This window comes from Rhinolophus sinicus, chromosome 17 (assembly GCF_057876585.1).
Source record: "Rhinolophus sinicus isolate RSI-liver-muscle chromosome 17, RSI-T2T, whole genome shotgun sequence".
Taxonomy (NCBI): Eukaryota; Metazoa; Chordata; class Mammalia; order Chiroptera; family Rhinolophidae; genus Rhinolophus; species Rhinolophus sinicus.
The window spans coordinates 80,485,479-81,062,194 of NC_142517.1; the positions used below are offsets into that span (position 1 = coordinate 80,485,479).

Genomic DNA, 576,716 nt, shown 5'->3' on the forward strand with positions numbered 1-576,716 from the left:
CTATGACTACTACAGCCAAACCACTCAGAAAGCACCTGCTAACATGATACTGAGCTCTAGTAGAAACTGAGCACTTGACTATAGAATATCAAATGGTTATATGACCAGAGCTGCCCTTCAAGATGTGGGTTTTGTAAGGTCAGGTGTGCACAGCAAGAGTCCACTGAACAATAGAAACGGTACACATGAGAGCACATCTAAAGAAGTCCAGAGCAGATAGCCCCCATCTGCATGTCTGTTGTACCCCTGAGCTCATACCTATGGCCTCATGACGTGTTCCCGATGACCAGCTGATGATGGAGGAGAATGCTCAAGACGAGTTCGGGCTTGGTATGTTGGTAGAGCTGAAAATGGATTGCTATTGCACTATGGTCCCACTCGGGGAGTGGCCCTAATGACAGTGAAAAGAATGCTCTAGTGGGCAGAGCTTCAAAACATACATTTAGTCATCATCTTTAAGTGGAGAGAGAAGTAATCTGAGATAAGGATAAACATAGTCTTGAGCAATAGTGAATGGTTTGTTTGAGTAGGTCAAGGGCCTATAAGATATAATATTTGAAACTCAACAGAAAAGAGATCTGGGAAGAGGCACGTGAAGGGACCTAAGGGAGTGGGCAAAAGTGTGTGGATGTTTGCCCCAGGTCTAGGTCCACCAGTGATTATCTACCACAGACGAGACATTGAGCAACCACGTGGACATATGGCAGACTGTTTCCCACGTGGACATATGGCAGATTGGTGGCCTCCAATATATCCTATCCTGTATACTCTTCTTACAATGTGACTTTGGCATTCCTCCCATTGAGTGGTGAGGTCTGCATTTCCTCTCCTTGAACCTGGGCAAACCTTTATCATCTCTACCAATAGAATATGGTAACAAGGGTGTTCCGTGAACTCTGAGGCTTGATCTTAAAATGTCTGTACGTTTCCACGTTGCTACTTCAGGATCCTCACTTGGAAAGCAGGCACGATGCTGTGAGAAAACCCAAAGTAGCCCACACAGAGAGATGACATGGAAAGAACATAGGCGGGTATTCTGGCGCACAGCTGATAGTCGTCTCAGCTGACAACCAGCATCAACAGCTCGGCCTGTAAAATGAAGATGCCTCCAGATGATGGTAGGCCCCAGTTATTGGTTCATCCCCAGGTGTGGTTCCAGCTATCTCGGAGTAGAGAGAAACCATCTCTACTGTGTCCGCTCTGAATTCCTGACCCACTGAATTCATGTGGGTCAGAAAAAAAACCTGCTTGTGGCACTGCTGTTTCCCCGCTGGCCATGAGAGGGAGCAGTTGTTGCTTGGGGACCCGCCAATTGCTGAAAACATGCTCACTCCCCTTCTCCTAAGCAAATCTGCATGGCAGTGAATTTTCCCCTTCTCCCCACAGGGCCTGGTGAGGTCAGATGACTGCAGTAAAACTTACTTTTGTGTATCTCATCTCTTGCGTATGTATGGGCTCGTCTTCATTTAGAGGAAGCAACACCTGATCTTTAATTTCACCTTTGGAACTAGAAAATTGGCGTGTAGATTGCATGCTTGTGCTTGAAGAACAGAGGAATTTCATTCTCCCTTGCACTTTGGGGTGATGGGGTGAAGAGGGAGTGCCTGGCAGGCAGGTCTTACAGTCCCTGGGAGGTAACATCCACTGAAGTAGAGGAGGACTGGTAAGCAGCAGTGCCCACAGTGGTCTGCAGAGTCTCCCTGGGAGAGGCTGGGACATGTGGTTTCTGACCACCATGGAGTGATGCTTAGACGTCTTCCTTACCCACTTGATAAATACTGTGGTGAACGTGGGGGTAAGGGCAGCTGCTGGAGATCATTTCTAATTACCTCCTACATCATGGGTTATTCTTATTAACAGGTGGTTTTCCCTTAGTGTTAATTTTTCAAATTGTGGCAAAACAAACATAAAATTTACCATCTTAACAATTTTCTACCTGTACAGTTCATTTGCATTAAATGCATTCACCATCGCCACCACCCATGTCCAGAATTCTCTTTATCTTGTGAAATTGAAACTCTATACCCATTAAGCAATAACTCCCCATTCCCACCACCACCCCAGCTCCTGGCCAGCACCCTTCTACTATCTGTCTATGAATTTGACTAGGTACCTTAGCAAATGGAATCATACAATATTTGTCCTTTTGTAATTGGCTTATTTCTCTTAGCATTGTGCCCTTCGGGGTCATCCACGTTGTAACATGTGTCAGAATTTTCTTTTTTTTAAAGGCTGACTAATATTCCATGGTATGCACAGATCACATTTTGTTTATCAAGTTATTCATTGATGGACATCTGTGTTGCTTCCACCTTTTAGATATTGTGACTAATGTTGCTATGAACATTAATGGACGAGTAGCTGTTTGAGTCCCTGCTTTCAAGTCTTTTGGGTATATACACAGAAGTGGAAATGCTGGATCATTTGGTCATTCTGTTTTTAATTTTCTGAGGAACCTCCATACTGTTTTTCATAGTAGTTGCCCAGTTTTACATTCCCACCAGCTGTGCAATTCCAATTTCTCCACATCTTTGCTAGCACTTATTTTCTGTTTTTTAATTTAATTTTATTTTTTTAAACAGTAGCCGTTCTAATGGGTGTGAGGTGACCCCTTTAGTTTTGAAAGCCATGTATATTTACTCTCCTATCTCTTCAGGGGTAGAGATGTCTCTATCACATTTGTCAATATAGTCTTCTGGTAACTGGCTGTTCCTATTGTAAGGACAGTAACAGAAATAACTGAGAAAGCAGTGGCTTTCTCTTTTGAGGCAATCTAGTATTCTGAACCCTCACTGGCAGTTGTTTGCTTAGACAGCTGAGAACTTTTACCTCCCGCCTTGAGGCAATACGGTGTAATAGCTCAGAGCGTGGACTGTGAAGCCAGATACCTGGATTAAAATCCTGGCATTGTCACTTATTAAATCTTGGGCAAGTGACTATGCCTCCCTTTCTTCAGCTTTAAAATGGAGCTTATAATAGAGTTATGAGTAGTAACTAAATGAATACATAAAAACACTTAAAGCAGTTTCTAGTACAGAGTTGATGCTCAGTAGATGGTAATAGCAATTGTCTACCCTCCATACCACACCCTACCCCATCATCTACCCTAAGGTGGTTACTATAGCACTTACTATTTTACAGGTGCAAAGCTAAAGTTTAGAGAGGTTAAGTAATTGACTGAAGATGACATAGCCGGTAAAAAGAGGAGCTGAGATTTGTTCTCTGAGTCTGACCCCAGAGCCCTCTCCTAACATGTTCTATATTGGTGAGTCTGGTTTGGCAGAACAAATGACAATGACAGCATTGTTTCTGGTGAGGAAAGGCAACTATTATTAGTAGTAGGCAGTTGGAGATTGGTCAACATTCCATTAGCTTTCCCCATGGTGTGTCTCATCCCACAAATGAAGAGCAGATGCGAACCACTGCTGCCAGATACTCACTTGTCAGATGAGAACTGAGTTGGCCTTCTCGTTACAAAATTAATTTTTAGGTCTTCGTGGATTTAACAAGACATATGAAATGTAGGTCTCCATAAGATTCATCAACTTTAATTTAGAAGTGCTTTTGAGTCTAATAAAAATCTATTTTTACTTGCAGTAAGATAGCAAAGGAAAAAAAATCTCTGGGAAGGTTCTGGATGCCTCGAAGGAAAATGTGATTAGATGGCCCTGTGTGTCAGTAACACACATGAGAAACTTCTGAATAACTTGTTAAAATGGGATGATGTACCCCACTTTTGATTGAAATTCCGTTACACTTATCTCCAGGAATTAGCAAAAAAAATTTCTAATAATAAAAAATTATTAACCACTATTTTACATCATAAAGAATAACTTGTTTGAGGATAAAATTTATCCTGACATAAATATTCGTTTCAAAAATGAAAGAAAGCATCAGAAATTCTGTGTAACTCTGTTAAAAGAAAGATAACCCCAAGGCTTACTCCACAGATATTTTTCTTCTTCGTGATATAGCATGAGCATGAACATTTGCATTTTCAGTCACAAGGACCATTAAGGAGAAAGACTTTTCTGAAATATAGTAAAACATGATGGATTTACACTCTGTTGGCCCCATATATTTGGAATTAGTTGTAATTCCATATGGGTTGGGATAACATTTACCTTTGCCATATCTATGATGAAAGGGTCTGTTAAATGAATTCATGCAGAAAGTAAAGGAGATTTTAAAGCAACTTAATAATTTTTGTCTGCAAATAGTGCTACTAATTTTAAGTTGGTGTTTTTTTCTCCCTCTTATTGCAGAGACCATCAGGTCTCTCTTGAGGCTCACGGCTCCACTTGTCATCTTCCTGCCAAATGCCCACCTGGAGCACAGGCGTCTCCCACTGTTAGGTCAAATCCCACAAGACTCTAAATAAACCGAGTGTCTTCTCCTTTCCCTGCCTGAAGCAGGCTCTGCTACTGGACTCCCCGTTCCTGTCAGTGGCACCATCCCTCTTCCAAGTGTATCCAGGTGAAGAAACCACCTTTGGGTCAAGCTTCCTTCTCCCTCACAAGGCCATCCTGGGATTGCCCCCAAGTTCAGTTCAGCCTTGCCACTGTCTTCAGTTTTCCATTCTTCATTCCATTTCCTAGCCCTTGAAATAGCTCCATTGTTTTGCAGCCCTGAAACCCTGATATCTGGTCTGACATCTCATTCTCACTCTTGAGGCTTGGTTAGAACCCTTCACTATCAACCCCTCCTCCCATTCCTGGGGTGTAGCTGTTCGGATCTTCTCACCGGATTTACTACTTATATCTTAACTTCTCCAAAGAATCATCAAAATAAGTTTTCTAAAAGACTTATTTTCTTACCATTTTCCCACGTAAGAACATACAATGTCTTCTTATTGCATATGAGATTAAATATAAATGTCTCTTCCCTGATATATGAAGTCCTGCGTCACTTGGCCCTTCCTTGGTTATTAAATCAGTAAATCAGTTTCCTTTACTAGTCCCTGAGCAGATCAGAGGATCTACTTAGGCCATTTGCCTTCTCTTAGCCTCCTCATCCCTCACCCTACCCCAGGACACACACACACACACACACACACACACACACACACACACAGTTTCCATCTCTGTGTCTATCAGAGGAGAGGCTATTCCTTTGGGGATGCCTCATGTTCCATCCATCTAAATTAAAGATGATTTCTTTAAAAATTATCTCCAAAAAAACTATCTGAGACTAAGTTTCATCCTACAGTGAGCTTCTCTTGGAATATATAATCTTCTGTATAATCGTATGGAATCTCAGAGCTGAATTCAGTCACACCTCACAGCAGTTTACCAATGCCTCCCACAACTACCTTGAGAGACGCATTCTTCCCTCAAACCTGGTACCAGACCAGCGCTCTGTGAGGGCTCTACGTGCAAAGGTGAAACAAGGTGCCTGTTCTCAAGAAGCTTACACTCTAATAGGGGAGGTAGACACAGTTCGTTACAAAGTAGGAAAGGTGAAGGGAGAGAAGACTATACAAAACAGGGTGGTGAAATGGGGAGAAAGTCACCAAATCTGAGCAGTAGGGAATAGGAGCCTGCACTGTGCCCTGGAGGGTGAGGAGGAATTATGCAGCAGACAAGTCAGAGAGAGCATTCCCAGGGAGGGAGCTGCACAGAATGGGAATTGTCTCTCTTTCTGAATTTCTCCAGCACCTGTGTATCAGTTGGCACCATGCCACCCTGCACTTGTTGGCACATTCACCTGGAAATCAATTTCTCGTTTAACAAACATCTTGATATCCTCCAAACAGAAGATACTTTTTTTTTTTTTTTTTTTTTTTTTTTTAAGGAAAAAGGGTCATGTTTTCCATGGCTTTTGTGTCCCTCACATTTCTTTATAATATCAGGTGCAAAGGGGGTACTTTGTTTTGTTTCAACATAAAGGGATACTATAGCCCCATTGTCATGGATTTGCCCTGCTTGTCCAGCGTTCTGAATTCTAACCGTGTCGTCCTTCCTGCCTCCATCTCCTGTATCTATCTGTCCTTCGTTTACTTCTGTCATAAACACTGTGTACCCAAGATAACTGGTCCATATTATGAACGTCTTTGCCTGTGGAATGAAATAATGCTAATTGGCCCAGATGGGAATGAAAGGTGTGGTCTTGAGCTTCCAGGTTGAATGTTAAATGACTGAGTTAACCAGCCACACTGGTGCTACGTACTTCCTTGTTGAATGATTTGAATAATCCCTTTATCGTATTCTAGACATCCCAGAGTTACGATCATTCTGAGCTTGACAAGTCATCACAAAAGAATCCTTTCCTTATCAGTGTTGCTTACTAAGACCCTTAGGATCTTGAACCAGATCTGCTGCTGCTCTGTAGCTCCACTCATCATGACCCCTCAAAATATTCGGCTCTTGAGTGGCAACATAAAATAGAACAGAGTGTTTGAAGGCTGTGGGAGAAGAGAGGTGTGTGGCAGTTTTTTCTTTTATGATAGATATGACAGATGCAGCAGCTAATTGTCCCCTAACATCTGTTCTCCCTTCTTCCATATTAGTAGAACCCTTGATTTTTTAGCTGGGCGTGTGGTTACCCTGAATTAATATTCAATTTCCCACCCTCTCTTGCAGCTTGTTGTGGCAATGTGACTAAATTCAGAGCAATGGGACGCAGGAGGGAGTGATATAAATAATTGCTGGGTGGAGTTCTTTAAGAAGGGAGCGTACTCTCCCCTTCATTGAGTTTTTCACCCGCGCACTGTGGAATGTGGCTGTGATGGTTAGCTAGCCTGGACCTTGGAGATGGGGACAGCACCTTTGAGTAGAAGAGTAAAAAGATACAGCAGTCCCCCTTATCCACCGGGATAAGTTCCAAGACCCCTAGGGGATGCCTGACGCCACAGATAGTACTGAACCCTATATATACTATGTTTTTCCCTATGCATACTTAGCTATGATAGTTTAATTTATAAATTAGGCACAGTACGAGATTAACAACCGTAACTAATAGTGAAATAGAACAATTATAACACTATATGGAAAAAACATTATGTGACTGTGGTCTATCTCTTTGATAACCGATCTGATAACAGGGAGTAAGAGACTCCTGAGTAAAACGTGGGTAGTGTATATAGCGACAATACGCTGGACAAAGGGATAATTTTCATCTGGGGCTGAACGCAGCAGGATGCTGTGAGATTTCATCACACAACTCCGAATGCTGTGCAATTTAAAACGTATGAGTTGTTTACTTCTGGAATTTTCCGTTTGATATTGTTGGACTACAGTTGACTGCAGGTAACTGAAAACACGGCAGGTGAGACTGCAGACAAGGGGAGACTACTTTAGAAGGAACCTGGGGTCTTCACTGGAGCTACCCAATGAATCCGAGACTGCTTATGCTCAGAGCTGTAATGTCAGAGAGAAATAGTTGTCCTGTTTAGGCTACGATTGTTTTAGGTCTCCATTTCAGCTGCTAATTATTACACTTGGGGACAAAAATGTTATGAGGTTCAAACTGTCAGCTGAGTAATAGGAACAAGATGAGAAACATTCTTTTAAAGATATTTAATAAGACTTTTTTCAAATCAGTACAAAAATTTAAATACAAAAAATGATTTGCTATTGACAAGTCTCAAATCTATCATGGAAACTCGAAAAAGTTACCAGTCTATTCACCATTCATGGTATTCTGTAAGATATTTGAGAACAGTCACCCACTACAGACATTCTTTTCCCCTGTGGGATGTCATACTGCTTAAAACTCTGTATTTAAATAACAATGCCAGTTGGGTCCATTTCACATGGAAAAATTCTAGTTAACTTTGAATTAAATACGGGTTATAGTACTATCCCTACACTTTAGAGTACGCGGTTGTTTCATCTGCTTTTACACTAATGTGTTAACGTGATGTGCAACACTCAAAAGAGAAACACAGACACATAGATAATTATTTAAAACTCTTTTTTTTTTTTTAAATTAAGTGGAGTAATTCATTTAGCTCTGAGATTAGCACCATTGTAGAATACACAGTATCTGGCATAGATTTTGCTCCTCCCCTATCGAAAAGTTAGAAGCATATGCCCGATAATATACGCGCACACACACACACACACACACACACACACACACACACACACTCTCACACTCACACACATATAGGCAATTGAGTAACAACCAATAAATAAGTTGGAAGGTATTTTGGAAACTGAAATTTGGTTTTAACTAAATAGGTATTTTCTCTCTTATGTGGTGGAAATAAAAAGCCATACATGTACAGATAAATACAGTTTTACAAATCAGCTGATCTGGCTTCCAAGCCATTTCAATGCAGCTGTTCAGCAGAAGGAGCCCAGTGGCTCCCCATCATCCCCATTATCATCAGCCCCTAACCAGTATCCTCAAAGACCAACCCAAAGGATATTTGGCAACATTAATGCTGTCTGCCTTGAAACTGAAAGTTGGGTGGGACATTTTCTAATGGGAAAATTTTGTCATATGATTAGCAGTGAATAAGAAATGCTGTGGTAATTAACTCATTTCTGTTTTTAAGAAATTGAGACGAAATGGTGCTCGTATATCATAAGAGAACAGACATATTAGATTGAAGAGAATTTTCGTGATTGTTAAAAGGATTCAGATTTGACATAGACACATTTCCATATACCGTATTTATTTGTGTAATTTCCCATCTGGAACTATCCCCTCAACTCCTCACTCTTCGTTTTGTGGAAAAGACACAGGATTTCACCACCATAGCTCCACATTATTTTCCCCAGTGGCTTATAGTGTCAGCAGTAGACTCATAGCTGACTTGAAATGCTTTGGCTGTGTTTTGAGACCAGATTTGAATGCCCAAAGCAGTTAGTATGTACCTAAGTGAAAACTTGGAAAAATATTTATTTTTCTCTTTAAACTTATATTGACTCTTTGAGTATGGGGTGACATGAAAAGCATGGGCTATCATTGCCCTTTGACATTGCAGATAGCCCTTCCACAGTTTGCTTCTACTAAAGAAAACAGTTCTTTTCCTACAATTTTAGTACCTACACCAGGAAGTAGTACATTCATTTTTAAATTCAAAACTTCAGAAATTATTTTTTCAAAAGAATTATTTTCCTGTGTAATTCTTTTACACTCCCAAATAAAAGATGAATTGGATTTTGGAAAGTGACTTTGGAATCTCAGACCACATACCAATTTGCATGTATACTACACAGGGAAATTTCTTTGAAATTCAACAGTTACTAAAAAATACTGATATCCCCTGCATGGATGAAACCTCATTGTAGTCATTTGTGTGTGTAGGCTAAGGAGGGGATTTTCATATGCATGTAAACAGAATAACTGCTACTGATAATGAAAATTCCACACAACTGGAAAGTCATGGGAAGAGAGCATTATTTTTTTTCTTATAACTTCCAGGTGTTTATATTAGTTGGGCCATAATGGAAATTACACAGAGAGAAGGAAAAAAAAAATCAGAAAACAAACAAAAAGAACCCTTGAGGAATAAATGAGTTATTTACTGCTCATGTCTCCCAGCTGGTTTGTTAGCTCCTTGTGGAGCGCTGCCTTAATTCACACAAAGGTGTCGGTCTCACCCAGTGCGAGGCACAGAGAAAGCACTGAGTAAATACACAATGGTCAAAATTGGTTCACTTGTTCTTCTAGAGACACTAGATACACAGTGCTGAGTAGGACTCCTGGTGTTAAAAGACACAGGAGAGAAATAGCCCTTCCATTAAATCCTACCATGGACCCCTGTCCCCCACCCACCGAGGCAGTAACACTGTAGAACTCCCCCCACATTCCATGGCAAAATATCTGCACAAACACAGGAAATTATGCAAGTAAATACGGTATGTAATTGTTATCATGGACATTTCTTTAAGCCACATTTATAAATATTCTAAAGTAAACAATATGAGTGAGTGACTTTCACTAGCTGAGATCTTTCATACTGAAATATTTTGACTGATCTGAATAAGCAGGTTACCATGGAAGCACATAACATACAACAGCGAATACGATTCCAGTGGGTACAACACAAGTGTCAGTACTTGATACATAAATCTGTCCCATCATTTTCAATTACAAGCTGCTGTGCAGAGCATACAACATGCATCCTAGTTTTTATTTGTACATGATGGTTCAAATTCTCACTTAAATATAAACTTTCCAACTATATAAATGTTTTGAAGCAATTATGTTTTTCATTCAGATTTCTCGGTGCATCATTTTCTTCTATTAAATCTCTCTCTTTTTGGTTTCTTTTTTACATGGGATACAATAAATATCCTGAAAAGGAGGAATGGACATACTGCCCAGCGTACAGCCCCGCGGCCTGTTCTGAGGGCATCTGAAGGAACACGCGGTCTCCGGGCCTGAGCAGCAGCACCGCACTCCCCGAAGCCTGGTCCAGGAAGCCCTTTTTGTACTCGTCATATGTGTACATCATGGGCTCGTTGTTCTTGAACAGAGCAACCCACACGTTGCCCCCCTTGCAGTGAACATGGTATGCAAAGTAGTAGACGCCTGGGACCTCGCAGGTGAAGATGCCGGTCTGCGGGTTGTAGTTCTGTCTGCCGTTGTAGAGCAGTTTGTCAAACTTCACTGGAGCCCCCACAGGTGGGAAAGGTGCAGTCAGCTCCGCGGTAAATGCAGGCATTTCGTAGGCTGGCCCTCCGTGCTTGCCTTTCTTAGCCCCATAGGCATGGGGGGGTTTCACTCCATCAATCCCCAGCCCCATATCTGGTAGATACTCTCCATGGGGAGGTGGTGTAGGGGGCATGGCAGCTGGGGGGCCTGGGGGCCCCGGAGGGCCTGGGGGCCCTGGAAGGCCAGGCTGGCCTTGAGGACCCAGGGCACCAGGCTTCCCTGGGGGGCCGTGAAGTCCTGCTACTCCAGGCTTTCCTACTCCAGGGAACCCAGGGGGTCCTGGGAGGCCTGGTTCTCCTTTGGGACCTGGAATTCCAGGTGGTCCAATGGGGCCACTAGGGCCTGCAATACCTGGGATGCCTGGGGGGCCCTGCAAACCCTGATCCCCTGGGATTCCTGGCTCTCCCTTTGGTCCAAGCAGCCCTGGAGCACCAGGGAGCCCTGGCAAACCTTTGTGCCCAGCTTCCCCCTTGGGCCCTATGGGACCTGGCAAACCCCTTATGCCAGGCGGCCCTACTTCACCAAGGAAACCTGGCTTTCCTGGGAAGCCTTGAAGCCCTGGCTCACCCTTGGGACCTGGTGGCCCCTGTGGCCCCACAACCCCACCTTCTCCTTTAGGTCCAGGAAAACCAATAGCACCTGGAGGGCCCATAGGACCTGGCATTCCAGGCAGGCCTGGCTCTCCTGGGGGACCCCCCAACCCAGGGGCACCTACTGGTCCTTTCTCCCCTCTTGGTCCCAGAACCCCAGGAACACCCCCTACGCCCCTGTCACCTTTGGGTCCTGGGAAGCCTGGTTTTCCGATCCCTGGAAGGCCCGGGGGTCCTGGCAGCCCGGGCAGTCCCTGTTCCCCTTTGCCACCTGGAAACCCTGGCTGGCCAGGGATTCCATCCTGGCCTGGTTTTCCAACTCCAGGCATCCCAGGAGGTCCTTGAACCCCTGGTATCCCAATAGGGCCTTGTGGCCCAGGTTCACCTGGAGGACCTGGCTTTCCCAGGGGGCCCTGGGGCCCAGGGAAGCCTGTCACTCCTGGTTTGCCCACTCCTGGAAGTCCGACAGGGCCGGGAGGGCCATGCATCCCTGGTGGACCCTTCAGGCCTGGCAGACCTGGCATCCCGAAGCCCTTCTCTCCTTTAGGACCTTGAAGGCCTGGGGGTCCTGGGGGTCCTTTGGGTCCTCGCTCACCTTTTGCACCTGGTTGCCCTGGTAACCCTGGTCCACCTGGTTTCCCAATGCCAGGAAGTCCGTGAGGCCCGGGAGGTCCTTGTGGTCCTGGGATCCCCATGGGCCCAATTTCCCCTTTTGGTCCAATTTCCCCTTTTGCCCCAGGCATTCCCATGGCGCCTGGCTTTCCTGGCATTCCAGGCATACCTGGCTTTCCAATTCCGGGATATCCCTGTGGCCCTGGTTTTCCTTTGACTCCAGGTATCCCATGACCTGGTAAACCAGGGGGCCCAGGTGGTCCTCTTGGGCCAGGCTCCCCACGGGGACCTTGCTCCCCTCGTAAACTGGCTAATGGTACTTCTACTGGGAAAGAGGAGAGAGAGAGATAGAGAGAAAGATAGAGAGAGGGAAGGAAAAAGAGCAATTAATATTGATTATCCTTCGCTTCAAGGAAGTCATGACAATGATTATTTAGTTCTGGCACATTTATCTATTACTTATTGAGAGGAGCAACTAGGAATAATGTGTTCATCTTGCAGGACTGTACGTTATCAATACTTAAAGGATAATCAAGCTAATAATTTCTTTGACATATTTGAGATAGTGTTTTGAGAATTGTTATCTGCTGCTACTTTTATCAGCATTGGTTAAGTAAAAAACCTTAAAAGTAATAAAGAAACATTTTCCCAAGTATAAAACTTGGAGATATTATGGTGTGTTCTCTATAGAAAATTCGAAGAACGATAAAGAAAAATCAAAGTTGCCTATAAGCCCACTACTCAGAGGTAATCACTTGACATTTACATATATTTCCATCTCATGTGTTCTAGGTATGTGTGTGTATGTATTTTAAACAATGTTGGAGTCATTCTCCATTTTTATTATTTCTGGGTTTTTTTTTACTACTTCTTGATATACTGTATTTTTCCATTTTCTTGATTTTTTTTATGGATTGTAATTTCTATTTAATGTAACAGAATTTATATATCTTATTATCTACTAATTTGTTTATATATTTCAGTTATATGAAATAGATATAGAAAACCCTTAAAATTTAAAAATTCAAGATCTTTAAATGGAATTTTCAGAAAATATTTTGGGAAATGCTGTCCCCACATTTAGGAAGGCTATCTTACATTTAGAGTAGGCTAAAAGTTAAACACCACAGTATGAAAACATCCCTTTAAGGCAATTGGTTTCCTTCAGCTGTTCTCTTTATATTTTATCTAAATTACTTTCTTGAACTCTTTTATTTACGTTTAACATTTTTATTAAAAATATAGCTCACATACTATAGTATATATAGTAACACACTATATTGTTTCAGGGATACACCACAGTTATTCAACATTTATATGCCATGATAAGTACAGCAACCATCTGACACTGTACTATGCTATCACAATATTATTGAATCTGTTCCCCTTGCTGTACATTACACCCTATGATTTATTTGTTTTATATCTGGACATTTTGATATCTTATTCCCCTTTGCCTTTCTCCCCCTTTTTAAATTCATCAATTACAGTTGACATTCGATATTATTTTTTATTAATTTCAGGTGTACAGCATAGTAATTAGACATTTCTATAATTGAAGAAGTGATCCCCCTGACTAGTTAGTATCCACATGGAACTATAAATAGTTATTATCATATCACTGACTATATTCCCTATGCTTTGCTTTACATCCCCATGACTATTTTTTAACTACCAATTTGTACTTTTTAATCCTGTCACCTTTTTCACCCCACCCCACCGCCCTCCCATCTATCACCCTATCAAATCTAGTACCCATCTGACACCATACATAGTTATTACAATGTTAATTGATTGTATCCCTAATGCTATACCCTACATCCCCATAACTATCATGTAACAACCAATTTGTACATCTTAATCCCTTCCCCTTCTTGCACTTATACCCCAAACCCCCTTCCATCTGGCAACCATCAGAATGTTTTCTGTGTCTATAAGTTTGTTTGTTAATTTTGTTCTTAGGTTCCACATGAAGTCACATTGCATCTGTCTTTCTCTGACATACTCAGCACAATACCCTCCAGGTCCATCCTTACTGCTGCAGACGGCAATAACCCATCCCCTTCCATAGCCAAGCAATGTTCCATTGTATATATGTACTACCTCCTCTATCCATTCTTCCATTGATGGACACCCAGGTTGTCTCCACATCTTGGCCATTGTAAACAATGCTGCAGTGAACATATGGATGCACACATCACCTCAAAGTAGTGTTTTGGGTTTCCTCAGATAAATACCCTGAAGTGGGATTACTGAGTCCTTAGTTGTTTCTTCTTATAGCCTTTGTTTTAAATGTATAAGTATTGATATCCCAGCTTTTTTGTGTGTTTTTCATTTCCATTTTCATGAAATATTTTTTTCCATCCCTTTACTTTCTGTCTGTGTGTGTCTTTCAATATGAAGTGAGTCTCTTGTAGGCAGCATATGTAAGGGTTTTTTTTCTTTTAAATCCATTTAGCCCTCTTATGTCTTTTGATTGGAGCATTTAATCCATTTACATTGAAAGAAATTGTTGCTAGATATGTGGCTTTTGCCATTTTATTATTCATAATTTTGATTTTTTTTTCCATTTTAAAGAAGACCTTCTAACATTCCTTGCAATACCGGTTTGGTGGTGATGAACTTCTTTAGCTTTTTCTTGTCTAGGAAGCTCTTTATCTGTTCTTTGATTTTAAATGATAGCCTTGCTGGGTACAGTAGTCTTGGTTGTAGGTCCTTGCTTTTCATCACATTGAACATTTTGTGCCAATCCCTTTTGGCCTGCAAAGTTTCTGTTGAGAAATTAGCTGCCAGTCTTATGGGAGCTCCCTTATAAGTTACTAGTTCCCTTTCTCTTGGTGGTTTTAGGATTCTCTTTGTGTTTAACCTTTGCCATTCTAATTATAATGTATAATACCTAGGTGTAGGCCTGTTTGGGATAATTTTGTTTGGGACTTTTTGTACTTCCTGGACTTGTATGCCTATTCCCTTCACCAGGTTAGGAAAGTTTTCAGTCATTGTTTCTTTAAATAGGTTCTCAATCTCTTGCTTTCTCTCTACTCCTTCTGGTACCCCTATAATGTGAATGTTGTTATACTTGATGTTGTCACAGCAACTATGTTGTTACACTTGATGTTGTCTCTTAAACTATCCTCATTTTTTTTTTTTTCTTTTTAAGGAGGGCGCAGCTCACAGTGGCCCATGTGGGGATCAAACCAGCAACCTTGGTGCTATTAGCACCATGCTCTAGCCAACTGAGCTAACCGACCGGCCACCCCAATTCTTTTCTCTTTTTGCTGTTCTGATTGGGTGTTTTCTGCTACCTTATCTTCCAAATCACTGATTCAATCCTCTGCTTCATTTAGTCTGCAGTGATTCCTTCTAGTGCATTCTTTTTTTCCCCCTTTCTTCCGCCTCCCCCCACCAACTCCGCTTCAAGCCATTGTTTCTCAGTCTAGTTGTGTAGAACACAGCTCCCTGGCCCATGCTGGTGTTATGAGCCTTGTGCTTCGCCCCTTGCTTCGCCCCCCCCACCCCCCAGCTGAGGCAGTCAGTCGCCAGTCGGCCACTCACAGCAGCTCTCACTGGCTGCCAGCCACTCACAATGGCTTCTGGCCATTCACAGCAGCACACAGTAGCCCACGTCAGCACTCGGCAGCCTGTGGCAGCTCGTGCCAACTTCCGGCTGCTTGCGCTAACTTCCGGCTGCTCATGCTGACCTCCGGCTGCTCACAGCAGCCCAGCTCCAGGGAGAGCTGTTTTCACAATCTTAGCTGTAGAGGGCGCAGCTCACTGACCCATGTGGGAATCGAACCAGCAACCTTGGCGTTCGGAGCACGGTGCTCCAATCGCCTGAGCCACCTAGGCTGACCCCTAGTGCATTCTTCATTTCAGCTATTGTATTCTTTCTTCTGACTGTTTCTTTTTTAATGGTTTCTATGTCCTTTTTTTTATGCTTGCAGCCTTTTTCGTGAAGTTCTCACTAAGTTCCTTGAGCATCTTTATAACCATTGTTTTGAACTTTGTATCTGGTAGGTTGCTTGCCTACATTTCGTTTAGTTGTTTTTCTGGATTTTTCTCCTGTTCTTTCACTTGGGCACATTTCTTTGTTTCCTCATTTTGGCTGCCTCTCTGAGTTTGTTTCTATGTATTAGGTGGATCTGCTATGTCTCCCAGTCTTAGCCGGGTGGCCTTATGTGGTAGATGTCTTGTGGGGTCCAGTGGAGCAGTCTCCCTGGCCACCTGAGCCAGGTGTTCCAGGAGTGTCTCTTGTGTGGGTTATGTGTGCCCTCCTGTTATAGTAGAGCCTTGGTTGCTATTGGCACATCAGTGGGTGGGATTTACCCTCAGGCTGACTGGCTGTGGGGTTTGGCCATGTTCACAGTTTATGGGCTGCTGTACAGGAGGCTTATCCCACTGAATGGGATTTGCCCCAGTGGGCTCTGGTGCCTGTTGAGACCACCCTTTATGTGTGCCACTTGTGGGGCTAATTGGGTGGTGATCTGCTATGGTCCGAAGCCAGTCTTCAAGTATATTTGTTCTGGGGCCTGTTGGAAGGCTGTCTGGTGCAGGCCTGAGTCAGCCACTGCCTGTGACTGGCCAGGTAGGAGGTACAAAGTGATCTACAGTTGTTTGCTGCCTGTGGTAAACCTGGAGGTGCTTGGGAGAGGCCATGCTGCGAACTGAGGACAGCCACCACCAATACCAGGCCTAGGATAACTCCACATAAAGCCAGCACACCCAGAGGCCTACTGCTACCAGCCCCATCTCTTTCGGTTGAGCTGCTGATAAAGCCTCATGCAGTATACAAGTTGGGTGGGTCTCAGGGATCACTAGAGTGGGAAGAGTTGTGGTCACCAGGTTAATGTAGACTGTGGTTTGGTGCCAGTGCTGAGCCTGGAGTGACATGGCAAAAGTCTCAGAGCACAGTGAGGCGAGTCACTGCTTGCCTGGGGCTTTGGATTTCTATAGTTTCCCAAGACAGAGTACAGTGTGGATGAGCTGGCTGCTTGTGGAGAAAGTGCCTTCCGTGGTCCAGGAGTTGGGTGGGGCAGGGTCCCAGCTGAATCAGCTTGGTGGAGCTGCAGAGCTCCCCAGGCCATTCAGATTCAGATTTGGCCTGTGCGGGCGGGCTCAACATAGGAAAGATGGTGTCTCTCTGCCGGCTGCATAGAAGGAGGACCTCCTCACCAACAAAATGCTGACTGTCCTCCAGTCCTCCACCTGGAGCCACACACCTTAGTTTGCCCCCCGTATGTCTCTGAGGCCCCTTGAATCACTGTCCTTCTGCTGGAGTCCAAGGCGAGTGCCTGGGAGACAGTGAGTCTGTGCATAGGCCCTTTAAAAGGACATCTGGGTTTCCTATAGCTTTCTGTCATCCCACCCAAATGGTTGGAATCCCTACTGTTTTTCACAGCCAGATTGTTTTAGGGGGGCTCCTCTTACCAGTACCAGTATTCCAAGCTGGGGAGCCTGGTGTGGAGGGCTGGAGTCCCTGACTCCTTTGGGGGGTAACCTCTGTAGCCGAGATATCCCTCCTAATTTTCAACTTGCACAGGAAGGTTTGGATCCTGTTCCGTGTCTCTACCCCTCCTACCATTCTTGGCATAGCCTCTTCTTTATATTTTTAGTTGTAGGATCTTATTCAGCTAGACTTCAGGTGGTTCTCCAGGTTGATTGTTCTATAATTTTAGCTGCAATTTTAATGTGTTCATGGAAGGATGCAGGCACAGTGTTTATCTACTCTGCCATCTTGGATCTCCTTGTCCTTGATATTTTAATGTAATAATATATGGCAAAAACATTTCCTCTTGTGAAAATGCAGTGTGATGTGGATGATGAAAGCCATCATGTGGACTTGGGGAAGAACTGGAGCATTTTATTTTGTTTGTGATTTAATAACACCTTCCATATCTGTCCTCTGGAGTCAGATAGACTTGCTTAATTTCTTTATGTGCTGCAGGATTTACTAAGCCTTAGATATTCATTCTTTAATGTGTTTTTTCTCATTTGCAAATTTGGTTTTTAAACAGAAGTGAATAAGATATTTTAGGATTTTAGCATGACGAGCAGTGTGGAATGGAGTAGAACTGGGATTAGGAGCAGGAAGCTCCTGGCCTGGAAATGAGATCTTGATTGGGTCACTTAAGCCGTTAGCAAGTCTGCTTGCCTATCTGTACAGCAAGAATAATATATCCACACTATAAGATTAGATCATGGATATGAAAGGTGTTGTGCTTTCTCGAATTGTTATCGAAATACAAGTGTATAGTAACATAAATGATTATGTTACACCTTGCAGAGAAACACAACTTTGGATCTCCCATGCTACTGGAAGTAATGGATAACATAAAGAAATGAAATTTATGGTCCCAAAGTCTTATTGTAACCAGTGGTGACATCTTAATCCTGACTGTTGTATTTTTCACTGAGCTACTGTCAGAAAACAAAATAGAACCATTGAATTTCTATTCTTCCCAAATTCCCTGAGTGAAATCTGGTACTCATCACAATAAGTACAGGAAATGCCAAAAGCCAGGCAGGCCATTCAAGGAAGGAAAACAAATGGCTGAGCTAGTCCCCCTAGTGGAATATCAGTTCCTAAAGAGAAGCCAATTGGTAATACTTCTTTTATGCCAATAGTTATTATGAGAGTACTATCAAGGCATGTTATTTCTAAGCAGTGGATTGTGTAGCTAACACATCAAGGGAGCGTCTGGGGCAGGGTCACGTCTTATTCATCAGCGTCCCCAGTGTCTAGCATATTGCCTGGAACTTACTCTGTTCTTACTTAGGGTTTGTTGTGAGACCAGTGTTGGCAACTCAGAATTCTTGTGGTGTCTCATAGTGTTTACTTAGCACGTTTACTTACCTTATGGCATCGATCCTCTCAACAATCTTACTTTACGTATGAGGAAAAGTAGTTTCATAGAGGTTAAATGACTAGGTCTCCCTTATTTCTGGCCTCGAGGCATCTAGCCCTCTTAGCGCCAAATCCGGTAGTTCTCCAGAAGTGGAGTTTCCTGCTTTCGCAGGAACCAGAGAAATAGCCTCCACTTCCTTAAAGGCAATTGCTACTTTGATGCAGTACCTTTCCTGCAAATGCTAGGTTTCCTAGAACTCCAAATAAACCAACTGAATTTGTAAGAAAGTGTTGCTCACAGTGATAAACAGTTTGCGGGTGTTGAATAACTAATAAATATGCCTAAAAAGTATTGGAAGAGATTTTTCAGGTATGATCTCTAGATGCAGTCTATACTCCTTAGTCTCCTTTTGTTGATTTATTGATTGACATGTGCAGTAATTTAATTAGAGCAGTCTTAAAAACACTTGTATTTATCTAGCACCTTGTTCACAAAATGCTTTTATGTGAGTACTTTTTAAGCATAACACGTCCTTACAACATTGTTCTCCTAATTCAGGACACTGATGGTCACCTTTCTTTTGTTTTTTACTGCTTTGTCCCCCAGCATCTGGCCCAGAGCCTGACACAAAAATAGATGCTCATTAAATAATTGCCAGATATTTGAATAAATAAGTAATGAATAAAGAAATAAACGATTTGTTATTAAATATATATTATTTTGTCATTTGATGCTGTGAAAACAGTAAAGCGCAACATAAAATAGTAATTTTGTTTGTATCTTTCTTTAAGACTTGAAATTTTCAAGGATAGAGTTTAGAATGCAGCAGGTATTTAATAAATGTTAGCAATGTATTCTAAAATAAAAAATTCTAAAATTGAGCTCCCCAACCCCTTGATCGCAGGTTAGGGTTTCGGAAGGCTGCTGTTCTGTGACAGCCCAGGAGCACGATGTTACCTTTGCCTTTCTTGGGTGCTGCTTCCTTGCCCATTCTTGGCACCGGCTGCATTTCCTTCATATATTGGGGTAGATGTGGGTACTCTTTGCCATACTGCATGTGGGGCAGCTCCTTGCCCATGGTAAGGCCATCTTTGCTCAAAGGTATGTGAGGTATTTGTTGGCCCAGGGGCTGGTATTGCGGAATTTGCGGTGGGATCTGAGGAGGAATTTGCGGCAGCGGCTTGATCCCATAGTAGGCACCAGCCTGAATGAGCCTGATGGAGCCCAGGGAAATGGTGAGCAGCACTCCCAGCAGCTGCAGCGGGGCAGGTGGCACAGCCATCACCTGTGGAAGGAAGGAATGCACCAACATGTTGAAACCTGCAGGCCAAGTGCTTGGAGTATATTCAGAGATGGAAAAACAAAGACAGAAAAAAAAAAAAAAAGACACAGTCTTTACTATCAGAACTTCTTAAGTGGAAGACAAATGAAAAGGAAGATGCTACCTTTTAATAGAAAACAAAGGAAAATCAAACGGAAAAACAGAGGAGAACAGGATTTGTGGACAGAAGGCAGTTGGTATGACTATAGGTTATAGGAGAGCGTGCTAGTTGTCCCTAAATACCAATTCTGCCTTCTTCCATAGTATTGCAACCCCTGGTTTTCAGCTGGAACCGAGTAGCCTAGAGCAAAAACAGTTCAGCCAGCTGTGGCATGTGACATGTTCAGGCCAATTGGATGTAGTTAGAATGGGTGCAACTTCCAAGAAGGATCCTAACAGGAAGTGGACATGTTTTTGCACTTCGTCCTTTCTGCCAGCTGGATGTGGATATGTTGCCTGGAAACAGACCAGACACCTTGGACCCTTAGGTGTAAGCTGTGCACTGATGGTGGCAGAGCAACAAGCTAGAGAAACTGTAGCCTTGCTTGAACATGGAGACACCATGTTGATCCTTAAGTTTGGAATTTGTGCAAGAGAGAAATAATGGTCTGCCTTCTTTAAACCACTGTTATTTTGGGTGTCACATATTCGCACTAAACTCAATCCTAACAGATAGAACAGATTCTCCAAAAAGAGGCAAATGTGGTGGCAAGTGAGGCTTTTATTAGTAAGTGCCAAAATTCTACTCTAAATGGAAACAGTTGATAATTTATAGACTTTATGCCAGAGGCTGAGATTTTTCATCAGCTAGATGCCCTTTGGCTGCCTTGGTGTGGTCTCAAATAAATATAAATGTTAAAGAGCAAACAACAAAAACTGCAGAAGTCTGAATTGTAAAGAAGTTTCTTCAAATGTGACAGTCCCAAAATGTCATTATAAAAATCACTATCATAATTATGCACATACAGGGATACTAGTTCTTGCTTCTATCTAAATACTGTGAAGTCATTCATTTAGAATTGGGTTAATTGGTTCTGGAGTCCATTACAGTTTATTTTTGTACTATTATGAAAGAAAGGAGTTTACAAAGCAAACTAATTGCATATGTAAGGTAGAAATGTTTCACTACTCATAAGAATACATGGTTTCTAAGACATTTAATAGCACCCTTTGCAAATTAGCAGTTAACAGAATAAATATAAATGGGGCTTAGGTATCTGTTTATAAAAACTATCTTGAAAAGAGCTCTGGAAATGCCCAGGACTGAAGACCCAAAAAGCCCAGGGTACTGCAGTGTTTGCAAATGACCACTAGAGGGCAGGCAAGTGTGGTACACACTGAAGTCTGTTCAATAACCCATCCCTAGTGCTAACATCAGATACTTTGCTCTCACCGTATTCAGGGACTTAGTGAAAATCTGAATCCTAAGTGGAGTGTCATCATAATGCTGGAGAGAGCTCTGTGTGTGTGTGTGTGTGTGTGTGTGTGTGTGTGTGTGTGTGTGTGTGAAAGAGAGACAGAAAGAGAGACAGAGAGAAGTTTTCCACAATTTTTAATGTATCTTCTGGAAAACTTAATTAAATAAACTTCTGTCTATATATAATTTAATTTCCATTCTCCTGAGAGCTTGTTTTCTTTGCTTCTGCTTTACTTAATTCTGGAGCATAGTTTTCCACTTCCTAGAAAATGTGCGTTGACTTTGCAATATCTTATTCAAGAGTAATGCCAAGTGAGTGAATAGGCTACAGAAGAATTATTTAATAAAAAGCACCTAAAAAGTATTTAATTAAAGAATCCCTACCACAAAATTCACTGCTTTACAATTTTTCTAAATATACTAACTAATCATTTTTCCCCTTTGGGGGAAAAAACGAAGAAACATCTGTCAGCAAAATGATTTATAAAACTTTCTCCATTTCATAAATCAGGATAGTCTTAAGAACTGTTTATTTCAAATGTACTCTAAATAATTTATGTGCTGATAAAATGGCAGAAGATAGAAAGCTGTTGTTTTCTGTCCTTCTAAGAATGATTAATTGTTATAAACCATTTGGATAAAGCCACAAAATTAATACTGAATTATACTCAATAATAGTCTAATTTATTTCAGGTGAAAAAAGAACATCTGCTGTAAGCATTTAATGATAATTTGTTTAATACTTACCAGAAACAATGCTAGACCCACCCACGTAGGGGTTACAAAAATGAATATGATATAGTCAGTGGGCCCTGCCCTCAAGGAGTTTATACTCTTGTAGTAGGAGGGACATATTTGTAAACCATTAATGAATAGCAAAGAATATCCAGAAAAAGTTAATTTCCCTTCCACTTCTGTTCTCCAGTATCTAAAATCCCTTTCCTTTGCATCAACAACTTCCCCATTTTCCCCACATGTTTCCAGAGATATTCCATGAATATGCACATGCAATATACACCCCTTTAGGACACAAATTATAGGATACTATACACATTGCTAGTCCTTACTTTTTTCATTCAGAAGACCACAACTTCAGACCTTATTTCTCATCTCATTTCTGTGTATCTGAACAGATTCCTACAACTCCTTAATTTTAAAAAAATAAAACTCGATTGTTCCCTAAAGTGCCGTCTGGCTCTAGCATCCAGGGTCTCAGGCAGTTACTAGAGAGCTGAAAATGTTAATCCATACCAGAAACACATGGTAATACCTGGTAATGTCTAAGCTGGGACTTAATTCTACCTTTGGGGATGAATTAATTTAATTATCAAACCCTAAACTGGTGGTGATGTCTTTAATAATAAGCTAGCATGCTTGGCCCTTTACCCTGCCATCAATTTAGTGGATGTGTTGGGTTATACTTAGTAATCTTTAAACCAGGACAATCTAATGAAACACTGGAAAACTGGAAAGAGGCAAAATGCCTGGAAGAACCCCAATTGCATACCAAAGGCCCAGTGGGATCGTGCTTTACTACAATTATTTCCTCTTGCAGGCTTGGCCTTTCTCTCCCCAAAACCACCTCCTACGGTCTGCCATCTGCTATTTCTCTGACTTTTTATTTAAGTAAACTTTGTTCAGATTTAACTTGAATATTTATATAGGAGCCCTGGTTAGAATTTACCGCTTGACTTATCCTTAATAATTTCCCTCTTGTCCCTGAGGATAATTTTGGTGGTCAAAGTGGTGTGGTGGTTCTCCCCAAATCACTCAAAAGAACATCAGATTTGTGTAACACTATACAAACACCTGGCGGAAGAAGGAGCCTCAGAGTTCCTGCTGGGAAGAAATGGTAGAAGTGGGTTTTCTTGCCTTGTTTTTTTTTTTTTTTTTTTTAGAATGTAGAACAAAATAATCTTTTGAGTTCTATTTGATTTTTTAAGATTTCTATTTGATAATGTGTGTGAGTATACCTAAACATAAACATATATAATGTGTGTGGACACTGGCTTTTTGCCAGCCAAGCTGGCTTAGTGATAGGTGTCATGTCATATGGGAAAAGCATTGTAGCAGCCAAAAGACCTGGAGTTGAAATGTAGCTCTGTGACTCTCCATGTCTGTGACCTTGGGCAACTCCCTTATCTTCGCTAAACCTCAGTTTCCTTACCTATGAAATAGAAATTATAATCTCTGCCTCTCCCACAGGGCTGTTCAATGGCACAAATGATAATATGAATTCTTTGTGAGCTGAAAAGCACTATTCAAATTTAAGTTATTGTTTATGGAGTGGGTCCAAAAAGACAAATCAAAACCAACTGAAATGTCAAAGATTTTCAAAGAAGGATACTAGCCAAAGTAAATGTGAGGTTAAATGCAGTAATGATAAACCTAATACGAATAAAACAACAATGGCCATTAAAATGTACATGTTAAAACTGGCAAAAAAAAAAAAAAAAAAGAAAGAAAGAAAAAGAACAGCAGAACCAAGGCAGTTACTCATTCTGGTGTCAGACTTGCCAATCCTAATCATTTTGAACAGCCCTAAATGGTTCCCTATATTTGGGCAGGACTGCAGAGAGTTTCAGTTTCCTCATGTGACCTGTAATGTATGTAACAGAATAATGTGATATATATTATTTTAGACACTCCTCAACATTTGATTTGTACATTTATCCTCATGAAATTTTAGCTTGCTGTCCAAAAGAATGCTTAAGTATTTAAAATTTCAGTCCTTGCCCTAAATCCAACTTTCCCATTCACACGGGCTAACACAGCTGTGTGTGTGTGTGTGTGTGTGTGTGTGTGTGTGTGTGTGTGTGTGTATGCGTGTCCATGTTGTGTGTGGTGTGGACAAGCCTGTCTGCTCTGCTCTTGGACGTCTTCCCCTGTGCCTCCCTCCGACCGCCCCCTGCTCAGGGTTTGTAGTTTCTCAAGGCCTCAGATTTACCACGCCTGAAGCGAAGGCAAGTCCGGCAGAATCCTACTTCTCCAGTATTCCCCAGAATTGTCTTCTTGGCTTTTCCACACCTCTCAAAGAGCATTTTCTCCTCATTTACATTTCTCAGGGCAATTCATTCAAAGGTGTTTATATTTTATTTATAGAGATATTTATATTTAGGAATTGTTCTGGGTATTGGAGATAGAGTGGTAAGTTAAAGAGATGAGGTCCCTGATCTTATTGAACTCACATTCTAGTGTGGGGAGACAAGGAATAAACAAGTTAAAAATAAATTTTATCGTTTCAGATTTGAGTGCTATGAAGAAAACAAAGCACGGGAAAAGGACTGGAGAGTGACTTGGAGTAGAAGACACTGTTTTGGAACGGATGGTGGGGACAGACATCTCTGAGGAAGTAAATTTTGGATAGAGATGTGTGGGTTGAAAGGTTTTTGATTCTTCTTAAGACACAATACTGCAGAGGAAAGAGTCTTATTTATTAGAATAGAAGTTGTAACTATCTTTCCCTGATGTAAACCCCTATTTCAAAATGTTATTCCTCATCTACGAGTGTGTCTACTCCCGTTTTGACCTCTTTATTGATTGTATTCTTTTTTTCTGAGGGATTCGTCTCCTCCTCCTCCTTTTCCTCCTTCTTCTAGCCCCCTCCACATTTCAAACCTCCTGTATTAGTTCACTAGGGCCGCCATAACAAAGTACTTCAGACTGGGTGGTTTAAACAATAGAAATTTCTTTTCACACAATTGTGGAGTCTAGAAGTCTGAGCTCAAGGCAGGGTGCGTTTCTTTCGAGGCCCCTTTCTTTGGCTTGTAGCTGGGTATCTTTTCCCTCTATCCTTACATGGTGTTTCCTAATCTCGTCTTAGAAGGACACCAGTCATATTGGATTAGAGCCCACCCTAGTGACCTCATTTTCACTTAATTTTCTCTTTAAAGACCCTTCTCCACCTACAGTCGCATTCAGAGGTACTGGGAGTTGGCACTTGAACATATGACTTTTGGGGGACACAACTCAGCCCAAACACCTAGACCTAGACCAACTCAATTCCTACATTTTCTGTAAAGTCTTCCCCACTTTCTCAACCACCACTATTCTCCTAGTCCTGAAAGTTTAACATAAAGTTACATGTAATTCCTGTCAACCTTATTTTTTTTCCTGTTGTTTTTGTCCATTACAACTCAACATGGTTAAGCTTCCTTGGGACAAGGAAATGTATGACTTTCTCAGTATTTACTGATGGATCCTCAAAGTCAAAATCCTTAGTGTTTATAGGGGCTTTAGAAAATATCGAATTTAGCCTCACTCCCATTTAGAATTCTGCCTATAACAGTTGCTGAAGAAAGCCTTCGTATTTCCTACTTGGATATTATTAATAATGATAGAAACCTTCATAAGGCAACCCGTTACCTGGTTGTACAAATTTTGTTGCTATTTTCATTATATGAGCAGATTGTAGGAGAGTCTATTATTTTTGATTCATAGATGGCAGTGCACATGTAGTTTCCATTTAGTGGGGGGTCGGAAAGGGGGCATTAAGAAATGTATGCCAAAATTGGCTAAGGAAAAGGATGGATGGTCACATGACCTTTTATTATCTTGCAAATAAGCTCACCTTCAGGCATCTTCTAACGTGGGATAGGTAACTTTGTGGCATAATTGATTAGCATTACAGATATTAAATACACTAAACTATGTTAACCCCCCTGAGGTTATGGTTTCATTGCCCTTTAGAATATTAAACAGTTGTATATTTAACTTAGCATTGTCTCGGCATTCTTTTTTATCAGTTTATTATAACAACAATAACAACAACAAGGGCCCTCCCGGTGGCTCAGGTGGTTAGAGCTCCATGCTCCTAACTCCGAAGGCTGCCGGTTCGATTCCCACATGGGCCAGTGGGCTCTCAACCACAAGATTGTCAGTTCAATTCCTCAAGTCTCGCAAGGGATGGTGGGCAGTGCCCCCTGCAAGTAATATTGAACATGGCACCTTGAGCTGAGCTGCCGCTGAGCTCCTGGATGGCTCAGTTGGTTGGAGCGCATCCTCTCAACCACAAGGTTGCCCGTTCGACTCTCCCAGGGATGGTGGGCTGCGCCCCCTGCAACTAGCAACGGCAACTGGACCTGGAGCTGAGCTGCACCCTCCACAACTAAGACTGAAAAGACAACAACTTGAAGCTGAATGGCACCCTCCACAACTAAGATTGAAAAGACAACAACTTGACTTGGAAAAAAGTCCTGGAAGTACACACTGTTCCCCAATAAAGTCTTGTTCCTCTTCCCAATTAAAAAAACAAACAAAAAAACAAACAACAACAACAACAACAAAAACTCAGATTGTAAATATTGTTATTTCAAATCAACTTAGTCATCATGTTAAACAAAATTTTGACGTGCTCACTTATGAATGAGAATTGTACTTTTAACACTCTGAGACTTATGCTTTGATGGGGCATAACAAGGATATCCTAAACAAAAAGGTAAATATACAATGTGTTGAATGATATGCAGAAAAACAAAGCAGGAGAGAGAGGGGAGGTAGATGGTTAACATTTGTTGAGATGATGTGCTTTGAAACCCATTTTACTGGAGCAACTGAGCATCTATGCTTGGATGGGCTGGCACCTAGGTTTTAAAGGACAATAGAAGCAACTCGAAGTAATAGAGTGTAGAGAAATTTGGCTTTCTAGGGGTTTCTGGAGGAGATTAAGTGTGAGCAGAGTTGATTGCTGTATAGGGGAGAGTCAGAGAAAAAATTTCTAGTGGAGGAGTAGTCAAGAAAGGAAAAATTCATTCAGATGGCCTTTTTATATTTATTATATGTATTATAAATTCCCTCCTTTATTGCCTCAGAGATGAATAAACCCTAATCTTCTGAAGAAACCTTCAAAAACCCTAATGCTTTTGTGGGAAGGGATTTTTTGGGGTAGCCAGTAGAATGATTCCTGGTTGATATTGGGGAAAGTTAGTGACTGTATATGAGAAAACCAGAACCAGAGGGTGGGTGGGGAGGAAGGGCAGTAAACTTCAAAGTTATAATGATATTCGCTAAGGTTCTGAGCATTTACTTTTTACCAGCGCAATGAACGTACTTCAAATATGTTATGTCATTACTCTTATATCCACTTAGTAGGACATTTTTTTTTAGACATTAAACTCTTTCAAATGATAGCTCCCCATCTTGTATTGATATAATTACTTATATTACTGAAATTTACATTGCAAGTTAGAAATTTAAAATTCTTATTTGATTACTTTTATACTTTTAGGAGTTCTCATCCGATATATGAGCTGTCATCCAATATATTGTTTTAGAAGTACAGCTCTAACTGTATCATCACTCTTCTCCATCTTGTCCTCCAAACATCAAATCTGTCTTGTTAGTTGAAATAAAGAATTTCTCTGTTATATAATATGAGATCCTGGACAAGATCCCTTACTTTTTGGTTTTTGGACCAGGGGCACAAGTTTGGGAAGTCAGAAAGTCCCTGGCAAGGTGAATACATTGAGATGGAGCCCAAAGAAATAAACCTATCAGTTGTTGATCAATCAGTCCAATGAAGGCAATGGGCACAGTCATTCAATAAGCATTCATTCATTTTCGTCAATCTGCCCATTTATACCTATCAGGACTGATACAAGTATAAAATAGAGCTTGAACAGTTTCATTGATGAATTCTGAATTTTGCTAAAATTAGGAGCAGCCAACTATCTCAGTGGCTAACTATAAGCACTGCATAACCTCCTGAGACATACGGAACTTTAGATGTCAACTAGGTTGTGCCCTCAGCTCTAGAAATGGGCCACCCACCTAACCCCTCTGAAATGGATGGCCAACCATCACATTCCACAAGTTCTCTAGAGGAGGTTATTTCACAACATTCCTCAGTAACCAATGCAGCATTTCACAGACCGACATTTCCTAATATCTAATCTGAATCTTTCTTGCTGAACTTTAAGCTCATTTCCCCTTTTCCATTCTCAAAGGAGGTGGGAAACATCTGGAGAATATTTTTCTTGAAATAATAGTTCACATATTTGAAGTCTGCAATTAACTCCTTTTGTTTCTCTAGCTGGAATCATGTCAGCTTCCAAACAGTTTATAAAACACTTGAGAAAATCCCTAAAAGAAAAAGTTCTAGAGTGGAATCCTTTTTTTAAAAAAAAAATTTTATTTCCATAATATGAAAACATCACTGTTCTCTGAGTGCAGAGCACCTAAATTCTGGTTCTGACCTAAGCAAGTTACCCATCCTGACTTGTCCTCAGTTCCCTCATTTGCAGAACTGGGACACTGGCTACTTCTAAAATTTTATGGTATCTGTGAACATGAATAACATGCTCACACTTCATAGATAAGAGATTTTATGAATTACATGCTCAAGCTTTTTGGATGGCATAAACTTCGATCAATCTCACACTTCCAGTTACATTTCAGTATTTCATTGTCCTTGACCAGAAACCAAAGGAAGAACCTGAATAAGAAAAAAAAGTTTAGGGACAAAAAAGTGATTCATATATATATATGTTTTATTATTTTTACCATACTTAAAAATTAAATAAAAATCAAAACTTACTGAGAAATTTTTAAAAAGTATCTAAAAATGATAAAAACTTTCTACAATGTGTAGCCTCAAAAATTCCCCAAGTCATTCAGCAAGTACTATGTGTGCCTCCTGTCATAGGAATGACAAATGAATACAAAGCATACATCTTGGGAAGGAGGAGTGGTTAGTGAATAAGTATGACTTAGTCATGTTTTAGGAGCTACAATGCTCATTTTATAAGAAAAATTGTAGATCCAATATCTAGAGGCAGCTCTATGGTGTAGTGGGCCATGACGAGTAGAGGCTTCCCGAGAATAAGATCCTCCCCATTCCAGGGGCCTGATGATGGGTAACAAGGTAAGTCCTTCCTGGTGTGACCCGAGAAGGACTAGGGGGCACTCTGCCATTCACGTGATCGTCTTTCAGCCTTCTCTGCATTAGTACAATTTGTATAAACAGCACGATGTAAAATAAAGATGTTTTCAGGCCTTTGCAAGGAAGACACAGTATGGGGACATTTTATCTAATGTAATCCATTGAATTGGATATTGTAAACATATTTCTTTAGAGCCAATCACTATAATATATATGTAACAACTCTAATGTGCTATGTAACATATAAATTTCATGGAAAATTTCTTTACTGCAAGCACTTTTGTGTCCCCCTATCCTCTTTTTTTTTTTTTCAATAAAGCCCACACTTTATTCATATCTCCTTAGTTTTTTTTATTTTATTTTATTTCATTAAATTTATTTCTCTTGCTCAGACCAATGGAATTGCAAGTGAATTTCAGTCACACAAGACACAGCAATATCCTTGTCACATGCATAGTTAAAACTTGGTCTTTGTTGAAGTCCTCCTTTGTAAATAACATGAATAAAGAAAAAGGATAGAATTGCTCATTCCCAAAATAGCTAAGATTGTAGAGATGAGAAAGTTTAAAACAAGTTAGGCAAAAAGAGTTCGGGGTTAAGGGCGGTCTCTAGGTGTGGGAAGGAGGGACCAGCAGGAAGAGATGGCTTGTTTATAGACTGCAACATTTCCTGAGGAAGAGTGTCATATTAGAAGCTCTTGCCTTTTTCCCTTTTCTGTAATTCTGTATGCCTTCTAGATGTTTCCCGATTGCTCAGCATCTTAGTCAAGAAAGGTTGAGAGATTAGGTGAAACTCAAATGAGTTAGTGGTGTTTCTTACTATTAAGAATGTGGGAATGTAAACTGGTGCAGCCACCATGGAAAACAGTATGGAGGATCCTTGAAAAATTAAAAATAGAATTACCCTATGACTCAGAAATTCCACTTCTGGGGATTCAGCAGAAGAAAGCAAAAGATTAATTCTAAAAGATATCTATACACCCATGTTCACTGCAGCATTATTTACAATAGCCAAGACATGGAAACAACCAAAGTGTCCATCAAATAATGAAATGATAAAGAAAATGTGATATATATAATGGAATGCTATTCAGCCATAAAAAAGAATGAGATCTTGCCATTTGTGCCAACATGGATGGACCTAGAGAACATTATGCTAAGTGAAATAAGTCTGACAGAGAAAGACAAATACCATATGATCTCACTTATACGTGGCATCTAAAACACAAAACAAAAAAACCCCCAAAGAACATAAAACAACCACGCTCATAAATACAGACAACAGATTGGTGGTTGTCAGAGGGGGGTGTGGGGTGGGAAGGTGGGCGAAATAGGTAAAGGGGGTCAAAAGTTTCAAACTTCCAGTTATAAAATGAATAAGTCACAGGGATGTAATGTACAGCATAACAGCTATATCGGGAAAAAGTTCTGGTGGAAGTTTTAAAAGCTGAGAAAGTTGAAAGGTAAAGTACAGTGGGCTCAGTTCCCAGCCAGCATGGGCTTCCTGGAAGCAGGAGGGAGAGCCATTTGTCATCATGGATGCTTCCCTCAGTGCTTTCCTAGGACCGTCTCAAGGAAGGACTGAAAAGCATGCAAGGTCTCTTTTCTCTGCCCCATTCTCTCTGACCCTTTGTACTTACTCTATCAGTATATTCAGAAGATTAAGTGAGCAAGCCGGCTTCCTGTGCTAGCATTCTTATTTTATTAGCAGACTATTGTGGCAGTCAACTGTTCATTTTGGTATTTTTATAGGAAACTGTGAAATAAACAAAAAGGCCCTGAGCCAAGGAATAAATCCTAGCCTTTTCCAATCTCTCCGTAATACTAAACTATTTATAAATTCAATTACTATGCGAATGTGTATGTGTCTTTGGGGGTTTAAAGGTGAGAGATAACGGGCATGAGGTAGACAGTTGTTGAGTTTTTATTTTCACTTTTTGAGCTGGTTATTTGTGGGGTTCAATGTTGAACTTTTATATAGCTAAGATTACTTCGAGCCACATAACCTTGAATGACTTGATATTAAAAGTTAAGCCCTAGAATTTCTATTACACATGGGCAAACCATTAAACCAAATAAACGGCACTTGGAAATAAAAATAATTAATCAATTTCTTCCAAAATTGGCTCCCCTCTGCCCCCATACACGTAGAACTAATCTCTAATCAGAACATCAATCCTACTGAAGTTGCAATATTTAACCCTGGAAATCTCTGAACTGTAAAAGAACTTTAAAAATCTCGGCAATTTCTTGGTCAGTAAAAATGTGAAATTGTTCTTTCTCTGTTGTACAGTTTAACAGTAGCAGAGATCATTCCACAGGCCTGGTCCCAAAAATGCATTTAAATTAAAAAAAAGAAATTTAGTTCTCAAGCTGGGGCTAAGCCTAAAACACCACGTTGTGATAAATTGTCAGCCACAGAGAGGGCATTCTCTAAAACCCACCACTTTTCAACCACAGCTCCATCTAGGTAATTAACCCACGTGGTAACATCCTGCCCTTTGAACACAGGCAAAGCATTGAAAGCAACCAAACCACAGCTATCTTGGTATTGGAGTCACCATTTCTTTAAGGGATGGAATTTATTTTGAGGCAGAGAGAGAGATGGATGTGCTGTCTGGGAGGAAAAATCATAAGGTTTTCACAGTTCATCTACTAAACATTTTTCAGAGAAAATGGAGGTGGAGAAAGGAAAGGACAATGAATTATGTAATAAATGCCAGTGCTTGGGGATATTGAAGTTAAAAAAGCTGAGCGTGTGTGAGATTTTTCTTTTTATGAGCAAAACTCGCCACAAGGCACAATGAATTCACAAAAACATGGAATTCCACTGATAAACATGCTTCACAAACGCTATTTCTTAGGACCTAGAGTGTGAATAGAGAACTGAATTGGAGAGGAGAGACTTGGAGTATAGTCACTTCTCTGTCGTGATACCCTTGTGTATCTTTCAAAGTCTCCTCAGTCTAAACGATGATACACAATGATAGATGATATGAAGGGAATGAATTAGACAGGGTGGGGGAGCCCAGACACCTGGAGGAAGCAGGGAGATGGGGAGTGGGTGGAGCTGGCTGGCCAGAGTTTGTGGTGAACTAAGGAGCGTTTGCCCCATCCCAGGGAGGCAGTTGTTTGTGGATCTGGTTTGGGCAGTTCTTCCAATTTTTCAAGAGAAGCTACAAATCAGGACATTTTGTGAAAAACCTCTTCATTCTGAAATTTTACTTCAATTCTTCTTCTTTGTTTTTAAACACTGGTAGGTATTTTTTTTTAACACCTTTGCGGGCAGGATCCAACCTTTATTTAGGTTGCTGGATACCTTTGTATGAGATGGTTTCTAACATCTCTCTTGTACTAAAATGTTTATGGGGGATTCCCATGCTTGTATTTTCTTAAATCTCTAAGTCTTGGCCTGGTTTATTTCCACCGTGTCAGTTGGTTTGTTTAATTACTTAATTCAACAATCTTACATTGAATTTTAAGGTGCTACTATGTTAGTGGCTGAAGATACATAAAAATAAGCGACTGTAAAAGGACTTACTCTCAAGAAGTTTCCAGTCAGCTGTTGAAAGTTAGATCTTAATCTGGTGGAAGTACTTCAATAAAAACAAAAGAGCACTTTAACCTGGATGGGGCAGGTGGGTAGGAGAGGTCAGACACAAGGGTTGAAGGATAATTGGGAATTGTCCAACAGAGGAAGGAGAGAAGTGGAGGGTATCGTGCCCTTCTTCAAAATCATCTAAAAGCAGATATTGGCAACTGTAGGGAATGGTTAAGAGAAGCAAGTCTGAGCTAACCTGCCTGAATTAAATCCTAATTCTACCACTTACTAGCTCTGTGATCTTAAGCAAGTTACTTAACCTCTCTGTGCCTCCATTTCCTCACGATAAATTGGGGATGATGATAACATTACCTGTCTCATGAGGTTGAGGAGATTAAGGGAATTAATGCAAGTAAAATGCTTAGAACAGTGCCTAGATATAGCAATCACTCTATAAGTGTTATTTATTATTTAAAGCGGGAGGATAAAGAAGAGGAGGACCAGGACGACACGAGGACGAGGGGAAGTAGCAGTAGAGATTATGAGCGCCTGTTCATGACAGTTTGCTTTTCTCAGTCCTGTTTGTGAAGAATCGAAAAGCAATGATTTTTGTCTTTTCTCTGCTCCAGACCTATTATGAAAATTAGGCTGACCAATTGTCCCCTTGGCAAAGACAAGGAAGGCAAAGATATTTCCTAATAAGCAGATAACGAGTATTGTGTCTGTGTCCCCACCTCACAGTGCAGCGTCTCCCATCTGCCTATCACGTGCAACCACTAGTTCACATGCTGGATCTTTCCTGGTTTCCCTTCCCTCAGTGAACTGGGCATTCAGGAGCCAGTTTTTGTATTGACTGCAAAGGGCTTTGGCTTTGAAAACCAGAGAACCAAAGATATTTCTGGGACGTGATAGCAGCAAGTTGGCCTTGGCGGAGCAGCTGCAGGACTTAAGCTATACTTGACTGCTGAAGGAAGTAAAATTCACAAGTAATTATGGCTGTAAACTTTTAAGTCACAAAAGTAATCAGCTTGCAATCACTTTTTTTTATTAAAATTTATTGGGGTGACAATGGTTAGTAAAATTACATAAGTTTCAAGTGTGCAAATCTGTAATACATCATCTATATATCACATTGTGTGTTCACCACCCAGAATCAGTTCTCCTTCCATCACTATATATTTGACCCTGTTTACCTTCATCTGCCAGCCCCCTCCCTCCTTACCCTCTGGTAACCTCTAAACTATTGTCTGTGTCTATGAGTTTTTGTTTCTTTGTCTATAATCACTTTGTTTAGAAGCTTGACTTTTCTGTGCTTTTTATTTTTTTGAGACTTGAATAATAATAGTAATAATAATAATCCTATAATTAACACTTTTTTAGTGTTTATCATATTCTAAGACTTGTGTCTGAAAGATTCCCATCCCCTCCTACCATAGACCCTGCATAATTCAAAACTACATGGAGTTTTGTACCTAAAAAAACAAGCTCAATTGAATATATGCTTCTTTCGTAGTTAGTGCAAAGTAGTAATCTCAAATCCAAAATGGCAACTAAATCCCAAGCAGTATTTTGCCATAAGTATCTATTTAAATAGAAAATGTTAATTCCCCTCCCCCCAATGGAGCAAACCTCTAATGTATTTTATTTTGAAAAATGAGTTTTAGTCACAAATTCTAGGCGCTGGTTATGGGGACGGAGGCTCCATGTAAGAGCTCTTTCAAGTGTCTGGAGGAGTAAGGATCAGACCTTTATTTTTGGAAATTCTCTTTGTACCAAGTTCATAACTATGCACAAAATAGGCTTCATAAATGCTTGTTGAACAAACATATGAATGGCACCCTGTTTCCATCCTGTACCCTCTTTCTTTTCTAAGTGTTAAAATAAGATTTTGGATGGTGTGAAGGCAGAGAGAGCATCACGTTTCCAAACACTGAATCAATGTTACCCTTCTGTCTATGATTTTCATTCTCCTCCTGATTCTGTGTCATGCTGTTTGCTGCCACCTCACAAGAATGGAAAATCCTACGCAATAGCCATTCTTTCTTAGAAATTAATAAAAAGTGTTTGTTTTTTTAATTAAAAATAGAAACCTTGTAAGGAATAGGGAAGCACTGGTTGAAAGTAAAATAATCTTGAGATTGGTTATAATTTTCCTTCATCACAGGATGCTTCTAAGAGGCTCCGTATGGCGACTCTACGGGTCTTAGATTTGGCTTGAGATGAATGACAGGATTGTGGAGGCATTTTTCTAAATCCAGCATTCAGTTTGGGACGTTAGACCTCACATGAAAATCTCTGATGTGCTCTCTCTCTATAAAAGTAATCTCTGAGAGAGACTCCACTTCCTTGTTTATAAAACCCAGTGTGTTGGACTCACTGATCCTTAATGTCACTTTCAGGTCTAAACACCCTCTGTCCTTGGCCCTCCCCGGACTAGTCCTTTTTTCCCCCTGTCTCAATCATTCCAGACACTGGAAGGTGTTCAGACAATAGGTTGTCGAGTCAAGTATTAACATGAAATTGGACGGGTGGTGAGAAGAAGGAGAGATGAGCATTTCATTATTTCATATTCATGTGGATTCTTCCACAGCACTCTGCCAAGTTCCAGGACTCTTTTCCCTGTGATCGCCTGTTTTGTGGGCCACAGAGTTGCCATGAATTTTTGTCTCCTCGCTGTGGAAACCAGCCAAGCACACATTATTGACCACCTGCTCACTTTCTAACACAAGGCGACTCCCCAGACTTATTTTCTTTGCTTTCTCCTCCTGCTGGTTTATGGCTTTCCCTGATGTAGCAATAAAACTCTTGGAGAGCCCTCTTAGGGATGAATTAATGCCACTTAAGTATATTTCCGTTAGCTGCACTTTGATGGTTCTGTTGAAAAATAAAGGGGGGAGTTGGGGCAGCTTGGTTCTTATTGAAATTTTCCTTCCCTTTGCTTTTTAAACTTACCACTCCTCAGAAACTCTTAGTTACACTCCAAGAGAGTTTTGCTAACAATGAAAAAATGTCTGGGAAATATTGTCAGAAGACAAACTCACCATCTTTCAGTAATTTTCCCCCATTGGAAAGGTATTTACATTATAAAGAGGCCCAGTTCAGCCTGTGTGAACTTTCCTTGTATTCCTTTAAATATTTAAATTTATAAATAATAAACAGAAAATGTATCTGAATTCCAGAAGAGTAGAACTTGATCTTATTCTCCACCCTAATAGCAAACAGATTAAGGATCGGTTGTCATGATCCCATTGCAACTTTGTGTAGTCTGCAATTTATTTTTACCGTCCCACATTTTATATTTTATTAATTCATCTGAATCTTATATTTAATCTGTGTCTGCTCTGGAACAGAACATCTTACGAAGTTCAGTTTCCTTTTCTCACAGTCCTAGCTTTGAGAATTGGCAAGTGTGAGTGTCCTGAGCTTGACACTTGCCTCTGTGTGGCCTTGGGTAAGCGGCACAGCTTCTCTAGACTTCTGGCTTCTCTGCTGTAATAATAATAGAATCTGGATATTGAGGGGAAAATAATCCCCAAAGAGAGGGTGTTTTAGTTACTGTCATGGGAATTACCACTAGAATGAACTGTTTTCATTTATTCCTTCTTTTGTTTGCTTAAAATGTGAAGCTAACTGGATGACATGCAATGAAGATTGAGATGGTGTCACCATGACCCAGGCCACTGAGCTCATTACCACAGGCCACTTTAGTTTTCTTCTTTATCCCATGCACCAAACATTTTTTGAACCAACACACTAGGACCTATGGATGATTCAGGTGTCTAATGACTAATGTGTCACTTCCGCCTCAATGGCAATCCAAGGCAAAGACAAATACGTAGGAAAAAATACAAGGAAACCTGTCCTGCTTCCTTTCCTGATCCGGTGTTATGTTTCCCCCTTTCTCTTGTACCTGCTTTTTCTCTTCCCCTTGTCCTTTCACAACTCTATCCCTGACGCCTTTGCTCTTTTCCAGGTTTCTGATTCCCACCTGGTATCTGCAACTTCATCAGCCCATTTTGAACATGAGCCAAATAAAAATGAATGTGTTCAAGGGCCAGAGAAGGGGTGAATCAAATCATCTTGTCTCTTCACTGGATTCAAGGGCAGAGTTCTTATAAGCAAGGAAGGAATGTCAATGTGCTGAGTAGACATTAAAATATACCCATCCTGACCTAGAACCAAAATACCCCCTTTGTAAGTCTGCTGAGTACCTGAAATTTCTGTTCAAGTTCCAGAATCTGGGAAGGCTAATCCATTCCAGAGATTTCTTTGACAGATGCAGATGATTGACCTATAATGGAGAACAGGGCCCAAGGACCTGAGACTCAGGGAATTTAGAAGAATGGGGTCTGGATCATCGAGGGGCTCTGGGTGGGCTGGCCTGGCTGGGAATGGGTGGAGAGTAACGGTGGAGGTGCAAAGTTAACAGGTGTCTTAGGAAGTCGGAGGCATGAAATAAAGGCAGAACGACTAGCCTGGCCAGGAAGCATCTCTATCAGCTCCGGGGGAGGACGACTGGTTATGATGGCCAGATTAATTTGTGTCTACCATATCGTAACTGAGAGACAAGAGTTAATGCATTCAAGAGGAATCCCCTGCAGGTTGGACCCTCAGGAAAGGAGTTGATGTTCAGCAAAGCTCCAAGGAAACGGGCTACGGCACACCCTAAATATGTGCTTAAGATGACAATCCTGGTCATTTGCAAGGCTTAGACCCCATCTCCCAGATAGGAGAGGGGACGACGCTCTCCTCAGCCATGACTGAGTGGCCAGGAGAGGGCTGGAGCAACAATTCTGCCACGTGATTGTGTTATTTTATCTTAGCCTCTGATCACACCAGGGGAAGGGCTGGTGCTTCCCTGGTCGTACAGCTTAAATGCCTCACAGGCCGTGGGGCAAGCTCCCTCACGTGGAGTGTGACTTCCAAACCTGCTGGATCTTTGTGCGTGACTTTATCCTGGAATGTGCCAAGGATTACAGGGACCCTCACACCTACTGCTATCTCTCTCTCTGTAAATTCTCCCTAATAAACACTGCTTGGCCATTTCCTCTGTATGCAGAACCACCTCCAACTCCTAGCCTAGTACTCTACTTGGGGACTAGAGTTCTAAGATATAAAAAACACAGAGAAATGTGCTCACCCATTAATTAATTCATTGACCCATCCATTCAACATTGTTCAGGACTTCGCAAGTGCCAGGTGCTTTAGACACAACAGTGAGTGGAGAATGAGGTCCCTGTCCTGGAATGACTCACAGTCTGGAGGGGCTGGCTGGCGTTGACACTCAGACTCCTGCCCTGCATCAGTTTCCATCTCTGTGAAATTAGTCACAGGGAAACATTCAATTCCTGTTCATGTGTGTTGGGCTGACCAACGCACTTGGCTGATAATTGCCAGCATTTTTACAATCCCACACTGGCTTCCCTCCATCTTCCAGCATGTGATTAGGCTTCTTCTGCCTTCTAGTCCTTGATGTGCATCCATAAAAAACAAACTTATTTTAATATTAGTCTCAACAAGACTTGCAAGGAATGCAAACAGAAGACGTTGCATAGCAAACGTAAATAACTTTTAAACCATCTCTATTAGCATCTGGCCTTCTGCAGAAGCACATTAAAAAAAATAATAATGAGTTATCCATAAGAAGTCTGAGGCAGGCAAAGAATTATTAGAAACTACATATTATTAGCATACAATGATATTCTGGATTTTTTTTTTTTTTTAGAGGAACCATATAAGATTCCTACTGCTGAACTCTATTTGTTCTGGCTTCGACCCAACTCAAATGATAATATAACTCTGAAAACTCCTTTTCATATGTTTGTCATCTACCTGCCTACCTATTCATTTTCTGATTTATCGTTTCTCTCCCCATCTACTTGTAGTTATCAGTGTGGGCACAGTTGGTCAGAGACCGAAAGGTCGGCTATTTGCTTGGTTCTGAGTTTTGATGGGGTAGAGAAATGACTATTTTCAGCATCTGTTAAAGGATCTTTGGGAGTAAACACATAACATGTAATCATGTATTACAATTTACACGAGGCTTTTCCTTTAAAGAGCTCAAGTTGCGACAAAGTTACTTTAAAAATAAAGATCGTCAAAATAAAGATCTATGAACAGAATTTATGATAGTCTGAATTTTAACCGATTTTGTATGCTGTCAGATTCATGAAACAGATAGGTGTAGATAATCAAAGCAGAAACATACGAAAGAGCAGTGGAATCTTGTGAGAGGACAGTTTGACTGACTCCTGGCTACCACTGCTCTTAACATCTGGAATAGCCTGCTCAGAGTGATATGGGAGCCAAGCGTTATCCTTCCCCGACACTGGCACTGCCAGCGATTAATGGAAATCTTGTTACTATTCATACATTGAACGCATATTTCCTGAGGGCTTAGAATGTTTTAAGTGCTGTTAGACTCAATTAGCAATAACAATATTAAGAGTAACAAACTTTGAAAAAATGTTTACTAAGCACCAGATTCTGTGCTAGGTGCTTTGCGTAAATAACATCACTTAATACGATCCCAACAACTCTGGGAGGCAGTTGCTCTTATATTTATTTTGCAGACAAAGAACTAAGGGCTCAAAGAGTTTAGACTTTTATGTTTTACTTTACCAAAGGACAGAAGAAAAAAACTCATCCATTTTCATTAGAGTGTCTCTAAGTGTTGGAAACACATTAAACTCAGAAATAGCAGACCCCGTAGAGAAAAGCATCACAAATTAAAAATATATTTCTCCATGTGCTACAAGTGCTTTCAGTCCAGTTAAGGACATGGCGAAGGTGTTTCAAAACACAATGTAAAATTTGCCCTTTCACCCCATAGCATCAAATTAAAACCTCGGGGCGAAGGTAATCATGGTGAACCTAATCATAGAATACAGAAATGACATGGAGTTTGGAACACGCTGCCTGCAGCACTTTTAATTGACTGCGTGTGAACAAGGGAAAAAGTCCCAGAGACTGAATAGAATTGGCTTTGCATTTGTAAAAATGAAGGGGCTATAGAAATTGGGTTAGAGGAGCCCCAAAGAGGTTAAATAACTTACTGAAGGTTGTCACACAGCTAGTAGGTAGCATAAAAGAATTCACCTCTCCAGAGTCCTTGGCTGTTTAGGACTACACTGGATTAAAGCCACTAGAAGAATCCATGGAATCCATGCCTCAGGGAGGTAGGTTGACTACGTAAAATGTGCCCCTAAGATCATTGTGATGTTTGGGTTCTTTGTTTCTATCAGTACAGATATTGCAGGAAGGCTAGCCACACTGCTTCCCACATCCCCGAGCCCTGCTCTATGCAGAGCAAATGCCCAGAAGTCCTGGGGAGTGTGTTCAGGGGTCCCATCTTCTCCGCGGTGACCCCTGGACCCTCTGGAATCTCCCTCCTGCTGCCCAGGATTGCTCACTGAGCCCGTCTACATAAACCGTCTCCTCCACTTAAAAAACAAAACAAAACAAAAACTAACTCCAATTTATTCTGCTTCTATTATTTAATTTAAAACTAGACTATCTTTAGAACCGTCTTAGGCTTCCAGCAAAACGGAATGAAAAGTACAGGGACTTCCCACACACTCCCTTCCCTGCACACACACAGCCTCACCCACTGTCAACACCCCACACCACAGCCGTACATTGGTTACAATCGATGAGCCTACATTGATATACATTGTCACCCAAGTGCATAGTCTGCATTACTGGGGTTCGCGCTTGGTCATTTGCATGCTATGGGTTCTGACAAATATATAACGACATAGACCCACCATTGTAGTATCTTGCGGAATAGGTTTACTGCTCTAAAAATCCTCCATGCTCCACCTGGCAGCCATTGATTTTTTTACTGTCTCCATAGTTTTGCCTTTTCCAGAATGGCAAATAATTGAAATCATACAGTGTGTAGTCTTTTTAGATTGACTTCTGTCACTTAATAATATGCATTTAAATTTCCTCTCTGTCTTTTCATGGCTTGCTAGTGCATTTCTTCCTAGTGCCGGAAAATATCCATTGTCTGGATGTACCACAGTTTATTTATCGACCTGCTCTTTTTTTGTTTTTGTTTTTCAGGGCATTATTTTCAATTGGATATATTTTCAATATATATATTTGGTTTTCGTTAAATTTATTGGGGGTGACAATGGTTAGTAAAATTATATGGGTTTCAAGTGTACCTTTCTGTAATATATCATCTATATATCACATTGTGTGTTCACCACCCAGAAAACCTGCTCTTTTTAAAGCCACATTTTGGACTTTCCAAACTTCTCATCTGACTGAAAAAAAAAATGCATATGGACTCTGCTAGGCAACTGAGTAATTTAAGAAACTATTGGAAGATACTTATGACAGACAATGATATCATTGGGTTACTCCTCCGGGATAAAACATTTGTCTTTAAATAGAGTTCCCATTGCCTCAAGGAGGAATTCATGAGGACACTGCATGTTTAAGGGTCAGTAGGAGGATTGTTGGGGACAGTGGCCTCTTGCTGACTCTCAGATCACAGCAGATGGGCACTGCATCCCCTTGGAGGGGGGCAAGCTGGGATGCCTTGAGCACCTGCCACATGCCACACTTAGGGTCCATTAGCACCTTCACAGTTCGCACGCTGAGATTTTCATGAATGGAAACCACAGAGGAAGGCTTGGCTTACTCTCAGCTGTGTGGAATTAACATAAATCACAAACCCAGCTTGATGAACTGGAAAGGTTCCAGCTCAAACATGCCCGTTTTGTAGAATGCACAGTGGGCTGGAAGAGCATTAATTTCCAAAAGAATTTACTTCGCCTCATATCTTTTTGGTCAGAATTTATTAAAGGATGCCTGGTTTTTGCCTCACCTGGGTAACAATGATCATTATGGATCCCTGAGTCACTGAATATCCCCAAATGACTTCTGAATCACATCTAACCTAGTGAGGCCGAAAATGTATTTCTAGGTAGAATTAGTATATTTTCTATTATAATCATTTGAAAATTGATAATCACTGTATGCTAATGTGATAAAATAATTGTTCTTCTTAAATACACTTAACTTCATTAGACTGTGATTATATAAATATCCTCTATCATTTAAAAAATGTAAACCAGAGCATAACACTCTTCTGCCGAAAACCCTCTTATTATTCTTTGAATCAAATCCAAAGTACCTTCATGGCTTACCAGTCTGTATCTCATCTGGTCCCCACCTGTCCTTCATTCCACCTCCATCTGCGGATTAAGGGCCAGACACACTGACCTTCTTTGTTCCTTGGATTCACCAATTTGTTCCTGGCAAGGCCTTTGCACATGCTGTTCCCTCTGTCCAAATTGTCTTTTCCAGTTCTGCACACAGCTGGCTCCTCTTCACGCCATGCAAGTCTCAGCTAAATGCCATGCCCTCAGAGAAGTCTTTTCTGACTACTCTGGCAGAGGCAACGCCCAAATCTGGTCATTCTCTGTCACACTACCTCATTTATAACATTTCTCAGTTGCTGCAACTATCTTGTTTATTTAATTTACTCTTTGTGTATCTTTCCTGCTGTGTCTGTAAACTCTGAGAGAAGGGATCTGGCCTGTCTCATTCACTGCACAGTTTCCCCAGTGGCTGGCACATAGTATATGCTCAATAAAAAATTGGAGCATGAATAATTGAATGGATGTCACCATGGATGTTTATCATTGTTCTTGGAATGTGATTCTGATATATGAGTGCGTGTACCTGCATGTACACACTTCTAGGGGCATGGACTTCTGTTGTATTCCTTAGGGCTCAGCATAACATTTGGCACATAGCAATTGGTGAATACATGTTGTTGAGTGAATGGATAAGTTTGTAGGCAATGCTGATGAATCTCTTTAAAAAACAGGCTACTCCCTGTTGGCATATAATTCAACATAATGTCAACATCATGAACATTGGTCTCTAGTGAAGCTGCGGTCCAAGCAGCCTTCCAAAGTCCCTGCTGACTCATTCTCCTTTCTAGCAAGCGTACGATTGGAAGGCAGGCTGCCAGGAGGCAGACAGCAGAATGTCTGCCCTTACTAACAATGAGAAGGCTTGTCAATCTGGTTCCCTGGTAAAATGATGACAGTCTATGTGAGGGGTTAGCCCCATGGTTCCACTGTTCTTTAAAGTGCTGAAAGAATGGATTAAGGATTGACATAAATTGAATGCCCATCATGAGCTAGGTAGTGTTGGATCCTAGACATACATTATTTTATTTAATTATGATAACCTTACTATGAGGAGTTAGTGCCTTTTTTTTAAGTAGATGAGGAACCAGAGTCAGAATATTGAGTTACTTGCCCAGCTTTACATAGATGGTATTGGCAGAACTAGGATTTCAACTTCTTTCTGCCTCCAAATGCTGTGTTCTTTATACCATAGGCACCACCAAAACAAATAAATAATAACAAAATCTCCTCCTGGATAATTCATTCGAGTTAATAAAACCCTCTCCTGACATGCAAATACTCTCTGATAGAGTTATTCTACTAAGTCATTCACACGTTAGTGTTAATAATTTTGGTAAGATTAACTTTTAGCTATTCTCTAACGGAGGTCATTATCTCATGAGAAGGTCCAAGTTAGAATGGAGGACTGGGCAGGTGGAGAGTTTCTCCTCTGCAGGGAGAAGACCTGGGTGGGGGTGAGAGGCTGGGGCAACAGGAAGGGTGAGCGCCGTGGTCTGAGGACTGCACCAAGCTGTGGCTGCACAGAAACATGTGTTATCAGTATTCAGAAGGCAGTTTACTGGGAAGGCTGACTGTGGAGGATGGTAAATGTGAGACCCAGCAAAGCAGGGCTGTTAGAGGCTGGGAGGCTAGGATCTAAACCAGATACCTAGATTTATGTGCTGCCTCTCCCACTCGTGGCCTGTGTGACCTTGCGCGAGTTGCCTCTCTGTACCTCACGCTCTTTACCTATTGAAAATGGTGATAAGTCGTAATACAGGTTACATTGGGTATTGTGAGGAGTAAATGAAAGTTTCCCATATACAGTGCTTTGAACAGTGCCTGGCAGGTAGTGATGCACAAAAGTTGGTGTGCAACTTCTCATACCACGTGAAGGTCCCACTGTGCCAGCCCGACTACAAGCTGTGACTCTCATGCGTTTTTTTTAGTACATGTAGAATCCAACTAGGTGGTTGGTGCTTGATTGTGGGGACAATTGTAGAAAACAAATGAGAGTCTTTTTTGGAGTTGTTTACCTCTCTAGGGTATGGGTTTGTGGTATCCCCATATCGAGGAATACAGGACATTTTTGGCTAAAAAAACTTTGATTTTGCCTGTATAACTCTGCTATTAATTTACCTAATGTCACCATTTACTGTTTTAGTTTGAAAAGAGTAAAATTTCAACTATCTGAAATGGTTAATCTCCTTTGAAATGAGATTAGTTATGTCCCAATCTCAATCAAATTTTAGCTTTGTGCAGACAAATTTCCTTTGTATTTTACAAGTTATGGCAATCTCCTTATATCACAAGTCAAAGGAAGATGGGGCAACCTGCCTCTCACAGATCCTGGAGTTTGAAATCATTTTTCTACTGTTGGTTTCTCATGCTAACTCATTCTGAGGAATATGTCTTATTATTATCATTCCTTTTTTTTCTTTACTTCTTGTGCCTTTATTTTGGGACATCTGCTTTGTCTTTAGTAATATCACACACTTCCATTTTTTGTCTGCACATCGTGATTCAGAGGCCCAGTAGCAGGGTGCGTTATATGTTGATCTGCTTTTTTGTTGTTGTTATTGTTGTTGTTATTTCTGATGATTTTATTTTATTTTTATTTTTTAACTTTTTTTAAAAATTTGATCTGCTCTTTGGTAATCTACTGAAATGGTGATGATGGACTGCAATATATCTGGGTTGGAGCAAACCATTCACTGAATGAAATGTGACTTTATGAAAGAAACGCTCCTAATCCTCTCAAGGTCATCATGGGTAAATGGGAAGTATTTGAGGTTTCTTTCTTTCTGTCTGTCTTTTTTTTTTTTTCTTTTCCTCCAAAAAAACATTCTGGGTCCACCAGCTGTTACCAAGAGCATTATTAAAAATTGTGTCAGTTCAGAGTTATTGCTGTTCCTGAAAAAAAGATAAATGTATGTATTTTAAAATCTGGACATAGGAAGGTTTAAAAAAATATTGTTGTTGAGTTCTCCTGGCTACTTATCCTTAGCTCTTTTCCAAGTTTTGGGCTGGAGAAACTTAGAAATATCTCTGTGCCAAAGCTAAATATTAAATGAAAACCTTGTGTCTGAGGAGTTCCAGGATTAATAAATTGTGGTGAAATAGGTAAGATCCCAAATGATCAGACAACGAAATCTCTAAAGGGAATGAGTGGGGGTTGTATTGTAAATGGTGTCAGCTTCTGTGTTGTGGGATAAATCCCACAGGGAAAAGATGGACTGTGGCTTATTTTTGGCTCAGAGGAGGCACCCATCTCTTTGAAGGTATCGTGGTACTATACTTATCATTTTTGAGCTGGTACACACACACAAAAATATTTGAAGGCATGCAAGGAGTTAATGCTTTACACTAATATGTGATATGATATCATGAGAGAGTCTCCCTCCCCTAGAGGACATCATCTTTAACAATAACACTGGCATCCAAAAGTCAAGTTCAATTATTATGGTGAATATTAATTTTAGTAGCACCACATTTTCCTTCAAGATTTATTATCTTCTTTCTCAAGGAAAACACTAGGGGAAAATGAGGTACCATTGAAAGATTATACAATGAACCAGGAATACAAATTTAGTTTTCATGTCCCACTTAATTCTAGTGATATTTGGCTTCCCAGCTTTGAATGCATAGATTGGTTGAGGTGTTTGAGTTTCAATTCATCCTTCCCAAGTGTGCTGCAGTGATTGGGGACCATGAGCTGAGAGGTGGCCTGCAAGGTAAAGCGAGCCTGTGGTCTGGACAGTCTGAGCCACCTGGATTTGGATCCTGTGTAACCTTAGGAACCTCCATTTCTTAGTCTGAAAAATGGGAATAATAATCTTTGTTGGGATCATATGTGATAACAAATGTCTGATATCTACCTGGCAACTAGCAGACACTCAATAAAGGTTAGCTATTATGGTAAGCATTATATCGCTTTCAATTCTTATTGTTACTATAGTTCCAGGATCCAATAGAATATTTATACACCTTTACCTACCAATTTTGGTGCCCTAGGCCCATCCACACACAAAACCACCCTTCAAGGAAATAATCTGTCCTGGCTTTGTTGAGCTGGAATCTGATATACAAATACTTGCATTGAATGATGTTTGTAATGCTTTCCTGACATAAAAATATAATTTTGATGCTTTTGAGTAGGCATCAGAAGAGAAGTCTGCTGTGTTGGAGAAGAGAAAGGTATTGAGGATACCCAATAGAAAAAAAAAAAGAAGAGATGTTAATAAATTTAGGAAAAACTATAACAGGTCAATGAGGCTATATGGAGAAATATACAAAAGAAACAGGAGGAAACTATGAAATGTTAACATTCTTAGACTGAAAGCCAAGAACACGGATGTGAGCAAAAAGAATTAAAGGACCAACTAACAATTTCTCTGGCTACCTTGTCAGCAAGAACCCTTACCTTATGTTAATGATGTTATAATGAGAAAACCGTGTGCTAATGAAGTAAGCAGTAACTAGATATAGTATAACGAGGGCTCCATGCTTCACTTTGAAGAATGTCCTGGGGAGGAGTTTGGGAAGGGTTTGTCCAGAAAGGGTTAAGATCACGAAGGAAGGAGTTTGGGCTCCAAAAAGGATTTTAAACTGGTGTGTACGCTTTGGAACATTTTGCATATTGAAGCCCTGCTGTAATTCCCTCTGCCTTCACTGTGGAGAATGTAAATCGAAAAAATAAATGTTTGTGAATTCCGGTTGCATTACGTGTCCCACTAGATATAGATACCCTTTGCTGAATAGATGGGATGGTGGCCTGGGAATTGTGGATTTTATTCCCTAGGTGTTTGCTGGTGTGAGTTTGAATTAGCAGGCTGGAACTAAGATGGATGTCCTTGCTTCCTGTATTCTCAGAAGGGTGTATTCTCCTGCTCGGAGGAGAGAGTCAGCTGATTCTGTGGTAGCCAAGACCATGTCTCTGTGAGCCATATTTTCATGACATAACTTCTTACATTGCCTACACTTGGTGGCTAATGCAGCAAGTATATATTCTGCTATTTCTGGTTGTATCCCGATACCTGTTATTATTAATAATACTGTTCTCTTAGTAACCATAAAGAGAAAATACAGTCAATTACTTTATTAATCCCTGTAAAAATACAACCACTTTATGTGCTGAAAAATACAATATTTGGGCTTAAATTATGGGATGGTTTGGCATGACGACTAACATTCATGGAGGACTTAATATTTGCCAGGGAGCGTTGAAAGCACTTCATATTAATTAATTCTTTTAACTACCTTGTATGGATTAACTTATTCAATTTTCGGAAAAATTTCTGCGAAATTGAAGCTATTATCATAATCATTCTTATTACCCATGAGGAAATTCAGGCACAGAGGGTTTAAAAAAACCTGTTTAAAGTCTCACAGCCAGTAAGGAGCAGGGCTGGAATTTGAACTCAGGGAGATTCAGGGAGAGTGTCAGCACTCAGCTATTAGACCTTCTCACCTCACTGAATAGCGACTTTGAGTATCGAATAGGCTCTGGCACATATGTACACTTTCCATATTCATGCCCACCCACAACGATTGAATTTGGAATTTTTTTTTTTTTACAAATGTTGTTTTGATCTTTATATTCATTGAGCTGCCAGATTAAAACTCAGGGTTATTGGAGACTACAGCAAAACCATTTACTTAAAAATTTCTGAATACTTCTTGTATGTATAAAGAACTCTAACAGGAATTGGAAATAAAGAAAAATAAGACACAATCCCTAATCTTTTGTCAATCTCAAGGATAAGAGAAAAGTTGTCATACACAAAGCTCTTCTTTAAAAAAGTCCAGTTAGGTGTTGAGAGAATTTGGGGCTGTTATGGTTTCCTTGGCCTTTGGTGGGTGATGGTCATAGGGCCTGAGAAAGGGGAGGCTATTCTCAACCTATGGGAAATGGAAAGTTCCAGGTCAGCCAAGAGACAACCAAAGTTCCATGTCGAACCACCAACTAGAACAAGCAGTAAATGCATGGGTACTCGGGGAAGCAGGACTGAGTGGAGGGTGGCCAGTACCGAGCTGGCCGGTCCCTGGGTGCTAGAAGTAGTAGATCATGTTGCTGAGTACACAGACCCCAGTGCGACATAGCCTGGGGTCACATCCCAGCTCGGAAACTTATTACCGTGTTTCCTCGAAAAGAAGACCGGGTCTTATATTAATTTCTGCTCCAAAAGACGTATTAGGGCTTATGTTCAGGGGATGTCATCCTGAAAAATCATGCTAGGGCTTATTTTCCAGTTAGGTCTTATTTTTGGGGAAGCACGGTACCTAGGTTATCTTCGTAAAGTTTGAAATTTTTCAAACATCTTTTTATGCCTTGATTTCCTCCTCTATAAAATGAGGATAACAATAATAACTACCTCATGCGGTTTTTATGCAGATAAAAGTAAATATGGGTAAAATACTTAGAACGAGGTCTAGCACAGAGTAAGTGCTATGTAAATATTAGCCGCTATTTTGTTATCATCACTGATAGAAGTGGGAGCAGGTCCAGGGGATTAAACAGGCAGGAGAAGCACAACCTACCTCAGCTGGAACAATTGTTAAGCCCAAGGAACCCATCCCTCCCTCCCTCCCACCTTGCAAAATAGATTTCTCTGCCTCCTGGTTGTTTCATCTTCTGAAGAGATTTATGACGAAGAAGTATGTGCTCTTATCCCCTCCTTATAATTCAAGTTATTTCCATGTTAGATAATAATTCATTGTGAATGATGTCTCCTTTCGAAAGTTTAACAGATTCTCTTTCTTCATTGGCTTTGGACCATGGAAACTGGAGCAGGAAATCAGATGACTGCACTTGCAATTCAAAGAGCGAACTGCATAACTTTCCCTGATACTGAGGTACGGATGCCTTGCCTTATGTGAAACTGTGGCTCCAAAGCCTCTAGTTCTAAATCTTCTGCTGAGGTATTGTTCACTGGTACTTGGAGGCTGTGGATGAAACGTGTCCAGTTAATAAGGTTCATTCTCACTTAGCTATTATGACAAAGGGGACATTAATTCCAAGTACCACTCAGATGGGGCCAAGAAGGGCATCGATTCTGACCTTCCTATGGCTGTGCCTCCTCCATCTGCCATGGGTGAGAGGCCAAGGCATAGTACCAGCCGGAACCCCGACTCTTCTAGACCACACTCTGGATATGCAAGTTCCTGAAATTCTCTATCTACCTGATCTTGAGCTCTTTCCAGGCTTTTTCTCAGGGTTCGGCCTTCTGAGATGAACTATTCCCTGGGGTGTGCATCTCTGGGTCCAACGTGGGGCCAGGGAGCAGCTGTTTGTTAGAGGTTGTAGATAGAATTGGCTGTGCAGAAGGGGTGTTCACGTTTATGGTTGTAAATCCTGTTGTGGGGTCTTGCTGAGCTGGAAGTGGGAACAAATGCACCTGAGGTAGGCTTATCTTTCTAAAACTGCATTTTGCTGCAGTGTTTCAAGGAGTCCGAGAATTCTAAAGCCTTCCAGGTTGTTATAAATGCCTATTTGCCAAGCCAGAGGGAGAACATAAGTGATTTTAATAACTTGTTAGCTTGATTCAGAACTTTTAATATTTAAATCTATGGAATGTGGGCCTCCATTTGTACTTTTGCCCAAAGCGTCACAAATGTTAGGGGTGGGTCTGATTAACATAGAAACACATAAAAAAACCTCATGCTAAAATGTCCACAATTTTCTTTGCTGACACAGACATGCCCAAAAAAACAGAGCAGAGAGTTCAAAAGCAAGAGCCAAGGAGAGCTGACAACATACCAAGGATGCCTATCCATTACCATTTTTATTCTTTCTGTATCTTGCAAATGAGTTTTCTCCAAAGGGAAATATCATCATAATTAACAAATCAAAACCAATAATGGGACAGTTTCATGGGAAGAAAAAGCAGAAGAAAGCACAAGGAAAATCCCCAGAAGTCAGTTGTACCAAACATGATATATATCTGCTCCCTGTCAGCCAAAGCTTGGTGTCTGAAAATTATTGCTGGAATATCTAGAATTCTTAATAAAAATTCCAAGAAACATGGGGACTTCTGGGCAGCATATGTGAAGTTAAGAAGAAAGAAATATTTCATCTTCTGTGAAAGTCACAAGTACAAAGAATAAGATGTTAATAAGGTAGCAGCTAGGTGTGGCTGCTTTCTTCTTTCATGTCTCTTAGATTTTCTCTAAATGTCTGAAGCCACAGCTTATAGCAGAGAGGGGAGTACCCTTCCTTCTCACCTTAGAGTTCCTGGGGAAAGTTGCATGTTCCTGCTGGGCGTGGTGTTGCTCCTGGCCTGCACACAGCTGCCAGCAACTACTGACCTGGTTGTTGCAGCTTCAGCACAGGCTACCAATTTATTTCTGTTATCACGTGCGAGGAGGTGAGAACTAGCAGTATAGCTAGTATAGAAGAAACTTAGTTTTAGAAATCAGATTCTTTCCATTTGGATTTCAGTCCCGAGGATCAACTGGGGACTCGTTTGAGAGTTCATCTCAGCCTCTCCATTTACAATCATTGTGGCCTCTGGCCCATCTCAGACTTTCAATGAGCCTCAGTTTCTTTAGGCGTACCCTGAGAATGACAACAATCTACCTCAGAGAGTTATTGTGAAATTTGCCAGGACAGTGCCTGGTGTACAATAGATACTTCTAGAATGTTTCTGGTGCCTCTTCCAAATAACGTAATATTTTAAAATTGATATACGTTTATGTCAGACACATACTGTGTCTTTAAATTAGTCTTTAAATACATCTAATTTATTAAATATACTTCAATTCTTAGTTAAATAAGTTTCTACCTGTACCCTTCCCCAAGTTTATTCAATCATTGTCTCCACATACATGTCGGAGGTATAGTTCTGGAGAGTGAGTGTAGGAGGAGGGCCAAAATGAAACAAGAGGATGTTGTTTGATTATTTTCTGCCTGTCTTCCAAGGAACTCCTGAGTTAAAATATGCATCTGGCTCCCATTTCCTGCAGAATTTTGCTTATTTGAAATGTTGAAGAAATCAATTGATCGGACTTCAAACAGACTAGGTTTTGCTGGCCGTGTAAAAGCCCAAACCCCCGTCTGTGTCACTCCCAAGTCTGGACTTCAGCAGCAGCCAGCTCCTTTCATACCTAACGAAAGGACTTCTTTCTGGCTGCTTCCCCTCTGTGCTGAGCCAAGTGTCAGGCTGGGAATTGAGGCAATAAATCTCTGTGATTCTTCATATTTGGAATTTCTCCTGTTGCTTCTGATAAGCAAATGACAGAGTCTCTCATCTCTATGCATGAATCTCAGAGAAATTTGTAATCCAAATCATGTTTTGCTTACAAAATGGAAAACAAAATGTGCTAAACCTGGCTTTGAGTTAATCCAGATGGTTTTGAGGACTTGGGTAGTGAACGTAGACATTATCTTTGTTCTTGACTGGATTGCACTGGAAATTTTTAGAATGAAAACAGATTCCTCTCCATCTTAAAATATTCTGATCAAATCTTTCTCTGTGTGTGTGTGTGTGTGCGTGTGTGTGGTGGTAGTGGTGATGGTGGTGGTGGTGGTAACAAAATTCTTCCTTGGTGAAGTTCTTTGCAAAGGATCTCTCTTGCCTTCCTGTAGTAAGAACAGACCTCATTATTGGTTGCCCTCCTTCCTTCACCCATTTCCCACATTTTCTTTGGTATTTCCAAGTTCCGTACTAATCCTCAGTGACTGAAATGAATGTGATGGGGTATCAGCAATTCCTCAAAAACGGAAAGCGTTTTCTCATGCTCTATCCACATTCTCTGAGAGGCCAACCCAGGTCTGGCTAACTCACGGTATGATCATAGCAAAAAGATATTCTCAAAATAAAACAAGGAGAACTTTTTAAAAAGTTTCTGGTTGATTTGGAGTATGTTCTATCCAACAACATCACCGACAACATTGACTGTCTGGCATTTTAGTGGAAGTGGTAAAAATTACTTGGAACCAAAAGCTTCATTCAGTAGCAGTTCCTCGGCTCTAGCTCTAGTTTGCCGGAGAACCACAACCATAAATGAAGAGAAGGCGATAGATCATCCGTGGTCAGAATTCTGCAGGGGTTTGGTTATGACACCATCTATGATGTCAACTAGCAAGTGGCCCCTTTCAAGGGGACCATGGTTTTGAGCCATAGTGTATCCCATTTAAAATGAGGGTTTTTTTTTATCTCTCCTAAGTCTAAGTCAGCTCCTAATTTTGATTTTGTTGGCACAAGGTAAAGTGATCAATGATTCTGACACATTTGCCATTTTGGGTGAATTGTTCTATACATTTCTCACTATTGAAAGAATTGGCTTGAATTCCGTTGATGTAACTAGCTCTTTTCATGTCATGTAGACACAGCTTTCTGAATTAGTAAAGCAGAGTCATTGTGTGGCTAATGAAAACATTGGTTAATCTAAAAATCACGTACATTTGATCTTGGAATGTGTTTCTTATGTTTGAACATGGGTGGGTCTGGTGTCCTAAGAGTTCATTTCAAACAAACTATTGAAGTCATAGAGCGAAAGATATACCCAGACTTTCCCTGTTAGCCTTTATTTTCTTCTCCCTTTTCCTTATGTCCATGTTATGACTTGGGACAGGGTAGATTAGGAAATCATTGTGAGGACATTTTTGGGTTAGAAGTCTTTCTTTCACTTTTTACACTTACCATAGAAAATTTTGGAAGCCCTGAGAGAACTAAGAAATTATGTTATAAGCACAACTCCTTTACTGTACATTTACTGTGCATTTGTTACACTTAATAAATATGTCCTTGGTGTCTACTGTGAGTCAGGCATCGGAGATACAGTGACAAAGAAGACCTGCAAGATTCATGTTCATGGAACTTAGATTATAGCGGACGGAGCCAGTTAATAAACCAAACCAGGTAAGTTTAGATAGAGGCAAGGGCTATAGAGAAAAGGAACAGGATCTTGTGTAGGGATGGGAGTGAGATTGATGCTGCTTTGGATAGGCAGTTGGGGAGAGGCCTTTCTGACGAGGTGACACCTGAATGTAACAGAGAAGCCAGCGGTGTGACATGCTGGACAGTGTGCAGGCAGAGCGTCCAGCAAGTGTCAAGCCTAATAATAGTCCTTGACTGTGAGGATTAAATGAGTTAAAATGTGTAGAGTGCTTACAAAAGTGCCTGGCATCCATAAACGCTAACTGCGCTTCATTCGTTAACTAATCACTGGGTACCTACCAGGTTCCAGTCTCCTGAGTTGCATGGAGGGGCCTGACTTCAGGGAACTCATTCCAGACCCCAGTGCAGTGATTCTCAATGTGTGGTGTACAGGCTATTTGCGCATTACTTATTGGCCTTCCTTGTTTCCAGTCTCCTCCCCCATGGAGTCTGACTAGATAGACTTGGAGAGGAGAGCAGAAATCCGTATTTTCTACAAGCTTGCTCCAGTTGATTCTTAGGCTTATTGAAAATTGAGAACAACGGTCTAACCTGCGGTCCTCGTCAAAACAGTGCATGTTACAGCATCAAATGCAGTTGATCCTTGAACAACATGGGGGATTAGGGATGCTGACCCCTGCTCAGTTGCAAATATCTGCATAACTTTTGACTCCCCCCCCAAAACTTAAGTTGTCGCTGAGTATTTGTGAGGGATAGGTTCCAGGACCCCCCATGGATACCAAAATCCATAAATGCTCACGTCCCTTATATAAAATGGCATAGAACAAAGCATAGAGTCGGTCCTCCACATCCAGGGATTCCCAACTGCAGGGAGAAAATACTGTTTTTGATCCACGGTTGGTTGAATCCAGGGATGCAAAACCCGGGAACATGGAGGGTTAACTGTATATTTATTGAAAAAAAATCTGTATGTAAGTGGACCCGCATAGTTCAAACCCGTGTTGTTCAACGGTCAACTGTATAAGCAATTTCCCCACTGCAAGGAGGACTTCATAAAATGCAAGAGTAGCTCTGCTCGGTTTATGGAGCCATAAATATCATGGAATTACATTTCATAATTAACATCTAATCCTTAGGCCTAATTTTTTTGTTGATCTTGAGCTGGCTGGGGATGGTGTGTGTTTTGGATTAACCTGCTTTTGGCTATGGTATGGACATATTTATGTGTCATTTGAAACCTGCCGAAGGGGGAAAAAGGCTTTTACCTTTTAGGAAGTCTGTGCCAACCAACGTTTGCCAAAGGCTCTTGTATTCTGGAAGAAATTCTACTTGTGAGTAGGTTGGCCTAACTGAAGTTCCTCCCTTGGGCTCCTCCCCATAACTATTTTAAAAATGCAATGTCACCATAAAGGGAGATGACAAGAATTAATTTTATTATCTCTCCTTGGCTTTTTCCTAGAAGGTATCTTACTAATTTTCTCACATTAGAATGACTTACCTACATGTCCAAAAGATGCAAGAATCTCAAAGAACATTGGACACAAGAACAGATTCATGCAGATCTACTCAAGGCTGAGTGATAACAGCCTGTAAAATCCAGACTAGATTCCAGGACAGCCTACACTGTAGAGGGTGATGCTGCTGTGTTCCCATCAAATATTATCCTAAAAGGATGTTTACCACGCAATTCCTTTCTCATTTCTTGTTTTCCTCTCTTTACTAGTTTCCATCCATAGCTACTCAGTAGCTATGGTCAGATAGAAAGATGGCAATTGAAAAAAGGCTGCCCCTGTGTGGGGAGCGGGCTGTGAGCTGACAAGGGCCTTGCAGCTGCAAGGCCATTCCCATGGGAAGCCTCGCCTCAGCAATCTTCCCAGAAAGTACAAGATAACACGAATGCAGTCACAGACATACAAACTGGCCAATACACAAAACAAAATGTTCTAATAATACCTGCTTGTTCTGCTAATACTTGTTTGTATAAATAACTATTCTAAGATTGTATAAAAACTGTGTGTGAAATAAAGACTGCGCCACTGCTCCATCATCCGTGGACGGTGGATCTCCGGATCCCAGCTTTCCTGTCTCTTGTGCCTTTTTTCTATCTCCTCACCCTTCCCCCTCTGGCCAAGCCCTCCTGCCTGTGTGGGGCCGTGGCACCCCTGAGCATGAGGTCAGAATTGGTAAGGGTTAAGGAAGTAATGTAAGTTGGAGACAAATTGGAATCTTACGCATGGATCTTAGAATCTTAGACAGAATTGAGTGGACGGTCAAAAGAAATCAACTTTTGGGGCTCTCAGCCTGCCAATTCATTTTTTTTTCTTGTTGTTTAACTCTTCAGGTTACTAATGCCCCCTCAAAAAGAGTGTGAAGAATGAGTGAGAAATATAGACCACATAAAAACTGATGAACCCGGGGCCGGCCCGGTGGCTCAGGCAGTTAGAGCTCCATGCTCCTAGCTCCGAAGGCTGCTGGTTCGATTTCCACATGGGCCAGAGGACTCTCAACCACAAGGTTGCCAGTTCAATTCCTCGAGTCCCGCAAGGGATGGTGGGCTGTGCCCCCTGCAACAAGGATTGAACACGGCACCTTGAGCTGAGCTGCCGCTGAGCTCCCGGATGGCTCAGTTGGTTGGAATGCGTCCTCTCAACCACAAGGTTGCCGGTTCGACTCCTGAAAGGGATGGTGGGCTGCGCCCCCTGCAACTAGTAACAGCAACTGGACCTGGAGCTGAGCTGCGCCCTCCACAACTAAGACTGAAAGGACAACAACTTGACTTGAAAAAAGTCCTGGAAGTACACACTGTTCCCCAATAAAGTCCTGTTCCCCTCCCCCAATAAGAAATCTTTAAAAACAAACAAACAAAAACTGATGAACCCAAGATAAGGATCTGATAATGCTCCATCAGCGTTGATGAACGATATAAACACGTAGGGCAACGAGAACTCCACTCTGACACCAGAGAAAAAGAATGTATTACACAAGAGCTGCTCCCCCAAGGAGAAAATTTTTTCTTCTAATTTTTATTAGGTTTCACCTGACAACATGGCTTTTTGTATAAACACAAATAGAAAGAAAAGAATCCTTTCTTTTCTTAGATTTAGCAATTTATTCAAGCTTTTCTTTTTATTCATTCATTCAGCAAAGATTTGCTGAGTGCTAAGTATGTGCCAGCACAGTTCTAACTGTTTGGGACACAGATCTAAAGAAGACAGAAAGTTTCCTGTCTCTATAGAGTTTATATGACATTAGAATTTTATTTCTTTTTCATCTATAGAAATGATCCCAGCTAATGATCATATCCATCAGACAAGCTACAACGTAGAAAAAGAGCCACTTTCTGTAAAAATGGGGACCTGACCAAGGAATTACATTTCCTTGGAATTTGGTGTCCTTTCAGTTTTCTCTGCATAGGAGTCAAATAATTTCTGTGTGCACTTTAAAACTACTGTTTACTTAGTTTTGGCTCTACCCTGGATTTACTGGTGATTTTGGCTAAGTCTGTGTACCCCCAGCGTGTTTCCTTGCTCTTATCGATCATGCATGGGCGATGTGATGGCACTGACCCAAAATCTCTGAGGGCAATCTCAGTACAACATAGCTGCTTGGAAGTTCAAGGCTCTGGTTCCCATAAAAAAGCCACTGTCTCACAAAACCAGCACATTTCTTCCCCATTTCCATTGTTACATTTCTTTCTTAAGAGTATAAATAAATCTCATGCCGATATTTCACATTCCTCTGAACTGAGCCATGGAGTTTTACCTCGTACTTCTTGAAAGACTAGGGAGCTACGCTTCCATTATTCATATTTATAGGCATGTCCCAAACAGAAGGCACGACTTTATACTTCTCTAGTCCTGGGTCTCTGAAACTATTTTTCAAAAGGACATTTAGAAACATCACTCCAGATCGGGCTGATTGTCTGGTTCAGGACTCTGTCTCAGTGGGGTTCCATGTGGTGGCAGCATAACACTGTTGTTATATATGACTCATCCTTATAAAGGTGGTGACGTATCCTAAAGATTCTTGAATTAGAAATTCTTTTCACACTTAAAAATGAATTCTGAAATCAAATTAATTAGTACAATTAGAGAGTTATATAAATTTTGAAAAACTAATTCTACCCCAGGCTTCCCTATTTTGGAAAATGAGTTTATTATTTATCCAGTTGCTTGGGCTCAAAGTCTAAGAGACGTTCTTCTAAAAAACATTTTTGCGTCAAAATTCTGAGAGTTTATGTAATCCTTCTTAAAGTTAATATTAACCAGGGTAAATACAAGATGACATTTTAAATTTAAGTTTTGAGGAAAGCTATGGTTAAATGAAACTAATCCTATTTCCCTAAACAATAGTTTCTCAAAATTATTGCAGTTTTTAAAGTCTGACCTTACTTGGACAGCAACAATTTCCCTTCCTTCCTTCCTTCCTTCCTTCCTTCCTTCCTTCCTTCCTGCCTTCCTGCCTTCCTGCCTTCCTGCCTTCCTGCCTTCCTTCCTTCCTGCCTTTCTCTCTCTCTCTCTCTCTCTCTCTCTCTCTCTCTCTCTCTCTCTCTCTCCAAACAGATAACATGAGCTCTACCTTCTAAACAAATTTTTAAGGGTATAGTACAATATTGTTAATAATAAGCACAGGTTTTACAGCGGACTTCTAGAACTTACCCATCTTGCATAACTGACACTTATAACCATTGAACAGCAACTCCTCACTTTCCCCCATCCCCTGGCAACCACCCTTCTATTTCTGCTTCTAGGAGTTTGTCTGTTTTACATACTTAGGAGATATTCTCGGTATCTCTTTTTCTCACAGATCCAACCCATCAGCAAGTTTTAGGTTCTCTCCGTAAAAATGCACCCCAAGTCACTGCTACTAAGACAACATCGTGTTTTGCTTAGACCACTGTAATGGCCCCTTAGCAGGAGTCCCTGCCTCCACTCTTGCCCCAGGCTAATCTAACTAATCAGAGAAACCAGAGGAATGATTTCAAGGTACAGACCAGGCCTTGTCCCTCTCCTGTTCAAACGCGTCCATGCCTCCTTACCCCAGTTTTGTGTAAATCCTGAGCCCCTGTCACAGCCGCAAGGTCTGCGTGATCTGGCCTGCCCTCTTCCCACCCACTCTCTCCCCAGTCCCTGTGCTCTAGCTGGGGGTCTCCTTGCTGCTCTGCACTAAGCCTAGCGGGCTTCCCGCCCTGGGACTTCCAACTTGCAGCTGGGCCCCTCTGCCTGAACTGCCTTTCAGATCTGTGTACCACCTGGCCTCCTTCAGACTTCTGATCCAATGGCACCTCTTCAGAAAGGCCGGGCTGATCATCCAGTGTAAAGGAGTGCCCTCACCCCCCACCCCCCATCATTCTCTAGCCGTGCTCCTTACTTGGTTTTTCTTCACGACCAGACATTGTATTGCATGTTTATTTGTTTTCTCCTTTATGGCCGTATCTCTGACTAGATAGAATGTAAGTTCTGAAGGTGGAATATTCTTTTTGGCTTCATTCACTGCTAAGTCCCCTGAACCTAAAACAGTGCCAGGCACATAGTAGATTCTCAACACATTGAGTAAATTAATAGAGAGTTTCTGCTCTCCTTAAGGTCAACTTAATCTTCTACCATATTTGTACAAGGAACTTCTTTCGAAGTGAAGTATCAGAGGACAGTCATCCTATGTCAAGATTTTATTGTTAAAACGAACTATAACTGTGGGGTAATATAGGCCTAATACTTAGGACATGTGGACCTCAACCAGTTACTCACTTTTATTTTCAAGCTATTTAAAATTTATGTGCTTTAATTTCCTTCATTTCTCAAACAAGGTTGATACTAAAATATACCTAGCCTCATTCTGGGTTTGCTGTGATGATTCAATATGTGGAAATACTTGGAATAACATAAAGACATCTCTTAAAGTGAGGTGCTAATATTTTACTCTACTATATTTAATGATTATCGATTTTTCCTTTAGCTCCATTTATATGTTTATTTCCCTTCATTATCATGAATCTTTATACCAGCAGATCTTAGCCTGTTATACAAACCCAAGTGCAAAGAAACCACTAGTACTTTGGTGTAGATAAAGAGCTAAAAGGATTAGCAGGGACCAGATTTTTAAATACAAAGAAATCTTGGATAAAAGAAGTCTGGAGTGAAGGGGGTTGGGCCTCAATTCACCAGCGAAGATGTGACTTCTGCAGGAGACCTTTGTTGAGGACCCTTGGGTGGCAGGCCAGGCAGGGGTTCCCAAACCATGTAACCTATGTTTCTATTTTTTCTGCCTTATAGATGGAGAAAGTAGATTAAACTACCAGAGAGGTTAAACTACTTGTCTAAGGTTGCATAGCAAGTTGGAAGTTGATACCAAGTTGGTATTCTTTTTGTTGCATTACGGTGTCATTGTGTAGGTCGAAACATGTCTTTAAGTTATTGCGCATGGGCTGATTTTATTTGGAAGAATTAGAAACAATGAATTGCTTCGGTTTGAATTTTATAAAAATTTTCAGACTCATATCTTGGAACTGAGGACCATTTATAGGCACCAATTGTATCAGTAAGTATTTTAAATTGCTGATATAAGAAAGGCTAGCTAGAGTAATATCTCTCCAGGAGCTGTCTGGGTTCCATCCCAACTCTCCCAGTTTACTGGCTGGGCAACCTCAAGCAAGTTTCTTAATTTCTTTGTACATCTGTAATTATATTTCATGTCTGTAAAATGAGGATAATTATTGTTTCTCTCTCATTGGGGTGTTAAGAATAACTGAACATATATATATATATAGAGAGAGAGAGAGAGAGAGAGAGAGTATTAAAACAGTGCCTAGCATATAAGTGACACATATGTGTTTACTTTTACAGTACGTAGATACAAATGTAGATAAGATCAGAGGACATTAGAGCTTATCTCAGGAGTTTTCATCTTGAACACAGTTTTGTAAAAAAAAAAGTTTCCAAATGAAAGCATCGTTTCTTTCTGTAATCTTTAGATGCAGTAACTCAAAGCTGTCACTAGATGGCAATTGCGATCCATTGTGACATCAGCGGCAGCCGGTTTTTATCAGATAGGTCAAACCCCGGAATTTGTTTTTTGTGTCCTGGAGCATTGTGAACTCAGGCAATCCTTTCCCCACAAGGTGGGCCTTTAACAAAACTGTTACTGTCAGCGGGTCAGCAAAGCTTGCCTTCTGTGGTCACTCTTGGGATTCACCCACAAGCGCTCAGTCCTTCTCAAGGCAGCCCCCAAAAGCCTGGGTTTACCTGCCTACATCCGATTGTCAATCTGTATATCAGGAGTGCTGACACCACGTGACAAAAGGACAGTGTCACAATCCTATGTTAAGAAGATTAATCAGTGGTTCTCAAAGTGTGGTGTCGGGTCCCTCATCCCCCAACAGCCTCAGCACCACCTGGGAACTTGCTAAAAATAGAAATTCTTGGGCCCCATCTCAGATCTGCTGCCCAGGAATCAGTGTTTTAACAGTCCCACCCTGCTGACTCTGATTCCTGCTCACGTTTGAGAACCACTGAAAGGAACCAATATTTAGCATCATATAAATGTTGGCGCTGGGTAGGTCCTCAGACAATATTTTGCCCAACCCACTCATTTTGCTGGGAAGGAAACTGAGTCGAGAAAAGTTAAATTAGTCACTGACAACACAGGGTTAGGCTTGTGGCAGAGCCAGGCCCCAGGCTACTAAGTTGTATCCCCCAGTTTTCATCACTTTACTCTGTACCCTTTTCCCCCTCAAAACTGAAGCTACTGGGTACACACATTCTACCCTGATACCTAGTCATGAAGGAAAAAAACCTGCTTATTTATTTATACAGGAGTCGGTTTATCCATTTGAATGACATTGCCATAGGGATACAAAAATGTGTGTGTGCTGCATCGTGTGTGATGCATTTCAGTCGTGTGTGTGTGTGTGTGTGTGTGTGTGTGTGTGTGTGTGTGTGTGAAGTGAGGGGAAAGCAAGTAAAAAAGTCATGTTCCCCATTGCTATGAGAGGCATATGCGTAAGGTCACCCGGGAATTGGGCGAATGTAACTAATCAGGCATAGGCACCAGGGAAGACAGGTAAGAGGAGGACGCTTCAGAGCTGAACTTTGGATGATGGGTAATTCACCAAGAGAGGAAATAGGGAAAGGACATTTGGAAAGAGGGACCAGCATGTGCATGGCCTGCAGCCATGAAACAGTGTGGGTAATCGCAAGACTTTGGTTTGATTGAGGGGAAGGGTGTACGCGGAGGACTTATCACGTTATACATAATAATAATAATAATAATAATAATAATATAGCTACTACTAATCATATCTGACTCATTGAATGTTAACTATTTGCCAAACACTGGACTAAGCATTTTATATCTATTAGTTGATTTGATCTTGTTTAAACTGCTCTTATTCCTATTTCATAGATGACAATAGAAACATATATACTGTTCTATTTTCCTTAAAATCAAGTGTTACTAATTCCATTTCTTAGACACTGAACTTAGAAAAAGACCCTTAATAGTTACTTGTTCCAGGACAATCTCTGTAATGGGTAGTAAGTATGCATTTTGGGGGAATGAGGAATACATTTTTAATACATGTAGTTTTATTATAAGCATAGTTTTCATAATGCATAAAATCAGTCGGATTTTGACATCCTTTATTTTTTAACTCAAGGAATGAATGTCCCATTAGTCTTTGATCTATCAGCAGCTGTGGAAGTAGCCAATTTCTTATGATAGCAGATGATTGTGTTTGAAAAGTGGCAAAGAATGCTCCTTTCAATGATTTGACTCACTGAAGAAAGGAAGCTGAGTAATGAGTGAGTGATCTGGTCTGAAATCATTGGCTTTGTTACATGTTTGGTTTTTACTTTGTACACATTCACTGTGAATGTGCTTTTCATGTGCTACATGAAGAGTCATCTGTATTAGCATATTACTTTCTTGCACAGGCGTATTCACAACCAAGGTCAAAAGTCATGTTATAAAGTTCTGGTAGGATCTGAAATACCTATCCCTTCCTAGCTAAGCTTCCAGAAATTCCTGGATTCTTTGGGATATTTTTCAGTGATTTCACTGTTTCCTGAGAAAATAACTTTCCTGTTCTTTAGTTTTCTCATCGGCAAAATATTGGTATTGGATGAGATAATCAGCTGTAACGGTTTGTGGATTTATGATTTCATGATTAAATGGCAGGCACAAAGAACTTTTCTGAGCTTTCCTTGTAGTAAAATTTTAGTGTCGTTTTCATAAAAGAAGTTATCAGACCAACTATTTCTCTGTGAATTTTTAAATGGGATACCTAAAACAGCTCTATATTTCAATTTTTCAGATCACTAAAATGCTGTCCAGCTGAAATATGTGATTATATGATATATTCCCACATCTCAACTGGGCTAAGACTAAGGCTAGTTTTAAACAGATGTCATTAGATATGATTGATGGCCAAGTTTGTTTTAAGATAGAAGAATTGCACTTTATCTAATGCTCTGCTTTTCTTATTGCTGCAATTACAACTTTGAGTTTTAAGAGCTCATATTACAACCTTGACCTTTACACTCATGTTCACAGCTAAGGATAAACTCCTTTCTCAAGAAAATCTAGAAAACCCAATCCAACTTTCACCTTCCTTGTCTAGAGAAGTTAATAGTCCACAGGTTGCTTTATCTTGAATCAAAGGAAGGGCAATAATGCCTGCAAAGAAGAACCTATACAATGTATTATTATTTAAAAATTTTGTGATTGAGAACAAAATTTGCATTTTACTTCCCCCAGATAACTGTTGCCTTTCTCATTTGTACTCAATTTTGGAGTGGATTACAATAATTTTTCTATTCACTTACTATAAAAGCATTACATGTTTATTCTGGAATTATTACAGAAAAGTGTAAATAAGGAGAAATCTAAAATTATGCCACCCAGAGTTGGCTATTGTTAATATTTTTCTTTTTGTTTTTTTTTTTTGGTTCTAGGTAAATATGAATATTAGGTAATTAGTGACAAGTTATATTATATTTCTAAGTCTTCTTTTAAAAATTAAGTTAGCTTATATACACAAATTTAACCTCTACCTTCAAAAATAACATTATTGTTATTATATAAAAAGTTACACTACTCTGTCACTTTCACTATTTTGTGATTTTTTCAGTGCCATTTTGATTTAGGTCCCTTTTTGTTTGCTTGTTTTTATCCCTCCTTTTTGCAAAAAAGATTTAAGGTAATTTCAACCCATTTTCCTCCAAGTGGGTATAATACATAGAGGAAGGCAAACCTCTGGAATTCATTATATATATATATATACACACACACACACACACACATATTTTTTAATGAGACCTTTGCTTTATAAACAATTGGTAAGATTTAACACACTGAGGAATGATGTTATAAAGAATTCTATTGTAACATAAAGAAACCCTTTAGAAAGTGAGGAGTAACTCCTTTATATAGTCTTGTTTGTAAGTATGTATTTTTCAAAACTATGTTCATAAGCCTACTGACTTGTGTAATCCTGTAATGCAGAGCTCTGGTCTCATAGCCCCGTATTCCCTCAGTGTCTAGAACTGTTCCTGATCCATTGTGTTTGCTAGGTGACCACAGGGGAGTTGAAATGAATAAAATAAAGCACTTTCAAATATTTGAACACTGTTGTAGGTTGCATTGTGATTTCAAATATCACTGATATAAGAGGCATCTTACATCATGGTTAAGCTTCGACTCTGCTCCCTGTTCCTAATTTTCAAGTCCTTAAATGAGATAACTTGGTCTGCCTCTTAGCACAGTGCTTGAGTCCAAATAGTAAGTGCTAAAGAGATGTTAGCTTTTAATGATTTGGCCTATTTATTTTCCTCCTAAAAAAGAACCCATTTTTCCAGGGGATTTTCAGTTAGATTTTCCAAAACAAGAAAAAGCTACTTCTTTAGGAATTACATATAAAATATCTTCAAAAATTGGTAAGGGCAATAAAATATACTGTATTTCATAATAAATTTATGTTTAATTATTATTTTACATTGCCTATATCACCTAATAGTCCAATGTCTCATTCATTCATAATATTTAATGGGAACATATCCATAGTACTTTTACTCTAAGCCTTTTAAGCATTCAGCAACTATAAAATGGACTTTAATGAATGAGCAATTTGAGGCATCAGCTAATGAATTCTGACTTTTCTCCCTGCATGTGGAAGATGTGTGAGGATGACAGACTCATTGCTGCTAATGTGCATTGCTCTATGACTGAGTCTTTGGAACTCTGTCTCAACCACATCAAGACAGGTGCATAAACAAGTCCAGTGCTATGAAATCTGTTCTGTGGGCTCTGCACAATGCAATCCTCTCGTCCAGTGCTGTCCAATAGAAACAATGTGAGTCATATAAATGACTTCATATTTTCAAGTAGCCACATGTAAAAAGTTAAAAAAAACCATATGAAATTAATTTTAATAATACATTTTAACTCAAGATGTCTGAAGTGTTATCATTTTAATGTGCAATGAATAAAAAGTATTAATGAGATATTTTGAATTCTTTTTTGTTCAAAGTCCTAGAAATCCCACATGGATTTTATATTCACAGTACTTTTCAGTTGCAACTAACCACATTTCAAGGGCTCCATCACCACATGTGACTCATGGCTACCATATTGGACCACACAATTCTAGTCATTCCCTGTTTGAAGACACCAGAGGGCAGCAGTGTGGTGTAGAGGAAAAAAGACAAAAAGCAAACAGGAATCATAATATATGTCTGCTCCTGGCTCTGACATTTGATGCTGATGTGACTGTGAACAAGTGATTCAGTTTCTCTGGGTCTCAAATTCCTACTCTCTATAATGGAGCTTGTTAATAACTGCCATACTCCCCATAGGAGGCTGTGGGGAAGACTAAGATATTGTATGTGAAAGTGCTCTGTTAGATCATCAAGCACCATACACATGTTAGGCATTATTGCCCCTTTTATTGTAGATTTACTCTCATGACTTGCCCAAGGTCACATTCCAAGTTGGTAGGAGAATCAAGGATAGAATCTGGGGCTTCTGACTTCCAGCCATCTGCTTCAACTAAAGGCTGTTCATACAAAGCTGGCTTTAAAAACAAAACAAAACAAAACAAAACAAAAACCCCAAACCTCAAACCCTTTATATTTAAAACAAAACAAAACAAAACAAAAATGAGGAAGGAAGACAGTGGCAATAAGTAAATTCAATGTTGAATAGTTAGGGTCTTCTTAGCCATTGTCATAATGTTCTGCATACAGGATATTTATATACCGATATGTCAGAATTACAACCATCGAGGATTGGACTTTATTGCTGTCATATAACATAAAACCCCACAGTCTTCAAAGTCTCAAACAAATTCTAAATTGAACTGTGGTTTCCCCACTCTTATTTATCTCCAAAATATGGTACAACCACAAGAAAGCCCTTCTATAGTGGGTTAGATTAATAAAACAGATATGGATCAATTCAGCAGGTTTTCCATGGATTATTTTGGGTTACAGATGTAGCTCATTAATTCCCATGTGTGAGACACGACTTCTCTAGTGTGAATCCAGGAGACACATTAATCTCTGAAGAGAACGTGGGAATAATTCAGTTCAATCCGTACTTATTTGTGCTTACTGTATATACGGCACATTAGATATTTTAATGAAAAAAAAAGAGTTTATTTCTACATTAATTGTCACTGAAAGATATAAGTTATTTAACTTGAGGAAAATACAGACTATGCCTACCAAAATGTTTAGGTTCTATGATTCAGGAATCTGTATTTTCAAAAGGTAAAAAGATGATTAGAAATTCCAGATTATTCAAAAATAATTTAAAAATTCACATCCTTTACTTTTGGAGGGCACACAGTGGATGAGTTATTATGAGTTATTTCCATTTTCCCTAACTGTACCCCTATCATGGTTTTCATCTTTACATTTATGGGTCATTTTTTACATTTGTTTCAAATTAATTTCTTCACATAACTTAAAAATCACATAAAATATTTAGAGTTTTTTACTATGTGAAATTAAGCAGAAGCCAAGTTGATTTTCACCAAAAAGCCATATATTAAAAAAGTTCTTTATTCTTTTTTTCAGTCAAAATTCTTTCTTAAAAATGACTTTCAGCTGGTTATTTTTATTAGAAAACTATCATATATAAGCTTTGGACATGCCTGAATTGATGACCATGTTGAACAAATGTAATTTTTATTTTCATTTGCTGTTGGCCATTAAATGAAATAGTGTATTGGGTAACCTTTTCATTTTATTGCTTTTGCACCCTAGTTTAAAAATAAAGATTAATTTTTAAAAAGTCCAATAAATGTAGTTTTTATATTTTTACTGTGACTTTACAAGCAATTTTTCTCCTCTGCCTTATAATAACCACTTTTTTTTTGCATTTATACGATTTAGTTTAACATTATTACTGTAATTTTTCACTGGGTGAGCCCATCAATGTCCTTGGCAGCAATATTTTGTTGCAAAAAATCCAGAAGCTGAGCCTGCTGTTGGTTGAAACAATTATAAAGTTTCTCTGGTTGAGTTTAGAGCCTTATCCTGACATTATAGCTAACCAGCGTCATGACTCCTTCATCAGCTTCTCCAAAATATGTGATGAACTTGCGTCCTGAAACCTATTGCTTAAATAAGCAGATGTATTTCATTCAATGGTTTTGCATTATAAATATTTCACTTGATTGACATCTGGCCTTGATGGAATTCAGCCAAAATAATTAGTGGTACCTGTAGTAGAATTAGTGGTATCTTAGAAACTTATTAACATATTTGAATTTCTCCAGGAATTGAGAATGGATTCATTCTAGACCGGATGTGGTCATGTGCCATTAACTGTAGGGCTAGATGCTTTTCTTTTTTGTTCTAGTGCACTTCCAGCAAGAACACACACAACAATCTGAGAAATCTTAACTATTCATTCTTTAAATTACTAAATAAAATTAAGTAGACTATGAAAAGCCGTTGTACTAGTAAATATTAGGAAATATTGAGTTGTGTGTCCAAAAGTCACACTTAAAACCAGGCAATAATAACAAGCATACTTGGCTGTGGGTACTATGAGATAGTGTTTACTCGTCAGAAATGGATGGTATTTTTTTCCATTAGAGTTCAAAGTTAATGATAGACTTCATATTTTAATTGCTTCTACTAAGAAGTCAACTAAGGAATAAAAAAGATTCTGGTATACTATTATTATTTTTCACTGTGGCCATATTCAATATCATATGTTAATAAAACCATATTTGTTATATCATGCTCTATTTCATACTTCCTAGATTGTTTTTAGGAAAATTTAGTATATGTCACTTCAGTCATCTGAAAGGAATCGTTCTTTGTCATTAAAACTCATAACTTAAAACTATAAAATATCAGCCAGAAAATAATTGGCTCAATTAAGAGAAATTTGATAATGGTAGAAAAGCACATATAGATATGCTTGGGAGATGATAAGATTATTTTAATTTTCCCATTTGCACTGGAATTATTTATTTTACAAATCTCCAGATCTTTCATTACTTAAAACCCTCTGCTGAATCATGAAAATAAGCTTAAGTTTGCAATTTTCCTCTGCAAAATCTTGTTAGCATCTGGTGAACACTTGGATAACCTAGTCAGGTCCTATGGAAATGATTATTTTAAGACTCTATTCAACATGCCTAGACTTAAAAAACCAGCTAGAATCACATTCTGCACATGTATTTTACTGTCGGGGATTTTGAAACCTGGCATTAGTAGCGATGGTCTAAAGGCTTCTGTAGCGGTGCAAATGGGAATAGGAGATAAATAGGTCATGCAAGCAGGCTGGATACCCGAGTGTCTGCCAACGGCCCCTGTGCTCCCAACAGTGACTTCCTGTGGACCACCGGTGGCCACTGCGCCACTCTCCAGGGTTTCTTCACTTACATTTAGACTTGGCTGCCGTTGGAGTCAGGACCAGTGTCCTTGCTTGTACCTTCCTGTGGCACGCCGGGGGCTGGTTTCCGTCTCTTCACCAGGTACTGCTCCACTTCCAGAACAGCGTCTGAAGTAAGGGGAAAAAAGGATAGTTTTACTCGGTTGGAAAGACAAGAAGCTGCATTATTATCAAAATGCATTGTTTTGGGATCGCAAGAGAAATTACATAATAGGAATATATAAATACACACTTCGGTAAAAAATGTTATTATTTGCCAAAATTTAAATGCACATTTCTGAGATATTAGAAGAGATCTTTGTATGCTGATCAGGAGAGACAATTTTGGGGGGTTCTGTATATGCAAATATACACTTATTTATTTTTACACATATTCTCTATATCGTTTTTGTCCAAATAAACAATATATTGTATGTCTTTATTGCTTTTCATGGTTATATTACATGCTAAGGTCTCATTAATTTAATTCCCATTAATACAGATTTCAGGTAATTTAGAAAGGATTTGGGCATTTGCTATAGAGGAAGTAAATTTATGAGGAAGTTATATTTCAGGGAGAAAAGTTAGGTTTATTTTTAAAAAGTAAACTCTTCCAGCAATACATTTTCTATACAATTTGTATACCACAGTATTTGAGCTAGAAATTATTCTCAGTTACTTATCACATCAGGCCTTACAGCCTTTTAAAACACTTCCAGGTTTTTGTTTGAATTTTTGGTGCAATTTAGTTGAAGATACTGTATGAATCATCTATAACTTAGACTTTTTACAAATCATATGGGAGTTCTTCCCACTTAAACTGAATTACAGAAATTTACCTCTCTGCTACTCTCTATTTTGTTTCGAAATATTCCATAAAGACTTGTTTAGGAAATATTACCTACATTTGAATGTAGAAATATTACCTTCAACTAAATTGCACCAAAAACTCAAACAAAAAACATTTAAATAGGAACATCTTCAGACATTTAGATAAACAAAAATATCTGAAAGCTAGGATCGCTTGATTAGGAAATAACTGCAGAATTGAGTATCCAACTTAGAATTTCTGCAATGTGACATAAATGATATATTCTAGAGCAGTACTATACAATAACACTTCCTGTGACGATCAAAATGTTCTATATTTGCACTGCTCAATATGGTAGCCAATAGCCACATGTGGCTATTGAGTACTAGAAATGTGGCTAGTACAAACGTGGCATTGCATTTCTAGTTTTGTTTCATTTTAACGAATTTGAATTTAAATACCCACTTGTGGCTAGTGGCTACTAAGAGTTTATCTGTATTCAGCAATCAACATAAAATAAAGAAAAACGTGAATGTCTTCTAGTTGCTGAATGTATAGAAAACATGCATGTCCCCAAAACACAAGGCCCAGGCTCTGGTACGTGGCCATCCATAGGGAGTCCTCACAACAGGTGCACAGGCCTGAAGGGTGGACACAGCAGCTTTCTGAACTTTGGCTCAACTTGTACATAGTCAAACATAAATACAGTTTGGGTTAGCCATAGGTGATTTGAAGACCTTTTGTCTCTGGAAAGCCATGGGGATCTCAAATTATCTCTAGTAATAAAGTTCAGTGATGGTGAATGGAGTCAAGGGTTTGACTTTTCCAGTTCATTTCTCATGTGGTATGACTGGCGCGTAATAGAGACAGAGATGAAGGAGCTATTCCATGAACATAACTGCCTTCATGTAAAGAAAACTGCAGTTTCAGACTGGATAACAGGAAGAGGTTCATGAATACGTTGGCGCCTTTCCCCAAATCATTCTTTAAGAAATATTGATTGAGGGCTACTGTGTGCAACACTAAGGCACGGTGCTTAGTGTTGGAGATAAAAATGTTGAAGAAAAAAATAAATACAGCTTCTGCCCTCATGGTGACAAATTGCATTAGACAATAAGATTTTTCCAATGTCTCCTTCTTCCAAAATGTATTTTTTTCCTTGGATATGGTGAAAATAGAACAGAAAAGATACGCAGGATAAATAGAAATGCTGAGGCTCATGATGAGGTGTGTGTCACACACTTTGTTCAGTTTTACTTCTCTCTGCACAGTTTTCATAGTTCCACACTCAGATAGTTGAATAAACCAGTTTTTGAAATGCAATATTGGAAGCAGAGAAAATAACTGAAAAAAACCTCAACTGCCATTTTTAGAACATGAGATGAGCATCATTGTTTAGCATTTGAGTGTTTACCACATATGTTTATAGGGGTTCTTTCCTTTCTACAAGCCAGAAGAATGTTCTTTAAAATAATTACTAACTAAAAGACTTTCTTTTTGCTGTTATGTGATGATACATTTTCTACTTTGCCATTCAAAACACTGTAAGAAAGAGTGCTGCAATCACCATTTATTAAATAAATAAAATTATTCAATTTTCCAGCACCACCGCAAGACCTGAAAAGAACTACCATGTTTCCCCAAAAATAAGACCTAGTAGGACAATCAGCTCTAATGCGTCTTTTGGAGCAAAAATTAATATAAGATCAGGTATTATATTATATTATATTATATTATATTATATTATATTATATAGACCTGATATTATGTTATGTTATGTTATGTTATGTTATGTTATGTTATATTATATTATATTATACCCGGTATTATATTATATTATATTATATTATATTATATTATATTATATTATATTATATTATATTATATTATATTAGACCTGGTCTTATATTATAGTAAAATAAGACCTGGTTTTGTATTTTTCTCCAAAAGACGCATTAGAGCTGATTGTCCGGCCAGGGCTTATTTTCAGGGAAACACAGTATCTGCTACACAGGCGATACGTAGCTTATTGTATTTCGGTTCATCTTGAAAGAATGAATCAGAAATGTGGCAGAGTATTGAGCAAGAACTATTTAGTCAGATTTCTTTTTTTCCTTCACAGAACAAATGTATAATTAAATGTATGGTTTAATCAGCATTTTTTAAAAATTATTTTTTTTCCTTTTTCTTTCTTTTTCTTTTAATTTATTTTTTTTAAGTGTGTTTTGCCAGGACCCATCAACTTCAAGTCAAGTAGTCGTTTCAATCTAGTTGCAGGGGGCAGCTCACAGTGGCCCACGTGGGGATCGAACTGTCAACCTTGTTGTTAAGAGCACTGCGCTGTAACCAATTGATTTAACCATTCACCCACTAGATGAATTTTCAAATGTGTCATTGATGGAAATTTAAGGATGAAAAAGATTAAGAATTAAATGAAATGAATGAAATCACAATACATAGTACTTAAAGTATCTAAAGACCATAGAGCCTTGTCTCCAAATATATAAATTGATAATATCCTTGATTTTCTAGATAGACACTTTGAAAATAATTTTTGGAAACTAACTGCAAAGCAATGGAAGAAACCACAGAGGAAAAAAAAAGAGATACATTTATTTATATAAATATGTAAGAGCCAGTTGCATATAAAAAATTATGAACAAAATTAAAAAGTAAAGGGGAGTTTGTTTTATTCCTGAAAAAAATGTATGGGCTATGGGGGTTTTAAAACATGGCCATAAATTCTTTGGCCCTCTACTGTGTTCCCCCCATTGAATCTGGGAGGCTTTGTGCCTGCTTTGACCAATAAAGCACAGTGGAGGTGGCACTAGGTAACTTCTGATGCTGGGTCACAAAAAACATGAAGGTATTGCATTGTGTGCTGCCCTTTGGAGCCTTGAGCCTCCAGGTAAGAGGTCTGACTCTCTGAAACCACTGTGCAGGAGCATCCAGCTGTCGCTGCTCCAGTTAGTGACGCCACCGAGCTCCGCCTTCCTTCTGTCCCTGCCAAGGCTCTAAGCATGTGAGGAAAGACATTTGGGGTCCTTCACATCAGCCAATCTGCCAGGCAAGTAATCCATGAGAGCAGAAAAAACTCCCAGCCGAGATCCATACAACTATGAGATACAATAAGATGTTCGTTGCTTTAAACCACTAAATTTTGAGGGGGGTTGTTATGCAGCAGTAGAAAATGGAGCATACTCTCTTGTATGTATGATATTCTCACAATAAAAATTTTAACACTGAATAGAAGACATACATACGCTGGGATATTATTTGCCAAAACTGACAAAGGCCGTCTTAATCACAGTATCCTTTCTATATAAAGATATCTTACAAATCACCAAGAAGAAACTACTAATATTGTATAGGAAAACGGGCAATTAAGTGAACACAAAATTCACAAAAGGAAAATAAGAAGGCTAATAAACATGTAAAAAAAGTTTAATCTCATTAATAAGTGAAGGAAATGTAAATTAAACAATGGGATTAAAATTTTGGTTACCAAATTGGCAAAGATATAAAATTATATTTAAAGTTGGTTTGGGTTAAGTGGGAGTATAAATGACACATACTTTCTGAAAAATAACTTGATATTATACAGCCAGATCTTTTAAAGTATTGTATCCTTTGACCCTGCTAGGTAAGGGAGTAACCAGAAATGAAGTGAAATGTAAAATGCTTATCACAGCTCTATGTACAGGAGCAAAAATATAGAAACAATCTAAATGTCAATCAATACAGTTAAATAAATTATGTGTTTTACATTACATAATATTATTTTATCATTTAGAATATGTGCTAATCCTGACCTGGGACACAATAGTAGGGCAGAAAAAACTGGGACTTTGTGGTCACACAGACCAGGCTTTGAATCCTGGATTTTGCCACTTACTTTTGCTGGATATTTGCAAATTTGATTTATCTCTCTCAGTTTTACTTTTCATATAAGAAAAATGGGCCTAAATATCTATTCCATTGGGTGTAGTGATGATTAAATAAATTTATATATAATATATAATTTTACATATAGTAAACATATATAATTTATATTATATAAAAAATATAAATACATAACAAATTATGTACATACTTTTTATATATATGAATAAACATAATAGTTTTTTAATAAGTATTATGTCGTTTCTTACAACCCAAGGAAATCATCTGAGCTCCACAACCAAATTCACATCTTTTCCAAATTCATTGAAAGTTCTTCCAATCTGGCTTCCTTTATATAACCCTTTCCACCATAGTCCAGTCTCTACACCATAGTCAGAGAGATATTAAGAACAAAAACAAAAAAAGTGAGTCAAGTTTCTTGCTTTTAACTCTTCAATGATTCCGACTGCATTAAAAACACATCTCCTCTTGCCCCGCTGTCCACACAGCAGATGAGGTAAACCTTGAAAAAGTAAATCAGATCACGCCACTCTCCTGCTTAACACCCCCACCCGTCACATCCAATAGCTCCCTAGAGCACTTAGAACAAACCTAAACTTGTTTTCTGGCTTCCACGCCCCATTTGATTCCTACTTTGCCTACCTCTCAATTTTGCCCCCTCTCTCCCCTGCCCTCCATTTTCCAGCCGCGCTGGCCTCCTTACTGGGAAACATCATGCGGGTCCCCTCCTTTCAAGTCTTTGCTGTTCCTCTGCTGGAATTCTCTTCCCCCAGAACACTGCATGGCTGAGCCCTTCACCGTTTAAATCTCAACTTGAATATCACTTCCTCAGAGAGGTTTCCCTTGACTCTCCAATCGAATGTCAAGCGCTCATTTTCATGTGTCTCTAATCTAATCCTCTTTAATTCCATAGTAGCAGTTCTATCTTCCTTCCTGAGTTTTATTCATTTGTAGTCTGGCTCCACATCAACCCTTCCTCTCTCCCCACCGCTCCTCCTCCAGAGCAGGGAGCTGGGTTGTTTTGTTTATTGTTAAGATCCCTTGCCACCAGAACTAGCATTGGCACATGGTAGGTGTTCTGTAAGTATTTACTAGATGCCTTGCAAATACTTTTTGCACTACTGAAACACAGAACTTAGCAGTGCAGAAAAAAAAACGGCATTTGACATCATTTTAAAATATAGAAATTGTGAATTATATGGGCATTTTTAAAAGCTTTGATGGCTCTGATTAGAGTTCGTTGCTTCAATTTTTTTTTTTTTAAAAACCTAGAAACAAAATCACAGCAGCATAACATTTTTTCAGGAGTGTGATGAGAACTCCTCTGTCAAATCAGATACTTTTGAAACTATACCACTACTCAACAGATTCCTTTCAAATGAAGAATGTGTACCTCCCACCAATATTTTCATTGCCATCGAATATGTGATTTATTTGCTGGATAAGAAATAAGACTCCCCTTTCATCACTGATAGTATTGAAAACAGGGTTTCCTTTTTTGAGTCTGGCTTACTACAAGTCTCTAGAATGAGGAGATGTCTTAATTACGCTGTGGGGTGGATGCGAGTTTAAACTGTTCCTCTTTGTAATGTGCAGCATGGTGACTATAGTTAACAATACTGTTTTGTATGTTTGTATGCATGTTGCTCAGAGAATCGATCTTAAAAGTTCTCGCAAGAAAACCGTTTTAACTATGTCTGACGATGGATGTTGACTAGACTTATTGTGGTGATCATTTTGGAATATATACCAATATTGATTCACTACGTTACATATCTAAAACTAATATAATGTTATATGTCAATTATATCACAATACAAATAAACAAAACTGTTCCTGGTAGTGTCATTTATTTACTCTAGGATTCAAGAACCTTAGTGGTTGGGCCTCAGTGGTCTGGTATGATCATAAGATTCTATAGTAATGAGATCTATTTCTATAAAATTCATGAGAAAATCTGAATTGCTATTTATAGATATGCCATACTATTTCAGAAATTATATAACATTCAGACACTAAGGCACAAGTTTTGATATATATTTCAACATAGCCTATCTCCACCAGTTTTGAATTTCCTCTGCAAAGCAGGCCGGCTGCATTCTTATGATTCTTGAAGGGAAAGGAAATACATGTTTATTAAACATGTCCTTTGGGCCAGTCTCCTTGCGAATTGTATTATCTGTGTAGTCTCATCTAGTTTTTACAACCATGCAAGAAATGAGTTAAGGCAGTGAGAAAACAAGACTCCATTCTTTCACACATGTTGAAGAAGATTGGTGAATCAGGAGTCAGCCAAACAAAGGAACTGCCTATTCTTATTCCATTGACGTTATCCTAGAATTTTATTTCACGTTTTTCAAGGGACACTATATTTTACTTTACTGATGCATGGCCATTGTCTGGACTATGACAAATATTCATTGATCAACAATGCTATTAAATTGGATACGGGATTTCCATAGGAACTTTGCATTTGTGTTGTTTAGAAACTCCAGGACTTGGAAAAAGACCTGGGTGAGTCACCTTGAGATGCCTGGAAACTATTCATATTGCCCCATGGAGTAGTACACTTGATTTGGTTTCACTGCAGCTTAAGAGTGTTTCAAGAGCTGGAGGAAGAGGTGGGACAGCCCATTTTCCTTTCTCCATTCATCCAAAGAAATTCCTTAATCCCTCAGCTGATTTTTACAAAAACTTAAGGTTGCAGAATCTCAGATAAAACTCTAGGGTTGAGAATTCCAATTCTACCAAAACAGGGTCAATTCTGAATTAACAACTAAATGCTGACAAATTAGAATAATGGAAAAAAAAAAATCTAAGGTTTACCACACGCTGTCCTTAGAGGTCCGGATTGCTGAATCAGTGGTCATCTTTTAAGTGCATTAAGGTTCGAGAAACGTTAATTTGCCTTTATTTGTAAAATTCACATTATGATCTCATAACAGTATTTAATGGTTACAAAGTTCAAAGAAGTTAAGTAGCAATGATTTGGCAGAAGAAAAGATTGAAAATATCTGACTATCTAAAGTATATCTGAAATCTTTGGATTCTATTAGTTTGGAATAAAAAAGGTGGGAGTGGGAAATTAACACTTCAATGTGTGAAGAAATTTGAGAAATAGTGACTTTAGTTCAGAGAACTGAAGAGCAAAGACTTTACTGGTTGGAATCTAAAATTAAGCCCTTACAATATGTTTTAAGTGCTGATATTTCACAGGAAATAGCCTATAAAATTTTTATTCCAGGTGCATCCTTTTGCAATAGATAGAAATATATAAAATGTTTCCCAGAAGTCCCTCATCCTTGCTGAGAAAATATCAAAGGTGAAATTATAACCCTTTACAAGTGAAACCATTGGATGTATTTTCAGACATGATAAAATATCGAGAATCTAATGGTGATTCAAGGTGTGGTCAGAGGTCTTCTATAACTTTAGGAAAAAGACTAAGGCCATATCTTTGTAAGGTAAATATTCAAGGAGAATTGGGTATGAAGTCTTCTTTCAATTATCCAGATATTTGGCATTATAGATCAATGCTTAAATTGAACTAAAACGTGCAAAGTAAGTGGATTCCTTTGTTTGGGCAACTATATTATGACATCCTTATTCAATCATCTTGTCATTTACATTATGATTCATTCATATATTCATCCATATAATTATTTGAGTAATTGATTAATTAAACATTATACCTCATCTGACTTGGGAAGCAATTTGTTCTGGGCAAGTATGAAAACAATGCCTTGGGTGAGTAAAATTTGGCTTAGTTTTACCTCTAGTTAAAAGTTGATTTATTACTAGACTTATCAAGGTGATCACTTTGTAAGTTATATAAATGTTTAATCACTATATTGTACACTTGAAACTAATATAATATTGTATGCCAACTGTAGTTGAAAAATTTTTTAAAAATTAAGAATTTTATTCTTGCTTAAGACTAATTGATAATACTGAGTAATAGCTAACTAATTAAAACAATGCCCTGAAATAATCATTGTATGTATCTTTGAAATAAATGTGGGAAACTTCAAGTGTATCTTTGTAATCACTTGTCTTGTAGAATAACTATGATCCAAACCATGGTAGGGGGAAACAGGAAGGAGAAAAAGAAATGTGTGTGTCTGTTTGGGATGTGATTGAGATTCTGAAACACCCCAGAACCTTCATACCGTGTTTCCCCGAAAATAAGACCTAGCCAGACCATCAGCTCTAATGCATCTTTTGGAGCAAAAGTTAATATAAGACTCGGTCTTATTTTAATATAATATAAGACCGGGTCTTATCTAACATAACATAATATAAGACCGGGTCTTATATTAATTTTTGCTCCAAAAGATGCATTAGAACTGATGGTCTGGCTAGGTCTTATTTTCGGGGAAACACAGTAGGAAGAGCAGGATGAGAACCAGATTCTCTTGGGACATCAGGACAAGGCTGTGCTCCATTTTTGGTGGAAAGATGTTGACTTCAATGTCTAAATGATAGTTTTTTTGCACTTGAATGTTTTGCTCCTTCCTCTCTCTCTTCCCAGCACACAGTGAGTGGCTCATAATTGGTGCCTAGAAAATATTTGTTGAATTAAATGAAATGTTAGTTCCTGTGCTTTCCCTGGGGAAGGGTTTTCATCAATCATTTTGTCCTTTGATGTAACTTGGGAGACTCTTAGCGATGAACACGCATTAAAAAATTTTAACCTAACTAAGAAACACAGATCAACTTGTCTTCGTCCTCTTGGGTCAGTGAGGAAGATTGGTGGCGTAAAGGGAGGTTGAAGGGAGGGTGTGTGGTGATTGGAGGAAAGGAAGAAATATTAATTCTGATGAAAATGAGTTTCATTCCATCTGGGCTATAAACATAAAGAAATTAGAAAGCCGAGATACTGTGAACTGAACAACCTTCCATGGAGTGTCTGAAATATAACAACCTCCTATGGCAATGGGAAATGACATATGCTCCGAGGGGAGGACCCCAGTAAGATTGGGCTTACACAGGAGAGAAAGGAGGGTCGTGGTGGAAGGAAAGCTCCCAAATAAATGCAGACATGTTTTCTGTGCATTTTAGACCCTTGTTTATTAGATTTTCGAGTTGTTGACTGTCCCCTTGTCTACTGTGCTCAGTTGCTGATGTCCCTGACGTCCAGTATGGCTTTGTGTGCTGCATGCAGTAGGACCATGGGATGACACAGACCCTATGAACTGAGCCTTCTCTCCAGCTTTGATCAATTCATGGAGGTTTTGTTTTGTTTTGTTTTGAACATCCCGTCATACCAGGAACCATCACTGGCAAGCACGGTCACACGGTGCCCACCTGCGGAAGCTCACACAGTACCGTGCACAGCAAGTAAAACAGATTCCATTCCTTGCCCCTATGAGCTCACAATGAAACCCAGACAATAGATGTGGTGAACACAATGGGGCAAACAGATGCACAGCTGTATAAACAGAAAAGTGCAACAAATTATAAGATTTGGGTATAAACCATGGGTGCAAGTGTTGTTTGTATAGTGGAAATGCGGGGAAATTCTGCAATTTGCAAAGAACTTGCTGGAGTCTGTGTAAAGGTAAGGAAGCAGAGGGTGACGGTAGCGGTGGAATCATCCTGCTTATTTCTGTTCGGAGGGAGAAGCGTTTTCCTTTGGAGTGGAGGGAGAGGTTTTTACTTTCACAGGTATCTACTCTGAGGGTACAGGCATTGCTACTTAAATCTAGGTTCTTTTAAGACAGGGGTGTCCAAACTTTTTTCAACGTTTTTTACCAAGGGCCATATGCGGTAAAATACACAAACAGCCGGGCCACTCACTCGAGGTGAAGTACGTATTGCCTCACCTGGTTTATTTGAGTAAACTAAATACATTTTTGGAATGTGCTGTGGGCCAATAAAAAATGGATTGTGGGCGCAGTTGGCCCACGGGCCGCAGTTTGGACACCCCTGCTCTAAGAGATTCAGTTGTAACTAGCCTAAAGAAGGAAAATAAAAAAGTATTAATCAGAGCATAGCCCGCCAGAGAGATTTCATAAACCTTCTTTCCACTGCAAACCAAGCAAAAAAGAAAATAAAAACCAGAATGTATTATAATTATACATTCCACTTATAACCACCTAGCACATGACAATTGATTTTCCAAGGAAATGATTACTTTGGGTGAGCTGCTCTTTTCTTTTCTTTTTTCTTTTCTTTTCTTTTCTTTTCTTTTCTTTTCTTTTCTTTTCTTTTCTTTTCTTTTCTTTTCTTTTCTTTTCTTTTCTTTTCTTTTCTTTTCTTTTCTTCTCTCTCTCTCTCTCTCTCTCTCTCTCTCTCTCTCTCTCTCTCTCTCTCTCTCTCTTTCTTTCTAAGGGGCAATTTTTCTTGCCATCTCTTTCTTTCTCCTTCCTTCCTTCCTTCCTTCCTTCCTTCCTTCCTTCCTTCCTTCCTTCCTTCCTTCCTTCCTTCCTTCCTTCCTTCCTTTGTCTTTCTTTCTTTCTTTCTAAGGGGCAATGTTTCCTGCCAATGTGTAGCATTTACTGTCTTTGACATCTTGAACGTTGTCAGGAATTAATCTGAAATTACAGAATTCAGCTGAAAGCAAATTCCAGGCAAATCTCTAACTCAACCACCTTGGGCTGATGGGTATCTCCCTTCTCTTAAATATATCCAGATAGGGAATTCGAAAACCTCCTCAGGAATCTTTCCCAGGTTTTATAAAACCTTCACTGCCAATAAGATCTTTCCATCAAACTTAAATTCCTTTGGTTGTAATTTAAATTCATTTCCTCTTCTTTCCTCATTACAGAGAAGAGTACTACTCCCAATACCCATTCCTCTAAATATAGCTGTTAAACACACCTCAGGCGTCTTTCCTGGACACACAAGGCTTCTATTTCAAATATCATATATATAGACGGTGCCAAAAAAATGTATACACATTTTAAGAAAGGAAAAAACTGTATTAAAACTGTAATACTCAATATATACTGATAAGTCACAGTCATATATATATATACATATGTAGATGTAGATATAGATATAGATAGATACCGGGGGTGTCAAAAAATGTATACACATGACTATAACATCATAGTATATTTTCATGAGGTTCACTCTACAAACATTGACATGTCAATATGTCCCATTTCTTTAGTCCCAATCAGATATTTTTTATTAGATCGTAAAAATCTAAAAGAATATTGGAATTTATATTTTATGCTTTCTTGGAATGGGTAAGATCATAGTCTCAATAAATTAATGACCACTTTTTAGCCCTTAACACCTTGGACAAGCAATTTACCTCTAGCTATCACAATGGGAGGAATACCTTGTTTTTTACAAGGATAAAATGAGAAAACGGACAAATGTCATTTTAAAGTTTCATCCATCTTTAATGCCCAACAATTCTATGAATATGTTCTAAGTAGTCCTTTGGCCAAAAAGAACAGCTGTTTTCCTTTAACTACCATTATTTTTACCCACAAAGGTCAATGTGTATTATCCTACTACTGATTTTTCAATCAAGAACCTCTAAACTCTATTTTTGAATTTTTTAAATTGAGGTTTAACTTACATATTTTAATATAAGTCGTCTCAGGTACCTATTCCTGTTTATATGATATATTAATGTCAAAGGGTGTGAGTTTTTGTATATACTAAATAATTTTTCAGTTTATTATTGCCTGAATGTTTTGGCAAGGCCACTGATATCATATATAAGTGTTTTTATTACATAGCTTTTAGTCCACTGGAAAGGAGGTTATAATGCTCCATCTCTTCTATCTACATGGATATGTTTCCCGTCTTCCATGCTCTGGGATTTTTAAAGCCCATAGTAACAAAGTGAGCATTAAGAATATGAGGATACATAGAGTTCCCTTTGAAAGATGATTCCTTTATTTCAAACACTTAAGTAGCATGGATTTTTTTTTTTTTTAAATTATATTATTGAAAGAATTCTCAAAAGTAGGGCATTGAAAGAAGTCCATGGTAGAAGTATTTTGGGGCAGATCTCTTTCTTCAGTGATTCTATTATTGAGTGATCAATTTTCACTGCATTTCCTTTTAAACTTTTGCTGAACTTTGAATTAAGCATCACAAGGCATATCAGGGTTAGCCACATCACCTCTCTCCCTCAGAAAGCCCAGTATCTGCTGAAATATTCTAAGGGATTTTATAATAAAGATATTTTCTTTTGCTCTTTTGCTTTTCATGCATTAGCCTGGCCTGCCCTTCACCCTTCTCTTGCAGACACACCTTACTTTTAAGTCATTTTCTGCTTGACTTGAAAAATGTTCTTCATCAAACCTAATGGCTAATTAAACAAGGGAAGTCTGAATTTAATCATACTCCAGATAGCAAAATGGGGTGAACAAGTATATGAACTTGAGCCACTCTTTTTTTTTTTTTTATTACAATGCTGTCAGCAATTTATTTTGTGCTGCAAAACCCCAATCTACCTGGGTTTTAAGCTACTTCCTTGCCCTACTGTGAGCCTCACCATGTCCCTGTCGTCCTCTTTCTCTCAGCCCTGCCTACCCAGGCTGCAGTGGCAACTTTGTACCAACTGAGCACAGAGCTAGTATTCTGGACTCACTGGATGGCTGACTGGTCTGCTTAGCAATCAGCTGACATTTCTAATGTTTCTTTCATGTTTTAGTCCTATCTTGCACCACACTGCTCACACTACATGTCCCTGAGTAACATTTGCACTTTTCCACCAGTGTGCCTCCTGGCTTTGGCATTGGAGTTGGTGGTGAGTAAGGGGCATGGAATTCTGTGCTTCCCTATCTTTAGTGCTACTCCCCAAATTCTGAATGGCTTAGAGAATCATCTCCTCCACTCCTTTCATCTTTCATCCCTTTTTTTTCTTCCAGTTCACCACTCCTGTCCTGCCCCTTGTTGGGCAGTCGGTCTCTTTTCCTTTTCCATTCCTCTCACCACGCTGAAATCACAAACAAAGCAGTGAGGAAAAAGTGAGACTAAGTGAATCGTTATGAGAGTCTTTCCCCCCATTTGTTTTGGTTCTCAGAAACACCTCACCATCTTTTTAGTGTGTTGGCTTAAATAGTTTTTTCCCCCCAGTTTTAATTCCAAAACCAAAAACGGCCTTTTTGTAGCTGATAGTCTAATACTGGACTCCAGGTTTTGAACACATGGCTTGTTCTTTCATTTTCCTGATACACTAACCATTAAGTAGTTTGTTCTGCAATGATGAACCAATTCACATATGGCTCAGAGTGATGGAAAAGATTGTTTTAATTTAGGTTCTCTCAGGTATTATGCCAACTTACACGATGCATTTATGTGAAAGGGTACTATTTAGTGAATATAATTCCCTTGAAATCTCCTACTGAAGATCTATATTTTTTTTATTATCTTTATGGAATGTTATCACGTTGAATTCTGAGAAAGAAAAACTTCAGTTTAGGTGGGGGACCATCTAGGAAGTTATCCAGAATAATACAGTATACATGCACAGTAAAAATTGGCATCAAGGACATGTTAAATGGAAGGTCTATAAGATTCTGGAGCTTTTTTGTTCTGGATCTCGTCATTTGTCTCCTCTGAAAATTCTCCACTTGTTATTGAATAATTGAAAATACTATAAGATATACTCATTCTGAGGCTGGGTCAGCCATGTCCAAAAATTTACCTTGCTTCTTTTTTGTAACCTTAGCAGAGTGTTTGAATCATAATATAGTATTGAGGAGGTAGCCAAGTTAGAAGTTTTATGACAATTATCAGATCCAATTGGATCTACTCTCAGTAAGAACTGTCTACCTACAGGCTTCGGGTCCATACAATTCAAGACAGCTTTGATCTTAGCGACTACTGTCACAAAGATGGTCAAAGATAAGCCTACATCATAAAACCATAGGTAATTGTAATTCCAGTAATATAGACTCACAAATGTGCAAATCGGCAAATGAATACCAAAGTTAACCTAACTTAAAGCAAATGTTAGAACTCTGAGAACCCAGTGAGATTTAAGAAGCTACCAATGATCATTCTAAAGCCGATCCAAATGGCCCCACCGCCATTAGGAGCAAGTGACATCACTGGTACTGCATTCAGAGCCTTGTTGACTTCTGCAACATTCTTTCTCCTCTCTCCTCCTTATTTCATCTTTCCTGAACAACATACGGTTAAAGGAAGTGACTGTTCTCACTCACTTTATGGATTTGCCTTACACTCTTATTTCTAATTTGTTAGGTTAAGAGATCTTTCACATTTTAGCTTGCATGTCCTGTCCTCCAGAAAGCCTTGTCTGTTCCCTTGAGTTTGGTTTAGTAATTCTTCATACCTTCTCCCAAATGCCCTGTAGTGCCTTATCAGAGCAGTTGCTCTGTATAAGAATTGACTGTTGATTTGTCTGCCTTCCCAGTCCTGAAGATTAGGACGTTATCTTGCTCGCTATTATACGCTGAATTCTTAGCACATTGTAAGGCAGTTGTAAGGAGTAAATGAAACCCCTCATTCATTCAGTAATTATTTACTCAGAGTGCACTTTAGACTAGGAAATCTTCTTGGTGTTTGAAACATATCAATTACACACAGATTTTTACAAAGTTTCTATCTGCTAAAATATATGTAAGTTGCTCATTACAGTGCCTGACATGTTGTAAGTACTTAATAATAATAATAGTGACAATGATGAATAACGATAAATAGCTATTTACTGAGGGCTTACTATGTGCTTCACACAAAGCATTTTTTCATGTATGATCTCATTTTAATCCTTACGACAAATCTTTGAGTTAGTACTATTATTCCTACTTAGTAAGTAAGGAAAGTGAGAAATGTAGGTAACTTACCACACAATTACCAAGCTGTGTGTGATATGTACTGTTGAGTCAGCTTCAATTCCTGGCAACTCTGTGAATGTCCTGTCTTCAACAGCCCTGCTCAGCTCCTGTAGCCTGCAGACTCCTGCCTATGGCTTCTTCTTCTTCTTCTTCTTTTTTTTAATTATTGGGGAACAGTGTGTTTTTCTAGGATGTCAAGCTTTTTCAATCCAGTTGTGGGGGGCACAGCTCAGCTCTAAGTCAAGTCATTGTTTTCAACCTAGTTGTGGAGGGCCCAGCTCACTGGTCCATGTGGGACTTGAACCGGTGACTTTGGTGTTATAAGCACTGTGCTCCAACAACTGAGACAACCGGCCGCTCAGCTCCAAGCTCAAGCTGTTGTCTCCCACTGGCCCATATGGGAATTGAACCCGCGACTCTCCTGATATGAGCACTGCGCTCTAACCATTGAGCAAACCGATCACCCACCGGCAGCTCAGCTCCAAACTCAAGCCTTGTTTTCAATCTAGTTGTGGTAGGCGCAGTTCACAGGCCCATGTGGGAATCGAACCGGCAACCTTGTTAAGAGCTTGCGCTCTAACCAACTGAGCCATCCAGCCGCCCCTTACTTTTTTTCAATTTATTTTAGTTTATATTTTTTAAAGATTTTAATTAAAATATAGCTAACATACAATATTAGTTCCAGGTGTACACCATAGTTATTCAACATTTATATACCTAAAGAAATGATCACCGTAAGTCCAGCAACCATCTGACACTGTATACTATGTTATCACTATATTATCGACTATATTCCCCATGCTGTACATTACATCCCCATGACTTATTTGTTTTATACCTGGAAATTTGGAACTCTTAATGTCTTTCACCTTTCCTCCCTTTTTAATTTTTCAATTACAGTTGACATTCAATAGTATATTAATGTTAGGTGTACAGCATAGTAATTAGACATTTGTATAATTTAAGAAATGATCTCCCTGACTAGTCTAGTACCCACCTGGCACTATACATAGTTATTATCACATTATTGACTATATTTCCTATGCTTTACTTTACACCCCATGACTATTTTGTAACTATCAGTTTGTACTTCTTAATCCCTTCACCTTTTTACCCTGCTCCCCAACACCCTCCCATCTATCACCCCAACAAATCTAGTACCCATCTGCACCATACATAATTATCACAGTATTATTGACTACATTCCTTATGCTATATCTTACATATCCATGATTACTGTGTACGAACCAGTTTGTGCTTAATCCCTTCCCCCCTTTCACCCATGCCCAACCCTCCTTCCATCTGGCAATCATCAATATGTTCTCTATATCTATGAGGCCATTTCTTTTTTGTTCTTTAGATTCCACATATAAGTGAAATCATATTGCATCTGTCTTTCTCTCTGACACACTCTACTGGTGGGGTCCCAGTGAGTCAGCAGGGCGGAGCTGCGGAGCTCAGCAGACCAATCTGATTCAGATTTGGCCTGTGGGGGCGGGCTCAACATGGGAAAGATGGCACCCGCCTGCTGGCAGCATGGGAGGAGGACCTCCTCTCAAGGAAATGCAGCCTGTCTTCCATCCCTCATCCTGAAGCAACACAACTCAGTCTGCCTCCCGTATGTCTCTGACACCCCCCTGAGTTACTCTCCCTTCGCTGGAGCCTAAGGTGAGTGTCTGGGGGCAAGAGAGTCTGTGCACAGGCCCTTTAAGAGAATGCCTGGTTTTCCCACTGCCTCCTGTCCCACTTGAATGGTTGAAATCCTCACTGTTTTTCACAGTCAGATGTTGTGGGGGCTCCTTGCCTGTCACCAGTACTCTGGGCTGGGGAGGTCAGAGTGGGACTAGGGTTTCTCACTCCTCGGGGAGGAACCACCATGGCCGAGATATCCCTCCCCGTTCTCAACTGCCGCATGGAGATTTGGAGTTAGCCAGTTTCGCGACTCTGCCCCTCCTACCAATCTGGACGTGGCTTCTTTTTTGTATCTTTAGTTATAAAACTTTTGTTCAGCCAGATTTCAGATGGTTCTCCAGGTTGGTTGTTCTATAATTTAGTTGTAAATTTAATTTGTTCATGAAAAAACGTAGGCACAGTGTTTATCTATTCTACCATCTTGGATCTCTTCTCATTCACGCCTATGGCTTCTTTCATGGAGTGAATCCATCTCATATTTGGTCTTCCTCTTTTCCTTATGCCTTCTATTTTTCCTAGCATTATTGTCTTTTCCAATGAACCCTGCCTTCTCATGATGGGCTCAACGGAGGACAGCTTCAGTTTTGTCATTTTTGCCTCCAGCGATGTTTCAGGCTTAATTTGCTCTGGGACTCACTTGTTCATCTTTCTGGCAGTCCAGTGTATCTGTAGAGCTCTTCTCCAACACATATTATAAATGAATCAATTTTTTCCTATCAGCCTTTTTCACTGTCCAACTTTCGCATCTGTACATTGTAATTGAGAATATGAGTGTGTGGATGATCTCAGGCTTGGTCTCTGATGACACATCTTTGCTCTTGGTGATCTTTCCTAGTTGTTCCATTGCTGCCCTTCTGAGTTTCAGCCTTCTCTTGATTTCTTGGCTGCAGTCTCCATTTGAATTGATGACAGAATCAAGGCAAGCAAAATCTTTTAACAATTTTGATGTCTTCACTGCCTATGCTAAAGTTGTGTATTTCTTCTGTAGTCATGATTTTTGTCTTCTTGATGTTCAAATACAATTCTGCTTTGGCACGTTCTTCTTTTGCTTTCATCAGAAGTCATCCAAATTATTGCTACTTTCTGCTAGTAATATGATGTCATCTGCTTAAGTTATTGATATTTCTTCCACTGATTTTCCCTCCTCAATGTAACCCAGAATTCATACTCAGACTGTTTGACTCTTGAAACTTGACTCTTAACTTTTTATTATATTTATTTAATATTTAATATTCTATCATCATCATCATCATCATCACCATCATCATGAGATACTCAGTAAATACATACCAAATAAATAGAAGCTGGGATAAGAAATATGTTCCTAAGATGTATGTTCCTAAGCCAATTCCACATAATGCTTATATAATGAAGCTGTGGCATTCTGGTACAAATAAGTGTGCAATCGATTTTTTAAAAGCTAATTTTGGCTCACAGCATTCCATTTTATTTATCTTTCATCACATGGATTTAATAAAGATTTTCTTACCCCAGAAAAAAGTTTCACTTCTAAGGATAAGACTTATTGCCAGAAATCAATGCCACGGAAGTAGAAATCTCATTTAGAAATAACTGTCAGTCACCTGGGCAGTTTGAAGTGAATTTTCTCTACATTTCAAAAAAAAGGATTGTAGGATGGGATTAGAAGCAGTCTGTTTGCTGTCCTTCCCTGCCCTCACTAATTAGTTTTTATTAGTTCAAAACCTCAATCAAACTTGCCAGTTTTAAGTTTTTGTATTAAGTTTTGTGGATTCTCAGAAGTTAATCAAGAATGGTTAAAAAAAACAAGAAAATGTTTGCTCTCCTGTCTGCCCCCTGCCAAGTCCATTGAGTATTAATTGAAAACCTACTATGAACTTATTTATCACAGTGTGCTGCTTCACTGCAGTTACAGAAACTTAGGTCAGGTACTTGTCTTCAAGGGGACGTCAGTCTAATTGGGAAGATAAGATGTCCCCAAGAAATCATGGGGAGAACATCACACATAGTAAATAATTGTATTCTTAGTTGTGTGTACTAGCCTTGGGGCTGTAGGAATTCAAAAGAAAGGAAGATTCATAAAGACCAGAGAAGTGAGGGAAGATATCATGGAAGAGATGGGAAACTGGGTCTTGCAGAGCGAGTAGGAGTTTGCTACATGAAGGGGACAGGGAAATCATTGTGCATATGGGGAATATGTGGCAATCAAATAAATGTTTATGGGATCATAAAGATACCATTCTGGTTAGAAGAAACATTTTGGAGATTGATGAATAATACTCGTGTGTCCCTGTAGTGAAGGGTATCCTTGAATAACAAGCAGAACAAGAACAAAAAGTTTAGGGCTAGATGAGCCCCTAGAGAATGTCTGAATTGGGCAATTCCATTCACAACAAATAATATATCCCTAAATTTATTCCTGGTTTGTAATACTGGGCAAGTCAAGCTCTCTGAAAAATCACCGTTAGTTTAAAAGTATCAGAACCATCACTGGAATAGAAGAGGTTTCAAGTTATAAACCTAATTGGGACTTGGTCCTTTTCTGATGGCAGCTCACCACTAACTTGCATGACCTTGTAAAAATTATTTATCTTAGTCAGGCTTCAGTTTTCATGTCTATAAACCACTTAATTTCTAATAAAACTTTGAGCTCTAAGACTTATGACTTTATGATTCTTTTTTCATTTTTGTACCATTGTGATCTTTCGTAATTGACAAACTAGGATGGATTTTCAGACAAAACTGACAACCTGAATTTCTTTTAAGTAGTATGTTGGATGTATCATGTCTTTGTGCAGCCATGAACAGTCAAATCATAAGATCAAAGATTTTAAGCCTAAAACAAGCCTTGCCAGCCATTGGCTGAAATGGAAACTAGTGCTCCGTCAGTTCCTAGCTTTGCATAAATGGAGTGATGTTGATGAGGATTATAATAAATAATATATGCCATTTACTGAATGTTTATTTTGCACCAGGAATTTTACATGTAACATGTATCATTTATAAAAAAACTGACATGTAAACATTATCTTCTATTTATTACACAAAACAGAGTTTTAAGGTACTTTCCCAAAGTCACCTAACTTACCATCAGCAATGCTGATGAGATTCAGCCCCAGTGCTGGCCACTCAAAAACCTATGCATTTTTCTTTTTTTTTAAACTCGGTAATGTCTCCTTGCTTTAGTAAAGGATCCAGGGCATACGTTGCTAAAACTTAACATAGGTCCTGTTTCATGTGGAGCCGGGAAAATGTGAAGCACATAGGAAGAACTGGATTCCTTAGAAATAATTAGGATTTTGAACTCCCTATTATGTTTAGTCCAGAAAGTCAAATACCATGGCTGGAATTTAAAAGGGACTGAACAATCTTATAACTAATAATAGTATTTGTAATCATGAGGATGGAGACGAAAAAGGAGCAACAACAAGCTTTAAGGTCAAACATTTAGCACCAAAGGGTTAGCAAAATACTTTTCTTCTTAAGTTCAAATGTCATGCAAAGAAATGCTGAGGATTGACTGCAGTTTTGGCTTGTGCCGTTAAGAAGTCTTCTGAGGAGGGAGGTGATACATCATTTGATATGACAGGAAGGCCACCTACTACATTTTACGTCTTGGTTTCTGTTTTTTCCAGCATTATTGATAAGGTGTGCTGGTTGAAATTCTTATTACTTAATAAGCTTTCTTCTTTTGTGGCACATTTTCGGGCATGCATATAAAAATTCCACTGTCAGTATTATTAAATAGATCTAGGTATTATTTTCAGGGAGTCAATGAATTTGCATTGTGCTTCTAATCACTCTTATGGAATGTTTGCCTGAGACATAATTTTATCCAGTGCAACTCCTTGGTGCTTACTCAAGACACTGGTCTGACGGATGAACTTTCACAGGCGGATGGAATTCAGATAATCAGCGTGCTTCCCAGCCAATGTGAGAATTACAACACTCAGAGAAGTCTTTTGCCTATGTTCCTGAACCAAGCAGTTGTAGTTAATAAATGTACTAAGAAAAGTTTTACCCTAGTCGCTATACCAGGTTACTTCTAGCTCTATACTTACCAACCTGTGTATTCCAGGGTATGGTAAACTGAGATGTGGCACACCAGGATTTAATTTACATTCAGAAGGGTGTCACATAATAAGCAGTTTGCTGATTGCAAATTCTTTCACCTTTAGATTAAAGGGGTTATTCTAGTGTAAAGTGTATTTATTTTAATAAAGGTAATCTGAGTCATGCCCCACAGTGAAAGCATAAAAACTTTTAGTTCTCTCTCATAGACTCCATGAAATAATGGAAATACAACAGACTGTTGGGAGAAGCAATCTCCAGGAGTCCACTAGTCTTTGCAGATTGGTCTAGAGAGTAAACATTTCAGGTCCCCACCCTAATCCTACTTTTAGCACCGCCCCGCCCCCTTAATAATGACTCACTCTGAGCTCCTTTCACAGAGAAAAGGAGAACTGCAAAATCAAAATGCATCCTTTTGTTTTTTTTTCTGCCATTTCCTCAGCTCCTAAGGAGAATTATTTTCTCTTTGTGAACAGTTTATGTCGGGGGTGTCCAAACTGCAGCCCACGGGCCAACTGCGGCCCACAATCCATTTTTTATTGGCCCGCAGCAAATTCCAAAAATCTATTTAGTTTACTTAAGTAAACCAGGTGAGGCAATACGTACTTTACCTCGATTGAGTGGCCCGGCTGTTTGTGTATTTTACCGCATATGGCCCTTGGTGAAAAACGTTGAAAAAAGTTTGGACACCCCTGGTTTATGTAGTTCTGGCTCCAACAAATTTTTGCTTGTTCTGAGATACATGCAGAAAAGGGTCACACTGGGAGGCTGTCATTAAAGATGCCAAGACTTGAAAGCATAAATAGCCTCTTGCAGCTCAAGAAAACATAGAATAAAAAGGAAAAGAGTTAACAAGACTCCTTCTACCTCCCTGGATTAGGACTATTCCTATGGAGGCCGTGTAGGACATGGCACTACCACCGGCCCAGTGGCATCTGCCCAGTACTTCTTTTTATTTTATTTTATTTATTTATTTTTATTATTATTATTTTTTGCCCAGTACTTCTTGATGCTCCTCCTTTCCCCTTTCTAAGCCACTGTAAGACCTGTCAGGGCTAGCTTTAATATATATCACTGATATAGGCACCTCTCACTGGCTTTACTACGAGTTCAAGCCACCACCATTTCTCATTTGTTTACTGTAACAGTCTCTTAAATGTTCTTCCTGTGACCACTCTTACACCCCCATCCCAGTGACATCTCCTTCTCCACCCAGTAGACACATAGATTCACTAAAATTATAAATCAGATCATGTCATCCCTGTACCCCAAACCTTCCAATGGCTTTTTGATGCACTTGGAACAAAACACAAACTCCCTTTAGCCTAAAAAGCCCTATACGAACCTCCAGCTCCATCTTTCACCCGACTCAACTGTGCTTATTTTCCTATAACCACAATGACCTTCTTGTAACACACCAAGCTCACTGGTGTCCCTAAGTACTTTGTGTTTACAATTCTTCTGGCCTGGAACATTCTTTTTTCAAAATTTTAAATGATTCAGGTCTGACATTTGCTCCGATGGGTCTTCCATATGGCAAGTGGCCCTTTCTCCCTCACATCATTCTCTAGAGCAGTTCCTATTCTTCACGGCACTTGTCATCTGAAAATATTTTGTCTGTTTAATTGTTTTCTTATTTATGTCTGTCTCTCCACTAAACTATGAGCTCCTTTAGAGAAATAATTTTGTCTGTCTCATTCTTTGCTATGCTCCCAGAGCGTAAAATCATGCCTCAAGCATTTGATGAGTGCCTGGATGGACGGATGGAGAGATGAATGACAGATAGATGAATGGAAACAGATCCTGGGGACCACTGCCAATGAACATAAAGGGAACTGCTCACAGGTGGTCAGTAGGATGCAGAAGTGTATTTAAGTTGTCATAGCCCTAGAACAAAGGTCAGTTCCTCAGATAGATTCCATTTCATCATCACGTCTGTTAAAATTTTGGGAAGCACTAGAACCCTACATCAAGAGCTCCATGAGTCATTTGTTTGCTTGAGAATCTGGAAACTTTACGAGATTGGCTTTAGCAACTGCTTCCTTCTAGCCAGCTGGTCCTAATGCTTATGCTTTATTTTCATAGTGGAGGGTGCCCTTGGGGGAAATTAAATGCCATGACTTTGAGGAGGGTCAAGGTTTAGGAAGTCCAGTAGAGCACTAAGTCGAAAACAGATGGTCTAGATACAAAAAAAGGTAGAGCTATTGCATTACAGCCACAAGTGTGTGGTGGTGGTCTCTGGCCCACTAGTCATAAATACATGTGTTTTTAGACATGTCCAGGGAGAGATATGTCAGGGGCTATCATCTAAAATGTGAAAGTCTTGTTTTGTCATCCAAGTGTATCAATGGTCAGACTCCCAGTTGGATGTTTTCCATTTGCCCAATTTTAAGTATTCACCTAGAGATTCATCCAGACTGCCTTTTTCTCTTCCCCTCTCATTAGAGCCATAAGCTCCCAGCACTCTGTTTTTATACAGGAAACCAGATTAAGTAAAACAGCTTCTCTCCATAAGATAAATCCTCTAGTGGCCAATCTGGGGCAAGTTGCCTCCCATGAACCACACATTCCGTACTTCAATAGAACACTGTTAACATTTCTTTTAATTGTATTTTCTTCATAAATCCACTCCTAGAGTCTATAATACTCTGAAATGGTAAGCCAAGCAATTACAGTAGCAACTTCATTCGCACAACCACCGTTCCTTGAGAAAGGGATTAAACAGGCCTCCAGGCAGCCATCTGGCAGGGTGCTTAGTTAGGTCACAAGAGGTTGCCCAATGCTTAGCATCAACAACTGAAAGAACGCTTTAGGGAGAAAGCACTAAAGGTCTTAACTGATGCAGGATTTAAGTGACCTTGCTGTGAGAACTTGCAGTTTTATTCCATAGAAGCTTGTGGATTCTGTTTTAGGAGGTGCTAAACCAATTGCCATTTAACAAGCATTAGCTTTACTGGTTTCTCTTCCTTAGTCTGTTTCTTGAGGGAACATCTGGCATCTAGCAAGTTCTTGGGACAGCAAAAAAAGAAGAACTATGTCCTGTTCTAACTCAATCTTAAAACTTAAATAGGTTTCACATGGGGCATGAGAAGACTGAGTGGTGGGAAGGGGAAGGGATCACTCTTGGTTAAATTCAATGTCCTTCATGATATTCATTCTGGCTCTGTCCTTACTGTTTGTGTGAACTTGGGAAAGTTACCTGAATTTCTCTGTTCCTCAGTTTCCTTATCTATAAAACGGGGACAATAATAAGAAGTAACTCTCAAAACTATAATCAGGATTAAAATACTGTTTGCAAAGCACACAGGAGAGGTCTGGCACTCTATGAAAGTTAGCTGCTATTATCAGCTTTTTATTTCTATTTTCTCCCTTGCTCAGGTTGGACAAGTTGTATTTAGTGTTGCTAGGACTCTTCTTTCTCAACATTTGAGCCACAAAAGCATCCAAAGGCTCCTATGGGGGTGACACACTGTCTCAGTTTGCGAGGACTTAGGGGTTTCTAGGGATGCTGGACCTTTAGTGCCAGCATCAGGAGAGACCAGGACAAGCCAGGCTGGGGAGTCAGTCTACATTTGGAAAGATCCCATGCCTGATACCTAGTTCTGTGAAGCCTTCCTTAGGCTAAGCAACCCTTCAAAAACAGTCACTCTGAGGCCCTTTGAAATCTACCTTGTTTCTGGAAAATCTTTAGATCTTTTTCCCTTACGTCATGGGGCAAAAGGCAGTGCTGTGTTTCACGTGCCAAGGGAAAGTGGAGTTCTCCAGGCATCTTCAGCTGCTTGGTTTTCAATTCAGGGCTTATAAATCACAGGCCCGGATGTCCGGCAGGCTGGGAGGTGGACCATGGAAAGAAATCAGGATAAGCGGAAATGACTTTTGCCATTGGCTTGGCCAGTGCACCTTGCCAAGAGGTTTTTCCCTCAATTTTAAACAGATCAGTGTTATAAGTGGAAATGTACTCCATATGTTCCTCATGCCTTTACCCTCAATTCACAAAAATGCCATCTTCTTAGAGAGGTAGAGTTTCCAGGAATTGCTTGGAATCTGTTTTCTCAAAGAAAGTACCACTTGAATAATCACAAATAACTCAGTTCTTTCTTCGTGGTTCTTGGTGGAGATAATAAGATCTGATTTTGGTTTCTGCCCCCAAATGGCCCTAAGTGCATTCTCTCCTAACCTTTTAAAATTTCTCATTCCAAAGTATAACTTTGTCCCCTTCCAAAGAGTACAGATTTTCTGTTTTGTTCACTTCCAACTTTACCTGAATTTAATAGAGGTCAACAAAAACCTGACAGGCTCAAGTATTTTTACGAGTGGAAAGAAAAGTCACAAACTGAGAGCACTACTTCTGTTTCTTGATAGCATTAAAGTAATGTGTGTGTTTTTTTTGTGTGTTTTTTTTTAATTTTAACCAACCTCAGTTTGGAGACATAAATCATCATTAGAGAGGTAGATAGGTAGAGAATGTTATCCCTACTTCGCTGATTTATTTTCCTAAAAAATTCTGTGAAAAAAGAGCCACACTACTTACCTTAATCTTATATTTCTCTCTCCCATATCCTCTCCCTCTACTCTGAAAGTAAAATTCACCTGTTTTTCCACGGCCCCATCAATTACCTCTAAGCTCGGAAGCGGTTCCGTTTGTCAGTGGTCAGAGGCACAAGCAGGGCCTGAAATTCTTTGTCATTTATCAGTCAGTGGCCCTACCCCCACCTCCCCCAGGTATTAGGTCACCTCCATTTGTTTGTCTGGTGAGAACTGGCTTCCTTTTCTGAGAATGGGAGCCAGATTGGTTCAACACCAGAAGGAACCTGGAACTGACATTGCTTTTGCAGATGTGCAAAAGAATCCCAGGAGTTTTGAAAAAAAGAAAGGAAAGAGGGAAAGCTTTTGAGAAAAGAAGAGAAAGTGTTTTCAGAAGTCTGAAAACAAAACAATTAATCATACGGTAACTATTACACTTGTTTCTATTAAAGAGACTCACTTTCCCTGCATTTCCAGACTATAATTCCATTCCATTTTTTATGTAACTACCGAATAACTGTCACAATTTTTTTCTTTGTTTTCTCTCTTTGTTGTTGCTTTTCAAAGTTAGAAGGCTTTCAAATTGCCTCCTTACTCCTAAACCAGAAAAGGAAGTGATTTCATATGTGAGATAATGAAGTGAAACAGCAGTGCCCGATCACTGCGAAGATTTGCAATTGGAACAAAAATGTCTAGGAAAGAGTCTTGGAATTGTCATAATAAATTGCCCAGGGCAGCCAAACCTCCTCAGGACCCTCTCTCCATCATCTATGGTTTGAGGACAGATTTGCCTTTTGGTGTTCAGGTAGAGTTCCAAAATGGTGAATTTCATTTCCTATACTATAGACCTGCAGTGGGGCCAGAAATTGCCTAAGAAACTACAGTATTTTTTTTTTTAACCTCACATTCACCCAGCTCATCAAGAAATTATGACTTAACAGCAGAAGTTTCCAGATTCTTAATAGTGTGAGTGGCATGGACCCTGGACTCATACAGACAGGATGTTGACTTTACCACTCATATAGCTGGGAAGTTAGCTTTTCCACTTTTCATTTGTGTGACTGTGGACTAAGTCTATCATCTCACCTATAAAATAGGAGTAGTAGTAATAGTAATAATAATAATAATAATAATAATAATAATACTTGTGCTGGGTACAAATGCTGTTATACTTGTGCACAGCACAAACATTATTATTAAAGTTAACAGAATGAATGTTTCTCCTGATAGTGGCTGAGTAAGTGGATTAAATTCTTGGAAGGTCACGGAAAACCTCTTCCTTTATGCTCACATTTTCTCAGCTCCAGTTCATTCAGTGTTTTCTGGAATTTTGTTTATGGGTCACTGGAAACTTAGCTAGTTTAGCAATGTCCCTTTTATTTGGACATAAGTGGCATTCCTTAAAATAGTTATAATTTTATTATTTTTCTGTATTAAATCCTCCTATTGGTGCTTAGAGAATACATGGAGATAACAGAGCTGGTTTCTTTATATGTACTTTATATGTGGCTTTCCCTCTGTCACAATCCACTCCTACCCTTGGAAGGCACTTTTCTTTTGGGTGGGGCAAGAAGAGAATATTTTGGGAGTAGCCCATTTGAAGTCTGGGAAATATCCTGGTTCCATAGATGATAGTGGTTTGCTCCAGGATTCCCAGGTCATCTTTTTTTAGTTTAACATATAACTCAGAATTTTATTTCTTAGAGATAACCTTTTTAGTGAGTTAAATATCCAGGCTCTCCTCATATATGAAAAAGAAGCTGGGTGTGTGATTAAAAGGGATATCCTTATGTATCATTGTCTTTCTTTAACTGAATTAAAAAAAGTATTTTATTAAAATATAGCTAACGTGCAATATTATGTTAGTTTCAGGTGTACACAGTAGTTATTCAACACTTACATATCTAAAGAAGTGATCACCATGGTAAGTCCAGCAACCATCTGACACTGTACCATGCTATCACAATATTATTGACTATATTCCCCATGCTGTACATTACATTTCCATGACTTATTTTCTTAAACTGAATTTTGATATAAAATACTTTGTGTTTTAAGCTTAGCTCTTGAAAATCTTTCAAAAATCATTACAACAAAAGGTTCATCTTCTGGGCAAAAACTAATTTTTAATCACGGACTGTGCCTCTGTTGTTATTCAGAACATTGATGGTGATCACACCGGTCGAACAGAATGGACATGAGGTCAGATTCAATGTGGAAAGACACACGAACATTCTGTGGGCTCTGGTTTTTGACTAAATTCTTCATATAAACTTGTTTTGATTGTTTTATCACTTTCTGTTAAAAATGGAATTAGGTTAATTCCGGAAATTGAGGATTCCTTTAAAGCAACAGTCCTGAAAAATTGATTTGCTTCAATTCAGTTCAGTAAATATTTATTGAGCACGTACTATAAGCTAGAAAGTGCCAGGTCTTAAAACTCAGTTATGTCCTCGACCTGATGGAGCTTATGGCCTGATGTAGAGGACAGATAGTAAACAAGTCAATGACCAGTATGCGAAGGTGTGGACAGGGGCAATGAGAGGGTAGAACATGGGAATTCCTCCATATACAGCAGAGGTTCTCAAACTTTGATGTACATATGAATCTCCTGGGAGTTTGTTAAAATACAGTTTTTTGGGCCCTGATCATTCTGATGCAGGTGGTCCACAGGCCACTCTTTGCGAACATTGGTCTCATTAGTCAGGAAAGTCTGCCTTGGGAATTGACGCTCAGCCAAGGTCTGAAGGGTGAGAAAGAGTTGCCTTCCAACTGGTGGTTGGAGAAAGAGCGATGTAGGCAGATAAGAGCACAAAGAAATGTGTCAGTGATGGGGCAAAAGGGATACAGAATGATGGGCTACACTTCTCTGAGGGCCCCAAACCCAGTAGGTCCAGGGAAAGAGTCCTAGTCCTATTGCTTCTAGGTGTTAGTCTGAGGAAAATACTATTTCACTAGAGTTGCATTCTCAGGTGAGTATTTGGAAAGCAAGGCCCAGTTCTCCAGGCAATACTTCCTAATACAAAAAAGAAAACAGCAACAACGAAACGAAACAGGGAGAAAGAGAAGGAAAGTATGCACCCTGGGTCTAATTTCACTCTCAGACTATCCCTACCACTGGAGAGACAGAGTGGTTGGAAAATACATTCATAAGTAGGATTTGATGGTATAATTAGAAAATTATCTCTTCCTAGAACATGTTGTGAAATTTTGCCGTGAGGTGTCAACAGGTCTTTGTGGGGCTCTCTCCAGCAGAGACTCACTGACATGTAAAACACAGTGGAGTTCCCTAAAAGCCACTATAAAATCTCAAGTATGTGAAAGGAGTTTGGTATGCTTGACAGTACGGTTTTTCCAAAAAAGAAAAATTCTGCCACGATCAAAGAAGGGTGAAGGAAGTGGGCTCTAGCCTCGGGCCGAAGGTTTTACCATCACAATAATTCAAGCTGGTGATTTCCTGGCAAAGCCAGTTAATGGGTCAAGTGAGACAAGTGCATATCTGAGCTTTTGATGTGGGGCAATGAGGAATGGAGTCCCAGCATGAAGGAGAAATGGGGACTTAGGGACAGCCACTCCTCCCGAGGTTTGCTCCTGACCACAGACTGTCTCGATGCCTCTGGCATCTTCTTTAGTTTCTAGTTCTAGGATAGAACTTGCTCAGAGCTTCCTCAGACGCCTGCTCCCCACTTATCACCAGCAGCCATGTCTGTGGGAAGAAGGTTGGAGATGATGTCTGAGTAGCACTCCCGGGTTTTCCCTTACAGTTTTTTCTTTTTTAAATGGACAGGATATCGGCTAACCCAAGGAGAAAAGAAGTCTGAAATGGTAGTCCCAGGAATGAGTGTTAAAGGGTGAAGGGTGAGGTGGGTGTTCATGGATGAGAGAGCAGCTCCGAGTGAGAACCGTAGGGTTCAAATCTTGGCTGCACCACTTACCAGCTATGTGGATTGGGGGAGATTGCCTGCTCTCTGTACTGAAGTTTCTACATCTGTAAAACATGCGATAGTATCTACCTCACAGGGTTATGGGGAGGATTAAATGAATAAAATGTAAAGCGCTTAGAGCAGTATCTGCATCAGTAAGTGCTTAGTGAATGCGAACTATTATTCAATATATACATGGATGTCGACTAGCAGACTTTTAATTTATTATTTATTTGGTTGTATTTATTTTATGTGTTTCTTACTTTATGGCACTTTCTCCAATCTTCCCTTTGGGAATATTGTCCCAAATTAGGCAGAGCCTCAGTATGATCATGTAGGTCTTCTGACTTTCCTGCACCCCTACCTAGCCCATCAGGACAAGAATAAAATGGAAGCCAGGGGCGGCCCAGGGACCGCTTCCTGAACATACGGGTGAGGCTCCGCAGGAAGATGGTTATACACCTGCCCTCCCTGAGGAATGTTGGGTCATTACAGGCAAAGCAAGGAGGATAACGTTCAACTCACTGAGGGTTTGAAGCTCGTTGGCTTCACTACCGATATAAAGCAGAAAGTGCTCTCCGATGTGAAATTGCACTCACACCTGTTGCCATCTTGGGGCTTGAGACCGGTTATTCTGCTCAGACTGCTGCATTACAACTCTTCACCTCAGACCAGCACAGCTCTACTCCTGTGTCAGCAACAGTGTGAGCAGCAGGTTAATTGTGTGTATGTGTGTGTGTGTGAGTTTGTGTGTGTGTGTGTGTGTGTGAGTGAGAGAGAGAGAGAGAGACAGACAGAGAGAGAGAGAGAGAGAGAGAGAGAGAGACAGAGAGAGAGAGAGAGAGTTTTAATAACTAATCATGTTTTCTTTTCACATGGCCTGCTAGAAAACCCCAGGCCCTGTCGCCTGCCTCTGGCACCTGTACTGTCATGATGCCTGTTCTGTGTACTCCCTTTCTCTGTACTGCATCTCACTTTCCTACCCTTCGTTCCTCTTTGACTCATCTTCTTCACTTATTTTACTCTACTTTATCATACTGTATTGTTTGCCTCATTCTAAGCTGACCCAAATGCTTTTGGAACAAGGAAAGTTAAAGCTTTAACAAACACGTAAATCAATCAAAGGCATTGATCATTTGACAAGTTTGGTGTGGATCCTGGCAGCTTCCTCACTTACATTAAGCTGTTTTCCTTGATACTTTATATGAGAATGTCCCTTCTGCAGTGATTCCAAGAAAACCCATTACTCATGAACAGCAAAGTTTATATACCTTTTTAAAGTTGTTTCTAAATCTACCATTGCAGTAGTGCAAAGGTCACATCTGAATTAATTATTTAGAAATGACATAAAAATATGCACATTAAGGTGACTGAATTGATGTAACTTGTGTTCTGTAGAGAAGTCCACTGACAAACTCCAGACTTACCAGTCCTAACCAGCCAAGGAGTCAGAACTGTTTGTGATGGTCAAATATAAAGGACATTTGGTAAGAACACACGGCCATCAGTCTCAAATGTGTTTAGAATTTTGGAATTTTAATCCTGGCATTCTATCCAAGTTTCAGCTATTTTCCTCCATTTTTCCTTTGGGAGAATGACCATATCATGCATGGTTGAGCACCTTCTGTTTTAGAAAATGACTTTGAACTTCCAACTCTCCTTAGCTGGGTTCTAGGTAAGGAAAAAAAAAAAAGAAGAGAGGGAAAAAAAAGAAAACCACTCTGGAAACAAATTTGGTTTTCATTGAGAAAATATTTCCTGCTCTTTCAAGTAAGATTATGTTAGGAAAATAGAAGACTTAAAGTGGAGATTATCATCCTTTCCAACTGTCAAGAGTTCACTGTCACTACTTTTCCAGTACTGAAGAAGGCAAGTGCAAACACAACCTGTGAGGTTTGCGGGGGTGGGGTGGGGTTGTGGGGAGGACAAGACTACGTTACCCTCTGCTTTTCTGAAGTGTATACACACGTTACATACTTTCCCTGACCTAACAGCAGTATATTTACCTGTCACTCAGTTCACTGTAGTTATGATTAAGGACCATACAATTTGGACTTATTCCTAAAATGCCTAAGATATTTATGAAAACATAGAACAGAAAGAGATACAAAACCATAATGTGAGCTGAAAAAAGTCTATTGACATTTTAATATGGGTATTATTAACTATTTATTATAATATTTGTTCTATGCTAGGAAGATGTAAAAATTGGGTAAATTGAATCAATAATTATTCATCTTTTACTTTGTTAATTATGCTCCCCCAAAGTATCATACCGTGTTCCCCTGAAAATAAGACCTAGCCAGACAATCAGCTCTAATGCGTCTTTTGGAGCAAAAATTAGTATAAGACCCAGTCTTATGTTATATTATATAAGACCTGGCCTTATAGTAAAATAAGCCTGGGTCTTATATTATATTATATAAAACCCGGTCTTATATTATAGTAAAATAAAACTGGGTCTTATATTAATTTTTGCTCCAAAAGACGCATTACAGCTGATTGTCCGGCTAGGTCTTATTTTTGGGGAAACACAGTAACTGGGGGAAGAAATTTATTCATTTCCCATAAAAGTTCCCCTGCTTCTTAAAAAATTGTAAGCTTTTGACTTATTCCAAATTTTGAAACATAAACTCTATTTTTTATGTGTGGACTCGTATGTAAGTCAAGTAATCTGCCTTGTATTATAGTTTTCTCAACCACTACTGTGATAAATACCTCTCTCGGGACCTTTATAAAAATGCTGTTGCACGAGATTTTCCCAGCATGCAAATAATTCAAGTACAACGAAAGGAAGAGAAATAAATAAAATCAAGCGGTATACAGTCCCTTCTTCTGGACTTTCATGCTGTCCTTAAATTAAGAAGGCAGCATGCAGATTCTCATAGAGAAAGAAGACAAGGAGCTCTCTATTTACTACTGGGAAGAGTTCCCAGTGGTGTAAATCAGTAGTCAGGAGTTCAGAACATAGATTGCCTATAGAAACAATGGTGGTTGGGCTCCAGGCTGGTCCTCAGAGGCCCACTTAATTCATAGCAGAGGCCCCATACATTTGTTAAATGAATAAATAAATGCTTGCCGTGAGTCAGTACACCAGAGCTACCTGGAAATTCTAATGGGAAACCAGGTTTTGGAATCAAATAACTCCACCATTAACTTGTTTTCGGGGGTCCAGAAACAGAATAAGATGTAGGCTAGATGAGAAAGGTATAGATAAAGTTGTTATCTATTTCCTGGGCAAAGAGTCCTGTTTGTCAAACCTGAAAGATAACACCCTTGTACAGTCCTGGCTGGGCAACACTTGTACCATTTAATATCTTCCTTCCTGAACTCCCGGACATCTAGAACCTTCTTGCTGTCCTAAGCCACCTACTGGGCACCTAGGCTTGGACTGTCATCCTATTCATGGGATCCCTATTTAAAATTGCTCAGCCTTTCTTCTCTCACATCAATCACCACTCTTGCTCTATCACACGAGGGCCCTCCAGTTGGGTGAGAGGAGGAAAGACCCTGGAGGTGTTATGGATTCAAATAGGTAGTGCAGAAGGGTGGTAATGTAAAGTAAAATAAAGCAAGCTGTTCAGAGTCTGGAGGGCTTGGAGAGAGAATGGAAGAAGTCTGGCAGGAGGGAGCGAGCACTGAGGCAGAACCAGCACTACCAGGAAGCTGAGCCCACGACTGCTTGCTCAGCAGGGGCACATACCCTGCATCTTAAGCACTGTTATTAACAACTATCCCTGCATTTCCCCCTCCTTTTAGATATAGAAATATGCCAGCCTTGTCCTTCTGACAAAGTTGGCAATTCCTTGAATGTAGGAAAACCCTACGTCTAGTACTTCTTTTGTATTGCCTGAAGAGTGTTAAGGCACTCAACAGTTTCTTGTTGAGTCGCAATGGGTTTTGGTTATCTGGTAGGATTCATTTAATGGACTTCACAATCTCTAAAAAATTAATGAGAAAAGACATCATGCTTGAATTATATTTTTTATCCTATAATCATTTATGTATATGTCACTACATTTTTACCTAATTATTTATGTAGCATTTTACATATTTATGTAAAAAAGGTAGCTCTTTACTAATATTACAAATTCTAATTTTGAGAGTTCTAAAACTCTGGTACATCATAGGAGAAGCTAATTTAGTTATGCTGCTTTGTGTTCAAAGATGGTGTTTAAAAGACTTAATGATGGTAACTTCTTTTCAAACTTTTGGCAGCCAGGAGTTTAATTTCTTTTTTAAACTGTAGTTGTGTATACTACCATAAAAGCTTTCTGTAGTGGCAGATGGTTATTAGACTTATTTTGGTGATCACATCATACCCCAAACTAATATAATAGTGTATATAAATTATACTTTAATAAAAAAAGAATTGTAGAAGATAATCAACATGATTATAATATATATTTTGTGAAGAATTTCATTACAAGTTTTAAATAACTGGAGAAAACCTACTTGGCAGGGAATCAGGGTTGAGAATCACCGATGAGTGACATTGACAGAGCTATCACTGAAAGGGAATCTCATTCCTTTCAGTGTTCCCCTTAATTTTGCACTGTGCAGGCAAAGAAATGTAGTCGGCCCCCTTCCAGTACTGCAGCTGACATCTTAGTTACCTGCTACAAAGTTATTGTTAGGTTCTGTTAATAACGTTTTTATTCCTGACTTGTAATAGATATTTAAAAAACAAAAAAAACAAAAAAACCAACAGTGTACCAAAGGGCAATACAGTCCATGAAATAATGGCAGTGGAATGAAGGAAAATTATGCTTCTTCCCCCAATTAGGACTACCCCTAGTGGTCTCCACCCAATGATATTTGTATAAATTTTCCTTGTCTCAGCCTTTTACATCTTTCTTGAGAAGTGGTGGAGTGTAGAAGTTAAAAAGTATGACCTCTGGAGCCAGGTTGCCTCGGCTGTTTTCCTGTTTCTGTTATTCACCATCTGTGTGACTTCTCTGTCTCAGTTTCTCATGTGCATAAGGGAAACAGTACAAATCTCATAACTCATGATATTTAAGTAAGTTAATACAAGCGTCTGTGCTTGCCTCTTCAATTTCTAATCTAAACAGAGCAGAGTGATTCTTTTAAAACATGAGTCAAATCCTTTCATTCTTCTACTCAACACTCCCACTGAATCCCCATCTCCATTAGCGTGAAAGCCAAGGTCCTGACAATGGTTTACAAGGATCTGCATGGACCTCTCTGACTTCAGCTTCAGCCATTCTTCCCTCGCTTATCAAACTCTAGTCCCGATGGCTTTCTTGCTGTTCTTCAAACACATCGAGCATACTCCCTGTTCAGGACATTTGCACCTGCTATTCTCTCTGCTTGAAACACTTTTCCCTGGAAGTCTTTATAACTCACTCCCTCTTTTCTTTTAGGTCTTTGCTCAAATACGACTTTTACATTGAGGCCTTCCCTGACCATGTCTATAAAAAAGCAACTCTACCTGACAATACCTGTTTCCTCTCCTCTCCTCTCCTCTCCTCTCCTCTCCTCTCCTCTCCTCTCCTCTCCTCTCCTCTCCTCTCCCCTCCCCTCCCCTCCCCTCCCCTCCCCTCCCCTCCCCTCTCCTCTCCTTTCTCCATAGCACTTTACACCATCTGACATGTTATGCATCTACTTGTTTGCTTGCTATCTGCCTCCCCACTAGAATGTGAGCTTCATGAGGGCAAGAGCTTTTTTATTCACTACTGAATCCCCAGCATCTAGAACAGTGCCTAACACATAGGAAGTAGAACTGAATGAGCCTTTGTGGAATGAATGAATGAATGAATGAATGACGTAGAACAGTCCTGGCATCCCTGATGTGACCCATCATTATTGTTATCATCATCATCGTCATCATCATTATCTTTAATATTGTTTCACATGAGTTATAATCTTCCCTGGGTTGTCTCTGGAATGTTAGTAGCCAAGAAAAAATTCTTGATTCTATTGGTAATAACAACTGATCTTTATATTCTCTTTGGGCACCAGTCATTCCTTAGCTACAGTTACTAGAGGAAACTAGACTCTACATGGATTTTGCCAGTTGTATATTATGGCATGTCAGCGATGTTTATAGTATGGTTAAGGCCTGGCTTAAGCAAGACTGTAAAGCAGATTCAGTTTGTCATACTTCATCTTTCCTTTCTGTACTTTTCTCTCTTTTCTGAGCTTTCTGTCATTTAGATCAAGGCCTCATTTCTCCCTTCATGGAGAGAAGTTGTCTTATAAACAAATTCGGAGTTAGCGCTTAGTATCATCTGTCTCAGAATGTTTGAATTTTAGGAGAGGACTCTAGGGATGGAGTAATGCTTAATGTGAAGCTCAGAACCCCTAATGGTGGGAGCTGTTGACGTATAGTAGGGTCGGCGAGGCAGACAAGGAAGGCCTTTCCGTTGCACTTGAAATAACACCAAGGGAAAGACTTCTCTGGTCCATGCATACTTAGTGACTTAGATCACCTCATTCTTTACTTACAGGCTCACTGCTTCTGAACAACAGAAGTATGAGAGGGCAGAGGACAGTAATGATGCTTTCCAATTAATGCTTTTATTTTTTCATGTCAACTGGTGCTGTGAAAAGAGCATGGGATTGTGAGTAAGAAGTCCTGGCCCTGCCTTTAATTACAAAATATTATTTCACTGCAAAGGGCCTCAGTAAGTGGAAGTTGATAGCTGAGCCTTTTTTTTAAGGAGGGAGGAGAGGGGCCATACGTCTTCGTAAATGCCATAGGTTCCAGCAGCGTGGGATTCAGAAGCAGACTGAGAAAGGATCTGGCAATTCAAGAATAATCATTAAGTTTCTGTTTCCAAGAGGACAAAATTCGGAGGATCGTGTGTCTCACTTAGTGAAACCTCTGCTTCCTCCATGTGTCTAACTTCCTTTTCTGTACTACAGAGGGTGGCCTCTCAAAAGGTAAGGAGAATAGAGATCCTCTCAGGTATGTGTTATATCCTATTGACAGTGAAACAGTCTATGCCAAAGGACATACTTCTCTTTTTCTGTTCAGGAAAAATCACCCATGAAGTGTAGGGGTAAACTTTCTAAGGGAAAGTTTGTACTGTGTCCACCCATATTATGTTTGGCTCTGGTCAGCACCATTATTTTTCTCCTTTTATGTTTTAAATGGGGTGAAATTTGCAAGCAGAAAGGAAAATGCAAGCACAAGATCTTTCAGTATATATGTGTAAATTGAAACCAAATGAATTCAAGGCTGATATTTTGCTTAACAGACTAAACAAAAAAATGAGTGCTCTCTTTCCCAGTTCCCTCAGCTAGGACTTTGCTAGGGTTTTAGATCCTCTCCAGTGAGCTGAGTCCACTGGTCCTTATCAGAGGAAGAGAAACTCATACTATTGCTGAATATTCCTCGTTTTGCCTTTCTTCTTATAAACAAGTTCCTTCTGAACCGGGGAACCTGACCCCAAATCATGAAGCTATGGGGGGGAGGATGGGGAGACCCATACATGGGAAGCTACTAGGACTTTCTAAGTGTAAGTCAGACCACCCACATGTCTGTAGACATGGAACTTCCACCAAGTAAACAAAATGCGGTCTAGATGCACAGCATACACGCTGCTAGGGGTAGGTACGCACGTGTGTGTGTGTGTGTGTGTGTGTGTGTGTGTGTGTGTGTGAGTGTATGTGCGAGCACACAACACAACTAAAGGATGCCTCGGTAGTGACGGTGTGTCTAAGTCTGGGCCTCTCAGATTTCATGATGAGCTGGTTGAAGAAAATTAGGAAACAGTCGTATTTTCTTTCGAGTTTTTGGTAAAACTGTGGTAAAAATGGAGAAAGCCGATCTGATTAGGCAGAATTAAGAATATATTTCCTGCTTGTCTTTCGTGGGTTGGACGTTAAGGCTAGAAAGTGAGGAAGATGAGATCTGAAGACTTATCTCCTTGCTCCGTAGCAGGTGGCGAGAAACATGCTGCTCTTCCAAAAAGTGTGATCGCTCACACTGTGGGCAGAGGAGGGTCAGGGTGCGTGGCTGCCCTCTGCCCGGGCAGCGTGGCCTCGGGCAGCGCACACGCCTGAGCAGGGAGGTCTGTGTATCTGCGCCCACCCTGCTCCTGCCAGTGCTACCTGTGAGGCCTGGAGCACGCTGTTTCACTCACCCGGGCTTCTACGTTCCTCACCTCTGAAAATGAGGATGTTTGAGACGATGATCTCTAAGGTTCCCTTCTGCGCTTGTGCCTGGTTGTCAGCACCTTGGTTCTCTGAGCAGCAGCGTCTACATTACTTGGGAGCGTGTTCGAAATGCGGTCTCGGAGCCCTCACCCCAGACTACGTGCCTCAGAATGGGTCTTTTCAAGACTCCCTCAGATGCTTCATGTGTACGTTCATTGTTGGGAGGCATCACTCTAACATTCTTTTTTATTCATCCATTTCATCAACAATTATTAATTTGAACACACATTATAAGCATGACTCTGCCTTGATGATGACTAGATTGTTTAATCTATACTTAAAAGGAGTAAGAAAGAATGTGTGTGCATGAGAGAGAGAGAGAGAGACAGAGAGAGAGAGAGAGAGAGAGAGACAGAGAGAGAGACAGAGAGAGAGAGAGAGAGAGATTGATTTTTGGTTAGAATGGAGAAAGCCCTGTGCTTAGAGTGAAAATGTATTTGGGAAAGCAAAATAAAGCCGAGCGAAGAAATATCTTTGAAAGGTCTGTGACGTGAAGCTCTCAGATTATTTTTTCCAGTAGTATCATCTGGAAAGTACTGCTCACTTATATAAAAGTAGAATAAGCTTTGAGTATCCTCTCTGTCCAAAGCACAGTGCTAGGTGCTGCCGAGGACAAAGGTCACACAGGAAGAAGCCTCTGGGGTGACAGTAGGAAGGGATTGTGGAGACGATTTACTCCATCCTGGTTCCTCACTGCACAGGTGAAAGGACTAAGGTAGAGAGAGATTTGTGATCTCTGTCCAGTGCCGTACAGGTAACCTAGACACAGAGCTCCCACAAAAGTCAGGTCTTGGAAGACAGATTGGAGGTTTCAAGGACCAGTTGGGACACTGTTGCAATAGTTCAAGTAAATGTTAATGGAGGGTTTGGTCAAGGTGGCAATGATGTGAGTGGAGGACAGGGTACAAGTGAGAGACGTGGCTGAAGTAGAGTCTTTAGAGCTTGGCCTCTCCTTGGCTGCGGGGTGGTAATGAGGAGGGGAACAGGAGTCTTAGGTGAGGCTGCATTGTGAGCATATATGATGGAGAGAATGGCATTTTAGTGAAGAGAAAAGGGTGACAAAGAGAGGTTTTACTATTGAATGTTGATCACGTGGACAAATTCAGGAGCTAGCCTCTAACTAGTCTACCAGTAGTACTTGTTTCTGCATTTTATATCCTACCTCACTTGGGCAATGGTTCTTCTCCACTTCTTCACATCTGACTCATCTTCAATAGCTTCCCCTTCTTCTGTGGAGCCTTCCTTGACAAAAACAACTCACTGTACTCTTCTTCTAAATGCTTAGGGCTCTTCTCTGTATCACTCATTAAGCACTTGAGGATATACAGCTGTAGGGGATCTATTTTTTTTTTTCATTAGTAATGTACTCATTCAACTCTTGTTCTGTTCTAGGTCCTGGGAGCACAGACTGAGTCCCTTCTCCCATGGAGCATATTCTCGTAGGAGAGACACATCATAATCATTAAATAAGCACATAATAACTAAGCATACACAGCAATGTCACGTAGTGACAATGCTACAGAGAAAATAAAACAGAATGGCGTGATAGAGACTGGGGGCTACTATTGTGTTTTGTTTGAATGGAGGGCTTTAACTTCTAAGTGCCCACGTTTTCTCTCTAACTAGACTGCAAGTTCCTCAAGGGCAGGGATCCAATCTTATGTTCCTGTGGCATCCTTCACAACACAGAGAGGCCTACTGATGACAGCAAGATCTTCCCAGATTTCTTTTTGAATAAATAAGTGACTATGAATGCTTAACTCCAGACCCTTCTCTGTCATCAATTCTGGCATTTCCCTTACACTAACATTTGTATTCTGATCTGGCTGGGGAGCAGTAGTACTATTAGTGTGTGTGTGTGGTGGGGAGGGTGTGCGGGGTGGGGAATACAGTTTGGTATGAAGACAGCTATGGGCTAGGAAGTGAAGAAGAAATGCACAGACATGTATTCACAAATCCTCCCAAAGAAACTGGCTTTCCAGATGTAAGCGGCTGCACGAATATCTCGAGTATCTTGAATATCTCATGTCTCCTTTGAGGATCTATTTTCACTGAGAATTTATAACCCACACTGTTGGAATTGTGTATTTTTCAAGCTAGAGTCGCTCCTAGGTGCTGAAAGATTCTCAAACCACCTCTCTTGTGCCAAAGCATTTTCAGTTAACTCCCTAAAACATGCTTTTATCTCAGCTTCCACGATCCCTTTAGGGAATGCCAGTGTTTTAAACAATTTGGTTGTTTTCCTTTTAACTTCCTAATCTGACTAATTTAATTCTGAGTCATAAACCTATAAAGTTTATTAGCAGATCTAATCATCCAAAAAGTTTCTTTATAGCAGCTACTTCTTTAAGTCTCATGCAGTTAACAGGAAACATTTCATACCTCTGATAGGCACTCAGGTTTTTGTGTGTGATTTTACTTTTTTGTATATTTCAGATGGGAATTATAGCAAACTAACTAAATTGTTACATAGCAAATTTTATAAATGAAAAAAACGCAAGAAAAAATGTGGGTTTGAGGGAAGCATGGTAACAGTATGACAAAATAGATCTGAGTCAATTATGCATAAATCTTGTCACAAAATTCCCTCAAAATGTATATCCCTCTTTCTACCTTGGTTACCGCCCCAAAGTCTGGTGCAAGCATGGCTGGGTTTAGTTTCTGTTATGATGGTATGGTAACTAAGTGACCCTGGGGCCTGATGAAAAACTGCTCGGTGTCTACAGAGGGGCCCTGGCAGGTCTAGTCTGTGAGCCACTGGCCACATGTAGACAGGCCTCCATCCCCTCTGGGCATACCATGCCCTCTACTCTATGGATATTTGCATATTCACTCAATGTGCTTTAGTTTCCCTCTTTGACCCTATTTCAAGGTCTCTCCCTGACTGAGCTGCTGTTGGCTGCTCTGGGTGAAAATATTCCAACTCCCAGAAAATTACTCCTTGGTCCAGGCTTCTTGTGGTAGGTGTCCCGACCAGATTCTTCCCAGTCCTGGCGGGGTGGGAGTCAGACAAGCTTCAAGTCTTGTCAATCTTGACATTTGGAGGATGAAGTTATTCTTAAATGTCCAGGCATGGGCTACCGAAGTTGTAACTTTTGATACTTTTATTCTCTCTGCTTTGTTAAATTCAGATGTTAGGATAACCAATATTTAGAATTGTTATTAATTCTAGTATGTGTATGTGTTATTAATGAAAAAGACCTTTGCCTTTATATGGACCTAGCTGATGCTCCTTAATTTGTTTTTTAATTCTTTAAACAAATATCGAATGATTCTCATGTACCAGGAGGTCAGGTACTCTGGATATAATGGTAAACATGACCTACGCTTCCTACCCTAACGAAGCTTATGTTGTATGGAATACACATAAAAAGGGAAACCAATAAGTACATGATTGCAAATTGTGGTAGTGTTATGATGGGAACAAAGAAAGGTATGAGAGAGAGAGAGAGAGAGAGAGAGAGAGAGAGAGAGAGAGAGAGAGAGAGAGAGAGAGAACGCACAGCTGGTCATATGATTTTAAATTTTTTTATAAAGAAACTTGATGACCAACTGTAAATCATACTCATAGAATAAACCATTAGTGATGAGTTTTAATTTGTTTTCTTTTGAGATTTATTGATGCAAAAAAGAGACCAGTACAAGTCAATTATCTTAGGGCTTATGCTGGTTTATTACTGAGAATGACTTTTTCGGTTCCTTAAAAACTGTCCATGCTTTTCTCTAAATTCTAACCATTTTATCCTCCTAATCTTTTAAGATTAACATGCTGTGAGGAGACTATTACAACTAATGTAACAAACCTCATTAATATTTTTTTATTTTGATTGCATGTTAAAACAACAATATTTCAGACATATTGGGTTAAATAATATATGTTACTAAAATTAATTTTACCTGTTTCGCTTTATTTTTTAAATGTGGCTGCCAGAAACTTTGTAATTCTATATGTGATTCTCATATTTCTATTGAATAGACTGATGTAGAATCTTGGTATGAAAATTTATTTATTATTTGGATGGAATGTGGTTTAAGATGTGTACCGTTAATAATTATTACTAAAAATTGAAAAAGATATAATTTGGTTGGAGAGGATGTTAAGTATATCCCCTACCTCTGTCTTTTATAAGGATCCATTGCAGTTTTTACTTCTGCCGATAGTCAAAAGTTTCTTGAGAAGAGGGAGTATGCATTTGATCTGTTCTTTGCTTCCTGTCCACATGCTAGATGTTTTTATTATTTGTCTAAACTTTGTAAATCACCTATTCTCATCAGACTGAAGACTGCTGACCTATAAAAAAAATCTTACAATTTTGTCTGAGAAAAGAGATTAAGAACTGCAATACCCTCAATTTACAAAAATTTACAGACAGCCAAGAATTAGAGTGAGAAAGGTATTATAGACTTATCAAGTATAAAAGAAAAACTGAAATTAGTTTTTGGTTGACATATTGGGTTTGACAATTCTCAGATGATAATACTATGAGGGAGAAGGAAAAAGAAAGATCATTTTTAAAGGGTAAACAAGGAACCATGCAATTATATTTTTTCTTTGTTTTAACCATAGTACCTGGGACTTTTATTCCAGGCAAAACCCAGAACAGCCTTGCGGCAAATTGAAGAAAGTATCTGACTAACTTACTAAGGCCAAATTCACTATGCTCGAATGTTCATTGCAATGGTTGAGTTACTCTTCCAGACTTTGGTAGTACTAATCTCCTGTGTTTCTATGTTACTATTCGATGTGAATAGTGAAGAGAGGAGTGGGAACAAAAGAAAAGAAAAACATTGCCACCAGGTGAAAAAGAGACACTTGTCAGTGGGGGAATATACACATGTCCATTATACTCAATACCGAATTAGTGAAATTCATTTAAATGTGGCCGTAATATTATTCTCTCAACCTATATACCCAGCCATTTTTTGTGTGGCTATTTGAGGTATGCTTGGTTTTCAAGCTACAGAAAGCTTCGGTTGTTTTAGACAAAATGCTGGTTGCTGAAGGGGTTATTGATTAAAATTGGATGTGTGAGCATCCTGGACTCATGTGGTTTCTGCTGCTATTCATAACTGAATTACATACTGTGATGGTGGTGTTTTGTGTGTGTGCAGGTGTCGGGGGTGGGGGAATCAGTGTGAGAGAGTGAGGGAAGGGGAGCATAAGTATCTGGCCTGAGTATAGAGGCTTTCCCACTGCCTGGAAGAGGAATGAGACACCTGTAATTTGATTCTTTTCTAACTACCTCCAGGAATAACATAATTTCATTAAATAGCAGTCATTTTTAAATTAAAAAGAAAAGCCTTTTTCAAGAGAAGAAAAGCATTGCTGTTCATTTGTTGTAACATTAACACTTGGCAATTTAATCCCACCACTTTGGTAATATTATTGTGAAACAGTACAATCAACTACTTTAGAAAAACTAATAATACAATCTATATTCAGCTACTAATTGGCTGGGTGATTTCAGGAAATCTATTTTATCTCTCTGGGCCTCAGTTTCCTTATTTATCAAAAGAGAGGCCTTGGACTCCCAGAGCTTTTAAAAACATGAATCCTTATTGCTGATTCTGGCCTTATGTTCCCCATCCATGAGAGTGGTTGGGTGGTGGCGAGGGTAATGGGGGCGCTAGAAGCAGAGATAGAAAACCAGTGTATTAGTTGATCTGGGGATCTTGCTAAAATGCAGATTCTGATTCAGTAGGTCTGTGGTAGGGTCTGAGTTTCCACATTTCTAACACTATTCCAAGTGATTCTCATGCTATCAGTCCATGTATCATGCTTGAGTAGCAAAGTGGTAGATGATTTTTCTCCCAACCTTCTTATTCAGTAGATGCAAACGGGTCCTCAAGAGGCAAAGTGATTTGCCCAACCTCACACAACAATTGCGTAGTGCACCCCACACAAAAGCTCCTGGTATTATGACAATCGGTTTGATGACAACGTCACTTTCTGTATCTTTCATACTCCTTCCAATGCTAAAACTCTTCTTTGATAATATTTTGTAGCTTCACATTTCTTAGGAGTCACTCTGGGCTCTGTATTTTGGCCACACTATGTCATTCACTTTCTCAATTTCATCTCAAAGCATAGGCAGTAGTTGCTAGAAAAATGAAATTGGACTAATCTTTAATTCATGGCCTTAATCTCCATTTAGAATGACCCATGCACACTGATGGACTACTTATGGAAAGGATGTAGAGTCCACTCTGGAAAATATCCTATTGGCTGATTCTCACAGCTGACCATTAATGCTCTTCAGCTGACAGCAGCTTTGGCAAAGATTGTTTTTAAATATGAGGGCCCACATTCTGTGGAGCTTTAGGAGTTAAGATAAAAAGAAGTTAATTACTTATCAAAGCAAAGAAGTAGCCAGCATAAACCATGCTAGAGCCAGTAAAAGAACTTCCACATTGTCTATTATGTTCAATTATCACTCACATCCAATAATATTTTTGAGTCCCTGAGGGTACAAGGCAGTGATGGACAAAGTTAATTCAGAAAAGAGTCTGTACTTCTAGGTACTTGCAGTGATGGACAAAGTTAATTCAGAAAAGAGTCTGTACTTCTAGGTATTTAAAAAAAAAAAAGGATAACATGCATTTAAAAATATCCATTACCCTAGAGTTTATTCTCCTTAGTCTGAGGAAAATAAAACTTTCTCTAATCTAGGTAGATCAGCATTTCCCAAAATACGTTCCTTAAAACACTAGTTCCATGAGATGCTCTTAGGGAAAAAAAAAAGATTTTTGCCATTAAATAAATTTAGGAGTGCCTGCTTAATATATATTTCCCTTAAGTCACAAAGCACAGTAGAACATGAAGTTCTCTAAGAAGTTCTACAACCACAACAACAAAACAACAACAGAACCTTTTAATTTTATTTAACAGCATTTGCCAAATCATTTGACCATATCTCTCTCCTAACCACAATTTTTTTTTTTCATGAAATGTTAAAGATACTGTAGAACTAACATTCTGTGTAATATACTTTGGGAAACGCCGGTCTGGATTGTTTTGCCCAAATCTTCAATTTGCTTTTTCTGTGGTTATTTGACTAATGTTTTATGTTAAATATATCGTATCAGTACAAGCTAACTGGTAATGCTGTTTTTTAAGGGCATACATGTTAATTATTATTTTTATTTAAAAAAATGAAAAGCAAGATTTTTAGGAAAGAGTGTATAAATAGTAGCGTGAGCTTTTCTCTCTGGTTCTGAGAACTTCTAGCATCTCTCTGTGAGCAGTTTGTTTTATTGTGCTTTGATGTACCCTCATCTGTGAGTAATGAGAATAGATAGGAAAAAAATATTTTTAGAACTAAAAATAATATCAGGCTTTTGCTGATGTCAGTCACCTCCAAGGCAATGTTTCTTTAATTATCATCTGTGCATCTAATGGTGAGATACTTTTATACGGCACATGGACAAACATAAAACATTTTCTAGTTATGCATTTAATGCATTTTAAAAATTATAACAGCATTCTAAAACATATGATTTCATGTATGTTAATATTAAAATAGTATTTATGTTTTCAAAAAGTAAGTTGATTTTAAGACAAATACCAAGTAAATAATGGCAAAAGGAAATTAGGAAAGAGGTGTACAAATGACTAAAGCTTGGGAATCAGTGTCAGGGGGATTAGCCAAGAAGGGAGTTCCAGGGCTCGGGCCTGTATCCTTTCAGAAACCCCATCACCCCTGTGTTTGAGAACCATCATAGTATCATGGAAAGGAGGAGATTATGGTCGGTGAAAATAAAGATAATAAGACTCGGTTCCTGCCATTGAAAGGCTCACAGCCTTTGCAAGATGTTGCATCCTAAGGCATCGCTGTCAGCCTGACAGCCGAAGAATGGAAAGCTTCATATATATCCCACACTTGCACATGTCACATAGATGAGTTAGTGCCAATGTAAGACTCAACTCTGAGTTTCTTGTCGTTTGGACAAATAAAATTAGTAGTCAATTCAGACTGCAATGCCATGATAGATGACGCACATTTGCCCGCTTAAAATTAACCATCAATTAATACCACCAGATCTTTTGCCTTCTATGAGTTAGTGCCTTTAAAGAGGCCATTACAATAATTTGGCTGCTTTCTGTTAGACCAGTGGTTCTCCCCTGGGTGTAATTTTTTTTTCACTCAGGGCGGGGGGGTATTTGGTTATTTATAGACACATTTTTGGTGGTCACAACTCTGTGGGCAATGCTACTGGCATCCAGTGGGTAAAGGCCAAGGATGTTTCTAAAATTCCCACAGTGCACAGGATAGCGCCCCCCTACCCCCCAGCAACAAAGAAATAGCTGGCCCCAAATGTCAATAGTGCCAAGGGTGAAACACCTTGTGTTAGATTGACTTAGGCAGGAAGAACAGGACGTAATGATTGCAGAGTTCAATCACGTACGCTTACTGAGCATATTACAATAATTTTTTATGGTCCTAATGCATTATTTTCCTTCAGAAAAAATGTAATAGCACAGTAAGTTATCATTGGTATTCTGAATAATGGACTTTCCAAAATGTCCCCATCCTAACCCCTAGAACCTGTGAATATATTATTTTACATGGTAAAAGGAACTTTGACGATGTAATCAAGTTGAGGATCTTGAGATGGGGAGATTAGCCTCAATTAACTGGATGAGCCCAATCTAGTCACAAGGGTCCTTATAAAGAGGAAGGCAGGAGAGTCAGAGTCAGAAAAGAAGATGTGATGAGGAAAACACAGGTTGGAGTGATGTGCTTTAAAAATGGAGGAAGGGGCCATGAGCCAAGGAATGCAGGCAGCCTCCGGAAGAGAGAAAAGGCTATCTCCCCCAGAGATTCAGAAGGAATGTTATCCCGCTGACACCTTGATTTTAGCCCTGTCAGATTTCTTTGGACTTCTGACCTCCGGAACTATAAAATATTAAATTTGTGTTATTTTATGTCACTTCATAGCTTACGATTCTGGTGGTCAGAAGTCCAAATTGATCATTTGTTACAGCACAATAGGAAACTAATACTCTATCACTTGGCTTGATTTGAGAACGGATGTGTACTTCTACGTGTAGCGTAAACAGATTTTAGAACACAAAATACAGTTAAACCTCTAGCTATTTGGAATATTGTTTTCTCTAAAGGTATGGAAAGCACTTTGCAGTTTTGCAAGAGCATCCATTATCATGATACTGGTGACAAAGTGCTGGTGGGTGTAACAGCTGGTTAACAGAATCTTAAACAAGAGAACTTTTCTGTGCTGCCTTCTTTCATAGGCAATTTATGGGTCCCACAATTTATCAAGTGTGTTGGAAGAGGCAGAATACAAGGAACCATTGTGTCAGTGGCTGTACAATTATTCGTTGAAGTCTCCAAAATTAGAAACATTTGTGCTCTCGCTTAAGTGGTTTCATTAATTTTTTTAAAAACAGCCGTATTTTGTTAGTTTTTATTATAAGACTATTATTATAAGTTTCTCAACGAAGCCTCACTGAGATGCTGCTTTTCCTTTTGAACCCTGAAAAAGATGGTGTCAGTTTTTTCTGGTCTATATCAGGTATGTTTGTAAGTAATTAAATTGCATCCAGAGTGCAGCATGGAGTCCTATAACTGTCAGCACCTGGAATATATATGGTCACTGGTGTGCCTGTGTGCACACCTGTGGCCTCCTGCCCAGGCACAGTTCCCCACGCCCAACCTCATCACACAGGCTGCAATTCCTTCATCTACACCCCCCCCTCCATTTATAAAATGTAAAGGTTTGAGAACCACATAATCCACAATAATTAGTGCATGCACACACACATGAACAGGTAAGGATAACTAACATTTGCATAGTGCCTAATAGCCCACAAATAGTTTTTACCTCTATTGTCTTACAATCCTTAGGACATTTTTATTATCAATATTTTACAGATTAGGAAATGGGGTCTGAGAGAATTTAACAGCTAATGTCAAAAAGGTGGTGCAGGCAGGCGAGACTCGAATTCTATTTCTCTGACTTGGTAATCACTGGTCTGCCTGCTGCTAGGTGGCTCCATTCCATTTAGACTTGCAGAGGGACATAGAGCTTGGCCAAGGTCATCGTGGTGAACCCATGGAGCATGTACAGCACGAGTGCCCACTAGGTGGCCCAGTCAGCTAGCCCTTCACGTTCTGCTCTTAAGACCATTTCTCTGCTTCTGGGCCTTGGGAGGTCTCTTGAACATTCAATGTTCTCCTTAGGCTAGAGGAAGAAAGGTATTTCTCTGGCTTCTGGATTTCATGTAGCCCTCTCCCTGGGCTCCTCTGGTTCTTATTTTGTGGACACTTCTGAATTTGTACTCTCTGAAATGTATTAAATAAACAAACATGGCGTGAAGGGAATGATTAGCTACCTTATTGTTTTCTTCATTTTCATATATTAAAAAGCTTTCTACCAAATTCAATACTATAGCATTAATATTATATGATGCTGTGGTAAATTCTATTAAAAATTGGGTGCCAGTCCTTGGCAAAATGTATTTTGCCTTGTCTGGGAAATTTTAGAATCAACTTAGAGCTACATGGGTAGTTCTAATGAAGTAAGGTTATAAAATTTTCAAAAGTAGCTACCTTTGGGGGATTTCTGTTCTAACATTTGATGAAGAAGAAGGGTTATATTAAGATATTTAGAAACAAAATTATTCTATGTACTATTGAAAACAAAACAAAAAGACAACAATAAAAACCCTTGTATGGTTGGAAAGGTTGCCAACTCCCCAGCTGAGCACCTCACATGAGTAAGGTGGCCTGACTATTTATTATATCTATTATTTTTTTCATCACAAAAAAATGCCATGGTGGATGAATTAGCACCCTTACAATAATTTATTTTATTTATTACCTTATCACAGACCTAAATAAACATCATCAATAAGACTTGGCCATAGGCTTTAAATATCCAGAGAGAAATTCTACATGCTTGGATTGAAAACAAAATTTTTCACTCTATGTGAAAAGCCAACAGAAGGAGACTTATAATGGGAAAGCCAATATAAGATTTTTTAAAGACTCTAAAATTCTATAACATAGAGAAAAGGGGAGAAAAATGCATATAGAATAGGATATGGGAGAGGGGAGGGATAGCCTCATTTATTTTTTCACATTGACACAATTTTATTTGGCAAATTTTTAAGTTCATGAGGAAGCTGAGAAAGAAATATTAGCAAGGGTGGAAATAATAACATACTCATTTTATTATCCAGTAGAATGTGACTAAATTAATATTATTTCATAGTGATGTATATAAAATAAAATTCAAGATGAAAGATGAAAATGTGTGGTATTTGGAAGATATTCACTTTGGGGGCCCACCAAGGGTATACAAATTCTTATTTCTTCTTCTCACCACTTTGGATGATAGTAAGACAGGGTTAAGCATCATCCATTTCCATCGACTTTTTTTGTTTTTCCATCGACTTTTAATGCTGTATTTTGCATTATTTGGCATTTGTTTTCTTATTGCCAGAGCTTTCATTTTAATTGATTGACCTCACTTTTCTTCTTAGGGTCTTTATAACGTTAAGAATAAATTTACTTATTTCTTAGAGTAAGGCATTAAACTAGTATGTTAACATTTTTTTAGAACATGGTAAAATTTGCAAAATATTCAGAAATATTTTCTTAATGAACAGCATAATTCATCTGTAAGTATCACTGGAGAAAGTAGGGATAAAAGTATTGACTTAGTCTCCCCTTCCAGCTGTAGTTACACCAACAAATAGGATGACAATCCAGTCCAAAAAATATTTCCATTCTTTAAAGAGCGAGACCTTGAGGTCCACTTGAATTCTTGCACTGCCTCCCCTTCCCAGAGCCTTTTTAAATTTTGGCAACTTTTTGCAATTAGGTAATGGAAGCACAATTCCTGTTCAGAAAATTATTCTACAAGGTGCCAAATTCAGACATTATAAAGAAAATACCCTACTCTACCTTAAGAAATGATTCTATCATTAGAATAATACTGACAACTTGCAAATAGCTATGGGAAATGGATTATTGAAATTTGACAACACTCCATTTCAGTAGGAAAAAGATGTACAATTAGTTAGAAACAAATGACAGACTCCTTATACTATAAAGCGCAGTAACTCCTCATTCAATAATGCTTTGTGTCCACTGATCTATCTTTGCACAGCTTTTGGGCTCGAATGCTTATAAATATGCCAATTCTCCGACTTTACGAAGGCAAGCAGAAAGATGCATGTGAGTCTGAATCCTGACTCTTAGTAGTTGGGCAGCTTTGGGCAATTAGGTAACTTCTCTGAAGCCCCATTTTTACAGATATAAAATGGGAATAATGGCCTCTGCCGTCCAGGATTTTTTTGGGGATTATAGAGAATGTATATAAAGTGTCTGGTACAGTCCCAGACACCCAGGAGGTGCTTGGTACACAGTGATTAAACTTGCGAAGAGAGCCCTTCTGAGGAGTTTGTACTCTAAGTGTGCTGCCAGTGGCATGTTAGGCTTGTGTCACCGGCTAGTAAAAGACCTGAGTGAATACAGGGCACTGTAATTTGATGACAAACCTGATGACAATGAGGTAGGTTCCCAGAGCCTGAACCTGTATGACTGTTCTGAACAGTTTACTTAGTCAATTCACTTAAAAAAATGCGCTCATTTCACATGTTGGCCCCCAAGTCTGGTTTCACGAAATGCTCGATTTTTCAGCCTATTGTTTTGGTCTTGTAGAGGCAAAGTTAGAGTCTCTACTAGCCGCATTCACAACACATCAGCTTGGCCAAAAGAATATGCTGTTGTAAAACCAGAATGTTTGCAATATGACAATATTGGCTTAAATATCTAGGCTCTTCTTTTTATGTGAGCTTGTTCGAGGCACAGTCAGGGTAAGTGGAAAGAATCACTTGACTGGAAGGATTCCCGAGGGTCATTTGGAATCACTGAGTCACTGAGGCTCAGGCTGGAAGACATCATGGAGTTACTATCCACCTGCTTCCTGGCAGGACCACCCACTCCTTTTCACGAACTAGAATTTATCCTGTCCCCTAAGAGCTGCTGAGAAGGGAGTTCTGGAGGTTTTAAACAATCATGAAAGATGCTTGCATATTGTGCCTAGTAATAGCAGTTTCCACATCTAAATAAAGCAAAAAATGATTTCCATTTTCAAAGAATGGTCTATCAGTCTTAGTACGTGAAATAATTTTTATGAGTGCCTACAGTGTTTATGAATTTGGTAAATATGGAAAGGAACAAAGGATCGACTTTATCTTCTAGAATCCAGAGTCTCATGTGGGAGAAAAACAAGAAAAAGAATAATTAAAATACGATAAGCACTGTAATAGAAGTATTAAAAAATTCTATGAGAATACAAAGGAGAAAGCAAGTAACAACCCTGGTGGTGCTTTTTCTCTCTGGACTTTTTCTGGAAAAAGCATTTTTCGTTCAAAAGATAACAATTCTCTATTCTTCCTTTCTGCACTTAGAAGCATATTTCACAACACTTAATGTCAGAAAGTTCTTCCTTTTGGAACATAAGTCCCTTGTGCGGAAGCAAAAGTGGGAAGGGAACTCACACTGAATAAGTGGTAAACACAACACGGTGAGGTAGTAATTATTTCTCTCATTCTCCAGATTTTATTCACCATTGAATTTCTGACGGATGTTGGTGCTCAACCAGTAGTGTTGAATAGGTGAAAAGGGGAAACTGAGTATCAGAGAGGTTAAGTGACATGCCTGAGGTTACACAGCTAGGAAGTTCCAAAATGTTCTGTGGTCGGTACATAACTGCAACCCACTTAAGCCATTTTCAATGACTGCAGAGTTGGTGGAACTGAAGAACGTCAGATTATATTTCTCTGTATAAGAAGGCCTTCTTACACTCAAAGGTCATATTCAATAGCTTCCCTTTATTATTCAAATAAAACTGTCACTCATTGGCGAGAATCAGTCCATACTGTAGAGGGGCGGTATATCCTAATGGTGAGAAAAGATGGCTCTGGAGTAAAACTCTCTGGGTTTAAATCCCCGTCCCTCTGCTTACTAGCTACTAAGAAACCTTATTCTTTTCCTCTCATAGGGCAGTTGTGCTGATGAAAGGAGATAATGAATGTAATGTATTTAGTGTAGAGCTTGAATATAGAATCTCTTAATACATGTGAGCGAATATTTGTGTAATTTCTGTCCCAATTCTCAAGACATCCTTGAGAAGTCTCCCTTAGTGACTTGTTTCAGAGACCCAACCAGGAAATTCTTATTTGAGTCTAACCTTAAAGTACCACCTTCTGCAGTAAATTGAAGGCAGTTTTCTGGAGTTCTAGTTCTGAGAAAATATATAGCAGCAGGTTTTTCATGTTTGATGACTTTTATAAATCCAGCCACACTTCAGAGTTTTTGTTTCTAGACTAAACACACTCCCCAGTCAGAAATTTTTCTACGTATCTTTCGTTTTTCTCCCTCTCATCTTTGAGTCTCTTCTGGACCCTTAAGGATCAAGGCCTTTAGTGTGAAAATTTTGCAGATGGAAAATACAAGAGATGTTTCTCAGAAAATAGAGTCTACAATTGCCGATCTAATGTTACTAAAACATCTCAGCCAGGGATAGGTGAAGTAACAGTTGCTAATGAAGTAACTCAGGGATGGAAATTTCTCTGGATATTAAAAACATGCCCCAATCCACACTTATGTATCTTTTAGCCACAGTAATTCATCTTGTAAATGTGTTGGACTGTTTTTCTTATTATCCCCAATAGAGATTCTGACTTGGACATTGCCATATCAGAAACAGATTGAACCTTTTCTACAAACATAAACGGATTTTCAGAAAGAAGAGAATAATTCTGGAAAGACCTGTAGAGATCATTTATCCTATCGCTCTCATGTGACAGATGGGCAAGCAAGGCTTTAGAGAGGTTAAGTGACTTGCTCAAGATCATATACCGAATTAGTGATTTGAAGTATTCTGATTTCTATTTCAAGGTTCTTTATGATATTAAGGACTATCTTTCATGTTGTCGATGTCAATAAACTAATAGAGTACTATTGATATATGAAATGAAATTGCCTAACAATGAACAGAAATTATGTTATAGAAAGACAGAGGGAGACTTTCCATAACATATTTAACAGATAATTTTCCCATTTTCTGGGCATTAGAGAGAGCAGATAGTAATAAAACCCTACAAAGAGAACATAGGTGGAATGGTTGCTCCCTCCTTCTTCTTTTCTTTGCTATTATACAAATGTCACTTCCCATGTGTCTAGCTTCTATCTGGATTAAACACAGAGAAGGTCACTCAGTAGTAATATTATTTCATATTCTTAAACGGATCTCCCTTGGCTTTTACAATTACCTAATGACTGTTTTCAAGCACGTCTTGGACTTAGAAGATTGCAACCTTGGCACAGAAAGGAGCAAGTCTTTTTCCTCAGACTGTTTTTCTTAAGCTGTGAAAGCTTTAGTGAAATAATGCATTATTATGTCACATATGGTGCTCATCTTAGTTGATTGCTAGAAGCTGCTGAGTTCTATATCCGTAAGAAATATCCGTATGTGGATAGAATGAGTCTGTGTGTCAACATTTACATGGATAATGATCTGTGCTTTTCATCCCTCAATATTTGGGGCATTTATAGTAAAAGAAAGAAAAATCCAAACATATCTTTAAGTACGGGAGAATCAAACGTGAGTCCTAAGGAGTTGCTTTTTAAATAAATTATATTTCCGAACGTGACAAATACTACAGAATAAATTTTTATTATATTATTCTCTTTTCTAATCACTCCTCCATGTTATAATTATTAGTAACTGTTTTGATGGAGAATTTGAACAATTCTGTCACAGATATATTTTTTAATCACAAAATAAGTGAGAAATAAAGCAAGTCTTGAGAGGCAATACAGTTGCAGGGAAAAAAATAGAAAAATGAAGATCTAGTTTACTATCTGGGAGACTTCTGGTTGTGCTTCCTTTTCCTGGTCTCGTATCTCGTCTTCTAGATGAGCACAGTGCTAACAACATATCCTTCTAGCGCAAAAGTGTAAAATGTCTCCCCTTCCATATTCACCATTGTGTTTCCTTTCTTTAGTCTTCTCTAAGCCAATGAGGAAAATTTCATCCCAGACACTTATTTATGTTACGTGTAGTATTGAGTCCAAGCCAGCATGGCCAAACTATGGTTGAGAAAGAAACCAGCAGTTATTTGAGAATTATCACTGGTCAGTGACTCAGTGCCCGACATTTTAGACAAGTTGTTTTGGGAATTTTATGGCCCCAAACAGGGAAAGGCAAACTTGTTCACCCACATGTTGAGGGGTCAGAAAGCAAGGAAAATGGTAATTTATTCCCTTGTACAAATGTGTTCCACCCACTCTTAGCCACAAGTGGGAGTGAAGGGTGGGACTTTGGCCTAAAGGGTGGAGTCACACTCGTCCCCCTCGTTTCCTTGTATGGATGTTGGGGAGACCAGTGAGATCATGTCTACGAAGTGGATTGACTGGAATGTGCTCATGTTGTCCAATGTAAATTATGCCAGCAAGGTTTTTTTTTTTTCAATTTCCCTTTTCTTTTCTCAGAAGTCTCACAGACCATTGGCAACCTGTACTGATTGTCCCATGTCCTTAAGTTCAAGTCCCTCTGCCAGCACATTCTGGGTAATTCATTTGTGGTCTATGTGTAAATAGCCAAATCCCAGCTCTTTGTCTTGCAGAGCCTCGCCATAGACAGCTGGGGCTGTTCTGAGGGAGAAACTGTATGGAAAAGTACAAAGGAAGACTTGTAGTTGGCCCTGGTGTTTAGCAAATCCATATAAAGTCACATAATATTTGAATTCTCTAGACTTTGCCTGATATGGTACAGTGGCCAACTATATCCGCAGGTTCTGCATTCATGAATTCAACCAATTGGGAATCTACAATATTGGGGGAAAAACGTTATGGTACTGCTGACATGTGCTATGTAGTTAGTTAGGCTTATGATGGTGGCATCTGTACACAACACGTACAGACTTTTTTCCTTGTCATCATTTCCTCAGCAACACAGTACAAAAACTATTTACATAGCATTTATATTGTATTAGACATTATAAGTAATCTGGAGATGATTTAAAGTATACAGAAAGATGTATGTCGGTTATATGCAAATACGACATCATTCTATGTAAGGGACTTGAGCATCTGGGGATTTTAATATCTGCGGGGCGGGGGAGGTCCTGGAAGCAATCCCTCCTCAGAAAATGAGGGATGAATGTATTCAGGAGTTCTCTATTAGTTCAAAATTGCTTCTCTAGACACCTTGTATATTTTCATGTGATGCACTGTAAGGTGTTTTGCATAAAGGAGCTATCTGATTATATGGAGGGTTATGCTTTTAAGAGAGCCAGAAAAACCTCTGACAATCATGTATTAATTTATTCTCTTTTGGTACTCTCCCTCTGAGATATAAAGCTAGCTAAAACCCAGTGGCTTCCGTGGAGAGTTTCTTGAAGCCCATTCCTATTTTCTGATTATATTAGGGTATCATTGGTGAATTTTCAAATAGCTATGATATCTTACTTTTAAGAACTGTAGCAGTTAACAAAAGAAAGGAAAAGGAAGAAAGGTTTGGGGATTGGTTTTAGAAAATGATTAATAAAAATATCATATTTACATGGATTTTTTATCTATTTTTAAGGAGATTATTACTCTTAAAAGTCATTTCTTGATGTTAACTCTTTAAATTCCTTTGCTTGTGCCTGCTAAACCGGTTTTTAATGCATTCGAAATGTTATCTTCTAAAAAGTTTCATTTTCTTTTTGTTTAATGTTTGTATATAAAAGTTAATTATTTTTTTGAATATTAGACCTTGTATCAATAGGCTTGATATATGCATTTATTAATTCTAATAATGAAATTTTATTTTTTCCTCTCCAGTTCTTATGCCTTTTATTTCTGTTTCTTGCCTTGCTGCACTGATTAGAACCTTCATTATAATGCTGAACAAAAATAGTGATAGTGGGCAATCTTGTCTAGTTCCAAAAGTCACAGCTAATGTTTTATGTAGAAGTTTTGTAAATATGTTATTAGATTAAGGAAGTTCCCTTGGTTTGCTAGGCACTGTTATCATGGATAGGTGCTGAATTTTATCAAATGCTTTTTCTGAGTCTATTGATTATGTAATTTTCCCTTTTTTTCTGTTAACGTGGTGAATTACATTGATTGGTTTTTCAATCATAAGCCACCCTTGCATTCCTGAAATAAAGCCCATTTGGCCATGCTAATATTGTTTATAATTTTCACATCAGTGTGTCTGCTATTTTTCTTTCTTGTAACATCCTTGTCAGGTTGCTGGGCTGATAAATACACATATTAGGGAAGTCTCCCTTATCCCTGGTTTTCTAGTCTCTGGAAGTGTTTGTGTTAGATTGGTGTTACTTATTCTTTAAATTCTGGAATAATTCACTAATGAAGCTATCTGTGGAATTTTCTTTGTGGGAAGGTTTATAAAAATAGGCTCTGTTTCTTTAATAATATCAAACCATTCAGATTTTCTATTTTTTTTTGTGTCAGTTTGGTATAATTTCACATAAATTGCCATACTTAATGTCATAAAGTGTTTCATAGTATCTTCTAATGATCTTTTTAATGTTAGCTACTACTTCTACAATAATAATGTCGAATATAATGATCAGTTCGTTGAGTTTTTCATATTGATTATCCATTTACTATTGATAAGGCATTTCATATTGATTATCACATTTATTTATGCCATTAGGTGAGATGAAATAATACTGATGTGAATCACACACTAATTTTTTAATCTCAGTGAATGATTTCAAATGCTTACACTAACATAGAAGTACTTCTTCAGCCACAGGGGAATCACATATTAGTTACATTTGTGTCTGAAGGATTGTGGCGTCAGTGAACTGAGATACTCCACAAATAGCTCATGTTTGCAATATCACCTTTCAGCTGCCTTTTGTTCCTGCGATTATTCCAAGGGTGAGTTGGTGAGTGTATGAACTCCCTGGATGAAGAGTGTGATGTTCAGTGGGGATGATAAGGAAAGTTATTAACTAAAATACATCTGGTCAGACATTTCAACTTCAAGCAGTGTAGCCTAGGACTTTTATCACAAAATTATGCATCTTTAGTTTTATTAGTTATAGACTGGGTGACTTGGCTGAATAACCGAACTTGTAGTTCTCTCTTCCAGTAGATGGAGTGGAGGTGATGTGATTTTCTCTGTGTGCAGCTCTAGTGCTCATAGTAAAATAATGAAATATTGTATGTAGTGCCTTATGGTCCAGGGAACATCCAGAAAGGAGGTACTAACCTATGAAGTTGATCTTTCATCCTGATCTTTTATAATGATTTTTCTCTTGGCCAAAAATAGAGGAGGGGTAGCCATAGAAAGAGATCTCTGAGGGAGCTCTAAAATGCCAGTTTAGTATGGCTCTAGCTCTCTGTGCCATGTCCACAAGGTCGTCAGGCCAGCCCCATTGCTCCTAGATTGCCTTAGAGTAAATTTTGAGTTGGAGGAGTCTGTAGAGATCATTGAGTCTGGTGCCCTAGTATTTCCCTAAAGAAAACTGAGCACCCAAAGATGAAGTGACACCTACAGTGGAGAAACATGCTACAGATGTTTCTTGCTTTAAAGAAAACCAGATTCCAAAATTCTAAACATGAAAACAGAAACTCAAGGGTCATTACTACTTTACAGAGGAATTTTATTGTTCCGTAAATAACTCTCTATAGTATTCCTTAAGCAGCAAGTTCCCAATGCATTTGAGAAGTGATTCAACTTGCAAACATTTGCTTTTCATACAGTTTCAGCAACACATTTGTTGAAGAAAGAAAGGTGCACTGATATTCTTTCAGTGACTGTCCATTGTGAGCTCAGTCATGTATCTGGGTGTTTGCCAGAAGACACAAGACTTGGGACAATTTATGGCATTTTCCCAGTGGTGAGGTATGTGAATGTTATTGCTTTTACTGAACAAAATGTGGAACCAGAGCTGCACACCCAGAATAGAGAGGGTGGGCCACGAGGTGGGACTGAGGGCCCTTTCACGTCTGAGGCAGTGGCAGGGTATTTCTTTCCTTCTTCAGTCACGCCTTTAAGACTTTTTTTTTTAAAATGGATACAATACATTTTATCACAAAGGTATATTAAAATGGAACAGAAGTTGGGTGGAGTAGCAGTACCACAGTCCAAAATCTTTACCTCTGAGTTGACAGGGTGGGGTGAGCAAGGCACTCCTTGCCAAGCGTATTTATCTTGGCCCACAGGACCTGCAGGGGGTGTGCGGGCCCTCTGTGGCCACAAAGCTGAAGGTTCTTCTTTTGCCTCAACTCCCTCCATTCACAAAAGATTTTCTATAAACAATCTCAACAAGGGGTTTTGATTGAAAGAAGGAAGGGCTATTTGGATTCATCCCTTTTAAGGCATGAACAAAAGCAAGAAATCATGAGAAGTTATAGATTAGGATTGCTTCTTTCTGTATGCCTCAGATGCTGTGTCTTGAGATTTTTCCACAAAACCATGAAATCTCTAGACTTGGTTATGTATGGTTAGGAACACACTCTTAGAGACACCTGTGCGAAAACCCTCACGAAGGTTTATAATTTTGTAATAATAATAAGTAACATATATTGAGGGTGGTTCTAAGTGATATATATATATATGTGTTTGTGTGTATATATATGTGTATATATATGTATATGTATATATATATACATATACATATATATATATATATATATACTGTATATACAGTCATGTGTAAATTTTTTTTTGGCACCCCGGTATATATATGTGTATACACATATATATACCGGGGTGCCAAAAAAAAATTTACACATGACTGTATTCATCTTTTGCTATCAGTATATATTGAGCATTTATATATATATATATATATATATATATATATATACATATATATATATATATATATATATATATATATATATATATATTATATATATATGGTGCCAAAAAATGTATACACATTTTAAGAAAGGAAAAAACTATTAAAATTGTAATACTCAATATATACCAATAACAAAAGATGACTACAAGTCACGTTTGACTTCTGCAATTACAAGAGGTGCTCAAAGTGGTTACCATCAGCGTCCAGACACTTCTGATTGGGACGAACTACTGCTTGAGCAACATTGGCCAAAGTGTCCACTTGTATACAGTTTTTGGCCCCCCTGGTACATATATATATATATATACAGACACACACACACACACCAAGTTGTTATAAGGTATATACATGTTACATACGTGTTATAAGATGTGTATATATATATATATATATATATATATATATATCTTATATTAATCCTTATAACAACCCTATGTAATGGTTACTATTATTATCACCGTCATCATCATCGTCGTCATCATCATCCCTACAGTCCAGCTGTGGGAACTGAGGTGCACAGACGTTAAAAACCTTGCCAGCAGTCGCAGGATTAGTAATAAATGGTGGAGGCTGGATTCAAACCCAGGCATTCTGACTCTGGAACTGGGAACCTTAACACCTATGCTCTGCTACTTCAAAAATGTCTCATAAAATGAGATTTTAAAAGAAATATTCCCAAACCAACAATTGTCTCAGAATCAGAGTGAAACAAAAGTGGGAAAATAAAATAGTAATAAAAAATGACAAATATTTTCTCCTAAAATATCGTTCCTCAAAATTTACTTTCATGTTAAATGTTAAAGACGAATAATAGGGAAACTGTTTAATGCAGTGAGTAATAAACTCATGCTATTTATACCAAAGGCAAAAATCTGTTTTAATCTATAAAGAGAGACAAAATGAATTTAGATCAGGAAAAATTAATTAACAACTTCCACCTTTTAAGAAACACTGTTGTAAAGAGAGGTCTAAAACCCATGGGTGGTAATCTCATAATGGATTTTGAAGGGAAGGAGGATATCCTTAATATCTAAGTCTGAAAATTCACTCAGATCTCTTCGGTAGAAAATTCAAGGACTTTTACCCTTAATCAAGGAAGACAATCAAGCCTTTCTCCCTCATATTTTGGCACAAAATCAAGTGATACTAAATTATGTGTTGCCCATTCACCAATGTGTAGTAATTTTGATGGATTTATGACTTTGTATCATTTTTCATTAGCAGAAGTTTTTTAAATGTTAAATAAATTCACAAAAAATGGACAATTCAACAGTAATAAAAGTTTGATAATTCAAAGGAGTGAGTCTATTTCTTACTTGTAAAACACTATTTCAGTAAGGTTATCTAGCTATGAAAATCCCCAAATTATTTTTTTTTTCAACTACAAAGTTGATTTCTGGGAAGGTTGGCTGACTACACAGATGTAAGAAGCATTATCTTTTAACTTGAAAGACATAGTAATGTCAACTATGGTATTAATTAAAAAATATTAGCTACAAAATTGAGTTCAACAGCCAGAAAATCTCTAAGTAGTACGAAACAGAGGGAACGTAAGTCATTGTAGTGAATGATGGCTGGTACCAAGCAGGCCAAGGTTATTAGCATGGATATATGCTTTAGAAGCTAAGGTCTAAAGCTCTTTGTGCAATGGGGAAATACATCTGGAATAGCCTGTCCAATTCATGAAGGAGTCCAGAGATAAGCGTGGGATACAGCACGAGGATGCGGCGTGGGAACAGATCATCCACTTTGGGCCATGGGTGGAAAGACTTGTGGAAACCGGAAATCCAAATCTAAGCTGTTTGTGGGGCCAGAATTTGGATAACCTACGTAGAGCAGAAAGACAAACTGAGTCTCAAGTAAAGCTGGTCTAGAAATGGTAAAACTTGTAGAGCTCCAGCAGAGAAAAATGCAAAATAACTCCAAAAGTTAATCTCTACACTTCAGGCTATAATCAGTAGAGAGGTAGGAAGCAACTCTCTTTGAAGATGAGCTAATAGACCAGAATTAAAAAGGACAAGCATGATCGCACTGCTTAAGACAGAGTTAATTGATTAACTAATGGAAGAATTGCATTAGGTAAGTTAAACTATTGATATAGTAATCTAAAAGAGAATTAAAAATAAGTACATTAAGAATAATTAGTGATAACAGAATGAATAAATTCATAAGGGAAAAGGAGAGAATATTAAAAAGGGGACAGATTTAGAAAAAAAGAACCAAACACTAATTATAGAAAAGAAATATGGTCATTAAAAGTGAAAATATATTATTAAAATAAAAAACTGAAGAGATGAGTTAAATAAAGGACTAGGTAAGTTGAAGACATAAGGAAAACACTCAGAATGTAATCCAAAAAGAGAAAAAGAGATGGAAAATATAAGAGAAGTTTAGAAAACATGAACGATAAGGAGTAGTTCCAATATACATCTAACGGAAGTACCAAAATCTTCCTCATGAATCAGAGCAATAGTTATTTTTTACATAAAAGAAGTAATATTATCTACATAGAAGAAATTCAGATACTGAAACAGAGAATGTATTTTCTACCTCTCTTTTCAATAGCTTTTCTGAAAATGTGAAAGTTTTAATTAATTTTTCTTGCTCAGAGATGTGAGCCTCTCAATGGATTAGTTTTGTGTTTATCCCTGTGGAGCCTCCTACTTTTTCACCAGTTCTTGATTACAGTCTTTTCTCTTTAAAAGCTCTCAAGCTCTAAAGTGGATAGCTCTGTATAATCCAACTAGTTGTGTTGTATAGAAGGCAATTAATTGAATAACTGAAGTTCCCAAAGTGCTGTATTTTTCTTTTGTAGCAGGTTTGGGAGAGTTAGTCTAGATAATTAAATATTTCTCTCCAAATTTGGTGTACATAATCAGAACTTTAAGTTTTCTACCTTAGAAGTTCCCCTCATTAAAAAAAAAATGTTTCAGGAACTTAAAGCATCTTAAGAATTGTGTTGTGTGCAATACTCTCAAAGGATATTTTGTTATCACATACATTTTATTTATTACCTTTATTTTTTCATATTTTAAAAATAATTTTAGTCCTATTCCTTTGTATCATCATCCTTACCACTGATTCATGCTCCATATTCTTTGCAAATATTTTTCCTCAAGGATTTTGGTTGTGTTGCAAATTTGTAGATAATTTGTAGAAAGGAATTATACTTTTTAAACAACCCTCCCCTCACACATTCATACACACACACACACACACACACACACACACACACACACACACACACACGAGATAAGGTGTGCCTCAACTGGGGAAGGAAAGAAGGCAACAATCCAGCTCACTAAGAGGCAGTGAAAAGAGGGTGTCTTCATTGATACTTTTAATAGTTCTCTGTTTTCTCTCCAAAAGCTGGTTCCAAGAGGGTTTACCCATAACCACAGAACAACAGGATGACTAAATTTGACTGACATTAGGTTTGATACTATATAAATAGAAGAAACATAAATGTGTAGTTCCAGTCAACATTTTTCATGCAATAATACCTGACACACAAAAAGAAATATGACCATTATTGTTCAAATTCATTTTCAGTTCAAAAACTTCTTACAATGGTTATGACTTAAAAATATGTGTCTTTTAAGTAATTACTGCAATGTTAGAGTGGTATTCTTTTTTTTTTTAAACTCGTTTAAAAAATAAGCTCTTCAACTGAAATACAAAATATGTATACATTTCACACCAAGGTAAAAATGCTGTCTGTTATAAACACATGAAATATAAACCATTTCTTATCTTGGATCCTACAGGTGATGTATTGTATGTTTTTGAGTCAGAAATTTTATAACATCTGGTGAACTCAAAAAGAATGTTCTGGAAAAATTCCCCCCTCCTCTGGAATCTAGTGACAGAACTAGTGTAAAAATTTCATTACCTTGTATGTCTATAACGTGCTCCCCCCGCCCCCACTCAAAGAGCTGTATCACACCATAGCAATTTCCATCTTTATTTTCATTTCCATGAGTATTAGAATTAAAATCTAAACTTTCTGTTCCTTTTCCATCAGTTTCTGGCTTTGTTTAGAATTCTTCTTACTAGAAAACATACCTTCCCTCTGTCTATCTTCTACCACTTGTCATTTTCTTTCTTTGTTCTTTCTTAATGAGAGAGAGGTTGATTCATGTGGGGTCCTGAGAATGGAATCTCATTTCTAGTGCATTCCATTCATTCATCAACATGTATTGAATTGCTACCACGTGCTAGGCTTAATGTCTCTGAACCTTAGTTTCTCCATCTGGAGACTTCAATTCTAAAATTTGCTGATTCTAAGCAAACAGCATCCTTCCAACTTATCTGATAGTGTGCCATGCAACTTATCTACAGAGACGTTAGTCAAGTGCTTTTTAATGCTCCCATGCCTTTATAGACTCTGCTCCTGCCTGCAGTGACCTTCTTTCCTCTTCGTGCGTCTCATAACTCCTCATCCTTTGTAATTCAACTTAAATGACAGCCTGGCGTCCTTAGTCTGGTTTCAAGCCTATCCCCTATCCCCTACTGCCCCTCTATCTTTCTCTTTCACAGCATTTATCATGTTTTACTATAAAATTCTGTGGCAGATAAACTCTAAAATGAGCCTCAATTATCCTTGCCTTCATCTTGTTAGCAGACTCTCTGTTGCTATTTTGGCTTACACGCTTTGATTAAAGAAGCAGCCATGTTGGGGAGGCCCAGGTAGCGAGGTACTAGGATGGTCTTCAGACAGTAGCCAGCAAGAAACTGAGGATCACAGCCTAACATGACACAAGGAGACAAATCCTGCCAACCACCACATGAGCTTAAAAGGGAATTGTTTCCCAGTTCAGCTTTCAGATGAGACCTCAATGCGGCTAACACCTCGTTTGCCACCTGGTGAGAGACCCTGAAGCACAGGGCCCAGATAAATGATGCCCAATGTCTGACCCATGAAGCTAGGAGATAATCCATGTATATTGTTTTATGGTGCTGAAGATGTAAGTCATTTGTTACACACAAATGTACTTCTCATCCATTTATTTCTTTTTCTTTTCCATTGGAGTATAAGCTTCTTCAGATGAGACACCCTGTCTTATTCATTTTTGTATCATCAGACACTAACATTGTGCATGGCACATAGTAGCTCCTTAATAAATATTGTTTTGAACAGTGTGATAGTGAAGCAAGTTAACTGATTTTGTAGAAAAGAACTCAGCTTTCTGACACCAACTATTTGACTTTCATTTCATTCAAGTTCTGAGTCTCAGATTTTTTTTATATGAAAAATTAGAGGGTTTAGACTTACTATAGCTCAACTTAGCTGAAGCAGTTTCCATTTCTCAGTTATTCTCTTTAAAAGTAAATATTAATGATATGTATGAGACTGTACTATATTTTGGTAGGTGACTTGATCTTCAGTGTATTTCTATATTCTGGTATTTTTTTAACTCTGATGTGCAAAAAAGTAGCTATGGTAAAAATAGTGTATCTTTGACTTTTAGAAATGATGGCGCTACTTAAAAGAGCCCCCTAAAAGGATTAAGTAGTAAGAACACAAAAACTGGAATGACTCACGAAAAATTAAAATCATATTTAAAAAGGGCATTTGATGACATGTAGCATGACATTTGACAGCTTTCTTAATTAAGTGGACTGAAAACCAGATAACACAATTTTAGACAGGAATTTCTTTTTCCATGCTGACAGGAAACATTTGTTTTGTTTTAGCCAGACGGTTTTTAAAAATGCTATTTATAATAGCTTTGCCAAAATGAAAAAAGAAGAGGTCTAAAAATTCTCTTTCATTTCTGATTTAGAAAAGAAAAATTGCTGTATTTTCTTTTCAAATGTTTCTTCCCTTTCACTGAGTGTTTAGCCGATAGGAAATTCATGATTTGCTCCTTCAAAGACTGATGGACAAGACATTTTTCATTTTCTGGGCCAGCACATATGGAGAAAATAATTCTGATTAAGCACACTAGATAATTCTTGATGAAATCAGTTATCCATCAATTGGAGCTACTTTTCCTTCCTCTCCACCCTCTTCCTTAAGTGTTATTTCTCCAAGGCCAAATTCCCAGGCACAGATGATATTGAATTTTTGTTGTTTAAAAGAAGAGTAGTGGGGCTGGCCCAGTGGCTCGGGCGGTTAGAACTCCATGCTCCTAACTCTGAAGGCTGCCAGTTCGATTCCCACATGGGCCAGTGGGCTCTCAACCACAAGGTTGCCAGTTCAATTCCTTGAGTCCCACAAGGGACGGTGGGCAACGCCCCCTGCAACTAAAATTGAACAGGGCACCTTGAGCTGAGCTGCCGCTGAGCTCCCGGATGGCTCAGTTGGTTGGAGCGCATCCTCTCAACCACAAGGTTGCTCCCTGCAATTAGAAACGGCAACTGGACCTGGAGCTGAGCTGCATCCTCCACAACTAAGACTGAAAGGACAACAACTTGACTTGGTAAAAAGTCCTGGAAGTACACACTGTTCCCCAATAAAGTCCTGTTCCCCTTCCCCAATAAAATCTTAAAAAAAAAAAAAAAAAAAGAGTAGTATGTAAGACTTGGGCTCCTCATCTGTCTGTCTATAAACATTTGATTCCTTCTACTTTTAACCTGTACAGATAACCCTTGAAACAATGATTGTAAGAAGGAATTAACATTACCTGTGGTGTCTTAATACAATAGTTTTGTATCTTCCCTTAAGTGCATCCTGTCCTATTATTTCCCATCATAAGAAAGGGATAGGAAGCAATGATCAAATTCACTCTCAAGTACTAACAGGACATTAGAATAGAAGAAAGCCCCATCATATAGTGAAAAAAATCTTCCTCCCAATAGTAAGCAATAGATGTCTTTCTGAGGGAGGCTGTATAATCTCTATTCAGGGCGATCTTTAAAATAAGGAGAGAACTATTTATTTAGGTAGTGTATTTTGGGAAGAAAACTTCAAAGAAGGTAAAGTTTCCTGGTATTTCCTTTTTTTCCCTTCACCACTCACAACATAAAAGCAGTTTCAAGTTATGAAGGTATACCATTTTTTATTATGTGTACAACCATCAATAATAATTTACCAATGATGTCTCTTCCAATGCAATAAAATAGTTCCATGGCTCATAACATGGAACCTAAAGAAATAGTTTGGGGAGCTTAGAGCTCTTTCAGGTGATAGCATACTGCAGTAATTAGAACTCAGGCTTTGGAACTAAATAAATGAGGGTTCAGATTCAGATTCTATCATTGACTGGCCAAGCCACATGCTGTGCAAGTTACTTAACCTTTCTCCATCTGTTTCTTCATCTATAAAATTCAGATTATGAGTCCTTTTATACAGAGTTATCATGAATACAAAATAAAATAACAACATATGATAAATGCTTTCCATACAACCTGGTACAGAATAGACAATAAATTAGCTTGGCTTTAAATTGACATATGAGGAAAATGAAGAGTAGAGATTGACTGGCCAGGGATGTGTAGTTAATTACAGAACTTTTGATGGGACAATGGGGATTTGTTCCATAAACTCAAAATTTTGTTTTTCAACTATTTTTATATTTAATTGCCCTAGCATTTGTTTGAGAAAAGTCAGTGTTGTCTTTTATTACTGAGAGAGCAAGAAAAGTACAGAGAAGGAAATTGGTTTATATAAGGATATGAAACAAATTTCAATGGAAAGTTGAAACCAGCAAAATTACATTTATCCTGCCTCCTTCCAATTACTTTCCAACTAATGTTTTTGCTCCCTGAATGCATATATTACAGAGGGATGAATCTAATGTGTTCAGAGCATCCCCAAAACTCTGTTGAAACTGTGAATGTGAAAGCGAAATCACACGGGCTGCCCCACATTTATATTTATCTGAGTTGTGGCAGAGAGAAAACCCAGTAACAAGACCCACAATATGAATCAGATCCCAACAAGGAGGAGTCTTAAACATCTGTGAATTGTGGCAAAATGTTGCCATTTTGGGATTCTGGAGACATTAGATTCCAGAAACTCATGAGACATTTTGATGCTCAAAGAGCTTGCAGCAAACAGATAAAAACTGTCTCATTATCAAACGTTTTTGTATTTCATTTTAAAAATATTACCCCTCTTCTTCTCTCACATGGAAGACTTTTAGATGACCGGAGCATTTGGAGAACCCCAGCCCTGAACCCTGTGAAGTTTTAGAGTGGGGCATAGAAATTCCTGCATGGGTCTGAAGTCTCCCTGATTTCACCAGGATTCATGACATGATACTCACAAGCTTGTTTCAGCAGGTTTCAGCTTGATGTCTAGAATTTCTGGTCAACCATCTCAAGTGCCTAATCCTATATCCAGAATTTAATAAGTGTTTATTCAGTATCTCCATTACTGCTTACAGAACAAGGAACTATGCTAGGCGCTGAGAGAGATGTAAATGTAAAGACAGACATCTTTTCTGTAGCACTAATAACAGGATGCTGCTGGGAGTTTTCCTGTTGCACTGAAATTGATGTGTGAGCTCCCAGAAAGGTGGTAAATGTAAAAAAATTCACCAGTTTTTCCTGATGCCTCAATGTGGTCTTACTAAGAGACACCAGAAGTACCAGCCCTGTGGCAACCAAACGTAATGTTTCTTCTCCTCCCTGCCCAACCCCCTCTGACCTCACACTTTATTTTAGAAACTACAAGAAGATGGGGAGAGTTGGGGACTGAGAACTTCAGCCTGTGGGAGAGTCAGTGTTCATGGTGAGAAGCTTTTCCTGTGGGAGGGAGGGAGATGGTGGGTGCTTTCCACTCCCCAAAGCCAAGTGAGAGGTCGGGGGCTCCAAGAACCTCTCTTATGAAAGCTGAGGATGCCTGCAAGAAGGTGAGCCTGGCTCTGTTCCCTGACTTTCCAATCTTTCCAACAAATGGAGATACTCAGGAGGATGAGGGGGCATGGAACAATACCCAGTGACGGGGCTTTCATCAATGGAAAAAGCCCTTCAACTCTAGCAGGTTAAGTGAAACAAAAACAGCTGGTCCATTTCTTCTCCCTCCTCATACCCCAAACACTTGAGGAGCTAGCTCTCCATGGAGGGGAGTGAGAAAAGAGGTGTTAAAAGCAGAGCAAGGGCATGCCCGGTATCCAAAACAGGATGCTGAGCTAAGAGTGACAGAATAGAGGGAGAGGAGAAAGATTGGCCCTGGATTTGAGGTTGAAGTTTTAAACTGGATTGAATCTTTAACTGCTGAAAGTGACCAAGAAGTTTCAGAATCTATTCAAGATATCATTAAAGGACAGCCAAGTATGATTCAGTAAATCCGATCCATTGGAGAAAAATAATCTTGTTTCATTCATTCATTCATTCACTCAGCAGTAGTTGAGGGCCTACATTGTGCCTGGCTTTAGGGATTCAGCAAGTAGGGAACAAAATAAACTCTCTGCTCCTTAGAGCTTACATTCAAGTGGGAGAAAAACATACAATAAACAACAGACAACAGTATGGTTGCACATTGAATTCTACATAATCATATCCTTTCTATGATGGCAGAATAGACTTACAACATTAATTCAATGAAACAGAACTCTACTTAGATGCCATGTATAGACTCATCTCTGAGCTTGCTGCTATAGTCAGTGAGTATTTGGTACCTAGGGGTAGGCTTTATTTATTTATTTTTTGGCAACACCAAATCCATGAATTGTGATGGAATGTTCATTGTATGCAGAATATTGTGGTAGAGGAATTTATAGAATTAGCAGGACTAGGAAAAATCTTTAATTGTTTTTTCTTGGCTGTGTGTGGGAAATTCTAAAAAATAGTCTAAATTTTTACAAATTCTAAAGAAACCTAGCTTTAATAAGAGATCTAGGTGTATCCCCTTCTGTGAGGAAAAAAAAAATTCTTGTAATCTTCATCCCTTTCTTATCAAGCTTGTTTCCGCTAGTATAGCTTTTTCATGATTTCAGAAGTCAACTGTAGGGTAAAAAAATGACAGTGGGCATTGCTGGAAAATAAAATTTAAAGGTCAAAGAATCAGACATCAGCTTACATTGGGATTTGGTAAATTTATATGGCTTATTGCAATGAAAAGACAAAATAAAACACTTATCACCATCACTTTGATCAGATCCTTAAAAAAGAAAAAAAAACAAAAACCAGCTGTGTATTTGCTTGAGCTCTTGAGGCCAACATTAAGTAACATTATGGGAATAAGAAACAAGAATTCTGAGAGAACTTAGAGACAATAGAAAAAGGATGTGAGCCCTGTCACCTTGGCATGTGCTATGCCTAATGGAACTAAAAAATATGCACTTGGAAGACTTTCTTTCTTTCTTTTTAAATTCAATATATTTTATTTTATTTTCATTTTTTAATTTTTAATTGTATTTTTTATTGTTAGTTTCAGGTGTACAAAACAATGTAATAGTTAGACATCTCATCCCTCACAAAGGGATAACCCTCTCCCCCCAATCTATTGCCCTTCTGACATTGTATATACTATCTATTGCACTTGGAAGACTTTCAAAGGGACACTTTGTGTTTGATGTAATGGTTAGTAAAAGTGAGGAGCAGGCTATGGTAGATGTTGACTCTAACGAGGAAAGGATAAGTATTCCTCATTATTCTCAGGACTTGTGATCAAATATTGAAATCCTTTTACACCTGAACGAGGCAGAGTGGATTCTCCTATCTAGAGTGAAAACACCATCCAGGAAGCTGAAAATGGCCTCCCAATCAGAGATGCTTTATTTCTCTTCTTTGAGTACCTGAACCATAGGGGCTTGGTTACTCCCTGATTGAGCCATGCCCTTCCCCAGCAGCCACAGACACAACCAAAAGACAGAATTCCTGAAAATCCAGTGGGTAGTGGGCAAAATTATTTAACTCATGATTTCAAAGCTGAGTTGATGCCATTCTGTGAAAAGAAGGCTTTGGAAAACCTCTGAGTTAGGGGGGCCCTAATTCAGAGATCTGGGCTCCCCTGAACACCCTGTAATTCCTTTACTAAAACACATTTCACATTGTCTATCTAATAAGGTTTTTTTACTTCCTTCAATGAATAGGGACCTTGTTTATTTTGCTGATCAGAGAATCCCCAGGGCCTGGTGTAGTCCTGACTCATAGCGGTAGTTAATAATTACTTTCTGATTGGATGGAGGAATGGAGAGACACTCTAGAGGAGTGACACAGGTTTGTGGGGTTCTGTGTCTATTGTATAGGTATGCAGTGGAAGCTGTCCTTTTCATAGCAATAGTGGATGGTGGCATAGACACTTTGCAGAGGCAGAGTGGAAGAATTGGGCTGCCTGATGGTATAACATCTATGCTGTCCTTCAAGCACACAACTCAGGGCAGTGACCTCTGTGTTCAAATCTTTGTCTAGAAAAAGTGATGGTTGGTCACTTTTGTTGTGATGCAAATTTTGTTGTGATTGACAGCATGCATGTATGAGCCAGATATGAATAAACATAGACCAAGGGACTGCATAGCTGAAATTTACAGAATAACTTAGAGATAAAAATGCAAATTCTAGTGTGGTTAAGAAGCTAAGGTGACACGGCCAGCTACTGGCAGAAACTGAGCTCTATCTGGCTCTCTGGACTCCAGGTGCAATGCTATTTCCGCTCTGCCACTAACTCACAAGCCCTTTCTATGGGTGGAGAGACATGTAAAATATTACTGTTTTGCACATTGGTATCTGAAAAGTATTCCAACGATTTGGATCACTTAGTTCCCACTTCTCTCCAAGGCAGCCAACTATCTACCTTGATGGATACTTTTAGGTGCCTTGAAAGCTTTTCAGTTGCTTGCTTAAATTTGTAATAGTTATACGTGTTTGTTGAACATTTTTAAATCAATTCAAAAGTGTGGAGATAAAAAGTCTAAGTACTACCCATCTACCCTCCTCACTCTCCACTATTTCCCAGGAGGTAATCCCAATTAGCAGTTTGATGTGTACCATTCAGTCTTTTATATAATCATACATGCACACATCCATTGATATACACATATGCATATGTACATGCATATAGTTTTTTCCTTAAAAAAATGAGATCATTGGTGTAGGTTGAATTGTGTCTTCCCAAAATTCATATGTTGAACTCCTAACCCCTGATCCCTTAGAATGTAACCTTATTTGGATAAGGGGGCTACAGATGTAATTCGTTAAGATGAAGTCATACCAGAGAAAGGTGGGTCCCAAACCCAAAAGGGCAAATTCAGCTGCAGTGATAACATGAACACAGGGAAAACACCATATGAAGATGAAGGAAGAGATTGGGGTGATGCATCGTCTACAAGCCAAGGAATGGTAAAAATTGCCAGTAAGCCCTTAGAAGTTGGTAGAGAGGCAGGAACATATTCTTCCTCACAGCCCTTTGAAAGAACTAACTCTTCTGAAACCTTGATCTTGGCCTTCTGGCCTCCAGAACTGTGGAAAAACAAATTTCTATTGTTCAAAGTCACCCAGTTTGTAGTACTTTGTTATAGCAGCTCTTGCTAACTAATATAGTCATTATGAGCAGATAGTTCCAAAAATTGCATTTTTAACTCAAAACATAGATTCTCCACAGCCTTCTAAGTTAATACATGCATATGTACATCTTTTCAATGTTGAAATTCTATTCAATGTCTATCTCCCATTTGAAGGGTTTGCATGTTTTCTCTATTTTTTCACTATTAGTGCAATTAACACCATTATTCTTTTTAAAAAAGTGTGGTAAAACACACATAAAATTCACCATCTTAACCATTTTAAGTATACAGTTCAGTAGTGTTGAGTACATTCATATTGTTGTGCAATCAATCTCCAGAATTCTTTTCATCTTGCAAAACTGTCATTCTATATCCATTAAAGAAATTTCCATTCTCCCTCCTCTCAGCTCCTGGCAACCACCCTCCTACTTTCTCTCTCTGTGAATGTGACTACTCTAGGTTCTTCATATAAGTGGAGTCATACAATATTTGTCTGTTTGTGACTGGCTTATTTCACTTAGTATAGTGTCCTCAAGTTTCACCCATGTTTTAGCATGTGTCAGAATTTTATTCCTTTTAAAGGCTGAATAATATTCCATTACATGTGTAGACCATATTTTGTTTATTCATTCATTCATCCCTCAATGGACAGATGGGTAGCTTCCACCTTTTGGCAATTGTGAATAATGCTGCTATGAACATAGGTGTACAAATATATCTTTGAGACCGTGCTTTCAATTCTTTTGCATATATATACTTGGAAGTGTAATTGCTGGGGCAAATAGTAATTCTCTTTTAAATTATTTGAGGAGCTGCCATACTGTTTTCCATAGTGAGTGCACCATTTTACATTGCCACCAACAGTGTATAGAGCTCCAATTTCTCCACATTCTTGCCACCATTTGTTGTTTTCTGGGTGTTTTTTTTTTAATAGTGGCCATCCTAATGGGTGTGAGGCTATATCTAATTGTGATTTTGATTTGCACTTTCTTAATAATTAGTGATGTTGAGTATCTTTTCATGTATTTGTCGGCCATTTGTATATCTTCTTTGGAGAAATGTCTATTCAAGTCCTTTGTCTATATTTTAAATTAGGTTGTTTATATTTTCATTGATTTATAGGAGTTCTCTGGATAATAACCCCTCATCAGATGTATGATTTGCAAATATTTTCTTCAATTCCATAGGTTGCCTTTTCACTTTATTGATTGTATCCTTTTTTGAACATCATTCTTATATTTTAAGACAAATGTGTGTATTTTTGTAGGATAGATTCTTGGGGTAGAATGCCTAGGTACAACTTCCAAAATTTGTACCAATTTAGATTCTTACCAATAGTGTATGACCATTCCCCCATCTCCATTCCCTTGTCAGCTCTGCATAAGAGATACATTATAAAAATTAACATGACATTGAAAAGGATATTTTTACACACAGCTACTCTGTTCTTCAAACAATAAAAGCCTGTTACGTCATGGTTAGCTATTAAACGCATTTTGGTCAAATCATTTAACACATACATAGAGTAAAACCCTATAACTAAGAAATTGGTTCTGCCCCCAGCCCCCTGGTAAAAAGCTTTTACTTTATTTTTACTAAAAGCTCTGTAATTAGTTCTTTTACCTCAAGTGATTTACTTTAATGAATGGTGCCATTTTATAAATTGAGTAAATAAATCCACTCCAGTTCATAGCTAAAGAAATTATAAGAGAAGCCAATATACCAGAATGATTCAGTGTGTGCCAAGGATTCAGTTTCTCAGCCCAGAATTCTTCCCACTGCCAGTCCCTCTGTGTCACCATGTACTTCCAGTTTCAGGGGCTGGAAAAGCCAAGCCAACCGAAATGTCTGATACTGGGATGAAGAACAACCAAATACCACAGATTTGGTGGGAGTTGTGTCATGGCAATTGAAAAGAGGACCTGGGCCAGGAGGATATTTCCTTCGTGGTTATATTTTTAAAAATAATAATTATAGGAAGATAATCCTGCTTTTAGTTTTTAGGACCAGAGGGGGACAAAGGTAATGAGGTTCTCGCCCTTAAATCATAGCACTTGTGTAAAAGGGATAAGAGGTCGGCACCCCGACATTAGGGAGATTTTACAAAGCCACCGTGTCCTTACATATTTCTTTTTCTTTCCCTGCTGGAACTTTCTGTACAGAACACTTATGAAGGATGAACCACTCTTGTAGATGAGCATTTGTCCTGTGTGATTCTGTATTGGAACACAAGCCTCTCACTGTTCCTGGGATCCACTATTGCAGTTTATTAAAAAGCAGAGAAGTGGGGCCTGGTGCTTCCATACAGCTTTTTTAGTTTATTGGCTCTATTTGCTTATAAAAATATGTTTTCAATTACACTTAAAACATTTGATTCGAATGACTTTGGGAAAGTCAAGATGTATTGTTTTTCCTGCCCATATCACATACATTCTGGTTTATTGGGGACTTAAACTATACAGTGTACTGATGTGAAATGGCCAGTGATAGAGCTGAGTCTTGGGAAGATGGTGCAGAGTAATCTTAAACTATAAAATAATAGAATAGTAACAAAAATCAGTGTTTATTCTGGACTCATTGTGAGCATGACAGATTACGGGCATGACCATAAATGACAAAACTATATGTAAAACCTAAAGGAAAAAATGAGACTGCTTGGAACACAAGACCAAAACAGGAAATATTGGTTGAGGTGAACCTCTTTTCCTCAGATACAACTTTCTAGATGTTTTTTTCAGACAGCCATATCTAATTATTTTTCTTTGACAATAATGCAAAATTGGACAGAGTTTTAAAACCACAGGCTCGGTGGGGCTAAAAGGGATATTATTGTTTTCCCCAGAGGAATAATAGCTTATAATATATTCTTCATAGTTATTATTATTAGCCTTTTTGTCCAGGGCATGGACAAGGCAATATTGTTTTATTGAATGTTAGTTAAATATTCATCTGTCCAGACAGAAAGCTTAGATGGATTATTCTGGGCCATGTGCCAAACAGGAGAAAGGAGGCCACAGTGAGAAGTATGAGTTGCGACTAAACTGTCATGAACGCACCCCTGATCCCCATACACATGATCCTGGTGGGAACTTCTAAGGGCCAACCAAGAGTCAGCTGGACATTAGCTTATCATGGTTGAACCAAGGCAAGGTGTTGTTATCCATGAGTCACATACCACATGTAGAGCAACTGGAGTCTCACAGTGCTGAGCTGGCCATCACCAGGGAAGGGGATTTGCTTCCCATTCCTGTTCTCCCCACTTAACCAGCTATTGTAGGTCTCCATTTGCAGCCTAAGACCTTAAAGGGCACAGTCTCACCTGGGATGCTGGTTAAAAGTGCAGATTTCTGGCCAAATTCCAACCATGAGATTCTGATTCATTAGGGCTAGCTCGGGGTGTGCAATCGTGACACAGGTAGTCCTTAGTCCACACTGTGACACGCTCTGGTAAACTCTGCCCAGGATGAGGATGAGAGGGACTGGCTGGGAGTTATGCTGACCATTTCTGGTTTGCCATGACTGCTGAGGCCCTGTCTTAAACCTTTTCTTCCTGCTTGCATTGTTGGTTACTGAAGACTTGATTTTGGAATTCTTCGACCAGATTCTTGACCACTCCTTTTTCTAGAACCCTGGTCAACCCTTGAATTTGTTGCTTTGTCTCTGATGCCTGTGGTTCTCTGATTATCATTTGTGTGTCCTCTATTCATTTTTCCACTCAACCAACATTGAGTACCTGCCCTTGGTTTCAGGCTCTGTGCTGAGGACACACTGCTTAGGGAGACAGACTCAATTCAGGCCATCAGGGGGTCTATAGACCAGCAGGAGAGATAGTCAGTTAACTAAAACAGTTACAGTGAGAGAGTTAGATGCTGTAGAGGGATGTGGAACAATGGGAGAGCACAAAGCAGGGCACCTTACTCCAGTCCAAGGGCGGAGGGTGGTCAAGGAAAGCTCTGATAATGCTTAGGGAGTTGCAAGGCAATGAGAAGGCAGGGTTTCAGGTAGGAAGACAGAGTAGTACATGTGAAAGCCTTAACTGATAACAGATACAGTGCTTTCTAAGAAAACTGTGTCTGGAATATAGAGTAGGATTGAAGACAACCGATGGTGTTGCCAGGAATAGAGCTGGAAAGAGTCGGGCAGGCCCAGACAGGCCTTGTAAATCTTAGGATGGCCTTTGGACTCTAATTTGAGGGCGACGAAATCCCTGGAAGATTTTAAACATGAGTGAGGTGCTGAGAAAAGAGGCTACAGCTGCAATGGGCAGATGGTACAAATGATTCAGAGTGAAGTCTCCAGAAGGCAGGAGGGGTGCAATGAGAAGCCCCCAAAGAATATGTGAGGAAAGAGACTCAGTAAGATAAATATCTCTTCTACTGTGTGGACAAAAAAAAGGGGGTTCTATGGAAAGTAACCTCACAGGGTGATCTGATCATAAATTCCTGATTAGGCAGGTCATGGGGGGGGGGGGAGTCACACCCCAGGGACATAACTTCTTTAGTGATGGTTTATCTTTGCCTCAAGCAGCCCTGTCAATTGTTTCTGTGCATCTAGGCAACACACCTTTGACATGACCCCTTTCAAACCCCTCCTTCTAAAGCGTGACCACCCTCAAGTACACACATAATCTTAACTACTGTGTAATCCAATCCCTGCCTTCCTTTCTCCCACCTCCATGTAATCTTTCTTATGTTCCCTCCTTAATTTCAAATGCATAAAAGAAACTGCAAAACTGTTATTCTCCATAAGCATTTGCAGTTTTGCTGACCAGCAATTGTCATCAGTTTTGGCTCAAATACACTTTTATAAAAATTCTCCACAGGTTTGAATGGTGCTTACATCAACAACTGCAACAGGAAGGAAGGAGCAAGGACAGATGGCCGGCCTGCAGGTAAGATGTCTGTCTGATAACAGTAAATTGAGGATGTTTTTATAGAAATTTCCTGTCAGGGAGAAAAGAGTGAAGAGTCTTGGAATGTCCTTAGAACACTTTGGGCAATGAGATTTTAGCGCTGAGATATTTTCTTCAATTGGGTGATATGGAAAATAAGCCAAGGCCTCGATCTTATCAGCCAACAAATGACACTAGCCATTCAGAAATGTACAAAACTATGTGTTTTTTTTCCAGATTGTGAGTGTCTTTAAGATTTAAAACAGAAACAGTTATAAAACATTAAGAAGGGCATACTATGTGTTTTTCCTCTATGTCTCCAAAACTGTTTCTGATTAGGGGAAAAACTGAGGGTTGCTAGATGGGCGGGGGGGTGGGGATAAGGGGGAAGGTGAGGGATTTAGAAAATAGTCGGTAACCACAAGATGGCCACGGGGTTTTGAAAATTAATTTGGGGAACGTAATCAATAATGTAAAGATTTTGTAGGGTATCCGATGGACACGTGTCCCATTTGGGAGACCACCTCAGGGATGATGTAGATGCCTGATCTCTGCACTGTACACCTGAAGCTGAACAATAATGAATGCTAACTATAATTTTATATGTATATGGTCACAGGAAGCGGAGTACAGCATTAGGAATAGAGACAGTGGAAATGTAATGGCTCTGTGCGATGTCAGAGGGATAGTGGATGGGGGTGGGGGGTTCACACAGTGTGAGGGATATAAATGATAAACGTCTAAGTATTGCTTTGTCTTGTGCACCTGAAATTAATTAAAAAAAAAAAAAAGAAGGGCATACTAGTTTTCACAAATGAATTATTGTGTGTGAAAGACCTCTTTGTACACTATCAAGTTATATGACCATATTAGATTGTGACAGACTTTAAGAAAGACAACAAAGAGCAAGACATCTGATCAACCTTAGGATGTAATGAGGAATTTCAGTATCAGAAATCTCTTGGTGAAGACTCTTAGTGCATCTTCTACTTTTTAAACCACGTTAGTCCTTTTCCTCCCAAAGAAGGATGGGGCCAGCTTTTCTAAGTACAAAGCTATACCATTTTCTTTTATATCCTAAAAGCAAGTTTAAACTGAGAAACAATTGTAAGTCTCAAATAAGTAAGTTCTGAAAAAAACAAACAAAAAACCAACTCACAATTTCATTGAGAGGCAAAATTCAGCCCCTTCTTTTGTTAGAAAGTTCAGACAACAGAAAAAGGCTTCAATGGGGAATGCTTGCCCAAGCAGACTTTTCTCACAAATGCATAACACTGGACAGATTTGGACAGATTTGGAAAGTGCCATTCTTTTTGCAAAAACATTTTTCCACTCTTGGCCTTCCAAAACCTAGAGTTCAAAGCTTCACTACTACTTTTTTTGATGAGGGAGCAAATTGACCACAGCAGTATTAGAAAAAGACGTGAGTCAGTGTGTTTGGCTCTTTGTTTCTTTGTGGTGTTCTTTGGAAAGAAAAGATTGTAAGAAAAGAAAAGCAGGAAAAGAAAGACTGACTTCCTTTGCATCTTTTCCTTGAGGGGTGTTTGCTTAAAAAATAATAACCCCAAACCAGGCTATTATTGGGGTTTATATTACTTCCAAGTTTTGAAACAGGAACAAAGTCCACCATACCCTGGTGAGGTAAGCTTTTGTTTTTCTTATTACACAAATAGATAAATTGAGTCACTGAGCAGTGAGATAATTTCCTTGGTCTCACCTGCATTAGAAGAAAAGAAAGTATGAACTCAAGGTTTTGGATTCCAGGTCCCACTTTGATCGTGCTTTTACTGGAAGCTGACAACGAAAATGTTAATAATCCATTATATGGCATGTTAGGGAGATGAGGTTTTCTAGCTTAACAGGAATTCTACATCGTGTAATTTATACCTACAGTTGACTCTTGAACAACATGGGTTTAAACTGTGTGGGTCTACTTACGAGTATATATAGATTTTTTTCATAAATGCTTGTATTGTTTCAATCAGGAGCTGGGAGTCCTCAATGTGGAGGGCTGACTGTATGCATTATTCTATGCCACTTTATGTAGGGGACTTAAGCATCCATGGATTTTGGTATCTGCTGGTGGGGGGTGGGGAGTGGGGGTGGTCCTGGAGTCAGTCCCCAGTGGATACCAGGGGACAACTTAAGTTTTGGGGGAGTCAAAAGTTTTACGCTGAGCAGGGGGTCAGCACCCTTAGCCTCTGCATTGGTCAAAGGTGAACAGTATATATCTGTGCTTGTGTGCGCACACACACTCATACATGTTAGAATAACCTCACATTTCCCCCATCCTTAAGGAATGATACATTTTAGATTTTAAATTTTCTCAATAACTGATATTTTCCATGCGTAAGAATCCAAATATGATTGTTTTGATACATATTTAGATTATGTTTTCCTTAATTTTTCAAAAGATACTACTAAGTATGTGAATATTTATGTTCAGCTGTAATTCAGTGACTCCCTCAGGAACTTCCAAGGCTATACGACTATTTGTCTCCTCAATGAATGTCTTCATCCTTTTAAAATTCTTATCTTTTCATAACTTCTTTTTCTCTTTCTTTATTACTAGGCTTCCATACTTCTATTTCTTTCTGCTGCCAGTGCATTTATTTGTTGCAGCCCTTTTCTCTTTTCTAATTAGATACCCCGGTCTTCTATGTTCTTAGGATTCAGAGAACCATGCTTGTTAGAATTATTTGTAAAGACGAAGTAAAAAGGCTTGAAGTGAGACCTTCATGTGATTGCTTAAGAATATGAGCCTTAATGGCCACTGTCTTTTTTTTACTGAGTACTTTTGACTTCCTTTTTGTCCTTGGTTGTGTTCTCTAGAGTGGGAGCTTTCAGAAATTGGAATTCCAGATAATGAAAAGTTACCTTAAATTATATTTAATTCTAAAACTCAACTGGAAATAATTTAATTTTTCTCTAGCGAGTCAGTTAGCATTCATCCAGTAAGCAATTACTGAAAGCAAAGTGCCTGACTTTTCCAGGGTCTCTCTGAGACTCAGGCTGTCCTCGGGGCCATCAGTGCTCAGTGTACCTTGTTGACAACAAAACTAAGATTTCATAGCAATTTTAGTTGAAAGGATACCACATAAGAGATAGTTTACTGTTTTGTACATTTTTATATATGATGTGTTGAATGTCTGAAAATATGTGATAAGGTGCTGACTTGTTACTTTTTTGGCACCTATGGAGTATAATGGAGCTTGAATTTGTTATCCTTGTTATCCATGGAGTGAAAGCCTTTGGCTGCTACAGATGGATGTGTTGCGAGAGGACACATGCCCCAGGGAAGGCTCACAACATTTTGATTAGCATAAAAAATGCACAAAAAGTGGCCTCCCCTTGGAAGAAAAGGGGTTGTCACATATCCCTGTGCATTTATGTTCCATGCGGCTTTTTACTGGTTTCTATGCCTTTCAGCTGCAAAACCATGGGCGCAGGTGAAACAGTCCTTGATGGTTTCTAGCACACGGCTTAGAGCATGGTAGGTCCCCGGTAGATATTTGTTGAATGAATGAATAAGTGAGGTTGAGATTGGAGTCTTAAACAAACAAAACTAGGGTAATTGAACTTGAGGGACTAAGCCTTTTAAAATTCTTATGGTCCTTCTTCCTTTGTTTTTATGAATTAGAATGCCTTCCCACTACAGCTTATAATTTCCCTTATTTTAACATTGGGCTTCATAGAGCCACTTTTTTTCTATTAATTAAGGATGAAAAGTTAGAATCTTTTTAACAGGAAAATGAAATTCATGTATGTTTTGGGTGTGCTGACATTGAATGTTGTAGGAAGTAAACACATAGCTTAAGATATTACTGCATCAAAATGCAGGGGCCAGGACACATTTGGGATGCTGGCAGCCTCAGTGGGAATGCTGTAGAGCAGAGCAACATAAAACTCCCACAGCCCATGGAATGGACTAAGGTCTTAGCTGAGACACCGAAGACAGCCATCTTTTTCCTGATGATGCCTCAACTGCCTATACGTGAGCTGCATTGCCGTGGTGAAGAGAGGGAGGTGGTTCTGACTTGGGAAGGGATGTGCAAATCATGGAAATTCCTTCCCTTGGGGAATTGGTGGGGAGATTGAAATAGCGCCATTTGTTGCAAGCAAACAAACAAATGATAACAATAGCAACAACAAAACCAAAAGAACAACTTTCCTTCTCCCTCAAGAAAACCCTAAAAGACCAGACATCTAACTCAGTTCATTAAGAGCCCACACTGCCATCATAGCAGCTCCCAGGAGTGGGAGTCCAGAGTTTATGAAATGAACTACAAGGCAAAGAGATCCTTAGTGCCCTTATTTGCAATATGTAGAAAGCCTCAGTTGAAGCTTCTTCTCAATGAAATGCCTACTATGCTGGCACTTAAGTACGCATTCGATAATCAATAGTCATTATTATCAAATAACTTTTATTGAGCATCTTCTGAGTGCCAGACACATTCTCATTTATTATCTTATTTAACAATTGTGACAATCCTGAGCGGTAGACTTATTTTAAAGCAAAGGAAACGAAGATTCGGTGAGACTCACTGTCTTGACGATGCAGGGTGGCTGCATTGGTAGGTGGCAGAGGCGGGACTTGACCCCACGACTTATTATGCTAAATTCAGTGCTTTTATTTATGATACTACAGCGGCTTCTCATAGATGATTTAAGATGTTTTGTTTTCTTCCTCATAAATGACATGCGTTTTAGCACTAATTAAAAGGGAGATTTTAAAATATCCTTTAAAAATTACAGGCTGGCTTAAAATGGATTGTGTGTTCTTTATAATCGTAAACCGTACAGAAGACAAGCTACAAAACTACTTTGTTGACTATCAGTGGCATTGCTTATGCTGCTGGTCCTTCCATCACTGCAAATCTGTTTGTCCACAGATTATTAATAAGATGTTGTGAATGACTCTTTGGGGGATAAAATGTCAACGGCGTAGCAGTTAAAGAGGAGAGCTCGGGAATCTGATCTATTGGGTTCATATTCTGGCTCCATTAGCATTTCGACTTTGAGGAAGTTACTTAACCTCTCACATAGTTTCCTTTCTCGCAGGAAGTGATCAGGATAAAATATGAATCTCTCTCTATATATATAGCTTTCAGCATTCTGCTTGGCACAGAGTGAATCTTGAATACATATTAACTTCTATTATTGTTGGGAATTTGATTTCTATCTTTTTGAAAAGCACATTCTTAATCACTCAATCTTGTTTACTAAGTAACCCTTACTCTCTTTTCCTTTGCTGCAGTTTCTCATTTATGCTGCTAGGATGCTCTGGACCTTTCTGGGATGTGATAATGTAGAGGCTCAGCCTGGATTAGTAGAAAGAATAGGATTTCAGGAATAGGAGGATGCAGGCTCATGTTCCATCTCCAACACTCACTATCTAAATGAAGTTGTGAAATTTACTTAATCTTTCTAAGTCTCCACTGCCTCATACGTAAAATGTACACAAAATCCTTTCTCATTTAAGTCAAATGAAGGAATGTATATAGAATACATGCCATAAACTGTAAATTTCTCTGTAAAGGTTAATTATTGTCATCATCAATATCTTCGTGTTTTAAAGTTCCCAAATTAAGATACTTACTAATACTCTTTTGCTGATGTGCTGATAGTGAATTTTAGTTCATAAAAACAAAATGCATAAAAACAAAAGGAGTTATGGATTTTTTCTTTAGTCCCTGGCTCAGCAGATAAGTCACTGTCAGCCTATAAGACTTTTTTTCCTATGTATTCAAATGTGATTTAAACACATGGTGCTTCTTTTATGGTTAAATGTAAAAAATTTACAAGGGAAATGTTATCGCTATCTTTTTACCATTTACTCTAAAGTGTGTTTGTGTTGCAATTTGTAAATATTTTACAAGGCAGGGGAAAATACACACCAATAATTATTTCTTGATGTTGTCTGGCTCATGATAACAGGGTAAAGGCTTTTGTCATTTAAAAAGAAGTTTTCGCTGAAGGTCTTTCCAGTCACTCCAAATAAACTTAGCTGTGAATGGAAAAGATGCAGCTGATTGCCTGGGCTTCTTCAGTCTCCTCGGTCCTTGTCCCACTCTTCCCTGAGTCAGAAAGAAGGCATGTCATGTGGCCAACCCCCGAAATCATTCAACATCTCCTGTAAACTGTTGCTGTTAGAGACTCCTTCTAAACCGGTTTATTTTCTGAAAGCTTATTAGTAAGTCAGAATCGAATCTGCAGCCAGACAGTTTGATCACATTGCTCTTGGCTCTGTCAGGCACAGGATTTTATTGCATTGCTGGCGGGTTGGCATAACGATTCCTGGAGGGCCCTCTGTAAGCCAGCAAGTGCCAGGGGCACATCATTGTCAAATTCCAAAGACATGCTACCTCCCCTGACCTCCTAGTAGAGGGTTTAGTCTTCTTCCAAGTGACTCAGGTTGTTCACCAGAAAGAGAGACACAAATGCTCTGGGAAAATCTATGATAAAGAACTAACTTCCTTCAGAAAGCGATGGGGTTTCAGGGAGACAGAAAAGGAAGACTCTGTTAGCTGAACCTGGGGACAGTCTTTCTCTGTTGAAATGGTGACATTGAAAATTGAAGCAATTCTATATGTCATCAGGTATTTAAAACACATTTTTGCCCCCAAAAAGGAAAAGAGATGTTAATGAACAATGGAACTTTCTCTTTCAGAGGCTCACATCACTCTTCATCTCATTTTGTTTGTATAGTGATAAAACATCCAAGTAGTGATATAGTACCATTCGGAGTGAATTTAAGCCATTAAATAAAAAGCAAATACCATCTGTACTATTTTATTAAAATTATTTATGTAGGTGAGACTTCCTTAAGATAATATAATAATCAGAGGAAGACCCAGTCAAGCAATGCATTGAATACAACATTTAATGAACACTACTGTGGCTATGGCATTTACTGGGGATACAAAAAGGCAATTTATTCAACATTTCTAGTGGTTTGCATTCTCAGCAAGGGCTACAAAGCACAGTACATGAAAGGTTAAATATGTATTGTCCAATACAGAGGCCACGAGCCATACATGGCTATTTAATTTGAAATATAAAGAGATTACAATAAACTAAAACTTAAAAATTCAGTACCTCAGCCACATTTCAAGTGCTCAGAAGCCACATGTGGCTGGTGGCCGCCATATCAGACAGCTCGGATTTGGAACATTTCCATCACTGCAGAAAGTAATAGACAGCCCTGAGTTCTTCAATACAGTATATAGGCTACTACATATAGCTGACATTTATAGTAACTGCTTGTCCATTGAGAATAGGGAAAGATCAATTCAGGATGCAATATTTAGGAAGACTTAAGTATTGAAAAGGACAATAGGGACATTCAGTGAAGAAAAAGGAATGTTTGAAGAAATAATATCTTGTCAGGCTTAGGTCAAATTCCTGTTACCAACTGGAGAAAGATGAAAATGGAAAGAGAGACTGGAGTGGGAGAGGTTGAAGGATGTCACTGTTAAGCTAAGGTGTTCTATATTTCATAATTCCATTGAAAATGTTTGAGCAGAATACTGACAGTCTTGGGACAGTGGTGCCACCCAGCAAATAATTTTCCCTTATGTAATTTGGTACATAAATGACCAATATTTAATATTAGTATACCAATAGGAGTTCACCTTATACACCATAGTTAGTTCCAGAATTGGGCCTAGTAACTGTACGTGTGTGCGCGTGCACGCGCATGAATGCACTTAGGCCCACGTGTGTCTTGGAACAATCTATGGGGATAGAGAAACGCATATTTAGAGCCTTCTCATTCACCATCACTGTATTTTGTTCCCCCATCCCTTTTTTACTTTCCTCCTTTTCACATGTATTAAGTTCCGATTATAGGCAAAGCATTGAGGGTGCAGAGATAAACAAGCCATGAATCCTTCTGCAATGAGCTCATAGTCTTGTACATAAAACAAGCCAATGCCACAGCCATGTACAGAGGGCCACAGCCACGGCAGGGCTATGAACAAAGTGCTAGAGAGCATGGAGGAGGTGCACGATGCAGCCTGATCCAGGCTGGTGGCAGCCATGTCTTCTCAGAGGAGGACACCTGATCTGAATTTGGAGGAATACAAATTATTTCAGTAGATTAAGAAGGGAATACCACATGCAGAGAGGGAAGATCAAGTACAAAAGCAAGAAAGTATAGCAGAATGCAATCCTATGGAAAGAGCTACACCTTGTTTCCTGTTCTGTCTTTGGCACAGAACAAAGGAAGGGATCGAGGTATACTTATTTCCATATATACCCTCACAGCAGGTTAAGCAGTAGGTGTAGACAACATAGACATTTGTGTAGGTGACTCACATGGCTTGAGGGAATCATTTAAGTTGTCTTGATTTTCACCATCTGGCTATGGATTATAGTAAAAGTAACGCCAAAGGGAGTGATCTGACGAGCCAGATTCAACTTTCTTTAATGTGCCGCAGTGACTTTGTTCTAGTCTGTTTCACATACAATCATGGGAATTTCTACTGCCTTAGGAATGACATGCTGGGTTGTCACTCTCTTTACCAGATCGATCCAAGCAACTTGTGATCACTGGGGAGAATTTATGGAGAAATCTAAGCTCTTACAAATTACCCTAGGGAGAAATGATAACTTTTTTTTTTTTTCTCTAGTTACACAGCCCTTACTTTTTTGGCTCTGAAATGACAGCATGCTTTTAGGAAAAAATACAAGAAAGAAAAAGAAATTAAAATCACAGTATTAAACAAGAAACAGAGCCAGTCAGCAGTGTCTAGGAACAGAGCCACTGGAATTCTCCCACTTTCTTTATGAGTCAGAGGCATTGTCATAGGGAGTTGAGGCTTTTTCTCCCTTTTCTGAAACGACATCAGGAGAGGCAACAGGAATTCTATGGACTTTTGGAGTATGATCTTGACGGGAATACTGGTTCTGCCCCTTCCTACTAGCTGTGTAACCCGGGGCAAGTCGCTTGACCAAGTAGAGGCTCAGTTTTTCTCATCTTTAAATTGAGAATAATAATACTGTCCTTGTAGGGTTAATATAAGGAATAGAGATAATGAGACTAGCACAATGTCTGGTCCTGTTACACACTTAATACATAATATCTATTATAACTAATAATGATGAGCTTGAGTGTCTGCCTTGGATGACTGTTAGCTATTTATTTTCTTAAAGGAGAGGGTGCTCCACTCTGCTGCGTTTGGGATATTGGCCTCCAGGCATCACCTTTGAGAAGGGGAAAGAGAATTCCCAGAGTAGGGCCCTTAAGAGAAATAGGGAATTTGATAGGGGTGGGAGCTCTGAGTGTCATAGATAAACCAAATAATCCCTGGTGAAGCAAGATATACAAATACCAGTCAGTGTGTTCCTGTTATAGGAATTAGCTGCCTATTGATGATGAGAAAGTAAATGCTCTGGGAAGATGTTTGGCCAAGGATCCCAGTTATTTAATGGTCTTTAAGGCGAAACAAAATGATCAGTTTGGAGACTGTCGAGCTAATTAATGGAATTATTTAGGCCCCTTGTTTACTGGACTTATTGCTCACTGTTGGCCATTTCTCTATTTATAATACAGTATCCAGACAGTTGGGAAAGAAGAGGGAAGAGATCATTTCAATCTGTTTGACCTTCTGACCTTCTGGCCTTTCTCCCTTTCTCCCTCTCTCCCATCCATCCATCCATCCATCCATCCATCCATCCATCCATCCATCTCTCTATCTAGAACTGGTAAAATACTTAAATTATTCTGGCATTTCTGCTATTATTATTATTATTATTATTGTTATTAACTCAACTGTGGGTCCAAGATATGCTCATCTGCTTCTTTTGTTCCTTTTTCATCTGGGTTTAGAAATCACACTGGAATTGTTTCTTATATTATGGTTTGACATAACACATAATGTATACTGACACTCAATGTATATTACATAAAAGCTAGCAACACTGACAGTACCATGGCCCAGCAGATCTTGAAATAATGAGTGGTTCCTACATGGTTCCCAAGCTGTTCCATAGAATACCAGTCCCAAGAGATGCTTTCAGGTTGGGAAGGTTTATAATCAAATAATTTTAGGACACATTAGTGACTGTGACGTTTTTGAAGACTATATACATAGCATATTAAGGTCTTTGTGAAGTCTTGCAGTGAATAAAATTGATCGTATTGTTTCACTGAGTGTTTCTAAAATTTTTGTGACCATACAACCCTTTTCTGCATAAACGCATATTACTGTCCCAGGTATTACTGTTTTTGAAACACACTTTGGAAAATGCTGAAAAGAGGCATTCAGAGATTTTATACAATATAACAGTCATTATTAAACATTTCATCTTTCTCCAGTTAAAATAGAAGTTTTGAATCACAAAACCTTTCTGTTGTGTGTGAGGAATTATCTTTAGACTGGTGTCAAAATATGGACAAGTGAACATATAGGCCTTTTGAGGCTCTTAAGCCATATATATATTTTTTTCTTTTCCCTGTTCTACTTACCCTTGACCTTGTCTGACCCTTTAAGACATGTGGAATTGTCCTCTGTATTCTAAAACACAAAAATGTTTTTGCTATATCTTGGAAGGTTATGTGCTTCTTTGGAATTTTATTCCCTTTGACTTGGTTCTGTGTAAACACCATGAGGCATTGCCAGGTGTTGATCACATAACCCATTCACTATACTAAGTGACAGTAACAACATATGCTTAAGTAGCATCATTCTGTAAAATACTTGGCAAGACCTCAAGTGTCTCTAAATGGTACAGAGAGTGGTTATTTGAGAATTTTTCTTCTATGCAAGATAAATAAATTAAGGCACAGAGAGGATCAATGACTTGCCCAAGGCCCCAGAAAGAGTCAAGGTGTTTTTGAGATTAACACACTGAAGATTTTCTGGAACGGGGCTTCTCAGGCCACATGCATACCAACTTCATAGCGTCATCTCTATTGACATCAGAAATAGCCTTAAAGAGAAGACTGCTCTGTTTTCCTGTGAATGTCATATTTTTTTACAAAGCAAGCAGTTCTTCTCTGGTGTGCCAAGGATTTTTTTTTTCGTATGGTCCTAATTGATTTTTATCCCCCAAAGGGTTCTGAATTATGCAAGTATCTCAAGTCTTAACAAGCCATCCCCACACAGCTGTGCAATGGAAATGTTCAACGGAAAGGTATTCACTTAAGTCTAGGCAGGGCTCTGGCTGCTCCCTGGAGAGACCCAGATCCAGGAGTGCAGGTTCTGGGCCATCTTGACTGGAGAAGGCTGTTTGGCCCATTTCTGCATCCTTTCTTCCAGCTCCTTTCCCCTCTCCTGTTGACAGGAGGGTCTAGTCATGGCAGGGCCCCAGGACTTCCCTTTTCAACTCATGAGATCTTCTCGGGCCCTTGGCGCCCTCTGTGTTTGTCTCTCATGCCCCCCAGCTGCCAGGGTTTGTTTATTACTGAATTGAGCATTTAGTCTTGGCTGGTAGTGGCCTCAGGAATAACATTTTCTAAGATTGCTTTGGTTTTCTTTCTAATAAACTTCTACAAGCCTGGACATTTCTGGCATTGCTGAAATGCAGGTGATTTATTCCTAGAGGCTTAACTTGGGATACGTTGCAAGGAAACCAACAATGTGACACATTCCCACGGCGCAGGTTAGATACTGGTGGCAAAGGACACCTTGCCCTGCCTTTTATCTGAAAAACTCAAATCTCAGGGCCCCCTCTGGGAAGCAGTCAGATTTCTGTTCTGAGACACTTAGCCCCCTAGTTCCCTCTGCTGGTCAGGGACGTTCCTCCCCACTCATGTGAACAGCTGGAGATGGGAATAAACTGGAGCTGGAAGGGGAAGCGGACGTGTTGTTAGACTAGGAATTGTGGATTCAATAGCATATTTTTGCGGCAGATCCCTTTTCTTCCCTCATTCTTCCAACCTCAACAATCTTGGCCACCGAAGCCACAAATTCTTAGCTCCACCTAGCGTCTCCCTTCTGTACTTCTTGGCCTTATCTTGTGTCTGCCTTTTACCAAGAGGCCACTTGTTTGAGTTTATAGCACCGATCAACACTATGAGCCCTGGACTTTAAGACTGGCCAGTCACTAAGTAGAACTGTTTAAAGACATATAATAATATACAGTCATCACTTTGAATTTATGAACTAAGTTTAGGTTTATCTTTAGAGTGTATGGTGATAGTTGGAGGAACATACTAAATGGGATCGTATCTGCCAAAATATCTCCCAGCTGCCCCAGGACAATGCTCTTCAGCTCTTAAGATTCGCTGTCCTGTTGAACTGAAGGCAGCAGTGGCTTAGCCACTCTGCTTCCAGGTAGCAAAATTTCTGCATAAATCAGCCATAGTTGCCCTAGTACGTGAAGCCTTAATTATGGAGGCCAGTGGCCTGGGCTTTCAGAAGAACAGCTGTTTTATCTAGCTAACAGAGGGGGCTAGAGAAGCTCCTCAACAGGCTGGATACATTTTATTTCCTGGAGAAGCCAACAGCTGACACCCACACCCAGCCCTATTCAGTTAGAGTTGGAAAAGTAGCACATGAAGTGATTAATTGTCTTTAATCTCAGCACATCAAATGATGCCAATGCCTAAATATCCTGTGATGTAAACACATCAATAGAGAGCTTAAGAGAGGCAGTCTTCAAGAAAGACTTACTTAAAAGAATGTTTTCACAATGATGCTTAGTCATAGACCATGTAAGTTTTAACATACAATAAATCAATTTCAGAAACACAATTACTATTTCAAAGATATGCAAACAGTTGTCGGGCATGTTTTAGAGGAAAGTGGAGACGCATCTGGGGTCACATCTGTCCACTTATTTAGGGTAAATTGTTTCCAGAAATGATGCATGAATATGCTTTTCTACCTTCATCATTTTCTGTATTGGAGTAACATTAAATACTACCAAAAATTGTATTTGCGATCTTAGCTGTGAATATTTTGATGACATAGAGTTAGTATGCTGGGTCAGAGTCAAGGCGAAATGAGGTCAAATGAGGCTCTTTTCCCAAGTGAAGTCCAGTCGAGGGTTAAGAAGAGTTTTGATAGATATAATGCTTATAAAGCTAGTCCTCAAATGGTGTTGTACCAAAAGAAGCCTGGCCCAAATAGGATATCATCTCTCAAACATTTGAGAGGGTCTTGGTTCAGACAGTCATATTAAAATCTCTTCTCCAGCATCTCAAAATTCTCTGGAGTTTCTCCCTTTTCTGTTTCAGGAATAAACCCTCTCAGTTGCACCATCCGGTTCTCTATGCCCCTGACCTCTTGATGACTCCTCCCCTTTGTCACAGCACATCTCATGCCTTCACCCCTTAACTAGTATGTCCCTCAAAGTTTTCTCTGACTGTCCATTATGCGTATTTTGGCCTTTTTCTCATTAAAGACCTGGGAAGGTGCCAGTGTCTACTGGGTGGGAGAAGAAGATTATGCTGTAAATTCATCCAAAATAATACATTTGTTCTGTAACATAAATAGTGGAACTAGATTTTTAAGCCTGTTGTAAAAATGGTATAGTTTCTCGTATTCAGGAAAATGTGGGAGGACTAGTGAAGGTACTGCAGGCAGAGAAATGGCTTAGTCATTGATAAGGCTATTGAACTCTCCTACATTTCCTAAAGCGAGTGGGAATCTTAAAGTTGATATATTGGGATTTGAGTACCTGTAAGTCCCTATAGACTCTTTATAAGGATTTTTGTTTTTCCAGGAAGGAGTTAAGAAAAATGGATATTTTATACTTTACTCAGCCTTCTTTTTTTTTTTTTTTTTTTCATTCACTCACCCACTCAACACAGATTGACGAAGGGACTACTAGGTATGTACTAGGTCCTGGAATGGAAAAAAACAGAAAAGGTCCCTGTAATGATGACCATCAGTGATTTCACTCTTCACAGAGGTTTGGATCAATGTTTCTAGACATTCTGTAGAAGAGGTACAGCTGCAGCCCAAAACCTCTACCAGGTTATGGGTTCTGAGAAACATGAATGTTAAGTTCCAGCAGAATTCTCAGTATAGTCAGAGACATCTGAGATACACACTGTGCGGGAAAGACGTATTATAGTTATTCAAGACAGAGCTATAATGGGACAGTTTGGTTACATTAACTCCAGCCCTGGTTCTGCTACACACATCTGGGTGACCTTGGGCAAGATATCAACCTCTTTGACCTTTTCTCAGCTGTAAAATTAACTTTAGTTAAAATTAGCTCCAAGGATCCCTTTAGCATTTATAGTCTGTGATTCTCTAACTTACTTTTTTAACCCCCAAGAAGTTAGAGTAGGAATTAGATAAATAAAATTGCTTTGAAACTTTATTCCAGAGAGTCTATTGGAGGCAAGTAGCAAATTTAAATTATCTTTCTTCCAGATATGTGAATTAAGGTTTAGAAAATGTAAAGCCTTTTTATTTATTGGAGTAAAAATTTACATCCTATTTAAGAAAAGTATGAGACTTTTGGTAATGACAAAAGCCACAAGTATGAGTTGTACTCCAGAAACTGGATTTATAAGAATTGAAAAGAGATTTCTTCCACTGAAAGAAAAAAAGGGTAACACAGAGAGGTCATGACTGCATTTGCAAATCCTGTGCGGAAGGAGTGAAGGGCAGCTTTTATTTTCCAGGAAGGACAATGGAAGTGAGCACAAAATTTAATAGAGGTGATTGAAGGTGAACCATGAGGGGTGTTTTAATATTTTATATAATCAGCTATGGATACTGGGAGTTGCTGTTGCTATTATGGCTACATTGAGATGTTAGAATTCATTATTATATAACTGATTACTCTATGACCAGTTTCGGGGAACATTTTTGTTTTAGTCACTTCAGTTTGATTTCATGCAACTTCCATGGCTTTGTGGATTTGCATACACAGGGCCTCCACATCACAGACTTTCTGACCTCGGATGACTCCCTTTAACCCCTTTCCTGCAAGTCTATTTGCTTGAGGAAAGACTGTAAAGAACCTCATGGTTACCAAAGCAATAGTGAAATACCAGATTAGTGCCTTTTCTTTTTTCTTTTCTTAATTAAAATTTATTGGGGTGACAGTGGTTAGTAAAATTACATAGGTTTCAAGTGTATAATTCTATAATACATCATCTGTATATCACATTGTGTGTTCACCACCCAGAGTCAGTTCTCCTTTCATCACCAGTTAGTGCTGAAATGTGCTTAATTCTCTCTCCCACTCTTCACTCCCAGTCTCTCTAGAAAGGGGAAGTTTAGCAGATCTCTAATTTAGTACTGTGGGGTGTAAATTGCTGTTAATGACTCCCAGTCACTGGAAGATCTTTTTCATGATATTCTTACCATTTTGTAACAATCTGTGAACTGGTCTTATTATTATTTTTTAAAAATTCTGGATGCTTTGGGTTAGTCAGGAGTCCTCTTCACACAAAGCTAAAGAGAAAGATTCTCCAAATTCCAAAGGGCATTCATTCTCCCCTTAACCTCCACCTCTCCTCCCTCTCCTTTTGTTTTTCTTTTCATTCAATAGTTTGAACAATGCACCTCTCCAAAGAGAAGACTGCATTCTAGTTTCGGGATATGTACCTTCTTTGAATTATGCACATGAATGTTTATGCATGCCTAGTGGAAGGGAAAACCAATGCATGAAGAAAGACCGAGTGCTCAGAGGGTTACTTGGAGGATGTTGAGAAATACGGCTCCATCTGAATCACTTTGCAAATTGCCATACCCAAGTGGGTCACCATGGATAAGCAGGAGTAAATTGCTGCTTCCAACCTCTAACTTGCAAATCATTACACACATTGGGTCTTTTGGGAGAATTAGGGTGGGTTTTGTTGGTGTGAGCCACGTATTAGTTAAAAAATATGTTCTGAGGGTTTTTATACCAACAATACAGCTTTTAAAAGTATAACTGGCAAAATCATGTAGGTTTTAATGTGGGGCAGACTTGCATTTATTTTTGGTCTCTAGAACTGAGCTGTTCTTTTCTGTTAGAGAAGGGCGCAGTAGAGATGCATCTTACCTCTCCTTGATTTAAAAAAGAAAAACAAGAGCAGATATGGATTTTTGCTCTCCGACATCTCATATTCCACATAAATAGGGGCAACAAGAAGTTGCATTTGTAACAGAGATTCTGATCTTTCTATTTTCCTGAGGCACTTCCTAGGAGTGATTTTCCCCAGCTTCCCTCTCAATTCTCCTTATTTCCATTCTCCTTTCCTTGGTTTTTGTTCACAAATGGAAATACAGTGGGATATACTTTCTGAACATGAAAAGAATATTGTTTTGTACCTTTGAGAATAGTAGAAAATCTATAACCTGTGTTTCCCTAGGTGTAGCAGTCCCTCAAAATCAGCAGCGCGTCCTCTTCTCTAGTGAACCAGGTAGGCTCTCTTTTTTCTTTTTTGAGAAACATTAAAGGAGTTATTCAAAGCCTGCTGGAATAATGTTGGATGGTTATGGCCATGAACTTAATTTGGGGGCGGCCATACAATGGCATAAACAGGAGACTCATGTTATGTCTCCACATCCTGTGCAAAGGGGGAGGCACTGGGGTAACTACATGACACCCCACCAATGATTTTTCTAAAAACTTAAGGGGAGTGTCGTCTTGCCTGGTGTGTACCCTATGGAGAAAGAATCACTTTAAGTGTCTTGTAAAGGCCCTTAGGGAAGTTAGATCATGAACAATCTAGGATGATCTCACCCAGTTATTCAGGGTGTTGAACTTGATGGCACATGGGGAAGGCAGTTACTGTTAAATGGCTCATAGCTAGTGGAGTGAATCAACTGCCAGGAAAAGCAGAAGCAAACCCTGGGAGAACACTTTTCATTCCCAAACTTAGGAACAACAGGGAGCTTTTTTACACTGGGAGCACTTGTTTTTTTTTTTAAGAAAAGATAACTTTCCTTAAGGGGATCTGCTGAATGAAGCAGTGTATTTTCACCCTTGTGATGATGGGCGTTAGTCCGGCACTATCATAAAAGAAGAATGAACTTGGACATACCACACACTTGGTTTGGCTTTGTCCCATACCTGTGCTCTTGTCATGGTTGATTACCCACTTATATCAGATATGAAGCAAGCTGCATGCACTGTGGCTCGAGATAAAAGCTATTTTAATATGCCCAGGTCACATATTATCTTGGCCAATAGTAATTTTATATCATTTTCTTAAAGGAAACCGCACTCCTTGCAATAATTTTTTCCAATGAAGCAAAATTTCACATGACAGAAAGCTTTACATATAACTCTTTCATTTGAATAATAGCATTGAATCCCCTCCATGCCAAACAGAATTTTAAAATATCTTTATTATTTCTTTTGATATGCAAACCATAAGGAGAATAACTTTGGAAGACCCTCAGTTAAACTTCTAATGATTCTGCTTTCCTTAATAGTGAAGCAATTTTTACAGCTTTGGTGAGTTTTCTCTTTTTAAGTTAAACAATATAAACAAGGCAAAAAAAAAAAAAAGTGGAACTTTTCCTCTCTTACTTTAAGAACCTTAAGAGCTGAAATAGTGGTTTGGTTTCCTGACTGCCAGCTTTGGTTTGCTGTCTTGAAGCGGTCTTGTGCAATTCCCCAAAGGAAACATTAGAAGAGGGTTTTTTCTCCCACATGAGAGAGTTTCATCCCACACAGCCCACAGATTTTGATGGCAAACTTCATGGACCAAGTGTCTGGTTTTACAGAAGTAGCTGTGGAGTATGATTTTCCTTCCACAGGTGCACAACACTCATTCTCGGACCTCAGAAATAAGAAGATATCAGTCTTTAAAAATGAGGGTAGCTTAACCACCGGTATCTCTGTGAGAATCCTGTGCCAATCAGGTCAATTTTAATTTACTGGATGAGGGAAAAGAAGGTGGCAAACAGGGTTCAAACTTCCAAAGCCTTCTAGTTGATCTTTCTTTACAACCATCTGGTATATACAGAAGTATTGTATAATCTGGCCTGTATTTTTTTCTTACTGTGAAACATATTGAAACGCTTTATGTTTAGGTGTGTGTATAGAAATTCATGAAGTCCTTTTATACACTTTCTTACTTCCAACCCAATTCTCATTTTAGGACCTCTTGAAAAGATAGCTTTGTGAGAGCACATTCTGCCCTGGCTAGTAAACTTGGATTTGTTCTTTCCTATCTACCAGCCACCTGATTGCCGTCCTGTGTAAAGAGCATCCGTTCACATCATCATTTTTTCCAAGCGCTTAAACCTGGAAAGATATTTTTTAAAGGACTCACAGAAGATGTCTTGGGGGTTTGGAAAACATCACAAAATTGTTAGCAGACCTTTTGACTGTGCTATTTTTAGGAAGCTAATTGTGTTCTTTTAAAGTACATTTTTGACAATGGGACAAAGTTTTCCTTGCCTCCACTGATATGTGAGATATTTACAATGAAAAACGTCAGTAAAACACCCCAAACGGATACATTTTAACCTCAGCAACAGTCAGCTCCAGGGGAAAAGTGATTTAAAAAGAGAAAAGGTTTTTACAATATTTATGCTGCTGTTTCTGCCCAAAATGAACTTTTATTCTACCGTTCAAACAGAAGTTTGTTTTCAAACCAGTTGCTAGTTAAAGGAGCAGCTGATCTGGCATCCATAAGAATCAGCTCTAACCCAGCAGTATGCGTGTGGACCAGAGGAGCCTTATTCCCCGCAGCAACCCCTAGTAGGTCAGATGCCTGCAGAAGTGTGGTCTTACCTTGAGCACGTAAGATCCAGGAGAGAGGCTGGGGGCTCCCACAGGAGAGGACCAGGAAAGGGCTCTGATCTGGTGCTGGTAACATGCACTTGGCTTTTATGGGCAGGTGGGAGGAGCCGCTCCTCATAGTAGGTGGGCAGGGAAGGAGCGGCGGGCGGGCGGCCTCGGGAGGAGCTGGACACTCTTCTCTCGGAGGGGCGGAGAGGGCAGAGCAAGGAGCCCGAAAGAGGGAGGGACGACGGGACGGCGGGGCGGGGGGGTAGGAGCGGAGGAAGGAGTGGAAACGGGAGAGGGAGGGAGGAGGAGAACGAAAAAAAAAAAAAAAGAACGAAGAGAAATAAAGAAATAGAGAAAGGGATATAGACCGCATGTGGGGAAAAGGTTGGGGAGAAAATGAATCGGAGACAGAAAGAGACATTCAAACACGCAAGATCTGGAAGGAAAGGGGGAATTGGATTTTTTCCTTTCCTTTCTATGACATTGTTGGGGGGGGCGGTGGCGGGGGTGGGGGGAGGATTGTGGGTGATTCTTATAATTAAAGGTGTTTTCTGTGAGTTTGAAAAGCTAAATAACGGTTCAGGAAAACTGAACCTAAGCCAGGCAAAGGGAAGCCGGGCGCCCAAGGAGCAAAGCCCAAGCGCGGGGTGGACGCCGAGTGAGCGGGAGCGCAGGGCGGACCCTCACCCGCTGGGTGGAACGCCGGCCGCCCCCGGCGCCCCCAGCCCCTGTCACCCCACCGCCCGCTGCTAAAGCCCAGCCCCTTCCCTCGTCACTCCCGGCGGTGCTTATTTGCATTCTCCTCGTGCTGCCGGCCGTGTGCAGCATCCACAGGCCCCCTCTTGAGACTTCTGCAGCTTTAAGGTAAATCCAGCAAAGGTTGGGGCGGATCAGCAGAGATTGGCTTTTGGAGAAAGGAACCTCAAAACCAGCCCTGGTCCTCCAACATCGGCTTATGTAACAGGATTTCAGGGCTCTCTGCCCTCTGGTTATTTTCGGTATTTAAAAAAAAAGTCTCATTCCTAACGATTGGAAAATGTCTTGGTTCCGTAGCTCGCCCTCTCTGTGTCTTAAACATGAAGAGAGGATTCAACCAACAAGCCGCTGAAGAATCAGGCAGAAATTCTTAACAAATACATTCGGAGAAAGAAAAACAAGCTTCTTTAGCTGCTGAGTGGTGACTCACTTCCCAGCCCAAGGTTAATCTTTGCCACCACAGGAATTAAAAAGCATTTTGAAAGAGAACCTGAGCCTTGAGGATGGCGATACTGAGGGGGGTTAGGGAGGGGCCGGAGGATGGGTGGGTGGGCTAGGAAAAAATAAGGGAACTTTTACTGAATATATTGATATATAACAATACATAAAACAACATTGTTTCCCCGGAAATAAGACCGGGTCTTGTATTAAGGATTGCTCCAAAAGACGCATTAGGGCTTATGTTCAGGGAATATCATCCTGAAAAATCATGCTAGGGCTTATTTTCCAGTTAGGTTTTATTTTCTGGGAAAACGCGGTATATATAACTACATATAACTTGATATATATATTCAATCATATATGTCATAAAGCTTGCTTCAGTGTTCACCACAACCTTATGAGGTAATTATGATCCATATCATGAAGTGTTTTTTTGGTGTGTTTTTTTTTTTTTTTTTAAGAAATGAATCTCAAAGGGATTAAGCAATTAGCTCAAGCTAACAAGAGAGGGAGCCACAGCTTGAGCGCTTGTAAAGCTTGTGCACTCTGTGCATCAGTCTACCATATAGAACACCTAACCTGGTCTCACATTAGATCCTGATGTCTTTGGGGGTTACCAGGCGCCAACAGAATGAAAAATGATGGCTAAAAGCCATCTCCAAGTGGGTCCTGCTGGCGTCTTGGGCCAGACGACTCTTTGTTGTGGGGCTCTCGCCTGTGCTCTGTAGAATGTTGAGCAGCATCTCTGGCTTCTACCCACCAGGTGCCAGTAGCACCCTCCCTCTCCAAGTTGTGAAAATCGAAAATGTCCCTACACTTAGCCAAATGTCTCTGGGGGGGTCAAAATTCCTTCTTCCCTTTAAGAACCATTGGTCTAGAGAGGTCCACAACTATTAAAAAGGGTTTTAAAGAAATCTGTTAAGAAAATACTCAATACTGGCATTGGATACTAATAATACTACCTGCCATATGTGCTAAGATTCCACTGGACTTAATTTTTTACATATTTGTCTTCCTACTTGTCTGCCTCTAGAGCTCAAAGCCTCAATTGCTTTCTTTGTAACTAAGCTTATTCTCAATTGGATATGCCTGGGAATCAACAAGTAGGACCAGGTATACCTGGAATATGAAGGAAGATTAATGATATATGAGAGGAAAACCTTAATATCTTTATCATAAACAAATTTGACATTAGAAAAATATGCAAATGTTACTCATGATTTTTTGACATTGATTATATGTCTTAATATTTATAATTTTTCATCTATATGCGCCCCTATTTAAATTATAGTCAGTAACTTTTTGGGATGTGAAGAAGTTACATCTAGTGGGTAACTAGCTAGCAGAAAATAAGTACTCATTTGATATGTATAGTGTGATTGAATAAATGACTATTGAGCACTGACACATAGAGCATGGCCAGTATTTATTAGTTTAATGAATGAATGAAATAATTAATGAATGCTTAGAAAGATAGAACTGTCACATTAGCTTTCCTGCCCATTTGCTATTTGTTTTTACTCTCTTCTCACCCTCCATAACTCAGTTTTCCTCTTTCCAAATAGTATGTTTGTCTTTTGAGGATGTGGCCAAATCCATTAAATGAAGTCTATGAAATGAATGACCCCATTTCTGGACCTAGAAATAGGACTGCATTGACTATTCTGGGGCTGACTCCTGAAATCAGATGTGATTTTACAGGCAGGGTACCACTTCTGGCACTTTTTAGTTTAGCAAAGAAATGTGTTCTGAGCAAACTAAATAGAACCCAGTTAGAGGAGCATCTGGTTAATAAACACATTAGTAGATATCCTCATCAGATTACAGCAAATTATCTTTTCAGTCCTGATTTAATGTCTCCCAAACATTCCAGTACCATCACATAGTTGGGGAAAATAGAAACAGAAAAGGCATTTTAAGGGAAGGCAATTGACCGCTGTATTTTTCTTCTTTGTTTTCCTCCTTTCTCCCTCCTTTCAAACCTGAATATTCAGCCAATGTAACAAAAGAGCTTCTTTCATTTTGTTTGGATGATGCTAATGATTAGTTCATTTCTCCAGTTCACACTTGCCCGAATCTGATTCAGTAGCAGATCTGGATTAAAAGTCTGGAATCCAGGAATGTGATCTCTTTTCTGACTTTTAGCATGCCCTTCTAGAATCCATCTGAAGGTGACTGAGGTTTGAAATGACCTAGTTTGGTCGTCTGTGGAAAGAAAGGAATCCAATGACAACATAGTAGATGCTCTGAAGTTTCCATTGTGTGGATTTAATAACAGCTACAGATGATTACCTTATTTTAAAGAGCTTTGAAAATGGAAACATTTTTTGGCTTATTTAGAATTAATCAATTAACAAATATTTATTAAGAACAGACACCAGACAGTGTGGGGTATTCAAAGCAGAGGAAAACAAGAATGTAGTTCTGTTCTCATGGAGGGAAAAAAGCATGAAATCCTGGTAGTTGGGCAGCAAAGAGACTTTAGGGAGGAGGTGGTATTTGAGCTGAGCCATGGAAAGTAGCATTTGCATAGATGGGCGATGAACAGCAGAGCAAGGGAAGGAACGCGTTCAGCTGGGGGAGACACATGCATATTCGGAGGGTGGTGAATTGGCCAGCATGACTGAAGGGAAGGGCCTACGTAGCAGAACAATGAGTCTAAGAAACAGGAAAGGAGAGGTGGGGTCAGCCTGTGGAAGGCCTTGAAGGTCACCTCAGCAGTCTGAACTGTATGCTGTAGGCAATGAGGAGTCACGGAAGACTTTCGAGCAGAAATGGCATGATGAAAATGGCATAGTATTAAGATTTCACTTTTCTTTGGATAGTGTCTGTATAGTAGCTTTGCAGAGAAATGCCGCAGATAAATGCCTGCCGGTATGTCTAGGACCACGAGCAGACTTAGAAATAAAGAAAACTAAGTGTCTTTGATCTGCAGACTTGGAGGCCTGGCTGAGGTGGCAGAAATAAATGTGGCTGTAGCCCAGAGTGTTTCTATAGTGAGTGCCCTCTGTGATTGTAAGGAGAAAAAGGCAGGATTCTCCCAGGGTGTGGCCAGGATGACAGATGGGATTAAAGTGAAGGGCGGTATCTGCTCTGTGTGTCAGAGGAACAAGTCTTTTCTTCACCTGTTACAGCTTTCAAGTTATCAAAAAGTTTCTATCCCCAGATAATAGGTCTGATGTATGAGATCCTTGAGTTTTCAAGGATGCCTGGATTAGGAAACAATGGAATCTGGCTTTAAAAGCTATACCTTCACGTTTTCAAAGAGCCAACTTTCAATTATTTTATATGTTACCCTGGGCAAATTTCAACCTCCGGTTCTTCCTGCCACTCCTAAGTGCTTCAAAATGCAAATGAATGTGGCTTTTGGTCTAAGCCAAAAATTACCGATGATTTGAAGTTCGAAGTACAGCAATTTGCGCTCCATCTATCAAATGACCCATCAGTCAGTCAGCCTAAGCTTGTGCTAACTATCACCAAGCATGATCTTGGCCTGCAAGGCACTTACACTTGCCAGCTCTCCTAGGGCATTTAAAATAGGGTTTTATTTACAAAAATTGAGAAGGCTCACAGCGTGGAAGAAAGGCACACCTCTCCTGCATTCCAAGGGACCATTGGATTCTGTGAGTCACTGTTTTCCTGTTGGTGTAGATGGTAGAGAGCTGCCTGACTCCCGTGATCCTAGAGATGACAGCCTCTCAGCTCCCGCTGTCTTTATAAATAAAGAGCACTGGACAGAGGTGGCAGGGAACCTAGAGTTTAGTTCCAGCTCAGCCACTAACTACCCATGAAAAATTGGGGTACATGTTTTATGCTTTCTGGATTCACTGTCTGTATGCTAAATAAGGAAGCTTAACTAGACAGTCTCTCAAGTTCTTTCTACCTTTCAGATGCCTGCTTTGTGCCAGTCAGTGGATACTCCTCTTCCTCAATGTCCTTATGAAGTTGACCCAACATTCCATGATACATGTGCTCAGTTTTAGGCATGGGAGTAAGAGCTCTTAGTGCATTAATCCAGTGTCTGCACCAGAGGATTACACCCCAACATTAAACATTGCCTGTATTCTGGATACAGAATCTCAGAAGGTGGGTGTACTATTGTCACTTAACTAGCTCTTAACTGTCATCATTTTCTCTCTGTCTCAGGACTTGGCAGAAGTCTCCTGGATTTAGCCACCAGCCTCTAAACCTTGAAGCCTTTCAACTCTCCGCCTCTGAATTAAGTAGTAATTCTCCTTTTCATTGATGGAAATAGAACCACCCCACCCAGCCCCCTTGTCTCTGAAAATTCTATCCATTTTGCCAGATTTACTTGATGTCCAAATTAGTTGATTTGATTTCCTAAGTTCTTTACTTCCACTGTAAATTCCTCTGCTTCCCTAGTGCCTCACGTCTTTATTTCTTTAATTAGGAAAAACTTGGTTGCCCTTTTCAAAATAGACTAAATTATTGTAGCTCTTTTTAGTTTTCCAAACTATTAGACTTTTACTAGGGTCTCTGAACGGTTTTCCAGCTCTTACCTTCCCCATTCCAGGGACACCTAAAGTCACTCCATTCTTTTTTTATACCTTAAAAAATTTCATTGTAGGAATGATCTCATGGGGGCAGTACAATGAAGAGGGAGAAATATAGTTCAGGGAGATTTCTTCTTATTCAGGAGTGGAAACTTCGAGGGTACTAGAGAAATACAGTTGACCCTTACTTTATGCCTTCTAAGACCCTATCTACAATACGGAATTGTCTTCACCTTAGACTTTCCTTGCTGAATAACTCTTAATCTTGCTGTATCTCCTAGCCTCTATTCTTTCTATTTGTGGTTTGTTTGCTTGTGTTCTTATTAATATTAACCCCATGTTTAACTTTTAATAAATCTTATATTTCCTGCTCAGAGTTACATCTTCTACAAATTAGGGTTTTCATGAAAAACTCCAATCTGGCAGGCAAAAATGTTTATCTAAGATGAGAGATCTAACAGATGTCCTGGCTTTAGACTGCCATGTATTTATATTTGTCCTGTGCCCAAATCATCTTGTGTGTTGCCCCCCAAGCAATCACCCAAAACCCAGCAATGGTATGGCATACCTTTGTTCAGACACTTTCTATGACACCACACTATTTATAGAAAAATCCGAATTTGCCTTCAAGGCCCCTCTCCAAGATTACAGCCCAGTCTTCATTTCCAGTCTCATTGAGATACGTTATGCTTCAGTCAGGGAAACAATTTGCTTTTGATAATGTGTGTGCCCTCGACGTTTCATTTTCTATGTGGTGGTGGATAGAGCTCCTGCACGATGCCCACCTATGGACACATGCTCACATCCTTTATTTCTTCAATACCGCCTTCTTCAGGAAATGCTCTCTCATCGTCTTTCTGAACCTCCCAGGGCAATTGGGACTTCTCTGATGACGTTTTTCGCTGTTTCATACGTATACTCACCTGTTTTCTCCTCAATTTCATCACTATCCTTGAAGGCCTGATCCATTTTCCTGACAGTAGGCCTACCCTAGGGTCGGTAGTCAATATACATTGGTGGACTATAGGCTTTTTTTAAAAAATAAATCATTAAGCCCTCTCATACTTTTCTCTATCTTTAACCCATTTTACTTCACTTGGTTAAAAAAAAAAAACATTTAGAGCTGCAGGAGGTTTCTGGGAGGGTCATAGAAACTGGGTTCAAAAGACCAATATTGTTTGGTTCCCATGTTTGAGGAATTTAAACAGTCTTGTGGGGGACACAGAGAGATAAATAGATAATTTCATTCAACATGGTCAATTCTATGGTCGAGGTAAGTACTGGGAACTACGGGAACCCATCAGGCAGAGCTTTGAAGTGGGTGCACAGTGGGCCAGGTGCAAGTCAGAGGATGACATCAAGAAACACACAAAAAAGAAAAACCTCGTCCGTCTCTGTTTGTGGGGGGAAAGGACAATGATATGCTTTATGTTTTGTGGTTGGGGATCAGGAGGGTCAGTCTGAGTGGTGGCCTGCAAACTGAGTCTTCCTGCCTGCTGAGTTAGTCGAGGTGCAAGGGTTATCTGAGCAGATGGTGTTTCAATATGGTTTTGGCATAAAAAGGGCCCAAATGTACTTTCCTGGTATACACCATCATACACTGAGAGTTTTGACTGAGGAAATGGATGAACAATAGGCTATACCTAATCTGAATGTACTCGAGAACTGGAGCCACTTATTTTTGGATCTTTCATGATGCCTGGATACTACCTTATGGTGTTTACTTTCCATCTATTTCCTTTAGAAAAACATCTTCCAAGATATTCTTAGATAGCCTCCATGACAACAAGTTGATGACTTAGACTCCCACATACTTTAGCTTCCATATTATTCATTAATTTATTTCCTAAGTGGACAGATAGTGGTTGGCCCTTGTCATTTCTGCTTAGACCCACCATAAGGTTTTGTGAGTACATGCAGTGTGCCCGTAGCAGATATCTTCATCTCTGGGAGCCCACCTGTTTCCCTAGGAGGAATTTCACTCTATGCAAAAGGAAATAGGTAAGTCTATTTGCAAGATAATCTTAAAATCATCACAGCTATTGAGGTGTGGTTTAAATGGGGCTTTCGGTCACTAAATAAAGGAGTGGGAAGAGAAATAACCTCTTAAGAAGTGAGGTGTATATATCTATTACAATTCCATTGACTGAGGGGCAATAGATTGGGGGTGGGAGGTTATCACTTTGTGAGGGGTGAAATGTCTAATTATTACATTGTTTTGTATACCTGAAACAAAAACAAACAAACAAACAAAAAATAGAAGTGAGGTGTAAATTGCTGTGCAAAAAGTGGTCAGATCCCATTCAATTCTTGTAAGTTATTACTTATAGTTTTGTTCCCATTGATTTTTGTTCCCATGTCACTCTATCTTGGTTTCATCTTATTTTTCCTATCCTCATTTCTTCCATGTTCTAATTTCTTCATCCCCCTAGTTTTCAATTTTATTTTATCTCGTATGTATTTTGCATCCTTTCTGGAACCGATGCTTTTATGAGACCTTCTATACTGAATATATTATCATAGAGTTTCAGGTGAAAACTGGGATTGTATCCGGCCATATGGCACAGGGAGAACACTGCTCAGGATCAGATGGTTTTCTCCATTTTCCACTCTTGTGGCTAGACTAAGAGGGTTTCCTACTGGGGGTGACATTTCTGAAGACGACTCATGCTTATGTCTGCACAAATGGATAGCATTCATTACTTTAATGTGTGTTATCTTGTCCTCACTTCTGCCTTCTAGATTATAAATTTCTCAAACAAGAAGTCAGAAATACTGTGAGATCTTTGAAAGCAGGAAACTGTGTTGCTCAAAGCACTAGCATAGGGCTCGCCACAATAATAAACACTTGTTGATTTATTTCCATTTTGAGACTATGAAGACTACACAACTTTAAAATCCACGAATATGTTTTTGTCTGAATATGCCTATATATAAAAAATGGTAAATGGCAGGTATTTGGGACAACATCATTTTTAGGTCCTGAATCTTGGTGTTAATTTTTCAAGGGGATGTCAGAATCCCCGGTTTTTCTCATAAATTGAGGATCCGACCTTTCATGATGTAAATATAGACAAGAATCTGGGGTCTCATGAGTGGAAGGAGTTAGCCTATTACAATGAGCATTTGGTCCAGGTGATCATATAATTCTCTGTTCCCTCTGAATAATAATAATGTCCTATGAGACCCTAGTGCAATGGAATATTAATGTGTTATGAAGAAGAAATAGTTCCAATCCATTTATGTTTCAGAAATTCTGAATTATTAAAATTGGACAGATTTCTTTATTGCAGGGTTATTTCAGGACTTGAATGGCTAATGTACCTTTTGAAATTCTAAAAGGTAGAGATATTATATATAGTGTTTTCTAAGACTATTCTACTACAGAACCAACCCCACGCTGAGTCCTTTCTCCAAGGTACTTTTCAACGAGCTCATGTTCTGTCAGCCCTAAATTGGGAAACTATCAGAGAAATGGCCACACCCAACTGCTAGGACCACCATCAGTACCAACGTCACCACTCCCTCTTACATATGGATAGCACTTGAGGCTTTTCAAAGCACTTCCACATGTACTAACTATCTCCTTTCATTTTCATTAGCTGTGGTCAGTGTAGGGCAGTACTACTTTTTAACCTAGTGGCTGAGAAAAGAGACATATTATCCCAATATTGCTGCCTTAGTAATCAGAGAATTATTGAGTTGCATTAGGGTAAAGAGAACACAGGCCCGTGTCTGGAGAATCTTTGCATTTATAAAGAATAGAGTTTTCCCTTGTTTTTTATTTTGCAAACATTTCTACTGTATATGGTGATAGCCATATGGTTTCAGACAGTGTCCCATGTGGATGGAGATACACTTCAGGTGGTTTGACTCAATGTTACAAATGAATTTGCCTGTGTAAAATGGATTGACTCAATATTAGACCAGAATAGAATCGAGGGAAAATTGGGGATAAAGTTTGAAATCTAAACCAAGAATCTCATTTATAGCAGAGAAGTTTATACAGGTATGTTACACATTCTGAACATGGACAACTCATTGGGGATACTTTGGAAACTTTCCTCTGTCCTGAATTTGTATTTGGAAATTCATATATTTCCATTACTGTTTTTGATTTTTCTTACTTGATGCTAACATAAGGCCGCTTTCTCTGGGTGGGTGTAAACAACATGTTGTGGGCAGGCCAAAGTTAAACAGCAGTAATCTGGGCTGATAGATTAGTATCTGGTGTTTTTTTGTTTTGTTTTGTTTTGTTGTTTTTTTACTTGAATGGACATTTGGAGACAGATGGAGAGGAAAGGGCTTGTGATTAATGGGAGTGAATCTTCCAGACAACATTCGTCTAAAAAGACATTCTTTTTATACGTAAATCCATTTTTCCCATGTAAACCCTTTTTTCTTAAAGCAGAAGGCGTTAGCATGGTGCCAACGGAGTGAGTGGTACCAAAGAGATTCATTTCCTGATGACCCTGAATAGTACAGATTTCTGAAGAGCCCTAAGAGCAAAAATAAAAAAAATAATAACCAAAGTGAAAAAATGAGTAAGAGCAATAGAGCTCTTTAACCCTAGTTTAGGCCTTTGTACACTTGCAGGCTGAGTGGCTGCAAATGTTTTGTAGCATCTGCCTTGACAATACAGGGTGGGATGCTGACATGCCCATCTTGGGCAGAGGCCCTGGCATTGTACAGCTCTCCTCTGTGCCCCCGCCAGAGGATCAGGGTCAGCTGGTGTCAGGGCAGACGCTATGAAACATTTGCAGCCACTCAGCCTGCAAGTGTTCAAAGGTCAATGCCTAAACTAAGGTTAAAGAGCTCTATTGCTCTTACTCATTTTTTTTGGCTGGAATGCTTGTCTATGACTAGGGCCAGGGTAGTGGGCCATGGGGCACTGAACTATTCAAGATGGAGAGGACATAGCTGGGGAATCAGCGTAAGACTTGATCTGTTAAGGAAAGTTGAGAGTCAAACATCTGTGTTCTTCAATCTGTGTTCCTGGAACACAGAGTCACATTCAATAAATATTTAAGGAAAAATATGGATCAAGGAATAAAAATGACAAGGGTACCAAGTCAGAATAACAGGTCTGATGCGGATAGGCAGGATGGAAATCAGGGTGCTCTGCTAAGAGGCCAAGACGGCATCAAGGATAAAGAGGAAAAATCCTCGTAGCCAGGTTGTGTCTGGATAAAAATTGACATAGTGTTGGAAACAGAAACAAGAAAACCAAGAGTGTATAGAGAGTGTGACTCTAGCCACCCTTATTAAAGGGTAGATGGATTGGTGGTAAACTCCAGGTACATATTCTCATGTTTTCATGCTATACGTGTTGTATACTGGCATATACTTGTTAACTGTTCCAGATATGGGATCAATTCTTCTTCATTATCTATAAAATTCCCAATTATGCAGACACCTTTAGATATTGATAAAGAAGTAGAAAGACCCAATGGAAATTTCAAATCTTGTTTCATCTCCCGTGAAGGTGGAACTCCTTGGTAAGCAGCACTCTCATACACAGATGCACAGTCAGCAGGAACGTGCTGGGTGGCAGGGAAAGCCAGCCTAAGTTTAAAGTTTAACCAGAGAAAATACGAATTAGTAGGATAATCAATGTGGACATTTGGAAGAACCCATAATGCAAGTGGCAGGCAGAATTGATTCTTTCTGGTCCTTGTTTATCAGTTTGTCATGTCCCTTGAGTAAGCTTCAAGAAATAAGAGGTTTAAGATTTGTGTCATTCTCATCAACCATTCTATTGCATTAGTAGTGGTTATAGCTCTGGTTTCTGTTTATACCATGGGACCACTTTTTAGCAAATTCAGCTTGTGGCAGTTTGCCCATTATTTACATGTTACTTTAAAGCACGTTGCTAATGGAGAATGAATGGCTTGATTTTTCAGAGATGAGAATAGTAATGTCTGGGTTATCATGGGACTCACCATGTACACACTTCACTTGTCACCATCTTATTAAGTCAATTTCCAAAAAGCAATTGCCAAACTTCTTGGCATGCATATCTATCATCCATATATGGGAATCATTAGACTATGTAAATGCTGCCTGCTTTTCAGTCATCTGTGCTTTATGTTCACTGGGTGGAGTTACTCAGTAATATAAATAAGTCACAGACAAAGTCTTAGACAAGAAGTTCTTTGGACTGGGGAATAATATGTTTTTTTTGTTTTAAATGTGTTTGTTGCTTCCATATGAGTTTTTGTTTGTGTTTTGGATTACAGCCATTGCCACCATTGTGCAAAAGCCAGAAAGAAATTTAATCTGGTGTTGCCCACAGGGGTTGTGATTTATTATAGTTTTCAGTTTTCACTACATTTTACCGAGTCAATGGACCCAGATGCAACATACCTCCACTGCAGAGATCTAAGGCACATACGTTCAAAAACATTGTTTCATAATTAAACCATGGTCCTTTCTCTTTAGATTTCCTTAAAGATAAAACTCCTTTAAAAATGATCCTGCTTTCCTAATTAGAGGTTCCCCCAATTATTTTTCAGAAATAGTATATCTAGTTTTTGGCTTCCTGAGAAACATCTGACAAAGAATAATTTTATAAACATATGATTAATTTAATTTCTTACATTTCTATATCTTACATCTATTTGCCAGTATAGTTACTCCTTCAGTTTTGTAAAATAAATTAAATTCTGAAAAACAATGAAATTTTTCAGAGCACAGTTGAGAAGGAATTTCATGTAACCCTCTTCCATGCATTCTTCAATGTCTAGCCTTGCACCTCTCTTAGATGCCTCATTGATTGTCAATTGTTTTTATGCTTCTCTCTCTTTTGCCTTCTGTATCCAGACTATTGTCAAGTCCTATTTATTTGGTCAACATCTCTTTCACCTTTTCCATTCATTCAGCTTGTACTTATTGAGCCTCTACTTTGTGCCTGGAAAGGGTTAATCATGGGGTATCATGGGCATTGGTACAGGCCTAGTCACTTCTCTTTTAGTCCATTGAACTTGCCCTTTAGGGGCCTCAAAACATTCTTCTATCCAGTACCACATTTTGTCTCTTGATAGCTTGACTCGTTTCATTTTTCATACTTGGCTACTGGGGAAGGCAGAATAATGCCTTCCCAAAGATGGCCAGTCCTAATTCCTAGATCTTGAGAATATGTTACCTTATGTGGCACCATGGACTTTGCAGATGTGGTTATGTTAAGGATGTTGAGGTTGGGTTCGCTTGGATGATCTGAATAGGTGCTGTCCAATCACGAGTTCTTAAAAACAGAAAGCCCTTCCTAGCTGTGTTCAGACAAAGAGATGTGATAAAAGAAGGGTCAGAGAGATGCTGCATTGATGACTTTGTAGAAGAAGGGGGCCATGTGCCAAGGAGTATAGACAGCCTTTAGAAGCTGGGAAAGGCAAGGAAATAGTTTCTCCCCCAGAGCCTCTAGAAAGGAATTCAGACCTTCTGATACTTTGATTTTAGACAGTGAGATCCAGGTTAGACTTTCACAGATTGGTAATATAATACATTTGTGTTGTCTTAAGGGACTAGATTTGTGGTAACTTGACATGGCAGCAATAGAAAATTAATGCATCTCTCCCTAGCCATGGGCTTTTGTCCTTGGATTGACTTTTGGCATCTCCTGCCTAATGGCTTCTCTACGTTGCCCTCAGTTATCTCCATTCAACCCTTCTGGGATCTCAAAGTGAGGATATCATCTGTCTTGATATCCACTACTGACTGTGCGTTCTTCTCCTTTTAGTTTCTTTTCTGCTAATAGTTTCTCTGGGCTTAACATAACTATTTTTCCATCCTATAGTACCTTCTTCCTTCCACACACCTTCTACACTAGACTGGGTTTCAAGGCTTTGTATTATTTTACTTTAAACTATCTTTTGATCCTGTCTCTTCCAGTTCCTTGTGGTCAAGCATGTTTCAGTTCAATTATACTTACTTCCCATTATTTTCACACATAATCTCAACTTTAGAGGTTTGAATCAGTCGGGACAGGCTCCGTCATGCTGTAAAAACAAAGCAACCTCAAAATCTTAGTGACTTCAAAAATATCTGCATGGATCATTTGAAAGCACTGCTCCACATTTCTTATAAACTTGATGGAGCAGCAACCATCTCAGAATCGTTGACCACTATGCAGTAGAAGAGAGCTGTGTTTGAGAGCAGCAGGTATGCTCAGTCAAGAAGTGACATCTGTCCCTTTGACTTTCAACTCATTATCTAGACCTATCCACATGGTTCCACTGAAGAGGACTACAGATCATAAGCCTATTATTTATTTATGTGGAAGACGGCCATTGCCACCACTCCATAACCCTCTATAAAAAGGACTGGAGAACAACTTCACATCTTCCAAGTCTGTCCACAGAGACCCTCTCCTGCGAACAAGATTTCTTGGGGTGTACCTGGTCATAAAACAGTGACGTGGTTATTTTACTGTATCCACAGCTTACATCTTGACTGCATTATGAGAACTTTAGAGGGAGGAAAATGTTTGCTCAGTCACCATAATCATGCATTGAACTTCTACTGAATGCAAAACGCAGCCAAGTGCTTGGGAACTAAAATGATGAACTAGACATCCTGCTGGGATATGGTGTCCATTCGGTGCAGGTGGGGCTCTGGGATAAAAGGCTAACCCCTACTTGGGCAGTCAGAAAGGAGATGGTCAGGAAGGCAGGTGGGACAAATAAGGGAGTGCATTGGGCTTATAAATTTCGGCCAAGGTTTGAATAGGCTTTTGAAGATAAGTTTCTTATAGTTTACTTCACAATGTCTGGAGGAACTTGCATGAAACTGAATTTTGTGGAATTCGAAAACATATTAATTAAGGTGTGGTACTAGAGTGGAAAGAACACATGTTTTGGAATTAAGCACATCTGAACAGGATTCTTAGATCTGTCCTACATTACTGTGTAATCTTGGGAAAATCACTCAACTTCTCTGAGACTTGGCTTCCTCATTTGTAAAATGATTAATAGAGTTCTCAAAAGATTAATGAGAAAACAGAAAACATACTTATGCTGGGACCTAGGCTCTAAATAAACATTTGTTTCCTTCAGTTTCCTTTGTGAGATACACAGGTGCTAATATTTCATTTAATTTTATACCAGGTTCTGTATAGTACCATTAAAAAATTATTTTATGAAGACATTACCTTTGCATAAGTTTGGCCATTATATGTAGTTTTCATTTCTCTCTCTCTCTCTCTCTCTCTCTCTCTCTGTCTCTCTCTCTCGTATTTTTTTATTGTGGTATACTTCACATACCATAAAATTAATGCTTTTTAAGTGTACACTTCAATGATTGTTATTATAGTCACAAACTTATACAAGCAACATCACTATTTAATTCCATAACATTTTATCACTCCCTGAGAGAAACCCCACACCCATTAGCAGTCACTCCTCATTCTGTCCTTCTCCTAGACCCTGGCAACCACTAATCTACTTTTATTATAATAATCCATTTCATATAAACACAATCATATAATATGTGGCCTTTTGTGTCTGGATTCTTTCACTTAGTGTAATGTTTTCAAGATTTATTCATGTTGTATCAGTACGTCATACTACTTTTTTATTGCCAAATAATATTCCTTTGCGTGGACATACCATGTTTTTGTTTATCCATGCATCAGTTGATGGACATTTGGGTTGTTGCCACTATTTGACTACTAGGAATAATGCTACTATTAACACTGATGTACAAGTTTTGTTCAGTCATATGTCTTTATTTCTCTTGGGTATATCCTAGGAGTGGAGTTTCTGGGTCATATGGTAACTCTATGGTTACTGTTTGAGGAACTGCCAAACAGTTTTCCAACATGGTGGCACTATTTTTCATTCCCACCAGCAATGTATAAGAACTACTAGAAATCTTTGTCAACACTTTTTATTGCTCATCTTTTTTATTATTACCTTATTGTCCATCTTTCAGATTATAGCCATCGTACTAGGTGTGAAGTGATATTTCATTGTGGTTTTGATTTGCATTTACATGATGACTAATGATGTTAAATATATTTTTCATGCTTATTGGCCTTTGGTTTATCTTCTTTGGAGAAATGTCTCTTTCAATCAGTTTTCTTTCTTTTTGCACCATCTCCTCTTGTTTAAAGGTTGCTTTTCTCTTTACACTGCTACATTCTGATTACTCAATCCACAGCTGTAGTATTGAGCAACAGTTATGTATCAAGTATGGTGCAAAGTGCTGGGAAACATAGATGAATAAGGCTTGGTTTCTCTGCTGATGCCCTTTGATATCTGGACATATTTAAATGGATATTGCAGTATACTAAGATGCAGTCACAGGAAGAGAATCAAATACTGGGGAAGCTCCAACAAGGGGGGCAGCTTGCTGTCCTGAGGCCATCTGAGGTGGCTTCAAGGAAGAGGGTCCCTGGAGTGTCTTCCCACATTCTGATTCCCTGAATCTAGGATATCCTTCCCTTTCAATGTGTACATTTTGTTGTATTAAATGGAGAAATTATATTGCACATCAAGATGTGCAGCCCCACAGTTAGTAATGTTTGAGTTCACTAGAAAAAATTGACTAGTAGAATGCTCCTCAATTCTTGACTCACATAGGTAGGACCAGGCTTTATTTGTCTTTGTATCTGAGGCCATAGTGTATGTTGAATGAATGAATCATTTCAGATAGAAGGGGGAATTACAAACCACATTTTGGAGCCTCAACTGTAATTTTTCTTTTCACACTTGAGACCCAAATAATAATAATATTCACTTTTGTGAATATTTGTGAACCCAAATGTCCATCAATTGATGCATGGATAAACCATTGCATGGTATATCCATGCAATGGAATATTTTGTCAAATGCTTTTTCTGCATCTATTAGTATGATTATATGATTTTCATCCCTCATTTTGCTTATGTGGTGTATCACATTCATTGATTTGTGGATATTGGACCAACCTTGCATTCCAGGAATATCCCACTTGATCATTGTAATTCCACTCTGCTCTTTTTAATACATTGCTGAATTAGGTTTGCTAATACATTGTGAAGGATTTTTGCATCTATGTTCATCAGGGATATTGGTCTATAATTTTTTTTTTTTTTTTTGTAGTGACTTCTTCTGGTTTTGAAATGAGGGTAATACTGGCCTTATAAAATGAGCTTGGGTGCCTTCCCTCCTCCTGAATATTTTTGGAATAGTTTGAGAGGGATAAGTGTTAATTCTTCTTTAATAGTTTAGTAAAAATCACCTGTGAGGCCATCCAGTCTAGGACTTTTGCTTGTTGGGAGTTTATTGATTACTCATTTGATTTCGTTAGTAGTTATCAATCTGTTCAGATTTTGTGTTTCTTCTTGACTCAGTCTTGGAAGATTGTATGTTACTAGGAACTTACATATTTCTTCCATTACTGCCAACTCAAAGAGGTCTGCTTGCCTGCGCACATCTAAGCCAAAAGAAAACACAAACAGGAGTTTGCATCAAAGAAAGTAAGGGTTTATTTAAGGAATTGGCTCCAAATCCAGAGACACAGGTGAGCTAGTGCTCCCAAAAACCTGGCTCCTGGTGACCTCTAATGGCTAAATTACACAAGGGAAAAATCATTCATTATGGTTGCTATGGGAGTTGGGGCTGGGGGCTCTACTGATTGGTTGGGGCTAAGGCAGGGAGCAGATGATCATGGCTTTAGGCCCTGGTGTCAGTCATGGCATTGTTCTGTCTGGTTTCCAGGGGTTGCGGTCCTTGGAACTGTTCTGTTCTCATGAGTCTGGAGCTGTGACATAAGTGAAGCCAAGATGTTAGTTTTGTTTTAGTAAACCCTTACTCATTGTTTGAGGTTTAGTTATTATATCCTAGTCATGGTTGATAGACCTGCAGCTTTATTCTTAAGTTCTGGTGTAGACCAGAATCTAATGTCCTAAGGGCTTAATGACTAGAAGGAGCAGACATACAATATAAGTACAGGTAGGAGGATCCTGGAAAAGAATCAAGGGAATTATAGTTCTATCAGGATAAACAAAACTAGCTTGGATTAAAGCAGAATGCATAAAGTTCATACATGGTTATACTTCCAGATTGTCCAATTTGTTGGCATATAATTGTAGCATTTTCTTGTAATCCTTTATATTTCTGTGTTGTCAGTTGTCACTTTTCTTATATTTCTGATTTTATTTATTTGGGTTTTCTTTTTCTCTTTTTTTCTTGATGAGTCTGGTTAAAGGTTTATCAAGTTTGTTCATGTCTTCAAAGAACCAGCTCTTGGTTTCACTGCTTTTTTTGTATTTTTTTTAACTCTATTTTGTTTACTTCTTCTCTGATCTTTATTATCTCCTTCCTTCTACTCACTTTGGGCTTTCTTTCTTTTTTTTTTTTGTTTTGTTTATTGGGGTGACAATTGTTAGTAAAGTTACATAGGTTTCAGGTGTACAATTCTGTAGTACGTCGTCTGTATATCACATTGTGTGTTCATCACCCAAAGTCAGTTCTTTTTCCATCACCATATATTTTATCTCTTTTCCCCTCACCTACTTTGGGCTTACTTTGTTGTTCTTTTTCTAGTTCCTTTAGGTGTAAGGTTAGATTGTTTATTTGAGATTTCCTTTGTTTCTTGAGGTAGGCCTGTACTGCTATGAATTTCCCTCTTAGCACTGCTTTTACTGTGTCCTAGATTTTGGCTCGTGTTTTTATTTTCATTTATCTCAAGGCATTTTTTAATTTCTTTCTTGATCTTATTTTAACCCATTTGTTGTTCATTAGCATGTTACTTAGCTTCCATGTGTTTGTGTGTTTTTCAGTTTTTTTCTTGTAATTGATTTCTAGTTTCATACCATTGTGGTCAGAGAAGATGCTTGATATGAATTCAATTTTCTTAAATTTGTTGAGAGTTGTTTTATGGCTTATCATGTGGTCTGTCCTGGAAAATGTTCCATGTGCACTTAAAGAATGTAAATTCTGCTGCTTTTGGATGAAATGTTCTAAACTATCAATTGAATCCATCTGGTCTAATGTGTTTTTTTTAAGGCACTGTTCCCTTGTTGATTTTCTGTCTGGATGATCTACCCATTGATGTCAATTTGGTATTAAAATCCCTTACAATTGCTGTATTACTGTTGATCTCTTCCCTTATGTCCATTGATATATTTGCTTTATAAATGTAGGTGCTCCTACATTGGGTGCCTAAATGTTTACAAGGGTAATATCCTTTTGTTGGTTTGGTCCTTTTATTGTTATGTAGTGTCCTTCTTTGTTTCTTGTTACAGCCTTTGTTTTAAAGCCTATTTTGTCTGGTATACTCCAACTTTTTTTTTTTTTCCATTTTCATTTGCATGAAATATCCTTTACCATCCCTTTACTTTCAGTATTTGGGTGTCTTTCAATCTGAAATGGGTCTTGTCATGTGGGAGACCCTGCTCACTGCGCCATGTGTCATTCAGAGCGGCCTGCAGGGTCTCAGCTCCCGCTGCCCACATAAGAACGCAGGATGTGGCTAGGCCAAAAAGGAATGCCAGCGGAGCCATAGATAGGGGAGTCACACAACTGTAGTCTCGCTGGCAGCTGGGTTGGAGACACAGGAAGCAGGAGCCACACTATCTGCAACCTGCCATCCACTTCTGTCTGCCAACCAACTTCACTTGCTAGCTGCAATCCACCTCTCTGCAATCCGCAATCCACACTCCGCCGCTTGCTAGCTCAGCCACCATCTTCCTGCTAGCCCCCATTTTCTGCTAGTGTAGTCACGGCAGTTATATTCGTGGTCAATGACTCACTGGTTACAGCTGACGGCCAACTAGCCACAGTTGATGGCCATCCAATCACAGTTGATGGCCATTTACTACCTGAGCCAGCACCTTTCTATGTGAGGCCAGGAGCCTGGAAACTGCTCTCTGGGGCTCTGTCCCCACAGTCTCTTGTAGACAGAATATGTATGGGCCTTGTTTTCTTACCCATTCAGCCACCCTATGTCTTTTGATTGGAGCATTTAAGCCATTTACATTTAAAGTGATTATTGATAGGTATGTGTCACTTTATTATTAATAGTTATGTTCCCCTCACCCCATGTTTTCTTTTTAGAGAAGTCCTTTTAACATTTCTTATAATACTGGTTTGGTGGCGATGAACTCTTAGCTTTTTCTTGTCTGGGAAGCTCTTGATCTCTCCTTTGATTCTAAATGATAGCCTTGCTGTGTAGAGTAGTCTTGGCTGTAGGTCATAGCTGTTCATCACTTTGAATATTTCATGCCAATCCCTTCTGGCCTGCAAAGTTTCTTGTGAGAAATCAGCTGACAATTTTATGGGAACTCCCTTATAGGTAACTAGTAGCCTTTCTCTTGCTGCTTTTAGGATTCTCTCATTGTTTTTAACCTTTGCCCTTTTAATTACATTGTGTCTTGGTGTGGGCCTGTTTGATTTAATCTTGTTTGGCACTCTTTGCACTTCCTGGATGTGTATGTCTATTTCCTTTGCATGTTAGATTAGTTTTCCATTATTATTTCTTCAAATAGGTTTTCAATTACTCACTCTCTCTCTTCTCCTTCTGGTACCCCATATGATGCAAATGTTGGTACACTTGATGTTGTCCCAGAGACCCCATTAACTATCCTCATTTTGGGGGATTCTTTTTTTCTTTTTGTTGTTCTGATTCGGTATTTTCTGCTACATGTCTTCCAAATAGCTGATTTGATCCTCTATTTCATCTAATCTGCCGTCAATTCCTGGTGTATTCTTTGTTTCAATTATTATATTCTTCATTTATGACTGGTTCTCTTTTATGGTCTCTATGTCCTTTTTTATGTTTACTGTCTCTTTGTTGAAGTTCTCATGGAGTTGATCTATTCTTCCCCTAAGTTTATTGAACATACTTATAACCATTGTTTTGAACTCTATCTGGTAGATTGCTTGCCTCCATTTCATTTAGTTCTTTTTCTGGAATTTTATCCTGTTCTTTTATTTGGGACATATTTCTTTGTTTCCTCATTTTGTGTACCTCTCTTTGTTTTTTTTTTTTTTTTTTGTATGTATTAGGTAGATCTGCTACATCTTCTAATCTTGGCAGGGTGGTAAGACCTGTAATCTTATTGCATTAGGAACCATCCCTTATGACCTAATTTAACTTTAGTTACCTCCTAAAAACCCTATCTCCAAACACAGTTACACTGGGAGGTAGGGCTTCAATATATGAATTTGGGGTGGGTAGGGGGGCACAATTCAGTTCATAGCACTAATAGAATAATTTTTCAGTTCTCTCATCCTCTCTCTCTTTCCCCAACTCATAAGGGATGTTGGGGGTGAGGTATTTATAACACAATATATTGGAAGATTTTCTTTTATCTCTGAAAAATATTCTGTTTGTGTGTGCATATGCGTGTGTATATGTGTGTGTAATAACTGAAATACATATTACTATTCCCTAACTAAAGTTTAAATATTGTTTCCAATCACCTCTAAGAACTTCTCTTTGAACTGCTAACATGGAAAAGAGCTAAACCAGGGGACCATAAAATTGTTGGAGTCACTGAGCTTTGGCTCTATTATTATTCAAAATGTTCAAGCAGAATCTGGCCTGGGTGACTATTTGTCAAGGACAGGCTAGAGGAGATTCCAGCACTGGGTTGGAGTTTGGAATCGATAACCTTGGAGATTACTTCCAATTTTAAGATTTTATGATTATCAGCAGAATATTGGGTGGGTTTGAGTTTTACCTGCTCTGTCCTACTAAACACTCTTGATGGAGGTGGTCACAAGCAATGAATTGTCCCAAATGCAAGTAGCAGGGTAGTGCGAGGAACAAAGCCAGGTTTCTGGAAAATCCACTATCAAAACTGAGAGTTGGCTGCATTATTAGTGATGGTCAATAAGTAATGATGATTTTGGACTGTTAATACACTAGCATTGGAAAGGGAAGATACTATTGCCACCCAAGGAGCAATGGTTAACAAAGTGAGAATAACAGAGAAACATCTACTGATGAAAGAGGGCTTTATGTAAAAGGGATTGCTTACATCATTTGTTAAATTTATTCAGTTTTTTTATATACAGGAAACATAAGAAACATTAACTATCATCTTTGAAAAAGATATCACAGCTTACCTTTCCCATAGGGTAGGTGTCTATTATTTCATAAATTTGTGAAGTTCTTGGGAAGGCGTGTCATATTTTAGAAATATTTCTGCTCCCAACATCTAGCACAATGCCTAGCACATAAGAACCATAAGGTAACTATTGAATGAATTAGGTAATAATTATATCTAAATAATATGGATTGCTTATTTTCTATGTTTATTTAAATATAAACTTTCCTTGAGTGTATTCTTGAGATCACTATCGAGTTACAATTGACTACAATAACCTGCACGTGCTTAGAGTGTGCAATTTGATGTTTAGACATGTACATCCTTGAAACCATCATCACATTCAAGAGGGTGAACATATGCATCTCCCCCACAAGTTTCTCATGCTCCGTTGTAATCCCTTTCTTTTACCCAAGACCATATACCTTCTCCCCAAGGAACTGTTGACTTTTCTGTCACTATCCATTATTTTGTATTTTCTAAAGTTTTATATAAAAGTAATCATGCAATGTGTATTATTCTTTTGTATGGCTTTTTTCGCCTGGCATAATTATTTTGAGATTGATCCATGTTGCTGTGTTGTTGCATGTATCAATAATTCACTTTTTAAAAAATTCACTAGTTATTATTGCTGAGTAGTACTCCATTGTATGGATATACCAACATTTGTTTATTTATTCACCTGTTGATGATTTGGGTTGCTCCTAATTTTGTGCTATTGCAAATAAAGAACATTAACCTATAAGTCTTTATGTGGACATATGCTTTCTTTTTTCTTGGGTAAATGTCTAAGAGTGTTATAGAATGCCTGTACTGGTATGATGTTTCAATATGGTATAATTTTGAATATTCAGGAAACTGCCAAACTATTTTCAAAAGTGATTGAACTATTTTACATTCCTACCAGCAGTTTATGAGTATTTCAGTTTCTCAACATCCTCACCAACATTTGGTATGGACAATCTTTCTAAATTTAGCCAATGTAATAGGAGTATAGTGGTATCTCAGTGTGGTTATTTTTATTTCCCTAATGATGAATTATAGTGAGCATATTTTTATGTGCTTATTTGCCATCCATATATTTCCTCGGTGAAGTGTCTGTTCAAATATGTTGTCTGTTTTTTAATAATTGGATTGTTAGTTTTTTAAAATTAGGTCAGAGTTCTTTCCATAGTTTGGATACAAGTTCTTTATCAGCTAAAGGTGTCCCCCCTTATTCATGACTTCATTACCTATAGTTTCAGTTATCCATGGCCAACCATAGTCTGAAAATATTAAATGGAAAATTTCAGAAATAAACAACTTATAAGTTTTAAATTGCACACTATTCTGAATAGTGTGATGAAATCTCACTGTCCTGCTCCATCCTGCTGAGGATGTGAATCAGCCCTTTGTCCATTCATTACATCCGGGATTTATATGCTACCCCTCACTCCCTAACCCCCTGCCAGTTAGTCACTTAGCAGTCTACTCAGTTATCAGATTGACTGTTCTGAAATATGAATGAGCTTGATTTTCAATTCTTTTTGATCTTTCTGTAGCAGGTGTTGTAGGTGTCATGCCAGATTCCCTTTAATAGCTGGCATTCCCCAGCTTTAGGGGGTGTTAGCTTGTTAATGGCTTAAGTCTGAAGCCTTTTCTGGAAGCTGCTGGCCTGATAGAGCATTGGAATGACCTTCTGATGGTACAATTGAGGGACCTGTTGCTCCCTGCAAGTGCTGGGTACTGTCCTTCAGGGTCCAGTACTTGCCCTAAACCAATGACCTTTGTATGTTGCATTGCCCTTGGCAGGTAGACTAGATGCATCTGGGACCTAAAGGATGTAAGTTAGCATGGTCCAACTCCACATCACTATGCAACTCTCAGTTCTATGGGTCTAGAGATCCTGGTTCCAGGAGAATTCTTCCACCTGGGTATATAATAAGAGTTCAACTTAATTTAAAGTTACAGTGGCCACCTTGCATTCTGGGATGCCTCATTCCAGCAGACCAGCAGTCAAAGGAAGAAACTGCCATATTGGCAGAGGCAATTATGATCCTGACAATCATTGAGGTGGTCAAGTTGCTGTTATATAATCGGGGCAGGATGGAATATGTTGGCATTCCTGGGACATCTCTTGGTATTCCTAGGCCCAATTTGACTGCAACTTGGCAAGTGAGGCAATAAAGCCATGATATTAGATGAGTCACATGGATCATCAACAATGCTAGCAGGAGGGGAGGGAAATCTAGAAAGGGTGGAAGAGGAGGGAGATGTTGTATGTCAGTTATGATCTTGGTACCACCCTCAGCAGAGGGATAATAGTTCATCTTACTAACTTCTCCTCTTAGTTTTACTGGAAATTGCAATCAACTAGAATCCTGGAGAAGCAGGGACCAGATGGACTAAAATAAACTTAACACGTTGCGTACGGATCACCAGAATCTTCGTTTTTTTTCTGAGCCATGCGTTAAGGACGGATAACGAGAATTCTCGTTTTTACTGTTGACTCTTTTTACTTTGCACATTTTATTGAATTATTTGTGTTTTGTTAATAACAAAGGAAGCTGCTTTCTGCAGTATCACACCAGGAGGGATTACTAACATCATAGGTGAGTAAATCCTAAAAAATTCCATAGAAAAATAATAAATGACATAGAAACATTTATGCTTTAAAGAGAAGAGTGCATTTTAAAGTAGTTTCTTTTAAAAACCTGCCGGAACAGAGGGGTATGAGGGATTTAAACCCTGTTGTACGCAACGTGTTAATATGAGAAACATGTAGACTGAGATGGGCAAGGGTTAAAAGATGCTGGCGGAAGGTATCCTGTCCCCACCCCGTTTACTACAGGTGCACACCACCCCTCAGCTGTTGCAGATGCTGGCTGTTAATGGCTCACACCTGCACATACTTCTTTGGAAGATGTTCTTTGGCTGACGGGAGTCTCTTTATCCAGAGATACGTGGGAGATTACACTTTTTCCCCTTTGCCTGGGGCAGCCCCATGGCTGCGGAGTAACTGATAACAGGGGCACAACAGCTCAGCCTCCTTCTGTCTGGATGGGATAACCTTTGCTTTGCTTTTCTTTAAAAACTATTCTTCTTTTTATGACATTCAATATTATTTTATATTAATTTCAAGTGTACAGCATAGTGTATAGACACTTGTATAGTTTAAGAAGGGATCCTCCTGACTAGTCTAGTAACCACCTGGCACTATACATAGTTATTACCATATCATTGACTAATTCCCTATGCTGTACTTTACATCCTCATAACTATTTTGTTAACTACCAATTTGTACTTCTTAATCCCTTCACCTTTTTTGTCCTGTCCCCCAACGCCCTTCTATCTATCACCTCGATAAATCTAGTACCCATCTGATTCCATACATAGTTATTACACTATTATTGACTATATTCTTCATGCTATACCCTACTTCCTCATAACAACCAATCTGTACATCTTAATCCCTCCCCCCCATCTGGCAATCATCAAAATGTTCTCTGTATCTATGAGTCTGTTTCTGTTTCGTTTCTTTATTTTGTCCGTTAGATTCCACATATAAGCAAAATCACATTGCATCTGTCTTTCTCAGTCTAACATACTCCACTCAGCACAATACCCTCCAGGTCCATCTATACCGCTGCAGACTGTAAGAATCCATTGCTGTCCATGGCCGAGCAATGTTCCATTGGATAATGCATCACCTCATCTTTATCCATTCATCCATCGACAGACACGCAGGCTGCTGTAAATAATGGTGCGATGAACATATGGATGCACACGTCACCTTGAAGCAGCATTTGGGTTTCTTCAGATAATTACCCACGAGTGGGATTACTAGGTCGGTCCTTCTTTGTCTCTTGTTGTAGCCTTTGTTTTAAAGTCTATCCTGTCTGGTATAAGTATTGCTACCCAACTTTTTTGTTTGTTTGTTTGTTTGTTTGTTTGTTTCCATTTTCGTGAAATGTCTTTTTCCATCCCTTTACTTTCAGGCTGTGTATAACTTTCGATTTGAAGTCTCTTGTAGGCAGCATATGTAAGGGTCTTGTTTTCTTATCCATTCAGCCACTCTAGGTTTTCGATTGGAGCATTTAATCCATTCCATTTACATTGTTAATAGATACAAGTATGTAGTTGTTGCCATTTTATTACTCACATTTATTATTTTTTTCAAGTCTTAAAGAAGTCCCTTTAACATTCCTTGTAATACTGGGTCAATAGTGATGAATTCCTTTAGCTGTTTCTTGTCTGGGACACTTAATCTGTCCTTTGATTTTAAATGACAGCCTTGTTGGGTAGAGTAATCTTGATTGTAGGTCCTGGGATAACCTTTTATTGCACTTTAGCCTCCAGAGCTCCCCCTGGGATCAGGCTGAGACTAGAGTTCCTCCAAAATCACATGTTTGTCTAGCCTTTTCTTCTGCTCCAGCCTGAGAGAACTCCATCAATAAATCGTTTACGCAGGATTCCCTATTTCAATCTCCGCTTCTAGGCTGCCTTAAGGCTGTCCTTTTCAGGCACATCAGATTATACAGGCATCCCTCGTTTGATCGCACTTTGCTTTATTGTGCTTCATGGATGTTGTGTTTTTTACAAATTGAAGGCAAGACCCTCCACCAACAAAAAGATTATGATTTGCTTTATTGTGATACTCACTTTATCATAGTGGTCGGGAACCAAACCAGCAATATCTCTGAGGTGTGCCTGTAGTTCATTTAGTTACTACTCCTCCATCAGTTAAGTTAGTTACCATTGCTACATCAGCGTTCTGAAAAGTTGTCAAAATCTCTTATACTCTGTTGTTTTCTTTCTCATTGTTGTCCTTCTAAGAGCTGCATCTTTTTATTCCTCTACTGACATTTTAGTACGTTTTTGGAGAGAGGAGTTGTATGCATATGGCCAATCTTATAAGAAAGCTTAAACTGTCTGTATATAGAAAGTCAGGTTTATGTTTTTATTAAACATACCATTTCCACTAAAGATATTAAAGATCCCATTAAAAACGAGTTAGATAAAAAGACAGTGAAAATTAGAAATTGTAACGGTTTCAGTTTTAAACAAGATTGTCAGAAATTCCAAGGAACTATGTGTTGGAGTGGAATCATCCATTTTGCTTTGAGTTTAGTGTTTTCAAGAAAGATTTCATTTAATAGAGGGACATATATGAAATGTCTGCTTACTTTGAACAGGTTTACTGATCTCTGCTAGATCAACAAATGCCAATCCTTTTATTAATGAGATAAAACAAAGTCATTAGGGTTATAATTACATGCCTTACTGAATTTTCACCACATTTATCCAGTTCACTATTGTTTTCTTAAATATTTATTTACCATAGTCATACTTCTTGGTTTGCAACAAATTTGTGTGTGTGTGTGTGTGTGTGTGTGTGTGTTGTGTGTACATATCATTTATGTCTATGTGATATGTCACAGTGATTTGATGGTGACTAGTTTAAACATATTTGTAGTTCATAGAGAATGTTGTATTGGTTACTTGTGGGTCAATCCACACAGCATTGTGCTGTATCTATCTGTGTATGTCTTATGGCACCTATAGAGTTGAAGACAAGAGCTATGCCTTATTTATCCTTCTATTACAGAGTCTGGTACATAGTAGATGCTCATTTAGATATTGGTTTAAAACAAAATAAAACAAAACAGAAAAACCTAGCAAATATTTCTGTTTGAGACATTTCCTATAGTCACAATTGACTTGCAAGTTAGTTGTATTAGCTTTCAAGCTCTAATCTCCTGCAGGTCAATAATTTCCCTTGTGACTCCTAACGCTCTCTTGTTGCAAATAAAATTGGATCTGGGATTGTGGCACAGCTGATCTGAGTACCAGGGACTAAGCACAGCTCAGATGAAGTCAGTCTTGGTGCAGGTGGCTGGTTCATTCAGTTTCACTTCACAGAGGCACACTATTTATGTTCTTCCTTCCACATCTGCAGAACTCTTTTTAGAGTAAATGAGAATCACAGGCTTTTAGCACACTGGAGACATCATATGAGACTTTATTTTGTTCTTATGTTTTTTTTTTCCTGTTATTACCAGAGGACAGGATTAATATTTGAGGGATACACAATTAGTGTTATAGAATCCATATAATCAAATAACTTCACAGTTGGAAGGGACTTTAAAAGTAATTTAGCTGAACACTTTGCACCCTATTTTACACATGAGAGAACTAAAGCTGGAAGACTGTAAGTTACTTGTTAAGTACAGCTACTGGTAGATGCAGGCTTAGTGATGCCATTTCCGTGTGGACATATTTTAGGGAATGACACTCCATTCTCAGATATATGAAAGTCATTTAACAAATCAGGGTATCCTGGATTTCCATTGTATTCAATATTTTAAAATCTCCGTTAACTGGAAGTTAATGTTATCCAGTTAATTAGTTTTTGCTGAAAAATTAAGCAATCAAACTTTGACTATTGAAAATTAGTTCAACATGGATCAGTGTCTGCTCCTACTTTATGTCTGCACAAGGGCACGGGCCATTTTAATCTTAAGCCAATGAATAAAAGACTATCATTTCTCCAGGATCATTGATGTGAGATTCTGCAATTGAACATATAGAATGCAAGAGATCATTCTGAATGTACACTGTCCCTAGGAAGACATCTAGTAAGAAGTTTTTAGACCAAATTCCGTATGTAAGTTTGTTTTAATGCTTTTCAGTTCTTCTGACAAAAGGTTGAGCATGTTAAAAAAATGTTTGGATTATTTGAAAGTCCGAGTTAAGCAGATTCTGCTCATTTAAGAGGTACCTAAATCTTACTAAATGACTTTTGATCATACTGGTGCCCCAGAGTTAAGACCTCGCTTAGGCGTCCTCTGTTTGGCAACATGAATCTCTTTCTCAAACATGAGGGATAGAAGATACTGGAAAGTCAGAAAGGTGCTAACAAAGGGCACCATAGGTCAAATCCAGAAAGAGCAAAGGGAAAGTAAGTAGGTGTCTTGGGTTAAAGTCATATGAATGGGGACTTCGGGAAGAGAGAACCCAGGCAAGGACAATGAGAGACCTTTAAGGACTGAGGGTTCAGGCAGTATCAGACAATATAGCATTGGTAATCCAAGCCAAGGGTCTGTACAAGAGATTAACGATCTGACTCAAAAGATCTGAAGAAATGGGGCCACACACCAGCAGGAAGAATGAACTTCAGCACAGAATAAGTATAGAGACATGAAGTTTGAAGCAGATGCCGCTCTTCATATACACCTTCCCAATACCTTGGGATAGATCCAGTCCGAGTCCAAAGATGGGACACCTGGATGAAGGCAGGTGCATTTGAGGGCTGAGCTCTTAATACAAGGGACTATGTCTCTTCTTTCTTCTCTAAGTTCCTCGGTTCTGTGCATGGTGGTTATTCTACAGATTCTCACGAAGTGAATGTTGTATGGATAAAACACACATGCACTTTGCAGGGACTCTGGACCAGATTTGAGACACATGTGTTTAGTGGTGAATGAATTAACTTGGATGAAAGATTTGGACAAATGCCCTGATTTACTGAGCCTAATTTGTCATAATTATTACTGGTCAAATTAAGAGGTACCATCTTTCAACCCTTACATATGGTTCTGAGGCTTCCTCTTGACAGGCTTCCTGTCATCTGCGGCTGTGCGTTCCCTGAGGCCACTGCTGAATGTGCGTTGCTTTGTGACTCTGCAGGACTGTTGCTAGGGAAGATTTCCCAGGACCCATGAGGTCACTGAGAATTTGAACAATGAAAAGAATAAAAGACTGCATTAGCTTTCTCTTTAAAGTTTGCTTTTGTGGAAAACCTTAGGAAGATGAGGCATAAATAGCATTTTTCAAACAGCATAATTTTTTTTTTTAACTAGAGGGGACCACATAAGCTTATATGGAAATGTTTTGGGGTTATAATATTATGGATTTAGGTTGTCATTGCAAATAAATTGGAAGCCCCATGAACATTTGAAGCTCAGCAGTTGTGATAAGAACTGTTTTCTTTAAAAACTCGTAGACACAGACAACAGTTTAGTGGTTACCAGAGGATAAGGTGGGGAGGGGGTGATAGAAGAGGGTAAAGGGGGTCAAATATATGGTGATGGAAGGAGAACTGACTCTGGGTGGTGAGCACACCATGTGACATATAGATGATGTAATACAGAATTCTACACTTTGAAACCTATGTAATTTTACTAACCATTGTCACCCCAATAGATTTAATTAACAAAAGAATTATTTTCTTGTTCTAGTCCCATCCCAACATTGTAGGATGACTAAAAAAATTACTTTACCTCTGGATCTCAATTATTTTTTTGTCTGAGAATGGTATTTTTAGACTAAAGCTGTAGGGTCTTTTTAAGCTCTGTTGAAGATTTATATTTTGTTTCTTTCAAAAAGTTTTGGCAGATAATGGGTGTTCACTCAATAAATATGGACTGATCCTGGCTCTCACAAAGCTGTGTGGTTTTATGGAGAGAAGTGGTCCCATGGGTTGAGTACACAAGATGAGAAGGATATGGCGAATAAATCTACAAATTGAGTGTCTCGCTGAAGTTTATCATAAAGATAATCTGGTGGGCTCTGGACATTTGATAGCACGTACAAGTGCTTTTGTCAAGCAGAACTGCTGGTGACAAAAGTTATGTCAACATCCGAGTGAGGTGTAGATTAGCAGTACCTAACTTTTTAGGGAGGGCTGCTAAGTGAGACACAAGGAAAATAAGGCCAACAGGAAGGGCATCCAAGTAAATTGGAATAAAGTCCAACCTACAGAATGTTCCCAGCAGAGGTGTAAGAGATTCAGTTATAATTGGCAGAGGAAGTATTTGCTCTCTAACATGAGAAGAGCCAGCAAGAACAATGCAAGGGACCTGACAAAAGAAATGATACATTCCAAAAAGATGGAAAGACTGATAGGGTCTTGTAGCACAAACAGACCCCCTCCTACTAGGTTTTATGTTATCTCACCTCTTCTTTTCTCCAAAACAGCTTCCTTTTATTTTCCTCTACCTTTTGTCTTCCTGTCACCTCTTGAAAGACTTGAGATTTAGATGATAGCCTCTGTATACCAATGAAAACTTGTACTTGAACTGTTAAGTTAAAAGATGCTTATTCAGAGGCCCCTGAGAGATTCTCATAACAGAACTGCTGTTGGGGACTTGGGAAATGACCAGTCTCTTTGATTTCCTGGGGAAAGCCACCACAACAAAGTCCTCAAGGTCAAAGCTTAGCTTTACACTGAGCGAGAAATTGCAAATTTTGACTTTTTGGTGGGTTCACAGAGAGGTCACCAGGACTAGTTCTTACACACATTGCCAGTAACAACAGACTTGTCCACAATGAAAAAAAAAAAAAAATTGGAATATTGTTGCAAAGTCTCTGTAGATGCATTTAAAAACTTGATGAAATGATTGATCAAGTGGCTATAAAATTTGATTAAATGGATCAAACAGTGGCTTGGAGTGTAAGAGCAAACACATAAGCTTAGGTGTAGTAAGGCAAGATTTCTCATTTCTGTGACCTTTGCGATATTAAACTCATAATCTTGTTGTTTTCCAAGGAGAAGCACATTTGTGGCAGGCCTCTCCCTGTGTCCCCTTTGCCCCCAAATGTGATTTGATGTGCTCTGCTCTCCCAAATCTCTTTCCCTCTTCCCTGCTATTTCAGGCTATCGTTTCAGCGAAGCTTGGAAACCAGGCCTAAGCCTGCGCGGGCAGACTGTCTGCAAAGCTCATAATGCAAGTCCAGGTCACCACTGCTAAACACAGGGCTCTCCCTTGATCTGGCAAAGCATCACAGCTATCTCTGTGTTTGGAGAACCCAGGTTGTCTGAAAGGAAGCATTGTTCATTTACAGCCCTCTGTCCAAAGCATCCTACTTGGAAAGGTTGTGCCAGGGGTCACTAGACCCTTTCCAACTACAACTCTTGGGCAAAAGGGTAGAAGTTTTGTAGGTAAGAATGCTGATGTTTCACCCAAGAAGAAATTCTTTATTTTCTAAAAATAAGGGGGAACAGCTGAAACAAAAGAAACTTTTAATTCAAATTCAGTTGGTAAATATAGTACTGTAGTAATAAGGAGAACTTACCATCTCAAAACTCAGTCGGAAGTCCCTTTTGGATCGGAACGCAAACTACCTGTGAAAACCAGGTTGTGCTGGTTCAAACAGCCTGATTCCCCATTGGATGGAAAGCCCTTCCTACCTCCCCGCCATGTTAATTAAGAGGTACCTGTAATGGAAATTACAGGGAGAAAAAGTGTTTGCTTTTTATCTTAGTTTTCAGGCTTGGTGTTTTACTATATCACTGCTTTTAATGCAAGCATTTCAAAAAAGTTTAAACCCTATTTGAGTCCCTGGAGCTGTAAGCTCATTTTGTATCTATTAGGGACTGAGACGGTAAGTCCTTGGTTTGTTTTTCCTCTTGGTGCAGTGGTAATAAACTGTTCTCCGTAGTTTGGACTTTGGGAGGTGGCCCACTGTTAGCCGCTTGCTTTTTTGGGAAGCACAGCAGATAGCACTGGCTGTGGAATGCACTGGACTGCTGAGAACCCTGGGGCAGCCTGCCGAGAAAGCCCTTCTGAGGGTCAGTTTGGGAGGAGCCACAAGAAAAAAGGGTGAGGGTTAATGGCTCCCTGTGTGAGGCTTGCTGGCAGTGGTGCTTCACCTCAAATGGAAATTTCAGAAGTTTCTGTACTGCTTGCAAGAGTATTCCTGGAGTGGAGAAGCTGAAAGGGAGGCCAAGCATAATGCAGAGACTCCGCTGAACACAGCTCTGTCTCCAGGAACTCATCATCATCATCAAATAGCATCTATTAAAAGGCCACACGCATATGGTGCAGAACAAACCACATTAAACAAGCACAGTTGGGTTGCTGGTCCTCTGGAGGGCCACAATTTAAAACACTAAAAAACCGACTCTTGCTTCTGTTAGGCTGTGTCCTGACAACCCAAGAACACTTAGAGGAGAAATTGCTCACACAGTGACTAATATGAATACAAATAACATAACATTAATTAGTACAGTTATCCTTAATTCAGGGCTGTCTCAGTGCCAGGCCTAATGCTATTTGCTTACGGTAATACGAAATATTCCTTATTGCAACTCAGTGAAGTTGGTATCGTGAATATATCGATTTTATGTAAGAGGCACCTGAAGCTTGGGCAAGTTAAATAATTTTCCCATGAAAACAAGCAACTAGGTATGAGCGCCAGGACTTAAATTTAGGTTTATTTAAATCTAAGGACCATGCTAGGTCATTATTGCCAGTTCTCATGAGAGTTGAAATTTGGCCTTGGTGGGTTAGTAAAATATTTGTATTTATAATATAATAGCTCTTCTACTTTTTTATATAGCATGAAAATTTAACTATAACCTTAATAAAGTTCAGAAACCACCTCATTTGACTCCCTTTATTTAAAATGGTGCTTTGGCATGGCAACAGGAGATATGGGACTGGTGGGTCTCAGAGTCTCTGACTAGACTAGTTTATTCACCAAATTGAATGAAGAAGACTGATCTAGATAATTGGTCAGCATCACGGAGGCTGCAGAATTTTGAAATGTACTTTCTTGTAATAATCTATGCTGGTTAATAACCCTCATATTGGAGGGAGGAAGATTCAAATAATTTCACTCTTTTCTGTTTGGTATTTTCCTGCTTGATCTTCTCTTATTCTCTGAGCTTCCTGGACCTGTGGGTAAATGTCTGGCATTAATTTCGAGAAATTCTCAGTCATTATTGTTTCAAACATTTCTTCTGCTCCTTTCTCTCTTTCTTTTCCTTCTGGTATTCTCATTACACAGATGTTACACTTTCTGTAATTGTCCCATAGTTCTTGAATATTCTGTTCTTTTTTTAAAAAGTCTTTGTTTTCTTTGCTTTTTAGCTTTGGAGGTTTCTATTGAAATATCCTCAATCTCAGAGATTTTTTTCCTCATCTATGTCCAGTCTACTAATAAACCCATCTAAAGCATGCTTTATTTCTGTTAAAGAAATAAATCTCTAGCATTTCCTTTTGGTTCTTTCTTAGGATTTCCAAATCTCTGCTTTCATTACCCATCTGTACTTGCATGTTGTCTCCTTTATCCATTTGAACAGTTAGCATAACAATAAAAGTTTTAAATTCCCAGTCTAGTAATTCCAACATCCCTGCCATAATCTGGTCTAACGCTTACTTTGTCTTTTCATATTGTGTTTTCTGCTGTTTGGTGTGCCTTGTAATTTTTTTCTTGATAGCTGGACACGATGTACCAGACAAAAGTACTGATAGAAATAGCCCTTTAGTACTGTGGTGGTGAGGTGTGGAGGGAGGGTAAGTGTTCTGTAGTTTTATGATTGGGTCTCAGTCTTTTAGGGAGACTATGCCTCTGGACTGTGAGCTTCACAAGTGTTTCTCAGGCTTTTTCTTCTCCTCCTTTACGTGGTACAGGATGGATAGAGTGGGCTGGAGTTGGGTATTTCCCTTCTCCCCTGTGGAGGCTAGAGCTGATTGGAGTTAAGTATTTCCCTTCCCCCAGGTCAGTTAGGCTGTGGTTAACTAGTTTCTCCTGCGAGAAGGCATTGTTAAGAAGAGTGGAGTATTCTGGGAAGTTTCAAAATGGATCCTTTCCCCACACCTTTTGACAAAAGAGGAGGGAATTTTTCTCCGATATTTTCTGAGGGAAACTGGTCGAGCCCGTAGAGGTAAATCTCACAACATTGTGAGGTACCCCTGTGATTGGGTGGGTTGGTGTTTTTAACTCTCAGCCTTGTCCACGCTGGGACTTCAGTAATTGCAGCTCCCAGTTTCCTGCCTGGCACCTGGTTCCCAAGGTGAGTCTCTGCTCATGACTCCTTGTATTCTCCTGTCTCTTTCTAATCTTGGCGGGCAGTGGTTTGCCCTGTGTGTTCTCTTGTTACAGACATAGGTGAGGTGGTTTTTCAGTCTGGTCAGCTTTTTACTTATTGTTAGAAGGGAGTGGCCGCTTCCAAGCTCTTTAGATTCAGAAGCAGAAACCAGACCCCTTCCCTTATCTTTTTGTTTTTTACTAGTTTTTTCCAGTTAAAGCAGACAGCTAACTGAAAAGTACTTTGTCTGTAATTGCACAAAACAATATCCATGTTGGAAACTGAGACCTTCCACCGTTAATGTTGTCCGTGCCCTGAGGCAGAACATGGTGAGTGGCAGAATTGGGGGGTAGGCAGAGGAGGCTGGACAGACCAGCTCAGCACCTTAAAGGTGGACCCGGATCCAAGGGCAGGGAGGTTGTGCAGCTGACAGAAAACATCTCGTGCTATGAGAAGGCTTCTCTTAGTCAGAGTTGGGTCTCTCCCTGTTTTTATTTACTCCTGGCTATGTGATATTAATTTCTCCATTGATATTATAATATAGCTTATTGTTCTACTTGTTCATTATGCTGGCTTTTATGAACATCTTTCCTGATAATTTAATATTCAAACTCCGTTTTTGCTTGAGCATATTGACTTCCCAATTTATAACATTTGTTCTCCTACCTGATCATTATACTGACCATTATTAACATCTTTTCCCGCTCCTATTTTGTGGTTGTTGGGGAAGTGTGTGGTGGGTGCTGTGGTGTGCTATCCAAATTCCCCTGCAGGTCTGCAGCACCCATTCACACGCCTGAGGGGGCTACTGTTTGCAGACACCTCACAGCTGAGTATCTCTCTGGAAAATTGCTCTAGAATAAATGCAGTGGCTTTGCTCAAGAGGACATCCTCTCCTGGAGGCAGCTCACATTAAATAACTGATCTACGTGGGTGTAAGCCTCCTTGCCTCAATGCTAGAAAACTCTGAAGAGCCATTCTAGCTCCAAGGCTTCTTGAAGGATTGGCTGAGGGCCCTGTTATAACTGCATTAAAGTTCAACTTCTCCCTCTGCCCAGTTCTCATTCCTTTCTCCTTTATGGGTGCTGTTCAGCATCAGAATATGTTTCCATAAATACTAGTATTTAAGTATTTCCAACTTAAATTCTAGTTGGTACCAGGAATGATCTGAAGACCTGGACTCTCCAGTTGAGTTTTGGAGCTGGATCACTGGCTGGCTGTGGAGGGCAATGCAAACCCCATCCCTGGGGGAGCGGGGGGTGGAACACTGATATTCCCTGGCACGCTGTTGAATCGCAGCTGTTAGAACTTCCACAAGTGGTGAACTGGGAGAAGGTACACAGTGGGAGAGAATGCCCTGGCAGGGGCGATACCTCAGGCATTTGAGAGGCTCTAGTAAAATAGTAATTATCAGGCCAGTGGAATCAGATGGCTTTTGTTGTGTGCAAGCAATGCATTGGAGAAAGACAAAGGCTAAGCGTGGTTTAATCATGAATTTAAGGTGAAGTGTGCAAGCAAGAGGGCCTTCTTGGCAGCATACAAGGAGACTTTTATCTCCTACAACTAGAAAAAAACAAGTGGAGGCTCAAGCCCAGGGCTGAATTATGAGGGTGGTGGAACTTTAGAGAGGTTGGCTGTTTAACCCCAGCAAGTGTATTATTCCAAGATTGGGGCCCTAGTTAGAAAGTAGTAGGACCCTGAGACTTGAAATGGGGGTATCTGTGTTAAATCATCAAAAACCTTGACTCTTCGATTTCCTTAAACTCTGGACCCACAGAAGTAGCCCACTTCACACTATTAAATGCCAGCACACCCCTGATGCTTGAAGATGACACTCAGGCTGTGAGAGACAACACACAGTCCCTCCAGGAACTATCCCTACTGCCACTCCTGGATACCACACGAAGAACTAGGGTTCGTTCACAGCATAACCCGGCCAAGGAGTGCTAGGCCTGCTAAGGGAGCAAGGAGACTATATACCGAAGGAACCACTGGGCCAGGCTAATATGTGTTGGCAGGAGCCAGGAAGATACATGTGTGTGGTGTCTGTGTATCCACAGTTTTTGAGAGTACTGGATCAAGGGGTAGAGGTAAAACACCAGGTAGGAAAAGGGAGAGTTTATCTGCATGAGAGCACTCTCCCAGGTTATAGAATTTAATATCTTATCACGAACCCAGGAGATGGAGCTAACATGCTGCTAGGATGGCTCTTGGAAGCTTGGGAGAAATGAGGGCCCACATGAAGTGGAGTAGAAATGTCAGGTCTCTGATAACAGAAAGTGGAGGCAGGGATCAAAAGGCTGGGAGAACAGGGCCTCCTTGAGTGGATATCTAAGTAAGGCTGGAACACTGCACAGCGAACTATGCTCCATGGGAGGGCCCAGAGGACACGTTATTTACCGAAGTGGTGAGGGATATGCTTGTGAGAGCTGTGCTTGCATGGCTGAAAACCTAACTGACAGCTGTTGTCTTTAAGTTGGGGCTGCTGAAAAGTCCAGGTGGTAGCTCATAACCATGCTGAGCAAGGTGGCTGCAGTTCTCGTGATGCACGGGCAGCATGGCAGCCAGGAGAGCTGACCTGCAGAGGCTTTGGCAACGGTTACAAAAGAAGCTCAGGGTTCCCAGGGGCAGGATATATGGGCAGCCAATAAATATATTACTTAACTTACACAAATAAAAGAAATCAAGAATGGATGGTCAAGATGCCAAAGCAGACAGTCAGAAAATAGTTGTGCTTCCTGGACTCATTGACATAGGGAGAGGCAAGGTCCCCACAAGGAAGTACCTACAACTCCATGGCATGTGTATGTAGCAGTAATGCCCTCATCGCTTCCCCAAAGGGACTTAGAATATTTACTCAGGTAACTGTTACTGGGAAAGGGTTACTACTCAGACATTTGGAGGACTAATGGACACAGGTCCAATTGATGCTGATCACTAGGCACCTGAGGACTCATTGTGGTACCTTGTTGGGAAACCCTTGTTGGAATGGGGTTATATGAGGCCGGGTGAAAGATGGAGTCCTGGCCCGAGAAAGCTTACATGGCTCTTCACTAGAGCCACGGATTCACCCCATTATTTCTCCAGTCCCTGAATGTGTATTTGGAATAGATGTACTTGGTAGTTGGCAGAATATACAAATTGGGTTCTGAGCCTGTGGGGTAATTACTATTGAATTTCCACTGGGAAAGATTTAGTGGGAGCCTCTGAGACTGGCCTCCACTCCACTGTCAAAATAGTGAACCAAAACCAATATACATCCTTGGGAGAGAGGTCGTGACAGATATTAATGCCACCCTTGGAGATTAAAAGGATGGAGAGGAAGAGTTCCTTATCACATCTTTAGTTAATTCACTGGTCTGGCCCCTATAAAACCTGAATGGATCCTAGCGGATAGCAAATTCAACCAAGGGGTAATTGCAATTATAGCTTTTGTATCTCTGTTAGAACAGATTAATGAAGAAACTCAGGTACAAAGTATGCAACCACTGATCTGAAAAATGCATTATTTCCCATACCTATTAAGAAGGAGAATCAGAAGCAGGTCTCGTTCACATGAGATAAACAACAGTTAACTTTTCCCCCTGCAGTCATAATATGGTCCAACAATACCTGGACCACTCGGACTAGCCCTAAAACATCACATTGATCTATTGATGATATCATGTTAATTGGACCAGACAAACAAGTATGCTGGAGGCTTTGGTAAGACACATGAGGGGAAATAAACTCTGAAGATTCAGTGATCCAGCACATTAGTGAGGTAACCAGGAAACCGCTCCAACATAAAGGAAACCCATGTCATTAAGAATGAACCACAGTGCCTGGATGGCCTCTTGGGTTCCAGAGCCATCATATTCCATATGTGGGTATACTGCTCTGACCTATTTCCCAACGGACACAGAAAACTGCTATTTTTGAGTGAGGCCCAGAGCAGGAAAGACCTTGTGGAAGCTCAGGCTGCAGTGTAAGTCCTGCCAATCCAGCAGACCTTTTGGTAGTAGAGGTGTCTGTGCTGGGAAAAGATGTCCAAATAAAGCTCCAGTTGGGGAATCATAATGTAGACCTCTATGGCTTGGAAACAGGGCCGTACCAGCTGCAATGATTGTAATGCAGCAGATAGTGTAATGCATCAGCAGCAGAGAACTATAAGCCTGTTGGAAAACAGCTCTTGACTTGCTGCTGGGATGAGTGCAGTTGGAGTGTCTTACCTTGAGAACAGGGTGATCTTGCAGCTCTAGCTGCTCAGCATGAGCACAGTCGTGTCAGACTCATCAAGCTACATGGTCAGAGAGCAAATGGCAAATCCACTTTTGTGGCACATCTAAGGTCAGGTATGAGCAGGTGGCCCATACCCACATGCCATCTAAGATTTTTGCACTGGAGCGTCTCATTCAATTTGCAATATCAGGGGTTCCTTAAAAATCAGTCAATGAGAAAAAAAAGCAGAGCTTGTTTCATGTATGTATAGGTTTGATATATAGGGGCAAGCTGTGAAAGGATTACTGTTGCTCTGCAGCTCTACTTGGGATATCCCTGAAAGACAGTAGTGAGAGGAGATTCTCCCAGTGAGCAGAGTTTTGGTCATCCACCTTGTGTGGGAAGAGATGGCAGTACGGATTCCTGAGTTGTAGCTAATGGTTTGGTAGTTGGACCAGGCGTAGGGTGGTGACCAGGGTGATGAAAGGAGGAATATTGGAAATCTTGGAGAGAAGGAAGCCTGGGGAAGAGGCTTATGGATGGACCTGTGGAGTGGGGAAAAAGTGTGAAAGTCTTTTAATCAGATGTTAACTCCCACCAGAGAGTATCAACCCTGGAGTAAGTACTGAACACCAAGTAGACAATGCCTTGGCCAGTTGTTGTCAGCCAGCACTTGCCTTTGGTTCCCCCGCTCAGCCCCAGTGCTGGCACAGTGAGCTGCAGTGGTGGGAATGGAGGTTATGCATGAGCCCAACAGCATGGGCTTCCACTCACCAACACGGATAGAGCTGCTATCACGGTGGAATGTCCAAAACCCCACCAGGACACTTCTTCCCTGCATCTTCCATGAAACAAAAGCCTTAATCTGTGTGTACAGGGATGGCAACAAATGTTGTTGTTTGTCCACAAGGCATCTTGGGGAAATGAATAGAAAAACATCCTCTACCCCTGAGGGAGGGGCAGGGATACATTTGTACTAGGTCTAGAACTACAGCTGGAAGAGAGGATCACTTAGAATGACACGCTCCAAACATAGGCACACGGTGTATGCCTAACACTGAGTCTTAATCAGAACGAAGTTTTGACCCCCTCCCTCCTCCCATCCAGCCGACAAATGTAAAGTAACAAACACCAGTGGAAAACTAATGGGAGAGTTGCAAGAGTCTGGAGCCATATCTTCTCTGAGGTTGGTGCACAGGAAAGAACCAAGGCTCATGGTGGATTGGATGTTGAAAAAACGCTCTAGGAAACCTGTCCCACCCCTAAACACAAGGTATTGCTAGAATATTTGAAGCCTGAGGTGCACTGAGGGTAACAGTAGCAACAACAAACCTCTGAGCACAACCTTTTCCAAAGAAGACACACAAATAGTAAATAAGCACGTGAAAAGACGCTCAACTTCATCCGTCATTAGGGAGATGCAAATTAAAACCACAATGAGATACTACTTCATATCTACTGGAATGGCTAACACAAAGTAACTGACAATAGTTACTGCTGACCAGGGTTGGATCAAAACCAGATGCTGACAAGAACTGGAACTTTTGGGGCACTGCTGGTAGATATACAAGAATCTATAATTATTTGAAAGACCGTTTTGCAGTTTCTTATAAAGTTAAACTTACAATATGATCCAGAAATCCTTCTGAATATTTATCCAGGAAAAATGAAATTTGACATTCACGTAAAAATTTTTGTGGAAATATTTATAGTCGCTTCATTCATAGTTGCCCCAAACTGGAAACAACTGAGATGTCTTTCATCTACTTAATAGATAAACAAACTGTGATAGATTCAAAGCATGAACTACTACTCACCCATGAAAAGAATGAACTCACACAACAAGACTAAATCTCAAATTTGCTAAATGAAAGCACTCAGACCCCAAAGGTTAAGTGTTGTATGATTCCATCACATGACGTTTTGGGAAAGGCATCACTACATGGATGAAAAACAGGTTAATGGTTGCCAAGAATTAGGGATCAGGGTTTTTCTGTAGGTGGGGAGCGTGAGGGAATTTTCTGCAGTAATGGAACTGCTATCCATCATAATTGTGTGGCATTATAGGACTCCATTTATTTTTTTTATACCCATAGAACTGTACATCACCAAGAATGAATTTAATGTATGCAAATTGAAAAATTAAAAAGAAACTTTCAAATTGCAAACAAGTTGAGATGACCGAAGGAAAACTTTAAGTCTAACCAGATAAAAAATTTTAAATTTAGTAAAACTTTTATAATATTAAAAAAAGCCTCGTAAAAATAAAAAGATGAACAGTAAATTGTTCATGTATTTGCAGTAAATATAATAGACAAAGGATTAATATGATTAATATGTTAAGACTGAATGTATCTCAATAAATTAAGAGGCATGTGGTAGAGCCTGAAAATTTTTAATAGAGAAAAGATGGTGACTGTTAAACATAATAAAATTTTATTCTTATAAGTAATAGAAATAAAAATTAAGAGGAAATGTATTTTGAACATCAAATTAAGATAGGTTTACAAAAGATAACATTAAAATCTGGTTCAGGCTGGATTTGTAGAGCTTAATTTGGTGTACCTTTTTTGAAAAGGATTTTTGCAAAATATGTCTGTAGCTTTAAACGTATTCTTATGTTGATCCAGAGATGTAGTCTCCTTCTGGGAGACTATTTTCAAGACATAATTATATATGTTATATATAAAAAATATAGGTAATATATATAAAAATCTATGTAATATGTATTATATGCATGACATATACGTTATCACACACATATATATGATATATGTATGTAATTTCCCTAAGTGTAGGGACTATATAAATATATATATATGTATTTATATATATAGTATTTATATACACACAAAAATGCTAATGGAGAGGTATTTCTAATAGAATACATTTGAAAACAATCTAATTTTTAACAATAGAAAACTGTCTAAATGATGATGTATTGTAAAACTGGGTATTATTCAGGTGTATGGTGTTAATATGAAGCCCCTTCATGGTAATTCTGACATGAAAATAATCAAGATAAAAAACTAAATATCATCTGCGGTCAAAACACATAGACATAGACTTCACCAGTGTATTAAAAATGGTTATCTCCACCTGGTGGAGTCATAAGTAAATATTATTTCCCACTCTCTTTTTTTTTTTTTTTAGATTTTTTTATTGGGGAAGGGGAACAGGACTTTCTTTTTTATTGGGGAACAGTGTGTACTTCCAGGCCTTTCTTCCAAGTCAAGTTGTTGTCCTTTCAATCTTAGTTGTGGAGGGTGCCGTTCAGCTTCAAGTTGTTATCCTTTCAGTCTTAGTTGTGGAGGGCGCAGCTCAGCTCCAGGTCCAGTTGCCGTTGCTAGTTGCAGGGGGCACAGCCCACCATCCCTTGCGGGAGTCGAACCGGCAACCTTGTGGTTGAGAGGATGCACTCCAACCAACTGAGCCATCTGCGAGGCAGCTCAGCTCAAGGTGCTGTGTTCAATATTAGTTGCACCATCCCTTGCGGGACTCAAGGAGTTGAACCAGCAACCTTGTGGTTGAGAGCCCACTGGCCCATGTGGGAATCGAACCGGCAGCCTTCGGAGTTAGGAGCATGGAGCTCTAACCGCCTGAGCCACCGGGCCGGCCCTATTTCCCTCTCTTTTTATAAATATATTTTAACCCTTCTCAAGAGAATTTTTTTAATAATCTGACATTTTATTTTAAGAAGTACCCTGGGATCTGAGAATCTTCTGTGTCTGGTCCCAGGCTGCATAGACAGGTCAAGGGCAAATACGTAGGAGTAGCTCTCTTTTCTTGCCTAATTGTCCCAGGAAATGCCTGGTTCTTTAAGTTAACCATTCGGCTTCTTTGGCTAATAAAAAGCAGGATCGAGGGTCCCTTCTTGGAAATCTCACTCAGTCTCACAATTGCTATCTCAAATTGGGGGGAAAATTGGGTGTAGAGTGTGGGACTGAATTATTTTCTCTGAAGATATGAAAACAAAATATCTTAAAGTTGTTAAAACTCTTTGGGATGCAATGTGGCATATGTAAACAAAAACAACAACAACAAAATAAAAACCCACCAAGACAAACGAATGAACAAAAACACAGGCACAAATTCTTCAACCTGTCAATCTCTACTCTGGAAATCTCACCCATAGGAGTGAAAGCGTGGGCATCTAAAGGTACATATGCAATCACTTCTGCTATAACACTTTACTTTGAAAATGTACATTTGTTCCAGTGCAATTGATATATTAGAGAACACTTGGAGCATAACATGAATTTAGCTTTGGCTTATGCACAGTTTCCTTTGCAAAAAATACTAAGGGATGGCAGGAAACTGCACCCAGCTGAACCAAGCTGCCTGGGAAAACACAGAACACAGGCATCTCACACATCTCCAGCTACCTCAGATCACTGTGTTGTGTTATGAGCCACACCCAGCCACATCTGGTGTTATATAACTTCCAGTCTGATTTCAGATAACCCTCTTTTCACCACTTCACAATAACTCAAGCAACAACCCTTCTGACCCACTTCCTCAAGCAAATTTCAGGTCTTTTTCAGGGTTGAGTGTCACATCTATTGTAGTATTTATGTATTTCTTAACCTTGTACCATATGTAATGTTGTGTTACCATTAGATTCCTATGTTTTTTTCAATATGTTGCCTTTTTTGGAGATTTTTGTATCTTGTGCCCCCTAACCCCGTACTCGAAGCCCGGTAGTCTTTATTGCCCGAATTTGCATAGCTGGGTGATTTTTAGAGATGTATATATCATGTAATAGCAGAGCTTAGTGTAGAAGGATGTTTATTGCAGCTTTGTTTGTAGTGGCCAAAAACAAAAACAAACAAACAAACAAAAAAACAAAGAACAGGAAACAAGTGAAACGACCTGGATAGGGATGTGATTGGATAAAGTGGATTATTCGTATTATGGAATACTGCACAGCCTTCAAAAAGAACAAATTAGTGTTATAATAGCACCTTAGAAAGGCTTCAATGGTATTGTGTAGCTATATATTTTTGAGTACCTACTATATGCCAGGCATGATGTTAAGTTATTTCAGTATGCAATTTTCCTAAGAGTAGGATACAGAAATAAATAAGTGCAGTGGGAGCTTTTAAAAACTAATAAATAGACAAACAATTTCTAGACAATCAGGGCTTCCTAATTTGTTTCAGGATCCATAATCATAAATAATTCATTGTAATACAAATTAGACTGTGATTTCACAAGGACCCATGGGCTTCCCCAAAACACAAAAGTTGTGCTTTAGGAGTATACCTGAGGCAGAGGCACTACATTCACATAAACTCTAAATGCTTTAGATATGGTGAGGCGGATGAAAGGCACATATCAATAACATCAATAGAGGAAAGTATGCAACAAATGCTAGAGAAGAGGTGTAAATGAGATGACCTAAGGATTAGAAGGTTCCTTTTCTGGCTGAAGCCTGTAGGAAGTCACGGAGGAGATAGATGTAAACTATTCTTTAAATTATAGATGGGCCTTTTATGTCAAAGTTTTAAGAGCAGGGTCATAAAGTTTGAGGGAACAAAATATATATTTTAAATAGTAATAGTCTAGAGGAGGTGGAGTTCAGGTTTATTTTATAAACATGTGAGTACAAAATCAACATGATAGTTGAGTACCAACCAAAAATCACAGATGAAAATATTTGAATAAACATTAAAGTCACATTCTGATTTCAGGAGAACCACAATTAACCTTCTCACTTATGTTCTTTCACTGGATTTTCATTCAGAAGAACCGCTGGAGAATTCCAGTAGACTGGCCTACAGAGTTCTAGTTATGAACTGTACTTTATTGTCTATGACATTGAGGAATGCACTTCTTTCTAGGTTTGAGGTGTCTCATCTTTGAAATGGGGATGTTGAACAAGATGGTCAAAGCCTTAGTGCTCTACAGTTCTTGACAGATAAGCTGCCATTTTGTTTCCAAGGATTTGCAGGAATCGTGCTACTTTGCATCTGCCCTTCAACCTTATTGAAATATGGGCTTTTAAGATCTGGATTTATTTGGCATGAAAGAATAAATATCAAAGGGAGTCTCCCTTCTTTGGTTAAAAAGCGGTCCATGAGTTGGCACATTCTAATATGTTGGCTCACATCCAGAAATTCACTACATTCTCTTTGCAGGAAGAAAGCGCAACCAGTTGGTATAATTTATGATATATTCACTATAACTATTCAGAAGTTTGGGGACTTTTTCTCCCTAAAATGTTCCCCCAGTGATTTCAAAAGTGAACATTCATTATATGCAGCCACAAATGCTAATTCTCGTTCTCTTCTAATGACCACAGAGAGGCATCTACTCAGGTTTCCTCTGTGCTCATGACATTTCTTAAACACACACGTATATGCATACACACATTTCCTGTGCACGACTTTGGAAAAAATATCTTAAAGGACAAGAAAATAGAAATAAAAATGTACAAAAGTCAAAATTATAAAGAACTAGCTGTGTATACAAATGTCTTCTTATATTTAGGGAGCAAGTTACAAGATGTCAAATCTGATTTCTCTTTTGGAGTTAGTGAGAAAGGATTGAAACAAGTCTTTAATGAAAGAGCAAGATCCTGCAATATGTTTTTAAAAAGTCATTAGCAACTTGCTAATAGAAAATAAATCTATTTACAGCTGTCTTGTTAAAGGTTAGGCTTAGGCTCTTTAACTCAGTCTCATATTCTATTGAGGGGATTTTAATAGGTGGTCTCCAAAGCTCAGTCTTACTGGGTTTATGATTCTATGATCATTATGGACAGTTTCCTTTCAAAAAGTCATGAATTTGTGGCAGATAGAATACTAGTATATATGTGAACAATTTATTTGAATGGCTCTCAATTTAGAAATAGGTTTAGGAGCTGTATAAAATTTAGTTTTGCATAATTTAATTTGCCAAAAATTCTTGAATGATTCAAAACACACTTTGCCATTCAAAACATTTTCAAAATGACTCCTCGGCTGAGGAAGAACTTGTCATAAAATACATTACAAAGTAAACATAAAATTACACCTAAGTTGTGACAGTGTTGAAAGGAGGGAGAACTGTCTCTGAACTAGCAAGTTGAGATTTTATTTCTGTTACTTTTAGTTTTGCTGACTTACAACTGATTGCTGTGACATTGTTATTTCTTTCTCCAATTCTTACTTTATAAGATATTTTTTGAGCCAGAAAAAGTCTCTCAATTTTGGAATAAAAAAATACCCATTCCTGAGTGCATGTTACTACCAATGTTGCTATAAGAATTAATAAATATTTTTGAATCAAAATATAGGGGTACTTACCAGTAGCCACAAACCAAAGAATCCTCAAAATTTAATCTTTTCTTGTCATTGTTCTCATTTCTCATTCTAGGGGAGGAGAATGCTGGGATAGACTTCTGCCTATGATTTCTATGTTCCTTCCCCCCCTCCCCACTCCAGCTTTTCCTCATTACATAAAATATCTGATTAAATATTTTGTTGACTCTTACCCTTATTTACATGGAGGTTGGGGCTGCAACTTCCCATTAGACCCAGTGCACAGGTAGCACTGCCACTTCAGACTGAGTCAGGTGGCTACACTGGTGGGAAAACAAGAATAGGGAAGCATATGTTATCCTGGAGTGTGTTGCCCAGTTCCGAGAAGAGGCTTCTCCTCAGTGATTTTATACTGCAGCTCAGTGATTTGCTTTGTCCAGGTCAGCTTGAAAGTACCTCACGACTCTATTATTGTTTCTTTTGATTTATGTTGGATTGAGGGACATGTTGAAGCTTTTTGTTTTTTTCTGTTGAACAGTTGCATGTTTGTGTTTCCGAGTTTTACTGTCAGAATTCACATGCAGCCTGAGCTAAAGTTATTTGTTCCTATTGGCTTTTGTTTTCACTCATGTCAATTAGAGGGAGTTCCAGAAGTCAATTTCTTGTTTTTAACAGTAGTTAGTTGTTTGTCAGAGTTCTGATCATGCCTGGAAGAAGGTCTTCTAAGGCAGCTCCAGAAAACTATTATAATAAAAGGACTTGGAAACATGAGTTCATTCACTGGACTCTCTCACTGAAGGTTCTGAATCAATGTCTCCCCTTTCTGCCTCAGATTCTCCATCTGGAATATGGGAATGTGGTAAAATATAAGGATGGTGTTATCATAGGCCATACATTCAAAATAAGGCCTTGGCAAATCCTTCAATGTCCTTTAAAAAGATCCACATTTGAAGCTACACTGAAGTAAGCAAAAATTATTTAAGAGGTTCACCCTGAAAAAGCACCATGGGAATAGATAAAACAATAACCCTGTCTAAAACATTATTCTAAAGCAGCCAGCGGCAAACTGTATAGAAAACAAAGTCAAGTACCATACACATGGAGAATTCTCATCAGGCAACTGAATTGAATGGCAGATGGATGTGTAAAATCTCGGTATGTAGAGAAATTTAAAATCTAAGTGTTTGTTCACATGTGTTAATTCCAAGGAAGGTATTTTGTGGCTAAATTTTCCATTCATTTGGTTTAGTACAAACACACAACACCTACATGGCTCTGCTTCTCATGTGAACAGAAGTATATTCAGCTTGGGACTAAAAATTTGGGCCCCTTGCTATATTGAGTTCTTTACAGGAGTCATGATACTCTTTTGGCTGTTTCTTTCGCATGTGCTTCTGTTTCATGAGACTTCTTGCTTCTTGATCTGACCTTTTCAGTACCACATTAAACTGTCAGTTTCTAGTGCTTATTTGGACCGTTTTCAGAGTGAGCATATGGATTTTATAGTAAGTCTTTAAACACCATTTTGACTTCTTGGTAACTTTTCCTCATCATAATATTATTTGCATTATATTGAATCATATATATTTTGCTGGGCAGCATGAGATTAAGGTGTAATATAGAGAGCGTGTTTTAAACCCATTTATGTAAAAATGAGAATCTGGGTGAATGCCATTGCAGCCTAGCTATTGACTGGCAGGATACACAATGTACACCACTGGCATGGACTATAATTTGAAATGATTTAGTAGGAAAAATAAAACATCTTTTCTGAAATCCAAGGGGCAAAGGAGTACTTTTCACAACAGTTTTCTAGAACATGAGGAAAGAACATGAATATTGATGTACAGTCTATGGAATACATAAACGTTTGTTATTTAATTTGGCCTCTCCAAAAAATAATTTAATGGAACACAGAAAGCAGACAATTCCCTCTAGTTTTGAAGGACCCAAACCAGTGCAATTATGATTTATCTCTCAATTCTTATCTTTGAAAATAACTCTGGAATGCTAATTACCGGGACATCTGTCAGGAACAAGGAGAACAGATTTGATTTGGTTTCAATTCATTCATACTCCGTCTAACACTAAATTCAGGTGATGGAAAGTCGGCCCCAGGGCTGGATGATGGTCAGGTCAGGACCACCCACATGTTTATGGTTAGTGGAACTCAAGCCAAGATCATCAAGGACCCCCACCCATAGTGAATCCATTTAGCACAGTCCATTCCACAGTGATTTATAACATATAAAATGCTTTCACATTTATTTCCCCTTTTGAGTCTTGCAAAACCTCTTTTGACTAAGTAAGGCAAATACAAATATTTCAGTTTTGTACGTAGAAGAATTCAGGCTCAGGGAAACTAAGTAACTTGCCCAAAGTTACAAGATAGTAAGTGGTAACGGGGCTCAGTGAAGCGTTTAGGACTCTAAGTTCAGTGCTCAGCCTCCAGAAGATACAAGTAAGATAAGGCAGGGCATATATTTGCAAATGGTGGAAACTACTTCTTTCCACTTAATAACAGACCAAAGTGCTCTGGGCCATCTTAATTACTGAAATATCCAGACGCTCAAAATTCTCTTTCGTGCTGCCTCATTGGTGTGGACACTTTTGCCTCTGTCAGAGGGATTGAAAAACAATCTTTCAATATCCCAGGCCATTAGTAACACCAGGTGTGCTAGGAAAAGCATACGGTAACTTTCAGTTATAGAGTGCAGTTCTTCTCAGGTGAGAACGGCCCTGTTGTGTTGGCCTCTAATAAGGATTATGGTTCCTTGCTTAGTTAAAAGAACATATAAGGGAGAGAAATGCCTCTGGCATGGCAAGCTGTCTTGAAGCACTTTCCCCCTTCCTGTCCTGCCTCTCTTATCGATTCCTCTCCAAAAATCCTGGGCATGAAACAAAATGGGTAGACTGGCAAATGCTGCTCATGCAGGCAGAATTGCTTCCCAGAGGGCTCCTTAAATCTTCATCAGTGCTGCCTCAGCTTTTGAATGTTTTAACCTTCCTACAATAATCTTGATTCCTTATAGCAACCACAATTTAAAATGCCCTTTCATATAACCTTGAAGCTCAGCTACTCTTCAGAGGAATCTTATCTCTATCCATCTTAGGCAGTTAGCATTTTCCTCCAATGGGCTGTCTCACAGAAAGGAGGGAATCCACAGCCTTTGTGACCCAATTTGAAAGGGAAATTTCACAGGAAGACTTAATGAAAGAAAGTGAGCTAGGAAAGAGAAAGAAATAGAAAGTGTCTTTAAATGACAGAAGTAACCAGTTAACAATTTTGTGGTGACATAGGTAGTTCTGGTCACAGTAATTTGAAGACAAATATTGTTCAGTTTACAAATCTCTCTCTCTCTCTTTCTCTTTTTCTCTCTGTATTTTATGAACAATATCTTTATGAATATTTGAAATTCTTTTTTAATAATTTGGTCATCAATCAGTAGTCCAGAAAGTTAAAATATATGTGAGAGCAAAAATAATTTATTTTTCCCAGTACATCCAGTATTCATTACTTATTTCTTGGTCTACTAAGTGCAAACCACTGCTTTGCTGGGTGAGGTAGTTTAGGGGGAGGGAGGATACAGGTTGACTATTACCCTCAGTAAAGGAAGATAAGAATAGCATATTTAAAACAGATTGTGACAAAATTACATGCTGAGACTGAAATTTTACAGACCACGAAGAAGGGAGACAAAGTTCTTTAGAAGGAATAGGATTTTCTTGAGCCCTAATAAAGTTGATGAAATTGACTAGAGATTTTACTCATTTCATTGAGTTTAGAACACTTCCATATTTTTCTTCGACTTCTGTCAAGAATTATTTTCAAATAAGTGTAATTCTTTGGGGTGTCTGATATGTAAGGTAGAGAGGATGCTGCCCCTTCAGCTGAATAGGTGTTCTGAATGCCAGGCAGCTGGCAGAGGCCTCGGATAGGTCGAGCTGGTCAGTGAGCTCTCACTTGTCATCACAATTGAGAAGATAACTGCTTGGGACCCATGTTTCATTGAGCTCCAGTCAGAGCTCATGCTGGGCTGGAGATGCCACAGTATAATGATTGAAGACATTTAGCCACAGAATTTAGAGACCTCTAGAAAAGCAGAGACTTTCTCCATTAATCTCTTGCTTACATTTTACAGACTGGTTTTGGTATAAATGGGGGCATTCTGGCAGTTGAGAAAATATCTTCAAGCTTTGGAGACTCCCTGTTCCCTTCAGGCAATAGTTTCACTAACGTTTTGTTTGTTGTTTGATTTTTTAGTAATTTATCAAAGATGAGAAATCACTTAAATCACTAAATAAACTAACAGCATAAGTGGAAGTTATGAAAATGATCTATATCTTGATGCTTCACCCTGCCTCCAGAGTGATTAATTAGTTGTTATAGACTCCATACATGTTGAAATGGTGGTGGTTATTATTTAGGACTTTAGGATTTTTTTTTTTAAACAAAAAGCCCAAGACTTCCCTCAAGCAAGAAAATGATAGAAAATTAAAATTGTCTTTCATTTCTTAATTTTTCGACTTGTACAAGAAGATATGTTTCAGACCAAACAACAAAGGCAACTAGAATCATTTTCTGTCTCTGTCTCTTTTGTATGTTACAATACACCTTAAAGACTCATACGAAGAAAGAAAAGAATACTGGTCAAATATCTATGAAAGAAAATTTCAGGGGAAGTTTCTACTTTTTTTTTTTTCAAGGGGATATATATATATATAGCAGTCTGTCATATAAGTAAAAAGAATGCCTCAATGCTTTAGACCAATGACTTTGTTACTATCTTCATCTGCCTCAGAGTACTTCTTGAGTGCAAATATATTTTGTGAGGTGTTTGTTGAGGGAAAAAAAAAACAGTGGAAAGAATAGGATACTTGGAAAATACATATTTTAAACAGTTGGACAGAGACCGCTGGTTCATTGTTTTTTTTCCTGCCAAGCCATTTCCACTTAGGATTCAAAAAAACCACAATTTGATATTGGATTTAGAATGAAATTTTCAAAGAAACACATTGCCGGGGAACATGCATGGAATTCCCTCTGATAATAACATAAAACACAAAAGGATGGAGTCTGACCGCCCAGTATGGTGTCTCCTTCTGGCATATCAGGTAACCAGCTAAAGTATGTATTTGTGCATACAGAGTGTGTTGCTAGATTGTAAGCTGCTTGTGGATAGGTGCTTGATTTATGTCTCTTTTTATCTTTTATACAAATCTGTAAATAATTAGTACTAAACAGATACTCAGTCATCTGTAAAATGCTATATTTAAAACTACAATTTCACTGAGACTGCTATGGTCTGTGTTAGTAGGGCCTACTAAGAAGCAGATGTGCCCAAAAGTAGATACCAAGACAGAATTAAACTTACAAGAAAATTTTAGGGGAAGTGCCTGTGAAAAAAGAATAGAAAGGAAGCTGCAAAAGGCTGAGGGAGACATCAGACTATAATGCAGATCTGACCAGGAAGAAAAGGAGGAAGGAAAGAAGGGAGGGAGGAAGGAAACATCTTAGATTGAAGTGAAGTTCTAAGAAAAGTTTGGTGAGGCCACCGAGAATTACTCAAGCCAAAGTTGCTTGTCAAAGAAATCCCACATCTCCCAGGAACGAGTCTGATTTAGTATATCACTATTGCATTCAGTCATTGATTGGGAGTAGCTGCTGGAAAGTGTGACCTCAGAGCAAAGGCACTGAGATTTCAGAGTGCCGCCCCTGGAGGTCTTAGTCTATAACACTCCCTGCAGTGGGAGATCCAAGAGGCATGTTATCAAGACCACCACACAGTCCTGAGTCACAATTTGTTCATCTCTCCAGTGACAACAGAAGTTTTTCTTCTTGAATGAGATCTATTGGTGGCTGTGAAGCTGAACTGGGAAAACATATATAAAGGGCACAGCACATAGCATATAGTGATTGCATAAGAGGCAGCTCTTTTCTTATCATTAATGTTACCTGCCAAGCTACCATTTACTACTACACTACATTCTGTGCTAAGTACAATGGACACTTTATATGCAGTGGGACGTACTGAAAAGAACATAAACTTTGGTGGTAGACAGAATGGCCTTCAAAACCAGGATAGGGCACTTACTAGCTATGTGACCCCATCGGGCAAGTTATTGAAAGTCTCAGTTGCCATATCTGTAAGACAGAGATAAAATATAATAGATGGTGGTAAAGGGAGTAGAAGAAATCAAGTATTGGTGTCTGGTACATACCAGTAATACAATATGTGGTTCCTGTTATTACTTCTGAGGATTGCAAGAACCCATTAAAGTTATTGGTCTTGAGAGGCTAACCTATATGGACTAGACCGTCAGCGCTCTCCAAGCTCTAAGGTTTCTTTTTTGGATTTGCTGGAAGGGAAACCCTTGCAGGAAGCTGTAGGAGGGTGAAAACAATGAGCTCAGGGATGTATTTCCTTGGCCCCCCTCCCTGTGAGACGTGGCTGTGTCTTTCTGCCAAAAGTCACTGTTCTTTACAACATAGCAGACTCCATCCATTTCTCTCTCTTTCTGGATTCTGATAACTGCTCCCTCCCCTTTCTCTTCAGGTCCACTGGGGGTAAGACCTGAGTTGTCACTGCCTCCAGTTTATTGCACTCGTCTGTGTAGCTCCCCTAAACCCATGCCTTTGTGAATCACACCCCTGGAATTCACCCTCCCTTGAATTATCTTACTTGGAGTACTACGTCTTCACTTTCCTTTTCGGACTGCCAATGGATGTTAGTCCCCCTTTCCTCATTCCCACATCCTCTATCCAAGAAACATATGAGTATTAGATGTTATTTCAGTTAAAAATAAATAATAATCTTTTAAATAGGGACAATGAAAGACAAAAGGGGTGGTGATGTTATCCTTTATTGGGAATCTGGCACCAAGATAATTGGTTTGATTTCAGAAAAACTTACAAGTTCTTTCAGAGACAATGGTGTTTGTAAACAACCATGCCAAGACCTAGGGAGAGAAGTGTGGACAAGAAACCCACTCTGCTGAACCCCTGGATAATTTAAGGTGTATCCCTTAACCTCTCTGATCCTTATATCACAATGTAGGTAGATATGTGGCTGGGACCACTTTGGAAGTAACAGTACTGGCCAATAAAATATTGTGTATGGAGGGAGATTTCATGTTTTGGTTCTTGGAAAAGTGCTTTAAAATTCTTGATCAAAGGACAAGTATATCGGTGGATTATTTTGTCTTCAGTGTGTGCTTGGCTTGCACTTGGAAGGATTTGCTGGCTGACCTCAAGATATTGCCAGGCAAGGTCGGTATGACTCCTGTAGAGCCCTTAAGAGATGGTGGGCAGGCAGGGAAGCCTGGTGCTCAGGGAATATTTTCCTGTTTTTCCAGCTGATATGGAGCCTAACAGCCCTAGAATAAAGTAGCTTGAAATCGATGGCCCCAGGTATAAAAATGTTATTAAAGAAAGGAATGAAAAATCAGACACCATCAGTGTGAGTGTGAAACCTCCAGCCAGCAGACAATTTCAAACAGATTTGCAGAGGATTTTTCAAGAGGTACTCAGATGACATTCAGTATTTTCTTGGACCTCGAAGACCAGACACGGCGCCTATGTGATACCTATGTATTTGAGACAGATGACCTGTTCATGCTCTGCTTTTTGGCATTGAGAACAATCAAGGAGAGCGCTCTCTCTGGGTGGGAGATATTTTCCTAATGGTTAAAGTGAAAGTTTTTGGCTCCTGGTTTGGAAATAGCCACACACCACACTAATTAATTATGCTTTAAGGGATGTGACTTAAACTAGATAATTGAAGAGAAATTGGATTGGCTGTGCTTTTTTCTTGGGGAAGAAACTCAAAGCACTCAGCAGCTGAAACAATAGATGCCAGAAATTAGAAGAGGGTAACAATGAAACCGACCTGTGAGAACTCTGAATGGGGGGAGATCTTCCTTCCTTCTTCCTACACCCCCGACATGCTTCACCCCCATTGTCTTTCACACATCATTTAGGCGCCCTCTGTGGCTGTACTTCATGCTGTGACTAATCTCCTTTTGAAAGAAATGACAGTCAGTAGAGCACACTGTACGTTCTCATCATCACAGTCACTCTGTCACTCTCTTTAATCTCAGGCGCCAAGAACACCAAACCCAAGACCAAGTAGGGAGGGGACTCCCTTCGTCAGGGACATTGTGTTTAGCAGAAGAAGAAATACAGAATTTGGATTGGATTCTTGTTCAATCCTTACTATTATAGCTATGCTATTTTGGGCAAGTTTCTATGGCTCTAAGGCTCATCTGTAAAACGGGGCTGTTGTTAAAACTCACCTTGCATAATCGCTGTAATGAGTACATGGAATGACGTATGTAGACATACTTTGTAATTTACCATGTCAATAAGAAAAACACTTTCGTTCATTTTCAATTTGTTGCCATATTGCCTTTTGATAGAGTATAATCACTTTGGAAAATTTTCCTCTGTGAAATAGATCCGTTCATATTGATTAAGCATCTGCTTTATACAAGGCCTTGTTTGTGCTACACGCTATGGAGGATATAAAGGTGAGTAGCACATGGTTCTCTCTCTCTTGGATCATACAAGCTAGTCAGCGATTTAAGACACTCAAAAATAACTACTTTCCCCATCACAATATTTTTCTCCACCCCATGTGGCCCTAGTGGGATTGTCAACATAGACCCTCTCCCCTTTCCATTTTTTCTCTGTTCTGAGAGTATTAGTTGTAGTTCTTTGATTTTAAGCAACAAAAATGAACTCTGGCTGAGTTGAACAAAAATGGGACATTGGGTAAGATTTTAGCAATAGCAGAGTCAACAGGAAATAGGTAGGTTCCCTAAACACCAAGCCTCAGACAAGGAATGAGGTGTGCATATTGAGGGTTCGGCCCTTCAGGAAAACTTGGAAGGAAGTGAGAGAAGCACTACAGGTAAGTGCGAGGAGCTAAGCAAGGATGTGGTCTTAGATAAGGTCTTAGTTTAGAAGTGTATATCTTAAGGTAAGGAGGCTGGAATTTTGTGCTTCCCTATCAGTCAGTCATTGGCTGCCTTGGGGTGGGGGAATACTGAAAACTCCCAGGCATCTCTGAGTGAGGTAGCCAAGGGCAATGCTCTGGAGAAAGTTGAAGGTGTAAGTTGCTACTGTGTTTCCCCCAAAATAAGACCTAGCCAGACCATCAGCTCTAATGTGTCTTTTGGAGCAAAAATTAATATAAGACCCGGTATTGTATTATATTATACCCGGTTTTACAGTAAAATAAGACTGGATCTTATATTGATTTTTGCTCCAAAAGCCGCATTAGAGCTGATGATCCGGCTAGGTCCTATTTTTGGGGAACCACGATAGATGCAGTACACACAGCAGCTGGGTAATGGGTACAGTGACTGGTAAAGGGGATATGTCTAGGGCACCATATAACATCTACTTACTAAAGGAGATCAAGAAGGTAAGATTCAGAAAAGGTCAAGACCCAGATTGCTCTGGGGGATAAAGTGGGTTTCAGTATCAAGAATGAAATATGTTAGAATGAATGAGCCCCAACCATTTCCCCATTACTGAACTCTCTGCTTAAATTCAAAGTCCAGAGAGAGCGGCTCTGATTGGACATTGGACTGGAGAAGTTCCGTTGTTCTGTGGGTCACTAATCTGGGAACACAAAAATTGAAATAGAAGGAAATCCGTCTGCAGTGGGAGAGAATGAGGCCATACCCAGCCGGGAACAGAGCTGAGAGATGGAGTCTGAGAACTGATATCTTTAGGAAAGACTCCATCCATGATGAAGGCCGCATCACACCTTAAGTTCCCAATTGGTCAATAAATTCCCTTTGATTTAAGCTACTTGAGGCAGATTTATATTATTTGCAATCAAATGAACTGGTAGGCAGAACGTTGATGCTGATGTTACTCCTGTGAATATGTTACGTTGCATAGCGTGAGGAACTGTGCAGATTGTAATTAAGGTTACTAATCAGCTGACCTTAAAATAGGGAGATTCGGGAGGCCTAATCTAATCATACAACTCCAGAAAAGCAAAGATATTTCTCTGGATGGCAGCAGAAGGGGAAGTCAGAGATTCGAGGTACTGTTGTTGGCTTGAGGATGAAGGGGCCATGTGTCAAGCAAATGGAGCTCTCAGTCCTGTAACAGCAGGAACCAAATTCTACCTGAAAGGGAAATCTTCCCCCGAGCTTCCAGATAAGATCCCAGCCTGGCTACCACCTTGATTTCTGCCTTATGATCCCTGTGTAGAGCTGCCTTGAGGTATGTTGTGCCCAAATTTCTGACCCACAGAACTGTGAGAGCGTAAGTGGGTATTGTTTGAAGCCACTACATGTGTGGTTATTTGTTGTGGCAGCAACAGAAAACTAATACATGAGCCACATACTTTTTCATTCAGTAACATTTGTGGAGCCCCCTGCCTTCGTGTCCAAATGTCTAGAGCCACATGGACACAAACACTACGTAAATACTAAAAGTAAATAATTATACAAGGCTCCTCTCAAAGGTTTTATGGCCTCTTTATAAAAAAATGTTTACTTCATGGAAAGGACCATGTCTTATTTATGTCTCTGTCTCACAAAACTTTCCTGGCATGCAATATGTATCAACTCCTACTTGTCCTACTCAGTGGAATAGTTTCACAATACAGTTGGCTCAACAGTGCATAGTGCTAGGGTATAAAACACTAAGGACTTTTGGGTGGGTTGCAAGTTATGTTTTAGGGAATACTTTTTGGTTCCTGATTTGGCCTTCAATTTATGTCATATGTGAAGACAAAAAAAAAAATTCCTTTAAATGTTTACGGTTTTCTCCCCTTAAAATATAGAACTACTTGGTCTCCGTAAGGATTCTTATTTTGGTCCTGGAATTAAGATACTTTATGGCTCATGATTAAAATGCCCCAACCATCAGCATATATTTCAGGCCTAAGGCCTGGAGCTGATTCAGAAATCAACAAACTCAAGTAATTATCTTACATCTACTTTTCAGTAAGTTAATGTAATTATGCTTAACTATGTGTTTCCCTTGGTGACTTATATTAGTGTCCAATCTATTATAGTTGCTGATATTCGTTTTCTGTAACTGTTTCAGACTGTGCAGGGTGTCCGGGTCCTGACTTTGCATTTCAGGGTAAAATACTCAGGGTAAAATTTCCCTATATGCCAGGCAGGGGTCTGAAGCCTGCCCCCTCACTCCATAGATCGCCAACATTCTCAGTTACCAATTCCTCTCCGAAGACCGTTTCTGGGAACTTGCAAACAACTGGTCTTGGACACTTTGTAGTAGCTTCAAACTGTCTCCTGACTAGCTTACATCCCCTCCTTTTACTGCCTATCTCTCAGTTGGGAGTGGGGATGTACCTTAAATGACCCCAAGCTCCACTTTCCTTATGATTCCTGTACTTGTGGGGAAATATCCAAGTACTCTTAAATTCTGATGTTCTTCCACAGGATGGCTAATAACTATTTCACATTTCAGAGCCATGAGAGTTTAGCATTCCAGTAACTTTGATCCGTATAACATATCTAGAAACAAACAAACAAACAAACAAATGAAAGAACTGTTCTGTCACGATTGATTCTGTTTTTGCAGATGTGCCATTCTTGAGTTACTGCTGTCCTTGGAATCATAGCTTCTCATCTGAAAAGGGATAACAGTATTAAGTAACAGTTTGGGTCTATCTTTGACATCTTCCCTTGAGAAGTGTTCAATGTTGCCATTATCTTGACAGTTCAAAAGCTAGTCATGTGGTTGATATTTTACCAATGAGATAAATGTGGAAAAAATGTCACTTTTCGTTTTATTGGTTCTGTCAGTACAAACTTGGCAAGAGATAATAGTGAGGAGATATTGGTATTTAGGCGTGTTCATATTTACTTTTGTGATTGAGTATTATGGTGATTTTCATGTATCCTTACAATGACCCTGTCTGGTTTAGAAGTTCTGCAATTACAGTGTCAAACCTGTTTCCCATTCCTGCAGACAGAGGCAGCAACAGTCACCAAACACTGCAGTTTTGATCAGATGCTGCCACGCAGCGATGAAAAACATTTTATATTAACCAATTGATATTTATGACTTATGTGGAAAAAGAGGCCTTTCATTTTCTTTCTTTTTTGTTCTTGGCAAAGTTTGCTGCATAATTTGATCTGTCTTTTGTTTTTTGTTTTGTTTTCTCAACTCATCACTGTGTTTTACATGATCAAGGGTATTGTGTTTGAACCTAAAATAAAGGGAGCTGGTTCTCTTTTCCTGTCTTATTATTAGAGGACCTTGGAACACATGTATGACCATGGCCTTTTACTTTTCTGGTTCAAATTACTAGAATTCAGAACTTAGCCTTGGTATTCTATTAATAGTAAAATCAATGAAGAATTAGTTCCTCACTGATTTACCCCCTCCCCCCCTTTTTTCTTTATGAAGGATGATTCCATGAAGAAATAAGGTAACAGCATGCTGGTGTGGCTAGGAAAATAAACTGTAACAATAATAACAGCTATTGCTTATTGAATGCCCAGTCTGTTCCAGATAATTTACACGAATAATATCACCTTCTATTTATGACAATGTGCTAGGACAGGTACTCAGACAAACCCTTTCACTGAAAGCTACTAATAGTACTACTGAAAACTTCTGTAGCAGATACAAGTAAAAGTGTCAATAATTACAAAAAAGCGTAAATGGAATAAATGCTTCAGATAAAATATAAAGATTGTTAGACTGGATGACAACACAAAAGGAAGACTAAAAAAAATGTATCAGGAAAGTCTCATCAAAAGAAAGATGCTATAGTTATTTTAATATCAGACAAAATATGCTTTACAGCAAAAGTGTAATTAGATAATCTCTTCTTAGTGATAGAATATTTAATTCACCAGGAAAATATAATAATTTAAAATTTGTGTTTCCTAACAACATCTCAAAATGAATAAAACAAAAGTTGACAGAACTAAAAGAGAAATGAATATATCCACAGTTACGGAAGGAGGCTTTCATATACTTCTCAGAGAGCGAGTGATGGGACACATAAGAAATCAGTAAGGAAAATGAAGATTTACACGATATGATTGATGATCATGTCTAGTAGATGTGTAAAAAAAACATGTCCCCACAAAAGAATATGAATTCTGTACATGAACACAAGGGACACTTGCAAACGTTGACCATATAGCAAGTCTCAATAATTTTCCAAGTCCTGGACCATTCTTTGAACACATTGTAGTAAAGCTAGACATCAATAACCAAAAGTTGACCAGTGAAACTCCATAGACTGAGAAATTAAGAAATACATTTTAAGTAAATCATGAGTCAAAGAAAATATCATAATAAAATTGGAAAATATTTAGAATGGAATGATAGTGAAAAATGCTATCAAAACATATGAGTGCAGATAAAGCAGCAATTAGAAATTTTAGCTTTTAATGATTGTATCACAACAAAAGCAGATTGAAAGTCAATGAGTGATACATTCATCCTCGGAAGATAGGAAAAGAACAGCAGAGTAAACCCAAAGAATCTGGAAGAAAGGAGAAAATGAAGACCTGGGCTGAAATGATTGTAATAGAAAATAAGCATTGAATAAAAAGGATGAACAAAATAAAATTTGGTTGTTTGGAAAGACTAATAAAATTGACACGTCTTTGGCAAAATTGATCAAGAAAAAAACAGCAGTCCCAACTAAACAACATGAAGAATAAAAGGGGGGTTTAACTGCCAGCATTAAGCAGGTAATAAAATGATAGTATGAACAACTTCATGCCAATTAATTTGCAAATTTACATGAAATTTACACATTCCTAGAAAAATATAAGTATCAAAACTGATTCAAGAAGAAACAGAACACATCTAACCATTAACAACATTGACAGGTAGTTAAAGACCTCACAGAGAAAACTCCGGACTTTAGGTGGTTTTACCATGGACTCCAACCAAACATTCAAGAAACAAATACTTTCAATTTTACAGAAACTTTTTCAAAATAAAGCAAAAGAGGAAACATATCCCAACTGATTTTATGAGGCTAGTGTAACCTGTAACCTTGACAGCACAAACCTGAGATAGACTATACAAGAAAGGAAAATTGCAGGTGAAACTCATTCAGGAGCATAGATGCAACAATCTTAAAATATTAGCAAAGGCAATCTAGCAAAGAAAATACAATATACCTAGGTTCTGTCTATCCTAGAAATGGAAGATTTTTATTTAAAAAAAAATTAGAAAAAAAATCAATGTTATTCTCCACATTAACAAAAGGGAAAAAGGTGGTCTCAACAGATGCTGAAAAATGGTTTGGTAAAACTCAACATCCATTCACAAAGACAAAACAAAACAAACTCAGCATACTAGAAATAAAAGGAGTTTGTTAACCTGATAAAGAGCAACTATGAAAAGCCTACAGCACATATCAGACTTACTAGTGAAATATGAAAGCTTTCCCTTCAATATCAGGAATAAGACAAGTATGGCTTTATTTATTTGTGTATTTATTTATGTCAGGTGACACTTTAATAGGCTAGAAATAAAAAACCTGTCTTTGGAGATAATCAAGAGCTACATGTGGACCAGAAAGGAAATCAGAGGCACAGCACTTCGGGTGTAGGGGAGGAAATACCAGGCCAAGCAGGAGGTCGGTGATGTCTGAAGAATCCTTGAGTATGGTTATGTTTAGACCGCTTCATTCTGCTGGGATCCCTGAGAAGCCACAGACACATCTTCTCATGAGGAAATTCCTTGGGCCCCTCCACACTGGCGTCATGGCTCTCGGTCTTCAGGTAGATGTCCAGCAGCAAGCACAGGTGCTGTAATTGTTGGTCAAGAGCTGATGGCTGTGCCAGGGGCCGCACAGCTCCTTGTAGCACACCCTGACCTTGCTCTCCATTGCCCAGGTAGTGTCATCATTGCTGTTGTTTTTCCCTCGTTTCCAGTTCAGATAGAGCTGGAAAATGAATGGGATGGAGGGGTAGCTGGAGTTCAGAGCCAGAGCAGCCTGGAGTTTGGCTGTGCCCCTTTCCGAGTACCATGTAGTAGAGATTAGTGTCCCCAGACAGCTCCAGTGTCTTTGGTGAACTGCAGCTCTGTGTAATCCTCATGGGCAGTTGTCGCCCATTTAGCAGGTAAGAGACAAGCCTCTCAGGGAAGAGGTACTGGCAATCGCTGGTAACGGTCCAAAGCCATGTTCCATGGATGCAAACTGTGGATGGCCAGGCAGGACTGCAGCCTGGTCTTCAGCAGTTTCATGGGGTCTCCCTGTGGCTGGCACTCAGTGAGTGGCCAGCAATCCCCGTGTGCTGGGGCGGATCTTTGGGGCAGTGGAGGCCATCCAGCTTTTACCCACAAATAGGGGTGACCTAGGTCAAGTACATAATCTCTCAGAGTCAGGATGCCAAATTTATCCAGCTGGTACTCATTGGCTGGCTTTGGAGTGTTCTTTTCATGATCCCCAGAATGCAAACAGCTCAGGACTGAGTCAGGAGACAGAAAGTCACCTCCACTGATGGGGGTGATTGGCTCCATGACAATTGTTGCTTTGGCTTTTACTGTCATGATGTTGAGGTTCATGAGATGGTAGAAAGTCAGGTGAGGTACGCTGTCACCTTCGTATTTGAGGTGCAGCACGACAGACAGTAGGTGCCTCTTCAGCGTCTCCTTGAGCTTGTCCTCCAACTGCGCTCCCAGCGTGAATCACTGGCATTTTGTGGTCTTCCCGTCCTCTGCATCCCAGTTACTCTCACCATCTTAGGAGGCCTCATGGGACTTGAACAGAGCCTTGGCTACATGCACACTGCCTTCGATTGCCACAATGTTTTATCACAGGCCTGTCCATACGCAGTGGCTTGGACAAAGTAGACATAGGGGGAGGTGGCAGGTGTCTGGCTTGTGAGCCTGGTTAAACAGCAGGAACAGATACTCTTGCACCGGAAGGGAAGCCTGCATGATGCTGTTGAGGTGAGGCTGCTCAGGGGCTCCTTCTTTACTTCAGTCTCCTGAAGGACCTCCCCCTTGTTGGATAGGCGTTCTCAGTACTTCTCCGCTAGGCTTTTCTGCTACGCCAGCTCCCAGTCCAGATATGCAAGGGTTTGGTGCCTTCAGCCTTGTTGATAGCTGGAGCCTCCCTATAAACCTCCTCTAAACTGACCAGATCAATTTCTTCATCCTTTGACTTAAACTACAGATGTTTGGCCATCTCCTTCTGCAGACACATCACCTCATACAACAGGTTCTGGAGCTGCAGGTGATAGGCTTCTACTTTCTGCTTGGCCTTGGGGATCTGATCTTTTCCTTTCTTCAATGTGATGTGGGCTAATCGGGTACGCTTCTTTAGTCGTGAAATGCACAGAGCCCTGGTTCCTCCATCTTCAGTCTCAAATGCCCCGTCCTTGCTTCCCCTTCTAGTCAGGTCCTGGATCTTGGCCACGAGTCTCTGTAACTCCTGGCATGTGTACTTGTACAGCTCACAGTATCTGCCAGGGTCCTGCAGACCCACCTCAGCCTCCTTGCTGTAGTATTTACCATCTTGCTCAGTGTCAGAAGGATTCTGTTTCCCCTCAGCTGGAGCTCCTTCACTTCAGATCACTTTGGGCTTCTGGTTTTTGTTGTTGTTGTTGTTTGATTCTGATGGCATGGTTGTTTGGTGAGGTCAGGCAGAAATAGCAGAGACCTCAGGGGTTGTTGGGAACATTAACACAGGAATGGGGAAGGTGATGAAAATGGTGTTGGAGTGGGGTTTGGATGGCACATAGTGATCTTAAATAATGTTGAATACCACATGGCATCCTCAACCTGTCCCGGCGAGCACATGTGTGCATATTTTTACAGTTCTCTTCAATGTTGTACTGAAGGCTCTAGCTAGCACAGGAAGTAAAGTTGAAAAAAAATTAAAATTAGGATTGAAAAGTAATAAGGAAAAATAGCATTAGCAGATAATATGATTCCTTACATAAGAATTAAAAAACTACAGATAAAATATTAGAATTAATGAAAGCTTAGGAAGCTTGCTATGTATAAATTTAAGTGCATAAATTGAAAAAAAAAAGATACCATTTATAGTAGCATCAAAAAATAAACTAGGAATAAATCTAATAGAAGATGTGAAAGGTGTTTTTGGAGGAAATCATATATTCTCTCTAGTTTTTATACCAGCTCTACAAGGGTATTAATATCATCCATCAAAGGGGTAAAGCAACTTACATAGATATCACATATCTAGAAAATGGAGATGATAGGATATCTAGGTCTGTCCATCTCCAAGGACTCTGTTTTCCCCATATAGTAACCTTGATTTTGGGGCTTCCCATGGTATGCTCAGGCCTATGTGACTCCAGGCCCTTGGCTGCATGTCCCATTTCCTAACTAGAGAACAGTGACAACTTGTGTCATCAGGTCTTAAACACTGGCTGCCATGGCCATCCCTTCATCTCAGGTGGTCTCCGGCTTCCTGGGATTGTGATCTGGGTGTTGGCATCTCTTCCACAGCCAGATGTCCTAGCAGCCTTAGCATATGGTCTGACCTTATTGGAACAGATTCTGCCCAGAGAACTGGGTGACATAATCCAGAAATGGGGAGTTGAAATGAAGGTGAATTTTGACCAGTAAGAGACTACACATGGGAAGGAGCTATCGTCCAATAGCTTGCTTTTCTCTTCCACCCTCTACAAAGGGCTCTTCTAAGAGGTAATGGTTCTGTGCAAAAACTCTGGAGATGTCCCTTCTTTGTGACTGAAAAACCAGCTGTGTTTTCCTGTGACGCTGTGGCCATTTCAGTAATGCACCATTTTATATGTGTTCTTCCTTTTTCCCTGACTCATTTCCTTTTCCTCTCACTCTTGCTTTCCTGAGCTAAAACTCCCAAAGCACTAAAGCTTTGCCTTGTTGTCTGATTTCCAGGGAACCTGGTCTTTGACACCTACGAAGGCTCAACTTCTCCAAAATTCAAAAAGGTGTCACAACCTATTAACAGATGTGAAATGACTTTCAGTGCATTGCTATCAGCATTTGGAAACATAATGAAATAGAAGAGAAGCAAAATATCAGAGTACATCATTGTCGTGATGGTAAGTACCATTTCCTGAAACTGTTATTTCCGATATGTGTGTGTGTTTGAGGATGTATGTGCATAATGAGTTGTGCTGTTAAGTGTGTGTTTTATTGTGTGTCATGGTCAACAAAGTTTGAAAGCCACTGGTCCAGGCAGTGGGTACATGGAGTGATGAGATCATGTTATAACTGATTTCCAGTCGCATGGTCACAAATGCCCTATCTGTGGAAATTTTGAATGGCTTAACTCCTTACTTTAACAAGTATTAAAATGTCTGAAGAGCCCTCATATGATTTATCTATACAGGGTCAGCTCTCATTTGTTATCTGCCATGTTAGAGGAAGTGTATTTTGAAATATTCTTCTCTTGGAAGCCAGATGGCATGCCTCATTTGGAAAAATAAAGGGGATTATCTAGTGGATAAAATTTTATCTAATGTTCTGATGTGTCTCTTTATATGGTTTTGTGAAACTTTTATACAGGCAGATCTATTTTTCTAGTAACAACCATTGATAATCCAGGCAACCAACATAATGTGAATTTTTCCTTAATGTATTTTTCCTTAATGACATTATATCTGAACTGTATGCCTCCTCTTCCAAGAGCAATGACCACTTTGATCTTGGAACATCCTGATTTGAAGAATGTGTATGGGGGGGTGGTGGTGATGGAAATATAAGTTCTCAAAGCTATGCGTGGACTTGCTGACTTTAAAAACAAACACCCAAAGCAGGTTTTACTTTGCATGTACTGATGTAACCTGAAGATATTAACTGAGAACAGCTGCTGAGTTGCACTTAGTTAAATATTCTGAGATAAATATTCTGGCCAGACACGTAAAAGAGAAAAACAAGAATGTTTGTGAAGACACAGAACAATCTTTAAGGTATGATCCAAAAGTCATAGAAATGGCAAGTGTTGTCTTAATTCCTCTATGATTCTACAAAAGCATACTGCTGAGAGGCAATTTGAATGGACTCACAGACTGTTTAAAATTCAAGGACATGGTTAAGTTTCCAAGACCCTACTGAGCTGCTTTTAATTTTATAATTCCTAAGTAGCAAACTGATAGACCTAGCTTTCTTATTTGGTTGTCATAACACAATCATTTCTACAATTACTGCCAATCCTTCTGAGAATTTAATGCATTTGGAAGTCTCTGAAGAGACATTTCAAAGTTCATTCTATCCACACCCAGATGGTCAGATCGTTAAAGCTTGGCAAAGCCAGAGAGGTTGTTTATTCCTTCGCCATCTAATTATTATACAGTAACTAGTGATCACTACTCTGTGTCCAGACAGTAAAGGATTTGTAAGGTATTTGGAATATTTTTACTTATTCACATATATTAGTGATATGCTAAGTGAATTTAAAGTATCATGTTTATGGGGAAGGATGAACACCAGTTTCATTTTTAGAGCTATTTCAGAAAGTATGCATTGACCAGAGGAGATCTGATTCAATATTCGTTCTTCCTGCTCTGGAGTCAGTAATAACAAAGGCCAGGTATCAAGCATGTAAAGCGAATGCGTTTTGCAGAAGCAGACCTGACCTACTGGTCATCTTCACAGGTGTGCACAAGTCCCACTGCTGTCTGCTTGTTGATCACCTTTGTGGCTGATCACATTACCTTTCCTGTATTCATCTTCATTGTTAAATGACTGCTCAGTTTCTCCCATTAAAAGTCTACATTTGTTCTCCCCACTTCTTGATTCTGAGATTGGTCATGAGACTTGTTTTGGCTGATGGCGTCATGTGTAAATCCAGTGTGCAAGTTCCAAGCTTAGGCCTTAAGAGACTTTGTGTGTATCCACTTCCTCTCTTCTGCTGCTGCTATATTCGTGAGAAGAACATTACACTCCTGCTGGTCTCAGGAGAAGTTTGAGAGACATGTGGAACAGAACCGTCTGGCCAAGTCCAATCTGGATTAGCTAACCTGCATCGCAGGAGCTAAGTAAGTGCTTATTGTTTTATGCCGCTGATGTTTTGTGGATATTTGTTATGTAGCGTTATTGTAGTAATAGTTGACTGACATGCCCGCTAAATCTACTTGTGATTTTCAGGAAATTCCTGAGCCCTGTCAGATTTGGGAAGTTTGTCTTGTGGATAAAATAAGAAATTAATTGGGGGCTTTGGCTTTGTTTTTCAGCTCTAAATTTATGTATCTATTCTTTCTGGGGCTCATAGTATCTTCAAGTAGAGGTCAAGTGTGGCACAGTATCACTTGACATCTACACACATAATTCCAAAATGTATGTGTTCCGCTGCTCTGGCCAACACTTCCTCTGTAGTTAGTCAGTTTCCATGGCTCATATGTCCACTAGCTCTTTTTCTCCCTCATGCCTGAGGTTACAGCGGGCTTTATGTTGGAAACCAGCCGAGTTATAAAAGCATTCAAAGATACCATTACCTCAAGTAATTTTGACATACATAGGAGGTATCACTGGGTACATGGAAAATGTTAAAAATTATTAGTACAATCCCTACAGGAGGAACTTCTTTTCCTAGATGTTATTTCTGGAATCATCAAGGAGTTCCTTGATAAAAACTGAGGATTACACTCACTGTGGTATAACAGTTCCTACCTTGTAGTACGTTCATGACTTCTCACAGCAGGAACTCATTATGTGAACATTCATGACATAGCTTATCCGGCCACAGATATGATGCTTCAGTAAATATGATGCTTCCGATATGATGCCTGGAAAGGAAGGCTCTTCTCCATCTACTGGGATCTCTGTAGCTGACAGGCTGCTCCTGACATTTTCTAGAGTATGTTTCACCTCTGCTCTCCCATCAAGCAGAGGCGGGAGCATTTAATGGTGGGATTGGATATGTTCTGGAGTCACAATGGCACCTCTTGAATACTTGTGGAACATCTACATGAGAATTTGAAGAGCATCTTCACGTGTTTTATTATTCTGGCAATAAAGGAGAAATTATACTTGGCATTCCATTAAAATGGGTCACAAATTCCTCTGTGAGCTCGGACAGGTAGGTAGGAGAACCTAGTGTTTGCTCTCTAACAACCCAATGCTCTGCATTAAACTTAGAGAAACCAGTGTTCCCAAACTAGAGTAACTTCTAGAGTACCTTCTAGTACCTGAGGGTTTTAACTGGCTCCCTGAGCTTCCCCGGGGGGCACATTGACTCCCCAAAATGTAACATTCCAACTCAGTCCCTGTGATTGACCACAGAGGACATGTGAGCCTGAGATGAAAAATTCAGAGACAGTTTAAAATATTCCAGAGAACATGGGGTATGTCCTTCTACGTGTTCAAATGACTCTAGTAGTGCCAGCTCAAACTTCTAAGTTATGTCCAAACAGTGCTAGAACAGTCAGGCCGTCCCCTTGAAGGTTTATGGAAGCATCAACAGTAGTTGAGGCCCTAGAGGCAATGAGGTATTGCAGGAGCCCAGCCTAGCGAGTTCAACTCAGACCAGGATGGACTCTGAAATACTGATGCAGAGATTGTTACTCTTTTCCCACCCCTTTCAGGATTCCAAGTGTACCCAAGCATCCGACACCTGAAATTTACTAGATTAACAAATGCCAGAGAAAAGTCTTTGATTTGTGAATTCTGACTTAAGACTGGATCAAATATGTTTCCTGTGAGTCTCTATTGACTCTATTTATCTATGACTAGACCTTGAGAGTTCTGAAAATATTGTGGCAGATAAACTTAGTGGTTCAGCCAGACTCTGATATTAAAAGCCACAGTGAGGGTGGGAAATCGAAGAACCTCCTAGCTACTAATTACAGCCCAGTAGTAAAACCACAACTGGGAACCAGGCTGGGAAGCCCCAGGGAAAGGAGCTGTCCCTAGTTTTGGTGCTGACTGCCCAAAGCTTGTTCGCCCTACAGGGAACAGAAGATATGTGTATTAACAGGCTGGTGGTTTTCGTGAGCCCCATCTAGAAACACCTAAAGAGGGAGAAGAACAGGAGAAGAGAGGAGAACGGGAGAAGAAAGGAGTGAAGAGGAACAGTATAGATATAAATCTGAACTGGGTAAAGATGTCCAGTTTAGCTTCTATTTTTCTAGCCCCTTTTCGGGTAAACTAGGGAGAATGTCAATAACAGCTTGACTATATAAGGGAAACCAGATACAGCCTGATCCTGGGATTATTTTACCACGTACCCAATAACCCATTGAAGGAACCATGGTAAAAGTAAGTTTAGTTATAACTTTCTGAGAGGTCGGAACCATGGTAAAAGGCAAGTTTCATTACAACTCCACAATCTCAAGCTACTGTCCTATTTAAGAACAGGTTGGGGGGAGCAGGAATGGGGTTGGAGGTTGTGCAAAAGGGTGCAGGCATTCAGAGTTTAGAAAAAAAGAAGCCCCAGGCCAGCATAATCTTTGGGGTCTCATCTGAAGCCTTGAGTCATGTTTCTGTTAAGTAAACTCAGCCATGCATATCCAGACTAATGTCTTACATCTGTAACCAACATCAAGTGTTAATCATTGGGAATAAAGTATAAAATCTGCCATCCTCTGGATGGTGCCCATCCATGCTTTGGTTTCTCTGTCTTTAAGCCCTGTACCTATCTTATGTGCACCAAGGCATTTCCCCCACCAATCAGACTTAGGATTCAGGGCAATAAAGGGGAGATGTCTTCCCTCATATCCTGTAGTTGAAGCATTTCCTGCATGTCTGTGCCCTGGTTAGAAGCTTCATTCTATGATCACTGAACACCAGATATGGATTGGTCCCCCCAAGGATTCTTCCAGAAATTCCTGGCTCTTGGCCTACTGTCTTGATGTCCATCTTTGTATGAACACATCGCCCATAAAAGCAAGTACTGCCTGTTTGGATCCTGGTGTTAACTTCTGCCTGGCATCACTGTTGCCATGTCCTCCTCTTTTCTACCCACTGACTGATTCTAATCACAGCTTTAACTCCCATTTCAAAAAACTTTTCAGAACAAAGAACTATGAGAAACAGTTTTGTGTAGTGGTTAGGAGGACAGATTCCAGAGCCACACTACCTGGGTTTAGATTTTTGTCTCTGGCTCGGACTATCTCTGTGTCCTTGAAAAAGTTACTCAAACTCTCTGTGCTTTCCTTCATTTGTTATAAAACAGAGATGGTAATAATAGAACCTACCTCATAGGACTGTTCTGAGTATTAACTGAGCTTCATTCTCTCCTTTACAAACTGGGTCAACAAAAGCATAACACATGCCTTATATGCTAATTGCCTTACACGTATCATCTGTTTTTGATCCTTACAAGTGTCTGAGATAGAGCCATTGTTATCCCCATTTTATAGTTAAAGTCAGAGAAGTTGAGTAACCTTGGAAAGATTAAACAGCCACCAACTTGTGTGGCTAGGACTTGAACATAGGCCTGACTCCAAAGTCTGAGCTATTGACATTATATTATATGACCTTGAATTGGATAATTGTCCCCATTCAGGCTTGTTATTCAGTTGGATGCCCAGCCTTTATCCCATCGAGCCCTGGTCCTCTCAGATTCCTGGTCAGCCCCCAGATTGTGCAATTTACTTGGTTACAGCAGTTTAGATAGAGGGTGTTGAGCACAGCAAGAATGAGCTCTATAGAACAGTAATCCTTTTGTTTTCTTTCCTGTTGAGTTTGGCTCATTCAAAAAACTAGTCACCTAGCTGTGGTCTTGATTGTGTGGGACAGAAGGGCTTCTACTTCGCCCAAAGACATTCAAATGGGTATGTGAAGGTGCCATCTTGTGTGTGTCGTGATGCTCTTCCAGGAAACCAATGTGAGTGTGGATCAGTAAAAAACGTAAAAGAAATTTAACAGTGGAAATGGAGACATTTTCTTTTGAAAGGCAGAAAAGAGTTTTAACTTCGTGGAATATATTGAACCACTTTGAAAACATTCTGAGACTTGAATTATAGCACAGTGCAAAATGTTTCAAATAGAAAGCTCATTTTTAATTCAGAATAATAATTAAAAAATTGAGAACACTTCCTTGCAATGAAATCTAAAATAGAGTCAAAGACTTGACCTAAATATATTTGAGTTTGGAAAAAAGCCACAAGTTTTGCGTGTGTGTGTGTGTGTGTGTGTGTGTGTTATGGACTGAATGTTAACATGCCCCCAAGTTGATATATTGAAACCCTACCCTCCAGTGTGATGATATTGGGTGATAGGACCTTTGGGAAGTAATTTAGATTAGTGAATTGGTCATGAGGGTGGAGCCCTCATGAATCGGATTAGTGCCCTTATAAAAGAGACCCTGAGCGCTCTCTGACCGCTGCCACCACAGGAGGACCCAGTGAGAAGGCAGCAGTCCACACTAGAACCCACCATGCTGGCTCCCTGATCTGAGACTTCCCAGCTTCCAGAACTGTGAGAAATAAATGTTTGCTGTTAAAGCCACCTAGTTTATGACATTTTTGTTAAAGCAACCTGAATGGACTAAGACTGTGTATGTGAGTGTGTGTGGTTTGTTTTTCTTAGTCCTCTCAATCACAAAGTGGTGTGAGGATTTAGTTTGCAAATGACAATGTTGTGGTGCCTTTTAACCCAAAGAAAGTCCAAAATTGCTAAGCTATTTATACTGCTTTTTTTGGCTCTCCATATTGGAGCTTAAGTGCTTTAAAAGTGTTGAAGGAAAAAGGAAACTTTCAAGCTACTCAAAGATTTGAATTGCAGTGTTATCTAAAACTGTACTTAAGAGAGAGATTCATAAAACAGTAAAAGGAATTAATTAAAACCTTACATAAAAAAAGAAGCCGGCAGCTAAAAATAAAAACTACCATAGAGAATAAATAATAAAACTCTTCAGATTAAATGAGTAAGTCTTTCCGGTTTCTACACTCTCAAGCACTCTGAAGGAACATATAATTCTGTCATTGTGACTATTATTATTGTTAGGTAATTGCTTCAACTTAACAAGTCATTAATCTTCTGTCCTTTACAGGATGTATTGCTATATAATTAAGCGTCATAATATGTATCCATTGTTGCTAGTTCAAAGTGTGGCTCTGTATCATTTTATTACAAATCAATCAAGTGAAAGTAGTAATGTTTTTAGCTGACAAATGTTTTGCTCCTGGAATCAGAAAAATAATTTATTACTTCTTAACATTTGCATCTCCATGAAGAGCAACGTGGAGATAGTCCATCTTGATGTTCTCTTTTAAATTTTTGAGATAGGTGAACATTGTGTGAAACACCCCTGCCACCCGTTTTGACACCTCTTTGAAGCCACTCCTCCCCCCTCAAATGCCCACACCCGACTCCACAACTGACCCTCATTTTTTGGCAACTCGGTGACTGTTTGATATTCTCTGATGCTATTCCACTCTGTGCTGGTTCTGTATAGAGTGTCCTGCTGGGAATCAATCTCCTACGGCTTTTTCCTCACCTTCTCCTCTTCCTTTAAATTTCAGACACTCCTTTCTTCCCCATGTTCCCAGCTGATGACCTTGTTATTTCACTTGGAAAAAAGAAGCAATCAGAAAGGACTTCCTCTCTTTTCTACCAACAAATCATAACTGTACCAGTATCTCGTTCCTTTCCTCCCTTCCAGATTAACTCCACGTGTTCTGTTCTAAAGCTAAGCCCTCCACTTATGCATTGGATCCCATTTTCTTTTGTCTAACCCAGACTTTTCTCTTGCAGTTATCCCATTTCTGTCCTTTGTGATTTCCTCCATCTCTATTGGATCTTCCCATGAGCATAAAAGCTTCTTGTAATGACTCTCACCTGAAAAGAAAAAACCCCAAACCCTCCTTTGATCTCCTCATCTTCTTCCACTAATGAGGATTTTGTTCCCATCATGCCACTGAAACTACACTTGTTACTGTCACCAGTGACCTCTGTGTGGCCAAATCGCATGGTTAATTCTTAGGCCTCACCTTGACTTTCCAGGAACAATGGAACAGTTCAGCGTTCCTTCCTTTGAAGCATACTTTCATTGCTTGGCTTCTAGGACACCTCTGGTTTTCCTCTTCTCAAGCTTCTTTGCCTATATTTCTTCTTCTTGGCAAAAATCCTTTGCTGGTTTTTCTTCCACTACCCACCTGGAAACCCTGGAATGCCCTAGGGTCCCTGGACCCCATCAATTCCCCATCTACACTTACTCTTTGGGTGAACTTATGGTATTCAGTAGTTTTAAACAGTATCCACTTATTTCCAGCCATAACTCTTCCCTGAGATCCAGACATGTCTATTCAACTGCTTAGCCATTATTTCCATTTGGAAGACTGGTATACAGCACAAACATAACATGACTAAGACAAGATTCTTGATTTTCCCCACTGATTCTCTTGCTCCTGGAGAAATCACCACTGTTCATTCAGAGGGCGTAAGGCAAAAACCTCGGAGTCCTTCTTGAGTTCTTTCTTACTAAGTGTACGTACCCAATCTTCAACCTGTTCTTGTCAATTCTGGTTTCAAACCATTACCCAAATTGACGCATTTCTCCCTGTCTCTACTGCTATTATCATAGTCCAAGCCACTATCAACTTTCTCCTTGATCTCACCTCTCAGATATCCATTCTTTCAGCAGATACTCTAAGACCTCAACTGTATGCCAGGCACTATTCTTAGTGCTGATTTTGCAGCAAAGCACAAGCCAAACAAAAATCCTTGCTCTCAAGGAACTTAAATTCTGCCTGCTGGGGAGCTCTCCTTATTGTCCCCCTGGTCCTCTCTTTCTCTTTTCTCCCCTTCAGTTTATTCTTCACATAATACCCAGAATAATCTGTTTTAAAAAATTGAAAAAAGATCAAGTTATTCCCCCGCTGAAAGCCATCTGCTGGCCTCTCTGACTTCACCCCCACTGCTCCCTTTCACTTAGTTGGCACAGGCCCCCACCCCCCAAGCTCACTGAGCTCATGCCAGCTTCCTGGACTTTGTACACATTGTTCTCTCTGTCTAGAAAGTTCTTCTCTCAGGTATTTGTGTGGCTTGCACCCTCACTTCGTTCAGACTGTGATCAGTATCAGCCAGAGAGAGTTTCCCTGTTCACCTTTCCTTAAATAGCTGCCCCTCATCATTCTCTACCTTGGCCTTTGTTTATTTTCTTTGAAGCATTTGTCACTACCTGACATAACATTATATATATATATATATATATATATATATATATATATATATATATATATACACACATATATGTATGTATATATATTTATATATATTTATATTTATCTGAATTTTGTTATTCTCTCCCACAAGAATGTGATTGAGGTAAAAGATTTTGTATCTCTTATTCCCTGTTCTTTTTCCAGCATTCAGAACATTGCTTGCTGTATGGTGGACATTGAATAAATATTTTTTGTATAAATAAGTTATTGAATGAATAAAAATTATATGTTGTAATGGGGAAAAGGCCCATTAAACTTGGAATCAAGAGAGCTGGGTAACAATCTTGGTTTTCTCATTGACTGGTTATGAGACATTTCGCAAGTCACTTGGACCTCTTTGAGCCTCAGTCTGTACATTGAGAAGTTTGGACTGTGAGTGTTTAAATCCCAATTCTGACATTCTCTAGTTCTGTGCGCATGGTGTCTTCACACTGGAGAACAACTCCTACGCCTCATTTGGCCCCAACAGGACTGATGGCATTTTTTCTAGCGCTGCTGGGAAGTAGACATGGGATTTTTCTTTTCTCTGTATCCTGTCAGAGTTGAGATCCCTGCCAGGAGGGAAGTCACAGCATTTGCATCTGCATAAACATTTCAGTCAAGAACCTCCCCAAGTTACCTACTGAAGGGAATGAGCCAGAGTGGGGAATATCACACGGAAAGAGATTCAGTGGTGCTTTGATCAGAAAGTTCACTACATTTGCTTTCGATCACAATGCATACTCACTCAGGTCTGTAATCACTTACTCTGTTAGGCACAAATCCTAGCAGGGAAAAAATAGCATGTGTACACGACTCCATCTGTGTGAGCCCCTGCCAGAAACATTTATGAATCACTCGTCTCCTGATAGACAACTTGCTTTCCTCGTTTGCAATCATATTTCCCACAGATGTTGCCTTTGAATTAGCCATTGTCTCATTTAGTTTTGAATGTTTTCTCCTATTTGAGGCCATAATATGGGCAAATCCCACCTACCATTAAAGCTGGCAGTATTTGCTCAACATTAAAGGAAGGAGACGTTTGGGGCAAGCCAGGGAGCTGGAACCCAGGATCCAGGATAGACACTTCTCCACAAGTTTGGAGTTTGGTATTTCTCAAGCCCTGGCGGCAGGGATGTTTACTCTCAGGTTATGCAAAGTCCCAGCTTGGGTTCTGGAAAAAATGAGCTGACAACTTTGCCTGAAAAGAGTGGCTTGCTAATTCCTGGGGGACAGCTTGCTTTTATTAGACTGTAGCTATTGTGGTGTCTATCCCGAGCAATGAGGGTGTCACTCACTCTAGCACCCCTACCTATCATGGTCTTTATTGTCTGGCAATTTATACTGTGTTCCACATCAAACCTGCTTATAGCCATATTGTCTGGATCTCAGATGTTACTGAGAAATTTTGGAAAGTAAATAGGTTTTCTTTGGGGCATATGTAGAAGTGAGCATACTGTATTTACAGAAATAATCTTCGCTTTTGGGTCACTCTGCCATTCGGACTCTGTTGATTCTTCCTTAACTTCAATTAGATTTTGCTTCTCCTTTACTTTAGATGTAAAATCCTAACCCAAACCCTAAAAACCAAATGTTATTCCTTTATAAATACCATGTCTGAACATGCCAGTGGTGTGTCAAATTTCAGATACATGAGCTTGAAGTTAAATGCAAATTCTAATTTCCTTTATAAAGGAGCTGATGAAAATCCATTGTGAAAAGGTTATGAGAACAAGCTTATCTTATAATTGCAGCCAAAATTCAAGCCATTATTTAAGACGTGAAGCATTTGGCAACAGAAAGATTGTTGTCATTAGAAAGGAAGCCCGACACATTACTCTTGGGCTGAGAAAAAATCATTTAGCTGTCATTGTTACTTAAGGAGTGACACAGGAAGATGGCAGAAATTAAAATGGCCATTTCTACCTTGAATAGTATAATTTATACTTTTTTAATCTAAGAAGCAGAGATAATGAAGAAACATATCAGAGAGAGATTCACTTATTGGTTAGTACTTGACGTGTAGCTAACTTTGTATCCCTTTAATGCATAGAGGAAGCCAGTGGATCTTGACCACAGTGGTGGTAAAGAGATGAGCACTTCTTTCCTCACCAGTATAGTATTAGCAGCCTGAGGTCTGTAACTTAATGACATTGTTGTCTAATATGTAGGTATTCTTATTCTCATTTTTGGAAAGAAGGGTTAGGGTGAGGCCACTGAGGTCATCCTGGCTGGGTTTACCTTAGCTTGGATGAAGAGGGAAATGGCCCCTGGAGATTTGTGAAGGTAAGTATTTGGAAGGCTCTGTTATTTTTGGAGGCTGCAGAAAAGTCCAGTATACTTATCACCAACTCCTCCCAAATAGTTCCTCCAGATGTCCCTTCCCTTGGTGGTTATGCTGAATCACTGTCTAAAATGGTTCTGGCTGTCTCGTTTCTCATCTCCTCCCAATGCAGTGTTGTTTCTCTCTTCTTGATATGAGAGGAAAATCAATGAACATTCCCCAAAATGTTTTCAAATGGATTTCTTGTTCTAACGTATTATCTCATATATATTTCTTTCGCTTGTCAATCATGCTTGCCCTAAGCTTGCATTGCACTTCTGTGTGGCTAGACTATCTATTTCCATTTTGGGGGAGGTGAGAAAAGAGGTGGCACATTCAACTTAGGCCATTAAGGAGAGATTAACGAAGGGGCTATTTTCTAGGTTGTGGGCAAGGTTAATGGAAACCAACAAGGAACGGTGAAGCACTTTAATCTCCCTGGTCTCCCATCCTCCGATTTCCTACTCCTGCCTCCCACTGAACACAGCCAATTGAAAGCCCTGGGGAGCTCCTAAATGCAGGTCAACTCCTGGAGCACAGAGCAGTGGAAAAGATCAATATATCTAGATAGACAAATAGAGAGTATTCAGCACCAGAATTACTTCTGGAACATTCTCATTGTCCTCCTTTCCTAGTTCTCTTTAGGCTGCTTTCTTATCCTGTCAGTTGGTATCCTTAGCAATCCAAAACTAATTCTTGTGTGATTGCTCAAATGAATTAGGGACCTAACATACAAAATAAAGAAAAAGAATCAAGACTTCTTGAGCATTTGCTTCTCATCCACAGGTTTAACACACCTAAGCAGAACATAGGAAAGCATGTCTGCTGTACTGTCTCATCTCTTGCGGTCCCAACTGCAGGTTAAGTGAATCTGGAGGAATGGATGTGTTGTGAATTCTTCAGGCCAGGTGCAGGTAGCTGAGAGTTTATTATATTAAACATTTTTTATTTTTGTGACTGTGGTTCTATTTTGTTTAGGGTATTCCTTCCTTTTCTCTGTTTATATCCTTACCCCAATCATCTCTTTCTATCTCCACTTTATCTTTTCATGTCTTTAAATGAATACCCCCCTTTTTTTTTTCTGACATGGATGAGACCACTATTGTAAATAGCTGAGAAACCATCAGTGTCTTTCCTTTACCCTCCTTCCAGAGTAAGGGAGTTATAGGCTTATAACTCCCTCTTAAGAGTGTGGACATTCTTGGCTAAATAAGAGAAATATTTTAAAGATGGACTTCCTACATAACCCGCTCTCCCATGAACCTCCATCCTGCAATGGATTATGGAACCCTTGTTCATTTCATTGAGGATGTCGCTATCCTCCCAAGTTTGTAAGTGGCCTAGTTTCTTCCCCTCAGATTCTCCCTTCCTTGAGTCCTCATGACAATTTTTTCTCAGACTAACTTCTGGCATTCCTTCAGGTTTTATCTAAATGCCTTTTTTTTTTTTCCTGGAAGCTTCCTCTGAGTCCCAAGAGCAGGATAAATCCTCTGTTGTGGAACTTACTACACTGTAATTAATGTTTTATCGGTCTTTGCCTCTAGTTCATAATATGCTCCGGCATGGCATGAACAATAAGTGTTCTGTTCATCTCTAGTCCCCTAACACCAAACAGGCAGTAACTACTCATTAAATACTCACTGAGTGAAATTGACTCTGATATATCCAAAGACCAACCAAGTTGCAACATTGGGGGTTTGGAAACCCAGGACCTTTATCATTCATGGTAGGCCACCCTACACTGTCAGGCTTTTTAACGGTCTTATTTATTTTCTGTTTTAAAATAGCTTTTTAAAAAATTTGTTTATTTGGTCAGTAGCAGGTTTAAAAGTAGAATTTTGCATTTAGCTCCAAGTGTGGTGGAATTGCAACCTTACAGCAATTTACAAAAGCTCTAAAAGATTTGGCGAATGTTTTTGCCTGCTGCATTTTTGTAAGTATTTATTTTGGGAAGAGGCTGCAAATTTAACTTGCTTTTCATGGTCCCTTTCTTGCTTTATTTCTGTCTGAAGGAAACTGATATGAAATGAACTGGAAACTTTAGCATTCTCTTTGTTCTTTTTTAACTCTATTATTAAAACAATGTGGAAACAACACTGGACTTGGACTCATAAGCCCCAGGTTTCAGGCCCCAATCAACCATGTTTTCTCATCTGAAACAGAGATGGTAATAATACCAACTGCATAGGGTTGGTGAGGATTAGATGATCCACATAAAACATTTAGTGTAGGGCTTTGCAAATAGTAAGCGCTCACGAAGTGATGATGGTGGTGATGATGATGACAAATGCTAGATTATTTAACATATCTGAATGCTTGCTGTTTTACCTACATCACAGAATTGAGAGGGTCCTAGAGAAATGAGAAAAATGTATGTGAAAGCACTTTGTAAACTACTTAACTGTAATGGATAACAATAAAAAAATATTGATGGTAGTAATGAATAATCGTAAAAATAAATGTTGTATGTGTATTTAACTCCCATTCCATAGCACTCAGTTCTGTTCTGAACATACTATGCTCTCTCTTTTTTTCGTTGCTTGGGAAATCAAGAGTTATGACTGGGAATGAAGTTTAAGCGAGCCGGTCACACTCATCAAATGGTTAACTTTTCTAAACTTAATGTATCAATTTCAAAACCTGAAAAGTTAATTCCACATTTCACAGGCTCTTTTACCTATAGTGTCCCCAATGTGAAGAAAGTTTGTTGATTTAACTTTACATTTGTGAGAAGTAACACTTAGTTGGCAAACAAATACTCCTGAACTGAAGGAGATAAGCTTGCTTTAAACTTGAAAGTCATTGCTTCTGGTTTTGTTTTGTATTTTAAAGAAAAGACTATTGGTGACTTTCATTCTTATCACAAACAGCTCAGGTTTCCAGATTGCCGGTTGTGGGGTCCCGAGCAGGAGAAGTTCATTGGTATTTTCCTTCAGAGTTGCTTTTGCAAAAAATCTTTAGGACTGCTAGCTCTTTCTGTTGAATGCCACTAAGAAAGAGGTATTTAGGAGAATTTAAATATGTGGAACATTCTTGGGATAGTCTCAGCTTCAACTTTTGATTGCATCAAATTTGACTTAACAGAACTTCTCTTTCTTTCCTTTTCGATTAGCAGTATTACTGAGCAATGAGTACATGACAAAAGACTGGAAGAAAAAAAGATAAAAACAAAATATGGAGTACAGTAAGTTCTCATTTAATGTTGTCAGTAGGGTCTGCAACTTTCAGTGAAACTAAGTATAAGGAAACCAGTTTGCCATAGCCTAATTGCTGTAAACAAGAGCTAAGTACCTATGGCACCTCATCAATGTTATAAAAAAGAAACAAGCACGTTATTTGAGGACCCTGTGCTGAGAATTGATAATCAAGCTCTGAAGAATTTTGAACCTGACGTTATTGAGTAGATGCCTTCTGAAAAGTTGTCTGCTAATCAGAATCATAAAATGTTAGATCTGGAAGGTGCCTTGAAGCTCATGAGTTAACCTCCTTCCTTTGCTAAGGAGGAAACAGATACTTGTTACTGACGAGCACCCCTTATTGTGTTATGTTCACCATGCTTTTCTGCATCTCTCTTATTAGGTCTTTGTTATCACATGAACACTTGCCAGTAATCAGTGTTGGCAAACTCTAAATGTTAATGCCTTTTAATCAGCTAGGCTTTTAGGAAACATGGGCCGAAAGCCTGGAATAACCCTGCTTAGCTCTAGAAATGAATGGTGCATCAAGTTTTAAGAATTTTTATTCGAATGAATGATGGTGATAGAAATGGCAATCATGTTCACAGTGACAGAAGAAACCACAGTTATGTGTTGTGTGAGCATGGGTGTGTGTGTCCTGGCTTCATGTGTTTCACATTCCCAACTTTCTTCCATGTTTCCCCGAAAATAAGACCTAACCAGAAAATAAATCCTAGCATGATTTTTCAGGATGACATCCCCTGAGCATAAGCCCTAATGCGTCTTTTGGAGCAAAAATTAATATAAGACCCGGTCTTATTTTTGGGGAAACACAGTTGTTACATTTCCTTCTAGCTTCTATATTATTTAGCAGTAAGCCTGGGTGTAAGGCAATGCGTCTGCTACCTAAGGTTCCTGGAGCAAATAAGCCATAGCACTGTGAACACTGGCTATTAACATTTTCTTGCTACATGTGGAAGTGGGGACGGTGCAATCTGTCCTTGCTGGATACCCTTGTATGGACCAAAATTGACCAGTTCTCTCTCATAACTGAAGTCCCTTTGACCATGGACCTAGCCCCATTCCTTCTCTTTCCTTTTTCTGCTTCCTGATCAAAAGTATGAGATTTGATGCCCCAAGGCCTGAGAAAGTTAGGATATTTCTACTGCTAGTAATCTTGGTCAAAATAGTTGGAATCTAGGCATTTGGTTAAAAAACAAAAAAATGACATTTATCCACTTAACCTTTGATTTTAGAACAAATTTGTGATGGGTAATCAAGGTGGATATTAAAATGGATTTTATTAAATGTAAAAAAACTGCATGTCAAGAGCAATGTTTACCTGAAAACATCCATAGTACGAGGTGTGACAATTAAGTTCGCGAACTTGATGCAATGATGTTGCTAACCTTTCTTGATACCAGAGGGATTATTCATTATGAATTTGTACCAACTAGAAAAACAGTTAACTAAGTTTACTGTTTGGAAGTGCTGAAAAGGCTGCATGAAAAAGTTAGACGACTTGAACTTTTCACCAACAATTCATGGCTCTTGCATCACGACAGTGCACCAGCTCACACAGCACTGTCTGTGAGGGAGTTTTTAGCCAGTAAACAGCTATATTGGAACACACTCCCTACTCATCTGATCTGGCCCCCAATGACTTCTTTCTTTACTTGAAGATAAAGGAAATATTGAAAGGAGGACATTTTGATGACATTCAGAACATCAAGGGTAATACAATGACAGCTCTGATGGCCATTCCAGAAAAAGAGTTCCAAATTTGCTTTTAAGGGCGGACTAGGCACTGGCATTGGTGCATAGCTTCCCAAGGGGAGTTCTTTGAAGGTGAATGTAGTGATATTTATTCATCAATGAGTTATGTAACACTTTTTATAGGATGAGTTCACGAACTTAATTGTCAGGCCTTCATAAGTCCATTCAGATTTTAGAGTATCACACTAGAGCACATGTCAGTGATTGCTCTAAAAACCCCTCCATGGACAGATAACACGTTCATGATAAAATGAGCACTGTAAGGACGCCACTGTCCAGTTTTTCCAAGTCTTTCTGCTGGAGCTTTCCCTCCATACCTCCACAGCCTCTGCATGACAAGAACTCTACAAGACTTTTCGAGGGGATCTTAAAGTATCCCAGGCTGTAGAACATAAAGAAGAGTGTGTAGCGTGCCTTAGGACGGGGGCAGGAAACTCCAGACGTGGGTGAGCTTCACTTTGCTGGACATTTCCAGGATGGCCTGCAGGCAGCTGTTGATAAGTGGAGTTTTCTTAGATGAGCAGCTGGTGTGACTCCTTAGATTAAGCAGCATGAGGAACTCACTCAAGTGACCTTGAGATGTGAAGGGGAGGGGTGGGGAGTGGGCTACAAAACACGGCTCTGCTCTGGCTTCTAAGGATGTCCCCTGTGCCAGACAAACAGTCTTGGCTATTTTCTCGTACGCTAGCTCCTTCTGGGCATATGTCCCTTCCTCACCTCGGGTCTGTCCCCAAGGTTGCTTAATTGCTGTTCTTTGAGAAACATTTTTGTTTTTCTGAGATTATGACTCTTCCCCATTTTTTTTTTTTTTAGTGTTAAAATGCCTTCCTTTAATAAAATGATGGTGAACATGGATGGTATTTCTTGTTTTTGACTGCCTACTTGGCAAAATTGGCACCTGGCAGCCTTCTGCAATTCTTCACAATGTTGTGGTGTTTGTTTAGTTGACTGCTCTTTGAACTCCCAACGTCTGGAACACCAGGGTGTGCAAGCCCTAAAGGCAAGGGTGGCCAGGAAGGCTTGTGGGCAAAGGAGGATCTTGCAGACACTGTAGAAAGGGTAGACAGGGTATCGAGTGCCAAAGGAAGGGAGGAGCAAGCAGGTACTTGACAGGAAAGAGGTTAAGTCAGAGGAAATGAGATTAGGCAGCAAGGAACAGGCCTTGCCAAACCCAGTGCATGGCAGGTGGAAAAGAAGCAGACTTAGCGGCAGAGTCACAGCACAGGGACCTGTTGATATGGGTGCAGGGCTCTTTCCTTGGAGCACTGGGTGGTGCTGGGTCTTTAATGGAGAAAATACAGGGGAAATAGGGAAAACATTAAAAACAATTATACTTTATACTTATTTAAACTTTCTCTTTCCATCTAAAATATCAAATATCCTTCTAAATGGAAAGCATTGAATTTCTCCTATAAAAGTCTTACCCAGTATCAGTTACAATTACTAGCACGTGGGAGACATGCCCATTTACCAGCATCTTCCCCTAAACCAGATATTGTTCATGTTTTTAACTCATGCATTCAAAAGTAATGGGTGAAAAAAACAAACAGATAATGTACTGCTGTTTCAATTATCATTTTCCTGATTAGTACAGATTCAGCATCTTTTCTCATGTTCAGGGTCACTTGTACTTCTTTTGAAGTTACCTACTTGAAATTGACCAGTTAGTGTTCAAGGTTTCTTGTAGCCAGCTCCTGGTAATTTAAGTTTTATCAAAGGATAGAATATGCCCTCTTTTCTGAGTTTGCCTATCTACCCACCTGCTCTGAGAGTGATTTAGATCTTGATCTTGGATACAGAGAGCCTAGATTCAACTCCTGGCTCTACCGCTTAGTGTGCTACCTACCTACCTCTTAAAGCTTCTGGCACATCCGCAATAAAATGAGGGTAACATTAGAACTCTTTTCCACAGAGTTCCTGTGAAAATTAAGTGAGGAAACTGCATGTAAATGGCTTAGTACAAGATTCGGCACATTATATAAATAGTAGTGATCATATTTAATGCAAGGAATTCTAGGCTTTTAATTATAAAGAGTAAGCACACTCCTCCACCACAATTAGTATGATTCCTCCTCTTCAATCTCAAGCCCACATCTGGTTAAGATACTCTGAGGCTTCTATTTTGAGTTGGCTGAGTTAGCTGCAATTCCTTTTGAGATATTTCTGCACTTTAAGTTTAGTGCTCACTTTGCACTTACGGATTACCTATTTTACGCCGTTCAGAAATTTGAACATATACTGCCAAGTTATAAAAGGTTTGGGATTGTTGCTGTGTGGGATCTTGATTGAAGCAAGGTATAGAGTTAACCCGAATCACAATAATTATTCTGGGTTGTAAATTATGAGAGCGATAACTGGAGTGAATGGAGATCTAAGTGTATGTAAAAGAGAATTAATTTCCAGTTTTCTGCTAGAATATTCTAGATAATTATTTGTCATTATTGTTAGTGATTATAATAACATGGAAATGATCATATAATTAAACACTACCTTTATAAAATAGTTTATTGCTAAGGTTATTTCATAAAAGTGGAAATTGATAATTTCTCCTAAGGATCCTATTAAGGAAATATACTACACTGAATAACTATGAGAAAATATGCAATGTTTCTTCTTTTTCCTCTTATTACTGAATTATAATGTGCAAAACTATGAAACATTACATAAAATAGTTATAAATGTCACTCCAGTCTCTCTTACCAATAACTTTTATTCTATGAAACTGGAATTTCTATTAAAATGCAATAGGCAGAACTAGGAATTTACAATAATAATCTTGATAGCTCCATGCTTCAGAGACTTTTTTCCCTATGGTCTCCAAAATTTACATGGGATTTTGAAAGAAAGCAGATGTTATGTCCTCTTGGTGGATATCAAATGCATATGGCCGTGAAGGAGCTTTTTGCGTGAAAGCACACGAGAAATCAGGCTGGCATGATAATCTAAGTCCCTCAGTTCCCAGAATTGGACCCGTAGAGCGCCAGCAAAACTGAAGTTGAGGCAGTAGGGTGATTACCTCAGCTGCTCAGCTTCTTGCATCTCTAAATGGTGCATTCATCAGCTCTAGGAAAATGAACAATTATAAAACAGGGTTGGGATTTACTTCTAATTCTTGGGGGCCTTTCCTCATTATTATCACATATGTATTGTGAATTGCTTAACATTGATTAATTGTCAGATTATTGTAGAATGAAGGCGACTAAGTAAATGGACACAATTCTTTATTCTAGGAATTTATTTTCTAGATGGGGGAATGCCTGTGGGGTGATGGATACATGTGGCATGGATATGCCTAGTGTCAGGTCATCACTGAGGAAAACCAGGCATCTACAAGGTAGACAAACATGAACATCAGTGGAGACAAAGCTAATCTTAGTGGCCTGCCACCATGAGGATTCACCCTCCTGGCTTGGAGATTGACAGTTCAGTTTGGATCACAGGATGAGGTAGGCCAATCAACTCAAGCCTTTATAGTTCCCTTGTCACGGCATTGCTATGTCTTTCTGACTCTCCTATGTGCTGCTCTATCATAGATTTGACAAGCTCCATGAAAATTAGATGGGATATTATTAAAAAAAGAAAAAGAAGAGGATGTGAAAAAAGTATATGGAGGGGAGTGTGTTAACAGAGGTTTCCTTTCACACAATGCACAAATATAGAGCATTTAGCTACTTAGAAAAAAAAAAAAAAACACCAAAAGTGGAAATGATTTTAATTGAAAGTTGCCTTTTAAGTAAGTGTCTTCTGGAACACTTTCTATTATGTAATAGCACAAAGTAAACATGGTCAGGATGTGTGTGTGACTCAGGGTGAATGACACAACTGTAAGGAAACCAAGCTTCTACACCCTCATCAAGGTCCACGTGCTGGTGCTGGCGACAGCTAGAAAGAGACCCAGGGGACTTGGGGCCAGGTTTTCAGGGCACGGCGTTGTGTCTTCAAATGAAGGCCAGTCCCAGAACTGTCCTTAGAAGCTGAGCCTACCAGCCACTGAACAAGATCTGCCGAGGGTGGGACAGTGCAGCGTTGCTACTAGACGGCATGGGACAATGGGAAATGTCTGGACTATGCATAGAAGACCTTAGTCTCGGGTTTGTTTTTCAGTAGCTGTGATATTCTGGGTAAATCGTTCCACCTTTTAATAATCCAGTGTCTTTGCATGTGAAGCTGGAAGATGGGACTGGATACTTTCCAGTGTCCTCTTTTAGCTCTAAAAATGCTAATGATTTGCTGGTTTTGACAGGCAATACTTACCTTCTTTCTTTTTTTCAGGAAAGACATTATGTAGCTCATTTTTAAAGTGAAAGGTTTAAATGTATAATGTTTTCTGTTGGTTTATTCATATGTATTATTTCAGCAAATGAAACACAATTGACATTTAAATGAAGCATTATTGCAGATATGGTGTCCATCTTTTTTGAGGCTATAATTCTTTAGGAATAAAGACTATTCTATGATACCCGGGATATGACCAAAATTCCACAGAAATAGGACAAAACAGGGCTTCACCTGGTTGCCAAAAGATTGGCTTTCATTGTATGCACAATATTTCTGGTTTTTTGATCTTAAACTCCACCCTGCTGCAAAAATGCAATTTGGGCCAAATACCACATCCAGGGATGAGGCAAATTTAATCTCTTTTCATTCTGGATGAAATACAACTGATACATTTTTTTTTTTTTTTTTTTTACTATTTTGGTGCAGTCTTCAATAGGAATCATTATTGTATTTAATCAACAAAATTTTTTCAAAATTGTGTTGGCAGCAAGATGGTGTTATAAAACTGACAGCTACCAAAGTAAAGCTTTCTAATATATAATTGGCAGATATAAACTATAAGGAGAACCTTTAATTTATTTTTGGCCCCTGATTTATTAAAAATGCTTGAATATCTCTATATTATATGCATATTTTATTATTTTCCATTAAATCTACAGTTTATGTCAGGCTTATTTCAGTTAGATTTAAGCAGACATTCCTTCTTCCTTAAAAAATGTAGTGTTCACAGTCTTGTCTGCTCCCATTTAGGCATCTTATCAAGGGTATTGTTCCGTTTTCTGCATGCTTTCAGTCACTGAAAACCCTCTCCATAATAAAATAAAGATATATGGGCACAATATAGTCACAAATAATCATATATGGCATCCAAGTTATATATAAGTAAATTTATGACTCATTAGCATATAGGTGAAGTTTAAAATTATGGGAATGAATATTGTCATCCAAGTGAGAGAGGGTAGACATAGATGGAATGGGTTTAGGACTGATCTATAGAGAAAGTCAAACTGTAAAGGCTGACTAGAGAAAGAGGATCTTGTAAAGGAGATTGCAAAGATGTAGATTAAAGGAAAACTGAGGAATGTGTATCATGGAAACTGAAACAAGATAGAGTTTCAAAAACATATAAAAAGAAACTGAGGAAGTGTCTATAAATGCTGCTAATTGGTGACTGAATCAAATTCACTTAGCAAAGTGAAAGAAACCATGCTCAAAAGGGTATATACTATTTGATTCCATTATATGACATTCTTGCCAAGGCAAATTGCAGGAATAGAAAACAGATTAGTGATTGCTAGGAGTTGAGCATGAGGGTAAGTTTACTACAAAGTAATAGAGAGTAGGGTGGGTGGCTGTGATAGAATAATTGTATAGTTTTCTATATTATTCTTTTTTGCATTTTAAAGATGTCACTCCATTTGTTTCTGGCTTTCATAGATTTCTTTTTTAAAGGACATGTCTGATGTAATTTTGATTGCAGTCCTCTGTGTAATGTGTCTTTTTCTCTTTCTTCCTTCAGGATTTCATCTCTGTGTTTTGCTTTCAGCCAAAATCATGCCGTGTCAAATTTTTTTTTTTTTTTTTAATTCTCTATGGTGTTTTTGAGCTTCTTGGGTACATAGTTTGATGGCTCTCAACAATTTTAAAAGAGTTTCAGCATAATTTCTTTAAAGATTTATTTTTCTGTTCTGTTTTCTCTCTCTGATATTTTAATAACAGTTATTTAGACTTTTGGGGTTGTACCCCAGCTCTGTCCTTTACTTTTATATTTTTTAATTCTCCCTTTTTAATCTTTATGCTGTAGTTTGGGTAATTTTTATTGATTTATCTTCCATGATCATTGAATCTTTCAATGATCAATGATCAATGATTCTTTCATTGAGTCTTTCTATTGACTGATGAGCCTTTTGAAAACATTCTTGTAGTCATGATGCAGACTTTTAACGAGCTGGTGTATTGAATGCAGTAATCTTTATTAATAAATATTAAAAATGAGATGGTTGTAATACTCTATTGTACTGTCCAATTTGGGGTAGTTAGTAAGCTTTTCCTAGCCTCATAAAATAAAATGGCAGTTTTCTCTCATTTAATGAAGCAGTTTTTATTATGTAGGTACTACTCATTCCATGCAGTTTTTCTAAATACGTATTTCTTGTAAAGTTATTTTGTTCTGTTGTTTCTGTGGGAAGGAATTTTTTCTTAGGTGAAATTCACATAATACCAGGGGTGCTAAAAAATGTACACATTTTAAGAGATGTTATCTGTGTATTACTTTTTGAAGCTGAATTGAATTATGGTAGCAATGTGTAGTTTGATGTTCGCTCAAAAGATGGCGTTGATCAAATGAATGCTAGTGTCATTCATTGTATTATAATTTTAATAGTTTTTTCCTTTCTTAAAATGTGTATACATTTTTTGGCATCCTCTGTATACAATTAACCATTTTAAAGTATACTATTCAGTAGTATTTAATCACAATTCAATAGTATTTAGTATATTCACAATGTTGTACAACTACCATCTCTTTTTAGTTTCAAAATTTTTCCATCACCCCATAAAAAAACACTTCATACCTATTACATAATTACTATCCATTCTCCTCTCCCCACATCCCCTGGTAACCTTTAATGTGCCTTTTGTCTTTATTGATTTGCCTATTCTGGATATCTCATATAAAGGGAATCATATAATTTGTGACCTTTGTGCCTGACTTCTTTCACTTAGTATAATGTTTTTGAGGTTCATCCAACTTGTAGCATGTATCCATACTTTGTTCCTTTTTATGGCTGAATAATATTCCATTTTGTGTGTACCATAATTTGTTTAGCCATTTGTCCATTGATGGACATTTGGGTTGTTTGTACCTTTCAGCTATTATGAATAATGTTGCTATAAAAAATTGTGTACAACTATCTGTGTGGACATAAGTTTTCATTTCTCTTGACATGAAATATACCTTAAAGTGGAATTATTTGGTCATATGCTAATTCTATGTTTAACTTTTTGAGGATCAGCCAAACTGTTTTCCACAGCAGCTGTGCCGTTGTACATTCCCACAAGCAATGTATGAGGGTTCCAGTTTCTCCAGCCCTTGCCAGTTCTTGTTATTTTCCATGTTCTTGATTAAAGCCATCATAGTGGGTGTGAAGTGATATCTCATTATGGTTTTGATTTGCATTACCTTAACGGCAAATAATGCTGAGTACTTTTCATGTGCTTATTGGCCATTATGGATCTTTGGATACATATCTATTCAAGTGCATTGCTCATTTTAAAATTGTGTTGCTTTTCTTTTTGTTATTGAGTTATAAGAATTCTCTATCGAATCTGGTAGTTAAACTATTATCAGATATAAAAGGTGTGATCAAACTATACTGAATGTTTAAATTTAAAAAATTTGTTACAGTAAAAGACATATTGCCATTAATCCCCCTTGCTTTAAACACACTTATCCCGTTGTGTTTGCCACTTTCTGAAGCAGATCTGGAAGTCCTCTTTCGTGGGTGTCTTTAGTTGCACTATTTTGGCTGCCTCAATGTCCTGAATCGATTAACTTTCATGGTCATTTTGACTTTGGGGAAGAGCCAGAAGTCGCTCAGTGCCAGATCCAGAGAATAAGGTGGATGAGGACACACCACAATGTTTTTATTTGACAGAAATTGCTGTATACCAGAAGCGATCAATGTGACACAAAGCCTTTCCATTGTGATCACAAAATGCGATGAATGCTGATGCCGAGTGCCATCCAACAGAAAGGCAGGGATCTTTAACATGGGAAGCAGCACATCGAACGTTAGTAACAATGTATGATAAGTTTCAACTTGTTCAATCCAGTAAGTCAGGTGTGAGCTACGGTTGAGAGAAGGTGAGTTTTATAATAAAATGTGCCATAAATCATCCTCCATCATGACAACGCTCTGTGCCACACATCGCTTCTGGTATACAGCAATTTCTGTCAAATAAAAACTTCATGGTGTGTCCTCATCCACCGTATTCACTGGATCTGGCACCGTGTGACTTTTGGCTCTTCCCCCAAAGTCAAAATGACCATGAAAGGTACACATTTTGAATCAATTCAGGACATCAAGGCAGCCACGACAGTGCAACTAAAGATACTTACGAAAGAGGACTTCCAGAACTGCTTCAGTAAGTGGCAAGGACCATGGGATAAGTGTGTTCAAAGTGAGGGGGGGTATTTTGAGGGAAATTAATGGCAATGTGTCTTTTACTATAATAAATTTTTTTTTATTTAAACATTCACCGTATTGTTCGATCACACTCGTATATACACACATGACTGAATTCACTCATTTATCAAATAGTAAATGAATGTCTGCTATAAGTCAAGCAGTGTGTTAGACACAGCACTTGTGATGGTTAATTTTCTGTGTCACCATGACTGCATTACAGGGTACCCACATGAAAAACTATATCTGGGTGTGTTTGTGAGGGTGTTTCTGGATGAGATTAGCATTTGTATCATGGACACAGTAAAGTAGCTTGCGCTCCTCAATGTGGGTGAGCATTATCCAATCTGTTTGTAACCTGAATAGAACCAAAAGACAGAGGAGGGAGGAATTACCCCCTTTTGCTTCCTGCATGATTGCTTGAACTGGGGTGTTGGTCTTCTGCCCTGGGACTGGTATTTACACCTGTGTCTCCCCTGGATCTGCAGCTGCAGAAAGCAAATTCTGCGGCTTCTCAGCTTCAATCATTATGTGAGCCAATTTCTCATAGTTAATTTACACACATACACACACACAACCTATTGGTTCTGTTTTTCTGGAGAATCCTAAAATGGTTCTCCAAATATGCGCAAATCGTAATGCACATAGCTTGTTATCAACAGGAGAATGATTGCTCCAGCTGCCTACTACTTCCTTCTCACTTTCACACAATGCACAGTGAGCATTGTTGGCTGCCTGCTGTCTCGTAACAATGCCAAGTCTGTGAAAGAGAAGAAACCCACAGATGCCTTCTGTCTCTTTTATTTGTTCTGTGTACCCACACAGAGCAGAAGAGAAATAGGATATTGACAGATTCCTATGGGAGGAATTAGCAGTATGTAAAAGTCAGGAGGTTTTTAAACCTCTGGACTTGGTTTTCATTTCCTTGTTTGACTTCCTCTGCTTCAGTAAGTACGAAAGGCAATATGATCTAATGGCTAAGAATCTGGGTGCTTGGAACCAGCTTACCTGGGTTTAAGGCACAACTCTGCCACTTTTAGTTCTGAGACCTTAGACATACAAGTATGACATACCTCAGTTTCCTTACCTATAAAATAGAGAAGCCACTGATACCTACCCAATTAATTTCTTGTGACTTATTGTGGGGATTACATAAATTAATACATGTAAAATACTTAGAGTGGTGCTTGGCACATAGCAGGCACTCAATAGATATTAGATGTTATACACAATTTTAAAATCCCACTCCATAAGAGATAGGTATTTGGGAATCGGTTTCTTTATATTTCTGTTGTAGTAAATTATTTTGGAGTTCTTTTTGTTTGTTTGTTTTTGTTTTTTTCCTTTTGGTGTTTAGAAGAACCTTCTCCAGGATGAAAAATATGACCTAATTTTGGTATATAGTAAGATGGAGGCTGTAATTTGGGTGCTTCTCTCCCTGAAGACTCTCCATGGCGCTTAGTTCCTGGCTGTCACTTTTGTTCTGAGGGCTTCAAGTTCCCTATGCAACAGAAACACTGAACAGATGTTACGAGGCTGAGCTAGTGGTGGCCCATAACGCTGAGTGCCTTGACTGATGGGTTCAAAAGATTTCTCCTAGCAATCCAAGATTGCCAAGAATGAGTGAGCCAAGAAGGAAAGTTATGGATTTTGCAAAACCCATAAGGAGTAGTTCTCAGTCTGCACTTGACAAGTCTGAGGGTTTAGAAGACTGTTTTGTGGTACCGCTGAATCTCCAGTGTGCTGTGTTCCCAGGGAAGAAAACCAATAACAACAGATCCCACAGCTCATGCCATTTGCTAAATGGGCTTCCTCGCAAGTGGGGCTCTGGGAGGAATCTCACAATTTCCTGCCACTTTGTCTCTGAAGGGTAAGCAAGGAGAAATTTTCTCATTTCAGCTGCTTTCATTGCTTACAACTGTAGAGAGTGTAGAAATGACTGTGCTTTTTATTTTTGCTTCCATTCCAGTGCTTACTTTTATCAGCTTTACCGAATTTTGTGTTGCCCAACAACCCACAGAATTGACGTAATAAAATTCACGTCAGAAATTCTATATTTCACCAGTTTGGGGTTTTCACATGGAAAATTTCTCGTAGCTCTTTTTCACTTGCTGCAACAGAAAAAAGTGGAGCAGGCATGATGACAATGACCAAAATAAAGCAAGACATCTCAACCAGCCGATGTGTTATAAAAATCCCACAGATTCACACCAGAGTCTCCAAAAGACCATTTGTTATCTGATTTTACTAACATTGTTTTTTTTCCCACTGAAATGTGCTTTCATGTAACTCTAGAATAAACAGAATTTAATAATTCTCTAGAGACCAGATTCTAGTTTCTAGCAGGACTTTGTCATCAAGTCTTTGAAACTAATTCTGTCTGACAAACACGGGTATCCTAATGACCTAACTCACCACATTTTTGAAGTTCAAAATCGCCCAGTTTCATCACCCAAAAAGCAGAAGTTCATATTCAATAAGCCCCTGACCCTAACTGGCTAATCTTTGATGTTATTTTTAATGTTTTTGGGCCCCGTTCATCATTTGAATGGATACCTATGGCTTTTCAGATTCCTCAGTAGAGAAAAGATTGGAATCTAAAAGACTTGAACTAATGATTTTCTTGGCCTAGAGAGTATAGTATCATGATTTGTGTCCTCATCCCTTAGATACCTAGTGTTCTCTTCCTGAATTCATTAAGAAGTGACTGAGTCATCACTTCTAAGAAATAAGGGCTATAATATATTGATAACATTAAGCTTTAGGGGAATTATTTTTTTCAATTGAAATATTTCACATATAACATTATCGAAATTTAAGGTGTACAACATCTTAATTTGGTACATTTATATATAGTAATATGATTGCCATTTGAATGATTATTAGCACCTTTATCACATTATATAATTCTTTCTTTTTAGTTGTTGGAGTGATTAAGTTCTCTTAGCAAGTTTGATGAGTATAATATAATAATGTTGTCTATAGTCACTATACTTTGCATTAGAAATCTAGGGCTTGTTTATTACTCATAGATTTGTATCATTAAACAACATCTGTCCTATTTCCCCACACCCTTGTTCCCTAGTAACCACTATTTTACTCTCTGCTTTTATGAGTTTGGCTGTTTTAGATTGATACCACATGTAAGTGGTATCATAGAATATTTGTCTCCCTCTGTCTAATATCTCTCTTAGCATAATGTGCTCAACATCCATCAATGTTGTCATGAATGGCAGGATGTCCTTTTTCATGACTGAATAATATTACACACACACACACACACACACACACACACACACACACACACACACACATATAGCATATAACTCTTCTATAGCCTGCTTTCATTTCCTTTGGATATATACCCAGAAGGGGGTTGTTGAATCATATGGAAGATCTATTTTTTAATTTTTTGTGGAACTTCCATATTGTTTTCCATAGTATTGAACCAATTTAGGTTCCCACCAACAGTGCACATGGGTTCCCTTTTCTTCATATCCTCTCCAGCACTTGTCTTTTGCCTTCCTGATGATAGCTGTCCTAACAGGTGTGAGGTGGTATCTCATTACAGTTTTGATTTACATTTCTCTGATGATCTGTGATGTTGAGCATCTTTTCATGTACCTGTTGGCTATTTGGATTTTTTTTTTTTGGAAAAATGTCTAATTACTTCCTCTGCTCATGTTTTAATCAGATTTTATTTTGTTACTGAGTTGTATGTGTCTATTTTTATTCCAGTGTTATACTTTTTTATTACTATAGCTTTGTAGTATAGTTTGAAATCAGAAAGTATGACACTTCTGGCTTTGTTCTTTTTCCCTCAGGATTCCTTTGGCTATTTCAGGTCTTTTGTGGGTCTATAGAAATTTTAGGATTGTTTTTGCTATTTCTGTGAAGAATGTCATTGGTATTTTGATGGGATTGCTTGAATCTGTAGCTAACTGAGTAGTATGGACATTTTAACAGTTTTCATTCTTCAGAATCATAAACATGGCATGTTTTTCCATTTGTTTGTATCTTCAATTTCTTTCATCAAATTCTTGTAGTTTTCTTTGTATAAATCTTTCACTTACTTGATGAAATTTATTCGTAGGTATTTTATTGTTTTTGATGCTCTTGTGAATGATCTAATTTTCTTTCTTTATTTTTTAAGATGCTTCATTATTAGTGCATAGAAATGTCACTGATTTCTGTATGTTGATTTTTGTATCCTGCAACGTTAATGAAATTGTTAATTGGTTCCAACAGTTTTTTGGTTGAGTCTTTGGGATTTTCTAATACCAAATCATGTCATATGCTAATAGGGATAATTTTACTTCTTGCTTTTTGATTTGGATGCGTTTTATTTCTGTGTCTTGCTAAAAATTCTTTTTATTTACTGCCAAATATCTAAGAACTAGAAAAATAATCTGAAAATGTCTCCTTTTACTAGGTGAGAAAACTGAGTCTGAAGAGCCTTTTATAATGGTGGCAATAATGCTTTTTAAAAAAACAAATTCCTTACTTGTAAATATATTTTTAGGGCTTGGGGATTACCAGGGGAAAGTTCTGTACAGGATAAAGAGTGTTGAGGAAAACAATTATTGTAGGGGAAATAAGGAATCATAAGGCTATTAATAAATCCAGTGAAAGCATAACAGATGGGATAGGGGAGAAAGAGGTCATGAGGCTGCATGAGACTGAAATCAGTGAAGGGGAAAGTGGCAGGCATTTGGGTCTAATTTCTAGAGCACTGATAGTTGTTGACACAGGATTACATAAAATGAATTATCTGAAACTCTGCCCAGTGACTAATATGTTCTAGATAGTCAATATATATTTGCCCCATTCTTCCTGTGTAACCACCACCATATGTCATCAAACCCGTCTATTATACAGGCACAGTAATGCTTGAACTGGGAAAGAAGGATCGGGTAGAATTTGAGCAGACAGATTGGATGAAGAGGATGTTGAAAATAGTATGAGCAAAGAATCTGGCAAAAACCAGGAGATATATGGTAAGAGAAAATAAATCAGTCGGGTAGAAAGGGGGAAATACAGATGGAGAAACTATATAGATTGTAAAAAAAAGTCAAAGCTGCTTTTTGGTTTCGGAAGTCCTAACACCTTGAGAGTTAGGGGTTCTCTAGTGCAGAGGGGTTCTCTGTCTACATTTTTAGTGGATGACTTCCATTAATCATTGTAAAGATGTACAGCTCTCTGAGACATGGATTTAGCAATACTAGTTTTATCCCATCAGTTATCATTCAAGATGTAGGTTTTTGTTTTAATGCTGAGTAGCTGTGCTTCTGCATATTTTAATATGATGTAAAGAAAGTATACTCCCAAGTGTCATCTTGCATGCTGGTCCTCTGAAGACTGACAGAAAGAGAATGTTTGAGTCATTGCCATAGCTAATGGTTATTTTCCAGTTTCCTTTCTAACATGTGGTCATGAATGTGCTATGATAAAACATATGGCTCTATAGTTACCATGGTTATTATTAAAGAAGACAGGTGTTTAAACATACCTCAGCTCCACAATGCATACCTCACGGTCCCACTCAACATTCCTGCCTGGTCTCCTCCTACTGTATATATACACTATACCCTAGAAATCAACTCAACTTTCCTCATTTTCTTCAAAACATGCCTCAGTGCTTTTACCTACTATTCTCTCCTCCTGGAATGCCCTTTTCTTCTTTTATGACTGGGCATCTACATTTCATCCATCAAAATTTATTTAAAATTTGGCAAATCATGTAGAACATTTCCTGACTCTCCTGGGCTACATTAATGAATCACTCCTTGGTACTGCTAACCCTGTGTCCTCCCAGTGGTTTTTTTTTTAAGCCTTTCTAACTCAGTAATATGTCACTGGAACGTATCTCAGCTAATTGTCATATTTTCTCAATGCAAATATTTATTTAATATGATCTTTCTAGGAAACACATATTATGTGTATATTTAATGTACACATAATTTTTAAACAAAGAGTATCTTATTGTTAAAAGCAAATATACATACCACTTTTCTTCAACATTCCGAAGTCGCATTTTTCATAATCCTGGTCTAAAGATTCTTCAGGATTATCTTTGGCCTTTGGTAGTGGTGTTTAAGGTCACAATGACATTGTTTTTCATAATCCATGCTGGTAATTTAGGCAGTTTTACCTTTAGAATTAATAGACTAATTGTGAGATGTGTTGAAGAATACCTGAATTTTATCTTAATTTTCTACTTGATCAAACTGTTGGTTTGTTTTTTTTTTAATTAAATTACATGCCACTTGAAATTAAACAGCTTCTTTTAGAAATTGTCTTTCAAAAGCTTTCAATGGCCAAAGGCTTAGAAGTTCCCTTGATAGTCTGTTGGGATCTATGTATTCCCACTAAACTCTTTTAACTTTGAAAGTTCTATGATCTTTTTGAAATTTGGCAATTTCTACTGCTTTAATTGCATGGCCTGTCATGTGACTATTGTTGACTACCTATGGAATTTTAATATTAAGGCTGCATTATAATTTATTCTTTTTGAAGACAATGAAATCAACAGTTATCCAAATTTATGGTAATGTTCAACAGTTTCACCCTCATGGTCTCTCTCCAACATTTTATTCTTCTAATTTCCCTACTGGGAGGAGATTTAAAGAACCTTTAATGCTTTATAAGGATCGGGGGCAGAATACAGGCATTACAGAAAGTGGGTAATATAAAAATTCTAAAATATTAGGGAATGAGTTCCTAAGATTTCTTCCCTTTATCTCATCAAACTTATCTCATCAAAAGGAAAGGGAAGAGGGTATTGCTTTTCTTTTCTTCCTCTTGAAAGGAAAGAGCAGTTTCCTTACTCTTCTCAGAAAGACGTGAGAAGAATACAACTGTTGAATTTTTAGGAGTGGGATAGACACCTCCTTTTAATAATGAGGAAACTGAGGACCTCAGAGGTTAAGGCCTTGTCTAAGGTCATCCAGCTCAGCTGTCTCAAAAACCTGAAAATTTTCAGAGGCAAGTGCATTGCCCAAAATGGAGGGCGTCAGTGTTTTCCTTTGGGGAGCATAGCAACATTGTTATGTTCAGTTGCCTTGGGGGTAATGATGCACATGTTGGTTACATCTGCATGTTCTTCTAAACACTCCCATACATATGGTTATGAATCACAAGTAACATTGATTGTGAGATATATATGAAATGAGCTCCATATTTCAGTGACTTAATTTTAAACTCATATCCCACTTAGGTTCTACTTTTAGCTGTGTTGCCCTGGCCCAATGCATGCTAACTGAGTCAATTCAGATACCAGAAATGTAAAGATAATAGCCGAATAATTTTGTCAGCATTCCTTCACCATTGTAATGTATTGTCTATAACAATGAAAACCTGCAATCAGTCTATTCATTTGTCAAATGGAGTCTTTAAAAAATGAATTATGAGAAGCTTTCCAGTGTATATTAAGTAAAACAGAAATCAGATAGAGAATAATATGTATTTTATTCTTGTGGGCATTTAAAAAATATTTACATATATCTGTATGGAAATTTTCCACATCTATGTACAGAATAATTAACATTGGCCACCACTGTGGAGAGAAACAAAGTATGGGGTGAAAGAGAAACTCACTTGTTATGACATATTATTTGTATATAATATCCCTGTTTTTGTGTGTGTGTTTTTTCATATTTAAACACATGCATTGCCTATAACACATTTCCTATTAAGGGCATTTAATTAAAGTAAAGGAAATGGAGCTAATTCCTCTTTCTTAATTTTCTTTCTTTCTTTCTTTTTCTTCTTTTGGTTGCTATGCATGGTCTTTTGTCTGTTTGCTTTTAGATCCATTTTTCTCCTTCGCCTGAATTTGCATTTACAGAGTAGGATACTATGTAGACTGCGTTCCCAGGTTTCCTTGCCAGTTGGCTTTTGTTTATGTTTGGCCAGTGTGAGTCGTAGGAAAGATAATGGAGGGAAGAAGCTAGGGCAGTTCTCCCCACCCCTCTGCTCTGGGTGGCTTCTCTGGTTGAGTTTCCTGTGTGGCTCCAGCTCCCTCCGTAGTCTTAGCTTCCAATATACAGTCCTGTGAAAGTTCCAGTTTCCTTGCGTGGCCCAAGTTCTGTACCCTAGAAATTCCATCTCCTTCATTTGTCCTTCCAGCCAAGGGACATTAGCAGCTTTGTGCTATTACTAATTTTTAGTCAACACCTTCCCCTGTTCGGTCTTTCAGCTATTCTAATGAGTTCACAGCTAGTTCGTCTATTAAATACTCTGTAATTATATATCAGGAGTCTATTTCACTACCTGGGTCCTGACAACGTTGCTGTTAAAAATGAAATTTCCTATCTTCTGTATTTCAAGTCAGTTATTGTTTATATATAGTATGCAAGTAATCTTATATGTAAACGTAATTATTTATTACCTCATTCATTCATTCATTCATTCATTCATTCATTCATTCATTCATCCATAACTATTTCTAAAAGCTTTAACCTGGTAGCCTTGCCTGGGAAGTAGAACAGAGAACCCTCAAGGTCTCCGTCTCCTAATCTGGCTATTTCAGTTTTTGATTTCCCGTGTGACTCAAGAGTTGTTGGAGAACATTTCATTTCTGGATGTGTTAGCCTTAACTTTTTAAATTATTTTTTTATTGAGATAGAATTGACATATACATTGTATAAGTTTAAGATCTACTACATATTGATTAATTTTTATTATAAATTTCTAATGTCATGGCATTGTGGTTAGAAAATATTGCCTGTGCTGTTTCATTTTGGGGAACTTGAGATTTTCTTTAGAGACTATTATGCTGTCAACTTTATTTTCCATGTGTCTTTAAAATTTGCTTCCTTTGATTTTATTTGTGTGTGTGCATATATAACATTCAAATTAGTTATGTTTTTTAGTTTTTTCTTATTAGTACTTATTTTTAATCTATCTCAGCTGTCAAGGACTATGTATACTTCTGTTGCTATTCATTCATGTCTATTTCTTTTTGCTTTTTTTTTTTAGTTTTTGCTTTATGTATTTTGATGATATATGGTGCTTAGGGGTTCAGAATAATATGATCTTCACTATAGACTATATACTTCATCAGTATGAAATCCCCTTTTTAGACTAATTTTTGTCCTGAATTCAAACTTTATTCTTTGTTAAGATGACATGGGAATGTTTTCCTTTAATAAAACTTTAAATTTTTTTCTGATTTGTTTTCTTTTCTTTATGGAGACTATCAGTTTTGTAGATGTGGGAACTTATTTGTCTTCCATATCCATTTTTATTTCTTTTTAGTTATTTTCTCTAATGATTTATAATTCTTTATTCTCATTCTGTTCATTTTACTTAATTTTCTCAAGTCTGACCTCCATAAGTCAGTCTGTATTTTTGATGGTATCCATTATTAAAAAGCCTCTTCAAAAATGGATTTTATTTCTGAAAGTCATATTTATTTTGTTTTCTTGCTGAATTCTGCCAACTCACTTTTAATATCCTTCTATTGGTTTATCTTTTCTTCTTTGAGTCCTTCTCTCTTGTTCTAAATACTTTAAAAAAAAAGATCCTATTGTCTTTAATTTTTTCAATATCACTGAAAAGCATTTAAGAAACATCCATTTTTTTCTATAATTGCTACATGTGATTTTTGTATGCCTCTTTTTATATTACTTTTTAAATTTTTTTCTTGTAGTATATTGGTTTTATGTCAGTCTTTTTATGATAGTTTTCTCATCCTTAAATTGGGCCATTTTTTTTAAAGGCTAGCTATTTGCTGCTTAGCAGTCTGAGAATGAGAGGGCTGGGGGAGTAAGCTGGGGCAACAGATAACTTCCTTGCTAGCTCAGTTGTCTTCCTAAAATTTCTGCCAGGGGACAGAATTTTGCACACTTCTCTCAGGGACGTGCCCATGCAGTTTGCTTATCTTGTAATGGAGCAAAGTATTGGTAATTCATGTTTATTAATTTTACTTTGCCAGTTTTGAACAGTAACTGTAAAATAGCAACAGATTGTCACCCACCATCTCTCAATATAACACAAAAGGTGCTGCATTGCCAGCCGACTGGTTGCAAAGATGGTGTGTCTGTTTCATTCCTAGTTTGGTCCCACATTGCCTGTCATTCTCTACGACTTGATTCAACTTGTTTCAAATAAGAAATCACTGGTCAGGTGCCTTTATGGCTGTGTCTTCTTCCTTTGTAGAATTCCATGCCCTGCTTTAGGTTTGGTAAGGTATGCATCTATTAGACTTAATTGAATCCAAATTACTGTATTCCTTATAGTTTTTGGTTTGATATTCTAGTAGCTATTACCATTTATAATGGAATTTCATTCTTTTCTTTTCCTTATTGTGCTTTTCAGCCAGTTTCAGAGAAGAGAATGGAGGTAGAAGCACCCTTACTTTGCAGTCTTTAACTGTATGTCTAAAGGCCAGTGGTTGACAAACTTCTTGTAATGCAAACTATTAGGCCTACCCCCCAGAGCTTCTGATTCAGTAGGAACTGGATGGGGCCCTAGAATTTGCATTTCTAATGAGTCCCAGGTAATGCCAATGCTGCTTTGTCATGGACCATACCATGAACCCCAGCTCTAAGCAATTTATTTAATAGTAGAGTCATCACTGGGCTTACCTAGTAGGAGACAGATTTCAGTCCCATATCATGAATGTCATTAATTCTTTATGTAAAAAGGGAAATAAGTATATGTTTGGTGATATTGCTGTGTAAATACTTCTTGAAGGTTCAGTGAAATGTTTACAGGTATTGATTCAGTGGGAAAAGTTTTGTTCATTTTTTCCCCCTTAAATCACCATTCAGTTTTTCTCACAATTGAACTAGCTTTTTTTCCAGTTGGCCTCAAGTTTTCCAAGTATAATTAAGGTGTGGTCTTCTGTGCTCACATTATACTTAAACAGGCACTTATTTTTGACCCTGAACTTCAATCTGCAGTTTTTAGTCCTGAACTACCCAGTAGATGTCTGACATACTGAACTGAGCTTTACCATGTAAGCAAAAGTATTCACTCTGGCCAATGTATTTTCAGGTTTGACATTTTGGTGGCTTGTTTTTTTTTAAATCTCTATGTCAATTCCTCTCCTTTCTCCAGCATAGGACAGCTAAATTGATCCATAAATGCCATATTTCATGGGGCAGAAAACCCAAACACACTTGAAACTCTATGACTCAGGGTCATCTGAAGAAAATAATAAGTTTGATAGAGATAATGAATTCTTTGATTACATGTTAATAACGAAAACTCTACTGTTGTAATAAACCTTAATTGGGTGAATGACTCATTTAAAATTTGGAAATTCAGAAGCTGAATCTGGAGAAATAATTTAATGTTTTGTTTGTAATCTGCAGTCACCTCTTTCAAAAGGTGTCATTTCTGCTGCCTACAAGTTGTAAGCTGCTGTGATCAAAATTGAACCTCTGCTGGGAGCTGAACAGTAATTCTGGCATTAGTTAATCTACCCCAGAAATGCTAAACTCTAATAATGGGAAGCTTTGATAACTGGAAAGTATTATAATCCACTTTCAAAAAATCCTAATGCCGTCGATTAGAGGAGGGCAGAGTGGGTCCTTAGTTTCAGCTGAGGCTCCAGAAGCATTTATTGAGTTTAAACGGAGTTCAGAGCCATGTGCCTGGGAAAGCTATTTGAAGATATGCACAGTTGTCAGAAGAGCCAAAAGAGCAAGAGCATCGTAGCACTTTCACATTGTTTTTTTACTTTATGATCCTCGTCCATATACACAGCCCACAACTATGTACATAACTGTAATGATTTACAGAAATACTCATTATAATCAAAGAGAAAAAGAATCAGGAATAAAGTAGCAAGGTTCCTTTAAAAATCAGCCAAAACAAATGAAAAAAAAAAAAGTTGGTTAAATAACAAGATGACAACTGTCAGTCCTTCCAAAATATTGTTCTTGTGTGACCTGACCCACGGTTTTCCATGTAGTCTGGGGTATGAGTGCTGCTGTGGGTTTCCTGCCACGTGCTTTCTCCAGACCCTGGCAGCCATACACCCTCCATCACTAATGTGAGGAAGACTCTTTTTTCTCTTATTTACTGAAAATCTGCTGTTGCACTCTGTCAGTCTGGAGGCAAAAGGTGCACAGTTACATGGTATTCACACCTTCTTCAACTGCAGAACCTTCCTACTGTGTTATTTCCACAGTTTGACCTTTGTATTTCCAGGAAGGGCTATAGACTTCCCAAAACGCAGGCATAGAATTTTGGCTGGTACTTGGGGGAAGCCTGGTCTGTCCTATGTTGCCACCTGCATATTTTGTTTTCTCAGTTGTGCCATTAGCTGGTAGAACTCTGTTTATTTTCCCACTCAAAATGCGGTATTATTAATAATAGCAACTGTTCTACTTGTCATTCATTATCTTTAACTTTCATAACAATTTTAGTAGTACAGTTCTCAATATGAGAAATGGGCTTACTTGGAGTTCCAAAGTAAGCCCTGGTATGAATTTTCAAATATGCTAATCCAAGCTGCATGATGGAGACTGAGCCCACATAAACCCACCGGACACAAAGCTGTCTACAGTTTAGGCAGTTAATTTTGTACCAGTGAACTGACTTAGAGTTAGAATGGGAACATCTGACTCCACAAAGGGGCTCACCAGTTGAAAAAGTTCCCTGTCCTCACAAATCTCAGAGATTTGACCAGGGAAGCAGAAAGCGGATTTAGCTTGGCATGTGAAGCTGCTGATTGAAAACATTTGAAGTATGCAACCTAGACTTGTTTCCCCCTCGCCCCAAAGAAGGACTAATATGGAAATCTAGGCTCCTAGAGACCCCTCCGGAAGTTCCTTACATTATTATGAGTATCATTCTTTCTCATAAGCTAAATGAGCATGTAGCTAAGGGATAAAGCATTCTAGCTATGTGTTTGTTAGAGATCATGTCTTCATTGGAATTTTACAGCATCAATGGGAAGAAGAATAACAAAAAAGAATTCATTGAATTACAAGTGCAGGTACTAGTCTGTGAGTTAATCTCACAATTAACTGACTTGTTAAAAACGAGGAGCAACTGGCTGTCTAAGGCCTGGGTGTCCATGCTACTGTAGCTGATTAACACAACCAGGAGTTGGTTATAAACATTGATGCCTTCATTTAAAAAATAGTGGAAAAACCCGCCAGGAAAAAGGAAATCAGAGTATTTCATGAAAGTCTTGCAAAATATAAATATAAAAACAATTATTAGGTCCATGAACCCAGCATTAGTTTCTCTTTTCCCAGATTCTCCTACTTTGTAGTACTTCTCACAGCAAGAAATTTTGGCAATAAGAGCATTTGTTCACAGTAAATATACTTAGAATTTTTCCATAGAGCTCAGGTTTTTATGAAAAATGAACAGAAATAAAAACAATAACAAAAATCCAAAAGGGAACTGAGAAAAATAAACGAGTAATTGAATTCCTTTAATCCCTATAGCTAAAGTAAATTTAATTTTAAGTGAATATCAGATCTGCTGATAGTTTCTGAACTACAAGTTTGTTGGGGAAGGGGCAAGGATGGAGGCCTGGTCCGCTGGCCTCCTAGCTGGCCTGGCTTCCTTTTTCCATGTCGGCCCAAGGCATTCTGTACATAGCTCTGTGTTAGCATTTGCCTCTGATATTTACATACTCGTCTCTCTGAGCATGGAAATAAGAGGCTGGATCTTATGTAATTTCCAACATGGTCCCCCTTCTCCTAAATGACTCATTGCTGCTAAGGGATGTTTTACACTTCTTGATATCCTTTTTCATTTTTGTTTTTGAGTGGGGGAAAGACAAGGTAGGGTTGAGGAAGGGAAGTGGGGAGCAGAGGAGATAAGGATGGCTGACTCCTATTTGGTTCAGGGGACTGTTTGCAATTCCTATCTTTAGAGAAGTAAGTACCACAGAACTGGCTATTCAATTTTTGGAGATTCTGGCTGGCAGAGCTCCCTTGGAGCCCAGGTGGAAAGTGAGGGGCAGAGACAGGGAAAATGCTCTTGCACGCTGTAGATAGAAAGCTTGGGAGCTTCTGAGGGCAGCTCCCTTAGCAGGCATGTTGGGGTTGTTAGGGTTGGCAGTACCAGAGTCAGGCTTCTCAGACCTGATGATGTACTTCCCAGGATGTCATGCTGCAGCTTTAAGCAATTGAACTTCCCCTTGATGTTCCTGGGAAATTCTTGGCCACTACAGGCGCTTGCTTCTCCTCACAAAGGGGCAGAGCAGGGATAACTTCCAACACAGAACCTCAGGTGAATTAGCTAGTCAGGGACTATTCCTGTCTTTTCTGTGAGAAGTAACATTCTGGGGGCCGTGTTGGGGACTGGATTGTTCTGATTACAAGAGAAACAAACAGAATCTGCAGTGGGGGGTGGGGAGAGTCATGGCCAATGTCAGCCAGTCTCGCTTCCATTTTGGAGTAAATGATAATCGCTTCTTGGCCTTTTGGCTAAGATCAAGTGTGAAGTAAATGATAAAGAAACAAAAAGACCCAGATAGTAATCTCTCCAAGGAACAGCACTGAAACCTCTGGAGGCAGATAGGAAGAGAATTCTCTCCTTCTCCTTCCCTCGTCTCCTTTCTCCTCCTCTGTCTTCCCTTCTTCCAGTCTTTTGTCCCATCTTCCTCTTACTTTCTCTCAGAGTTTTGGTTTCTATAAAGCCTATGTGAGGGAAAAGAGAAAACAGTGGGTTATAATCCCTGTCAGCTTTGATTTAAACTATTTATATTAGTCAGTATCCAACTAGGAAAATAGAAACTACTCAAAGTATTTAAAATATGGGAATTGAATTTAATAGGGTGAATTAGTTAGATATATGATGGAAGATCTGAGAAACCAAATAGGAGATAGAGTGGCAATCCGGAGATTAGCATGAAAGGAAGGATTTTTTTAATTGAGATATAATTGACTCATAACACTGTGTAAGATTAAGGTGTGCAATCTATTGATTTGGTACATTTATGTATTGCAATATGAGTTTTATGGGATCCCAGGAGTTGGGGTCATGCAGTGGAATTTGGAACTGCAGCTGATCTTTCCTGCCATGGAGCTGTGTGAGAAATGTGGCCTGATGCAGAAAGAGAGGAAGAAATGCCCAGGCTTTTCCTTTTCTCCAGGTCTCATCTCCCAGCAAGTTGCCTCTCCTTGGCTGAAACCAGAGCCCCTGAAAATTCGGAGAATACAGCCTGCAGGGGGCAGCACCTCCTTGTTACAGAGCAGCCTAAGGGACAGGAGAGGAATATGGATTTGAGAGCAAATAGGCCAAGGCTCAACCTCCTCTTCCAGTAGCCGCTGGGTGATACAATGGAGGAAAATGAGCGTGTGTGCAACCGTGTGTGTGTGTGTGTGTGTGTGTGTGTGTGTGTGTGTTGGAGGTTGGGGGTGGTGGTCTGAAATTGAGAGAAATTCTTAACTTTCCTGACAGAAAAATTGAAGTTAATGCTGGACTGATACTCAACTTTCAGACCAAAGGATAATGTTCCCTGTGAATTCATTTTACAGACTTTAATAAACATTAGAATTTGCCACCAGTTCAAATGAGCTTATCTGAGACTGTATTCAAACTGAGTAGTAGCAGATAGAATTTTATTCTAAAATGTACAAGCAGCCAAACAATTCAGTCAAGTGGTGTTCAATCTTTACACTGAAGTGATAAAACTCATTTTTTATTGTCATTATCATGGAAGAATTAAACTTAGAGGAAACAGATGTGTTTGTTTCAACTTATTCGTGATGTTGTTACCAGGGATGGACAAACTCATTTGGATAAAATACAAATTAGCTTAAAGGTTTAACAAAAATCAACTATTTAGGAGCTGAAATGTTTAATTAAACTTTTTTTTCCTTTTTCATTTTTATGTCTCTTGCTCTTTCTGTTTTCAGCCAAAAGAGACAGTACTGAAATGTCATTAAAAAAATGTTGATTTTGCAGTATTTCTCTGCCCTTGGGAACAGGAAATACCTAGAATTCTGCTAGTAAGATGGTTCTTATGAAATTTCTTGTGTAATTTTTATAATGAAGGGGATTAAATATGTTTGGGTGAGTATCCAGCGTTTGAACTTTGTCACTCTGATGCTCCAGACCAATTGACGTTTTCCCAAAATGTTCCCTCTTCTATATATTAGGGAATTACTTTTAAGATCAAGTAATGAGTATAATTGAGTCTGTTCTGGTTTTGGATTTCATACTCCTTATGAATGTGAAATAGATTAAATAGAGGACACTTGAGAAGTAATGAATTCCAACAATAATATCAACTGGTGTAACGAAGAGGCTGAGCAAGTGGTCTGAAAGTGGTTTGACAGCATTAAAGTGGTGTTGGCATTTTCTTCTTTTCAGGAGGAGAGAAGTTGGGGCTAGGTAAGTGACAGTTAGGTCGCTGAAGGTCTGCAGGTTACCTGGACAGCTTTTTGATCTGCAAGATAAAATGCTGTTTCTTTGAGCAATAGACATGATTTAGCAATAAAGTTCATAAAATAATGTCCCCTAAGACCAACATTGAAAAATTATGTTGTTTTCGTATCTTCCTTGAATCATGGGAAACAATTACCTCTCTTTTTAGTATTTAGTTACTTGAGATCCATGCCTTATTTTATTCTACCATAGCTTAGATAATTTGATGGGCTTATCAACATTTGAGAGAGAAAGAAAAACAACAGGCTAATATTCACTGGGTGCCCACTATGTTCTAGTCTGTGTGTGAGCTGCTTGGCAATGTTTAGGCGGAAGAACAGGCATTACTCAATTGACAAATGGATGACTTGTTTGTCACAGGCTGTTCTCAGCTATCAGTACTGCAAGCCAAAGATGGAGGGCAGCTGTCTTGTCTTAGTGAAGTTAGAATGGACTATGGAGCCAGGTAGACTCGACTCCATTTCCTATCTGCCCACTGCTTCTCTGCCTGTGTTGCAGAAAAGCTATCCTTGTTATTTCCAAGACTTCTTCACCAATCAGCTTCTCCCTAAGAGTGGCATTGAGAGGCACTGGTAGGAGATAAGAGGCATAGAGAAAGGAATAATGCAGGGTACTTATCTCCACCTCTGCCTGCTTCAGGGATGTCTTTGGTTGTTACTGTCTCTTGTGAAATTCCAGTAAAACAACTTGTTCTTCCATGGCCCCAACTCCCACTGTCTCAGCCTGCTGGGTTTTAGCTTCTGTGTCTTCAGCACCTGAGCTCTGTCACATCACTTCCTCCCTTGGTCCATCCAGTTCCGAGGGTGATAGCAGTCTCCTGCAGTTGGAAATTCCTGGTTGCCTCTCCTTCCACTGTTTGCTCTTTGGACTTTACTAACACTTTTGTGACAAATAACTCATGGTAAACTCCCCTTATTGAATTACTAGATACAGGCTTTGGTTTCCAGCTGTGCTATAAATGATGCTGAGGCTGAGAGATGTAAGGTAGAGTCTACTTTTGACCCATCATGAGCAAGCCGTTTGGGCAAATCATTTAACTGTCCAAGGATGTTTCCTCTTGTATATTTGGGTTAATAGTGACCTTGAAAAATGGAGCTTAAATGAGATTCATATCATGGCACCTGGAACATTGCAGGCATCCAATAAATCTTAGCTTTTAAGCCTATGATTTAAAATCCAGGGCACTGTTCTCTAAGCTCTCTAATACATAGAGTCCCAGGAAAACAAGAAAAGCATCATGATCATATGAGTAAAACATCCATTTAAAAGGGTGTGTGGGTTGTTGGAAAGGTCATGGAATACAAATTGGAGTTGTTTGGACATACTGTCTATGGAGAAGAGCAGATTGTCTGGGAGAAAAAGATGAGACTAGGGTGTATTCCAGGGAAAGGGTCAACTGGGAGACAAAGGTTGGCTAAAAGACCTTAAGGCGTGACTGTGGAACAAGAAGAGTGGGCAGCAAGTAGTTACAAAAGCCGAGGGCACATGAGGATAGCTTCCGGCTGTGGGAACCATCCACAAATTAATGAGAACCCAAAGTATCAAGGGAAAATACTCCCTTGTGTAAAAGAAAGCAATGCTGCTTGTCTCTTGTTGCTATACAGTTTTGTTAATCTACATTGAACATGACATCAGAGTTTTTCTATGACATATTTGGTGATTGGAAATGGGCAGCTGCTTTAAGTAGAAAAAGCTGTAAGCTTACCTCAGTTTATAGAATCATATCCAAAGAAAATCTTAGTCATCCAAAGCTTAATTGATTTAGATATGTTTTTAACCCCATTTCTTTTACTGGAAATGTCATATAGGGAAATATGGTGATTAATGTGATTGACATGAGATTTATTATCTAATAGATCTATTTATCTCAGGTTGTAATGGAAAAAAATTGGTTAACTTTAATAAATGTGTTTAGAGTATGACATGAGCTTGGAAGATAGTAGGTGCTCAATTAGTACTTGTTGAATTAAATGTGTATTAAACAAAAATGTTGGCAGCGTGAAATGATACATTTTCCAAAAATTTAGTAAGACAATCACACAGAAACTACACACTTATGAAATAATGAATGTGACACTATAAAATATGATACAAATGTAAGATATTGTTATTTTAAAAATACCTTGTATAACATAGCGAGAGTTGTTGGCATTAAATCATGAATCATAATTTTAGTCTCATAAAGAAGGGAGTGTCAGGTATTTATATCTCTGATTTATATCTCGGTAAATCATGGTGCAATGCAGCAAGCCTGGAAAATACAAATCCAAGCAGACTTGAGTCTGCTTTTGATGATACTATATTTGAGTGGAATGCATGCAACCTAGTTTAAAGATATTGTCCCCAATTTTATTATTTTCTACACAATGAAAGATGTAGGTTGAGTCCTGCTTTCCAGAGGGCTTGCCTTTTTCCAGGTCACTGAGAGCAAGAGGATCACTCTGGCCCTCCCAGAAGTTGGCTCACACTATCTTCATGTTAAATTTGTCCTCAGGCTACATCTGGTAGAAGGAGACTGCACATGCAGTTGCTTTGGGTCCAGTGCCTGACATGGGACATCCGTTTATTTGTGTATATGGCCAGACAGTCCTTCTTTCAGCTACTATGAGGGACACCTGTTACATTTGCTTGGGAGATACTGGGAGAAAGTTTTTTCAGAATAGTAATCACATAAGGCTTCAAGAATATTGGAAAGAATATTGGAGAATACTCTTCAAGAATATTGCAAGTACTCAGAAATGCAGATTTGGGGATAAAGACATGAAAATTTGAAGTCAGAAGAAAAGTTTCAATGGCTCAGTCTGATTTACACGGTGGTTAAAGTTAATAACATTTAGTTCATCACCTCATCTGATCTTCTTTTAAATGAACTTACACTTTTTCGTCGTACTCTTTGGTTGATTCTTCTAATCATATCTTTTCCAATATTCCAAATAAACTTTCCTTTAAAAGGGTGATAATTTAATATGCCTCCTAGGTACAGCTGTTATTTTATGTTGGGGAAAACAATATACCAAGTCCTAAGTGAGAATAAAATGGCATTCCTTTCAAATATTCAAATACACTGGAATATTTACTTTCCATAAGATAGCCTGAAAAAGGGGTGGCTGGTTAGCTCAGTTGGTTAAAGCAGGGTGCTGGTAACACCAAGTTTGCCAGTTCAATCCCCAATGGGCCACGGTGAGCTGCGCCCTCCTTGGAAAAAAAAGAAAAAAAAATTCTCTGCATCCTCAAGATAGCCTGAAAAATAGTTTCCAATAGCTACTCTGAATATCCTAAAATTCTCTAAGACATTTTGATACCATCAATAGAAAATTAATTTGTGGTTTATTCAAATTACTCTACATAAGGAAAAAATAGCTCAGTAAATAAATGAAACCCAATTTCTTAATGTTTCTCATTTGACTAATTGCTTTCCCAAGGAATAAATAATAAACAATCAAATAGAAAGCTCATGAAGGTTACAAGACATGCTTATGGTCTCAGGGCTTCCTGTCAAGCTTTTATAGCTTTACAATTTCTTTTTTTATCTTGCTTCTTCTTTTATTTTTATTTTTTTTAATTAGTTTCAGGTGTACAAAACAACATAATGATTAGACATTTACACATCTCACAAAGTGATAACCCCACCAAGTCTACTATCCATTTATATGTGTGTGTGTGTGTGTGTGTGTGTGTGTATGTGTGTATTTCACATTCCATAATATTTTATATTAGTTTCAGGTGTACAACGCAGTGTTTAGGCATTTATATAGTTTATGAAGTGATCCCCCCAATAAGTCTAGTACCCATCTGACACCGTGCATAATTTTTACGACATTATATTCCCCATATTGTATTTCACATCATTGTGATTATTTTTTTAAATTAAATTTATTGGGGTGACAATGGTTAGTAAAATTACGTAGGTTTCAAGTGTACAATTCTATAATACATCATCTGTGTATCACATTGTGTGGTCACCACCCAGAGTCAGTTTTCCTTCCATCACCATATATTAATATTTGACCCCCTTTACCCTCTTCTACCATCCCCCTTCACCCCTTCCCTCTGGTAACCACTAAACTTGTCTGTGTATGAGTTTTTGTTTCTTTCCAATTGTACTTCCTAATACCTTCACCTTTCTCACCAATTCCCCCAACCTCTTCCCATCTAGCAACCATCACCTTTTTCTCTGTATCTATGAGTCTATTCTGTTTTGGTTGTCCATTTATTCTGTTCTTTAGATTTGACATACAAGTGAGATCATATGGTATTTGTATTTCTCAGTCTGACTTATTTCACTTAGCATTATATCCTCTAGGTCCATTCATGTTGTTGCAAAGGTAAGATTTCATTCTTTTTTATGGTGGAATAATACTCCATTGTATAAATGTACCAAAATTTCTTTATCCAATTGTCTATTAATGGGCATTTCAATTGTTTCCATATCTTGGCTACTGTGAATAGCACTGCAGTAAACAGGGGTGCATATATTTTTTTGAATTAATGTTTTGTATTTCTTTGGATAAATACCCAGGAGTCGAATTGCTGGGTCAAGGTACTCCTATTTTTAATTTTTTGAGGAACCTCCATTCTGTTTTCCACAGGGGCTACACCAATTTGCAATCCCACCAACAGTACACAAGAGTTCCCTTTTCTCTACTTGTTGCTTCTTGATTTATTGATTATAGCTATTCTGACAGGTGTGACATGATAGCTCGCTGTGGTTTCAATCTGCATTTCTCTGATGATTAGTGACATTGAGCATCTTTTCATGTCTATTAGCCATCTATATGTCCTCTTTGGAGAAATGTCTGTTCAGGTCTTCAGCTCATTTTTTAATTGGATTGTTTGGGTTTTTTTTGGTGTTGAGTTGTATGAGTTTTTTGTGAATTTTGGATATTAACCCCTTAGCAGATGTATCACTGGCAAATATCTTCTCCCATTTAGTAGGATGTCTTTTTATTTTATTGATAGTTTTGTTTTGTTTTTCTGTGAAAAAACCTTTTAGTTTGATTCAGTCCCATTTGTTTATTCTTTCTTTTGTTTTCCTTGCTGAGGAGATATATCAGTAAAAATACTACTAAGGATAATGCCTGAGAGTTTACTTCCTATATATTCTTCTAGAAGTTTTATGGTTTAGGGCCTTACATTTAAGTCTTTAATCCATTTTGAGTTTATTCTTTATGTGGCATAAGAAAATGGCCCAGTTTCATTTTTTTGCACATATCTGTCCAGTTTTCTGAGCACCATTTATGAAATACAAGGTGTAATCAAACAATGGTGGATGTTTAAATTTTAAAAAATTATTATAATAAAATACGCATTGCCATTAATCCCCCTCAAAATACTCCCTGTTGCTTTGAACACACTTATCCCATCATTCTTGCCACTTTCTAAAGCAGTTCTGGAAATTCTCTTTCGTGAGTGTCTTTAGTTGCAGTGTAGTGGCTGCCTCGATGTCCTGAATCATTTTGACTTTGGGGAAGAGCCAGAAATCGCACTGTGCCAGATCCAATGAATAAGGTGAATGAGCACACATCACAATGTTTTTATGTGACAGAAATTGTTGTATACCAGAAGCGATGTGTGACACGGAGCATTGTCCTGATGGAGGATGATTTATGGCACACTTTAAAACACACCCACTCTCAACTGTAGCTCACACTTGACTGACTGCACTGAACAAATAAAACTTGTCACACACTGTTACTAAGGTTCAATGTGCCACTTGCTGTATTGAAGATCCCTGCCTTTCCATTGAATGGCATTCAGCAGGAGCATTCACCGTATTTTGTGATTACGACAGGAATTGCTTCTAGTACAGCAATTTCTGTCAAATAAAAACATTATGGTGTGTCCTCATCCATTTTATTCACTGAATCTGGCACCTTGAAACTTCTGGCTCTTCCCCAAAGTCAAAATGATTCAGGACATCAAGGCAGCCACTACAGTACAACTAAAGAAACTCAAAAAGAGGACTTCCAGACTGCTTCAGAAAGTGGCAGGAACAATTGGATAAGTGTGTTCGAAATGAGGGGGAGTATTTTGAGGGGGATTAATGGCAATGTGTCTTTTACTGTAATACATTTATTTTATTTAAACATTCACCATATTGTTTGATCACACATTTCATTTATGTGCATCTTCCTCAATTTCTCTCTTCACTGTCCTATAATTTTTTGAGTACAGGTCTCTTTCTGATAGTTTGTTATTGGTGTATAAAGATGCAACAGAGTTCTGAATATTAATTTTATATGCTGATACTTTACTGAATTCATTGATCAATTCTAATAGTTTTCTTTGTGGAATCTTTAGGGGTCTCCTTCTATAGTATCATGTTATCTGCAGGTAATGACAGTTTTACTTTGCCCTTTCCCATTTGGATGCCTTTTATTTCTTTTTCTCATCTGATTGCTGTGGGTAGGACTTCCAAAACTACGTTGAATAAAAGTGGTAATGGTGAGGATTCTTGTCTTATTTCTGATCTTAAGGAGAATGCTTTTAGCTTTTTCTCGTTGAGTATGATATTAGCTGTGATTTGTTGTACATGGCCTTCATTATATTGATATATGTCCTTTGTTCCCACTTTGCTCAGAGTTTTTATCATAAATGGATGCTGGATTTTTTCAAATGCATTTTCTGCATTTATTGATATAACCATATGATTTTTATTTTTCATTTTGTTTTTGTGATTTATCCCATTAATTGATTTGTGGATATTGAACCAACCTTGCATACCAGGAGTGAATCTCACTTGATCGTGCTGTATGGTTTAAAAAAAAAATGTTTAGTGATTTTATTTGATAAATTAATATACAATTAAAGGGTGATCTTCAGTTTGGTTTCTGAAGAGAAATGCTGGTTTTGAGACTCTAGGAGAAAAGGCAGATGTATAGACCTAGATTCCCTGAGGTGGCTGCCCCCCGGCCGGGTGTCCTAAGGGTCTTAATTGTTTTGAACAAGGAGTGACATTCCTTTTCTTTTATTTACATTGAGTTTCCCAAGCAGAGATTGAGCAGTTTAGCGTTCAGGAGTGAGATTGTTTGCCCCACTTAGGTAATTAGGTTTGTCATCTCCTAATACTTTATTTGCACAACAGCTAGGCTGCAACATGACAGAGGGCATAATAAGCATTAGTAAAATAAAGGAAGAACAATGTATTGCTGAATTTGGTTTCTTAATATTTTGTTGAGGATTTTTGTATCTATGTTCATCAGAGATATCTGCCTATAGTTTTCTTTTTTTGTAAGGTTTTGGAATCAGGGTAATGGTGGCCTCATAAAATGAGCTTGGGAGACTTCCATCCTCTTGAATTTTTTGGAATAGTTTGAGAAGAATAGGTGTTAATTCTTTTTTGAATGTTTGGAAAATTTACCTGTGAGGCATCTGGTCCAGGACTTTTTTTGGTTTGGAGCTTATTGATTACTTATTCAATATCATTAGTTGTTATTGCTCTGTTCAGATTTTCTGATTTTTCTTGATTCAACCATGGAAGATTGTATGCTTCTAGAAGTTTATCCAATTCTTCCAGATTGTCCAATTTGTTAGCGTATAGTTGCTCCTAGTATTTTTTTTTTTTAATTTTTTGTATTTCTGTGGTGTCAGTTGTCACTTCTCTTTCTTTTCTGATTTTATTTATTTGAGTCCTCTGTCTTTTTTACTTAGTAAGTCTGGTTAATGGTTTGTCAATTTTGTTTATCTTTTCAAAGAACCAGCTCTTGATTTCATTGATCTTCTGTATTGTTTTTTTTTTCTTTTTTTTTTTTTTCAGCCTCTATTTCATTTATTTCCACTCTGATTTTTATTAGTTCCTTCCTTGTATTCACTTTGGGCTTATTTATTTATTTATTGCTCTTCTTTGTCCAGATCCCTTAGGTGAAGTTAGACTGTTTATTTGAGATTTTTCTTATTTCTTTAGATAAGACTACATTACTATAAATTTCCCTCTTAGAACTGCTTTTGCTGTGTCCCAAAGATTTTGGGTAATTGTGTTTTCATTTTATTTGTCTCAGAATATCTTTTGATTTCTTCCTTGTCCTCATTGTTGACCATTAATTATTTAGTAACATGTTATTCAGCCTCCTTGGAGATTCAGCATTAGCTTTGCAGGGTGGGGAGACATGGCAAAAGAAAGGTGGTATGCATGTGTGGATTTTACCAAACAAATGTGGTCTCAGATTTGACTCTTTGGGGGAGGGTTCAACATGTGAAAGATGGCTCCCTCCTGTAGGCTATGCATGAGACAGGGTCCACACAGGGATAATGATGAGTCTCTCCAGACCTTGCCCCACAGCCACACAAATTGTGTTTGTGTGTTTTTCAGGTGTTTTTTTTCTTGTAATTGATTTCTAGTTTCATACCATTGTGATCAGAGACGAAGTTAATATGATTTCAATCTTCTTAAACTTATTGAGACTTGTTTTGTGGTCTAACATGTGGTCTGTCTTGGAAAATGTTCCATGTGCACTTGAAAATAATGTATATTCTGCTGCTTTGGGTTGAAATGTACTAAAAATATCAATTATCTGGTCTAGTGTGTCATTTCAGGCCACTGTTTCCATGTTGATTTTCTATCTGGCTGATCTGTCCATTTGTGTCAGTGGGGTGTTAAAGTCCTCTACTATGATTGTGTTACTGTTGATCTCTGCCTTTATATTGGTCAATATTTGTTTTATATATTTAGGTGCTCCTATATTGGGTGCATAGGTGTTTACTAGGGTTATGTCCTGTTGTTGGATTGCTCCCTTATTATTAGGTAATGTCCTTCTTTGTCTCTTATTATAGTCTTCATTCTAAAGTATTTTGTCCAATATAAGTATTGCTACTCCAGCTCCTTTTTCATTTCCATTTGCATGAAATATCTTTTTCTATCCCTTCACTTTCAGTCTATGTGTATTTTTGATCTGAGGTGGGTCTCTTTAGACAGCATATGCATGTGTCTTGTTTTCTTATCCATTCATCTACCCTACGTCTTTTGATTGGAGCGTTTAACCTGTTTATACTTAAAATGATTATTGATAGGTACATAGTCATTGCCATTTTATCATTCATATTTTTGATCTTCATTTGTTTTTGCCTTTCTTCTACTTAACAAAGTCCTTTTAACATTTCTTGTCATTCTGGCTTGGTGGTAATGAATTCCTTTAGCTTTTTCTTGTCTCAGAAGCTCTTTAGCTCTCCTTCAATTTTAAATGATAGCCTTGCCGGCTAGAGTAGTCTTGGTTGTGGACCCTTGTTTTTATAACTTTGAATATTTTCTGCAACTCCCTTCTGGCCTGCAAAGTTGCTGTTGAGAAATCAGCTGATAGTCTTATGGGAGCTCCCTTCTAATTAACTAGTTGTCTTTTTCTTGCTGCTTTTAGGGTTCTCTCTTTGCATTTTAATTGTGACATGTCTTGGTGTGGGCCTGTTTGGTTCTTCTTGTTTGGGACTCTTTGCACTTCCCGGACTTGTATGTCTATTTCCTTTGCCAGATTAGGGAAGTTTTTAGTCATTATTTTTTCAAATAGGTTCTCAATCCCTTGCTCCCTCTCTTCTCCTTCTGGTACTCCTATGATGTGAATGTTGTTGTACTTGATGTTGTCCCAAAAGTCCCTTAAACTGTCTTCACTTTTTTTTCAATTCTTCTTTTCTTTTTGCTGTTCTGATTGGGTGTTTTCTACTACCTTGTCTTCTAAATTGCTGATTCGATCCTCTGCTTCATCTAATCTGCTCTTGATTCCTTCTAGTGTAGTCCTCATTTTCATTATTGTATTCTTCATCTCCTTTCCTCCTACCAGTCTCATTATGGCCTCTTCCTTAGATACTTAGTTATAGGGTTTCTGTTCAGCTAGTCTTAAGCTGATACTTGAGGTTGATTGATCTATAGTTTATTTGTAATTTTGGTGTGATCCTTGGAGGCACTAGGCATAGCATTTCTCCAATCCACCATCTTGGAACTTCTCCCTACAGTTTCTTTTGTGATATTATCACCTATAGTTCTCCATCATTATCAACATTAAAACACAATAGTTACCCATTTCCAATTTTTTTTTTGCCTTTTCTTACTCTTTCTTCTTATATCCTCCTTCTCTCCCTCTTCCCTCTCATCTCCTCATGTGCTATCTCTGTTTCAACAAAAGAATCTTTATTAAACATTTTCTGAGCATAGGATACTATGGATTCAAAGGTGGCTTGTAAACAGAAAATTGAAAGAATAAAATAGGTTTTAGAAATTAAAGTTCATTGAAGAGAATCTTCGGAGAGGAGGGATAGTAGAAGAATGTTCAAGAAGCAATGAATCCATTAGTTTGCTTGGAGTGAAAAGAAATAGTGGAAATAATGAGGGGAAGATAGATGGAGGCCATTGTGAAAGCTCTTGAATTCCAGGTTTGTATTTCATTCTGTAGACAATGGAAAACTGTCAGTGATTTTCAAATACAAACATATGCTAAAAAGAGATTTGGAAAGATAAGCAAAGGTAAAGTGTAGGTTCAGCTGGGTCTAAGAGATACCAACAATAAAAGTGGCTTAAATAAGATTAAAGTTTATTTCTCAGTCTATTAATAGTCTAGGCTTAAGCAGTCCAGACTGGTAGGTTGGTTCCACAGAGTCAGGGTTCTAGGACCCTTCTATCTTATTGCCTCACCATCCCTAAGGCTTGTCCTTGTCTAGATGGTCCTTGATAGCTTGCTTCCACTTTCACATATCTGCTGCAGAAGAGGGGGATGGGGAGGGAAGGCACCCAGCTAAAACACAGAAGTTCTGTTAGTATATATAACAAAAAGTACTGGGGACCAAGTGTCAAAACTGGCAGGCTGCAGTACACAGAATATACATGAATAGGGTGTTTAGCTTTGTCTGTTTAAATTTTCTAACTACTTGGGCACCAGCTTACCTATTTAGAAATTCTGAACTGCATATTTGTAGCCCCTTGGAAGAAAGCATCTCCGTTCCTTGGAAAGATTCTGGTAACATGGAGATGCAAAGTGGTGCAGTGGAAGAGTAGCAGACTCAGTGCTGATTGGAGTTGGGTTTAAATTTCAAATTATTTATAAGTTGGGTGACTTTGGGCAGGTTACCTAAACTTATTGGATCTCAATTTCATTGTATATATAAGTTATAAATACTTTCTCTTCTTGTCACAATGTTTGTCATAAGATTTTTTTAAAAAGCAAGATAATATCTTTGCCTTACTGTTAGCATAGCATATAGGTATAGCTATATCTATGAATGTGTGTGTGTGTGTGTGTGTGTGTGTGTGTGTGTGTGTGTGTTTGTATGAGATAGGTAAAAAAAGAATAACTGACTATGATTATGAATTTATTCATTTCTTTATCTTCAGTGCCTGGCATATAGCAGGCCCTACATACGTCACTTGGTTTGTTTCTTAAATTGCACATCCAAATGTTTTTAGTGTAATTATATTTATTTAGAATTTGTCAAGCCTTTCTTTATTTCATTTCTCTTCATCAACTCTCTAGAGTAGACCACATTATAGAAAATTAAGGTGTTGTTTCATATAAAACTTTCATTGTTTCTCATATTATCAGGAAGACATCTAAAAGTGTATCAATATTTTGAAAATATGTAGCAGTTGTGTCTTTCATTTTTTCCTAAGTCATCTTTTCCTGAAGGCTTCCTGTCATTAAGACTAAGCCATAAAGGTTATTTTGCCCTGGGAATGAGTCTCAAAGATGACTTTTTGAGTCCATAGTAATAGAATGGTTTTTAAATCTAGTTTTCTTGAGAAAGAAAAGGATTTATTAAATTTCCAACTTTCTCCCACTATAAATATCAAAAATCAAGCATGGCACACTTGCTTCATAGAGTTTTATTATAAAAGTCATTGTATAGAAATGTTGTAGTTTACTGGAAGGAAAGTTCCTATTGTGGTACTTAAACTTTTATTTTTCTGCGATTTTTTGTTTGTTTTGTTTACCCGTGGGTATAGGAAGGAAGGAGGAAGAGACACAAGAAGTCAAATGTTATTGTCTTAATTTTCCTCTCTTAGAGAAAAACCCTAAGAAGTGGAAGTGAGAAGCAGAAACACTCAGATAGTTTTGGGAAACTCCAAGTAGAAGGAGGCCTGCTCCTTACTTTTCAGGCAAGGAATTTTGAAGCCAGCCCCATAGAAAATTGTCTTTTGTCTGCATGTGTTGAAGCATTATGGTGCCAACAAGATAAGTCCTTTGAAATGTTCTTTGTCAAGGCAGATAGGCTGCACCTGATGTACTGATAACCTAGTGGCCTTTAGGGGATCTAAATACTTCTGTATGCCCTGGGGAGGAGACACCTAAGCACTAAATCAGGACAAAGAATTGCAGAAGTTGTTAAATGAGTGCCAGGCCAGGGAATAGTTTCATCTCAATCAATATCATGGAATGATTCCTAGGGGCAAGACCAGATAACCACTATTGTGCTAGAGAGGGAAGAAAACAGCAAGAAAAGGGTAGGTAAGCCTCTCCTGTACCTAGAAGGTGGAACAGGGGAAGGGGAGGGGGGCTAAAGAAGTGAGAAACTTACAGTTGACTAAATTAACTCAAAGGAAATCATTTTAATGTGGAAGAGAAGGGCTTTCTACCCACCCAGCCCTGCCTTAATAGGAGTTCTAGAGAAAAATAAGTTACAGATAATGGCAAAAGATGTAGGCTATATCTGGGTTATTGCATATACATTTCAGCCGTACTACAAGTACTTAAAATATCCAGAACTGTCCCAAAGTGAACACTGACATGCACTGGCACTTAAAGTTTATGCTGTTTTGGTCAGTGGTTGCATAGTAAGATATTCTCTCTTACAAAAAAGAAGCCATTGATTCCAGAACTTTCATAACTTCTGAATTTCTTTATGACTAGGCGGTAGGGTGGAGAAATTTAAACCCTTCAAGAGAAATCCAACTGGCCTCCGTGAACACTTGTCAAAGAACTTGGAACTTCTATGGGAGGTCAGTGAGCATCCTGTGGAAGGCGCAGGAAGGAGGGAGAAAACGCCTATTGCCAATCAAAGGTAGGGCCTGGAGGCAGAGCCAGGGTGCCCGCTCCATTTGCTTTTGTGCCTACAGTTTGGCTTGGCAAGAGCAGGCTCCTTTGCAGGAGGGAAATGGTTTCTGTGTTGGTCTACAGACTAAGAGGATGTGGACTCCAAAGAAAGGAGGATTGAGTTATGGGCTGACTAAGTAGGTTTGGTTCATTTCCCTGGGACCTCCCCAAACACATCGATATTTTCACAAAAGTGAAATGAAGGCTGTGATGACAAAGAAGACATTATAACTGCTGCCTGAATTGCCAGTTAGTGTAATAGTTACTTGTTAATGCTTCTGAAATGGTTCTGTGAAGAAGGAAAATTCCAAACAAGTCATCTAATCTGTCTTCCTGGTGGGGAAGGATCACCGCCTAGTATTTATTAAAGATTAGGTAACAGATTTTAAGTTTCCTAAGTAATATGGGGGAAATAATTCTACATAGCCCAAATGAGATACTTTGAAGAAAGTATCACTGCTGGAAAGCCTTGTCCTATCATTAAATGTATTTGCCCGGGAGCTCATAATCTAAGGAGATAGTCAAGGAACATGCATGCACTTATAATGTAACAAATATTTTGATATTTGCTCATTCATGTGTCAGAGTGTCAGTACACCCATCATTGTGCCAAGTATTGGACTAGATTCTGGGACTGTGAAAGAGTTTGATATCTAACTGGGGTGATGAATTTGAATGATTCATTAGAGTGAAAGTAGTGCTAAGAGAAGGGCTTATACAGCCCTAGAGGAGTGTAACAAGTGATGATTGGGGTGCAGGATTGGGGAATCAGAGAAGGTTTCATGGAGAAGGTAGTATTTGTGAGAATCTCTTATACAAAGCCACATGGAGTCACTTCTAGAGCATAGCAGGTACTTTAATAAATGTGCAATTTGGGGGGAATCTTCTTAAAAAAACAAATGGTTTTTTCATTTCAGGAGGGAGATTCTTTAGTATTCTCCTTAAGACAAGCTGAAATGAGGAAATCAAGCCATTTTAATGGCTTTTAAAATTTTTATTTTGCTCATCCAAAGGTAAAATCCGTTCCATCATGTTGAATTCTGTTAGGTGATTTGAGAATGATCATTTTGAAAGCTAGGGTCTACGAACCAACCTCTGCCCCCTCCACCATGGATACCAAAATTTGCAGATGCTCAATTCTTTTATATAAAATGGCATAGAACAATGCATACAGTTGTTTCTCTGCATCTGTGGATTCCCAACCATGGAACAAAAATACTGTTTTGATCCACTGTTGCTTAGATTCATGGATGTAACACCTGGGAATACGAAAGGTCAACTGTGTATTTACTGAAAAAAATCTGCATATAAATGGACCGGAGCAGTTCAAACCCATGTCGTTCAAGGATCAACTGTATGTATTTTTATCAAATGTCCTTCCAAATCTCTCAAAGAAATGTCACTGTAGCAACCACTCTTTTGCCTGGGTGTAAGACTAACCCTGATTACAACCTCAAAAATATATTCACCCTAAAGAATTTTAGGAGATTTAGTTGAGCTGTAAAGACAGAGCTCATACGACTATAAAATCCTAGTCATGGTATTATTTATACTTCAGAAAGTCATTAATGAATCTTATTACTTGAGACCTACATGTATATGTGCAAGTATTACATTTTTATTTCCAGCATAGGCTTAAGTTATGAGGATAAAGGAAAAGAGAATGGCAGAAAATTTTTTTTTAAATACGCATATACACACATATATGTAATATATATGTATGTACAAGGTGTGATAAAAAAATACGATGAATTTTTATATAAAAAATGTATTACAGTAAAAGACACATTGCCATTAAGCCCACTCAGAATACTCCCCCTCACTTTGAACACATTTATCCCATCAATCTTATCACTTTTCTGAAGCAGTTCTGGAAGTCCTCTTTCGTGAGTATCTTCAGTTGCACTGTGGTGGTGGCCTCCATGTCCTGAATCATTTTGACTTTGGGGAGGAGCCAGAGGTTGCACGGTGCCAGATCTGATGAATAAGGTGGATGAGGACACACCGCAATGTTTTTATTTGACAGAAATTTCTGTATATCAGAAGCAATGTGTGACACGGAGGCTTTCTGTTGTGATCACAAAATACGGTGAATGCTGTTGCCAGGTGCCATCCAACAGAAAGGCAGGGAGCTTCCAATATGGGAGGTGGTGGGTTGAACCTTTGTACATAACAGTTTGTGACAAGTTTCAACTTGTTCAGTGCATTCAGTCAGGTGTGAGCTATGGTTGAGAGAAGGTGTGTTTTAAAGTGTGCTGTAAATCATCCTCCATCATGACAATGCTCCGTATCATACATTGCTTCTGGTATAGAACAATTTCTGTCAAAAACATTACACTGTGTCTTCTTCACCTCATTCACTGGACCTGGCACCATGTGACTTCTGGCTCTTCCCCAAAGTCAAAATGATTCAGGACACTGAGGCAGCACAACTAAAGACACTCAAAAAAGAGGACTTCCAGAACTGCCTCAGGAAGTGGCAAGAACGATGGGATAAGTGTTTTCAAAGTGAGGGGCAGTATTTTGAGGAGGATTAATGACAATGTGTCTTTTACTGTAATAATTTTTTCTTCTTTAAACATTCACTGTGTTGTTTGATCACACCTCTTATGTGTGTGCATATATGTATGTGTTGTATATCACACCTGTTATTGTGCCAAATGGTGTTGATTGTTTTGCCAAGAATCATAAAGTCTGGACAAAATTTATTTAATTATTATTATCTTCTTTTTGTGTCTGGCATTGTTGTTTTCCACCTCCAGAGCATGTGAACCTTTCAACTTTTGTACTGATAGTTTGTGTTTAGCCATTTAACCAATTGAACTTGATAATTCCAGAACAGTCTGATTCTGGGATGACTTCCTGTCAGTACTTAGTGCAGATCAGTTTTTAGAAAAGCATGTGATTAATTGTATTGACAAGATTTTGATGGTTTTCAGTTTCCCTATCATGCATGTTTTTGTTGCTCTGTTGTATCCCTATAAAATTGCCTTTTTCATTTCAGTTTATTATGGTGTGTTATATGCAGTGTATTATACCATTTAAGACAATTTTTGCTCATCTTAATTCCCAACTGATCATTCTGGAGAATTATTACTATTTTGATCAATATTGAGCCCAGCTATAAAGTCCACTCTTTTTTATCCCCTTCCTCATGTTTATTTTCTCTTCCTTAATTTCACCAAAACTCTAGACGGCTCCCACTATAGCTAATGAAAAATTCTTGCTTGATTTAACATTGTATTTATTTATTACTTTTATTCCAGTTGCTTATTATTTCTTATGAATGTCAAGTGGAAGAAACAATGTAAAAAATTTAATATCTCCACAGCTCGTAAAATCTTAAAATCTAATTTTTTTGTTTGACACAAAATTCAAAAACAACCCAAACTGTCCAAATGCAACTTCTTGGAAACATTTCCAAATTCATTCCAAATATTCTTTTGGAGCTGTGGGTTCCGTTTCTTTCCACATATTTGTTAATTTTCCTTTTTTCCCCCCAAGTTTCAGAAAAACAATAGTTCAAAAAGTACCATGTGATCATTGAAACACATACTTATTAGGTTGGATAAGACCTTCATGGCTTTTTTATTTATCTGCTTATTTGCATTTTAAAGTTTCCTTTATATCCATCCTCTCCAAGAGGTAATCTGGCTTATTCTTGAACTCCTGCTAAAATTACTACCTTCCAAAGCAATGCAATTTATATTTGAGCAGCTGTTTGAAATTTTTTCCTCCAGGGACTTTTCTCCCCTTGGTCTTAGTTCTGGAGTTAACTTGGAGTTATAACCCCTTTGGAATTACCTTGACCTAGACCACTAGTAACTCAATCACATTTAAACCTCTCGCTATTTTTTTGTCAGCAACTACTGTGTAGGCTCATCTTTTCTTCCCTCACAGGTCTGTCCTTTCCCATTTTGTTGGCTGTTGCTTACATTACATGGCTGATTACTGCTCTCAAAACATGCTCCAGTTTATAGCCTTCCTGGAGATAACTGGACATACATTCTAGGTGTGCCCAAATAGTACTATCATCCTTCCTCATTTTAAAATGATAAAGTTTCATCAATATATCACAAGATTGAATGTTAGGAATTGTGGACCTTATACTTCATTGTTGACTCACATGAGGCTTACTGTTGACTTAAACCATATGTCATCTTCTCACCTTTTTGTGCTGAGCCCTGTATCCCTTAATACTCAGAACTCAAAAGGTTCTTTGGACTTCATTGCAGGACTTTAAATTTGTCTCCTGTAAAACTCATCTTATTATATTCATTGTGACTTGGAAAGATGTTTTTAGTTTTTATTGGGTCCTAAATCTTTCATAATCATTTATTACTTTAAAATCATTTCCAGCTTTCTGCAAATTTAGCATCTCTATCTCCCATATTTTTATATGAATTGATAAAATTTGGGGTATGAAGGAATCAAGGCAACCTTTCTCTATGTTGCTACTGATCTGTGGATAAATACCTATTTCATGCATTTCTTCAAAAATTACGGATGTAACTAACTGAATGATCCTCTCACCCCCATTTTCCCATGTTATGAACTAAGCTACTTAGACAGACTTTGCAAAGTGCCAACATCATGTGTTCTGGATATACTACATTTTCTTGGTCTGTCAGAGTAGGAAAAGTAGGTTAATCTGATGTGACCTGTTAATAAACCCATGCTAACTCCTTGTAGAAAATGTTAACTATGTCCTCACAATATTTTCCTATTCTATAGTCTTGTTAGCACTGACGTGTAGTTCACCGTCCTTTGGTGTCTGCCATTTTTATCTCCCACTCTGTTTTGGAACTAAATTTGATGAGTCTGTAATCTTCTAGCTCCCCTACTAATCTTCCCATTTCCTACCTGACTCACCTGACGTTTGCATTTATCTTGGCCACAGAAGATGAGATTCCCTCTGACAGAATTATATGTTTTTATTTAGAGAATAAGATATTCTATTAAAATTTATTCAAGTATTGGAGGTTTACAATTCCCTCTTGTTAGTGTTAGCACAGTATTCATTCTGGAGAACATTCTCTACAAAAAAGATTGAGATCAAATAAGAGGTATGGGCTGTCACCATCTCCCCATTATCTATCAATCCTAAATTGTGGGCTTCAAAAGTAGGTCTGTAGCTCTTCAAAATTCAGGAGAATGAAAAGACGAGGTGAGAGGAAATACTTTCAAATCACATATCTGATAAAGTACTTATATTCAGAACATAAAAGAACACTGAGAGGGCAATTAGAAAATCAGCAACCCAATTAAAAAAATGACCAAAAGATCTGAACAGCCACTTCACCAAAGAAATATATGCATGGCAAATAAGCATATGAAATGATGCTCAAGATCTCGGTCATTAGGGAAATGGCAAATTAAAACCACATTTGCTATCACTGCATATTTATTAGAAATGCTTAAAGAGAAAACTGGTCATACCAAGTGTGAGCAAGGATGTAGAGAAACTTGAACTCTAGTACATTGCTGGTGGAAATGCCGAATGGTTCAGTCACTTTGAAAAACAGTGCGGCAGTTTCTTAGGAAGTTAACATACACTTAGCATACACATCTGACAATCTCACTCCCTAAGTACTTTAGAGAAATGAAAACTTACATCTGCACAAATATTATAATAATTGAAAACAATCTAAACGGCTCTCTACTGTGATCTAATCATATAATGGAATACAACACAGCAATAAAAACAACAAAAAAGGAGCTGTTGATACATGTAACAACACGGATGAATCTCAGCTGTATTGTGCTAGTGAAAGAAATCAGGCTCAAAAGGCTGACCACTATATAGTTCTGTGTACATGACATTCTTTCAAAGGCAAAACCATAAGGAAAGAACACATAAGTGGTTGCAAATGACGGGGCAAAGAGGGAGGGATGGACCACACCGAGGCGTGGAAGAACTTTTTTGGATGATGGAACTGTTGTGTAACTTGAGAGTGGTGGTAGTTACATGTGATTGTGATCATATGTGTTTGTCAACTCAAAGGACTGTACACTGCAAAGAAAGGGTGGATTTTCTGGATATAAATTAAACCTTAATTTAAAAAAGTAGGTGTATAACTTATTTGTTTTTATTATCCAAATACATTTTATTTTTGAAAAACAAAGCCATTTACATTTTCTTAACATATGCTTAGCTTAGCGAAAAATATCACTGATAATAGCTAGATGAAACTTCCAGACTGACCAAGGTTTTCCCTCAAGAACTTCTCTCTCAGCAGAGTTTTCCCGTGTGGATGTGATTGTAGCCCTCAGAATTGTAGTCACCTGTTAAGACTGTCGCAGAATCTATACTGCTTTCCCATAGGTTAATACAACACCAACCCAATAGCCAGAACCTTTCTGTGATTTTTTTTCCCCCCAAATGCTCTTGAACCCTAGCCCCAGTTTAGCATTTGGGAAAGACTCAGCCATGATGAAATACACACAAATTAAATATGTCTGGTATGACCACATTTTCCTGGTTCTTTATGGAATCAGGAGGTTTCAAAAACCACCAGGCGAGATCAGATTTTCCTTGTTTGTCGATGAATATGGAATGTGGGGTGGAATCATAGAATCACAGAATGTTCAAGCTGGAAGACTCGGAGAGTTCATCTAGTCCAAGTCTTTATTTTACAGAATCAAAAGCTTCGTTGCCTGTTGGCCATTATCTAGTAAGTTCAACCACTCTCTGATCTCACATTCCTTGGGTTCCGTCCAGACCCAGGTCTGAGATACGCTGTGCTCCTAGAGAAATGCATTCCACTCGGATAAAGCAAAACAATCCTTGCCCAGCCACCTATTCTACTAGCAGACAGGAATATAAATATGCAGTTCTGAGGGTGCCTCAGCGATCAGCTATGCTGTGGTTCATTACATGAGACTTAATTAAGTAGGCCTTGGGTTTTTCCCTAAGGTCATACATTTGGGTTCCGCCAAGGTATGTGTCAGACCAGTAAGACTTTTGATTTATTTTACGTATGTATTTATTGAAATGGAACTGCTGTTCAGGCTGAATATCCTGGATGTAGGGAAGTCTGATTCTTTCTTTTTTTTACACCTATTTCAAGCCTACTTTAACCTTGTTTGTCCATAGAAATTTTCTGTGAAGGGAGTTCTAGGCTTTCTAAAAAAAAGAAAACCTTCAGTTGGTTTTCTGTACTCTTGGCATCTCAAGAAAAATGTCTGTGGCGAAACTACAGAAGCGCCGAGGTTTGGCGTTCCCACTACTGAGGATGAGTGGGTGATATTTGGTAAAGTAGCTAGAGGAAAACAAGGCTACTCAGCTCAGTTGTTTATTTTCCTTCCTCTCAACAAGTTTACTAGGAGAAGTTTCTGGGTCCTCAGAGTATGTACCCTTTTGATTAATTTCTTTGCAATGACATATCCCAAACATGCATTGTTACTTTTAATTGTCACCTCTCTGTTAACAGCCACATTCTGGAGGTTAGTCCTATTTAGTACCCTCCCTCTCTCTTTTGGGGACCAGCTAAATCACCATCCCTGGGGCATGAATTTGTCCTTGAGTTGAATTGGCTTAAGCTCTGGTGTGTGGTTGCTGAGGAAAAAAAAAAAAAGTAATTTTGGGTCACTCTAAAATCTCACCAATCTTGCCTCTAGGGAACATGGAATAACTACATAGCTAAAGTGATTGAGGTTCATTGTTTCCTTTCTTTTTTTTTCTTATTTTGATGGTGTGGATAACTTCTTGTTTGACTAGAAAAATTCTCGTGAAAGCCTATTTGGGGGCCTGGGCAGGGCTTGCTGGGAGAGCGTACATATTTCTCTGGGGAGCTCTTACCAATAGTTTGTGAAGCTGGCGGGCCACATTCCTTTTTGGAGCTCCCTTTAGGAATTCTTCCTTAACATACTTCTGAGTCCTCCTCTCTCACTCTGGTTGGTCATGTCCTGCAGAATGTGAGTGTCCTAGGGAAGCCCTTGTGTGTAGTCTCTGCCATTCTCTGTCACCCAAGTCCTGTTAAGGCCCCAGCTCACTCCCCACAATCATGTTCCCTAGACATGGTCTCATTTTCTCAGTTCTTTCAAGTGGACAGTTTAATCTGGTTGGTAAGTGTGAGGTAAGGAATGCTTGGAGATTTTAACATCATCCTCTAGGGACAGTGAATTTGCTATTACTCTGTGACCTAACAAGTGGGGAGAGCCAGGGAGGGCGTCCCACGCGGTGTGGGTCTCCCTTGCCCAACTCGGCTTCGAGCATGCCCATAGCCTTGTTCCAGAGCAGTGACATTTGGGCCGTGCTCTTGGGGTGCCTGTGGCTTTTTGTGTTCATTTATGCCTCCAGTGTCTGCACTGACCTCCCATAATCCTGGGCCCCGTAGGACACCAGCAGTTCTGGGGCTCTTCTGGTTCGTGGTTCGTGTTGCTGCTTTTAAGCCTCCCAAATCACAGGACATGACCGACTCCCATTAAGAGAACAAGCTTTTACAATATTTCTTCAATTCCCAAAGCCACTTGGACTACACGGTTGACTTAACCTTAGGCAAAATAAGAGTATACCAAGAAGTTGTCTGTTAGACACTAAAATTAAGAAATTAAGAAGTAGCAGTTGATTAGCATATTTATCTCCCTTTCTACCTCTCCACGAAGGAAGGAGGAACATTTGTACTGCAGCAGCACTTGTTTGGATGTGAGGAACTCCATCTAATGAAAATCCCATGCTCCAGGCGGAGCTGGAGAGAACATCTCGAGTGGCTCAGACCCAGGCCTTCCAGGCAGGGGATGGACACAGTGGTACTCAGTTTGCGGTGGAATATCTGGAAAAAGCATTGGGTACATATTTGTAACCCTGGGCTAATGAGTCCCAGTCGGCAGAGGTTGAGCCGAACACCACACAGGCAGCAGACCATCAGCTCGTTTCTTGTGGATGCAAAGATGTCAGTGGAATCAGGCCTCATCTGTTCATGTAACCTGGCAGCTAATTTCCCCCTTAATTAGTTACAACACCCTTAACTCAAAACAAAGGATTTTGTTATTTTCTTAAACAAAATGGTGCCAGAATCCTAGAATGTATCTTCTAAGTGTGTCATCAAGCATATGTATATATGTTGAAAACAAGCTCAAAGGTCAAAATGCTCAGAGATTTTCTAGTGGAAATTGTCTGTTCTCCATGATCTGAGGGTTTCTTGAGAGAAAGTGTGAGGACAGAAGGATATGGTCCATCTCCCCCAGGCCCTGTCCCTGTGTTATAATAACGAACAATTAGTTGGGATTTTGAAATTTTCAGAGTTTGGATGTGTAGAGTCTTAAGTGAAGGTCCTTACTAGGATTAGAGGAAAGGAAAAAAGACTCATAGAAGAATAAAATTTCAAAATATTACTGTTTGGAAGGGCTGTGGGTGTCTTTTAGTCTTAGCAATTCCAGTAGAATTCTAGTTCTGAGAAATGATATTTGATAATACGATTCCAAGATCAAATAAGTTTCAGAAACATGGAACTCTATTTCTATTCCTGTAGGTTCATAGTGCATCCTAACATATATAGTCCCTGAGGAGCCTTAAAACGAAAAAAATTAATTTTGTTTTAATGCAGAATTTCCCACTTTTATTTGATTACTCAATATCTCAACATCTCTTGCCTCTTTTTTTTTTTTTTGAACATTTACAGAAACGAAAGCCTTACTGTTACACAGCTAATTAGTGGCAAACGCCCATGACACCATTCTCAGACTCCAGATCATTACATAACTTGCTAAGGTTTGTGACTTACTCCCTCCATGACTCACAGCTGAGGACTTGTGGACTTATGAGCAGGCCATGCGTCTTTGGTCTGCTCTCTCTGCGGTTATGGTTTGCCAAGTCATTCTTCTGTATCTAATGATATTCAGTGATTCCCCAGACTGAGCAGGCCTAGATGTTGTTGTGTTCATTGAAAGGTTGAAGGTTCATTGAACCGTTGAAGGTTGCAGTGTTTGAGTCAAGGCCAGCCCAACACAAGTCAGTGAAGAGGGGGCATGTACCTTCAGAAAAGCTCTGTGTATTTCTCTTTTTTTTTAAATCCCTTCACTTCCTCAGTGCCTTTTAATAAATATTCTGCTCTGGAAGCTTTTATTCATACTAAAGTGTGAATGATTGCTAAGTACAATCAGAGTGTTACCTATTCCACAGGGATTTACATTTTAACCTGAACCCTGCACTAAAGAAATCAAACTCTGAGAGTGCATTTGAGACAAATGAGTGGATGGGGAAGAATTTATAGGAGGGTACATGGAATCTGAAAATGACATCCGATAGATAAACATTTAGTCTGTTTGAATAAGGATAGCCTGGGCTCCAAAAATATACATTTCTAGTCCTACCCAATGTAATACACATGCCTTGACATTTTGTTTTAAGATTTCTGATAAAGCACCTCTTTTCACAAGGATAGGTCGGGCAGTCTTAGTGAGTCCTCAGGGAGCAGTGCAACTAATTCTTCACACTGAGCCCTTCCTACTCAAGGAGATGGGAGAGTGTGCTCAGCATGGCTCATACACACGCACTCATTCCCTCGTAGTGAGTGAGCCCTCGTGTACCAGGCCTGGGGTGGGGACTCAGCGGCGCAGAGAGGCCTAAGCCATTGCTGTTGCCTTCAAGCTTTACTTTCAAGAGGAAACATTAATGTGTTCATGTAAACAGGTAATGATCACTGGACAATTTATGTAGTAGAGAGATGCACCAACAGGTGGGGGAGGGAATCTTCATGTCACCTTGTTTTGAGCTCCTTCGATAAAGTCAATTCTCTCTGGTAGCCCTTCTACAGAACCAATGCTGTGCTATTCTTCAGGTCCTTAGTCTGGGTCAAAATCCTGGGTGGTGCTTAAAACAGACCAGTTGCCTGCCTGGTGTGGTGTGCGAAGTGAAAACGCTCCCCACCCATCATACATGACACAGCTTTTTAGGTGATATGTATAGTTAGTTGGTGTGAAGTCTTGTTATTGGAGAGAGGTAACACACTAACTTAGGGACAACTGTGGATTTGAAAGATAGTAAGAATTATTTAGCCAGCCAGCAACTTCTGAATAACATGCAATAGGAAAGAAAGGCCTTCCTTCCCTTCCTTCCTTCCTTCCTTCCTTCCTTCCTTCCTTCCTTCCTTCCTTCCTTCCTTCCTTCCTTCCTTCCTTCCCTCCCTCCCTCCCTCCCTCCCTCCCTCCCTCCCTCCCTCCCTCCCTCCTTCCTTTCAGCAAAAAAATAGCATTTGCAAGGTCATTAGGCCATGACGGCTCAGTTATCATGTTTTAAGTGAATTCGTGCAGTTAAGGTACCAACATATTAGATTAGTCAAGTACATCATGCAGAAGTGACACAGGATGTACCACCCGCACTTTCTCAGTTACGAAAACTTCTGGATGAGGGATGTAGGTGGTGTCTGTGCCCCAGAAGTTGTGCAGCGTATGGATAGGACTCCATCTAGTGTCTGGGTTTACTCTGTGTCCCACTCTCCATACCTCTGCCACCTGGTGAACTCCTAGAGCATAAGGTTACACAATAGAATCCCAGAGCTGGAAATGACATGGACTCTCTCTGAGAAGCAGTAGTGAAACAGTTCAATGCTCAGCTTTTGAAGCCAATGTGTTTGATTTTGAACCATGGCTCTGTCCTTCACTAGCTGTGTGACCTCTGAAATGGGGAAAATAACTCCCAACACATAGTGAAATCATGCAGGTAAATCCCTTAGCACCCAGCTTGATAGAAATGTACAAATAAACATAAATTATTATCGTAACCTATTTCCCATCTCTCCATTTAAAAAATATAGTTTGTGACTCAGCAACGTGAAATGAATTGTCCAAAGTCCTGAAGTCTGTGGCTAGTCAGTCACAGAATTAATTTAGTGCTGATCTTACCCAAGCCCAGGGATTTGCTCAATAGAATTTCATGTTGTAAGCCACCTTTAAAAATCCATACAGGAAGGCTTCACTTGGGGTCCTGGTCTTTCTCCTCCTACCACGCTTCACTTGTACACTAGGACATACTTTTTGTGTACATTTCAATAGTTTTGGCATGGGGCTTTGAACTCAGCCTTAATATTTGGTTTTTCAAAGTCTTGTCCATAGAGTTAAACCCATGGATTGTGTCATTACTCAGCTCAGACCCTCTGGAATCCCTTCTGCTGTTTATGTCTGTAACCCTCCCTCTTCTGTGTTTGGCTCTCTTCCAACAATCATCACTTGTGACTCTCTACTGGAGCCCCACATGTGCAGACAGTTGGCAGTGCCCAGGATGTACGCTCCCTGACCCTTCCATTCCCCCTGAACCTTTGGCCAGTGAATGCATGTGCAGTAATAAGACAACCCAGCCCCCATGCCTCTCGTTGGGACAAACTCTGAAGTGCAGTTTATGTTTCAGCACTTGCCTTAAGGGACCAAGCTGAAGCCTGGTTTTGCCTGAAATCCAACCTTTGCTTGGCTGCTTCCTCTTCCCTGTCTAGCTTCCTCACTTGAGAGTGAATCCTGTCACAGGGTCTACGTCTGGGACCCCAGGCCTAGAACCCCCAGCCATGCTTTTGCTGACCTGTCAATAAAGAAGAGTCCTATTCAAGAACAAGCTATCTTCTGTTTTACATACACATTTTCTCATTTTAGTAACTGTTCAGAGAGTGGAATGACACTGTTTCAATGAGATCACATAGGCACATCTCTTTGTATGCTGTAGGAGTTTTAGAAGTGTGAGTTGTTTCCCAAAGTGCATTCCCTTTGCTGTAATTTTGAGTTAGGGAAGAGAAATCTGACATGAGAAGAACGTATCACAGTTTTCCTTTAACCAGCTTTCAACTACATGAGAAATTTCTATTTACATTTCTAAACCTTTAGTTCCTTTGATTGTATTGGACCAGGGAGTAGCAGTCTCAGAGGGAGGGACACAGATCTGGGATGTTAGTGCGCAGAAGAGTAGATATAGAGTATAGAGTGTGCCATATGAAAGTCATAAGTTATACTTTTTTCATTATATTTAATATGCCTTTATCCTTTCATTTATGATAGGTTTTGCTATATGGAAGTATATAACAGTTATACTTCATTATAATTGTCAATTGTTTCTCTTATCTATCTCCGCTCATGTTTAGGAGACAGGAAAATTTAGCCGTTAATTTGAAAACAACAAATGGAGAAGGAAAATAAGTTTACTACAAATAAGAATGTTCTTCTGTTACATGTATTGACCCAAAATTGTCTCCAGTTATTCTTCCTGGTGTCCTCACTTAGTGATTGCAATAGCGAACACTTTTCTATCCAAAAGTACAAAAGAAATTTAAAAGTGCCTTTTTTTCCATAGATCCTGTGTGGTTTCTGCAGCGCCACATTTTCTGTCACTGCATCTGTAATGGTTTCATGGGGCCTGAGATTGTCTCCCAAGGGGTAGGCTGGAGGTTCTCCACCTACAGGCCTTTCTGGTCAGCATCTGTCCTCTATTCCCACTGCCCACCATGTTTTCTGGAATAATAATGCATTCCTTGGTAGCCCTTGCAGGGGTAGATGCTGAAACCCCAAACCAGCTTCTTCTGTGAGATGTTGATTCTATAACTTGCAACCAGTGACAGAGCTCAAGGGAGGGCCTTCCAGCCCCAGCCCACTGCCCTGCTATTCCCTGGCCATAGCCAAGCGCTCTAGACTGCAGAGATTCTGACAAGTGAATATTGGGGTAACCACTTCTTTCCCCATATGGGCCACTTCATAATTTACCTCTGGTTTAGAATTGGTTGAGAGACATTTGCAGACCACAACAAAGTAGGGGAATCGTGACAAGATGCCATTGTCCTGGAGGCCCTGGGCACAACCCCAGGGAATGTCTGCCCATGTGGACTTGGGCTGACGGCCCTGGACTGCGAGTGACACTTAGCACATGAGAGACTCTCAGGCCAGTGCAACAGGGTTTTCTTTGATTCTTTCCCAGTGTTTATCCAATTGTAAACTGTACTCTTACTTGAACAATTGTTATACTTGTTCTCAGTAAGCCAGAATGAAAAGTTCCTGCGTAATCCATTTGGTATCAATAAAAATTTTTTAAAAAATAAAATAAAGAAAAATCACTGTTGAAATGTATAATTGTTATTTTGGCAAAAATAGGGGGAATAAAATGATTCTATTTCTGACCACCCCAGTTCATCTTTTCTCTCATTTTGAGTTTATAATTCTGGCTTTAAATCCCAGATGAGTGTTCCCGGCCAAAACGTATAGTCTCTATTTGTGCCTAATAGCTCACAATAGTTTTTTCAGTATAAAGGAGAATTCCCTTGTCCATCCAAAGGATTATAAGACCTCAGTGTATATCTTGCTGGGGAGCTCAAGATCCTTAAAAGCCAGTTTGGGTTTGCTGTGACTTATCTGAGGTTTTTCCACTACATCCAACTCCACCCTTATTTTGTCCATTTTCTCAGAAGTGAGCATTTCGGAGCGTCACATGCCATGAACACTACTTGGATGGGCTTGATTTGCAGCCCTTGGGCATCGTGAAATCTTCAAAGAAGACTGTTTTTGAACTGCACGAGTCATTTTTATTGAATTAGGTTCTGATTTCTTGATGAAGAATCTCATCTGTGTTGTATTTGCCATGAGCAATGCAACTGATACCATTTGGACACATCCACAGACTATAGGCTGTGTGATATTGGCTTTTAGGTAAGTCAGGGCTGAAATACCACATTTCCCTCCTGAGGCATACCTGTTTCTAAGCTGTTGACACAGAACTCCATTAATCAGTCAGAGAGGCAGTGGCCAGGGGACTGCAATCCCTTGTAGACCATTGTGGGCATCCTGAAGCCATAAACCAAAATGCAGCCATTTCATCCTTGTTTGTAATTTTTCAACTGACTTTACACAAATTCATAACATGCTTCATGTAGTGGTCCAAAGCCACATAACACATGCCTCGGCTAGTCTCCGTGTTCAGCCCAATGGCATCAGAATGCTGCTTGAAAGAAGAGTCAACAGAAGAAATTTCTGCTCCTACATGTAGGTCTAGATTTGGGCCCTTCTGCTGCATGGTGGGTGGGTGGGGTGGGGAGGGGAGGTTTAGAGGATTAGAGACCTGCCTTATTCTGGCTCCATCTCCTTCTCTGTAGGTTTATTTTTGTTATGGATCTTGAGAAGAAAGCCAGCTGTCCATAAGCCTTACCTCTTGCCCAGCAATACCACTTTCTCTTCAACAGCACAGGCCACTCTCTCTCTGCTTAGTGAAGTGGTGAGGGAGGCAGAGAGTAAGGCTGGAAGGGAGCCTTTGGAGACAGGAAGTCTGATACCTAGTTGGAGTCTCCCTGTGATTTCCAAGTTTCCCTTGAGTAAAATGAGGGTGCTGGACACCTTCATGCAGGAGGCAGGGTGGACAGTGGAGAAAGAGACCCACTTGGGCTCATACTCCCACCATTTATTTGTAGCTCTAAGACCTTGCTCCAATTTCCTAGCCTCTCTAAAGTGAGGCAAATAATACTTACCTTGTAAAAATATTAGGATTCATGGTAGTATATAGAGAGCATCAAATTTTTCATAGCAGTGGCTTGTTATTACCTACCTATTGGGTTTGTCTTAGAACTGTGTGCATCCCAACTGGCATCATATACTCATTCCTCTCAGTGCCCGTCACTTGGATAACTGATGTTTCTCCTGCATCAATAGCTCCTGTCATCGAGAGAGAGAGAAGTGCATGCAAAAATGAATCTAAATGCAATTCTTTTGCCTCTCTATTATTTGGAGTTTGGTTCAGCCAATTTTTTCTTGAGCTTGAGTTATGTTTATGAAGTATTTTGTGCCAGGCAATGTGCCATGTACTAGGAGTACAAGGATGACTGACTGGATGCTCTGTCTGCCAAGCGCCATTAATTTTGATGGGAGGGGAGACAGAGACAGAACATTTCAATGCAATTTGATCAGGGCTATGCACAGGGTGTGACAGACACTATTAGTTGCTGCCCCAGTAACTATTCCCTCTTTGTAGTTGACAGAATCCTGATTTCGCTCAGGCTGGCAGGGTGTCTAGCTAAATTCTCACCTCCCTAGGCTCTCTTCATGCCAGATATAGCTGTGTGACAGGTTTGATGAGTGGGACACACACAGAGATCTGATAGGGTTCCCGATGGAGCTGCTATCCTGATAAACAGGAATGTCACAAAGGACAATGCCCTCCTCCCCTTTCTTACATTGAACGTGCTTATAATGCCCAAAGGTGCACCAGCCATTTTAAAAAACAAAATTGTATCTATTTAAGGTGTACAACATGATATTTTGATATATATAGTGAAGTGATTACTGTGGTCAAAATAATTAATATGTCCAGCTCCCCACATAGTTACCATAATTTTTTTTTGTGGTCAGAGCACTTGAAATCTCTCTTAGCAAATTTCCAGTCTACAATACAGTATTATTAACTATAGTCCCCATACTGAATATTAAATCTCTAGACTTTTCATCCTATGTAACTGCCACTTTGTACCCTTTGACCAGTATCTCCTCATTTCCACCCCTTCCCAGTCTCTGGTAACCACTGTCCAATTCTACTTCTACTGTGTTTCCCTGAAAATAAGACCTAGCCAGACAATCAGCAATAATGTGTCTTTTGGAGCAAAAATTTATATAAGTCTTATTTTACCATAAGACCCATTTTAATATAATATGAAATGTAATGTAATTAATATAATATATAATACTGGGTCTTATGTTAATTTTTGCTCCAAAAGACGCATTAGAGCTGATTGTCTGGCTAGGTCTTATTTTCGGGGAAACATGGTATGTAGAGTCCACACATAAGTGAAATCATGCAATATTTTTCTGCTCTTCATTCATTCACTGATCTGCTGATGTGACCATGAAAGAGACAAGCAGGAGGGGAAAAGTAGGACAATTTTAGAGATGCTAGCCCTGATGTCATTGAGCTCTTGAATATATGCCAGCTGCCATCTAGATCCAAAATCTTGTTATGTGAGAAAAATAACATCTGTATTTGTTTTAAGCTGCTATAAGGCAAGTTTTCTGCTACTTGCAACCAAAGACATTCCTAAACAAGGCAGCTCCTATGGGTGTGAAGAAAAGATATAATATTTCTTGAGAATATTAGGTTGCTGAGAAGAAGTACGTGGCTTCAGGCAGAAAATCTGCCCTCTGTTGCATGGGAAGAATGCTTGACAACACGCCTCTTAATTGTCAGTGAAGACATACTCATCTATCACCTATACTTTAGAACACCACTCAGGTTGCAACTAAGAGGGACAAAAAACTTGTACCTGCCTCCTAGGACATTCCAGTCCTATTTGAGACATGTTCTCCTAGAGTCTCGCATGAACTAAAGACAGTCTGCAAGCTAGGGCCAAAGAAGTTACGATGTCACCTGAATGACCCCGTGTGTTGAGGGATCTAGGTTGGGAACTCATGGTTTTCCTCTACCTTAGATCACACCTGAACCATGCATTCAGCATTGTGCCCCTGTACCCAACATTTTAGATTGAACTCTTGCCATGTTTTCCAGAAGCAAGGCCTTAGAAACCCTGACTATGGCCAGATTCACAGAGATACAGCTGCCAAGAATAACAGACTGGTAGACCCTCCTTCTGCTGCCATTACAACTCCCAAAGAGATACCGGCTTTTCCCAGTAATTCACTTTTCTTTCTCTGTCTTGCCCTTTTCTTTCTCAGGCACACATTGAGAGTCTTACAGATAGATGGCTTTGGGGAAGAATAACTGCTTGTTCTCAAACAAGCTGTTGGGAGGCGCATTCCTGCACCCTCCCTTCCTCTCTAAGAGTTCTTGGCCTTCCTTGGCCCTTTCTCCAGGAGATCATGACGCAGCTGCCTCACTCTGCAAGTCCCCAGACCTTTCAGCAGCCCTGCTGGCAGCTTTGGCTACCTGTGTTTACATTTTTCTTCTAGGTAATTTGGCAAGTCAGAGCGTTTGCCTCTCTGTTCTGAAGCCTGGATTTGAATTTCTGGGCTGAAGGGAGCATTCAGCATTGTTGCTTCTGAACTCACAGACCTCAGGGAATGCTTTCACCCTTTTCTCTAAAGCCTACCTGTAACCTCCAAGGTGTGGCTCAGGGTGCAAAACAAACCAGTGGCATGAGCAGGTTTGAACTGGAGCCCCATTCATGGGGAGGCGCGGCAGGATACAGTGGGCAGCCAGAGGGCTTGAATTGGCATCGAGGGCTGGAAGAGAAGCCCTGGGGGACCCATGGAAATGCCGCGTCTATGATCCAAAATAAGGACAAGCACAGTCTGAGTTCCCCGGTTTCGTTTTGATGGATTGGAGGCAGGTGAGGAGACCAGAGACTTTAAAGTAATCGCTTAGGTAAAGTCAATCTAGATGTTGTTAAGAATGAAAATAACTATTGCGACAAAAGATAAGTGACATCTGACATTCGTAAGAGACCAAGCATGTGTTAAAACGTGGTCTTGTCTTTGGGTTTTCATTTCCACTGAAATAAGTAGAAACTTCCCGAGTAAGACTTATTTCTGCTTCTGTCCCAAATTCACTTTATGTACCCTTCTGCGTTTTATTTCTTCACTGGTAACTTGGGGGAAAATATATAAGTTCTCCTTAGGATTATTTTGAAGCTCGTGATGTCTTTGAAAGAACTTTATAGTCTCATGAGTTAATTTTTCCCTCCCTCCTTCTTTCCCTCCCTTTTTTTTCCTTCTTCCCTTCCTTTCTTCACTAGAATCTCTATCCAGGAACCAAATAAGAAGAGTCTGTTATAAAACAAGAGACAGAAAGGCAAAGCCCAAAGAGACATAAGTCAATATCTCTTTCCAAGAATGACTAGCTATCAGGGCAGCGAGGAGGCAGAGCTGCTTCAAACTGTCAGCCTGTGATGCATTTTTGGTGACTTTCGCCTTTTTAGAGTTTCAGGGAACCAACTCTCTGCTTTCAGAATCTACAGGACAGACACACTGTGTGTATTTCCCTCTTCTCTCTCTTTCCTTTGGAATAGAGACTAGAATCCAGAGGCAAGAACTGAGACAACTGGACATCACAGAATGGGCAGCTGTCTCCTCTTGAAAAACTGAGGCTGCATAGAATTAGAATGTGATTTTAGGCTTTCAGAGATACGGGCACATGGCTCTAATGTTTATGAATACGCACTTCCAGATCCACTGGGACTGCAATCCATGCCCTTTGAAGCCTGGTATCGTCTAGAGGGGACTAGAGGTAGCCAGTGAAATGTGAGAAGGAGTGACGTGTATCACGTTTAGCCCCAATGATGGATGTGGGACTCTCCTGCTCTCTGTCCCCCTGCTATGCTGCCAGGGGGACCACATGTTTTATATCATGCACTTGGAGGGAGGGCAGAGACTCTGTGAAGCTGGATTGAAGAGTCACCACATGAGGGACAGTTGCCCTGGAGAGCATCCTGGACTGCAGAGGATTTTTGTGTAAGAGAGAAGTCAACCTTTGTGGTATTGCATGGGGCAGCGTAGCATCTTCACAGCCTGCAATGAACAGGGTGTATGGAAAGCAGACTTAAGCTCTTCTTTTGGTGGCTTTCCTTATACTCGGTCCACTTCTAAGCAGCCAAACCACTGCAGAGTGTCCCACCTCTCTTTTGTTTTTCCTCTTTCCCTAGCCCAGAATAGCAGCTGTGTGGAGTGTTGCAGCTGTTGGGATTGAAGAGGGGAAAGGGCTGTTCCTCTTCCCTTCAGAATTAGTCTTGTCACATAAGTGGTTTACACACCGGTGGTCTCCACAGATGCCAGGCATGTGTTCTCAGGTGCTTCCCCTATTCCACATACAGCCCCATCCCAGCAGCATAGACGGAGCCACGGACCCCCCACAGAGCTAGGAGGCATTGTAACACTTCAGGAGGCCTAGGTTCCTCTTTGGAAACTAGCAGACCTGATGTGCGCCACCCACACACCCAGATGTTGCAGAACTGATGTAGCCACAAGCAGAGAGAATCTGCAGAGCTATTTCCTGGCAAGAGATGATGAATGTGGTTTGGTCTTTTTTCTTTCTCCCAGAGTATGAAAATAGTGTATCTCAAATGACTTAGAAAGGGATAGTGTGCCTGAAAGGTAGTTTGTTATTCCTGTGGGTTTGCTTTCCATGTCTTCATTCTGCTGAAGTATATTCTATCCCTGAGGTATTTAGAATTTGCATCATCGTCTCGATGGATGTCATTTTGGCTTATTTAGTTGGGTGTAATCAGAGTTTAATGTAATTTTCCATAACATTTATTTAAAAATCAATAGCCATATTAAAAACTGTAAAATGTAAAAATTAAAATTTATAAACTAATTAAAAGATGCTAGCATTAAAAAATATGGTCAAATCTAAAAATGGAGTTTTTAAGATATGTTACCAAAACATACCTTCCCAGTAAAGTTCTAGCCCTTTATTACTTTTTTTTTTTTTTTTGCCTTTAACTGTACAACAGGGCTATTGATTAGAAGAAATATTGAGTATGCCAACAAATCTAAGCTATTGGCTGTTAAGAAGTATTGATGCTCATTAAATTAGCTAAAAATATAGACAGAACTTACTGACATAATCTTCAATTTTGTACTCATATTAACCCAAGAGATGGGAATTTTTTATCAGATCTGTTCTATTTGAACTTATTCCATTTAATAAAATTTAAAGGCTTTTGTTCCCTTCCACTAACTGAAATTCAATTTCTTATTTCTGGTACAAATTGTAGCTCCACATTTCTGAACTGATGAAACAAAGGTCTAACTGGAAATCAAAGGACAGTGATGGTTCTGAACTTGAGTATAATTAATTATATTTTCTATTATGTGTGATAACCCAATATCAATTGTGGTCATGAGCATAACCACTGTGGTAGGCTTTGGATGAATCCTCACTTATGTTTAATTGGGAGACATAAATGCACATCTCTGTGTTCCATTTCTCATTTACTTAAATTTCATCTTTGGACATTCAATTCTGACTCTTGAGGGTAAATTTCAGATGAAAATCGTAATATAGATATTAAGTTAAAACGCAAATTTGGGCCAAATTCTCCCCTTAGCTGTGCTCAAACGGCCTTCATGGCTTTGATAGGAAACCATGGCAGCACGTGTGTGGACAAGATTTGTCTTGTGGTGGCTGGATCTGAGTGGTAGTTATATAGAGAACCGGCAATTACTTAGGCCATTAATGAATTCTCAAATTATACACTGTGGATACATTTTTGCCTGGGGCTGTCAGCTGATACTAAGAAAGCCCAAAGGGACTCTGAAATCTTGAAGCACTCAATGCCTTAGATTGGATGAGAGTTAAGGTGCATTAATAAGAGTATGTCTCAACCTCTGTCTATCACAGAGAGTTTGCCAAGATTAGTACTTGTCTAAAGTCTCTAAAGGAAGAAGTGTCTAGCTTGACTCAACTGGGAGAATTGGTCTTGAAACTGTGACCTTTGGAAGCAGCTGGAGACTGGAGGAAGAGAGGAAAATTAGAAGTTCCTCATAAATGCAGCCATTCCTATCCCCCCTCTTAGATCCCCTAGCAAAGGTGGCTAACCATAACATTTCTTCTTCCATGGTTTATTTTTAAGTGTCACAGACTGAAATACTTATTGAAAAGCTTATTAGCAATAAGCTGCCAATGGGCCTTTGAATGTTTAAATAACAGTCTTAAGGAAAATTCTTAATTAAGATCAGTCCATACTAAAATTATTCATAGATTCCAAAAGACTCCATTGACTTATTCCATTGGGCATTACTGCTGAATTGGTATAACATTATGTGCAAATTCCCTTCTTTATTACATCACTACAGTTTGGATATTTAGGGCTCTGTGCTCATTCAATAAATAATATTGCGGGCTTACCAAAAGCAAATTTATGTTCTGAATTTCTTTTTGTCGTACTTAAAGCTTAAAGTCTTCTTCCTTTTCTTCTTTCCATCTCTTCCTCCCTCTCTTTGTTCCTACTACATTTATTTATTATAGCTGCTATGTTTCAGGTAGGGTACTGGTTTTACGGATATCAGTGTGCTTAGAATATTTTTTTTGTGACCTAGAAGGAAGCAAAAGCAAGAGATAGTAATGAGGTGATGCTGTAATACACATCGGGGTAGAATGCTATAAAAGCAAGAAAAATGAATGATCTAACGATGTTTAGGGAGACCAGGAAAGGATTCACAGAGAAGGGAATATTTGAAATGGGTTCACTGGCTAAGAGAGAATGGTGGGGAAAGAAATTCCAGGTAGGAGAAACAGCTTATGCTAAAGCACAATGATAGGAAACAGAATTATGCATCTTGAGTGTCAGTTAATTTAAAGTTACTGAAATGCAGGATGTCTGTGGAAAGGTGAGACTGAAAAAATAGGCAAGGGGCCTGGCCATGATAGTCTTTGTGGGCCATGGCCCAGGAGTTTGTGGTGTGCCCTAAGTGGACTTGAAATAGGCTGATGAAAAAAAAAAAGGCTAACATTTTTATGTATGGAATGTCCACATTATGTCATTACAAATAAAAAATACTGTCTACTCTCAAATTTATGGATTTGTGAGTTACTATATTAATCTATGTATTGGTATCTAAAGTTAATTCCCCACTTTGGCTCATCTATGTGATCAAGATTAACTTCATAATGTCACAAATCTGTCCTGATCTTCAAGTCATGTCAATGTCATAAAAGTACCAGTCCTTATTAGGGAACCTCGTCCACATACCTGGTATTTTAATTCCAAAGCATTTGAGTGTGATTCATTTTTTGGAGTTGTGCTTGACTTTCGTGTAATTGTTACAAACACACAGACACAGGGAATGTCCTTGAGATTTTTCCATTGTGTAACCCAGTGCTGAAAGCTTAAAAAATGAATGGACCTGGCATGTGATTTCTTTCACTTTCCTATGTCATCTCAGTGTTGCCAACAACCCTAAATTCCAAACAAACTAATTTTTGATAGTCAAAGAGCCAAAGGTTCTATGGTCTTAACTTTTCAAAGTCAGTTCAATTTGTCACATGTTATGATAATAAATACCTTTGGAAAAAAGCAAGCATAAAGTAATGACCACAATTCAGAATGCATTAACAAGCTGGAAACATTTTGGTCATTGTAGCTGGATGCTTTAAAAGCAAACTCAGTAATGCATGCTCTCTTTTCTATAACTGTAACATTTATACAGCCTTTATAGATGAGTATGCTTATGCTATATTTAAATTTAATATAAGCTATAGTAATGAGATATTTTGTTTGGGTATGCAACCCAATCTTAATCAAGATTGATTAACTATGTGACTAAGACTATAGTGGATACATATTTTTTCATTAAAAATGGGTAAGACCAATAAGGTAGGTTGTGTCTTTAAAGTAAATAACTACTGATTGTCCTTGGAGTCTGAAGTCTCTGAGACATTGTATCAGGCATTGCTGAAGGGTAAATAAATTTTAAAAAAAGCAAAACTTGAAAAATGGTCATTATATTTAGTGAGTAGAGAGGGAACACTGGAGAGTAAAGTTGAGTATAGGCAGGAGCCGGATAATAATTCTGTAGGATGATGAGGAAAGAATTAACCTAAGTTCTTATCTCTGTGTTTACTTCACTCTTATCCTGCTCATGTTAAACCTTGGTTTCTACTGGCCACAGCTAAAATGCAAAATGGTTAATTCTAAGCATTTGAAATTCTAAGGCCTTGGATTCTGGTTTACATAATAGGTTTGGAAACATACTTGGCTAGTCAGTTCACTGCCCCCCTCAGCCCTTTCCATACCTCGCCATGGGTGAAGAAGATAAACACTCTAGGAGGAGGGGAGAACTTCTAAGGTAAGCTGATGTTTTCTCTCTTGGGGACACTTGCTGAGTCCTCAGAATTTTTCCTTTTGGGACATTGAACTGATTCAGGACAGACTCTTCCAGAGAGAAAGAGGAACCAGCAATGTGGTTTTTAGCAGTTGTAGGAGAGCCAAACGGGAACCTTTTTAGGGGCTTCTTCAAATGCAAGGCTAATCTACCCCGGGTGAATGTGATATTGGCTCAGTTCTAGAGATCTGTGGCAGCACTGGACATAGGGGAGTCCAAAAGCTTCAAAAAGGCAAAATGAAATCTAAGAGAGACTGGGGAATGGGCCTGCCTTAAACACCCCATTAGTCTCTCCGTCAAGAATTTTGCTAGATTATTATGATGCCTGGAGTTGGAGGTTGCAGGGCTCAGCTGGAAACTAGTTATGACAGAACTGAAAATCCTGAAGTCTTTTAGGATCGAGGAGAAAGAGAACAATTTGGCTCTTAATCAAAAAGCTTGAAATGGCCATTCCCAAGGAAGAGGGCTGAAACAAATGTAGACTGAAACTTCCTCTGTGATCCAAGCTCTGACCCAGGTCAATTACTGACTGGACAGAATAATCAGGTTCTTACCTGAACTGCATAACAGAGGAAAGGGAGGATACTGTTAATGAAAGATAACATAACTCAGGTCCTCTTTATTTCTTTTATACTCAATATCTGACACATAATCAAATATTACCATACATGCAAAGAGACATGAAAATACCATTGGCAATCAAGAGGAAAAGAATAGAAAATAGTAGGAGACCAGTAGATGATCCCGATATCAAAGTTACCAACCAAAGTCTTTGAAATATCTATGATTAATAATTAGAGAAGAAGATGGAAATAGATGAAAGTACAGAGAATTTATTTAGAGAATTCTAAAAAAAGGAACATAATGACAATCAGAACAGAAAAATACAATATCTAAAATTAAGAACTCAATGAGTAGATTTAAGAGTAGATTGGAGAGAAAAGTATATAAAACAAATGAATTAAAAGACAAGTCAATACAAATATACAAAATTAAGCATATAAAAATAATTATTAAAAAGTGAGTGGTGATATGCTCCAAAGGTCTAACATACAAGGTTTGACAATTAAGTACACGAACTTATTGCAACGATGTTGCTAACCTTTTTTGATATCAGAGGGATTGTTCATTATGAATTTGTACCAACTGGACAAACAGTTAACCAAGTTTACTATTTGGAAGTACTGAAAAGGCTGCGTGAAAAAGTTAAACTACCTGAACTTTTCACCAACAATTTATGGCTCTTATATGATGACAGTACACCAGCTCACAGGGCACTATCTGTGAGGGAGGATTTAACTAGTAAACAAATAACTATGTTGGAACACCCTCCCTACTCACCTGATCTGGCCACCAATGGCTTCTTTCTTTACCTGAAGATAAAAGAAATATTGAAAGGAAGACATTTTGATGATATTCAGGACATCAAGAGTAATAATACAGTGATAGCTCTGATGGCCATTCTAGAAAGAGTTCCAAAATTGTTTTGAAGGGTGGACTAGGTTCTGGCATCAGTGCATAGCTTCCCAACGGGAGTACTTTGAAGGTGACCATAGTGATATTCAGCAATGAGGTATGTAGCACTTGTTCTAGGATGAGTTCATGAACTTAATTGTCAGACCTCGTACATACAATTAGGAATCACAGAATTTAAACAAAGAGGGAGAAAGTAGGGGAAAACACTATTGAAATTTTTCAAAACAGATGAAAGATGTCAACTGAGAGATTCAAGAACTCTGGGTACCCCAAGCTGAAGATTACAAAAAGAAAAACTTATTTAAGTATATCATAAAATCTTCTGAAAACCAAATGCAAGAATAAAAAAACTAAAATCAGTGCCTGACAAAAAAGTCAGTCACTAAGACTGACATCTAACATCTCAACAGAGATAATGGAGGCCAGAATACAGTGAAATGTCATCTTTAAAATATTGAAAGAAAATAACTGCCAACTTAAAATTTCCTACACAGAAATGGTCCTTCAAAAATGAAGATAAAATAGTTTTAGTCAAATAAAAAAATGAGGGACTTTTCGCCAGCAGGTCCACTTTGGTAAAATTAAAAGGACCTCCTTCAGGTAGAAAAATGATTCCATATGGAATGTGGAAATATAAGAGGAAATTATGAACTCCAGAGGAGTAAATATGTGGGCAAATATGTATAAAACAATCATTATAATATATGTATCCATCAACTGAATTACAATGAAAATTTAACATGCTAAAAATTGTATTGATGCAGCTAATGCAGTGCTTAGAGAGAAATTTCAGCAATAGAGTTTTTGATATGTTTCTGTTATAATTCAGTTCAAAATGGTTCCTAATTTCTAGCTGAAGTCCACTGTGGTCAGAGAATATTCTCTATATATTGGAAAAGATTGAAACTCAGTTGTTTTAAACTTAACAACTCTAGAAGCTAGAGAACAAAAAACAAATCAAAACTAAGGAAAACACAAGGAAAGAAGTAACAAAAAGCAGAAATTTCAAAAATAAGGGAAATAAAAAAGAGAAAAATAAGAAAGTTAAGGGTTGGTACTTTGATAAAATTAATAAAATTGATAAACTCACAAGATTGATTTAAAAAAAGAAACACAAATTTTCAGAAATGAAAATGTAGAGATTATCATACATCAAATGAGATGATATTATGAACACTTTCTCCAATGAATTTGATGTTTGGATGAGATGGATTTATAACTCAAAAACCTGACTTACTGAATTTGCCATAGGAATAAATTGAAAATGTAAACAATCAGATATGTATTTTTTAAAATGGCTTCTTAATTAAAACATTCTTATAATCAAATTCTTAGGCCAAGATTGTTTCACTGGTGAATTCTTTTAAACATTTAAGAAAGATATAACAGCAATATTATACAAATTCTTCTGGAGAATAGAAGAGGAGGGAACACTTCCTAACTCTTTTTAGGAGGTACCATAACATAGATTATAAAACTGACAAAGACATAATAATAAAGGGAAGTTATAAACCAAGTTTTTCATTAATATTGATGCAAACTTCTTAAGAAAATATTAACAAAGTCAACACATCCATACATAAAAGGGATGCTATGTCACACCACCAAGAAGAGTTTATTTCAGATGTGGAAGGGTCTTTTAGCATTAGAAAATCACTCAATGTAATTCATCATATTAACAGACTACAGAAACAAGAATTTCCAAGAAGATATAGCAATGCCACTGAATACAAGGTTAATATATGTAATTTTATAAATATTTCTATATACCCGAAGCAAATGGGAAATGAAATTTAAAACATCATTTATAATAGCATCGGAAAATCATATACCTAGCAACTAATGTAATGAAACGTATGCAAACACTTCTACAGTCATACTATCAAACGTTATTGAGTGAAATTAAAGAGAGTCTAAAAGGAGAGAGAGTCCATGTTCATGGATAGAAGACTCAATATTGTTGATATATTAATTCTGCCCAAATGAGTCTACAGATTTAATGTAATCCTAATTAAAAACAGCGACATACTTTTTGTTAAATGAAAGTAGGAAATGAAAAGGGCCAAGGATTCTAAAGCCCTCTTAAAAAAGAACATAGCTGGAGGACTTACTTTACCAGATACCAAAATTTATTATGAAATTATAGTAATTAAGACAGTGTGGCTTTGGTAATAGGATAGACAAACTGAACTGACCATTGGGATGAAACAGAGAGTCCAGAATTAGAATCACGTATATAGTTACTTGATTTATGATAAAAAGCATGAAAAAAGTACACCAAAGAAAGAATAGTCTTTTGAATAAATGATGCTGAGTCAATTGGATATCCTCATATTCTATAGCAAATAATCAAATTCAGATGGATTATGTATCTAAATATAAAAGGCAAACACAGCTTTTAGAGGAAAAGTAAGGTGATCATCTTTAGTGGAGCAGGTAGAGACTTTTAAACAGCACAAAAAGAACTATTTATAAAACAAAAATAGCGATAATTCAGTTTGTATCAAAATTAAGAACCTCTGTAAGAACCTCAAAGTACTTGTATCTAGATAACAACAAAAAACTCTCCAGAAGTCAATAAGAAAAAGGCAGATAAACCAATAGAAAAATAAAGAAGACTTGAGTAGACCATTTACAATTGAAGCTATTCAAACAGCCAATAAACTCTAAAATTGTCACCCTCATCAGTTATCAGGGAAGTGCAAACTGGAAACCACCACATGACAATACTACACGTCTGCGACAATGGCTAGAACAGAGGGATGGAGAAGACTGAGTGCTAGTGACGCTATGGAGCAGCAGAATTCGTACCTGTGAGACACTGATGGTAGGAGTCCAAATTTGTACAAGCACGTTGGAAACAGCTTGGCAATATATATTAGGCCATATCCTATCTAGGTACATACCCAACAGAAATGTGTACAGAATTTTATCAAAAACCGTGTACCAGCTGATCATAGTAACGCTTCCTAATGGCAAACACCTGAAAACTCCTTGAGTGCCTGCCAAGAGTAGACTGGATGAATAAATTGTTGTATTATCACAAAACGGAATACTGTATAGCACCATACCACTGACAAGTCTTCTCAGAACTTTATCCAGAAATGTGTAGTTGCTTCCAGAGTGTGTCTAATACTGTTGGAACATGTGTTTTAGAAAGAAACAGCAGACCCTGTCTGGGTAACTCCACGGAGGGCAGCAGGCATCTCTTTGTGGAGAGGTTTGCCTGTGAGAGGCAATGTTCCTGTCATTTGTCAGTCTGTCTTCATAATTCCCATGTGGTATCTGAGCAGAGTTTGGCCTTATGTCTGTCATCTGGGGACTTGAGTGGTGCATCCCTTTAGTGATCAAAAGTGATCAAAAGCCACTTTAATGGTGTTTAAAACCATTAAACACCATTAGCCAATGGTTTTATGCAATGGGATAGAATTAAAATATATTCAGTTCTTGAAACACTTTTCTTGTGGGGGTGGGGGGGCAGAGGGAGGTGGGGAGATAGGGTTGGAAAACATATCCCCAGATGTTGGAAGAAAGCAGTCTGGTGTTGAGGAGTCTTGCATTAGAAATTTGTCCCTGAGGCTGAAATTGCTACTTTGGTATGCTTTAATGTGGCATCTAACATGCATCAAGGAAAAAACAAAAACAAAAAAAAGCAAGGGGGCGGGGGGTGGTTGTGGTTTTTTTTCTTTTTCTTTTTCTTTTTTTTTTTTTTTTTACCCTGTGACAATAAATTAGACACAGAACCTTGACTGTTAACTTCATTTGCAGTCAAACCAAGTTTTGTCGTGTCTTTTTAAGGGCCAGGCAATTCTACCACTAAATAAAATATATTTTTTTTATCCATGTTACCATACTACTAACAATTCTTTACCTCAGAACTCATCATTCAGAAATGTGTAGTGGTTTCCAGCATGTGTCTTATACTGTTGGAACACGTGTTTCAGAAAGAAACAAGAGACACGGTCTGGGCAACTCCATGGAGGGCCCAGTGTACCTCTCCGGTAAGGGCTTTGGCCCGTCAGAGGCAATGTTCCTGTCATTTGCCATTTCTGCCTTAGTACACCCTCGTGGCTCACAGGTACCTGAGCTGAGTTTGGCCTCCTGTCAGCTGGGGACTTGGTTAGTGTGTCCCTTTATTCACAGAGTGACCAAAAGTGATCAGTCCCTCCAGACACTTTAATGATGTTTTGATCCTAAAAAAAATACATTCCGTTTTTAAGAACATTAATCATATTGACTCTTTTATATTATTTAAGCTTTTTTTTTTTACAGTCCCTGGCCTAGAATGGAAATGTCACTACTGGGCATCAGCAATCACAGACTTGGCTGTTTTTGCAAAGTTGGGAGAAAACAGTGCTGGTGGCCAAGTAAGTTGCCCGAGTTATTAAGAGTTGGAGTAAGTCCTGATACAGTGAGGGTTAGGTGCCTCCTACTTCCCACTGTTCCTGGCAGTGTCGCTTATTATGGCTGCACAGGGCGCCTCTGGGACTCAGGAATCTGAGACTGTAATGGGAGAGGGAAGTCCAGGTCCTCCCAGAAAGGAGATGTCTCACAGTAACCTCATGTGACCTCCATGTGCCTGGTCCCTGTGCCAGTCTGCTCTCAGCTGGAGTACCAGTTAATCCTTCCCAAGTCTGTATGGAGTTTCTTGGCCTCCACCACGGAAGGCACACGCAGAACTTTAGGGTTATTTATCATGGTTTCCGAGCAGGCTCAGCTGTCTTCACTTCTCACTTATTATGTAACTCCCACAGAAGCAAGCAGACAGTTTCTCCAAGTTCATGGAGACACGACAGAAGAGAAACATTGCTATTCCCAGGTAGAATGCCATTGGCCGACAATCCCAGGATGTCAAAGAATTTTAGAAATGGAAAGATTTTGGATATAACATTATCTGAATTCTTTAGTTTATCTGTGTAGAAACGAAGGCTCAAATAAGTTAAGTGACTTATCCAAGACCATAGAGATAGTTAGCAATGTCAGGATTAAGACTTTTTTCAAAGGTTGAGATTTGTTCTTCTCTCACTCTCTACCTATCTGTATTACAACACATGCCTCCCGTCGGGTTTCAGTTAAAAAATTATTTTATTCTCAAAATCCCCGTATACATTCAAACTACTGAAATTATGTAATATCGAGTAACCTTTTTTTCCACGCTTATTTGTTAAGTCCACAGATTGTTTCCTCTTGGCTAAGGCTTATTCATCACTCTTGAGATGCCCCACCTTAAAAATTAAGGAATTTTCTTCTCTTTCCCTCTGTTTGCCTGGCAGTAGCCTCAATCGAAAACAAACAAGCTGTTAATCGGTGAAAAAAAGGAGGGAGAAAAATCCTCAGAAATTGTGTTTCGCCCCATCTGGCCTTAGAAAAACATAGGAATTGGTGATCAAGTACATTCAGCAGGATGGCTGCCTTTCAAGGGAAACAATATCTGGATATTTCTATGTCTAGACCACAGAGGAAAAATGTTTCCTTGGTAATTAACCCATTGAACGCAGCAGCACAGGCCCACATGGCTCTAGAAACACAAGAGGAGAGTGAGAGAGATGAATTCACTGAAGACTCAGTGTACAGAGGACGTTGTTGGAGATACAATCATAAAAGCTTGTTCTCTAGTCTGTATTTCAGCGTTTCAAATTTAGAGTCTATATAGAATGAAGAATGGATGATGATAACAAGTTATTTTTTTTCTTAACCAGCCAATGGTATTTTTTATTTTACTATTCCAATTTCACTCCCCATTTGCCTGCTACCGTACTGCTAAGGATTTTCTAAGAAACCTCCTTCCTCCTGGAGTATAAAGCAGGGATTCTAAAGTCCAGACCTTGAGGGCATTTTCGTTGAGAATTAAAAGATAAGATAAATGGTTTGTCTGGGTCCTGAAGGAGAAATTTATGTGCAGCATGGTAGGATTATGAATTGTGAATAAATCTGATCTTCTCAGCCTTTGAGTTCTCCTTCACCATTTGCAAAAGCTAGATGGGAGCTGATGTGAATCATTACCAAAGTAGATAATTTCCTCTAAAAACATTTTGTGGGCATAGGCTACAGAGGGGCCCACATTGCCGTGTAATATTTTGAACTTCTTATGTGCATATTACACATTAACAATCATAGAAAAGGAAAGTGTTCCTTTTACATTCAAATTTCTTAAGTATAATTTGCTACTTTTTTCTATAGGCATTTATTAAATGTTGGTGCTTGTTTACAGAGGTATTTAAAATCATGGGATCTAAAGAGATAAATACACAGTGCCTACTTTTGAAATGTAGTTTATATGGAGAAATAAAATAAATACAAAAACAAATTTACACATTATGATTAACATCATATAAATGATATAGCAGTGCTGAGAAGCACATAATGGAAGCATAGCCAGTATGCGTTGAAGATATTTGGAAAAGGATTTTTACAAATTTCAATTAACTGACAAAATAATGGTATAAGGAATATTCGGACAGCTATGAAGGAAATATAAAATCACTCGAACTAATCTCCCAGTTTTGTTCTTTATTGTTTTTTCACTTTCCTATCCAAGTCTCTACGATATGTGGGCATAATTTTAATAGTCTCCAGTGGAGCACAAGTCCATCCGTGATCTATCTGCAATGACAGCTCAGAAGTTGAGTTCTGATATCTGCCCTGGGAAGGCAGGATTTATAATGTGGGAATTACCTACATTATGGGAATTTCCATTGATGTAAAAGAATATTAAAGAGAAGCTAAATAGCCACATATCCATATAGAAAGTCACTACAGGTTAAGGAATAACACTGAGAAGGTAATGTTAAGGTTGATAACCTAAAGGCCAGAAAGAGCTCTCCAGGCAAAAATAACAGAGGTTTAAAGAAAGTGAAGAAGGTTTTATTTATGGCAGGGAAATACTCAGCAGCTTCCAGGAACTAAAAGAATTCTGGTGGTATGTGGAGCAAAGAGAACCCTGGCACAATCATCTAGTTGTTGAAAGTTTTACTGGTGGTGCATTGGGTGGGATGGTATAACAGTGTAAGGAAACCCATTAGTGGGTCCATTATATCAGGTATTTGAGAATCGTGGAGAGTGAAAACTAACTTAAGAGTAGGGTGGCTATTGCTAAGCAGATTTGATGCTCTGAATACAGAAACACAAAACGGAGAGCATTTTAGAGGGCTTCCTTGGAAGCATACAAGGAGGTTCTAATCTCTTGTAGGGGGACGCTGAAGAAAACAATCTAGCTGAGAGCTTAATTGGCTAAACCACCAAAAATAAGAGAAGGGCAAATGCCCAATCAAGTCAGATCTGCTCTGCCAGTCAGTGCTCTGGTGAGAAAAGAATAGGATCTTGATGCACTGGATAGGAAAAGCTGGATTTACGAATGGAGATATAAATTTGTGACTCATTAGCATATAGGTGAAGTTTAAAATTATGGGAATGAATATTGTCACCCAAGTGAGAGAGGGTAGACATAGATGGAATGGGTTTAGGACTGATCTGTAGAGAAAGTTAAACTGTAAAGGCTGAATAGAGAAAGAGTATCTTGTAAAGGAGATTGCAAAGAAGTAGATGAAAGGAAAACTGAGGAATGTGTATCATGGAAACCAAAGCAAGATAGTTTCAAAAATATATAAAAAGAAACTGAGAAAGTGTATATAATGCTGCTAAATGGTGAGTGAATCAAATACACTTAGCTAAGTGAAAGAAATCATGCTCAAGAGGGTATAGGAAGGTCTGAAAATTAAGCTCGTGAACTTGCCACCATGCACTTACATTGGCAGCACTGCACAAACAGCTCAGTAAGGTTTCATAACCTCGGTGTATCAGTGTCTCACAGCTGTGTTCGTGCCAACATGTGGCGGTGTCTTGCTGAGTGGTGTTCAATATTGTTGTTGTGTGTTTTTGTGTGCCATTGCAAGAATGTCTGAGCTTGAATGAGAGCACGAATGAACATTAAATTTCTTGTTAAAGAAAGTGAAAGTGAAATCAGGGATATGTTAGCCCAAATTTATGGGGATAATGCCATGAATAAAACGGCAGTGTACAAATGGATTAAACGTTTTTCTGAGGGGAGAGAATGAGTCACTGATGAAGAGAGGTCAGGGCGCCCAGTAATGAGCAGAACTGACAAAAACATTGCAAAAATTCATCAAATTACTGTGTGTCAAAATCGTCAGCTGGGTATGAGAAAAAAGCATAGCAGACCAAGTAAACATCAATAGAGAAAGAGTTAGGGAAATCTTAACTGAAAATCTTGGCATGAGAAGGTGTGTGCAAAAATGGTCCTGAAGGAGCTCACCAATGAACAAAAGCAAAGGAGAGTCGAAGTTTGCCAAGAGCTTTTGGAGAGGCAAGGTGATGTTTTGGGCCATGTTATCACTGGTGATGAAACATGGGTGTACCAATATGACCCTAAAGCAAAGCATCAAAGTGCACTATGAAAGTCAGCCAATTCTCCACGACCAAAAAAGTTCTGTCAGTCCAAATTAAGAGTCAAAACGATGTTGCTAACCTTTTTTGATACCAGAACGATTATGAATTTGTACCAACTGGACAAACAGTTAACCAACTTTACTATTTGGAAATGCTGAAAAGACTGCATGAAAAAACACTTCATATCTATTAAATAATCACTCTCCATTCTCCTCTCTCCACGTCCTTGGTAACCTTTAATGTGCTTTCCGTCTTGATTGATTTGCCTATTCTGAATATATCATATAAATGGAATAATATAATTTGTGATCTTTGTGTATGATTTCTTTCACTTAGTATAATGTTTTTGAGGTTCATCCAACTTGTAACATGTATCCATACTTTCTTCCTTTTTATGGCTGAATAATATTCCATTTTGTGTATATCACAATTTGTCCTTTGATGGACATTTGGGTTGTTTCTAGCTTTCAGCTATTATGAATACTGTTGCTATAAAAAATTGTGTACAGCTTTCTGTGTGGACATAAGTTTTCATTTCTCTTGACATGAAATAGACCTCAAAGTGGAATTATTTGGTCATATGCTAATTCTATGTTTAACTTTTTGAGGATCAGCCAAACTGTTTTCCACAGCAGCTGTGCCATTGTACATTCCCACAAGCAATCTATGAGGGTTCCAGTTTCTCCAGTACTTGCCAGTTCTTGTTATTTTCCATGTTCTTGATTAAAACCATCGTAGTGAGTGTGAAGTGGTATGTCATTGTGGTTTTGATTTGCATTACCTTAACGGCAAATAATGCTGAGTACTTTTTCATGTGCTTATTGGCCATTTATAGATCTTTGGGGAAATATCTATTCAAGTCCATTGCTCATTTTAAAATTGTGTTGCTTGTCTTTTTGTTATTGAGCTGTAAGAGTTCTTTATAGAATCTGGCTATTAGGCTATTAATGATACATGATTTGAAAATATTTTCCCTCATTCTTTAGGTTGTGTGGAAGACTTAATGATTAACAGCTAATTTTCCTTAGTTCTATAGGTATTTTCAAGTTTTCTATATCTTCTTGAGTTAACCTCATTTCTATAAAAATTTTTTTATCAATTTCATTGAATTTTAAAAATATGTTTCTGTAAGGTTCATAATATTTTCTGAAGATAGCTTTAATATATGCTGTATCTGTTGCAATGACCCCTTATTCTTAATATTTTTCATTTGTACATTTTTTCTTGAGTAGCATTTTCTTTAGCAATCTTCCCTCTTGTTTCTTTGTTTTCCATTTCATCATTTTCTGCTTTTAGTTGTATAATTTCTTTCCTTCTACTTTCTTTAAATATTGTTTTTCTTCTAATCTCTTAATTTGAACACTTAACCCACTATTTTTAAACACTTTTGTTTTACAGTAAATACATTTCAAGGCTTTAAGATTATCTGTATGTACTGCTTTAGCAACATCCTGAAATTTTTATAGGCAGTGCTTGTATTGCCCCAATCAAAATATTTTGTCACTTTCCATGTGATTTCCCCATAAGTGCATAAGTCACTTAAGACTGCAGTTCTTCAGGAACAAACATAGAGGTTTGACAACTATTGTTTTTTGTTTGTTTCTTTTGTTTTGCTTACTGTTAATAATTTATTTTAATTGGGTTTAAAGAATGTAGTTTATACAACATCAATTCTTCTATAGTTATTGAAACATCTTTTGTGATCTGTTATGTAGTTAATTTTGGAAAACATCTAATATTGAAAAGACTACATATTCTGTATTGAGAGTTTTTTAGGTAAGCAATTCAATCAAATATATTGTCATTCAAAAACTCTATAACTTTATTAATTTTTATGTGCTTAATGTATCAGTTCTTGACAGAATTGTTTATAAATATCTCATGATTTTAGATTTGTAAAATTTACCTTGAAATCTGGCAGTTTTTGCTTAATAAAATATCAGGCTGTATATTTAGATTAATATTTATTGATATATCTTCCTGTTAGATTATTCCTTTTATTATAATACAGTATGTGTCCTTCATTTCCAGTAATTTTTGTGCCTTTAACTTAATTTTATTTGACATTAAGTTGTTATAACAGCTTTACTTTGATCAATGAATATTTAGAATATTTTTTTTATACTTTTATTTTCTGTGTGGCTTTATTTATTATATGTCAGGTATTGTAGCATCTAGCTATATATTGTTTTTTAGATCCTAATCTGATCATCTCTTTTTTATTACATTAAATTATTCTATTTACATTTATTATTATTGATATCTTGGACTAATTTTTTCCATCTTATTTTGTTTTCAGTTGTGTTTAAAATTCTTTGTTTCCCTATTTACCTTTTTCTGCTTTGCTGAATCTTTTCCTGATATATAATGGATTGATAACCTTTAATAACTTTTTCTTTCCCCTGCTCTTTTTGTTTTCAAGTAATACATTTCTATACTTTAATGGTTAGTCTTACATTTTAAATTTTCACTTTTAGTTAGGAAGTTTTCTAATAAATCTCCAGTGTGTCAGCATTTATATCTTATTCCTTACCATGACAAGCTTTATTTATCCTTTACCTTCTATACACTGCCCCCTCTAGAGCTTGTCATTTTTCATTAGTGTGTATGTTTTAACTTATTTTTAAGCCCCAAATAAATTAATTGTATAGTTATTAATTTATTAAATTTATTAGTATATTTCATCATTGTCTCTGTTCCCCAATGTTTATTTTAACTTTTGCTTTCCTTATGGGTTAACTTTCTTAACACTTAATTTTTTCCTTCTTGTTTAATCATATCCTAATGTAATATCATAATTCAGTAATGGTTAGGAGGGTGATTGGAATAAATACTCTTAATTTTTGTATTTCTGAAGTTGTCTTTATTTTGCCCTCACAATTGAAGGTATAACTGAAGCCTATTGTCAATTTAAATTACATTATGTTTTTTGAAGTTCCATAGAAAATGTGTTCAAACCTCTCAATTTATCCTTCATATATTTTAACAACTCTTTCATATTTTTAGTCTCCTTGTCATTCTGTTCATTCTGGATGAGTTCCTGAAAACAATCTACTATTTTACTAATTCTCTCTTTGATTGTGTTCAGTCTAGAATTTATTCCATTTATTCAGATTAAAAAATAAATGATGTCTTTTCATTGTCAAGATATCTTATTTCATCCTTGTCCAAAAGTCATTTGTAACATTATTTTATCCATTGTAAATTCATATTGATTTTTTGCTTGTCTTTTCTTTTCACTTACAATCTTCATGTGTTTTGTAATTTTATTTTACAGGCCCTGTTTGAATGAGAGTCTTTTATTTTCCCTCTTTCTAATAGTTTGCAATTTTCTCCACCTGACTTCCTGAACGCTCTTTCAGAACTAGGTCTTGTAATCGCATTTTGGCATTTATTTTCTGTGGTTAGGATTACATATAATTTGCAATTTTGTTACCAAGTCTATGACCCCAGCAATCCATAGAGACCTGCAACTCTATTTAAGATATAGCCTTAGGCTGTCATTGAAGAACATTATTTTCAGCCTCCTTTTACAAATAGAGCAGCCCCTCCCTAGTCCTTGGCTTCAAGTAGTAAAACTGGCTCAGGTCTCCTGTAATTTTATGTGGAACACATTTTGTTCCTGTACCTTCTGGAGCCAAATGCCTCATTCCCAGTGGTTGCTTCCAATCACTGTATTCAACTGGCCTTTGGCTTGAACCCTTCTTAGTGCTTTGCAGGTAGGTTCTGTTTCTTAACAGCAGAGATGTTTATTTTTACTTTGTGTGTGAATACTATACATACATAATTTTAAAAATATGCATGTATATAAAAAACATGTGGATGTACATTATATATAGACATCTCTATGAATATGTATATTTATAATGTGTGAAATTTATATGTATTTTCTCAAATAATTTAAATATATAAATACAGTTTTAAAATCTATTTAATGTGTTTAGAGTAAAAGGGTTTTTATAAATCATTAATTTATATTTAAATTAAGTTTAATTTATTATCAATAACTTGGTTGAAGTTTAAACATATAGTAAAAGCACAAAAATTAACTTACACTTCTGACTTGACCCCTATATGTTATCGTACTTCTATTCCAATTTTTAAAAGTAAGCATTACAGAGAAAGCTAATATTTGCTTAAACTGTGACCCCAGGCTGATTTGTCTTCCCCATTCTAACAGCAGCCACTATGGTGGATTTGGTGTGTGTCCATCCAGTCCACATATATATGCAGTCATAATGAAATTTAGTATCGGTTTCTGTTTTTAAATGTCCTGAAATGGTATCATACCCTGCTGATTTGCTTCTTGCTTTTTCACACTTAATTTTCATTTTCTGATAGTCATCCTTACTGATTCTTATCCGCATACTTTCAAATTCATTATTCTAGTCCACTATATGGACAAAACTTGTTTCTCTTTTTACATTGTTTTTAAATTTTAATTATTTTAACACTGCTATAATTAATATTCTTGTACTTTTCTCCTTGTGTGGATATTTCTAGCTTTTCTAGGGCATATATCTTGAATTAGAATATCTGGGTTGCAGAGTATACACACTAATTATTCATTTGGATTTTTTTATGTGTACAATGCTTGCCCATTGATAGTTTTTGACCAGTTTCTGTTGGATTTTTTTTCTTTGCCTTATCCGTGTGTCTGTTCGTGTGTATGTGTGTGTGTGTGTGTGTGTGTGTGTGTGTGTGTGTGTGTGTGAGATTATATAACACATTATTTTACCCCCAACTATTCCTGAAGTTAATTTTTTATTCTATATCTTGAAAATATTTTATCCATATATATTGCTTGCTAAAATCTTTGTGTGCTTAGCATGATACTGAATACAAAACTGATATTCATTACATTGGTTTTTTTAGTTAAGAAGCGATATGATGGATATTTTTAGTGAGATATGTGTCCACACTAGATAAAGAAAAACTAGGCACCGAGAAAACAGTAAAGAGGTTGCTCACCAATTTAGGCATGAACTGATGAAGTTATGGATATGGTGGTGGATGTAGTGTGAAGAAGGGTCAAATTCAAAAACACTTTAGAGGGAGAATAGAAACCATGAAAAATAAAGACATTAAGTACATTTCAAAATGTGTGCTTTCGGAATCTTACACAGGTAATTAATAATAAGAGTAAATAATTATTGACACTCCATAGTTCTCAAGTTCCAGAATATTTATATGAATCCCGCCTAATTCATATAAAGACTGGAATGCGAAGCTTAAAGAGAATCATTCAGATTGGAATACATAATCCTCTCAGGTTTGGTAGATGGTATGGAACAGTATTGGGCATTGAAGTATACAGGTGCAGTTATGATATTAATAAAACTCAGAAAATGAGACAGAGATAGAACATCTAAATCTCAGAAATAAGAGAGAAACTAGGAAAATACGGTGCAAACGTGCTCCAACAGCGTTCTCTGATCATCTCTACTTGCACCTAGTTCTTACTATACCCTCACCATTTCTTCCTCTTGCTATACATTAGTTAAAAAAAAACTACTGAAGCTATAATTGTCTCTCTCTTTACAAGATGTAAAATAAAACCCTCTTTGTCCTTGTGTAGTACTGTCTCTGTAAGATAGTTTTCGTTTGACAAATGTGAACCGTAGGAATGAAGAGAAGAAAGGAAGACAAGGTTTAATAGTGCCAAACGTCTTTATTTAGTTTTTATGTCATAGAGTACCTTGTTCCAAAAATAATTTAGAGTAGCACAGAGTCAACCATTACAATGGCTGAAGAGGATGGAAAAGGAGCAATAAATTAAGAGAACATAATTGTAGACCATGGAGCAGGTAAAATTTATGATTTTAAGGGACAGGGAGTTTATAAAATAGAAATACGTGTACATTATACATCCTTTGGAAGGAACGCATTCACAGAAATTATTTCATTTTTATAAAAACACTTAGGAATAAATATTTAAAAGGAAATAAAAGATCCATACAATGAAAACTATAAAACTTTGCAGAAAAAAATCAAAGAAGGAAAAGACAAATAGAAAGACATCGTGTGTTCATGAATCAGAAGAACCAATATTGCTAAACTGTCCATACTACCCAAAGCCATCTACCAATTCAATGCAATCCCCCTCAAAATACCAAAGGAGTTATTCACAGAAATAGAAGAAACAATTCTAAAATTTGTGTGGAACCATAAAAGATTCCAAATAGCCAAAGCAATCCTGAGCAAAAAAGAACAAAGCTGGAAGTATTATTTGTCCTGATTTCAAACTATACTACGAAGCCATAGCAATAAAAACGGTATAGTATTGGCACAAAAATAGATACATTGTACAGTGGAACAGAATAGAGAGCCCAGAATTAAATCCCAGCATATATAGTCAACCAACATTCAACAAGGGAGCCAAGAACACCCAATGGGGAAAGGACAGTCTCTTTAACGAATGGTGCTAGGAAAACTGGAGGAACATGCAGAACAATGAAATTGGACCCCTACTCACCGCACTCACAAAACTTAACTCAACATGCAGTCCTCATTTAATGTGACCTATCACAATGATCATGCTGCCTTTCGTAATACATTTCCCTCACTCGACTTCCAGTTCCCAACATATTTTTTGTATTTTTTCCACATTATTGGTTGTTCCTTCTCAGATTCCCATATCAGTTCCTCCTCCTCTCCCAATTTCTTCATGCTGGAGTACTCCTTGGCCCTCTTCTCTTCTTCATTTTCATTGGTTCTCTGTATCATCTCATACAATCCCATGTCTAAATAGCATTTATATGCTGAAGACTTCCAAATTTATATCTCCAGACAAAACCTCACTCTAGAATCCCAGACTCATACATACAGCTGCCTACCTGCCATCTCTCCTTGGATGCCTAATGGGTGTTTCATACTCAACACGTCTAAAATTGCACTCTTGTTTTTTTCACCTCATATCCATTCTATTTGCAGCCTTCCCCATTTCATTTGCTAGCATGTTTCCAAGTTGCTTAGACTAGAACTTTAGAGTCATCCTTGAACCTTCTCCTTCTCTCATGCTCTAGCCATCAGGAAATCCTACTGGGATAAGCCTCAAAATACATGTAGGAAAAGTACTTCTTACTGCCTTCTTTTGTACTTCTAGGGTCTGAACTATCTGTGTCTTCACCTGGATAGTTACAATGACTGCCTACCTAGTTTCTCTGCTTCTATTTTTGTCCCTCTGTACCCCATTACCAACGCTGAATTCAAAGATAATCTTTAAAAGCATTAAGTCAGGGCATGACACATTTTGCCCAAATTCCTCATGGATCCCCATTTCCCTTAGACAAAACCAAAGTCCTTAAAAGTCCTACAAAGAACCTACATGATCTGCCCCCTGCCCCCATTACTTTTCTGACCTCATCTTCTACTTTGCCACTGGTTACTCTGCTATAGCCATGCTGACCTTCTTGATTTCCTCCATCAGACCAGTATGCTCCCATCTTTGGAACTTTGCCTTAGCCGTTTCTTCCCCTAGAATACTTTCTCACCAATAGTTCCAATAGCTAACATTTACCACTTTTAATGTCACCTTCACAGTGAGGCCCACCCTATTTGAAATTGTAGCCTACATTTCCATCCTGGCACTGGTGACACTCCTTACCTGGTTTACTTTTTCTTTTCTGAATAGCACTTATTGCCTTCTAACATACTATATTATTTACTTATTTATATTTTTGGTCTGTTTTCTGCCTCTGTGTATGATCAACAATAAATAAATATTTATTGAATAAACAAATGATGTTTAAAATAGATATTTTGATATCTAATGTCTAAACTAAAGTTTTGAAAAACAAAATAGAACTTTCATGAAGAATTTCAGATATGAGAATTTTCTCATCCAAGGAATATTTGAAATTTGTCATGGGACCACATATCTTTTCATTTATAATAATCATTTCTATTGGTCATAAAAATACACTATACACTCTAACCTCCCAGTATCAGAATTGTCCATAATATCATTAAATTGTCCTTGATGTTATTTAGTAGATTGCTTTTTATCAGACTTTTTCACTTGGCTGACTGGCCCATAGAAAACAGTTTCCCTGCTGAAATGCCTTTATTTTAAAGCTCTTTGGGTCGTCGGGTGTTCAACTCAGTGTTCACTCAGACATTATACCAACATCGCACAAAAACTTCTCTGTATTCCCTTTTCTCAGTTTATAATTACCTGAGAAAAGCCTTTTTGGGGAAGAGCTGGGGAAATCACTGTGGCATACACTTGCTATTGTATTACAAGGTCCTTCCTTCCTCAAGGGACCTCGTCTTTTTTTTTTTTTAATTAACACGCATGTTCCCTAGACCAATACTATAATGTTCAGCCTTGTTCATTCTCTTTCAATACTGCTTAGCTCACTGTTGGGGCTTTTTATTATTTTTAAGATACAAAAAAAAAAAAAAAAAATGAAAGCATTAACAATTAACACTTAAAGTCCTTGCCCATAAAGCATATGTTACTCTTTTAAAGAGAAATTAAGTTAATGTATAAATACAAATTACTTAATTTTCACTTTATGATATTGAATTTTATGAGTTCATATATTACATTAAATTTTAGGTCTTTCTAATGACAGTTGAAAAAATGTGATTTGTATTTGCCATTCTGCTTCCTGTGATCACATTCATGCTCTTCCCTTCTTCCTCAGTTTTCATTTTATAAATATATGAGCACCACGTACGCACTGACTACAAGATAAGCAGTTGCTAGGCTCGAGGAACTCTGCTATGCCCTGGAGTTTGGATACATATCTGGACAAAAACATTCCTTTCCGTAAATTCAGCAGGTTAGCAGTACATTTCTGCAGCAGACACTTGTACAAACATAATCCTTGAAAGGAGTGGGGACCACATGTCTGGGAGACCAGTGATGCGTCAGATGAGATACACAAGGTTTAGCCATTTTATTTTGTAGTACTGCCTAATGCATGACAATTTAACAAACAAACAACAAAGACAAATACACAGAGAGCAAACTGTGAAAGAACATTTGATAAACAACCTTCATACTGCTGTATATATGCTTGAGCATAAGCAAACACACACAGAAAAGAACTCCATAATTACCAATGTGCTATGTTGGAATTTGGATCCAGGAATGAGCCAACTAGAATTGCAGAAGAAGAAGAAAAAAAAAAAAAAGGACAAAGTGATAGGAAGTACTTTGTTTAAGTTTTCTCCTCTGTTTTGGCCAGAGGAAGCAAATTAATAAATAAATCCAAAATTTCTATTGTTTTATTAATATACAATTAGTTTTCCTTCGCCTCTGTGAATGAATGGACAAGAAACATTTTAAACTGTGAGTTAAATTGGCACTGTGGTAGGCAGAATGGTGGCTCACCAAATGGTCTACCTCCTAATCCCCAGAACCTATCAATATGTTTGTTATATTACATGGCAGATGGGACTTTACAAATGTGATGAAGACTACACACCATCACATACGGAGGTTAGCCTGGAATATCTAGGTAACCCCAATCTAATCAGACGAGTGCTTAAAACAGAGAACTTTCTCTGGCTGGAAGCAGATGTAAATGCAGCACAAGAGGCAGGAAAGAGAGGTGGCAGGAGGAGGAATAAAAGAGATTCCACCTGTCAGAAGGATTCAACTTGCTTCCCTGCTTTTAAACTGCAGGGGCGACATGTGAGGCTTAGAAAGAAGCTTCTGGAAGATAAGGGCAGCCAGCAAAGGAAAGAAAACCCCAGTCCTACTCTGCAAGAAACTAAATTCTGCCAACAACCTGAATGAGCTTGGAAGGGGTTTATTTCCAGAATCTTCTGATAACAGCCCATCTGGACAACACCTTGATTTTAACCTTGTGAAACATGGAACAGAGACACTAGTGAGATAATAAATTTATGTTGTTTTAAGCTGCTACTAAAGACATGAATTTATTAGTATTTCCAAGGCACCTAGCTTGGTTGAGTTCAAAACCTCAACATTATGCTGGTTGGGGGTGGGGGGCTGTATAATCCATTTATTATACACTATTAGAGATAAAGGCTTACTGAATGTCACTAGACAGATCCTTCTGCAGTGTTTTGAATTGAACAATAAGGGAGTAATTACATTTGCATAAGAAGTTCATTTCCCTGATAGTTTATTAATCAGGTATTTATTGACTACCTATTGTCTGCTAGGAATTATCTTAGGGATTGAGGAACAAAAATGTAATGATGACCCTGTTCGTGGTCATAGCCATCATGGAAGTTACAGTCTAGATGAAAGAGATGAACAAAGAATGTGCCCTTAGGAGGAGTTTGAGTCTCTTGGGATTTTTCACAGAAGGCTTCTCAGAGGAAATGGCTATTGAATTCAGACTAAAGACTGATAGAGAAATGACCAATGGATAAAGAGGATTTAGATTCATTCCAGTTAAGGTGTAGATCATGTTCAAAGACAAGCAGGCAAGAGGAGCTACAAGCAAATCAGTGTTTCTCGAGTGTACAATATGAGAAGAGAAAGAATGGGTTAGTAGGAAGATGCCAAATCATAAAGACTCCTGTGTGTTATGCAGAAGACTTGGTAGGAGTATGGAAATTTATAAGCTGAGTTCTTATAAAGTGAAGATTCTCTATGTCCTTGTGTATGCACGTATACACATGTGTGTATATAATTACATGCATGTTTTAGTAGATGCTCACTATATTTTTGAATGAATGACTGGGAACAAAAGTAAAATACCTGAAAGCAGGGAGGGAAAAGGTAGCAGACAAAGTTAAAAACTGGAACCTGGATTTGAAAGAAAGATATACTTCATGAATCAGACAAATAATTTAGGAAGAGATGGGATCAGAAGCCGTCTTTGATGGAGTAGACTTAATAAAAACCCAAAGAGAAAAGATCCAAAGTGAATCATGACAACGTGCTCTATATTTATAATTTCCTGACATGGATACAATAATGTCTGCAATATGTATGTAATCCAGGGAATGAAAGCTGCTTATGACCATACTCAGTAAATTAAGAAAGTATTGTGTTCATATTAAACTCATTAAATTGCTTAATTTTGGAATTTGGTGTTAATATAAATGCAATTCAATAGGAAACAATAGATGATGAAATCAATACCCAATCTTTTCAAGCTGGTAAGCAAGCAACTACCTCAGTTTCAAATATGGTAGGGTTTTATGACTTTGTTTGAATGTAAAGCTTGGCTCCAATGTATTTTAACACTTAAGTTAGGTTTAGTATGCCAGAAAATCAAACTATAGCTGAACAAACTTCAACTGTCCAAATACGATGATTTATACCATCTGACCTAAAAGAGCAAACTAAACACAAAAAGTATAGCCAGTCAGGACAGACGTGCTCATACAAGAGTAACTTCCCTTCTTATCATTCCAAAAGCAATTATTTCTTAGTGGAAAATCTGCCATTTTCCCCCTTGGGGAGGGTTCTATAAATGTGGTGTATTACCTCAGCCTAACATTCCTGGAAAACAAAGGAGTTTTCTGTTCTCTGTACCCAAATCTGACTTACCTCCTTTTTTGAATCAAGCCCCCAAACAGCTAGAATTTAAACAATGGGCAGAGCAGACACACATGATCTTGCTTCAGTAACCTATATATTTAGCTTTGAAAGAGAGTCCATGGAAGATTTGCTGGTGTAAAAAAATACTGATTTTCCTTCCCAATATGTCTCTTTGTACAGAGGTTTAGAGGAGAATCTTCACCTGCTCTTGCTTCAGACTTTCTTAAAGACAGCTCCTGCCAGTTCATCATCTTAGTGTGATCTCTGCCACCAAGGCTGGGCACGATCAAAACGGGTAATTAGGCTGCTTTGGGTTCAGCAACTCAAAGCCATCCCATGTCACTCTGCTCTTTTCAGAAATATATCATTTATAAAAATATATCTCTTTTGAAGTTCGGAATGAAGGGAAAGTGAGTAGAAGGAAAGGACTAGTAGGAGGAAGAGTTAGAGGGTTTGGATGGCTGTCAAAATTGCAGCAAGGAAGTGAGACCACTGGCCATCCTCTCTGTGAGGCTATGTGGCTGATACTGTAACGCAAATTTGAGGGGTAGTCTGCCTTTCTAATTGCCATGGTCCTGGAAATGGCTTGGCATTTCCCTCTGAGTTTTTAACCATGCTCCATTCCTAGAACTGGGTATTTGGCTTCCTTTTACATTGAGTGAACTTAGAATGTCACCTCTGTGAGCCTTCATTTTTTTTTTAATTGGAAAAAAAAAATGAGGTGAAACAAGTGATGTCTCCTATCTTTTTCAGCAATTTGAGTTTTTATCTAACTGTAATCTTTAAAACTGAGATCTTCAGATACTGAACAAAATTTCTTAAGAAAGGGATCAAACTTTATATTTTCCTTTCTTCCTTCCTTCTTTATGATTTATAGATCTATCGGGTGTCAGACATTATGTCAACTCTTTCCTTCTTCTGCTTTAAATTTAGTGCCACATGTATTAGTTTCCTGGAGCTGCCATAACAAAGTACCGCAGACTGCTTGGCTTAAACAATGGAAATTTATTTCCTCCCTGTTGTGGAGGCTGGAACACTGGGATTGTGGTGCTGATACGGTTGGTTTCTTCTGAGGTCTCTGTCCTTGGTGTGTAGATGGCCATCTTCTCCGGATGTCTTTCTATGGTCTTTCCTCTGCATTTGTCTGTGTCCTAATTTCCTCTACTTATAAAGACACCCGTCATATTGGATTAGAGTCTATCCTAATGACCTCATTTTACTTAATTACCTCTTTAAAGATTGTATCTCTAAATACAGTCATATTCTGAGATACTAAGGGTTAGAACTTCAACATACAAATTTTGGAGAGACACAATTCAGCACTTGATACCACATATCATGTAAACATTCTATACCTTGTGTCCATTTGTATATATCAACATGTATTAGATGAGTCCAAACTTATCAATTTATAAAAATTGTAGAGTTGTCAACTCCTAAGAAAATTTGCTTGAATATGATGTGTATATGTATGGAGTACAGCATAGGGAATAGAGTCAACTGTTACAGTTCCACTGACTCTATTCCCTATGCTGTACTCCACATCCTGTGAATATCTATCTATCTATCTATCTATCTATCTATCTATCTATCTATCTATCTATCTACATATATATGTATATATGTATACATATAGATATATATAGATAAATATAGATATATCGATATATATATACATATATAGATATATGTATATACATAGATATACATATATATACATATATAAAATTATAGTTGGCATTCAGTATTATTCAGCTTCTATATATGATGTCAGAGGGGTAGTAGATTGGGGGAGGGGGTAATCACTTTGTGAGGGGTGTAAATGTCTAACTAATACATTGTTTTGTACACCAGAAACTAAATAAAAAAGGCATATGGACGTTTGTAAATGGTGTTAACATAGAAAGTGTGTGTGTACAGGAGTGTCTAAGGAGGAGAAAGGTGGACATAAAAGGAATACAGGGGGAAAAGATAAACTTTGTCCTTACCCTATCCTCAATCCTGATCAAGTATCCTGAGCCCATTATAAGAGAGAGTTTTGGGCTAAAACTGTGTAAGGCTTAGAACATATGCTTGGAAAAATAGCATTTCTTCTTCCCAGCATCCTCCGACACCCAACCTGACCACTCTCTTACAGACTGCAGGACAGCTTTGGTAGGCTTGGGGCTTTGTATAGTCAGCCATAGCACACTGCTATGCATCATTTTAATGGGGAGGGAAGAGGAGTATTGAGGTTGCTAGATAAAGAGACCACAGTGGAAGAAAATGAAAACAGTTGGAAATCTCAGGCAGCCTGTAAGGGAATAGATTGAAGTCATGTATTCAAAATTTGGGGCCCACTAAGGAGCATGGAGTTCTGGACACATATATAAAAGAAACATCATTTATACTTACCAACTGGTGAAGCTGTAGTCATTTGTGTCACTTGTTAATAATCTCCAGCTTCGACCATTTTTATTTCTTCTTTCTTCACATTGAATAGTAGGTGAAAGATCTGTCACCTCCAAGTTCTACGGAGCTACCAATAGACTACCAACAAACAGACAGCAACTTTGGGTGATTTAACTGATTACCTCATTCAATATTTGGTTTGTTTTTTCCCAGTTACTCATTACACAAAAATAAATTAAAATCCTATCACATTGTAGTCTCTGTGCTTCCTAGCGTTTAAAACTTAGAGATAATTTTAATGTTAACAGTATCTTCTAGAAGGGTGACAGATATTTACACATTTGAGACTTTCTAGAAACTGTCTTTAAATTAATTAGTATCAAAGAGAAAGTCTTAAGTTATTTCATTTCTTGTCATTGCAAATCAGGAGGTGATATACATATACCATAGTATTTGTCCTGATATTTTAACCATAAACCAAACAGCAGCAGATCAAGGTTTATACATGGGATTTCATGGTAGGTAATTAGCTTATGGTGTAGCATGCATTTTTAGACCCCACTCAGTCAGACAGTTCCATAAAGGAAGACTTGGAGGTAAGAAATTCAGCTGAATCTCTATATGTGTTAAATATCCTAGAATGCCTTCAAAGGAATATGAGATAAAGAATGTCTTTTCTCCCATGTTCTTTAGTAGATAGGGTTTTTGTGTTCACCTGATACCAATAGAAAATAAATGAAAGTTGCTAAATTTGAATTTGAGACTTGATATTAGGTTGGTGCAAAAGTAATTGCGGTTTAAAAGGTTAAAAATAATTGCAAAAAACTGCAATTACGTTTGCACCAACCTAATAGAAAATTTTGCATGTTACAAATGCATTGTTGAGTAACATAATTTTATAAATATGCTTATAAATATGATAAGCATAATTTTATAAATGTGAAAAAGGGAAGATATTTTTCACAAATAATGTATCTCTGTTATTGGAAATGTTAATGAAAGCTCCATTTTTCTAAACAAGAAGAAAAAATGAGGAGTCAATTCCTTTGGCATCTTTTAAAAAATAAGATGACAAAGGAATTGACTGAATATATGTAATCTGAATATCCAGTCCATTTGAATAAAAATTCAGATCCTTCTCAAGAAATGAGAATTTTCAATAAGTGAGTGATTTCTGAATTTAAAATTGGACGAGTTTGGGAGTTGTAAGAACTTTCCAAGATTAAATATGGGGCCACAGAATTAGGATGTTTTCAAATTTGACAACCAATGTGTTTTAGAGTGAGTTATAGAGGCCGGCCCTAAATAAGTGGAATAGATTTTAATGTTTATTTTGAGTAAGATTCAGCACATTGGACAGGGAGACCAGTACAGTCTGAAAAAGTTTTATGTAGTCAACTCCTTATTATGGAATAAGAATTAGAGCTATTGAACCATTAGGGTAGGTTAAGTAATCACAATCAGTGAAGAAAATAATTTCAGGTAAAAGGAGTTGCAAAAAGTGACTCTAATTTCATTGGAAGAATAAAATTTTGACTAGTAACTGACACTTTCATTAGCTAGAGCATAATGGAGTATGACATACTCTAGATTTTTTTCCAGATTTTTTCTGGTGTGATTCTTTCCACGTTCATTGTACTAAACATTCTGAAATTCTTTAATCTGTAGTTTTATGTCCTTCAATTCTGGATATTTTCTTATATCATTTCTTTGATCACTCACTCTTCATCTTTTTTTCTTTCTTTCAGTTACTATTAACTGGGTGCTGATCCTCTAATTTTCATATCATTTTTATTCCAATATTCCTTTTTGCATTTTAATTATACTTTTTGGGTGATCCTTTTGACCTTATATTCTATATGTTTTACTTTTTTATTTAAGTTTCAGCTGTTCAGGACTGAATTTGAGAGCCTTTTTTGCTTTATTTTTTCTCTTTGTAGCATATGCCTTTATTTCAAGGTTACAACATCTCCTTAACTATCTGAAGGTATTAAATATTAATGTATTTAAATTTTTTCTCTGTATTATCTCTATTTCCTCTAAGTTCCTTTTGTTAGGTTTGGTTGGTTTGCTTTGGTCTTTTTGTTCCCTACTGGAGGCTTTCCTTGAATGTATGTTGATCTTTGTCTTCTACAAGAGTGAGTAACACAAAACCTGATCAGAGTGCTGCGTGTATGGGTGTGGCGTGCCAGCTGGTGAGCTTCCTTTAAGATAATCAGATGAAAACCTGCCATTTCCATTTCAGATGCTGCAAATGTCAATATATGTTTATCAGTTTTGTGGCTCATCTGACCTTCTGCCTGGGGGCTGTGATGCTCATGCTGATGCTCAAAGCAAGTTTGAGAAAGAGGCTGGGGTCTTACTAGTTACTATACAGACTTACATTTAATCTCTTCATCTTTAATCCAGGACCTCATATCTACCCTCTTTTGTGCTTGATGTTTCAGTGTCTGGAGCCTCAATGACTCACTTTTTCTGAAACAAATTTCCTCTGGCTTCCAGAATTATAGAGGGGCGGCAGTCACCTGATGCTGCAGGTTGGAGTGGACACCTGGGGCCTAATAACTCCATATACAGGCTTTCAAATGTCTGTTTTCAGCCACTACTTAACCTCCATCTTTTGCTGTTCTGTATGTTCTTAATTGTTGAGCCTTTCTTGAAATCCTCTGAGGTGAATTGATTTTATCAGTTATCACCACCTCCTCCCTCCACAAACAGGTACTTGAATCTGAGCTATCTTCTCTCTACTAAGATTTTCATAATTTCTCTCCCTGTTTTCTTTCTTTAAAAATTATAATTTAGGATTGTAGAAAGCTTTGAGTTTGATTAAACATGGGGTTTATTTTTGTTTCTTTAACTCTGTGTTGTTTTGTTATGACTTTCAATAGAAGAGGATGGAAGGTAAATATTTCTACCTTCTTGAAACTGGAAATCTAATGCAGTACCTTATAACTCTGATGGTAGGATAATAGAAATATTTGAGAAAGAGCATATGACTTTAAGAGTGGGATAGTTTAATGTAGCCAGCTCATTTTATTAGCAATAAATAAGTTACTGGTTTTAAATTGTCCTGAAAATCCAGACATGACTCTTGATTTTTGACCTGAACATCATACTTCTCTCTTTCCTTTGATTTTATATTAAAAATGGTAACACACTGAGTCCTAATAATAGAACTTTCATATTACACTAATCATATCAACATGTGTTCTGTTCTTCACCAATTTCTACTCTCTCAGACTTTTAGAACTGCTGTCTCTTCACTGATCCTCAGTAGATGACAATGCCTTGGACTTCCCACCATCAAAAGTCTTCACTATTTCCATCTTTTTGCCAACAAACCCCTCCCCTCATATTATGGTAGAAGCAGGGTCCTTTTTCCTCTCTGGGACTAATGCCTCTGCCTGAGTTCTAAATTTCATCTTTTCTCCTTTTTCAGAGTGTCTGCTCTTTTTATTATTATTATTTCCTATTTTTTTCTCACCTCACTCTTTTGCCGTCATCTTATCAACATTTTAAGTCTCCATCCTGAAGAAAAAACCTTTCTGAAATTCACATTTCACAATTACTAACTCACTTTTCTCCTCACATTCACCAAAAAATTTCTTGAGTTTTCCATAATCAATCTTTCTACTTCCTCACCTCTCCACTTACTCATTTACTCCAGAACCTATTGCAGTCTGGTTTCATACTTATCACTCTATAGAAACTATTTTCATTGAAATAAAAATTAAATAGTTTCCCTGTAGCCAAATGTAATGGGCATTCTTTAGCCCTTACTCTAGTTAACTACTCTTCAACATTTAGTATTGTTGATCAATCCTTTATTCCAGAAAACACTATTCCTTTGGTTTTCACGATAACACAGTATAAATCAAGATGGGTTAGTTAATGCTACCACAAAACGTCCTCTATATTCATAGAACATTGACTTGGGGCTCTGATTTGCCTTGTCCTCATTCTTGGACACAGGCTGATGGAACAGATGTTATTTGAAACAGGGCCAATTATGACAGCAAAGGAAAAGAAAGATCATGGCAAATCAGACACTAGTCCTTATAGTCTCAATCAGGAATCCACATGTCACTTATGCTTATATTCCATTGACCAAAGCATGTTATATGACCCCACATATGACCAAGGGAGCAGAGAAGTACAAATTTACCAAGTGCTTACTGGGAATAATTTGGGAAAAGCACGAAAGAAAACCATTATCACCTTTTAGCACAAAATTACGTACAATATTTAAACCTAGTCAAGCAATATAAACCAAAATACACCATATTTAGAAATGCCATTTCAGCCATTTTACCAACTGAATGAGTCAATCATGATTGAATGATAGCCGCATATATCGGGAATAAGTATGGTTAAAATAACCACATAGATTATACTGAAATCTAAATACATAAATCCGTTTTTTTCAACAAATACGTACTATTTATTATATTTTCATTAACTACTTATTGTATATTTGGCACAGTGATAAATGGTGGCTATTAAACAAAGCATGATGGCTATAAGGAAATACTATATAAATGTAATTCTTGATTCTTTCTCCATTCACCAATAAACTCCTTTACACTTGTAAAAAAATGAATCTGACATTATAGTTATTGTTGCCTACAAGATAGAAATTTGAATATTTGCAAGCCTGAAACATATTGTATGAAAGAAAGTAGAATTCATTTAGTTCAACAACTTCATAGATTGCACTAGTCAATTAAATACATTCTGGCTCTTAGAATAAGTGAATAAGATCTCTTTTTCAGTTATCACCTAGATCAAAACCTATAACTTCAAATTAGCAATCTTATAGTCTCAAAAAAAAAAAAAAAAAGGGAAATCTTCAGAGGGAGAACAATTTTCATTTGGAAAGAACACTGGTGACATTATTAACGTTTTTAAATTGTTTAATTATTTAAAAGACGTCATCAGGTAAACATTCGCAAGAGTGGGATTTCAGAATAACCAGGTTTACATCCATTGACTCCATATTTGGAGCGACTGCCTGAAGTTTTAGACCATTCCCAAGTAATAAGTAGGGTCTGGAACTGTAAACATAAATTATAGATACACCACTCCACTTTCACTTCTTTTACACACTTGCTTTTTTTTTTCTAATAGGAAAGGGCATGTGGACAAGTGTGATAATGGTTGGAAATGCAAAGCCCTAGCCATCAAGAGCACAGACTACTCCAGTTGTAAAAATTCCTCAAACTTTCTATATATAAAAAAAGAAAAAATCACAAGATTTTTCAAGGGTTTCTTGAGAACATGCTGGGATGGAATGAAAGTTAGATGAAAGATAGTGCCTGGCAACAAACACTAACTCAGAAGTCATGTTATAAAATATTTTTAAGGTGGAAAAATCATGCTAGCACTTCCCAGACCAGGCCAAATTCATTTTAGCTGATGCAGTTCTTCCCTACTGAGTCAGTGCACTATACAAGGCAAAGACATCCAACACTTCTGTAATAGGTCAAAGAAAAGAATGTGTGACTGAAGGTGAGAGTGTGAGTATCACCACAGCAACTCAGTGCTGCTCCAAGGATCACTGTGCACAGAGACCTTACAGGGTGACTGGTTATTATCTCAAGTGTAGGAAAAATAGGTATGGCTCCATTTACATGGATATGAATTCACTTAAACAGGCCAGTACTTGATTCCTTTCTGAAGGTTCATGATTATTTTAGTTGGATCTTTAGGACTACAGGTGCCCTTCAAATGTAGGATATTTTAAAAAGGGAAACATTAACATGTATTAAATAAAAAGGGTAAATTGAGTTAGGGGATGCTTGTATGTCATGAGGAAATCCAATTGTCATCAAGATATTATGTGATTGTAATGTTAAACTAAGGTGTGTCCATAGTCATGCCCTCTACTTAGCTTTGTCTGAGATTCTCTTGAAGGCTCTCACCAGCATTCTAGGCAGGAAATGGCTGGTCTGGTAGAGCTAAGTAGAGCTCTGGCTAACTTCCCTACCAAGGCAAGTCTGTCATATCGTATCCCTCTTTTACTCAGGAATATTGCTGGCTCTGTTTTAATACGGCTCTTCAGTAGTAAACCACCATAGCTGGCTCAAGGGAGCCAGAGGAACATGGCAAATGTCCCACCTAGACCTACTTCTTTGGTTATTCACTTTTGAGGGGACAGTGCAAAGGCATGCTCTCCTGTTGAGACTTGGCCCATGATAAGTAGAAGGGAAAATATCCATATTAGCAAAGGGAGAGTTGCTGCAAAGTCCAAGTTAAGCATGACACTTTTCCTCCCCTCAGGTTCCCATGTGTGGATATGTGTGCTTGACAGAGGGATTGAAACATCCCTGGTTCCATCTGGCTTAATGTGGCACATGTGAACACAATTTCTCTTCTAAGTGTGGTTGCCTCTCTGGCCAGGTTCCAACGATCTCACATTGGAAATTTTCAACATTACATTTTGCATGTGTGAAATATTTCAGAAATTTCAAAAATGATGTGTTTATTTTAAGGAAAAAATGTCAACAGGAAATAAAACACTTACTGGCAGTTCTCATAACAACTTGAACTGAAACATACATATACTATAGATGGTAGCGAATTTTAGCAAGCACAGGTCACTATCACGGAGTTTGCACTCAGTACCTCTGTGTGTATTCGAGATGGCATTTCTGTGGTGTGGTCACTTACACTGTGACTGGCCATGCATTCTGTCTACATACTGAACGTTCAGATGAAGTGAGTAACATCAAAATGCATTGTTGATCGTTTCAGTAAAAAAATGTTTTTAATAATTCAATACAGTATTATGTACTTTAAGAAAGTGGATGGCACAGTGGTTAAGAAGACAGAAGACAGACTGCTGCTACTCACTACTTTTGAGATCTTAGGCAAGTTATTTCGCCTTCTATGCTTCATTTTCTCTTCTCTAAATAGGGGATGATGTAACTACCTAGAATTGTGAGGATTAAATGAGTTAATGTGTGTGAGAAGTACTTACAGCAAGTCCTGACACATAGTTAGGGCTCCATAAATTTTGGCTGGTGTTACAACTAGCCTACAGCAAGCACTGCCCCAGATGCTATAGGGCAAAGAATGAGCAATAGACTTTCCCTTCAAGGTACAGAAAACCTGAAAGGTAGGCAATGATTTATAACTCAACTCAGGCTGCAATAAGAGCTCTAACGGAGACACAAAGTGCAGTTGTCAGTCCACAGGGAGGGCAGGTTTATGACAAGGGCTGCATTTGATTTGAGTCTTAAGTGATGGGTAAGAATTTGACAGGTAGATGGGAAAAGAGGGTAATGATCAAATACTCTACGTAGAGGAAACAAAGAGGATAAACTTTGGAAGGTAGCAAATATAAGGGACAACACCTATTCCAAATTGGCTAAAATATAGCACATACTGTCAATGCAACTGATATTTTCCTGTGTCTAGTGGCAGCCATGGCTATTTATTTCAACATTCCTTCCTGGTAAACCTGATTTGCCTCAGAATCCTTCTTAACATAGGACTCAAGAAACAACTCCTTCTTCACCAATCTGGCTTGGGTAATGGAATCAACTTGCCACCTCAGGTATAGAATAGCTTAGCAGCGGGGGTGAGGGTAGTAAAAGATAAAATTGAAACATTAAAAAGCAATAGTGACTACCATTTATTAAATATTCACTATGTACCTTCATATAGGTTATCAAATTCAATTCTCACAACAAATATAGAAGTTTTTTTTTCTTTTCATTTTACACAGAAAGAAACTGAGACTGAGAAAGGTTAAGAACCACTTCGAAGGTCACTTAGCTGGAAAATGTTGGAGTTAGAGTTTAAAACCAGGGCTTTTAAAATCTCAAAGCTGTATTCTTATTTACATTACAATATCGGATCTCATTTAAAATAACAGAGATGAGCTGAAGTTAATCATGAGCCCGCCCTTAATTTCATGTTAAAATTTTGAAAAATCTGTTCTCCATGTGTAGGGAAGCTATTGAAGGCTTTTGAATACAGGAATAACTTGGTTGGGTTTGTGCTTTAGGCATAAAACTGGTGGCAGAATGGAAAACATATTTGAAGTAAGGAGATTAGAGATGGGATGATCAATTTTTGGGGAGAAGAATGGGGGTATGAGTGGAAGGGAAGTAATGGAATAAATCTGTAACTTCAAAGTGAAATTCATAGGACTTGTTAACTGCATGCGAATAGGTGGCATTTCTGAAATTTTGAGTGTGGCACCTTGACAATTGATATATAGTTGGGAAGACAGTGAGTTAAGTTTGAAATATTGGTGTAATATGCAAACGGGGATTTTCTGTAAAACACTTTCTTTTCCTTTCTTCCTCTCTTTCTTTCTTTGTCTTTGTATAGATAACATGTTACGTTTTATTCTTCTAGTCAAAAATAAAGTCTAAACATCATTAAGCTATATCAAGAATGGGCATATTTTTCGATAATACTAAAGTGTGTGTGTATGTGTGTGTATGTGTGTGTGTGCATATGCATGAGAGAGAGAGAGAGAGAGAGAGAGAGAGAGAGAGAGAGAGAGAATAGAGTTATAGACCTTAAAAGAACTCTCGATATTATCAGAGAAATACTCCAAACTTTTCATTAAATCCCCCCCTTTTTTTAAATAAGCATCAAGGTAGATTTATTATGTCGTTGTCATTCTTCCATGGTATAGAATCCTTGCCCAGTCAGAAATAAACTCACTGCCAGGCTTCTCAACAGTCTGACCTACTTAGCTAGGTTTTTTTCTTTTTTTTTTTTTCTTCACTGAGTTTGTAGTTGAACTCTGCTGAGAAGGTGTCAGAATGGTACCTCCTGAGGCCAGTATGCAGTAGAATACTCAAAGCTGAGGTAAACAAAGCTCATTCCTGTTTTCCTTTAGCCATATTGTAATTCCTTTAACCTAGAGCATGGCCACGTGTGAAAGGTGCTTTATGTTTTTATTCCATCTTTAAACATCAATTAGAGTTTATATTGTGTGGTACCCAGAAACTTTATCATTCTAAATAATATTTCTCTGTAGCTGGCAGGTGAAATTTGCTTCAGTAAAGTAGTTAACGCAGATGAGGAAATATTACAATGAGAGCAATCATACACTAAAACCCAAAGTGGCATGCAGACATAAAAATATCAAGCGGTGAGAAAACAACATCTATAAAATTTAGGTATGGTCATTAATAAACTTAATTCTTATATTATAAATATATATGTATTATTTTTTATATATGTATTAACTTTTCAGAGGCAAAGACTAACCTTCAGTAGCTATATTTAAATAGCTATATTTAAGCAAAGACTAACTAACCTTAAATATAATATATTTATAATACATAAATATATTATAAATACTAGATGTTTTAATAATTAAAGATAACATTTATTATGATACAGATAACATTTAATAATTAAAGATAACATAAGTACAGTCTTTCATAATTCAGTGAGAAAAAAGGTTATTTTTTTTCTTTCTCACATGTAGCTATTAAACAGCCAATGCACCTTAAGGTAAATTACTTTTTATAAGTTTAACATATTCCTACACACTTCTGGCTCATAATAAGGAACATATTCCTTAAGATTAGTCCTAATTTAGCAAGTAAGGGATTTCTAAGTAAGTTTTAGGGATTTAGGTAGTAATGAAGTCATGGGAGAAACATAATAATCATGAATACGTTCATATAGAATGGTAATTAAAGGGAGTTGGAGATAAAGGAGGCAACTTATTTATTTAGAAATGATGCAAGTATTCATTAGAAAGAAAAAGCTCCCCTACAAACAGCAGGTCCTGACCTTCAAGCTGAAAGAAGAATAAGGGAAAGCGGGTATCATTCACCCCCTAAAGGACCTGGTTTGGCAATTGATCAGTGCTTTCAATGCTATTGAATTTCTGAGTAGTATCAGCAGAACTCTAACTGAAAGGTCCTTAGTTTATAAAATTTAAGCAAATTAATGACTAAAGATTGAGTAAAATGGGGTTGGCAAAAATTTTATGAACATCTGTCTTCAGAGGAATAAGATTACTGATTCAAAATTGCAGGGAAATAGTGACAAATAATCAGGGTCTTGGATATAATTTTCATATTTGGGTTGGGAGCCAGCTTCCTCAGAAATCAGCCTGGCAGTTCCTTCTCCCTCCCTGTCCTTGGCACACAGAGCAGCTGCTTGTCTCCGGAGTCCAGCTGTGAGGAATTTAAGGGAGCCCTCTCCAAGGGTGCCAGCCCCAGGAATGTTCTCCATGCAGATTTCTCCCAGAATTTCGATGTGGCAAAACTCACCATGAGACCATCTTTTTTAGGCTTTCTAATGAATGTAAAACTATTTGGCATGCTCGTTCCACCTTTGCTACTGAAGATTAGTTAAATTAGTCTTTGCCTCTGAAAAGTATTGCCAAGAGGAAAGTTTCCTGTGTTTATTTTATTTCTAAAGTGGCATCTTGCTTTTATGTGTACAGATAGGGAGAGGAAGAAGGAAAGAGACTTCACTTTTTCTCTCTTTGCATTAATACACAGTCTTAAGAGGAAATTCATGGTAAATGATGAAAATCATGGGCTTACAAGATCTTGTGGAGAGAGTTTACATGCTGTCCTGATGCTAGAGGTTTCTTTCTTTGCACTTCAAAAGACACCTTAACAGCTAGTAAACCTTTGAGAGAGCCTTAGTAAATCATTTTTAAAACCCTAAAATCACAATTTGAATTATTTCTTTATTCAGGAATTGGAAAGAAAAATCTGGATTGGTATGGATTTTGTTGTTGTTGGAGTAGGTGGGAAGTAGTAAGAGGTGTCAGACTTTGTTTGCTTTCAATTTTGATAAACAAAAAATTCTATTCAATTATAAGGACAAAAAGCAACAGGCTTAAGGTTGAATAATTTTATGGGAATGAGAAGGACCTAGATATCTTGGTGTGGGGAAAAGGGAGTATATTATCATGAGCTGACTTATCCCTGGGGTTTAACATAATAAGTATATCAGAAAAAGACATCAAAATGGAGATAAATTTAAACCTGGTTTTTAAAAAAAGCAGCAAGAAGCTTCCAAATACCACTTAAAATTGCCCCACAGTGACCAAGGAGCTCTTGAAAAAAGAAATGCTATGATCTCACTAATTGTAAAACCTACACTTTTAGAAAACTAATGGATTTTAGTGAAGAGAAACTCATAGCTTAAGAATGTGAAAACCATGATAAGGTAGTGAAAAGTCAATTTCCTTAAGGCAGTTAGCATGGACTCTGTAATGAACTAAATACTGGGAAACTTAATTTGAATTTTCCGAACAGTGTGCCCAGATATGTATGACTGAAACATATTTTCAGAAAGCTATAAAGCAACCATATTTCTTGAAGAGGATTAATCATCTGCTTACACAAAGAACTTTTTTTTTTTTTTGAGTTTTGTTTCTTTTTTGTTCTTGTTGTTCTTTACTTAGGAGAATAAGTATTGAGTCTACAATTAGGGAGAATGAATTTATGGTAGGGAAATAATTAATCTGAAAGTTACATCAAGTAAAGTCTCACTTTTTTTCTATTTTTAATCTTTGATTACTGTATTTTCTTTTTTTAATCTTTGATTACTGTATTTTCTTTTTTTAAGTTATAGGAACACTTTCAATTATATCCATCAAAAATATTTTATTTCAAATAAAGAAAAGATCTCCAAATTGTATTTATTTTGAAAACTACTTGAAACAATAAACTTGTAAGACAGCCAAATAACTCTGCTCACTTTCTGGATAGGAAATCTGTGATCCCCTGTTACTGAAATATCTTGTTAATTAAATAAGGAAAGAGAACAGAACTTAGCCTCAGAGCACCAATTGATTTATTGGAGTAATAGGTGGTATCTCCAAAAAAGAGCCTGGGAAAAGTAGAAGACAGTTTCGCCAGAGGAGTGAAGACTCAGAGTGTTGTATAGGACATCTCAAATGAAACCCCAAGACCAGAAAGCAGGCATAGAAAAAGGGGTTCTGAATATGAAAGCCAATTTTGGAAAGAGCAGGACAAGCACATTAAAGACAAGTTCTGTTTACGTTAGAACTAGTCTAGTCACATCTGGCCTTGGCTGTCATTATAGGATGCGACTCGACTGGATGTCACGACCTCTATAACCCACGTTGTGGCTCTACAAAAAGATTCAAAGGAAAGACCCTGCTTCTTGCCTTCCTTAGCAGCTGAAGAAATGGCCAGCATCATTCTCTCAGGCATTACCACCATCAGACATGGCAGTGAACCCATTTGATTCTCATACTAGCCTAAGCACAGTTAATATTATCTCTACCCACTTCCCCCAAATATTGTTAACAGAAGATGCTGAGACTGAATGGTTAAATGACTTCAAGGTCAAACAAAAAATAGCTGTAAAACTGGGGTTTAATCCTCAAGCAGTCTGACTGCAAAGCCCATGACTTCTCCCAGGGTCTTGAGACACAGGAACTTGCATCAGAGAAATGAGGCTGATGCAGAGCTTGATGCTGTTTGGTCTCCAGTCTCTGGACTAAGCCCAGAGCAGCAGCCCTCTCTGGCTGGGGCAGGAACTGAAGGAAAATTTCCGGGACTTTAGCACTTCCTGCATCCAGGCTCAGGTCTTTCCCTTTTGGTTTCCCTTATTAGATTCTGAGAGGTACATGTCCTGCTTCTGCTCCAAAAGGAGAAAATTGGAGTTGGAAGGAGAATGAAGTCTGAAAAGAGATAAGGGAATGAATCCCCGTCTAGTTGCTCCATCTCCCCAGTCTGTTACTCCCCCGTTCTCAGCATCAAAGAGCTTGTAAGAAAGGGTAGGGTTTGGAGGGACAGGGCTCTTCACTCTCTGCTTTGTCCCGTTTATATATCCCTCCTTCTCCTTGAAATCCATTGTCCCTTTCTCCAGCTGTGACATAGCCCTTTAGATACAAGCTACTTGTTCTTAGAGTATGATCATGAAGAAGGCAAGACTTCATTTTCAGGTGAGTTAATTATTATATATCCTGTATAATAATATACAGTATTAATATATAACACTACAATCCTGACTGTGGCATTTACTGTTTATTAAGTAAGGGTTTTGTTTGTTTGTTTGTTTGTTTTGGTTGCTGTTTTATCAAGCCCTTGAAATTCCTTAGAACAAAGAGTATCTAAATGACACTAATTAGAATGAAGCTACTTATAAAACATGTCTCAGTACAGAAGGATTTTTCTTTTTCCAGAGCATTCAGTGTTTTCTTAACCCAGATAGATAAGGTCATTAATCCCCTCCCTGATGTTACTCATCTGACATGTTTATGTACACACTGACTAACCTTTCCCTGGGGCCTTGGCACACTCCACGAACAGAAGAGGTGATGTGGAAGGATTAAAACATTACTCAGACACACTTTATGAAAGTTTCTAGCAGTTGGCAATACTCAGTCTGACCTTTATGTTGAGTTTTGCCATCATTTTAATCACTTTACCATCACTTGCGGGAGGGGAGGCGTCTTTAAAAGTGCCCTATTTAAGGAAAGCTTCAGAGCCAAGACTAAGCTTACCTTCTCATTATTTCACACGTTGTCCAAGTAACCAGTACAGTGAAATGACAGCATTTTGAAGAAAATAGTTTTGTGCAAAGCTTCTAATTAAGGTAGGAGAACATTTTATTGCAATTATTTATATTTGATGTTAACATTTTTTGTTGGCATTTTTATGTTTATGCAGCAATAAATAGAATACATGTGAGTTTATTATGTCCAGAATTTTACTTTTAATTTCCTACCAGTGTTTGCCAGAGCCCTTGTAAATTTCAGTGTCTTTTGCAAGAGTGTTTCACCCCAAAGTTTTTGGACTATCCACCGTATTCTTTATGTTTCTGTGTATTTGGCTGATTATTTTACTATAACTAGGGTCTCATTTGCAAAAAATTCATCCGTAGCATGCAAAAAGAATTTTCAGTGTGTTTATTGATCAAATGTAAGCTTAACTTTTTGTCTATATGATGCCTAACACCCACAAGGATAAATCATTTGATTTTACACTGATTATTACTGCTGTCATTCATTTAATTTACTTTTTCAGTTTTTCATTCTGAAAAGCATCAAGCCTCCCCAACAGTTGCTAAAAGAACACTTCAATCGGACTCACTGTTAACAGTCAGCCTTTGAGAGATAATTGTAGACATGATGACACTCAGCCTAATACTTCAACACTTCTCTCCTAAAACGAGAACATTCTCCCACAAACCACAATATAATAATTGTAAGAAAATTTAACATTGAAATAATGCTTTTATCTAAACACAATCCATATTTAATTTCCAAAGTTGTCTCAATAAAGTCTTTTGTAACTCTTCATGCTCTCCTTCCAGTATCCAATGAAAAATCGTGTATTGCATTTAGTCGTCAAATCTGTTTTTCCTCCTTTAAAACAGTTCCCAGCTATTTTGTTTTTCGTGACATTAAAATTTTTAAAGAGACTGAATCAGTGTTTTTCACAATATCTCGAAAATGTATATGTTCTCATAATTAGATTCAGGGGAAAAGCATTTTTGGCAGGACTACAACAAATGTGGTGGTGTGTCCCTCACAGAACATCGTATCAGAAAGTGCATGATGTCAGTGTATCCTACTTTGGGGAAATAAGTTCATTACTTGGGTTAGGTGGTATCTGTGGGATTCTTTTCATTGCACAGGTACTCTTTTCTTTTGTGATTAATAAATACTCTCCGGGGTTGTATTTTGAGACTATGTAAATATCTTATTCTCTGATGAGCCCTCCCCTAATGGTTTTGGTATGCATTCATACATACTGCTTGAATTAGTCATTACTGTGGTGTCAGCGAAATGGTAGTTTTCCAGTATTATCGTTTCTTCTATGTTTATTATCATTTTTCTGTAAAGAAGAGCCTTTCATTCTCCCTCTCCCCAACACTTGAAATTATTATTTTTGGGTATCATTATGAACTAATGGATCCCTTCTTTATTCAAGTATTATAATTTATTGCACTCATTTGTTATAATGCAAGATTGTTCCAGATTTGACCAATTAATGTCCCACTACACTCTGTCATCCATTTCAGTTGTTCTATTCACTTCATTTTGAGAAATAAGCTTTGAAAATAATTCAAAATAATGTTAGTCCATTATTGTAGCAATATTTCAACTTCCTTACACATTTTTTTTTTTACCTGTAGAAAAACATAAAAGTTCATATTCAACATGTAAAGAGCTTGGAAGTTGTCACCTGTGTCCTCACAAGATAAAAGCTGAACATATTAAAAATCAATGACCTTTCTTGGACCTAGCAGAGAACCAAGGTTAAAGGTCAAGTTGCCATCCCCAAACCAGGCAAATTTATAGAGTCACAACCAAGATCTGCTTACCTAGAGTACAAGTCATTAGCCATAAACTTAGAGCAGCAGTTTAATGGTAGTTTTGATTAATTGTTTGGGTACTGAGTGTGGACTACCATGAAAATGAGAAAGTCCTGGAGCCTTAGGATAAGCCCACACTTTCATGGTCTTTACCTCCAGGAACCCCACCAGATCCTCATGGTGACGAGCCAAGAAAGATCCCCTGTATTTCTGGCAGGGGAAGGGAAAAAGGAACAATTTAAAAACTCTCCCAGGGCATTCACCAATAACAGAACCCCGTTCTCCAGGGCAAAGGACTTTATCAGAGCTTATCTATCCCACCTGAGGGCAGGGCATATAACCAACTCTCGTGCTTTCTAGCTATCTTGTGTCACCTAAGGTAGAAAGTGAAGCTAAGAAATATTTATGAAAGTCGCAGACTAGTGACATGGACCCACTGAAAGACTGCGATTTCACCATATTAGAATGTTCCTGCTCCCTTACATCTTGTAGCCCTACACCAATAGGACCCCAGTATAATAAGCAGGTTACAACTGAAAGGGCTACAAAACATAGATTTTCTCTGAGGAGTTCTTAAGGAAGCTCAAAGACAATATTGGAGACAGAAAAAAGGGCAATAGAGATATTTAAAGCCTCTGGTGAGTACAGTTACAGAAAACATTGAACACAGCCCAACTTCTAGACAGATTAACATAAAACCTCATACTATAAACCTATTTCCCTTAGTTCCTATTGCTCAATACATCATGTCTACCTTTCAAAAAAAATTTCAAGGCAAGCTAAATGGCAAGGAAAAAATATAATGAAATGTCCTTTCTTTATGAGACATTTTTCACCTTCAGTTGAATGAAGATTGGATTGCCCAGAAAACGCCTTTTTTGTGTTGTGAAATTCCATATGTAATATCTGATTTTTCCTTATAAAAATCAATATGATGACTCATACATACAACATCAAGGAAAACAATTACTAATTCAATACCAGAGCAAATAAGTACAATTAAAGAAGTACATTGAAAAAGACATCAATAGACCAAAAAAGTTTACTGTTTTCCTTAGGAACAGAGAAACTAAAGTGAAATGTTTGCATTGAAGGGACCTGCTGGTTTTATGGTCACATCTGCTGACCAGTCTGCATCCTTGGCTCACAGAGATCCCCATGACTGATGAAAAAAAAGGATTCTTTCAGAAACATTTCCCCTTTGTGTTGCCTAGCATATTTCAGCAGTCTGTGTTCCCAAAACTCGTGGTTGAAAAACACTCAACCTCGTGCCTACATTTCCTGAAAAGAAGATCAGTCCAGAGGTGATTCAGTAACACATGAGGCTTGCTCTCCAGACACAAATATAAAATATAAAATCAGAAAGAACATTGGCATAAAAATGACAGAAATCTCAACATGTTGAGTTGGGAAGTCTATCTTATTATTAGTTAACAGAGATTGAGTATTCTTTGGCATTTGGTGGTGCCAACAGTGGGCTAGGTACTGTAGAGAACATAGAATTAGACGAAGTTCTTGCCCAGGGGGCTCATAATCAAATCAGACAAACCAGACACTAACACAGTCCAGCAGTCTGGAATGGGGAGAGTTGGGTTTACATGGGGAACCTAAGGTCACTCTGTCCATGAGGATACTCAGTTTCCCTCCAACAAGCCTGCTCTCCTGTGCTATGTGAGTTTGGGGAAAAGAACTTATTATACTTTCTATGATTTCTATTTCAACATCACCTAGAAAGTGTTTTGGAAGGAAGTGCAATTGAGTTTTCACTTGTTATGTGACAGGGTTCAAGATAAATTCTAAAAAGGACATGGCCTGGTTTACTGAGAAAGGAAGGAAAACCTCACAAGGTCAGAGTCACTAGAAGGAGAAGCCAATTATGCAGCAGAACATCCCACAGAGACACTTGTAGGGCCAGATTTCTCCGGAGCCTGCAATACATATCAGCCATTTTGTAATGAGTCCATTCTGACCTCTAATCTGTCACGAGCAGCAGAGGTGCATGAGCAACCTTAACAAGTGAGTAGTCTGGATTTGGCTTGGCACCAGGTAGTCTGGATTTGGGTTGTCAGCTGTTTACAGAAGATTTCTGGGTGTACCAGTAGGCCAGCAATTGGAAACCTTTAGGCCCATGTAATATTCCCAATGCGGGGCAATGGATGTCCCTGTTCACATGGGATTCTAAGTATTAACAGCAATAGTATGTGTGTAAAAACTCAGTTCAAGGTTGGGTTAAATATTACCTATGTCCTCCACAGCACTTGTTACTTGCTTCTAACATACAACTTAGCACTCTGTTATGATTGTTGCCTATTTGTCAATGAGCCATCCTCCAGCACCTAGACACTACTTAGCTCATAGTCGGTTCCAATAAAAATTTGTAATGAATAAATACCATAAAGGACGTAAACCAGCTCTAATTCAGCATGTTCTTTGAATTCCCAAGGAAAACTAAAGTATGACAACTTTCAGAAATTTTCAGTCCCCAAACAGTTGTTGTTTTAAACAGCCTAGGAACCCTAGCTTTATATTTAAACATATTGGAAGATTGCCATAGTTAAATAGAATCACAAGATCACTTTTAAACCTTCATCTATTCCATATTTTTATGTATATAGCACAAGGTGTACATTATACATGCAAAATTATGTCATTATATTATTTTTGTTTATATCAGTATCAATGTAATTTGAATTCAGAATAATATTATAGTATAATAATTTTAAGAAAAACCTCTGTGAATGTAAAAGCCATGTGGTTTCTAAATAATAATTTTGCTTCTTTAAAGTTCCTTGAAGGCCTTGTAGATTTTTAATAGAATAAATTAAAAAAAAAAAACCCAGTATGTGAATATAATATGTTACAGACTAGCTTCCAGAAATAGCCATGGAATCCATCAGCTGGTGACAGAGGACCAGAAGAAGTGTGTCCCAAATGTCATGTGATCATGTTGCTCCTAGTAACCAAGGCAAACCCAACATTGCTGGAGCTAGTGAATTAAACAACCTGCCACATATATGTGGCTTATTCCCCCTCCCTGGAAACCCAGGTTTGGAAAAAGTTTGACTTTCCAAAAAAAATAAAACAATGCTAGAATGAAAGTATTTCTTTGTCTTCTGATAGGCTGAGAAGATAGAGTGTCTCATTTAATCTTAAACCAGTTTCTCATCTCTAATGTTATGGGGAAAAGCTATCTTGGGCTGGTTTGAGGACACTTTAGAGATTTGTCCATTAATGAGCAAGCGGATTGATTTTTCCTAAGAGCAAGATGTCCACAGTTTGGTGTGCTTTTTACCCCAGATTTGAAATAATCCCCATGCACTCAATTTCTATGGTATAGAGAATGGTATATTTTATAGAGATACTCTTTTCTAGAAAATAAAAACCTATCATAAAAGTATATAACTGGAACTTGATTTCAGAAGTCAATTTATCTAATTTACACATTTTACACATTAGAAAACTATGGTTCTGAAAGTTGAAATGACTTACTCATAGTGATAGACTCCTGAGTGGTGATACTACAAGATCCTGAGTCTTTGAAATCCAATGTGTGCTCCTTCATTTAAACATATATATATATATATATATATATATATATATATATATTTTTTTTTTTTTTCCCCCCTAAACTTTTTGTGATAATTATAGATTCACATGTCATCATCAGAATTATATGGGGGGATCCCTTGGCCCCTTTAGTCAGTTTCCCAAGTGTAACATCTTGCAAAACTATAGTGTGATATCACAACCAGGATATTGACATTGATACAATCAAGATATAGAACATTTACATCATAACACTGATTCATCATGTTGCCCTTTTATAGCTACACCCACTTCTTTCTCACCCACATCCTCTCCTTAATTTTTGGCAATCTGTTCCGCATTTCTATAGTTCTGTCATTTAAGAGTGGTATATGAATGTAATCATACAGTATGTAATCTCTTTTTTCATTTTTAAAATAAATTTATTGGGGTGACCTCGTAAGGATAACACACAAAAAAAGAAAATTACAGACCAATGTCTCTGGTGGCTACAAATGCAAAAATCCTAAACAAAATTCTAGTAAATTGAATGCAACAACACATTAAAAATATTATACGTCGTGACCAAGTTGGTTCATCCCAGGGGCACAAGGATGTTTCAACAATACAAATTGATCAATGTGATACATCACATAAACAAAATAAAAGATAAAAGTCATATGATTATATCAATAGATGCAGAAAAAGCATTTGACAAGATACAACATCCATTTATGACTAAACCATTTAATAAAATGAGTATAGAAGGAACCTATCTTAACATTATAAAGGTCATATATGACAAATCCTCAGCTAATATCATAATTAATGGTGAAAAACTGAAGCCCTTTGCTCTACATTCAGGAACAAGACAGGGTTGCCCCCTATCACCTCTGCTTTTCAACATAGTGTTGGAAGTCCTCACCAGAGCAATCAGGCAAGAGAAAGAAATAAAAGGCATTCAAATTGGGAATGAAGAAGTTAAATTGTCACTTTTTGCAAATGACATGATTCATTATAAAGAAAATCCCAAAAACTCCACCAAAAAGTTATTAGAAACAATAAATGACTACTGTAAAGTTTCTGGCTACAAAATCGATATACAAAAATCCATTGCATTCCTATTACTAACAATGAAATTTCAGAAAAATGAAAAAAACAATTCCTTTTGCCATTGCACAAAAAGAATAAAATACATAGGAATAAACAAAGAATGTGAAGGACCTATACACTGAAAACTATAAGACATTTTTGAAAGAAATTGAAGAAGACACAAAGAAATGGAAAAACATTTCGTGTTCATGGATTGGGAGAATCATCATTGTTAAAATGGCCATGTTACCGAAAGCAATATACAAATTTAATGCAATCTCCATCAAAATCCGAACAGCATTTTTAAAAGAAGTAGAACAAAAAATCATCAGATTTGCATGGAATCACAAAAAACCCTGAATAGCCAAAGCAATCCTAAGAAAAAAGAACAAGGCTGGAGGTATCACACTCTCTGACTTCAGCTTGTACTACAGAGCAACAATAATCAAAACAGTGTGGTCTTGGCAGGAAAACAGACACACAGACCAATGGAATAGAATTGAAAACCCAGAAATAAACCCACATAAATATGGACAGATAATTTTCGACAAAGGAGCCAAAAACATACAATGGAGAAAAAAAAGCCTCTTCCGTGAATGGTGCTGGGAAAATAGGAAAGTCATGTGCAAAAGAATGAAACTAGACTTCTATCTGTCACCATATACCAAAATTAACTCAAAATGAATCAAAGACCTAAACATAAGACCTGAAACAAATTGCATAGAAGAAAACATAGGTACTAAACTTATGGACCTTTGATTCAAAGAGGATTTTGAGTGTGACCTCAAAAGCAAGGGAAGTAAAAACTAAAATAAACAAATGGGACTATATCAAATGAAAAACCTTCTACGCAGCAAAAGAAGACATCAACAAAACGAAGAGGCAACCAACCAAGTGAGAGAAGATATTTACAAACAATGCCTCCCATAAGGGACTGATATACAAAATATATAAAGAACTCATACAACTCAACAACAAAGAAACAAACAGTACAGTTAAAAAATGGGCAGAGGATCTGAACAGACATTTCTCCCAAGAAGACATACAAATGGTCAACAGGTATATGAAAAAATGCTCAATTTCAGTATGTAATCTTTTTGAGCTGATTTTTTTTACTTAGCATAATTCTCTGGAGATTCATTGAGGTTGCTGTATGTATCAATAATGTGTTACTCTTTTTTCCTCCTGCGTATTCCATGGTATGATGGTAACACAGTTTGTCAAGACATTCACCTATTGAAGGATATCTAGGCTGTTTACAGTTTTTGGTTAATACAAATAAATCTTCTGTAAACATTCATGTAAAGATTTTTAGTATGAATAGAAGTCTTTATTACTGTGAGATAAATGCCCAAGTTTGCAACTGCTGGGTAAGTGCATTTTTAGTTTTAGAAAAAATTGCTAAACTATTTTTCATAGAGGTTGTACCACTTTACATACCCACCAGCAATATATGAGTGATCCAATTTTTCCATATTCTTTTTTTTTTTTTTTTTTTTAAGATTTTATTGGGGAAGAGGAATAGTATTTTATTGGGGAACAGTGTGTACTTCCGGGCCTTTTTTTTTTCCCAAGTCAAGTTGTCCTTTCAATCTTAGTTGTGGAGGGTGCAACTCAGCTCCAGGTCCAGTTGCCATTTCTAGTTGCAGGGGGCACAGCCCACCATCCTTTGCGGGTCTCGAGGAATTGAACTTGCAACCTTGTGGTTGAGAGCCTGTGCTCCAACCAAGTGGGCCATCGGGAGCTCAGTGGCAGCTCAGCTCAAGGTGCCGTGTTCAATCTTAATTGCAGGGCGTGGAGCCCACCATTCCTTGCGGGACTCCAAGAGTTGAACCAGGAACTTCGTGGTTGAGAGCCCACTGGCCCATGTGGGAATCGAACCGGCAGCCTTCGGAGTTAGGAGCATGGAGCTCTAACCGCCTGAGCGACCGGGCTGGCTCGATTTTTCCATATTCTTGACATCATTTGTTATTGTCACTCTTCTTTTAGCCCTTCTAAAATTTTATTGTGGCTTTAATTTGCATTTCCCTAATGAGTAATGATGTTGAATATTTATTTCATATGTTTATTTGCCATGTGTGTATTTTTCGTGAATGTGTCTTCCCATCTTTTGCCTGTGTTCTAACTGAATTATTTGTTTCTTCTTACTGTTTAGTTTTGAGGTTCTTTATATGTTGTGGATACTAGCCCTTTGTCAGATAGGTGGTTTGCAAATATTTGTTCCCTTCTTAGCTTGTCTCTTCATCCTCTTCACAAGGTCTTTACAGAACACAAGTTAACTTTGGTGAGATCCAGTTTATCAATTTTCCTTTTATGGATTGTGTTTTTGGTGTGAAGTCTAAGAGCGCTATTAACACATCCATTAACGCACATTGTTAGCATTTGTATGTGTGTGGTAAGAGCATTTGAGATCTAATCTGTTGGCAAATTTCAAGTATATCGTAAGCTAGCAGTGTTATTAACTATGGTCACCATGCTAAAAATTAGATCTCCAGAACTTACACATCTTTCATACTGAAATTTTGTACCTTTTGATCAACATCCTGCTTCCACCACCCCCCAACTCCTAGTAGCCACCATTCTAATCTTTGCTTATAAGAGTTTAAATTTTTAGATTCTGTATGTAAGATAGATTATGCAGTAATTGTCTTTGTGTGTCTAGCTTAATTAACTCAGCATAACATCCCCCAGGTTCATCAACTGGTAGGATTTCCTTCTTTTTTTAAGGCCAAATAACATTCCATTATATACATATACCACATTTTCTTTATTCATTCATCCATTGAAAAACACCTCCCTACCCCACACCCCCACCTCTTACAACCACCAATCTGTTCTCTGTCTATGAGCTTGGTTGTTTTTTGTTCTTTTGGGGCTTGTGTTTGTTTGTTTGTTTTTAGATTGTATATATAAGTGTATATATAAGATTGTATATGTATATATATGACATATATATATATATATATACATGACATATATATATATATACACACACACACGTATGTCTTTCATATATATATATATGTCTTTCTCATTCTGACTTATTTCACCCTCAAGGTGCATCCATGTTGGCACAAATGGCAAGATCTCATTCTTTTTATGTCTGAATAGTATTCCATTATAAATGTGATTTAATCATTTCATTCATCAATGGACACTGGTCACTTTGGTTGTTTCCATATCTTGGCTATTGTGAATAGTGATGCAATGAACATAGGCGTGCAGATATTTCTTTTGGATACATACCCAGAAGTGTGGTAGCTGGATAATAAGATAGTTTCATTTTACATTATTTTTTAAGAACTTCCATACTGTTTTCTATAATGTACTTTTATACTGTTTCCAGTTTATAGTCCCACCATGCTGTATTAAAGTTCTCTTTCTCCTCACCAACACGTACTATTTTTTGTACTTTAAATAACTGCCATCCTAACGGGTGTGAAGTGATATCGCATTATGGTTTTGATTTTCATTTTCATTTTGATTAGTGATATTGAGCACCTTTTTGTATACCTAATGGCCATTTGTATGTCATCTTTTGAAAAATGTCAATTCAGGCCACTTGCCCATATTTTAATCGGGTTATTTATTTTATTTTATTTTTTTTGCTGTTGAGTTGTAGGACTTGCTTATATGTTTTGGATATTAATACCTTATCAGATGTATGGTTTCAAATATTTTGTCCCATTTTATAGGTTGCCCTTTCAGTCTATTAATGGTTTCCTTTGCTGTGCAGAAGCTTTTTAGTTAGATGCAGTTTCACTTGTCTATTTTTACATTTGTTGCTTGTACTTTTGTAGTCATATCCAAAAAAAATCAGTGCACTGACCAATGTCAAGAAGCTTTTTCCTATGCTTTCTTCTAGTAGTTTTACAGCATCAGGTCTTATATTTAAGTCTAAATATTTTGAGTTGATTTTTGTACATGGGGTAAGATAAGGGTTCAATTTCATTCTTCTGCATATGGATATACAGTTTTACCAACATCATTTACTGAAGAGACTACATTTTCCCCTTGATGTTCTTGGCACCCTCTTTGAAGATCTGGTGACCATAATGTGTGGTTTTATTTATGGCCTCTCTATTGTGTTTCACTGATTTATGTATCGTTTTTATGATAGTATTATACTGTTTTGATTACAGCTTTGTAATATATTTCAAAATCAGAAAGAGTGATGCCTCCAGTGTTGACTTTGCTTGCTCAAGATTACTTTGGGTATTTGGGGTTTTCTGTTGTTCCATATGGAGTTTAGGATTATTTTTTTCTATTTCTGTGAAAAATGCCATTGGAATTTTGATTGTATTGGATCTGTAGATTGCTTTGAGTAGAATGGATATTTTAACAATATTATTTCTTCCAATCCATTAACACAGGCTACTTTTTGTTTTTTTGTGTCTTCTTCAATTTTTTTCATCAATATTTTATAGTTTTTAGTGTACAGATCATTCACCACTTTGGTTAAGTTTATTTCTAAGAATGTTATTCTTGTTGATGCTATTAGCAATGGGATTATTTTCTTAACTTCTTTTTCCAATAGTTCATTGTTAGTATATAGAAAAACAACTGTTTTATATGTTGATTTTTTTTATCCTGCAACTTTACTGAATTAATTTATTAGTTCTAAGAGTTTTTTTGGTGGAGTCCTCAAGGTTTTCTATATATAAGATTATGGCACCTTTAAATAGAAACAATTTTACTTTTTCTTTTCCAATTGGATGCTTTTTTTTTCTTTCCAATTACTCAGACTAAGACTCCAGTATTGTGTTGAATAGAAATGGTAAGAATGAGCACCTGTGTCTTGTTCCTGATCTTAAAGGACACGTTTTCAGCATTTCACAAATGAGTAGGATGTTAGCTTGTCTATATGACCTTCATTATGATGAAGTATGTTCCTTCTATACCTAATTTGTTGAGAGTTTTTATCATCAAAGGATATTGAAGTTTTCTGCATCTATTGAGATGATCACATAATTTTTTATCCTTCTTTCTGTTAATGTGTTGTATCAGATTGATTTATTTGAGTACATTGAACCATCCTTGCATCCCAGGAATAAATCCCACTTGCTCATGGTATATGATCCTTCCAATGTGCTGTTGAATTTGGTTTACTAGTGTTTTGTTGAGATTTTGCATCTGTGTTTACCAGGGATGTTAGCCTGTGATTTTCACCGTGTAGTTTCCTTATCTGGCTTTAGGTAATGCTAGCCTCATAAAATGAGCTTGGAAGTATTCCTTTCTCTTCAATTTTTAAAAAGAGTCTGAGAAGGATTAGCATTAATTCTTCCTTAGCTGCTTGGTAGTTTTCATCAGTGAAACCATCTGGTCTCGGGCTTTTCCTTGCTGAGATATTTTTTATTATTGATTCAATATCCTTACTTGGTGTTCTCTTCAGATTTTCTACTTCTTCATGAATCAATTTTGGTAGGTTGTTTGTGTCTAAAAATTTATTAATTTTTTTCTAGGTATCCAATTTACCAATGTATAATTGTTCATAGTATTCTTTTCTGATCTTTTTTATTTCCGTAATATCAATTATAATGTCTTCCCTTTCATTTATAATTTTATTCATTAGACTTCTCTCTTTTTTATTTATTTTAGTGAAAAGTTTGTAACTTTGTTTATGTTTTCAAAACCAATCTTAATTTCATTGATATTTTCTATTGTTTTTCTAGTGTCCATTTCATTGATTTCTGCTCTAAACTTTATTATTGCCATCCTTCTGCTAATGTTGGGATTAGTTAGTTCTTTTTCTAGTTCCTTGAAGTGGAAAAGTAGTTTTTTTTAATTGAGAATTTTTTTTTTAAGTAGGCATTTATCAGTATAAACTTCCTTCTTAGAACTGCATTTGCTGCATCCCATAAGCTTCAGTATGTTGTATTTCCATTTTCATTTGCCTCAGGTATTTTTTTATGTATTTACCTTTTGATTTCTTCTTTGACTGTTGGTTGTTTAGGACTATGTTGTTTAATTTCTACATATTTGTAATCTTTTCAATTTTCTTCAGTTAACCATTTCTAGTTCCATACCACTGTGACCAGAAAGGTTACTTGATATGATTTTTATCTTTTTAAATTTGTTAATGCAGTGGTACCTTGGTTTTCGAACATCTCCGTTGACGAACATTTCAGTTTACAAGTGCTGTAAATTTTATGGATCTATGGTATCATTAGATAGAAAAATTCATGCTAAATTTGTAGTTTTAGGGGTCAGTTTTAAAAGTCTGAAATGGATTAATCCATTTTGCATTATTTTCTATGGGGAAACCATGCCTTGGTTTTTGAACGTTTCAGAACTCGAATGGTCTTCCAGAACGGATTATGTTAGAAAACTGAGGTACCACTGTACTTATTTTGAGACCTAACATATGATCTACCCTGGAGAATGTTCCATGTCTGCCTGAGAAGAATGTGTATTCTGTTGCTGTTAAATGGAATGTTCTGTATATGTCTGTTATGTTAATTTGCTTTATAGTGTTATTGAAGTCCTCTATTTTCTTATTGATTTTCTGTTGGAATGATCTATCTAATTTTGAAAGTGGAGTATTAAATTCCCCAATTGTTATTTATTGCTATCTATTTCTCCCTTTAGTTCTGTTAATATTTGCTTTATATATTTAGGTGCTCTGATGTTGTATGTATATGTATTTATAATTGTTATATACTCTTGAAATTGACCCCTTTATCATTATATATTGACTTCTTTATCTTATGAAAACAGTTTTTGACTTAAAGTCTATTTTGCGTAATATAAGTATAGTCATCCCCACTCTCGTTTGGTTACCATTTCCATGGGATATCTTTGCCATCTTTTCACTCTTGGTTTATATGTACTTATAGTTAAAGTGAATCTCTTGTAGGCAGCATATAGTTGGATCTTGATTTTTAAAAATCCATTCAAATACTCTATATCTTCTGATTGGAGATTTTAATCCATTTACATTTAAAATTATTATTGATAGGTAAGGATTTACTATTTCCATTAGTTAATTATTTTCTGACTTGTATTGCTTTGTTTCTTTCTTCCTATCTTGCTGTCTTCTTTTGTGATTTGATGATTTTTTTTGTAGTGATATTCTTTGATTCCTTTCTCTTTATTTTTTGTGTATCTACTACAGATTCTTTTTTTGTTAATGTCATGAGGCTTACACAAGCTATCTTATAGTTATAACAGTCTACATTAAGTTTATTACTTCACTTGCATATGAAAACTCTACACTTTTAGTTCTATCCTCCCACATTTTATGTTATTGATGTCACAATTTATATCTTTTTATATTGTGTATCCATTAATGAAGATTGTGGCTATAGTTATTTTCTAATACATTTAAAATGATTTACACACCACCATACAGTTTATATAAGAACATGGATGAACCAGGAGAAAGTTATGTTAAATGAAATAAGCTAGTCACAGAAGTATTGCCCTGTTTCCCCGAAAATAAGACCTAGCCAGACAATCAGCTTTAATGCGTCTTTTGGAGCAAAAATTAATATAAGATCTGGTATTATATTATATTATATTATATTATATTATATTATATTATATTATACCTTATATTATATTATATTATATTATACTATAAAATATATCAGACCCGGTCCTATATTATAGTAAAATAAGACCAGGTCTTATTAATTTTTGCTCCAAAAGATGCATTAGAGCTGATGGTCGGACTAGGTCTTATTTGCAGGGAAACACGGTAGTACTACATGATTGCACTAACATGAGGTATCTAAAATAGTCAAATTCATAGAAGCAGAAAGTAGAATGATAGTTGCCAGGGACTAAAGGAAGGGGGAAATGTGGAGTGACTATTCAACTGCTATAAAGTTTCAGTTATTCATAATGAATACATTCTAGAGATCTGTTGTAAAACATCATATCTATAGTTAACACTGTATTATACACTTAAAATTTTATTGTGAGGATAGATTTCATGTTGAGTGCTCTTACCATGAAGAAAAAAATTAAAGATGTTTGGCGTGTGTCAATGTTTAATTTAAGTGATTAATAGAGGGGCCATCAGAATGACAAAGCTAGTTCAATGAAGTTATGAGAAACTGGAATTTATATAATTAGTGAAAATAAGAATGGTGAAATAAGATTAAATTAGATAAGAAACATCTGGACCCTAATCAACTGATAGACAAAGTTACATTTTTTGAGAGACTAAGATAGTTTCAGACAAGTATGACATTGACAGATAGGTATGAGTATGACATTAAAAAATTATACAATAAAAAAAGACATTTTGAATTAGACTATATACTTATCTTTACAGTGAGTTTTATACTTTCATATATTTTTATGTTTCTAATTAACAACCTTTAGTTTCAATTTGAAGAACTCCTTTTAGCTTTGTGTAAGGCAGGTCTAGTTGTCATGAACTCCCTCAGGAGACAGCTTGTAGAATCCATGGCCATTTGTTAAGTTCCATGCCCTGGTTGCTCTGAGCCCCAACCCCTATCCCCTGCTTCTAGCTGCCCTGAGACTATTGAGCCATGACAATCCCTTCAGTGTTCTGGGTGGGGTGAAAAAAAGTGGGCCTCTTCGTTTGTGTCCTACACAGCTAAAAAATATCAGGTACTCACTATGTTCTCATTTTTCCCCTTGAAGGAAATCGCTGGCTGAGGGGATCTCTTTTGGCACCGAGCTATGCGGCCTTGGAGGAGGGGTGATGTGAGTAAAGTGAAACTGTTTTTCTTATCCCCTTTTCAATGCATCTACTTTCAGATTTTTTTCATCCAGTGGATTGCTGGAACTTCTCCGATGGACTCCCAGATGTCCACAAAGGTACTCTCTTCTGTGGGTGGTCATCAAAATCAGTGTTTCTGTGGGGAGGGTAAGGGTGAGGGCTAGAAATTCCTGTTCCACAAGCTTGTGATATCACTCTCCGAATCTGGAAAATTTTTATCTCTATTTCTTCAAATACTCTTTCAACCTCACTGTCTTTCTTCTACTTTGGGTATCCTGATAATACAAATGTTAGATTCTTGGTTATTGTCCTACAGGCTCATGAGGGTCTGCACTTTTCTTTTTTTTATCTACTTTTTCTTCACTGTTCAGAATTGTTGAGTCCCTCAAGTTAACTAATTCTATCCTCTGATCATTTTCATATTATGTTCTAAAACTCTGGATCTTATTATACTGTCTGTTTTAACTGGCTTGTTTTGATACCACTTTGGTAGAGGAAAGGAAGATGCACCTTTTTATTATTGCCAGATGGAGGTAGAAGTCCAGGTTCCATTCCTGACTTCTATCCACAGTTGGGAAGGAAGACACTGATCATTACCCCTGGGTGGAGTGGAAGTTCTGGCTTTCCATGTGGTCTCCACTGACATGGCTGTATAGGCAGACTTGTTATCTCTAGCTAATGGTGAAAGTCTGATTATACACTGGACCTTATCTGATACCACCCTAACAGGGAGGGGGAAAGGTATCTTATTACTGTCAAAGGTGAAAGTCTAGGTTTTCCACTCAGCCTTTGATGTCATAGGCAGGGGTGACGCCACAGTTTTACTTTGATATTTGTCTAGAATACAGTGGTTATCGTCTAAAAGTTTTCCATCTCACTGGTTTGCCCCTTGGCTAGTCCTTTGGCCTGAGATAGCCTTTATCAGAGCCTTTTTTCCCTTGTCTGTGTTCAGCAGCATTTCTCCATTTCTGGCTTCTTCAGATGCAAGTCTTCGTTATGTATGATGAAGGGGAAAAAAAAAACAAAAACAAAAACAGGAAATTTACTACTGTGTTGTTTCTCTGTCCTGAGGTCTCCAGTCATCTTTCTTCTTCTCTTTATCTTTCAGAGTCTTCTTATATTATTTTACAGATAATGTTCAAGGATTTTAGTTCTATTTAGTGAGAGGAATCAGAAAAATTATATCTATTCCATCTTTCTGGAAATGCAAGTCCTGCTGCTTCCTTTCAAAAGGAAGCATGAAGTGGCAGTCAGCAGGAGTTGCTGGTGAAACAGTGGCAAGTGGATAGCTCCTCTATCATTAGCATTCTGACCTCTGGAATATAGAAAATTAGGGTGACCCCCAAGATGAACCTGTACTCCTCAGCCTGTCCTCTCTATGCAGTTGTTTTGTTCCAAAAGGCAAATTCCGTGGAGGTGGTCTGTCTTTTCCTCCTTCATGGTTCGCTGAATGCCTACTACTGCTGTAGAGCTGTAGTGTAACCGTTAAAAACAAGGCTCTCAAGTCACACTGCAGGGCTCAAGTTCTGGTTGAATTACATACTAGACTATATAACCTTGTGTGAGTCTCCTAAGTTTTCTAATTTTTGCCACTGTTAATAGAGATAACAGTGTTATCTCTCTCACCAGACTGTGTAGGAGTAAACAGGATAAAGCACGTCGCACAAGGCCTGACGTATCATAAGCATACAGTAAATGTTAGCTTGTTATTAATATAATATACTAATATGCTGTGTATAGTTAATATAGAAACGGCAATAAACACTTGTTGAATAGATCTTTCATATTTTCCACTATGATTAGTTTGAAGCATTGCTTTGTAATGTACTTAAACCTTGTTTGATATTTCCTTCAACAGATAGATAGAAAGCACATAACCTTGGGTGATGAAGACTCTTCCGCTCTGTGTCACCATATTCTCTAATGTGTTATTTTGGTCACCACATTCCAACTAGATGGTGATTAGTGAAAACAAATTCAGTTAGTTTCCTGAAACACAAAGACTTTGTCACAAAGGAAACCATTTTTATGTACAAATGAACAATTTCTGATAATTCAGGTAATTTCAGACAGGCGAGGCAGATTTTTATGGTTAGAAGTTTCCAGAGGAGCTGTCTGTACTACTCAGACTTATCCAACTTTCTCCCTCACTTTGGCAGTATAGACCTGATTCTAAACATACCATGAAATAAGCTGTACATCTGGCTCAAAGTTTATTCTATTTGGTCCAAATGGCATCAAAGTCATTAACTAAATACACGTTGACTTGGAAGGGAGGAGGAAAAGAATTCAAGTGCAAAATGATTTTTACTGCCAAAATCTTAGTTTTCTTTCAGTGGCAGCTACAACCTGACTAACACCCAAGGAAGGCAATTGGCGGGCCTCTTTTATGCTCTAGGTGTCAGTGATTATGTGAATTATAGTGGGGAAACAATGCAGTACTTTTTAAGGTCCTGGGTATTTTAAAAAAGAAGAAGTAGATTTTTAATGCCAAATTTTTTAAATGTCGTTTGCAAGTCCTCCTCTTGTTTCTTGCTCCTTTTGTTTTGAATTAAATCTTATGGTTAAAACAATAGCTTTTCAAAATATTTTCACTACCATCATGATTTCTACTTGTATGCTTCCCAGTATATTGGTGCCTCTTTTTAATATTTACAAGGGAATAAATGGTATCAAAAAACTAGATGACTTTTTTTCACAAGCACACTGAAAACAAGACAGGGAGAATCATTCCCAGTCACAGTTGCACCACCATACTCTCTTTTGTGTTCTTTTGGTCAAGTCAATATTTTGTCAAATGATAATGGATAAGAAAAATAATTAATAACATACTATTAGTTTTCCTGATAAGACAAATCAAGAAGTGGCTGTGAGCTAGGTTCAACAAATAAATGCTGATAGTCTTCTAAATAACCAAACAACACTGACTTTTTAAAAATATTAATTTCTTAAGCCGTCATGATGCCTTTCCTCTCCTCTTTGTTCCTTTTTGAATTCAATGATATATATGGTATATATATATATATATATTATATACACACACTATATATATGCACCTATACATATATATACATATATAGTGAACTATATGTATATGCATATATATGCATATATAGTGAAATATAATGAAGAACTGATATGTTTGTAAGAAAATATTAACTTAATATTATACCTGCTAAGGGCCTCAATATAATTTGAAGGGTCTGTGTATTATGAATATTAAGAGCTAGAAGCTACTTCTTCATGATCTAGTAAATAAAATATTTAATAGATTTATTATTTATATAAAAGTGATAATTGAACATTATAAAAATATTTTTAAAATACATGTGCATAAGTAAAGGTAAACTGTAATCCCACAACCAAACGATAACCAAAGCTAGCATTTGTAGCATATACTTCCAAGCATTTTTCTAAACATATACATAAAAATAATTATTTTTAATAAAAATGAGATTGTAGGGTGGCCGGATGGCTCAGTTGATTAGAGCGCGAGCTCTGAACGACAAGGTTGCCAGTTCAATTCCTGCATGGGATGGTGGGCTGCGCCCCCTGCAACTAAAGATTGAAAACAGTGACTGAACTTGGAGCTGAGCTGCGCCCTCCACAACTAGATTGAAGGACAACGACTTGGAGCTGATGGGCCCTGGAGAAACACACTGTTCCCTAATATTCTCCAGTAAAATAAACAAACAAACAAAAATATCAATTAAAAAATGAGATTGTACTACAAATTGTTTTATAGCTTAATTTTTAAATGAATAACATGAAGATTTTAATGCCAATCAATGTATATCTACATTATCATTTTTAGTGTCTACATAATAGTTACCATAATTTATTTAGCAAAATCTTAAGTAATAGACAATCAAGTTTTCTGGAAAGCAAGGACTATTAGAAATAATCCTAAAATGAGATACTTATGCATATGTCTTTGTGGAACTCATCTGTAATTTGTTAGGATAACTTCCTAGAAATGGATTTACTGGATGAAACATTTTTAGCGTCTGGCACATATTGAGAAATTGTCCCCCAGTTTGTTTTTATTTATGCTTCCAACAGTATATGAGGGTGCCTATTTCCTTACACACTATTATTATTAAAAGTCATCGTTCAACTCTTTATTTCTTGCCAAACTCATGAGTAGAATATAATAGTACGTTGCATTGAAATAAAAGTTTATTTTTTCATTCTAAAATTACATTTATTAATTCACTATTTGATAACTGGTTATTGATCTTAATAATTAAATTCTGCAGTTCATGCTTGACCATGAGGAGATTTGTAGACCACATATTTTAAATATAGACCAATTACTTTTTCTAAATCTTCAATTTCATTCAAATTCAAAATATCTGGTAGATTCTTTTTATGGAGAAAATTTGTTTGTTTAGGCCACTTGCTTTATCTGTTAGGAGAAAAGAAAAAGATTAGATAATAAAGTTGTAGTTTTATATCTTGTTTACATTTATTATTTTTATTGAGAGCTCTGTGTTCCTGGTGCAAAATTAAGCTTTTCACTTGAATTGTCTTTGTTTTCCTTACACAATCTTATATAGTGGTAGTAAAGTATCCCCATTGTAAAAGCTGTAATGGTTCTTAGTGATAAAACCATAATGTGAGTCCAGATTTGCCAGGGGTTCAGAGTTTGAGTCACTAATCACTAGGACATACTTTTTCTAAAGTGGTTTCATGCTAATGATGATATGAATCGATTCTCTCTTGATGATGGAAGAACGAGATAATTAATGCCATCACATGGTATATCTGGTAGCAGCATTTTATTTCCTTATCAGAAGGTTAAAGAACAAGAGGGGAGAGGGTTGCTTGCTATTTTTTGCTTCTTTCAGTTCCCTTTCTTGCTGCCAGATTTCTGTTTAAGCCAGTCACGCAGGGCACGATGGTTTCTGTGAGAGCTGATACTCTTCTTTTCCCACGGGCACTCATCCATTCCCGCTCTGTTTCTCTTCAACTCATCTTGGGGTAATGTGTGATCTGCCAGGCCTAACTCATTACTCACCCGGGGCCTGTATATTCTCCAGAAGTCAGAGCACTGGCCTTGGTGGTTATGTGGTCCTTGGTCTCTGCCCTCTGGGAACTGAGGGTGAGAGATCCTGTCACATTGGGAAGCATTAATCCTGCCGTATCTCAAGCCACCGGTCCTGCCGTAATAAACCACAAGCCGGGGTTTCTCCCCATTCTATAGAAAGCAATAGCACAGCAGCCAGGATGTGGTGTGGGCTTCTGCTTGTTTATAGACTCACAGAGAGTCCATGGAATGAGTGCTTAACTGTCCACAAATATCTCCAAGTATTTTCTTCCAATTTAACCTTTATTTGTTTTCCTTCATGGTAATAAGTTTTCCATTGTGCAGGGGAAACTCTTGGATCCCTAACAACCATTGTAGAAAAATGTACAATTCCCCTCATATTTTCCCATCTTTGAGGCTAGCAAGGAATGGGAATTCTATACAGCCAGAACGGTGTTGATTTATACAACAAGCAGGACTTTGTTCATTTAATAAATGTGCAATTTATTAAATGTTCAAAGAAAGATTAGATAGTAAAATAGTAATTTTATGCCTTGTTTACATTTATTACTTATTGAGGGCTCTGTGATCCAGATGCCACTTGAAACAAAATTAAACTTTTCCCATGAATTGCCTTTGGTTTCTTTACACAGTCTTATGCAGTGACAGTAAAGTATCCCCACTGCAAAAGGTGTCATGGCTCTTCGTGATAAAACCATAATTTGGGTCCAGGTTTGCTAGGAGTTCAGAGTTGGAATCACTAATCACTACAACATACTTCTTCTAAGGTGATCTTATGCTAATGATATGAATCAATGCTGTGTGCCAGGTACAACTCACAGCACAGAGGCTGAACCAGACAGACTACATCTCCCTTTTCATGAGATGGATTTGGGGCTAGGAGGCAGCAACAGACAACTAATTAATGAGATTAGTGATGCATGCTGTGAAATAAAAAAGAGAATGTTGTAATAGAAAATGATATGGTGGGGAAGGTGCTACTTACCCGTGAATGTCAGTGAGGAGGTGACATTTGAGCTGAGACTGAATGACTAGAAAAGATCAGTTATGCAGAGATCTAGAGGCAGAGAATTCCAGTGTTAGGGAACAACAAGGTCAAAGGAGGGAAAGGTTTTGGCCCATTCTAGAAGGACAATGTAGCAAGAGCTCTGAGAGTGAGGGATGAAGGAGAGGGAAGTCATAGCTAAGGGCAGGGTCAGGCCATGCAGGACCTACTGAGTCACAGAATTTAGATTTCATTCTAATGCAATAGGAGGATACTGAAGGGTTGGGAAAAAATGGACTTTGCCTTGGTCAAGGCTGGAGATAACAGTGACTTAGACCAGGGTGAAAATAGTAGAAATAAAGAGAAGTAAACGGATGTGGAATCTATTTTTCAGGCAGAGCCAAAAGTATTTGTTGATAGATTGGATGGTAGTAGTGATGGCGATAGAGTGAAGGAAATAGAGGAATCAAGGATTTTTTTCACCTGAGCAGTTGGGTAAATAGTGATGACATTTTTTGAGATGAAAAAGATTCAGGAAAGAACAATTGTCAGTGAGTGGACATGAAGGTGCCTCTTAGACAGAATTATAATGGGTATCTGAGTGAGAATGTCGGTCATAGAGTTGGGTTAAGTGGGACTTAGTTAAGATTAGAGTTAGGGAATCATCTTTTAATTAATTGAATCTGGAATGAAGAGAACCTCAAATGAAAATATGTGTAGTTTTGCCTGGGGAAAAAACATTTTAATCTATTATCTCTTTCTGTAATGATGCCACGCTGTGCCATCACCTGGTGGGAGGGGCTGGGAAGCTCTGTGGGATCTCTTTCATATGAACTTGAATTCCCCGATGAGGACAGAGCTTTCATGACCTAATCACCTCCCAAAGGCCCAGGCCTCCCAATACCATCAGATTGGGGGTTAGGATTTCAACATGAATTTGGGGAGGGGCACAAGCACTCATACCGTAGCATCCGGATTCAAAACCAAAGTTGTATTTAAATCTTTCTCTCTCTTCCATTCCCCAATCTGGATTCCACTATTATCAAATATTGTTTGATTTCTTTCATCATATCATTTATCTGTTCCAAGATCTTTAAAGACTGACTCTCCATTGGATAAATTCTGTAACACTTCAGGCCTGCATCTTCACCTGTTTTTCAGCTTTCTTTTTTCTGCTCGCTGTCATGAACTCTGCTTCAATCCAATATATTTGCCTAACAGCAGTCTTCTTATACCGTCTCTGCCCTTCCCCATCTGAAGTCCCCTTCATATGCTCTTAGCCATGTGTCACCTAGCTTTTGAGGCTGAGAAAAAAATCCTCCTCTATAAGTGTTCCTTAGCCTCTCTCTGACCTATAGATACCTATTTGTCTAATCACGTGAGGCCCTTGTTTTCAGGATCACTCTCACAGTAATCGCATGGATTGAATGCTTCCCATTACTCTCTTCCATGTGACGTCTACTCAAGAAATCAAGCTTATTTTGTCTAGTGATTGAACATGTCCCTTAAGTAATTAACAAATGCTTTCCAAAGGAATTTGGAACTAAACTGAAACATATAGGCTCCTTTAAAATATATAAACAGAGTGAGATTATAATTTAAATTACTTCATCAAAGAAAACAAAACAAATGCAACCTAGGTGGGGTTTGAATGAAAGAAAGAGTTTGGGTTTTGCAGACAGAAATTTCATGGAGATTTTATGAGTTTTTCATTAAGAAGGTGTGTATAAGAATCCTTTTTCCCCTGTAAAGTACCACCCCAAATCATTCTTAGCATCAGAAATTTATGAAATGAAACACTTTGGTGTCCATATTGCAAGTTATAAGGACTTTAAGCCACTACACCTTTATCTCTGGCACTACAGGACATTCTTGTACTCTTGAAATCCTTTCATTTGTAATCAAAATGTTTGTATTAGAGGAGCTGAAGTTTATCATTTTTGAATTAATGTTTAATACCACCCTTTTGGATTGTTTTATTCACCCTTTCTGAATTGGAACAAAACGATGAGTTGGCAAACACTCACAAATGTGAATTCATGGCAAGTACAGTCAGGCTACTCTGAAGTCCGCCTTCTCAGATTCTTTTCTGAATCAAGGCATCAAACATTCTCAGCCAGATTTTGAAGAAGGCTGATTGAAAATACTGACATGCTGCACCCACTGAATCATTACAATTCACACGTCAGCTCAGCCTCTTTGAAGTTTTCAGCAGAAACCAGAGAACGCAAAAAAAAAATCACGTTTCATACTTTGTTGTTTATCTACAATAAATGAAACACTTATGAATTTAGATAACATATATATATGTATATATAAATGCCGCCTTGAGTTTATGCTGACAACTTATGCAGGGTAAAAGCAAAATATACAGCATCTGTGTGAAGAATGTACATTGGTACTCGGTAGATGTGCAGTCAGACACAGCTTGACAGTGTGGGCCAGACGAGCTCGTATCGTATCCTGCAGGAAACCCTAGCAGCAGCCACTGCTCCGAATGTATTTCATTTTCACTCTGCTGCTGTTGGACTAAACAATCTCTTAAAAGTTAATGGCCTTCTCCAGTGCTGGCAGAGAAAGTGCTGCTATTGTACAGGGTAATTTTTTCAAAAAAATTATTATGCTATACACCAATAGAGTCTATTTCAGGTTTTCAGTCCTGTGCCTACGGAACAAAGGGAGCTTTCAGCAAAATGAAATCAGAAGTACAAGTAAACCATGATTTTCAGTTTGTAGATTTTCTAAAACCGTGTTGAGTAAAACACTTTATATATATTTTGGTGAGAAGCTATTTCTTCCTATTGTCCCCTGCCAACCCCACTTCCCATCCTGGAGACAGAAGTGAACCTACCGATCATCAAACTGAAGAGGAGAGTCAAGTTCTTCACTATTGATTTACCTGGTTCTGGGTGTGAAGATTATCCTCTAATCACTATCACAAATGTTTTAGCCACGGGTAGGAGAGGGCCTACAGAGAGACCAAACAGAATTAGCAAGATTTTGGCAATTATTCTGGATTATAAAAGGAAATAGTCCCAAATAGACCAAATAGTTCAAGTGGAAAATCTCTCTTTATGGAAGTATTCCATTTACTAACCAAAGAAGGAATCAGAGTCTTTGTATTCCCATTTTGCAATCTCTAGCAAATTAACAGACCTAAGTAATGATCGCCGATGACTAGTAACATCTTAAAAAGATTTAAAATTTTTTATATTGCAATACATATGAGGTGTTTTGCCAAAAAATTCAAATCTAAATAATAATTTAGATGTAAATAATAATTTACATCTAAATAATAATATGTGGAAAATATGCAGAACAGGGGAAAATGTTAAATGACACTGTAGGGACGCAATCAGGAAAATCCAAACTGCGAAAAGTATACAGAGGAAAAAAAACACCTACTCTCTTAACTTATTTAACAAATCAGTTAAAAAAAAAATGGAACTTACAGATTTAAATGGATTTATATTGTGACATGTAGACCATATTTGGATACTCATTTACCCAAACAAATTGAAAAAAATGATTACAAATGGAGGGAATTTTAATACTGACTGAAATATTTCATGGCATTATGAGATTATTTTTAGTTTTTATTTGAAAGAGTAGTATTCTATATGAGAGTACTTGCTCTCAAGTTTTTGGTCTCAGGATCTGTTACACTTTTAAAAATTATTGAGGACTACGAAGTTATGTTTAAGTGGGTTATATTTATTGATATGTATGTATTATAAATTAAAACTCAAAAATTAATGCAAAATATTAATTATTTTAAATAATCCAGTTACATGTTAACATGTTTATAAAAACTGTGTATAATTTTTAACACAAAAAATAGAAGTGTGGTATTATTTTACATTTTTGCAAATCTTTAAAATAGCTTTCTTAATAGAAAACAGATGGACTCTAATATCTGCTTTTGCGTTCAGTCCTTCATGATATCACATGTCATGTAGCCTCTGGAAAACTTCACTGTCCACTCATGAAAAGATGGGAGAGAAAAAGGCAACAACATTTTAGTATTATTTTGTGAAAACCACCAGGGTCAACCAGACACTGTGAGAACCACTGTGTAGAGATACATTCTGGTAGATGTAAAAATGAAAGAAAATGATTTTTGATTTTAACTTCACTATAATCTGCTGTTGGAGAAAGTGACTGTATATTTGATACACTGTATTCCATAATTTGATAGTTCAAACTGGATGAAGAGTACATTGTGTTTACTATACTAGTTACTTTCTGATATTTAAATTTACCATAACAAAAAGTAAAAACCAAGTTAAGGTAACTTAAAGAAGAAAGCAAGTAAGTACTACAAGTGTTCTGTAAATGTGGCAATTATTTGACTGTAATATAACTATAATTACAGTATTGAAAATATTGTTCAAGAAAAGTAGTAGTCTGTATCTGTTAGCATTGTCTTTAGGAAAACATGAATGAATGTACCGTGAGATTATAGTTTTGTAACATTGAGATTTTTTGAAAAGATATAGTTTTAATCCCTTAATTGAGATTTTTTTTTGATGAGTTTTTAACATCAGAGTCAACAATTATAAAGTTAAAGTAAATTTTAAAGTGGGATGAACTAGAGTTAAGAGATTGTAGGCTCTGTGTTTCTTATAGTAAGAAGAGTTAGCTGTTGGCAAGAAAGTCTTCCCACAGAAAAAACAATCCTAAATGGTTTACAGGAGAGTTCTGACAAGCTTCCAACAAACTGATCCTCTAATTTTATATAAAATCTTTCAAAGTGTTAAGGAATATTGGAAAGAGTTCTCAATTCATTCTGCAAAGCCATTATAAGTTCTTATCAAACCAGCCAAGGACAAAATAATGAAAATATTGGTCTGTTATGTCCCTAGATATAGATGTAGAAATACTGAATAAAAATTAGCAAACTAAGCTTATTTTTAAAAATTAAATTGTTGGGGTGACAATGGATAGTAAAATTACATAGCTTTCAAGTGTACAATTCTATAATACATCATCTATATATCACATTGTGTGCTCACCACCCAGAGTCAGTTCTCCTTCCATCACCATATATTTGATCCTCTTTACCCTCATCTACAACCTCTCTCTCCCCTTACACTCTGGTAACTACTAAACTGTTGTCTGTTTGTATGAGTTTTTGTTTCTTTGTTTGTTTGTCTGTTCCTTTGTTGCTTTCAGTTTTATATCCCATATATCAGTGAAGTCATATGGTTCTCAACTTTTTCTGTCTGACTTATTTTGCTTAGAATAATAATCTCAAGATCCATCCATGTTGTCACAAATGGTACTATTTCATCTTTTTTTATAGGCAGAATAGTATTCCATTGTATATATGTATACCAAAACTTCTTTATCCATTCATCTATAGAAGGACACTTTTGTTTTTTCCATATCTTGGCCACCGTAAATAAAACTGTAATGAACATTGGAGAACATATGTCTTTATGTATAACTGTTTTCATATTTTTTGGGTAAACACCCAGGAGTGAGACAGCTGGGTCATATGGAAATTCTATTCTTAATGTTTTGAGGAACCTCCATACTGCTTTCCATAGCAGCTGCACTAATCTGCATTCCCCCCAACAGTGTATGAGGGTTCCTTTTTCTCCACAGTCTCTCCAGCACTTGTTATTATTTGTGTTATTGATAGTAGCCATTCTGAGAGGTGTGAGGTGGTATCTCATTTTGGTTTTGATTTGCATTTCCCTAATAGCTAGTGAAGTTGAGCATTTTTTCATATATCTATTGGCCATTTGTATGTCTTCTTGGGAGAAGTGTCTGTTCATGTCCTCTGCCCATTTTTTAATTGGATTGTTTGTCTTTTTGTTGTTGAGTTGTATGGGTTCCTTATATATTTTGGATATTAACTCCTTATCGGATGAATTATTTGCAAAAATCTTCTTTCATTTGGTTGGTTGTCTTTTTGTTTTGTTTCATGGTTTCTTTTGCTGTGCAGAAGATTTTTAGTTTGATATAGTCCCATTCATTTATTTTAGCTTTTACTTCCCTTGCTTCTGAGGTCAAATTCATAAAGTCCTCTTTGAACCCAAGGTCCATAGTACCTAGGCTTTCTTCTATGCAGTGTATTGCTTCAGGTCTTATGTTTAGGTCTTTGATCCATTTTGAATTAATTTTGGTATATGGTGACAGATAGCAGTCTAGTTTCATTCTTTTGCACGTGACTTACCAGTTTTCTCAGCATCATTTATTAAAGAGGATTTCTTTTCTCCATTGTGTTTTTGGCTCCTTTATCAACAATTATCTGTTCATAATTATGTGGGTTTATTTCTGGGCTTTCAATTCTATTCTATTGGTTTTTGTGTCTGTTTTTCTGCCAATACCATGCTGTTTTGATTATTATTGCTCTGTAGTACAAGCTGAAGTCAGGGAGTATGATAACTCCAGCCTTATTCTTTTTCCTAAGGAGTGCTTTGGCTATTCAGAGTCTTTTGTGATTCTATACAAATCTGATGATTTTTTATTGTATTTCTTTTTAAAATGCCATTGGGATTTTGATGGGGATTGCATTAAATCTGTATATTGCTTTGGGTAATATGGCCATTTTAACTATGTTGATTCTTCCATTCCATGAACATAAAATATTTTTCTATTTCTTTGTATCGTCTTCAATTTCTTCTAAAAATGTCTTATAGTTTTCAGTGTATAGGTCCTTCACATCCTTTGTTAACTTTCTTCCTAAGTATTGTATTCCTTTTGTTGCAATTGCAAAAGGAATTGTTTGTCTTTTTATTTCTTTTTCTCAGATTTCATTGTTAGTATATAGGAATGCAATGGATTTTTGTATGTTGATTTTGTAGCCAGCAACTTTACTATGTTTGTTTATTGTTTCTAATTGCCTTTTGGTGGACTCTAGGGTTTTCTATATAAAGTTCCTCATCTGCAAAAAGTGACAATTTAATTTCTTCATTCCCAATTTGGATGCCTTTTATTTCTTTCTTTCTCTTGCCTGATTGCTCGGGCTATCAATCAATGTGATACACCACATAAACAAAATAAAAGATAAAAATCATATGATTATATCAATAGATGTAGAAAAGGCATTTGACAAGACACAACATCAATTTATGATTAAAACATTTAATAAAATGGGTATAGAAGGATAATACCTTAATGTAATAAAGGCCATATATGATAAACCCTCAGCTAATATCATAACTAATGGTGGAAAACTGAAGCCTTTCGCTCTACATTTAGTAACAAGACAGGGTTTTCTCCTATCACCACTGCTACTCAACATAGTGTTGGAAGTCCTAGCAAATTAAATTTATAGTAGTGTATAAAACACATGACATGTAGGATGAAATTAAGGTTTCTCCCTGGAAATCAAATAAGATTTAAAATCACAAAAATATTTAATTCCCCATATCAATAGATTGAAAGAGAAAACCTATAATATCAGCTCAATAGATATAGGAAAAAAATAATGAAAAAGTCCTTAATAAACTAAGATTGGGGGTGACCTCATCAAGGTGGAAGAATAACAGTTTCAGAACTCACATTCCCCATAAAAATATCAATTTTAGCAACCACCCCCAGATGGGAACACCTGTATAGGAGCCTGGGAGTACACCTGAGAAGTTTCAGCACCTTAGTGGAGCAAAAAATCTGAGAACAAATGCATTGAAGAGCGTAAGAAAAACAGTTTCACTTTGTCTGTGTCTCCTTTTCCTCAATGCAGCATAGCTCAGAGCCAAGAGAGATCATGATTGTTCCCATGGGGGAATGTGAGAGCAAAGTGTGAACCCAGCTTCCCGAACCATGTGGGATATTGCCCAAGAGGCATAGTTCTGTCTCATCACACCCAGAACATTGATTGGCATGACTGAGAAATCTAAGGACTGTTAGGAGCAGAGAAAAGGGTGGGGGCTTGTGGAACTGAGCAGATCTTAACGGGCTGCAGATCCTACTAACCTCCCTGAAATCTCTACCAAAAACCCTGCCCACGAACCCCATAGGACCCCTCACCTGCAGACCCCTCACAGTAAGCTAATGTGCATCCCTAGCTCTCTCTGTGGCCAGCAATCTATACTCCCCTACAGACTCAGCACAAAGGAGATTCCTCAGACAGAGCATGGGAGCCTCCACAGACCTTCTAGGAGCTTCTGCAGGCAACACAAAGACATCAGCAGCTGGCTCAACTCTGATGGGTTGAGAGATGGCACACAACCTTGAACACTTCAGGGTACTATCCTGGGTAAAATAAGCAAGAGGCTCTTAGCAGTCAGCCTGGTTTGCAGGATTGAGAGAAGGTACACAATCCTAAATTTTCCCTCCCAAGAAGGAATAAGAAGAGTAAAGTAGGTGCACCAGAATCTGTAGGAAAGGTCTGAGAGACCAACAGAATCTGAAACCTGGCTGACTGGTGAAGGTCTTTTCCTCCCTAAGCCGGTCTGTAAAGACTGGAGGAGGTAACTGCATCTTCAAATGTAAAGACAACAATGCAAGAATTTAAGAACATGAAGAAATAAGCTAACTACCCAGACTGAATCACAAAGAAATAGAAAAACAGAACTGACCAATAATGTGTAAGGAGATTGAGTCAGTAATCAAAAACCTTCGATAAGGCATCACAGGTGAATTCTACCAAATATGTAAGAAGAATTAATAAAAATCCTTCTCAACTCCTCCAAAAAATTGAAGAGGAGGGAACAGAACACTTTCAAACTCATTTTATAAGGCCAGCATTACTAAGAGACCTAAGCTTAACCATGGAAATATGCAATTACTTTTGCACCAATCTATTATAAGAAACAGAAATTATAAGCCAATATGCCTGATGAACATAGATGCAAAAAATCCTCACCAGAATACTGGCAAACCAAATTCAACAGATAATACACCAAGATCATGCAGGATTTATCCCTGGATACAAGAGTAATTCACCATATGCAAATCAACATCTTTCCCTGATAAAAACTATCAACAAATTAGACATAGAAGAAATTTACTTCAACTTAATAAAGGCCACTATGATAAACTCAGAGCTAATAATATCATACTCAAAATTGAAAAGCTAAAATCTTTAAGGTCAGGAAAACAACAAGGATGCCCATTGCTTCCACATCTACTAAATATGTAGTGGAAGTCCTAGCCAGAGCAATTAGACAAGAAAATGTAAGGAAATTGGAAAGAGAAAGTAAATTGTCTTTATTTGTAGATGACATGATCATATATATATATATATATATATATATATATATATATATATATATATATATACCTAAAGACTCCACAAAAACTCTTAGAATTAATAAATTCAATACATTTGCAGGATAAAAATATTAACATGGAAAACCAGTTGCATTTTGATCAACAAACAACAAACTATATGAAAACAAATTTTAAAAGAATCCCATTTACAATAGCACCCCCCAAAAATAAAATACTTAGGCATAAATTGAACCAAGGAAGTAAAAGATCTGTCCACTGAAAACTATAACATTTGTGAGAGAAACTTTTAAAAAGACACAAATATCCCATGTTCATGAATTAGAATAATTAATATTCATATTAAAATGTCCATACTACCCAAAGAGATCTACAAATTCAATGCAATCCCTATCAAAATTGAATGGCATTTTTCACAGAAATAGAAAAAACAATTATAAAATCCATGTGGAACTTAAAAGAATATCCAAAGAATCTTAACAGCCAAAGCAGCCTTGAGCAAGAACAAAACTGGAGACATTAATCTTCCTGAGTTCAAAGTATATTACAAAGCTATAGTAATCATAACAAAATGGTACTGCCATAAAAAAAGTATATAGATCAATAGTACAGAGTACAGATCCGCCAAATAAACCCATATACAGTCATCTAATCTTCGAAAGGATGCCAAGAATACAAAATGAAGACAGAATAGTCTCCTCAATAAATGGTATTAGGAAAACTGGATATCCATATGCAACAGCATGGAATTGAACCTATACCTCACACCATATTCAAAAATAACTAAAAATAGGTTAAAGAGTAATATAAGACCTAAAACTGTAAAACACCTGAAACAAAACATAGAGAAAGAGGTCATTGAAATAGGTCTTGGCAGTGTATTTTCAGATAGGACCCTAAAAGCACAGGCAATAAAAGCATAAGTAGATAAGTGGGATTGCATCCAACTAAAAAGCTTCTGGACAACAGAGGAAACAATAAACAGAGTGAAAAAGGCAGACTACAGAATGGGAGAAAATATTGGCAAACCATACATCTGATCAGGAATTAATATCCCAAATATATAAGAAACTCCTACAACTCAAGAGCAAAACAAAACAAAACAAATAATCTGATTAAAATTGAGATGCTCCTCAGTTTACAACAGTGTTACATCCCGACAGACCCATTGTAAATTGAAAATATCATAAGTTGAAAATGCATTTAATATACCTAACATACGAAACATCATAGCTTAGCCTGGTTAGTTTCTACTGAATGTGTATTGGTTTTGAACCATCATAAAGTTGAACAAACATAAGTCGAACCATCCTAAGTCATGGACTTGTATGGGCAAAGGGCATGAATACACATTTTAAAAGAATACATACAAATGGTCAACAGGTATATGAAAAAGTGCTCAGCATCAGTAATCATCAAGGAAATGCAAATCAAAGCCATAATTAGATGTCACTTCACGCCTGTTAGGATGGCAGTTATTAAAAATAAAAAAGATAATTGTTTGCAAGGATGTGGGGGGAAAGGGAAACTTTGTACACTGTTGCTATGAAGTCACTATGGAAAAACAGGACGGAGATTCCTCAAAATATTAAAATTAGAACTAGGTTATGACCCAACAATCTCACTTCTGGGTATTTATCCAAAGAAATTGAAATCAGGATGTCGAAGAGATATCTACACTCCCATGTTCATTGCAACATTTGCAGAATAGCCAAGATATGGAAACAACCTAAATGTCTACCAACGAACAAATGGATAAAGAAAATGTGGTGTATGCATAGAATGGGATATCATTCAGCCTTAAAAAAAGGAGAAAACCCTGCCATTTGAGACATGATAAAACTGAAAGGCATAACTAAGTGAAATAAGCCAGACACAAAAGGACAAATACTGTATGATCTCACTTTTATATGGAATCTAAAATAGTGAAACTCATAGAACCAGTGAGTAGAATGGTAGTTGCCAGAAGTTAGGGGCAGTGGGAATAGGAAGGTGATGTTCAAAGGGTGCAGCGTTTCAATTATGTCAGATAAATAAGTTCTGGAGATTTACTATACAGCATAGCGCTAATACTGTACTGTACATTTAAAATTTGCTAATAGGGTAGATCTTATGTTATAATAAGTGTTCTTACAATAATAATAATAGTAATAATAATGGGAGTGGGAAGACACTTTGGGAAGTAATTGATATGTTTATGGCATTGATAGTGGTGATAGTTTCATGGATGTATATTTATCTACAAAATCAATGAGTTGTATACATTAAATATGTGTAGCTTTTTACTTGTCAATCATACCTTAAAAAGTGCTAAGCCAAGAAAAACTTAAAGGAAAACAGGGAAATACTTATCTGGCTTTAGAACAGGAAAGAATGTTGCTTAACAGCAATGGAAGAAATGAAGGCAGTAAGATTCATTGTGAAAAACTGAAATAAGATTTATTCCATATTAGGAAACTTTACATAGAATTAATTTAAAATGGAAAGCTAGGAAAATGCATTTACAATGATACTCCTTTCAAGAGATTTATTTTATGGAAATTATCTGAAATGTTGAAACATTGTACATTGACTTCAGAATTATTTTTCACAGCAAAAACTTAGATTCCACTTAAAATTCAACAGAGGAAAAAGGTCCAACAGAAGTGAATTGTTTAAAATGGAACATTTAGAACCATTAATACTTAAGTTTATCATGATGTTTATGAACATTTAAATATATATAAAATGTTGAATAAAATATATACATCATAACATTCATGTGTAACAAAAAAGACAAAAAAATAGATGAATATATAATGAAATTATATATATGGTACATTCCTATTATAATGATTCCTTAGTTAAATAAAATATTCTGAACTTGAAGAATACATAAAGTGAAACTGGAATAAGCAAAACAAAAATAAAAATAAAACTAAGATTGGAAGAGAATTACCTATTATTGATAAAAGTATTCATAAAAAAAAACCCTAAATTAATATAAGCCAAAATTAGAAAATATTAGAAGCATTCCTTTTGGAACCAACAACCATATAAAAAATACTATGCCACTTCTATGAAAAATTGCACTTGAGGCCCTAGCTAGTACAATAAGCAAATAAAGTATAAGAATTAGAAGGAGATAAAGCTCATTTGCAAAAGACATGAATGTCTATATAAAAATACAGACATATAGACAGAATCCACAGATACATTACAAGTCATAAGAGAGTGTAATTAGGTAACTGGATGTAAATTCAATATTCAAAAGTTAATTGCATTTTTATATGCTAGAAATAATACTTAGACAATGAAAGTTGAAAGAGGCAATATTTACAATAGCAAAAGGAACTTTAAAAAAATTAAGGATGAACCCAATAGAATATTGCAAGATTTATATGCAGAAATTAATAAAACTTGACTGAACAATATAATAGAAGACACGAATTAATTGAGATATATCCTACACACATAGATAGAAGTATTCAGTGTTTTCAGAATGTTATTTTCCCCCCAAGTTACCTACACATTTAAGGTAATTCCAATCAAAATTCCAACAAGGTTGTTTATGGAACATGACAAGACTATTCTAAAATTCGTATGGATTAACAATGACAGATACATATCTAAATAAGAAAAATTAGGAGTTGTGAGTAACCCTACATATCTAAATAAGAAAAGTAAGAAATGGGGACTAGTCAGATATCAGTACTGAGTATAGAGCTGTAGCAATTGAAGTAGAGGAATATTAGGACAGAAATAGACAAATTAACCAAAAGAATAGTATACCGAGCCTGTGAACACACATATATGAACTTTTATGTAAGACAGAAGTAGAATGGCAAATCACTTGCAAAAGAAGAGACCATCCAATAAATGGAGATTTAAGAATCAGCTCTCCATATTGAAAAAAAAAAAAATGGTATTAGATCTCTGTCTCAAAACACACACACACGCACACACGCGCACACACACACACACACACACACACACACACCAACTCAAAGTAGATTAGGAATTACGCATACATGTGAAATGGAAAACTTCAAAATCTTTAGATGACAATATAGATGACAGATTTTCTATAGAGGAAAAACATGTTAATTATAAAATAAAGGTTAATAAATTGTATTAAAATGTTAAAAAATGTTTATTAAAAGACTTTAAGAAAGTGAGAATGCAGGATACAAACTGGTAGTAGGTATTTGCAGCACACATAAAGGACAAAGGGTTACCCTCAAAAACACACCAAGAATGCTTACAAATCAATAAGGAAAAGACAAAGATTATATAGAAAAATAGGTGAAATATATGAACAGACATATCATAGAGGAGGAGACATGTAAAGAGATGTTCAAACTTATCAAAGAAAGCAAATCAAGAAGATGAAATGATACCCAAATGAGATACCAAGTATACCTACATACTTGGCAGAAACTAAGAAAATGTGACAGTACCAAAGGTTGGTACTCTTCTATACTGCTGATGAATGTAAATTGTTACAATGACTTTGGCAAGCTGTGTGACATTCCCTATAATATTAAATGAACATATTGTATATCCCAGAAATTCCAACTGAAATTATTTCTATCTGTTCTTAAGATAAAGTGTTGAAAATATCGAAAAGATATACAAAAAAGCTTTATGAGAAACTGTATCACTGAAAATTTAAAACAATGCTCATTGATAGTAAAATGGATTAATTTATGGCATGTTCCTATAATGGTGTGTTCTGCAACAGTGAAAATGAATGAATTGAAGCTATGTGTAATAACATGGATAAGTCTTGATTAAAAAACAAGTGACAGAAAACTGCAAAAATATGTCTTTTTTACAAAGTTTGAAAACAAGCAATATATATGTATACATATATTTATAGTCATATACATATTTTATATACATGTTTACACATATGTTTATAAATATATTTTTATATGTCAACATATATATACGTTTACACATATATTTATAAATATATTTATATACGTCTATATATATATATTTTTTGTGTGTGTATATGAGATCTGACGATTAAGTTCATGAACTCATCCTAGAAAAAGTGCTACATACCTCATTGCTGAGTATCACTACGGTCCCACTCGAAGTACTCCCCTTGAGAATCTATGCACTGATGCAAGCACCTAGTCCAACCTTCAAAGTAATTTTGGAACTCTTTTTCTGGAATGACCATCAGAGCTGTCATTGTCTTACTTTTGATGTCCTGAATGTCATCAAAATGTCTTCCTTTCAATATTTCCTTTATCTTCAGGTAAAGAAAGACGTCATTGGTGGCCAGATCAGGTGGGTAGGGAAGGTGTTCCAATACAGTTATTTGTTTACTGGCTAAAAACTCCCTCACAGACAGTGCCATGTGAGCTGGGGCAATGTCGTGAGGCAAGAGCCATGAATTGTTGGTGAAAAGTTCAGGTCGTCTAACTTTTCCACACAGCCTTTTCAGCACTTCCAAATAGTAAACTTGGTTAACTATTTGTCCAGTTAGTACAAATTCATAATGAATAGTCTCTCTAAAATCAAAAAAGGTTAGCAACATCATTCGTTGCAACAAGTTCGCATACTTAATTATCAAATCTTTGTATATACTCATGTATACATACATTTATATATATATATAACTTTATACATATTTTACCTATATATGTTTATGAATATACTTATTGATTTTATATAGATACACATATTTATATAAGCATAATTAAAATTATTTTCAAAAAGGAGAAATTATGCATATAGATTTTCTTTTAATTTTTTAATTTTTTAATTACAGCTGACATTCAATATTACATTAGCTTCAGTTGTACAGCATAGTGGTTAGACATTTATGTAACTTACAAAATGATCCCCCTGATAAGCCTTGCACCCACCTGACACCATATACAGTTATTACAATATTATTGACTATATTCCCTAAGCGGTACTTTACATCCACCCTGATTATTTTGTAACTGCCAATTTGTGCCTCTTAATCCCTTCCCTTTTTCATTCATACCTGCAATACCCCTTCCATCTGGCACTCATCAGTTTGTCCTCTGTATCTATGAGTTTGTTTCTGTTTTGTTCATTTATGTTGTTTTTAAAATTCCACATATAAGTGAAATTATATAATATTTGTCTTTGTCTGACATTTCACTTAGCATAATATCCTCTAGTTCCATCCATGTTGTTGTAAATCGTAAGATTTCATTCTTTTTTATGGCTGAATAATATTCAATTGTATATATGTACCACTTCGTTTTTATCTGTTTGTCTTTTGATTGGAGTATTTAATCCACTTACATTTAGAATAATTATTGATAGGTCTGTAGTTATTGCCATTTTATTAATTGTTTTCTGATTGTTTTTGTAGTTCTTTGTTCCTTTCTTGCTCTCTTCTCTTGCATGTTGATGACTTTCTGTAGTATTGTGTTTTGATTCATTTGTCTTTATTTCTTGTATATCTCTTGTAGATTTTTGGTTTGTGGTGACCATGTGCTTCATATATACCAGGCTATGTTTATAGCAGTCTCTTTTAAGTTGATGGTCATTTAAAGTCAAACACATTCTAAAATCACTACCATTTCTATTCACTCCCGCCACATTTATGCTTCTGTTATTATTTTTTACTTCTGTATGTGTGTGTGTGCACATGTGTGTGCACCTGTGTGTGTGTGTATCCCTTAATTCACTATTGTAATTACACATGATCTTCCTACTTTTGCCTTTTAACCTTTGAACTAGCTTTAGTGTTAGTTGATCCACTAATTTTATTATGTGTTTGACTTTGTCAGTGAGAATATTTTTCTTTGCAATATTTTCTTATTCACATTTTAATTTTTTTCGTCTTCTTAAAAAAGTCCCTTTATTGTTTCTTGTAATACTGGTTTGGTGGTGATGAATTCTTTCAGCTTTTTCTTATCTGGGAAGCTCTTTATCTCTACTTCAATTCTAAATGATAGCCTTGCTGGATAGAGTAATCTTGGTTGTAGGTCCTTACTGCTCATCATTTTAAATATATTGTGCCAATCCCTTCTATCCCTGTTGATAAATCAGCTGATAGTCTTATGGGAGCTCCCTTGTAGATAACTACCTGCTTTTCTCTTGTTGCTTTTAAGATTCTCAATTTATCTTTAACTTTTGTCATTTTAACTATAATGTGTCTCGGTGTGGACCTGTTTGGGTTCATCTTGTTTGGAACTCTGTGCTTCCTGGACTTGTATGTCTATTTCCTTCACCAGGTTAGGGAAGTTTTTCATCATTATTTTTTCAAATAGATTTTTAATCCCTTGCTCTGTCTCTCTTCTCCTACTAGTATCCCTATGATGCAAATGTTGGTATGCTAGATATTGTCCCAGAGGTCCCTCAAACTCTCATTATTATTATTATTCTTTCTTTTTTTTTCTTTTTTGCTGTTATGATTGGGTGTTTTCTACTACTTTGTCTTCCAAATTGCTGATTCAATCCACTGCTTCATCTAATCTGCTGTTGATTTCATCTAATGTATTCTTCATTTCAATTATTGTATTTTTCATTTATGGCTGGTTCTTTTTATGTTTTCTACTCCTTTTTTTGATGTTTAATATCTCTTTGTTGAAGTTGTCACTGAAATCATTTATTCTTCCCCTGAGTTCATCGAGCATCCTTATAGCCAGTATTTTGAACTATACATCTGGTAGATTGCTTGCCTCCATTTTGCTTAGTTCTTTTTCTGGAGCTTTATTCTGTTCTTTCATTTGGGACATGTTTATTTTTCTCACTATTTTGTCTGCCTCCCTATGTTTGTTTCTATGTATTAGGTAGATCTGTTATAGCTCCTAGCCTTGGCAGAGTGGCCTTATATAGTAGGTCTCTTATGGGGCCCAGTGGTGCAGTCTACCTGTTCACCTGAGCTGGGTGCTCCAGGGTTGTCCCTTGTGTGGGTTGTGTGTACTCTCCTGTTGTAGTTAAGCCTTGATTGCTGTTGGCACATCAGTGGGTGGGACTGTCTCTCAGGCTGACTTGCTATGAGGACTGGCTGTGCCTATATTCAACAAGCTGTTGAATGGGGGCTGACCCCAAGGAGGGGGTATTCACTTCAGTGAGGCTCTGGTGTCTGCCCAGCCCTCCTTTGGGTGTGTCATTTGTGGAGCTAATGGAGTGGTACTCTGGTGTGGTTTGAAGCTGGCCACCAGGTGTTTGGTTCTGGGGTCTCTTGGGAGGGGCTCTGGTGCAGGCCAAGGTCAGCTGCTGCCTGTGTCTGGCCTGTGGCCACATAGTAGGAGCTACAAATTGACCTGTGGTTGGTAGCTGCCTTTGCTGGGCTTGGAGGGACCTGGGAGTGGTTATGCTGTGAACTGAGGCCTGCTGCCACTAGTGCCCGGCTTGGAGGCTGCTTAGCAAGAGGTACAGGGTACACTGAGACCAGCTGATGCTTTTGGAAGGTTTTTGGACCTCTGAGAGATTTTAGGAAAGTATGTGGCATGGGCCAAAGCTAGCTGCTTATGAGGAACAGTCCCTGAAAGAGGTTCAGGCTGGTGAGTGAATTGGGTGGGGTGGGATCTCAGAGAATCACCAGGGTGGGGCCAGAGCAGTGTTAGGCAGTTTGATGGAGACTCACACTTTATGCCCACTTGTTCCTGCAGGCTGGGTAGGGGAAGGGCTCAACAAAGGAACAAGGGTGACTGCTGGTACTTTAGTCCCAGGGAAAGCTGCCCCTCCAGCCCTTGTCCTGAAGCCAGGCAATTCATTTCCTTTCCGTATGTCCCTGGTGTTTTTAGAACTGTTGTCCCAGCACTGGAGCTCAGAGTAAACGAGTCCATCAGCAAGTAAGCCCATGCTCACGCCATTTAAAGGAAATGCCTTGGACTCCAGCAGTCCTCCATCTCACCAAGACAGAGTTCCCACTGACGTTCACAGCCAGATGTTGTGGGAACTTCTCTTCCTGAAACTGGTGGTTTGGGCTAGGAAGCCCAGTGTGGGGCTGGGACCCCTCACTCCTCAGTGAGGTCCTCTGCAGCCAAGATGTCCCTCTCGATTCTTAACTGCCAAACGTGGGTGTGGGAACCACCCTCTTTCACATCTCTCACCCCTCCTACCAACTTTGAAGTGACTTCTATATATTCATAGTATGGGGATTCTGTTCAGCTAGTCTTCAGGTGGTTCTCAAAGGTGATTGTTCCATAATTTAGTTGTAATTTTGGTGTGGTCATGGAGGAGGCAAGCATGGCATTTACCTACTTCTCCATTTTGGCCAACATTCTCTAAATATACATTTTAAAGCAGTCTGTACTTTTGTGAAGATTTCTTGATAGGCAATGAATTCAATATTCATTATATTATTTAATAATGAATGAATGAATACAAGTGAGCTATGCATCTACCAAGGCTATGTCATGAACCAAGAATTATGATTAATCCAGTTCTGTTCACCTAAATTCCAAATATAACAATAAGAAAAACATAATAAAGAATAAAATCTTATAAAAAAAGAAAAAATATTACTGTTTAACTGATCTTGGGAAAAGGAATGCCCTTTCTTTCCAAACCTAAGAGTGTCGTGAAATCATTAGGAAATTATTGGTAAATTTTATTACACAAAGTTTAGTATTTACAAATACAAAAAAATTCTATAAGCATAATTTAAGAGGAAATCTTGCCCTGGAGGAAAGTGTTTGCAAATGATGAGACACATGATTAATTCCCTTAATATTTTAAGAGATCTCATATATTAATAAGAAACACATTAACATAATAGAAATGTGAACAATGATTATACAGAAAATTTAGAGAAAAACTACAAATGGCCAATATGAATTTGAAAATGTTTTCTTCAAATGTAAGTAAAATGCCAATGATATTGTATTTCATGTCTATCAAACACTTCAAGATTTTTTATAAAAGGTAATACATAGTTTTATAAAGAGCACAGTGACATAAATGCTCCACTAATTGACCTTACTGTATAAGGAAGAAGATAAGTATTAAACAAATAATTACACAAAATGCATAATCACAAATTGTAGTCATTTCTATGAATGAGATGTACACAATACCATAAGGGTGTATAACAAGGGATCTTAACTGAACAATCAAGGGAGGTTTCCCTTGAAAAGTGATAATTGACCTGAAGCTTGAGGAATAAGTAATTATTAATTAGCAGAAGAAGGTGGACTGTAGAAAGAAAACAACTTTAGCAAAGATCCTGTGGTGACAACTCAGGGAATAAAATGGAGGATGATTTAGAAAAAGATTGATGATGGCGGGAGCAGCCAGACCATCTGAGGGTCTGTGGGTCATAGTAAAGTCTCTGGTCTTTATTCCAAGAGCAATCATTTAGTTTTGCGAATGGTGTTAGTTGCAGTATGGAGAATAGACTGAAGAGAATTAAGAGAAGTTGAATGAACTCATTGAAGAGACTGATGCAGGTATGTGGGAAATCAGCGATAGTAATTTGATGAGGGAAATGAGCAGAAACATCTGTTACAGCTCTATTTTTTATGTTAAAAAGTCCAAATGTCCATTAAGCTGCATCCATATAATATGGTATTATTTAATCAGCCACTGAAATTTGCTTTTGAAAAATATTTAATGACTTAGGCAAATATGCAATGATATAAAGAAAAATGGAGAGCCGCACATATAAGATGAACCTGAATTGTGTAGGCACAGAAAAACTAAACGAAGAAGGAGGAGGAGAAGTGAAAAAAAGAGGGGGAGAAATATCTATGGAAATGTTACTAGAATCTATCAGGTAGGACTATAAATGAATTTTATCCCCATTTGTACAGATTTCACTAATTAGATTTTATACATTAAATGCATGCTTCTTTTAAGATCAGAAAAAAGATGAGATATAATATAATAATTTAGTGCATATGTCCATTTAGAAAAATAAAGTCAAGAAAAATGATTTTAAAAGCCCAAGAATCACATCAGATAGAATTGCATGCACGATACATTTTGATTAGATCAATCAGCTAGCAAAGCAAATATGCCACCTGGATAATTCCGAGCTTTGAAAGGAGCGGCCTGGGTAGCATTCTTTTCAACACCAACACTAGCAAAATTACCCATTCAGTTCCTTTCAAGTGTGTGAAACATTTGTGGTCCACTAAGAATCACGATTCTTGTGAAGATTTGCAAATCAAATGCAGAGACATGACTGACTGGACCAAATGAGGAAATCAGCTTCATTTGTATGATTCGTATATTTTTTTTATTCCTGCTTCTCCTTATCAAATACTCCTAGTTTTTTGAACATTGTTAATAAATAATGTGAACAGAAGTCATCATTGCCAAGTAACTGAAGCACAAGTTCTCGAGGCAAACTTCCCGGGATTGAATGATGTCTCCATTCTTACTAGCTTTGTGACATGGGGCAAGACATTTACCACCTCTGTGTCTCAGAATCTTCACCTGTGAAATGGGAATAATAGTATCACTCCCATAGGATTGCTAACAAGTGGTGGAATGGCTTGCATAATGATGAGGAACATGGTTCTAGAGCCTGGAAATTTTTCAGTGCCTCTTGTGTACAGAAGGAAGCCAGCCAGGTTGCTTTGTTTCCAGGAAAGGTTGAAGCTTCTGCATAGTCTCAAGTGTTTCCTCGAATGTGGAATCCAGAAGAAAAGTCTGGAGCATTGGCATAAAGCTCACTGACTTTGCAGCTGTAATACATTTTCATTTTCCTAAACACACTGTAAGCACCAAAGGAAGAATGCATTGTATATAAAACCAGTCTTCCTGAGCTGTTCATTGTTTATAAAGAATTTAACATGAACTCACATACTTATTTTCTTATGTATGTTTTATATTAATTGGTTTATTTAAATAATATTTGAATTAAGTCTTCAAAGTTAGCATTCTGAAAGACATTTAAATATTGTTGTCAACTAAAAAGTTTAGTTCTCTGCTCAGTCCTTTGACAGATTCTCATGGTTTACTGAGAAACAGCCAGGCATGATTGCTTTCTTCTCCTCCACAGGTAAAGCTGTCCTACAAGTATCATCAGAAATCAAGAAGGGAAGAGTATGGTACTTCCAGGTTTCGGGGGCTCACTGGTTCTCTTTGAAGACTTAAGGGATTTGGATCTAAGTTGAACTGAATTCAGATGTTGAAATTAGACCAAGGAATTTGCTTCTGACCCTAGTGAATTCTTTAGTTCTAGTAAGTTGATGTGTCAATGATTACGATAAGAGTTCTTATTATAACAAGCATCTTGGTTGGCTGGATGATGTCTTGATTACAAAGGGTTAAAACAAATTCCTATCCTGAAAAGTTATACTGTGCAGGCTCATAGATCAAACTCAGAAGATGGTGAGAGGGCTTTGGCTCTGCTGGCCATTCATCCACAGGAGGACCAGTTTAATAAGAAGTTCAGTTGTAGGGTTGGCTTTATTAGAAGCATACCAATTCATTCTATTATTCTAAATATTATGACATTCCTTCCTCACTTGTAAAATTGGAAAAGATTTTCTTGGGAAAAAATAAGTGAGTAATTGTCTTGGATCTTTAGAAACAATTGGCAGCTGCAGTAATGTAAAACTCTTGGACACTTGAAGTGAGTCATTTCTTATGCAGATTCCATTTTCTCAAAGTGTCTGCTTGATCACACATCCAGCAATTCTGTCGGCTCCACATTTCTTTGCCACTAGAGTGACTATCAAAGATGTCTAGAGTTCTAGGCTCACCCGAAAGTAGATTCAATAGTGACAGTGTAGTGGATGCTCTGGGGTGCATTCCAGATACTATCCTTCTAGAACCACAGCCCTCATTGCTCCAGGTTGTAGAAGTGTTGGTTACTAATAGCTTTTACCTGAGTCTTTGAGAATTTCCCTAGGCTAAAGAAAGCCACCTGATCCAAGATTGTACTCCCTTCCTGGGAGCAGCCTGCATCCAGTGATTGATTGTTGAAGAGAATACAAAGGCTCAACCTCATTGCCTCCATTTGGGATGACTCTGAAGATCTATCCCCAGCTCCAGAGCTCCCCCAGAGGAACTCTGTTGGAGGACTGCATTGCAATTCAATTTGTCCCTCTGCCTCATACTGCTTAACTTTTCTTAATAGGTGTTGCTCCCCAGACTACTTTCCAAAAACATCTCCAGGATACAAATCTTCTTCTCAGAGTCTCTCTTACCAGGAACCTGTCCTCTGACAGCTGATGCTATCAGGAGTAGTTCCAGAAAGTAGACAATAAAGTGAGATCATGGAGTTGTATCACCCTCTGACCAGCTGGTAACAATCATTGTTGGTGGTAGGATACTTATAAACCTCAACATGTTGAGTGGTGTGTTGTTAAAACATTCACTGATGGTGAACTGGGATAGGATGCTGGTGAAAGGATGTGCACCAGTAAAAGAGAATCTTAGTGCTAACATAATGCTAGGATGATCCTTGAAGCTTGGAAGAAACAAAGGCCTGCTTTAAATGAAGTAGGAATTATAGAACCACTGTGACAAACAGCTGAGATAGGGATCAACACGTAGAGAGAAATGAATATGCTAGAGGGGACATGTGATTTCCACCTGGAAAACTTACTAGTTGACAATATTTTGTAGGAGGGCTAGGAAGATACTCTTTACCAAAGCAAGAAGGATTGCACTGGTGAAAGGGACACACATGTCATTGGGAAACTCAGTCATGGCTTTACCCTGTCAGCAAAGAATGATAGGAAGAGATGGTGCTATAGAACTGGAAATGGGGATGATAGAGGACAAGTGCTTAATTATCAGAAGCAAGCTGTGCACAATAAGAAGTAAGTAGCAACTCAGGGTCTGATCTTCAGAGAGCTTTGAAATGATTAATAGGACACAATATTCCTAGGGGGAAATAGATAATGGACAACCAACAAGGATATTGCTTAATTTATACAACCAAAAGGAATGAAAGATCAATGGTTAGAAGGCTGAGGGCACCACATCCAATAAAATGGGATGATCCCTTGCCCAGTATCTAAACCTGAGCCAAGTCTCAGGCCCGGAACCAACAGACTAAAGGAGATGCTGGGTCCACAGGAGGAAGGACTCTGCAACTCCACAGTGAATGCATATGGTATTATGGTAATTCTCACAGTTCTTCTCCTGAAGGAACCTACAGCCAGTTATTCAGGTAACCACACACTGAGGAACAAGGAATATTCAGACGTTTCAGGGACTCTTTGATATAGGGTCTGAGTTGATAATGACACCCTGGAATCTGAAGCATCTTCATGGACCTCCCTCTTAGAATGGGTAATAAATGAAGCTCTGACCCAGGGGTGGCTCACAATGGGTTCTTATCCCATCTCTAAACATGCAATTGGTAATTGGTACAGATCCCACTTTGGTTCCTTGGCCTGTGGAATAAATATCAAAGTAGGGAAGGTTAAATGGAAGTCATTGAAACTGCCCACTCCACCCTAGTCAAGATGATAAATAAAAGCAATATTGGATTTTAGAAGGAATGGCAGAGATAAAGATCTGAAGAAGGCAGAAATGGTTGTTCCTATCAATTAATTTACCAGTCTCACCCCTATGAAAATTTTGGATCCTGTTGAATGAGTGTGGTACTACAAACTTAACAAATAGTAACCCAACTGTAGCAGCTATGCCAGGTGCAGTATCATTGCTATAGTAGATTAACATAGACTCAGGTATATAGTATGTAGCCCTTGATCAGGCAAACATGCTATTTTCCACCTCTGTCAAAAAGAGGATTAAAATCAGTTTGCATTTACATGGAATAGACAATACAGAATATCTAGAGTCTTGATCCAGGCTATGTTAACTCTCCAGCCAACTCATAATACAGTTCCAAGAAAATTCAACCATTTGGATACTCTATAGTATATCATATTGGTCCACTGTGTTGATAACTCATGTTAATTGGGATAAATGAGCAAGAAGTAACAAGTGTGTTGGAGACTTTCATGAGATATATGTGCTCCTTTATAAGACATGCTCCAGAGTGTGGGAGATATACCCTAAGAAGATTCAGAGAATGCCATATCAATGAATGTCACAGTGGTCAGGAGCAAGCATATCTATCACTTCCATAGTAAGGAACAACCATTACAACTCATACTTCCCACCACTAGAAAGGTAGCATGGGAAGTGATGCCCTATAGTTCTCTTTAGGTTCTTGGAGACAAAACATTGTACACTTGGAAATACCTCTTGGACCCATTTATTGAGTGACATAAAAGTTACCTGCTTTTAGTGAGGATCAAAGCAGATAAGAGGTCTGTAGCAGGTTCAGGCTACAATACAAGCTACTCTAATATAGGCTATAAGGCCCAGCAGACCTTATGTTACTAGACATTTCTATGGAGAGGAAAAATACCATGTTGAATTTATGGGCCAGCTGATGTCAGATAGCATCTGTCACCCACTACCTCTGAGCTGGAACAATAGGCTCATGAATGGAGTAGCCAGGATGGCAAGGATAGAAGCTATGCCTGGGCCTAACCCATCTATTCCCACTTGTCAAAACGTATGTAGCTACTGATCCTTCTAAATCCACATGCCAGCAAGAGAAACTAGTACTCAGCCCCCAGTATGGCACCATCCCTTGAAAAGGGTACCCAGCCAATTTATAGTAAATTGATTATATTGGATCAGTTTTACCCTAGAGAATGCAGCATGCATTTTGTCATTCCTGCTGACATTGTCTTGACCAGCACCACTGGTGGCTTCAGAATATTTAATCCACTGACCAGATAACCAGATATCCCACATAATATCAAATCAGACCCCAAATCCCACCTATAACAGAGGGAGTGTTGTTGTGTGTCTGGATACATGGCAGCCCTCTGCCCAGAAGCCTGACAGAGTAATTCAATGGCCTTTTGAGTATGCAGCCCTGGCACCATCTATGATATGTTATCTTGCAAGGATGGGAGGCCATCCCTCAGGATGCACTGTACACTCTAAGTCAGGGAGTTAACACACAAGAGTCCAAGTACCATACCTGGCCTGCCACCTTTGTTGTGAATAAAGTTTTATTAGAACACAAGCATTCTTTTTCATTTACATACTACCTATTGCTGCTTTCACACAGTGCTTAGTAGTTGTGACAAAAACAATATGGCAATATGGCCTGCAAAGCCTCAAATATTTCCTATCTAGCCTTTCACACAAAAAAGTATGCTAGCACCTGCTCTAAATCAATGACTATCCTATAGTATTATGTCCCCAATAGAATGAATACAGTGGTTCATGAACCAAGGTATGGAAATCAGAACAGCCCCACATATCATCATGTCCAGTGGCTCATATGGGGGGAATATGTACTTTCCAGTCCAACAGCTTTATGCTCTGTGAGAATAGAGGCTAGATGGGGTAGTGCTTTCATTAGGGACTATAGTAAAAGTCCCATTAAATTGGAAGGTATGGTTGCCATCCAGTTATTTTGGGTTCTCGAGGCAAAGAGACCCGCAGAAAAGCATAACTGGCCCTGAATTGTAGGGAGGAATAGAGTGGTTATTATATAATGGGAACAGGGAAGAATATATTTGCCAACCAGATGATCCAATGAGGCATTTTTTTATATGCTCCCCCCCGCCCTGCTCAATTTTGATGGTAATAGTAAAATACAGTAGTTATGACCTGAGAATGATAGGGTGACTAGGGACTTAGGTTGATCATGCGTGAGTGAGGGTCTGGGTCACCCCACCAAGGAAACCACCCAGAGCAGCAGAAGTGCTGACTGAGGTTGAAGGAAATCTTAATGGTTAGTAGAGGAGAGAGATGGTATGCGTCAGTTGCAGTCTTGCTACAGCAATATGGTAGAGCCTGGAGTTTATACCACTAACCTTCATTGTATGGTTCCCCAGAAAAAGAGACAAACTATAATCCTGGAAAAGCTCTTGTCAGATGGGAAAGATTTACAACATGAAAAAAAAAAAAAAAAAAAAAAAAGGAAGGATCTGAGTGGCATAAAGGGGGGAATTAATTTTTTTCTTCTCTTACATCTCCAATATCATTTCATACCATTCTTCTCTCTCACTACATTCCAATTACATTGGTCTCTTTCATCAACAAGCCAAGTCTTTCAGGCTTCTAGGCTGTTGGATTTTTTCATTCTTTCTGCCTGGAATGCTCCTCCCCTAGCTTTTTTCATGGTGGTCTCAATTTCCTTCTTCAAGTCTCAGTTCAGATGTCACCTCCTCAGAACAGCTTTACCAGACCACCCTATGTAAAGTAGCTTTCCCAGACTGTGTTCTATATCATCACCCTGTTTAATTTATAATGCTTATCATAGTCTGTCGATTATGTTGTTTGTTTACTTGTGTCTTTCCCCCTAGAATATAAGTTGTATAAAGGCAAGGAAGTTGTTTACCTTATTCATCATTGTTTTCGCAGTGCCAGACAGTGACAGGCATATACTAAGGGTGCAGAAATGCTGGTTAATTCATTCAGTACATAAATGAATTCAGACAATTTAGTAGATCAGGGTGGGAGCTGGATATGAGCATTTTTAACAGGCACCCCACATGTGATATTGATATAAATTTTCCTCATACCACATTTTGAGAAAGAGTAATTTAGTGGTTAGGCCATTAAAAAGTAACTTACTTATTTCACATAAAATATTTTGATGATGATGCTAATCTATAAGTTTTTTATTTGATTGCCATATGCCAACTCTGTTTATCACTATATGTATACTACCACATTTAATCTTACAACAACTCTATAATCATTTCTATTTTACTGATGAGGTAACTGCAGGTCAGAGTAGTTACATAGTTTATACAGTGGTAAGAAGATTCAGAGCCAGAACTGAGTTCTGTCTGACACTAACACCAATCTGTTCACTTTCTTACATCTCTGCTATCACACAAGTATGCAAATGGCTCCCCAAACCTGTTGCTTAGAGTTGGTTCACTAATAACTGTTTTCTGGTCCTCTTCACTTTTTTTTCTTTTTGCCTTGTTACTAAACAGGAAAGAACTCATTACTTTAGCCAGATGGCAGCCAAATCACAACTCTGAAAAAACTAACTGCCTTTATTTTAAATGACACATAAATCTTAATGTTTAAATCACCCTTTCAACATAGTGCCAGGAAAAAATACAAGGGAAATGATTGAATATATCAGAAATATTCATAAATCCCTTAGTGTGGAGAGGTTTGAAGCTTTCAAAAATGAAAAGGATATTTCAGGCCATTAGACATATTGTTTCAAACTGCTAGTTGAAAGATGACACCTTCTCAGAAAAGTTGGACTTGAGGAGTCTTAGACGGTATTTCAAGAACTCATGATACCAAATTAAATTGGGAACCTTGCCAAAGCATCATTTTCCCAAGACATTATTTTTTATTATCCTATTTGTCATTATGAATATTTTTTCTCCATAAATGAGGACTATCTTCTCCCAAATAATATTCTATTTTCTTCTTAGAACTCTTTCCTCTCTACCTGACTCATCTTTAGACTAAGCAACTATCCCTTTGGAGAACATGAAACAGGTCTTTGTAGCATGGATTTAAGTCGAAGGAGTCAACAAAAATAAAGAGTTGTAGAACTATTAATTGAATATAGAGCTTAAACACAAAACAGTATGCTTTGTTAACTGTTCATTTTTGTAGTGACAGAAACCAGAAGAGGAGAGATGGGATTGACTGTTAACTGTGCTACTTAGAAATAAAAGTACAGGCAACACTTTCTGGGCAAGATGGTGCAGTTGGTAAATGCTGTGCTTGCCCCCTGTTACAACCACATCAAAATTACAACTAAACTACAGAACAATGATCATTAAGAATTTCCTAAGTCTAGCTGAACCAAAGCCATACAACTAAAGACATAGAGAAGAAGCCACCTTGAGACTAGTAGGAGGGATAGAGATGCAGAACAGGCTGGTCCAACCCCCATGTATGACCATTAAAAATTGGGAGAGACATCTTGGCTGCAGAGGCCTCCCTGCCCCAAGAATGAGAGGTCCCAGGCCCATACCAGTCTCCCCAGCCCAGAGTTCCAGTGCTGGAGAGAGAAGTCACCACAGCTTCTGGCTGTGAAAAGCAGCAGAGATTGTGGCTGAATGAGATGAGGGCAGCTGAAGTCCCAGGAGCTCCTCTTAAAGGGCCTGTGCAGGGACTTACTCACTGATGGACTCACTAGCTCTGAGCTCTAGTGCTGGTGCAGCAGCTCGAAAGGCACCAGGGACATATGGGCAGGAACTGAATTGTCTGACTTCAGAGCGAGGGCTGGAGGGGCAATTTGCTACTGGATGGAAGAGCTGGCAGAAGCCATTGTTTCTTTGTTGAGCCCTCCATCTTCCTTGAGTACAGATGCAGGCGGCCACCATATCTGACTTTCCATAAACCTAGTGAACATTATCTGTACTTCCTGCCCTGGTGATTCCTTGAGACCCCACCCTACCCAAATTTCAGGCACATCCAAGCCACTTCCAGTGGCTTTTCTGTACAAATGGCCTGTCTTGGCTCATGCTGCAGACTTTCGTAAATTCTCTCAAAGGTTCACAAAACCCAAACAAGCAGCATCTGGGTTTGGCATGTCCTGTACCTCTGGCTGAGCAGCCCTAAGCCCAGCACTAGCAACAGCCAGCCTCTGTTCTTGGCTTGGCATCTCGAGGCACCAGGAGGCAAAGCAGCACTACCTTACACATAGAAACAAACACAGGGAGGCAGCCAAAAAGGGGAGACAAAGAAACAGGTCCCAAAAAAAAGAATAGAACAAACCTCCAGATATAGAACTAAACAAAATGGAGACAAGCAATCTATCAGACTCAGAGTTCACAACACTGGTTATAAGGATGCTCAGTGATCTCTGGGAAAACTTCAACAAAGAGATAGGAAACTTAAATATGGAGGTAGAAAACATAAGAAAAGAACCAGTCAGAAATAAAGAATACAATAACTGAAATGAAGAATACATTAGAGGGAATCAACAGTATATTTGATGAAGCAGAGGACTGAATTGGTGATTTACAATATAAGGTAGCAGAAAACACACAAATGAAACAGAAAAAAGAATCCAAAAAAATGAGGATAATTTAAGGGGCCTCTGGGATAACATCAAGCGTACCAACATTCGCATCATAGAGGTACCAGAAGAAGAAGAGAAAGAACAAAGAATTGGAAACCTATTTGAAGAAATAATGATGGAAAACTTCCCTAACCTGGCAAGGAAAATAGATATACAGGCCCACAAAGTGCAGAAGAGTCCCAAACAAGATGAACCCAAACAGGACAACATAAAGACACATCATAATTAAAATGCAAAACGTTAAAGACAAAGAGAGAATCTTAAAAGGGGCAATAGAAAAGCATTTGTTACCTACAAGGGAACTCCCATAAGACTGTCAGCTGATTTCTCAATAGAAACTTTTCAGGCTAGAAGGCATGGGCACCAAGTATTCAAAATGATGAAAGCAGGGGCCTACAACCAAGAGTACTCTATCCAGCAAGGCTATCATTTAAAATTGAAGGATGGACAAAGAGCTTTCCAGACAAGCAAAGCTAAAAGAGTTCATCACCAGCAAACCAGTAGTACAAGGAATGTTAAAGGGACTTCCTTAAGATGGAAAAAAAAAGATCAAAATTATAAATAATAAAATGGCAATAGCTACATATCTATCAATAATTACTTCTAATCAAAAGCCATAGGTGGGCTGAATGGATGAGACAATAGTCTTACATATCCGTCTCAGGAGAATCACTTCAGATTGAAAGACAAATGTAGACTGAAAGTAAAGGGATAGAAAAAGATATTTCATCAAAATGAAAACAAAACAAAAAAACAAAAAAATCTGGGGTAGCAATACTACCCCAGCACATAAAAGATTAATAATAGCACATAAAAGATTTTAAAACAAAGGCTACAACACGAGAGAAAGAAGGACCCAGTATTGGGTAATGTGCTAAGTGGAGTATGTCAGATAGAGAAAGACAGATACAATGTGATTTCACTTATATGTGGAATCTAAAGGAAAAACATGAACAAACAAAACAGAAATAAACTCATAGATATGGAGAATATTTTGATGGTTACCAGATAGAATGGGGGTTAGGGGGATGGGTGAAAAAGCGGAAAGGATTAAAAAGTACAAATTGGTGGTTACAAAGTAGTCATGAGGAAGTAGGGTATAACATAAGGAATGTAGTAATAATAGTGTAATAACTATGTATGGAGTCAGATGGATACTAGATTTGTTGGAGTGATAGATGGGAGGAGGTTAGGTGAAAAAGGGAAAGGGATTAACAAGTTCAAATTTGTTGTTACAAACTAGTCATGGGGATGTAAACTAAAGCATAGGAAACATAGTCAATAATATGGGAATCACTTTTTAAATTCTATAAATGTCTAACCACTATGTTGCACACCTGAAATTAATATAAACTAATATTGAATGTCAACTGTAATTGAAAAATTAGAAAGGGAGAGGGAAAGGTGAAGGGAAATAAGTCTGCAGAGACTTACTGAATAAGAATTTGCAGAATAGCAGAGGGGTTTAAAGAAGAGGCTGTAGAGTGAGATGATGGGTATTAGTCTGCTCAGGCTGCCATAACAAAAACCACAGGCTGGGTGGTTTAAACACAGAAATTTATTTTCTCACAGTTCTACAGGCTTTAAGTCCAAATCAAAATGCCACCGGGGCTGGTTTCTAGTGAGGCCTCTCTTCCTGGCTAGTAGACAGCTTTCTTCTCAATATGCCCTTACCAGGCCTTGCCTCTCTGTGCCGAGAGACATCCCTGGCGTCTCTTCCTTTTAAGGACATGAATCCAACCAAACTACGGCCCATCCTTATGACCTCATTTACTCTTAATAACCTTCCTACGGACCCTATCTCCAAATACAGTCACATTCAGGATTAGGGTTTCAACATATGGATTTGGGGGGGACGTAATTCAGTCCCTAGCAAATGTGCTCATATCATAGCTGCACTGCATCCTTCCTGCTTGACCATAGTCATATTATAAAGATTCCTTAGTCTTAATTTGATAATCTATGTAATGTAGATAATTGTATTACTCAACTCTTAAGACTTTGGCATTGATTAAAAGCAATGGTGCAATTTAAGGACTCACCCCAGTACTTGGCATAGAATGAGGCACAATAAATATTGGTTGCTATTATGGGTTCCTGTTGATACCCCAGTACTGATTAAACCTGAAAAATGAAAAGGGGGTGGCTCCTCTTCTCCATGGCAGTTAAGAAATGGTGTAGCTGGGGTTTGTGTAGAGGGCGTAGAGTGGGAAATAGCTACTAAGAGAAGAGAAAAGCAGGCTGAGTCCCTCCAACTTAAAGAGCAGAAGTTAAGAAGAACATCTCTGTCCAAGACAGAGCCTTAGTTACCCAAAGACCCATGAAATTTCCCAATCTGTCTGTCTTTCCCAATAGACTCAAAGCTTAAGGAGGAAAATAGCCAAGATTTATGTACTTTTGTATTCCTGGCATTATCTAAAATTGTACTTTACCTATAGATAATGATTATTATGATGTGATCATTATGATATTTAATGATTTAATTGGGTATTATTTAATTATGGTCAGCCTCGCTCTTTGCCTAAGCTGTTTGCCAGCCACCATACATCACTGATTGGATCATCCAGTCATTTGGAAGTATAAAGGTCCACTGGGGTCCTGGAGGAACACAACTGTGTTAATCTAACTCAGGGATTCTCATGGCAGTCCTTGAATTACTAAGAGAAATGTTGGGTTGAGTTTGATATTTTATTGTGAATAGAAAAACAAAAGTTCTTAAATAAATACTCAATCTCTCTTTGAAGTCATTCCCTCTTTGGCCTGGCTTTAAATTCTTACATATTTCTTGAAATTGGTGTGTTTTAGTGGGTTTTCTCTCTCAATTGTTCATTTTGTTCATCATTGCTCTCTTGTGGTTTCTAGATTTTAAAAAATTCCTCCAAGATATTCCACTAGGTTGCTGTCTCCTGTTCTTTTTTCTTTTCCAAAGCTATAGAAATTAAAAATGAAAAAGACACACTGCTCATCATCAAGTTCCTCTTCTTCCAAGGTAGGGCAGTCTTATTTAATAGGGCAATTTTTCCACTTAGTTGAAAATGATTCAAGTGATGGGGCTTCCACAACTTCCTGTGAATGACTATTCCACAGACTGATAGATCCCATTACATGGTCATTTCCCCCCTCATGCTCTGACTACATTTTTCTTTGCTCAGTTTAATGCTGTTTCTCTTAGTTATACCCCTTTGTAGAATTCAAAGAAATTCCTCTTCTTGTTCCATATTTCCCTCATATATTTGCAGATGGTTATTATTTTTCCTTAGTCATTATTTGGCCCAGCCATTTGAATTAAGTCTTTAATCTTTTCCCGTTACCCAGTGCCTCTAGCATTTTCAATCTTTTGGTATCTGTGCTCCGAACTTGTCATTTTAAAAAATGTTCTTTGGAATGGAAAAGCCCAAGTCTCAGCATGAGATTTTTCTCTAGGAAACTTCAAGGTGATATCCACACACATTGCAAGACAGAAGTAATTCAGGGCTTCATGTACCTGTAACTTCAGTTGTAACGTTAAGCATTGGGGTTTCTTCCAGGTTCAAATACTCCTGGTTCAAGTCCTATTTCTTCCATGAAACCTCATTCATAGCTCTTAGCTGTTAGTTAGGGGAAGGACCAGTATTGTACTGTCTGAGGGATAAGGATACTTTAATCACAGAACATTTAAAAACATCCTAAAAGAGGCACCATTCTTCTGAAAGAAGGACACAGTTTTTTTAAAAATAACATTTTAATTTAAGAAGAGAATTTTCCTTCAAAATTCTTTGTAAACCTAATTTACGTTCCCTACATGCCCTCAGGTCTCCAGGTTCATTTTTGGCAGGATTTCTTACTAGCCAGTGCTAGAAATAGTTGAACATGCTGTTCTGAGAAACAGATCTGTTTTTTAGAACTGCCATATAGCTGTTATTTTATTAACAACATAAATAAGGATGGTGTGAAAAAAAATATATAGCAAATAGTAAAGGACCAAAGGTCTGGAGTGTTTCTGGACAGCACAAATTCTCTTAGTCTTTTCCTTCTTGAGCTCCTGGGTGGTCTTTGGATGAGACACATGACCTTTTCTCATACCTAATGCATTTTTCCTTGTCAATGACTATTACCATGAAATGTAATCCTGTTTCTCTCCTTTCCCTTGAGTTCTTGTTGCTGGTTACTCCTGGTATGTTGCAGTGCTAAACGAAGCTGCTAGGGCAAGTTGTTAACAATACTTGCTTTGTACTCTGATCTTGGAAATAATGAAAATGTAAGATTTGTTAAACTGGAATGTCTTTTGTATAAACCTGTTGGGATCATAGAAGCCAAATAATAGTGTAGAAATACATGGGTTTGGAGCCAGATGGACCTGGTGTAGACATTTATCTCTGCCTTGCTGTGAAATCTAAAGCATATTCTTTTTGAAATAGTCCTTTTCTCTCCCTCTGAAATTGGAAGTATGACTAGGCATCTCCTTTTTAGTAGTTATTGCTTTCATATCTTTAATATCTTATCTGTAATAGTGTCTCTATAGAGTGTATCAAAATTAAATAATGTTATGATCCCCATCCATTTTTGGGCCATTCCTGCACATTATCCTTATAGGAACCAGCCTTAGGGGATGGTTATACTTTCCAAATAAATCCTTCACCTGTCTTCCAACTCCTGAGTTTGCTGAAGTTGTATTTTGCTACCTTGTTAACATATTTTTCCCCTCACAGAATGTCTGTTTTATGGCATAAATCCTCATGTATTACTACCTATATTATGATTTTGAATCACATTAAAACCATTTATTCAGATTTCACTATGACTGTTACCAGACTCATTGCTCACAATTCTCTTCTATAAATACCTCGTCTATCTAGAGAGTTCATACATAACTTTCTTGGTTAGAGTGCCTTCTCTGGAACTTGCTTCAGGTAGAACACATGGAGATAGATGATGTTTAATTTTTGAATCGTGAGATCTGAAAACGAAGGATATCTTGGGGAAAAATAAGAGTATTTATAATGGTCCTTTTTTATTAATAAACCTGATAGCTCTCTCTTTTATTTTCCATTGTTGTAAATGGGAAATTTGATGCTAGATGAGTGGCTGCCCTGAAGTGAATGATTCAGAGGAAAGTAAGGTGGAAGCCACCGTGTCTTTTATGACATACACAAGGCGTGAATTCCAGGGGGCCGGCTCCATGGGAGCCAACTTGAAGGTTGGCTACTGAAGTAGTTTACCGTTTTGTTTAATTGAGATTTTTATTGAGAAAATTGTAGATTTATATGCAGTTCTAACTATACAGAGAGATCCAGTGCACATTTTGCCAAGTTTTCTCCAATCGTATCCTTTTTCAAAACTTTAGTATAATATTATGACCAGGATATTGACGTTCATATAATTCACCAATTTTATTCAAGTTTCTCCGTTTTACTCCTACTCATTTATATATGTATGTGTGTATCTCTGTGTTTGCGTATATTAAGTTCTACGGAATTAAATTACATCTGTTGGTTCATGTATCCAACACCTCAGTCAAGATACTGAACAGTTCCAACACCACAAGAATTTTTCTTGTTGCCTTTTTATAACCACACTTTCCTCTCTCTTACACCAATTCCCCTCCCAACCTATTTCCTGGTAATCACTAATCTATCCTCATTTCTAAGGGAAGATTGTTAAACTGTAGTATATAAATACCATAAAATACTACTCAGCAATAAAAAAGAAATGGACAGTTGATATAAGCAGCAACTTGGATGACTGCTCAAGGAATTATGCTGATTGAAGGAAACTAAGGTTTCTTCTCTCTCTCTCTCTCCATTTCTCTCTCTCTCTCTCTCTCTCTCTCTCTCTCTCTCTCTCTCTCTCAGATTACTTTCTTTCTATTACTTCTTTTTTGTATGAAGAACTTCCTCTAGATAATCTTTAAGAGTAGGTTTGGTAGTCATAAATTCTTTTCTGCCTTCACTTGAGAATGTTTTATTAATTTCCTCTTAATTCCTGAATAATAGTTTCTACAGATATTGGATTCACAATAAACAAGTCTCTTCTTTTAGCACTTGAAAAATGTTGTGTCACATTCTTTGACCTCTATAATTTCCAATGAGAAATCCACTGTCATTTGAATTGAGATGACCCCATAGATAATGTAGTTTATGTCTTGTTGCTTCTAAGATTTTTTTCTTTGTCATTCATTTACAAAAGTTTATTATATGTCTTGCTGTGGATCTTATAGAATTTATCCTTTGTGGGGGGAGGAGGGGTGTTGCTCAGCTTCTTGGATCTGTAGGTCTGTGTGTTTCACCAAACCTGGAAAAGTTTCAAACATTATTTCCTCAAATAGTTTTTTCATTCCCACTTTCTTTTTCCTTTTCTTCTGAAATACCAATAATATAAATGTTGATTTTCGTCATTGTCCTTCAGATCCCTGAGATTCTGTTAATTTTTTCAGTCTATTTTCTCTTTCATGTTGGATGAACAGCCAATTTATTGTTCTGTCCTCAGATTCACTGATTCTATTCTCCATCTCCACTCTATTGTTGAGACCATCCAGTGATTTTTATTTCTGTTATTGCATTTTTCAACTCTGTAATTTCCATTTGTTTCTTTCTTGTATAAGTTCTACTTCTTTCCTAATATTTACTATTTTTTATTTCTTTCAAGAGAGTGTATAATTGATTGTTGGAGCATTTTTGTTAGTTACTTTATAATTGTTGTGAAATAATTCCAACATCAGATTCATCTTTGTTTGGGTGTCAGTTGATTATCTTTTCTCATTTACATCGTGATTGTCCTGGTTCTTGGTATGGTAGGTGATTTTCTATTGTTTTCTTGACATTTTTGTCTATTATGTTAGGGAACACTATATCTTATTTATTTTTACATTTGTTTGTTTGTTTGTTTTTGCAAGCAGTACCTTTAGGTTTATCACATGATGCGTTGCCTACTTTTAGGCTGTATAGGGTGGTAGTTTTATTTTCAGTCTTTGTGGTGTTATTGTGGTCTACTTGGTTTACCTGGTGATGCTGGGTCACCTGTTGCTCCCGCTAGTGTTGCCAGAGGGTAAGGAAAAGATGTCCTAAAATATGATTGCTGAGTGTTTCTCAGTGGAGGAAGGCTGATACCTCCTGGTTGTCCTGATATGTCTGGGCACGAATAAGAGATTCTCAGGCCTTTGAGACAAAGAGCTTCCTAGACTTGGCTGAGTCTCTTTTGCCAGTTCCACTTAGTATCTACTGGTGGAAAACAGGAGTCTCAGGCTCTGCATGGGAGGAAAATGCTTCTTTGGGCTCCTTATTTTCGGTGAGGCTCCTAAGACATTCCCTTTAGCTACGGAGTTTGGCTCACCTGATGTTGTCACAGGGACTCCCATTCAATCCAGGGGAGGGATAAGCCTGCCTCAGCTGCCTTCTTTTTCTGACTTGGGGATCCGAAAACACTGGGCTTGGGTGACCTTCCTCTGTTGGATGGGGATATGCAAGACATCCTGCCCCATGCCGTTTATCCAATCCTGAGCTCCAAAACTAGCTCATCTTTTTCTTCTTAGCATTTAGAGTTCTCTTTTCTTTGTGCCTTATATCATTTCCAGGGTTTATACTTGTACTTGCCAGAAAGGAGCATGGGACAGTGAGTCCACCTCATCTGTTAGTGTTCCTTCTCAACCTTCAGCTTAGGTAAATTTCCTTCTATTCATTTATTTGTTCATTTATTGGTTGATATGTGGAATTGGTATTCTGTTTTTGTAGATACGCAGCCTTCCTTCTAAGTCACTGAGTTCTCAGTTACACCTGATATATGCACCTCATTCATGAAGACACAAGGTTTAAGATATGTCTGAGTTGTCCTCAGCCATGATCATTTGGGCATTTAGGTCCTTCAAAAGGGTGTTGTCAGAGAGAGTTCTATCTGGTGGAACTTGCTTCTGCCAGTTGGAGGAAGGAGAGAGGAAAGACTTGGAGCATCTTTAGACAATGGCTGAATTCACATGGGAGTGGACAGAGTTACTAGCAGAAAGAAAATGAAAGTTACAGTAAGGGTGAGGAAATGAAGGCGTGTGAGTGCTAATGCACAGGGCTTAGAGCATTTGTGCGCAAAGTGTGGGAAGAAGAGAGACTTGGGAAACAAATTACAAACATGGAAGTTACTGAGACCAAAAGAGGTGGAAAAGAAGATATAAAACTGTACTTTGAAAGATGATAAGAAACTCTTCCCACCCGTAAATTTTCTTGAGGGATAGTAGTACGTATATATTTAATCTTTAAAAAGTCATGTTTGATTGTTAGATCAAAATTTTTCTGAATATAACACTTGGTGAAGATAGGGCCACCGGTGGCTAAATTTTATCTGGATTAGGAGAGAGGCTATAAATTAAAGGGTAAAATTCATGGATTTTGGCGGTAGGCCGTACTTGTTTAAAAACCTGTCTTGACCAATTGGTTGCTGGATAAATATGAACATATTTAACTTCTCTAAGCCAATTTTCTTATCTTAAATGAAGATAATACTGCCTATGTAATGTAGGATAAATTCTGAAATCCTAAACATACTTTACAAAGACTTTCAAATTATGGCCACTGCTCACAACCTACTCACATTGGATACACCAGCTCAAGGAAACCAGGACTCATTTTAGTTCCTTTATTAGGTTATATTCTTTCTTTTGGCTTGTAATCTTTCAAAGGCTGTTTCCATTGCCTATAAATCACTCCTTTTCTCTCTCTTCTCCTGCATTATTCCCGTTCATCCTTCAGATTTTAGCTTAAACATAATATTTTCTGTCTTCATGTCCCTTAGTCTAATTATCTTTCTGTTCTCCCATAGTACCCTGTTTCTTTATTATAACATTCTAAACACTTTCTTACGATTATCCAATTATCCGATTGCTTTCTCTTTGGGTTCTGTCTTTTCCACTAGTTAGCAACTATATAAGTCTTGCAACCTCAATATTTAACAGAATGGCCATCAGATATTAAATACTCACTGAATTTTTTTTTAATATAAATGAATAAATGATACAGTGCCTGAAGTGAAGTGTCCAATGGATGTTATCATTATAGGATCCTCTCAGCTTTATAATTGACATGACTATATTAGCCATAAAGAGGGCTATAAAAAGGAGAATGCTAGAATTTTCTTAATCTCAAAACATACTATAGGCATTTGCTTCTGTAAAACAAAATATGAAGCACAGTATTTTTTTCATTTAACACAGATAGTAATCCACATATCATGTAGGGAGTAAGCAGCCCTTTGTTGCTCAAATTTATTCCATGTGTCATATCAACAGTAAGTCTATTTTCTAATAGACTTAAAAGAAAACCTAGCAGTTACCTCTAAGCACCATGAAATTGATAATGTGCAGAGAAAAGCACTGCTTGTCATACTTGAAATCCCAGGAGTTAGTCAGATTTGTTGTTACCATATAATTTTTTGTTCACAATTCTTCCGGTCTATAGAGCCCACATATATAAAAGTTTTCTCTCTTTCTTTTTTCTTTTTTTTTTTTTGATAACAGTGTACAGAATAACCATAGAAAATTCTGCTGTTTCCCACAAACCAGAACTAAGGTAGCTAAGTTACATTTATCAGACTATTGGGTAAGTTGCCAGGAGTCAAAGTACTTTCCAACTACTTAGCTCAGTGGGCAAGTTCAAGAGCCCACCAGATCCTCTTGAGATGTACAAAAATAATTGATGAGGACAATGGCTGTCAAGCGTTCTTTTGTTCTAGTTCATCACTCTTGCTGCCGAATTAGGAAACAGATTGAACAGCTCCTCAGAAATCCAGTGTGAAGAACATTATTCTCTCAGGACCATTAATCTTTGAATAGTATTCTGGCCAGAAAGCTGGATTTAGACATTCCAGATAAATTCAAATTAAGAGAATGTTGCTGAAATAAAAAGAGCAAGAGCTTGGATATATTGTGAGTTGGAAAGTAGCTTGAGCAAAAGCAAGGGACTCCATCTTCCTTCCAGACAGGGAAATTAGGAAAGCCTTCGAAATTGGGTGATAAGAACCCGTAAACTATAGATCAGATCCCATGTAACCAGGCTCTAACATCCAGATGAGCTTTAAAACTCACAAGTATCTTTCGTAATTATTGTTTGCATTCTGTCTTTCCCATTGTCCTGTAAGTGCCATAGAGTCATGGACTGTGTGAGTCTTGTTTGCCACTGTAACCTTGCAGCCTTGTCAGGTCCCTGTCCTGATGTGAAACTGTGCTGTTCACATTTTATCCTTGGCAGGTCAATCAGGGACACAAGGCTCATCTCACTTTCATTTAAAAGTTACATTTGCAGTCCACAGTGGTTACAAAAGAAAGCTACATCTTCCCCTTAAATTAAAGTACTGATTATCCCTCCAAATGGAGAGCATTCAATGTCCTCTTCTTTACTGGAGACACAAATCACATAAATGTACTGTTTTCAGTCTCTTACAGCGGCAGGATCACAACCGGGCAGTTTTAAGAACTGGATTTGATTAATGAAATATCGTTCTTTGGACATTCTCTTGTTCTATCTTTTTAGATCTTAATTTCAATAGAGGTGACTGCTATTTTACAATAACATGTTCTTCAGACAATGCCAAGAGCTAGAGGCTCTGTGGGAATATAGTAAGAACACTCCTGTATCAGCAGATTGCATATAGACCATTCTACTGAGCAGAACTCATTTTTAAAAAATATAGTTTCACCAGATGGCATATATATATATATATGTGTGTGTGTATGTGTTTGTGTATGTGTATATGTATATGTATATGTAGATATATAGATATATAGATATATAGATATATAGATATATAGATATATAGATATATAGATATACAGATATACAGATATACAGATATACAGATATACAGATATACAGATATATAGATATATAGATATATAGATATAAGAAAAAGTCTCACACAGACTACAAAAAAAAATGTGGCTTTGAGGTATGCAGCCAAACTTAAGGTCTGCCACTATGGGATGTGATTTAATGCACATCGTACTATGGAACGTAAGCAAAAAGAGAAGAAATACTTGAAGAGTATTTGTATTCTTGAAGAGAAGTACACACTAACATGAGTAGATTTGTAAAAATTAATATTGAGTGAAAATAATTAGAAATATGATAATCACCATATCATGCACACACACACACACACACACACACACACACACACACACACCAGTCAAAATAGCTATTCTAAGAATACAATTAAATAAAATATTAAACCCAAAACACATTAGGGTGGGAACCCATGGAAAGGGAAAAATAATAGAAGTGGGGAATTGTGATATATGATCATTAAAAAAGTAAATAAAGTGAGAAATGAGATGGGTCCTGCATGAACCAATGGAGAAAATATACTACTGTGTTTCCCCAAAAATAAGACCTAGCAGGACAATCAGCTCTAATGTGTCTTTTGGAGCAAAAATTAATATAAGACCCACTGTTATAAGACCGGGTCTTTAATATAATATAATATAATATAATATAATATAATATAATATAATATAATGTAATGTAATGTAATGTAATGTAATGTAATATAATGTAATGTAATGTAATATAATGTAATATAATATATAATATAATATATAATAATATAATATAATACCTGGTCTTATTTTACTGTAAGACCGGGTCTTATATAATATAGTGTAATATAATATAAGACTGGGTCTTGTATTAATTTTTGCTCTAAAACATGCATTAGAGCTGATTGTCTGGCTAAGTCTTATTTTCAGGGAAACACGGTATGAAGGAACAGAATCAATTCAACCTGAATTCCTCTCTCCACCTGAGAAAAACATGTATGTACATGCACACATAACACATACATACTTATAGGAACTCTGATTATCTCTCCAGGCTCTCAGGCGCATTAAAGACAGCTACAAGAGTTAGAAAATTTTGTGAAAGCCATAGGCATCAAATGGGGGTGGGCAAGGGAGGTAGCTCAGGAAAACTTTACAAGTAACGGTTGCCTAAAATCTATTTTCTAATCTTGGCTTAGTCACTTCCTCTCTCTCTTACACTCCCAGGTTTTCATTTTCTCATCTATAGACATGAGCATATACCTGTTAAATGCATAGGTGTTAATGAAATACCATTTATGAAGAGTTTAACCCTGGGTTTGGCACATTAGTGGGTATTTGAATAATATGAATTTTAGCTCATTCCTCCTTCCCTTTTTTTCTTACTTAAAATGATGCACAGATATTTTTTGAAAGAACACAATCCTACCTTCTCAACCCTCATAGAGAAACAAAAGTGTTTGAGCACATAATTCTTTTAAGGTATAATCCTCAAACTTTAGCTACTTTGTGTGTGGCTAAAAGAGTGCTATTAAATGAACACAGTGCTTTTTCTTACTTTTGAGTAGGCCCAAAATAGGCACAAACTGAAAAATATATGGGATGAGAAAGAGAAAAGGAAGAAAAGGAATGAACACACCTCTGCATAATTGTGTAAAATATCGACTCAATTGTGAGAAATTATGAGGCACTGATGACCATATTATGACTCCCTTCATAGGTGTAGACGCTACCGTCTCTCAGAAGAAATATTTATCCTTGAAGCCATGCATATGTTTGGTGCCACAATTACTCGTTGGCCAATCAAAGGAGGGAACAGGCATGTCTGAAACCCAGATCCTTAAAAGAACTGTGCTGCAAGGGCCCTCACTCCCCTGAGCTAGGTTGCAGAAGCTCTAACAGCAAGTCTCTCTCCCTCCAGATCACTTTGTGAAACCTGGAGTGTAACGGTCATTCAGCAGACTCTACTAGATGATTGCTTTCGAGCTGTACCTCTCAGCCCTGGCTGCACATTGAAATCACCTGGGAGCTTTAAAAAAAAATGCTGATGTTTGGGTTTCAACCTCTAGAGTTCTGATTCTGTGGTCTGAATATCAGGGCTGTCGACCCTCCCCAGGTAATTCTAATGTGCTGCCCCATTTGAGGACTCCTGCGTTATGCCTGCTGTGCTTGGCAGCCTCGTCTTAAGGCACTACGGAAAAAAGAAAGGGTCAGGGCAGTATTGCGTCTTGCTCAACACCACTCTCTCCCAGGGAGAAGCAACAGCCTGTTGAGTGGCAGGTGCCTAGCAGTTCTGGGTAGTGACCTGCGTCAGGGAGAGGGACAGTGGTCCTCGGCCAGAGAAGCACAGAGGCTGAGGAGCAATATTTAAGTGAAGCCATTTTCAAATAAGTAAATCTAACATTTCTACTTTTTCAGCACATATTAGATAGAAGTTAAGGTTACACTGGCAAAGTCAAAATTCAGTCTCAAAACCCAGGCTCATTCTACTGTGCCAGTCTTCTTCCCTGACTTGGGCCCCAAATCTCAAATCTTCGTGTTTCAAGCTCTATGGTCAGGTAGATAATACTCATTTCCTTATACCTTCTGAGTTTTCACTGCCTCTGAGCTCATTTCACACTCTTACTTAATGCCGCTCATTTCCATTCCATTCATTAAGGCCTAGATCAAGCCCAATCTCTCTCTGGGTTCTTCCACAAAATACCCTTGCCCATATTGCTTGCACCCGTTCTAGAAATCATATGATACTTCCAATTGGCATCGCAAGACAATTGTTACTTATGTGTGCAGGTGCATAAGTTTTATATCTACAGTAAGATTTTAAGTGTTTTGAGAGTAAGCGTCATGTTTTACTTCTTTTGTGGTTCTTATATTTCTTGGTGTAGTGCCAAGCACATAGTGGGTACTTCTGAAATATGTGATTGAGCGATGTATTACAAATATTAATAATCCTCAATCTTTTCAAGGAAAGAATATAAAAAGCAAGGGCGACAGATTCCAACAAAGGAATATGATAAAGAATTATCATGTAAAACTTGATGAATGAAACTTTTTAATGGGAGAGGCATCCTTTTAGTGCACCTTATTCAACAAATGTAATCAGATTGTAAGCAGAAGACACTCATCCCCAATTTAACATTTAGACATGACCTCATTCTTTCCTATGATTCGGTTAGATTAGTTGACCATTCAACTATCTAAGACGGTTATTCTAGAGTTTTCCTTTCTTTTTTTTAACCACCTCTTGACCTTTCCTCTTGTTTGAAATCTGTGGCTTCAGTATGTGTTTTTTTTTTTTTTTTTTCATTTTGGAATTTCTAACTGTAAATTTCCCACTGCAAATCTGGAGTTTGAAAGAGAGATTCTGGGGCATTGAGATAATTTTTCCCTCCTTCCCAAGAGCCAAATTTCTTCCCCCATATTTTCCCAAATGGCACAGCCAGTTATGACCTGAATACCTCAATGAATTCCAAGGAAAAATGCCACTTTGCTTGAGTGACCTCATTGTTGGGACTGTCTTGCAAAAGGGCTGCTTGAACATTTGTTTTTCTCTTTTTGAGAAAATTCGACCATTATATCATTTAAAATAATTTATTACTTCAATTCTTTATAGCTACAATTTCAGAAGTTTGGATTTTTTTTTTTTTTATTTTTTTTTGTATAATCATTCCATTCCTGGAATCTGCCCCCCACTCCACCCCCTTTCTTTTTGTTCAGGAGAATGGAGAAAAGTATCTTCAGTAAGACAATTAAGAGTCAAGCATATTCTATCATGAGTCAATGAAACGTTGGCCACAGTTCACCTATGTGGGAATTTGGGGTTTTGAACATTGGTCATCAATTTTGGTGTTCATCCAAAGGACCTATGGATCTTTTTAAAAAAATCTGTGTCTGGTGCATCCTCTTGAGAAGGACTTAAGAGAACCCTGCATACCATCAGGTAACAATTTCATCCTCTTAAGAAAACAGATGGGTTCAATAAATTGTGACCATTTTTCTTAATTCACCCAGATCTCTGTGCCCCTTTTGCTGAAAATAAACTGCACGCTACAATAAGGGGTATCATGTAATCTTTGCAGAGTTCCTGTTCAAACTCCAGCTCTATTAAGAATTATGAGTGTTCCTTGTTCTAGGTTTCTATTATGTAAGAGAGAAAAGCAAGGCGCTCAGAGTAAAGAATGAGGTAAGTAGGTTATGGTGCAATATGCTCATGGACCTTCAATTTCTGGCTATATGCACAAGCATATATAGCCCTCTTCAACACAACAAGAACAGTTTTTCAACTGATCATTGTTCTTCCTCCACCAACAGAGTTTGATTGTCAGCTGCAAGCAAAATTTCTCTGGGTGCACCCATTACCAGGGAAACCAGGTTTGCTTACAGTCTGGGACTGTATTCACTCATTTGAGGAAAGTTTTGGGTGCCAGTTGTTTACTACTTAAAATCTGGTTTAATAAGGGAAAAAATAAAGAGCAAAACCATTTTGTTTCTGCTCTGTGATGTCCCAAAACTTGTATTTCAGTGGGATTAAAAGATTCATGGTGAGACCTAGCCTAAAGAGGGGCTACAACAGTTCGTGTAACAAGGGTCCTACAACAGCAAGTCTAGATGCTAGAATATGGCTGGGTGTCTGAATTTTTCAAAGCTCCATGGTTGATTCAATATGACCCGAAGGTTTAAAACCTCTGCCTAGAATCACTTGAGGACTGTGTCAAAACGTGTTCTATCTTGGTTCTGCCTAAAATAATGAGGTAAAACAGGACTGCAATTCACCAGACTGCATTCCTTCATTTCACAATCATTTTTGAGGCCTTTCTATGTGCAGGCATTATATTAGGTCCTGGGCATGCAGAGGTATTTTTAGCATCTACAGCCTTTGCCCTACCAGGACCTATAGTCTAGTATCTTTCTGTTGGATGGTATTAGCAAAAAAATAGTATGGGTTTCTAGTTACTTCTTGGTTTAAGTCTGGGCCTTGCTACTTAGTAAAAAGTCACTGAACCTCTGGGACTTCAGTAAAGCAAGGGTAGTAAGACCTTCACATCACTGTGATAAGTATTAAATGTAATCATGTATAAATATGCATGAACAACTATCAGGTATTATTTCCATTGACTCCCAACTCAGATTCTTTCTTTTCCCTCCTTTTGGTTTTGTTTATCTTTTCCATTTAGAGACATTTTAGCAATTCCAACTCCATCTTTGACTCATCATGCAGACTACAGCAAAGGAGTTAACATTTGGACCTAGTTTCTTCATCTTGTTAAAGTGGGTATCTGACTCCAGGAATGCTATAAAATTTTTTTTTTTTTTAATGAAAACAAGGTTTTAGATAGCATGGCATGTGGCATTACTAGGATTCTATCGTGAATCTGTCATTGTGATCCCAGAAGTTTACTTTTGGCCACGTTAAACACAGCTTTGGCGACGTCCTCCTGGGTGTGGACTGTGTTCGATTCAAGGTTAGCCAGATGTGCCACCTTCCCATCTTGTATGAATCACTCACCCCATTTGTATGATCTCTGTACCTTAGTGCTGCAGATCTCCCAGGAAGATGGGGAGGACTTTATGATGATATTTTGATATGGATGTTATTTGTTACAAATCCAAAAGGGATACAAATCTGGGGTCAAGAATGACAAGGGTGACAGAGAAAATAAAGATACTCAGTTTTCTTATACTAAACTTTATCTAAGATCCCATTCACTTTCTATCTCTTCTATAGCAATTGGCTATAACTTTCTAACATATTAAAATTATGTATTGTATTAATTTTCTGTTGCTACTACAAAAAATTACCACAAATTTAGTGACTTCAAACAACACAAATTTTCTACCTTACAATTCTAGGGGTCATAAATCTGACATGGCTCCTACTTGGCTAAGATCAAGGTGTGGGCAGGACTGTATTCCTTTCAGGAGGCTCTAGGGGAGAATTCATTTCCTTGCCTCCTCCAGGTTCTAGAGGCCACCTGCATTCCTTCATTCAGGATCCCTTCCATCTTCAAAGCCATCAATATTGCATCTAATTATTTACATTTCTCCCTATCGATGGGTAAGTTTTCTTGATTTTAAGGAATCATGTGATTAGGTCGAACCCACTTAAACGATCCAGGGTAATCTCCACTATCACAAGTTCCTTTACCTTAGTCACATCTGGGAAGTACCTTTTGCTTTGTAGGGTAACATATTCACAGGTTCCAGAGATTAGAGAGTGGACCTCTTTGAGTGGCTGTTTATCTGTCTACCACAGGTACGCACATCTTATTTTAGTAAATTGTAAGTTTCTTGGGGCTCAAAATGTGTATCTGATCTGCTCTTGCATTTTCCATTGAATCTAGCTAAGTGTATTGCATACGACAAAGCGTTCAACCAGCATTTGTTGAATGATCTGGCAGAACTCAAAACATTTCAAAGATTCATTGGAGCAAATGGCAAACTTGTGGGGTTTCAAGAATTCCTGAAAGAATGACTATTTAGATATTTCCAAATCCACTGGAAAATTCATGAACACTTAAATAATTTTGTAAGTATAGGGTTACAAAAATTATTTTTTATCTTCAGTGCTTATAAGTGACTGCAGTTATGTGACAATATTCCATATTCCAGGATGCTCTGGTGGTGTTATTTTCCAGCTGGATTCCTGTCCGTCAGTAGAACTTATGCCTGAATGTTTTGCAGTGATGATAAGCACAAGTCAACAATTGGAATTCAGGTGCCACAGGAAAGACTCAGTATTACCTATCAGATGTCAGCCATAGAAGGGTCAAGGGGAAATTAAACATTATAGAGCCAGCTTGGGTTCTTGCCCTGGGCAATTAAGTTGCTGATAATTTGTAATGTTCATTTCTTGTAGAATTGAATGTGATGTGTTGCTAGACTCCCCAAAGGAGTAGGTTTTAAGAAACGTGTCTTTTATGGTTTGTATCACATAGAGTTCTGCAAGGCAGCTACAGTCCCTGAAATCTATAGCTGGCAAGAGAAATAAATATTTCCGTATTGCATTTAGCAATTGCTATGTATTAAGGCAATTTTGTTTAAAAATTATTAAGGGCTTTGTAGCACAAAGACCCTGTTAAATTACACAGAAAGGATTAGATTTAGGGGATAGGGTGGACTGGGAGATATTGGATATGCAAGCACAGATGGTCTTGATCGACTCATGAACACACCAGAGCCAAGTGGGAAATGTATGTTTTGTGTGGTTACATATGTTGTAAAGAAAATCGCCCCTGGTTCTTTCCTGTAAGAAAGTATGAGGAGGGAAGAAAGGGGGAGAGAACAAGATCGTGTGGGGAAAAGGTGAAGCTGACACAAGAACAGCATATGTAGCAGATGTCTGGCAAAGGGAAGAGAAAAGAGAGAGTAGGGAGGAGGGGAGCCAAATTCCTTCCCGGGCATGTGAGTGACCAATGAGAGGAGGGATCTTCCGTGGCAAGAATCAAGGGCACTGAGTGGTATCTGTTCTATGGATAGTTGCCTTGGAATTTAACTGTAACTCCCCAACCACACTGCCTGGTTTGGCATACAGACTGTCTTTTCATGAGGAATACGTTTCTACAGAGTTGCATCTAATCCACCCAATTCCTTCCTTTTCCACAAGGACCTCAGATACCTGGGAAGGGTGTGGGCAACCTCAATTATTCTGAACTCTGTTCTGAGCCCCTTACAGATCTTATCTTGTCTTATTCTGACAAAATAGGTTTTAGAGTATTGCCTCATTTTATAGATGAGGAAACTTAGGCACAAAGAGGTTAAGTAACTGGCCCCCGGGTCACACAGCTAGTGATGTTGGAGTACGATTTGGAAGCAGGCAATCTGGCTCCTGAGAGCTCACTTTTAACACTTCACTGCTTCCATCAGCACTCTATGATCTTACCTCTTTAAACCAATGAGTCCCTTGACAGCAGTAATTGTAGATTTTCATCTTTGTAGTCCTCATAAAACCTGTCAGAACATCTGTCCACAAAATAGATGTTTCATTTCATAGCAAATGAAATATTTACTTAAGTTTCCAATATTATTTGTCAGAAACTGGAAAAAGCCCCCAACTCTTGTATCCCTGTGTAATGGAGATATGTTGTGAGAAGGACAGGAACCAGTCCCAGCCACTCCACAGGCAAAGTGATGGAGAACTCAGGAGCCAGTCAGAATGCAGCAGTAACTTGAATAATCTGCAGCTCTTGTGATGCATGAAACCCCAATGATATTCTGCCAGGTTTATGGTTCGGTTTCCATATATCTTATTCTCTATTTCTTGCTGTGTTTAGACTTCTACCCCTTGGGTATGCCTTCTACCTTCTTTTGTTTTCTCCACTACTGACTGCAACTTTGTATATCTCCCAGTCGGATTCCAAGTGTGAGATCTGATGGGATCAGTCATTCCACCATTTTGTTGTGTAGAGTTCTCCAGCTGGACCCTTTCCTGGCCCTTCCCCAGTCTGTGGATGGCGCCTTTTGGTTGGGCACACATTCTTTGGCTAGAAAAGCTGCAGCCAGTGTTGAGGGGGGAGGTTGGGGAGCCCAGAATGTAAAGTAATCTATGGATGGTGAACCACCCTGAAGGGAACCGTGGGCTTGGCAGGGACTCCAAGGCTTCTCAGAAGGGTACATTATTTGGCTTGTCTTATAGAGTCATATTCATGAAAATGGGTGAAGTTACAGCCCCAAGACTTTGAAAATCTAAGAAGAAGCAGTGTTCTCAGCCTACATAATGGGACAATGAGGTAGAGTAAGAACAACCTTACAAACAAGTCTCTGTCTCCTCGACTTGGACGTTGTGCTCAACATGCCTTGAAAGTGTTGAGATGAAACTTGGATGATATGTCCTTCTTCAAGATTCATTTATGGAATCAGTCAATCAAACTTCAGAACAGCAAAAGAGAAAGACCAAAACCTACCACATAGCATACATACAGTTATTCCAGTTGCCAAAGGAATATATATATTTTTAAATCCCAATGCTAATGATAAACACGGTATACAGTCTTGGCACAATATAAATCAAACTCATTTAAGAAGCTTAGAAAGTACGGAAATAGTTACAAAGCGCATTCTTTTTTGTCACAATCTTAAGTTTGTAATCCCCTGTTCCCTTTCAGAAGGCCATATGGAAAAGAAACATTTTAAATGGGTTTTTGAAGAACTGCAGTTGATATGAATACCAAAAAACTTCACAAAACCACTAAATATTTGGCTAGAATGGAGTCTACTGGAGGTTTTAAAAAGTCTGAAGACAAATTGTTATGTTAAGAAAAAAAGTCTTCAGACCATGGCTGACCTATCAACTGACCAATAACTTCCCCACTGAGCATTTAAATCACCCAGCCTTCAGAACTAGAGACTTCCCTAATTAAGCAGTTTTTCCCCTAATAGTTTGGAATGGGTCAGTGTATTGCTTTGGCTCCTCTGGCATGAGCATTTACAATGTCTGGTCTGGCCAGCCATCCAAACCACTTTCCCATACATCAAGGATCCAAAATAATTTCACCAGACACTCTAAAGTGCAATTGCAATTTGCCAATTTCCATCTCACGTATCTTCCTAGAAAACAAAGATCTGCAAACAGTCTATGATATTTTTGCTCATGGACTGAGACATAGATCTTGGCAGATGTCTCAGAAATCCGGGAATAGATATACTGCTAGCTGTAGTGCTAAATGAAGCATCTTTCATATTGGGCATTGGTGCACAATTACAAAGTGAAGAACAAAGGAAAAGGGGGGTTTATATTTGAGATTGTAGTTTAAACCTTTTTTAAAAGGGCTTCTAGATGTAAGAACATAGTGAATTAAGAATCAGTAGACAAAATGGCATTACAACAATAGGGTCATAATGGACTTTCCTGAAGCCATACGTCCTTGTAGAATTTTCAGATAAGACATCCTTGCATTTCATATTCCAAGTAAGCAGTTTCAGTAAAATTGTGTATGTCAAAAGAAAATATATCAACGGTGGGTTTATATTCTGATTTGCTTGGACTTTGCAGTGGTGAGAATTCTGCTGTTCTTAGAATGTCGGCCAAAACTGAAAAATACGTGTTATAGAATTTCAGATGGTAACAAGGCCAGTCTGGTTTATTCATAACAAGTGCTGTGAGACTTGAAGACATGCCACTTCAACTGAATGGAGAATCTTTCTGAACATCAGTGGAGAAATCTGTAAATACTTAGCTATTCTTCAATCTGAGATCACATGTGTGCCTCAGGCTTCATTCTAATTTTTGTGAAAAGAACTATTTGTCTTTTGGGCATGGAGGGAACAAGCCTTCCTCCACCCCTACAGATTCTCTCCCTTTCAGAGCCAGATCAGTATCTGCTGGCCACTCTGATCCTCTGACTTCATGGCAGGTGTCAGAGTTGAGCTTCCCATATGCTCACATGTCAGTCCACGAAAGCACAGGCTTGGCAGCTGGCCAGAGAACAGGAAGGTCAAAGCCACTGTCAGATCATGCTTCTGTTTAACTACTTTAGCACCAGCCCTGTCCCATATGTATAATTGCCTTCTCACTCTCTGGGGTTTTTGTAAGTACCAGGCTTCATTGGCCTGCTGTGTACCTGACATTTCTAGCATTGTCATCTTTTGGATCTGAGTTGTATTTCATCTGATTAAGAATTTTTGTGGCATGAGAAGACTGTCTATTAGCTGAAGCTAGTACCTAACAAATAATAGGGCTCCACGGGTGTTTGGAGCGGAATACATGAAGTTTATGTGTTAGTTATTACTTTTGTAGGTCTAGAGGGAAATGGAACTTGTTTCTTAGAAGAGGATTTCTCTTGTCATTTAAGTCAGTAGTGTGTAGCCTTGCATTATCATGGATAGCAAAAAAAGACTAGTGAATATGGCAAAAGATAGTGGGAAGACAAGTAGGACATGGGGTGGGGATGGTGGCAATGATGGCAATGGATGGACAGTTTCCAGGAATAAATTTTACCCTATTTCATGGCAACTTCTGTTGTCCTAATCAACCCCTCTTCTTGGACTGAGCAAAGAGCCCCAGAGCAGATGGGAACAGTAGAAGCAGATCAAGGAATCCCTCCCCATTCTGTATTCTTTGACATAAACACATGTGTATGCAAGTTTCTATTAGTTGCCAAGGCGAAGAAATATCATTCACCTAATTTTATATTTCAAAGCTAGATTACCTGTCAAAACCTTTTATCAGCTCTCTTAGTCCATGATTTTATAGTTCTTCATGCCTTCAGTGGTCCTTTTACTTTGTTCATTTTTATTCCTCGTAGCATCCTGGTGACCAGTACTGTTATTTCTGTCAGGCAGATGAAAATTGGGCTTTGGGACATTATATGATAAACAGGGATAGGACCAGAAAGCAAGCTAAGAAATGTTTGGAACTCATCTGCTGTGTAAGCTACTAGACCCCAGAATAGCCTTGTCCTTTTAGTCCCTACTTTTGGTTTTATTTGCATTCGTTTAAGGATTTTTTGTTGTCGTTGTATGGCCCCGCTGGCCTGTAGTTATTCTGAAGTGGATGTTTTCTGGGAGCGGCATTCTTTGTTTTTGTTTATTTGTTTAGCTTGGCAAAGTGTCTCTGGGGAGGGTTTTAAGAGAATAAAGTGTGTCCTGTTCTGTAGTTGTGGCTGAAGAAGTGACATAGGACTTGAAGCCAGGAGTCCTTGCCCTATGTAAATAAGCACCATCCATGATCTGTATGAAAACTCTTGGTGCCTTAGCTCCTGCGTCCATGTTCTCTGCCTCTCCCAACCTCTCACGGATATTATGTAGCTAAATGGGATGAAATTCTCTTGGCTTACCTGGATGTGACGAGCTCCAAGTTCCCTTCCAGTTCTGAAATACTATAGCTCTTTACCGTGGGCGGCGAAGTTGAAAAGGAGAGCCAAGCAGAGATGATTTATGATTTTTATTTCTACTAGTAAACAAGTGATGACACTTCTTCAGCTCCTGTCTCATCCTGTCAATAACAATCATTCAAATGTAGGAATTTTATCCCTAGAGGTATTAATCAGGATAAAAATCATTTGCTTTTTCTCAGTCAAGATGTCACTGGAGGCTCACAGGCATGTCCAAGAGAGGATTCACCCTGGAGCAGCAGTGACTGGGTTCTTGTCTTCACACAAGAAAGAATTCAACAGTGAGACAGATGCAGGAAAGCGAACGTGATTTATTGAAAATGAAAGTACACACTTGAGAGGAAAGAGTGGGCAAGCTCCAAGAACAAGTCATGCCAAGGAAATCAGAATCAGGCGTTTTTATCCTGCCCCAGGTCGGGGAAATGGTGACGTCCCATCGACGTGGTTCAGTCGTCTCCTCCCCTCAACGCGGGACCCTCCTTCTCCCTGCTTTGTCTTCCTTATTTGGTTACTTAGGAACTTTCATGGCTTCAGATGCATGATGGGAGTCATAGTAACCACAGTGTAAAGGAGATTATAGTGACAGTATAATTAGCTAAAGGTCAGGTACCAGTCATAGGGATCAGCCTTGCTGGATGAAACTGGTTCTTGTTTTTCTCCAGCTGCAGGTACTGGATACAGTCACTTGATACTTGTGTAACCAGTGAGGCACCTCAGCTTGTACCCTGGAGGGGATTGTCAATTTCCTAGGCTACCTGTCCTGACTCACATCTACCAACCCTATACTTTCCATGACAGGTGTGCTTTGGTTGAGGATTTGAAGCAGTGTCTTGGGCAATTCCATACTTTCTCCAGGAAAAATACAGTTGTCTCTCCCAGTGTTAGTTTACTCCATTCTTGTCTTCCCTCCTCCTTTTAGTCCCTCATTTTCAGTGAATTTTCTTTGTTTCTCTCTCCTTGTGCAAGTGGCTTATTAAAGTGCTTTCCACTTCAGTGTAGCTCATCCATAAGATCCCCGGGCTATAGATCATTGACTTCTTAGTTCAAATTCTCAGCAAATAGAATCTGGATAGCTTAATCAAGTCTTTGGATACCCCTCCTTCTTGGTTTATGGGTCCATTTTGGTGGGAATCAGCTGTAGGAGGAAGAAGACGAGGGCAGAAGACACAAACATGGATTTCTACTCAGGGGCCATAAACTGCAGGCCATAATGGCAGGTCTACTTTAGTCTACAGTCTATAATAAAAGAGCTCCTCCACAAAGCTCAATACCTAGCTTTGGTCATAGATAATAAATATTGTACTTTTAACACGTTGTATATGAAGTCAGGAAGTCTTTGTTCAGGATCCTGGCTGTACCTCTTATGAACTAGGAAAATTTCTTATAATTTAACAGTTTTACCATCTATAAAAGGGAGAGAGGATAATATTAATATCTTTTATCCACTTTACAGCATTGTTGTTAGGAAAATATGCCCCCAAAAATGTTTGTGATTGTAAATAACGTTATGCATTTATATGTATATTTTTCGGGTTTTATTCAGATATAATTGGCATATAATACTATTAGTTTTAGGTGCACAACATAGTGATTTGATATATGTATATATTGTGAAATGATCAGGATAATATGTTTTGTTAACATGTATCACTTAACACATAGTTACAATTTTTTTCTTGGGGGGAGAGCTGTTAAGTTCTACTCTCTTAGTAACCTTTAAATATGCAATACAGTGTTGTTAACTACAGTCATCATGTGGTACAGTATAGTTCCAGAACTTATTAATCTTTTTTTTTATAATTTATTTTTTAAATTTATTAGGGTGACAATTGTTAGTAAAATTACATAGATTTCAGGTGTAGAATTCTGTATTACATCATCTATACAGAACTTATTAATCTTATATGGACAAGTTTGTACCTTTTCTACCGTCACCCATTTATATTTTTAAAATTTTTATAGTTTTAAAATTTATGCTATCTTCTATAACAAATAAAATCATATTTTATGGTCTTACCCCTTACTTAATTATTTGTTCAGTTACTTCTCTCACACAACAAACCAGGGAGGCTTCTTCTAACGACACATTGTAGCTTCTTCCTCTGCTGTACTATTCTTTCCAGCACTTACACTGCATATGATTGTATCATATACCGGGGGTGCCAAAAAAAGGTATATATATGACTGATTCATCTTTGTTATCAGTATATATTATTACAATTTTAATACAGTTTTTTTCATTTCTTAAAATGTGTATACATTTTTTTGGCACCCTCTATATTATATGTTTACTGATTCATTTTCTATTTTTAGAATTTGAGCGCCCCCAAGGCAGGGGCTTTAGCTGCACTGTTCATTTCTGTATCTCAGTGCGTAGCACTTTCTCTAGCATATAGCAGATACTCAACAGACACTTATGGAACAAATGAATGTCCAATGAATAATTACTTATTAACTTTTCTCCCTTCTCTGGTTCTATTCTTGGGCTCAAATTAAATATTTTTATAGAAATAGCATGGACTAGAGTAACAAACCATCGCACAGTCACTCTAAATACATTTTGAGGAAAAAAAGGAACCAAATCTCCGTGAAGGTAGAATGCCATTTAAAAATGTCCGTTGGCCTACATTTTGAGAAACTGACCCTATGGCTCCAGGTTTTACTATCAGGGTCAAATCCTGTCCATGGTAAAATTTCACCAGTTCGTTTCCACCTGCAAAGTATATAGTTATCATTCACTCTTCATGTGAGTATATAAGTCTCATGATCTGGTGCCGAGCAATCAGAACCCATGCACCATACATGTAGTGCATGGTATGATTTTCCTTTGCACCAAAGCAAACGCCTAGAGGGGAAATAAGCACAATCCTTTAGTCAGGGCATGGGTGTTTTCAAGTTTTTGACAGACATGTGTAGACAGAAGAACAGGAAAGCACATCAAAGCCATGTTGTCACATGCAGGCTGTTCTAGAAATGAAGCAAAGCAAACACCTGTCCTGCCTTGACAACTTGCTACTGCCTGAGCTTGGTTTCTTTGCCATCTGGGACCAGGTGTCTGAAAAGGTTGATGCTATGGAAATTATTCCTAAATAAAAAAGGAACCGAAAAGTCTAGACTCCATGAGGTGACATGTGTCCAAGGAACACCTGAATGTCAGATTTATTTATCCATGATAGATTTTCCTACTGGATCAGAATAAATGCCTGTCACACTCCATGAAGTTCTGTGACGTGTCTCAATACGAATAAAACTAACATATGTTCCAAAACACTTAAATAAGAAAGTTGTTTTCTTATAAGTTAGAAAAAGAAAACCTTCATTGAATACAGAACAGTAGGCCTTTCCTTGTCCCTGTCCTTAACTTATACAGTTTTATTTTCTCTGCCTGGTTTCAGCTGGATTCCTGAAAGTCATACAGACATCAGCAACCAGCCACGTGGAGCCATCAGTGTCTGCTCTGGATGGAGAATGTACTCCAGAGTACGTCTGATGTTTGGAGCTAGTGCTTACTGTCATCTTGCATCTTTAGTACCATACCTAATGATCTATCTGGCTGCCCTTCCTTACACACTACACAGCAGGTTGTGAAAGTTAGAGAGTTCCAGAGTTTGCAGTGCATAAGGCAAGGGGTCTGTGTACTGCAGGGACTGGGTATGAGAGCTGACTACTGTTACCTGAGTACTGAGGAGAACAGAAGAGGCTGGAAAGAATCCAAAAGTACATGCAGGTTTTTTTCTTGGTTGGATTACAGATTTCTTTGGCATTATTGAACTTGGGACTATCCCAGGAAACCAAGGCTTCCCCATATCTTCTCCCCAGGCCTAGGACAGGAAACCTCATGTATGTGGATCAGGAAGGTTAGGTTTCCCAAGACAGTCTTACCTGCCAATAGATAGTTCTGGTTTTCTTGAACCCGTCTCTTTAACAGTTGCAAAATAATAGCTTCATATAGTTATTTATTTTAATATAGATAGCTCACAGGAGGACCAACTTACTGATGGGTCCCACTCCTTAAAAAGACAACATTCCAACAGGAGAATTGCTCTTTGCGATAGTCAGCTGGGAGCAAACAACACCGCTTGACCAGGGCTGGTTTTCTTGTTATTAGGTCACATTTCTGGTATGGGGGTGATTCTAGGGATGTTATTCAAAGTATTTAAGAATCAGAATGGCAGAGACACATCAATCAAAATGAAGGTCTGGCCAGTCAGAGTGGAGATAGTCCTTTGCCCCTAAGAAAAGCCCAGTGGATCATACAGGATGGGAAGATGGACATATTTACTCCCCACCAGCACCGCAGGCTCTTCTCCTAAACTTCAAAACCCCATCTTAACATACTCATCCTGCACTAGGGGCCTCTGATCAGTAATTGTAGACATGTGATGTTAAAAACTATTTGATTCCCTTTACTCTTAAAATCACTCAACCTTAAAAATTCCATTAACAGGTAACTGAGTGTTTTCACCCCCAATTCTCACCTTGCTCCCAAGATATTCTAGTTAAAGATTAGTGGCTTCTTGGAAAGACGTACCACTTGGGCATTTCTCATACTAACTTCCTTTGATCACTATGCAGGTATGGCCTCAGCTGAGAACATGGTTTCACTTGGCTTCACCCTACACTTCTGAACAGCTCCGCCCCCTGCTATGAGACCGAGACATCCTTGGAATTTCCCTTTTACATGCTCTTTAGCACTAACAGACTCATTCATTAATCTTCCTCTCTTCAATCCTGTCAACTGTCTACTCCAGACCACAGTCTTATCACAATGTCCTGTTGTAATTATAAAACCGTGGACTCCATTTATTTATTTATTCATTTATTTACTTATTTATTGTTATATATTTATTGTCATTGGGTATATCAGAACTGAATTAGACAGTTAAATTAGGAAATACTGATTTGATGGGTTTTTGTTTTGTTTTTTTTAATCTCTGTTAGAAGTCCTCTTTTAGGAGGATGTCAGAATGTTTCACAACGAAACCAAACTAAACTAAACTAAAATGGAAGAAAGAACAAAGACAAAAATCCTGTCAGCAGTAAAACAAGTCAGCCTTGTTTACCTGCACCAGTGTTTAAATTCATTCCTGTTTCCTATGTGGCTTAACATCTCTGCTCAGGGAAAAACCACTAATAAAAGTAACACTCTGCACCTCTTCCTCTGTATCCCTCTTGCTCTCTGCTGCCCTCCAGCAGGGCCTCATCGCTTCTGCTTTATTTGTGTACTTTTCCCCTATCACCCAGGGTTAGATTTCTGCCTAACCTCTCCAGTGAATCTGGAAACATGTGGGGCTGAATGTAAAAGTGAGGTGGGTGTACAGACTCGCCTCAGGCACTGCTGCCTAGAACACCAAGGTGGAAGATGGATGGAACCCCCTCCTGCTGTATCAGTTTACCTCCAGGTTGCCTGCTGTATCCTTATTCTCCTTCAAAGGGGCCTCAGTGCTGATTTCATCTATATGAAAATGTCTTTGGATGGGAGAAGGGGAGCACCAATTTCTTCCCAACACCCATTTTGCACCTTGTCCCCAGATAACTTGCAATGATCCTGGTGGCATTTCAGTGGAAACAGATGTTTCCTCTTTCTCAAATGTTTAGTGTTGCTACAAGATCTGGGTCTTTTGTATGTTATGTTACTCCCCAGGAAGCCTTCCTTAGACATCTCAGAGAATTTATAATCTCCCACTGGACATAAGCTCTTTGAGATCAGGTTTATTTTACTTTATTTCACTTACTTTATTTTATTATCTTTTAAATCTGGTTTCCCAGCACCTATTCCAAAGCTTAGCTCATATAGGGTCTTTGTAAATATTTTGTTGAACGTATGAATGAATTCATTACTCAATAAGAAAATGGAGTATTGGCATTTTCTACCCGTTTAGAAAAATGCTTGACATTTGTTTCTCTTTATTCCTTGACTGTGGGGATTTTTTCCCCCTTCTGAAAGATGAGGGGAGGGCATGGGTGACCAGGACAGGGACAAGACACCAGTTGTCTGTCAGCTCTGAGGGTCTAACTGGGACCTAAGAAGTAATGAAAAGGACAGTCATAGAGACAGATAATATAATTTTAAGTTGTGTGATCATTGATCAAACCTGGAGACTCTCCCTTATGTCACAAGGCCAAAAGGAGTTGGGAGAAAGACAGAGTAAATAATTCCTTTTCATTCTCTTTGGATACAACTCTAACTGGGTAAAATATAAATCAATGCGAGTCAACTTAAGACCTTTTCTCGAAGTAATTTAAGCCCCTATTCTTTGCAGCTTTATCAGCAGTTGTGGAAATTCAAGTTTTCAGTCTTGAAGATTAGAAACAGAATGAGATTGAAGGTCAGCCCAACTGGAATTAATACCATTTTTGGTGTGAAAAGGTGATTGGATAAAGCATTGTATGTCTTTAAGCCAGATTCTTCATCAAAAGTGAGGCTAAAGACAGCAGCTTTCTCCACCTTATAAAGACATTGTGAAGACACTTGCAAACAATATATGTAAAAATTACCTTTTAAAAAATTTGCAAAAAATTACAGAAATGTAAAATATGGTACGGGGTGAGATTATAATCTTCTATTCCAAGTCTAATAAGGTGTTTCTTCTTCAGCTGCAGATGTAGGTGTGAACTTTGTGACTTTTCATTAGGAGGAAAGGAAATACTAAATTTCTCTGTGAAGAAAAATGAAGCTCACAGTTGAGTGATTTAAGGAAACATGTTAATCACGTCTAATTTCCTACTGCTTTACTGCAGTGCTGCACTGATGGTTATCTCTGAAAAATTTCAGGATATTGAGCAAATTGATCCTCCTGACACCTTCAGGGCATCCAAGGGGTAACACACAAAGCTGGGGGAGGCTTCAGATAGAGAAGCAGCTGGCCATAAAAATAGCACACTGAAACAAAGTTGCAATGTTGTGACCGGAGGATGTGAAGTCCTCTAAGCTCTAAGATAACCATTCCTCACTTAAAGAAATAAGAGGATGTTGTGTGTGTTTGCTACAGGGGAAGGTGATTCTACCTACTAAAGGCATTCCATGGAAGAGTTGGAAGGTGTGATCAGAGAGATGAAGAGAGAAATTGTGTGCTGGTACCTGGCTAGACAGGTGGGGCCCTCCTAGCAAACACAAACAACATGCCAAAGCAAAAAAAAAAAAAAAAAAGAAAAAGAAAAAAGAAAAAAAAAGAGAGAGAGAGAGAGAGGATCAGGCCAATTTTTTTTCACATCACTACCTTCTGGGCATACTGAAACTATCTGTAGTCTGCTTGGCTTGGATTCTTTCACTCAACAATCATGGATTTGTGATTGCAAGGTACTGGGCTGGTCTATCATTCCCAAATTATATTGATGTCTTGGGGAATGTCAGCTGTGCTGGTGGTAGAAATCAAAGAGCAAATACTTAGATAGGGCTTACCAGCAGTCACTGTGCTAGAAATAATAGTGAATACTTACATGGTGCTTACCAGCAGGCATTCTACCAAAAATGTTATGAATTTGTTTATTCCTCACTGTAATACTATGAAGAACATTCTAGTAATACCTCACTTTACAAATATAGAAACTGAGGCCTAGTGAGGTCAAGTAATTTGCCCAAGGCCACATATCTAATGCAGTCAAACCACGAGCTCGAGCGGCCCAGCTCCAGAGTTTAAGTGATAGCTTTAGCTTTAACTCTACTAAGAAGGGTTCAGCTCTGGCAGTTTGAATAAGATGATTTCTTAGTAATTACTGAGGTTGCCAACAAAGATTGCGTTTGAATATCACTGATGGGAAAATCAAAGGTGACTATAACAATATAACACAATCTATTCCTCTTTTTTGAATGTCTGTTACATTTAGTAAAAGTAAAGGAGTTCATTATACTTCTGCTATTTCAAGCAAATTTTCCTTCTCCACTAGATTATAAGAAAGTGGAGAAGAGTGACTATTTTAAACTTCCAGTATATATACATCTATCTATCTATCTATCTATCTATCTATCTATCTATCTATCTATCTATCTATCTATCTATCTATCTATCTATCTATCTGTATATATATACATATATCTATCTATCTATATAGATAGATAGATATAGTTCATTTGTCCATTTATACTTCCTGTGTACATAGTGCAGGGGACATGGGGGACACCCATAAACAACACTGATTAATTCAGTCACATTTTTTCCTTTTCTTTTGATACATTTCCTTTGGCCTCTTCACTCTGAGAGTATTTACAGGATGTAAAAATGTACATATCTTCTGCACACTTTATTTACCTCTTTGAGCAACATTCTCCTCCAACCAAAGGGAGACTGCCCCTGCTGTCTTTAGGAACTGCACTACCCAGAAGAGAAGGAGCTAAGGAGCAACTCTGGGATGATGGAAGTAGGAAGTCCGGACAAGCCATGATGGCATATGTTTCTTATATATGGGAATCCAATACTGAAAGAAAAATGCCACCACCACCCTGCCAATAGCACGCCACAAGACTGCTGTTGATGGCTGTCAGGACTACTGCCTGAGCTATGTGGGGTCTCCCTTTACCTGAATCATTAATATAGTTGGCATGGCTCGTGGAAGCCTAACTACTCCAGATGTTAATTCCAAATATGGAAAAGAGTAAATTCACATGGGATCTGGCATTAAAATGACTCCTTAAACTTCTGTTTTTGCTCCAGGCACACTATGTCTATGCTCAAATTTATGTGAACTGGAAAAAAAAAAAAGTCACACATAACACGGACAAGTTTGAAGGGATTCTGTTTAATAAGCTAGGAGAAATTCCTCTTGATTCCCTAGGTTTTATAAAGTAAAGAGAAGGGGTTTTTCATGAATGAAATAAATGAATTATAAAAAGTTGAAGATTAAAATAGAACGTATGTTCTCCCTTCTGGGCCTTTTTTCTCCTTATTAGTGGGGATAAAAACAAGTAAGTTTTTCATTTCTTACTTTAATAATTCTACCCGTAGCCATAGAGTATTGGTTGATGAAAAACCAAGGAAGTATGGAAAGTTCAGCTTAAAATTTTAAAAGTAATCTTGTTTAAATAAATGGCAAAATAGGATACAATAGGGAGATGGAATGCAAATTCCTGTAAAGAACTTTTAATTTCTCATTTTAAGATCACTGATTCACTTATTAAACAGACGTGTTTGTGCTAGACACTGAAAATACAGCAATGGATTTCACTTGTTTTCAGCACATATCCCAAAGTACTAAATAAATGTTAACCAAAGGAGAGTTAAGTTGAGGAGTAGAAGCACTAGAAATACAGTTTTCTCCCTGTCTGGGGTGATACTTTATATTCCTTATAACTTCCATTTGTGGAAGTCATTTGATTCAGTTGAAGATATGCTAGACTCAGCAATATTTTATGGGAGAGAAAAACACCAGGCTGCCGTTTTGAGGGCTCATTTACTACTTCAACACAAACATGGTCAAAGGGGGATGACCCACCCTGCATGGAGGCCTTAGTATGAGAACAGAGCAGTAATGTTCAATCCTCAAGACTTCAAAATAAACCAAACTGAACCAGAACATCCTCAAGACTTCAAAATAAACCAAAATGAACCAGGACTCTCTTAGGCATATCCAACAAACCATATGCAAGCCAGCACTCTCCAGTAGGGCAGAGATGTGTAACCTTTACATATGCTAAATGTAAAGGGAACTGCAATAATATGATCACTTTGGTGATTGGGACGAGATTTATATTTCACTGCTGAAGATACACTGGATCTAGAGAACTCGTCAATGGATTATTAGGGAGAGTGGAGTGCTGTGGAAATATTTAGTTAACACTTAAAAACTAAATCTTAATTAAAAGCACTTGTGATGAGCCTTAATATTGTTATTTTTCTTGGATTAATTCTTTATTGCAGTTCTAAACAAGTAGCCCAAGTAAGTATTGTAAATACGTATCTGGACCAAACACCCAAATCTCATGCACATACTGTATGTTAAAACTTATTTTCATTGTGTCCATTCATCCAGTCTTAGGAAAAAAAGAAAGAGGATGAATACAGCATGATGTCTCTTCTTCCCTTGACCTGATCACTCCAGAAACAGATCAAACAAAGGTGTAATGTGGACGCCCTTCTCTTCTCATCACAAGCACTGATTGGCTATTTCTTAAGAAGTTTACATTAATTTCATCTTGATTATCGTAGTCATGATAAGTTTTTGTTCATGTTTTGTATGCATAGAAATGGGAGACTTGGGGTTCTAGTCCTGAGAAATTTAACTCCAACAGCAGAAAGAAGGCAAATATACAGATGACGTTCCTGAATAGTTCCCCCAAATACTTTTATTTAAATGTCTTATTCATTCATTCTTTCAGAATGACTGCAAATATTAGAGCGAGTAAGCAAGATGGTTTGGTCCTTCCACTCCTAACTGTAAAATATGTCTTCAGCAATCTTTCAATAAGGGAAAAGATATCAGAGAGCAAGGTAAGTAACCTATGGCCCGCAGGCCAAATTCAGGTCACAACTTGTTTATTAAAAGTTTAATTGGAACACAGCCACACCCATTTTCTCATATATTGAATGACTGCTTTCACACTAAAATAGAATTGAATATTTGCAACGGAGACCCTCTGGCTTGCAAAACCTAAAATATTTACTTATCTGGACATTTACAGAAAAAGTTTATAAACTTCTGTACATAGAAAAAGAAAGAGAGAGCATTCCAGTCAAGAGCATAACCCTAATCAAACATGAAAGCATGCAGATAATGAAAGAACAATTTGTAAATGGTTTGAGGTTAATTCCTATGACTGTTGATTTGAGTAATAATTGGTATCTGGAATAGACTTCGGAGAAGGAAAATAAAGCTCAAATGATTTTTGAATTCTGGATAGAAATGGTTAGAGAATGTAGAAGCTGAGAGGTAATCGCGAATTTAAAACGGAACTTACTTCAGTAATACAAGTAACCGTTATCATCTAGTATTTATTTTTATTGTTACCACCTATAGATAATAGATTAATCTGGAAATTCTGTTTTATTTTTGGTATTTTCAATTTCAGGTGTCAGTGGTATTATAAGATGGAAGGATAATTTAGACATGGAAAGTAGTGTTCCATGGATATAAGAGGGACTCTAGTCCAGGTGCAGCTTATTATCAAAAGAAAGAAGCTATTTTTTCATTCGTTCCTAGTTTGCTGAATGTTTACCAATAATGAATGAGGATTGAATTTTATCAAATGTTTTTCCTGTGTCTATTGAAATGATTATATGATTTTCTCCTTATTCTATTAATATGGTGTTATACTGATTCATTTCCCAATGTGAAATCAATATTGCTTTCCTGGGATAGGCTCTACTTGTTTGTGCTGTATTATGCTTTTTATATGTTACTAGACATGAGTATATAATATGTTTAAAGAATTTTTGAACCTATATTCATAAGATATTGCTCTGCAGTTTTTATATTCTTGTAATGTCTCTGTATAGATAACAAGTTGGTAAGCATACCTTTCTCTTCTTTTCTGAAAGAGTTGGTGTGGGATTGTTTTTATTTCTTCCTTAGATAATTGGTAGAATTTACCAGTAATCTTCCCACCAGGTATGTCCATGGGAAGATTTTGAATGACAAATTCAGGGTTTTTTTTACTGGGATCTTTCTTCTTGGTTTTGTTTATTTGTATCGGTCATTTTTTTCATTTCATCCATGTGGGTGAAGCATTACCTGATTGTTTGGTTCCTAAAAAATGCCATGTTATGTGAATCTGTGTTATAAAACAAAGAACTAGTACAAAAAAGGGGGTTAGTTTCCAAAAATTAAAAAGAAAATACTATTATATTTTTAGAATTAAGAGAAATATCTTTATTAAAGCAATTTTCACCAAAAGTATAACATATTATTAATATGTATTAAATAATATTTTCTTTGCCATCACTACTAAGCACTATTAACCAAGGGCGTTTTCTTTTCAACAAGATATCTTCATCCTCTGAACTTTCTTCAGCATTATCTTGACTTCTATTCTGTACTTCTTGCAAAAAATCTGTTATTTTAGATTATTTGCTTTTAGCTGAGAGATCTTTATATATTTTGTTATATGGTGCTAAGCACTTGTGAAGTTCTCTCTTAAACTTTGTGCTTCTTTCAGTGGAAGGATCTTCATTTAGGAAATGTAGCTCCAGCTGTTCGGCTAAGTCTAGACCTTCCTTTATGCTTTTTAGAGTAAAGTGTTTAACTTCTTTGTTTTCACCTGTGCTATCGTCCCCTGAATTATCTTGGCATATTCCAGACGTCATTTCCACCAAATTTGCTTCATCAGTTTCTTCTTCCATCAGTAATTCTCGGGTGTCTTCGACAGTCATATTGTCAAAACCTCCTAGAGACTTAGCAAGATCTACTATTGCATCTGTTGTGTTTTAAGCTAGCTTGATTAGATTTTCACTTTGAATTGACTCCAGCCAAATATTTTTCCAACAAGCACATAATGTCATCAGTTTAATTTCTTTGATGGATAAATTTATGAGATGAATACAATCCAAAATTGTAAAGAGTTTTCATGTCTCCATGATTTCTGTAAAGTCTATAGATTCAAGATAGAACAAATGGAGTAGTATTCCACATATGGAGTAGTATTCCATATATGTACTATCTCTTTATTCAGTCATCTATTGATGGGCACTTAGTTTGCTTCTATATCTTGGCTGTTGTAAATAACACTGCAATGAACATAGGAGCGCATACATCTTTTTGAATTAGGGTTTTGGATTTCTTCAGATAAATACCAGAAGTGGAATTGCTGGGTCATAAAGTAGTTATATTTTTAGTTTTTTAAGGAACCGCCATACTATTTTCCACAGTGGCTGCACCAATCTGCAATCCCACCAACAGTGCACGAGGGTTCCCTTCTTCACCCCATCCTCGCCAACACTTGTTTGTTGATTTATTGACGACAGCCATTCTGACAGGTGTGAGGTGTGAGGTGATATTTCATTGTGGTTTTAATTTATATTTCACTGATGATTAGTGACGCTGAGCATCTTTTCATGTCTATTGGGTATCTGTATGTCTTCTTTGGACAATGTCTATCGGGTCCTATGCCCATTTTTTAATTGGATTGTTTGGTTTTTTTGGTGTTGAGTTGTATGAGTTATTTATAAATTTTGTATATTAATCCTAGTAATTGTATCACTGGCGAATTTCTTCTCCCATTCAGAAGGTTGTCTTTTTGTTTTATTGATGGTTTCCTTTGCTGTGCAAAAACTTTTTAGTTTGATGTAATTCTACTTGTTTATTTTTTCTTTTGTTTCCCTTGCTATTATTAAGAGCACTGTCAGAAAGTTTACTGCCTATGTTTTCTTCTGGGAGTTTCACGGTTTTGGGTCTTACATTTAAGTCTTTAATCCATTTTGAGTTTATTCTTGTGTATGGTCCAAGAAGATGTCCAGTTTCATTTTTCTGCATGTATCTGTCCAGTTTTCTCAACACCATTTATTGAATAGACTGTCTTTATCTTATTGTATATTGCTATTTTGATTACTATAGCCTTGTAATATAATTTTATATCAGGTAGTGTGATACTTCCAGCTTTGTTCTTCTTTCTCAGGATTGCTGTGGCTATTTGGGGTCTTTTATAGTCCATATAAATTTTAGGATTATTTGTTCCAGTTCTGTGAAAAATGGTTAATTTCTAATTCATTCCAATTTTGTCAAAGAATATATTATGTATTTTTTTCCGTCTTCTCAATTTATTAAGACTTATTTTATGGACCAGCATATAGTCTATCTCGGACAATCTTTAGTGTGCAATTGAAAGGGAAGTACATATATCCTGCAGTTATTGGATGGAATATTCTATAAATGTCAGTTATATCAAGTCACTTGATAATGTTGTCAAGTCATCAGTATTTTTTTTGCTGATTTTCTGTCTATGTCTATCAATTACTGATAAAGTATTGAAATCTCCAACTATAATTGGAATCTTGTCTATTTCCCATTTTGTTTTGTAAGTTTGCTTTATATATTTTGAAGCTTTATTATTAGATACATATATTTTTTCTGACGAATGTACTCTTTTATCATTATAAAACATGCCTGTTTATCTTTAGTTATATTCCTTATTCTGAAATCTACTTTGTCTGATATTAATATAACCATCCCAGTTATCTTTTGATTAGTGCTTGCATGGTGTATATTATCCACTTTTTTTACTATTAATCTGCTTTTAAAAATATTTAACATAGTTTATTGTGGACAGTATATCATTGGATCTTGCTTTTTTATCATCTGACAATCTGTGCCTTTTAATTAGTGTGTAGACTATTTGAATTTAATGTAATTATTTATACATTTGGTTTTAAATCTACCATATTTTGTTTTTTTTGTAATTGTTTCATTTGTTCTTTATTTTTATCTGTTCTTTTTACACATTAATTGAATATTTGAAATTGAATATGAATTTTGTTTCTACTATTGGCTTATTATCTATACTACATTGTTAAATACATTATACAGTTAACCATTGAACAATATGGGGGTTGGAGCACCAACTACCTGTACAGTTGAAAATCCACATAACTACATTGGCCCTTAGTGTACATGATTCCCAACCACAGAGTTGACCATTGAACAGCACAGATTGAACTGCATGGCTCAACTGAAAAAATTCTGGGTATAAGTGGATCTGTGCAGCTCATATCTGTTGTGGTTCAAGGGTTAATTGTATTTTCTTTAAATAATTAATTATCTTTTAAAGAAATTTATAAGTTAGAAAAAGTGTCCTTTATTAGTTTATTTTGTATTTCTGGCACTCTTTCTTCCTTTGTGTATTTTACTTTTCATTTTGTATTGTTTTCTAATTGCCGGATGAAATTCCTTTAACATGTCTTGTAACATGTCTGGTGATAATGAATTTTCTCTTTTTTTTTTTTTTTTTGTATGATTTGTCTTAATTTTAAAGAATATATTTGCTAGATGTAGAATTCTAGGGTGATTTTTTTTGTCTCTCAATCTTTTAAAAGTGTTTTCACTGTTTTCCGGCCTCTACTTTTCTGATTAGGAGCTCATGGTCATTTGAATCGTTTGTCCCATGCTCCCATGTAATGTGTTGTTTTACTCTGGTTGCTTTCAAGACTTTACATTTATCTTTCGCTTTCAACAGTTTGACTATGATCTGCCTCGATGTGGTTTTCTTTATATTTATCCACATGAATTTTACTTGTCTTTTTGAATTTGTAAATTTATGTCTTTACCAAATTTGGGAACATTTGGCCATTTTTTTCCCGTATTGTTTCTCTCCCATTCTTTCTCTCCTGTTCTACTGGGATGACCATAATATATATATCATGACCTCTTAATATTGTCAAACAGGTCCCTTAGATGTGTGTGTGTGTGTGTTTAATTTTTTCTTCCTGTTCTTCAGATAGTAATTACTCAATTCATTTTAAAATTACCTGATGTTTTTCCTTGCTAATCTCCATTCTACTGTTAAACCAATAAATTGCACTTTTAAATTTCAGGTATTTTGTATTTTATTTCTAGAATTTTCTTTGAGCTCTGCCTTATAACTTCTGTTTCTTTGCTAAAATTTCTTTTTTTCATGCATCACAAGCATTTTTTCTATTTCTTTAGCATAGTTATAATAGCTTCTCTACAGTACTTGTCTGATAATTCCACCTTGAAATCTGTCTATGTTGATTTTCTATTCCCTTAAGAATTAGTTATATTTTTCTGTTATTACATATGTCAAGTAATTTTGGACTGGATGTTTCGTATTATTGGTGTTACATTGTAGAGATTCTGGATTCTGCTTTATTAGTCCCAAATCTATTTGTTTTTGCAGGCAATTACCTTGGTTGGACTCAGATTGCAAATTATGCCTTTTGGATAACAGTTCAGCCTTCAGTCCAATTCTTTGATTCTTAGCTGAGTGGCTTAAAGTCGTCTCTGATGCTTGGTTTTTGGGCTTGTTCCCTCACTTGCCAGCAGCTATTCTCTGACTTTTTAGGCCTGAATGACAGTGTGCTTTCTATTGAGTTTTAGCCACTTCACATGGTGCCAAGTGTAGCTTGATCTCAAGCTAAAAATTATAAAATACTTATCTTCTAAGTTCCAGAATCTGCCTGCTTTTTTGTACCATTCATTTTTTTCAGGAAATTTCTTTTACATTTTGTCCAGAGTATGTGGTAATTATCTGCAAGAAAGTCAGTCTAGTAAGAACGTATTTGTCTTTGCCAGAAGTAGAACTACTTCTATGCATGTCAGGCCTAGTACTCAGTGAAGACCCAATGGGACTCCTACACAGACCTCTTTGTAGTCATATTGCCTATTTTCAGGAACGTTGTCCCAAAATTTCCACCTGCCTCAGCCTCCCCAGATTTGATCTCCATCTCCTCATCTCAGTGAGGCCAACTGAACTATCTCTGCATCCGCTCTCTGTATTTATATTTTGGTAATTGGCAGAACGCCAGTATAAGTGTCGAGCTCACCCAAGGTTCCCCCCTTCTCTTAGAAATCCCAGTCCTACATTTCCTGTTTTCCTATGTCTGAAAACAGTTGTTTTATATATTTTTCTCATTGTGTGCAGCAGGAGGTTAAACTCAATTTTTGTTATTTTATCATGGCTAGAAGAAGTTGTGTAGATTTATCTTTTAAATAATATTTGAGGAATACAATGTAGTTATACACATTGATACTTATTTAAAAGTACTGTTTCCAATTTTAAAAAGAAATTCTTATTACAGAATATTTGGAAAATATAGAAAAGAAGAAAATAAAATCATTTTAAAACCTAACCAGCGATACACAGTTGGTGTTAACAGGTTTAATATTTCCTTGGAGTTCTTGCAGTTTTTATCTAGACTTTTTAACATTATAAATATGTGTGTATGTGTGTAGATATCTTATCATATAAACATAAATATGTATACTTATATAGTATAATGTGTAGAATTTATACACAATTTTAAACAGTTAATAAAAGATCATTTACAGATTATAGATAGAAGATAATAGATCCAGAGTATGGTGACACTAATATTTGTCCCTGAGTGATATATTTGTCTCTCTTAATTAAGCAAAATTATTTGAACCATTTAGTAAGAGTTTTGACCATGCAAAAAATATTTACTCAAGATACTTCTCAAGGTTTTGCTCTGTGTGGCTCTATTTTATGGAGATGGGTGAGGAACGTTTCTATTGGCAGGGTCTCCCCAGGCAAATGGTTTTTTGTAAGTTCTAAATAAAAATAGCAAAAATATTGTATTATATTATTACAAAAAATAACGAGATTTCAGCTCAACAAATCTGGGATAAACTATTTGGTTGTAGACCCAGTACCTAGACCTGACAAAGTAGTGGAATGGAAAGAAATTATTAGGAGACAGTACTGCAATGTTGAGCCTTACTTTTGGGCTGCAGAATTTATTCAGCAACACATTAGCCAACTGGAATAGCTTGGAGTTCAAAGTATATTACGGGAGAGCTTTTTATGTTTTTCCTCCAATTGCTGATTTATCTTCTGCCTTTTAAATTTTATTCCTTCCTATTTTTGGTACTTTATTTTAATTTTTTTCTCCCTTCTTTTATTTCCTTTTCTCCTTCTTTTTCTACTATCCTTCTCATCTCATTTAGTCATTTCAGATTTTTCTCTTATGACTTTCTGCATCTGCTCAAAAGAAACAAGTGTTCTTATATATTTTTTCTTTAATTAAAGTTCATTGGGATGACCACCAAAGTGTCCTTCGATAGATGATTGGATAAAGAAGATGTGGTATATGTACACAATGGAATACTACTCTGCAATAAGAAAATATGAAATAGTACCATTTGTGACAACATGGATAGATTTTAAGAATATTATGCTAAGCAAAATAAGCAGAAAGAAAAAGTTAAGAACCATATGATTTCACTGATATGTGTTCTTATATTTTAAGGAGAAAAAATGTTATAAAATTTTCATTTTTCTGTTGTGTGCTGTTTTCAGAGGTTTATTTTTCTCTTTGGTATCTAGGGAAATTTGTCCTTTCGCTTGTGTTTTTCCATGAATCCCATGTTGTTATCTTTCTGTTAACTTCTCAGTATATGCAGATCTAGTGTTTGCCAACTTACCAACTGGTAAGTGAATTACCTTTGGCTCTTCATTTTCTCTACTTAGATATCGGTTGAACTCCTTTGTCAGATCGACAAAGACAGGTGATAATTATAAATCATGGTCCAATTTCCAGCATCTTTCAGTTTTGCTGGACTGATTTAGGATTTTTTTAAAAATGTATAATGTATAGTTAAGTGGATACAATGCATACAAAAGAAAAATTTCCCAGTTTTCATTACTATAAAGGCTCTTCTCAATGGGGTTAAGATGACAATGTAGTTTTCAAAATATAGTCATGAGCTAATCCACATCAGAATGCAGAGCCTTGGGCCTACTCCCAGACCCCCTGCATCACAATCTCTAGTGTGGGGAGATAGAGGCCTGGAAACCTACACTTTTCATAAATTCCCCAAGTGAGTCCTGTGTGCACTAAGAACATCTGCCATGATGCTTTCTTTACTTGTGGGACTCCACTACCTGGAGTGCAACTCAGTACAGCTTGCCCATCCCTACTTCTGACTCAGTGTGGCCTATCAATAGGTGAGATGTAGACTGATGCCTACAGGTCTAAAGAGGCCACAGGCCACATTTGGCCATCATGAAAATCCAGCATCGCAATAGAAGATAGAGGCTGAAAAGTTCTCTGTCTGGTAAAATCTCTGTTACTTTCCTACACCAATGAACAGACTGCAGGGAGGGCAAATGAATTATTTAATTACTTTCTGGTGAATAGATTTGCTTTTTTTTAGTTCCATTGCATAATCAGCCATAGGTTCTAATTTTTTCTTCAATTCCTTTTGTCTGAAAATTAGAAGAAATTCTGCCCAGCATTTACCTTATTAGGTGTCTGCATACTCAATTTTCACAATATGTTGGAAGTGGTTATGTAAGGGTTTACTGGCTAGATGCCATTTTTAATCAAATTCTGATAGGTATATTAAAAACATTTGCTTATTGTTGAGTAGGGTTGTAATCAATTCACTTATATCTCTTACAGTTTTGTTTATATTAAAGATCTTTTTTGCAATACAGAAAATACAAAAAATGAGTAATATTCATTAATTGAAACTGACATTTGTTAACATTCTGCCATATTTAATCAATTTTGTGTAAAGTAAATAAAAAAGATGAAGATGAAGTTACTTTTACTATCCATATGCATTTTCATGCTCCCCCACTTTCACCATACACAACCAATATCATACTTTTAGTGGAGATTGTAGTAATACATTTAAAAATATTTTATACATCCACATAATACATATATACAAGAACAATATATAATAATGTTTTATGTAATTTTTATTGACATGATTTATTATGTGCTCTATATTCTTCCAGTTGCATTTTTCCCCTCAAATTTATGGTTTACTATTCAGCCATGTTGATATATTGATATCTGTTTAATTTCTCTAACCTGCTTTATAATATTCTTTCCTTTGTATATGCTCAACTTGATAGCTTCCAATTCTTAAGACATTACAACAATACTATAATTGTTTATGTTTCCTTGTGTATATGTGCTAGAATCTTTTTAGGCTATATACTTAGAAGTGGAATTTTGGGGATAATAGAGTATTCACGTTTAATACTATAAGGTGTTATCAAGTTTTTTTTTCATATTTTGAACCACATTTTACAACTATCATTAGGACATGAAATTTCCTGTTCTTCTAAATCTTTACCAACAGTTGATAAGATCAGATATTTAATTTTTGCCAATATGTGCAAAGAAATGCCTTACCTGAAATAATTTAACCTCTACATGCATGTTTAGTACATTCATGTATCCCAAGCATCTAAAATAGTGCCTGGCTCAGAATAAAGGTTCAATAAATATTTTGTGGAATGTTTGCTAATAAGATTGAGCATCTTCTCATATATTTACTTGCCATTAAAATTTAATTTTCTGTGTATTTCTGGTTTATTTCTTTTGCCCATTTTTTGTATTGGATTGTGTGTCTTTTTCTTATTGATTTGTGGAGACTCTTTATATATTCCAAATACAAATCTCTTGCTCTGTATTTTGCAAATATCTTTATCCTATTGTCCCTTACTTTTTTTATTTAATAAATTTTATTTTTAGAATAGTTTTAGGTTTATAGAAAAGTGAATGGAAAGTACAGTGAGTTGGCATATACTCCTTTATCACCCCCTCACCATTGTCTCTATCATTCACATCTTGCATTAATGTGGTACAATTGTTTTGATTGATGAGCCAATAGAGACAAATACATTATTAGCTAAAGTCCATAGTTTACATTAGAGTTCACTTTTTGTATTGTATGTTCTATGTGTTTTGACTAATGTATAATGACATGTATCTACCATGACAGTATCATACAGAACAGTTTTACTACCCTAAAAATCTGTGCTCCACACATTCATTCCTCCATATCTCCCCCTGAACCCCTGGCAACCACTGACCTTCTTACTGTCGCCATAGTTTTTGCTTTCCCCAGAAAGTCATATAGTTAGAATCAAACAATATATAGCTTTTTCAGATTCACTTCTTTCACTTGGCAATATACATTTAAGTTTCCTCAATGTCTCTTTGTGGCCTGCTAGCTGATTTCTTTTATTACTGAATGTTATTCCAATGTATAGATGTACCACAGTTTGTTTATCCATTCATCTATTGGCAATTATGAATAAAATATACATGTGCTGGTATTATGGAAACATAAATTTTGAACTCATTTGGGTAAATACCAAGGAGTGCAATTGTTGGATCTTTAGGTAGGAATATGTTCAGTTTTGTAAGAAGCTATAACTATCTTCCAAAATTATACTACCATTCCTTGTCTTTTAATTTTATCATGCAGAAGTTTTAAAATTTAATTTAATCAAATATATCATTTGCATGATTAATAATTTTTGCTTTTTAAAAAATATCTACTATAAAATCATAAAAATATTCTGTGAAACATCTGTGACTCATAGTTTTAAATTTAATGTATGTTAATTTCTTGAACCTGGTATTCTCAGTTTTCTACATTCTGCACCCCAGTCTAATTCTCTCTCTAATCTTCAACATAAACCTTCTACTCAGCCCACATCAATCTTTCTGTTGACTCCAAAATGAGTCGTGAACAGTCCCACCTCTCTGCTTTTGATCTTCCTTAAGAACTGGAGGTGGGGGGTGGGAGTTGAGGGTAAAGGGGATCAAATATATGGTGATGGAAGGAGAACTGACTCTGGGTGGTGAACACACAATGGGATTTATAGATGATGTAATACAGAATTGTACACCTGAAATCTATGTAATTTTACTAACAATTGTCACCCCAATAAATTTTAAAAAAAGAACTAATCTTTGTCTATGTTTAAGTTCTACTCTTTTAAACTCAAACCAAGTTCAACTTCCCATTATGACCTCTTCTGAACCTCCCTTCATTTGCTCTTAAAAGCCTTTTCATATTTCTCAGACCGAGGATACAATATTAATATCTTGATCAATAATTTGAATATCTCATCACCAGTCTAAATATCAGAAAGGACCAGTCATGGAGAAAAATATAGCATCTTAGGGATTTTCTAGATGGAATTTTATTATTTATTTATATATTATAGGAAGTCTTGATTTTTTTACACCTCTGCTAATTTATTCCTCCATTGTAAGTTATGTGGTAGTCTAACTATATTGGAAAAGCAAAGTCCACATTTTATTTCTTATTAAAATATCATGCTTGGTTTAGACATTTATAAGATGAAATAATATCTGTGGTTAAAGAATACCTTCCATCTAATATCCATCATTACACAGTGTGCAGTGGATAGATTCAAATATTACTGTATATTATTCTTTCCTATACCAGTGGTATTTCACACACAGTATGAGAAGCTACAGCCTAGATGAGCTACAATAGAGCAACATCTAGCATTCCTGTTCTAGAGATACTTATATTCTTGGCTTGGTTGGGGGTTACTACATCCAGTTTAGATCGGATCTGTTCACATATCCCAACAAATTTCCTAGTCAAGTTCCATTCCTCAGATTTTCCCTACCACAGTATCCCCTGACTCTGCATTCTACATGAAAGATTGAAGAGATGCAGAGCCATACTATCCATTAAGTATTCACTTGATTGGAGAAAAAGTATGCTTCATATTCAAGTGATTGTCCTAGTAATAGGCTTTCCTACAGGAATGCATCATTATACAAATTTTACAAACATTTATCAAAACCATCCTGTCGTCTCTAAAACAAAACGGTAGGGGGTTCCCTCCACACCCAACAGAATGTCATGGGCCTGGATAAACTCTGAAGTCTTCCCATTAAAGAAAAGGACACATTTTATGAGATGATAAGGAATTTGGATGAAAGCATAAAATAGGACAAAGGATGGCATGAGTGACACCATTGACCAAGGTCAAGGAATTTGAAATACTACAGAGCAGATTCTACCTTCTCAAAGTTTTGCTATTATTCTATTGTTTTCCTCTTGAAAAATACATGTCTGATGATGATGATGATGATGGTGGTGGTGGTGTTGGTGGTGCTTTTTAAAGGAGAGATGTCATAAGGAATACAAACATTTCTTAATATTAAATAATGCTTCATACTGATAGAATTATTGCATCATTGACTTTTTTTGTCTACTTTCTCAAAGTTCTAACTTAAGTTATTGGAATTAAAAGAAAACAACAACCATAAACAGAATATCATGAAGTTAGGATCCAAAGTGGAGGATACAGAGAATGAAATTTGAATAAAATCAAAATTATCCTAAGTCTCTTAGGAAAGTGCACATTGGGGATCAACATAGCATCTCTCATGAGGTCCAATGAAGTTCATTTTTTTCTCCAACACTGGAACAGATCATTTATATTTGGCTCAAGCACCAGATAAGACAGTTGACTTATATTTGGGTTGTGTAAAAAATTGCATTTTAAAAATATAATTGTAGTTTTCATACAATCTAAGTCTAGTAAGGGTATATACTAAATCAGTATGGTTATGCATTTTTCCCCACAATTTTAACCTATTAAGTAGAGACACACTGTGAGAGATGCTCTGGAAATGAGAAAAACAGAGGAAATAACAGAGTTTAGATTCGCATATCATGCTCATGCTGTAACATATTGAGTTGAAGAATGGACCGAATTGATGAGTCTAGGTTTTGATTGTGTTTATTTATCTTGCTGTTACTTTTTGTAGAATCTGGTTGAGACTGTATGGTAAATTTTCATAAGTTAAATACTTAAATATATAACTTTAAATACTTAAATATATATACCTATCTATAACCTACCTCTCCAACTTGTTAGCTTCCTCTCATGTCTTAAGCTTCAAAAATACCAAAATACTTTCTGTGGTTGCCCAAAATACCATGGCTTTTCTAGTCCTATGTACCTTTGTATGTGCTGTTTCCACTGCCTCATATTCTTAACACCCCAAGCCCACATGGAGAAATGCTATGCATCCTTTCAGAACAAGATCAAGTACTTGGTTCTTTCTTGATTCTCTGTTATCACTGCACTTAATACATATTTCAATTAATGCATTCGTGCCATATTTACTTTTATGTCTGTCTTTTTTATTAGATCATCTCTTTAAGGGAAATGTTTGTAATATCTGTCTTTGCATTCCCTGCATTAATAAGGATACATTAGCCACTCCAAATATGATCATTCAATGAATAAATAATTCATAGATATTCTCAGGATGTTAAGAAGCAAAAAATAATAATAATAAATAAAGGAGACTGATTCAGTGGGGGTAATCCAAGCTCAAATAGCTTTTTCTCTCAATTTATGCTCTATCCATCCCTTTACGTGTGCATATCCCGAATGCAAGCCTGGCTATATAGTCTCCATAGAATCTGATGTCTATAAAAGAAGAGAAATCATCACGTACTTTCCAGGAGCATTTCTTGGAGAGTTCTTGGTGCTTTTGCTGCAAATCTTGCACACAGTGTGGGTGTGCCAGTGGCCTGGCAGTCGTCTTTCCTATCAGTTTAAACCACACTGCTTAACTCACAATTCAATAAAAAAACTAATTTCCAACTCAAACTGGGATGTAAGACCAGTACCAGTAGGGAACCTAGAGTGGAAGTGAAGCTCTGCTCTCTCTTAAGCTCTCAGGAAGGTGAAGTAGACTCAAAGAACCTACTGCATTTTAGAGGCAGAATATTGATTGTATGGTGAAGAGAAGATGCTTTGCTACCCCTGCCCCACATCTTCTCACATTCCCCATCACGTTATAAGCTAGGAATTGTAAAGTTAATATGCTAGAGATGGCTTAATTTCTTCTTAGGCATTTCTATAAGCATTTTAAATTGCATGTACTTTTTAAATTTACTTGAATTAAAAAAAATACTGATAAAACAAGAGCAACACACAACTCATATTGAAAGAATCCATCCTAATTGTAGAATATCCTAGATGAGACTGGTTTCAGAAATTATATTGTTTAAAGCCTCTTTTGACATCTAAGGAAAAGCTACAGGTAAAGAGCTGCTTAGACGTTCTTCATGGTCACCCAGCCATGGTTTAACTCAACCACTTCCTTTGAGCATCAGATCAGTGTTCTCTTTTTTAAAAGGTGATGACATTTAGGGAGAAATTGAAACACATACCAATAATTTGGTATGATAGAAGATTATCAAATATAATTTGGGGTCATAAATTAGAAATGATACACATTCTCTTCAGACAGTATGTGTATAAATAAAGTTGATTGAAGTTATCAATGCTATTTGTGTGTAGCCAAAGGAAAATTACTATCAAATGTAGGGTATTGTAAGTTAAATGAATCCAGTTAAGATGTCTAGATCTTCAAATGGCTTAGTGCTTGGTATAATTTTTTAAATCCTTTATATTAACTTGTTAATTGTTGAGTAATACATAAAGAGAAATAGCCAACATTAAAAATTCGTGATAGTAATCTTCTCATGAAGATGTTAATTTTTCCCAAGAAATAACTATTCCTGCTAACACAAAAAAATTCTTCACATGTTTAAGTCATGTGGAATCTGTCTACCCTAGGATTTTAAAATCCTAGACTACATGGATGATTGTAATTTAAGGCCATAAGGTTTATTTCCTTGATTTATACTCTTGGAGAATTTTATCTTAAAATTGCCAACTGAGTCAGATATTAATTTGTGTCTTAGCAATTGCCTTATAGCCAGGGAATATGCTACTGATTCTTTTCCTAACAGCTGGATTCACCACATATTTTGTGTCTAAAAAAATTTATACAAAAATATTAAATTTATTAATTTCTTTTAGAACTGTGTAAACTAGACATCAGTTAAAATCATCAGTGGAAATTTCTTTTTATGCTGGACCAGTGTGAGAAAAAATTGAGGATCAGCAGTCTTTTGTACCCTTCCTCCCCATCTCAAACACCTCATGCCACCCCAAGATTTCTAGAAGCTTGAATTATAGAACCTTACCAGAGCCTAACTTCCTGTATTGATCCTCTTATCCCACATCGGAATATACTTCCCTATAATCTCTTCTACTTAAAGCTCTGATAGTATAATAAAAATTCTTGAATTAATGCATTATTTTCTCATGTAATTCTCATGTAAATATGCATATAACCAAATTTTCATGGAGATACAAGCTCTTAATGCAAAGTGGTAAATTTTCACTTAATCCAACGTGGCAGAAATTAACTCCTAAACAGTATAGTCAATGCCAATAATTTGTGATGGTCCGCAGGGGATGAAACATGTTTGAGGTATCAGTCACGCAAATCAGGCTGCATAGGGAAATACCTACCTGAGGCATGTCGTGGTATTAGTCGAGGTTGTCCAGAGAAGCAGAAGGAATAGAATATATATTTATAAAGAGATTTATTATAAGAAATAGGCCCATGTGATTATGGAAGTTAAATCCAGAGATCTGCAGACAGAAAGCTAAAGACGTAGGAGAACTCATGGTATATTTGTAGTATGAAAGCCTGCAGGCTGAAGTCCGAAGAAGAGATGCTTTTTCAGTTTGTGTCTGAAGGCAGGAAAAGACCTAAGTCCCAGCCCTGGAGTCAAGCAGTAGGAGTTCCCTCTTATCCTTCCTTTTTGTTCTATTTAGATCTTCAATTGTTTGGATGAGGTCTACCTATATTAGGGAGGACAATGTGCTTTACTCGGTCTACTGAGTCAGATATTAATTTCATCCAGAAACACCCTCACAGATACAACTAGAATAATGTTTGACCAAATGTCTGGGCACCTTGTGGCCAGTCACGTTGACACACAAAATTTACCACACATGGACAAAGGTTGACTTTTAATTTGCAAGAACTGGGAACAATGGGCAAAACTCATGAGAGGCAGGTTTGGGCTCATTATAGGAAGAAGTTTATAATAGTTGCAAGCACTTCAAAAAGAATGGACTGTTTTGTAAGTGAATGGGCTTACAGATCCTCCAGCTGAAGCTGATCTGTAATTGATGCTTCAGACAAGGTTCCTACTCTGAGTGAAGGTTGGACTGCATGCCTCCTCCCCCAGGTGTTTCTACTTCATCGAACTGTACTATGCTCGATATTTAGAGGGCCAGTCTTATTTTCATGTAAATTCAGCCAAATTTCTCGTCTCCATGTCACAGCCAGAGATATCTCTTCAAAATACTTATTTGATTGTAGGTATTTGTTAAGGAAGTTCTTCCAGAAGTTGATGAGGGTGTTAGGACGAGAAGGCAAGCTAAGTTTCAATCTCCGCCTGTCTCTAGGAGAGGATAGCACAGAAGTTACATCACAGAGCTGATCCCATAAGCCATGACCTACCCTGACAGCCAATATCTCCTAGGTGCACCCAGCTTTCTACCCCTGTGGACTGAGCATCCAAACACAGTCACCCAAGCACAGTTCCCTGAAGCAAGATGTGCGAGTAAGCCTTTGGGAGGCAGTACAGAGTAGCTGGGGAAGAGATGCACAGAAAACAATCAAACCCATAAAAGGATTCTAAGGGGTTCTAGGCAGAGAACCGACACTGTTCTCATGGTTTCTTTATGGCCCCAAATGTCAGTTGTGCTAAGGTTGAGAAACTCTGCAGATTATATGAATGGATCAATCAATGAAATAATCGACTGTTCAAAATCTTATTACAAAAAACAATTCCCATACAACATTTTACAGAAAAAAAATATTTCCTGATATATTAGGCAGGCTCTTTCTGCAAAGAATTCATTTGTTTATTCTTATAACAAGTTTCAGAGTCCCTGAGCTATAAGGTACTTCTATGTTGCTGAGTTTTTTGTTTGTTTGTTCAAACAATCTAACAGTTAAAAAAACCTTGGGAGGTGAGGAAATGAGCTTCCATTCAGTTCTATGTTTTTTTGGAGCAAAGCAATAAAAGATTGATGTCTTGCTAACTGTTTAACTACCAATATTGCCACCTGCTATCTTGAGGCAACAAGCAGCCTTGTTGGCACCCACGTGCTTGGTGAAAAAAATGGAGGAATGATGAATAGCCAGTCCCCAAAATCAAACAGGGCACACAGCAGTGGCTGGCACAAGATGAAGTACTTGCTAAGGAAATAGAATGGCGAGTTGAAGCTCCCATACCATTGATCAAACTTGTTTGTAGCCAACAATCAGTGTTTTGCTTTTGGCTGCTAGAATCTCACTACCCTTCCTGGTTCAAAAGGAAGCCAAAGACCCTTCATCTGTTTATACAGACCGTGTGTAACTACAAACACAACCATACAAAGTTGTTCTTTTGGAGCCCAGGCATCCATGTACTTCCCCTGTATATAAGCCAAAAAATGAATGCATTCACTGTTTTTATTGTCCTGTGGGATCTTGCTACAGATTTACCAGTGGTATGACTTAACCTATATTTTCAACCTGCATTTGGGAGAACGTTTAAAAGCAGCAGTTCCTATTATTGTTAACAGAAACTGGGATCTTTCTGACCCCATTCATGAATGTAGAAAGACCTCTCCACAGAACTCATCAATTTCACTTTACAAACTTAACTGAAACATTGATTAGCCCACGGAGTAAATAACTATACTTTGTAAGGTATACTTCAGTAGAAGTGGGAAAACTCAGCATTCATAGTTGTTAAATAAAAGCAGGCTAATATCAGTAAGGGAGACTATGTCTCCATAAAAACTCCTCTGTGAAACTCTCAAAATTAAGCCTATTCAGAAGGGTTTGAGTCCACCTATTAATGTCGTTAAGCATTGCATCATTTTCACAGTGCTCTCTGGCCCTTCTAGATGATTGATCATTCCTGTGGCAAATCTGCACATTTACATACTTTTTTATTGTAGTTGTCATATTGTTTTATTATTATTATTATTATTTACTGAAATGTTTTTTAGATTTTTTAGACCTCTGAATACAGTGACTTCTGTCTTAGCTGCAATCCCTAGCACAGTACACATTTAAGTGCTCAATAAGCATGTATCAGATGAGTGATTAATGAAAGAAAACTATAAAGCAAAAGATTGGAGTAAGTTCATCCTTAAGCTCCTTTCCTGCCTGTTGCAGACAGAATTCTAAGGTGACTTCCAACGTCCCCTTGTATAATCTTCCCTTGAGTGTGGATGGAATGTATGAATATGAGCTATCACTCCTGTGATTATGGTACAATATAGGGCAAAAGGGGCTCCTGAAGGTGTAATTAAGATGATTAATTACATATTTAAATATTTGAGAATTTCATTTTAATTACTAAAAATTTTATAGATGTAGATATACTTAAGGTTACTGAACAGCTGATTTTGGGTTAATCAAAACAGAGATAATCTGGATGGACCTGACCTAATCATATGCGCCCTATAAATTTGAATCTGGAGGTCAGAGACAGAAGTCAGAGACTGGAAACAACCGAGACTTTCTCTTGCTGGCCTTGAATGAGCAATTGCCATGTTATAGAGAGGGCTGTGTGTCAGGGAATGGGTGACATCCTCTAGAAGCTGAGAACAGCCTTCCTTGACATCAGTCAAGAACACAAGCACTTTCATCTTAAAATTGCAAGATGCTGAATTCTGCATTAGGGCTGGGAATTTGCATTTTGTTCACTGATATATGCTGGGGCCGGAACAGTCCCTGGCATGTAGTAGACTTTTCATAAATATTTGCCAAATGAATCAATGGTTTTTAAATTGGATTAAATTGCTTGCTATATCCAGTCATCCATGTCTTGACCACCGTAAATAAAGCTGCAATGAACATCGGAGAGCATATATCTTTACGGATAAATGATTTCAGATTTTGGGGGTATATATCCAGGAGAGGGATTACTGGGTCATATGGTAATTCTATTCTTAATTTCTTGAGGAACCTCCACACTGCCTTCCATAGCAGCTGCACCAGTCTGCATTCCCACCAACAGTGTATGAGGGTTCCTGTTTCTCCACAGCCTCTCAACACTTGTTACTATTTGTCTTGTTGATGATAGCCATTCTAACTGCTGTGAGGTGGTATATATACACAATGGAATATTATTATGCCATAAGAAAAGATGAAATAGTGCCATTTGTGAAAACATGGATGGATCTTGAGATTATAATGCTAAGTGAAATAAGTCGGACAGAAAAAGTCAAGAACCATATGATTTCACTGATAGGTGGTATATATAATAAAACTGAAAACAAAAGAACAAGACAAACAAATGAAGAAACAACAACTCATAGACACAGACAATAGTTTAGTGGTTGCCAGAGGGAAATAGAGGGGGTGGTAGATGAGGGTAAAAGGGATAAAATATATGGTGATGGAAAAAGAACTGACTCTGGGTGGTGAACACACAATGTGATACATAGGTGATGTATTACAGAGTTGTACACCTGAGAGCTATGTAGTTTTACTAGCAATTGTCACCCCAATAAACTTTAATTAGAAATAAATAAATAAATAAATAAATAAATAAATAAATATTGCTTGCTATATGCTGATATTATTCTGATTGCATTGGAAGGGGAGGTAGAGAAAGTGTAAAAACATTTCCCCTGAGAAATATACATTCTGTTATTTTTCTTACAAAATAGAAATTAACATATAGAGAAGGACAAACTGAACAAGACTGCCTTCCCTCCCACTCAACAGTAGTCTGTTGAGTGCTATAAATGGAATATCATGAGCATTGGATTCGGACAAATTTGAGTTTGTACCGAGATTCAGAGACTTAAAGGCTCTTGTTACATTGACAACCCCAGTTCTTCATCTAGTGATAGGGATTAATATCTACCTTGTAGAGTTATTGCAAAGATTAGAAGCAATAAATGTACATGTGGGATGTTCAATAAATAGTAATGTTATTTTAGGATTGACTTCATGACTTCTGGTGTTTTATTCTTTATGTTGTCTTATATCCTTAAGTAAAATCAATTTTTATGAATGGGCACTGATTGATTCCTCTTGGAAATGTTTATTTGTGTTGTTTTAGATCTATAGCTACAAGGTATTCTTTATAATAGGTGCCCATCAAGGTTAATTTAGAGTTTAATCAATGTGGAACACAGATCTTAGTAGGTCATAATAGGTACAATGTGGAGTGATGGAGGACATTTTGGTTAGCTATATGAAAATGTGGATTCCTGGCTCAACAACATGACCTTAGGGGAATGATGCCACTTCCTTCTGCAGGAAACTCAGATGGTTCCCATGTAGCCTTGAAATAAAATCAAAATTCCTACGCTAGGATAAGAGGGGCTCTTCTCATTAGTTCTAAGCTTTAGAAGACCTCACTCTGTTCCTACTTTGTCTCTGCCCTTCCTTATGGGGCAATGAGTTTGTGGGTCTAATGGAATATGCCCACCTAGAACCTGTGTCTACCTGTGAGATCATATTCAAAATGGCTAGAACCCAGATCTCAGTATTTCTGGTCCAAATGGGCCTGAATCCACTTCCAAGGACTACATGGTCCCTTACCTCGGGCTGGTCCTGTATGAGACCACTTTAAACTTCATGAAAGCCACTTCCCAAACACTTTTCTCCCTCTGAGTTTGCTAATGTTTTCTCTGCTATACACCTTCCCAACTTCCACATTTCCTGATCTGCCAATCAGAAAGAATTGCTTATTACTCAACTCTATATTTTATATCTCTGTGTTGCATTTTGGCTGCTTATGGGCCTCTATAAATTTATGGCAAGCAAATTCTCCTTGTTCATGTTGTTATGCTTTACAGTACATATTTAAGAGCCTTCCACACATCAGGCACCCAGAACACCTTTGGCAAATGAAAGAATGGAAATTTTCCGAGCTTTGGTTTCTCACCTTTAAAAAGCAGAGTCTTACATAGATTATCTTGAATGTTATTTCCAGATCTAGTATTTTATAGTGCTGTATGTGAAAATCTTAAGAGATTCCAGTGACCAGAAAAAATGATATTGAAATACATAATAGACTCCTAGAAACCATGTAGACTGGGAAAGTGGGAGTCAGTGTATGAGTTTCACCTACAACATCCTGGAGAGATGATTACCCAGCCTGACTTGAAAAAATATTTATATAGCAATAAGAAAATCACCTTGTAAGTCAGCATTTTCTACTTTGTTTCTCCTTGAAATGTGAATGATCAGAAAATTTTTCCTTATATGGAGTCTAGGGCAAGTATTCTTTTATCAAGACCGAACATTTCCAGTTTTGTGTTCCCATTGTGACAAGCATACAGACATCTCCCCTTTCTTGTGATCCTCAACTGAGCACATTCCAATCTCTTGCTCCATCTTCCAAATGTTGTCTGACCAATACTGAAAACAATGGAGTTAGGAATGAGTCTGTCTAGGTGCTTTTTCATCTGTGTAAACATCCCAGAGTAACTTTTACTACATTGTTTTTCTTTGCAAGGGCAACATACTGTTGGCTCATATTGAGTTTATAGTCAAGTAAACTCTCCAGATTTTGTTCACAGAAATTGCTCTTAAGGCCAGGTGTCTCCTATCCTGTGAGATGATCTTGGAGCCCAATAATATCTTGTTAGTTTCAGCCCATTATTTCAACCTGTCATAATATTTTTAAAACTTGATTCAGTCATTCATCATATTAATGTCTCCCTGTTTTGCTTTAGCCATAGATGTGATAAGCAGGCCCTCTAGTCTTCATTTAAGGTATTAGCAAAAGGGCTGAATGCAGAGACTCAAGTACCAAACCCTGCAGCCCGTCACCAGAACATTGTTTTCTAAATGATATTCTTCAAGATACGAGTTCCATAAGATGCTAAAAGAAAAAAGAGGAAATGGTTTTCACAATTAGGTAAGTTTGAGAAACAGTACATACTATAAGCTCTTTCTTGGGAAGTTTCAGTGCATAGTGCACATTATAATCTGAGAAGTCTCTCAGTAATGAGAAGTCTTGTTTAACTTCAATTAACCCAACATTTCCCAAGCTTATTTGTGTAAGAGAAACTGGTGGTAATTGTTGTTTTGGTTGGTTTGTTTATTTTGACATCCTGCCATGTTCCAGATTCACGAAAAATACTTTTAAGTTATACTCCCTGTCACGCAGGGTGTCATGCGGGGTTTCTGGTCCTGCTCCCCATATAAGAACGCAGGACATGGTGAGGCCATAAAGGAACACCCACGGAGCCATAGATAGGGGAGTCGTACCACTATATTCTTGCTGGCAGTTGGGTTGGAGACACAGGAAGCAGGATCTACACGATCTGCAACCCGCCGTGCTAACTGCAATCCTCGCTTGCTAGCTCAGCCACCAACTTCTTGCTAGCCCCCATTTTCTGCTAGCGTAGCCACAGCAGTTATATTAGTGGCCAATGGCTCACTGGTTACAGCTGACGGCCAACTAGCCACAGCTGATGGCCATCCAATCACAGTTGATGGCTATTTACAACCTAAGCCAACACCTTTCCTCGTGAGGCCGAGAGCCTGGAAACTGCACCTTGGGACTCTGTCCCCACAGGGCTATCGAGATCTTTCCAGTAATTTATTTGTCTTATTGTATCTCGTGCCTCATTTTCCTCTTCTCCATGTTCCTTCTTTCTTCAGTTTGAAAATAATTTCTCTTGATACAAAAATGGGAAGCAAAACAATCATTAAGAATTCAGTCTTTCACTAACATTACTCTGTCTCACCCAGATGGATTTGATTCTTTATGTTCTTCTCATTCTGGGCAGAGCTAATTGTAATTTTTTTTAAAGTCATTTAAGTTCTATCTTTTATTTTCGTACTCCACAGCCCATTTTGGACTTTGACTTATGGTTCTTACAGGTTTATCACAGTCTTGTTTTCATTTTTGTTATACAATGTTTATTCTGTCTTTTGCACATATCTTTTTAAAATATGATCTCATTCTACACAGTACCTAAGGTGCCATTTATTGTTTAAAAAAATAATCAGTGATTGTATTATCAGAGTGTCATTGTTATTCTTCCATCTCTCTGAAGCAATCTTCCCTTTTAGAATCTCTGGCCATGCGGTCATACCTAATTTATTTTATATGTTTTTGAGATGTGCTTTCCTGAAGTCCTGGGTAGATGTCTGGCTGTTTCCCAGCACTCCTTTCCACAGCTTTATTACTAATTCCAAGAACATTGTTCACATTCTCCAAAGCTATTATCACTCCCATTGACTCAATCAGTTTTTTCTTGTTGCAAAGAATTAAGTTCAAAGTAGCAGTTCTGCTTGCTTATTTCTGGACTGATTCAGAGCTGAAATTATTGGCAAAGCAATATCGAGTAAGTAAGACTGATTTCTTCATTAAATATATAATGAGTGCCTATCATGTGTTAGACAAATTTCTTGCTGGAGGAAACAGGGCAGAGGAAAGAGAGAAGAGGCAGAAGACATAATATAAGAGCAAACAAAAAAAAATGAAAATAATCTCAGCTAATGATGGGATTATATAAATAAAATAAAACACCATAATACAAATACTATAATACAATATGGGTCAAGGGTGTACTAATTTAAATAAGATGCTCAAGAAAGGCCTCATTTGAGCTGACATCTGAATGCTAAGAGAGATCCAGGCTTAAAATATCTCTGGGTAGAACTTACCACATTGAGAAACAGTGAGCACACTGGTCATAAAGTTTTGGTAGTCTTGGCCTATTCTAGGAAGAGAAAAACACCAAAGAACTGAGCAGAAAGAAGAGGGGATGAAGTGGTGGCAAAGGTACAAGAAGTTGACAGTGATGGAGAGACAAGTAGAGGTCAGATCATGTCCCCTTGTTGAAAAACTAAATCATATAGTAATGACCTTGCAAGGTTTTAATCAGGGTGATGACATATCTGGTTTATAGTTTTTAGAAAGGACCCTGAGTCAAGGGTAAAGAACAGATTTGGGCATGATTGAACAAGATGGAAGCAAAGAGCCCAGCGAGGAAACTATTAGAGGCTTCAAGAACAGGAAGCTGAGGCCCGCCTGTCTGCTATAGCTGAACTCTCATCTGTGTCATCTTAGGTATGAATATATGTCTCCCCTGAGTGACTGAACAATGTTTGGCATGTTCCCCAAACTAGATTGTTTTCACAACTCTCGTTTTGATTTTTTGTTGTTGTTTGTTTTTTTTCTCATCAACGTGCTCTTCTTTATGTCTCATCTGGGTCAAGGCTTTCACCTAGTCATTGCTTCTTAACATGTGATTCTATTCTATTACCCCATGTCTCAGAATTTATTTTTTTTTCTTTGAACCAGACTAATAGTCTGGATGCTCCATTTGTGTAAAAAAATGTTATAAATGATGCCCCTGGAGTTATGCCATGCAGAGGCCCTGGATATTGGCTAAAATGTGTTTTAACCATGAGTCATGTACCATGTCCTACTTACATTTTATGCTTCGAAGGACTTCTCTTGAGTTTCTCAAAATTATTAAGATGTTCCCATTTTAATAGCAGTGTTTTGGATATAAGGAAGGAAAGAACTTAACTGTTATTGAGAGAAGTCTGGGAAAGAAATAACCTATCTGGGTTCCTTATTCAAATTAGCTAGCCAATTTGGTATGGCAAAACACTTCCAGTGAATCACACAACTTCAGTAAGGAAATACTAGTCACTAGGCAGTAACACTTGCTTCACACCAGACACTGCTTTGAATGAGCCAACACTAATCAGGTTTCCTATGAATGCGTTAGTTAGCTAAGCACCAGATTTCCGGGCTCATCCCCTCTTATTCCATTGCTCCTCTGTCCATAGGATAATGCTGAACTTGCACATGGATGACATGCCTTTTATCCTTACTTGACTCCAGAGACTAGCCAAATCATAAATGAGGGTCATGTTCGTTTGTTTTTCTCTGCTCTGTCTGGCTCCAGGATCATAGGATTAGTGAATCTTGCTTACAAACAATTGCTTTAATTTCTCACCAGAGATTATGCTTTTATTGCTAAATGAAGGCAGTGGTAATTCTCCAAGCTGCCTGGGACAGTTTTACTTGTTGGAATTTCACAGCTATAATGAGAAAGAAAAGAAAGTGTTCTCTGCTATTGCCAATAATATTTCTTTTTAAAGAGAAAAAGCAATCCTAAAACAGTTGCTTCAATGGTGTATCAATAAAAAAAAACTAATAGTACTGTATAACTATGTGGATTTTCATGTACAAAACAGGGAGATTATGGTATAGGGTATAGCCTAAATGTTTTCTGTGACTTACATCAATCCAGTAACATAATAGTTCAAGAAATAAGAATTTTGATATACTTTTAATGTTTCTTCCTACATGTTCTCTGATATTTTCCGACTCAGTTACAGCACAAATATAATAACATCAAGATTTGGGTTCCATTTCAAATTCTGTCACCAGAAAACTGTGAGAGGTTGGACAGGTCACATTATCTCTTTGGACCTCAGTTTCCTCACTTAGAAGGAAATCCTGCCATTTGTGAAAACATGGAAGGAACTTGAGGGCATTATGCTAAGTGAGATATCAGATAAATAAAGACATATGCTCTATGATCTCACTTATATGTCATTGCCAGGGGCAATGGTTTGAGGGATATGGAGAGATGTTGGTCAAAGGGTATACAATCTTTCAGTTACAAGATAAATAAGTTCTGGCATCTAATGTACAGCAGGTTGAGTATAATTAACAGTACTGTACTGTACTGTATACTTGAAAGTTGCTAAGAGAGAGCTTAAATGTTCTCCCCACAAAAAGTAAAATGATAGCCACATGAGGTGATAGATGTATTAACTAACCTTATTGTGTATACACCTTAATTTGCATGATGTTATTTTTCAGTTATATCTCAATAAAGATAGAAAATATTAAAAGAAATAAAATAAAGGTGTTGCATTATAAAATGAGTCCAAATGTCCTTTCCATTCTAAAGTTACATTTTCTTTTATCAATATTTTTAACTAAGACAAAAATATAATAAAAGCAATTTTGTCTATAGTTTCTCTCTCTCTTTTTTTTTTTTCCCCTAGCACAACGAAGGTCCTACAGTGTTAAATGTTAACCTTGGACTCTTCTGAACTTTTTTCCTTTAAAATTAGAATTTGTTTCCTTTTTCCATGTTCCACTTTATCTCCTTCTCTGACCAAAGAACTCCTCTCTCCAGTATTTCGGCATGTCATACATCAAAAGGTTTAGTGTGTGTGTGTGTGTGTGTGTGTGTGTGTGTGTGTGTGTGTGTGTTTTGTGGGGGAATACAGGGGATTAGGAGCATCTGGAAGAGGGAGCAAAGACTAGATGATTATTTGTAGTTCATGCAGGAAAAGTTAGATTTAGATATTCCTCTGTGTCCAACTCTTCAGCTGTCGTGAACCAACTCTAAACTAGAAAAAGCAAGGGTGTTGTTTTTAAGTTCAGACTTAGGGAATGTAATGCAAGTTAACACTTGGGTCTGCAGATTTTCCATCATTCAAAAGGAGGCGAGCTTTTGAGAGTGGACCTATAAAATTTATCAATGAGGAGAAGAAAAGTGCAAATGAGTGGTAGACAAATGTTTTGTTTACACCGAAGAGTTTGGGGTATTAACCAGTCTATTTACAACAGCCAACTTTAATCAACTACAATTATCTTTGCCATGTAATTATCTGATTGTATATATTTCAATGTGACATAGTTTTCACTAAATTTACATTAAATGCAGGAAATCATGAGTTCACCTTCTTAGCTGGAAAATGACTTGTTTAAAGGGTGAAGAGTGGATAAAATAATTTGCGAGTGATGTGGATGGTTGAGAAACAAATTACTTAGATATAATATTAGTAGGTTTGTCTGTAAAATGCTGCAGTTTTCACATAGTTCAATGAATTTTATACTATAATAGGACAAATAAAACCAGGACTGATGTTTCATAGTTTATGTTGGTGATTTCCTACCCTCTCATTCTATCTTTTATATGTGAATATGTGTGTGTTTACATATATAATATATATCTGGAAGTTAGACAGAAGCATTTAGATATTATGTTGGAATATATACAGTTGATTCTCATTATACGTGACACTTATGTTATATAAAGTAGCCATGAATCCCGATTTGTGAATACTGAACCATTTTTCCTAAGGGAAATACCAGATTAGGTTCCTGTGATCCTCTATAAAATCAATACATACATAAACTCGTTTAATACGTGTTTCTGTTTAAAGACAACTTATTTAATAAACATTGTTGTTTCATTAATATTGATTCAAACCAAAATACTATACGTCATGCCTGGACAAAGCTTATCTAACACACCTATTTTCTCCACAGGGCAAGCACATCACAGCCTACTTGCACTTCTTTCAGCTTGGAACTAGATAGCATTTCAACATGAAGCTTGGGGGTCATTTTAAACAACAAAATCACCAATAAAAAGCACAAAGTTATGGAAAATGTGACACCAAATGGACCACTTGTTTATAAGAAAGACACTTGTTTATAGTAGGAAAGCTGAAACAGGAAGGCAGTGTTGCCTCATTCACTCTCAGCTGGGAATGCGTGCAGTGAGTGACCATTCAAGTGTTCTGTTAGTCTAGGGTTTACAAATACTTTTAGTGAGTAGGTGAATTTACAAATGCAAAGCCTGTGAATAAATAATAATCGACCATATATATGTATATATATATACATATATGGTGTCAAATAATGTATACACATTTTAGAAAAGGAGAAACTATTAAAATTGTAATACTCAGTATATACTGATAACAAAAGATGACTACAAGTCACATTTGACTTCTGCAATTACAAGAGGTGCTCAAAAAAAAAAAAAAAAAAAAAAAAGAGGTGCTCAAAGTGGTTACCATCAGCGTCCAGACACTTCTGATTAGGACGAACTACTGCTTGAGCAACGTTGACCAAAGTTTCCACTTGTGTACATTTTTTGGGACCCCTGGTGTGTGTGTGTGTGTGTGTGTGTGTGTGTGTGTGTGTATTTTAAGAAATACTATGTATGTATTACTTTTCCTCTTCTCTTTTTTCCTGAGGGGATTAAATACCTAACTACCACATTGGTTTGTACACCTGAAACCAATAAAAAAATTTTTTAAATATGTATTACTTTTTGGAGTTGAATTGAATTACAGTAGCAATGTGTAGTATGACGTTCACTCAAAAGACGGCATTAATCAAATGAATGCTAGCGTCATTCATTGTGTTATAATTTTAATAGTTTTTTTCTTTCTTAAAATGTGTATACATTTTTTTTTGTCCAATAGATATATAATTGATAGATGTCATATATCACTAACATGTATATATATGCCATTGAGAGGTTAGGTTGGAACATCTCAGAGCTTATTTGGACGTAGGGAGCATAAAGGGCACAGACCCCACCTTGTGACATTCACTCCCTCAAACTTAATCGAGCAAAATTGATGCCGTTTTGAATATGTGTCTATTCCAATTATCTATTAATGCCTAATAAATCACCCAAAACTTAGTAACTCAAATAACATCAGTAATTTATTCTGCTCACCAATCTATAATTTTGCAGGGTACGATGGTAATAACTCATGTTTGCTCCACAAAGCATCTGTTGGGCCTGGAAGATCCACTGTCAAGATGACTCAACTCATGACTGGCAATTTGGTGCTGACTTCCAGCTTGGAACTTTGCGGGGCTGTGGCCAGATCTCTTGGTTCATTTCCTTGTGGGTTTCTCCATGAGTTGGTTGGGCTTCTTACTGCATGGAGGCTGGATTCCAAGAGCAAATATACTAAGAAACAGAATTGGAAGGTGCCAATTTTTTGTTTCCTGTGCCTAGAAAATTGTACAATATGACTTCTGACATATTCAATTGCTCAGGTAGTCAAGAGCCCCAATTTAGGGGTAAGGGGCATAGACCCCTTGATAAGAGAGTCAAAAGAATTTTGGAACCACGTTTGAAAGCTACTATAAAGCCTAAACAGCAAACCATTCTGTCGTACTGACTATAATAATTATTCCTTATGACCATTTGTACTATCTTTTCCTGAATTATTTTCCTAAGTCTACTTGTTATTATAATTTACGTAGCATATACCCAAATATCAAGGTGACTGGAAGTGAGCCTTGTAGCAAGCCACCCACCTCTCAAAAGTTATGGTGGATTTGGAAATATCTCCAGCTTGGCTAGAGACAAGGACATTGGACTTGCATTCAATGCAGACACACTGCTTTTCTATAGAAATGTTGAGAGAAATAACAATGTTCTACCATCCCACGGCAGGACATACGAATTTCATGAAGGTTTTTGATGTGCTCAAGTTTCAGATGAGCTACATAACCACAACCTAACCATTTAAAAAAATGAATCTTTGGTATAAAGTTCCAACTACTTTAAAATAAGAGAGGAAATACCAGGCTGATGGAAGCTTCAGGTAGAAAAGGCCTTGAAGTTTGAGACAAATTAACTCAGAATAAGCAGTAAAGATTAGAGGGTATTCGTGAAGAAATAAATTACAGAAGAAAAGAAACTCAGGGAAACAAGAGCCAATGAGACCTTAGAATACAATAGCAAGAGAAGAGAAAGAAACGAACATTAGTTGAGAAATTTCTCTAAACTATGTCTGCTTTAAATATATGATTTCATCCTTGGAGCTGTCTCACTATGTATTACTAAAACCTTTTTCATCGGTGAAGCACACTGAAGTGAAGTTAAACAATTTACTGATAACTATTTTTATTAAATTAGCAATTGTTAGAATGCAAGCTTCAGGAGGAGCTGATGAAGAAAGTCCATGAAACTGAAGGGCTTTGTTTCTGGAAGAGAAATCTCTTCAGTTTCATGTAGTAGGGGAATGATGTACAAATGTAGCTAGTAGAAGAGGTCTATTTAGGACCAGGGGATTTGCCGCTTCATAATGGCCCTTAATTAATGAGGCGAACTCCTGAGAAGACAAAATTTTTGTTGGCTTGATTTCATTTAGAAAACATTAAAGTTCAAATTGACCTAAATAGATTGCTAACAGGTATAATAAGCTAACAGGTATACACGAGAAATTTGGAAGTGATAGAGTGTCATTTATTATACTATTTTTTTCAACTATTTGCATGTTAAACTATCATACTCATCGGTAGATGCTTTTTAAAGGTTTTCTGTGACCAAAGAGAGGAAAAAAGAAAGAACAAGATGCAAAATAGAAATTGCTCTCAAGTTACTTAACTTATAGTTAGAGGAGCAAAGGGTCCACAAGTTTCTAATGTCTATCATAGTAACTAAAATATAAGTGTTCAAAGTTGATGAAGGCAAATTGGTGGGTGGAATAAAATTTTTGGACCAGCTCTAGAGATATAGTCACAGGCTGTGACTGGGATTTAAAGAAAGATGAGGAATCCTTTAAAGCAGGACTGAGTGGATATCATGAAGAGTTGGAGTTATACTTGAGTTCAAGTCCTACCCCACTGTTACGTAGCTATGTTTACTCCAGTCAACTATTTAACTTCTCTGAGTTTCAGTTTCTTCTGCAAATGTTGACATTTATGTGTACCTCACAGGGCTTGGGGAAAAATTAAATGACATAATATTTGTAAAGCACCTGGCACAAAAGAGACCCTGATCAGATTTTATTTTACTTTGAAAGTGTATGGAGGCGGATTGACATTGGCTTCTGAATAACAAATATCCTGTTTCAGAGGCTTCCTCTCTATAGGCTAGAGTAGTTTCAATAGGAAACATGGGTTTTCTTCCCAAATTTACAGCTTCCATGTGTGCTACTCATTATTAAATGTGTGTGCATAGGGAATACCATTTATAGTTTTCTCCCTGGGGTTTTCTTTAGGCTAGTTGGAATGCCACAGAATTTAAAAACAGATGTTGTATATTTGAAACATGTAGCAACATTTTCATTCTTCGCTTTTGTCAGACTGTTTTCACTTTTGTTTACATAAGGAAATGCGTAAGCAAATTTTAAAGGGGAATATTTTGGAATTAGTTTCTCTACAATGAATCTTTAGGTACATGGACATCTGTGATGTAAAATCTGCTGGCTTTGTTTCAGAAAAAACATTGTTTAAAGGCTGTCATTTGGAATGCAATTTAAAAACTTGTTTTCAATAGCTATAGTTTATACACAGATTCTGAACAGAGAAATATAAAATATGCTCATCTTTTTCACAAATCTATAATAATAATATAATAGTTAAATCTAGAAGTAAAGTGTGTGTCTTGATTTCATGTTTTTCCCCTTGAACATCATTTTCAATGACTAACAGCCTTTTTATTGTTACTATTTTTTTAAACTTCCCTTTACAAATTTCTCATTTTTTAATTATTAAAGCAGGTGTCCAATATTTTCCTTAAAGCAGAAATTCTTACATTTATCCATTTGTTTAACACATAATTACTGAGGGTCAACTATGTAACCGGTACTCTGTCAAGTTCATTGAATATAATGGTTAGCAAAACAAATAGGGTCGCCACCTTCAAGGAGCTTACAAATATTGATAGAACTAGAAATTGTTGAAATAATTCCAGATGTAATTACACACTGTGATAAGTGGCATAAGTAGTGATTGGAGTGTGCTCTTGAGAGCCCAGTAAAAGGATGTGATCTAGTCAGTTTAGAGATGACTCTGAGTGGAGATCTGAAAGATGAATGCAAGTGAGGTGAGGAGAGCACGAATCAACATTTTAGACAGACATTGACATAATAAGCAACAGACATTTTCAAGGAATGTTGAGAATGCTTAACATGAGGCTGGAAATGTAGGGTTGTGTTAAGGATTTGATCTTTATTCAGAAAGCTAAAGGAAGTCTTGGAAGAGTTTTAAAAAGGGAGTGAAATGAAGAAATTTGGATTTTTAAAGGTCACTGTATCCAAGATGGAAAAATTAGAAAGGAGGAAAGTAGAAGATGGAGGGCAATCAGTTAGGATGTTCCTGAGGTGAAGGGGTTTAGATCACTGCTCATTGAAGAAGTGTGTGAGAAGAAAGTATTTGTTTAATTTTTCCCCCGTTGTTTCTCTTTATTCTCATCGTCCGCTGCCTTTTTCCTTCCTGCTACAGGCAATCATTCAAACTGTTTATGTTATCTTTTAGCATCTTTATGTTCTAGAAAAATATGAAATATTGCTTTGTAAGCATGCATTCTTAATTTATGTATTGTGTCTTGAATTTTGTTTAAAATCCAATTTTATTGCCTTATACGTCTAACCCATTGTTTTACTTACTGCACAGTTCTCAATGGTGTGCTTCTGCTCTCCCACTGAAGGTCATGTAGCTTCCCTCCTGCTTTCCACAACCCCAAATAGTGTTGCAAAGGATATCCAGTACACCCTTACTATGTGAGTATTTTAGGGGGTTACAATTCTTCTACTACTATTGAATCAAAGTATTTCTTTATAGGGATGTTAGCCTTTTTTATTTTCTCTTTCAAAATTTCCCTGTTTATAACCTTTGCTCATTTTTTCCCTTGGGATCAACATCTTTTATTGATTTCCAGATGTTTCTTGTGCAGTCTAGATAGTAATCCCTTGTTGGCCTCATTTAATCACTTGTCTCTTCACTGTATTGACAGTCTCATCATTAAGCAAATATCTTTTTTTTTTTTTGTATATAATCAAATTCATCATTGTTTTGGGGGACAGTTTTGGGAAACAGGGCATAGTTAATAATACCCTGTATTGCCAAGAGATTAGATAAGGAGAGGCTGAATTGATCGTGCAAAATGAGATGGAGTGATGCTGGCAAAAAGTATGGGATTTTGAATCTCAGTTTTCCAACATGCAAAATTAGAATATTAATACCAGAACTACGTGCCTCTGTGAGGCCGTTTGTGTGGAACAAATAAAATAATTATGTGAAGTAGAAAGGTTCTCGTAAAAGTTTGTAGGTTTTATGATAACTACTTTTAATACATAGTCTGGATCTACTAATGGTCTTCACATGATATAAAGGCCTGGTTAAAATTTAAATGGTACAAAACGCAGGGTTTATGTGTGCTTTTTGTTTGTTTGTTTTTGGTGGTAAACTAGTTTGTTATGCATTTCAAATATTTTCAGATATTTAAAATTCCTATTAAATAGTTGTCCATTTAAATTCAGCTCCATTTAAATCATGTTTTATTATATTGGATATACTTCAGACTTTTCATACATTCATGATAAAGTATTTCTATGTGTGCTTTTATTTGATATTTAATTCTCCATGGAGTAGCACCTCAAAATTTTAGCGGCTGTATGTGATCTTAAGTTACAGAACATAGTATCAGAATGTTCTTACTCAGAAACCTGCAATTGACAGAATAACAATATTTGGCAATACTAGATTTATTTCTGAAAGTAAATGCTTTTATAATTAAATTATTTAAAAATACAATTGGTAATATTAATTTGAAGGTATGACATTTGCATCTTCATCTATGATTTAAATAATAACTAACATAATTGGCTACTTAAAAAACCTAGACTTTTCTAAGTCAAAACCAATATTGCATAGAAGATTATGTTTCTGAAAAAAAGCTATATATTTTAAAACTGCAAAACCAGAACAGTATTATACAAAGTGTATTCTACACAACACATTTTCTAAGCTACTTTAATAAAAGCTACATTGAAAAAGTTTCCACAATCAAATAGGCTTAGAAAAAAACATATACGAAGATCTGACAATTAAGTTCGAGAACTGGTTGCAACAATGTTGCTAATTTTTTTGCTATCAGATTATTAATTATGAATTTGTACCAACTAGATAAACGGTTAACCAAGTTTACTATTTGCAAGTGCTGAAAAGGCTGCGTGTAAAAGTTAGGCGACCTGAACTTTTCGCCAACAATTCATGGTTCTTGCATCACAACAAGGCCCCAGCTCACATGGCACTGTCTGTGAGGGAATTTTTAGCCAGTGAACAAATAACTATTAGAACACCCTCCCTACTCGCCTGATCTGGCCCCCAATGACTTCTTTTTTACCCGAAGATACAGGAAATATTGAAAGGAAGACATTTTGATGACATTCAGAACATCAAGGGTAATACGACAACAGCTCTGATGGCCATTCCAGAAACAGTTCCAAAATTGCTTTGAAAGGTGGACTAGGCGCTGGCATCAGTGCATAGCTTCCTAAGGGGTGTACTTGGAAGGTGACCATAATGACATTCAGCAATGATGTATGTAGCATTTTTTCTAGGATGAGTTCACGAACTTAATTGTCACAGCTTCATATATTTTGATGCAGAATTTCATCAGAGTTTTTATTATTCTATTGTTCATTGTGAAAATATAAGATGTGATTAATTGTATAGAATTTCCTAAATTTATCAAATTTTATTTCCGGATTTATCTAGTGGGAGGAGCATAGCCTAGAATAAATATCTTTCTTATGTTTTGTCTACTTATTCTCTGAATGAATGAGAAGGTATGTTAAAATTTCCCACTATTATTTTGAATTTTTCTTTTTTCTTTTTATTCCATCAATTTTGCTTTCTGAAATATAAATCCATATTAAGTACATTCAAACTTGGAATTATTTTATCTTCCTGTTGGATTGACAATTTTATTGCTATGAAATGTCCCTCTTTATCTCTAACAATGCTCTTGCTTTAAAGTCTACTTTGCTTTTTTCCCTATTTCTTGTTCATATGGTATTTTTTCCTGTTTATTGAGTTTTTAAATTGTTCCTTGTAAACAGAATAGAGGTACATTTTATTTAGCTTTCTTTTCCATCTTTTCTGGCATTATTTGAAAACTGAATACTTTTATTGTTTTATTTTCCTTCTACTTACTTGCAAAATATATGTATGTACCTTTGATTGTTACCTGAGTGATCACAACTCACCTGTGAATTATTAGTCTAATACAAAATATTGATTTTACCATTTCCCCAGTAATGCTAGCACCTTTTTGGTAAAGTTCTTGTTCAAATATTGTAATCATTTTATTGGATTGTTTATTTTTTCATTATTGAGTTCTATGAGTCTTTTTAAAAATGTGTATTCTGAATATAAGCCTTTTATCAGATATGTGTTTTAAAAATATGTGGCTTATCTTTTCATTTTCTTAACAGTGCATTTTGAAGAGCAGACTTTCTTACTTCTGATGATATTCAATTTGTCATTTTTTTTTCTCTTTATGGTTCATGTTTTATGTGTGTTACCTAAGAATGAAATTACCTAATATAAGCTCATAGAGACTTTCTTATATATTTTCTTCTAAAAATTTGATTTTACCTATTTTATTTAGACCTATGATCCATTTTATGTAAATTCTTCTTTATTTTGTGATTAAGGATCAAGTTTCATATATTTCATCCCAAATATCCTCGTTCCAGAACTATTTGTTTAAAAGAATATCCTCTCACCATTGAGTTACCTTGGAATTTTTATCAAAAGATATGTGTGGATCCATTTTTAGACTCTGTGTTCTATTCCATTGATCTCCTTATGCCAATACTACATTGTTTTATTACTGAAAATTTATGGTAAGTATTGGAGTCAGAAAATTTAAGGTCTTCTTTATCAAAATTATTTTGGCTCTTTTAAGCACTTTACATTTATGTAGTCCCACCTTATTCGTGGTTTCTTTTTCCATGGTTCCAGTTAGCCAAAGTCAACTGTGGTCTGAAAATATTAAATGGAAAATCCTGGAAATAAACAATTTATAAGTTTTAAACTGTGCACCATTCTGAGTGGACTGATGAAATCTTGCACCGTCCCATTTCCAGCTGCCCAGGACGTGACTCATCCCTTTGTCCAGCGTCTCCATGCTGTGTATGCTACCCACCATTAGTAGCCCTCTCAGTTATCAGATCAGTTATTAGAGAGAAAGAGACCACATCCATGTTACTTTTATTTCAGTATGTTGCTGTATTTGTTCTATCGTATTGTTAGGTATTGTTCTTAATCTTTTACTGTGCCTAATTTATAATTTAAAAAATACATAGGTATGTACATAGATAGAGAAAAACATAGTATATATATAGGGTTCAGTACTATCTGCGGTTTCAGGCATCCACTGGGGTCTTGGAACATATTCCCTAGGGATAAGGAGGGACTACTATAATTCTGAGAATCTGCTTCTCAATTTAAAAAAAAAAACAAAAAACTGATTTTGATTGGGATTACATTGAGTCTACAGATTAATTTTGGGAGAGGTGACATATTAAATAATTCAAATCTTCTAATGTGGGGTCACAGAATACCTCCCTGTTTATTTAGATCCTCTTTAATTTCTCTTCAGCAATATTTTAAAATTTTCAGTCTACAAGTTTTATACCAGTTTGACAATGATGCCTAGGAATGTTTTCCTTTTAATTTATCCTACTTGAGGATCTCTGAGCTTGTTGAATTTGTGGTTTGTTGTTTTTGTTTGTTTGTTTGTTTTTATTTTGTTTTTTACTTTTGCAATATTATTGATCGTTATATCTTCAAATTTTTCTTCTACGCTGTCCTCGGTCTCTCTTTTGGGGGGACCTCAAATTATAAATGTTGAAAAATTTGAATTGCCCTACTGCTTTTTTATATTTTGTTCTGTTTTTTTTCACTCTTTTTCCTGTTTGGCTTTTACTTCGGAGAATTTTCTATTTATCTATTTTCAAATTCATTGATTCTTCTTTCCAATGTGTAGCCCATCAAATTATTTATATCTTATATTGTGCTTTTCATTTCCACCATTTTCCTTTGACATTTTTTTAAATTTCCATCTCTCTGCTAGTATTCCCTACCTGTTTATGCATATTATCTACCTTTTCCACTATATCCTTTATCATATTAAAGGATTAATTTAAAAGTCTTTTTCAGGTAATTCCAACATCCAGGTCATTGCTGTGCCTAATTCTGTGAACAATTTTATTGCTTAAAAAATGGAACATAATTTTCATGCTTTTTATGTATCTCATGATTTTTAACTGCATGTTGGACATTGTAAAAGTAAAAAGAGTAGAACCTGCGGTAAATAATACTTATGTCAGGAAACAAGAAAGCATTTCTCTGTCAGGCCTTTAGGGTTGGCATTGAATTACTTAAAAAGTTTGGGTTTTGTTGTTACAGTCCCCTTCAGTGCACCATAGACTTCAAAGTCATCTGATTATGGACCAGCTACCTTGTGTCCAGCGTGAGGCTGTAGTACCGGAAGATCTTTCTCAGTGTTCCTGCTCCAACCTCAGCTTTCAGTAAGCCCTGCAATAGAGAGTCTCTCTTCATGTTCCTATTGTTTGTTACTTGATGCAAATTTTGTGGTGTGCTTTCTTGATTCTTCTGCTCTAGTTTTAGTCTTAGGCAGAACCCTGTGACTGAGCTCCAGGGGTGAGATTTGTCAGTTCTCCAGATCTCCCTCAGTGGCAGACAGCCTCTGCTTCTTACTCTTTGTAGGGGCTAAAGCACAGGCAAGGTTTTCTTCCCATCCCCCAGCTGGTATTCAAACCCTGCCTTTTTTCATGAGGGACCTTGGGTACAAGATCCTGCATGGCATGGTTCCCTGCTTCTTCCCACATGGCAGAAGACCTGTGCTTTATATCAGTACTAGATTCTGGGCAGGACTGGGTATCCTGCTCTCCACCCAAAGAAGATCTCTTTTGATTATTATCAGCACAGGGTATTATGGGCAAATTTTCTACCCTTCCCCCAGTGGCACAGACCTTTCTTGGTATGGGGTGAATGAGAGGGTTCCTTGCCCCTTCCCAGAGGCCATTAACTTTTCTCTCATTTTAAAGCAGAATCAGATTAGGGGTTTAAGTGAGGTTTTTGCCATTCCCGTTTTGCAAATGACTTTTGCTTTTATTAGAGAAGGGTTGAGGAAGCTGATCAACACTTTGTACTCATGCAGGGCCTGGAATATGAATGGGTTTCTCCAAGGACTGCTACTCCATCCTCAAACTTTGGCAGAACTTGAATGCCTGCACCTCTAAGGCAGGCTCTCTCAAGTCTCTTGCTCTGCCCTAATTTTTTTTCTTTTTCTTTTTTTTTTTTTTTTTGGTGGGGGGCACCAGGCAGACACCCATGTATAAAACCAGCACTTATTTACAGAATCCTTTTATTTTGAGGATCCTGGAGATTCCAAACTATCACACCAGCCCACTCATGGACTTCAAGAATTTATTGATTTTAGTTTTTTTCCCTACTGACCTTTATGACTGTAACATCTTTCTCTTATTTTCTGTCAAAATTGAAACAGTTTGCGCATTCCATCTCTGTGGGCTTTTTATCATTGGTAATCCAGTTCCCTTGTTAACCTGGTAAACTCAGCTCTCTAATGGACAAAAACAAATATATGATTATGTAGAATGTAGCCTTCAATTCGAGAGTATCACTTAATATTCTCTCTCAGTTTTCTCTATCCTAAGCTGTGTTGGAACTCCTCATTTGCTTCCATTTTTTTACATAGAATATCAGGTTGAAAATATATCAGCACTTAAAAGGTCTCATTTCATTGTCTTCTGACTTCTTTATCTTTTGAGAAGTCTTCTGTTAGTCATATTATTGCTGTTTTTCAGATAATGTACCTTTTTCTCTGAGTGTTTTGAAGAATTTTTATTTGAGTTTGTTATTCAACAGTTTGACTATAGTGCACTTAAATTTGAATTACTTTGGATTATTTTCCTCTAGAAGTTTATTAAACTTCTCAAATATGTAGATTAATGGATTTCATCAGTTTAGGAAATTCTCAGCCATGATCACTTCAAATTCTGCCTCTATCCCATACTCTTCTTCTGGAACTCCAATTATAGATTGTTAGTCTTTTTCATTGTGTCTACATACATTTCTTGTTTCTATTTTTTTGTATTTATACATTCTTTTTAAAGATTTTTATTAAAATATAGTTACCATACAATATAATATTAGTTTCAGGTATATATCCTAGTTATTCAACATTTATATACCTAAAGAAGTGATCACCATAAGTCCAGCAACCATCTGACACTGTAACATGCTATCACAATACTATTGACTATATTCCCCATGCCGTATATTACATCCCCATGACTTATTTGTCTTACACCTGGAAATTTGAATCTCTTATTCCCCTTCACCTTTTCCCCCTCTTTTTAACTTTTCAATTATATTTGTCATTCAATACTGTGTTTCCTCAAACATAAGACAACCGGAAAATAAGCCCTAGCATGATTTTTCAGGATGACATCCCCTGAACGTAAGTCCTAATGCGTCTTTTGGAGCAAAAATTAGTATAAGACCTGGTCTTATTTTCGGGGAAACATGGTATTAGTTTATATTAATTTGATTCTCAATCTCTTGCCCATACCCTGATTGACATATATTCCCACCAAAATCAAAAACGAAACAAAATAAAAAAAAAAAAAAAACCGCACCAAAACTGCTAAAGACTGTCAGTTTATTTCTCCATTGTTCTCTATAGAATATTAGTCACTCTTATTGTCATTACTTCAAAAACCCTCTTAATGTTTTGAAACAGTGCTTTAAATTTTATCCAACTCTTCTATTTGTCCTCAGTGGAAACACTGAGAAGTTGTATGATGCTCCATTAAATGATATGATAGTGCATGCTTTAATATCTCTTAAGGTATTTACAATGACATTTAAAAATCCAAATTTGAGTGAAGATTCAACTTTGCAGGATACTGCAAATACAAAAGACTTAAATAATTTAGTGAAGTATTATTACATTCTACATATGAATAAATTTGTATAAGCACAATGTGATGACATTTCATTAAAGTCTAATTTCATAAATGATTGCAGGCAAAAATTCTTTTGAAATACATCATAAGACACCTCCTGATAACAGAAATAACATAATATTAAAATGTGTGTTTTATTGTTCAATAGAGTAAATATGGTTTTACTGGTACCAAAATACACCATTTTCTAGTGTATTTTCTATTCTGTCTTAGAATAACAAGATTCAGTAGGGTTTGTTCTTTTTAGCATTCTTGCTGACCTTGATTCCCTTCCCCTGTACAATTCATCCCTAAACTTTTATTTTCAGTTTATATTATCTCTCTCTTTTTCCAGATGGTTCTTTAGATGTCTTCAAATCAATTACAATGTAATCCAGCATTTACCCAAACTTTATTCAACATTCTTATTTGTGACAACATGATTACTACATATCTTTAATTTAAACCAGGGATGGCAAATAGATTTCATCTTGTATGGCAATTCTAATCAAATGGAAAAAATATCTTAAGCTGTTTGAAAAGATTCTAAAGGCATATCCAAACCCAATCTGAAAATGTACCAGAATAATTTAATGAGGTCTGTCATGCATTGGAAGGAGGAATAGTAACAAGCAGTCTTATTGGATCTTAAGTACTTAAAGTTGGATACAATGTTAAAATTCAAAAAAGATTTGTTAATTGACTGATTGAACTTTACTGAAAACTCATGAACAAAATAACCAAAAAAGAAAGGCTTCTCATTTTACTAATAACCATTTATTTGAAAAAGGATTATTCTGTATGAGTAGTTCACTGAACTCCTCTCTTGACCTAATATCTTATTCATCTTTGCATCCCACTGTAGGACTTGTCAATGTGTCTGATGGTTAATGCACACTAAATAATTTCTGACTGAACTTAACTGATTTTAAAGTATAAATAACCTAAGTCTTCAGAAATCTTTATTATTAGTGTTTTATAACAATCTTATATTTGCCAAAGGATATAAGTAAAGATAGAAGTAGAGAAAATATATTTTCATTGATGTAATATAGATGAAACTGGTGTAAGTTGAAATAGATGTAAAACATCTACTGCTTAAAATGTATTTTGAATGATTATTAGATTATTCCCAATCTATTGGGAAAAACAAATTGCTAATTAAAATCCTTAAAAAAGAGTTTTGAACTATAAAGTTACCTACCAGAGGTACTCATCACTCAATACATTTTTACCATTGTTACTTTAAGCAGTTATCTTAGATCAATTAAAAATAAAAATGGATGGTTTTATTTTACCTTAATTTATTTCTTCTCTAATTTCTTCCTTTCTTTATATAGAGTACAGTTTCTAACCTACTATCATTTTCCTTCTCCCTGAAGAACTTCTTTTAACATTTCTTACAGTGGTGAATTCCTTCCATGTTTATTTGTCTGAGAAAGTCTTTATTTCTCCTTTATTTTTGAAAGATAATTTCACTGGATTACAGGAGTCTAGGTTGGTGTTTTTTTCCTTAAACATTTAAAATATTTAATGCCACTCTCTTCTTGATTGCATGATTTCTGACAAGAAGTTCACTGTAATTCTTATCTCTGTATGTTTTATTTCCTTTACAAGTAAAATTGTGATTGTTTTCCTCTAATCTCTTTCAAGGTTTTCTCTTTGTCTTTTGTTTTATGAATCTTGAATATGATATGATGAAATGTAGCTGTTTTATTATTTTGATTTTTTTTTGTTTTGTTTTTGTTTATTTGTTTTTTGTACTTGTGTTTGGTGTTTTCTGAGCTTAGGTCTGTGGTTTAGGATCTGTATTGATGTGAAAAGGTCTGGACCATTAGTACTTCAAATAATTCTCCTGCTCTATTCTCCCTTTCTTTTCCTAATCAAATTATGCATGTTACACTTTTTGAAATTATCCCAGTTCTTGGATATTCTGTTCTGCCTTTGTCATTGTCTTTTCTCTTTGAATTTCAGTTTGGGAAGTTGCTATTGACTTATATTCAAGCTCGCTGATTATTTCCTAGACCATGTTTAGTCTATCGGTGATCCCAAAGGCATTCTTCATTTCAGTTGCAATGTCTTTGATTATTTCATTCTTTCATAGTTTTTTTTTAATCTCTTTGCTTACATTACCCATATGTTGTTGCCCATTGTCTACTTCTTCCATTAGAGTCCCTAACATATTAATCACAGTTATTTTAAATTTTATGTCTGATAATTCCAACCCTTGTGTCACAGGGTTGAGTTCTGATGTCTCTGAGGACTCTAGTGTTTTTTGCCTGTAAGCATACGTTGTAATTTTGTTGTTGTTGAAAGCTCAGTCTGATGGGAAATGAGGCAAACAGGTCTTTAGTGTGAGCTTTTATGTTGATCTGGCTAGGAATTGGGCTCTAGTAATGTTTACTGTAGCTGTATGTACCAGAGGCATCAAATGTCCTTTTTTGTGTGTTTTGTTTTCCTTTCCCTGTTGACATTGAGCCTCTCTAAGTACTCTTCCTCAGAGAGATTCTGTAATCTATTGTTATTGTACTGAGCCCTGATCGTGTGATGGTAATGTGTGCAAGTATTCTTTCATCTTATCATTAAATTTGTATCTTTAGTGAATGTTCGTTCTTAACTGTGGTGACTGTGACCTTCATGGGTGTTTCTAACCCTTCTCCCTCCTTAGGTGATAATAAGGCCAGAGAGAGCTGGAAAGGGAGCAATGTCTTTACTGCAGATTGGATAAACTTCTGGTAACGTCTTTTCCCCAGAAAATAGGCCTTTGTTATGGAAACCCTCTTGATCTCTTTCATACTGATGACTCTTCCCCTACTTCTGTCAATGCTATGGGGGAATCAGCAGTAGATCAGATAAAGCAGAGGATCAAGTCAGCAATTTAGAAGATAAGGTAGCAGAAAACACCCAATCAGAACAGCATAAAGAAAAAAGGCATCCAAAAAATGAGGATAGTTTAAGGTGCCTCTGGGAGAGCATCAAGCGTACCAACATGTATATCATAGAACTACCAGAAGAAGAGAGAGAGCAAAGAATTAAAAGCTTATTTGAGGCAATAATGATGGAAAACTTACCTAACCTGGCAAAGGAAATAGACATACAAGCTCAGAAAGCACAGAGTCCCAAACAAGATGAATGCAAAGGGGCCCACATGAAAACACATCATAATTAAAATTTCAAAGTTAAACACAAAAGAGAAAATCTTAAAAGCAGCAAGAGATAAAGCAGTTGGTTACCTACAAGGGAGCTTCAATAAGACTGTCTGCTGATTTCACCACAGAAACTTTGCAGACCAGAAGAGATTAGCACGAAACATTCAAAGTAATGAAAAGAAAGGACCTGCAACCAAGATTACTCTGTCCAGCAAAGCTATCATTTAGAATTGAAGGACAGATAAAGAGTTTGTCAGACAAGAAAAAACTAAAGGAGTTCATCACCACCAGACCAGTATTACAAGAAATGTTAAACGTACTTCTTTAAAAGAGAAGAAGAAAAATATATGAATAATAAAATGGCAATAAACTGCATATTTATTAACAATTACTTTACCTATAAATGGATTAAAAGCTCCAATCAAAAGACATAGAGTGGCTGAATGAAAAAAAGAACGAGGCCCTTACATATGCTGCCTACAAGAGACTCACTTCAGATCTGAAGATGCACACAGACTGAAAGTAAATGGATGGGAAAAAGATATTTCATGAAAATGGAAACAAACATAAAAGCTAGGGTAGCAATACTTACACCAGACCAAATAGACTTTAAAACAAAGGCTATAATAGGAGACAAAGAAAGACTCAATAGTCCTACTTCTGGATATTTATCCAAAGAAACCCAAAACACTAATTTGAAAAGACATATGTATCCATATGTTCATTGCAGCACTATTTAGAATAGCCAAGATATAGAAGCAACCTAAGTGTCCATCAACAGATGAATGGATAAAGAAGAAGTGGTGTGTGTGTGTGTGTGTGTGTGTGTGTGTGTGTGTGTATATATATATATATATATATATATATATATATATATATATGATGTAATATTACTTAGCCATTAAAAATGAAATCTCGCCATCTGCAAGAACATGGATGGACCTAGAGGGTATTATGTAAAGTGAAATAAGTCAGAGTGAGACAAATGTCATATGGTTTCAGTTATAAGTGTAAACTAAAAAAAAGAACAAAATAAATGAACAATAGCAAAAACCAAACTTATAGATACAGAGAACATGTTGATGGTTGCCAGAAGGGAGGGGTGTTTAGGGAATGGGTGAAAAAGGTGAAGGAATAAAAAGTAAAAGTGGTAGTTACAAAATAGTCATGGGGATGGAAAGTATAGCATAGGGAATATAATCAATAATGTTATAATAACTATGTACGTTGTCAAGTGGGTACTAGACTTACTGGGATAATCTCTTTGTATGCTATATAAATATCTAATCACTATGTTGTACACCTGAAACTAATACTGTATGTCAACTGTAATTGAAAAATTAAAAAATTATTTTTAAAAAGTCTTCTGGAAATATTGTTTTAACTCATTTTTTTCCTAAATTGTAAGTTAAGTGAAGGTATTCTTAACCTGGAGAGAATATGAATAGAAATAAAAATGAAATCAGAATGATTTTCATCCTTTTGTTCTATGTATCTATGATGACAATATTCATTATAACTATTAACATATTAATATGTATCATATGTATCTCAAATAGATGTGAAATTGACTAGTATGAGAAAAGTTACCTGACATTTTTGGCATTATTAGTAAAAATTAAAACTAAATCAGGGAAGAAACTATGTTTCATTAACTCAGATTCTGGGTATACATACAAGAAAGGTCTCTACATTTGTAAATTCTTGGCATATAACACATAATTTTGCTTGAAGTTTGAGCAACACAGATGATTTTTTCCAAAGTCAGTGTATCCCAAATCATGTTAGGCTATTTTATGTACAAAGATTTAGCCATTCATCACTAGCCATTTTTCATACTGCCTTTAAATATAAATACCAAAAAAACAACAACATTGTGTTCTTCTTGTAACAGTTTTCTCCATTTAGAGCTAACAGGGTTATATCAAGGACACAACAGGTGGTTAATATATGTCTAATGAATTACAGTCAACTTTTTTTTCCAAAAAAAATGAAGAACCAGTCCCTTTATACCTGCACAATATAGGAGTCTCTGCTGACCCCATCTCAAATTCTCTTTATCGTTTAACAGCAAGTATCCTCTTTTTGTCCTTTTATCAATGTATATCTTCCTCTCCATCTGATTTTACAAATAACTAACTTTGGGTTCAGGAAAAGACTTGCTTCCTTTTTCTGAATGATAGGTTGAAAATTTATTTAACAGAAACTGATCCAGTCAGCATGGTTAAGCTGATCAAATTTATCTTTAACAACATTTTAGCGTTCTTTCTGCACCATTTTTCTACTGACTGTATCTCTTCTTACTAGCATCTCAAGACCAATGACCCGTATTTGGTGCAATAATTTAGGTCTGATCTGAAATTATTACTCAGATCTTCTTGTTCTCTCCAACAGAGGGTTTTGTTTTATTTTGTTTATGTGATTCATCTCAATTAGGTGTTGGATGGAAAGGAACCAGCTCTAATTCAGACTGATATATAAAGGATTAATAGCTTTCCAAGTTCCATTTGCTCTAGAGGAGTGGATGGTTAAACCAAATAAATCTCTGGTTAGGTGTTAAGGGGTTATTTATTTAGTGAAAGGGGGTTCATTAAAATTCCATCCAAAGCTGAGGCCAGGGCCAGACAGAGAGCAAACCTGGGACTGGAATCAGGATTAGTCCCATTTCTGGTCTCTGCTCTCCCCTGGAGTGGGACAGCATCAAAGTACAGAGAAAACAAAGATAACGTGTGCATGGAAGATGTTATATCCATGAACTCAGTGGATAAGGTCCCAGGCCAGACAAGGTTTGGGGCAGAGAATGACAATGGCTAGTGTACCAGATATTGTATTAGTATCAGATGTTACAATATAAGCAACAGATAACAGAAACACTTGAAGAAATCAGCACTCTTTTAAATGACCTAGATACCAATTTCTTGTTTTGTCTTCAGATTTGGCAAAAGAGAAAGAAAATCAATACATTCTGAGAATTATTTTGATTTATTAAGTTTTGGTGACGCTCTACCAACTCTATAGGTATAAATCTGCTAGTAGTTGAACAATACTTCATGGTAAAGATAATTGTGATTTCAAATTCATACCCTCTGACTCCAGTGCAATAGCAAAACATGCCTTTAGGAAAGCTCGCAAGTTACACAACCTGTTGGATTCAATACAGTAAGAATTCCTTGTGTCACTGCCATGAGTTGATAATCCAATAAAAGTTCATGTGGCAGAAGAGAGGGCAATGCCTACAGAGTTTAAAAGAATGCAATAATCTCATCTAGAAGCAAAACAAAAAGAAGTAGAAATATTCTTGCGATTGTTGAAAGCATATTTTTAGTAAGACCCTAAAACTCCTTTGTCCTTTTATGACTTTGTGGCTGATCAACATTTTTTTTCATGCACTTTGAAAGCCAAATTCATTACATTCCTCCATTATAAAAACTGGTTTTGTAAGAATAAGACTTGACCAAAACAAACTACTAATAAAAATCCTGTCAATATTAACCAACAGTGAGGAAATTGACCTAAATATCAAAAGTAGGAACGAAGACATTATAGCTTTGAGTTAGGACTAGAAGGAAATTGGGAAGAGTTTTGAAATTTCAGTGCCTGTGATCACCTCAAATCAGAGTCAACAAAGACTATCTGCTAAAGGAAAGCTGAATCTAATATTTTTTAAGGTTTCAAATAGATAGGGAAAACCTGAAGGAAACAACAGTATATTGTCTATGTTGTATAATAAAACTTTCCCCCAAATGAACTGTTTCCTTCTGATAGAGAACGAATTTGTCATTTTTGAATCCTTTTTGAGTAAAGGAAATTCTCTGCTATATGTATTTAAAAACAAAACTAAACTCTACTCAGCTAATTATGAAGCAAATTGATTAAGCTACAGAATCATAGTTTTTAAAACCCATCAAGAGCTGAGAATGCACATAAATTTAAATGAAGAAACATAGCTGCTTTCTTCAATGGAAGAGCAATAAGAAGACAAGGAACCCACCATAAGGACATTCCAGTCTATTACCAAATTTCTAATAGCCACCTGTGGTCTAGAATGATGGGTTAGAATACCAAAACCCCCCAGCCACAGAGAGAGCCTGCACCGACCCACCAACCCTTTTCTTCACTAAGTGCACCAAAGACCGGGGACAAGCAAGAGAGCCAGAGAACTAAGGGTCAGGTGACAGGGCAGAGAGTGATTTTCCCAGGGTCAGAGAATTCAGGCACAGGGCTTGAGAGGAAAAAAAGGAAAACTCAAAGAGATGGAAGCTAAAGTCTAAGGCTTCATGCTTTGAAAAGCCCATGTTGGGACTAACATAAAGTATAAAGAAATCTTTAGAGTCCTCCATTATTCAGATTCCAAGCCCTACTGAAGCAAATGTCCTAATCTCATATTCAAAATATTTGAAGACAAAGTTAACTCACTTTAACAAAAGCTGTAACAAAACAAACTAAATGTGCAAGATATAAAAAATTAAAATGCTGGAAGAAAAATTATAATAACAGAAATAAAGTTTTATTTGATAGACTTAGCAGCAGATTATACAAAGCAGTGGAAATGATAAGTGAACTTGCAGACGGGCCAATTGAAATTATTCAACCAAAACACAAAGAGATAAAAAAAAGCATAAGAAAAATGCCATGGAGCATTTTAAGGTCTGTGGGAATAAAACCAAGTAATTTAACATACATATAAACATAGTATTTGTATATAACATACATATTTTAAAAAGGAGGAGAGAAAGTGAATGGTACAGAAGAAATATTTGAAGAGATTATGAGTATGATTTTCCAAAATGGATAAAAGATATTAGCCCATATGTTCTTGAAGCTCAGCAAACCACGCAGGATAAATAAAAAGTAAACCATACTTAAGAAAATTATAGTTAAAATGTTGAGCACCAAGGATTAAGTGAAATTCGTAAAAGCAGTCAGAAAAAAACTCTGACAACTCAACACACACAGGAAAACAAGAAGATTGATGACTTATTGCTGGAAAAATACTTGTACTGAAAGAAAATAAACAAAAAACCTGTCAAACTGGAATTAAAATTCTATCTTCAATGAAAATGTGCTTCAAAAATGAAGGCAAATTAAAGAAACTTTCAAATAGACAAAAGGTAAAAAATGAGATTTTTTTCCCCAGAAGACTTGCACTATAGGGAAAAAAATAGATTATTTAGGCTAAAGAAAGTGATACCAGAAGGAAGCCCAGATATGTCAGAAACAATAAAGAACAAATTTGTGGGGGTAAATATAAAAAAACTTCATATATATACGTATATATAATATATATGTTTTCTATTATTGCTATAACAAATTATCCTGTACTTAGTGGCTTAAACATGTATTATATCACGGTTCTGTTGACTCAGCTGATTTCTCTGCTCTCAGTTTCACAAGGTGTCAGCAAAACAGGCCCTTTTTGAGGGGCTCTGGGAATAATCCTCAGAGTCAAATTCTTCATGATTGTACAACTGAGGTCACATTACCCTGCCAGGTATCAGCCAGGGGCCATCCTTAGCTCCTAGAGGTCTCTCTAGTCCTTGCAGGTGGAACCTCCATTTCAGAACCAGCAACAATGCATCACATCCTTCTCACACTTGAAATTTCTGAGTGCCCCTTTTGCCACCTCTCTCTTCTGCATCTTCTGCTTCATCTCTCTTCTGGTTCCAGCTAAAGAAAGTCTTTACTTTAAAGGGCTCATATGATTAGATTGGATCCACATCAGTAATTCAGGATAGTTCCTCTATTTTAAAGTCTATAACCTTAATTACATATGCAAAGTTTCTTTTATCATGTATTAGGTTGGTGCAAAAGTAAGGTTGGTGCAAAACAGTTTTGCAATTGTTTTTAACCTTTTAAACTACAATTACTTTTGCACCAACCTAATAATATAACATATTCATAGATTCTGGGAATTAGGGGTAATATATATTTTTATTTTTATTTATTTCATGCAAAAATAACAATGTATAATATATTCTAGAGGCAATAGTATCTATTTAACATTTATAATAGAAGCACAAAGGATAGGAGGGGAGTAAGATAAAAGTATATTTTTTGTAAGATTTTTACATAATTTAAATTACTACTATATGATTTGAAGGTATAATGTGATAAGTTAAAGATGTATATTATAATCTCTAGAGTAGCCCTATCCAATAGAACTTTCTACAATGATAGAAATGTTCTATATCAACACTATCCAATATGATGACTCTTACCTACAAGTGACTATTTAGCTTTTGAAATATCGCTATTGTGTGAGTGGGACTACATTTTAATTTTAATCTATTTACATTTAATAGCGAAATGTGGATACCATATTGAACAGTGCAGCTCCAAAGTAACCATCATAAAAGGCAAACAAATAAAGAGGTATCAAAAAAAAAAACAAACAAAAAAAGGTTGGGTAGATAAAAAGGAGTACTAAATAAATTCTCCTGCCCACAGGGTCCAGAAAAAGATCATCTGCTTCTAGAGGGAAGAGGTGGAAGCAAAACCATCTGCCTCTGTGGAAGGGGCAGAAAACTCCCCTTTCTAGGAAAAATCCATTGCTTCTGGAAGAATACATATGTCTGAGAAAGGATTCATATGCAGAATATATAGAGAATTCCAAATCTTCAATTAAAAAGACAAACGCCTTCATAGAAATGGACAAGAGTGTTGGCTAGACACTTCAGAAAGGAAAATATATAAATGAGAAATAAGTACATGAAAACTGCTAATTGAAACCACAATGGAATATCATTTTGTACCAGTGTAATGGCTAACATCAAGAGGATTGTTAATACCAAATGTTAGCAAGTATGTGAATAAAGTGGGAATGTAAAATACAGAAACATACATTTTTTAAAATGTGAAATATGCAAAACAAGTTTACCAAATCAAATCTGGCAATGTGTTAAAATAATTCTAACATATGGACTTTATCCCACAAGTTCAAGAACAATTTAACATCAAAAATTTTAATATGATAACTTACTGCATTATCAAATAAAAGATAAAAATTGTAATACCATCTCAACAAATGCAAAAATGAAACATTCAAGAAAACTCAAAATTTATTACTAGTGAAAAAAACCTAGCAAACTAAGAATAGAAGGAAATTTTCTGAACCTGATATTATTGACAAAACCCTACAACAAATATCATTAGTCAGAAATAAGAATTCTCATTGTTGTTTCCATTTAACATGTTTTTGAATATCTGAACCAAGGAAGATAAAAGAGGTGTATGAACAGAAAAGAAATACCAAAATGTCATTGTTCATAGATGATGTTATCATATATGTGGACTAAATAAACATACAACTAAATTATTAGCCCTATAGAGAATTTAGGGAGCAGTTGGGTACATTGCTATTTATCGCCAAAACAATTAAAAGTAAATGATGATAAAATGAAACAGTAAAAAAAGACATACAATCACTTTGTTGATAAAAGTATAATATATTCTACAAATACATAAAAAACAATCTAAATAAATGAAAACAGTAATCAATGTTTATTACTGGGAAACAACAGTAAGGTGTCAGTTCACCCAAAATTAATCTATAAATTTGGTGCAATTCCGAAAACAATCTAGCAACATTTCTTATGACTCAGAGTTTGATAATTAGAATTCAAAAGAGTGCAATCAGCCAACAAGAGTCAAAAGAGTTTTGAGAAGAAGGCTATGGTGGAGGAAGTCACTCTACCAGATATTAAGATATGAAAAAGCAATAGCAATATAGTAATAAAAGCAGTGTGATATTGATGCATGACTGGAAATACACCATTGGGACAGAAAATCAACTGTAGAGGTAGGCACATATATATTGAGAAACGGTGGATGATTAAGTTCTTTTTCAAATCATTAGATGGAAATTGGGCAGTTAAATAAATGTTGCTTGAACAATTAGTTATAGAGAAAAAATAAAATTAGATTCTTAGATTATATACTATTCTTGGGGGAAAAAAGTGAATTGAAGACCTAATGTAAAAGTAACACTTTGAATTTTCTAGAAGAAATTATTGAAATACAACTTCATTATATTAGAAAACAGATATTTTTAAAGACACAAAAAAGCGCAAACCATAAAAGAAAGCTCTGTTCAATTTGATTACAATAAAATGAAGATTCCTGCATGACTAAAGACCCCATAAACAAATCTAAAAGGCAAGCTACCAAGGAACAACACTTACTGCAATATTTGGCTCACAAAGGATTTATATCTGGAATCCACAAGTGAATTCTATAAATAATAAAGGAAAAGACAATTCCATAGAAAATAGGTAAAATATATGAATAGAACATTCACAGTATATGAAACTCAACTAATAAATACAGATTTTGAAACTTACTGAGCTGAAGAATAGTTACAATGGTGGGAAGAATATGCAATAATGATTTAAAAAAGATTTAATGTAAAGTAGAATATTGATGATTCAGGAAAAGGTAGGGGAAGCGAAAGGTTCCAGAGTGACAGAAGGGCATGGAGGTCAGAGCCCAGAAGGAAGAAGCATTTTAATTCTATGGGCCACCTCCTCTAGGAGAATAGACAGAAGGAGGAGAGGATGCATGTAGGTTTGTGGGTGGGATGGTCAGGCAGTTAGTCGATTCTTTTCAGGTGGATTTTATTTTTCTCTGTGAAGTAAATTGTAGTATCATCAGCTGAACTAAATAGCTATGGTATAAGATTGAGAGAGAAGTTGCAATTTGAGGATAAAAAAAGAAAGTTTGAAATAATCTTTAGAGAAGGTAGGAGGGCAAGTTTACCAGAGAAAAAGATAAAGTTTGTAATTCCAAATTTATAGTGGGACTTATTTTCCAAAGCAGATGATTGAGTTGATACAGAATTAGGGTTTTCTGAGAAAAAAAGGCAAAGAATTCAATGGTTTTATCAGAATAACTATGGAAATTTTGGGTCATGTAATTGGATCTCAAAGGGGAGAAAAAAGGGGATAAGAAGATAAGGGCTAAAATGGAAGAGTCGATGAACTGGAGAGCCCAAAAGGGTAGAATAACAACCATGTTTAAGTAAACTAAAAAGATCAGAAGCTGTGATGGAAGTGAGAAACTTGAACTGGTGATTTTTAGAAATGGAGCAGTTTGTGTGGTGACATGTTATAGGAGGTAACAAATGGAGCAAGTTGTGGATTGGAGATATCTGGTATTTGGGTAACTGTCCACGTGAACATTCAATTGGTTGGAGAGGAAACCATGAGCCTGGAGTCAAAGTATCAAAGAATATGGGAAAATGACTAAGAGATGCCCTGTTTCCCTGAAAATAAGACCTAGCCAGACCATCAGCTGTAATGCGTCTTTTGGAGCAAAAATTAATATAAGACCCGGTATTATATCATATTATATTATATTATATTATATTATATTATATTATATTATACTATGCTATAGTATATTATATTAAAGACCCGGTTTTATATTATAGTAAAATAAGACCGAGTCTTATATTAATTTTTGCTCCAAAACATGCATTATTGCTGATGGTCCAGCTTGGTCTTATTTTTGGGGAAACATGGGAGGTAGAATGCAGTGCCAAAGAGGTGGATAGGGTTATACAACATCTGGAATACTCTCTCCTAAAATAGAGAATTGTGATATATACATGACGGAGCCGCTTCCATGGGTCTTTAGGAATATATAAGTGATTGCAAACTATATTCCAAATTATTGTCATATGTACAAGAAAGAATAAAACCAATAGATAATTTAAATTAAAATATAAAAATTTCACATAGGGATCTTACAAGAATGTGGCTTCAGCACTACCATGAATGAGAATAGAATCTAATATATTCATCTTTTAGTTATTAAAATTACTTGACGGTTCTAATATCCGGCTGGAGTCTTCTACTGGTTTGAAGCAAGAAAGAGTTTTAAGTGTTTTGTTCAGAAGAACTTGGCTTGAGAACATTTTTGGCTGTACTTGAAGTTGAGTAACTGGGACATGAAAGTAGGGCTGCTCAGAAGAGAGCCAATGAGCCCAGTCTGCTGCCTTAGGCAATGTGTGTCCTAGTCGGAGTCCTATTCAGGAATTCATGTCATCAGAAGTTAAGTGGTTTGTTCTTATTAAAGAAGACATTGCTTGCAAAGACATGCCAAGTAGTGTCCAAAGAAGTGAATCAAGGTATAAAATCTGGGAGGTCCTTAGAGTTGACTTTGCACATAGGACAAAAGAAGCATTTGTGAGGTGGCAGAGCGTCTGTGAAGGGAATTCTTTTAGCAATCCAAGGGCCATTTTGGCATAGGCAAGGAGATCACTCAGCAACACTGGCATTTCTATGGCCATAATTTTTTGCCAGGAAATATTTACCCCATAGTCTAACACTGTCTGCTCCTAAATTAGGACAAGCAGTTACCATAATTCAATGACATTAAATAAGTTTTTGGGGGGAATAAATATTCTGGAGATGTACTGTATGTATCAGCTCACAACTGAGCATGTTCCCCAAGAAGATCATGTGGATGAGAAACAACTTGTTTCTGTGAGGGCCACAAAGAGCTCTAAATTCAATCCTACATTAAAATTTTATCCGTATTGGTTTTATTGGCTGCTCTCTCCCATCCTGGCTCTGGAGCCATCTTTTAAACAAAAAGACTGGCTGGGGGTGGTTTTAACCTAAAATCAGAGATTATGAAGAGAGTGTGTGTGTGTGTGTGTGTGTGTGTGTGTGTGTGTGTGTGTGTGTGTACAATTTCCTTTTATGGGATTGCCAATCTCAAAAAGATGTACTTTGTCAAACCACCCATATTTTAGTGACAAAAATATCATATTGTACAGAAAAGCCATCCAATAAATTATCTTATGGTTACAACAGATGTAGAATAGTTTGATTCAGTGTTCTCTCTTTGAGATGGGGGAACTGAGATCTAGTTGTATTCAGTAATTTGCTCAAAGTCACAGAGCCAGATAGTGATAGAGCCAAGATTAAACCCAAGTCTCTTGATTTTCGGTCTAGAGGTTTTTTTTCAACAGTAGCAACTTATCTAGACTTAACTCTGTGTTTTCCTCTTCTCAGCCTTTGCTCCTGACCATGGAATACCATCATTCAGTGCAGTGCCCTTACCGCAAAGCCTACCAAATCTTATTGTAAAATACTTCCAACATAAAAAATGTCTAGAGTAGGTTTTAAAGAAAACACATGTACCTATAGGGTTCTAAAAAATGTAGATGTTATGTTTTGTTTGTGTATCTTTCCCTTCTCCTCACGTCCCAGAGGTAACCATTATACCAAATCTTGAGTTTATTATGTCAATTCAAGTTGTTATATTATCTATCTATCTATCCACACACACTCATACATGTATAATTCTGCATCTATGTTTTGTTCAATATTATATTTTTAAGATTTATCTTAACCCTATGCAATATTCCATGGTATGGATGCAATAATATTATTTATTTATCCTTCTATTGATAAATGCAATTTTTAAAATCTTTCATAATATACACAGTGTTTCAATGAACATATTTGTGACTATCTCTTTGAGCACATTTGTAAAATAGTTTCTTTAGGCCCCAGAAGTAAATTGCTAGTTCAAGAAATGCATGTACATGTGATTGGCACAATAATGGCTCCCCGAAAGATGTCCCTGGAACCGCTGAATATGTTACTTTAAAGTACATAAAGGACAACAAATGTGATTAATGTTAAGGATCTTCCAAAGGGGAGGTTATCTTGGATTACTCAGGAGGGCCCAATCTAATCACAAGAGTTCTTGAAATCAGAAGAGGCAGACTAAAGGGTCAGAGTTTACCTCCTGAAAAGAATTCAACCAGCTGGTGCTGATTTTGAAGATGGAGGAAGAGGGTAAGAGCCAAGGAACCATGGCCAGCCCCTAGAAGCCGGAAAAACACACGGTAAATGGATTCTCTCCTAGAGCCCCAGAAAGAAATGCAGCCCTGCGGACACACCTTGATTTTTGCACTGACCTCCAGAACTGTAAGCTAACAAATTTGCATTGTTTTAAGCCTTGAAGTTTGTAGTAATTTGTTACAACAGCAGTACAGCATATTCAACTTTACTGTTGCTAAATTTCCCTCCAAAGTAGATATACCAAGTTCTATGCTATCAATTTATGAGAATCTCTGAGACCCTTTAGCCTAGAGTATCACCAGACTTTTAAATTTTTGTTTGTTGGCTGAGTTTGAAAATGTATGCAGTTTTCATGTGCATGTGATTTTAACTTTCATTTTCCTAGTTATTTGTGAAGTTGAGCATTTTATTTTTATGTTACTAGCTATCTGAGCATCTCTTTTCTTGAATATCTTGCTCATGTATATTGCCTTTATTCATTTCAGATTGTTATTCTTATTTATTTGTAATCATTTATATATGTTGGACAGAAAATCTTTATTGGTGGAACCCCATGCAAATACAAGTTACCATTCTGTGACTTCCTTTAACTATGGTGTTTTATTAAATAAAAAATTTTAATTGTAATGTAGACAACTGTATCATAGTTTTTACTTAATGAGTTTTTTATTTTGGTTCTTATCTAATACGTCCTTCCCAATTTCAAGATCATAAACATGTTCTACATTTTTTTAAGAAGTTTTAGGGTTTTTTTCATATTTAGGGCTTTCAAATATTTGGAATTACTTTATATTTGGATACCCAGTTCTAATACTATTTATGAAAATTCATTCTTTTTGCACTGATTTGTAATGCCACTTCTCAATATCAATATATGTATGAATCTGTCTGGGCTCTCTTTACTGACCCATTGTTTATAAGTTTATTTCACTTCCTGCCCTACACTATTTTAATTACTCTAACATTAAGTATGTCTTGGTATCCTCTTTCCAGCTTGTTTCTTCTAAATTTCTTACTGAATCTTGGACTTTTGCTCATTTGTATGAATTTTAGGATAAGCTTGGTAAAATCCATTAAATGCACACCACATTCTTTCTGGGATTTTGTTAAAATTGGATAAAAAATGTAGAATGAGTTAAAGTGAACTGATATCTTTTGAATATTAGATCTTCCATTTGTAACCAGAACATAATTTCCTATTTATTCAGGGCTTTAAAAAATCCCATTCAAATGTATAGTTTTCCCCATCAAAAACTTACTACACAGCTTTTGCTAGGTTTATTTACTGTTTTTGTTGCCATTGTTTTACTAATTGATGATTATTCATATGTAGGTATGCTACTGATTTTTATATATTGATCTTGTATCTAGCAATCTTGCTGAATATTGTCTTAGTAATCTCGATTGTAAATATTCTTGAATTTTATAACCAATATTTTTCTCAATAAAGATAATTTTGCTAGTTTTTGTACTTCTTATACCCCTTAATTTAAAAATGTATCTTATTGTCTGCCTTGAATCTCCAGTGCAATGTTTATTAGAAGCAGTCATAGGAGGCATTCTCATATTATTCCCGAGTTTAATTGGAATGCTTCTGAAGTTTCACATTTAACTATGGTGTTTACTGTAGGTAAGGTTCAGAGATTCTCCTTCTAGTCCTAATTTGCTAAAAATTATCATAAATGGACTTTGAAATTTATTGAATCTTTTTGTATCTATCTATAGGATTTTGTTCTTTGACTATTTCTACTTAGAATATATTTTTATGAGTAGTTGGGTAACTTTCCCTCATTTCTGTTTTCTGCAATATTTGTATAAGGTTTGAATTATTTGTTCCAAGAAGTTTTGGTATTTTTTTGGTAAGGTTAAGATTTTAGAAGTTAATAAATTTATTTAATAGTTATCATTTCTTCCTCATGCAGTTTTGCTAACATATTTGTCTGGAAAGTTATCAGTTTTATCTAAATCTACAAATTTATTGACATAAATTTCTTCATAATGTTTTTATGATATAAAAATACTGTGGATATATGATATTTTCCAATTTTACCATTTCCATTCCCTTTTTCCATTATTATTTTTGATTCTCTTTCTCTTCTTTTATTGACCAATTCAGTCTACATTGTTTCTTTCTTTAAAAGAAGTAGTCTTTGTTTTGTTGATTTTATTTATTACTTTGTATAACTATCTTTAGTTTTTCTTTGCTTCTCCTTTTATTGGGTTTACTCTATTAATATTTTCCAAGCTTATTGAGTTAAACCATTGACTTACTTATTTTTTACTAAGTGTATTTATGTTTATAAATTTTCCTCTAATAACTGTTGTACAAGCATCTCACAGGTTTTGGTATGTAATAGTTATATTTTTATTAAGTTATAAATATTCTCTAATTTCTATTGTAATGTTTTCTTTTACTAATTTTACAAATGAAACCATTTTAACTTTCCTAAAATAACTACATTTTTTATTAAATGGTTAATGCACTGTAATAAGAGGATGTTGTTTTTGTATTATAAATTATTTGAAAATAGTTGGGACATTACATGTGACCTAGTATGTGATGGTTTTTTTTAAAATTAATTAATTTATTCATTAATTTATTTATTTTCAGTTATAGTTGACATTCAATATTATTTTATGTTAGTTTCAGGTATACAGCATAGTAATAATTTATAATTATATAAATTATATGCATTTAAATAATTTATGCAATGATCCCTGACTAATATGTGATTGATTAATCGTATAATGTTCCAATTACTTGAAAATACATACTCTTTATTTGTTGGAGGCAGGATTCAATATATAGTCTCTGTTAGAAAAAAATTATACATTGAAATTTTCTATTGATTATATTTTATTTTATCAGTTTTCACATTATTATTGGGAACTCTTATAATTTTCTCAATTATTAAAAAATAATGCATATATTTTACTATGTGTTCAACACCATTATGTATCCTCTATATATAATAATTTATTTTATGTTTACAACAACTCTATGGGGTGAGTATATCATTTCCCCAGTTTTCAGATGAAGAAATTGAGGGACAAAAAATAGTTACAAGAGTTACAAAAGCTAGTAACTGGTAGAGCCAAGATTTAAACCCAGTCAGTCTGACTCCACCGCCCACATTTTTAACTCCAACACCATACTGCTGCTACCAGTTTTTGCTTTATATATTTTAAAACTTTATATATTTTTATGTTATTAAACATATCCAAGCTTACCCATGTTATGATTTGCTACAGAATTATGTATTCCTTCTACTGTGCATTAACCTTGATTTCCATCAAGGCTTTTTGCCTTTAATTCTATTTTGTATAATATTACTATATACCAATTTCCTGTTGATTAGCATTTGACTGCCTGTTTTTGTTTTTTTTAAAAACCATTCTCTGTCATTTCTTCATTTTTTTTAATTTATTTTTATATTTTTATTTTTTTTTATTTTTTGCTCTGCTGGTTTGGATACCAGACACTATATTTATTTTATTTTCTTTCTTTTTATCTATCATTTTTTTCTAACAAAGTTGACTATTTTATCTTCCTCCAAAACACATGGACGTTAATTCACTTCAAGAATCCATTAAAATCCCCAAATATTTTTATTTTTTCACAGCATTAACTTTTGCCTTTTTAAAACTCTACTACTTGAGAGCAAAGACTGTCTTTTATAACAGAGACTTAGCAAATATTTGAATGAATGAATGAATAGCCTTACATTTCCATAAATGAATCTATAATGAATAGAAAAATATAAATTAACAATTTATGATTTGTCCGTAATTTATATTCTCCTTCTGACTGTTATACATTCAAGTGAAGATGCCTCAATTGTTTTTGTATCTTTAGCTCTTATGCAGTGCCTGGTACATGGTAAACGTTCAAAAAATAATGTAATTTTGGTATGAATACTTCATATATAATTCAAAAAACATGTATCTAAACAGAATATAAAGGTTGACATTTTACACCCAATCATGTTAGGATTCTTAGTGATTATCTAGTATTAATTTGAATTTTTATCATTTTATTAATGATGGTATAAAACACGTAACATAAAATTTGCCATCTTAAGTATTTTTAAGTGTACAGTTCAGTAGTGTTGAGCAAATTCACACTGCTGTGCTACGGATCTCCAGAACTTTCTCACCATGCAAAATTAAAAAATATATACCCATAAAACAACTCCTCATTTCCCCCTCTGCTGTCCCTGGAAACCACCATTTTACTTTGTTTTTATAAATACTGTGTTTCCCCAAAAATAAGACCTAGCCAGACAATCAGCTCTAATGCATCTTTTGGAATAAAAATATAAGATCCGGTCTTACATAAGACCGGGTCTTATACTAATTTTTGCTCCAAAAAACACATTAGAGCTGATTGTCCGGCTAGGTCTTATTTTCGGGGAAACATGGTATGACTACTTTAGATACCTCATTATCATTTTTTGATTGCTCAATATTATTAAACATTTCAGATAGTGCTGGTGGAAAAAGTACATTAAAGGACGTGTATTTTATGATGGCTACAGAGAGAGATGATAATTTCTTATGGAAATCTTCTACCTAATTTCAAGCTAAGAGGAACCGAACCTTTCCTTGGATAACAATTAAAAAGCAGTCTTCTCTTTGAAACATGAATGACTATCTAAAGGACTATGTGAGAAAATGTCTGGATTTCTTCTCTTCCTATTTTTTAAATTTCTATTGGGAGGAGGCTGAAAACAGAAGCATTATTGGATGGAGTATTAAGAGTCTTTCCCCCTTGGGGATCCTTTTAAAAGGCAGGTCTGGAAAAACTTCAAATTTTCTTCAATACCTAAGTGAAGGCCAAATTAAACATAAATTAATTAGTTTTATTCTCTTTCTTCATTGCTCCATTTGTATTATTTGAGGTCAAAATGGCTTTCCTTAGTCATAAACAGATTCTACTTTGCAAACCCCAATTTAAATCAGTAAGTGCTCTGAAAAGCCTCACACTGTGGATTAAGAAAATATCCAGATGGCTCAGAGGGGCCGTAAAAGGATTTAGGTTTAGGAGCCAAAATATTATCTTTTGGGAGTCCCCACATGGCACCTGGGAAAAACACCCTGCTGATTTGTTTCAACCCCTCCAGAGAGTCTGAGGTCTTCTAGAAATCTATATGTATTCCTTTAGGATGCAGCTTCAGCCACAAATGTAAAAATGCAGCTGAGCTATGAAGAGTCTAGGGGGATTTACCCCTCTGGGTCCATAGTTGAAAACAACCTTTTGTTTTAGTATTTTCCTTATTTTATTATTTCTGGCATAAAAATAAAACTCAAGGATTTTTTTTCTGATTTATTCATCCACTATATATTTACTGTATGCCTGCTGTGGTCAGCACTTCTATTAGATAGTATGCCAAGTACTGTACAGACATACAGCATCCTGCTTTTGTGAAGCTTCACTCAGCTTATTATTTGTTCTTCATGTGATTTAGGGCACTTAAAAATATAAGGTTGAATGTGATTCCCAGGGATCACCTAATCCATTCCCCTACCTAAAGAAAGGATTTAATGAAATCTTTTTCTGACAGATTTTGTTAATTTTCATGGCTGAAGATCATCAGAGAGGGGATTCCTCCAACCTTTGAATCAGAGTAATGTTCTTGTATGTAATAAAAACACATATGTAGAATGTTTCTCATGCAAACCTAAGTAGAAAGGTAGCCTGTAGTGGTAACATTACTAGACAAGATACAGGATGCCCACTTAAATTTCAATTTTATATTAGTATGACCCAAATATTGTATGGGATATACTTACACTAGATACTTACTTGTTGTTTAAATGAAATTCAGATTTAACTGGGCAGTCTTTCATTTTATTTGCTAAACCTGATAACTCTATATTGTAGAGAAGGAAGGAAAGTCAGGCAAAAATTATTTGAAGTACTTAATTCATTCATGTCATAACAAATAACAATTCAGTGGAAGTCAAACACTAATGACTTGGATTATGGCACAATCAGCAATGTACTTACTTTGAAACTCCCTCTTGGCCAATTCTCTTTGCATGGGGATGACATTGGGATAGTGTGTGTATCACTGGTCTCCACATTGTAGATTCTTACGGCCAAAACAAATGATTCAGGCTGTTTACTTTTAGGAAAGCCATATGTTTTAATGGGGGCCTCTTTGGGGATCCCTGTATTTCTATTTTATTTTATCTCCAGTAAACTACCCCAGTGAGACTAGGTGATAGCACGAAGGAGTCCACGTGGTATAATACTGTAAATGAATTTTTATCGGTCATTTCACAAGCTACTTTGAAGCATGCAGAAACTTTCCTAATATCTTTGTGGTTTATGTTCTGTGTCTTACAGTTCTACCCAAAAGTAAGGTGGTGAATGTGTAGAGAATAGAAATCACTGCACTGTACGCTCTGTGGTAGCAGAGACTAGGCCTGTTTTGGTCACAACTCAACCAAGTACCCAGCCCTAAATATTATTGGATGATAGTAAAGAATTCTATCTTCCAAATTCTTTATGCCCTTTGCTCCAACTAGAAAAGTATAAATTCTATGACTTTCACAAAGGGCCCCCATTTATTTTTATGTATATAAATGACAAGTCTGGAAAAAATATACGTGTACAGTAATATGCTTTGCCCATTTTGAGAGCTTTCATTATTCAAAGTAAGACAGTCAGTAATTTTTAAAATTAATTTCCCTGAGAAATGCCTACATCAAGTGTTTATTTTGTATTATTTCTCTAGATAAAAGTGTAAATATTTCATTAAAGTATAACTCATATGTTGGATTACAATATTTCTCAAGATAATACAAAATCCAAATTGGGCCTTTAATATTGTTAAAAGCTAAACTGAGGCATATCAAAATTTGGAAGACTTTACTTGAGCAAAAATGAGTAGCACCAAACTGGAAGAAGTTAGGAGCACCCCACTGACAAGTAGTGGAGGGAAAACTTATATAGAAAAAGTGCAGAAGCAAAAAAAAAAAAAAAGTGATTATTTGATTGGCTAGAGCTTAAAGCGTAGTTGACTGTGATTGTCCTTCGGTTTTGATTTTATAACCTTGAGGCATTTAAAAAATTAGATTTTGGTTTGCTTATGTAAGTCATCACAGCATTAGAACCACTTCAGTTTAACGGTCCAGAACATTCACCCAGGCCAAGTTGTATAATTAATTAACAGTTTCTTGCTTCTCTATTTAAGAATGTTTAATAGGCATTACTAGATATACTACATAAAAAGGACAACTTTACACTATCAATCCTAAGTGGAATCAATGAGTATTCTAGGTAGAAAGTTCTAGATCATTTACACAACACTGTTACTTTTTTAAATGAAGGAATGGGCACCTAGAAAGATAAAGTAGCTACTTCTAAATCACATAGGTAGAATTAAAACTCGAACTTGCTTATCTTCATCCTAAGTCTTCTATTCTTTTCACTACATCTTCGTGTTTTTCTTTGGAATTCAAGGCTTTTTGGCTTAATATGTAAATATGTTCAGAAATGACAAAGAGCAAAAGTGAAAATTCTGACATTCCTTGTTTTTATATTAGCATTTAAACAAGCAGTTTAAAAGTTTCCATTAACTTTTTTTTCTTTTTAACAACTCACATAACAGACTTTAAGGAAGCATTTACTTTCTTACAAAGTGGAAATAGTTCCTTATTCCTTTGAATTGTCTTAGGCATTGCCTAAATGGCTGTCATGAGGTGAGATCAATGCAGGTTCTCAATTTGACATGCTGGTAGGGTTACCATCTGAGTTTCCTCTGGAAAGTCTGAGAATAAAACGTCTAGACTGATTTTCAGTCCAGAAGCTCAAACTTCAAGGAACTTGGGGTAGTCACAGCAGCCTAAGGAGATGGAGTCAACCCAGCTGGGGCATGCATAGTCACGCTGTGTCCATCAGATTATACACCAATTCCAAGTTTTTCTCTCTCCTGCCAAAATAGGAATCAACTCATTTTTCCCATGCTACCTCCTCACCAAAACCTCCTTCTTTTTTCAGGTCCTGACTTGGTTCTAGTTTCAAGCAAATTTCTTTCCTTTTCCTCTCTTGCTGAATTTTTGGTTAGATTTTGGAACATAACTATTCTTTGGTTAGATTTCAGGACATAACTATTCTTTATAACTGTATTTTCTTTCTAACTCTGAATGTGCAAGTCAGACTAGATACTTATCTTTGATTAATTTATTCATGCCACAGGTATGTTCTAAGCACTCATTGCACATAATATGCAAAACCGATGGGAGATGAAAATCACTTACTGCACAACCTCAGCCAGCACTGCTCACCAGTAGTACTGCTCAGAAGTCAGTAATAAGAACTTAGGCATTTGCTCTGCGGACATTGACTTTGATCTTTCTGCTCTCAAAGTACTAAATCAGGGAGTCTTGCTAGGTCATAAAAGGAGGTGGCATTTGTGTCTGGTGGGGCCATACTCATGACTGTACACTCTCAGGTTTTTTGTTTCTCCAAACAATAGTGTATCCTGGAGGAAAGACATAAAATAGAGCATTATTAAGTAACCCCCCAGGTGGCCAAAGTGGAACCTTTACATTTTATAAGGGCTCCTGTATCTAAGGACCAGCCTGGTATGGAAGTGGATACTACCTCTAGCATTAGAGCTGTACTCATCACACCCTGGGTGGCAGTTCATGGGCTATGTCTAGAAAGCACTAGCTCAGGCCAAACTTAACAATAAAGGAAGCAGCCCATACCAGAGACCATGAATTGCAAGCCACAGAGAAAGGCAGCTATATGAAGTCGGGTGGGACACAATCGTGAGATTGGGGGTGGGGGTGGGGGTCCTCTGGTGGAGAATGGGAAACCAAGGAAAAGCTCTTGATCTGGAAACATGAAAAGACATACAAAAACAGAAACATCTGGGGCTACCAAACAGTTCAAGGGGGATTCCTAAATCTTTTGATTGTGTCTGCTTTTACTTTTACCAACTCTGCAAGTGTCCTAGCTACCATGACCCTCCGACGTAGCAATAGAATCCTAGTTGGTCTCTTTTCCCCACCTCTAGTCTTTTCTCCTTCTTATGGCCAAAGTGATTCTTAGAAAAACCAACAGCACACCCATTTAATCATGTAACAGACTCTTACCCTCCTTGAATATCTTCCCATTTTAAGGCAAAGCAAAATTCCTAAGAGATCCTTCATGATGGAACTTTTCACATGACATTTTCAGCCGCACTTCCCACTGACCCTTTCATGTTCTCTCTGGTCTCACCACCAAACAGACCTTCTTTCAAGCCCTACTACTTACCAAACTTCCTCCTGACACACAGTATTTACATAAATGGTTCCTTTTGATTGACTGCTCTTCCTCCTGTCGTGACTAGTCCACCCTACTCAACTACCAGTTTCGGCTCAGGTGTCTCTTCCTTGGGGACACTTTTCATAACTCCCTGACTAGGACAAATCATCTACTCAAGGTTTTCATGCATCTCTTCTTGAGAACATCTACCATGATTGTAATTTTACTTCTCTTTAAGTGATCATTTGATAAATGTCTGTCACCCCTACTAGACTACAATGTCCATGAGAGCAAGAACGGTCTTTTGGGGAACTTTTGTCTTCCAAGTGTCCAGCTTGGTGCATATTGGTCACTTTTATGTATCTGTTGCTTGAGTGGGTGTAACTGTAAGAAGTAGGACCTGCCTGCTTCTAATTATTTTCTTTTAATGGATTTTGGTTGTGCTCTTAGTACTTGGCATTCAGAAACTCTTGGATCTCCAGGGTTCTGGATAAGGAATCAACCCAAATAAGGTGGGAATTTATGAAGTAGAGGGTTGTACACCCCTGGGGGCTCTGACCTCAGACTGATGACAGGAGTAGCCAACCTTCCCACCACCAGTTTCCCTCACAGACTTCCAGTTTGAGAAGAGTTATGAGTGCTACCAAGCTCACCACATGCATTGAACAATAATTCATTTGTTTTCTTTGTTTTTCAAAGACACAAACAATAGCCAGCTGGAACTGTTAGCTAGCAGAAGATTACAGTGTTACTATACTATGTTGCTATTCTTACAAACCAAAACAATAATGTGAACCACTGCACTAAGTCCCATAAAGACAGGACAATAGAGCTGGGTGGTGGAGACATTTCTCTCTGTTCTGCTGTTGCTGTGCCCCTCTGACAGGATTGAGACTTGGAATATTTAGTAATGAAGACCCCAATTAGCCAAGCCTGGTGTAAGGGTATGGATTGACATGATGTTTTAGGCAGAAGCACCCAGCAAAGATGAAGCAGACAGTGTGGTCCATGCACTAAGTTATTAATAGAAGATTTTTTTAAAAAAAACCTCAGCATGGCCAAGCTTACCCTTTTCTTAATTGCAAACTGGTATTGCAATCTGAGGGTTACATTTAGTAATAATTCCAGACATACATGGCTGGGTTTTTTTGTTAAAGCCAAGTAAGTATTTAGATAATAGAAGGAACAAAAGGTCAGGCACAGGCCTGCCAAAGTTTGATGGCGACGCATGTTTTCAGGAAAAGAAACAGTGATTTCCTTTATTCTACTTTGAGACAATATCTTCGAAGTCTTCACTTACCATACAATAATAGCATGTCATCTGCGTGGAACACAAGGAAATAATTAAAACCTGACCCCAACTTACGTTGCAGCAGTTGAGTGAAGACAAATGATATTTTATATATAAAAGTGCTTTGAACTTCTAGGAGGAAGGCTCTAATACAAAACCTAAAGAATGTTCACTCTAGGTAGGTGTTTCCATAAGCAAAAAATTACATTTAAATCACATATACTCCCTTTTTCTGAAATCTGAAGCTAATTCTAGCTGGAAATTGAGCAGATTTAATGTGATCAAGGAAACACTGCTATAGGTATTCTCAAAAATGCTGGTGTGACAGGTAGGCATAAAAATCTTCTGCTGACTCGAGTGAAAACTGAGACTGTGGCTAAGAGGTTCATTTAAGGTGAGTCAACAGTAGAATTCCTCTGCTCATATCCTCTTTGAAATAAGTGAAAAATAGCATTATTGCACTTGTCTCCAAAACGACCTCTAATACCATTCTTTTGCATCATTCAAGCTACACCCACCACTAAATTGCTCTTTAAAACCACTAAACTGCAGTCCTGTCTAAAGGTTAACGATGCCAACTCATAACATAATATTCACAAACAAACAGCTTCAGCACGAGAAGGATATCTTCATCAGCACGCAGGAATAATATTTACAACATTATTTTAAGTGCATGGAGAACAAGTGACAAAGGATGCCCCTTTATGTGTAAGTGAGACCAATTGAGGAAAAGCTGTGTTATGACTCAGAACTAGCTTTTCCTTAATCTGATATTTAGATATTGGTGATTGTCAGTGCTTTTTATAATGAGGTTTGTCTACCTATGCTTTGGATGGAGTGTCCTGAAATAGCCCTTCCTTATTCTTTGGGAAATGGAAATGGAGGTAGAGGGTGGGTAGAAACTCCCCTCACTTCAGGTCACACCAAACCTGGACTTGCAGTACAGCATCTACTTTGGGCCATGTAGGATCTACTTCGGGCCAGTAAATTGATGAGCCAGTAGTGAAATGAGAAGCCCCAGGGAGGCTGCAGCCTCTGGGATCTGTGCCAACTCCCTCCAACCACAGTGTTCCCAACGGTTAAGGGGAACCTGGGCACCATTGCTCTGGAATGTAAAATCAGGAGTCACCAGCCTAGTGGCAGATCCTTGGAAATATTTTTGGTTGGACTTGCTGAATATCAATGACAAAAAATCATCAGCCAGAAGGCCCTTATTACAAAAGTATGTGCCACTTTTCGAGCAGTGTACGGCTTTAATGGCCAAAACAAAAGGTATTTTTCTTCTTGGTCCGTACCTGGCAGAAAGAGGGATCCCTGAGGTCTTGGGCAAAAGGCTGTGTGAACCCCTGTTTTTCCAAGTTTACATGGAAGCCTATTATACTGTAGGGGTGAGGATGAAAGGGAACTAAGAAATAGCAAAGTGATCTCCCCAATAATTTTTCATAAGAACTCAAAATGTATACTAGTGCAAATGAACAGGAAAAAAAAACAAAGAAAAAAACACAAGGAAATACAGAGACTATGTTTATGACCAACTAGACTACATTTCCCAGGACTTAAGCAGTGGTCCTGCTCACATATACAACCTTTTAGGGTGTGTACATACATCAGCAGGGGTTAGTTTAGGAAGGAAACAGAAGCTTACCTAGTCCCCAATGATTTACATGAATGAATAACCCAAAACAAACTAGCAATTTGAAAAAATAGCCAAAAGCCACATTCACTTTTGTCTGGGAATTCGTGTTGGAGAATGGCCTTTTTGGAATTGTAACAATGAAATGTTAACATTTTGATCCTTTTAATCATCATTTAAAAATCTTGCACAGTTTTGCCAAAGTAAATATATTTGCTTCAGGTTAAAATGTACCAATTTTGTACTTTGAAATACTGTGTTTCTTTTTTTCAAAAAAGCCAGATAATCTATACACAGGAATTTGAACACAATAAAGTCTACCCTGGGCTTCAGGTCCAAAACTGTTTGTTATTTAAGATGATGGATTTCATTTTGCCTCCCAGATTTCACAAATGTTAACATATAGCTATGTCTGCTGCTTTATTAAAAGAAATAAAGCTGTCATTGATGTCTCTCTCCACATATCATTCCCTTCCCTCTGTTCCTACAGAAACTCATGAGGCCACGGGACTTGCTTGGCACACTGCCAAGCTGTACACTGTAGAACTCCAGTTGTGCAATGGAGCAGCCCAATCACCATACAAAGTGCCCAGCTTTATTGTTGACCAGTCACTATATGTGTGTTGTATCTTTACACATATTTAGTATGCTTTGAAAATGTTTACAAAGGCACAGAACTGTGCATATCTTTCTAAATGTTGCATTATTTTTCATTGCAATAGTGTTGGTGTTTGCCTGACCATTAACTATTTCTTCCCTATCCCTTCAATTTTGTTGAGGTTTCCATTCCTTAAGAAAGGAGCATCTATCCCCATGTCAAGGGTAAATACCAAGTAGGCTAAGAAGTCACGGTAATGTTATTCCCTCTCAGTGAGTGGACTATGCTGAGCCATGTGACATAACTCTGGTCAATGAAACTGTTACCGGGTTATGGTAATATTCCTTGGCTCTTTGTCTTCTCAAGGGAAAGAATTCATCGAGAGACACCGTTTTGTGCAGATATAAATAGGACAGTAAAAAGTTTATTAGTAAAGGCACATACACTCCAAGATGTGGAGCGGACCAATCCCAGGAGGAAAAAGCCCCCTCCTTACATTGTATGAAGGCCTTTCTTTCTATGGGTAGAATTGCCTCCCCTCTCCCTTCTTTTTACTCTCTTCCTCTCCTGCTGAGATGCCCAGTCCTCCCTTTTGGTTCTCAAAGTAGTCTCTGTCAATTTTCTTTTTTTAGGATTTGTTTAAGAAGCTCACTAAAAGGGTTCTGATAAGCAGGATGTATATTCTGATAAGGAGGATGTCTTCCTCCCTTTTCTGGCTTCTAACAACACATCCCTTTGATTCAGGGGTACGTGTAAGCTTGGAATCCTGCTGAGCTAGTAAGGTATCGGTGGTCCTGACAAGCAGGATGTGTACTCTGATAAATGGGATGTCTTCCTCCCTTCTCTGGCTTTAAACAACACATCCCTTTGGTTTACAGGTGTACATAAGTCTGGAATCCTGCTGGGCTAGTAAGGCATTGGTACCCTAAGTGACGGCAGCTGCAAGGGGTCTTGACCCAAGTAGGAGCTGCAGCAAGGGGCTTTCGAACTGGGACTAGGTCTCTCCTTCTCCTGCTCATTTCTATCTATCGACCTATCCTATCAAAACAAGCAGAGTCCTGCTAGGCTTCTGAGAAAGATTGCTTATTTTTGAAAGCACAGAAAGAAATGGCTTCATCTTCTGCTGGATGTTGTCACATCGGAATCTGAGACCTAGAATTGGCAGCCATCTTGTTACTTTGAGAAGCTGGCCTGAAGATAAGTCTACATAATAATGATGGCAGATCAGAAATATGAACAAAACAGAGAGAAGCTATAGTAACCAATCTTCAGGCTATCCTACCTCAGGTTTCTTTTTATGTGAGCTACTGCCTTTCTTTTTTGTAAGCCATACTGATCATATTTTTATTTTCCAGAAAAGAGCATCTGCTTTTTTCGATGTTGGGAAATACAGATTTTTCTTTTATCTTTTTAATCAGTAAATAGTTCGACTATATGAATATCTATCCATTCCCCTATTAATGGATATTTAAGTTTTTTGCTATTTATTAACAATGTTGCAGCAAACATCCCAGCACATGTCTCTTTATGCATATTGTATTAGTGGAATTGTTGGGTCATGTACATGGGCTATGCACATCTTCACTTGTATTAGATATTTCCAAATCTAAAGAACTTGAAACAATTTCTGCCTCTGCAGAAGTATGTATGAGCATCTCTTTCCCAACATCATTGCCTTTCAAACTGAAATTTTGGCATTTTTCAGACTTTGAAATTTTGCCTTCATGGTGAAACGGTGTCTTTTTGCTGATTTCATTTGCGTTTTCATGTCTACAAATGAGGTTGAGAAACTTTTAATATAGTTGCTAGCCATAAAAGTTTCATTTAAGTCATTTATTCATTATTCCATTGAATGGTTTGTTTGTGTGAGTTTTTAGAATTTTTTCTCATGGTCTAAACTTGAACGGTTTATCAGTTATAAACATTATATCTTCTCCCAGTGCATTACTTGTCTTTTTTTATACTAGTATCCTTTGTATCTTTTGACACAGGCAGTTTAGACTTGAATATATTCAAATTTATCCTTTTTTCATTTATGGCTTGTGATTTTTATATCTTCTTTAAAAATTCTTTCCTGAGGTCATAATGATAGGACCCTAATTTTCTTTAAAATTATTGTTTTGCTTTTCATAGTTAGATTTTTAATATATCTGGTCATCTTTGTTTATCTCCTGTCTTTAATAAAGTGGAGACTTCTAAGGTTTCTTACTGTCTAAATCAGTTGTATTAAGTTAAGGAACAATCAGAAAACAGAAACCATAGTAGGTATTTCAAGAAAGAGAATTTAATATAGAGAAATGGTTACACAGGTGTGGACGGAGTGAAAGCATGAAACAGAACACTTTTTTTAACCCAGAGATAATGACTAAAGGAAGCAACTGCCAGCCTTAGGTCAGAGAGAACAGAATGGAAGCATTTGAGGCTATCAGATTTTAGAAGCTCAAAGGAATCCCCTGCAGAGTATATGCTTAGACCTTTAGAAAAGTAACACCTCCTATCTTCTGCGGGGACCCAAACTGGGCCCGAAGAGCCTGGCTCTGGGAGTGCTGAAAGAAACTAGAAAAGGGAGTGAATTACCCCTGCTGGGCTGAACTGTTGCTGCTGTCTGGGTAAATTACCACCCTAGGGCAATGCTAATAGGAAAACAAGAAAAAAGAACCAAGTTCTCTCCTCTTCCTGCATTCTAATCTGCCTCTCTATTACTCTCCTTTGGCAGAACCTAAGGGGAAGCCAGGTAGCAAAACAATCTGGAAAATGTAGATCACCTTTTCCCAGTTGCTGCTTTACTGAGCGGAGTACAGAGGGTGGACTGACGCCAACAGACAACATAGGTAAATCAATAGTCCATTAGTGGCGTCCACAGTGGGCTGTATGCACCAAAAGGGACAGGCAACCTGATTCATTGGAGCAGGGAAGGAAAAGGAAAAACAAATTTAATTTTGCTAACATTTAACAAGACTATTTTTAGAGTTTTCACATGCACTCTTGTGCCCCCACTCAAACTAAGTAGCCTTGTTGAATTTAAAGATAAGCTAAAGACTTCTATCAAAAAGACCTGTATTACAAAAGTTGGCCTCTGATGGGATAACTAATTACAGTTGGTAGTATTCTACTAGTAGGTGTTTTCTTAAAAATAAACACTATTTATTAACCCTTCAAGATGGAGTTGACATGTTAGCATCAAGAAAGAAACAGCTTTTTAAAAGAATCCTCTTATATAAAGAGAATTCAGGAGAGAATATTTCTATTGTTATGTTACTTTGTTGGCAAATTGATATCTATCAAAAGTCTCATCTGCACAAACAATAATCTTGAAATTAGAATACTCTAGTCAAAATATTTTCCAAATGAAAGATTCTAGTGTATTTTGAATTCAGTTTCACTTGGACATATGGGTTATTCCTTAGTAATCTTTTTAAAACTAAAGCATCTATTAGTATCAAATATAAAATAATCCAAACCTAAAACCAGATTTTTGAATCACCATAGCGTAACGTAGTAAACTAAGATTTTTAGAATAAGGAAGAATATTTACTTTCAAAAAAAAACATTAACTGAATATAAAGCACTTTTATATTGTTAGTAAATAAAATAATAAAATATCCATTTCACTTTTATTTTTAAGTTCTCTTGTTTATAATTTAAATTTAAGCATATTAGTTCAGTAATATGTAGATATGGTTTATAAACATATAAATATACTATATTGGGTCTGTGTGAGAAATCTTGTTATTTTTAATCTAATGAGGATTGTAGTGGTGTGTATAACCAAAAATGTTTATAGACTGCTCATGGAAGCAGTTGTAATGTTTTACTTGTTTTAACTCCTATGTCTAAATCATGTAGTAGCCTAAGGAATATTCCAAAACACATAGACTGAGTTTGAAAGCTTTTCTTTCCTAAAAAGTTACAGCATGTTACATATGTTTCAATTATTTTAGGACTAAATACTTTGGAAATTTTTATAGCATGAAGTGCTCTGATGAATAAGTGACTGACTTCCAGCTATTAGTTCAGCATCCTTTATAAAACCAGTCATAGTGTATATGGCTTTATAAATTTCTGTTTTATATATATATAGCCAAAAAAAATGTATACGCTTTTTAAGAAATGAAAAAACTGTATAAATATATACCGATAACAAAAGATGAATACAAGTCACATTTGCCTTCTGCAATTATAAGAGGTGCTCAGAGTGGTTACCATCAGCGTCCGGACACTTCTGATTACAGCAAACTACTGCTTGAGCAACGTTGACCAAAGTGTCCACTTTTACACATTTTTTTGGCACCCCCGGTTTATATGTGTGTATATGTATATATAATTTAGTTCACAGAGATTAAGTAACTTTCTAAAAGTCAAACTTCAATTTATTAGCAATGTGTGTATTTGAGTTCATATATTTTCATCAGTTTTCCATTTTACTGCATACGTATTTGTTCTTAAGTTGCTATGCAGACAGAAGCCAAGTAACTCTACTCGGACCTATTTAGGCTTCAATCTCATTTGTCCAAAGGAGAGGTTGGCATAGAGAGCAAAGGACCCTTTTTTTTTGAACCGCCAGTTTTTGACGCTACATAGAAAATCAATCTAGAATGGGGCTTCTGACACTATTTCATTAAATTTCAGAATTCCAGTGAGCTGACTTTCAGTTTTAGTGGCTGGCAGTGTTCTCAGGGTCTGCAGTAGATGCATAGATTTCCTGTTCTAGGGGAAAAGACATTGATGCAAGACTCTACCACAGTTGTAGATTCCCGGGGACGAGGAGAGGAATGCACAAGACTGATTTGAGTCTTGGGGAATTGTGTCCTAAAATGCCATCTAGGGGCAGGCAGCATTTATACCTTTACTGTGCATTGCAGTCTGTGCTTGCTTCATCTACAGACTGTTTTACTCAGCTTGTCTCTTTCCTCTGCCATCCTGGGATTTTCTCTGGTTTTGAGGCTGGTGTACTTGGTGGGTATAGATCTGGTCTTCCTTCCTGTCTTTCTCCTCAGAATAACAATACCCCTAAGGGTTCCTTGAAAGAGAAATAACATGGCCATTTGGGATATGTTTGTTTTGTGTCTGTTCCACCAGTAGCCGGCACTGGCCCAATTCTGCAATAAGAGTTTGGAGTCTAAAGCATGAAAAACAGCCCATAAGAATTTCAGAGACTCATAAAGTTTGTAAACTAATGATCTCGGTCTTTCATTTTCTTTGGAAAGGTGGCAACCCAAAGTTGCATGGAGCCAAAAGGAATTTTTAAGACGCAAGAAAATGCCTTTATTTAGGCTTTCATTCCTTGAAATGTTAGACAACTTGTCACTCTCCAGTAAAAAAATCAAAAATCAAAAAAGACCTCTCTGTATGGGATGAGAAGGCCTTCAGAGGGGCAAAAATCAGACAATCATCTGTGACAAGGATAGTATGACATGGCTAGAAGGCAATGACAGACAACTACTGCTGTGAAGTGAGCTGGATTTGAATGGGGACAGGGCCAAAAAGACAAAAGAGAAACAACTCACTGGGGAGTGGTTAGAAGTCCTTTCCTGTGCAATACAGTGGAAAAAACCAGAAGCACCAAGAGCTCAAGAGACAGATTTAGACTGAGAAATCTATAAAAGAAATAGAGAAGAAGAGCTATGCAGAGCCAAACTCTGGGGCAGCCTAGGTAAAAAACCATGATCTACTCCCAAATATCTCATCTGTTGTTTTGATACTTGAAATGTCTACTATTAGTTACTCATTTGGGTGGTGACATTATCTCTAAGGTACAAATGTTAGACATTATACTAAAGGAGAAGAAATAATGGAAAATTTTTACAGAAAAACGTAGATTAGTTTTTCAGAATATTTGCAATTTTGGAAGTCCAAGAGTGAAGTCCTAGGATAATCTAGTACAGGAAGGTATATTTTAATGGAGCCACCCAGCCACTTACTAAAATATAATCTTATTTAATTTTCTTACTGTCACTTATCACTCTCCTATGTTTTCCTTTTTTTCCCTCTTTACTCTTGTCTTATATTCTTGACTCTTTCCGTTAATATCCACAATGCAGAAACATGTCTTGTCTACCAGTTTATACCCAGTACCTGGCACATTGCTGAGCACATGGTAAGCTCTGAGAGAATATTTGGTAACTTACTAATGAGTGAATGAAAGAATAAATAGACAAAGGAATGAATGATGTAAGGGAAAAACAATGTAGGAAAAGACCCTCAGATGTATGTTTGTGTATATTTGAAAAAAAAAAAAAGCTTAAGTAAGTGCTGGGAACAGGGATTAAGGAGCGAAAAGTAAGGAGTTTGAACAAATGGGTACTTAAAGTCAGAACAGAAAGAGGGTTATCAAAAATGCATTTCCCATTTCCCTTAATTTTGGCACTGGAAACAAGCATAGTTACTATGCTCTAGTTTGAGGAGGGGACAAAAGCTATTAACTGTATTTCAGAACTATTGGAAACCTCTTGGAATAAGTGCTGCTTCTGTATTTGGCCTGGGCCTCTACAAAACTACCCCATGTGCTTTGTAAAAATGTTATAGAACTGGGTGCTCTGAAATGCCTGTTTTTGATTTACAGATATAACAAGCATTTTGCTCAGCACCTTGGTGGTCCTTATTAAGCAAGGGCAAGCACTGGATGCTAGTGAGACCCTGTCTGTGAGCCTTAGTGGTGCAATTCATGACTGACTCCTAAGAGTTTATATAGAAAATAAGCAAAAAGAACCCTTGAGAATTTTAAAATTTAGTAACAGTATTATCATTTACTTCATTTCATCAAGTAATAAGGGGGAGAAAAGCTAGTTTGGGAATAATTTGACTTGCCTATATTACCTTCAAAGAGCTTGAGTCTGATGAAGGGGTACAGGTAATATAAACAACCCTAAATGTTCCCAGTGTTCTACAGCTATGAATTGATTCGGTCCATTGCTTCATTTTGCTTCTCTCTCTCCCTGACCCTCCCACCTTTTGGGGATTGTTGTTTTGTTTTGGTTTGCACTCCAGAAGGAAAATATCTGGGATTACTAAAAAGTAAGATGAAAATCCAACACTACCGCCCCCAACCCGCCATTTTATTTTTAAAGGAAATTCTGTGTGTTCCAATCCACGCTATTTCTTCTTCAGAATTTAATCTGTGCTATTTATGTATTTCAAGGCTAATCAGTCACCACCTAATTTTAAGTGGCATAATCATCCAGGAATATTACCAAATATTTTGTTGAGGAAAAATTTAAGAAGAAATAGTATTCATAGATTTGTGAAGGCAAGGTGAGGAATACAAGAGGACCTTGGTGGGCACTGCATTTTCTGCTTTATGAAAGTTGTCAGATGACATCTCAAGGCTAAGGGCCCTCTCAAGAGCCAAGCGCTCTTTTTTTGTGTATTGTTATCACATTCCCCCTGGTTATCAGAAGGGTATTGTAGTAACTACACTTTGGAAAGGTCAAGGGAATCCAACTCTATGTCATACACTATGTGAGACTGATGTTCGTTTGAGGGAGATAAGAGAAGTCTTCCTTCTCTGAAGGCTCACGACTAGTTCCACTATTTCCAAAGGCATTTCACCAGAAGGTATTCACCAGATGGGTACAAGTTCTAGAAAGTAAAATAGGAGAAACTGTGATTATATTTTATATATAACTAAAAGGAATATAAGTTTTAGGGTATAACTGTCAAGTGAGTAATTTTTTAGAAAGGATTGGTTATTAAAAAATAATTCTATGCAAAAATGTTTTCTTCATTCCATTCCATGGCTGTGCCACCAGATGCTTAACAGTTAATATCTCTGTTGCCAATAATGAAATTAGGTCAGTCCCCACTATACTTGACCTAATAACCTCTATTGACAGCTGTTTACTATTACCTAAGTCCTGATATTCTCCCTTTCCTGAGCTTAAGAACTACCATTCTTAATTTTCCTCTTTTTCCTTTACTGACTGTTCCTTTGCTGGGGATTAGTCTCCTTTGCTGGGTCCTCCCAATTTTCCTGGCTACTAGGACTTGAACTACCTTAGGGTTTTGTCCTTGAAGGTTATCTTTTCTCTGTATCACTCACTTTTTATTTTCACCTAAATGATATCCTTTAGTCTTATGGTTTTGAATACATCAATGTCTCCTAAATGTGTGTCTACCTCCCTAATCTATGCCTTGTGCTCCGGATTCTAATATCCAGCCAATTCTTCGACAGATCCCCTTGAATAGCTAATATACCTCTCAAACTCACCATGTCCAAAACAAAAATTGTGATCCCCCTTAATACACTTCCCCAAATCTGTCCCTTCCCACAGCTTCCTTATCTCAACAAATAACACTCCATCCTTCTATCTACTAAAGACAAAAACTTGGGGTCATCCTTGACTTGCCTATTTCTCTTATGCCCTGAATTCAATGATTCCTCCCACCCTGGTTCAAGACTTCATCATGACTCACCTGTATTCTACCAGTAGCATTCATATGGGTTCTCTAATCCACACTTGCTCCCATACTGGGTTTGATACAGCATGCATAAGTGAAAATTTTTAAAAACTGTGTCAGATCATGTTTACCTCTGTTCAAACTTCACTTAATGGCTTCCAGTCTCAGTATGAAATCCAAATTCCTTGTCATGTCCATGACATTCAAGACCAACATGATCTGGCTCTCAACTGCCTCTCTAACCCATGTCTAATCATATCCTTCTCCTATCTCTCCTCTCCTTCCAGCTGCTGAGCCCTTCTCCACCTGCTCCAGGTGGATTTACTTCCTTGCAATTTTTGGAACACATCAAGATGGTTCCACATTTAAGAACTTTGCTCTTGGGGTTCCTTGCACTGAAATACTCTTCTATCAGATATCCACACAGCTCACTCCATTATTTCCTCCAAGTCTCCTCTCAAATGTTACCTTATTGGTAAGGCATTCCTTTCTAACCTTTTCGAAAGTAACACAAATGTCCCCTACCTCTCCCAGTATCTATTTCTTTAGTTTGCTTCATTGTTTTTCACTGAATTTATCATCACCTGTGTATAGATTTTTTGTTTGTTTATTTGTTTCCTGTCTCCCCTTGCTAGGAGTCAAAAATAAACAATATAAAACTGAGATCAGAAACAATTTGTTTTGTTCATTGCTCTAACCCCAATGTCAAAACACAACCTGTCATATCCTTGGCACTCAGATATTTGATGAGTTGAATTGTAGTGGGCTATATGTAAAATGTATATTTAAGAAATTTCAAGTTACGAAAAAGATGAATTTTTAAATTCTAAGTGAGTTTATAGTTAACCAAACTCTGTTGGTGATTAATAAATAATACTGGCATTTATTTTCGGCATGGAAAGATCAGGACTCAAATTTTGGTTCTACTTCTTACTAGCTGGTTAACACTTTCGGCAAGTAAATTACTTATTTGCTTAGAGTCTCAGTTTTCTAATGTGTCAAAACAGATGAGAATATTGATCTTGGTTGTGAAGATTAATCACACTCGTTAAAGCTGTTATGGAATAAATGGCATTAGCAGCAGCAGGAGAAGTGGTAGTAATAGTTTCTCCCTCAGTCACAGAGTAGGCAAATGCATCTCCTCTAGAAATTAAGCATGATCAAAGTTTCAGTAAGACGTTTAAATGGGCTTCCCCAGAACGTCGGCCAGGACTGAGACCTAAAGTAAGCAGAGATGGTAAGGAGAACAGCGTGGTACCAAGACCACTAAGGCCACTACAATCCTGGGACCCTCTGAAACATGATCCTCCTTCCAGGGCAGCCTAGGAGTCCCACTCTAGACCATCCCTATTCAGAGAATACTCAGGAAACCAATGCCACAGTGGACTGAGATGGATTTGGGAATCTTCTACCACAAAGAGGATCTAAATCTCAGGGGAAACAACAACTGACCCAGTCTTTCAGTGCCTTTCAAGAGCCTGGGTTCTACTCAGTGAACATTTAGTGACTGATTTAGCAAATGAAATATAGTGTCTACATATGTGAAATAGTGTCTTTGCCGTATTACCCAGAATAGTCAGGAAATGTTACCTTCTAATAAATAAATAAGAACAAAGGATTCATGATTCTTTTTTAAGTCAGTGCTTATTCTTTTTTATTTCATTTATCATCATTGCTTCCCAGCTTGGTCCTGCTTTGTCTGCCTTTATATTACCATTCTACCAATGAAGAGCAGAAGGCTGTAGCCTAGTACGTGGCCAATGTACACTGTTGAGAATGTGTTTTTCCTTTGTTAGATAGACACATTGGAAGGTTATATGTCTTAAATGAGGAAAAATAAATATGTGTTTAGCTGATAGTCAAAAATGAAATGCTCCTCACTTCTCTTGACCTTTTATTTTCCCTGGAACAAAGTACCAGCCTTAGTCAACAAGTGTTGATCTGTTTTAACGGAAAGGCCAGAGGAGTTCCAAGGTAACCTTATAAAACACCAACTGTTCAGGGAAAGAGACACAGACATAGGTGTTATGGTTTGATTTGATTTTAGATGGGGCTTGGATATATAGGTGGGGAACCAGCCATTGGGCAGGACTCAAGGAACCATTTCATCGAGTATAAATAACCCTGGCAAGGGTCATAAGAACTCCCTGGAAGGGCTTACCACTGCTGCCTGCCACCCCAAAGCCAAATCCTTTTATTAAAATTAAAAAAAAATACACAATTGTGATTATAGAGTTATGACTTACACAGCGAGGCTTCATCCAGTCATTTTACCTTTCTGAGCCAGTCATCGGAGGGCCAAAATTGTTCTGACTCCAGGGTGATGTGTAATACTGCTTTAGGCTACACAGACTGCCCAGGATCACCCTTGTCCAGGAGCCAGACCAAACTTAACCTGGCCAGAATCTCACAAGAATTAATGGTTTTTAAGAGAAGGTCACTGGCAGGACCTTAGGAAATGAGATCCCAAGACATGTAACTAATTGTCCAACAGAAGAGATTTCACATAGGGAAAGAGCTACTTCCTTGTCTGGCTAGTAGGATATGTGGAGGGAACAGAGCCCAGGAATGCTCAAATGTTTTTGAAAGTCCTTTATGTGGTTTGAGCTAGGTGAAAGAGTTTTTTGTCTCCCATCACTTAGGATTAAATAAATTTCTACATAAATTTCTTCTTTTTTTTTTTTCTTCAAAGAGGTTTTGTATGTTGACTGGAACTTTGCACCAAAAGAAAATGAACGAATGAAAGAAGCACATATGGAAAATACACTGTGATTTCTTTTTTATTTTTATTTTTTTTGGTTAAAACAGGTAGCAGAATCCTCTTTCACCAATGGATAGCATAACTATTTGTTTGCTTGGTCATACAATTTCCTAATAGCAAATGACTAAATGACAAATCAATACCTGTTTTTTCAATTAGGATATCAAAGTTACTAATCATATGGCAAGCTCCTTGAAGGTAGGGCATTCATTTTCTGACTTTCTTGCACTGCTTATCACAATGCAGGGACAAATTAGATACCTAGTACATCGTCCATGAGATAGATTGCCATGAGGTACATTAAGTCATGTATACAAAATCCAAAGTACTCTTGTCATATTGATTCTCAAAAGGAAGATGGAGAAGTCCTCTTCATTTATTCTTTTTCTTTTTCTTTTTTTTTTTTTTTTTTTTTTGTTCAGTAGAGGTGTCTAGAGTGCCTACTCTGTTGCCAGCATTGTGATTGGACTTGAGGCTGGAATATAAGTAAGAATGACACATTTTCTGCCTTGAAGAGTGTAGAATCTGATGTGTGTGGGGGAGCGGGGTTGAAGTGGAGAAGTAATATATTATCACTTAAAATTATAATTCAATATAAGGTGGCCTAGCATATTGATATCAAGAGAATGCTAAGGAGTTCAGAAAGCTTTGCCTGAAGAAAACAGGAAAATCTAATAGAAACCTGAAACTTACAAAGCCTTGGATATTCCAATGTTACCAACTAATGACAAAGGCCAGGATGATGACACCAAAGTAAAGGAGGTATGCTGACGAGGACATTATATTAGCATATACAGTATATCAGCATATAGTATACTAGATTAGCATATAGTATAATTAACATACAGTATACTAGATTGGTAGTACAACAGCTTAATATTAGCAAAGAGAGTTCAGGTGCACACAAATAATACATATAATACCGTTAGTCTGTATATGGTATTTATTATATTTATATACTCAGTTGGTTAAAACAATAGGGAAGGAATGAAAGAGTAAATGACACAGAATGTGTTATTCCCAATGATCCTACAAGACTCCTAATGATCCTATGTCTTCAGGAGCCAGAATAGAGCTCATGAGATTTGAGTTTCACCAGAAGTAATGTCTACTCTATAAAGGAAAAGATCCACTTCACTAAACTTATTTCACATTCGATATAGAGTCTTTACAAATTCTTGTTGTTCTAGGGATAAACCATATGGTCTTCCAGAAGCATATTTGACTTTTAAACAAATCTATTTCTACCTGACTGTTGGTCAGTTCACCAGTCTTTTACAGTAAGAAAATGTATTAGTTTTTATTTCTGTGTAAAAAATTACCCTAAAATTTAGTGGTTTAAAACAATATACATTTAAGACTGGGTGCCTCTGGCTCAAGGTATTTCATGAGGCTGCATTCCAGGTGTCAGCAGTGGTTGCCATCATTTCAGGGCTCACTGAGAGAGGATCTGCTTCCAGTCTCAAATCACATGGACGTTGTCAGGTATGTATGGTAGTTCTCGCTGGCCATTGACTGGAGACATCAGTTTCTTGCTGCATAGGCCTCTCCTTTGGACAGCTCACAGCGTGACATCTGGTGTCCTTGAGAGACTTCTGGGGGAGGGAGGGCATGTGTTCAAGACCAAAGTCAGAGTCTTTTTGGAACCTAATCAGTCATCACTTTGTGATATTCTACTTGTTAGATATAGCAGCCAGCCTGCACTCGAAGAGAAGGGATTACACAAGGTCATGAATGCCAGAAGGTAAAGGATCTGTGGCGGCTATCTTACAGCCTGCCTATCTACCACAAAGAGGTAGAAGTAAAATATGAATGGTTTTGTTACTCACTAGATTAACATGTGAACAGACCTTGTGAATCTCTCCATAAGCCTCCGTCTGGATGGACTGTCCCCACTCCCACAGTTCTGTGAACTTTTGACATATGTAGTAGTTTGAAAAGGAGACTGGTCTCCCACCATGTCATCTGTGAAAGAATGGAACCTTCAAATTAAATCCTTGTACTTACACACTAACCTAAAGACACATGTGTACAAACAATTTGTACCTCTATATGCAAATACGAAGAAGCAAAAACGTGCTAGACTTGTGCTTCTCATGTTTCACACCATTTTCTAAAAACTAGGATTAGATTATTAAATGAATTGCTGAAGAATGTGTACCATGGTGAAAAAGAAAGTTCATTTTTCAGTTCTTAGCCTCTCTGTATTTATGTCTGGAACCTAAACACTGAGCAATTTCAAGTTGTTGCTTTTAATTTCCTCTTTAATAAACATAGAGGAGAGTGAAAAGGAAGACTATATTTTTTTAGTTTTATCGTGTTTCCCTATTCATGTCCCTTCCATTACTCCTCCCTGTCTGCTGATCCATTCACCTCAGTAAAGTTCAAAGAAATTGAGCTTCTATTGTTCCACTTGAGGCAATTTTATGAAAATGATCTTGCTTTCTGTACAAGATTGTTTTCAATGGTAACAATGACTTTATTAATAAGTAATAAATTCCTCAGCGATAACTTGACACCTATGAAGTTTCAACTTTTAAACTCTCATTATAAGCAATGCACCAAAAGGAATTTTAGGTCCTTTAACAATAGTAAAAGATACTTTTTCACCTGCTTCTAACTCAAACATAGTTTAACACATTTGCATCGTTGTTTTCCAAAAGAAATACACTTTGGGATATAACCCAGATGTACAAAATGTATGCCAAAAGGATAGTTTCCCGCAACATTTTATACACATTAAAATGGGGTCTGAATGGTCTTGAACACATTTAAGTAGCCTGTCCTTCCATATTTTCTAATTCTAAACTCTGAGTTTTCTTTGCATGTGAGGCATAAGCAGCAGATAGTCTACAAGTATCACAAACTCAAGGTACTTCAAAGGGAACGCACCCTTCTTCTCTCCTCACATCAGCTCATATGGTCCTATGGATCACTACCAATTATTTAGTGATCACAACTCTTTTAAATTTACAGGAGAAGTTTAAAGACCCAGAGAATTTAGATGAACTTGCCCAAAGTATTTGGGGTTAGAGAACAGTATCTCCTCCCAAATGGCTCTTCATGCTTTTGATTCGTTTTTACTAATGACACCATTAAAAGCTTTACTCACCTCAAACCATCCAAGTCAAATTTGCTCCTCATCTTTCCCATATCCAATCAGCTGCCAAGTCTTGCTACTCGCATATGGATGCTGCTATTTTTTTTATATACATTTTATTGGGGAATATTGGGGGACAGTGTGTTTCCCCAGGGCCCATCAGCTTCAAGTCATCAGACCTCAATCTAGTTGTGGAGTCCGGTGCAGCTCAGCTCCAAGTCCAGTTGCCATTCCCAATCCTAGTTGCAGAGGGCACAGCCCACCGTCCCACACGGGAATTGAACCAGCAAACCCTGCTGTTCAGAGCCCGCACTCTAACCGACTGAGCCATCTGTCCGCCCTGGATGCTGCTTTTATTCCCTCTCTCACCACACTTATTCAAGACTTTATGTCTTACCTGGAGCTATTGAAAAAGCCTTCTAACTAGTTACCATGACCTCCAATCTTCACCTACTCTAGATTACTCCAGACGACAGAGTGATAGCTTCCTTAAATACAGTTTTGATCATGTCATGGAAGAAGTCTACCCTCCAGTGTCCTCCCGTTGTCAACCAAACAAAACACATTCTTCATATTCCAGAATTCTGGGCTCCGCATAACCTATCTTCCTTGAACATTCTCAAGCTTATCTCCTAGGTTTAGTAGCATTCTTTTCTCTGGCTAAACTGGTACACTATATTTCCAGAATATACTTCATTCTCCTTCATCTGTGTTCATGTGATTTCTTCTACTTAAAATGACACTTCTTTTCAATATAGTAAAATCCTGCCCGTTCACACAACTAATATGAGCATTGCTCTATCTGAAACTCCCTGGCATTGTTTCTGCCTTATTTATGGCTCTTATTATATTCTTTCTAGCTTTAGAGGTCTACAACTACTCTTTTACTCTTTGCTGTATTACAAGGTTCATAAGGATAGTGGCCATTATTATTCAGCTGTGTACTCCCTATGTGTGACTAATGTGGTGCTTCTCCCCAACAGGACTCAGGAAAGGTTCATTGAATTAATAAACTCAGCCTGTCTATGGAACGGAATCTAAAACTTTCAAGACAGATGGCTGTCAACTTTTTTTTTTAAGCATCTTCATTATGCTTAAACTAAAAACTTTCTTTACAGCCCTCTTAAAAGCCTTTTGTGAAGGCAGTTACTCTTTCAGTTGTTTCTGTCTTATTCATGGTTTTATCTAGGAGGTGATGAGGCTCAAGTTTGTAGGTGGGTGGACAAGGCTGGTGGTATTACAGGACTAGGACACTATGTACTTTTCTCCTACTTAATATTTTTCTGTAGGTCACATCAAGGGTAGTGCTGAAGGTGAGGTACTAAGCAGCTATCTGTTTATGTTCTTTAGGATTTTGGTTATGATTTGGTCATCAATTGGCCAGTATGTTCCTCCAACATTTAACAATCAATCTCAGAATTTTCCCATAGCTGTCAATCACTAGAGCAGCCCCTCCTGGGTCCAGATCCAATCTTCACCCTGCCACCCCATCCATGGTTTCAAAGGAGTAGTTAACTCTGTTGCATATAATCTAATTGTCTCTTCTCACCCTCAGTATAAGTAGAGAGTACCAATGGCCAATTTTTAGATTTCTTATGTTTTTCTCTTCAATCCACAAATAATCATTTCTTTTATCATTCCTTTTTGTTTCCCAAACCTCTTATAAACTGAAGACGAAACAATAGAATGTCTCACATATGCATTTTTCAAGTTAAAAAATATTTTAAAGATTCTTGTTGGAGGCCAAGAATTATATCTTGTCAATAACATTTCATGGGCAGATCATTCCAGCCAAGCCACAGGCAAGTCTTCCCTCATAGGTTTCACTTCATTACATTTGGATTTATTCAAAGTAGAATAAATGAGGTTGAACTCTCCAAAATGTTATATGAGCCATTGGGAAGAAAAGAATGCCTCAAATTAGCACAATTACCCAAATTCAAGCATGGTCTTTACTTCTATTTTAGTGGTATGTTTATTGTTGGTCATCCTATAATGCTAAATATATTTTGTTTGTCTTGAGCTATGAAGCATTGCTGGAGAATATCCCACAGTGATTAGATGCACTGTGAATACGTAGCTAACTTCAGCTGGAACTTCAAAATTGCTCAACAACTCCTTTTATTTTTATATTACCACTGTATTGAATTACCTACATATGACAACTGTTCCAAATGTTTTACATGCTCTCAGGGTCCCCACATAGTCCTCACCTCCTGTACTCACAGCAAATTACCTCACCATTTACTTTACTGTGAAGCTCAAGACTATTTAATATAAATACTCTTAACTATAAGCTTAATAGGAATCTCCTCAAATCTCTTAACATAATTAATGCTGTTCCAAATATTCAGTTCCCTCTTCTTTTACTTACCTGGTAGGAGTGAACTCCCCTGCCCCCTTTAAAGTTAGGCGTGGCCGTATGAATTGCTTTAGCCAATGAAATGTGAATGGGTCTCTTCCATATGGAAGCTTTAAAAGTCAGTGGATGATTTGACACATTTCCTTTCCCTCAGCCATAGTTCTTGGCATGGCTCCAGATTCTGGCTGTTCTGTCATGCCGAGTCTTGAGGTAGAGCTAGATGTGGAGCAGAGCCCCAGCTGACACACAGGAACATGAATTATGAGCAAGAAATAAACGTTTGTGATGTAGACCCACTAAAATTTGGAGGTTGTTTGTTACCTTAACAAAAACCTAGTCTCAGAATGGTATCTGGAAAAGTGGTGGAGTGGATAACTCCAAAAGTTTGTCCCTCCACAAAAGCAGTGAATAAACTGGCAAGGACTATCAGAATCAACTTTATCAGAAATCTGGAAATTGACCACGGGTTTCTAGCAGCCAGGCAAATGCTTAATGAAGAAAAAAATCACCTGAGTATTAGTAAGAGCGCTTTGCAACATTTAACTTACCCTGTCCCCAATTCCCCACTCCCCAGCTCTGAGGGAGCCTTAAAGACAAGACACATTCCTGGTGTAGCTTCCTGCTACCAGAGGGAGCAGAACAGAATTTATTCTCAAAGAATTGTGGCTGTTTATTTTGACCAGTCAGGGGGCTCCCTGCAGGAGCAACTCAAAGGGATTGCCTTTATTTTGTCTAACTCAAAACAATCTAAGGCGGCTCCTCAGGGCATTTGTCACAAATTTTTAAAGGCAAATTAATTAGCAACTGTCACTTGGGACAAGGTTTAACAGTAAGGGCAAATAATAGACAAGCTAGATAATAGACAAGCTTGGCGGAAAAGGCTGGGTAATGAGATGATTGGTGGAAAAAAAGAAATCCTAAATAAGTAGAAAGTTACCCTGCTTTAAGGGATTAGAAGACTTAATATTGTTAAGATGGCAGTACTCCCCAAATTGATCTATAGATTTATGCAATCCCTATCAAAATTCCAATTCCTTTTTTGCTGAAATAGACAAGCTGATTCTAAAATCTATATTGAATTACAAGGGACCCCTGATAGCCAAAACAGTCTTGAAAAAGAACAAATTAGGACTCACACTTCCTGATTTCAAGACTTGCTACAGAGCTACAGAAATCAAAACTGTGAGGTATTGGTGAGGATAAACATGCAGACCAGTGGAATAGAATTGAAAGTCCAGGAATAAACTCATACATCTATGGTCAATAATTATTTTTTTGCAAAAATGTGTCAAGATTTATTCATTCACTCACTCGACAAATACTTATCAAGCATTTATAGGTGCCAGGCACTATGATAGATGCTGGGGATAGAGCAGTGAACAAAATAGACAAGGTCCATACTCTGATGATATTCTAATGAGACTCCTAATAGAAAAAAGATCTTTGTGAATATAAGTTGAATAAATTTGGTCGAGCATTTGTTTGCCTGACCAGCTTAGTTCAGACCCTTATTATTCAAGAATATTGCAACATTCTTCCAGTTAAGTTTCAACCATTGGCAAGTCAACCTTCACAGCACATCCAGAGTTAGATTTTGTCTAATTGTACAATTAAAATATGCATTAATATAATATATGAATATTATATTATAAAAAACACTTCAGAATCAAGTATCCATAATGAAAAACCTCAGTTTCCCTGTCCGTCTTTTCTTTTTTAAGGTTATTGGGGTGACAATTGTTAGTAAATTTTTGACAAGTGTGCCAAGACCATTCAATAGGGGGGAAAAATAATTTTTTCAACAAATGGTGCTGGAACAACTGGATAACCATATGCAAAAGAAAGATATTAGACCCTTAGCTCATACCATATACAAAAATTAATTCAAAATAAATCAAAAACTTAAATATAAGAGCTAAAACTCTTGAAGAAAACAATAGAGAAAATCTTAATAACCTTGGATTTGGCAATGGAGTCTTAGCTAAAGACTCCTGAAAACACAAATGACAAAAGAAAAAGTATATAAATTTAATTTCACCAAAACTAAAAGCTTCTATATAAAAGAATACAATGAATAAAGTGAAAAGGCTACACATAGAATGGGATAAAATATTTGCAAACCACATATTTGATAAGGGTCTAGTATCCATAATATGTAAAAAATTCTTGCAACTCAACAACAAAAAGACAAATACTTCAATTAAAAATGAGCAAAGGGACTCGAATAGACATTTTTTCCAAAAAAGATATATAAATGACCAGTCAGAAACATGGAAAAATGCTCAACATCATTAGTCACTGGGGAAATGCAAATCAAAATTACAATGAAAGACAACTTCACACTCACTAGAAAGGTAACACTAATACTAATAATAACAAGTGTTGCTGAAAATGAAGAGAAATTGGAATCCTCATACATTGCTGATAGGAATGTCAACCAAACAAACCACTGTGGAAAATAGTTTGGCAGTTCCTTAAAACGTTAAAAATAGGATTACCATATGACCCAGCAATTTCTCTTGAGTGGAATCCAAGAGAACTGAAAACAAGTATTCAAACAAAAACTTGTATATGAACGTTCATAGAACTTTTCATAATAGCCAAAAATGGAAAACAACTCAAATGTCATCAACTGGGGATGGATAAACACCATGCAGCATATCCATGCAATGGAATATTATTCAGCCATAGAAAGGAATGAAGTGCTGCTGACACATGCTACAACAGGCATGAACCTTGAATCCATTATGCCAAGTGAAAGAAGCCAGTTACAAAAGGCCACACATGCTATGATTCTATGAAATGTCCAGAATAGGCAACTCCATAAAGACAGAAAGCAGATTAATGGTTTCCAGGGCCTGAGGAAAAGGGTTTGTGGGAGAGTGACTGCTTATTGGGCATGGGATTTCTTTGGGGAATGATGAAAATGTCCTGGAATTATACAATGGTGATGCTTTTACAACACTGTGAATGTACTAAAAGTCACCAAATTGAACACTTTATAATGGTTAAAGCAATAAATTTTATGTTATGTGAATTTTACCTCAACAGAAAAAAAGTTTTAAAAAACAGCTCAGTCTATCCTGACTTATTCCTTGTCTTTCTATCTGCTCAGTCTCTGTCTCAGAAAAACAAAACAAAACAAACAAAGAAAAATTGTATCTTTCTTTGCAAGGCTATTTACTCCCTTTGTAAGTGCCTTTGTATCATTCCTGCCTTTTTCTCCTATCTTCTTGTGCCATGAATCATCCCTCATTTCCAAATTCTTCCTTCAGCTACTTCTCCTAGACGTATAAACATGTTCAAATCTTCTTTATCCTAAAAATGAGAGCAGCCAAAACAATCTCTCTACTTTTCTGTCAAGTTATTTTTCCATTGCTTTCCTTCCTTGCACCAAAATTTTAAAAATCCGACTTTATAGCCTCAACACTCCCCTGGGCTCTGACCCTTTCACTAATTTAATGAAACATTTCTGATTTATTGGCAAAAGCATCCTTCTTACTTTTCATTCTCTGCTGATATAACTGCAGTGATCGAATCTATACCTCTAAATTTTCTTTTCTTGGTCTTTGTGATGTTATTCTCATCTGTTTCTTTCTTGTTTCTCTGAACTATTCTCCTTAACCTCCTCTGCTGACCTGTTTCTCAACCATCTTTTAATAAAGCATTTAGCCAGGTTCTGTCCTTATCTAGATTCCCAGCCCCCAGCTCCCTTCTGTCAAGTTTATGTCATTCTTCAAGACTTAATCAAATTTTACCTTCTCCGTGAGGTCTTTCCAAGTCCCCTTAATTAAATTAATAACTTTTTATAATTTTATCATAATGTTTAACGATGTGTCTTATGGCCATTTATTTAAATGTCATACACACCACTGGGGTCGTTTTAAATACTGGTATTTTGTTCTTTTTTTTTTTTTAATCTCTGTATACCAATTACTACCTAGTGTAATGCTTAGGACATAAATTGGATATATTGTATTTTTATTTTCTTCAACTCTCAGAAATGAATAACTAAAATGTTATAGCAATATCAGACTTTAAGTCAATGAACCATATTAGAGATGTGTAAAGATAAATTTAAATGACTTATAGTCACTCTTCCACAGAGTACCCCTATGGAGCCTGAAAATGTAATCCATGCAGATGTATATGATTTAGTATCTGATTGATCAACTCTGGAATCTACTGGAACACTGCTCTTCGAAGATAGGATTATATGCCTAATCAAGCGAGTCAGAAGGTATTCACATCTTCTACATGCTTTAAAACCACTAGTCCAGAAGAGAAACAAATAATCCTCTGAGAAATCTCATTGCAATATCTAAGCTTGAACACTGTGCCAGCCTTTTAAATAGTCTTTAGAATTATTCATAATTCACATCTTCAATCAATATTATTGAGCCTACTATGTGCTCAGTGTGATTCCAGGCTTCAGCTCTTATAGAGCTTATATTTTAGTGGAGGAGGGGGGTTGGAAAAAATAAATACACGAATGAGATAATTTTGGAAAGTGATTATTGCTATGAAGAACACAAAGTTGGGTGAAGGAATTGAGAGGGATGAAACAGAAGAGGCATTATCTTATGTGATCAAAAAAGTTCTGTGGATGTGGCATTTAAACTGAGGCCTGAAAGCCTAGAAGAAGCCATTCAAGCAAAGATCTAGCAATAGAGTTGTTTTAGCAAAGGGAGCAACAGCCATAAAGCCTTAAGGAAGAAAACCTTGGCTTTTCCTGTGACAATCCAGGATACCTTATAGTACCTGGAGCACAGTGGGGTTGTGGGCCTCATGGAGGAAGAACAACTGGGCAGAGACAGGACTGTTTCAAGCCTTGTAGGTCCCACTATGGCATTGGGATTTTAGTCTCTGAACAAGAGAAAGACATTGGAGGGATTTAAATGGGTGAGAAATATGATCTGATTCATCTTTTGAAACTATCGTCTTGGCTACTATGTAAAGGTGGGATGACTCCGTGTGGGGAAACAGAAGACAATGGCAGGGCAGGAAGGAGATGGTGGTGGCTTAGGCAGTCCTAGCTGTAAATGGAAAGAAGATTCAGTTTTGAAAAATCTGAGCATATTTTCTTATTTCCCTTTCACCCACTTCCCCTTTCACTTATTTCTTTTTCTTGTCTTTCACTAGACTAAGGAAATATTAGCTTTTGCCCTTAACACATGCACTGGGAGTGCTCCTTTAAACAAAAATAGCTAAGAAATTTAAACAAAAGAAAGGGGACGTGCATGTATTAAATATCCTTTAAGTCTGGTGATCTGATTTCTTTAGACACTGGGCACCTGGACCAGAGCTTATTTTTTATGACTGGGTTACAGACTCATAGAAGAAAGGCACACTTGTATATGCCATCACTTTTCCAGCCATTACATCTTGTTTATAGCTTACAGTTAAAGGCAATTCTTTAACTGTGTTAATCGTGGATGTTTGTCTTTTAAAGCAGAAAAATAAATAAAACAACAATTACATCTAATTTGTTTCAACAGCTTTGCTATTTGGCCAATTTCTAAAACCCACATTTGCTAATGTTTGTGTTAATTGCTTAATACCGGAATACTTGTCAGAACCAAATACCTTTTCAATTATTTAAAACCCATCGAACACTAAATCATGAATGGGAGCATGGGTGGTTTGAAAATGTTCCTGTGATATTATTTTCATTTTTTAATCAATGTATTTTAATAATTAATTTGGAAAGAAACTGTTTAATGACATATTTAAATAGCCTACCAATGTGTAAAATGATTATTTACTATGATGAAGATAAGTTATCAATAAATTAACGAACATATTTTAAGCATTTTCCATCTATTCAGGACATGTGTCCAGGATTTATAATATTAATATATCTGGAGGTAGACAACAAACACACATATGCTTGTTAGCTCTAAAATATATGACACTTATTATTTCCAGCAATAATATTTTTTTCTATGTAACAATCCAGTGTTTGCTTGAAATATTCCAAATTACAGTGGTTAAAATTAAATCTGAGATTCTCGTGCTCCCACATGCTCTCTGCCCAGGTTCTTCTCATCCAATGTAGTAACCACCTCAGGAAGATCAACACAGAGAAAGAAATCTCTGCACTCAGCAATAACCATGGCTGTGACACTGGAAGACATGATTTTTCTAGATATGGCACCCCTTCTAGATTTTTCTAGAGATGGCACCTTAGCGTCTTCTTGAAATTGTTTACAATGTCCCTTTCAGCGGTGGTGATGAAGCTGAACTTCTTACTGTTAGGATTTTCATGAGAAAGTCTATAAGTTCAACCAAATACAGGTGCAGAAATCACATTTCCTTCTTTTCTTGGATGCCCACGATACCACAGATTACATGGGACTAAAGAGGAACATCATGAGTGATAAGGCTAAAAGCAAGAGATGAATCCTTGTCCTGAAGTACCCCATTAAGGATATTGTCATCATCTAGGATCGCATAGAGAAAATCTGGCATCAACCTTCTACAGTGAGCCTTTCTGAGGCTCCCTTAAACTCCATGGCCAACAAAGTGGAGATGCTATAGGTTATGTTTAAGACCTTCAGTGGAACCTCCATGTACATTGCTCTAGAGGCTGTGCTACCCCTGGATACTTTTGGTCATACCACCATATGTTATAGAATGTGGTGGCAGTGTCACAGACACTGCACATCTAGTATGAGGGTTATGCACTGCCATATACCATTGATCCTATATCTAGATTTGTCTGGCTATGACTCGATAGACGACCTCGAGCAGAAAGTGGTTATAGGTTCACTACCATCGCTGAGAATGGCACTGAACATAACATTGAAGAGAAGTTGTGCTATGTTGCTGTGGACTTTGAGGAGGAGATGGCTACTATCACTTCCTCTTCTTTCAAGAAGAGCTGCAAGCTCCCTAAAGATTTGTTGATCACTACTGATAGTGAAAATTGGGGTTTCTAAAGTCTTTCTATCGACCATCCTTTCTCGGTAGGTAATCCTGAGATCACTTTAAACTCAATCAGTAAGTGTGATGTTGACAAAGAAAAAGCCCTACATGTCAGAACAGTGCTGTGTGATCATATTCCTGTGTGCCCTGGCATAATGGACTAAACACAGAAAGGAATCACAGCCCTGGTGCGCGTGCGTGCACACACACACACACACAAATGAAAATAATTGCTCCATCTCATAGCAAATACAGATCAGCAAGCATGATTATGAATGAGTCTAACCTATCCATTTTCTACCACAAATGATTCTAATTGAACTGCTAGCGGATAATGTAGCATTTACTTCATGAATTCACAAGTGTAATTTACCCTAGCAAATATATATGATAACCATATGACATCTTTTTAATGAATTGGCTATCTTTGCATTAAAGTCTATATGTCTGATAATAATATAGCAACCTCAGCTTTCCTATAATTTGTATTTGCCATATATATATATATATATATATATATATATATATATATATATACATATATATACATATATATATACATATATATCATGTATATAAGTATATATGATCTGACAATTAAGTCTGCAAACTTGTTGCAATGATGTTGCTAACCTTTTTTGATGTCAGAGGGATTATTCATTATGAATTTGTACCAACTGGACAAACAGTTCACCAAGTTTACTATTTGGAAGTGCTGATAAGGCTGTGTGAAAAAGTTAGACGACCTGAACTTTTCTCCAACAATTCATGGCTCTTGCATCACGACAATGCACCAGCTCACACCACACTGTCTGTGAGGGAGTTCTGAGCCAGCAAACAAATAACTGGATTGGAACACCCTCCCTACTCACCTGATCTGGCCCCCAACGATTTCTTTCTTTACCCAAAGATAAAGGAAATATTGAAAGGAAGACATTTTGATGACATTCAGGACATCAAGGGTAATATGATGACAGCTCTGAATGGCCATTCCAGAAAGTGAGTTCCAAAATTGCTTTAATGGTGGACTAGGCGCTGGTGTCAGTGCATAGCTTCCCAAGGGGAGTACTTCAAAGGTGATTGTAGTGATATTCAGCAATGAGGTATGTAGCACTTTTCCTAGGATGAGTTCACAAACTTAATTGTAGAACACCTTTACTTTCAGTCTTTTTGTGTCCTGGTGCTCTTTGTGAATAACATATAGATAGGTGTTTCATTATTCAATCTGACAATCTCTTTTAGGTAAGTTCAGTTCATTTATATTTGATGTGTTTGCTGGTATTTTTGGACTTAGCTGTATTCTCTTCCTTTTTTATTTAAACTGGCTCCACCTTCTCAACATTTCTTCATTTTATACCCTCCTTTCTTGCTTTTTAAATTGTGACTTGAACTGGCATTCATATGTTCCACCAATAGAAATTTTCTCATACTCCCATGACATTTCACACCCCACCTACCTACCATATTGTTAACATTATCTAGAATATTTAATTATTTAGAAATACTTTTTCATTTTCTCTTATTTTGCCCTAACCATTTTTAAAATAACTACACACTATTCCAAGACTTATGAAGTCTGACAATTAAGTTTGTGAACTCATCCTAGAAAAAGTGCTACATACCTCATTGCGAATATCTCTGTGGTCACCTTCGAAGTACTTCCCTTGGGAAGCTATGCACTGACGCCAGCACCTAGTCCACCTTTCAAAGCAATGTTGGAACTCTTTTTAGAATGGCCATAAGAGCTGTCGTATTACTCTTGATGTCCTGAATGTCATTAAAATGTCTTCCTTTCAATATTTCCTTTTTCTTCAGGTAAAGAAAGAAGTCATTGGGGGCCAGATCAGGTGAGTAGGGAGGATGTTCCAGTACAGTTATTTGTTTACTGGCTAAAAACTCCCTCACAGACAGTGTGGTGTGAGCTGGTGCATTGTCGTGATATAAGAGCCATGAATTGTTGAAGAAAAGTTCAGGTCGTCTAACTTTTTCATGCAGCCTTTCCAGCATTTTCAAATAGTAAACTTGGTTAACTATTTTTCTAGTTGGTACAAATTTGTAATAAATAATCCGTCTGATATCAAAAGGTTGGCAAAGTTGTTTTGACTCTTGATTTGAACTGGCGGAATTTTTTTGGTTGTGGAAAATTGGCTGACTTCCATTGTGCACTTTGATGCTTTGCTTCAGGGTCATATTGGTACATCCATGTTTCATCACAAGTGATAACATGGCCCAAAACATTGTCTTGCCTCTCCAAAAGGTCTTGGCAAACTTACACTCTCCTTTGCTTTTGTTCATCAGTGAGCTCCTTCAGGACCATTTTTGGACACATCTTTCTCATGCCAAGATTTTCAGTTAAGATTTTCCTGTTTCTCTATTGATGTTTACTTGGGCTGCTATGCTTCTCACAGTCAGCTGATGATTTTGATGCACAATCTGACAAATTTTTGCAGTTTTCGTCAGTTCTGCTTGTTACTGGCCGCCTTGAGCTCTCATCAGTGACTCATTCTCTCCCCTCATAAAAATGTTTAATCCATTTATACACTGCCGTCTTCTTCATGGCATTATCACCATAAATTATCCTAGCTCCACCACTAACTGAATTAAGATTTACTTAACTTCTCTGATCATCAGCTTCTCATATGTAAACTAGAGATAAGAATGCTTACTCCCTAGAATGGTAAAGAATACATGAAATTATGTTTATAAATGCCTGGCATATAATAGGAACTCCAAGCATGGTAGTAATTATTATTCTGTCTCTCTCCAACTTTTCCTTTCTTTATGCCTTGCCAGCATGTACGAAGACTTCGCCAGCTTTCCCGTACACTTTCTTCTTTAAACCCACCCTCACTTTTCTAGGAGAGACACAGGATGCAAAATGAGTGAAATCAACTACGTGTTTGACATTTATTGGGATTTGACACCCGCAGCTGCTTGTGACAGCAGTCCCGATGTTCACAGAATATTGAGCTCTGGACAGAGAATGAGCCACTTCCAGCATGGTCAAGAGAAGGAAAGTGAATTTCAGGGGAGGCTGTCCTACTTTTCCAGCTGGCTAGTCACCAACAATTACCTGCTGGAGTGTTAAAAAGGGGAAAGGTAAAATCTTTAAGGTCAACATGGTTCAATTCCAAGGAACAACAGAAAAGCTCGTTTCTTTTTTTCCCTCCCTTCCTCCCTTCTTCCCTTCTTTCTTTCTTTCTTTCCTTCCTTCCTTCCTTCCTTCCTTCCTTCCTTCCTTCCTTCCTTCCTTCCTTCCTTCCTTCCTTCCTTCCAATTCTAGGAGGAAATATAAAATAAGACTTTGTTTCTGCTTTATTGAATGCAGGCTATGGTCCTGCCTGGCTCCAGCTCTGTGATGTTACGTTTTGTTCACAGGATCCCTGAGGGAAAGCAGAATTCATGCTTCTCCATGGGTATATTCTCTTACTTAAGGCAAAAACAACTAATAATTGTGAACTACATCACTGAAAGATTAATTTAGGAAGCCAATCTGTTTCTATACTTAAATTCAGTCACCACTTGTTTGAATGTGTTCATGTGTGTGTTTGTGTATGTGTACTTCACCACAGTGTTTCAAACACATTACAAAAGAAAATATAATTTCTCCATATTAATTATTTTTTGGTTTTTCTCTACAGAAAGACCCAATTAACTACTTCATTGCATGGGAAGTGTACTATGGGAAGTTTATTGTTAAGAGCTCTTTCTGCTGAAACAGGGAATATTTTTACCCAGTTCATAGTAGAAACAAATTAACTCTAGAAAAGACTGCTTAAAATAAAGGCATATCCTGATTTTTCAAAACTTGCTATTTACCAAGGGATTTGCAAGAGACAAAATTGTGAACAAATGATAACCAAAGGCCTACTTTCAGAGTTGACGTGACCCTGAATCCCGGCCTACTTCACTCAGAAACCTCTGAGTAGGATGGGACCCTACTTAGCTCTTGGATGATTCAATGAAGAAGACAAAGGAAAAGATGTAATTTACCACATTTAAATTCTAAGAGAAGAAAATCAGCAGCCTCAGAAAAGTAAAATAAAATTCAATATCCATTCATGAATTAAAAAAATACTCTTAGCAAGCTGCAGAAGTAAATGTTCTGAACTGACAAAGAACATCTGCAAAAAGCATCTTGCCAACATCACAATTAAAATATTGAAAGTCCAGTTGGCCCTTTGTATCCATGGGTTCTGATGGAAAATATCTGAAAAAAAATTACATTGTTGCTGACATGTATGTACTATGTAGTTAAGCCTCCAATGGTTATGTCTATACTGAACATGTACAGACTTTTTTCTTGTCACGTTATTTCCTAAACAATACAGTAGAACAACTATTTACATTGTTTTGGGCATTATAAGTAATTTAGAGATGATTTAAAGTATACAGGAGGATGTGCATAGCTTATATGCAAATACTTGAACATCTGCAGATTTTGATATCTGCAGGGGGTCCTGGAATGAATCTCCTGCATATACTGAGGGGGATCTGATTAGCCTTGAATATCAAGGGCAAGCCAAGACTTCCCATTATCACCATTCCTTTCAACATCATACTGGAGATGCGAACCAGTACAGCCAAACTAGAGAAAGAAATAAAATATGTAAGGATTTATAAGTAAGAAATAAACTATTTTTAGTTGCAGATATTATGGGTGAATTTGTAGAAAGTCCCTCAAAAAAATCCATGAGGAAATTGTTTAAATTAATAATACAGTTTTTCAAAATACTGGATAAAAAATAAATGTATAAAAGTCAAATATTTCTATACACCAACAACCAAACAACTGAACAATATAAGTTTATAATTTTTGTAAAGATAATAATAATAACAAACGTTCGTATTACTTTTTTTTATGTCAGGGATTGTTCTATGTACTTTACATATATAATAGTTTTTAAAGAGGTCTAAATCCATCGACACTCCTCCCTTTGTATCCTTCCTGCCTTCAAATGTTGGCTGGATGGAATGATTCACTCTACTGAGTAGAATGGGGCAGAGATGATACTATGTGATTCTGAGACTGGGTCATATAGAGAATAACGTCTGCCAAGCTCTTCTATCATTTGCCAGCCACTCTGATACGAGGACACTTCAGTTATGTCTGGGAAAGGCCCACAGGAAAAGGAACTGAGACTTCCCATCAACAGTCAGCACTAACTTGCCAGCTAGTGAGTGATCCAGTGTAGTGCCATCATCTTTTTCTGTTTCATGTATCAATAAGTTTTTTGTTTTGTTTTTTTTTCAGTTTCAGGTGTACAAAACAATATAATTGTTAGGCATTTACACCCCTCACAAAGTGATAATTTCCCTCCCCCAATCTACTACCCCTCTGGTGTCATATATAGCTGTTACATTTCCACTGACTCTATTCGCTATGCTGTACTCCACATCCTGTGACTATATATATATATTAAATTATAGTTGACATTCCATATTATTCAGCTTCAGTTTCAGGTGTGCAGTGCATTGATCAGGCATCCACACCGTCCATGAAGTGGTCTCTCTAATAAGACAAGGGTCCATCGAATACCCTACCAAATTTTTACATTATTGATTATATTCCCCAAACTGTCTTTCGTATCCCTGTGGCAATATTGTAGTTACCAATTTGTGTTTTCTAATCCCCTTATCTTCTCCCTCATTCCCACCCCCTTCCCATCTAGCAACCCTCATTTTTTTTCTCTGTATCTCTGAGACTGTTTCTGATTAGTTTGCTCATTTATACTGTTCTTTAGATTCCACATATAAGTGAGATTATATGGTATTTGTCTTTCTCCGTCTGACTCACAGCAAAGGAAACCATCAATAAAACAAAAAGGCATCCTACTGAATGGGAGCAGATATTTGTCAATGATACATCTGATAAGGGGTTAATATCCAAAATTTATTTAAAAAAACTCATTCAACTCAACACCAAATAAACAACCCAATTAAAAAATGGGCAGAGGACATGAAGAGACATTTTTCTAAAGAGGACATACAGATTGCAAACAGAGATCAAAAAATGCTCATCTTCACTAATCATTAGAGAAATACAAGTAAAAACCACCTTGAGATACCACGTCACAACAAGTGCTGGTGAGGATGTGGAGAAAAGGGAACCCTCATGCACTGTTGGTGCGATTGCAGATTAATACAGCCACTGTAGAAATCAGTATGTCGGTATCTTAAAAAACCGGAAATGGAACTAGTTTATGACCCAGCAATTCCACTCTTAGGTATCTATCCAGAGAAATCCAAAACACTAATTCGAAAAAACATATGCGCCCCTATGTTTATGGTGGCACTATTCACAATAGCCAAGACTTGGAAACAACTGAAATGTCCATTGGTAGACAACTGGATTAAGAAACTGTGGTACATTTATACAATGGAGTATTACTCAGCCATAAAGAATAAAATCTTACCGTTTGCAACAACATGGATGGACCTAGAGAACATTATGCTAAGTGAAATAAGTAGCCCCATCATCTTGATTGCCACATCATCAGAGATCTTGAATCAGTTTTCCCTAGTTCAGCCTCTCCCATCTTCTTGACCCACAGAAATCATGAGAGATAATAAATGCTTATCAGTGTTTTAAGCCACAAAACTTGTGCAATAATTTGTAGCAAAGTAATAAATAACAATACACATGATGTAATCCTCACAGCACCTCTATAAGATAGCTACTATTCTTATAGTCAATTTACACATGAAGCAAGAAAGGCAAAGAGAGGTTAAGTAGCAAGCTCAAGGTCACAATGTGTCATCAGCAGAGATGCGACCCAAGCACAGCCAGTAAGCTCCCAAAGTTTGTGCTTATAACTGTTACACTGCACGACATTGCATTTTCCCCCAAACTCTCAAACATATTTTATATTTTATTCAATTTCCTTTTGTACTAAATGCCTCTTTTCTGCAGACGTCCAACTTCCTGATTTAGTAAGGCTAAGTAGTTCTCTAGATTTATTGAGCCACTGCCAGCTGGAACTTCTCTTTTTGTGGCTTGGATCTACCTTTCCTGGGCCCCATACCATCCCCTTTGTTTTGAAAATAAAATCTCCTCTTCTCCAAGATCAAGAAAAGAAAATACTGATTGTTATTTTGCCCAAAACCCAAGTCATAAACAGGATCCCTCAGAAGAGGTTTTAAACCTATTCCAGTCAGTCAATGGTAGCTTCATTTAAGTACTCCGGCCTCTCAAGGTTGGCTAATCATCAGACGCTTCACTTCAGGAAGCTTCTGAAAGTCAGCCAGTCCCTAAACTCTCCTTCCTTGGGGCCTATACAGAGACTGCATTCTACATCCACAATTCTCACCTGCTTAGCAAGTAATATATTCAGCTTCTTTGCTTCAGATATGTGTAAAGCCTGGTCTTTTCCTTTGACACTTTTTTTTTACCCTCTTGAGTTGTTGGAGGAAATTTTAAAATAAGTCTCTAAGCAAAAATATGTGGGAGATAAACTTTCTGAGTCATCACATGTCTGAACATCCCTTCTCCCTGGCTTCTTACTCAATTGATAATGTGCCTGGAAATTTAATTTGAAATCAAGTATCACATTTTTCCCCCAAATATTGAAAGGATTGCATCATGGTCTTCTAACATCTAGTGGTTGCTGATGACAACTCTGATGCCGATATAATTCATATTCCTTTGGAAGTGATTGCTTTCCTCTCTGAAAATTTTTAGGATATTTCCTCTATTTTGATGTTTTGAAATTTCAGAAGAATTTTTTAGAGACTGGTCTTTTTTTCATTTTTGTTAACTGTGCTAGCTATTTTATGATCCTTTGTAATCTGATGACATACCTCCTTCATTTGCTTTTATATATCCCATTGTTTCTCTGCTGAAAGTTTTCATGTTTATACTGATTAATTTTGTGTGTCAACTTGGCTAGGCCACGGCACCCAAATATTTGGTCAAACACTAGTCTACATGTTACTGTGAAGATATTGTTTTGAGATGAGACTAACGTTTAAATCAGACTTGAATAAAGCAGATTGAGCTCTATAATGTGGGTGGGCCTCATTCAATCAGTTACAGGCCTTAAGAGAAAAAAGACTGAGGTCCCCAAGGAAGAGGGAATTCTGTCTCTAGACTTTCTTTGGACTCTGGCTGCAAGATCAGCTTTTCCCTGGGCCTCCAATCTACTGGCCTATGCTGAAGATTTTAGATTAGCCAGCCTGCACAACTGTGTAAGCCAATTCCTGAAAATAAATGTACCCCCTTGTATCTCTCCCACTTCAGTCCCGCCCCCCACTTTTTTTGTTCCTGCTGGTTTTCTCTTTCATGCTGCATTCTTCTGATAGAACTATGGTACTTAGTTGCCCATTTGTATTTATGAAGGAAAAATGAAATGAATTGGTGAGTTTCTAATGTATATTTCTATTTATTCCTCGAAGGAGCTTAGCTCAAGACTACAGGGAGTGGCTCCTTCTCAGAGGCAGACAGGTATTCAGTACTGTGTTTCCCTTCCATCCCTCCTTCTTCCACTGAGCAACCCAGTGTATTTCCCTAGAATAAGGAGGAAGGGGGTCTCTGTGGTCATTATCATGTATCCTTGAAGTCTTTTGCCTTCTTTTTATGGACTTTGGCTTTTGAAATTAAAGAGCTAACAGCATAAGTTTTCAATTATCTGATTGTACCATAACAACAATTCGTAGACGCAATGGGCACCTCATGGCCTAGTTTGCAGGTGAAAAACCACAGGGCCATAAATAAAAGCATTGTTGGGAGTAACAGCAACAAAACCCCACATGGTTATTAGATCAAAATATCATCAGAATCACAGCACTTAACCACCGGAATAAACTAGAGATAGTTCAGTCTTCTCCACGTCACATTTTTGCCATCTAATTCTTCTAATACTTCTTCATAAAAGATGCCTATTTTCAAAATTTGCCATTGTAATCCCATCTGTCATTTTCTGGCCAGACTTATGGTGACAGTAAATTATAAATCAAGCTTTATTTTGCCTTACTGAAAATGTAAGCACATTATTCAATGGCAAAACTGTAACTGCAAAAATTTCAATTTACGTAGACTGACTACTACTTCGACCTAGAGAAAAATATATATTTTCCTAATGACGTTTCCAGACAAAACTGTAGCAAATTTAGATGACTGCTTACTTCTTGGCTTCTTTTGAAACTTCCAGGCGCAGTCCTTCCAAAGTCCCCTACACCTGTCTCCTGAAGACTCAAATCACCATAAGAAAGAGTTTGTGTTTCTTATGTTGGTCATAACTAAATTCTGAGAGCCAGGGTTTTAAAGAAACCAGGCCATGAAGACACTAACTCCTCTAAAGAATTGTTATTCTTTCTTCTAAAAACAACTTCTTAACATATTTTCCTCATTACTCTAGCCATCAGGACACTCAAAGTCAAACACAAAGCCATTTTTAAACAATATGGTGAATTTTTAAACAAAGTTAATAGTCCCCAGATCCTAGAGTGGTTAAGTATGTCTGTAAGTCTCCTACTAAAGATTCTGTTTTTTTCTTTCAGTTTTGAAGGGTGTGTGTGTGTGTGTGTGTGTGTGTGTGTGTGTGTGTGTGTGCATTTTAAGATTCTCTATTGTTGGAATAATTATTGGTATTTTAAAGATTTATCTTGGTATGTTTAATATAATTATAAGCAGTGTTCTGTAAAGTGTTATATAATAGATTCTGCTGGAAAACTCCATTAAGCCTGGAAATTATAACATTCTCAAAAATCACCAGGCCTCAAAAAGATGCATAGTTCCTCCCAAAATTTCCACTACCTCACTATAATCTAACAGTAGTTTTACCTAAACTCCCTGACTTAAAAGGCAAACAACATGAGCCAAACCATTTGAAACTCATACAATTTTCTACATCTCTCCATCAGATTCCAATATGCTGGGAATGTTTGAAGTGTGCACTGGTCACCACTTTGGTAGAAATTTAAGGACTAGCAGCAAGATATTTTTGGCAAAGACAGTCTGTTTCTCTGAGACTTGTTCTCTGGTTTTCCTTAGTAACTTGGGTGTATCATGAAAGAAATCTTAGAACTGCTGCAGTTGTGGAGCAGTGGTAAAGAGCATGGGATAACAATATAAATGTCTGTGCTAGCCAGTTAATTAGCATAAAGAATTTTACAAACAAAAGCTATCTACTGTTTGTAAGTCATATTTTTTAAATGTTAATGTAATTTTCCAAAGGATTCTGTAACAATAGATTTTTGAGAAGAGTCGGCATAGATTTGAACCCTGATTTTCTCCTTTAGAACCCTGAAGCTCACTTCTTGAACTATCCTCTGATATTTAGGCCAAGAATTAACAATGCCCATGTTTCAATGGAAGTTTGTTTAAAAACATGTCTGTGTACTTTGTCTGCATTATTACTTCTGTACAGGCCCATGATATTGAGAAATTCCTGTGTAAACAAATTCATGAACAACATAGGAATCCCATCATCTTCATCTGGATCTTATATAATTCTAGTCTTGCCTTTTCATTGTCAGTCTTTTGGAAAGCAATTGAAACATTTATTTGCACACACACAAAAAAATGATACATCAGCTATGAAGTTTGTGTTCACATTTGTGATAGCCAATCTCTCATATGATTCCTATTACTAATGAAACCCTCTTATCTCCTAAAGTTACTGGCATGTCACTTGTTTTTCTATTGGAGACTCTTAGAGGTTCACGTCAGAATACATAACAGTGTATATAGTGGGAAGCACAATACACTCTCTCCATGTTAGTTTCCAAGTAAGGAAGGAAAAGAACATTAAATACCTTCAGTTAATTGCAAAATCACTCAAAATAGGATAAGATTAAAATCACCCCCATATTCTCTCCTGTGCTACAATTTGGTATCCAAAGGACATACAGGCTCAGTGGGATGTAGAAGTAGGGGGCTCGTGAACTTTCACATGACTGCTTCACTTCCCCATCACCAGCCTCCCCTCCCCTAGTAACATTACTTTTATAGTTAACTTGACATTTTCCCATTTTCACAGTCTCCTGACTCAATCCTTTTATTACTTCCTCCTTTGTAAATCCTACTGAAGATATATACCAGGGGTGCCAAAAAAATACACATTTTAAGAGATGTTAACACTTTGGTCAACGTTGCTCAAGCAGTAGGTTGGCCGTAATCAGGAATGTCTGGACTCTGATGGTAACCACTCTGAGCAGCTCTTGTAAGTGCAGAATCATATTCATCTTTTCTTATTGGCATATATTAATACAGTTTTCTCCTTTCTTAAAATGTGTATATATATTTTTTGGCACCTTCTTTATTTATTGACTACACTGTCAACCATTTACTGTGCTCTTTTCTAGAAAATTTTGTTCCTCACTTCACCATCGAATATTCAGGGTACTATTTGAGTGCCATAAGGAACACCTATCATATTACTAAGTCTGTTACAAGCCCATTTTAAAGGTTCATGAGTAATTTCTTTCACAGGAACAATCATAACCTATAGCATTTAATATTTTGATTCTTTTGTTTACTATCGTGTAAATTATTTTATTAGCATTAATTTACTTCAAATCAGGAAACTGTAGAGATTACTTTAGGAAATTACTATCTTTGGAAGAAAGTAATAAAACATACTTTAAGATGGCAGTATTTTATATCCTTGTAGCTTTTCCTCAAGTATCTGAGGAAGTATCCCTAATAGTCATTTCGTTGGTATCCATAGACTTCTTAGTTCTCAGTTATTTACTGAGCATATTATGTGCTATGCACTGTCTTAAGTGCTATATAAAACGTAAAGCAAGTATTTTCCCTCTACATTCTGGAGTAATTAGTTTATACATTGAAAATTATAGAATTAATCCTGTACAAAACAAAAGAGATTAAACAGAATCAGTCCTGTCGAAGACAAAATAGATACATAAAGAAGTTCTGGTGAATGCCGAAATAGCTAATGGAGCATATAGGGATGAATTTTTTTATACCAAAAGCATTATAATAAGGATATTGGTCTGAAAGAAAAACAAATTTTTGTGAAATTCTTTCAAGCCTCAAATTATGGGACCACCTAACAGAAATCAGAATTCTTCCCTGCCTCTCTTGGAAATCTGATGAAGTGCAGACTTTGATGAAATATCTTTGGCAATGTCAATGACATAGGCAATATTTCAAGTTGAACAGGAGATGAGTCAGATTAAAAATAAATATGGCATTTCTGCCAAGTTACCCAGGCCAAAGTACCCATTTCCAAGTGGGAACAATAGAACAAGCACAGATTTCATTTTTTTAAATGTTAATTGAACTGACATTATAGAAGACCTCACTAGCTATGTCCTATTATGAAAGATATATTTGAAGGCACCAAAAAATATAGCAACTGAACAAGAGGAAAATTCTTAAATAAATGCCCACATGCTTCTTCTACACTACCATATTGAGATACAGGGATAAAAATATGAATATTTGTAACTGGATGATACCTAATTTTAGTGAATCTTAGTTAAGATTTCTCAGTTTTGGGTCAAATATGTCAGCCATATGAAAAAGAAGTTATACTAAAAATTATAGCCAATGATTGCATACACAATAGCTTCCTAAATTAGGGATTTTGTCAACATTTTTAATCATATTTTATAAATTCTTTTCTAATTATTTCCCTAGTTATGTACATTAAACTCTCTTACACATTCCCTGGAGGAAGTAAAATTTATGCTGAAACCCAAACAATAAGTGAAAGGTGGAAAATAGCCAAGCAAAGGAGAAAATGATATCTAGACCAAGGGAGTAGCATATACAAAAATACCAGATGATGTAGAATATATTATATGAAGGAAATTGAGATTAGTTCAATACTTGTTCAAAAACATGAACAAGTAACCATGGATATAGCTGAGCATTCATTAAACACTACAATGTGGAGATATTTATAGGTCAAGTTAAGGAGTTTGTACTTTATCTTTTTAACCACTTATTTTCTTTTAAGTGACATAAGCAGATTTGTATTTTTTAAATTAATTAATTTACTTGTTTTATTGAGATACAATTGACATATAACATTGCTTAAGTGTAATATGCACAATATGTTAGTTTGATACATTTGAAAATTGTAATGATTACCACTAACCATTAACAGTTATCTCAAGATGTTAGCTAATACCTCTATCACGTCACATAATTATCATTTTTGTGTGTGTGATGAAAACAAGATCTAGTTACTTAGCAAATTTGAAGTTTATAATACAGTATTGTTAACTAATCACTATCACGTGCATTAAACCACCAAAATTATTTATCTACTAGTTGCCAGTTTGTACCCTTAAATAACATCTCCCCGATTTCCCCACCCCCTAGCCCAAGGTAACCACCATTTTACTCTGTTTCTATGAGCTTGGTGTTTTTAGATTCCACATATGGGTGATATCAGATAGGCATACCTCAGTGATATCGCAGGTTCAGTTCCAGATCACCAAAATAAAGCATGCCATATGAATTTTTTGGTTTTTCAGTGCATGTAAAAGTAATATTTACACTATATTATAGTCTATTAAGTGTACAATAGCATTATATCTAAAAAAATAATGCACATAATTAAAAAATACTTTATTGCTAAAAAAATGCTAACCATCATCCTAGACTTTAGAGAGTCATAATCTTTTTCTACTGGAGGGTCTTGAGTCAATGTTGACGGCTGCTGACTGATCAGGGTGGTAGCTGCTGAAGGGTGGGGTGACTGTGGCAATTTCTTACAATAAGGCAACAATAAAGTTTGCCGCATCGATTGACTTTTTCTTTCACAAACAGTTTCTCTGTAGCATGCAATGCTGTTTGATAGCATTTTCTCCACAGCAGAACTTCTTCCAAACTTGGAGTCAACCTCCTCAAACTCTGCCACTGCTTTGTCAACTAAATTTTTGTAATATTCTAAATCCTTTGTTGTCATTTCAACAGTCTTCATAGCATCTTCTCCAGGAGTATATTTTATCTCAAGAAACCACTTTCTTTGCTCACCCGTAAAAAACAATTCCTCATCCATTAAAGTTTTATCATGGGATTGCAGCAATTCAGTCAGGCTCCACTTCTAGTTCTCTTGCTATTTCCACCACATATGCAGTTACTTCCTCCACTGAAGTCTTTAACACCTCAAAGTCTTCCATGAGGATTGGAATCAACTTCTTCCAAATCCCTATTAATGTTAATCTTTTGACCTCTTCCCATGAATCACGAATGTTCTTAATGGCATCTAGAATGGTGAATTCTTTCCAGAGGGTTTTCAATTTGCTTTGCCCAGATCCATCAGGTGAATAGCTATCTATGGCAGCCATAGCCTTATGAAATGTATTTCTTAAACAGTAAGACTTGAAAATCAAAATTACTCCTTGATCCATGGGCTACAGAGTAGATGGTGTGTTGAAAGGCATAAAAACAACATTAATCTTATTGTACACCTTCATCAGAGCTCTTGGGTGACTAGGTGCATTGTCAGTGAGTAGTAATATTTTGAAAGAAATATTTTTCTGACCAGTAAGTCTCAACAGTGGGCTTAAAATATTCAGTAAACCATATTATAAACAGATGTGCTGTCATCCAAGCTTTGTTGTTCCATTTACGGAACTAAAGGTAGACTTAGCATAATTCTTAAGGGCCCTAGGATCTTTAAAATGGTGAGGGAGTATTGGTTTCAACTTAAAGTCAGCAGCTGCATTGCTCCTAACAAGAGAGTCATCTTGTACTTTGAAGCTTTGAAGCCAGGTATTGACTTCTCCTTTCTAGCTCTGAAAATCCCAGATGGCATCTTCTTCCAATAGAAGGCTGTCAACATAATTAGTCATCAGGAAAATGCAAATTACAAGCACAAAAGCATTCCACAATACACCCATTATATAGTTAAAAAAAAAAAAAAAAAAAAAAAGACTGACAATAGTAAATGTGGTCAAGGATGTGGAGCAATTAAAAACTTTCCTACATTGTTGATGGGAATATAAAATGCCACAAACACTTTTCAAAACAGTTTCAGTTTCTTAATAGTAAACATACATTTACTATACAACTCAGCAATTCTACTCTTAGGTATTGACTCCCAAATTGAAAACATATGTCCACACAGACTCTTACAAAACAAACAAACAAAAAACTTATAGCAGTTTTATTCATGAAACCCCCAAATGAACACAACTCAGATGTCTATCAACACTAGCAATGATAGACAAATTGATAAATAAACTACTGATATACACATGATAACATGGATGAATCTCAAAAAGTTAGGCTGAAAAAGGAAGGCAGACACAAGAGTCTATACCGTAGGATTACATTTATTTGTGAGAAAAACTTATGGTGACAGCAGATCAGTTGTTACCAGAAGCTGGAGGGTGGGGAATATTTTCTAGGAAGGGGCACAAGAGAACTTGTTGAGGTGCTGGTAATATTCTATATTTACATTGTGGTGGTAGTTACATAGGTGTGTATGCTTGTCACAGTTCATTGCATGTACATTTAAGTGGATGGCTTTTATTATATAATTATAACTGAAGAATTATTAAATAAATTAGCTGTCACCTTTATAAAACTCATAATAGACAGGCATAGGACAGAGTATTTCCGGTATTAACCTCCATACTAAAAAATTGGAAACATTTATGTATAAATAAAGACGAGTTATATTCTCTATTTTGTCCCTCTTGTTCTCTTTCATTATGCTAGAATTTTGTTGGTGTGCTAGTGCTGTCTTCTGGTTTGCCTTGTCTATGTCTCAAGGTAGCCCAGTCTCTTTCTGCCAATGCAACAAAGGACAATCTCAATCATACAGACTTCATTAACTCATAGCTATTTCAGCTTGTAACTGTTACTAAGAAAAATGTAAAAATGTGAGAACATCAAGAGATGAAATTTTCCTCCTCTCTGTTGCTGCATGCCTTTCTATTATGACCATGGATCAAAGAATCACAGTAGTTGTGGCAAAGAATCTATCTTTAGCTTAAATCACCTCAGAGATCTAAAAGAAAAACAGGTACTCAAGCAACCTTTTTTTTTTCCTTCATAGTGATATAAAAAAAAATGACCTTGTAATTTATGTAATCATCAATAGTTACTTCTCTTTGATTCAAATGAGTGCCATGAATATGTTACCAAGAATGTTTGTGCAATCAGTATGTTATGGGATTCATATGACTGCACATGAGCTCCCTCAAGTATTAAATATTTATGATAGCCTTTTATACAGTCTCTCCTTCTAGCCCTTAATATCTTACTAGAGTTTGTTCTTCATTTGATCTAGTCTGTATTTCCCTTGTTGCTATTTTAAATAATGTTTTTACATGTAAGACATACTGGGGCTGAAGAACAGCTGGTCAACGTCCTCCAATTAACAACGTCATGTTTAAAGACTCATGGTCAGTCACTTCCCAATCGTGTTTTCTCCAAACCAAATAATCCTCATTCCTTTCATCTTTAATCATGCATCCAATTGCCTGGGCCTTTTCTTAAGCCCCAACAACTAGATATGAGAGAGTTCCAACAATGTGTTTAGATCAGAGATTTCAATTCCCCTTTAACTTTGATTAGAACCAGTTTCTCCAGGACATACAAATATATTTCCTATGCCTCATGACATAAAATAAATTCTTCTGAAGTGTACAGAGAGATGCACTGTCACGCACCCAGCTGTTCCTCTTTTTATTACCTAGATTTTCGCCAATTAATGAATTAAATGAAACACTGCCTATTATGTGTTGTCTATGTCAACATCTTTTAGTGAAGATGAATTAACCAACTCTAATTCAAGCTTTGGATAGCTTTCCTATACTAAAATGACAGGTGGAGAAATGATCTTTGAAAATATATTAAGGAAAATACTTTTATTTTAGGAATATAATTTTCTTCCTGATGAATTTCATGAATATCCTTAATGGAAATGAGTGTCTTCTAAGACATACAAGATCAAATCAATATCAACCCTTTACCTAAAGTAAATCACTGTACTACTAAAATGATAGGGTAAATAATAGTTTACAAGATGGCGCATGTTCTATGTAATGTGTTCTACAAGAAAATTCTCCAGGTTCTCTTGAATCAAGTAGAGATCATACTGAGCTGAATGAAAATCAGGAGCCCAAGAACAAGACTGACTCTTCCAAGCTTTGATAAACTCAACCTCCAGATCGGTCAGTTGGTTCTTTACAAATCCTCCTTTCTCTGTCAAAAGAGATTCTCCTTTGAAAAAGTCTTTGGATTTTTTTATTTTCTTTTTCAGTACTGATTAAATACATGAGCATTAATTCAGATTAAAAATATATTTTGCTACCCTCATAAAATTCACTCATTTGTAGATAACTCTGGTTCTAATAAAAATGAGCTGATATTTTGACAACAATTGAAACAAAATGATTCTTAGTAATATAAATATATAGTAAAGTTTTGGAATATAATTTGAACCAGTAAAGATACTAGTCGTTCTATCTGAACAGTGTGATCCTGAACAAGCACAAACAAGTAGATATTGAAGCAGCTGTACATCTAGAAAACAATGTCCAAAACATTTCAGCTGAAATGATTGCTTAGAATACATAATGACTAACATGATACACATGTTTCATTATATTTAGCTTCTAATAAGTGAAATCAATCTCTAAATAACTAAAACCATTTCTAAGATTTTAGACATCCTCAGTATAGTGGAGGGAAATTATATAACTGAGTAAATGGAACCCTTTTCCTGTCTTTCAGTGAAAATCAGTGGTGCCAGTCTTTATAGTAAAAGTTAGTGTTAATTATCAATTGCCATAATCTTGCTTTTTCAGAGGATAAAATTTTCCTCTTATTTTTATACCAAAATAGAATTTCAGTTGTCTATAACTCAGCTATGTGGAAACCGCAAGTATTTTAGATGAAACGAATTAAAATAAAAATTCATCCTGCCATTGTCTACCAACCTTCAGAGGAGACCCTGTCACATAAAGAGCCAATATTATTTCTTTTTTATTTGAAAAGTTTAAACAATAGAAAAAAGTAAAGATATCACTAAAACAAACACTCATGAATTCTTGAGCCAGAATTTTCACAATGTTCACACTTATTCCTTCAGATATGCTTATAATGAAAAATAAAACTTGCCTGATGACATTTAAATTTGTTTCCTTTGCCAGCCCCCTTCCCTTTCTCTCTGCTCAGAAGCAAGCACTGTCATTAATTTGGTGGCTATCCTTTCAGTTCTGCTTTTATATTTTTGGTATTTTTCATTCATAGGATTTTTAAAAAAACATTTTATTAGTTTATTAATTGTTGGAATTATATTAAAAACGATTTTAATTTATACATTTATTTGGATGGAATGACATCTTTATTATATTAAATCTTATAATCCATGAACAATATTTTCCTTCTATTTATTCAGTTTTTCCTTTTATGTCCTTTTGAGGCAGAATAGGTAATCTAGGAAATTGACAACTCCCTCCAGGTGAGGCGAGGTGCCTCACTGGTTACACAACTAACAAGTGACTGAATCCAGCACCTACAACTGGAGAAAAAAAAGAACCAGTTTCATCCAGCAAGGCTAATTCCTATGACGCGTACCTGACCTTTTAGCTAATTATAATGTCATCATAATCTCATTTACATTGAGTCATATCATGACTCATATCATGCATCTGATACCATTACAGTGCTGAAGGAACCAAATAAGGAAGAAAAAGCAGGGAAACGAAGGTCCCACCTGGGGGGTGGCTGGAGGAGATGAATGAACCAGTCAGTGGGATGTCACCAATCCCACCCTGAGGCAGGATAAAAACCCGTGATCCTGGCTTCCTTGGTGGGACTCAGTGTCTGAGTTCACCCACACTTTCCTCTCACTTGTGTACTTTCATTTTCAATAAATCATTTTTGCTTTCCTGCATCTGTCTCACTCTTGAATTCTTTCTTAAGCCGAGTCAAGAACCCAACACTGCTGCCCCGGGTTGAGCCCTCTCTTGGACGTCCCCACAGGACTCCGGTGACATTTTAATAAATAATTTTCTTCATAATGTTTTGTAAGTCTTTTCTTAGATTTATTCATAGTAGCTTCAGATTTTATTGCTAATGTAGAATTATGTTATTGCTACATTTCTAAATATTTTAAAACTAATACACATGAACAATAGTGACTTTTATAGGTTGATTTTGTTTTAGTAGTCTTGTGAAAGTCGTTTCCTAATTTTCAGATTCTCTGAAACTATTATCTGAAAATGATTTCAATTTTACTTTATTCTTTACAATTCTCAAACCTCTTACTTTTTTGTGTCTTGTTCATTGGCTATGATATCTAGTACTGTGTCAAGTACTAGTGATTTTAGTGGAGTTTTATGAAGGTATTATAAAGATTTTATCATTAAATGTGAGGCTTAATATAGATTTTTGGTAGATATCCTTTATGAATTTAAAGAAGTTCCATTTAATTCCTAGTTTATTTGGGATATTGTTATAATTTTACTGTATTTGTTGAAATTGTGTTTTTTTCCCTAATTTATCATTTTAAATCCTTTACTTTTTAAAAATTATTATTTATTTTAATATAGTTGGTATACAATATTATATTAGTTATTTTAGTTTCAGGTGTACAATATAGTGATTTGACATTTTTATACCTTACAATGTCATCACTCCATTAACTCTAGTTATCATCAAATAAAAACAGATTCATGAGTAAAGAGACCAAGGGGATGATTACCAGAAGGGAGAGGGTGGGGGAATGGATGGAAAAGGTTAAGGGTAATTTAGCCAATAATATTGTGATAAATCATCTACTTTTACACCTTCCTGTTCCTTTTTAATTGACATGTATATCTTGTAAATAGTATAGTGAATATCATGGTCTTATCCTGTCTTACAGTCTATTTAATGGGTGCACTGAATCAATAAAAATTTATTGAAATTACTGATATGTTGGCATTTATTTCTGCTAATTTGTACTGTGTTGTTGTTTTTTTTATCAACCATGTTTTAATGTTTTTTTCTGATATGTTAATAAGGTTTTCTATTTTATTTTCTTCTGCTAATTTAGAAAGTACAGTTTTTATTTCTATGCTAACCCTAACCCTAATCCTAACCATGAAGTTTTAAAACGTAGTTAACTTTATATTTTTCTAAAAGGGTTCAAAAAAATAGGTAACACTTTATTCTCCTCCTAAACAATAAAAGGAATGTGGAATAAAAGTTCCACATAGGTTTTAACTTAGGTCTATGTCTCCATTTTTTATAGATATTTAAAAATTTCTTTCGTGTGTTTGTGGTTTTCAAATGTAAAGATATTTTTATTTCTTTTTAAAAACTTATTACCAGGTATTATATTTTTTGATGTCATTATAAATGACATCAATTTAAAAATTTTATTTTCTAATTTTTTGCTGGTATGTAGATATACAATAATGTTTTGTATATATTAACTTCTTAGATCTAGCAGAAATTTTTTTATAAAATCCTTTAGATTTTCTAAATAGATAATCATGTTTTCTGAAAATAAAGTTTTACTTCTTTCTCCTTCAATTTTTATACAGTATGTTTTCTTTTCTTGGCTAATTACATTGGTTATAACCACAAATGATATGTTAAATAAAAGTGGTGAGAGTGGACTTCACTCAAAATTTTAACATTAAGTTAAATTAGGTGTAGATTTTTCTTAGATATTCTTTATCAAAGTGGAGAAGCTTTTCTAGTTTGTCTAGAATTTTTGTTTATATCATAAATAACTTGAATATCATCAAATGATTTTTCTGTACCTATTGTGATAATCGTATGATTTTTCTTAATTCTGTTAATATGCTGAATTATATTGATTGGGTATTTTATTATTAAACCAAATGTGCATTCCTAGGATAATCCTCAGTTAGTCATATTATCATTGTATATATTGCTGAATTAAATTTACTAATAGTTGGTTAAGGAATTTTATGTCTATGATCATGAAGGATATTAGTCTGTGATTGATTTTTTTGTGGTAACTTTGTTATGTTTTCATATCAGGGTTATAGAGGTCTCATAAAATTAATTGGGAATTGTTCTCTTTAATTTCCTTAAAGAGCTTGCGTAAGATTACTACCAGTATTAAGATGGGGGGTGTAGTGTTTTACATTTCAAAAATCTTTTTTTTTTATCAGTTTTCATCAGTTTAGAAGTGTTTTAGAGGAATTTGTCTATTCTACCTACATCATCAGGTTTTTGAGCTTAATGTTTTATAATAGTACCTTACTATTGTTATCATTACTGTAGAATTTATGGTTATACTGACTGTTTAATTATTGATATTTGTACTTTGTCGGGTTTGTTTTTTCTTGATCACTGTTGTTAGGTGTACCAATTTTAATAATCTTTCCTACAACCAGCATAGCTTTATGGATTTTCTTTGTTTCTATATAAATAATTTTTACTCTCTATTATTTCCTTCCATTGATGTTGTGTTTACTTTGCTTAGATAATTGATTTTAGACCTTTTAGTTTTTATGTTTTACTATACATATATTATAGATCTCATACTAGATTATTGTTGATTTTGCTTCAGTCAAGCATCTTTCAAAGAAATTGGGGAAATTGAAAATATATATATCTTTTTTGAACATTTTTAGTACCCTTCAATCCTTCCCAAAGATTCAAATTCCAACCAGTGTCATTTCTCTTCAACCTGAAGAACTTCCTTCTATATTTCTTATAGGCAGTTGTACTAGCAGCACAAATTTTCAGTTTTTTTAATCTAAAAGTGACTTTACTTCACCTTCATTTTTGAAGGATATTTTTTTTTTGATGAATATAGGATTTTCAGATTAACTTTCTTTCTTTTAGCACTTTAAAAATATGATTCCATTGTGTTCTGGATCATGTCGTTTCTGTCAAGAAGTCAGTCATATTTATTGTGGTAGCCCTGATGTCATACATCATTTTTTTATAGCTTTTAGGATTTTCTTTGTATTTTTGGTTTTCACAGTTTAACTGTGAGGTGCCTTGGTTTGATTTTCTCTTAATTTATCCTTCATGAAATTTTCTGAGCTTCACGGATTCGAGAGTTTAGGTTTATTGTAAAAATTTTTAAACAAATTGGTCAGTATTACTTCAAATACTCTTCTGCTTCTTTCTCTTCTTGTACTTTGGAATTTTGAATACACATATTATAGATCACTTGATATTGTCCCATAGGTCACTGACGTTCTCTTCAGTTTCTGTTAATAATTTTCTTTCTTCTTGGCTTTATTTTGGATAATTTCTATTAACCTGTCTTCAAGTTCATTGATCCTTTCTTATACAGTTTTAATTCTGAATTAATTACAGTTAATGTATTTTTCTTTCATATATTATACTTTTTTAGTTCTAGAATTTGGGAGCTCTTTTTTGTAGTTTCCATGCTTTTGCTGAAATTTTCCATTTGCTTGCCTATTTTTTCCTGAAAAGCTTGAACATTTTTATAATAGTTATTTTAAAGTCCTTGAGTGCTACTTCCATTATTTCTGTCATCAGTGGGTCATCTTCTGCTGTTTTTATTTTCTTGGTTGTGGGCTCCATTTTATTGCTTCTTCACATGTTTCATATTTTTTTAATTGTATACCAGGATTATATTTCCTACAAACTAAGACTCCCAAAGTTTAAAATCTTTTTTCAATTGTATCTTCTCAAGCTAACACCATATCACTATCTTTCTCACAGTTATCACACTTATAAAAAAACTAATGTGTATTTTCTGTATTAATTGTCTTGCCACATCTTTCATTTTAAAACCTAGCTTCTACAATGAATGTCTCTCATCCTTAGATGTTCCATTTTATAAATGTTCCATAATCTTTCTGTCATCCACAGTTTAATCCTTTGACTCACCTCTGATTTCTTTTCTTCTGACCATCTCTTAGTTGTCAGATTTTACTATATAATTTCTCTTGAAACTGTCTGTCCATACCCATTTCTCAATGTCATTAAAATTAATTTTCTCCTAAAGTATTCCTTTAAATTTTAACTGTTTTTCTATTTTGAATCAATTTTATTCATCGATACCAAGTCAATCTTATCAAAATACAGCCCTGTTTATCCCATTTACACTCTTAAAAAATGAGTAATTTCCCATCTGTAAAAACTTTACAAACTCCCAAGCTGCATTTCAAATTGCAACGTAGTTTCATCAATATCATCTATACTGATTTACCACTATTTTAGAGCATTTTATGCCAAATAAACGGAATTTCTAACTATTCTCTTACTGTCCTGTTTCTGATTTTAGGTTAATTTGTTGTTTTGGAGAAAAGTATCTCTACTGACTACCTTAATAGAGCAACTTAGCTTAAAGAGACTTTTTTCCATGAAGTTCTGTTTCCTCTGAAATTTTCTTAACATGTATATCCAATTATTTTATGGTGTTTACCACTTACTAATGTCTATTAGAGTAACTTCCTTGTCTATCCTACTAGACTGCAAGCTCGCAATCAGATTTTAAGTGATTATCTAATTTACTTTGTCTCCATCATATCACTTAACACATTGCTTGTTTTCGTAGGTGCTCATTATATACATATATACACACACACACATATATGTATATATATATATAATTGAATTATGTTCTCAAACAAAAATGTCAAAATATATTCAGCATAGAATATGTAAAAAGAAGGAAAGTATGATATATTTTTGGAAATTTTGCATCCAAATGGTAACTAATAAAGCCAACGTTTTTAAAGGAGGAAACTCTCAGATAAGTGAAAAACCTGGCTATCTAGAGTCCCAGGAGTTCAATGTAACTAAGGTTTCATCCCTGTTTCTAGTTAGATTATTCCCTTAGATAAAGAATCTCTGGCTCACTGGCAAAGCTATCATAATATTGTAACACACACACACAAAGGAAGACAGAAATACAAAAAGCAAAGCTGTACCTCTAAATCCTCCATCTTTGCTTTGTCCTTGTACCCAGAGTTTCCAAAGAAATACAGTTCAAGAGACACAAAATGCTATGACAACTAAACACAAATCCTGACATATTTGTTAGCAGTTGGAGGACTTATTAAAGTAAAACTGACTCATGAAAGACTATAGAACAGCTTTAGAGATAATCCAGAAGATGATTAAAGGACTGGAAACGAAGACTGACATTGAGAGATTAATAAAGCTGGAACTATACAACTTGATGAAGAAAAGACCAAAAATAATTTCATGCCAGTCTTTAAATATACAAAGGGACTTTATTCAGTGAGTGATGTCCAGCTGTTTTCAAACTCTGATGTCCATAGAACAAGATAAAATGGGTTTAAACTAAATTAGAAGGGGCTTAATTTTGTTTGGAATAATTTCCTATTAGCAATTGAGTTATTGAATAAATCTCATTCTCTGAAAGAGATGAGTTTCTCCTCCATCTTTATGGGGTTCTATGAACTGCTGCTGGAGAAGACACACTGATCATATATCTCAAGAGTTCTCCTCACAATTTTATATTTTCAAAACTTTGATTAGGTTAAATTTTCCTAAAGGAAACTCTTCTTCCCTTGATAGCTTCTCATTTACCTCACCTAACAAAGCCATTTAAAAATTTTACATCTGTGAAAAATTTTAATATAGCAGTGGAAACTTTTGTAGATTAAGTTTGTTGTTGAGGCAGATGAGAGTCTAGTTTTTGAACAGGCAGTCAAAGAAAAAGATTAGCTACACATAAAGAAATAGGTATAAATTATCATTACTGACATTTTTATTTAATCTTTCCTTAAAATAATTTATCTACAATTACTTTTTTAACATATTATGGACTTTGGCATTTGATCCAGGTTGTATAATTTTGAATTAGAGAAGAAAGTAAATGTATAAAGTGACTGATATGTTCCAAAAATCTTTTTTAAGGTTTAAGGAACAGATTGATTGAATAGCTTCTTAAAATATGTGTAAAATCCTTAAATCTCTATTCTGTCACAGCTTTCCTCACAAAAATGACAATAATCTGACTGAATTTCTTAATGATATCATCTGCATCAAACAATACTTATTTTATCCATAGTATCAAGAATTATAGTCTGGCAGTGTTAGGCAAGCTAATATCATAAATGAAGACATGTAGGTTAATTCCTATGCCTGGGGTAACTAAATCAGTATGGCAAAGGCCTAATTGGATCTCAGGCCTCTTGGTTTTCAGGTTAGTACAATCTCTACTAAATCAAGCTGCCTCTAACTATGTATGTATGATCCCACAACTAATTCACCAACATTGAGCAAAGTGATTTAAATGATCATGTACGCAAAACAACTCTAAAGGCAGCTTCGGCTGCAAGATTTGACCTACTTGACTTTAATATCCATTTTTCATTCAGAATTCAAAACTGATTTGCTCTGAAAGTATTCTTACCATAATTATTCATCTTCAAAGCATGCCTATTTTGAAATCAATATTTGTTAGTGAGAAAAATATACACAGCAATATGTAAACCCACAACCATTCACTGAAAAGAGGAAGCAAACAAAAATATTAACTGTGCCCATCTATGAGTGGCCATGTTTTGAGTAGGTTCTTTTTTCTTTTCATTGCTTATCTGTAATTTTAAAAAATCCAGCAAGAAACATATATTATTTTTGTGAAGACAAAACAAAATTTCAAAAGGCTGTTGTAAAGGAAGAATTTTCCTCTAGCCTACAAAAGTTTTTTTTCGCTGCTCTAATAATCCAAATTAACATGAGACAGGTTAACAAGATAAAAACAAATTTAATTGTGTATGTATGGAAACCCTACATACTTAAGAGGTTCAAAGACAGAAAGGTAAAATGAGGTATATATGCTATCTTGAGCCAAAAAGTGGGATAGAGGTCTGGGGCTTCAGAGGGTACAAGATGATAAAAAAAAAAAAAAAAAGCAGATGTTCAGTACTTAGGTTTTTGCCCAGCCATACAGATAGGTAATAAAAATTTATTCCTGGTAATAACTCCTATTATGGGCAAGAGCCCCAACTTAAATTCATTAGGGGACAGGTAAGTTTCTCTTAAGTCCACAAGGTCTCAATTGCCTTTAAGTTAAAATATTCCTCATACCAAAGTGGCACATTTTACGGAGGCCTGTTCTGAACTGCTTCAAGGCTTCCAAGTCAATTTTCTTGTGATTTTAATTGGGAATGTAAAAATTCACAAACAAGAAATCTCATTTAAAACGAAGTTGGCAGGCCAGCAGAGGGAGCTTACACACCCTACTGTTGACTACTGAGCTCAACAGGAAGAACTCTGTTTATAGCAGCTTTCCCAACTTCCCCTTCTCCTCTATAAAAGAGTTTCTGCTCCTTTGTTTCTCGGAACTTGTGCGTGGTTCGCCATTAGAACACGTGCCCTGAATTGCAATTCTTTGTTGTTCCCTAATAAACACATTTTGCTGGAGAAAAATCCAGCTGCCTATTGTTTAAAATCAATAGGAATGTATTTCAAAGTAGTATGTAAGAAGAGAACTCCTAAGCATTTTGTAGGTCAAGTCTAGAGCAGCAATGAGCAGCTAGCGTTCAAGGGTATCATGCAGCCTGCCTATTTTAAACATGATTTTAATTATAATTTTACGATGAAACATTACAAAAATTCCTGGTTCTTAAAACAGCTCTGAACTGCCCTTAGATATTAACATCTGAGTGGCCCAAAAACTACTCGGATTTGACATTTAATGTATTAGATAATTAAGTGCACTACAGTCTGAAAGAAGGTTTAATTTATGCTTGGGCAAAAGCAGTCTACTAGAAAGTATACGTTCTTGGTTTTGAATATACTGTATAATTACAGTTCCTATTGTATAAATGTCATTATTTTGCCTACAAGATTGTAACTACTCACTATCACATTATCTATTCAAATGGTTCAATCAACACTCTTTCACTAGGAAGGTGAAATCATGGAAATAAATCATAAGTATAAAAGGAACATAAAACGTTATTTTTATATCATGTTGCTGTTTGAACATGTTTTAGGAATAGATGTCCTTCCAAACTCTCTTGGTTTTTCAGTGTGTAATCAATCACCCTTAGAATCACAGTTTAAATCTAAACAAACTTTCTAATCACTAGTATAAGTCCACTATTTGGTTCATATCCCTTATTGGCATATAAAGAATCTTGTTTAAAATAGCTTTTCATATTATTGAAGCAGAGCATAGGTATAGCTCCATTTGAATTGACTCTCCTTTGTCTAAAATTATTGAGACTGAAGAGAAAGACTCTGTACCAATTTAAGGATTCCAAATCAAACTATGCCAATTATTAATAATCAATTAGTGAATCAACCCTGGGACTCATTTACTCTGGCACAAAAAAAAAACCAAAACCTTAATCCTATAATTCTTATTTATCTGATCTAACATTTATCCCATTAATCATTCTTATTGCTATTTCCTAGATTGCTCTCTGTATCTTTTCCAATTGAGTTCTTCTGAAATTATTTCTGTTATTATTACCACCATTGCTCAACTGCGGTGAAAGCTTCGTATGACTGGAACTCTTAGGTCTCCTGGCCCTTGCCAAGGCTTAAAATTCCACTGCTCTAAATACATTTCCATTCTATGTGGCTGTTTTTAAGTTGTTCATTTTGTAGCCTGGAGGGTGTTGGAAGTGGGGGAGGAGGGAGATGTACATGTTCCCACGGGATTAGAAATAATAGGGACTGAATTTGAGGAATTCACTCTCCCAGCATAATGTTGATTTGGGCTTTGGTGTCATGATGATATCTATGAATATGAACATCTGGGCCTAACTAGATATCAGCATGCATTTGGATCATGAATAAACAATGTTTGTCCAACCTGCTCACTGCTGGCTACATCAGTAAAGGGCCTGTCAATGATTAGAAAAATCATTCTCTGACACCTATTGACCAACTATCTGCCCCAAGCAGGGCAGATTTAATCAGTTTGGAAAGCAATTCTAATCATGGGTTATAGCAAAAATGAGAGATGGCTAGCCAGTTGCTAGCTGGTTCCATTTTCAAGACACACACACACACACACACACACACACACACACACACAGCCTCCTCTTTTGTGTAGAGAGCTCACCTGCTTCTCCCCCTACCCCAAGCCTCAGAGGAAGGGTCCTAACCAAAGACCTTTTTTTTTTTTTTTTTAAGATTTTATTGAGGAAAGGGAACGGGACTTTTTATTGGACAACAGTATGTACTTCCAGGACTTCTTCCAAGTCAAGTTGTTGTCCTTTCAATCTTAGTTGTAGAGGGTGCCGTTCAACTCCAGGTCCAATTGCCGTTGTTAGTTGCAGTGGAAAGAGCTTCAGAATTGCTGACTGGATTTGTCACTGTTAGTGAAAATTCTTCAAATCCTGGTACTTACAGCTATTAAGGAAGCTTTTTAAATGCAAATGTTTATTCAAAGTAAGAAATATATTGTGCTCTTAAAAGTCATTTTCTTTATTAACTCTGGTAATTTGGGGCATAGCCCAGAGGACACATACCTTTTTGAAGGCTGATAGAGGGGACGACAGGTCAGACTAAGGGGGTAGCTGCCACAGAGCAGAGTGGGTGGAAGCCCCAAGGTCAGAGGGAAAGGTGCAGGAGGGAGGGAAGGAGGGATGCTGGCAACTCCATCTGTTTAGGTTTATGCCCAGCCCAAGTCCCATTTGATACAAACATGTCTTGTAGTACGCACAAATGATTTCTATGCTTTTTATCAATAACTTTGTATTCGTGGAGTTTGAGGGTAAATTCTTCTCTCCTCTGTAATTACTAGATAATTTGAGAAAAAAACAAAATCCTAGCCTTGTTTCAAATGTTGGTTTAGGAACATCAGGAAATTCATTTGAACAAGATATGCTAAAATATTATCCATATTTAAATGAAACAGGTAATGCAAGTCAGAGGTTAAGTAAAAGTTACTGAAGATTAAAAGCATTAAAAATTATTCAAATCAGGTAAGGACTGTATCTGTGGTGCTGCAAAACCCCTTCCACATCTGAGATTCTAAAGCTTTGTCACCTATATTTGCATGGCGCATCAAATTTACAAAGTACTTTCACATATATTCTCTAATTTGATTTTTACAACAACCTTAAGTCAAAACACATGAGCCCCACATATAAAGACACTGAGGCTGAGAGATTTTGGATGATTTTCTCAAAGTCACCAACTCCTTATCATAGTGAATTCTGATTACAAAGATTTTCTGACTCTGGTCCAATGTTTTATGGCTTTCAGTTCACACAATACCCCAAGCAAAGATAGGAGATAAGTTATACTGACATATTGGAAAGCCTCTCTGCTAAGATATGGTTCTAAGTGAGCAAATTTATACAGACAGACTCGCTAAACCTGTTTTTATTCTGTTACTTTATTAGCATGTCAAAATGTGGTAGACATATGGTCCCTGCCTTCAAGAATCTTAACTGTTAAAGATAATAGAATTGGAAGTTAGTTCCCTTTCCACTTATATTAGCTAGGCTCTTTCTCCACGCGGGAGCACATATGCTCAGATTTTGGGTGGTATTTATATTATAGTTGGGATGCAAGAATAAGTAAGAAAGGACAGAACATGGTCTCCTAAGGCCTTAGGGAGAACAGAGACGTGCATCCTTATGGTTTGGGATCAACAAACACTGGAGAAGCCAGACAACATCTGTGGGAAGCCAGTGAACACACATCCCCTTTGGCCAGGGCCCCACCTTTACCACCCTGCTTCTTTTTCAGGTGTTTCTTTTAATTCCAGGTATATCGACCTGTCTCTACACTCCGTTCTTCTGTCTCATATTTTTATTGATTAAAGCTGATTATTATTACGTTCCTGGCCTTTTTTCTTTCATTTTTCTGAGCTGTTCCGCTGACTTTCTTCTTAGAGGATCAGTTTGAGTGCGCTAAGTCACCAGGGCTGGTTTGCTGGGCCTCTGACCACCTTCATAGGTTTATTGCCTATGTCTTTGGGTCATGTTCCCCACCCTCAGCCAGGATCAGCTTCCCTAAGGGTTGTGGGTCATGTAATAGAAGCCATGGTGATGAGCAAGAACTCTACCCCGAGGATGTGGGAGCACTAGTAGTCAGAGACCTCTCAAGTCAACTTGAATGTACTATTCTACTCGACATTCCTGATTTTTTAATTCTTAATCTGCTGAATTAAATTTTTTTTTTTTTTCATTTTAAGCAGTCAGATTTATTGCTTCCTATCTATTCCCTTGGGCCAATTCTCAAATAAATATAAATAAATAAAAATATTTCTGTAACACTTCAGACAGTAAGAAAATTAATAATAATAATAACAATGAAATCAAAGTAGAAATTCTTTAATCTTATATTATCCAGACCAGTAATTGGTTAATAAAAAAGTCATTTAACATGAAAAATATTTTTAAATCATAGATTGTTTAAAGATCATATTTTAACTTAATACACATAAATATATTTTCATTGGCGTGGTCCATAGTAGTCCATGTTGTATAAAGAACTCTCAGCCCTGATAGGACATCTCTAATTTCCAACTTTGGCTTCTTTAGACTAAACTGAAATTTTAAGCACATGTGCAAATTAACATTGGTGCATAAGTCTAAAGAATTTGAGAATATTATCCCAATCATTTATAATTTTACCTACACCTAAGTTACAATAAAAATTTTATTTAAAAACATAAATTTATCATGTCTTAATCAGAGAACTGAACCTAGTTTTGACAGAAATAACTTTTTCACTCATATTTCATTGTTATATGTTATTTCAATTAATTCATATAAAGTAAAAGAATTTAAAATAACATTAAATATTCAATAAAATAGATAACATAAGGCAACAGCAAAACTTATTCTTTATAAATCTATAACACAACTGTTGGGAACAGAATATCAGTGTGGCTTGGAAAATAAAATAGTCTACTTACTGGTCATAAGTACTTGCTGTGGCATAAACATCAGTGACTATGATGTTTTCCCTCTGTAGAGGGAAAACAGAGAATCCTTTCATCTAGAAAGTAAGCAAAGGGGTTTTCCTACACAGATACTCAAGCTTATTCATAATATCTCTAAGATTAAAATAACTTGTGAGTTTTAAAAGGATTTAAAATGGAGAGAAAATTCCATTGTTGAATTTTAAGTACTGGTAATTTCAGTTAGAAAAATACAAAAGAACATAGAATTGACTGCTTAGCATAGGTAAATAAACAAGAAACAGAAATAGGCACCTCCTCAGAATATACACAAAAAATAAATTCCAAGTGAATGAAGTAGAAGTAGCCTCTAATTTGCCAAGACTACAAGGAACAGAGAACACGAAGGAGTCGCTTATAATAGACATTCTTTAAATGCATTTGGAAACCAAAAATGACAGGGAACAAAAAGAGAGAAGTAGCAAGCACATGAGCTGAGGCATGTCTACACTTGGGATGTACTTATCTTGGGTTTTAACAGAATTTGAAGTAGGAGCAAAGACTGGCTCAGAAAAGCATGGGGTTGGAATTGAGACCAGCAACATAAAGTTGGGACCTCAAGGGCCTGCACTCAATTAAAAGGTTAAAAAGAAAAAAGCAAAGCAAAGCCCAGGGACACAGGGAGAATATAAGGAAGTTTACTTTTGCTGGAATTTTGATTGGCTAAAGTTATTTTTTTTCCTGTGTTGGGCTTGCACCAAACATTGCCTGGTTTGGAAAAGAAATTACAAAAAAAATTGCTTTTGTAATGGTAATTCTTCTGAGAGTCATGGAATAAGGAAACATAAACATTCCCTAATAAGACTTGCTTTCAACCTAGGCAGCACAGGATTCCCTTAAGAAGGAAAATGAGTTTCCAATGCACTTATAAAATAAAAGGAAGCAATCCATCATGAATGAGACAGCACACACAACAAACAGATTTCAAATCCCAATAATGGCAGAAAATAGAACAATCCAACAGAGACTCTGAAATAAATGTGATGAAGATGACTAAAGAGAAAAAAAGTGAGACACGAAGATATAGGGGGAAAAAGGACACAAAATCATCACAAAATAAGATGTACTGATAAATGGAGAGGGATGGCTAGATGGACAAATATGTATACATCAAGTGTAGTAAAATGTTTGTAGTAGATGATAGGCGGCAGGTACACAGGTGTTCAATGTAAAATTATTTCAGTTCTTACACATTTGAACATTTTCATAATAAAATTTTGGGAGGACTACACTATGAAAAAAAGAATTACTAGATATAAAAGAATCAACTAGAGAAGAAAACAATATAAAAATTGGGCAAAGATTTATAAAACTGTTCACAGGCATTAGACAGCCATCAGCAAAAGACACAAGACTTTGGGAGAAGACATGATGTGAGCCTCATTTTCACTCCAGTTATCTCCTTGAGAATGGGGAAGGAGAAGCCAAATAAAAGTGCTACAAGCAACTTTGGGAACAAACACAAATTGTCTCACCATAAGTCTGCAGCTCAACTGGTAAGACAGACGTTTAAATGTGACATAAAGCAACGGCAGTAGTACTCAAAGTGTAATTCCTCTGATTAACATATATATAAGCATCTCCTAGAAACTTACTAGAAATTCAAAATTTTGGCTCTTCCCCAGACCTATTGAATTAGAAACTCTAGAGTTAGGGCCTAACAATCTGTTTTAATAAACTTTCCAGGTGATTCTGATGCTCTCTTAATCATCAGAGAACCACTGGTTACAAATAGAACTTCTGATATAAGGGAGCTAACAAAAAATTAATAAATATGAATGAGGACTTATTTAATCATAGAATAATTCCTTTGCAAGTCCAAAATGAATTAGTATTACCACTTCTGGTCAACAGAGTACTTGCAAACAACTTTACTATCTACATAAAAAAAATTCTGGTGAATTTCGTTGTCCAACTGTTAAAACTGGTAAGAAAGTTCAGCAAAGTCATGCTGAATATAGGGTTCATAAACAAAATTACATAAAATTTAAATATGTTTCTACAAAGCAGAAGCAAACATTTATAAAATAATATTTAAAAGTTACATTTACAATAAATCTAAGATACCTATAAATAAAGATAAAAGATGTACAAAAAGTTTATGAAGAAAAATATAAAATCTTATTGCAAATCATAGAGGTATCTATAAGAGATATCTTTGTGGATGGGGAGATTCAATATCACAAGAATGCAATGCTCCCAGAATGTGTGTGTGTGTGTGCATATTATACACACATGTGTGATATATATCTATATATATCTATATATATCTCTATATATATATATACACACACACATACATACACACATACATACATATATTACATACACAATGTCTTTAAATTTTCAGATAATTCCAATTAAATTCCCAAATACATTTTTAATGTGAGAAGCTGTTCATAAAATACATAGAGAACCAAAAAATCAAGAACAACAAAGAAAATCTTGAAAAATAAGTGCTGCCTTACCCTTAAGGCTTGTAATAATTAAAACAATGTGGTATTGATGCAAGAAGTGAGAAAAAGACCAATGATATTATAGAGCCTAGAATCTTATATTTTTATACACAGGGGCTGGGAAAATAGCAAGGGCATTACTAATTGTTGGGAAAAGGATGGACTATCTAATACAGGTGTGAGACAATTGACTACCCCTATGGTAAAAAGGTAAGATTACATCCTCACCTGACATCATACCACATATAGAAAATAGATGATAGGCAATTTAAAAGCTAAATGTGAAAAGCTACATATTAAAATATTTTGAAGAAACTATTGGAGAATATATTCGTGGCACGCAGCAGTAGTAAAGGATTTCTAATCAAGACATCCAGAGGAAAAACATGAAGGAAATGATGCATGCAATTGTCTGCTAAGTTTCATATTTTTTTATTCGACAGAAGACACCATACACAAAGTGAAATGTCAAACCATGAATTGGAATAAAATATAGTGCCTAGAACTAACAAATAATTGGTATCTAAAATATATAAAGAGCTCTTACAAATCAATAAGAAAAAGAAAAACTCAATAGAGAAATGTATGAAGGCTATGAACAGGCAATTCATAGACGGTTAAACCGGAATGATACAAAAATACATGCAAATACGACATGTTTTCAGTCCTTTTGGGTGAACATTAGTGTACAGGAAGGCAATCGATGAGTGTTGTCAATCTTCCATTTTTAACTTAAAATCTATTGTTTTGCATGAATCGTTTGAATACTTTTGCAAAGGATAGAACTGTGGCACTGTCTATTCATCCAATTTTACAGGAAGCAGTACTTGCATTAGATGATAGATAGACAGACAGACAGACAGACAGACTGACAGACAGATAGACAGACAGGTAGATGATACTCTAGCTGAATTTACTTTCCAGCTAGTCTTAAGAAAACCCATGTACTTATTGATTTAGCAACATAATGTCTATAAATCTCACGAAAATGAGAGTGTTTCTCTCCGTACCACACCCCATTTTAACAGCACCTAAGAGGGGGCAAAAGTCAGAAAGAGGTTTTTTTTAATGTCTCCTGTGTATTTCACAATTAAGATTCATTCCCTGGAGACATTAAGAACTTTGGGTGCACACAAAAAATGTGTAAAAAATTTATACCTGGAGAAGCTGTGGAATCATTGGAGCTGTGAACATTCTAAATAAGATTAGGTTATATCCAAATGAAGTTTTCTATGGAGGTCAGCCAGGGTCAAATCTGGAAACTAAGTGGAGGTTGATAATAGTTAAGAATTAGGAGAGGAACTTTGAAACTTTATTGTCACAAACTGGCTTTTCAGGACTCATTTACCTCTTGTTAAGGATGACAATTTTAAGCAATTGCTTTTTCTATTAAAAAAAAAATCGCTGAGTTCGGGAAATTGTTTGAATTTCTATATTTGTTAGTGAGTTGGCTTTGAAATCAGACCATCTGGGTTTAAATACTGGCTTAGCTGTATGCCTTTGAGCAGGTCACATGACCTCTCTGTCTCAGTTCCCTCGTCTGTAAAATGGAGTGATTAATATCATCTACCTCATAGGATTATTATAAGGATTAAAGGAAATAATACAGTTAAATACTTACACAGTGTGTAAGTATTTAAAAATTGCTATTCAACAGACGCATTTGAGCTGTAGGTATCATACCATGTCCAAAGGAAGCCTACCTGTTTGGATCTCCAATATATAACTAATGTACTATATAGTCAACTTGCTATTAATTCCTGTGCAGGAAAACTACTAACTAGTTTCTTTTTCAGGGCTGGAATTAAAAACTAAATGTTAAGAGAAAGATAGGACATAGTAATGAAGATAACATTTGTTACTAAGTAATTCCATAATTATGTCTGAACGTTGAGCACACATGCATGTCTGAGGGAATACAAAGTAAATTAGATCTGACCACCGATACTAAACACACACACACACACACACACACACACACACACACACACACTGACACACTCCAGATATGTAGGTCAGCCAAACCTGGATACACAGAATTTGCATTCCTAAATACCATAGAATAAAACCGCAATGCTGAAATTGACATTCCATGTATTCTTTGCTGTTAATCAGAAGTGAAAATATTTTGCAACATAATTAAAACATGATTGGGACTACAAAATGTGAGGAATGCATTTTAAAACCATTTTGAACACAAACCATTAAAATCGAGCTTTTTAATTTACAGATTAATTTACACCTTAGTATCACAGGTATTTCAGAGGGCTAGAACATAGGTCTCTTAACTCTCCAGTATTTTTGGCAGCCCAGAGTTCAGTGATAACTTCTCCAGTTGTATTTATATATGTTTAAGGGATATCTTCATATGGCTTCTTATAAGGAAATTTATGTATTGAGGGTAGCTTTTTGCCTAACACTCTGCTAGATATCATGAAGAGATGTGTAGTGTCTCTACATGACAATTTTAACAAAGACAGCAGGGGATTGTTTTGGAAAAGATGACTGAATAAAAAGTTGTGTGACAATGTGATATATAGATGATGTATTATAGAAGTGTATACTTGAAACCTATGTAATTTTACCAACCATTGTCACCCCCAATGAATTTAATTTTAAAAAGTGAAAAAAAGGGCCGTCCGGGCGGCTCAGGCGGTTAGAGCTCCATTCTCCTAACTCCGAAGGCTGCCGATTCGGTTCCCACATGGGCCAGTGGGCTTTCAACCATAAGGTTGCCAGTTCAATTCCTCGAGTCCCTCAAGGGATGGTGGGCTCTGCCCCCTGCAACTAAGATTGAACACGGCACCTTGAGCTGAGCTGCCGCTGAGCTCCCAGATGGCTCAATTGGTTGGAGCGCGTCCTGTCAACCACAAGGTTGCCGGTTCGACTCCTGCAAGGGATGGTGGACTGCGCCCCCTGCAACTAGCAACGGGCAACTGGACCTGGAGCTGAGCTGCGCCCTCCACAACTAAGATTGAAAGGACAACAACTTGACTTGGAAAAAAGTCCTGGAAGTACACACTGTTCCCCAATAAAGTCCTGTTCCCCCCCCAAAAAAAAAGGAAAGTTGTGTGATATTTTCACTTTCAAATATAGCATTGTAGCTGAAAGTGAAAACTCTTCATCCAAGCTGGCAGGATTCCAATATAGGTTTTACTAACTCCTAGCTATGAAACTTTGGTCAAGTTATTTAACCTCTCGAAGCTTCAATTTTCTCATCTTGTAAAACAGGGTTTGTGGACCTTGAGTGCATTATGCTAGGTGAAATAAGTCAGACAGAGAAAGACAAATACCATATGATCTCACTTATATTTGGAATCTAAAAACAAAAAAAACTCCAAACTCATAGACACAGAAAACAGGGTGGGGGTGGGCAAAATGGGTGAAGGTGGTCAAAAGGTACAAACTTCCAGTTATAAAATAAATAAATCATAGGGATATAATGTATAGGATGGTAACTATTGTTAATAAATATTGTATTGTATATTTGAATGGTACTAAGAGAGTAGATCTTAAAAGTTCTCAGGAGAAGAAAAAATATATAGCTATGTGTGGTGATGGATGTTAAATAGACTTATTGTGGTGATCATTTCACAATATACACAAATATAAAAATCATTATGTTGTGCACTGAATCTAATATAATGTTATATGTCAATTATATCTCAGTTAAAAGAAAAAGAAAAAACAGGGTTTGCACCTTCCTCAAAGAGTTGTTGTGAGGATAAAACGGCATAAAGAAGGCAAATCACTTGTGGGCCGGTATGTATCAGTAGTGTAGAGTAAATGATCAATAAATATGAAATCATCATCATCATCACTATTATTTAAAATATTATTAAAGTTCAGCATTCATTCTTGGAATGGACAGAACTGTAGAGACCCTTTCTTCTTGGCTATTAATTTCTGATCACAAACAAATGTGTTCGCTTATCTCTATTTTGCTCATAAATTTAGGCATGACTACCTCACAGGGTTGTTGTAAAATTCAAACAGAATAATCCATGTAGACTGCCTAGCAAACGGTCCAGTGTTTGATAAAACTTAGGCCTCCATCTCTTGCCTTAGTCCATCACAAAGAATAGGTTATAGATATTTCTGTGAATAGGCAAATCTAAAAATATTTTCCCCAAATAAACTGCTTAAAACAGATGCCTACAACTTCTCCTAGGTATGGTGGGAATGAGAGACAAGTCGTAGAAACAAATTATAGTAATTGCAGCCAAGTTAGATGTTGGTGATGAAGGGACAGAAGATTTAAAGAGGTCTCTGCTTCTTTTCTTTGAACGAGGGAAAAAAGAACTATCACAGAAAGGAGGAGCTTGCTAAAATGGTTGTTTTTGTTGATGATGAAAGTGAACAATTCAGTTTAAAGGGTTTTAAGTGAAAAATAGATCATTTTAAAATCTAGTGTCTTGTTATTCTATAAGCATGTCAGATAAAGCTGCCAGCCAAGAAGCTAAACAAACTCCAAAATTCTGTAATGATTAACAAAAAGAGTTCAGAAATGTTTCCTAATGCAACAAAGGTTGTGGCAGAAATTTAATATTATAAATTACATATCTACTCTAAAGGGCAGGAACATGAAAGGATGGAGGGTCCATCAAGGACAAGAGAACCCAGAAAGAGGTGGTAGAAAAACAGAAAGTAACAACCAAAATGTCCTTCGATAGATGAATGGATGAAGAAGTTGTGGTATATATACACAATGGAATTCTATTTGGCGGTAAGAAAAGACGATATAGGAATATTTGTGACAACATGGATGGATCTTGAGAGTATGATGCTAAGCGAAATAAGTCAGACAGAAAAAGCAGAGAACCATATGATTTCACTGATATGTGGTATATAAACCAAAAACAACAACAGAATAAGACAAACAAATGAGAAACAAAAACTCATAGATACAGACAATAGTTTAGTGGTTACCAGAGGGTAAGGGGGGTGGAGGGTGGGAGATGAGGGTCAGGGGGGTCAAACATATGGTGATGGAAGGAGAACTGACTCTGGGTGGTGAACACACAATGGGATTTATAGATGATGTAATACAGAATTGTACACCTGAAATCTCTGTAATTTTACTAACAATTGTCACCCCAATAAATTAAAAAAAAAAAACAGAAAAAAAACAGAAAGTAGGTCGTGTTTATAATTTAGCCAAGATTTTTCCATAGGATTTCATTATTGATGAAACTGAGCCCTTGTACGAAATGCAGTTAATGGGATTCTTCCCACACTAAGAATATTTGAAGCTGTAAGTTATGGGTTGAAGAAAAATTCACATGTTTAAGTCCTAACCCCCAGTACCACAGAATCGAAATAGGGTCATTGGAGATGGAAATGCTTATGATGAGGTCATGCTGGAATAGGATGTCCCCTAATCCAATATGACTAGTGTGCTGATAAAAATGGGGAAATTTGGACATAGAGACATACAGAGAGAATACCCTGTGACGATGAAGGTACAGATCAAGGAAATACATCTACAAGCCAAAAAATGTCAGATTTCCAGCAAGCACCAGAAGCTAGGTGAGAGGCATGGAACAGAGTCAGAAAGAACTAATCCTGCTGATATATTAGTTGCAGACTTTTAGCCTCCAGGATTGTGAGACAATAAGTTTCTGTTTTTTATGACACACAGTTTGTGGCACTTTTTGTTACAGCAGTCCTAGTAAACTGACGTAGATTTAGCTTTATTTGGCAATAATCCAGGATTGTGAGACAATAAGTTTCTGTTTTTTATGACACACAGTTTGTGGCACTTTTTGTTACAGCAGTCCTAGTAAACTGAGGTAGATTTAGCTTTATCTGGCAATAATCCAGCTTTATCTGGCAATAATCCAGTTTAGCAAGTTGTTACTTGCTAAAAAGAACTTTGTCTTTCCTTAAAAACAAGAATTCTTTGATGTACTGAGAGGAACTCAAAGAGTCCTTAAGAACAGATACTTTTCTAGGTTTAAGGGAGGCCTGAGAAAGCTGGGGATCAAGTGATGCGCAAAGGAATGCCTACAACCAGTGAGCAAGCATAAAAAACAGGAAGGATCCAAAGATGTTAGGTTGATTAGCTTCACACAAGTGAAAAATATTGTCAACTTACCATATATCAATGTAAAAATTTACCAAATGTAAAAATTAATATATTTAATGAATTTTGCAAAGCATATATACTTATGGAGGAGAAATTGACTTTTTTGTTCTATCCTAGGGCTCAAATTGATCAAATATCAGTACAGTAAGGCACTTCATTATTTTTCTTTTTTCTTTTTTTTTTCAGTGTTCTTTTTTTATTTTTTATTTTTTTATTAGTTTCAGGTGTACAAAACAATGTAATAGTTAGACATTTATCATTTATATCCCTCACACAGTGACAACCCCCCTCCCCCCCACTACCCCTCTGACATCGCGTACAGCCATTACATTTCCACTGTTTCTATTTCTAATGCTGTACTCCGCTTCTTGTAACCATACACACACACACACACACACACACACACACACACACACACACACACACATATACATATACATATATATATATGTATATATATATATATATATACATATATATATATATACATATATATATATATAATTATAGTTGACATTCATTATTTTTCAGCTTTACCTTCAGGTGTACAGTGCAGGGATCAGACATCTACGTAAGGCACTTTAGACAGCACCTCGTCATATTAAATGGGGAAGTAAGAGCAAGAAAGTTTAAGGGGCCTGTGCAGTCATTAACCTGGCCCAGGCCAGAGGCCTTCTGTCACTGAGACTGAGAAGAGGTTGGAGTCCTTGGATTGAGCCAGAATCTCTGTCCCTAGACCTTGCTTTGTGTCCAAAACTTGCTTAATTCAATGCATGGTCCCTGAAGTTGACCATGCCAGAATTCTTATGACGCTAAGTATTATCACAGAAACTTTGGTCTGGCCTTGTAAGCCACCGAATCATCACAACTCTAGAATCCAGCTAGTTTGTGTCATTCTTTTTGGTTCCTTACCTGGTTATGGGAATGTTAACCTTGAGCAAAGAGAGCTTCTAGAGCTGATGAAAAAATCTTTGCAGACACAGTATTTGGGAAGGAACAAAATCTGGGAACTTGTCTCATGATTAACTGTGATTGCCCCATTTCTGTTTTTCTTCTTTTTTTTTTTTTTTTTAATCATCCTTTAAAGATTAAGAACTTTGAGTGAACTATATCTTAGAGAGAGTCAAACCCTCTCAATTTGCAAAGAAGGAGAACCAGAGTGATTGTGCCTTGTCCCTGGTGATACAATGAGCTTGTGGAAGACCTGGGCTAAACCACATTTTCCTGATTTCTAATTCAGCTCTCTTTAAATAACTCTACACTGCCACCCCACGGAAGGCTCTAATTTATATACATTTTTGTTCAGTGTGAAGTGAAGCAAGCATCCCTGCCTCAGCTGCTGATCAGTTTAGAAATAGTAACTCTCACATGCAAAGTATAGATGATAAACCATACATGGCCCTTCTACAAGCTCGGCCAGCCCCTGACCCCTCTGTGCATTTCATTACCATAGCCCCAGTTTACCAAGGACATGGATTCTCTTCCAATCACTTCCATTCAAAGATATTCCAGTTCTGCATAAAAGCTTAGACGTACTGATAGTTGCCATGAAAATATACAAATGAATATAATAGATAAACCTGTGCCAAACACACATTTGGCCTTGATCTGTGACTCAGTATGTTTTCAAATTGCTCTAAAAGCAAAATAATTCTTTTGGGACTAGCCAGAGCATATTTTGAAATGCTCTGTGCCAAGATCTCTGCAGTTCAGCTACTAACTGACAATGGTTGGCAGTCCTGAATTCATTCAATCCAAGCGTACAAGGGCCTCACTTTCAATATAATGGCTGGCTCAATCTTATGGTGCAGAGCTAGCAAGAATTCCAGTGAAGTTAATAGTTCATACTCCTTTCAGTGTGGAAGGGAGCAAGCAAAACCACCAGCAAAAATCTACTGAACTCTTAAACTATTCCTAATTTATTTTCCCCGTTACTCTAGTCTCAATTACTCAGCGGATAGACCATAAATTTTGAGTCATAAGGAGCATTCCTAAGGTTTTTTCTTTAGCCACTTTTATTCTAATTGCTCTTCTGCCACAGTCTGCATTTCAATTAGCTTGCAAGGGATTAATTGATAGCCTCACAAAGTGCCGACATCAAAAGGAGAAAGGGAAACTGAAACCTGCAAGGTTGTTTAGGCTAGAACATAATCAAATTAGCAGTTCTATCACTTGTAAAATCAAATCCTAGCTTGAATGAAACAAATTTTCAGTAATAATAAACTCCTTTCTTCGCATCTTCTTTCGTCCACATGCCAATGAAGAAAACCACTTATTTTGGTTAGGACCCTGAATTGTCTGCTTTTCAGGATTAGGCCTATTTCTGTTTCTTCGTTTTTAGATTTCTCTCTCTCCTTTCAGTTTCCTGAAAATTCTTAGAGAAACAAAACTTTTCACTTAAGAAGTAGGGACTAAAGACTTAAAATATGCAGGAGCATCCTAAGCTACTAAATAAATAGGAGATGAATAAATGATGCCTCTAAGGGAAGTACTTTCCACATAAATGATTTACAACATAATTCATTTCCTAAAACTACTTGATTTTACTGAATTTGAATTCAAATGTAACCATTTGAATATTTCTTGCTAAAAATTTAAAAATGCATATTGTCACAATTTTTTAGGAATGGTAAATGGACACTTACATGTGTTGGGACCAAATGCAACAGTATGGAATCCTCCCTTCATACGGGGAAGCGTTTGGCCAGAGTGGAAACACAAAACATGTGGAAATAGAGTACTGAAACTCACCTGACAACTAGCAGAAGAGCAATAGAACCACAGATTCCAGAAAGAATAATTTCCATTTCCAATGTTAACAATTTTGAGCTGAACTTTCCTCTACCACATTTGAATAAGACAATTCCTCCTTTAATGTATTTGAATACAGGAATAATAGTAAACCTAGAAGAAAGAATATATTTGAAAATATCCTGGCCTCTAAATATTTCCTATAAAATATAATCCCTTTGCTTTAAGACATCTTATATAACAATACTCAAAAATGTTCATGGCATTTCTCTATGTGTTTGATTTTACTACACACAATTTTTTTGTTGTTGTTAACTGACTACAGTCTTGCTTAAAATTCTAGAAGCCAGACCCTGTCTAGAATAGAGAGTTTAAATCTCAGCAGGATTCTCTATCCTGAGGGGGAAAAACATTCCTTGTCATTCTTTTCTCAGGTTGGGGAAAGCCACCAGGAATTTTCATAGGTAGACTCCTTTGGTCAGTTTGCTACATTTGTGGAACCAAAATATGCTTCAGTGGACTAGGTTGTGAAATGATATTTGTTCAGTCCTCACATTTGGGGGTAAGTGGATGCCCCCAAGTAGGAAATGTGAACGTCTGTCCAAGAGGTGTGGGAGTGTCTGCCACAATTTCCTTTCCAGAGCATTTCTCTTATTGGGTTGGTGCATCTGGAATTCCTCAGCTTCCTTATGAAAATGTTGATGTTTATTCAGACTTTCTGAGTCTTGACAACGATGGCCACCTACATCCCTGAAAGAGAGGCTGGCAGCCCTCAGGACCACTTATTTTGCTGTCTGTCACACATCAGAGATTTAAAAACAGTCAAAGTCAAGTCCAGATAGACGATGTGTAAATGTTTAGTCTGAGATATTTTTTATCTGTGTCTCTTCCTTTTGACAAGTTAGACTTGCCCTCCTACATGCTTTGGTCCAGCTTGGTCTTGACAAAATGAAATAGAAACTATTTCTCTATCTTGGCTCTATAACAAGTAAGACTCCATGCTGATGTGACTATGACAGGAAGTTATGAGAACCCAAGGACAGCTGAAAGTGGTAGAATGATTGTACCTTTTAGAAAGACACGCAATGCATTCAAAATACACTGCATCAAACATGACTGATTAAATATGCATCACATGTATACATTTTATTCTAATATCCCAGTGCTCTCAAATCCCAGGCTTCTCACCAGGATCCCTGGACAACAGGGGGTATCTGCATCATAAAGGTTAAATGGAGAAAGAAATATCTGCAATTGGTCTGAGGTTTTCCATGACCTATACCCCTGTACCTGGATGAATTTCTTCCTAAGCTGTAGTTTGTTTATTCCATAATTAGACAAAGTTAAAATCTAAAATCAAACCACTATTGTTTTCCCAGCTATGCTTCTACAAGTATAGCAGAATTGGAAAGCATAAAGATGTAGGCATTTTGATATAATGGTTCATTATGACCCTTTATGAGCATCAGGCCAGCCAGGCAGTCTAGTTCAGCTTTTCAAGACAAGGATAAAGACATCCCCAAAAGGGAAGCTCTACCATGGAGATGATTCTGTAATTCAAGGAATAGCTGGGGAGCCAAAGATTTAAACGAAGCACTTGAACTTACCCAACCTTTTGGGATTCCATAATTCCAGTCTAACTGTATAGATGTTTAAGAGTTAAAAGACGAGACATAAAATCCATTTGCTAACATATTAAACATAATATGTTAGCATATTATGTTAGCATAATATGTAAACATAATATGTTTGCTAACGTAAAATCTGTTTTCTAACATACTAAATATCAGCACATCAAAGAGAAAAATGACTGAAAACTTTTATAGCTGCTTACATTGGGCAGCAGCCAAAACAAAACATTCATTATTACTGGGTAAACTTGGGTGCCTAAGCAGACTGATTTCCAGATAGAATACATGTATAGATTCCGCAGCTGGAAAAATTCTAATAATCTTCAAAATCTTGGTTCAGTTTTTAATAGTGGACTGACCACAGCTATTGAAATGTTTGGACTGTACTTCCACAAAGGATGTTTTGGGTGAAGTAAGGCTAGCTAGCATCGTTAAGACTTCACTTCAGATCTGGAAGTGCTTCTCCCAACTAACAGGAATTGGAACTAACAACAGAATCAAGGAGGTGATAGGACGCTGTACTGTTTTCATTGGTGTGTTTGGTGAAATGCAGTCTCTGGACAGATACATTTCTACCCAAGTTTCCTTTCCCATTACTTATTTGGTAAAAAAATTTGATATGTGAACACATAGGTTTACAAGGTTTTATTCATTCTTGTACTGGCAATGTAATTTATTCAATAATGGCAATATAATGTATTCCATAACTTTGAGAAGAAAAAATCTATATAGAGAATTGAAATTTATTTCTATTTATATTTTCATAGGTATATAAAAAGAAATATACAATTTTATAATTTATATATAACACAATAAAATATATGATATGTAATATATGTAATGATATAATATAATTATACATAACATAATTGTAATATATAAATATAGAAAGAAATCTAAACAGAAAGAATATATACCTAGAGAGAGATGTACAGAGAAAAATATATATACAGAGAGAGAGAGAGAGAGAGAGAGAGAGAGAATGTTGTGGATGCTGTCTCGTCTGAAATCTGTAGGTTGTGTTGGCAGCATGAAAATTCCAGCAAGAGTTGATGTTGTTGTCTTGATTTCAGAGGCGGTTTGGAAACAGAATTCTATCATCTTCCAGGGATCTCAATCATTTCTCTTAGGCCTTCAATTAATTGGATGAGGCCCACCAACATCTAATATGGAGGGTAATTTACTTTATTCAAAGTTTACTCTCCGGTTTAAATATTGATCATGTCTAAAATATACCTTTATAACATCTAAACTGGTGTTTGACCAAACAACTGAGCAACATGGCCTAGCCAAGCTGACACATAAAATTAACTATCACACTATTTTATGCATAATTCAAATTTGTATCACTTAAATACACTCAGATGATCGTGTGGAAAACTATAAACCTATAAATATATAGAGTATGAACTATATGATTGTTATAAATTATTTCAGTCTCATATATCTAATTGTCATTTGACCCTTATCTAGACTCTGCCTGGAAAAAATAGTATTTGGAAGTTATCCTACTTAGGCTTATAATATACCAAAATAGTCCAAAAGTAATTGATACCTAAATCAATACCATAAATAAATTTTCTGATAATATAGTAATTAAATAAAGAAACAATTCAAATTTCCACTAAAACTAAGCAGAGTGTATGAAGTCTGAAAATTAAGTTTGCGAACTCATCCTAGAAAAAGTACTACATACCTCATTGCTGAATATCACTACGGTCACCTTTGACGTACTCCCCTTGGGAGCTATTCACCAACTCCAGTGCCTAGTACACCCTTTAAAGCAATTTTGGAATTCTTTTTCTGGAATGGTCATCAGAGCTGTCATCGTATTACCCTTGATGTCCTGAATGTCATCAAAATGTCTTCCTTTCAATATTTCCTTTATCTCTGGGTAAAGAAAGAAGTCATTGGGGGCCAGATCAGGTGAGTAGGGAGGGTGTTCCAATACAGTTATTTGTTTGCTGGCTAAAAACTCTCTCACAGACAGTGTCGTATAAGTTGGTACACTGTTGTGATGCAAGAGCCATGAATTGTTGGTGAAAAGTTCAGGTTGTCTAACTTTTTCAGGCAGCCTTTTCATCACTTCCAAATAGTAAACTTGGTGAACTGTTTGTCCAGTTGGTACAAATTTGTAACGAATAATCCCTCTGATATCAAAAAAGGTTAGCAACATCTTTGCAACAAGTTCACAAACTTAATTGTCAGACCTCAAAGAAATGATATTGACACTTAGTATAAACTCAATTATAGGTTTTGGGGTTATAGTTGATTACCTGTCTCTGGAAAGTTCTGACATTGACTTACGGAAAGTTTCTGGACATAGTAACCCGTTTCTGGAATAAAGGGTAACTTCCTCTGGTGGACAGAATCTGCCAGTTTAACTCTGAAAACTAATGATGGGCAAATGTGCAACCAGATGGCAATCTAGCAGTCCATTTAAATAGAAAGTTTTAGGTATGACATTACCAGAGGAGGTTTCTGATCAAAAAGAAATTCAGTTTTGTGGTTGTTCACACTCATGGAAACTAAAAGATGGCATAAATGCAATACTTACCTTTTCCCAATGATTCACCTTTAATTCATATAGAATCCACCTTGGGTGACCCTCTAGCAGTTTACCTAAGCTCTCTGGTTTACCTTTGTAATTTCCACTTACTCTTCACTTTCAGCCCAGTTCTCTTAATTATTTCTTCCCATCCCACCTCTTTCCCAGGATTCTGCCTTTACCTTTATCAAGGAGCTTTCCCTTGCTAATAAGTTACACTTCTCAAACACACCATTATGCCAAAAATATCTCTGTCTCCTTACTTTTTTATTAAATACTCCCACCCTCAGAACAAAAGGGAAAACTCTGCACTTTCACATGAGACTAAAGTCTGTTTTCTAGGGGCCTCAAGTTGTAAAACCCATGAATATGAATCTGTTGCTCTCCAATTGACAGATTTTTGTGTTAAAATTATTATAAAGCTGTAGCAAGACCAAGCGTTTCTCAATGTTTGGAACAAGATTGTTTTCTGTCTCCTGTGTTGTTTTCCTACGTCAAATGTGAAAAGAAAAAAAAAATAGGAGAGAGTGATTGTCTTAGCTTTAATAATGATAAAATATTTTTGCCATCACCAATTAAGAATGAGCCATTAGGATACCCAAAATCCACTGAGTGAAGTAAAAAAGCAAAGTAGATTTTTTGAGCCCTTGCTTTACAGAAATGTTTTATTTCATACCTGATTTTTCCTTTTTTTTTTTTTTTGGTATGCTATGATTGGTCATCAAGAGTCTTTCATCTGGAAAAGTAATCAAAGAAAAAATACTTGAGTTCCACTATGTACCAAGCTTCATAAAAGCTTACCTCATTAAGAAAGAAGTACAGGTTTTGAGAAAGCACAAAGCAAAAGGGATAAAATTGTAACATTTCTTTAGGGTCAGGACATACCTGTTTCCACTATTTTATTTTTCCTTTGCCAAAACATTTGCCTTCGTGTAAGTACCTCTGTGATGTCTATTACAATATTGGCTTTTGGGAGGATGAACACCCTGCTTCTTTGATACTTTAGTGCTGTGGCCTCAAACATTTTTGATCACATGTCTCTCTAAATTACGGACTACATGCCCACAATGTATATATATTTACTTAGAAGTTATATACTTGTACAATTTTTATATGTACATTATAAAACTACATAAAAATAATTTAAAGTGAGAAAAAATATAATTAGAAGTTCTACTTTTTTTCCTGCATCCTAGTGAATCACTTGGTGCCTCACAAGGTACCCAGCCCCTGTACCCTCCACTTTGCAGACCACTGCTTCAGCAAAGACTGCCCTTCTACCAGCCCTTTGTTTCTAGCAAAATTCCCTTAATTTTAATGAAAAAAAAAATCTATGCCTTCTTAACCCTTCACTCCTCTTCTCTAAAAATCCAGGTTGCCTCTATTTCATTCTTCCAACTACCACATAAATTTCTGTCACCATCAATACTCTGAATATGCCCTTAGCAAGGCCAATCCCTTATTTCTACACCAAATAGATGGATATATTTCAGACTATATACTTAACCTTGCTGCAACACTAAACGCTATTAACCACAGTTTCCTTAAAGTGCTTTTCCCCTTGATTTCTACCTCAGTCTGAGATCGTTGGCTGCTGTAACCCAAAACACTCAAGGTAGCTTAGGTAACAGAATCCACAAATGGGTACCCCTCTGAAACTCTGAGGAACTGGGACCAGAAAGTGACAACATCCCACCTAAGTATCTTTCTCAAGCTCCCTATGCCTACTGACTATTTCATCACTTCTCCTCAAATCTGTTATCTCTGCTTTAGCTCTGGTTGGCTATCCTGACCATGGATACATATGGCCTCTAGTTCAAAGGCTCAGCAGAATGACTAGAGTCTTCCATTACAATAACAGCCATCAAGGAGAGAAAAATTGCCGAACTAGCTTGAGTCTTATGTCAAGTCCTGGTCTCCATTCAGCTGTGGTCAGGAGTCTGAGGTCTTTTGAGTGAGTAGATGCAAATTGTGGTGGGTGGTGAGGAAAGCGTGTTTCCCAACTGGGAATTGCAGGAATTGCTGGGATTTGCAGTATTTGCATTCTAGAACATGATTTGCAGCATGCTTTGCACCTCTAGAATCATTTCTGTGGCTCTCCTCTCTATTACTGTCCTCGCTCTCATGCTTTCCTTCCTGGATTCTTCCACATGTTTCTCTTCTTCTACCCAGTCCTTAATGGAGCTGTTCCCCCATTCTGGTCCTCATTCTTTCTCCATTCTGTATATTATTCCAAATGCCTGGGTTCTGCAACCAACCAACATTAATTGATTTACACCTCATAAGGTACACAGTACCCCTACTCTCCAGATCTGTGTCTCCAACTCTGCAATCTGTCCTGAGCTTGAGACACTCTATGTGCCAACCTGCTGCCTCTCTGCCTGATGTCCTCCAGCCCAGCATGTGTCTAGGCTGAGCTCATCACCTTCAGCCCCACCATTGATCTCCTCAGATATCTCACCCCCTAGCATTTCCACCCCTAACCAGCCACCAAAACCTGAGAGGCATTCTAATTAGACTCCTGCTTTTGTCTGGATCACATATTAGCTCTCACTTGAGATTTCTGCTGAAATGTAAATGTCTATTGCTTTAAATTACACGCTAAAACATCATAGTATTCAAAACTTTTCTGCTTAAATAACAGAGTGAATTAATATTGATTAACTCATCATAAATGATTTTAGCAAATATCCTTTCAAATAATAAATAGCTGTGGGTAGGGCCCCAGGTCATTGTTGAAAGTGATGCTAGAGAATGCCTTGGAGAGCCAAGGAATAGTATCTCTCATTTATTATTCACTCCACATATAGAATGTAAGTATTATTAATATTCCCATATAGGTAAAGAAAGATACTGCTATGTAGAAAGTTGAATAACTTATGCAATAATATTACATTTCTAGTAAGAGGCTGAGGTAGAATATTAATCCATATTCCAGAGCCCAAGCTCCTAATTATGACAATATGCTTCCTCCTTCTTGTTATGGAACATGGCATATGGTTAAGAATACAGGCTTGGAAAGCAAACAAAATTGATGTAAGTTACTGCTTACCTGCTTGGGCCAGTTATGAAAACTCTGTGTTTCCTCATCTGTAAAAAAAGGGATAACAGAGAGCTCGGGTAGCTTCACAGAGTAAATAAGAGTGGTAGATGTGAAGTGGAGAACACAGGGACTGGAACACAGTTATTGTTCAAAAATGGTACCTGTTAACCTAAATGACGCCATGTAGTTGGGACATGTGCGACTTGGGTTACAACATCTGCTCAGCTACTAGCACTTCAGATTATCTTGGGCAAAGTTCCTTAACCCACAGGTAGCTACGCTTATTAAATAAAATAAGGTTTCCAGTGGTGAAATGCCAGTCAATATGATGGGCAGAAGGCCCAGACATGATACACAACAGGCACTGATGGGTGTTGTTTCCTTTCCCCTCTCAGATGTTGATGTAAAAACAGAACCTGGTCATAGTGCCACAGTGGGACCCCAAAATTCAATTGGATAGAACGTGGAATGGCATTTATTGCGTAACTGTAGTATTGCTGCAAGATTAATGAAATGACAAGGAGCCAGTTGGGATACCAGGGAACATGCTCCCCAATTCAAACCTGTCTGGATCCAGCTTAAAAGTGGCCGTTATCCACTGCATTTTAAACATGGAAAGTACTCTGACTCTTTGTGGTTAATTAGGAATTCCAGAATTGTGACAGCATTTCAGGATCTCCCAATTACTTGGTACTAGTTTTGTGGGATGAAGCTTGGAAAACCACTTCAGGAGAATACAAGATGCAGAGGTCCATCCTCCATCTCTGAAGTTCAGGAGATTGAGTCCCCTGGTATTTCACACCCAGCCTGACCCTCCCTTATTCCCACTTTTGCTCCTCACCCCAGAAGATGAGAAACTTTAGTCCGTCTCACTTTGAAATCAGGGTGCTATAACACAATTTGAGTTACTTAAGTGATTCTGTTTTCTCTTAGCAAGTTTACAATATGGTATTGCTGTCTGTAATGAGTATACTGTGTATTAGATCCTCAGGACTTATTTATCTACTGGTTACAAGCTTATATCTTTAAGCAACATTTCCCCTCTTCTCTCACCCCCTAGACTCTGGTAACCACTGTTCTGCTCTCTGATTTTACAAGTTTGGCTGTTTTAGATTCCACATACATGTGATCATATAATACCGTGTTTCCCCGAAAAGAAGACCTAGCCGGAAAATCAGCTCTAATGCGTCTTTATTAATATAAGACCTGGTATTATTATATTATATTATATTATATTATATTATATTATATTATATTATATTATATTATATTATATTATATTATATTATATTATATTATACCTGGTTTTATAATAAAATAAGACCGGGTCTTATATTATAGTAAAATAAGACTGGGTCTTATATTAATTTTTTGCTCCAAAAGACACATCAGAGGTAATTGTCAGGCTAGGTCTTCTTTTCGGGGAAATACGGTAGTTGTCTTTCTCTCTCTGACTTATCTCACTTAGCATAAGTTCCATTCATGTTGTCATAAATAACAGGATTTCTTTCTTTCTCATGGCTGAATAATATTCTCGTGTGTGTGTGTGTGTGTGTGTGTGTGTGTGTGTGTGTATCACATCTTTGTTATTCGAACATCTATCAACAGATACTTAGGTTCTTTCTTTATCTTAGCTGAAGATAAGAAATAATGCTGCAGTAAACATGTGAATGCACATATCTCTTCAATATCCTGTTTTCACTCCTTTTGATAGTATATATCCAAGAAGTGAAATTGCTGGATCATATGGTAATTCTATTTTTAATATTTTGAGGAAACTCTATATCATTTTTTATAGTCATGTACCAATTTACATCCCCACCAATAGTGTACAAGGGTTCCCTTTTTCCACATCCTCACCAACACTTGCTATCTCTTGTCTTCTTGATGATAGCCCTTCTAATAGGTATGAAGTGATATCTCTCACATTCATTACATTTATTCCTAGGTATTTTACTGTGTTTGATGCTATTGGATTGGGATGATTTTCTTTATTTCTTTTTCAATTGTTTCACTGTTAGTGTATCAAAATGCAACTGATTTCTGTACACTGATTTCATATCCTGCAATTTTACTTAATTTGATGATTAATTTCAGCAGTTTTTTGGCTAAGTGTTTGGGATTCTCTATATATAAGATTGTATCATCTGCAAAAAAACAATTTTATGTCTTTCTTTCCAATATGGATGTCTTTCATTTCCTTGTCTTATATCATTGCTCTAGCCAGCACTTCCAGTACTATTTGAATAACAGTGGTAAGAGAGGGAAGGCACCATTGTCTCCAGAAGTTGAAGGAAAAACTTTTAATTCTTCTCCACTGAGTATAATGTTAGCTGTGGGTTTGTCATAGATGGCCTTTATTTTGTTGAGATATGTTCCTTCTACACAGAATTTGTTGAGAGTTTTTATTATGAAACGCTATACTTTGTCAAATGCTTTTTCTGCATTTATTGAGATAATCATATGATTTTTATCTTTCCTTCTATTAATGTAGTGCATCACAGCTATCAATTTTTGTATGTTGAACCATCATTGCACCCCAAATGGGATAAATCCCACTTGGTCATGGTATATAATGATTTTAATGAGTTATTGAATTTGGTTTGCTAACATTTTATAAAGAATTTCTGTATCTATAGTCATCAGGGATATTGATCTATAGTTTTCTTGTAGTATCCTTCTCTGGCTTTGATATTAGGGTAATGCTGGCCTTGTAGAATGAGTTTGGGAGAGTTCCCTCTCATTCAATTCTTTAGAAGAGTTTGAAAAGAATTAGCATTAATTCTTTAAATCTTTGGTAGAATTCACCAGCGAAGCAACCTGGTTTTCAGTGTTTGAGGTTTTTAATTACTGATTCAATTTATTTACTTGTTATTGATATGTTCATATTTTCTATTCTTTTGATTCAGTCTTGGTAGATTGTATGTTTCTAGGAATTTATCCATTTCTTCTAGATTATCTAATTTGTTGGCATATAATTGTTCATAGTAGTTTCTTTTGAGTGCCTTGTACACAATACTTAGATTTTTTTTTTATTAACCTCATGGTAGTGGGATACACTGAAGGTTTTTCGAGCAGTTATGTTATTAGATTTACATTTTAGAAAGATTACTGTGGATGTGGACTGGAGGCTGGGGGACTGCGTGGAAGACCATTATAATAATATTAACAAGAGATGATGAGGATATAACAAGGCTAAGGAGAAACATGTTAACTCCCATCCACTTTAGTTTCAATTCAGCTTGTTTAGTTTCAATTCAAATGAGCTACTAACCATCTGCCGATTAGCCTGAATGGGCCAACAGACTCTAACCAAGCACTATAGCAAAACTTCTTACCACGTTTAATAGTATTTCTGGAAAAATAGTCTGGATTACTGTCATTAGGCACATGTAGAAGAAATTTGGTGACATTTTCAGGTGGCAGGCCTTCTGAACATCCCCCTGGCAGGCCGCCTACTTGCTGCCGACTTTCTTTGAATCCTTGGGTTTTCTCCATACTTCCATCTCCCTATCTGGGCCAGAGGCCCCCAGAATGTTTGCTCTGTACCCTGGCCTGGTAACTTGGATGTAATGTCCTACTTCCTGTCTGCTCATCACACTCCCTTATTTTCAAATGGGTTTCCTTGGAATTGATACCACTTGAACGAATGTTATTGACATCTTGTCAAACTGCTGAAACTATGCATGAATTATCCTGTGTTCCTAGAACAGAGTTCTAATTAGATATGAATACCTGTTTGATTCTGAACTGTGAAAAATATATTGCTGTGGTTGGCACCTCTCTGAGAATGCTGTTTCTACTCCTGTTTCTCCCTCACCATGGTCTCCCTTTCTTGCCCACACGCACTCCTCCTGCATTGGATGGAGGTTTACATTAACCTCTTCCTGGGAAGTAAAGTTGATAAACTGGGACATGTTAGATGCAAAACGAAGATGAGGTGGTGACCAGTCAGTTAGAAAGTCAAACTGCAGCAAAAATTAGCTTTTTTTGACATTAATAATGAGGACATATTTTATGATATTTCTTTGAAAATCACAAAGACAGAGTGCAAATATAATGAATTTATAGTTCTTTGTTTTCCCTCATCCACTGAATAAGCAAGCAACACATTTTTTAAATTAAATTTAAAGCTTATTAATCACTTTTGGATTCCAGATTTGTTTTATCTGAACATCTCCATAATGTCTAAATCTGCATATCAGTCTCTCTCTCTCTCTCTCTCTCTCTCTCTCTCTCTCTCTCTCTCTCTCTCTCTCTCCCTCTCCCACACACACACACACACACACACACATACACCGCCACACCACATATGATTTTATTCAAAGTCAGACCATGTAAGAAATAAAAGTGAGAGATTCCAAAGAAAATGTGATTTCTTTCCAAGAAGTCCATTGTACTCTGATTTCAAATATTGACTTTTTTTTCTGGAAATCTCCTATTGTTTAAATTGTCTACACACCAAGCTAAGTTCTCAGCTGGAGCACTCAAGATCAGGACATGTTTCTGTACATATTTTTAAGGTTCATTCACATTTTTTTTTGAAAGTTGAAATAAATCAACTTAATTTGAATCATTCCATAAGCTTATGTGTCTCCATAAACTTTTCCTTTGAATATAAAGCATGAGTATATACTTTTGCTTTAATCACTTTTTCTAAGCGCTGTTTAATGATTTCAGTGTGAGTTTACTTGCATTGTTGGTTTATTTATTTATTCACCCATTCTGCAAACATATATTGGACATCTACTAATATGTGGCAGATCCTATTTTGGGACTGCAGAGATATAAAGATTAATAAGATTAATATTAATAAAGATTAATAATTATCTACATTCAAAGGGCTCTCAGTCTTGAAGAAGAGCCAACATTACACATTTTTACAGGGCTTTGTAGTTTACAAAAGATTTTCAAACGTGTTCTTATATTCAGATGTCTTTATAACAACCTGATGAACTAGGCAAGGTAGGTGTTCTTAGCTGTGTTTTACAGATGGGCAAATTGTGTCATCTGTCATGAAGTCCTACTTTACACGTTATGACCATGAAAGTAGGTTTCAACCCAAATGTGATGAAAATCATATAAGAAGCTTAAAAACTGACTAGTGCCTGCCCACCCTCTCCAGAGATGAAGATTTTATAGGTCTGAGGTGGGGTGTGGACATGGGCAAGTTTATAAAGTTCATGAGATAATTCTGCTGTGCAGCCAAGGTTGAAAATTACTGCTCTACTATTACTAAACTACTATGGTTCTCCTTGGACACCAGGCTGTTTCTCCTCTCTGTGTCTTTGCTCCTTGTCGCTGCACTTTCTGCCTTATATTGAAATCCTCCTCACACACAGCTTTAAACTGTGTCTTATTCATCTTTTAAGACCCAGTTCCTAGCACAGTACCTCATGAACATGAGAAACTGAGTGTTTCTTGAACTAACTTCAACTTGATCACAAAATATGCTAGTTTGTGTGATCACTTCCACCTCATCACGGTCCCCTCATCATGGTCTCCCTCATCAAGGGATAAAATCTTTCATCTGATTAGGTCGGCTACTTCGTTTTTGTCCTCTTCTCACTAAGGACTTGGGTTAAGTTTCCTGGGGCAAGGCATGTGGGCAAATTAAGTGGTACTGTGATGTTCTGCACTCAGAATCATCCCTCTTCACTAGTTCCTATCTCCTCATATGCCAACTCTTTCTCCCCTCGCTACATTTCTCAGGAGAGTGAGGGATATGGCCCTTGACCTCCAGCTTCCCAGCTAATCCAGCCAATGTTGCTGTTGGTAAACTCACCAAATCTTCATTAAAACACGATTAGTCTCACTGGCCCTTCCAGATACACCCATCTGGGTCAAAAATCACCGTGTGTCGCAACTTTAGACCTTCACTCTGCAATCTACAATATTTGCCCAAATCAGGAAATTTATGTCTAAAAAACAGATCATTACAGTATATTTTTTCTAATAGGATTAATGTTGTTTCTAAGAAATACAAAATCAAGGACTTCTTCAAACAGATGAAACTATCAGTATATTAAAAGTAATTTCTAAAAGTTAATGCCATAATAGAAGTAAAATACAAATGTTTTACACTCATTTCTGGGCTTAAGACTGATGACTTATTTGGTTGTAAATATCAATTTTTATAAATATCAGTAGGATAAGATTGCTAAGAATTATGATGTTCAACAACTTTATCTTATTGATGTTTGCAAAATTGACAAATACTTTATAGTAATATATCTGTATATATGTGTGTATATATAATATTAATATATGTATGTATGTAGTATAGTTATAAACACTGACACAAAATATGAGATCTCTGGATTAGAGAATAGACAGATTATTCTCATAGAGCATTTCAGCTCCAGTTCCCCAAAGGGCACCAGGATGAGGACCAATTTTGATCTGAGCATGCAGTGGGATTTACAGCTGAGAAGAGGGACCCTGAAATTTTGACTCAAGATTTTATTATACAGGGAAGCTGGCACATCTGCCCCTCTTTTCTCCAGAGACAGAGAGACCGTTACTCTGGAATGTAACCAAATTTTCTCTAGGGAGTGGAAGGGAAGGGCTCTACCCTGGAATGTGAGTAAATGACTCTGGGGAAATAAGCCTCTAAATCTCTCTGGAGCAATGCACAATCTTTATGTTTCAGGATGTTTGCTATCTTAAAGCCTGAATTATGCAAAAATATGAAAATATTCACGAAGAATTATCCCCCAAGAAAATATACATATTTTTTTGTAAATAATTTGAAATAATAGACCAGCATCCTTACTTTTTTGACGAAGCTATATTTCATGAATTTTCACAAATTCTAGAAGCTAAAGTAGAAGTAGCCACATGTCTACTCAATAGTGAAGGTACAGCATTATCTGCAACAAGGCCAGTTTCCCCACACTTGAGATCCTGGCCCACGGCTTTAGAATAACCTATTTGTCTGCCAGATTGTTGAATATTATGGATTTAATGGGACACAAAAGTGAAATGATTTTCTATTTTGCTAACGTTGCTTTCACTATGCCAGGAGGAATCTCTATTTCCTGTTGCTCTGTGAAATCTCAGTCAGTCTCCAGGGTCACTTTCAGTTGTCAAAAAGTCCAGTCCAATGAAATCATTTCAAACTTTAACCTTATAACTTCCCTCCCCCCAGCTCAAGTTTAGCTTTGGCCTGAAGAACACAATGAGGAAGGGGCATGGGTGCTCCTAGAATATCTCCTTGTGCTCTTTCTGGATCTTTCTCTTTGGGTGTGCTGGAAACATACTGGAGGAGACATGGAAGAGCGTGAGCAAATACTTCTTGCCTGTCTCTTGCTATAGTAGCCTTCCCTAGGAGATGATCTTAATTTGGTTCTCTATTGGGCACATAAGTGGATTCTTCACAGGACCCTTGTGGAGACCTTTAACTGCACGGTTTCTGAATGGGAGATTTGTTCCGGCGTGACATTTTTAATCTCTATCAGCTCCTTCCCATAGTGACCTTGCTTCTGGATTTCCCTCACCAGCAATACCGTTGATCCACAGGTATGGCACCCATCTTGCCATGAACAGGGAGTGGTGTACACTCCTGCTCCAGTCCTGTCCCCGCCCTCAGTCCTTGCCCCAGCGTTCCAGTCTGTATCTCTCCATTTCTTTTTCCTCTGCTTCAATGTGCGGCTACATCTCACCCGATAATGAGATGCCAGACTCCCATTACGGCTGACTCCTCCAGTCTCAGAAGTGTTTCTTTTGGATCCCTTGATTTGGGGATCCCAGGAAGCACTATTCTGCCTCCTCCATGAAGGAGAAAGAAAAGTTCTAGCTCTCTCATTTTAGACTCATCACTCTCAAATGTATTTAGTTCTGCTCCTGTAGACAGATGGGCAAAGTACATTGATGTTTGGATGAAAAGAGCCAGTTTAGACACCTATGAATAAGACCTGAAGTGATCTGCCTCCCGTAGGACTCATTAAATGACTTCATTTTAACATTAGGCAGGCTAACCTGTTGTTTTCCTCTTGTTCACCTAATTATTCCATATATTACAGTTTCTAGTCTTATATTTTGCTTCTGAAGCATATAAATACTCTCTTTTTACTTAGGTCACCATGAACTCTGCCTTCTGCAGCATTCAAAACTTTCTCAAAGCACCTTGCTCCTCCTACACTAAATAATTAACTTAATGCTCTCTAGTGTTAAAAATGATTAGCACTAAAGTTCGTTTCCACTAGAAAGAACCATTGTGAACTCAGTTCAATTCTTTCCATCGACTGGTAAGAATAGTGAATTTTAAAAAGTGAAATGGTTTATCCAAGGTGTTGAGTTAATTAGTGGCAAAGATAAAGCCAGAATTTTAGCCTCCTGACTTCTGAGAGAGAAAATTCCCCAACATCCTGATGTTTCTCATGTCCAAATCAATATGGCTCAACACCAAAATTCATATGAACTGTAAACATCCAGATAATTACACTTACTGGAAAATATATCACTTAGTACTATACCTTAAAAGGACATGAAAAGATCATGACATACCACAAACGATCAAATAGTCACTTTCTACTTTTATAATCTATCATAAGACTGAGTTATGTGTTCATTGAAGTCGGGCAAGTTAAGTGTTCACGCTGAGTCACACTCAAAAATTGGCACAACGTTTTGGGCATGTACTTGGGAAAGATTGTTGCACAAAAGTATGTATTCAGATAGCAAGTTTGGCTTAAGACCATAGAGACCAAGTTTCTGGACAGAGTGTGTCATTTTGCAGCTGTTTCCTACATCTGTAACAACCTCATTACAGTTAACCAGATTAAGCTGGTGGTATCAGAATGTAACCTAGGAGTATGCCTCTTGATAATTCCTCTGGGATGCAGGGAAATTTTAGTAGAAGCAATTACTAAAATATATATAATAAGTTATTGTAAGATGTAGTAAGATCAGTGAATAAGAACTATAACCTAAAACTGTCTTTTCTACAAGCTTTAAGAAGTTGAACTAACTTTGCCAAAACATTTATGGGAAATACACTTTTCTTAGGAAAATTGAGGTGTGTATATCTTTCAGGAATGTCTTTGGAAATATTTATGGGAGAGTTATCCTGACACCAGAGATAAAGAGAACAGCCCAAGAAAATAATTTAGTTCCATAAAGTGGACATTCCAAAATCCAAAAGTAGAAAGACCCAGGGCAGAGCAAGGAAACTGTATATATGGACTAGGAGATTTATGGAGTGTTTATATATGTAGTGATACAGTGCCTCAGCCCAGCTTCCCTATTTGGGCTCGTATAACTGATCTTTACTGAGCTTCTAACTTCTGCCAACAGTGGGAATATAAAAATATTATATAAGACATGGTCTCTACCTTTTTGGAATTCATTGCCTCTTTGGGAAATGAATGAGTCCACCAATCAGTACAATGCAGAACACTAATAGTTATACCTTCTGCGTCTTGTGCATCTCGTTCCTTGGGTGTACTCATGTCTCTCCTACTAGAGGGTAAGCTCTCAGGGAATATGGATTGTGTCTTATTGATCTTTGAGGCCCTTGTTGTACCTGGAAGAAGGCAAGTATTTCATAAATAAAAGGGATCACTTTGTGAACGAAGCTTTACAATTTATAGAAAACGTTTAAGTCCACAAAGCCACCGGACTAAGAGCCCCTATAATGCTATGAGGCAGGCACAGTCTAAATGGTTAGTCCGATTTCACAGTCCATGAAATGAGGTTCAGGGAGCTTAAGCTGGTTTCCGATATAACAAGTGGCAGAAATGAGGCTAAGGTCTATCTCCCCATTCCCTCTGTTCTCCTTACAGCCGGGTGCTGCCTCCTCAGTATGTGATAAGGGATCTGTAAGTGTGATGAATGTTTGAAAAAGACAGAGACCACATGAATAATCAACAAGATTTCATGAAAAAGATGGCAATTGAACTTAAAATTTCACATCAGAACTTCTATATTATTAAATATAGTTCTATATTTCAGCTAGCACTTTTTTCTTTTTCTTTTTGATATTTTACTGTTTGGGTTTTTAAATTTTTTTGTATCATATCGAAGATGCTCTTTTAAGTTGAAAGCTTCTATGAAAGCTAAGGGTTTTTTTCTTTGTTTTTTGTTGTTGTTGTTGTTTATAAGGAATATTATTCTGAATACCTGTTGGTAATAACTATTTGATTTTCTACTGGGTAGTTGCCCATCTTAAAATTTTAAGACTTAGTTGCATATAATCATAGAGCTAGAAGTGACTATAGAAATAATTTAATAAAGTGATCCCTAACATTTTTGCCACCCAGTGACCTTTTTATGAGCCCCACTTCTCACCGATAGTCCTCCTTGTTTTTAAATATTTGCCTGTTTGTTTTAAATATTTGCTTTTTTTTTTTAGCCCAAAGACTAAGGAAACATGGCACCAGTACTCAAGGAACTTCCAAATAAGTGACAGATATAAATCTGTAAATAAAATAAATACACAATAAACATATTATCTTTTTTAAAAAAAAATTTATTGGGGAATATTGGGGAACAGTGTGTTTCTCCAGGGCCCATCAGCTCCAAGCCGTTGTCCTTCAATCTGGTTGTGGAGGGCGCGGCTCAGCTCCAAGTCCAGTCACGGTTTTCAATCTTAGTTGCAGGGGCCGCAGCCCACCATCCCATGCGGGAATTGAACCAGCAATCTTGTTGTTAAGAGCTCGCACTCTAACCATCCAGCCATCCCTCTGGAAGCTCAGCGGCAGCTTGTTGTCTTCAATTTAGTTGTGGAGGGCACAGCTCACTGGCCCATGTGGGAACTGAACTGGTAACCCTGTTGTTCAGAGCTCACGCTCTAACCAACTGAGCCATCCAGCCACCCCAAACATATTATCTTCTATCTTATGCTCTTTTAATCTTTTCCATCCCAGTAAATGAGGCCACCATTCATCCAAATGCCCGTATTGCAAGCCTAGATTTTATTCTCATTTCCTCTTTCTCTGATAGCCCACACCCAATCCATTAGAAGTTTACCAGCATGACTTCCACACTTAATTCAGATCTCTACTCAATTATCACCTCCTAAGAAAGACCTCCTACTGTTTGATTTAATGTAGCCACCCTCCCCAATCTCTGTCACCATTCAGATTCTTAAACTGCTTTATATTTATCGATGGCACCTATCACTACCTAAATCATATTATTTCAATTTTTATTGATTTGCTTATTACTTATTTCATACTAGAACATATGAAAAATTCATGAGGGTAATGGCTTTGTCGTATTCTTACTGTTTTATCCGCTACTAGAATACATAGTAGACACTCAATACATATTTGGATAGAGGAATAGATCGATGAATGTATAGACAAATGGATGATTAAGTGAATGAATACACGAAAAAAATGACACAATGGGGGTAAAGTGAAAAGGAATGACTAATTATACCTGAAAGAAAAGCTAAAAATAGTGGCAATGAGCTTGAATTTAAAAAAAATAATAATAAGTAGAACTTAACAAGAAGAATTAGGTAGGGAGGAGCAGTGCTGGCTTAGGAAACTGCCAGAGGTGACAGTGTGGGGATGTTCTAGTGAGTGGTTAGGATACAACGTGTGGATCAGAAGCAGCAAAAAAGTCAGGCAGTTTGTTAGACTGAGACCACGTGTTAAAAGGCTGTGCATGCTTGCTAAAGAGTTTGGACCTGCTCTGAGGGTAATATGGGACAGATTTTTAAAAAAGAAATGACTCGGTCTGTGGTGGCCATGGGTTGAGTGCAGTTTACAGGAGAGAGGAAAGAGTCAAGGAGACAATTGAGGACATTTTTGCAATACTGCCAACTTTGAGCTCAGCACCAAGACCAAGGGTGTGGCCATGGACATGAAGAGAGCAAGACATAGACGGAAAATATTTCTGAAATAAAATAAAATGATAAA

At 37.4% G+C, this 576,716-nt stretch overlaps 1 protein-coding gene, 1 long non-coding RNA gene and 1 pseudogene across 10 annotated transcripts; 1 reads left to right on the plus strand and 2 right to left on the minus strand.

Moving 5' to 3' along the window:
- Positions 1-7,502: 7,502 nt before the first annotated feature.
- On the minus strand, positions 7,503-162,561 carry COL8A1 (collagen type VIII alpha 1 chain). 2 transcript variants are annotated; one of them, XM_019756541.3, is made up of 4 exons: positions 162,354-162,561; positions 67,706-67,823; positions 19,613-19,940; positions 7,503-12,138 (listed from the first exon to the last, which is right to left on the minus strand). In XM_019756541.3, exons 3-4 carry the CDS (start codon positions 19,935-19,937, stop codon positions 10,229-10,231), a joined length of 2,235 nt encoding a protein of 744 aa, XP_019612100.3. In that variant the 5' UTR covers positions 19,938-19,940; positions 67,706-67,823; positions 162,354-162,561; the 3' UTR covers positions 7,503-10,228. The 2 variants fall into 2 exon arrangements, with proteins under 2 accessions (XP_019612100.3, XP_019612101.3); XM_019756542.3 differs by having other exon boundaries at positions 7,503-12,135; positions 162,354-162,560.
- Positions 162,562-162,888: 327 nt separating this feature from the next.
- Positions 162,889-481,009, plus strand: LOC109460765 (uncharacterized). Of its 8 annotated transcripts, none has more exons than XR_016019545.1 (10): positions 162,889-163,214; positions 167,438-167,633; positions 226,201-226,367; positions 356,528-356,590; positions 417,764-417,848; positions 424,681-424,792; positions 456,849-456,955; positions 458,955-459,025; positions 461,655-461,776; positions 466,908-473,824. It is a non-coding gene; the product is annotated as an uncharacterized LOC109460765 (long non-coding RNA). The 8 variants fall into 8 exon arrangements; XR_016019544.1 differs by lacking the exon at positions 167,438-167,633 and adding an exon at positions 238,522-238,649; XR_012496611.2 differs by lacking the exons at positions 167,438-167,633; positions 466,908-473,824 and adding an exon at positions 473,836-481,009 and having other exon boundaries at positions 162,893-163,214.
- LOC109460770 (THO complex subunit 5 pseudogene) lies at positions 222,891-224,938 on the minus strand (annotated as a pseudogene).
- Positions 481,010-576,716: the final 95,707 nt, after the last annotated feature.

What these genes read in the sequence shown, in the direction of transcription:
- COL8A1 (XM_019756541.3), bottom strand. Translation starts at nt 19,937, where the DNA reads ATGGCTGTGCCACCTGCCCCGCTGCAGCTGCTGGGAGTGCTGCTCACC. An exon ending in AGCACCCAAGAAAGGCAAAG is followed by an intron (nt 12,139 to 19,612) that starts GTAACATCGTGC and finishes CCTCTTTCCCAG; the next exon opens with TAGAAGTACCATTAGCCAGT.